The sequence below is a fragment of the Lissotriton vulgaris genome, chromosome 1_1 (genome assembly GCF_964263255.1).
Source record: "Lissotriton vulgaris chromosome 1_1, aLisVul1.2, whole genome shotgun sequence".
NCBI classification, from domain to species: Eukaryota; Metazoa; Chordata; class Amphibia; order Caudata; family Salamandridae; genus Lissotriton; species Lissotriton vulgaris.
Genome location: NC_141685.1, coordinates 347394674 through 347971389, shown reverse-complemented (window position 1 = coordinate 347971389; position 576716 = coordinate 347394674). Strand labels below are relative to the sequence as shown.

The following is a 576716-nucleotide window of genomic DNA, read 5'->3' as shown; positions in this document are numbered from 1 at the left end:
TTTAACTGAACTGTGTAATACTCATTCCTTCCTTTCCTTCCACAACAGATTGATGATGTGCTGCTCATCGCCCAGATTAATGTTGTTGTCATGCAGTCTTTGTCTTTGTCGCGCCTTTGCCTTTGTTACACCTTTGTCTTTGTCACACCTTTCCCCAAATCCCCATTCCCATCAATTAATCAAACCCCTAAGCCACTTACTCCGGGCTGGGTGATTTATTGAGTTGTGACTTAATTTACCACGTACATGGATCACACACTTGGAGAAGTGTGGCTCACCGGTTAGAGGAGGCAGACCCGGACGCAGAGGTCAGAGCCGGGACCCGGGTTCAATTCCCGACACGGCAGGGTCTTGAGCTCAAAAATGTCCACGGACTCGATAATTCTCGCCTCATTGCCTACTCGAATCATGAGTTCACACTCTGCAACTCTGGGCAATAGCTTTCTTAATATCCACTACTGCCCCACCGTGATGGGATGCCTGGCTTTCACCTTGGGGATGCCCAATAGGGGTTATCTCGCAGGGAAAAGCCAGGATGGGTTCCCAAAGCAAGCGCCTTGAACCTTATGGTGAAAGGCGCTATATAAGAACGTATGATTTACGATTAACACTTGGTGGGGTAGATGTGGAGAAAACGACACTGACTCACTGCAGGATCTTCTATTACCTAAGCAATAGCCCACACTGGCCCATTTTCCCACTCACACATAAAAGTGTTCATATTTTGGATATAGAAGAACTTAATGTGTTAATATCATCATTCAGGCCTTGGTTTGTGTAAACGCTTAACCTTGCCCATTCCAGACTTTGAGTATACTTTTCATGACTCTAGGATTTTGTAACTTTTGTTTTAATTAAATACTAGCTCCCCAATAATCGGAAGAAGTTACCATTGCTATTTATTTGTATATTATCAAGTATACTTTGTTGTACTGTGTGGTAGTCTGGTTTCAATCTTTGTAAAGTCATGACATAAATAATTTAACCCACCAACTCTGTGTTTTACTTTCAATTTAGTTGCCTATGATGGAAAATCCTTTCGATTAATCCTACAGTTCGAGCTCACCTATGTGGGAGTGGGACCTCGCTTGTGATGCCTTCCATTTTATCACTTTATTTATATTCGGGTAAGAGAACTATGGAGTGAAGTGAACTAGTTTACTTAGTAAGGAAGCAACTAACTACTACTGCATAAAAGTAATTGTTTATCTTGATTGTTGTAGGCAATATAGGTCATTGCAGCGTACCCCTAATAGTCAACATAGTTACAGAGGGTAGTAAGACAAGGGTATATAACTAACGATAACTAACCGGTTTACCCTTTGATAAACAGATGTGGTTTGAGGTTTTTCATGCCAAACAAGGCAATACAAACAGTTCATATACACACATATTACAAAATAAACCTAACACTTAAAAAGAAGCTCCAGTCATCTTAAAACATGTATTATTATTAGGCAACTTATATTATTATTAGGCAACTTATAACGCGCAAACTAAACCCGAAGGTGTATATTTACACTAAAAAATCTATTACTAACGAACCCTTCTCACCTCCATAAAAGATGTTTAAACTCAAGAAGTACTAATTTTTAGCCACTATTTGATCAATATTTAAACACTAAAATCTGTCCTGCTTCCCATCCACACTAGAACACTCTACCTTAGACACATTTTCGCAAAGATATTGCATCAATCATATTTCCAAACAAGGTAAACATTGTCATTGTGCAGAATGCAATTAACTTGTGTGTGAAATAAAATGGTGGTATTGCAAATACAGTTATTTATATACCATGCACGATTGAGCAAGATAAACATTGTGTAAACAGTTAACATTGTGCAAAGAACCATTTGTTTTGCGCAAGGCACCAGTAATACAAAATGCAATTATAATTATAGAATACTTTTTGTACTGTATGCAATTGGGCAAGATGGGCATCAGTATTGTCCGTACAAGTTAAACAATTATTATTGTGCAAAATGCAATTTCTTATGTGCAAAATAGAGCGACAGTAGTGCAAAATACTGTTATAACTAAACAGAGTGATATTAGGCAAGGTAGATATTGACTGTATACAAAAAACCCTCTCCTTAATTAAGGGTAAAACTGTGACAGAGTGACATGCTTTACTTGTATTTGTGCAAAAAAGCAATTAAAACTCGAGGACCTCAGTGTACCCATTCCAAATTACTAGTGTGGCAGGCCACTCTGGTCAATTGACTGTTGGTAAAAACTGAGAGGAATTTCCCTACCACATTGCACAATTATATATTATCACATCTTAGAATTAATATCATAAAATAAATTTATACCGCAGACCTGTGTGATTTTAAAAGCCAGTAACAGCAATTTTCTTCAACTAGTACCAAAACTAGGCCTGGGCGGAGATCGTTGAGTTCTACTCCTTGGAACTCTGTGAAGTTCCAGAAAAATGTGCCACGCTCCATGGAGTTTCACCAGCAGCAAAGTCTTTTTCAGTCGCTCTCCATGCACTGATTTTTAGTGCCGGAAGCAAACAGCACTACGCATTGCACCAAAGGGTGCAGCTGTTTTCTGCTGCTCGAGTGGACATTCTACTCGAACGGCAGCATCCTCAGCGCGAACGGCAGGTGTCTAAACGCAAGCAGTTGCAACCTGCTGCGACTGTCCGCATTGAGAAATATAGCCAGGGGGTGGTCTAGCGCATGATTTTTTTTCTCAGAAGCGCTCACCAACTTATCATTGGCAAGCCGCTTGCGAGAAAAAAACTCTGCTATGCCTCACTTCGCAGACTTTTGCTTTTCTCCACGTAGAGCGCAGAGTGGGCAAAAGTCTACAAACTCCAAAGGTGCAGGGCAATTCTTCACCCACCTTTAATCAAAACATGAGCAGGCTTTGAGCAAGTGCAGAAAGGTTAATGGTACACTTTGATAAAAGTGACACTTAACTATGTTTGAACACTGTCTGTCTAGCCAGCTTCCTTCATATAAAGGCTGGTACCTGCCCCATCCTAACCTTTCCAAAGCCACCTCCTTATATAAGCACTTTTTATATCCTTCAAGTAAGTTTGAATATGGCCCCATATCATGAGTTCTTAAATGACACAAGTTCTCTCTCTTACACTCTTCATCTATGTCACCCCTACTCAAGCTTTCTTTTACTAACAGGCTTAAAGTTTCTTTTTGCTGTAGAGCAAACAACCCTTGATGTTCAACCCTTACTTACATCTATCGATTCCTTAATAACATGCAAACTAGCCACTCACATGTCAGCATATTTCTCCTGCAGACAACATTTTACATTTAGTCTTAAGGTTGCCCTCATCAGCTCTAAGGGGACCAAGCTAGTAGTTAAGTAGCCACTGTTTGTACTTAAATAGTACACTAGTAAAGCCCAATTCTATACTTCGGAGATCTATTTACGGTTCCTCTGGGTAGGTCAAGCCATTTCTTACAGACATTAATTTCTATGGTTTGCATCCTCCCCAATTATTTTATGGGCAGCACCTCACACCCATACAGGAACAGACCAAGGATTTTAGCACTGTATGTCTCTCTAAGCACTTTGTGGATTTATGGCCCAATAAATAGTCCATCTCTGTAAGCACTTTGTGGATTTATAGCCCAGTAAGGAGTACATTCTATATAAAGCACCTACAAAGGCCTTAACCCACCCCTCCTGGATGTCAATATGAGGTGTAAAGTTGACATTATATCCGTAGAGAAGGCCAAGATAGCGATATTCCTTTGCTTCTTCTAATGGGACACCATTTAGACACCACTTAAACCATTTCTTCTGTAGACCAACTGGCATAAGATCCAGCAAAATCGTATAATAGGCATAAAACATTACTGGAATGGCTTGTTACCCAGTTCTGATGGAAAAGATCGAACAAAGTCTAATCCTATCATAGCGTCTGCAATACATTTGGAGAAGAGAAGTGGGGCCATCATACCCCCTGCCTCAATCCATTTGGGGTATAAATTTTTCTGGTCAATGCTCCATTACTCCCCAATTCAACCCTAGTCGATGAGCCTTCATGTAATTGGATAATCAATTTTAATAAGCCCCACAGGCATTCTTATTTCCCCATTTTCTCCCAAAGTAAGGGCCTATTTATAGTGTTAAACGCTGTTGACAAATTAATGTATGACACATACAGAGGTTGCTTCTTTTTAAAGGCATATTTTTCAGCCAAAAGATGTAATATAAGACAGACATCATTTGTTCAGTAGTCTTAATGAAAACCCATTTGAACCCTAGAGAGGATATTAGCCTCGCTTACCCAATCTTCTAGCAACACTAGGAGATGTTTTGCGTATACCTTGCTGAAGATATCAAGCAGCGTATCACACAGTAGCTAGATGGTAGGTCCTGCTTCCCCTTTTTATACAGCGGGACCCTAATACTGCCTTTACAGGTTCCTGGTAAATCCTGGCTGCCTATTATTGCTCCAAATACTGGTGCCAGGAATTGGGCCCACAAATTTGGCTTACGTTTAATTATATCAGAGGAGAGGCCATCAGGGACCTGGGCCTTAGAGTTTTTAGGCACCAACCTGCCTACTCCCCACTCCTCCCTTATCTACCTCTTTAAGTTTGTACAGCTCCCATAAATAACTCATGTTTATTCAGGGACGGGGTCTGCTACAATAATTTTGGTCGCCTTCAACACTCTATTCACTATATTCCAAAAGCCCTTAGTATTTCCCAATCTAATGGAGGCAACTGCTTTAGTCCATGTACTCTCCCAGGCTATTCTTCTAAGCTCTTTCCTATAGCTTTTCCTATAGCATTTAATTTAGTGATCCTTATTTACTCCACCTCTTTTATAAGCCTCCCTTATGTTTTGTTTTAGTGCTGCCCTGGCCTTATTTTTGCCCAGCCCAACGGATCCTTCCTGACCGACCACACTTTAAGCCTACTGTTGCCATTTTGCTTATGGAAAAAATTAAACTCTCATACTCCTGTACCACCATGAGCAGTGGCACCAAGGTAGATTGTACTTTCAATATTTTCTTCATTTTATTTTGGGTATAAAGTTTCAGCTTACTAGTCCATACTCCTTCAAATTGTGAATGTTGCCACGGGTCTCTTAAGTGTATTACCTTATGCAGTGTAAGGATTAAGGGTATATGATCATCGCCTGTTAAGCCACCTACTACTGAATATGCCAAAACTTTAGGTGGGGATCATAACAATCTATCAATGTGGACGCCCCTTCATTATCAAAGGTATGTTGAGTGGCCTAGTTCCCTACATTCTACCATTTACAGTAGTCAAATTCAAACTATCAAGCATCAGAACCATTTTCCATCCTCTCCTTAGTGTTGCTCCAAATGCTGACTCAATACCCCTTTGGAACTCGTCCTTTCCTGAATTAGGTGAAACTAGGCATTAAAATCTCTCATCAGTAGGATTGGTACCCTTTGGGAAATTTGAGCTCGCCATAATCATCAGAGCAGCCAGCTCCTTCAGCTGATTGTCCAACATTTTATTCTGAGGAAAGTAACAGTTGATTAATATTAAATCTGGGCAGCCTTTTGGTCCCTTTCATCCTGCCTATCTGCTAATAAGACAAAAATTAAAACTATGAAAAATGTGCATATTCCTAAAATATTATGTACCCCTCCATCTCATATTTTACACCAATCATTACAGCAAGGCCTCCAGCAGGCCGGCCGAACTTGCCCTTAATTGTACTAAAAACTTTGTAATTACTCATCACAACCTCATTCACTTCCCAAGTCTCCTGCAATGTGATAAACAGATTAAACAAAAAAGGCTGCAAAAAAGGCATCAGTGCAAAGTAAAAGTAAAACACAAAAAAACAATTTCAGGCATAAAGTATGGTAAAAAAACAACTTTATTTTTACATTAAAAAACACCCTCTCTATCCCTCTCCCCCAACAAATCAGCCCAACCCCAACCAATGTCCAAAGAAGAAAACCTCCAAAACAACCCAGTCCCAACTCCCTTCCAAATTCTCCACTCATAACTAAAGGCCCTCACATCAAATCAAAAAATTAAAAAAGGGCTCAGAAAAGGGTTTTGTCAATCCAGGTCCGGAGCTGGCACAGATTCTGCTTCATCCTGCCGAGATAGCTTTCAAAGCGGTTCATCCACTGCAGGAGGCAGCACTGGAATACAGTGTCTGAGCAGGAGGTAGAGCAGCTGAAGCATTTACCGCCCCTAAGTAGCGGGGGCACCAGAGATGTAATGGCCGGGAGGCTGGAGGCTGTGGCTGCCTTCCTGAACTGAGGCCTGAGTCAGAGGCAGCTCGTTTTTTCTCTTCCTCCTCCAAGGCCAGTAGCTGCCAGTATTCAGAGAGGATGGTCTCCAGCCTCTGCCACCGCAGACAGGAAGCTATCTTCTGCCTAGTCGGTGATGGTGGTGGACCAGCAGGAGTAGCTATATCGAGAGAAAAAGAAAAAAGACAAATTGTAAACAATGTTCTGTGCAAACACATGTTTAAAATTAAATTGTGGGTGGCACAGAAGCAGTACATTGTTGGTCCCCTAGGGACATTGGAATTTGATGTGATTAGGAGAGCCAAATGGCCAATTTTATTTTTAACCCACACATGCCTCACATAAAAAACACTGACTGTCTGTCAGAAAGGAATTAAGTCAGATTATCACCAGATTAAAGAAACTGAGTGTTTTTTTTCTTTTACAGGCGTTTCTAGTAAAAAACTAAACAGAAACGTTCAGCGGAAATATAAAAATAATATGCTTCTCATTAGTAAGGCACTACTCACTATGCAGTACACGTTGTTGTGCTAAATTAATAAAGGCATACTAGCCAGAACTTTGGGTACCTTACTACTGTCTGAAGTCTGCAGCTGGCGCAGCTGTAGAGGGAAATCATCTTACTTTAATTCCAATGTCCCAGCTCTTCACTAAAGGCCTTTCACATTCTACCCTGACTCCAAAGAGGCAGATGAATAATAAATAAGATACTATGTCACACACACCATGTATAAAACACAGATATCCTGTCTGTCGTAAGTAGACAGTGGTGAAAATGATGCACTGAACTAAAGGGAAAGAAACAGGAGATATAGATTGTATTTGGCATGTTCGTCACAGAGTATCCCAAACTTGAAATCAGGCACGTACTCCCACTTTACTCACTGGCCTCACCCTCCACCACAAATTATTTCCAACAAATTAATTCACTGGACAGTAAGGAAAGTAAACTTGACTTACTCCTGTGCAGGGTAAGGTAGAGTGATCGGGCCGGGTAGGTAGATTGTTTGCTATAGAATAGTGGGGTGTCTCTGATCATTGTCATGTGCCTATGCTTTGAGTTATTCAGTCTCTATAGTTGACGAAAGTCGAAAGGGAAACATTTGAACAGGCGTAAATCTGTTATGGTAAAGCCATTAAATATATTGTTCACTTCACATGGCCATAAAAATGTGGCACATGCCAAAGAATAGATTTAAAAAAATTTGGGTAAGCTGGGACAGAAGAACTTAGGTTAGAATAAAGGAGTAAAGTACTAATAGATGACTGTGTAAATGTAAATGTGTTGTATTTGTATAGCGCGAACAGTAACCCGTAAGCATCCCGGCGCTTGTACTCCTACCACAAGGGAACCCCTCCTGGCTTTTCCTTGTGAGGTGTCCACTCCTGGGCATCCCATGGTGAAACCAGGCATCCCTTGTGTATCGGGGGCTGTTGTGGAGACTAAGCAAGCTATTGCCCAGAGTTGCAGCGTGGGGCCCATGCTTAGATTCGGCACTGAGGCGAAAATATCCGGTCAGAGGAATTTAAGCCCGATCCTGCCGAGGCAGGAATCGAACCCTGGTCCCTGGCCAGCGCTCTGCATCAAGGTCTGCCGCTCTAACCATTGAGCCACACTTCTCCACTATTGAGTGGACACAGGGAAACATACCTCAAGAGTTCAGTCTGCAATGCATTGAAAACTTTGTAAATGTCACATTAACCTAAGCAGAGGCACATTGCATAGCCAACACTGCAGTCACAAATTATTATTATTATTATTATTATTAATATTAATATTAGTTATTTATTTGTAAAGTGCCCGACTCACCCCCTGAGGGGTACCTCCGCGCTGTGGGGCATGCAGAGCAGACCAGATGTGGAAAATTTAGAAGAGCTCAGCCTTGAGAAGTTTTCTAAAAGAGAGATTATCAGGGCATTGCCAGAGGTGGGTCAGGAGCTGATTCCAGTAGTGTGGGGGTAAATAGGAGAAAGCTTTCCCACCCATACGTGATTTCCCTGATCGAAGAGGTCTAGTTGGATGATATTGGATGAGTTTTTCAACTAAATAACCAGGTCCTTTACCATTTAACGCTTTGTACACAACACCAATAACAATTAAACAGGTGTCCCTGAAGGAATTATTTCAATTCTATTCAGTAAATTCAAAATATTTCCACAAAAGTGGTCAGCAATTGAAACTAGAGCAAGGAAAAAAGAAAACAGATTTAAACTGTTTTTTATTACTCAAAATTATTTCTTTTTGGATTTTTTCTATTTCATACACAAATCTAAAATATGGCAACAAAAATACTACTATACAGGCAACAAAAATTCTCAGTAGTATCAGGCAACTTTTGCTATACACATGAAAAACTAAATATCATGTCGAAAACGGTATTTTACAAAAATACAATTATTTGATACTCAAAATAATGTGACAACAGTAAGCAAAACGTTGCCAGGCGTCGACGTTTCGGTCCTTAATTGGTTGAAATAATCCATAGGACCATCTTCAGGACCAAGCGCTGCACATATTAATCCAGGACCTCCAGCCGGAAGTCAAAAAGGTTAAAAGGTTATGCGCTGCATAAACCTCCTGTCCAAGAATGTGGATGTTATCTCTCAAAATTCAAATTCCAACTCCAATGATTCATGTGAAAATCAATGTAGACCAAGGGCGAGATTTCGACATTAGTCCGAGTCACTCGCAACACTTAATGGCGTTGGTGAGGAGGCCGTCGTCAACAACTCCGTATCGGCATCTCAACCTACACAACACAGCATATCTTAAATCTAATCTGCTTGCTTATTGGTAACCAATGATGATGTTGGAGGAGGGGTAGAGAGGCAGTTCTGGCCGGTAAGTTCTTGACAAGTCGAGCCGCGGTATTTTGAACTACCTGAAGTCTGTTTAGCGAAGACTCACATGGCGCAATTCAGAGGGCATTGCAGTAATCCAGGCGGCTTATAACTAGTGTGGAGGGAAAGGAAATACCTTATGCAATAGGCTTAGCATATGGAAGCAGGAACCCACTGTGGTTGAGACCTGATCTTTCATCAACAGTTTCTAGTCTAAACGTATGCCCAGATTCTTGACTAGCGCCTACATCGGGTGGCCACCACTCCGGAGACCAGACCAATGGGGTATACTCGAAAAGCAGTTTTCCCAGCATTTAACTTTGGAAAATGTAACCATTTTATTTATTTTTATTTATAAAGTTTTATATAGCGCAAACATGATCCCGAGGGATATCAGAGCACTTCACAATTACGGGAGGAAGGATGATCATGGATGTACTGGCGTCAAATACATATCAAATGAAACAGTTACAAAGGGTGCATCAAAAACATCACAATAGCGAATCTGGGAGGGGAAGAAAAGATTAATTAAGGAAATATTGCAAATCAGTACAAGACGTGAAGGGGTAAGTCCAGTATCTTACAACTGATGATTCAAACCCATTTAATGTGAGAACATGCTCATAAGGAATTTCTTTACTTCCAATTTGAAAGCAGCCGTGGAGGTGAGTCTGCGTACTTCAGGAGGGAGAGAGTTCCAGATCCTGGGGGGAGAGCCAGAGAAAGCTCGTTGACCAGTTCTCTTTTTGCGAAAGATCTGTGGTTTCAGGAGGAAGGAGTTAGCACTTCTTGAGTGTCTACCACCTCCAGATAATTCTAACCATACTGCACTTAGGCCATGGATGGGGTAATCCCATGGGCAGGGAGGGGGAGATGAATGAAGATGGGTGGGATTCATATCTACTTCACTTAACAAATACAATGAGTCAAGGGAGTAGATCAAAAATTAAAATGCCCCACACTTTGAGCCATAGCTATATCATATCATATCATATCATAAAATCAAGTAAGCGAAGTAGGTAAGCAGCATGCCCCTCTCCAGAAGAGCTCCTTGTTTATTCAGCCAAGCAGTTATTCATTCATCCTTTCCTTCTTCTATATTCAACCATAGCCACCATGATTAAGCTTTACTGTCTCTCATTTAATCTTTCACCAAAATGTGCAGTCCATATCCACCGTTCAGTATCCACCCTTTCTTTTAACCATCCTTTTACTCATCCATCCATTTGCCCAATATCCACCCATGCATCCCTTCACCCACCCACGCATCCTTTCACTCATATACCATTTCACCCATCCTTTCTTTTAACCCTCCGTTCTTTTCCATTTTCATAAAGCCATCATTTTTAGCGTTCATTATGTAAGCTTTTGCTGAGTTGTAGATAGAAGAGGTCATAAGAACTTAACTACCACTGTAGCTGATAAAGTGGGGGGCTCACGATCACAAGTCACGACAATGCCCCTGTAGCTAGTGAGCATAATAGTAATTGTCAATAAGCAAGCAGTGTGGCTTACCACCGCCCCTCCCTGCCGCCACTTCTCCCCCTCGACTGACTCTTCTCCTGCAACAGAATTGAGCCAGCACTGTTGGTCTGTGCGACTAGAAAAAACATCACACATTTTTTAGATGCCAGATACACCTCCCTTTAATTTTTTTAACCAACAAAATACTACAGCAATACCTCGCAGCAGTACAGTTAGCAGTACCTTCTATCAAAAATATCATTTTTGGCATTTTTGTGGTTGACAATGTTAGAAAAACCAGGTAGTCAAGCCAACCAAAAGCTTTTTGTAATGGACGGGCAGAGTTATAGCTTATGATGATGATGACTCTCAGTCATTGAAGCGCAATGTGTGAGCAGACTAATGTTTAATGAAAGACATATGGTGCTGTTTGGCAAATACAGTGGGCCCTCATACTTTCCAGCCATGATGCACTGTCATGGAAACTTCTGGTATACTGTATAAATAAATTAAACAACGCTCTCTTGTTAACTGTCAGAGCATGAGCAAGAAAAAGGAAGTCTTCTCAATAAACATGCGTAGTGAATATTATTTATAATACTAGCTTACTTGTGACTGCAATGTTCACAGTAGACAGTAGAACACCAAAAATCTGTTCTTAGTCTTACAGTACCACAAGATATATGGGGGAGAGGGAAAGATTACTAACAAAGTAAAAGAAAACTACATACTAGCAGAGACAAGAGAAAGCCTGCTACAACAAAATATCCATGGAATATGAAAAAGCATAATCAAGGGATATCAAGTATTAAACACACATTGGATAGGGGGTCGTAAAAAAAGAAGCCAGTATAAAAAAATTCACTAGACAAAATTTAAATTAGTATAATAGTGAGCAGAGGTAAAAGTTAGGGAAATAATAATAATAAATAATCCGACTTACTATGGTGAGCGGAGACCTCAGCAGCTATCCCTCTTCTTGTCCTTGGGAGCTGATGTAAGAAATAAAGAAGATACAAAAACTGATAAGTGGTACAGTTAATCTCCCCAATATTATCACCGGCAAAAGCAGTTACATTGTAATGTTCTAAATCAGATCGCCTATAGCACTAGTATCAACTATCGTCCAGTTGGCCATACTAATCCTGAAAACCCTACTGCACATTTCTGTAACAAAAACTACATTTGGAACTAATGCATTATAATGAATGATCTTTGATTCTATTCTCATTTCTTAACCCCCTGGGTGGACCAATTCAGTCTCCCTTATTTTCAATGTGTAGATGCATACTACATATCACTGTGAGATTGATTGGGACTATGCGAGATACATTAAGAAAGTTACAGAGAATGCTAAATCACTGATATCACTAATTCACTATGGTGACAGGACAGAGGACTCTGCAATGGCTTCTTAAATAATCAGTCAAATCGAGCACCGACGAGTGCAATTAGGTAGCACCGAGCACCTGCTTAGCTCAAACAGGATCACATAATATTCTTAACTTAACTTACTTCTGAGTGTGAGCAGCATGCTATTTGGAAAATAAATGTAGCATTGTAGAACACAAACACAACAAATAATTACTCACCAAGTTCTGCAATTTCAATGCCTCGCAGGTCCAGGATATCCACCCAGTGGTGACTCAGCTGATGGTGGGTACACTGGACCTGAGTGATGCCACACACACACCGGCGCACCCTCTCCCAACGCAACTGATGTTCCTGAATTAGGGACCCACTATCAGGCCAGCTGCCCGTATGGAAGAAAGGTGGAGATGCACAATAAAGGGTGCACCTTCTGGTGAGAAATGGTGAGAAACTAGCCTGCTTGTGTAGGGAGCCATGGAAACTGCTGTGGGTGGCCAGCACACATTCTAGCGGGCGCCAACAGTCCCGAAACCTCCCAGCCCAGCCACAAGGAGCTCTGACTTGCAATGGGAAGAAGCGTTCCATGTCTGGCCACACAACACAGCACATCGAAGTGACTCACTCCCGGTCACCATGATATCCAGCACCTCTGGACTAGAGCGAGCAGCTCCGAAGGGCTAGGGGCACAAGAAACCCGTGGGGCTGCCCCGTTGAACAGTGGACCCCAAGGGCCAGCACCAACCCCTATCCTGTTGGAGGAGGCTTGCTGGATCGTGAGCAGCGCATTGGAGTGGCCAGCTCCTGGTCCTGGATAGAGAGGCGAGCAGCATTGTGACTTTCTTACTGAACGACACAGAGTGGTGCATCAGAGTGGCCCGATTCCAACCCCTTGGATCTCCAGCACCTTGTGACAGAGGCAAGCCAGCCTGAAGGCTGCGTTCTTTTATTGATCATCTCCCCCTGCATCACACATGCTCACCTCCAGCCAGTTTTTTCTGCCCTTTCTTCTTCTTGTGGACTACCAGTGGGCCTTGATGAAGACCCTCTCTGCCTGTCAAACAAATGTCATGACCCCTGGACTCCCTACCCTGTTCTCACAACCTCCATGTCCATGCACTCGACCTTATATGTTCTCTCCTGGAACATCACTGGTCTTACACATTACATGAATGTGCAAGAATGTGCTCTCTCACCTCAACTCCAAGTGCACCAACATAGGCCTCATCCAGGAGACACACCTCTTTGAGGTGGAAGCTGAGAAGCTCCAGTGGGATTGGATGGGGAAACAGATTCCTCGTGAGCAGCAGACAACTTGACGTCACCCCAGAAACGTGATGTAGCCATCTAGATTCGGAACTCATTGCCCCATGTGGGGCTTAAGACCTACATCAATTCGGAGGTCGCTATGCATTCACCCAACTAATCATCAATGCTGCGGTCCTATGCATAGGTTCAGTGTATGCACCTACGGGTCCGAAGTGCGAGATCCTTCTTCTAAGCAGATGTGTGTTGACAGAGATAGACACAGCCATTATCCTGATAGGCAGGGCCTGGATCCTGGCCTCAGATCTGGTATTAGACTGCACCGGTCCTATTGATGACCCCAACAATGCAGACAGAGCCCTGCCAGGGGATCTTAGGGATGATCATGGCCTCTGTGACGTATGGTGTTTCTTGAATCCGATGGACTGTGAATACGCATACTTGTCCCCGGTTCATGGCTCGCAATCTTGGTTGGACTTTTTTCCGATGGCTCACCACATACTTCCTCTCCTATGCAAGACTTCCATACTAAAGGGCGCAATCTCGGACCACTCCTCTGTTGCCCTACAGGGCATTTTGGGCCTGTCACAGCCAATTTGCAAGCCCTGGTCTCTCTGCCTGTCCAACAATAACCACCTGAGGGTAAGAATCAGTTTAACGCCCATATGCTTGTCTACCGGCTCGTTGACTCTGCTCTAACCTTAGGGGCTGAGAGGAAGGCGACCATTAGGAGGCAGCTGATGAGGGATGTTGCTCTGTCGAACTGGCAGAGGGAGGAGCACCAGAAGGTGTTGAAAGTGAATGTGGCCCACCTCAAGTGTGCCTACATGGCCAACCCTCTGTTCTCACCGGGCGCAGCCTTGAAAAGGCGTACATGGACCTTAATATCCTCTTTTCCTCCAAAGCCGAGTATGCTCTCCAGAGACTGAAATATCGTCATTTGGAACAAGGGGAGAAGGTGGGACTGCTTGTCGTGATGCAGCTCAGGCAGAGGGAGGCTGGAATGGCTATTACTGCTATCACCAATGATGCAGGAACACCGTTCATCAAACCACCAAAACTGCAGATGTGTTTGCATCCTACTGCAGTGTCCTCTACACCTGGAAACAGTCCAGTGACTGACTCAGACAGCCGCCTTTTTGGACAATTTTCACTTAACATGTCACACAGAGGATGGCATGCAGCTGCTCAGGGCGCGATCACCAAGGAAGAGATTGAGCAGGTCGTAGCAGACCTACCCTATTACAAATCCCCGGGTGAGGATTTACTGTCTAGCAGAGTGCTGATATTGGTTTGCCGCCAACCAGGAAAGGACCTTCTCCTCTGCTGCAGCTCTTGCCCAATAACCCTGCTTAATGGGGATGTCAAATACTAGACTGCATTCTTACAGTCCGCCTTATGCGGGTCCTCCCCTCTCCTATTCACCATTCACAGGTGGGGGTTTGTCCCAGGCCGCTCGTCGCGCAACCACCTCCCCACGCTAGCACATGCAGGTTGGTTAGCAGCAGACCTCCAGGATGAGGCCTTGGCACTGTCATTGGACTCTGAGAAGGCCTTCAACTGGATAGAATGGGACTGCCTGTTTGCTGTGCTCCAGAATTTTTGGCCTCAGTGACAACTTTACCTCCGGAGTAAGATGGCTTTAAAACTCCCCCTCAGTGCAGGTCAACTGTGGGGGCTTTCTTTCCAATCCCTTTCCAGTTGGTAGAAGTACCTGTCAGGGTTACCCACTTGCCGCTCTGCTTGTTCTCCTTGCAATAGAGCCATTAGCATCATATCTGCACCAATCATATTGTATCATAGGTATTTCCACTACTGGTGGTCCCTCAACTCTGTATTTTTATGCGGATGACATCTTACTCACCCTATTGGTCCTTCACTGGTCCATTCCTGTGGTGCTGGAGACCACTGACACCTCTATAGATAGCGCTGGGGCACATGAAGTGTCTGCGTCCCCTTATGTAATACCGAAGTGCCCTGGGGACTTGCAAAGCGGGTGCAAACACCTGTTGCGTCCCTGGGCACTTTTTGTAATATGACCCCAGATCACCACCCATGCCTCCCACGATGGATCAGGACAGGCATTTTTGATTTGAGGTGCACATAGAGCGACATGTGGAAAAGGCACTCTTCTCCTGTGCATGATCACCATTTACCAGAACAGTGTCTTGGAGATCCACATCACCACTACTACCATAGTGAATGCTACAATTTCAGCTATAAAAGATCGTTTTGGTCCTTTTGTAAAGCCTTTTCCTGAGAAAGTGGAATGGTGAAGTGTTGTATTCTCTGCACTTATGTTTCTCTGTACCCCTTTAAGTCCTGCATTCCATTTTCCCTGATGTCATCTTCTCCTATGTTCTGTCCTGTCAGTTAGCTCCTTGCTTTCTGATGGGAACACCAGCTATTCTCTATGGTGCTTAATAAACAAGTATTAAGCCTTACTTCTGTCTACTGACATCATTTACAACATGAAGCATGTTCAAAAATGTCAGTGTAGAGGTCGCTGTGTGAAGTAGGCAGCATCCTTGTGTGGCAGACCCTGACATACCTAGCCTTACCCATTACACAGACCTCCGGACCTGTACCGCACCCACCAAGCCAAGCACCAGCAGCAACCACCTGAAGTGCATCCTGCTCAACACCCGCTCCCTCCACAGACACACCGTGGAACTCTGGAACCTGCTCGACACCACATCTCCAGACGTCGCCTTCCTCACGGAAACATGGTTGAACGCCTCCTCAGCACCCGACATCGCCACCACCATCCCAGACGGATACAAGATCACCCGGAGGGACCGCGTCAACCAGACAGGAGGAGGCATCGCCATCGTCCACAAGAACACCATCCGCATCACGACCAACTCCGACGACACCCTCACAGCCGCCGAACATCTTCACTTCCAGCTACACATCGACCCCAAGACCACACTCTGAGGCACCCTCATCTACAGACCCCCAGGACCCCGCACACAATACAGCAAAGACATCGCAGACTTCATCAGCCCAAACGCCCTCCCCTCCGCTGACTACATCCTCCTAGGGGACCTCAACTTCCACCTGGAGAACAACAATGACAACAACACCACCACCCTGCTGGACAACCTCGCCAACCTCAGACTCAAGCAACTGGTGAACACCCCCACCCACTACGCCGGACACACGCTTGACCCAGTCTTCTCCTCCAGCAAGTACATCTCCTTCAGCCACTCCACCGGACTCCACTGGACTGACCACAGCTGCGTCCACTTCAGCTTCAGAAGGACCACGACTCACCACCACCCGCAACAGGTTCCCCGCAGGAGCTGGAACAAGATCACCACCGACCAGCTCACCACATCACTGAGCCAGAACCCTCCCGCCAGCTCAACGGACCCCAACCAAGCAGCCAACAACTTCACACAGTGGATCACCAACTGCGCTGACGACCTCGCACCACTGAAAAACCATCCCTGCAGGCCCGGCAGCAAGAAAGACTCCTGGTTCAACGACGACCTCAAGAACTCCAAGAAGAACTGCCGTACCCTCGAGAAAGCCTGGCGAAAAAACCCGACTACAGACAACATGACCGCCCTCAAGCACGCCTCCCGCAAACACCACCAGCTGATCCACACCACCAAGAAGACAGCATTCAAGGAACGACTTGACAACAACGCACACAACAGCAAGGAACTCTTCAGCATCGTCAAAGAGCTATCCAACCCCAGCGCCGGAAACAACAACATCACTCCCTCACAAGACCTCTGCGACTCACTCGCCTCGTTCTTCCACAGCAAGATCGCCGACATATATAACAGCTTCGGCACACAGACCATGCACCCAACCACCGAACCGACCCCCCCCACTACCACCCTCAGCGCCTGGACCCCAGTCAGCACCAAAGACACCATCCACACGATGAACACCATCCACTCCGGATCACCAACCGACCCATGCCCCCACCACGTCTTCAACAAGGCGACTCCGTCATCGCACCCCAACTCCGGGACATCATCAACTGCTCCTTCAACACCGCCACCTTCCCGGAGAGCTGGAAGCATGCCGAACTCAGCGCCCTCCAGAAGAAACCATCAGCAGACCCCACCGACCTCAAGAACTACCGCCCCATCTCGCTCCTCCCTTTTCCTGCCAAAGTCATAGGGAAGACCGTCAACAGACAGCTTTCCGCCTTCCTCGAGACGAACGGATCCCTCGACCACTCGCAGTCCGGCTTCCGAGCCAACCACAGCGCCGCGCCCTCATAGCAGCCACTGACAACATCCGAGCCCTGCTCAACAACGGGGAAACAGCAGCCCTCATCCTCCTGGACTTCTCCGCAGCGTTCAATACTGTCTGCCATCGCACCCTAGTGCAGCGCCTCAGCAACATCGGAATCCAAGAGAAGGCACTAGAGTGGATCATCTCGTTCCTCGCCGGAAGACAAGACGGAAGTCCTCATCATTGGATCATCACCCTCTGCCTGGGATGACTCCTGGTGGCCCCCTGCCCTGGGCAGCGCACCCAAACCAACGGACCACGCACGCAACCTGGGCTTCATCCTGGAATCCTCCCTCTCGATGACCAGGCAAGTCAACGCCGTCTCATCATCATGCTTCAATATCCTACGCATGCTCCGAAAGATCTTCCGATGGATCCCCACCGAAACCAGGAAGACGGTCACCCAGGCACTCGTCACCAGCCGACTGGACTACGGAAACACCCTCTACACCGGAACCACAGCCAAACTACAGAAAAGACTCCAACGCATCCAGAACGCCTCCGCATGACTCACCCTGGACAACCCCCAACACAGCCACATCTCCGGACACCTGAGAGACCTGCACTGGCTTCCCGTCAGCAAGAGAATCATGTTCAGACTCCTCACCCACACACACAAGGCCCTCCACGACCTGGGCCCCAGGTACCTCAACAACCGCCTGACCTTCTACACTCCCACCCGCCAGCTACGATCGACCAGCCACGCCCTCGCCGCTGTTCCACACATTCGAAGAGCCACCATGGGAAGAAGATCCTTCTCCTACTTGGCAGTCAAGACTCGGAACTCCCTCCCCATCCACCTCCGTCTGACCCAAACCCACCTCTCCTTCAGGAAGCAACTCAAGACCTGGCTGTTCGAGCAGTAGCGGACCCCCCTCCCCCAAGCGCCTTGAGACCCACCGGGTGAGTAGGGGCTATATAAATATCTTGATTGATTGATTGATTGACCTCTTAGCCTGAGAGGGAACTGAAGAACCATCAGCTGGGACCACACAGACTGACCTCCTAATTTGAGCAGGAATTATATCAGCCACAAATAGGGAGTCCTCCAGAGCCCTCGCCCAAATAAATGAAAAAATAACGTAAAAAATAATTATGCTAAAATCAGCTCTTGTTAAATACCATTAAACATATGGGTGATATAATTGGTAAATGAATAGATATAGCAATAATTCACAGCTGAGTGACTAAGGGCCAGATGTACTAAACTCTGGCTGCAAAATTCCAGTCGCAGTTTGCGACTAGTATTTTTGTGACAAGAGTACTATTTTGGGAACGACTTATATAGTAATAGGTCGGTTCGCAAATCACCTATTCCGAGTGGGTAGCAAATTGACCTACCTCATGAATACCAAAGTGGTAGGTATATCAAAGAGATATATGAACAATGCAAAGGCTTCAGTAAGATTTAGAAAGCCTTACGAGGGACAATTTGAACCAACTTGTGTAGGTATGTAAGGAAAATTACGCCCAGAAAGAAGAAAATGCCTCTTTGGATTGTACTTGTGCAGGAAGTTATTCCTTCCTGCACAAGAACAATTCTGTCCATAGCACATGAAACCCCTGCACTAACGTGCAAGGGTGCCTGCATTGGCACCATGCAGTACAAATTGCACAAGCACAAAAAGAAAGAAGAAATGATCCATATCTTTGTAAATCTGGAGCATTTCTGCTCTCTCCCTTTCACACAACACAGCTCAGTAAGTACTTTTTCTGCACTACACTGAGTGAAACAATAGTCAATTTGCCCCCTGGTTTCTAGGAATCATTCAAGGTATACAGATGATCCAATGTTGACTGAGGGGGTCATTTAGAAAATGCTGTTCAGTTTGCTGATCAGCCAGGGTTATGAAGTCTATGTCCTCCACCTCCTTGGTGCAGGATTATCTGCCCTATTTAGAGATACCTGCCTGTTTGGCATGGCAGGAATGACTGTGTTGAGAAGGAAACCACCCCAGTGGTGTCTTCCCTCGCAGCACTACAATTTTGCTGAAAATGTCCCTCTGCACAGGAAGTTTGACCTGTGTGTCGAGCTATTCTACATTTTCTCTGCGAGGCAAGACCGGCAGAGAGGGAAAATCGTGGACGGTTGTCCTGCCCTCAATTGGGAATGTCAACTGCCAGTATGACCTGGCGATCCAGTGGCAGATGGTTCTCCAAGGGATGGGTCACCATCTATGGAGCCAGCTCATGCTGCTGCTTCCGTAAAGTATGGCAATACTGGAGAAGGAGGACTGCTGCTTTACAGCATACTTCCTGCGCCATCAAACACTAAATCACTAAATGAGGCCTTAATCTCTACCTGGTCCTCCACTGTGAGAAACAAGAGATTTGTAAAAACTGACCCCAGCATAAAGGAAAGACATTTGAGAGTGCAGTACCAAAGAGCTGGAGGAAGACCCAACATTTTGAATAATGGCGAGGAGAGATCTCCAGAAGCAGCAAGATACACCTCAGCTCCTTCTTGATGGAACTCTAATTTTGAGACACTTATATCAATGTTTTCCAAAGGGTATCCAATGGGAAACCCAAAAACCTTGTTTGTTTGCAGGGACACCTCGAAAGATGTCACAATTCATAATAAAATCCAAAACCTGCAGAATATCTGACATCCTAGGCTGTTTCCTCTAGAAATACTAACAGCCTAAGGCCCCTGAATTACAAGGGCTCTATCACCAGTCTTGTCAAGCACCCTGCAGTTGAAGAAAGAATGAAAGGCAGACAAAAAATCATTGCCTATTCAAAGCAATTATATACATAGATATATATATGTATATATATATATATATATGTATGTGTGTGTGTGTGTCTATATATATATATATATATATATATATATATATATATATATATATACATATATATATATATATATATATATATATATATATATATATATATATATATATATTTAGATAGATATATAGATAGATATATAGATACATATATTACCTACTGGCGGTCGCTAGTAGTTAGTTATAGTTAGGACCTTGTTTCTATTCAGAAAGCGTTTTTTCTTTTCCCAATAACTTTGGCTCCGGTTGACAAATCTTTGCGAAAGTTTCAAAACTAGTGGGGCACTCCAGTCAGCTCCTGTCTTGAAAGTTTCGGGTGGATCGTCAAACTGGGGCCGAGAAAACGTGTTTTCCTCATGTTATTTTCCATAGGAAACTTGAGACAAAGCTACAGACCGAACTGCTGAATGGAATTACACCAAATTTGACAAAAAGGTAGCCCTTGGTTCAGAAGGAGCCCTTTTTTTGTTAAATGGTATAAATCTGTTCAGTAGTTCCCGAGAAATTAGAAAAAGAAAAAATATCAATATCTGTGGGCGCGGTGGGTTCGCAAACCCTCCCGAGCACAAGCTTCATTCAGTGATGTCATCAGTGATGTCATTTGGGATGTCATCAGTGATGTCATCAGTGATGTCATCAGTGATGTCACTGACCATGTCATGAATGATGTAATATGTGAAGTCATCAGCAGTGCATCGCAGGGCGCAAGTTATAGTTAGCTGAACTAGCTATAACGGCGGAATTTCTATGGTTTTGTACAAGTGAAATATCCAACTAACTATAATGTCCCTAAAACCTATGGTTTTTTCAGTGAATATAGATATATATATATATATATATATATATATATATATATATATATATATATATATATATATATATATAGATATAAACAGAGATGCAAAAAAGAAGCGGAGAACTCTGTGTAGTTCCCAGGTTTAGGTGGAGAGTAGCTCCAGTATAGAGCACTCTACGACACTCTGGATTTGCTCTCCCTAAATTACTGCTTTCCTATCAACGTTTTTAAGCATAAGATTGGCACATTGTCATCCATGCCAAGATATAAAGGATCATGGTATTTTGCCATTTGTACCGCAAAGTCTTTAAGCATAGGAATAGCAGAGCGCGATCCATTCTGAGCTGTAAAATGACGAAAGCCTATTATCATTCCAGGCACAGTATTACAGCTTTAGACCGGTAAAATACCACCCAAGCCAATTTGAAAGGAATAAAAGCAACCCCTGACACGTGTTTCATATCCTTATAGCTCTTCAGAGAGGTTTAACTGTGTCCAAACACAAGGTAACGCCTAGTATAAGTCAAAATAATACCCTTTCAGGCATAGAGAGCCTCATAGATTATGCAAAAAAGTGGGTGGACAGCAGTTCTTTTTACAGAGCACCCTACAACACCAGTAACACTCTGAATTTGCTCACCTCAAATGTCTGCTTTTCTATCAAAGATTTTAAGCGTGGAAATAGTACAGTGCCATCCACGCTGAGTTAGAAAGGGGCAAAGAACTTTGCCTAAGTCATTAAGCATAGGACAATGCTGTCCATGCCGAGCTGTAAAGTGATAAAAACCTTTTACTACTCCAGGCACAGCTTTGACCTGGTAAAATACCATTCAAACCAACAGGAAAGTTAAAAATACAGCAATCCCTGGCACATGATTCGCTATCATTATTGCTCTTCAGAGAGGTTTAGCTTTGTTCAGACACAAGGGAGCACCCAGGATAAGTCAAAACATTACCCTTTCAGGCATAGAGTGGCACATAATGTATGCAAAAAAGAGCTGAGAACTCTGGGTAGTTCCTAAGTTTAAGACTGGCACTTTTGATCAGTAATGACAGTTTTACTATGTTTATTTATGTATAAAGTTTTGTATAGCGCGAACATGACCCGTGAGGGTATCAGAGCTTTTACAAATGATCGGAAGGAAGCAACAGGAAAGCAAACAACAACATACATAATCAAGAGAGGTACAGGCGCTTTAAGCTTACAAACTAAGGAGAGTTACCTCCATAGGACCAAGCCGATAAGACAATAGACATTTATTTTTTTAATTTTATATAGCGCAAACATGACCCGTGAGCGTATCAGAGTGCTTTACAGATAATCAGAAAGAAGGAACAGGAAAGCAAACAATAACATAATCAAGAATTGTACAGTCTATGTAAGCTCACAAATTGAGGAGAGTTACATCCATAGGATCAAGCCAACAAGACAATAGACATGACCCAATATTCTAACAATACTCATTGCTGTAGATACTGAGTCAAAATGTGAGACCTAGAGCAGAAATTCGCTCAGAAGTAATATTTTAACCTCTTTTTTGCATGATGCAGTTGAGGGAATCCGTCTGATTTCAGGTGGTGGGGAGTTCCAAATTCTTGGGGCAATACCCGAGAAGACTCAGTTGCAAGTCGTCTTTTTATGGAATATCTGTGGTATATTTTCAGATTGATGTATTTTTTTTGCATAAATGCTGATTTTGTGGGTTAACCCCTACACCTAATTTAATGATAATGAAAAAAGAAATACAAGGTTAAGACAGGAAACACACACAAATTATAGATTTTACCTAGGAGAGCTGCAGTCATAGGAAGGTGATACCAACGAAGTGTGAGTGAAAATTGCTCATGGAACTACATACGTGTGGTTCAGTATCAGAAAGAGGAACCACAACAGTGATGCTAGAACAATAGATATGCACAATGATGCTGAAACATTATACCTGGGGGAGGCTTCCTATGAATCACTGTATATGTTCTAGTTGGTGTATCTGCATTATTCACTTTATTTTCGACTATGCACAGGTGTGCAAGGCTTGGTTGTCTGAAATAGTACTATATGTATTTTGGGAGTATTTGGAAATGGTATTTATTATTTACTTATTTATTTCACAGTTTCATATAGCACTGATTTCACCGTGTGATAGTAGAGCACCTTCCATGGAACAAAAGTATTTACATAGAACAACTTAAGTTAAGCGATGACAACAGAATGGCGAGTGTGGGATGCACTAATATATTTGAGGGGTTATTCCCAATTTCTGATGATTAGATTTATTATCCTGCCTTATATAAAAGTCTCTGAAGTTTAATTGAGGTGCAGGTGAAACAAATCAATTTTGGAGCTTGTCTGAAAGAGAGAAGATGTGTCACAGTCCTCAGATGTTTTATAAGAGCGGTCCACAGCAGGGGGAATGCATGAGAAGGAGTTTTTCAAGGTAAGGCTTGCTTTGAGTTTTGGTGTCTCAAGAGAGTCCTTGCTCCTTGAACCTTTTGAGCTTCCAGAAGAGTCAACAAATTTGATATGTATGACGGGTTCTTCAGGCGACTGTCTTTGAAGGTCAGGCAACCTACTTTACAATGCAACCTTGTTCCTAGTGGTAACTAAGGTAGGCATAGAAAAGTCATAATTGTGTCCTGTGCTTTATCTTTAATTGTAAAGTGCCAATAACATTTTTCTCTTAAACTAATTATGGAAGATATAAAGCACAATCCGACACCGTAAAAACAAAGGTGGAAGTCACTCGCCTCAGTGTTAGCAACGGAAACGGGGACCCTAGACAAGTTTCGATAGGAAAATGCAACCACAAATGGGATGGAATAGTCCCTCGCACCCCTGGCACTAGTGCCACTGATCTACAGCACTATTGATTCCTACACCTCTGCAAGCAGACCCTTGTGCTGCAAATGGCTAAAGGAAGGAGTCCAGAAAGGGGAAATGGCACACAAAGGATGCACACCAAATTATCAGTGAGTGCCGCGTTTATCCGAAGAATTAAACTTGAATATGGAAGTGGATTGCTTGGTATGGTTTTCGTTTTCACGAAACTTATGGTGAGTAGAGAGGATGAGGTCAAATGGATTGTATTCAGCAGGTCATGAGTTTGACCCATTGTGAGAAGTTGGCCTGATATGCAGTGATCAATATGTATCAGTCCAAACAACCCTTATTGATGATTGGTTGTAAGTCAACCTGATAGACCAGCTATCCTAGTAGCATGGACAAGAGCAGTCTTTTGGCTAAACTCTAGAGGACGTGTTAAGCCAGCTGTTATACCATCACATATACCCCTTGAACACCAAGTGAAAGGACACCACACAAGTTGTTATGAAAATAAAAGGATATTTATTATAACACAACAGCCCTGGACTCTTTATGAGGACAGGGTGCTAAGCACAATACAAAACTCTTAGAGAAATACTGAAAGTCGCACAATTTACACAAATGCCCGAGGGGCACGAAAAACCATATACTATGGAAGTGGAATGCGAAATTACTAGCAGGTAAGTACTACTCTTATAGACTTTAGAAACGCTGGACCTACAATGCTGAACCCTTAGATTAGAAGCAGGAGGCCTAGGGATGTCGTGTGCAGAGTGGGAACTCTCACGCGTAATGCGGGACAAAGTCTATGGTTGCTAGAAATTACAAAGTTAGTGTTCTCGGGCGAACCCGACTAGGTAGGTCAAAAACGAAATTGGATCTAGACACTTAGATAGTTGGACTACGCTGGAGCACCGTGGTACTCGGTTTACCTAGCCCAGGGGCTGCGGCTACATAGGGTTCAAGTGTCGTCGGGTTTCTTCGTTGACGAACCAGGAGCCTGAAGTGGAAGTTGCTGGCAGGCGACCAGTGAAGATGTTCCGGGCCGATCCAAGGACTGGATCAGCTGAAGAGAGTACCTGTAAGCAGAGGGGACCAAGTTCTGAATCACTAGCCAGTGATTAGATGGGCACCAGGATGGCACCGGATGAAGTCACCTCGACCAGGTGAGTGGGCGACGTTGGGCTCTGCAGTCTCTCGGACCAGGAGGCGTTGTCGGTGACCAGGATGGAGGTGCGAGCTGTCCCACGAAGGTATCTGCTGTCGGCGATGCTGGACCCAGGATTGGGGCAACAACTCTTGGCAAATGCAAGCTCACGCGGTGGACTCAAAATGGCGTCTGGAGTGGACCAGGAGGGTCCGGGGTGCTCCTCTGTTGGAGGGGAGCAAGGGCCTGCCTGGAACAACCAGACCAGCGATGGAAGTGTCGTCATTCGTCGTCAAGAGGGCTACAAGCCAGCAGGCAAGTGGCCGGACAACACGGTGAGCAGCAAAGAGCAGAAAGGCCCCACGCAGATCTCGTGGATGCTGGGGGGCTGGACTTCGGCGCTGGAGCTGCTCAGGATTAGGGCTTCTCAAACCCCAAAGCACTCACTCGAGGATCCCTCGGCGGTCGTGCTGGATAAGCGTAGTGCAGTTCTGAAGATGGCCGGTCCCTCGAGGTCTCGTCACACCCACGAATCTCAGCTGGGCTGATGATGCAGGTAGAGGTCAGAGGTGCCAGGGAAGCCGGGTCTCGTCGTGCTGGTCGGTCTGGTTCCGGAGGAAGGACGTGCAGCAAAACGCAGGTTACTTAGTTGGTGCCCGCAAATGCAGGGTGACTACTCCTTAGGGAGAAATCTTAGGAAGAAGTCTTGAGTTCCTTTCGTAGAAAGTAGTTTCAGGATTCAAAGATGATCTCATTTGGAAGCGTCCCCGCTCCCACCTTTTCTAAAGAAAGGGGCTGGTACGCGACTAGGTCCTGCCAATGGGTGGGACCAGGAAGGTGGGTGGTTACACCCCTCTCCCATGCCGGACTTTCTCCAGCTCAGGGGCTGGTGTGCCCCTGGAACTGGTTCAAGCCGGCCTATGCATAGTGAGCACCGGGGTGCCACTTGCAGTCACCTTCCTATTCAGCCCTGCCTACCCAGGATACACAAAACCCTGTCTGGGATGGTGCTAGCACCGCCCCTGACAGGAAACCCTTTGTCCAAGCTCTCCTCGCTGGAAGGACTCCCAGCAGCAGGAGGTCAGACTTGTCTCTGTGGTGGCAGCATCCATTTTGTGATGCTGAGGCTCGAGTTAACTTTAACCGGGGTTCACAGTTACATACATGTTGTGTCCCTCTAGAAGGGTGGAATGCTAACCCCGTCGCCAGAATTGGCGAGGGGGTAGTATTCCAATTCGTATGACACCTTACTCGACATGTTTTGATAAAGCGATACCAGAGTTGGCATATAACCGCGAGGATTATAATGCACTTAAGAGTATATGGTATGCGTTATCATGGAACAGCTATTAGGACTTGGTTCCGCAAGCTGCAAACAAGCTCAGCTCATGCCAGAGCACCATCTCGCATGATTCCAAGCACTCTGCCTTCAGGATTGTTAAGGCCTGCCATAGGAGTGACTGATAGGAATCTATGTGTCCATTTTAGGGTTAGATATAGGTATACTATATCTAAAGCAAAGGGTGATTACACCACCTTGCCCCAGGTGTCGTGTAGTCAGTTGTGTCAGATTTAGATGGCCAGCCAGGGGTGGCATAATACATGCTGCAGCCCCTGGTAGGCCCTGGGTACACCTATGCCCTGGGTACCTAAGGTACACTGTACAGGGACTGATAAGGTGACTCAGTATCCAATTAGATATGTACCTAAGGTACATGGAATCCATTTTAGAGAGAAAGCAGTAGGCCTGGGGTCCTGAATAGCAGGGTCCCAGGTCAACTAAGTCGGAAAACCAGCAAAACACCAGGCAAAAAATTGGGGGTAACCATAGTCAGGTATCCACCCTCCTACACCCATCACCTGGCCAACTCAGCTTCCACCCACTAAGGTCATGAAATGAAGTACCATTTAGGGCCAGATGTAGGTCGCCCAATACCGGTCGGTAACGGCCGAAATGACCGAATTTCGGCTGTTACCGACCGGTATTGGGCTTTTTAGATGTAGGTGGCATTTTTTTAATAAACAGTATTTTACCGAATCGGTAATTTAAGGATTCGGTAAAATACCGAATTCTTAACATACCGATTCGATAAAATACCGAATCCAGGATGTAGGGAGCACTCAAGTTGTTGCATTCCTCAGTTAAGGATTCGTTATTTACCACCAACTACAAGTTGGTGGTAAATAATGAAAACCTTTGAAAAAGCATTTTTTTTTGCTTTTCCAACAGTGGGATATGGCAGACATACATGCACCCATACACAATTGAGGGGTGCAACAGGGTGTCAAAGTGACACCCTGCCACCCTTCAATGTTTTCCCCCTTTTACCGAATCGGTATTTACTGATTCGGTAATTGCCATTCATTCCTATGGGCCTTCAGGCCCATAGGAATGAATAGCAATTACCAAATCAGTAAATACCGATTCGGTAATTACCGAAACTTACCGATTCGGTAATTTTTAACGAAAAATCACCTACATCCCAAATACCTATTCTTAAATACCGAATCGGTATGATTCGGTATTTAAGAATAGGTAAATTGAGATTACCTACATCTGGCCCTAAATTCGGTAACAGTAACACCTGTCCTTTACAGTGCTTAGAAGTGGCAATGGCGCTTTCCAAAAATGCAATTTATTACTTAAAAAAAGGAAGCATGCTCAGGTTGTACAAATATGCCACAGGGTTCCACGGTTGACTGAATTTCAAGTCAGGAATAAGGATGTCTAAAATGAATGAATCCCCTGTGTCGCCACCAATCAATATCTACACCTCTATCATCACAGCGCTCTAAATAAAAATGATGTGAGGAATTAATTAAGAGTCCAGATGCATTGTAATGACTGACAAACTGACCAGGCTTATCCTTCTTTGTGTCTTTTCATCGCGGTGCTGTTTAAACATTTAAGAGACCCCTGCTGCAGCTCTGTGCCAGTCCTTCACAGCTCCATATCATCAAGGCAGGCCTTGTTATGAACACCGAGGAACAATGCCAATTGGCAAAGGCTTTTAAATAAATGTGAAATGTATTGCAGCAACAGCAGAAGCGTGAGAATCCTCTGCACAGTTCCTGGCTTCGTGTAGATAAATAATTAATTTCTTTTGAGTTAAATTAATTTATTAGGCACCAATGACTTTCATGAGAGTGTGATTAACCTTTTGTTAAGTGTTTGCAACTTGATAAAACACAAATTGGGTTTTGCTAATAATTATCAAAAGCCTTTCCCCATGAATTCAGGGACGGGGCACTGTAAAAACAAGCATTTGCAGTGCAATCAGTCTCGCCTTTGGGATCTTATATGTATTTAGCTACGCAGCACATTAGACTGAGTGCTGAACTGTTCTTTAACATGGAGGGAAAGTAAGCACCCAACTACGTTACACGCCAGGTATGAGAACATATGGAGAGAAATATTGCCTTTAAGTGGGAAATGGTTTAGTCCAAAGCTCTGTTTTTAATATAAAATCAGGCCTTCGCTGGTCATATCACTGAAAATAAAAAATTTGAAATAAATAATATTGTCTACTGGTGCTTGTGGAAGACAATTTCTATGGACTGGAATCTAGAAAATGCTAAAGTGATTCTAGTATGTTACTGACCTCTGCTGGTAGTTTTCTATCAAGAAAATTAAATAGGAGCAGTTCCCAGAAAAAGGAAAAAAAAGAAAGTCTCTCAGCAGAAAGCAATTCTGGTATTTTACTGACCTCTGCTGGCCGTTTTCTATCAAGACAGTTAAATAGAGACAGTTGAACAGAAAAAAAGTATCTAAGCGGTAGCAGAAAAGTCCTAGGGCTGATCTCCAGAGCCCACAAAGTACATGCTCATATAAGTATATAATAAGTATATACTAAAGTATGTACAAGAGATTTCGAATGCTCGACCTAAAAATACCTTTGTTTTTAGGTCTACCTATTGACATCTTTGGCTGTCTGTTAGAGCTATTGTCGCTATTCTATAATAGATTTAGAAGGGTATTTCTCTTTCTTACCATGCTATTGGTTGTTTGTTTTATCATTCCGCAACCTATTGAGTTCTTAAACAGCAATGCATGAGGTGCACTGTGTTCAGTAAAAGCAGCTGGAATGGACTGTTTGGGGAACGCAGATGTTATCTTGAGAATAAAGCTTCCACTACTGAAAGCAGCACATGCTTGATAAATCTTTTTGGTTTTCAGTCGGTACATGTTATAAAACCTGCATCCCTAAATGGACTCCTTTCATTTCTAAAAACCAAAACAAGATTCACATCAGAATCACATAGGTTGGGAAAAGCCATGTAAATGCAGGTAATATCCCCCATGACATCTGTACTTCTTTGCCCACTGGGCACTGGCAATTCATCACATCTAAAATGGCCTCTGTGTTACCTCACACATTTTACATTTAATTGAGTAGATTCGCTTTTAAGGTGTACAATATGGGCAACAGTCACTCAGTGGAAAGCCAAATTGTTGCCAAAGTAGATTTTTGCAAAATACTGATTACAGGAAGGTGCATCCAGAAATTGGTCATTCTTTCAAACCAGAATAGGAGCTGTAACATTAGGGGCACTGTTAGTGTTATTGCATGATGTTGTAGTCCTCAAATATAGACAACAGAGCTGCGATATTAAAATAGTAACTGTTCCAATGTTTTCATATTCACTGTTACCACGTTCTTAAAGACAAATCTTCACTAGTCAAGCAATTTATTAGTTATCTACAGCTTGGACAGTTACTAGAAAAAAAACATATCTAGCCGTGCAAAAAGATCAGTGAAGATGATACCTTGGAATCTAATATTAATAATCATTTATGTTTATAGTGTATTGAAAATTGTAATGCAAGCCCTTAGAATCTACATATTAAATTTACTTTTGTAATTGATCCTGCTTTAACAAGGTTGAATGTGGCCACCATTTTACTTAGTTCCTTTCTATGCCGTGGATTTTATTTGTCATTAGGATGGGAACTGAGATCTTGTCAGTTTCATGTTCAGCCCCACATAGTGACTCTTCCCACTTCTATGTGCACCATGGACATCAAGATAAGCAGACAAATAAAGTCTCCCACAAGGGGGTAAGCTGAACACCCAGAATACGAAGAGATCTGGGAGAAGGAAATGCATGTAGCCCTCTCCCCTGCACACAACCAGCTGATCTGTTCTCTTTTAACATTGTAAGGCCACTTCCCAGTTACCATTTGAGCCATAGAAGAGTTTGTTTTATATGTATATATATTTTATTCTACAGCTGTTGCATTCATTATCCCTCTCTTTTGCCTATGCTCAGTCTTGTTCTGTTTCTTTTTAACTACCTCTCGTGACATTTCTTGCTCCCCCAGTCTTTAATGCCCCTTCCCCAGACTTGTTTTCTTTTATGAATCCATTACTTTCCTTCTCCTCCTCTCTCTGTTTTTTCCTCCCTTCTCTCTTTCTAGTGGGAGCCAGATTGACCAAATTGTTGATGAAGCCCAGGTGATATAAGCAGCTCCGTGGATGCAAGATGCTGAGCGTATCTAGCAGCATGTCCTTAGTCAAATTCATAATAGTCCATGAAAAAGACCAGGAATGAAAGAACTCATCCTGACTTAAGAGCAATACATAATCATCGTATTTATCCTTTTGTTTAGCGCCAACCAACCACTGCATAACACCAAGCTTGCCATCCTTGAATCCTGAAAATAGGGACCGAGGCCCAGGAAAATAGGCAGGGAATCATTTGCATGATATGCATTGTTGGCACTTCATCATTGCCAGGCCTTAGCGAGTCCCTTTAAAATCCTAAATGAGATCAAATTTAGCAATGTGTATTATATAGGAAAGTAAATACATGGTTTGCGGTGCATATTTTAATATTGAGATCACCTGCAGGGATCTCAGAGATTAATAGTCATAGATTCTTTTTTTTGGTGCTATATAGAGCATTACTGACTTTAGAACAATATGAAAAATAGATATTATACTAAATGGCAATGTGAGATGAACAGTAAAGTTATTTCACCAATTACGTAAGGAGGAGTTGACCTTATGAATGGCATTTTAAAACCAGGGGGTCAACTTGATTGGTGTATTTGGACAGTTTTTCAATAAGTAAAGTAAATGTTGTCACTTGAATGTTATACTACTTAGGAGGACTAAATGAGAGAAATGGGAGATGACTTTGAATGACGCCTTCTGTGTGCCTGACGTCCTACCTCAGTAACTTCAGAAATGCTGATAACTCTTTTATACCTTGTGTTTAGGAAAGCAGGAGTCTGGAAATACGTGAGCCTTGCACACGTTCAACCAAGAAGCAATGTGAAAGATCGTAGCTCAAACAGCTGGGCTCTTATCATAAATTGTTGGTGGGCCCCAAGCTCCAAAAGCCCTTAAAACCTGGTGCTGATGCTCTTGTTATCGTTTGCTCCCTCTAAAAGAAAGACTCTCTTCACATCATCTCTCAATTTCTCACTCTATTTTGCTCTTTCGTGTGCCTGTCTCTTGCTCTCAGCCCTCTTTCGATCCCTCTCTTTCTCTTTTGATGTCCTGTGCTCTCTCTGGGGCCGATTCAATCTGAGATAAAATCTTAAATTTACCACTTTTTGTATTCACCGAAGGCATTTAGTAGTAGTAAAGTTTGGAGTCCTAACTTTACTACTACTAAATGCCTTCTGTGAATACCGAAAGTAGTAAGTTTAGGATTTTTGTTTGTGTTTAGTAAGCTTTATTGAGACAGAAAATCAATACAATATAACATAGGCCTAAAGTCAATATAAAGGATAACAAGTAAGCAAAAAATAGTAGGCAACAAATTATAGTAGAAAGCTGTTTACTTTTAGGGATATTATGGGAAAAAAGAAGAGGAAGGAAGGGAGAAAAGAGGGGAAAGACGGGGTAGAAAATATATTTTACAACCATAAATAAGAGATAATATTATGCTCCATAAATCATAAAATATAGTGACAAGTTACCTGCTAAAATAACATTTGCCAGAATTAAATGAAGGAGAGAATAAAGAGGAAGGAATTTAAGGGGGTTGGAAGTTTTCGGAACGATGATGAGAAACAGCATTGATTGAAATCCTATTTAAATGAGTAGTTAATGGCAACCCAAATACATTTCTATTAACATGTGGATTACATTGGAAGGCATAAGCAACATCTAATCTATGATATTGGCACACTGTATTCTACCATGACTTAGTTGAAAATGTTGACAAACATTTCCAGTTCAACGCAATTTGTTGAAATGCTATAGCTAACAGGAGATCAAACAGCCCTCTTTCACAGGATGGTAGAATGATAGATTCTGATAAACCTCCCATAAAGAGAAGAAGATTGGACATGGGAGTATGGAACTTAAAAATGGTGGATAAACGAGCCCAAATGTGTGTCCAAAAAGAAACTACATGGGGGCATGTAAAAAGGAGATGTGAAAGATCTGCTGATGGAAAAATACAAGAGCAACATTTCTTAGTATCTGTGTGTGTGAAGTTAGCTATAGAAATGGGGGTGAAATATAATCTATGATACAGAAAAAACATAGATTGAGTAGTGGAGAAAAGGAGAGTGTTCCTTAAGGAGCCAATGAGAGGCTTGTTTTAAACAGAAAGCCTTGATATACAACTGAAAATCTGGAAAATGTACCCCACCAACAAGTCTCGGTTTTCTGAGGTGAAATAAAGAGATTCTGGATTTATTTGTTTTTCCATAAAAATTTGGAAAGAAGAGAGTCTATTTTTTTTAAAAAAAAGGTGACAGGAATGTGGACTGGAAGCATTGAAAAATAATATAATGGAATTGAAGTAATCATCTTAATGGAATCAAGACGACCCCACCAAGAAAGAAAAAGAGGGTTCCATGAAGATAAAAGTTTGGAAATACGATCTAGAGCAACAGTCGTGTTTATTAACAGATTCTGTAATAGAGTTGCAAAACCAAATGCCAAGATACTTAATTTTAGAACTATTCCACTGAAAGCCATTGGAATAAAATTGTTGCTTGAGACAAAATTTAGTAATTGGTAAAACCTCTGTTTTATCAGAATTAATTTTATAAGCTGACATCGCCGAGAAATCTGAGATTTCTTGTAATAGTGCAGGAATATAGGAGTCCGGGTTGGAAATGAGGAGTAAAATATTATCAGAATAAGCAGATCATTTCAAATGATGATCACCATATGGGAAACCAAAAACAGAGGGGTTATGACTAATACGGGAGAGAAAAGGCTCAAGAGATAGAACGAATAAAAGGGGAGAGTGTGGACAGCCCTGTCTAACACCACGATGGAGTGAAAAATGCTGTGAGATTTGACCATTGACAATGGTGGAAGCATAGGGAGCAGCATACAGAAGAGAAACAAGAGAGATGAATTTAGTACCAAAACCGTGCGATCGAAGAGATTTAAACAGGAAGGACCAATCCACCCTATCAAAGGCATTTTCCGCATCAATGGAGATCGCCGCTAGAGGAAGAGGTAGAGTAGAAGCTTTATTGAGAACATTAAAAAATAAACTAGAGTTATCAGATGTTAGTCTACCCTTGACAAATCCACATTGCTCGGGGCCTATTAGATGAGGAAGAAATGACTCAAGACGTAATGCTAATAATGTGGCGAATATCTTATAATCAACATTTATCAGGGACACTGACTAGGCTGTTGCCTTTGGTCCATGGCTTGTAGTTCAAGAAACTGGGACCTACGGGGCCCCATTTGAAAGATGACACATGTGGGGACTTGGTGTTTAATGGGCCAGAAATGGACAATGTTGAATTGATGTATGCAATTCCCCTGAAATGGATGAGGGGCGGGGGGTGCTTGGTTGGGTGGAAAATTAGCTGTGATGTGCGAATTATGCGTAAGTTGATGCAAAATGCCAATAAAAACAGCTTTAAAAAAATCGTTTATCAAGGAAATGGGATGGTAGTTCTTGCAAAATTTGGGGTCCTTACCATCTTTATGAAGAAGGCAAATAGAAGCCTCCAAAAAAGTACCACTTGCTGTGCCTGTGGAGCAAAAGTGTTGAAAAAGTTAAAAGAGTTTTGGTACTAACAGATTAGAGAAATGAAGATAAAATTCTACAGAAAAACCATACAGACCAGGGGATTTGTGTTTCTTTAGAGAGTTCAAGGAAGAAGATTATTTCTGGAGTGAGAGATCTTTATCTAAAGAAGCGAAATCTAGATCTGAAGAGTGCTAAGATATTCATCTTAAGCAGATGGAGGTACCTCAAGAATGTATAAATCGCTATTAAATTTAGTATATTCATCTAAAATATCCTGATCCTTGAAAAGGTGTTTGCCATATGTTGATATAATAGAATCAATGAAGGTTCTTTCCTTTCTAGAGTTTAAATAATTAGTAAGGAGTGTTCCAACTTTATTTTGACCGCCATAATATCTGGCACTACTTCGGAGTAAGGTAAAGGATGCATTGTCAGTTGATATTTTATTAAAATCCATCTTTGCATGAATAAGTTCTTGGAGGGCAGAGTCTGATGAGGAATTATAAAATTGTTGTTCTAATTGTTTGATGGAAGCCAATAAAGTCTTATGTTTAGTAGAGGTCTGTTTCTTCTTCTTAGAGACAAAGTCAATAATAAAACCATGAGCAGTGGCTTTAAAACTATCCCACACCAAAACAGGGGACATAGAAGAATCTTCATTTATAGAAAAGAATTCTTCAGCAAAAGAGGTGAAGAAAGTGGTAAAAGCTGGATCTTATAAGATAATTGTTAAATCTCCACCTAGAAGACTTAGAGCAAGGAAGGAGTAAGTCAAAATCAACAACCACAGGAGCATGATCTGAAATCAGAATGGGCTCGATCGAGGAGGAAACAAGGTTCTGGGCCAAGGATTTAGAAAGGAATATATAGTCAATCCATGAGAAAGATCCATGTGGAGGGGAGAAAAAGGAAAATTCTGATTGGTCTAGATTACATAATCTCCAAGCGTCAACTAGATGAGCCTGTGTGATCGTACAAAGAAATTGTTTGTGGGTTTTATGGGGAATGAAACGTACCTGGGATTTGCGATCAATAAATGGTCATCACTTGATTGCAATCACCAAGTATAAAAAGATCATCTTTATACTGAAAAAAACTTGTCTGTGATGGTGGGCCAAAAAGTGGGATCGGGTTGAGTTGGGCCATAAAGATTAAACACAGTGAGAGGGACATTACTAATTAGTAGCTTGACCAAAATCCACCTACCATCAGAATCAATATCTTGTGTTACAACAGAGCATTTCAACTTTTTATTGCATTAAAAAACGACCACATTCTTTTTTGTATTTGTGGGAGATATCAGTACTGAGCCAACCCAATTACACTTAAGTTTAAGAGCTTCAGCCTCAGACAAATGAGTCTCTTGTAATAAAACTAAATCAGGTTTATAGGAGGCTAAATGTGAAATAATTCTCTGCCTCTTTGTAGGATTATTAAAACCTTTTACATTCCATGTAATAACTCTGAATGGAAAAGAATAATATCATATATGCAGTAATACAATATGAAATTGCCACAGAGCATAAAATCAAGATTGAGCTTGTAAGATAATAAAAGAAAGAAATGATAGAGATAAAGCCATACAATGTTGAAAAAAGAGGTAGAGAAGGAGATGTGAAAGAGAGAACAAAGTAATGGAAACTGTAGAAACTGTAGAATCAGCAAATGGGAAACGAGTAAGAAAAGAAAGACAAGGAAAGGAGATAGGGGAATCAATCAGAAAAAGGAGAAGAGGAAAGAAGGAAAGAGAAAAGAAAATCAAGAAGAGACAGTACATATCCAAAAAGGATGACTGAAGGAACATACCTGAAGGGGGTAAAAAGAGACACAACTGGGGCAAGAACGACAGACGAAAAGATGAACCGCCCGAACCTGGGGAGTCCGGACTACATTAGGACTAGGAAGGAGAGGGAAACAGACCATATGTTTTGGGAATAAATGGACAAACCTGTATGGATGTACAGAAGAGAGACAATAAACATCAAATATACATGAAGAGTTGTGAGTTTGGCTAACATAATACAAGCAAAAACACATACATGAGCAACAGGTGGAATTGTAATTGAGCAACATTGGACTAACTGAGAGGAAAAAAGAAAATAAGTAAATAAATACCAAAGCAAAAGAACATTAAAAAGACAATTAATTAATGGGGGGGCAAGAGGGCATCCGCGATGGACGAGTGAGCAGACCACTCCTGCCGGACCCTGTTGGGAGAAACTGAAAAGGAGAGAAGGGATGAAATTTTACCAGTTCCACCCCATAACAAATTGAAATTTACTTGAAATTTACTTGTGTCTTTTGGTTTTCGGCGAATGGATTGGATTTTTGCTGAATTTAACAACCGAGCTACTAATTGAAGCTACCCATCGCTGCTCTCCGCGTTTTCATTCACTGCAGCGGCGGAATCTGTGGAATTAATCTGCATGCTTGAAATCCGATGCTGCGGCTGCTGTTGGTTTCAGCTACCTGGCGTCTACTCTGGAGTCGGACTCGGGGGCGTCGCTGCTTGCTGGGGATAGACTCGCCTGTACTGTATTGCCTGTATTGCCTAATTCTGCAGGGAACTCGAAGCTGCGAGAGGAAATGTTGCAGAAAGGGAGCCGCGGTAAGAACCGCGGGAAGGAAGGAGAGTCCGTGGAGGGTGTCGATGGTGTATCGGGAGCAGGGCAGGTGAGAAAGACTCTGCAGGGAGGTGTTAGCAGTGGAAATTCAATTAATCCAGCAGATTCTGTTGCTACTGCGACCAGAGCTAAAGGGAATCAAATCCTGGGGAAAAAAATACTTTTTATTTTTGGCTGTTAAAGATAAAGAGAAACAGCATTGAGGAGGCAAAGCTGCAGAAGCACCAACTAACCCTGCAGACTCGGTTGACTTGACTAATGGATTAGTAAGCGACTCTGATGCGGCTGCTGTAGTTGCTGCGGTTAATCCTGCGTCTCTACCCACTGAGCTAGAGGAATCTGGTAATATGGTGAATACTCAACTGAATCCGGCATCTCTATTAAAGGAGAGGGGCAAGGTCGATGTAGTGGATAATGTTTCAAGTGTAGTTGCTGAAAGTACTACGTATAGCGATGACCTTAACCCTGGTGGGACTGTTGGAGGGGGCCAAGAACAACATATATTGGCTCCAGACCCTGATTCAGCTGATTTTTTCTCCCTGGCGGAACAGTCGGTGTCATCATTTGAGGATCTTGCTGTACAATATTCAGCTCAGCTGAGTATGGGGGATGGAAGTGACCATAGCAGTCTAGATATGGAAGAACTGGAAGAACAGGAAGAACAGGAAGATGGCCGCTCCCATACTGTTAGGAAGCTTGAAATGAATGGAAAGAAAGGGTCTTTAGTAAAGTCTCCGATTCAGGGGGGACAGTTGTCAGAGGTAGAGGGAGAGGAAATCTCCCTAGCTTGATTTACCGATCCATCATGCCACATCGAGATGAGACTCAAAAAGAGAGTTAAAGAGTTCAAAACTCATGCCGGAAGCTACAAAACTCGGTTAGACGCTTGGTAAAATCTCATGCCGAATTTTCATCTAGATTTAATGAAGCAGAAGCATGTATATCTGCTTTAGAGGACGAACAGCTTTGGAGACCAGTCCACCCCACCCACCTCCGAACTTAAACACCCCTCCAACAACCTTTGCGCCTGGAACCCAATCACCACTGAAGACAACATCCGCCTGATGAACTCCATCCACTCAGGATCGCCAACCGACCCATGTCCCCACCACATTTTCAACAAAGCAGACTCCATTATCGCACCCCATCTCAGAGATGTCATCAACTGCTCCCTCAGCTCCGCTACCTTCCCGGAAAGCTGGAAACATGCCGAACTCAGCGACCTCCTGAAGAAAACCACAGCAGACCCCACTGAACTCAAGAACTACCGCCCCATTTCGCTCCTCCCATTCCCTGCCAAAGTCATTGAGAAAGCCGTCAACAGTCAGCTCGCTGCCTTCCTCAAATCCAACAAATCCCTCGACCCTTCACAGTCCGACTTCCGAGCCAAACACAGCACAGAGACCGCCCTCATCGCAGAAACAGACGACATTCGAACTCTACTGGACAACGGAGAAACTGCTGCCCTCATCCTACTTGACCTCTCCGCAGCCTTCGACACAGTCTGTCATAGCACCCTTATACAATGCCTCAGCAACGTCGGAATACAAGGAATTGCACTAGACTGGATCATCTCGTTCCTCGCCGGAAGAACCCAGAGAGTCCGCCTCCCCTCTTTCAGATCAGAGGCCACCGAAGTCATCTGCGGCGTACCGCAAGGATCATCACTCAGTCCCACCCTCTTCAACGTATACATGAGTCCCCTCACATCCATCGCGCGCCAACACAAGCTCAACATCATCTCCTACGCAGACGACACCCAGCTCATTCTCTCCCTCACCAAAGACCCAAACACTGCCAAAACCAACCTACACGAAGGGATGAAAGAAGTAGCCGAGTGGATGAAGAACAGCCGTTTAAAACTGAACTCGGACAAAACGGAAGTCCTCATCTTAGGATCATCCCCCTCCGCCTGGGATGACTCATGGTGGCCACCGGCCCTGGGAATCGCACCCAGACCAACGGACCACGCACGTAACCTGGGCTTCATCCTGGACTCCTCCCTCTCGATGACCAGGCAAGTCAACGCCGTCTCATCATCATGCTTCAACATCCTACGTATGCTCAAAAAAATCTTCCGTTGGATCCCCACCGAAACAAGAAAGACAGTCACCCACGCACTGGTCACAAGCCGACTGGACTACGGAAACACCCTTTACGCCAGAACCACAGCCAAACTACAGAAAAAACTCAAACGCATCCAAAACGCCTCAGCCAGACTAATCCTAGACATCCCCCGCCAAGCTCACATTTCCGGTCACCTGAAAGACCTCCACTAGCTCCCGTCAACAAGAGAATAACGTTCCGTCTCCTCACCCACGCACACAAAGCCCTCTACGACCTAGGACCCGAATACCTCAACACGCGCCTGTCCTTTTACACCCCCACCCGCCAACTACGATCGTCCAATCAAGCTCTCGCCGCAATTCCACGCATCCAAAGATCCACCATGGGGGGAAGATCCTTCTCCTACTTAGCGGCCAAGACCTGGAATTCTCTCCCCACCCACCTCCGCCTTACACAGAACCACCTCTCCTTCAGAAAACAACAAAAAACTTGGATAAGCGATAAGTAATGTACCCCCCTCCCTCAAGCGCCTTGAGACCCTCTGGGTGAGTAGTGCGCTATACAAATTTTAAACTTGAACTTGAACATAAGACTGCCACTGATCTATATATGGCGACTAAGGAGGGCACCATGTGGAAACTAGCTGACATTGAAAACCGGTCTCGCAGAAATAATTTGAGGGTTCTCCAGATACTGGAGGGGAAGGAGGGGTCAGACCCTCGAGGATTCATTATAGATTTATTTAAAAAAGCATTCCCGAGGTGAAGAAGTGGGATTGGGATAGGGAGGTTGAGCGGGTTAACAGATTTCCATTTAATATCCGAGCGAGACCTGGCCAGTAAGATTTAAAACTCAGAGCTATTCTGGTGTCTTTTAATAGTTTCCTTGCTCGAGAGGCATTCTTTCTGTGGGCATGACCAGACAAGAAAAGAAGCGGTAGCGATTTAGAGTTTTGTTGTGCGTACAGATCTATGTCAACGCTCTGTCGAGCTCCGTTGGCAGTATCAGCAGTTGATTCCGGAAATTTCAATCTGAAGGGGCTCAAGCATTTTTAATGTTTCCTGCTAAGTTGAAAGTTATTTACAAAGAACGCACTCGCTTCTTTACCTGTATTGGTCCTAACAAATATTTGAGGTCTATTTAGCTAGGTTTGATTTGTGTTGGTAGATCTCTGCTGTGCATCTTCTCTTCTCCTAACCCTCTCCTTTTCTTTTTTGGGTGATTGTTTTTTTATGGAAATTGAGACCCACAGGTAAAGGCAGGGGACTGAGGGCAAGCTCGCATCTACAGGACGAGGAGTCCTAAAGCCTCGTTAAAGGGGGGGGGGGTTGAGGGTAAAGGGAGTGCTAGGCGGCCTCCAAGGGGAGGAGGGATGGGGGTCACTGAGGTGGGGTGAAAATTCCACGGTAACAAATGAACTATCAAAATTGTAAAATACTAAAATTATGAGTTGCTTTCAAATTAAATTTTTTGGTGTCTGTAGTAGCTATCACAAGGTGTTCTCCGGTAAGCTGGGATGGCTCGAAGAGGTATCGGTCTTTTATCACAATGTTAAATAAAGGGATAAGAATATGTTCGTAGAATGTGTTCGGCCTTTAATAATTGGGCAAAGTGGAAAAAGGTTGCAGCAGAGCTTCGATTTGATCAGCCCGATATCGTCTGTATTCAAGAAACACATATACCTTGGGTTAAACGGAATATCTTGAAAGACTTGGGATTTTCATTGGTCTCGGCCTCTCAGCAATCTTGTATGATGAGGGGGGTTGCTATTCTAGTTAAACCAAATGTATTTACTATTGTGCGGACTTTATCTGATAAAAAGGGTCAATAGGTCATAATTGAATGTGGTCTAGGGGGGAGTAAGTTTATGGTGTGTACCATAAATGGCTCAAATTTTGATGAGGTGGAAACCCTCATTGAATTGAATATGGAATTGGCTTCATGAGCGCAACCTTTGGCAATATGTGGGGATAGTAATAATACTTTGACAAATTTAGCAATAGAGGAGGGTCCTCATAAGTATAAAGGGCGGAAGCCACGGGTATTTAAAGCACTTTTTAATTGAGTTAAGGACCATGGACTAGTTGATGTGTGGGGGATGTTGAAAAAGTCTGAACCAGGGTTTACGTTTTATTCATATCCACATAAAAAGCTAGTTAGACTGGATTATTTTTTTTTGCGCCCTTTTCTTTATTAGAAGGTGCTTCTGTTCAACTGTACCCGAGAATCTCCTCCAATCCCACTCCTATTGTTCTAGAATTAAGTGTAGTTAGTAGGCAGACCCAACCAAGCTCTTTTACATTCGATCGTCAACATTGATGATGAATTTAAAGATTATATGAGGTGTTAAATGATGGATTTTTTTTAAATAACAGACAATCAGCTGACACTACCATTATATGGGATACATTTAAGACTGGTTTTAGGGGTGAAGCCCTTAATTTTGGTATATACCAGCAAAGGAAATTTAAATCCGATTTACTTCACTACTATGATGTTTTGAGAGAGGCGGAGGGTGCTTTAACCATAGGTACTGCATCGCACAAGAATAATATTTACGAACTAGAAGATACTGTAGCTAAGCATAGAGCTAACATTTGGGGGTTTTGTAATATTGAGAATGCAAGAAAATATTTAATATTCAAACATCAAAACCATGAATATGGGGACATCATTGGTAAACAGCTAGCATTACGGCTACGTATGAAAGAGTCAGCTCTATCTATTCAGATAATAAAGGGCCAGAGTGGTATAGAGTGTCAAAATTCACAACAGATATTGTCTATTTTTCACCAATTCTATACCGATTTATATACCCAGCAGGGAGGATAGAAGCGAAATGATAGACTTTTGTGGCAGGAAGGACTTTTATACCTTGATATTGTCGAAGCAGTGCAACTTGATACTCCAATCACCATGGATGAATTAGAAAGTGCAGTCAAGAGCCTAGCTGTAGGTAAAGCTGCATGGCCTGATAAAATTCCAGTCGAAGTATATAAACATTTTTTTCAATATGTAAAGGATGAAATGTTGGACGTCTTCCTTGCAGCACAGGCGGGAAATCCGCCTAAATCTTGGGCAGAGGCCACTATTGTGGTCTTCCGTAAAAAGGGTAAAAAAACGGATTTGGTAGGCTCATATCGCCCGATCTCGCTATTAAATTGTGATAGCAAGATATATTCTAAGATTTTGGCTAATCGGCTATCAAAAGTTACTAGCTCATTGGTATCTCCAAATCAACACGGTTTTATATCATCACGAGGAACTGTTTCTCATGTCAATAAAGTGATAACATTATTTGATATTGCATCTGTCAAAAAGCGAGATTTGGGTTTAATTTTATTAGACGCAGAGAAAGCGTTCAATCATGTGTAATGGGAGTACTTATGGCAATTGATGTATCGAATAGGGTTTGGTTCTGGATTTATGACTGCATTAAAGGCCCTTTATAAGACACCGACTGCCAAAATATCCGATATGAGTTTGGTATCTGAAGTTGTAAGTATTACTTGTGGCATGAGGCAAGGTTGTCCCTGCTCCCCCTTCTGTTTGCCCTTTATATAAATCCTTTTGTTGAACAATTAGGTAATAACCCATGTGTCAAACCTTTTTCTGTGTTGGATCATCAATTCTCTGTTTTTGCTTATGCAGATGATATTGCTGTAACCTCCGCCTTAACACTGACAGGGATCAAGCGACTAGCGACTGCTTTTGGCCAAATATCTGGTTACAAACTGAATGTGGCTAAAACACAAATTTTGTGTTCAGATAGTATTATCTGGCTAGATGCCAGGGTAGTTAAAGAGGTGACTTATTAGGGTATAAAAATAAGAGCATCGATGCATTAGGTTATTGAAGTAAATTGGAACTCTTTACTGCATAACATCAGGGAATCCTTAGATAGATGGGGACGCTTGCATTTTACGCTAATTGGATGGAGTAATATTATTAAAATGAATATTTTACCTAAAGTTTTATACTTATTTCGCTCAATTCCTTTGGAAGTGACTACTACTCAGTTACAACACCTTCAATCGATGTGTGGAAAGTTCATATGGGCTCCTGGGAAACTAAGGCGCGCTATGCGGATTATGACTTTACCAGTAATTAGAGGGGGGTTAGCTATACCCGACTTTACTTTGCATTTTTATACTTGTTTTTTATTAAGGATGCGGGTTTTAGACTAACTGGTGAGGGTGCTGGGAGTATAGTTGAGACACCGACAATCTTTGTGATAATCTTGGGTCCTATTGCCAGACAGTGTCTGTTTAGAGAAATCGATTTGAATTAATATAAACGCACTCGATTAAAGACATTTAAGGTATGGAAAAGAATTAAAACATTTGAATTACTGGAGAAAATATCATACTAAGCACCGCTGAATGCGGTAAAGGTTTTACCGCTTATTTTTCTTGGGATAATAATGTAAATAGTTGGAGAAAGAAAGGAGTAAAAAAATTGGGGGATTTATTTTCTACTGGGGGTGTGCTCAAGTCATTTGAAGAATTGGCTAAACATTTTGATCTGCCTAGATCTCAGGGGCCTCATTTATGAAAAATGCCGCATCGCTGCGTGAAAATAGCTATGCGTCACTTTTCACTGCGCACTCCTTGCGACACCAATGATGCGTCATATTTAATGTATGACGCATCATGTCGCAAGGACTTACAGATACGTCAGTATTTCTGACGCATCTGTAAGCGCAAAAGTGACGCATTGCTGGAGTGTGTCACAAAAGTGACGCAACTCCAGCAATGCGTCCTTTCACATGGGGAAAGCCCCATGTGAAAGGGCTTGCGTCAGTCTTACGCCTGCTGTGAGGCAGGCGCAAGATTTTGACGCAACAGCATCCTAAAAGTGACGCAGGGAAATCTCATAGATTTCACTGCGTCACTATTACGAGGCTTTTTGCGGGGGAACGCCCCCTCAGCATACATTATACCTGACGCAGGTATAATGCGGCGCAGGGGTTTAAAAAGTGACGCATCTACCCAGATGCGTCACTTTTTAAATATGGCGCAACAAGGCGCATTTTGTACGCCGCTGGTGCGTCACAAAAAGTGACGCACCGGCGGAGCAAAACTGACGCAAGGCCTTCATAAATGAGGCCCCAGTTCTTTAAATTTCTTCAAATTAGGGATTTTTTGTTAAAAAAAAAGTGGCCTTAGTTCCTAAATCTCTTATTGAGATGGTTAGACGTCAGGAAAAGATTGGGGTGGTTTATCAATCACTATTGTCATATAAAGTGGACGATCTTGAAAAGTACAATGAGAAATGGTCAACAATTTTGGGTGAGCAAAATATATCCATCGAGAAGATATTAGTTAATGCCAGAGAAGTGCTAATGTCGGCCAATTTAAAGGCACAGGTTTTTAAAACAACATTTGATCTGTATTACACCCCCGCTCAAATGGCTAAATGGGGGGTGGAGTTTCATGGAAGTTGTTTTCGATGTGGGGGTCAGAATGCAGATAGTTTACATGTTTTTTTAGCTGTAGGAAGCTATCTAAATGAATTTCCGATATAGAGAAATTCTTATCTATAATTATGGGTCCGATGTTATTAGGGATGGAGTTTATTGATACTCATGAGAACTTAATGTATAGGCATCGACATTTGATATTCATCGCTATGTTTGTTGCACGTTTATGCATTGCTTCTGAATGGCTACAAAGAGAACCTCCAGCATTTGAGTTTTGGCGGGCTAAAATGTATAATTTGTACAAATTAGAATGGAGTTTATTTGCAATTAAGGGGGTAAAAAAACGACAAATTGGTATAAGCATTTGGGGGGCATTTCGTGATTATTTTGACTCCTGAAGTGGAAATGATTAGAACTATACAGTTGTTTTTTTCATTATTGTATTTTTTTTGTAATCTTGTTACTGTGGACCAATAAAATAAAAGAAAAAAATAAATAAATAAAAGACAATTAATGAACCATTAGAAGGAACAGCAAAAATGATGTCATACAAGTGTGGCTCACTGGTTAGAGGAGGCAGACCTGGAAGCAGAGGTCAGCCCGGGACCAGGGTTCAATTCCCGGCTCGGCGGGGTCTTGAGTCCTAAAATGTCCATGGACTTGACAATTCTCACTCCGGTGCCTACTCGATTCACGGGTTCACACTCTGCGACTCTGGGCAATAGGTTGCTTAATCTCCACAAGGGCCCCTCGCGGCGGGATGCCTGGCTTTTACCTCGCGGATACCCTGCCGGGGCTATCTCACAGGGGAATACCAGGACGGGTTCCCTAAGCAAGCGCTTAGAAACCGGTTGGTGATTTGCGCTATATAAATTCATTTACATTTACATTTACTAGAAACATTTTAGAAATGTCTTCACTAAAACAAACAGAAGGAGTGAAAAAAATCTAACATGAACCATGTAAAGGAAAAAGGTTATTTCTATCAGCCATTAGAAGAACCGGAAGTATCCATAACACTGGTAGTGTGGATATGAATAAAGTTCTTAAGTTCCGCAGGATCTTGAAAGGACCAAGTTTGGTTTTGGAAAGTCACCTTAAAAAATGCAGGGATGAAAAAGGCTACATCGACCGCCAAGAGAGCGGAGAGGTGCACAAAGGTTAAGGAATTCCTTCCTTCTGGCCGCTGTAGCATTAGAAACATCTTGAGAATGGAACACCTTCCGACCAAGCCAAGAGATTTGTCGTTTGGCTCTAGCTGCTGAGAGAACTGAGAGCAAGTCAGCAAACTTCAAAAACAGAATGATGACTCCCCTCGGTTTGACCAGAGATGTAGAAAGTGAAGGACGGGGACCAAGTCTGTGAGCTCTCTGAATACTGAGGGATGTAGAAGAAGGCATGTCCAAGAGTTTCAGCAAAAAGGAAGACAGGGTCATCACCTTCTAAAGTTTCAGGCAGTCCAAAAATACATAGGTTATTCCTCCTATTTCTGTTTTCTAAATCCTCAGTGTGTTGTTGTAGGTTGCAAACCTATTTTTCTAAAGAGAAAAGTCTCTGAGAGTCTCCTTGAACCATTGAAAGTTGCTGTTCCATTGAAGATACTCTACTTTCCATTATAGACCATTGTTTCTGAAGGAATTGTATTTTGCTGTTTGTTTCCTCTACAAACGGACGCAATGCATGGATTTTCTCCAACAGCAGCTCCAAGGAAATGGGAGTTGATGACTTGTCAGGAGAGGGAGGATCGTGCTTCAGACGCTTAGAAGATGAAGAAGGTGGAGACGATTTTTTAGTGGTAGATTGTGATGAAAAATTGAGATTGGAAGCCACTCCAGCCATCTTTCCTGCAGTAAAAGATTACTTTTAACGCTGAAGAAGAGGGTGGAGTTGTCGATGAAGTTTGTTTTTTAGGTACAAAAACAAATTCTGGTTTGTGCAATCTTCCCATAGATAAGAGTTACCCAAGTAGCGCAGTGACCGTTGCACGAACTAAACGGTAACCGTGGTTTCCAAACTGCGCAGAAAAACAATGTAGAGCACCCACTTGGGATGACCAAAAGATTAATAAAATAGAAAAGCTAGTCAAGAGCAATTAGAAACAACAAGTCTTAGGACATATACACTAAAGTCCACTGAGGAGAATTTGATAAAAAATAATGAGAAGGAGCTATAATCTTAATGTTGAAGAGGACATTTGTTAATGGGGGAAGGGATGGAATATTTATAAAATCTGTAATGTCATAGCTGAGGAATCAAGAGATATAATGTACTTAATGTTATGGCAGAGAGAAGTAAACGCAGTAGTATCCACTCAAAAGATACATGAGAACTCCATATAAGCCGTAGAGGCGTTTCTTGAGGAGCCCAGTACTGTAAATAATTCATGAAAATAGCTGATAGTGTGAAGAAGACAAAATGGCGGGCGTTTTGAGGTGAAGGAGTTAATAGAAAAAATGTCCAAAACGTTGTGTTACAGAGAATAGTGAACTCCCCATTTTTATAGGACGTGCTGCATGCAGTACATATATCTCAGACTGTAAAATAATGAACATTGAGAAAATGTCGAAAATCCATGTTCACAGAGCCGTATTTGCAGGTGTGCATCTAAGATGGTGGACGCTGCTGAGTGAAATGCGTCGGCGGCAAAAACAGATAGAAGCGCAGCGTGCTTTGTGGAGGAGAACAGCTCACCAGAGTCTTCACATATTCCGGTGCCAGTGAGGGATGTTTCCGACATCTACCGGTGTGAAAAAACGCACCTCTGGGTCGCAAACAGGCCCCGATACGACGGAGCTACCCCGTCAAGCAGCCATCTTGACCGGCACCATAGCCATGCCCGTAAATTTAGGATATAATCTCAGATTAGTATTAGTAAAGTTAGGAGTCCTAACTTTACTACTACTAAATGCCTTCTGTGAATACCAAAAGTTGTAAGTTTAGGATTTTATCTCAGTTTAGTAGTAGTAAAGTTAGGAGTCCTAGCTTTACAACTACTAAATGACTTCTGTGAATACCAAAAGTAGTATATTTAGGATTTTATCTCAGATTAGTTCTTTGAATCGACCCCCCCTGTCTTTCTGTCATAAACTTCTTTTCTCTATCTATCTTTCTGCCATTCCCACACTCACCTAGACTCCTGTTAACCGCCCTCTCTCTTTGTGCCATTTTGGGAAATCTGGCATAAACTCCAGGTGTATTAATAGACTAATAGAAACACACTTGCTGGGTGCGTCATTTATCCAGCTTAAACCATCCCTCTCAGAGAATTGAAACATCAAATTGTGCTTATGCTGAGTTAGAATATATAATCCATCCAGCACAGGATCGGCTGACCAAACCTTTACCTTGTGCAGGTGAGATATTTGACTGGTGGCTCTGTAAACTAGTGCACCCATAGGTTGCCCTGTGATCGACTGTGTGATCACATGCTAAATCTTGAATGGGGTCTGTAGTACTGCATAAACTAACAAGAGACTCCAGGATTGCTCAAATCGTGAGTTTATTGTAGCAACAAATACGCGCTGCTGGTGGCACACAGGTAAAGCCCCAACTGGGGCTCATTTCGAAATAAGTTCCACTTGGAACCCTGGAAAATAATCATAAGATTCCACATAACAGAACACGCAGATAGCATATGGCTTTCCCCTTTAACAAACTTGAGAAAACTTACCAAAAATGAAGGGGTCATTACGATGGTGGTGAAACCAGGCACCGTTCTCCATAATAGGATGCTGCCTTCCCACCAGCCGGTGTATGTTGGTGAAACCGCCATTCCCAGGCAGGCGGGGATTGCATTTGGGGGCCCGTAGTGGGCCCCCCTTGTGTGGGGGGATGTCGGTATGCACTGAGGGGATACCTATGGTACCCCCTACATTTCTCTGCACCAGGTGGCAGGCACCGCATGGTGCCTGCCAAGTAGTGCAGGGAAATGCAGAGACTGTATTTCTGAAATAGAAGTATTTGCCTATGCCTCCATACTATTTCAAGTACACACTGGTTTATGTACAAGTAAACCACAACCTGTTAGTTTACAAAAAACAGTTTATGTTTTCAGTTTTGTACTTAGTTTACAGAAACAATTTGCGAAAAGGAAAACAGAACTAAGACCACTATCAACCTCACGTCTTAGCCATGCGAAATTCCAAAACATTTACTATACATGTGCAATAACCAAACATGTGATGAACAAATAGAAAAACAGTGATTTTAGACATTAAAAAACATTAACATGAATACATGGACCATACAATCTTGTGCATTTATGAAAAAGGTGCTTTCACAAACACTTTAGAGCACAGGGAGAAAGTAAAACACAATTTTCTGCACAGTTACACTCCCATGACCTGAACATGAGCTAATCAATTATTTATCAGGAGTATTGCCAGTGTCAGCAACAAATAACAATGGCCAACTGGCCAGACACAACAAAAGGGGGATGCCGACGCGTTTCGAATCCTGATTAGCGACTTGCAAAATTCTCGTCAGGGCAGACTGAATCTAGTCCATGGGAACTGTTAAAATGAAAAACAAAATAGGGTATTTACTATCTAGCAGGTCCTTCTCCCACTACTCTCCGAACAGTGACCCATCCTATTACTCTGTTGCAGCGTAGGCCACCAATGCATAGACGACATTTCCCACCTAAACAGGATTTACAGTGGGCAGGATTTACACAAGGTATGAATTTCACTAACTCACTGTTCGGAGAGTAGTGGGAGAAGGACCTGCTAGATAGTAAATACCCTATTTTGTTTTTCATTTTAACAGTTCCCATGGACTAGATTCAGTCTGCCCTGACGAGAATTTTGCAAGTCGCTAATCAGGATTCGAAACGCGTCGGCATCCCCCTTTTGTTGTGTCTGGCCAGTTGGCCATTGTTATTTGTTGCTGACACTGGCAATACTCCTGATAAATAATTGATTAGCTCATGTTCAGGTCATGGGAGTGTAACTGTGCAGAAAATTGTGTTTTACTTTCTCCCTGTGCTCTAAAGTGTTTGTGAAAGCACCTTTTTCATAAATGCACAAGATTGTATGGTCCATGTATTCATGTTAATGTTTTTTAATGTCTAAAATCACTGTTTTTCTATTTGTTCATCACATGTTTGGTTATTGCACATGTATAGTAAATGTTTTGGAATTTCGCATGGCTAAGACGTGAGGTTGATAGTGGTCTTAGTTCTGTTTTCCTTTTCGCAAATTGTTTCTGTAAACTAAGTACAAAATTGAAAACATAAACTGTTTTTTGTAAACTAACAGGTTGTGGTTTACTTGTACATAAACCAGTGTGTACTTGAAATAGTATGGAGGCATAGGCAAATACTTCTATTTCATATTGTGTGGCCCTGCCTACCCTCCTTCCCCTTGGGCCCAGCCACCCTTCTTCTTTGAGACTGTATTTCTGGCATTGCAGCGGGTGCTACAGCGAGCAGCACCATCCGCAATGTCAGAGATACATGATACGACCGTCATTATGGCGGTCGCATCATAATCTCAAAGGGCGGGACCCCAGACTTACAGGCGGACGGTCCCAAGCCCCGGCACGATGGCGGATGGACGGAAGTCTGTCCGCCATCGTAATGACCCACTAAGATAGAAGAAACATCAAATCCAACAAAAATGAAATATAAACACTACAATTCAAACAATAGTAGCAACGTCATATAAAGTCAACAAATAGCCTACAACAGAATAAAGAATCGCATTAAAAGAATTTATACATACATTAAATACAATAAACCTGGAAAACTTACACCAATAATATTCCCTGAATCTACGAGTTAATTTCCACAAGCTACTGCTGCATCTCATCCATGTCCCTGGATCGTGTTCATTGCTCTTCCCAGTTTCATCTTTGCATCCACCAGACATTGATGGCTTTATATGGGTCGACACAGTCCCATCTTTTCTCTGTGACTCAGCAATGATTTTGTCCTGAATATCTAACCAGTTCTCTACTTTTACCACACATCTACTATTACACCACTGTCCACCTTCCACTTTACCAGTGTTACCTTTCACTTCCATGACCTTGACAGGAGGACCACATTTTTCCCTACATGAACTGGTTAACTCACCTGAAAACATTTAAACCCTTTTTCACACTTGTCTTTCATCATAGTGTTATTTGTGTTTCTCTTGTACACTCTCCACCATTAATATGTGTAAATGTAAATGTATAGGCATTTATATAGCGCACTACTTACCCGGAGGGTCCCAAGGCGCTTCGACCGCTGCGAAACCCTTCCTGGCTTCCCTGAGAGATGGTCCCTTAATGGGTATCTCCAGGGTGAGACCAGGCATCCCCGGCGCTCTGGTGGGGCCGTTAGTGAAGATGAGGCAAGCTAATGCCCAGAGTTGCCGAGTGTGATCGCTGATCAGAGTGGGCACCGAGGCGAGAGAATTATCGAGTCCGCTGACCCTGGTCCAGAAACCTGCCGCGCCGGGATTCGAACCCTGGTCCCGGGCCGTCCTCTGCTCTCGGGTCTGCCGCCTCTAACCAGTGAGCCACACTACTTCACTTAATAAGGCTTTGCTCAACCCATTTTTATCCTTTTGACCCACCCGTTCATCCATGCTGGGCAAAAACAGGTAGTACATCTTAGTTCACACAATACCTCAAAAGGTGAAACTCAAGTAGAAGAATGTGGGGTGGTGCAGTAAACCCACAACATCAATTTGATAGCATTTGCTACAACACAACCATCAGAACTGGATACACTCTACTAAAGCGCTGTTCATTCTTTGCACCAAAACCTTGGTTTGGAGATGATATAAAAAACGTCTGAGATGTTTAATCCCATTGGATTGCAAGAACAATCCCAGTTCCCTAGTCACAAACTGAAAACCATTGTGCAATACTCGTGTAGCTGGAAACTCGTCCCTAAGAAACACCTCCTTCAAAAAATCTACCACAACCTTAGATTTAACTTCACTCATAAAAGTAACCTCTGGCCATTTTCTGTAATAATCCATCATGACCAGAGGAAAATGAAAATGCATTGCTAGTGAATTAAATGAACCTATGATGCCTAGGCCTACCTGTTCCCATGGAGTGCTTGAAAACTCAGTTGGACAAAACGGCGGAGTTCTAGTTTTCATGGACTTATCACAACATGAACAAATAACACATTCCTTTACAACTTGATCATTTGCCCTATCCATGGAAGGTCACCAAAAGGACAACCTCACATGTCTCTTGGTCATAGTGGAACCCAAGTGATCATCATGGGCATGAATAATAAATGAGTACCTCAGTGTAATGGGAGGTACAAGTTTGCAAGGCCTCAATAACAACCCACCTTCAACTGAAAATTCTTCTGCTACTTTAATAAAGGTCCTCAAATCAAAATCTAAATTCTGTTCTTTTGGCGAGCCTGACTCTACACACTTCATCATAGCATACTTCACCCCCTTTTACAGCTTTACACCAGTCATTCTCTGTAAAAGCACCCATTTTTAGGTATATCAATGGACGCAATATTGTAGTCTTCCAAATCTTCCTCACAACCCAAATCCTTGTTCTCCATAACACATTCTGGAAACAGAGAAAGATAATCCACACAAAACATTTTCCCCTGGAATATATTCTGGAACCAAATCTAACGTCAAAAGTTTAGTCGAGAGTCTAGCTATATGTGGAGTAAATCATCTAACATTTTTACCACTCAGAATGAAAATCAATAGTTTGTGATCTGTTTGTATCACAAAATGCTTGCTCACCAAATAGTTTCAAAATGTTATGACCGTCCAACAGCAAGAGTTCCTTTTTAATAACTGAATATTGTTTCTCAGAAAAAGTCAGCACACAGGAGGCATAACCAATGGTATAAATTTGCATATACTTCATTGGAGTAAAACCTGCTCCCAACCCTACATTGCGGGATACCACTGTCACAACACACTGCAAATTTGGGTCATAGTGTTTCAATACCTTAGAGGAAATCAAGTGCTCCTTTGCCCGTTCAAAAACTTATTGACACTCTCATTCCACTCAAGTACTACACCCTTTATTAATATTCAAGATAAAGGTCTCAAATGAGATGCATAATCCTGTATAAAACATGAGTAGAACTCACAAATGCCTATGGATGATTTCAACTCTGTTTTGTATATGGGAGATTTGGCTTGTGCAATACTTTTTACCAAATTGGGTTTGTGTTCAATGCATTGGCTGGACACTAAACTATCTAAATACACAACATTATCAGTCAAGAAAATATATTTGTCTTTTCTGAGCACAACACTATAAAACTGGGACCTTTTCAATACTTCATTCAAAATGTTGTCATGCAGTTCTCTAGCTGATGCATACATTAACACATCACCCTGAAAAATTGATACCCTCTGTATCCAGTTGAGCATGTTCCACATCACTCTTTGGAAAACCAATGCTGCTGAAGCCAATCGGAAACGCATTCAACAATATTGATATGTTCCACAGGATGAAACAAAAGCAGTATTATGCCTTAATTCTGGTTTCAGTTCAATTTGGTGGTACGTCAAAGCCAAATCCAAATTCATAAATCACTTTGACTCCTTTGTTGCAGGGATTCTGTTTTGAAACAGAACTGTTCCTGGGATCACAGGATGTAGGGACTGAGTCACCATACCACATCAGTACCTATGGACCAAAATCCAACTAGCTCACAGTGCCCCACCTTCCCGCCTAACCTTCCCAGAGTAACAGGTGAATTGGCAACCTAGAACACAACACTCTAGTCCCCAAGTGAACTATGGAAACAGATCATCACCTTTTGCTTCTCACTGATGCATTGTCATAATAAACAAAAGAAAGACACAATGAAAGTTTACAATATTTATTGAAACTATTGTGCTCTAATATGAAGCAACTGTACTGCGATTTGAAAACATATACAACTGAGCAAAGTAATCAACATCACAAATAAACTGTATACAATGAAATGCCCTATCATTGCCAATTATATATGTGTGTAAGCCTACCCTCCCTACGTGAGCACAGAAATATATCACTGAACTCTGGTATTAAAACCAGGCCCCATACCTGGCATTTTCTCTCCTACATCCTGGCAAAGGCCTGGAACGAGCTCCTCCACTATGCACACCTTCAGGAAGAGCCTCAAGACCTGGCTTTTCTGCTGACTTGGAACTGCACCCCCCAGTGCCTTGAGACCCTCACGCGTGAGTAGCGCGCTTCACAATTCCCTGATTGGTTAATATATAACATGCCAATATCAAGAATGCAGCCAAATTAAGGTGAGACAGAAGCACCCAGGATTTCTTCCACAAGTTCAATGGATAGTGAATCCAGAACGGATTTCACCTCCACAACGGATGATTCCACAATTACCCAATTTAAAAGCTCCAGGGAACAGACATGATTCTCGTTATCAGCTCATGCTAAGGAAGTAGTCAGACAACATTCATCTGTGTCATTAGAACCAGAGTTCAGTGCTCCGTGTGCCGAAGCACTCATCTCCGGTTGAGGGAGTGGCTCATATTGTGCCTCCTGAAGTAGCCGTAAGTTAATGGGACAACTCTGAACATGAGTCTTTATAGGATCCATCAACAGCTTCATGTGCATAGGAACTGGCATCCACAGAGGTAGGAAAAGATCCAGTGCCCACTTGAAGGAGCACCACAGGCAATAAAACACAGGTTGTATGCAGTTCCAGTGGGTTTTGAGATGGAACATCCATTGCGGAGAAGCAAAAATAGAACCAAAATGCTGCAAATAAGGAATGAAACCAAATTTTCCAAACACACTGGACAATAGGGAATGAATAAATGGCAGTGTTGCACCAAAGATTTTCTTGAAAGAACTGACCAAGCCTGTCTCAATGACTTTTTAAAGTATGCCATTCCGGCAGTGTTGGATGCATTAAATATTCGCTGTACTAACTCTCCGAAATGCAGTGGGAGATTGGTGTTTAACAAGGACTGTATTTCACCAGCTGTTCTAGCAACTTGTAATTCATTCTCGCGCAGATGTTAATGCTACATCTTTTTGAAACAATAGTGTTTTGAGTCTGCTTAGCTTGTTAAAATCTGCCTTCAAATTTGGAATGGAAGACCACAACGAGCTTTTGAAATCCCCATGAGTGGGAGGGATGAGGTCACTGTCTGGGAGACCGATAAGATATATGATATCCCGGCATTCATTCCGCAACAGTTTGCTTAACATTCAATAGCCCCATTTGAAAGGACTGTAATGAGGGGGGAATTGAAGGGATTGGTATTCCTTTGAGGAAACAGGCCAAATTCGCTATTGATGAATTACATGAGCAGTGAATGGTAACTTGTTAACAAACGAGTAAATGTATGACAGAAGAGTTACATCCTTTTCCAATAAGTAAGACTTCTTTGTTGGCTGGTTCACAACAATAGGCAAATGGGAGTGGCTGTAACTCATGAATGAAGTTGCCTCCTCGGGTTTTATATCTACCAGAAGGGAAATGTTTCATGCAAACTGTGAACCTAAATGTTGAAATTGCCAAAGATGTTACGCTATGTATAAGACAAACAGAGTAGGGTGTTTCTGCCATTGTGAATGGGAGCTGTTCTAACTTCTCGAGATGTAATATGGTGCATGTGGCATCTTTTTTGGCCATTAGTTGTTGCTTTCATGTCAGGTTGAAAGGCAAGAATAGCTGAGTCGAATTAAGGAGATGCCATGGGACATGACCATTCTTAGGAATTTAAAGTGACTAGTTAAACTGCATGATAGATCTAAGCCAACTTTGCCCATGATACAATGAAGACATGTCACTTTGCATGATATCAATAACAGATGACACAATGTTATTCACATTGTAAATGTGAGAAGACAATGTATTATTACTGTTATCAAAGACAGCAAGCACTTTATCCAAATTATCTTGATGAATTTGTCATAAATGTGCAGCAGCTTTGATTTGTTATAATTTCCAAGTTCATAGGTGACATAAATAAATTTGTTAGAACGTGGAGGCTTAGAACCCAACAGGAAATCAGATAGGCCCATGTCTTCTGCTTAGGAGGGAAAGATGTTGTTTTACTGCAGACAGTCTGGAATGCTCCAACCATTGTTGACACAATTTCCCCACCGAATATGTGGTGATAATACCTGAATGCTGACAGTAGGAATAACGGTGGTTTTATCGGCTTGCTTTAAACCTGGTTGTGGAATTAAAAACAAGCATTTGCAATGCAATAGGTCTCGTATTAGGAAAGTTTGAGCTATTGGTATTGTAAATGCCAAATCTTTTATTTATGTGTTGGTTTTGAAAATAGCGAAATTAATAGCTTTGTCATTTACAATGCCAATGGTTTTAACTTTCACAAATGTGACACCTATAGTATTTGTAATGCAATATGTGTTGTATTTACATGACTTAGATGTATTGATATTACAAATAACAATGGCTTTTAATTTTTTTAAAATAATTAATACTTACATAAAAGTTATTGTAATTTATAATGGCAATAGCTTTAACTTTTGTAAATAACTTTTGTGAAGATTATGTTCAGTGTATTTTATTGTAACGAAAATCCAAGAACAGAAGTGAAATATTAACATCTTTTTGTGACATTTGTAATAAAGCTTGAAACATTGAGAGAACATATTTAAACCAGTTGTTGTTGAATGGTTGCACAGATTGATGCTGTAGTGGCGCTGAGTGATGTTGTGGTGGCGATGAGTGATGCTGTGGCGTTCAGTGATGCTGTGGTAGCGCATAGTGATGTTGTGGTGCCCCTGAGTGATGTTGTGGTGCCCCTGAGTGATGTTGTGGTGCCCCTGAGTGATGTTGTGGTGCCCCTGAGTGATTCTGTGGTGATGCGATAGAGTGAGGGCGATAGATAGAGTGAGGGCGACAGATGGATAGATAGAGTGAGGGAGATAGATAGATAGATAGATAGATAGATAGATAGATAGATAGATAGATAGATAGATAGATAGATAGATAGATAGATAGATAGATAGATAGATAGATAGATAGATAGATAGATAGATAGATAGATAGATAGAGTGAGGGCGACAGATGGATAGATAGAGTGAGGGAGATAGATAGATAGATAGATATATAGATAGATAGATAGATAGATAGATAGATAGATAGATAGATAGATAGATAGATAGATAGATAGATAGATAGATAGATAGATAGATAGATAGATAGATAGATAGATAGATAGATAGATAGATAGATAGATAGATAGATAGATAGATAGATAGATAGATAGATAGAGTGAGGGCGACAGATAGATAGATAGAGTGAGGGAGATAGATAGATAGAGTGAGGGAGATAGATAGATAGAGTGAGGGAGATAGATAGATAGAGTGAGGGAGATAGATAGATAGAGTGAGGCCGATAGATAGATAGAGTGAGGCCGATAGAGAGATAGAGTGAGGCCGATAGATAGAGTGAGGGTGATAGAAAGATAGAGTGAGGCCGATAGATAGAGTGAGGGCGATAGATAGAGTGAGGGGATAGATAGAGTGAGGGCGATAGATAGAGTGAGGGCGATAGATAGAATGAGGCTGATAGATAGAGTGAGGCCGATAGATAGATAGAGTGAGGCCGATAGATAGATAGATAGAGTGAGGGCGATAGATAGATAGCGTGAGGGCAATAGATAGATGGATAGAATGAGGGCAATAGATAGATGGATAGAGTGAGGGCGATGGATAGATAGTAAGGGCTATTGATAGATAGAGTGAGGGCCATAGATAGATAGATGGTTGTGTGTGTGGGGGGGTTGTGTGTGTGTGTGTTTTGTGTGTGTGTGTGTGGGGGTTGTGTGTGGGGGGGTTGTGTGTGTGGGTGTGTTTGGGGGGGTGTGGTGGTGTGTGTGTGTGTGTGTGGGGGGTGCGTGCGGGAGGGGTGTGGGTGTGGGGGGGTTGTGTGTGTGGGTGTGTGGGTGTGTGTGTGTGGGGGGGTTGTGTGTGTGGGGGGGTTGTGTGTGTGGGGGGGTTGTGTATGTGGGGGTTGTGTGTGTGGGGGTTGTGTGTGTGTAGGGTTGTGTGTGTGTAGTTGTGCTTGGGGGTTGTGTGTGTGTGTGTGGGGTTGTGTGTCGGTGGTGGGTTGTGTGTGTGTGTGTGGGGGGGGGCGTTGGGTGTGTGTGTGGGGTTGTGTGTGGTTGAGTGTGGTTGTGTGTGATTGTGTGTGGGGGGTTGTGTGGGTGTGGGGGTGTTGTGTGTGTGGGTGCGTATGGGGGGTTGTGTGTGGGGGTGTGTGTGTGGGGGGTTGTGTGTGTGGAGTTGTGTGGGGGGTTGTGTGTTTAGGGGGTTGTGTGTGTGTGGGGTTGTGTGTGGGGTTGTGTGGGTGTGCATGTGGGGTGGTTTGCGTGTTTGTGGTTGTGTGTGGTTGTGTGTATGTGGGAGGGTTGTGTGTGGAAGGGTTGTGTGTGGGGTTGTGTGTGTGGGGGGTTGTGTGTGTGGGGGTTGTTTGTGTGTGGGGTTGTGTGTGTGGGGGGGTTGTGTGTGTGGGGGGGTTGTGTGTGGGGGGGTTGCATGTGTGGGGGGTTGCGTGGGTGTGGGGGGTTGTGTGTGGGGTTGGGTGTGGGGGGTTGTGTGTGTGGGGTTGTGTGTGTGGGGGGGTGTGTGTGGTTGTGTGTGTGTGGGGGGGGGTTGGTTGTGTGTGCAGGTTGTGTGTGTGGTTGAGTGTGGTTGTGTGTGGTTGAGTGTGGTTGTGTGTGTGCTTGTGGTTGTGTGTGTGTGGTTGTGTGTGTGGGGGGTTGCGTGTCTTTGGGGTTGTATGTGTGTGGGGTTGTGTGTGTGTGTGGGGGGGTTGTGTGTGGGGGGGTTTGTGTGTGTGTGGGGGGTTGTGTGTGTGTGTAGGGGGGTGGGTGGGGGTGGGGGTGTGGGGGGGTTGTGTGTGTGGGGGGCTGTGTGTGTGTGGTTGGTTGTGTGGGTGTGGGGTTGTGTGTCGAGTTGTGTGTGTGGGGGGTTGTGGGGGTGGGGGTGTGGGGGTGTTGTGGGGGGTTGTGTGTGTGGGTGGTTGTGTGTGTGGGTGGTTGTGTGGGTGGGATTGTGTGTGGAGTTGTGTGGGTAGGGTTGTGTGGGAGGTTGTGTGTGGGGGGTTGTGTGTGGGGGGTCTGGGTGTGTGTGGGGGGTTGTGTGTGGGGTGTGTGGGGGTGTTGTGTGTGGGGGGGTTGTGTGTGCATGTGTGTGGGTGGGTGGGTGTGGGGGGGTTGTATGTGTGGGGTGTGTGTGTGGGGGGGTTGTGTGGGGTGTGTGGGTACGAACACACAAGTACTCTATAACTAGCACATTGACCCATTGCCAGGGATCGCAGAATGGTAGATGTGCTGTCAGTGGAATCACACTGAAAACAAAGAAGAAAATAAAACAGCAGTTGTGCTCTAGTAGGACTAGTGCACAAGTGTTGTCAGTGGAATCACACTGAAAAGAAAGAGAAGGAAAGAGAAACTTGGAGATAAACAAGCAGGAAGCAGAGCCAGACAATGTATTTTACCAGTGTATTATGGAGTGAATGTATGTCGTTCCAGTAATGAGGTTAAGAGACCACTAGAAAGAAATGTACTCTTTACAAGCATATGAATTAGATCTTATTTCAAGTTTTGGTTGAAGGGGCTCTGGCATGGAATAAACATCACACAGTTGCTGTAACACATCATGCAGTATAGCCCACAACTTAGGTCTGACAACCAGCAGCTTCATAAGCAGAATACTTCAATAATAGTTACATGAACCCACACATTAAACTTGCCAGAGCATAATAAAAACAGAACTATACTTTAATGTAAATTGTTCTATGCAACTTGCATCCAAGCGACAGCCAAACTTCGAATCTAAAATCACAAACTATCCACTGAAGAGGCATGGATGTCTGAAAAGTCTTGAATAAAGATAAATAAAAAGACCTCCGTGACAAGATGTTTCAAACTGCAGCAACACCAGGCAAGGGCATCTGCGCTTTATAAATCCTGATTGATTTGATTGATTAACCGTGGGAGTCTAACTGCCTCCAAAGTCTTCTAAGTAATTTTTGGCACCAGCGTGCTGTGTGCATGGGAAAGTGAACACTTTGGAGGTCGCTGCTAGAAATACCACTGGGAGAAACGTAATAATGGGCTGCACTGTTTCCAATGAGAAGGCAAACAATGTCACTCAAATAGAGAGACAGGCCATCTACCCTGGTGATGGAGGCAGAGAGTGCAGGCAGGCCCCACCAGAGATCACATGCACTCAATAGCTGATTAAGCAACCTGTGTAAGCGAACTCCCCTGAGCCAATGCAAGAAAGGGCTGTTTGGGGGGGACCGCCGTGAAGCCGGACAGGCCAGTTAAAAGTAACGAATGTGACCAGGATGAACACAGCATGGATTTTTTAAACAAATTGCTGCGTGATTTAGAAAACGTCACTCTAGTACAGCCTGTTGCTGGATGCAAGGTTGGAAATGGATACTCGATAGCAAACAGTTTTGGCAACGATAAGCCAGGGCTGTTAGTGACTGCGGGGAGTGAGACACAGAAAGAACAAGGGGTTGGCAGTCTGGAGAGAGGCACAGAGATAGAGACCATTACATGTAGAAAGTAAAAGCGAAAATAAATTGTTAAAGGCAGACAGAGAAGCAAATGCAGTGTTGAAACAGGGAGAAAGGCAGGTGAAAAGGTTGTGGGCGATTAGACAAAAGAGGAGATTAGAAAAGAAAAGAAAGTGGGAAAATTCTGGGGGTAGAGTGGGTAGAGAAACATAGGTGTAGGAGAAAGAGAAAAGAAAATACTTTGATATACATAGAAAGAGAACGATAGACAGAAGGGAATAAAGTGGAAGGAAGAAATGAGGGTTGACAGCAGAAAACCACAGAAGTGAAGCTAGTGAGAGAGAAAAGGAGATAAGGAGAGAGGTGAGAAAGGCTCAATAGGCAGGACAAGCGGCAGGAGGGGGGGCGGGAGGCAGGGAGCGGATCCCTTTGAAGTAGCTCATGGCCTCGCGGCCGTGATAAGGGAAAGCAATTAAGGTGGGAGGGAGGCTGATGGCTTTGATGTGTGAAGCAGGCAGGCGGCTCGGGAAGCAAATGGAGAGCTCGTGCACGGACACACATGCACTCGGCAAAATCCGCCTGGTTTTAGCTTTCTGGTTTGACGGTAATAGGTCTCTCTACGAGACCTAAAAAACGGGTATAGCAACTATTTGTGTCTACTGGTCACAATAACCACCTATGAGGACCTGAAAGTGTGGAATTAAATGTACCATTCTGCAAAATATTATTGAGTTGTTCTTTAGTGTAATTTGTTAAATGTTGCCAATTGTCAAATCGGGCACAAGAGGGAATGTTTGGTACATTCATGTCTTTAATTTGTGCTAGTCCCAGGCATGTAGTCTGCTGAACAGTATCATTGAAAAAAATAAGTTGTGTTGAATTAAGCAGGCTCGGAACAAGGTGCACGTCCCCTGAACTTGCCAAGGTTTAGTACGCCAAATGGATTTCATGTCAATAGTATTCATCCAATAATCATAGACTTTTACAGCTAATTGTGTGACAAAAAATCTTTATATATTAGCTTAGTTTGTGTAAGCATATATGTCTTTGGTGGTGTAAGGACTAGTTTGAAATAATATGATTTTGGGTTTGAAGTGTGATATGCAGAAAAATATGTCCATTAATCCTTATGTGTTTTTGAGCTCCCTTGTGAGGGCAGGGGGTAGGGGGTAGGTGGGACAATGTTCTCATTGTGTGTAGTTACAAAGTGGGCGTTGAATACTTGCTCATTGTAAATAGTGATGTCCATACGGATGTAATAGAACATTTCACCATAATTCGCAGAATTTAAATATAAGGTCCTCTGATTCAAAATCAGTATAGTATTCCAGTTCTGAGGGCATGGAGTTTACAGGTTAAACATCCCAATCATCATAATGTAACCCAGGTACAATTACATCACCTATAGAAACCCCAAATACATGAGTAATCTTCAGAATTTCCGTATGACCCAATATATCATAAGGCACTTTTTCCCAAACAATTCCATCAGTTACTGGAATGTCTGAAAGGTTCAGGAGGGACAATTTTCTTTTAGCTTATGCGAAGATGAGTAAGTCATCAACACCTCATTGACCAGTTCTGTAGCAGAGCGTTCTGGAAGATAAGGGCCATTAAACAGCAAGAAGGAAACTGTCCCAAATCCAATCCACATAAATAGAAAAACCAAGGAAAGTGTGATCAAACATATATCCAAGGTGGAACCAGATGAGTGTGTTGCAGCCATGAAAAGAAAACACAGACCTTTGTAGGCGGAGTGTCTATAATGGAAGAATTATCAAAAGAGTCAGAATAAAAATCATCTAGACCCACATAAAAACCAGAAGTAGTTCATTGAAAAACTGGCGTCACAGGTACAGTAAGAGGACCAGAAAAATCCAAAAGAGGTGGATCGATAGAAACAACACCAGCAGCAGTACAAACAAGATGGCTATGGATGCTCCCCAATACTGCAGAACTTGGAAAAGCTCCCAGAAATAATGAGCACTTTAGTTACGGACCTTAAGTGCGAGGTCAACAGGTGGACGAGCAACACATCATGCCTCCCCCACCATAATCCAACCCAGAGTCCAAGCAGGAAGGCCACACAAATATGATAAAAGCCATATACGAGTCATCAGGGTCTAGGGAGACCAAACTAACAATATACGAATAGAAGAACTGCAGCCTACATTGGCCCCACAGCTAAGGCTACAGAACAATTAGGTTAGACCAGAAAAAGCGCAGGAAATCTCCAGGCATGATAGCAATAACCTCAAAAGTCCTTCTAGCGACATTAGTATGCCTTTTAATGGCCACTCGACCGTTTGCCATGTATCCAAAATCTCTTACCCCCCTTCAACACCGTCTAAAGATCGTTCCCCACACCCCCTCATTCCACTTATCCTTGGGACCCCTCCCCTAACTACCCGAGACTCCACCTGCAACGTATCACCATCCACTCCTGCTCGCCCCCCAAAATCAACCATGATTACCTGAATTGTATGCTGGTTAACTGCAGTTCAGCCGTATGCCATGCATCGGAAATCTCTGAAACCATACTGAGTGAAGCTATTGGCATCGCCTTCCTCACTGAAACATAACTGAATGACCACTCATCACTCATCCTCGACCTACTCTGCTCCCCTGATTACTCTATCATCAGAAAAGACAGACCAGTAGGGAAAGGAGGGGGGATAGCCTTAATCTTCAAAAACCAACTCCAAATCTCTCTTGGCAAGAACACTGACTACTTAACTTTCGAATACCTCGGTGCCGAACTCAAAGTCCAAGGTGCTCCCCCAATTCGCCTACACAATATCTACCACCCTCCTGGTGACACTCCTCACTTTGTAGATGAGCTATCTGACCTGCTTACTAAATCCTCTCTCTCTAACTCCAAAAACCTCTTCCTTGGAGATATCAATCTCCACTGGAATGAACCAGAGAACCCCTCAGTTAAACTTCTTTCTAATCTCCTAGAGATAAACAACCTCAAACAACTCTGCCTCTCCCCAACTCACTCTAAAGGCGCCCTTCTTGATGTCATCGTCTCTAACAGTGACCTGGCCTCCCTTTCCAGCATCATCCCCTTTGAATGGTCAGACCACCACCTCATTCTTTTCAAAATCTCCCCCCCCCCCGGCCCATTCCCCCACCTAAAAACACCAAAATTGTGAAATCAACTAGAAACTTTAATCACATCCCCCCGGAGTATTAGAGTCCAAACTCCAAGCTCAACTTCGCCTCACCCCTCCTTCTCTTAACGCCAATGAGCTTACTGAGCATTTCAATAAATCGGTCTCTGAAGTTCTAGACCTAATAGCCCCACCTAAACTTAAAACTCATAAAAATATCCCCTCTAAATCTTGGTTTAACTCGGACCTCAACATAGAAAGACATGCTCTCTGAATGACTGAAAGAACCTGGAACAACACCCTTCTCCCTCTCATCTTGCCCTCCTAAGAGCTGCCAGATCCTTCTACAAGAAACACATCTTTAATGAAAAGGCATCTTTTTTCCGTTTACAACTCTCAAGTGCCAAATATAGACCCAGAGAACTGTTCAACATTGTTAGAAAACAAACATCAGCTACCCCCCTTAAGCTTACGGCCTCCACTACCAAATGTGAAGAAATCGCCAAATCCTTCACTGAAAAAAGTGCCAAAATTGATCAACCTTTCACTCAAATTCAGACCCCTCTCATACGCCAGAGTACCCTGGACTCCACCCCTGTACTCCTCACCTTATCCACCTTGCCCCCTGTTTCATCCCCACTCCTTCCTGCCACAATCACACCTGCAATCAACCACGCCCGCCAACAACTTAAAAACAAAGCCTCGTGGCATAATTTCCTCCCTGCCTCCGAATTTCAAGTCTCTAATATCTTGTCTAAACTAAAACCGTTGTCTCACACAAAAGATCATCTCCCTTCTAACCTTGTCCAAGATCTTAAACATGTCATCGTCACTCCTCCCTTATATTGAGGTGTGTCCCAGTCTCCCTCCAACTTGGTCAAATCACCCCCATTCTCAAAAACCCTGAAGCTGATCATGACGACCCGAACAACCTCCGCCCTATCTCCAACCTCCCCCTCCTCACCAAAGCCCTTGGAAAATGTGCCCTACTCCAACTGGACAAACACATTGACACTTTCAAACTACTTGACCCTCTACAATCCAGTTTCCGTAAAGGCATTAGCACTGAAACTGCATTGCTAAAAATCATTGATGACATCCACCACGCCCTGGATAAGAGTGAGTCCTCCCTACTCATTCTCCTCGACCTCTCTGCTGCATTTGACACAGTCAGCCACTCAACCCTACTTAACACACTCAAATATCGGTTCAGCCTTAATGGTCCTGTCCTCAATTGGTTCACTTCCTATTTTCAACAAAGAGCTCAACAAGTCAAAATCCCAAATTGTCTCTCGAATCCCTCTCAAGTATCTCTTAGTGTGCCCCAAGATTCTATTCTCTCTCCAGCACTTTTCAACCTCTTTATGGAACCCCTTACTGCCATACTAAAACAAGCCAGAATCAACTACCACCTATACGCAGATGACACTAAACTATACTATAAAATTAAATCCCATTCTGATGTCCTGCACCTAAATAACACCCTGATTTCGATCCAATCCTGGCTCCGCTCCAACCACTTCAAACACAACCCTAATAAAACAGAAATAATTATCTTCTCCCCTAAACACAACTCACTCCCTATCCAAGTGTGGATCTCTGACCTCAGTGCCCTCAACTGCCCACTCTCCTTATCCAAAACAGTTAAAACTCTGGGCATAACCTTCAACAATAAGCTTACTCTCAATTCACACATAAAAAATTCAGCTAAAGGAGCACTTTGAATTCTCCGCCAACTCAAAAATATTAAACCATTAATCCCTAAGGAAGATTTCAAATCAGTAGTCCAATCCCTTGTCCTCTCAAAAATCGACAATGGTAACGCCATCCTTTCTGGAACCCCCAAAGTCCACCTTGCCCCCCTCAAAACCATTCTCAACCTTGCGGCCAGTCTTATAACGGACACTAGACGTATCAACCGCATCTCTCCTGCCCTTAAAGTCCTTAAATGGCTCCCTCTCCAAGGCAGATCTGCCTACAAAATTGCCTGCATTACACACAAAGCCCTTCACCTAAAGTCCCCGCTCAAAATAGCGGGCTGCTCCCGTCCAATGAGAAGCACCAACACTCTTCTCCCCATTCCCCCTCTGCAAAAAAAGAAAGCATCACAATCTCGTTCCTTCTCTGGTAATGCTCCCAACATATGGAACACCCTCCCTATTGATTTACGCTGCAATCCCTCTTACTTCAGCTTCAAAAAAGACCTCAAACTCTACCTGCTCAAGAAATATTGGGGCCCTTAAATCTTCTCACTCCTTGTGTGTTGCCCCCTATCCATCCCTCCGTCCCACCTATCCGCCTCCCCATTTGATTTTTTTCTCCCCCTCTCCCTTACCCTTTCTTCTCCCTCCCTCTCCCCGACACCTCCCCTCCACTCCTTCACCCCTCCGCTCACATCAAACCTGCTCCTTATATGCACTGACCATGCAGTTAATCCTCTTGTTGTTGTAAATATGTATATACCCATTATATCTTGGCCTTAAATCAATTCCTCTGTTGCTTATCTACCAATGCATACCTTATGTTTAATATGTTTCCCTATACTGAGTTCATCTGAATATCGCACTTTTCCACTGTATTTTCACTTTATGATGTGCATTTCTTATGATATTTTTCAACTGTACTATCTTCATACTTATGTAAAGCGCTCTGATACCCATGGGTGTAGCTGACACTGTATAACACCTTTCTAAATAAATATCTTGGCTTTGAAATTCAATTTGCGTTCCAAATAACAATCCAGTTTCACCCATGACAACGGCAACTTTAAAATTTCAATACTTGTCCAGGAAAAACAAGAAAAAATTGAAAAAGTTAAACAAAACAAAAAATGGTAAAAGCTGCTCCACAAGATCCATCAAGCATTGGCTTTTGCCAAAAAACATATGGCCCACAAATTGAATATCCACGGCAAGAACAGAAGGACCACCTGGGACTTAACACAGCATGGTCCCAGGCAATTAAAGACAACAATGACAGTACCATCAGCATCCAACACCCGGGACTTAACACAGTACGGTTCCTAGCAATAAAAGAAGACAATGCCAGCACCATCAGCATTCAACAAGGAACTCCCAAACCTTTCAAAAAGGGGGTGGGGTCGCACACCACTCACTCACCAGCGGGATCGCCCCTAAGGACTATGGTCAGTGTAGTTAAGTATTCCGCGATGTATCCATCTTCGGCTTCCCTGGATACGTGTTTCGGGGTATTTACCCCTCATCAGCAGGGAATAGGCCATCTTCTTATCTTCTGGGGTTGCTGGTGGCTGCCAAATATTGCCAGGTCTAGTACCACACGGGCGCGCGGGTGCGGGGTCCCAGGCTCGTCAGCCCGCTTAAACATTTCAAAAAGGGGGTGGGGTCGCACACCACTCACTCACCAGCGGGATCGCCCCTAAGGACTATGGTCAGTGTAGTTAAGTATTCCGCGATGTATCCATCTTCGCCATCCCTGGACACGTGTTTCGGAGTATTTACCCCTCATCAGCAGGGAATAGGCCATCTTCTTATCGTCTGGGGTTGCTGGTGGCTGCCAAATATTGCCAGGTCTAGTACCACACGGGCGCGCGGGTGCGGGGTCCCAGGCTCGTCAGCCCGCTTAAACATTTCAAAAAGGGGGTGGGGTCGCACACCACTCACTCACCAGCGGGATCGCCCCTAAGGACTATGGTCAGTGTAGTTAAGTATTCCGCGATGTATCCATCTTCGCCATCCCTGGACATGTGTTTCGGGGTATTTACCCCTCATCAGCAGGGAATAGGCCATCTTCTTATCTTCTGGGGTTGCTGGTGGCTGCCAAATATTGCCAGGTCTAGTACCACACGGGCGCGCGGGTGCGGGGTCCCAGGCTCGTCAGCCCGCTTAAACATTTCAAAAAGGGGGTGGGGTCGCACACCACTCACTCACCAGCGGGATCGCCCCTAAGGACTATGGTCAGTGTAGTTAAGTATTCCGCGATGTATCCATCTTCGCCATCCCTGGACACGTGTTTCGGGGTATTTACCCCTCATCAGCAGGGAATAGGCCATCTTCTTATCTTCTGGGGTTGCTGGTGGCTGCCAAATATTGCCAGGTCTAGTACCACACGGGCGCGCGGGTGCGGGGTCCCAGGCTCGTCAGCCCGCTTAAACATTTCAAAAAGGGGGTGGGGTCGCACACCACTCACTCACCAGCGGGATCGCCCCTAAGGACTATGGTCAGTGTAGTTAAGTATTCCGCGATGTATCCATCTTCGCCATCCCTGGACACGTGTTTCGGGGTATTTACCCCTCATCAGCAGGGAATAGGCCATCTTCTTATCTTCTGGGGTTGCTGGTGGCTGCCAAATATTGCCAGGTCTAGTACCACACGGGCGCGCGGGTGCGGGGTCCCAGGCTCGTCAGCCCGCTTAAACATTTCAAAAAGGGGGTGGGGTCGCACACCACTCACTCACCAGCGGGATCGCCCCTAAGGACTATGGTCAGTGTAGTTAAGTATTCCGTGATGTATCCATCTTCGCCATCCCTGGACACGTGTTTCGGGGTATTTACCCCTCATCAGCAGGGAATAGGCCATCTTCTTATCTTCTGGGGTTGCTGGTGGCTGCCAAATATTGCCAGGTCTAGTACCACACGGGCGCGCGGGTGCGGGGTCCCAGGCTCGTCAGCCCGCTTAAACATTTCAAAAAGGGGGTGGGGTCGCACACCACTCACTCACCAGCGGGATCGCCCCTAAGGACTATGGTCAGTGTAGTTAAGTATTCCGCGATGTATCCATCTTCGCCATCCCTGGACACGTGTTTCGGGGTATTTACCCCTCATCAGCAGGGAATAGGCCATCTTCTTATCTTCTGGGGTTGCTGGTGGCTGCCAAATATTGCCAGGTCTAGTACCACACGGGCGCGCGGGTGCGGGGTCCCAGGCTCGTCAGCCCGCTTAAACATTTCAAAAAGGGGGTGGGGTCGCACACCACTCACTCACCAGCGGGATTGCCCCTAAGGACTATGGTCAGTGTAGTTAAGTATTCCGCGATGTATCCATCTTCGCCATCCCTGGACACGTGTTTCGGGGTATTTACCCCTCATCAGCAGGGAATAGGCCGTCTTCTTATCTTCTGGGGTTGCTGGTGGATGCCAAATATTGCCAAGTCTAGTACCACACGGGCGCGCGGGTGCGGGGTCCCAGGCTCGTCAGCCCGCTTAAACATTTCAAAAAGGGGGTGGGGTCGCACACCACTCACTCACCAGCGGGATCGCCCCTAAGGACTATGGTCAGTGTAGTTAAGTATTCCGCGATGTATCCATCTTCGCCATCCCTGGACACGTGTTTCGGGGTATTTACCCCTCATCAGCAGGGAATAGGCCATCTTCTTATCTTCTGGGGTTGCTGCTGGCTGCCAAATATTGCCAGGTCTAGTACCACACGGGCGCGCGGGTGCGGGGTCCCAGGCTCGTCAGCCCGCTTAAACATTTCAAAAAGGGGGTGGGGTCGCACACCACTCACTCACCAGCGGGATCGCCCCTAAGGACTATGGTCAGTGTAGTTAAGTATTCCGCGATGTATCCATCTTCGCCATCCCTGGACACGTGTTTCGGGGTATTTACCCCTCATCAGCAGGGAATAGGCCATCTTCTTATCTTCTGGGGTTGCTGGTGGCTGCCAAATATTGCCAGGTCTAGTACCACACGGGCGCGCGGGTGCGGGGTCCCAGGCTCGTCAGCCCGCTTAAACATTTCAAAAAGGGGGTGGGGTCGCACACCACTCACTCACCAGCGGGATCGCCCCTAAGGACTATGGTCAGTGTAGTTAAGTATTCCGCGATGTATCCATCTTTGCCATCCCTGGACACGTGTTTCGGGGTATTTACCCCTCATCAGCAGGGAATAGGCCATCTTCTTATCTTCTGGGGTTGCTGGTGGCTGCCAAATATTGCCAGGTCTAGTACCACACGGGCGCGGGTGCGGGGTCCCAGGCTCGTCAGCCCGCTTAAACATTTTAAAAAGGGGGTGGGGTCGCACACCACTCACTCACCAGCGGGATTGCCCCTAAGGACTATGGTCAGTGTAGTTAAGTATTCCGCGATGTATCCATCTTCGCCATCCCTGGACACATGTTTCGGGGTATTTACCCCTCATCAGCAGGGAATAGGCCATCTTCTTATCTTCTGGGGTTGCTGGTGGCTGCCAAATATTGCCAGGTCTAGTACCACACGGGCGCGCGGGTGCGGGGTCCCAGGCTCGTCAGCCCGCTTAAACATTCGTCATCTTCGCCATCCCTGGACACGTGTTTCGGGGTATTTACCCCTCATCAGCAGGGATGGCGAAGAAAGATACATCGCGGAATACTAAACTACACTGACCATAGTCCTTAGGGGCGATCCCGCGGGTGAGTGAGTGGTGTGCGACCCCACCCCCTTTTGAAATGTTTAAAGCTCCCTCGAGCTGTCGGGCTGACGAGCCTGGGACCCCGCACCTGCGCGCCTGTGTGGTACTAGACCTGGCAATATTTGGCAGCCACCGGCAACCCCAGAAGATAAGAAGATGGCCTATTCCCTGCTGATGAGGGGTAAATACCCCGAAACACGTGTCCAGGGATGGCGAAGAAGGATACATCGCGGAATACTAAACTACACTGACCATAGTCCTTAGGGGCGATCCCGCTGGTGAGTGAGTGGTGTGCGACCCCACCCCCTTTTGAACTCCCAAACCTGAGATCACATATACACCTGTCCCCGCACAGTCAATAGCTCATAAGGAGCCCCAATTTGTAAACTAATCAATTAATCAATGGAAGATAAAAAAATTCTCAATCAAAGCACTAATGACCATCAATCCCTCCCGGATCACATCCCTACCTTTAGGAGTGACCCGCAAACTTGGGCCTCAAGCACAAACCAGACCGAGGAGGGACCTGCCTCCCGCGAATATTCAACTCTGAGTTCTATAGAGCCCTTAGAAGTTACCAAGGTGTTCTTCAACCAAATCCACCCCCTTAAGGACCATTCCACAGACCGAGAAACGTTGAAAGTATTGTCATATCCTGAATATACCTCGCAGGGGAATTGGGACATCCTCAACAGAGGAAACCTTCTGAAGCTTTGCGAAAACATTCCGGGATTGGAAAATATAAATACAACTGAAATTAAAACGGTGGCTTTTTCCGACCCAGGGCCAAGTGAAACAAATGAAACAACTGAGATAACTCTCTCCAACCTGATCATGGCGGACGCTCCGAGAGGATATAAAACGCAACTGGACAATTGGGGCATACAAATCAAGCCCTCACTTGCCACTAAATATCCAGAGATCCTGAAAAATGTACTCGACAGGGAGAACAAGATTTGAATGGTCAGAAATGGATGAACAGTAGACACTCAACTCTACCAGCTACTGGATCCATCTTACATGGCGCCATAGGTGGCCCAAAAACGATTGTGCGGAGCAACAGTCCACTTCGAATTACTAAGCGTGTAGAAGGAGGCACCCACTCCTGTTTGACTAAGGGGAGCAGTGCTAAAGATTGTTCCTGGATCCCACTGGCCTTAAACTCTAGCTCCTAATATTAGGCACTTACCAGGCAATCAGTCATCACGGCCAAAGATCAGCTACGCCTCAAACAACAGCCTGTCCACTATAGAAGTCGCTCTGATAGCAATCAAATCGCAGTGATACACAAAGTTTTGAAAAGTACAGCCGCAAGCACATTCCTTGCAGGAGCAGACATATTCTGTGCCCAAGAAACATGGGCTACTTCATCTACACCAACGCGGAATATTTCAAACCCGCAATAAAAGACAACATTTTCGGGAGACCATCTGGGGCATTTCAACATACGTCAGGCATGCGCTGAAAGTGCACTTCTCAGTAATAAAGAACCCATCAGAAATGATTTTGGCTGGAACTCTGAAAGTTTTGAACACAATAGATGGCCCAATATCAATACTCTTAATCAATGTCTATTTTAATCGCCATGGGCCGGGGTCGAAGGACAAACTTAATTGGTTATTAAACAAGATTGAAACTCTGCTATTGCAGTATGCAGGCATGGACTCCATCATTCTTGGTGACTTTAACATGCATGACATAGGGCTGAACGTACCTGAAAGCCACTGCAACGGGGGCACTGGAAGATTCAACGCCCTAACTGCGAAAATCCGTTACACCCTTCGCTGCATAGGGGCCACAAAGGGGGAAGAGCTATGCAGACTCATTGGAAGAATCAAAAGAGGGCCGCTTCAAGTCATAAGTTCGCCTCATGGAAATCAACGTGGAAAGGCTGGCAGACTGGTCCCAACGATAAGGGCCATACAGAGGAGTGGGGTACACTTGTCTAGAACTTAGCATCTCTGCTTCGGGGAGCATTACACACAGAATCAAACGCAAACCCTGCACATAAACTGGGACACCAACCAGCAATCAAGGAATGCTCCAAACATCTAAATTCCAAACACAGGGCCTATCAAGCAACCAGGTCCGAGTCTGCCAAAAAGGAACTAAAACTAGCGGCCAGGAGCCACTCATTACTGGTTTGGCAGGTAAAACATGAACTTCCAGAGGCAAAATGGCTGAAGATATTCAAGTTGCTTGCACCTAGTAAATCCAAAGAATTTGGTCAATATTTAAACAAGATAATCCACTGGACCTTCAATAGAGAGAACCCACTTGATGCAAGCACTTGGACAGCCCATGTGAAAACCCTTTACACCGACGACTCAAATGCAAATTCAACAGAATGAATAATAATCTTGGGAGGCAAGCTAGCAAAATGAGAACAAAACTTACGGAACCACTGGCCGTTTACACCCCCTCCCCCCAGAAAAACAGGCAATTCGAACCATCTTGAAAAAAATACGTCATAATGGAGCTCCCGGACCTGATGGCTTGCCTGGCTCCCTCTTTAGGGAGGACATCGACTTCTGGGCTGACAATTTGGCACAGCAGTATGCCGAGTGTTGGCTTTTGGAGGATGTCCCAGACTCCTGGAGGGGGTCACTGCTACACCCAATATGCAAAAAAAGGGTCAAACACGGACTCTAAGAATTATCGTATGATTACCTTATTGGACATCGAGGGCAAGGCTTATGCAAGCACTATTTTGACAGAACTAGCCGACTGGGTTAGCAAGGAAGATCTTCTCCCCTTTTATCATACTGGTTCCCGATCAGGAGGTTCCACCTTAGACAACATCATTGCCCTATCATACCTAGTAACCAAATGATGGCTCACAGCACTTAGCCGCTCTTTGCTTGTTTCATCGACTATACAGCAGCATTTGATAGGGTAGACCGCAACATCCTATGGAAGAAATTGGCACGTTGGAACATCTGCCCAAAGTTGTTACAAGCCATTAGATTGCTGTATTCCCAAACTTGGGTAAAAGTCAAACTCTCATTTGAATCCGCCACAGAAAAAATCAACATGGATCAAGGGCTAAAGCAGGGCTTTGTTCTTGCCCTGCGGCTCTTTAATTTATATACAGAGGATTTGGGCAGCGCTCTGTATGGAGCCGCTCTAGCGACTCCCAGGATTGGGCAAATCAAGATCCAGCTGATGCAATATGCTGGCGAACTTGTCCTTTTTGACCACACCACAATCGGCCTTCAAAAAGCCTTATCAGCACTCTCAGAGTACGACGTTAAAAATAAGCTGATTGTCAGCCAAACGAAATCCAAGATAGTGATCTTTGGACGCTATCCGAATTTTTTTTTTACAAAATGTAGTCTGGGCCTTTTAACATTAAAGAGCACACAATCGTACAACTACCTTGGGGTGTGGATCAGTGAAACTGGCAGCTTACAGGTTCGCCACCATAAGCACCAGCAGAAAGGGAAAATGGCTACCTACGCCATCTGCAAACTCCATGCCGTCTTAGAAAGTCCAACAACAACGGCCATCCAATGAGTCCTGAGGCAAAACTATTACCTTCCCTCAATTATGCGATACAGGCGTTCACAGGCAAATTGGTGCAGGACCTTGAAAAGATCCACTGCACAGCTTACAAAAAGTTATTTTGTCTACCAGCATGCACTAGGAATACTTTAATTTGCCTAGAATTCAAACTTAACCGAGAGTCTTTGGAAAAATTGGCGACTCTAGTGAAATACTTTTACCTAACAACTGTGGCACCAGAGAATTCGATGAAGACAGTTATAAACAAAATCTTTCAACAGCCTGGCAATCCATGGTCAACTGGGCTTGCGTCAGCCAAAGAACTTTTGAAACTAGCCACAGAGACTTGGGACACCAACATAATTGTATACCACCATTAAAACATCAATAAAAAAGCAAGTAAGAGCATTCTCTCACAAATTGGATATCGAAGATCTGACAGCTAGAGGCTTTCACGAGACCCCCCAAAGTTACACCCACACATCTCATGGCCTTAAATTACATTTTACACAGCCGGTTGGGAGGCAAGCCCTACATAGGATTCTTGCAGCCAGACTTCATCCGCTTCCCCTAAAAGATCTGTATCCTACGGTGAAAGTAAGACTGGCCATCACGGATACTATAAGCGAGAATCGCTGGCTCACATCCTACTATGCTTTCCTACCTTGTTGCGACCTTGCCGAATCCATCTAAGGCCCATTCTTCTTCAAATGGGCATGCGGACGGCAAATGAGGCTGTCAAACAATTATACTTGCTAGACACTGTGAAGCACATGGCCAACTTTGCCAAGTTTATCTACCATGCCCGCACAGCCCTCATGGATAGGGCAACTTTGGCTGTGCGTGGGAAATATCCGGATGAGGGGCCCACCCAGTCTGGCATTCATTGAAAGACTGCTCTGTTGTATCTAAATGACCGTTATCAATCCCATTGTATAAGGCAAAAATACCAATGGAGGATTTAGGAAGAAGAAGTGTATATATATTTATTCATTTTAATTATTTTACATTTTTTATATTAGTTTTGTATTAATTTTTACTAATCACACAAATAAAGAATCATTTGTTCATTCATTCATTCAGTCATTCACCAGCAGCAGCAGACACAGTAGTAAGTACAGTATTCACTTCAGTCTTGTGGCTGGAGGTTGTAGTAGTATTGGGAAGTAATTGAAGTTCTTTCCCCACCCCCGGCTGGGGAGAAATAGCTTTGGTGGTGCTCACTAGCTCGAGAGAAATTTCCTGTATGGTAGCAAGTAGAGTACGGAAACTACCAAGGACTACTGTTGAGAATCAGCCGAATGATGTAACTTGATGTGATCAATGGAGACAAACGATTGTCTTTCAAAGTAGGAAGCAGTGGTAAGATTACAGTTCTTTTACCATGAATGCAAAAGACTGGCACTGGTTCTCGGTATGATTGGCCAAACTCCTTTTTCACCACAACATTTTCCCATATGAGATCCCCAACTTGTGGAATCCAACCAGAAGGTTCTGGTTTCTCCTTAATTCTCGCAGAGACAGATGTCTTCAACTGTTCATTGGATTGGTTGTCACAGGTGTTTTGCAGATCCTGTAAGGCAGCACAACGATCATTTACGTCAAAGGGTGTGGCTGCTACCACAATGTCAGGACAGTCAAGGCCTGGAACACACATGTTGATACCAAAGATGACCTTGCATGGGGTCTGATCACCCAGATATCATTTAAGGAGATTGTTAAGTGCTTGCTATAACCCATACAGGTGGAGGATCCGACTACCCCCTGCGCCTAATACTCTAGCTGAGGACTGCTTTATGTCACGGTTCATCTTTTCCACAACAAAATTGCCCCCTGGCCGATATGGAGAAGAATAATGCACCACTATACCCAGGGAAGCCATGGTATCACAATACGATTTTGAAGTGAAAGCCGGGTCCTGGTCCGAGTCGAATGTAGTACATGCCCATGTTCTAATATAAACATGCATATCTTTAATAACAGTGCGAGCACCAGTCTATCGCTGTAGCCAAACTCAGAGGAACCTGGAGCAATAATCAACTTCAACTTCAACTAAAAGAAATTTAAATGCAGTATCTGAAATAAGAGGACCACAACGGTCCAAATAATGTAACTGAAAGGTTTGTTGGAAATCAACAGGTGTGTATGTGGTGGACAAGTGGAAGCTTTAATTTGTTCACAAATGTCACAACAAAGGACATCTTTTTTGGCCTCTTTATATAAGCCTGCCACCAACAAAGTTGCTGTAGCAACTAAATTGTAGCTGCCACACCTGCAATTGCAGAAGCAACACCTTCATGCGCAGCGATCACTAAAGCTAGTCTGTGGTCTTGGTTGGGAATCAAAGGATCACCAACATCTGAAATCATTACAAAAAGAATGCTATGTTCACTTAAGTGGTATACATATTTAAATGGAAATTCCTTAGGTAAAGGGGTGCTGTCTTTGTTAGCATTAACAGCAGCTAATGTCATTATCTAGCCTCCTTTTCGAACAAGTAGTCGCGGACACAGTAGTAGTTGCAACTGCAGATGTTGCCGCTTCATCAGCCAGAGAATTCCTTACAATGAGTGTTCCCACAAGCTAATGACTCAGTGTATGAATAACGTGAGTCAGTGGCAACCTATCTTTGAGGTCCACCACTTTAACCCAAAGCATTTTATGCTTGATTGTGCTGCCTTTAGAATCTTTGAATCCATTTGGCACCAATAATACAAATTATCACTAAAGGACTAGACAAAGTAATACGAATCACACACTATGGCCTAGATGTAGGTAATAGCAATTTACCGAATGGTAAATACCGAATTTTACAGATTCGGTATTCACTATTCGGTAATTGCTATGTAGGTAGAATATTCGGTAAAAATACCGAATCTGTAAGATTCGGTAATTACCGATTCTGTAATTACAGAATCGGTATTTGCCATTGATTCCTATGGGCCTTGAAGCCCATAGGAATAAATGGTAAATACCGATTCTGTAATTACAGAATCGGTAAAATTACCGATTTTGCAAGGGTGACAGGGTGTCACTTTGACACCCTGTTGCACCCCTGTTTCTGGCTTGTGTGCCATTTGACACACAGACATGCCCTTAGGGCATGTCTGTGTGCCACATGGCACAGGTGTACATGCACAGATGTGCATGTACACTGTAATTCGTTATTTACCATGGAATAGTATTCCATGGTAAATAACGATTCGGTAAGGGCCTGTGGCACTGATTACAGTGCCACCTACATCTTGATTTACAGAATCGGTATATTTACCGATTCGGTATTTTACAGATTCTGTATATTTACCGAATCGGTAAATATACCGATTCTGTAAATAAAATGCCCCCTACATCTCAAAAGCAAAATACCGGTCGGAAACGGCCGAAATCGGCCGTTTCCGACCGGTATTAAGGCTCCTACATCTGGCCCTATATGTGTGAGGAATTCAGGATCCATATGGTCTAGTTTAAGAAGTAAAGTTTTCAGTTTCGGCCAACTGCACAGTGCAAACCCCTTGTGGGCGCAATTTTCCATCCAACATTACACCAAGAACAGCGACACATGCCGTTAAATATTGGTGCCTGGTTCCCATAGCAGGCTGGGCTGAACCATCAGTATAAATAATGTATTTATACTGTTCAAGAGGTAAAACAGTACTGGCATGGGATAAACATCCTCATATTGTAGAAATTCTTGTGTCTGTAAAGACGGGTCAAAGACAAAGTCTACATCAACAGCTGGTAAGGATGTTGCTCATTGGATCCATATAGGATAGAAGGCTTTAGCATTAGGAATGCTAGCTTTTGTGACAGACTCTAAGGCTGGCACAGGAGTATCAACAATGATGCATTTCCCTTGTGCAACTGGCCTCTCTTTAAGAATAGCCATGAGCATTGCAGTCAGTATTTTTTCAGTGGATGTGAAACGTTTTTCCGCACTGGAATATAAATGCAATGTATGTGCAACCAGCACTGTTTCACCTTCATTAAAGGTGATACAGGTAAATCCAGTTACACCTGCTATGACACGTATGATCAACTTTGTGGTGTTTCAAAGGTTATGTAAATGACGTGTTGCAAGTAAGACAGATTTTAAGTATCTGAGTGTATCTATATGTTCTGATGTCCAACAGGAACTGGAGACATCAGGGTGTATTATTATTCATAAAGTGATTTAATACATTGTACATAATTAGGAATGTAAGTTCGGCCAAAATTAAGGAATCCTAATTAGGATTGCAATTTCTTTAAAGTGTTTGAGGGCTGCAGTTCTGCACATTTCTTTAAAAAGTGAGGGGCAAGACTCTTCCCCTCATGAGTAAGTTCATATCCCAAGAAAAGGACACTCAGAAATGCTTTATTACATTTCTTAAAGTTGAACTTGTAGCCAGTGTCAGCAAATCCCAATAGTATGTGATCTACTCTGGCTAAATGTGAGTTTAACTCATCGTCCATTAGGGACATATCATCTACATTGCGTCTGGGTCAATACGATATAGAATTGACACTATACGGGCAGAAAACAATGCTGTTCTTAGAATATTTCTCTAACAGGTACTTTAGCATCTTATTTGATAGGATATTTTGGTTGAACTTGCGGGCTACACCTTATGGATATTACATGACAAGGAGAGTCCTTAGCCCAGCCTACATGATTGTGATATAAAGCTGGGGTTTGTACAAGAGCCCGACCTGAAAAAGAAAGGCTCACCCATTAACACAGTTAAAATTGGTGCACATTGTGGCCTTATATGGTATGTGCAGTGTTATACAAGTCCAGTATAATAAATGAATCGGCATCCAAAATAAAATAAAACAACAGCCCATTCTGCTGCATAGGCTTGTTTAACCTCATCAGGCACAAGAGCAGAAAATGGAGGAATTATTGCATCCTCACCTTGTAGGGTTGTTTGGACAAACTGTGGGGGCCAATCGACTTCGGATAAAAGGATGTCATAGGACAATGCCAATTTCTCCCAGAATATTACTTTTATGGTGTGCTGTATGTCATCCTCAATTTGTATATCCAAATCATATAATATGTCTGGAGTGGCTCTGCGCCTATCTGTAAACAAGTTATCAGTAACTCTTGCTTCCAGTAACTCCTGGAGATTTCGGCACAATAGTGACTTCTGCCACACTGTTGAAGAGAGTCACTGCCCAACTCCTGCTCAGGAGGAGAGTTCTCAGTGTTTGTGGCATACTTTGCAGTTATAGCCATCATTTTTTTTCTTCTGAAATTGGAGTTTCATCTGAGGAGGTTTTTCCTCCTTATCTTCACGTCAGATCAGCATTGTGAGTCCCTCTTTGTTTTCACGTACTCTAGTCTGCCATCAGAACACCTTCCCCTCTCATAGTGCTTGTCAGTTGAGTCCTGAAAGGAACGAGGAGAACGAGTATCAGAAATCTGATACCTGTCTGGAGCCTTGATTCGTGTGTTATCACACAAATTATAGCCTCTCACAGAGAGCTCTGGGGGCAGAGAACCTCCTCAAGGTTTCTGGTTTTGTTCAGATTTGTCCCATGGTTTTTTAACAAACTCAGGGTTCTGCTTGGCTTCTTTGTCGGAACTAGGTTTGCCAAGTGGTGGTTTAGTAGGTTTAGTTCCCACATTATTGTGTCCTAATGAAGCATAGACATCTGCAATAATTATAGGAAGCTCACGTAAAGTTACAAGTGCAGAGTCTATGCACTCGGGGCAAAGTCTCCGCACTTGTGTTGGAATCTCCGCACCGCGGAGATTCCACCCCAAGTGCAGAGATTCTGCCACGAGTGCAGAGACTCTGACCCGAGTGCAGAGACTCCACACTCATAACTTTACGAGTCATAAGTCCCTTTGTGAATTGGGCCCTCAGTAGGTGGAAGCAAGGCCTAAGAGCTACTGAACAGGATCGGGGATAAAGATTTGCAACTTGGCTATTAGGGCTGATTCTCAGGTTACATAAATGATACAACGGGTGTAACAGAAGTGAGCTATGTCTCAACATACCCTAATGTTATAGGCTTGCATGTAAATTGCAGGACTGTCTGTCAGGTTACATAAGTGATACGGCTGGTGCAAATGAAAGATGATCGGTTTCTCATGATATATTGGTATTAAAGGTTTGCGCATAGATTGCAGGGTTGTATCTAAGGTTACATAGATGACAGAGGGTACAAATGAGAGATGAGCTCAGCAGCGTTCCATAAGGGTGGAGGAGCAAAGATTCTCCACCTTTTTTTCCGTGACATAAAGAGTATCTGTCAGGATGAGGGAATGTCAGCCTGACAGACACTCTTTATGTTCCGGTCAGGTAGCCAGGTGCTATAAATGCGCTAAATGTTCAGATGCATGGCTGCCTGAGCTGAACTTTGCCGGGCTGATGATGTCACAGCTGTAGCCTGGCAAAGCACTTGGAGGAACTCCCCCTCATGATGAGGATAGTGTAACTGATAGCCTTGGACCTGGGTACTTCAGTTTGATGCCCTTGGGGCCAGGGGCCAAGTGTCTATCTTTGACACCTCATCACAGAGTGGAGTTGGGTCAGCAAGTCTCACTGAACACATCCCACTCTGTGACAAGGTAGGGACTGCCACCTCCAATAAGAAGAGATGACAGTCACAACCATACTGGAATCTCTGAGGCTTCCCTCCAGAGACACTGCAGAAGGCAAGTGTTATGTTTTTATTTAGTGTTTGGTGCGTGTGTGTGTATGTATGAGTGTATGTGTGTATGGGAGTGTGTAATGTTAATGGGTGTGTGTGCATGTGAATGAATGCGTGTGAGTGAATGTGCATGTGTGCATGCGTGGTCCGCCCCGTAAGCCCCTATGTTCTAATTACTGCCCACCATTGGATGAGCTGTGTTTTAGGTTGTACTGAAATATAAGGATTGTGCTCTAAACTGTAGGGCAGTCTCTCAGCTTACATAAGAGGTATAGTGGGTGCAAATGAAACAGCAATCCTATCCCTTGTGGTGAACAGGTGATGCAGGGATTTGACTGCAGACTGCAGACTGCTATTCTAATTAGTGTGCGGGTGTCAGTACATTACTCATGCACGGAAGATTTTAGACCGCTCCCGGTCCGCTTCCCACTCTGTCCGCTCCCGGCCTGCTCCCCACTCTATCCGCTCCCGGTCCGCTCCCCACTCTGTCCGTTCCCGGTCCGCTCACTCTGTCCGCTCCCGGTCCACTCCCCACTCTGTCCGCTCCTATGTACGATTGATTTGTGCTGATTAGTTCTATGAAATATGTCCTGGAGCTGCAGCCTTCCTGTTTGCGGTGAGATGTTCCTCAATAGGCTGGTGTCGTGGGACAAGGGGGAGGGTCTGAGTACCATGGTCCTGCGCAACTACTGATATGTGACAGATGGGGTTGTTGAGTCCTAAGCTAACTGCGCAGCGCAGGTGGCAGGGCGCGCAATTAAGGACTCAGGACACGCTGTTAGACTCCGCGTGGTCCGGACTAATTCCGTGGCCCCGCCTCTCTTTATTTAAAGCCTACGCGACCGTGACGTATCACGGCAGCGCTAATGCACTGCTGCCTACTTGACAACTCTCCCGCACGCATGCGGCTTCTAGAACATTACATCCCTTTCAACCTTTATTAATAAAGTAAACATTCAGAAATCAACACAGGCAACCAGCCCACGGTAAAAGTCTTGGCAGTTCAAAACAGTTATCAACGATACCAGGCATGGTTAGAACAAAACCAAAATGGCCGGCAGGCCTGTTACCAGTTGTGTCGCCGATACCGCTCCCTCAGCCTACGGCGAAGTCGGCCAGTTGCGATGAAGGTGCGGGGTTTCTTCTCAGTCCATAACCCGCAGCCTCTCCCCTGAACAGGGCTCTTCGTGGAATGCTCGATGGGGCCGAGACCGGTGATGAACTACTTCCTGGGGTCCAAAGGCTGTCGTTGTCCGCAGCCCCCGGACTCCGAGGGCTTGCTTCTGCTCTCTCTCCCGAGCCTCTTGGCGCCGCCGCCGATGTCGGAGTGTCTGAGGCGGAAGGATTCGGGCCTGGGGGGTCTTGTTCCTGGTCTGGGCGACCTCCGGCAGGGGCTGTTGCTCGCTTGAAGAATGAGACGTTCCTGGTGACACTTTCTCCGTTTCTCTGGGCGGTTACCATCGTGCCCGACCGACGTGTGACAGTCCAGGGATGGGGCTCAAAGGGGAGCCGGAACTTGCTTCCCGGGAATCGGTCGCGCACATGGACCCAGTCTCGCTCCTCAATTGGGGAGTTTCTGCTCCTGCGCCGGAAGCTGGCATATTCATTTGAGCGCCTCCGGTTGACTTGGGTTACCTGTGGGTTCGCTCTCGTGGGAGTCCAGGTGTGGTGGTGAGGTATAGTATCACGGACTATGCGGCCCATGGTGGAGGGTCCTGGGGCCGCGGTAGTAGTGCGGTGAGGCGTAAGTCAATATTCTCGTAGGAATGTGTACATGGCCCTCTCGACCAGGGTCCCCTCTGCTTGGGCAATTCGTATCACTTTATTCAGTGTCCTCATAAATCGCTCCACTTCTCCGTTGGCCTGGGGCCATCTGGGGGTGATTTTCCTGTGGTGGATTCCCCATTCGTGGAGATAATCCGCAAGGTCCTGGCTTTGAAATGGGGGCCCGTTGTCCGTCTTCATTTGTTCGAAGATTCCGTGTGTGGCGATTACTTTTCTAGCTTGGTGATTACTTCCTTAGCGGTCAGCGACGATATGATCTCTACTTCAGGGTATCTGGTAAGGTCGTCGATGACGACGAGCATGTGGCGGCCGTCTGGAAGGTGGCCAAAATCGACACTCACTCGCTCCCAGGGTTTCGTCGGTTCGTCTTCGGTGATGATTGGTGGCGGGGTATCCGATGGGCCTGCCGCCTGGCACCAGTGGCCTGCTTTCACCCACTGCTCGACCTTCTCATCCATCCCAGGGAACCAGACTTTCGCCCGGAGCCTGCTCTTTGTTTTCACGATCCCTTGGTGGCCCCGGTGGGCGAGTTCGACGGCTTGTTGTGACAGACTTGCTGGCATGACGATTCTGGGTCCCCGGAGGAGACATCCCTGTGTGTCCACTGATAGTTCGTCTTTCACTCGGAGGATTGCCTCGAGGACTCCTCGTGCCTCCGGAGTTCGTTGACTTAGGGAATTGACTAATGACCTCCAGTCGCTGCTTCTAGTTGCGTCAATAGCCAGTTGGAGGGGCTCGTCGCTGCGGGTCGCTTCTACGATCTGATCGAGGCTGATTGGCAGGGGCCTGGAGCGCTCCAGAATGTTCCGGACGTACTCTTCCATGTCCTCGGCGACTTCTCTTTCTTGTGTGGTGGCCGCCCGAGGATGCCGGGATAAATAGTCCGCTGGGTTGTTCACTCCGGGCTTGAAGTCAACCCTGTAGTCGTACTCCTGGAGCTGCAAGATCCATTTTTCGATCCTCGGGGGAGGCTTAGACACCAAGCCTCTGAACAGGGGAATCAGGGGTTTATGGTCTGTAAATACGGTAAAGGGGTGACCGTATACATACACATGAAAGTGCCGGCATGCCCAATGTATCGCGATGGCCTCTCTTTCAATTTGTGAGTACCTCTGTTCTGTCTCCGTGAGGGAGCAGCTCGCGTAGGCTATGGGCACCCAGTCTTCTCCGTTTCGACTCTGGGTCAGTACAGCTCCAAGCCCGTGGGGGCTGGCGTCCACTGCGATGTTCGTTGACTTTGTGGGGTCGAAATAGGATAGGGTGGTGTCTGCGGACAGGGCGTCTTTGGTGTTCTGGAACGCCAATTCTTGTTCCTCTCCCCAGTGCCATGGAGTGGTGGTCTTCGTGAGTTCTCTTAGCGGTCTGGTGATGTTGGAGAGGTCGGGGATGAACCTCCCGCAGAAATTCACCATCCCCAGAAAGCTTCGTACCTCCGACACGTTGGTGGGGGCCGGTGCGGCCTGTACGTCCTTCACTTTTTCGGGGTCTGGGGCTACTCCTTTGTCGGAGAAGGTGTACCCGAAGAAACTGATGGTGTTCCTCAAGAACTGGCATTTCTCACGATGGAGGGTGAGGCCTGAGTCTCGGATCCTCTGTAGCACGCTCCTGAGTCTCCGGTGGTGCTCCTCGATGGTGTCGGCGTAGATCAACAGATCGTCGCTGACGTTGAGGACTCCGGTTATTCCGCTCAGCACTTCTTGTATGGTATTTTGAAACACTTCTGCCGCACTTGAGATCCCAAAGTTGAGTCGTCGGTACCGTCTCAGCCCGACGTGAGTGGAGAACGTCGTGATATACCTGGAGTCGGGTGTAGGGGCAGTTGGTGATAGCCCGACCTTAAGTCAACTTTGGAAAACCATTTCGCCCCGTTTAACTCTCCTAGTATATCGTCTATTGTGGGCGTTAGGTGTCTCTCTCGTTTGACGGCGGCGTTGGGTAAACGCATGTCTACGCAGATGCGTACTTGGCCTGGTTGCTTGGGTTTTCGCGTCACTATGATCGGCGACACCCAGGGGGTGGGGCCACTGACCTTCTCGATGATTCCTTGCTTTTCGAGGCTCTCTAGTTCCTGTTCCACTTTCTTTCGGAGGTGGAAGGCAATCCTTCGATGGCGCAGGGCTACTGGCTGTATAGATTGATCAATATGTAGGGATACCTCCTTCCCTCAGAGGCACCCGATGCCTTGGAAAACGTCGTCGAATTCTTCGATGATAGTTTCAAGTTCCTCCTCTAGGACTGCCATGGCGAAAGATATAAGGTGGAGCTCTTCCGCTGTTTGACCACTCAGCAACATTCCGCTGCCTTCCTTGGTGACGTAAATCGTGGATGGCGCTTTTTTGTCCTGGTGATAGATATCTGATTGGAAGCATCCTATCACTGGGATGGGGTCCTTTTGGCCATATGCGAAGACCCTGATTTTCGCGGGTTGTTGGCTGGGTTTTTCCCGCAGTTGCGCGTAGACATTGGCGGCCATGAGTTCGATTGATGCACCGGTGTCGATAGTCGCTCGCACTTCTTGGTTCTGGATGTTTACCCTGCACTTAGGTAGCCGTCGGTTCTTCTTATGTGGTTGGCTGATAGCGAGTACGTAGTGTACTGGGTAACTGGTACTGTCGTCGTCCATATCCTCGCTCTCAGGCCTTTCTTGCACTGTGTGGGCAGTCTCTGATTTGAGCTTGGACGATCTGCATACCGAGGCAAAATGGTTCATGCGCCCGCATGACCCGCATTTCTTTCCACGGGCCGGGCAATCTTGCGCTCTATGCGGCAAGCCACCGCAGTATCCACAGTCTTTCTGGCGGTCTTGAGGCCTACCTCTCCCTGCGGGGCGTTGTTTGGGCCGCACTACGTTGACATGTTCAGCCACGTGCACTTGTTCAGTCTTCGCGGGTCTGTGCAGGGTCGCCTCCATGTGGGACGCCCTCGCTTGGGATAGTTCTTTTGAGCGCCCCAGTTTGAGGATGTCTACCAGTGGTTTGCCGTCCTCTTGGAGGATTTTCACCCTCAATACAGAGGAGTAGCATCCCTGAATGATTTGTCCACGGATTTCCTCTTGCTCATCACGGAATCCGCACGTGCTCGCCAGCTCTTTGAGACCGCCGTGGAATGCGTCGAGTGACTCCTCCGCTTCTTGACGTGCTTGTCGAAATATGAACCGTTCATAATCTTTGCTCTGCATCGGCTCAAAGTGGGCATTAGCGCATTGAGGAGGGTGACGTATGTGTGAGGGGTGGCCTCCGTCAGTGTCTTGTATATACGATGGATATCCTTCCCACCGAGATGAAGGAGCAATGCTCTGCGCCTTTCCCTGGCCGTGCCGGCACCCTCAAAGTAGAAATGCAGCCTCTCAAACTAGTCCTTCCAACGCGGGGCCAGAGCTGCTGGCGCACCATCGACCGAAAAAGGTTCGATGGGCGGAATGGACGTCATGGTGGGCGGAGGCGATGATCCACACGCCGGTAGGATGCAGGATGTAGGGCCGCCGGTCCGGGGATGAACGCCAACCGGGCGAGGCCAGGGAAGCGGCACCTCCTGAGTTCTTCAGACCCTCATCGCCATTGTTGAGTCCTAAGCTAACTGCGCAGCGCAGGTGGCAGGGCGCGCAATTAAGGACTCAGGACACGCTGTTAGACTCTGCGTGGTCCGGACTAATTCCGTGGCCCCGCCTCTCTTTATTTAAAGCCTACGCGACCGTGATGTATCACGGCCGCGCTAACGCACTGCTGCGTACGTGACAACTCTACCGCACGCATGCGGCTTCTAGAACATTACAGGGTCTTCCTTCACTGGCAGTGGGCATGCCTGACAGAACTGCACGGTGACCCTCACAGTCATGATTGCGGCAGGTACCATGAGACACATGTACTTCAGCTGGCCTTTAAAAATGCTTCCCTCAGCAATAGAGATCAGTGCTCTAGGGGTTTACAGGCTTGTTAAAGGACTTTTGCCTATTAGAAGTAGCACAGCTATCTTTCTGGGCGCACTGCAAGCCCATGAACGAAGTAGTAGTGATATTATTGGCTGTAAAAAAAGTGACCTGTTGCTGCTGTTCGACTCAGCAGTACACAGCAGAGCTATCCCCCACTGAATCTGAAGCCAAGAGAATGTTTATTCGGCGGTGTGTGTGTGGGTGCACTGTATAATTTGCCTCACTTGTTCGCAAATATATAAGATGCTTTACTGCACACAAGTCACTAAGCAAAAGAGTTAATTCCCGGAACACTTGACTTGTCATGCGCTAAACAGCAGAGCTATATTGCTCTTTATTTATTTATTTATTTATTTATAGAGTTTTGTATAGCGCGGACAAGACCCGTGGGTATCAGAGCGCTTAACAGGTAAAGAATGACATATAACATTATCATAGTAGTAAAAACAACAAAATAGATATGAGGTAGAGGCAGTATAGTGTATGGACGTAATTAGATATATAAATTCCTAATGTTAAACATATATACATTATAATATCATTAATAACAACAAAAATAGATATGAGGTAGAAGGCAATAAAATGTGTGGGCGTGATTAGATATATAAATTCCTAATGTATGTGCAATTGGCCTTAGATGGCTAGTAAGGCTTGGCTAGTGTCATGGTATCAAACCAAGCTCGGTGAGGTAGGGTTATATGGCATTCCAGTGCATATAAAGAATAATAAGGATGAATACATAGAGTGAGGTAGTGGTTATATAGTTTTGTCTGAGAGATATAGTTATAAGTTTACAGGTATATGAGGTAGCAGTAGCGTGTCTAGCCTCTGCTTGAACATGGCAACAGTCAATTGTCAGGTATTGATCTTCCAATTTTCATAAAGAGGACAATCCTCTGTTAGCGTAAATGGTCATCTCAGTAATCCGTAGGTTTCTCTATGTCGGGTATTTACTCATCAAGTGGTTCTTAAGTTCTCGTTTGAATGTTACTGTATTTTGGATCTTCCTGATGTTTGGCGGGATTGAGTTCCAGATTCTGGGGGCAGCTCCAGAGAATGCTCGGTTGTAGGTCTTTTTCTTGTGGAAAAAGGCTGGTCGCAATAGCAACTCTCTTGCGCTTCTAGTTGTTCTGTTACCTCCTGATAGCTTAAGTTTCTTGGCTAGGTATCTAGGGGTGTTGTAGTGAACCGCTTTATGTGTAATACAGGCCATCTTCATTTGAATTCTGGCCTCGTAAGGTAGCCAGTTTAGTGCTTTCAGGTGAGGAGATATATGATCGAATTTCTTCGTTCCCGTAATGAGTCTTGCCGCTGCGTTGAGGCAGGCTTTTAATGGTGCTGTGGATGTTTTCGGTAGGCCAGCTAGTGTGGTGCAGCCGTATTCGATCCTCGATATAACTAGTGATTGGATAGCCAGTTTTAGATCCGTCTCTGAGATAAAGGGTTTCAGTTTTCTTAAGTAATTCAAGTGGAAGCGGGCGCTCTTGGCCAGGGTAGCACTTGGGCCTTGCTGAATGAACTTCTCAGCAGAGCTGATTCTCAGTATGTAACAAGTGTCACATTTAAAAGGACTGTAGAACTAACATTCTCGTTTTTTTGTTTGTGGATCCGATTTGGATCAGTAAACAAACGAAAAAAATCATTTGGATGGGAGGGGGAAGCGACACGGAGGGCAAGTGGGGGGAGGCGTAGTAACACACGCGAAAGAAGCAACATGGAGGGTGGAGGTGTTCGAGGTAAGGGCAGGGGCGAAGCAACTCAAAGACAAGACCCATACATGCCAGTATTATAAAACTAGGAAATGAGAGATTTTCCTAGAAAGAAATCTGTGGACTACATTTTCCTCATTGACATACATCGAAACAGTCAATTTTAGGTGGGAGACAGTTAAAATAAAGTCATTTTTTTAGTTTAAAAAAAGCAAGAGTCTCCCTCCCGTCTGAATCGGTTTATGTGGCATGCATGAGGGCACGCGGGGGTGAAGCAACGTGGATCAAGTGACACAGAAGGTGAAGCAACAGAAGCATGGACAGTAGGGCGGGGTGGGTGGGACCCCAGTGCAACGCTGACGAGGAGTACACGAGGAAGACTAGAAAAGACTCGCACTCTATTCGACAGCCTAAACAAAAACAAAAAAGTATCTCCCGAAAGTGGAGCAATGGAAGAACAAAAGTATTTTGGCAATGTTGCAGGATAGGGACAAATACAAGAAGCAGAGGTCAATGCCACACGCTCCAGCAAATTAAAAGCAGGCACATAAGATTGCCAATGAAGGCAACCAATCAAAAGCAATGAGCGGCCTTCAAACCCACTTTATGTAATTTCCTGTCTACCATCTGGTAATTTTCCTTACCTTTAGTCCGTCTCGTTCTCACTACAGTCATTACAGGTGAGGTGATGTTAATATGCAACACGAACAAAGCCGGAGGCTCCTGAAGGCCAGGCACACCCACCCCACAAGATGCCATAAAGAAGGCTGGCACTTTTGGCTCCTCCTGTATATATCCAAAGGACAAGAAGAGAGACTGAATTCAGGATTAAATGACTGCGACCTGGATGAGATGGACTAAGGGTAATGCTGAGTTCACACAGCAGTACCCAGATTTAGCTGAAACAGAATTAAGGTGATAATGTTTTAGAAAAGTGTGTTCTGTAGCCCCAGTGGCTGCTACACAGATTTCCTGAATCGATACTCCCTGCAATTCCACCCCAGAAGAGGTTATCCCTCTCCTGGATAGGTAGACTGAAGCAAGATCCTGAAACGCCAAAACAATAGTAGATTTGAGCCATCAGCTGGTTGCTATGCTGGTTGCTCTCTTACCCCTTCCAAACAAACAAGTTATCAGTCTTTCTGTATTGTTATGGCCTGTTAACATTAATCAAAAGAGCTCATTGAACATAAGAGTATTCAACAACTGTTCCTCTGCATTAGGAGGAGAGGGAAATAATGAGGGAAGAATTATCTCGAGCCCTATGAAAGATACAGTTGATGTTAGAAGCAAGGTTTAACACAACCCTATCACCCATAAATGTAATGAACGGAAGAATACATATCAAAGCCCCTAATTCCCCAAATCCAAAAGCTGAGGTAAAGGACACTAAAAAGAAGACTTTAAAGGAAAGAAATTTCACATCCACACACTCCAATGACTCAAAAGGATGAAAATGTAAGGTCTTTAATACTGTAGGAAGATTACAAGTTGGAGAGATAGGATTCCTCCCAGATTCTGCCATCAAAAAGCTCTTAAATAGTATAGCAATTAAAGATGAAATCATAGATAACAGTTCCGAAAATTCCTGAAAGGCTTTGTTAGGAAACCACTGACGTCTGAGCATTCAAATAGAAAAATGTAAGTAAAATCCATCTAAATAAATTGGAAGACAGATGAGAATTCACACACTAGTGCAGATAGATTATGAGAAGATTTCCAGTGTTTGCAGTAAGCTTTTAGTGTGGAAAGCCTCCTGGATCACCGAATAACCTCTTTTTAACTTCCAAATACTATGAGTTGAAGTTAAAAAAGCAACGGGAAGGTTTTGAGTGAAGAAGGGAATCTCAAAAGAACTAAAGTGGACAGGAGTGCCAGCAATTTTAGAAAAGGAAACCAAGATCTCCGAGGCCAGTATAGAACCACCAAGATCAGTTCTACTCCGTGCATCTTGAACTTGTGGAGAAACTTCTGTATCAATGGACAGAGAGGGAAGGTATAGAGCACACTTCTTGGACATTTGATCACCAAAGCGTCCACTCCCCAGCAATGCTTCCTCTCATTCGTTTCCTCTATGTGTGGCAATAAAGGTGCTATGTGCACTGCAGCTAAGGCTGTGTGCACTGAAGACAAGGAACAACTTAATATGCAATCTCACTCGGTGCATAAGCTACCAAAATCAGTAGCACAGTAAGGGTGTCATGGACCCTAATACAAAGAAGAAAAGAAGGAACCCCTCACCTCTTGGTTGGTATTAAAATACAAACATTACGGAGTCACAGTGGGCTCCTTGCATCAATATGGGAATGGGTGCCACTGCATCTTGTGCCCTAATCATTCTACCTATAACTGATCTCTATTCGCTATCTCCATGTCACTCATCTCCTCGCACCTTTTCTTATCCCTATCCACTTCTACTCAATCCATAAATCAATCAATCAGGGGGTATAAAGCGCGCTACTCATGCCTGAAGGTGTGCAGAGTAGTGGAGCGTCTAATGTTGACTGGGAGCTCGTTCCCGGTGTTGTCCGCGATGTAGGAGGAGGCTTTTCCACCCGTTCTGGTTCTGTGGATGCGGGGGGTTTCTGCCAGGGCGAGGTCGGCGGTTCTTTTTGGGTACGTGGAAGGAGACTCTTTTGTTGAGGTATTTTGGTCCGGTGTTGGGGAGGGATTTGTAGGCATGGATGAGTAACTTGAAGGTTACTCTCTACTCGACGGGGAGCCAGTGGAGGTCTCGCAGTTGTTGGGTGATGTGCTTGTGTCATGGGATGCCTAGGATGAGTCTGGACGTGGTGCTCTGGATGGTCTGGAGTTTGCGTAGCAGGGATTTGTTGATTCCAGCGTGGAGGGCATTTCTGTAGTCCAATCTGCTTGTTATAAGTGCGTGGGTGACGGTCTTTCCAGCTTCGTGGGGATCCACTTGAAGGTCTTGTGGAGGATGTGGAGGGTGTTGAAGCAGGTGGAGACAACGGCATTGATCTGTCGGGTCATGGGGATCAAGGAGTTGAGTATGATGCAGAGGTTATGTGCGGGGTCCATGGGGCTGGGGGGGTGCTGTGGGCGGGGGGCCACCAGGAGTTGTCCCACCCAAGGGGGAGGATCCGAGGACTTGGACTTCTGTTTTCTCCGAGTTGAGTTTCAGACAGCTGCTACTCATCCAGGCTGCGACGTCTTTCATTCCTTTTTGGCAGCTGAGTCTGGTGGTTTTGGAGTCCTTCGTGAGGGAGAGGATGAGCTGGGTGTCGTCGGCATAGGATACAATACTGAGTCCTTGCTGCCTGACGATGGTGGCGAGGGGGTCCATGTAGATGTTGAAAAGTGTGGGAATGAGCGATGATCCTTGTGGTACTCCGCAGTTGATCTCTGTGGGTTTGGAGAGGAAGGGTGGGAGTTTGTTCCTTTGGGTTCTGCCAGTGAGGAAGGAGAGGAGCCAGTTGAGGGCGGTTCCCTGTATTCCTGCGCCGGGGAGTCTGGCTGCGAGGGTGCGGTTGGAGACGGTGTTGAGGGGTTCGGAGAGGCTAAGTAGGATGAGGGCTGCGGTTTGGCCTTGGTCGAGGAGCATGTGGATGTCATCTATGGCAGCGAGGAGGGTGGTCTCAGTGCTATGTTTGCTGCGGAATTCAGATTGGAAGGGGTCGAGGATGGAGTTCTCTTCAATGAAGTTTGTCTGCTGGGTGTTGACGATCTTCTCAGTGACTTGGCTGCTAAGGAAAGGAGCGAGAAGGATCGGTAGTTCTTCAGGTCCGTTGGGTCTGCAGAGGGCTTCTTGAGGAGGTGATTTACTTCTGCGCTTTTCCAGTCGACTGGGAAGGTGCCTTATTCAAAGGTGGCATTGATGGTGTGTCGTAGCTGGGGCGCTTTGGCGGCGGCAACTCTGTGGAAGATTTGTGGAGGGCAGGGGTCCGTGGGGGCTCCAGAGTGGGTGCTCATCATGGTCATGGTGGTATGTTTGGTGGTGACCGGGGTCCAGGCGGTGATGGTGGGCCGGCTGTCGTCTTTGAAAAGGAGGGTGGTTTCTGGAGTCTGCTCACTGAAGTTGTTGTAGAGGGCTTCGATTTTCAGGTGAAAGTAGGAGCCAAGCTTGTTGCAGAGGTCTTGGGAGGGAGTGATGTCTGTGGCTTCACTGTGGAACTTGGTGTAATTGCTGGATGAACTTGAAGTTGCTGGAGTTGGTGAGGATTTTGTTCCGGAGGAAGGTCTTCTTTGTGGATCTTATGCGTTGGTGGTGTCTTTCATGGCGGTCAGGTGTTCCGTGGTTTTGCTGTTTCTCCATTGTTTTTCGAGACGTCTGCAGGAGAGTCTGGCTTCTTGTAGGTCGGTGGTGAACCAGGTGGGCTTCAGGGAGGCATTGTCTGTTGGTGGTGTGGAGGGGGGCAAGCTCGTCTGTGCTGTTGGTGATCCAGTGGTGTAGTTCCTTAGCTGCAGAGTTGGCTCGGTCGAGGCGGCGGGGGTCATGGCCGAGGGTGGAGTTGAGGTGCTACTCTGTGACCTTGCTCCAGTTCTTTTGCAGAGGGCGTGGAGTGGGTTTGAGAGCAGTGTCGGTGTTGAAAGAGACGTGTACGCAGTGGTGGTCTGTCCAGAGGGGCTGCGTGATGTGTCTGAAGCAGATGTTGTTTCCACCAGTGAAGCTGGGGTAGAGGGTGTGTCCTGCCTTGTGGGTAGGTGTGGTGACGAGCTGTTTCAGTCCGATGTTGGCGATGTTGTTCAGGAGGGTGGTGGAATTGGGGTCGCTGAGGTTGTTGAGATGGAAGTTCAGGTCTCCGATGAGTACACAATCCAAGGAGGCGATGATGCGGGGTGTGACGTGGTCAGCAATGGAAATGGGGAATGAGGTGCATGGCCGGGGGGGGTCTGTAGGCGAGAATGTCACAGAGAGTGGTTCTGGAGCTGGTCTCGAAGTGAACGTGTTTGATGGTGGCGGAGGAGTCGGTCGTGGTGGAGGTGGAGAGTAGGAGGCAGCTCTTGTGTGTGATGGCGAGTCCTCCTCCTGGGCTGTTGGGGCAGTCCTTCCTCTGGATCTTGTAGCCATCGGGAAAGGCAGTGGCGATGTTGGAGTGGAGGAGGTGTTTGTCCAGGCTTCCGTGAAGGTGACGTCTGGCGAGAGGGTGTTGAGGAGGTCCCAGATCTCTACAGTCTGTCTGTGCATGGAGAGCACATTGAGGAGCATGCACTTTAGGGCTTTGGTGGTGTTGGCGTTCGTCGAGGGGGTGGTGGCCGTGGCCGTGCGGACAGTGGTGAAGGTCTGGCAGCAGTGAGAACTGGCTGTGGGTGATGCTCGGCGTGGACTGCTGGCAGTTGTTGTCCCTTCCTGGGATGAGTTGAGGAGGGCCGCCGAGTCATAGCGGTGGGTGGTCGGAGGTTCAGGGTTCCTGGCGCTGTTCGGGTCGCGGACAGGCGCAGACGGGCTTGCCTTTGGAGCGCCAGCGGTGCAGCCGCACAGCGGCCGCCATTAAATAGGGAAGTGGGGACGGAAGCAGAGCTGGGAGATGGGAGCAGGAACGGCAGGGGGAGGGGCCGCAGGGGCAGCAGTGGCAGGGAAGGGAAAAAAGGTAGAGTAACAGAGCAAGCAGAGAGAGACAAGGCACAAAATAAAAACATAGATGCACAATACAGAAAACAATAACAAAGAGAGAAATAAACGAAAAACGGGCAAAAAGCAGAGACATAAAACGGTAGAAAACCAGGCACAAAATAGCCCAGACAGCAGAGGGGCCAGCAGAAGAGCACCCTCAAACACCTACCTGCACAGAGAACTACAGAGATCTGTGGCAGCTGCACTATCAGAGGAGCTGCTGGGGGAGAAAGCAGGTCCCTGACCAGGAGGTCTATCTTACTTCTTCTTATCTTCTCCCTTTTTTTAGTTTTTATTTTCTCCTTGCTTTTCCTTACTCTACCCACTTCTTTTGTATTTCCACTTTGCTCCAGCTTTTCCTCATACTGTCTCCTCTCTTCAAGCTACATCCTACCGCCCTCTCTCTCACAAACCCCCTCTATCTCCTTATCCTCTTATCATTTCACCCTTTCTCTATCAAAACTATGCCTTGACTATGTTTCTCTCTCCCTTATCGCGTTCCTTTCCTTGTCTCCATACTCCTTGTTTTTCACCTCCCTATCTACGTATCCTCTTTTGGTTGTTGTATCATTCTTTCTTTCCTTTTTTTAATTCCATCCCTTTTTCCTACTCTTTCTAAGTTTCCCTTCTCTTTCTTTTCCTCTTCCTTTCTTTATTTACTTCTTCCTTTATTTATCTCACTATCCAGCGCCTTTTCTTTCTTTCCTATCCCTGTTCTTATCTTTACTCCTTTTTTTAACTCTCCAGTCTTTCTTTCCATTCTGTCTTTTCTCACTCCTTGCCCATTTTCTAATGCTATCTCTTCTCTTCTTTTGTTCTCTCTGCTTCATATCCTGTTCTCACTCACCTTTCTTTCCCTCCTTAATATCTCACCTCCATTTTTTGCACTCCTTCTTCCAACCGCTTTTTATCATTGTCTATTTCATTCCACCCGTCAGTTTTTCTTCATTTATGCTACCTTTTTAACTTATCCATCACCTTCCACCATGTCTCCTTGTCCTCCTGCACAAACCCATTGAATGAATGTTTAGCCTCTGCTCTGCTGTATCCTCTGTTGGAGTCTTACCAGTGCCTGCCTGGGGCCGGTTTCATTCTCAGTGGCAATGGCTCTTCCCCAGCACCTCCCAGAAGAAGAGACCGCCCAGAGCTAAACCCAGGGAGGCACTTTCAAAAACTTCTTAGCAAAAACAGGGTGAAACTGGTCCTAGTATTCTTGTGTTCAGGATCAGGATCAAGACTGATCTGGCCTGGTAGTTCACCTGGACTGTTCCTACTGCAGCACTGTCAAGACAGATTTGCATATGGCTGGGTTGGAATGCTACACAGAGTGATTGTCAGTGGTTAAACATATTGCAACCATTCATCCCATTGTCTTGTGTGTGGCTGTTTTAAATAAACGGCAGCCACTGCACAGACGACTGGGCCTCTCTCTTATCTAGGACGTTGTGCCTGTGCACTGGCCAAAGCAAAAATAGCCACACCACTGACTAAAATCACATGCTAAGTTGCAGTATTGGGTTATGCTGGTTTTCTCCTCTGTCCCATTAGTCTAACCTCCTCTTGAAACTTCACAAGGTAATGGGGCAGGGGGACTTGGCCTGGCCAAGTGCCACCAAACTTTCTACCATTAAGAAGCATGCAGCCACCCCTCACCATTTGTGATGGCTTTAGAACAGGAACATTGATATGGTTGTTTGCTCCTCTTGTAATTATATGGTGCTTAATGCTCTAGACGAAGCTGTGATGTATTCTGACTTGCATTGTGATTCTGGGCACCCTTTTGGACTGCTTAGTTGATAAGGAAGTTGGAAGTAGTAGTGTGGCCTATATGAGAGGTGTGGGGTGAAGCACATGAAGTTCAAAGGCATGATTCAAACACGCTTCTGTGAACATCACTGCAGAAAAGTACTAACTGCCGCAGAGAATGAAAATGTTTTTTTTAAGTTCAAGAAAATTTTATTTGGTAGTAACAAAAGAAAGAACCAGGTGTCAAAACAAAGTACAATGGGATATCAGCTTAATGACTCTAAGCAGAATAAAGTAATCATACAAATGCAAGCAGTAGAAGAGAAGAAATCTGGGTACAAAATAAAAGAAAAGGAAAAGAGAAAACACATTAAGCATAAAATATGAGAAGCATGAGAACATTGGAAAGGATTAAAAAAGTGGTACAATAAAGGATAAGTGGAATGTATTGAGCTATTAAGGAGGTTTAGGAACTTCCTGTTGTGGAGGCAGAGGGTGAAACAAGCGTTTACTACATGAGTCCAAGTAAAGCGTGACGGGAGTCCATAAGTCCACGCGTTTAGTAGCCATACATGCCGGAAAAACATGAGCAGTGTCCAGTCTATGGTTGTGGCAGACAATAAACCACCACGCCTTGAAAGAAATTTTTGAGAAGTCTTTCCAGTTGACCGTTAATTGTTGAAAGGCAGCGGCAAGTAATAGGTCAACGATCTGAGGTTTTAGATCAACGTTGTCCCAACAAGGGGAGAGGCTACCCATGAAAACATGTGTGTGAGAAAAAGGGATAGAAGTGTGGAAAATTAAATTAATTTGAGCCCAAACCTGTAACCAGAAACTGCGAAAATGAGTGCATAAAAATAACATATGAAATAAATCAGCTTGTGGAGATGAGCAAGACCAGCATGCGTGGGGAGTGTTAGGAAAGCGTTTGTGAAGGTCAAGGGGTGTGAAGAGGAGTCTATTGTAAATGAAAAACAGAGTCTGCGTGAGGGTTGCTGCTCTCGAAGATTTGCGAAGCTTGGTCCAGATTTTATCCCAGAAGGAAACTGACCAGGAGACAGACAAATCATGCTCCCAGGAATCCTCCACCTTAGATTTAGGTCTTGGAGTCTCATCAGCGGGAGGTACTTGTAAATGGCAGCAGCCTTTGGTGTGGTGCGTAAAAAGGAATGAAGGGAGGATGTGAGGGTGGATGAAGCAGGAGGGGGGCAGGGCTGAGAAAGGTCATTGTATTTCGTTAAGACTGTAGTTTTAAGCAATTGATATTTGCGTGCAAAGGAAGTGGGTAAGTCATAGAGGGAGCGAAGGATGTCAAAAGATAAGAAAGAGGAGTGAGAAAAGAGTTGGGAAATCCACTGCAGACCTCGAGTATGCCAAGATTTCCAAAAAAAGGGTCTGTTGCGGATGAGTAAGGAAGTGTTATGCCATATGGGGGAGGAAAGAAAATCAGCAGTGGTTGTGCGAGGTGAGTGAGTGGAAGATAGGAGTAATTTAGTAGTGAACTTATGAATCGGAGTAGAGATAGAGGCAGGTTTGCGAGAGAAGGAAAGGTATTCAGCAAAGGAGAAGGGAGAGAGAAGGAGGCGTTCAAATTTAGCCCATAGAGGACATGGGGTATCAGGGTCTTGTAACCAAAAAGAGGCTTGCCGCAGTTGGAACGCCTTATGGTAAGCTGGGAAATCGGGAAAGTTAGCTCCACCTTCTGATTTAGGACGGATCAAACGTGCTAGAGACATTCGTGGTTTCTTTTTGTGCCAAAGAAAGGACGTTAGAGTAGAATTGATCCGTTTGAAAAATTTGGAGGGGACAGGGACCGGAATATTGGAGAGGGTGTAAAGGACAATGGGGGACAACATCATTTTAATAGTATCAAGGCGACCCCACCAGGATAGGTAAAGAGGATGCCACTTGGACGTAAGATCCGTTAATGTTTGAATGCATTTGGACATGCACAAAGAAACAGTGTCTGGGATGGTAGGGGTAATGTGCATTCCAAGGTACTTGATATTGGAGGGTTTCCACGTGAAATTAGAGGCGGCAAAATCGGGTTTGAATGTGAATTTAGTTAAGGGAAGGATCTCGCATTTATCGTTATTGAGTTTATAGCCAGATATTTGGGAATATGCGTGGACTTCAGTGAGAAAAGCGGGGAGTGAAACAGAGGGGTTGGAAATAAATAGCAAAATGTCATCCGCATAAGCGGCTAGTTTGATGTGGGAGTCTGACAGTTGGAAACCTTGGATGGAGGGGTTTTGACGGAGCTTGGAGAGGAAGGGTTCTAAGACCAAATTAAAGAGAAAGGGGGATAGGGGGCAGCCTTGGCGAACACCTCTTTGTAAGTCAAAAAAAGAGGATATTTGACCATTGGCACAAACTGCTGCACGTGGGTTAGAATACAGAAGCGAAATTAAGGATATAAAAACGGGACCGAAACCAAACCAACGGAGGGTGTGAAATAGATAGGTCCATTCGACCCTATCAAACGCCTTTTCAGCATCCAGGGCAATAGCCGCAAGGGGATGGGGTAAAAGGCGGGATTTAGAGAGAATGTTGAAGAGGAGTCTGGTGTTATCAGTGATAAAGCGACCTTTGACAAAGCCCGACTGTTCCTCACCCAAGAGATCTGGAAGAAGAAGATCGAGGAGTGCCGCAAGACTTTGCAAATATTTTATAGTCAATATTGACCAAAGAAATTGGCCTGTAATTTTTGCAGTGTTAAGGATCCTTCCCCTCCTTGGGTATGAGGCAGATATGGGCATCTGAAAAAGAGCCGGAGGAGGAACCCAAGGAGAGGAAAGTACCAATAAGGGAATGGAGTCTGGGGATGAGAAGCTTTGAAAAGTGGAGAAAAAATTCCACTGTGAAGCCGTCCAGCCCAGGAGCTTTGTCTTTTTGGAGGGTTTGAAGTGCTTTGAGTAGTTCTTGTTGAGAGATATCAAGTTCTAAGTGAGAAAGGTCAAGTAGAAAGTGAGGTGGTTTTTGAATAGTGGAGAAAAATGCGTCTAGAGAGTGAGAAGAAGGCTGAGTTTCAGAAGAATATAGGGTCTTGTAAAAGGTAGAGAATTCAGTGAGGATGTCTGCATCTGTGTGTTTGAGATTCGAATTGGCGTCGTAGATTGATTCAATGTTTAATTTGTTGTGTTTAACCTTTAGATAATTAGCTAAGATCTTGCCAGCCTTATTTTTGCCCCCATAGAACTTGGCACTTGATTTTAATAAATACAAGGATGCATCGTCCGTAGATTTTTTGTTGAATTTCATTTTAGCACTAACTAAAGCGGTTAAAGTTTGCTGTGAGCGGGAAGTAAAATAAGAATGCTCCAATTTCTTAATATCCAGAAGGATAGCCTTAGTGAAGTCGCGAGCAGCTCTACGTTTTTTAGCAACAAAGCCAATGATGAAATCTCTTGCCGCCGCTTTAAAGGCATCCCAAATGGTGTGCTTAGGGACAGGAGAATTGTTGTTTAAGGAGAAAAATTCATGGGAGAAGGAAGTAAAGGAGGAAGTAAATTTAGGGTCTAGAAGGAGAGAATTATTGAAACGCCAACGTTTAGGCCCTACTGATTTGGGTAAGATGTCCAATTGAACTAATGTGGGGGCATGGTCAGAAAGTAAGATTGGGCCGATTTCTGCATGGGTGAGGGTTTGGACAATGTTGTGGGTAACAAAAATGTAGTCGATTCGGGATTGGGAATGATGGCATGGAGAATAAAAAGTAAATTCCTGAATTTCTGGGTTACAGAGACGCCAAGCGTCAGTGAGTTTGTGTTGGGAAATAGTTTGACAAAAGGATTTATGAGATTTGTTGGGGATGAAGTGCGCCTTGGAGTTTCTATCTAGAAAGGGATCTAGGGGCTGATTGCAATCACCTGCCAATATAAAATTATCATCAATAAATCTGGTAATGTGCTGGGAGAATGAATGCCAAAAAGTGGGATCACCAGTGGTAGGGGCATAAATATTTAGAAGAGAAATTGGAACATTCTTGATAGAAAGTTTAGCATACGTCCATCGGCCATCAGCATCCGTTTCCTGAGCGAGCAGGGAATGAGAAAGAGCTTTATGACATAAAATGGCCACACCATTACGTTTGCCATCCCCAGGAGAATAGTAAACATCACCCACCCAACTTCTTTTCAATTTAACAGATTCTTCAGCAGATAAATGGGTTTCCTGTAAAAAAGCAATGTCCACATTCAAACGGGAAAGGTGAGATAAAATTCTTTGTCGTTTGATGGGAGAGTTGATGCCCTTAACATTCCATGTGATTACTTTCAGAGACATACCATATCAGAAATGAGGAAAGAAGCAGAGGAAAAAAAATAAGTGCGAAAGAGACCCAGGGGGGTAGAAAAACCAAGGAAAATAAGAGAGTCGATAAAAGTTAATGTAGTATAATAGTGAGCAAAAGGATGAAGAAAGAGGAAGTAGATTGAGGGAGAGAAAAATAAAAGCAGTTGATATGAGAAATACGAGAAGGTAGTCCAAGAAAAAGTAAGAATGATGAGAAGAAGTCGGTAGTAGAGTAGTAGTCGAAAAACAAGAGAGGAAGACACCTGTGAAGCAAGGGAAAATGATGAACTTAACAATGAGAAAGATACAAGAAGGAAAGCGAACAATCGGGCGGAAAGGGAGAACATACTTACGGAGGGTAGAGATGGGGAGGGTTGATCACCAGGGGAAGGATACGAGAGAGAATGGATGAGGGGGGAGCGCCAGGCAGAGGAAGCAAACGTCCAATGCAAACGAACCAACAAGTCGGGGGAAATACGCCATACGTATTGTAAAACCTGCAGGGAAAAGGGAGGAAAAACAATAATGAGTAAGACGAATAAAAGAAGATAAGAGCAAAACGACAATAAATTATAAGAAGGTGTATGAAAAATATTGGTGAGTAGTACTCAACCAAACAACAGGGGTACAAGAAAAATGACGGAGAGTGAGGGGGAGAACATAAAACTGAGGTCGCTGAAGAACGTGATAGAAACAAACAGTAATACAGTCAACAATGCACAATAAACATGCAGATTCAGTGAATCTTCAATGCTGCGTCATGCAGAAATCATGGCGGGAAAGCTGACGAAGAGCTGGAAAAGTCCATATCAGAAGCTTGAGTTGCGTTCAAAAAACTCCGGAGACGAACAGGATCCTCGTAAGTCGTTGTCTTGTTGTTGTAAGTCACTCTAAATAGGCAAGGGTGGAAAAGGCCGTATCTGGCTCCAATGGCGCGAAGTTCTGGTCGCATATCCAAAAAGGCCTTGCGGCGACTGGCTGTGGCTCTTGCATAATCCTGCGCAAAGAAGAGGTTGGAGCCCGACCATTGCAAACGAGGTGAGGCACGGGCCGCTGATATAACTTTGAGTAAGTCAGTATACTCTAAGAAGTACATGATGACACCTCTTGGCCGTGAAGAGGGGGAAGAAGTTGTGGGAAGGCGACCTAGCCTGTGTGCACGCTGGATGTTAAGCGTTGTGCCTTCGGGTAGATGAAGAAGCTTGGGTAGAAATGATTTGAAAAAGGCAATAGGGTCGGTCCCCTCACAGTTCTCCGCCAGGCCGTAGAGTCGGAGGTTATTGCGCCTGTTTCGGTTCTCCAATTCTTCAACTTGTTTTTGGAGTGACGAAATCTGAGACTGCATATGTGATACTTTAGAAGATGATTCTTGAAGAGATGTGAGAGACTGCTCTACAGTGGTTACTCTGGCATCCATCTGAGACCAATTGTCAGTGAGAACCTGCAATTTAGAGTTAGTCTCTTCCATGAATGGCTTAAGGGCACGAATCTCTTCCAGTAATAACTCCATGGAGACAGCCGAGGAGGATCCAGTTGGTGATGGAGGGTCTTTTTTGAGGCGTTTCGAGGTCACTTTCCCTGAAGGTTGAACAGGCCGTTCCGTACTTGACTGTGACATCTGGGTGTCAAGCTCTTGGGAGGCCTCAAGGGGCGCCAATGCAGAGAAGACTTTCGAGTTTTTGATGAACACACGGCGTGGAGCCTTGGGAGTGCGAGTGATTGCCCTCCGTTCCATAAAAAGAGTTATTGTAGGGATGGAGAAAGTCCGATAATAAGCAGTGCGTGCTCGTTAAAATTCCAAAGTGAGGGTAGGAATTCTCGAGTGAAGAAAGGTGCGCGAAATGTAGGTTGTGTGAGGAGAGCTCAGTGACACAAAATGGCCGCCGATATTATATTGACTCAAAACGCGAGTAAAACTCACAGAAAAGTAGCGTTCTTCAAGAACATGCAGCAGTGTTACATAGCTGAAAGTAGTGGCTCACCGGGAACAGTTGGATTAACAGAAGCTTCGTGGTAGGCAAGCATGATCTGCGAGCGGATGCTCCGTAGTGTACGCTTCGAGGAGACAAAATGGCGGTTGCGACGATCAGAGAGTCGCGTCCGCCAAAAAGTTGAAGAAAACGGACATTCCGCCGCTCAGGTGCTGCTTCATTGAGGAACACAATGTTGTCCCTGAATTCCGGTTAGGGAAAATGAGGTTTGCAGGTGCCGGGAGTTGAGGAAAAGCAGCGAAGTCCCCTGCCGACCCGGAGCGCTCACATCAGAGCTGCCGTCCTCGCTGGGCGCCAAGCCACGCCCCCCTCCAGAGAATGAAAATTGACCTACCATTTTGATAAAAACAGTAATGCGCGGTTGAGTGAATTGGCACAGCTACATTTTCAGTCACCCCTGAAATTTTAGATTTTTTTAAATGAAAATTTATGAATTAGCATCCTGTAAGAATCATAAATAAATGATAGCTGTTAGAGCAAGTTTATATCTTTCTTTACAATCTGGAACAGGTCTACAGAAATTTTGCACGCTCAATGTCAGGTTCAAACCATTTTTCTCTCATGCCTCAGGTGCCTCTTATCTTTGGCTTCTTCATTGCCTTCTGATTTTACATAGCACAGCAACATTTACTCTGCACTGGTCATGTACTTTAGCAAGCAGAAAGAACACAAATCGTCCTAATTATATTGACAAGTACCTGTTTATAGATTCGGGCCCAGATTTACTAACACTTTGTGCCGAGTTTGCATTACAAACTTGATGCAAACCAAGCACATAGTGTTGTGGTGGGATTTACTTTCCAAAGCAAATCATGATTTGTGTGGGAAAGTTGTCCAAAGTAACGCAAATTAGCACTATGCCTTACATTGCGCTACTTTGTATCATCGGGGCATACCATGGGTGGTACATGGCATAGGCCATGCAACCACCATGGGTTTTGAGGTGAACCACTATCTACTAACATTTATAGACCAGGATTTGAGCCAAAAAATGACATCTGCTTGAGGAAGGCGTAACAGTGGTGCAACTTTTAAAAGTCTCCATATTTTTCAAACTTTGCATGTATGTTGCACTGTACAGCACAGCACACATATAATGGGAATAGTCTTAAAGCATAGTTTTTGCACTGGAAGAATCCCCTTCCAGTGCGAAGTTTATGCTTGGCAGAACACCCTTGTACTAAGGTCAAGGCCACTGGAATTATACAACTTTGCTAGCTGTGTTTTCCGCATAACTATTTCCCACATGTGCCACATAATCCATCATCTGCTGTTTAATCTGCAGATATTAACCTAAACAAATGATATCTAGCTTGAATGGATCAAAAGTTACTAAAACCGTGACTACCAGTATTGCTGCAAAGTTGAAGACCCTTTACAAAGGTTGACTGATGCCTTTCTCTTGCTAATTGAGCAAAACTCTATTCTGTACTCCTTGGAGACCACCGGAAGAACCCATTAGTCAGAAGATATTTCTCACCACTCAGAAATTAACTATCTTCTTCCCAACATAGTCAGGACCTTTGATTTTTGGTGTTGATGTCCTGCTTCTGCTTTCTTTAGGATTACAAGGACAACTTTGCTTAGAACTTCGAGGACTGCTATCGGCTCTGCTGTCTCCTCGAAGACTGACTAAAGGAATTCTTTAATTTCCACAAACTGAAAACCCCTATAGGATTGTCGCTGAAATGATGACAAATGCTTCATCCCCTTAAAAACTATGATGGAGCTTATCTTCCAGCTCTGCACCAAATAATCTAGAACCCTCGAATGGCATCTTAAGAGAAGTTGAATTCTGGGCAGCATTGGTGTTCCAATCTTTCAGGTACAAGTTTCTTCTAGCCACTGAAGCTCTGCTTGCTAAAGCAGCTGATCTGACCACATATAATGAAATATCAAAAAGGAATTCAATTTGATGCTCCACATCCTCCACAAGAGGGAGACAATCCGATTTATCATGAATGTCATGAAAAGATTCTGAAAACCTGAAATTAGAGATTAAGCTATGTATGCTTCATAAATCTCGACCTTCAATGCAACATGTAAACCAGAAAAAACCTTTTTCAAAGCAGAATCCACTTTCTTATCTGATGGATCCTTCAGCATATTATCCTGTGCAGTAGAAGAAGGATCAACAAGGCTTGCCACTCAGAAAGCACATGCACATTTTCTGGTAACACTGTCTCGCTATTCTCCTAGAATAGGCACTAGCCATAAATCTTGATAAAATTATTGGCTGGATCTTTCCATTTTTGATTGATAATGTCCAAATGAAACTGATAAATGGGCAATCCCACATTGAAACTGCCTCAGTCGAGACTCATATGACGTTTCTGGTTTTTCTAAGGCAGGAAAGTTCACATTAGCTCTAACTGGAGCCAGTATGTCCACCATCATCTCCTTTGAGATATATTTGCCCTTTAATTCCGAAGGAGGATGGAGCTTCATCCATGGAACTGGAATTATCAGAATAAGGCAATATTCCTGAGGACTTATTCACTGGAACTGGTCGGAAACATTCTTTTTAAAGGGTTCCAAAGTCTGGAGAACAATTCTTTATGGTATCCCATCACACCCTTCTAAGAGGACTGCATCACATCAATATCCAAGATAACTCCCTTTAAATGGAACACCTTCTAACTCACATGAAGAATACCTACCTCCATTTACCTCCGAACTCAAAGAAATCATCTGCGGTGTCCCTCAATGATCCTCCCTCAGCCACACCCTCTTCAGTACCTACATGACCCCTTTGGCCAATATTGTCAGATCCCATTGACTAAACATCATATCCTACGCAGATGACACTCAGCTCATCCTCTTACACTCAGAAGATCCAGCCAACACAAAAACCAACTTTCACCGGTGCATGAAGAGCGTCACCAACTGGATGAAGGACAACGACCTGAAGCTCAACATGGACAAAATGGAAGTCCTCATCTATGGCAACAACACCATCCCTTGGAACGACTCCTGGTGGCCCTCAGATCTAGGACCATCACCCAAACCAACTGACCACACCAGAAACCTCTGCATAATTCTGGACAGCAAACTGACCATGAAGTTCAAGTTCAACGCAGTCTCCTCTGCCTGCTTTATCACACTTTGCATATTAGGAAAAGTTTTCATATGGCTCCTCCTGAACACCATATGTTCCATCACTCAGGCCCTGATCACCAGCCGATTAGACTACAGCAACGCAATCTACACTGGGACCACCACACACCTTCTGCACAGACCATACAGAACTCCGCCGCCAGACTCATCCTCGACCTTCCCAGAAGAACCTACAACACCCCCCATCTCAGAAAACTCCACTGGTTCCCTATACAGAAGCGAAGCCTATTCAAGCTGATGATCCATGCCTACAAAGCATTGCACAACCACCACCTGAACTTCCATCATCCTACCAGACAAATACGCTCCACCTTCCTTTCACTTGTCTACTGTTAGAAATGGGATCTCTGGTTGGCTAAGGCTTGCGCCAAAGCCAGGCAGAGACCACCACTCTATTCAGGGCAAGGGAGTTACATGCTAAAGATAACCCCTGCTCACCCCCTTGGTAACTTGGCACTAGCAGTCAGGCTTATCCTGGAGGCAATGTGTAAAGCATTTATGCACGCACACAGCAACGACATCCCAGGCACACCACAAAAGGAACTCCATACAATGTTATATCAAAAATTGCCTTTGTATTCTCATAACACATTAGAATAGTACTCACATAATATACATGGTGTCACCTGGCACTAGGTTATATCTACAAGGGACTATATACACCTGACAAGGCACACTGGACCACTGTCAGAACCATCACAAAGGGAACTTAGTAAAAGTCAGACATATCATAAACGTACAAGCAGCAATCACTGGTAACCACTGTAATCAGCATCAGCCTGTAACATAAACCACAATATGCACAGTATCACATTAGGCGCCAAACGCATTGTACGCCCATAATCTCAACAGTCTAATATCTTAAAACCTAACATCCTAAGCATATCTCACATTAGGGAATAATCTCAGTGAAACAAAATCTTACTAGCATAAACCATGATATGCAAACAACCTCATAATCATAAAAAACACATTTAGAGGTATCATACTACATGAATCACATTTCCTAGCACCGCATAAAGTACATTAGGGCCTGGCGCCCTATAAACCCAACAGTCCCCCTGGCCAACTGGCCATCTCAAAGGGGGCTCCAATGCCCTATGTCCCAAAGTCAGGGTGCGCTGCCAAGGCAGCAGAAGTCAAGGGTGCGCACTGCGCAAACCTAAATGTAGCAGCTCACACTCAGTGCTGCGCAGCTGGGAAAGTTGGGGCACGGGAGTGTATCTCACTCCTAACTTCAAACTTGCCCCGAAGAAAAAATAGCCTAAACGGTGCAGCTGCCCACTACTTGTTGGGCAGCTGTGAAGCTGAATGTGGGCTTTGGCACTACTGTGCCCTCCTGTACAAAATGTGCGTCAAACATTGCAGCTGGCCACGCTGGTGCGGCACAGCTGGGGATTAACAGAGTAAAGGGTCCCTGGTACAACTGTGCCCTCGGGCCCCACTGGGCCTCTTTAAAGAAACTTGGCCCCCAAAACGTTGCAGCTGCCCACGTTCAGGCGGGGCAGATGGGATGGCCAAAAACTACAGGCACGGGCACATGAGGGCTCTCTGGACCCACACACAAATATGTGCCCGCTCATAGGAGCCACGCAGGCTCTTGAAGAAAAAGATGCCCCACGTTGGAGCAGCCCCCTATCAGGCAGGGGGCCGCTCAGAACTGGCTCTGTGCCTCACTCTGCACCCACAAGTGACTTTTAAATCAAATTAGCCCCATCGTTGGAGCGGCCCGCAATGGCGGGTCTGCTCAGCGAATGATGCGGCCACTCACTGGGCTCTCGGGAGTCCCCTCTGGGACTGTCACGAAATGCGGCCATGTCCCCCGCCTAGCCCTCACTCACCGGGCTCCTGCACAGGGGGACTCCTCCTCTTCTGTCGGCTCTGGGGCTCCCACCAGCTTATGGGAGCCCCGCTGGGAATTTCCTGTCTCCCGGGAGTCCACGGCCGACCGTGCTGCCATTAGCGGCCACGGCAGCCACTTCTCTTTCTCTTCACCCGGGCCCCTTGCTTGGACCCGGGAAGTCAATGCAGAGCCCGCGAGGCTCCGGGATCCTTCTGCTGCTCCTTCTCTCGCCGGCCGCAGGCTTCCATCCTTCCTGATTCCTTAGCAGGCCCTGCCCCCAATCAGGCACGGGCATGCCTGACTTCCGCTTTGGTGCTCCCGGGCCACAGCGTGATTCGGCGGCTTTCTTCCCTGCGGTGAAGTGCGGGGTGGGCACCCACCTTCCATCACGGTGCCAGCATGTGGGGTGGGCACCTGCTTTCAACCACGGTGCCAGCATGTGGAGTGGGCACCCGCTTTGAGAGAGGTAAGTGAGGGGTGGGCACCCGCCTATTAATGAAAGAAAAATGCGGGTTGGGCACCCTCCGTACTTAGAGGTGCCAAGAGCGGGGTAGGTAACCGCCAATTAAGCATAAATGCAGGGTGGGCTCCCTCTCTGCAGGCAACACGGGGGAATCCCCACGCTGGGATTCCCTCCTCCAAACTCCTCAAAAGCGCGCTGCAAAGCACGTACACACCTCCTGCCAAAGGGGTAGGAATTTAGCGTTCCTCTTCTTGGGGAAGGCTGAAGTCCTCCCTCTTGGGCCAGCAAATTAAAATAAAAGTGCTCACAGGGAGCAGGAATGTTCCAGGGGCCAGGGGCATAGCTGGGCCCAGGGAGGCCAGCACACAGGGCCCCAGCAGCAGCAAGCCCCCAGCACAGAACATCACATGACCAAGAACTGAACATCTTCATGGGGTCACATCCCCTATATTTATATTAAAAACTCCAATTGGGTCACAGCACAGGGCTTGGGGATACCAGTGAGAAGCGTTTTTGGGGGGATTTGGAGCACTTTGCTTTGCCCAGCTCCTCTCCCCTTTGTCAGGTGGGAGCTCAGTGATCAAACACACCACAGGGGGTGGAGCCAGCATTGTGGAGGGTAGACACAGCCCTATTCAGGTCCCTGGTGCAACTCTCTATTCATTACTGGGCTGACTCACCCTGTCTCCTGGAGCCACCCACACCTCTCAGATCCAGTCAATCACAAGCCAGACATGCAATTCGCATCAGGCAGGAAGACACATAGCACCCAGAAATGCCAACTTCTAAAAGTGGCATTTCTCCACAAGTCACCATAAATCTGCGCACACCATTGCGCAGCATTTAACCTCACGAGTTCATACATACTAAACTCGCCCCTGCAGTCCTCTCATACGAGGAATTACCATGGACACACATATCCCCCATGCATTCCTATGGGAGGGCAGGCCCATCTCACCACACATACACAGAGAGCGCATGCACTTTACACTGGACCACAGTGCTAAAGTGCTCAGAGGCCTAAAATCACAAACACCAGGTTACAGAAAAAGGCTAGGAGAATGCAAAAAGTTTCGGGTGAACCTGCCAGAAGGGCCAAGTCCAACACCCACCCTCCTAACATCCACCGAAGCAACAGTGAAGAACGCTCCTTCACTTACCTTGCAGCAAAAACCTGTAACGACCTCCCTCTGCAGCTACGAACCTCCACCTCTCTACTAGAATTCCGGAGAGCACTTAAGACCTGGTTGTTCTATTGAGCCACCTGAACCATTATGACCATCAAGAACCTTGAAACCCTCTTGGGTGATTAGATGAACTATATAAATACACTGATTGATTAATTGATTCTTGTAATCCTTTGGAGGAAGTGGATGATCAGACGACTGAAATAAAGAAGGCGAAGTAGAAGTGTGTCATCTCTTGGAAGAATGCTTGCCCATACTTAGAATGGGAAGAAAGGACTCCTCAAGGCCACTAGGACCGGCATCAACAGCTTTGGTGGTGTCTTTGCGGGGGTGGAAATAAATCAATGTTGTATCTGTAGAAAGGGCATCTTTCGTTGCTTGAAAAGCCAGTCTTTGATCCTGACCCCACTGCCAGGGCACTGAGAATTTCATGTGCTATCTTAGAGGTTGATTCAGTGATGTCACATCTTTGATAAATCTCCCACAGTAATTTATCATGCACAGGAAACTGCAGACTTCTGACACCGAAGTTGGTGGGAGAGCCTTTTTGATGCCTTGCACCTTCTCAGGATCAGATGCTACTCCCTCAGGTGAGAAAACGTAACCAAAACAATTTAGCTTTGGTTTGAGAAACTCACATTTTCTGTGACGCAGTGCCATACAAGAGTTCTGGATTTATTGGAGGAGCTTCTGGAGCCATAGGTTGTGTTCCGGTATGGACTTTGTGTGTATCCTGATGTCATCACTGACATCGACGATTCCTGGGAGATCAGCAGGGTTTTCGTGGATCACATTTTGGAACTCTTCGGCAGTACTAGAGATGCTAAAATGTAGCCACCTACAGCGCCGTAGTCCTACGTGGGTCGAGAAAGCTATTATATTACGGGACTCTTCTGCCAGGACGATCTGGTGATAGCCAGAATGTAGACCTAACTATGAGAACCAACAGGCCCTGTTCAACTCACTGATCAGTTTGTCAATGGTGGGAGTGATGTGCGGATTTCTCTTTGTGGGCAAATTGGGGAGGTGCATGTGAACACATATGCGCACCTCCCCTGGTTGTTTGAGCTTCTCGGCCACCACAATTGGGGACGCCTATTGTGTGGGCCCAGTTATCTTCTCAATAATCCCAGCTCTTTCTAGTATGTTCAGCTCTTGCTCCACTTGGGGCCTGAGGTGAAAAGCAACGCGTCTGTGCCCAAGGACCACGGGCTGCACTGTTGGATCCATATGCAGTTTTTTCTCTTTACCTTGGAGGCATCCTATGGCATCGAAGACTTTGGGGAGTTCTTTCAAAATGTGCGTGATTGCTTTCTGATAAACTCCAAAAGCAAAAGGGACGATGACTAGGGCTTCTGCTACTCGACATCCTAACAACAATCCGTGGCCGCCTTCTGCCACGTACACTAGCATTTCTATGGAGAGCTCCTTATGGCTGATGGTCACTCTGAACTTCCCTCTTATGGCTGAGGGTTGGTCTTGACCATATGCAAACACTTTAATTTTTGCTGGTTGCAGACGTGGTGTTTGTGACCCTGTGCCGATGGTGAAAATGGAATGGATTGTATGTTTCTCGTTATCATCGTCATCCATGTCGGTGTTCTGTGCTTGCACTTCCGGGACAGTGTTGACATCGCCCAATGAGTTTTTCCTTTGCTCGTGCGGCATATCTTTGCTAAGTGATTGAATTTTCTACACCCTGCTCACTTTTTTCCTCTCAATGGGTACTCAGCTGAGCGGTGTGTTGGGCCTCTGCAGTATCCAAAGGATTTGGATTGTGTTCCAATCTTCTTCGATCGCACAGGGCTTGGGATTGAAGGGATTGCATTTATTGGTTCCATCTTGATTGTTTTGTTGAGTTAGGCTTCCATTTGGGACACTCAAGCTCTTTAGAGTTCCTCAGTCTTGCCCAGGATGAGAATGTCGGTCATTGATTTTCCGGACTCCACCAGAATCAGTTCACGAAGATTCGCCGAAGCGCACCCCTGAATTATCTGGCCTCTTATTTACTCATTTTCATCCGTGAACCCATATGTGCTGGCTAGTTCCGCAAGTCTTGTATAGAACGTATCTATTGACTCTTCTACTTCTTGTCTGGCTTGGCAGAATATGAACCTTTCCTAATCGAGAATTGACATTCAAAGTAGGCATTCAGGGGTGCAATGAGTGTGGCATGTGTTTTGGGTGCGGCTTCCACAATCGTTTTGGGGATTCTGTGCACCTCTTTGCCTCTGAGATGGGGCCTCATGGCCCTCTTTTGCATATCCTCTACCTTGGGGGCTTCAAAAAAGAGAAATAACATTTCGATCCAGCCTTTCCATCTGGGTGCTTGATCTGATGGGGCACCCTCAATGATGAAGGGTTCGACAGGGGGGATGATGGACATGATTGATTTGGTTATGGTTTCTTGGTTTTTTTGTAACCTTGGAGTGCTTTCCCTATTATATTCTCTCCCTTATTTTCCCCGAGGCATTAGCAAGCGAAGGAGTATTTGCAGGGAGGGGCTGTTGGCAGCCTAGTATATAGATGAATGAGCGTCTTGAAGTGGGACTTCACAAGAGCTGAGGCCAAGATTGGGCTAGGCACACTATTCTTCCAATCCTGAGTGATGAAGAGGGGAAGGGGTGAGAAATCCCTACCAGAAGAGAGTAGGCGCTCTGGGCTGCAGTCTGTGGGCTGCGTGGGCTGCTTGTAGACAGAATAACGCTCTGATGGGGAGCGCTGTGCAGGGCATGGCTAGTTCCCGCCTCACTGTCTGGCTGTCCGCAAAGAGATGCTGGCCAGCGACGGAAAAGCCACATGGGAGGTCGCAGGACAGAGCAGTACTCGGGGGACATGATGTGCTACTCACGCAGGATGAGTAGCGGCAGGGAGGGGTATCACTCTGTGGGCAGCTGGAATCTGATGCATGGACTGGCTCTGAAACAGCACCACTGTGGAGTCAGAATTTCTAAGTCCGGGTGGGGCAAACAGCATAACTCATTGCGTCATGAGCACCGCACACCCGGGCTGAGTATGCAGCACGACAGGGCAAACAGCTCCTGCACCCTCATCGACAATGCTGTGTAGGTGCCTTGGCCTGGCAGAGTGGATGTACTGCAGCTTTGCTATGCAATAATCACTCCAGCGCAAGTGGTTTCCCTTGCCCCGCCTGGCCTGCGTCGGCATTTATTAATCAGGGCACGTGGTACAAAGGACGTACCACCTCGAGGGGAAACCAGTTCTGCTAACATGCAGAACACCCCAATAAAACGGGTCACTTTTAAACAATGTATCGGTCAAGTTCACGTCACTGGGTCGGCACTACGTGCTTCAATGTAATTCAATGAGAAAAATAAAATCCTTGTAGTAACTACACGAAGGAATACCTCTGCCGCCAGACTCATCCTCGACCTCCCCAGACGGACCCATATCACCCCCCAGCAAGTAAACTCCACTGGCTCCCTGTACAGAAGAGATTCCTATTCAAGCTGATGATCCATGCCTACAAAGCACTGCCCAACTACCACCTAAGCGTCTACCATCCTACCAGACAACTACGCTCCACCTTCCTTTCACTTGCCCAAACCCCTCACATCCACTGAAGAAACAGCGAAGAACGCTCCTTCTCTTACCTCGCAGCAAAAACCTGTAACGACCTCCCTCCGCAGCTACGAACCTCCACCTCTCTACTGGAATTCCAGAGAGCACTTAAGACCTGGTTGTTCTATTGAGCCACCTGAACCATTATGACCATCAAAAACCTTGAAAACCTCTCGGGTGATTAGTTGCACTTTATAAATCCAATGATTGATTGATTCTTGTAATCCTTTGGAAGAGGTGGATGAGGTATGCCTTCTCTTGGAAGAATGCTTGCCCATACTTAGATTGGGAAGAAAGGACTGCTGCCAACAAGTAACCACTATTAATACACAAATGCACAACACAACAACAAAAACGCTTACCTGGGAGCATTTATATGGAGCAAAAAACAGCACTCTGCTCTCTTACGTCAAAAATGAAAGCTCGCGCATGTGTGGACCATATCAGTGTGCTCCTAGAAGCGCCAGCAAACTCCCTCCTCCCACACAAAAAGAGGCACAGAGAAATAAAAGGGGTTATCCCTCCAAGTCTTCAGAACACTAGTGGCCAAGTAGCTAGAATGCTTAGCTCAGGAATTAGTGGAGTAAGAAGGAATAGGAACTGGCTGTCTCTCCTGACTCCATTGCTGAAATCCTCATGTCTTTCGTACTCCCCTAAACACACCGACATAAATCAATCCTTGACGTCGTACAACAGTTCCCTGACTCAGGCCTCTGATAAAATCGCTCTACTCAAATGACAATCTCCGCTCTCATCTGGAGGCCACTCTCCTTGGAACTCTGATGCGTCTGAAAAAAATCTGTGTGCAAACGTCTAGGAACGCAGGTGGCCTCTGACTAAATGTTCCTTGGACAAAGACATTTACAGGGTGTTGCTCAAAAGCTACCACAAACACATTAAAGTTACCCGTAAACACTATATCACAGAAAAAATAGATCTAGCACAAAACTCTACTAAAGAGCTTTCCAAAACACTGAACGAATTTGTGAAGCCATGGGCTTGCAAACACTATATTCCAGCATCCAAATTCTTATGCAACTCTCTGGCAAACTTCTTTGAAAACAAGATCAATGCCATCTATGACAATTTCCATGCCGCCAAGGGTCAACCGAGACCTGCTACGGATTTAAATTTTCCTTCGTCTTATAGTACCTCTATATTAGGGAAATTTGAGTCATGCTCATTGGAGCAGGTTCAAGAGATACTTGCCAGTGCCAAAGCTGGCTCCCCTCGGGACATATGCCCCCTAAGGTCACTTCCTCCCTAGCCCATTGTATTGCACCCACCGTTCCTGACCTTTTTAATCTTTCTCTAGACTCTGCCTTTCTCCAGGGTGAGTAACGACAATATTAAAAAAATACTGAAAAAATCCAATGCAACCCTGAAATTCTTTCTAATTATAGGCCTAACTTTTTGCTTCCTCTGTTAGGAAAGTGTGTAGAACCTACATAAATAAACAACTGGCCACCCATCTGAAGGACTGGGTTTTCTTAAGACCCAGCGGTGCCAGGGGACAACACCTGAAACCTTCGTGGGTAACCTGTTCCGGCGTACAAATGACAGAGACACGGGACACTTCCTTCGGCGTCAAAGATTCGAGGTTTATTTACTGCAGGGAACACAGAAGTCACGAGAAGTACATCACATGTAGGTTCACGGAGCCTGATTCAAATTGCTACTGTGGGTCGCTCCTTTTATACACATTTCTCTCATAGGTTAACATGATACACAAAGGTTTACAATTTGGTTCCCATCGTAAACACCAGAAGGGGTTGCTTTCATGTATTCAGGGCCCGGAACATAAGTACGGAAACATTTGGTGGTTCCCAACTGTAAAAACCCATCTTCCCACCATTAGTACATTCCAATCAGCAGTAAACAGATCAAAGAAGGAACAGAGACAGGTGCAGAGGAAGGCAGAAACAGTGGGGAGATCGTAAAGGGTGTAAAAGGGGTAGTATCGGGAAACACGAGCTGCAGGCATCAAAGGGACGTGCCTAATGAGATGCACGTCTAAGACAATAGACCGGCACGGCAAGATGAGCCTTGAGCGGGGCCATCTGCCTTACAGTATCATCCCCCTCATCATAAAGACACTTTCAAAGGAAACGTGTCTTCCGCAAAAGTCTTGGGAATCCCAGGGTCGCGAAGCGGACAGCGTCCGTTCGCTGGCTACTTGAGGGCAAGAGACAAAATGGATGCCGCATCTAAGATGGAACCCGTGGGCTCGGATGTAGAAACCCACGAAACAAACAAACGGTTTAGGTTAGCACAGCGAAAATGCGTACACCCACTAAACTCGTCATTTGCGGTTCATAGATACCAGACTCGACCATATTCGTGCGAGTCGAAAACACCACTTACGATCGTCACGGAACCTCAGACGCTCCTTTTGCCCTCATGTAGGCAAGCACTAGTCAGAATCATATTCGATATTCATCAAACCATCCAGATGTTGCTGCAGCATAATTCTATCCATCCGAGTTCCTTTGGTAACAGGCGGCTGTCTTATACACGTTGTAGCACAGAGGCCACATAAGGCAGGACCACACTGCACACAAAGGCAACACGTGAACAGAAACGCTACACCAACTCCGATGATCATCAGAATTTTCCAACCCCAAGTCGACATTAGGCCCCAAAACCACCCAAGTAGCGTCCAATCCCCTACGTCCACGTGTATGGACTCAGAGATCTTATGCAACTTTGAGATGGCTTGATAGACAGTTGGAGCGTTATCTGGAATGAAAATACAGCAGCTCGAATGGATCACCTTACATACTCCACCTCGATCTGCTAAAACAACGTCTAAAACCATACGATTTTGTAACGTCATGAGCCTATCCGCCTGAAGTTCTGCTGTGATGTTACCAAGGGCACTGGCAGTGATATTAGCTGTCGATTCCACCACTCGAGTCAACTGTCTCAGGTTCCTACTATTGACCATAGGCCCCCAAAACGGAAAGAAACCCTTGAAAAAGTCTCCTGCCTCTTGACCGGCAGTGTCCTCTTCGCTAATCACACCCCTCACAATTCTAGTCTTGTGGTACTCTGCATCAACGGTAAACGTCGGAGGCAACAAATTTGCAATATAACATGTGCCCGCAAAGTCGGAGGGCAACCACGTATACGCACGATCATGACAGACAAAGTACGTACCCTTGGCAGTCAGAAACACAGGGGACGAGAGCATCGGCAAGACATACGTCTCGGAGCAAGCACTCTCTCCAAGATGAGCTCTCGGTCTTCGGCCATGACCTTTTAGACAGAAATTACCAAGGTGGGGTACGATCCATATCGGAGACGAGCTTCTAAGCTGTCTTTCACCCACGAGCGCACTATACTCAGCCTCACTCAGATCCCTATAGGCTCGCACCTCTTCCTCTGGGATGAGCGACGGCTCATAGATATCCCTATCTAAATCAGCGATCGCTATAGCCAAAGGCTTGTGGTACGGACCAGGACCAAAGTGGGAAAGACGTGGCTCTCGATTTGGGTAGGAATCTAGTGCACTTCGAAACATTGTTTGAAATGCTCGAGCTGAACCCTGGGAACTATAAGGAAGGACCAGATATGGAATTCCCTTATCCGTGGTATGTGGCATTAACCCACACACCCAACAATTAGTGGTATTAACCACTAACTGATGCTGATGGAGGAGCTGAATGAAGGAATTATTTCTGAATTCTGCACGTCTAGCCTGCTCGTGTTGGGGTAAGATATGGAAGGAATGAGGGGACACAGTGGTGGTAAGTTTAGGTTCAGAAGTAGGAGTAGGTATGGCAGAAGGTAGGAAGTACTGTATCATATAATACACCCCACCCGCCAATAACGAGGAAACAGTTAGAAACAGAAGGAACACCTGAAACATAAAGCATTTTGTACGAGCAATTTGTTGCAGTTTGAATCTTTGCGCCTGAGCTTTTTCCAAATCCACAAGCTTTGAAAACGCCATCCTCTAAAACCGTCCGCAACGTTTCTTGACGCACTTCGTTCTGTGTAGCAGTAGTCAATCCCCAGGAGTTCCCAGGAACCGACGGTCTCCGACCTAGTGTCAAGACCTACTAACCAGAAGGAAGTACACGCGCGGCCCTACGGTACACCCGGATGCAAGGTATCCTAATTCACAAATATGTACAAAGTCTCTCAGCTGTGGAAGCAAAAACACATATATGGAAAAAACTCAATATTTACAAAATCACAGTTGTACGAGTGTTGAGACTGATCGTGGCAATGGGGTAACGTAGATGTCGAGGGGCAAAAGCTAATTTTTTTTATTTGTCCTTGGTATTAGATCGCAAAAAGTATCGGCTTCTCCCAGGACGTGTCTGTTCGTCAAACAATGAATCCGATGAGGGAACAGAGTTCTGTTGATCAGTCAATTGTTCAGATCTTGAGTTTTGTGGTGGCAAATGTTCAACAATGTCGTTCTGCTGCACTGAGGATTCTCCGACAGGCTGAGCGTCGCTAAAAGGTACGAAGATCTGCAATCTTTCAGTTTCAGACGAAGCAATGCCCTTCCTCACCCACGAGTCCGCTGATAAAGGTATAGGTATCTTCTTGGTGTGGGTGGCATGCACCCAATTCTTCCGGCCTTCCAAACGGACAGCAGTTCTTGTGGCAAGGAGGACCTGGTAGGGTCCAGTAAAGCGAGGTTCGAGATTGCGTTTTCTTCCGAAATTCCTCGTCACCACCCAGTCTCCGGGCTGGAGCTGGTGGCCTGGACCCTCCGTCTGCGTCGGCAGTGCTTCAAAGACCTATTGGTGAATTAACCTCAGTTTAGCAGTCAGATCATGAAGATAATCAATCAACATTGGGTACTCAAGATCAGAAAACACACTCGGTCTAGGGACCCCCCAAACATTCGCAGGACGGCCGAACACTATTTCATAGGGACTAAGCCCTACTCGGGAGTGTACAGTCGCCCTTGTTGACAACAGAGCTAGAGGCAAAGCGTCAGGCCACGAAAGACCAGTCGTAGCCTGAATCTTCGCTAATTTTAGTTTAAGGGTGCCATTATACCCTTCAACTAAACCTGCTGACTGGGGATGGTTGGCGCTATGGAATTTCTGAGTAATTCCAAGGCCCTTACACACACACTTCATCACACTCCCCACAAACTCACTTCCGTTATCAGACCATACAATTCGCGGCATTCCATACCGAGGAAAGTATTCCTTCAGTAGGATTTTTGCAGTGGACAGAGCCGTGTTGTCTTTGAGTGGGTAGGCTTCAATTCATCGAGAGAATGCGCAAACCACAACTAAAACGTATTTAAGGTTATTGCATCGCTCCATATGGATGAAGTCTAGCTGAATCACTTCAAAGGGACATGAAGGGGGAGCAAAATGGCCAGGAGGTGTAGGGGTTCCTTTTCCAGGGTTGTACATCATACATATCATACAATTCTTCACCAATCTCTCAGCACATTTAGTGATACCATCATTCTTCCACACAGGGGACAACAACTTGCAGATACCTTTCGCACTAATATGTGCTAACCCGTGTGCCATCGTCACAACAGCTAGCACATACGCATCTGGCAACATCCACCTCTTATGCTCCGACAAATCAATCCAACACCCATTCGCATCCAACTTTCCCGTACTCTCTTTCCACTTCATCTTTTCAGTCTCAGTGGCCTCATTCTGTATCGCTTTCACACTCTCGATAGTATCCTCACACATACCAGTCTCTGTAGGCCACCTAACCGAACTCGTCACATACATTCTGGTGCTAAGGTTCCGGGCAGTCTCCTTAGCAGTCTCATCCGCAAATGCATTGCCACAACCAACGTCATCCGTCACCTTACGATGCGCACTACATTTGACAATCGCCACCTGCTTAGGCAACGTAAGTGCATCCAAAAGATCATTCACAAGTTGTCCATGCTGAATCTTAGTGCCATGTGACGTCATAAAACCTCTCTCTCTCCACAACCGTCCAAAACTATGCGCGACGCCAAAAGCGTATTGGCTGTCGGTAAACACATTCACCCGTTTCCCTTTCGACAACACACACGCTCTAGTCAAAGCGATCAGTTCTGCAGCTTGGGCAGAATTCTGATTCAATCTCGCAGCTTCCACAACAGTATTCAAAGTTACCACAGCATACGCAGTCGTCACATCGCCATTCGGCAATTTAAAACATGAACCATCCACATACAATGTCCCATCGGGATCTTCCAAAGGAGTGTTTTTAAGGTCCACACGACCTTTCGTTTCCTCCTCAGTCCGTAAGTAACAGTCGTGAGGTGTTACTTCATCTGACTCCATACTAATTGGCAACAAAGTCGCCGGGTTCAGGACATTACAACGTTTTATCTGAATGTGACTTGCCAAAAGCGTCAACTCATAACCAGACAACCTTGCACTCGTCAAGTGCTGAGTTTTCGTACGATTTAAAAGAGTGTCAACTGCATGTGGAACCATTACCGTAAGCATATTATCCATGACCAATCCTGCAGATTGTCGGATGGACACCGCAGCCACCGCTGTTGCTCTCAAACAACTCGGCAATGCTCTAGCTACCGGGTCCAAGGTCGAGGAAAAATATGCACATGGACGCTGTTTACCACCAAAAGGTTGCGTCAAAACACTCAACGCACAACCGTCTCTCTCGTGAACGTATGGTGTAAACGGCTTGCTGTAGTCAGGAGTACCTAACACAGGAGCCAAACACAACGCATCACGCAGTTCAGAAAAACTTTTCTGACATTCTTCCGTCCATGGTAAAGGAGTTGGAACATCCTTGCACGTAAGAGCCACCAATGGTTTCGCTAGCAATGAAAAATTTGGAATCCATTGTCTGCAGTATGACGTGATACCTAAAAAGGCACGCACATCTCTCTGAGTTGTTGGCACAGTAATTCGAGCAATCGCTGCAATTCTCTCTGGGGTCAATCTTCTTCCCTCCTTTGACAATAAGTGACCTAGATAGGTTACTTCTTGACAACAATATTGGAGTTTAGAAGGTGACACCTTGTGATGTAAGTCACAGAGATGCTGCAACAACGATACCGTGGCAATTTTGCAAATGTCCTGAGTATCTGCAGCCACCAATAAGTCGTCAACATATTGGATCAAGGCTGCACCAGCCGGCAACACAAACGCATCCAGTTGGCCCTTCAAGGCTTGACTGTATATCGATGGACTCTCACAGTAGCCCTGAGGAGCACGTTTAAACCGGAAGCTGCGGCCACCAAGAGAGAAACCGAAAAGGTCTCTACTTTCCTCAGCAATCGGAATACTGAAGAAAGCATTCTTCAGATCGATCACAGAGAACCAAGATGCAGAGGCTGGAATCAGAGTCAGTAGCGCCGTGATGTCAGGCACAACAGGGAACTGGGGAATCACAATTTTATTCACCTCCCGTAAATCGATAACAAAACGATAAACAGGTGGTTTTGATGGATCTGTGCGATTCAAAATGGGTAGTACAGGGCTATTGCACACGTTTCCCCGAGTCTCCTCAATAACATCTTTTTCAATCAAATCGTAGATAATAGCTAACAATGCTCGCTCACCATCAAGGGAGATACGATACTGGGGAATACGTGGCAGTCGCACGTTAGATTTCAAGTGAACAACATAAGGGGAGATGTCAAGCAGGCCCACATCATTGGGACCTGTTGCCCACAAGGATGCAGGAAGAGAACTCAATTCCGGTGGAAGCTTATCGAGAGACAAGTACATTGGAGAGATAACTCTCTCACCCAAAGTAAGCTTTACTCCCGCAGGAGAACAATACAAAGTCGCATACAAACGTTTTAGCAAATCCAGGCCCAAAAGATTTTCACCACAACCAGTGGTCAAAATCAACGGAGCTTTCAGCTCACGAGGCCCAATCGTAAGAGGCAAAGGGCACGAAACCGGATTGCTAACAGGGGCGCCAGAGAATCCAACGGAAACATTTGTTAAGCCAGACAAAGGTGCGCCAGGGAGTTTCGAATGCATTATGGAACTTTTCGCTGCACCAGTGTCCAACAGAAAAGGCTCAACGACGCCCGAGGTGGCAACTGCGACGTAAGGCCCTCTCTGATCAACCGGAACTGATACTACTCCCTCTCCTTGTCTACGGCTGTCCTAGTAATTACCGTCGTCAGCATCCTGATCGACGTAATAATCGTCCACATTGTACTGAGCAGATCGCCCTTGCGACGATCCGCGCTGGTCAAAACAATTATTAGAGTCAGAAGTATTAGTGGAACGATCGTTTTGAGCACCGCGACCTCTACCACGTGATGTCTGTTGAGAACCACCACGACCTCCTCTAGACGAATTACCACTATTACGCTCATTGAGAACTGGACAATCGAATTTTAAATGACCCTCATTCCTACAATAGGCACACTGATTGTACCCCAACGAAGATCTCTGCGAAGAGGAATCATTTCGTGATTGCGACCTATTTGATTGAGATTGTGATCTATTCCGCTGTTGCGAGTCGTTCTGATTCGAACGCGGAGGATACGCCTGTTGAAACAACACTTTAGTTTTGAGCTCTTTCGTTTTCTTGTCCGCACGATCGTTCTCCTCTTTCTCCCTATTCACATAATATTGGGCCGTAGCCAGTATTTGAGCAGAAGTAGAAACAGCCCACGCACTCTCAGAATTTCTCAATTTGTTGCTCAAGTCAGGCAACAAGTTAGAGACAAATTTGTCCACGAACAACCTCTGACCACCTTCGGTACCCATATCCTGTCCACTATGATCGATGAATGCCTCCTCAAATCTCGTAAAGAAATCAGAGACACTCTCGTCCTTCTTCTGTTTGCAAGCGGACAACTTGTCCCAATTCACCTTCATAGCTGGCATAAGCGTTTTCATCAGGGTAATGATTCTCTGAGGGAGATCAGTAATAAGCTGTTCAGGTTTAGCCGCACCAATTTGTCGTGTGTCTGCCGCAAAAAGAGCAGGCCAATCACCACCTAATTCTGCCGCATGGTTTTCTTGACGAATCTTTGCCCATACCGGTTGCGGTACGACATTGCCAAACAGCATATCGATATCGGCAAGATTCATTATCGTAGCATCTACAAGCTGCGATAATTCTTTATAATACCCTGCAGGATTCTTGCGAGGGTCAGGCAAAGATTGCTTTACCTGCAAAACTTCCGATCGTTTCCACGGAAGATGTATCCATACTCTCTGAAAGTGCGGCAAGATGATAGGAACGGCATTAGCATCACCTGGCATCCACACTGGTGGAACTTCGCGCATGGGATACTGACCAGGCGCTTCTAGTGGTCCCTCAATGTCTTCCACGAACAACGCTCGAGGCATTATAGAGGGACGAAAGGATAACAACTGCTCAACAGCGCGTCAAACATTAGAGTCTACTATCATTCCGCTCGAAAACTGGAGCTGCAGATTAGTCAAAGCAGTCAATACATCGTCGGATGCATCAGCCGATATTTGGTCACGTAAAACCTTACACATTTCTTCAAAAACGTATCTTTGTGTCGGTATATTGAATTGACAAAACGTATTCAGCACTGAACGTGGAGGATTCCTAATGGGGTATTTCATCCAAGCCATCGCCATATTATACAGTGCAGCATGTTCCCGATTACCGGGAAGCTGACTACGTCTTTGAGGACCGTCCGAACCAGCGGACTCAAGAATAGGTCCAAGAGAATTGAAAAAGTTAGCAGCAACAGGAGCTGTGGTACCCTGTGCGTACGGAGGTGGTGACTTCAAAAGATAGGACAGTAAAGGATCCTCAACTGATTCCTCTTTCTTATCCGACTCCGTTGGCAAAGCGGGGTAACATTTATCTATAGACATATGCTGAAGCCTATCGAAAACTTCCTTTTCCTTTTCCTCCTTATCTCGCTGAAACTGTTCTGCTTTCCTTACCACGGTAGCAACTCCATCTCTCTGATTACGTTTTATCTGTCTGATTTCTTTCTGTTTGGCTTCTTTGCGCCATAACCGAAAGGCATCAAAAATGGCCGGCCTTGATCTTTTCTTAAACAATTTAGCCTCAAGGTTATCTAAAATCGGGGTCTCGAAACTACCATGAGGTGGCCAACTAAGGACACCATCCTGTTTAGTATAGCGAATCCAATATTCATTAAAGGTAATCAGACCTAACCCATGCTTGCTATATAGCTCATAAGTTGGAGTTCCAACTGGAGGTATCGGACACGAGTCCTCCAGTCGGGAATCCGCACCACAACGACCAAAACAACTGAACAAAGTACTAAGGCCAGGCATCTTGCACACTAGCCGAGTTTCACAAACTTCAAGGGTTACGGGATTTACCAAGTCCCTGCAAAGAGCAAAAACCCTCGGTTTTTGGGGACTGCAGACGTCAAATATCACAACAAAGAACCAAGTACTAAGAACCACAAATGCAATGGAACCATGCAACAACTAAGCACCCACAACTAAGGACTCTGGGAGCGACCCACAAATACTTAACTCAAAGATCGATGGCGTCACCAGGAAGGCCCGTCAATCGTCTCGCTGTACCAAGGTCTACGCCAGGCGCCAAAACAGGTCTACAGTCAGGGCAGCAGTCCGTCGCAGCCGTCAGGAGGCGGGAATCTTCGCGGGAAAAGTCGTCGGGCCACTTGTTTCGACAACAGGATCGATGAAGCGGGGTGCACCTTCCCTCGGAGATTTCACACGAAGTTCCTCACGATCGTCGGGCTTGGACCGGTACCACTGATGCAGCCCCACGTGGGCGCCAACTGAAGGACTGGGTTTTCTTAAGACCCAGCGGTGCCAGGGGACAACACCTGAAACCTTCGTGGGTAACCTGTTCCGGCGTACAAATGACAGAGACACGGGACACTTCCTTCGACGTCAAAGATTCGAGGTTTATTTACTGCAGGGAACACAGAAGTCACGAGAAGTACATCACATGTAGGTTCACGGAGCCTGATTCAAATTGCTACTGTGGGTCGCTCCTTTTATACACATTTCTCTCATAGGTTAACATGATACACAAAGGCTTACAATTTGGTTCCCATCGTAAACACCAGAAGGGGTTGCTTTCATGTATTCAGGGCCCGGAACATAAGTACGGAAACATTTGGTGGTTCCCAACTGTAAAAACCCATCTTCCCACCATTAGTACATTCCAATCAGCAGTAAACAGATCGAAGAAGGAACAGAGACAGGTGCAGAGGAAGGCAGAAACAGTGGGGAGATCGGAAAGGGTGTAAAAGGGGTGGTATCGGGAAACACGAGCTGCAGGCATCAAAGGGACGTGCCTAATGAGATGCACGTCTAAGACAATAGACCGGCACGGCAAGATGAGCCTTGAGCGGGGCCATCTGCCTTACAGTATCATCCCCCTCATCATAAAGACACTTTCAAAGGAAACGTGTCTTCCGCAAAAGTCTTGGGAATCCCAGGGTCGCGAAGCGGACAGCGTCCGTTCGCTGGTACTTGAGGACAAGAGACAAAATGGATGCCGCATCTAAGATGGAACCCGTGGGCTCGGATGTAGAAACCCACGAAACAAACGAACGGTTTAGGTTAGCACAGCGAAAATGCGTACACCCACTAAACTCGTCATTTGCGGTTCATAGATACCAGACTCGACCATATTCGTGCGAGTCGAAAACACCACTTACGATCGTCACGGAACCTCACATCTGGAAGCATATCAATTACTTCATTGAATCAAGAAAAATTAGGGAGACATAAGTATGAATCAATACAATAGTAAACTCTACATATATGTGATTTAAAGTTATCAAAAATTATACCATTCTGGTGTATCAACGCGCTCTTAGTGAACAGGAGAAAAGGTAGTTAGAGGGAATGGGTGTGATGGGATATAAGTGGGGACTGGGTAAAGGTGTTGTGACCATAAAACAATCACAGTAAAATTCAATGTAGCCTTTACAGTCTGGTTTAGATCGGTAGTTCCATACTACTCTTTAGAACAGGATCTGTATTAGTCCATTAGTTTATCCTATGTTAAGAGGGATGATATGAACTGGTCGTCTACGTTTCGACCCCTGGTAGTAAGGGTTATTGGAAACCTCATGCTGGGGTCTTCTTCAGGACACAAAGGGAACTGGAGCGCCTACAAATAATATCATTACAATGAATGTATCAACCCACTGAGAAGAAACAGTAGTACACTAGGACTGGATTAAAAACATAGTACATACTTCACGTCGGGCCAATTCAATGGCCGTTAGGATAGGACCATCCTGGGTTCCTATGTTGTGGAATGTAGCCTGCAATTATTTAAAGGATCGATGTTACAATGGGGTATAAGAAGGGATCCTTTGTATATAAAATGAGCGAAAACAATACCATGGGGGCACTTACTGGGACGCAGTTGTTTTCCAAATGGATTATCTGTAAACTTCAAAGTCGTCGTCTGTCCGCCGTAGGCCGTGGGGGTGCGTGGAGAGACTCACTGACCCGGTGGTTCTAAAGGATGAGGGTAAGGACATTGATAAGTCTGGTGTAATGTTAAAGACTTGCATAGAATGGTCCTGCCCGCAATATGCTCAGGGCATGGTCCACACACAAGGCTAATATATACAGTTTTTCTAACGTTCAACACGTAAACGTAGAGATCGTGTCAGCAGCGTAATTGGGGCATGGGCTACAGCCCAGTCTGATATGGATAGCCATTTTGCGGTGAACGTTAAGTGTTGGTGGGATGCACCACAAGTAACTCCGACATTATCCGGTCTCTAGTCTAATGAGACTCGGCAAGCGCCAAATATTATAAGAATCACAATGTTATGTTTTCCAAAACACGGGACCGCAGGAGCACATTAATGCGGCTGGGAGCTTAGTCCATGAGATAAATGGTTACTAAGTACAAGTACAAATAACTCCGACATTATCTGGTCTTTAGTCTGATGAGACTCAGCAAGCGCCAAATATTAAAAGAATCACAATGCTATGTTTACAAAACACGGGACAGCAGGAGCGAAATACTGCGGCTGGGAGCTCAGTCCATGAGAGGAAGGGTTCCTAAGTCATTCGTATGTTACCTAATCTGCACCGAGATGTTCACGTATACATCTCACAGGGACGGCAGCCGGTGGGTGTATGCGCCGCCTCGAGGTGCAGTCACTGGATACTGTTAGGAGGCTCGTCGTTGGGTAGCCAATCACAGGGGAGTTCACGATTTGGTCTAAGGGAGTGTGGCGAAAAGTCCAATACAATTGACTTTTGGCCTTGGGGAACATGCAATCGATTCAATTTTGTAGAGCCTTACTCATAGAGATAAAGTATATGCAGAAGGATTCGTGTTGTTTTCAAAAATACACCTATGTGAAAAAGGGAGTTCATCTATCTTCCTCTCAATAACAAGTATATAGTGTCAGTGTATCAAAACCAAGTCCGACGTTTGGGATATCCATTGGACATGAATACATATATATACACATGAAATCACATGATTGTTATACGTTGTTACTGTATTCATTTTGATTGCTTTCAGAAAACGATTATACTTGTCCATTGGGCAAAAATGCATATATGTACACATAAACACATAACAGTTATGCATTATTATTGTATCTTGTGTTCGTTATAAGATATACATCTAGCCTGACGGTGTGTCCCTACGAGTCACCCTCTGTAATACAGAAACTATCATTCAGGGTTAATCAGAGCCATCTGGGCAAATGTGGCCTCTAGTTCATTTAAACCATTATGGACGGAGTAAAAAAACTGCATCCATTTGCACTCTCTTAGATTCAAGATAGAATTCAGATTGCCCCCTCGTGGTCCCAGTGTAATTTTCTCAATCATTACCCACTTCAATGATTCAGGTGTGTGAGTATTCGCTAGAAAATGTTCTACCAAGGGAGCCCCTGCCGTTTGGCATCTTATTCTACTACAGTGTTGCAACACACGGTTCTTGATTTTTTGCTTGGTTTGGCCTATGTAGATGGATCCACAAGGACACAGGATGGCGTAGATGACTCCATGACTATTGCAGTTCGTAAATGATTTCAAAGTGATGGTCAAGTTATTATGTGGGATTGTCTTCGTTTCTAGGCATAATGCACAAGCTTTGCAGTTGCTGCATTTGTAGTTGCCGAGTGTGATGGGTAAGTTCCACATTGTTTGAATACACCAGAATGGTATAATTTTTTAAGCTTGGTGCCAAAGTGATAGCATACACTGATGATACGCAGCTGCTGTTCACTTGGAAGGGCCCGGATTTGGACACCACCATCGCACAGTCGTGCCCAGCTTCTGTATTCTGCTGGTTAGCCCAGGCGTCTTTGAAGTGTAATGAGGATAAGTCTGAGGTTCTTTTGTATGGCCAGTTTTCCCCGAACTTCAGACAATCTCTCTGGCCATCTCAATTTCCTTGTCCATGCTTTGATGACGGACCTGTCAAAAATTTGGGGGTGTGGTTCAGTAAGGACCTACGGTTTACTGACCATGTTAAAAAACTGACCGGGGTCTGTTTTGGAACCCTCAAAATCCTTAGAAGGATCTTCCCACTGCTCCCGAGAATGGCCAAGGAGGCAGTTGCTCGTGCTCTTATCCTCTTGCGGCTTGATTATTCAAATGCTCTGTTCATAGGCCTACCTGGCTATCTGTTGCAAAAGCTTCAAACGATACAGAATGCCATGGCTAGACTTTTGCACAATGCCCCAAGTCGAACCAGTGCTAGGCAATATTTACGGGAGTTACATTGGCTGCCTGTGATGCAGCATGTCAAGTTTAAGGCTTTTACCCTGGCCCATCAGGCCATGTATGGACTTGGTCCTACCTATCTTAGGAAGCGCTTTGCCTTCTATGTACCTAACCGTCCCCTGCGATCTGCCTCCCTTCATCGGGTGATTGTCCCACGCTTCCGTAGAGTCCATTTGGGAGGCCAGTCTCTGTCGGTTAAAGCTTCAGCAGCCTGGAACTTGCTCCCTATTGATCTTCAGTTGACTCAAGAGTTTCATCTCTTTAAAAAACGCCTTAAAACGCATCTGTTTAGCCAGACCACTTAACTGACCTCCCTTCTGCTCTAGCTCACTTGCACCAGGATACTCTTGAGTATTAGTGCGCATTATAAAACTGCTATATCATATCATATCATATCATATCATATCATTGAGGTTGTTTCTTAAGGTGACGACACCCAATTAGTCATCTCTTTTGGCGAGGTTCCTGATATGGCTAAAATATGGTTTGTGGACAGCATGGAGAAAATTGCTAATTGGATGACTAACAACTGTCTCCAATTAAATGGCGAAAAAACAGAGATAGTGCTGTTTGGCAAGCCTCAGGAGTCTTGGTCAGCGGCCTGGTGGCCAGCTGAATTAGACCTTGCCCATTGCTCAAAAGGTAAAAAATCTTGCCATCAAGTTAGAACAGGCACTTTCTATGAAGAACCAAGTCACCACAATATGAGGCACTTGCATTTCCACTTTGCTTAGGAAAATGTTTCCTTGACTCCCCACATCATCAAGAAAAACCATAGTCCAGGAAATTATTATGAGCCGCCCGGACTATGAAAATGCACTGCTAGTAGCAGCAAATGAGTCATTGCTGGCCAAGCTTCAAGTGATGCAGAATACTGTAGCCCAAATAATTTGCAACCTCCCCTCTTGATCATTCTCTGCTCCCATTTTGAAAGCCCTCCACTGACTTCTTATCAGGAAATGGCCATCCTTAAACTGTGCTGTCTGATGCACAAGGCACTAACCAAATGGCTTCCCTCATACTTGCATGCCAGCCTACGCAACTGCTTAGATCTAACCCTGGGCGAAATACTACACTACGCTTGCGTAGTGTGCGCTACTTCGCACTATGTAAATTGCACGTAGCACAGTGCAATTACGCGTAGCGTAGTGCAGTGGTCATTTTTTGCTTGCTCGGGGTCCTCCATGGCAATTTGGCGGCCATTAGCAAGCAAAATGACATCCCGGCGAGACTTCTCCCTCGTTCGCGATCAGCAACATCAAGTTGCCGATCGCGAGCGTTGAAAATAAACCTCCCGGCGAGATTCTCAAAGCGGGGGAGGTCAGGTTTCTCATTGCGAGTGGCGACCGCTCGCGATGAGAAACTACCAGTCCGCGTTGAGAAAGCTGCAGCTCGAGTAAAAATCTACTCGAGCAGCTGAAAACGACTGCTTGCACTGTGCAAGATACAGTTTGCACTGATTGCACAGTGCGGACAAGCATCCGGCACTGTGCAATCAGTGCGAACAACATTTTGCACAATGCACTACGCAGTTCGCATAGCTACGCATAGTGCGAAGTGCACTTCGAGTAGCTACGAGTAGCGCTACTACGCGAACTACGCCCAGGCCTGTTAGATCGTCGAATGAAGCTTTACTAAAAATCCATTGTATCCACACCTCCAGATTTTAGCAGATCGTTTTCATATCTTGCTCCAGTCTACTGGAACAAGATTTCTTTGGAAATTCGGATGAGCCAGGTTCGTCAAATTTTTTTTAAACTTCTAAAATTGTGCACTTTTTAACTGGTCTACCTTCACTTGCCATTTTCTTGTTGCAAAGTTCTGAGATGCACCTTACTGGTGTGAGTGGTTTGCGCAATATAATATGCATTTATCATAACATAACAACATATAGCATAACAACCCAGGAAGGTAACAAATACCACCTTAGAAGGGCTCCAAAGCATCATCTGTTTGGGAATAACTGCTCCCCAGCCCAGGCTTGAACCTTCCAGGCCCGAGGAAAGGTAACTTGACCCAAACACAGATGGGATCTTCCACTTCCTAATCCCCGTTTTGCCGGAAACAAAATAGTGGGTTGCCAGGAGTGCCAGCCCTCTTTATGAGAACCAGGTGCGTACATGCCAACAGACCCAATACAGGCGGGAGGCCCCGAATTTTTAAGCCAAAGTTGGATTTTAGCAGTCTCTCACCTAAAATGTTCTGTGCTTCTGTAGTGCTGGTGCGTTGGCCTGACACCAGCAGTGTGAGGGTAGAGTGGCTTTGTTATGCATGCAATAATCACTCTGAGCCAAAAGTATTTGACTCAGCTTCGGCGCAGGTGGTCTCCCTGGCCACGCACAGCCTTCACCACTATTTATTAACTAGGTCACGTGGTACAAAGGACGCACCACCTAGAGGGGAAAATAGATCTGCAAACATGCAGAAGACCCCTATAAAATGGGTCACTTTTAAATAATGTATAGATCCAGCTCACGTCACTGGGTTGACACTACATTCCTTCCCAAACATAGAAATCATATAACGATAAACATGAAATCGCAGCATGACAGGGGTAGCGAAGTGTTGGTTGCATAAACGGTGTACTACATCCTGAAACTACCACTGTCCACCTTGAGTGTCCTTCGTATCACTTTGAAATGTCAGCGACTGTCCACACCTTACCTGTCACGTGGTTTACGTGGTACCCAAGAAATACTTTGTGTCGCACCACTTGATCCTGCAGCCTGTTCGATGGCGTAGAGTTGCTGTAAAGCCTGTTCATGGTGTGAGTGTCACGGCTGGGAGGTAGGTCAGGCTGTGATGAACCAGGGGCATCACGGATAGTCGCATGTAGATTGGAGCCATCTGGCTCACAGTTCACAGGTCCTGGCGAGAAATGCACACTTTCCCCCTGCTCGGGGACATCATCTTGATCATCTGATGGAACCTCAGTGCTGGCTAACTCATGATGAGCAGAGGCATTAAAGTAGGACTGTTTAAACACTGAAATGCTCCTTGTAATTTCTTTGGAGTGTCGCTGAGCAGTTACTTTAGTGCCAAGCAGACGTGTAATGGTCCACGGAGCTGGCTCAAAAGGGAGACAGAACTTGCTTCCCTTTCATCAATCTTTGACCACTACCATATCTCCTATTCTAACAGCAGATTTCCTGGCTAGCTGGTGCTTACTGACTTGAGCTTTGGACACCACTCTTTGATCGTGCACTCGTATGTCACCAGTGACACCAGGGCGCCACTCCGGGTAATGAGGGATAGAATCAATACTAACTCTTCCCATCGAAATATGTCCTGTAGCTCGTCCTGTTGTAGAGTATAGGGTCTGGTGGTAGTCTCTTAGAAAGGAGTAAAAGGCTAGCTCTGGTGACTGTTGGGTTGTGATGGCAATCCGGATGACTTTATTCAAAGTTCTCATAAAGTTTCTACCTCTCCGTTGGCTTGGGGCCAATGAGGGGTGATCCTTATTATGACTGATGCCAAGGTATGTGAGGTATGATGCAATCTCTTTTCCTTGGAAGGGCAGGCCATTATCCGTCTGCAGCTCCTAAATCAGACCATGGGTGGCTATTATCTTCTCCAGCTTGGGAATTACTTCTTGAGCACTTAGGGACAGAAGGATTTCCGCTTCTGAAGTATTTCGAGTGGTCATTGATAGCCACCACAGTGTGCTTCCCATCCGGCAAGCACCCAAAATCTAGGCTTACACATTTCCTTGGGTGTTGGGGTCCCACTTCAGTCTCCACTGGTGCAGGCGGGTTGGCTTCACTAGTGGCTTGGCACCAGTTGCAAGGTCATATCACTGTTTCAACGCTTTCATCTATTAGAGGGAACCATACCTTGCTCCTTAATGTGTTTTTTTATACCATTCCTTGATGCTCGGCATGGGCAACTTGGATCACGTGGTCGGTTAGACTCTCTGGGAATTCGATGTTCTCTAAGGAGGTAGGTCTCTAGGTCGACACTCAGCTTGTGTCTGACATTATATAGGCATTCCAATCTCTGGCGAGCTTCAGAAAAATACTGGGCCCAATTGCCTTTGAGTGTGTGCAATTTGTTAGTCCTGATGTTTCAAGGTATTTTGCAGAAAGTCGTTCTGTGTAGGGGCATGGCAAATTGTGACCAGGGAGAGTGGCTAAGGGCAAGACCTGTCTGTTATATACCTGATGTAAGTCTCTGTTTCGTCGGTGTCATCTTCTTCCTCGAATGTAGCCGCTCGAGGATGTCCTGATAGGTAATCTGCAGGGTTTTGGGACCCCGGGCCTGTATTCCACTTGGCAGTTGTACTACTGAAGTTAGAGCATCCATTTTTCAATCCACTGGGGTGGTTTGGATGCTGTCCCTCGAAACAAAGAAATTAAGGGCTTGTGATCAGTAGTGACTGTGAAAGGATAACTATGTACTTACAAATGGAAGTGTCGGCATCCCCAATGTATTGTGATCACTTCCTTTTCGATTTGAGAGCACCTCTTCTCTGTTTCTGTGAAGGGCCTACTGGCAAAAGCTACTGAGGTCCAAGCTACCGAGGTCCATTCGTCGTCCCTATGCTGCTGCATCAACACTGCTCCAAGGCCTCTAGTACCGGCATCAACAGATATGGTGGTGTCTATACGGGGGTCGAAATATACCAATGTCGTATCTGTAGAAAGGGCATCTTTCGTTGCTTGACAAGCCAGTCCTTGTTACTGACCCCACTGCCAGGGCACTGAGAATTTCATGAGCTCTCTTAGAGGTTGATTCAGTGTGGTCACATCCTTGATAAATCTCCCACAATAATTTATCATGCCCAGGAAACTACGGACTTCTGACACCGAAGTTGGTAGGAGAGCCCTTTTGATGTCACACACCTTTTCAGGATCAGATGCTACTCCCTCAGATGAGAAAACGTAGCGGAAAAAAATTTAGCTTTAGTTTGAGAAACTCACATTTTCTGCGATGCAGTGTCAGACCAGAGTCCTAGATTCATTGGAGGAGCTTCCGGAGTTGGAGGTTTTGTTCCGGTATGGACTTTGTGTGTATCCTGATGTCATTACTGACATTGACGTCTCCTGGGAGATCAGCAGGATGTTTCTGGATCACACTCTGGAACACTTCAGCGGTTTTAGAGATGCCAAAATGTAGCCACCTATAGTGCTGTAGTCCTTCGTGGGTCGAGAAAGTTGTTATATTAGGGGACTCTTACGCCAGGACGATCTGGTGATAGCTAGAATGTAGACCTAGCTATGAGAACCAACAGGCCCCGCTCAACTCACTGATCAGTTTGTCAATGGTGGGAGTGAGGTATGGCTCGCTCTTTAAAAGCAAATTTGGGAGGTGCATATAAACACATATGCACACCTTCCCATGTTGTTTGGGCTTCCTGACCACCATGATTGGGGACACCCATTGTGTGGGCCCAGTTATCTTCTCAATAATCCCATCTCTTTCTAGTATGTTCAGCTCTTGCTCCACTTGGGGCCTGAGGTGAAAAGCAATGCGTCGGTGCAGTGGAGAAGTGTGGCTCAGGGGTTAGAGGCGGCAGACCCGGAAGCTGAGATCGGCCCTGGACCAAGATTCAATTCCCCGCCTCGGCGGGTCTTGGGCTCATAAAAATTCCACAGACTCAATAATTCTTGCTCCGGTGCCTTCTCAACTCACGGGTTCACACTCTGCGACTCTGGGCAATAGCTTGCTTAATCTCCACGACGGCCCCTCGCGGCGGGATGCCTGGCTTTCACCTTGTGGATACCCTGCCGGGGTTATCTCACAGGGGAATACCAGGACGGGTTCCCTAAGCAAGCGCTTAAATACCGACCTCGGTCAATGATTTGCGCTATACATATACATGTACATTTACATTTACATTTTAGGAGGGCCACAGGCTGCCCTGTTGGATCTATATGCAGTTTTCTCCCTTTACCGTGGAGGCATCCTATGACATCGAAGACTTTGGGGAGTTCTTTTAATATGTGCGTGATTTCTTCCTGATAAACTCCAAAAGCAAAAGCGATGATGCCTAAGGCTTCTGCTGCTTGACATCCTAACAACAATCCATGGCCTTCTTCTGGCACGTACACTAGTACTTCTATGGAGAGACCCTTATAGCTGATGGTCGTTCTGAACTTCCCACTTATTACTGAGGGTTGGTCTTGACCATATGCGAACACTTTAATTTTTGCTGGGTGCAGATATAGTGTTTGTGACCCTTTGCCGATGGTGAAAATGGAATGAATTGTATGTTTCTCGTTATCTTTTCATCCATGTCGCTGTTCTTTGCCTGCACTTCCGGGACAGTGTTGACGTCGCCCCAGGGAGTTTTTCCTTTGCTTGTGCGGCATACCTTTGCTAAGTGATTGAATTTTCTGCACCCTGCTCACTTTTTTCCTCTCACTGGGAACTCAGCTTGGCAGTGTGTTGGGCCTCCGCAGTATCCACAGGATTTGGATTGTGTTCCACTCTTCTTCGATCGCCCAGGGCTTGGGATTGAAGAGATTGCATTTACTGGTTCCATCTTGATTGTTTTGTTGAGTTGGGCTTCCATTTGGGTCGCTCAAGCTATTGAGAGTTCCTCGGTCTTGCCTATGATGAGAATGTTGGCCACGGATTTTCTGGACCCCACCAGAATCAGCTCACAAAGTTTCACCGAAGCGCACCCCTGAATTATCTGGCCTCTTATTTCTGCATTTTCGTCCGTGAACCCACATGTGCTGGCTAGTTCCTGTTGTCTTTGTATAGAAGTATCTATTGACTCATCTACCTCTTGTCTAGCTTTGCGGAATATGAACCTTTCATAATCGAGGATTGACATGGAGTCAAAGTAGGCATTCAGGGGCGCAATGAGCGCGGCGTGTGTTTTGAGTGCGGCTTCCACAACCGTTTTGGAGATTCTGTGCACCTCTTTGCCTCCAAGATGGGGGCTCATGGCCCTCTTTTGCACATCCCCTACTTTGGTGGCTTTAAAAAAGAGAAATTACCTCTCGATCCAGTCTTATCTGGATGCTTGATCTTACGGGGCACCTCAATGATGAAGGGTTCGACAGGGGGATGATGGGCATGATTGATTTGGTTATGGATTCTTGTTATTTTGTAACCTTGGAGTCCTTCCCCAATAATATTCTCTCCCTCCCCCCCCCCACCCCCCGAGGCATCAGCAGATGAAGGAGGATTTGCAGCGTGGGGCTGGTGGCAGCCTAGTATATAGATGAAGGAGCATCTTGCAGTGGGACTTAAACATAGCTGAGGTCAAGGATTGGGCTAGGCACACTATTCTTCCAATCCTGAGTGGTGAAGAGCGGAGGGAGGGGGAGCGAAAGCCCTACCAGGAGAGCGTAGGTACTCTGGGCTGCACAGTCTGTGGGCTGCATGGGCAGCTTGTAGACAGAATAATGCTCTGTTGGGAGAGCTGTGCGGGGCATGGCTAGTTCCCGCCTCACTGCCTGGCTGTCCGCAACGAGATGTTGGCCGGCAACGGAAAAGCCACGTGGGAGGTCGCAGGACAGAGCAGTACTCGGGGGACTTGTAGAGCTACTCATGCGGTTCAGGATGAGTAGCGGCAGGGAGGGGGCGGCACTCGGTGGGCAGCTGGAATCTGATGCATGGACTGGCCCTGAAACAGCACCATTGCGGTGTAAGAATATCTATGGGGTGGGCCAAACAGCATAACTCCTTGCGGCATGAGCACCTTACACCCGGGCTACGTGTGCGGCCGCGGCACAACAGGGCAAACAGATCCCGCACCCTTGTCAGCAATGTTGTGTAGGTGCCTTAGCCTGGCAGCGTGAGGGTACTGCAGCTTTGCTATGCAATAATCACTCAGAAGCAAAAGTATGTGTATAGGCTTCAGCGCAGCTGGTCTCCCTGGCCCCGCCTGGCCTGCGTCGTTATTTATTACTCAGGGCACGAGGTACAAAGGACGTACTACCTCGAGTGGAAACCAGTTCTGCTAACATGCAGAACACCCCTATAAAACGGGTCACTTTTAAACAATATATCGTTTCAGTTCATGTGCCTGGGCCGGCACTACGTGCTTCAATGTAATTCAATGGGAAAAATAAAATCCCCTCTACTAACCACACGAAGGCAGAGTGTAGCTCTGTTCTTATAACAAGATAGCATGTAGAATACAAAAGGGTGTATGCAGCAGTAATGCAAGGCTATCTCTGAAAGACCTGGGTACATTCCAAGCTCTAGTACAAATACACATTCCAATGACATACAAACATTCTACATTCTATAGTACTAATACCAACCATGGAAAATAGCCCAGTTACTACACATCCCCCTAACCAAGAACAAAAGAAAAGAAATTAACAAAATATGCAATTAATGATAATACAGGAAAGACCAAGAACTGATAAACGAATATCAATAGTGCAACAACCTCACGCCTATTACTTACCTGAGGTACACCCAAATCATCTCCAGGCACTGTCTCAGGCCAAAGCAAAGGAGAAAGCGATCTCCCACTTTCCCTTTAAACTCCTCTCTTTCCTTAACAGAAGGAAACAAAGCCATCCAACAGTAACTGCCCCTTCTCTGCACCTTAACGTTATTACCGAGATCAGCGGCCATGATGTTGTGCAAGGGTGATGGAACTCATTTGGTAAACGCTACCATCATCCAATACCAGTGTTTCGCATGACTTTATCACCGTTTTAGGTTCAGAAAATCGACAGAGCAGTTTTCCAGCTGTCCAACATCCAAACAAACTTCTTTGGTGCCATGCTTGGCATCAAAATATGCTTTATTCTTACTCTGCGAGTTCGCAATACACTCCCTCACCTGATCACTGTCTCACTCATACCTCCTGCTTCTACCCATCCATCCAGGATTAATCTTACAGTAGGGAAATCTTCCTCTCATCAGACCAAACAGACTGTCTCCAACCGTATCATGGATTGTTACTCTATAAGACCAAATTAATTTATACAATTTGTCGTCCCAATTTTTATTGCCTTTGCTAGCTAACTTTAACACACTCTTTGCAACTCTGTTAACTCTCTCCACAACAGAATTACCTCTAGGTTGGTTCAAAGCTGTGAATCTTTGTTCAATGCCAGTCATTTCCAGAAATGTTTTCATAATATCAGATTTAAATTGTACACCATTATCTGTGAGGATGGATGCGGGGATACCTTCTTTAATGAAACAATTTTCAAGAAATCTGACAACAGTATTGGTGTCAACCTTCTTCACAACTTCCACTTCAATCCATCAAGAAAATAAATATACCAAAACCAGAAAGTACTTACTGCAGCCATCTTACCATGGCATGGGTCCCATAATATTTAAAGCAACCTCTTCCCAACGTAAAGTAGGACAACTTAAAGAAGACGAAGGGGGATTGAATGTCTTTTGAGACTTATGAGAACACTCACAACTTACACAAGAACGTACAAATCTTTCAATTTCCAGATCCACTCTGGTCCACCAATACAATGTCTTAATGTTCCTTTTCGTCCTAGAAACACCAGGGTGCCCTCCATGTCCAATGCAAATGATTATTTGTCGCATACCTCTCGGAGGAATCATTTTTTCTTCTCTACACACAAATTCATCATCCAGGCTTAATTTGTCCCTTACTTCCCAGAATGCTCTCAGCTCCGGGTTAACCTTGCCTTGCACTCATTCGACCATCCATTAGAAATCCTATATTTTACTGCACGTAAGGTTTCGTCCTGCTCGTATTCATCCCTTCATCCACTCTTGGCAATTCACAAGTGTCTGAAAAAATGCTGGCTACACAAAAATCACTCCAAGGATATAGATCAATTTCACTCAAAGGCAATGACAATCTGCTGAGGAAATCAGTGATTATGTTCTTAACGCCAGGAACATATTGCACTTCGTACACGAAATTTTGGAGCTTCATGGCTAGCGATCCTGGCAGAAGCTCTACATAAACCCTCCGTGTTAAGTAGCTTGGTCGAAGTTTTGTGGTCAGAGCGAAGAACTTACTTCTTGCCCCAAATGAACTTCCGGAAATGAGCTATGGCCCATAACCACGCTAGTCTCCCGCTCTATAACAGAGTACTTCTTCTCCGTCTGAGACAATGAGCGTGAAGAAAAAGCCACAACCACCTCTTTGCCACTCTCTGAAAACTGGGACAACACACCACCCAATCCTGTACAGCTGGCATCAGTGGTGACTAAGGTATCGGCACAAGAGTCAATTCCTTGTAACGTGGGAGCATTAGAAATGGCCCTTTTAATTTCCATAAAATCGTTCTGGCATGCATCCGTCCACACAAAAGCAACTCTACTCTTCATTAATTGACGCATCTCATAAGTTATCTGGGAAAAATGATTAACACATTTTTAGTAAAACTCGGCTAAGCCAAGCAAAGATCTCAGATTGTCCTTAGATTTGGGTGCTGTGGGATTAATAATGGCGTCAACAAGCTTATTTTTGGGTTCGATGCCACTGTCACAAATTTTAGGCCCTAGGTAAGTAACTAATTTGTCTGCAAATTTGCACTTGCTAGCTTCCGCAGACAGACCATTATTCATGATAATCGTTAGAACTTTCCTAAGAATAGCATCATGGTGTATTTTGTCCTTCCCATTACTAAAATGTTATCCTGAAAGAAGACCACTTCTGGAATGTGACCAAACAATTTGACATCAACGTTTGAAACATTGCCGCAGCTGAAACCAAACCAAACGGCATTCGTTTAAATCTATAGCAGCCAAAACGTGTACAAAATGTAGTGAAATGTCTACTCTTGGTCTCTAGAACAACTTAGTGGTATGCCGCAAATAAATCTAAAGTGGAAAACCACTTGGTGTGCCATGTTAAGGATAGTATTTCATTGATTCTGGGCAGGGAAAAACTGATCCACCAAATGTTGTTGTTAAGATACCTCAAGTCAACACACAAACAAACCTTTCCATTGGATTTGGGTGCAACGACCAATGGAGAAACCCATTCTGATGCTTCCACAGGTTCAATTACATTGGCCTTCAATAATTTATCCAACTCTGCCTTAACTTCTTCTCTAACTATGAAAGGAATGTTTTTTGCTTTATGTACTTTTGGAACAGCTCCATCCTTCAATCGTATCTGGCGAGTAAACCCCTTGAGTTTTCCCATTTTACCTGCAAACACTGTAGGAAATTCTTGTAGTACCCACCACAAGCAATAAGAACGTGTTCTTTACTTTTAGGATCAAAGATAATGTTTAAACCTTTCGGGTCCTTCCACCCTAATACTGATGGTCCATCTTTAGAGATGTACAATTTTGCTGTGGTATGTCTTTTCCTTGAAATGGAACACCAAAACTCTGTAACCTAAGAGGTCGATTATTTCACCAGTATAACTCTTCTGTGAAATATCACTGGGTTCTAGCCAATCGCCAATATTACTTGTAAAATGATTTTCCCATATGCCCCGGGAAATGATCGTGTACGTGGACCCTGAATCTGCTGCAAGCTGAATCGCAATGCCGACTAAGGAAACATAAGACACACAATTGATAGACGGAATGCAGAACAAATCAAAACATTCACCCCCAGTCAAGAGATCTGGGTTAAATCCATCATTCTTTTGTTCACCATGCCACCACAGTTTAGACCTGGCCATATTCAAATCAGTCTTGACCCTGTGCCTCATGGGAACAGTCCAGTCCGAACTGCCAAGCCAGGTCCTCCCTGGACGGGAAACAAGCATCCTAGGACCGGTTTCGGGGTTTCACCCCTCTTCAGCCAGGGTAGCTTGATTTCAGTGGCACAGTGAGCTCAGGACCCACGTCTGGGCATACCTGGAACACAAAAGGGAAAGCAAAAGACACACAATTGATGAAACGGAATGCAGAAGGAAACATGACATAAGGGTTTAGAAGAAGAATGGTCAGAAATATTGAGTACCACCTTTTTCTTTTGAATGAATTTGGTATGAACCTCTTCCTCACAAGAGCTAGAGTATATGTCCTCCTCCCCCTCTTACACAAGAGCAACTTTACCTTTAGATTTCTTTTTTGATTTCCTTTTGCAAACTCTGGCAAAGTGCCAAATGATGACACACTCATGACACCGCCTATTTTGCGGGACATCTATCAAAATGTGTGAGAAACTGCCACATCTGTAACATACTAGGTTGCCACTTCTTTTAAGTTCTACATTTTCTCCCTCCTTCTTGCCTGCCCTGTAATCCTGGTTACTCTTGTACCTCGGTTTGTTCACAGAAATTTTTGCCACCAACTCAGTATCCTTCTTATTCTGAGAGAGAGAGAGAGTGGCTTATCACAACGCTCAGACCGCCTTTTTTACCATGACAACAATATCTTTGAGACAGCCCTCATCTTCCACCCATAATCTGTCTTGCATGGTTTTGTTTTTAGTGTACATAAACACCTGGTCACAAATGAATTCATCATGCAATTGTGTAAAATTAACATCTGCTAGCTAACTTCTTTGAAGCCGAAATATATTCCTCAATATTTTCGTTGTTTTGTTTTCTCTGAAAGAAAGAGTGTCTAATGAGAGCAATGTAAACAGAGGGATAAAAATGATAATCGAGATCTAAAATCGCTGCTTTAAATACATCAATATCACCTCCCACCCTATCAGGCTTTTGTAATTCATTATAGATATGCAGACCCTCAGGACCCAAGGAATACATTAGAATCCTTTTTTTCTTTCTGGCGCAAAATATCTATTAAGGTCTTCAAGGTTAGCAATGTAATTAAGGAAATACTCCTTCCAGTCATTCCTAGAAACGAGGGGTTCTCCAGGTGTGGGTAAAACTTCCTTTGGAGAATTAATTTGCATTGAAGATCCATTGGACTCACCCACTACTGTGCTTGTTTGTAGTGAGGACATTACTAACAGGGAACAGTAGCTTGAAGTTGAACAAATCAGACTGGGCTGCGAGAAATGTCAATTTGAATGCAGCAGAAAGCCAGTAAAGAAACACACAAAACTCTAGTGAAATATAGAGAAAATGAAAGTATTTCCAAATGCTGCAAACACCCTTGAACGAAATAAATCTATACTGGAGATAACACAGTACCGTAATTCCTTTGCGTGTACTTGGGAATCGCTACTATTGAAGTGCCCTCCCAGTGTGTTTTGGCAGTTTGAGTGTTTATCATTTACTGTAGTATTGCCCTTGTACCTGTGTATGGTACCCTTTAATAACTTGCACACGACACTTTTCTCTGGTATCACACTGTATGCTACTTCTCACTTTTTGTTTGCTTTAGATACTTGCACAAGTGCCACCATTGCCTACGTAACGTTTGTTCTTGTGCTGGAGTGTCTGCCACTTATTGCAATATTATACCTCTACTTGGACGTTGTACTCTTTTGTAACCTGCACACATATCATTTTTCCTCCTGTAATGTACCGATTGCTACCTCGTGTATTTTGGTTGCTCACTATTGTCACTTTTGATTCAGGTAACCTAACGTTGTAGTAATCAGGGTTCCCAAGGCCTACATGCTCCGAAGGTAACCCACTACGCTCAAGAACTGTTGGCACGGAAACTGTAAAAGTCAAAGAACAAGTTTATTAAGACCCCATGGGGTGGTGGTACACTCATACAGCACCCTTCGGTAATGCAAGAGGTATCACACCGAACACCGGTGTGACCCTGATTTATATACAGTTTTGGGGCAATAAAAGCTAGGCGGCACAAGTTAGGACACATTCATGTACATATATGGTCATGTTTTGGAACACAGCCAGCTCATTGGAGGGGGCACAACTCCGCTGGTCAGTTTGGTGCACATTCCTAAAGGGTAACTGGTCAGTGGGGAATGCGCATGCGTGAGCTGACCAGGACTAAAAATAGCCTGTTGCTGGGCAGACTGAAGTGGTCAGCGGTACGGACAAAGGACTAAAGGGCACTTCGGCCACGAGGTCGCTTATGGTCTAAGATGGCCGCCGCAACATTCAAAATGGCGTTTCCATATATAGTCAAGTTAAGGAGGAAAACGTGTAGTTTCAGCTAATCGCTAACGCGGCCATGCCAATTACGACAGACGACCCTTTTAGCGTTTAGCTGAATCTACCTCATAGTGAACATAATCAGGATGTTCGTCCTCGATGTCTATTAACATTATTTGTGTTACTTCTTTATGAAGCATCATTTTTTCGTGGGCAAGTGCTCGTCTTGATGGTATGCAAGCTGATAGGCACATGGAACATAAGGCAGGGCCACATTGGATACATAGGCAAACAAAGAACAGTGCCCCCACAATTATACATAAAATCGTTAACAGTTTCCAGCCCCAAGTAGTAAGCATTGACCAGAACCACCCTGAAAGTGTCCAAGTTCCATTGTCCGGATGTATCTCAGCTGCTATTTTGTGGAGCTTTGATATAGCATCATAAACAGATGGAGAATTGTCAGGTATGTATACACAACAGCTACTTCCGATAATTCTGCATGCCCCCCCACGGTCGGCCAAAACTACATCTAACACCATCCTATTTTGGAGCGTAACTATTCTAGAAATCTGAAGTTCCTCAGTGATATTTCCTAGGGCAATGGCAGTGTCATTCGCTACAGCCTCGACAACACGTGTCAATCGTCTTATTTTCCGGCTGTTCAAAGCAGCCCCCACGAAGGAAAATAGTCCCAAATTGAAGTCCACATACTGTTGTAAGGCAGTATCAGTCTGGTCTATGTCATCCAAAACAACGGTCCGCTTGACCCTATTCAGGACAAAATCATGGTACAAAATATAATCATTGTGATACATTGGTGGGGCAATGAATACAGGAGGCAGTACAAACGATACATAGCACGTGCCCAACCATCCCAATGGAAGCTGATGATAACCCTTCGTTCCACAGATAAAATACGTGTTCCGAGATGCTACAAATGAGATGCCATTCGGGCTATCAAAAGTGAGTGTAGTGTTGCCTTCACTTTTCCCTACCGCAATCAAACCTTTATTTCTAATACACAAGTTGGCTTTAGTGGCAATGACATTGATAACATGTGAGCTGGATACGTTGACATTTCTTTGATTGCTGTACACACGCGGGGCAGATACGTTGTCGGGCCTGTACTCTTCCCATTCGAATCGGGTACCCTCAGCCCGCAGAAACCCATCCTTGTCATGGGAGCATACTTTATTCAAACGGAAAAGCACCCCCCCCCTTTGGTTGGCCATCTCAAAGTAAAGAGGAGGGTGTACCAGGCGTTGCAGGATCCATTATGAGAGAACGGGAGTGGAATGAGTGGGGTGCCCCCTCTCTTCTGGTGCCCCGGTAACATCCCACACACCCAGCAATTTGAAGTATTAGTCATATTGTGCGTGTGATGAAGAATCTGAATAAAACTGTTGTTCAGATAAGTTTGCCGATGTCGTTCTTCATGGTAGGGTAAGGTAAAGTGGAAATGTTCAGAGGGAGCCGGGGTAGTCGGCAGCAAATGTTCACGTGCAGGAACCACAAGTTCAACTACCCAGGCTATTACAGCTATCACCACAATAGTCAAGACAAAGAGAATGGCACCCAAGATTCGCTTATCTCGTGATGCTGGTGATGCCATAGTTCGAAAAAGTTCTTACAGAGTCTCAAATAGTTCAAATTGTTCACAAAGTCTCAAATACACATGTGTGTATACCTAAAAAAGAAAAATACGGTGCTGAACTCCGAGGTAGCCGTTGTTTTCTTCTCCGGGCCAAGACGGGTGTCGCTACACTGGCAGAACTGATCCCCCCCCTTGGAATTCCCGGTTTCCGTTTCACAAACCTGGAGCGGTAACCAACCAGTCATAAAAACAAAAATCTTCTTATCGGGGACGCAGGTTGTAGTGCTCTCGTCCGGCAACAGTGTGGTCCGGGAAGGCTCCCTCAACTTCGGCCGATGTCACAGCTGGGCTCTTTTCTTTCTCCAGAATCTCTTTGTAATCAGTCACCACAGCAGGAGTCACCAGATCCGGAGAGACACGGCGGCAATGTGTCGAGTGCACCCACGGCTTCCTGTTGGTCACTCGTACAGCGGTCCGGGTCGCAAGGAGGACCTGTTCGGGGCCCTTCCACCTTGGCTCCAAACTGCTCGCTCTCTCAAACGACCGAATCATTACATGGTCGCCGGGTTGTCAGGGAGCGCTTCTCGAACCTGTTGATGAATAGAAAGCAAATCATTTGTTAATCGTGCCAAATAGTCGTTCATCATAACACAAGGCACATCATGTATTAATCCCGGCTTGGGCACCCCCCAGATATTCATGGGACGCCCAAACACCACCTCATATGGTGTAAGGCTGGTTCGTGAATGGGGTACTGATCTAAGAGAGAGCAGTGCTAACGGCAAAGCATCAGGCCACTTCAACGACGTAGATGCCACAATCTTGGCCAATTTAAGCTTTAACGTAGCATTATACCGTTCAACCAGACCTGCCGACTGAGGGTGGAACACAGCGTGGAACTTCTGCTGAATCCCTAACCCCTTCAGTACATACTCCACAATCTTCCCAACAAAATGAGGCCCATTATCGCTCCACAGAAATTTGCAAACTCCAAAGCGAGGAAAGAATTCCTTAAGCAACACCTTAGCCGTTGTTAGGGCTGTGTTGTCTTTCGTGGGGAAGGCCTCAACCCATTTGCTAAAGGCACATACCACCACTAGGACGTACTTCAGGTTGTTGCAGCGCTCGAGTTGAATGTAATCCATTTGGAGTACCTCAAATGGTGCAGATGGTGGAACGAACCCTCCTTTTGGAGTATGGGTCCCCTTTCCAGGATTGTGCTGCAAACATACCAGGCAGGTCTGCACTACTCTCTTGGCTGTATTAGCAATCTCGGGATGTTCCCAAACTCGTGTTAACAGTCGAGTGATTGCAAGGGCTCCGACATGTGCCAATCCATGTGTCATCTGGACCATCGCCTGCAAGTAAGCCGCAGGCAATTTCCATTTCTCCATATCTTTGCTTCTCCAACAACCCTCATCATCTAGTACCCCATCTGTTGCCCATGCCGCAAGTTCTGATTCAGTAGCCGATTTTTGAATATCCAATATTTCTGCTCTAGCGTCACTCCATCGCTCAGCCTGCGATTGTGTCACATACATAGGGGAGATAGTCCGGGACATAGCCGTTTGTCTCGCTATGCTGTCTGCGAAGGCATTTCCTTGGCCCACTTTATCCGTGATCTTTTTGTGGGCACTGCATTTTACTATTGCTACTTTCTTTGGGCCAAGCAACACGTTTAGGAGATCACGCACCAGCTTTCCGTGCATAATGTGTTCTCCGTGAGATGTCAGAAACCCACGCTCTCTCCAGAGTAGCCCGAAGTCATGTGCTACTCCGAAGGCGTACCGGCTGTCTGTGTATATGTTCACACATAGGCCAGCACTCAATTCGCAGGCTCTTGTTAAGGCTATCAGCTCTGCTGCCTGAGCCGATTTCTGTGGTATCCTAGCTGTTTCTACCACTGTCTTGAGTGTCGTGATCGCGTAAGCTGCGGAAGTCGTACCATCTGGCAGCCTTAAACACAATCCATCAACCCACAGTTCCCCATCCACATCTGGAAGTGGCACATCCTGTAAGTCAACACGACCCTTTGTCTGTTCCTCGGTCAGGAAAACACAATCGTGGTGTTTTTCTTCCTGACCCTCCTCGACCGGATAGGGCAATAAAGTGGCGGGGTTCAGAGTAGCGCATCTTTTCAGTGTAATATGTGGCGCCAAAAGTGTCAGCTCATATCCTGTTAGCCGTGCACTCGTAAGGTATTGGGTCTTTGTTTGATTTAGTAGAGCATCTACTGCGTGAGGAACTAACACCAGCAGTTTATGTGATAACACTATTCCCTCACTCTGCCGTATGGCTACTGCTGTTGCTGCAACTGCTCGAAAACACCCAGGCAACCCCCGTGCTACAGGATCAAGAATGGCAGAGAAATATGCACATGGTCTCTGCTTGTCCCCGTGTACTTGCACTAACACTGACAACGCGCACCCATCATTCTCGTGCACGTATAATGTGAAAAGCTTCGTGTAGTCTGGTGTGCCTAACACGGGTGCAGAACAAAGGGCCTGTCTCAACTGTTCAAAGGCCTTCTGACATTCATCTGTCCATTCAAGGGGCATTGGTGTAGCTTTGGACAGTAATGTTAGCAAAGGTTTTATGATGTGTGAAAAACCCATGATCCACTGTCTATAAAAAGACGTCAGCCCTATAAAGGCACGTACATCTCTCTGCGTGCGGGGGACTGGTGTATCCAAAATTGCTTGAATTCGATCGGACGTTAATGGACGCCCCTTCTGAGACAACAGATGACCGAGGTAGGTCACCTGGGGTCTACAGTATTGAAGCTTCTTCTTCGAAACCTTATGATTGTTCTGTACCAAAAAGGAAAGCAACGCAATGGTACTTTCTTCACATTGTGCATAAGAGTCTGCAGCAAGCAAAAGGTCATCCACATACTGGATGAGGACAACGCCAGTCTGCAACTCAAAGGAATCTAGCTGTCTTTTCAAAGCCTGGCTGTAGATGCTAGGGCTTTCAGTATAACCTTGGGGAACACAACAAAATCTATACGATTTATTATTTAACGTGAAGCCAAACAAATATCTGCTATCAGGATGGACAGGGATGGAAAAGAACGCATTTTTCAAATCAATAACACTAAATGTCGTGGCCGTTGGTGGCACCAATGTAAGCAATGTTGTAATATCGGACACCACCGGGTATTGGGGAATGACAATTTTGTTAACCTCTCTCAAGTCAATAATAAAGCGATAAACTTTGTCGTCAGTATCTCTTTTAAGGATCGGAAGAATAGGACTGTTGCAAACATTATAAGGGACCTCCTCCACTACCCCTGCAGAGATCAAATCCTGAACAATATGTGTCAACGCAAGTTCACCTTCTTTCGAAATCTTATACTGGGGTACTCGTGGTAGAGGAACCCCCTCCTTAACAGTAATGTGTATTGGTGGAATACGCATCTCTCCCACATCCGTATCTGAGGTCGCCCATAACGTGTGCGGTAGAGAGGCCAAATCTGGAATGTCTGAGATAGTGTAAAACTTATCTGGGTCAGGATAATTGTCATTCAGGATAACCCGCACTCCCTCAGGAGCGCACCGTATCGTTGCTCTAAAATATTTAAGCAAATCAATGCCCAAGATATTATCTGGTGTATGGGGCGACAACAAAAATTGACCAAAACTGAAGAATTTATCAAGACATAGTGCAAGGGGCTTTGACAATGGGCTAGGGGAGGGTGTGCCATCGAACCCTACACATGTAATCATTTCGCCAGACAGGGGAGCCCTCGGAACCAAGTTTTTCGACAAAGCGCTACGAGTAGCTCCTGTGTCGACTAGAAATTTATCAGTAGAACCCAGAATACCCCCTGTTACATATGGACCCTGCTGATCTACCGGCACTTCAATTGATTCCTTACCCCATCCTACGCAGTCCTATGCATGCACATAATCCTGGTGCTCCACAATCTCACCCTCCGATATCTGATATTGATTTCGTCTGTCAAACGTGTTACGTTCATCCTGGCCACGGCCCCTTTCCTCAACCCTTCCACGATCACTTCCGCCACCTCTCGCTCCCGTATAACCTCCTCTCGACCTACCACCTCCTCGACCACGCTGGCTACGCTGCTCACGAAGTACCGGACAATCTTCAGCCCAATGTCCAAACTCCTTACAGTAAGCACATTGATCCTCCGCTATATCCGTACGACCATACGACGTATTCCCTCCACCTCGTCTACCTCTATCATTCCCTCTACCCTGTGTTCCCCGAACCTGTGCCAACATCACCTTCGTTTTCAATTCTTTCGCCTTCTTATCAACACTTTCTTTAGCCTCCAACTCCTGCCGCTCATAATACTGAGCCATAGTTAACAAAGACGCAGGGGTCACCGTGGCCCAGGAACTTTCACTCGATTTCAATCGCTTTGCAATCTCCGGTAGGAGATTAGCCACATACTTATCTACGAACAAATGCCGGCTCGTATCGTCTGTTAAAGATTGACCACTGTAATCATGGAATGCCTCCTCGAAGCGTGTAAAGAAATCTGAAACTGTTTCATCGAGCTTTTGTTTGCACGAAGTTAACATAGTCCAATCGATCTTTTTAGAAGGAACAAGCGTTTTTAATTTAATCAAAATAGCCGCTGGAAGATCTAAAATCAATTGACAAGGCTTACATGCCGGTTCCCTATCTAAATCGGCAGCATTTATTTCTTTCCACGTCCCCCCCAGTATTGTTTCATCATTATTTTTACGAATTTGCCTCCACATATCGGGCGGAAGAATTAGCCCAAAAAACAAATCTATGTCAACAAGAGTCATCACACAAGACGAAATAGCCCCTTCCACCACTTCATAAAATGCCGCCGGATTTTTTCGAAGATCAGGTAGAGAATTTTTCAATGCCATAACATCTGCTCTATTCCAAGGCGTATATACCCAGTTATATACAAAATACCCTTTCGCATCCTTTGACGATTTATCATCATCTGTACCTTCCCCTTTAGGTGGAACATACAAGGGCGCGGCTTCACGCATAGGCATAACATGCAATGCAGAACTCTTATCTGAACCCCGGAGAGAACACTCCTTAATCTGCTCGCTATTCTCCGATTCGGACTCCTTTTGCCTCCTTTTCCGCTCCTCCCGCAATCTGGTTGTCTCATCTCGCAGCTGGATCAGTTGCTTGAATAGGCCGTCAACATCTGCAAGATCAAATAAACCTTTATCCAAATTCTCACGATGCACTGACAAAGCTTTAGGTTCTAACGTATCTGAAATGTCACGATACGCGGCAACAACTTCATCCACCAAACTAGACAAAAAGTACATTAATTCGAGATCCGACCATTTACCCCTCTCCGCAATCACCTCATCCCGAGAAACACATTTCCTATTCACTTTACGAGCCCAACTACGTAAATGTGCGGACCTCTCCGCAGTAAACCTGAGAGCGGATACACCTTTCTTTTCCGACTTATCCTGCCCATCATCTCCCGAATCTTCAGCCGGAGCCGTTGGCGAAACATACGGAGGCGGTGACCGATCTAGCAATGAAAAATCATCAATTTAATTATTAAGGACAGGATAAAGCGGTCGCCGAATAGGAAATTGACCAGTCGTTTGCAATTTACGTTCCCGTTCCTCCCTTTCTCTTTTCTCCTGAGCCTCTTTCTCCTCAAGCTGTAAAGCCTTATCCCGAGCAGCCTTGCGCTGCTCTTTGTCCGCCAAGGCAACTTCACGTTTCATTCGCTCGCGCACCGCTTTCTCCCACATTCGCACACAATCAAACATGTTTTGTCTAGACCTACGTTGAAACAAACATTGCTCCACAAACTGTACTTTACGTAAATCGAACGACCCATGTAGAGGCCATTGCAATTCAGGGTCAGTTCTTGTATACTTATGCCATAATTTGCTGTACATAATAGGAGGAAGGCCAAATTTCATGTACATCTCCCTGTTCGGTGTTCCCTCTGGGGGAGCCGGCTGTGCTTCCGCTAACCTAATTGTGGTACCATTTCCAAGACAGCACATTCCTCGGAGTGTGCTGAAAACAGGCATGTTCAAAAGTATCACGAAAGCGTGACACCGTAAAAATGGCACTTACAGTACTTCACACAAATGTGCCGCTCAGAGGAAAAAAAACAAAGTTAGAGAAACATCTCTACATGCCTGCCTATGTGAAGTGCACTACACATATAAGTTCAAAGATCACAAATTCACAAACGTTAGCTAACTCAAGTCAAATCATAAATCGTAGGACTTCGGCAAGCGTCCAAGGACTACCTTACCGATCACAAATCATAGAACTTCAGTAAGCGTCCGAAGACTACCTTACCGAACACAAATCTTACCCAAATTCTCAAATGTCCAGATTCCAACTGCCAAGGTCTTGTAATCAAATCAGCCAAACGGCACTTTCCCAGCAACACAGACACTCGAAGACTCAGTCGGAGACCGGCGCCACCTGGAAGGTCAGATCGGAAGGAAAGGAAGAAACACCGTGGGAGCCAAGACTCGGGTCACTCAGTGGCAGCGCGCGTCCATGGCGAGTTTCCAAGCCTTCGTCACGACCTCTCCTTCGGGCATCCGAGTCGCCGATGAGTCCCTTCGTGGTCGCCAATTTGTAGTAATCAGGGTTCCCAAGGCCTACATGCTCCGAAGGTAACCCACTACGCTCAAGAACTGTTGGCACAGAAACTGCAAAAGTCAAAGAACAAGTTTATTAAGACCCAATGGGGTGGTGGTACACTCATACAGCACCCTTCGGTAATGCAAGAGGTATCACACCGAACACCGGTGTGACCCTGATTTATATACAGTTTTGGGGCAATAAAAGCTAGGCGGCACAAGTTAGGACACATTCATGTACATATATGGTCATGTTTTGGAACACAGCCAGCTCATTGGAGGGGGCACAACTCCGCTGGTCAGTTTGGTGCACATTCCTGAAGGGTAACTGGTCAGTGGGGAATGCGCATGCGTGAGCTGACCAGGACTAAAAATAGCCTGTTGCTGGGCAGACTGAAGTGGTCAGGGGTACGGACAAAGGACTAAAGGGCACTCCGGCCACGAGGTCGCTTATGGTCTAAGATGGCCGCCGCAACATTCAAAATGGCGTTTCCATATATAGTCAAGTTAAGGAGGAAAACGTGTAGTTTCAGCTAATCGCTAACGCGGCCATGCCAATTACGACAACGTTTGCTTTTGTAATTTATTCACTTGTAATTCTTCTCCTCATGTATCATTGCTGTTCCTATTGGAAGTGCTCTGACACCTTTGGTTAAAGTCCGCGCTATATAAAATCGCATAAATAAATAAATATGTGAATGAGCAGAGGTAAAGACAGCAAAGACACTTTTGTGCACCGTGCCCGGACCCTTTGGCTTGCAGCTTGGTTTCCCCCCGCTGCCGCTGCAGTTTGTCATCGCGAGCGGCCGCCGAGCGGGGGAAACTACACCTCCCAGACGCCCTGAGGACCAGCCCCCTTACACCACGCGCCCAGCGGCACACAAAAGACCGCGAGCACAGCGGTGGAGCGGGTCCCCAATCTCCGTGTGTGAGCAGAGGTAAAGACAGCAAAGACACTTTTGTGCACCGTGCCCGGACCCTTTGGCTTGCAGCTTGGTTTCCCCCCGCTGCCGCCGCAGTTTGTCATCGCGAGCGGCCGCCGAGCCGGGGAAACTACACCTCCCAGACGCCCTGAGGACCACGCCCCCTTACAACACGCGCCCAGCGGCACACAAAAGACCGCGAGCACAGCGGTGGAGCGGGTCCCCAATCTCCGTGTGTGAGCAGAGGTAAAGACAGCAAAGACACTTTTGTGCACCGTGCCCGGACCCTTTGGCTTGCAGCTTGGTTTCCCCCCGCCGTCGCCGCAGTTTGTCATCGCGAGCGGCCGCCGAGCGGGGGAAACTACACCTCCCAGACGCCATGAGGACCACGCCCCCTTACACCACGCGCCCAGTGGCGCACAAAAGACCGCGAGCACACCCGCGTCGCGGGACGCGCGCGGGCATCGCCGGGAGAAGCCCGGGACAAGGGCGGGGCCGTCTGCGGCCGTCCGAGGACAGGAGAGGCAGGGCAGGGCCACCCCCCTGACAAGCGTGACTCTGGTTAGTGCACCATTGTGCTATTGACATTGTATACATACTGTTGTAATGGCTGTGAACCGGAAAAATGTGCATACTGTGGGGGAGGGAGTGGTAGGAACAATGGATGCTTTTTTAATCAGAGCGGAATCTGTGCTACATCGTGAAATAAGTTTAGCGGAAAAACGGCTTTCCCAAGGTTTAGCTGAGGCACAGAAAAGATCTTCTTTGGGTGCAATAAGCAATGTTAGGTCACCCGCTGTAAACCCCCACCCTGTACCCCTTGTTAGGGGGACGGGCCAGGTCTCAGGGTCAGGTAGCATACATGATAACATAAACATATCCACTGACGATCCAAGTGAAGCTGAGTATAGTGGCCTCCCTCCTGCTCCACTGTTTTCTTCTTTGGATATGGCTACTCTTCCCCCTCCAGGCACACTACAGGATTCACTAAATATCTCACGTTTGTCCAAAACACCTAGGACTTCCGTGACTACATCACCCGAGGAAGTTACTCCCAAGTCTACTCCATCCTTGGCAGCAAGACTTCGCTCTTATCGAGGAGTGGTAGAACATAAGGTACAAGGTCACGGCACTAAGAAAAACCTATCAAATCCTACTGGCAGGAACAAACTAAATAGCAAGGAAGTTGGGGGCGCGAGACCAAAAACTACTTATGTTAAAGCTAGGGTTCAGCAAGGGATCTCAACAAACAGTATAGGTAACCAAACTGAAAGCACTATCTCACCACCTGATGCAGGGTTGGAAGAAAGGTTTGTCACCCTAGAAGCATCACTGAAGGACTCCCTAGAATTATTGTTTAGGGGGACAATGGCCGAAATAGAAAGGGATCTGGTAGCAAGCCTGTCACAATTTACTGCGAGAATAGAGCATATGTGCAAATATTTAAGGAATGCGAGAAATACTTTTACAACCCAAGAGAGTAACCTCGCATCACTACCCTTATTAGTAGATAAGGAAGCAGCGAGTTTGATGCTACCAACAAAAAATTCAGGCAGGCCTGTTAATTCAACCGGGGGGGACAAAGGCACAAGCAAGGTGGGACAAAACACTGGAAGCATAGCTTGCTTGCCAACTCAGGGAAGCCCAAGCAAGGCATTAGATAAACCCAAAGTCTATAGCCCGAAAGGTACTGACCTGATGCCAAGTTCTGATGTTCTGCAATTACCACTGGCATCTTCCCCCTATGTAATCATTTTAGCTGGGGTCCCTTCCCTGAAAAGAAGCCAAACTGAATCTTGGCATAGCCTACGAAACAAGGTTGTAGATTGGCTAGTGAAATTTAAACGATTCCATCCGGAGAATTGCCACGAAATTTTGATGGTTCGCAGAGTGGGGTGGTTGGGTCACTCCTCAAAAAACATCAGAGGAGATTGCGTGGTTATCAATCTCAGACACCCTCAGCAAGCCAGGAGGATTTTGGAAACAATGGAGGAACCCCAGGGTGAAAGTACGCTCATTAGCCCACTCCCCTTGGGTTACTTCTATAAACCAAGGCATGTAGGGGCACCAAGACACCAGCTTCCCTTTACCCCCTTAGAAAATAGATTTGAGGGTTTCAACACTCTAGAGGAGGTAGATTGACTAACCACACCATATCTTTTTATACCCTCCCCCACTAATACTAGCATGGAGCTTACTCTGGGCAGAATGTCACAAACACTGTCTTCTAAGCAAATGGTGAAAGACATTAGCATGTCTGCTAAAATCTGTGGGAATGGCACACCAAGATCTAGTGTTAGTGACTATAGGAAAACGGGTTAGGCCTATCACCAACTAGAACGGGGTCCTCCACCACCTAAGCTAGCCAATCAGACTTGATTTTCCCTAAACTTAGTGGGAACTTAGAAGTTAAAATGATGTCCTGGAATATTGCAGGTTTATCCAGGAACCTTCGGGACAATATCTGCTGTAATTACTTTGATGAAAATGATATAATACTCTTACAGGAGACCTGGTTACTGGATATTCCACATTGGCTCGGATACAAAACTTTCTGTTGTGAAGCCACCCCTTCTGTAAGAGGAAGGGCCTCTGGGGGCTTAGTGATCTGGATAAAAATTACTTTGGAAATTGAAGTTACTCCGCTTCCCATCGTATCTCGTGACTTGTTAGGTGTTAAAATAATAACTAGAGAGAAAGAGATTTTCTATTTAATAAATGCATATAATAGGCCTAGCCCATTAAATAAGGAATCTGGGCTGATTGACCAACTTGATCTCTTTCTTAATACTCTAGGTCCTAACTCACAAATAATTATAGGAGGGGACTTTAATTGCAAATATGAGCCAATACTGGGCTTAGATGGTTTATTTGATGAACAAGACAAGGCAAACAATATCCCCGCTCCAGATAGCAATGGGGAGGTAAAATGTACTGTTGCGGCAACCCAAAGTTTACAACTAACTGTAGGGCACGATTTAAGGGCTTGTAATGGTCGCTTTCAGTCAGATAGACCAGCGGCCCCTACATTTTGTAGAGGAAATGCCAAGTCCCATATAGATTTCATATTGGTCTCCATGAGTTCGTGGCACCTAATTGTTGATTTTAAGGTTGGGTATAGGACCGAGAGTGATCATTTACCGTTACAATTAACCTTGGACCCTCAGCCCTTTAAAATCAACACAGCTAAAGAAATAGTGCCCAAGAGGTATGATGGTGAACCTCAGATAAGTAACAATAGGCGTGCACTAAAATGGCCATATATCCTAGCCAAGGAAACATCTATGACATGCATTTACAACACTTTTGCCGATAAAGTTGCAACATGTCAGGATCTTTCCTTAGGCGATCATGGAGTATTAGATATGCACCTTAATTTGGTTGATGAATTAACTCCTCTTTTGAGTAAAATCTATGAGAAGGGGGATAGATGCCATAACATTACCTAGAACATGGCAACCCATGGTACAACAAAGAGTGCTGTGTAGCTAAGTCTCTCCTGATCCAGGCAGTAAAAACAAAGGATTCCAAGGGAATCAGAGACACCAGACAAGCCTACAAGAAAACCCTTTTCTATTCAAAAAAAGCTTGGGATGAGGAAATCTGGGCTGATCTACTCATGGCAGCCAAAACGAGGGATCAAGGCCCCTTTTGGAGCCTAATATCCAAAGGAAATAAGTCGGGTAGATCTTGTAAGGACATCTTCCTAGATGAAAAAACATGGAGAGACCACTTTTTTAAGTTATACTCCCTAAACAAGGAGGGGTTTCCCATAGCTGAACAGGTGGTCACATTACCTTCACGGACTACTAATCTATACTTCAGCTTAGAGGAGACTGTCCAGGCGATACAGGCCATCAAACCAGGAAAAGCCCCGGGACCTGACAAGATCCCTGGCGATCTACTCAAGCACGATATAGAAGTCTGGGGACCGTATATTAATTTTTTATGTAACTCTATAGCAGCAGGTACTCCAATTCCGGAGTCCTGGAAGGGGGCCGAAATCATAACGATGTTCAAAAAAGGAGATCGTTATGATCCAGCAAATTATCGCCCAATCAGTTTAATTGATCTTATTCAAAAAGTGTATGCCAGACACATTTTAAATAGGCTTTTAGAGTGGATGGAAGACTCCCAGATATTATCCAATTATCAGGCAGGGTTCAGAGCAAAAGTCAGTACAATAGACCAGGTTTTCAGGTTTAATTGTATTGTTTGGAAATATATCAATATAAAGAAGGGCAGTCTGGATGTTGCTTTTATGGACCTGAGGGCTGCGTTCGATCTCGTGCCTCGCACACTTTTATGGGAAACATTAGCAAATATAGGGGTCCCTGGTGAATTACTTATAGAAATAATTAGACTCCACACAGGAAACTTCGCCAAAGTAAGATGGGGGAACGGAGGGGAGCTAACACAGGACATACCGGTGAGACAGGGCGTACGCCAAGGCTGCGTGTTGGCACCTACGCTCTTCACACTTTATGTTAACGATATTCCCACGTACTTAGGGAACTGTGTAAATGACTCCCCAAAACTTGGGGGTGAATCGATTCCAGCACTACTTTTTGCTGACGACACCATCCTCATTTCACAGACCCCAAAGGGACTCCAAAACTTGGTGAATTATTTTTATAGTTACTGTGTGGATAAAGGATTGGAAATAAATTCATCAAAAACGAAGTACATGTCAATAAACCCTCAAAAAACCTTCAGGAAAAATTTGGCCTTAAACAACCAAAAACTAGAACTTGTGGGGAGTTTTAATTACTTGGGAATCATGTTGGACAGCAAACTATCCTGGAAAGGGCAGCTCGAAAAGAGCAGGATAGCCCTTTGTCAGAACTCAATGCCCGTTCTAAAAATTCATGGTGGCAGCCAATCGAAGGCCATTACTCCAGCATTGGAAGTATTTAAAGCAAAGGCCCAATCAGCTGGACTCTATGGGGCTGAGATTTGGGGACCATCCTGTAAAAAGAACTTTGAACGGGATGAAAATATTTTTATACGGAGGTTGCTAAAAATTCCGTCTAGAACCCCCCTAGTTCCTGTGTTCTTGGATGTTGCTATTAAAAGTACAGATCATCAAGCCATTTTAAGGCCTCTATTGTACTGGATTAAGATATGGACCACTCCTGAATTGGATAAATATAGATGTGGCCTGATAGAAATTATGCAGTTCGATGGGCATAAAAACATCGCCTGGCTAAAACATATCTCCTTCTGGTCAAATAGATTAGGGTTATCCCATTACTGGGACGAGCCCTTGAGACTGACACCATCTTGTAAAAAGTCCTTAAAGTCTGCATTCTAGTCTTACATCAGTAACCCACTAGTACAGGGTATATCTATTGGTTCACTAACCCAAAAGTTTTTAACCTTTAAAGATACTGCCTTCTTTGAACCCTTTTTGGATGAGATTGGACCACCGATAGCAAAAACTTTATTCTTGCAGTTTAGATACGGGGTCCTTCAGATAAATGCAAATACATCCAGGTGGGGGGGGGGAAACTTGGGTACTCCCCTATGCATTTCCTGTACACAGAAGGCGATGGAAGATGATGCCCATCTATTCTTCTTCTGCTCGTTATATAAGTCGCCTAGGGTTCGCTGGATTAGACCCCTAAGCAGGAACATGGGTGCCAGGTCCTGTAAAGATGCTGAACGTATATTGAGGACCAATACCACACAGGTGGTGGTGTTCTGTATATCTAGGTTCCTATATAACGTTTTTATGATCAGAAGGAAGGCTGGGCTCAAATTATAGTGCAATTGAACTGTTTATTTAATTTTTGCTCTGTAAATTTTAAGTGCTGGTAAATATATTTTTAAACTGGCTTTTAAATACATTTTATTATATTTATGAAAGCAGTTGTATGTTTTTAGGGCATAATTTATAAAGCTAATAAAATTGTACATCATTTTTGCCCCAAATCTTTGTAAATGGACTATGGAGTTAATAATAACATGTATGTTTTATTCTGTGCTTTTATGGCTAATGTTAGCCGAAATAAAGTTGAAACGAAACGAAACGAAATAAATAAATACTGAAAACCAGTGAACAAGCGGAAAACTAGCGCCGGTGAGACGAGTTCCGAGTTCTGTTCCGACTAACTGAAATTGACGAGAAGAAAAAACAAATATGGCCGTCGTGCGTGACCTCTTGAACGCGAGAGTGACCTTTGCACTGAGTGCAACACAACATGGTCCTTCCTTAGTGTTGCTGTCAAGCGCATTGTTACATCACTGGAGACATGAGGTGTTTTGTCATGGAAACGTTGGAATGAAGAAGCGCGTTGCGGATGCGGGATTTGAATGTCCCGGTGCAGGTCGTTGGAGGAAACCGTAGGTGAGCTGTAAGCAGCGCAGTGTCACACTTATTGAAATAAAGGTCCCACATTTCTTGAAATTATTGCATTCTTGTAGATATGCCGCCGGAAGTATCCAATGGCAAACGGTTGAAGATTGCTCAGTAGCGTAGTTTCCCAGACACGTATACTGATGAAACTATGAAATAGTGGAATTCAATAAGATCTGAAACGTGAGTTCAAGCTCACCAGCTCGTCGCCAAAATTCATCTAGTAACCACACGAAGGAAGAGTGTAGCTCTGTTCTTTTATTAAGATAGCGAGTAGAATACAAAGGGGGGCTTGGGGGGGGGGCAGCCGACCGTAGGGAGGTCCCCACCCCCGGGCTGATTGGGAGGGGCTAGTGGGGGGGGTGTCCTCGGAGCGCCAGCCTTGGGCTGCTTTTGGGCTTGTTTTGGGCTCCCTCGGTTCCTACTGAGGGAGCCCACTTATATATTTCTTTGGCTCCTCCTCCCGGCCACCATTTTAGGCTGAATGACCTGGTGGCCGGGAGCTCATTAGATTAATTGGAAAATTTTGTGTGGTGGTTTTTCTACTTCGACATGTCTAACGAGGATTACCGAGTTCTTGAGGCGATCCGCCTTCTTAGTGAAGCGGGACGCCTGGACCTGGTTTTGGGTGACGTGCCTGGAACGTCGCGTCCTCGGCGGCAGGCCTCGGCGCGTGTTGCGGCGGTGGTCGCGGCGTGTGGTTCGCCGAAGAAGTCGCGTAGGGAGTTGGTAAGTGAAAGGGGCCGCCCGCGCTCTAGGAGAGCGGCCCCTGGTAGTGTGACGCATGCGGAGGGGGAAACGGTTCCGCCGCGCGAGGCGGGGTTGGGGGAGGGTGAGGCATCGGCTCCCCTGGTGTCCGTGGGGCTGCCGGTGCGGTCGCTTTCGGTTCCCGCTGCCAGAGGCAAGCGGGCCGGTAAGCGCGGAGGCAGGAAGCGCTCGGCTTCTGCCTCCGTGTCTCATGACGCGGAGCAATTGAGTGAGGAGCTGGCGGTTGGTGCGCATGCGCGCGTTGGAATCCTCGAGCCTCGCGCTGGCGGTGAGGGTGTGTTGCCGGCTGTTGGGCCGGATAGACAGTTTATGGATTTAACGGATTTGGGGGCTCGGAGGAATGAACAGGTGGTAACTCCAAATGCAAGCGCAGGGGCTGGTGGTGATCGCTTTTCGACGCCGGCCCGTGTTTCTGGGGAGGTTTTGCATGCTAGTGATGTTGCCTGTGGTGCAGTACAGTCTGCTTTTGTGCCATATAGCCTCCTGTTGTTTTTCCCCCCTGCCTCAACCCGGGGGGAGGTACTTTCTGTGCTCAGTGGTTCTGTTGGGGAGGGGGAGTGGGCGCAGGTGGAAAGGAGGGCAGGGGCGGTTTGCTGGGACAGCAGTCTGGTCGTGTTTTGTTGTGTGATCCACAGGATGTCTCTGGGTCTGGCAGGGGGTTCATCGAGCCTTCTGTGGGTGGTGCTGTTAATGTTCCTCTGCAGGAGAGTGGCGATAGGCAGGTGGGTGCTAGATCTTGGGAGGGTTTGGATGTTTTTCCTTCCTGGGCAGAAGGGGTTCGTGATGCGGGCAGGGCTGCACCCATCCAGGGGACTGATATGCTGAGTGGTTTTGGGGGCACTTTGAGTTTTCCGGGTTTGCCTGTTGGGGGCAGATCGCTTGGGAGGATGGAGCAGCCCCGCTCTGATAACCAGCAGAAAGGGCAGGGTGGACTGGCATCGGGACCTGCGTCTAAGATTGTTCAGGAGCTGTTGAACTGGAGTAGTGGTGGTGAGGAAGTGGAGCCTTCCCCTCCTCGGCGGGGGTTGTCGGTTCGGTCTAAGGGGTCTATTTCTCGGGAGGTTGGTCAAGTGCAGTTTCAGGATTCTAGTTTTTGTATGGCTAGTGGTGTTGATAGTTTTGGCCGTCCTGGTAGTAAGGGTCCCGGCACATCAGTTCAGCCTTTTTCTTTGCAGGTCAGAGAGCGTCGTGGAGAGGCAGACTTGGTAGGGTGGAGTGCGGCCCAGTTACACAGAGGAGAAGGGAGGGTGGAGCCTGGCGCGGCATACCCCGTACCGGCGAGGGACCCCGGCGCGGTCAATGTAAGCAGGTCAGGCGCGACCTCGTTGGCCCCAACGTCTTCCTTTCAGGATCTCGGCGCGGTCAGCAGAAGCAGGTCAGGCGCGTCCTCGCTGGCCCCAACTTCTCTTTCTACAGGTATCGGCGGGGTTGGCAGAAGCGGACCCGGCGCGTCCTCGCTGGCCCCATTGTCAGGTTCTCTGGATATCGGCGGGGTTGGCAGAAGCAGGACTAGCGCGTCCTCGCTGGCCCCAAATGTTTCTTCTCATCAAAAAAGGGATTCATCGTTGGTTAAGGTGTACAAAACTGGTCAACGTTCGGGGGAGTACAGACGGGTCCAGTCGGCTCCCCCGCCTCAGGTGTCAGTACGGGCTGGTAAGGCCCAGGTTGGTTTCAAAAGTCCGTCAAAGGTGTTGGCCCCTCCTAGGTTGGAGGAATCTTTGGTTTTAGATTACGATGAGGAGAGCCCTGAGGAGGGCGAGATACGTGCTGAGGGTGCAAGGGGGGGGCTTTTTCACGCTTCTGATGATGTTTTACAGGCACCGGTGGTGGTGCGTCCAAGAACTACAGTTTCCAGACCAAATCGAGAGAGCGGCCCCGCGGTGAGGGTTCCTCGGACAGGCGACGATGTTGAACAGATGGCATGGAGAGCGAGGCCGGCTCAACTTCCTTTATTGAATCCAGGTGAGCTTGCTGGGCCGCGGGACAAGCCATTGATGGTATCTGTTGGAACGGGGGGGGATCCTCCTTCAGAGGGTGTGGATCTTAAGCTCCACAAAGGTCGTTATGTTAAGGATCAAGGAGTGGGTACGAGTGACGGGGGTGTGGGTTCTAAGGTGGATTCTGGGACTGTTACGGAGCCCATGGAGGTAGGTAAGGATCCCCCACACAGCAAGGAGCTTAAAATAAAGAAATTGCCTTACATGGGCGTCACAAAACCGTTGGGCGCTCATTTAATGCTGTCCACTAAGGAAAGGATTTGGAAGGGGGAGTATGTGGAATTATTGAAGCTCTTACATAGAGAAGTTAGGTCTAAGGAGGGGTCTAAGGAGGAAGAGTACGAGTTGGCCAAGCGCCCAAAGGTTCCTTTGACCATCGAAAACTGGACAGCGGCATTTCTTATATATGCTAGCGTGTACTGTGAGAAATTCCCTGAGCGCTGTGTGGCCCTTTTTAAGTATATGGATGTGATCAGAAAGGCGCAGATTACTGGCAGTGGTTATGCCTGGTCACAGTACGAGGAGGAATTCCGGGCTCGGATGGCTTGGGATCCTGAAGCGAAGTGGGGGGAGTTGGATAATGACTTGTGGCAACACACTATGGGAGCATCGGCGGGTGGTAAGACGATTTTCACAGCTAGCGGGTATCCATTACCTTCTCAGCCCTTTCAGGGTAAGCCCACTCGGGGAGGGGTGGGTGCAGCTGCGTCAGTCCAATCTGCCAATGGGACCTGTTGGGATTTTAACAGAGGATATTGCCCCAGAGAGTATTGCAAATTTAGGCACGAATGCTCCCAATGTGGTAGAACGCACCCACTGTCCAGGTGTTGGGGGCCTCGTGTTACAGGGGGCAGACAGTGGTCACAGCAGACGGCCAATGCCCCTGCTCCTGCACAGCAGCCTCAACCTAACAGGGGGGGGGAAAACACTTCTGGAACTGGGCCCAAAGGCTCATACGCCAGTTAATCCTTTTCACTTGGCTGTGGCTCTGAGGGGTTATGGGAATGTCGAGGCTGCTAAGTTATTGTTGGATGGTTTTCAGGAAGGTTTTCGACTTGGTTACACAGGGCCGCGGTTGCGGCGGTGGTCAAAGAATCTTTTGTCAGCCAATGAACATCCCGAGGTGGTGCAAGACAAATTGGACAAAGAAGTGCGTGAGGGAAGGATGGCGGGTCCTTTTGATGATTGGCCCTTGGAAAATCTTATTGTCTCCCCAATTGGTGTGGTACCTAAAAAAGAGCCTGGGCAATTTCGTTTGATTCAACATTTGTCATGGCCGGAGGGCTCGTCGGTTAACGATTTCATTGATGGTGAGGCTGCTTCAGTGTCTTATTCTTCAGTGGATGTGGCCATGGCCCTGGTTGTCTCTGCCGGCACTGGTGCGGCAATGGCAAAATGTGACATCAAATATGCATTCCGTTTATTGCCAGTACATCCTGGGGATTGGGATCTTTTGGGGATTCAATTTCAAGGGAAGTGGTATGTTGATAAGGCTCTACCAATGGGTTGTTCCATCTCCTGTGCGTTATTTGAGACCTTTAGCACATTTCTCCAATGGTTTTTCACCGACACGTCAGGACACCAGCTTGTGACTCACTACCTGGATGATTTCTTTTTTGTAGGCGCTCCCAATTCCTCAGCATGCCAGAATGCTTTGCGAACATTCCAAACTCTGATGGAATTTTTAGGTGTGCCGTTGGCACCGGAAAAGACAATGGGCCCCTGCGCGACCATGTCTTTTTTGGGGATCGAAATTGACTCTATTGTTATGGAGGCACGCTTACCAGTGGATAAAAAAGCAAAAATGTTGGACCTCTTACATGTTATGTTGAACAAGGCAAAGGCGACAGCGAAGGAAGTTCAGGTGCTGCTGGGCCATCTTAATTTTGCTTGTAGGGTGGTCAGGGCAGGTAGAACGTTTTGCAGGCGTCTGGGTAGAGCTCTGTCTGGTCAGTTTTTACCTCACCATCACGTCCGCTTGTCAGCAGGTGTTAAGGAGGATCTGCGGATGTGGGTAGCCTTTTTACACTCTTTCAATGGTATTCCTCTGTACAGAGAAGAGAATTGGATTTGGGACGTCCAAATTTTTTCAGATGCTGCGGGCAGTGATGGTTTCGGTCTTTACTGGCAGGGCAGATGGTGCGCTGAACAGTGGCCTGCTGCGTGGAAGAACGGAGGCAGGAGTATTGCCTTCCTTGAGCTTTTCCCTGTGGTGGTGGCGTTGACTTTGTGGGGTCAGAAGCTTGCTCACAAAAAAGTGCTGTTTCGAATTGATAATAATGCTGTGGTGGACATTATCAATCGGCAGTCGGCCAGGGATGCTCACATCTTGAAGCTCTTGCGAGTCTTTGTGTTGGGATGCTTGACGTATGACATCAGTTTTAAGGCCTTACACATTCCTGGGGTGGACAATGACATTGCGGATGCTTTGTCTCGTTCGCAGTGGGAGAGATTCCATGGGCTAGCCTCGGAGGTGGACAGGACGCCGACCCGCATGCCAGAACATCTGTGGACTGTAGGCGAGACAGGGTTTTGCAGTTGGTGGTAGGTTCGTTCGCAGTTTCCACTAGGGCAGCGTATGCATTGGCCTGGAAAGAGTTTTTGGAATCTGGGGCCGGCTGGCGCGCTCCGGGCTGGAGACGTTCTGAAGATGTGGTACAGTTCATTCTTCACTTGATGGACAGGGGTTTGACACGTGTGACGATTGCTGGAAAATTGGCTGGTATTGCGTTCATGGGCAAATTACTGTGGGGCTATTCTCCTTCAGCAGGGGAGGTGGGTAAGCGCATGCTGGAAGGTTGGTCTAGGGAGAGGGGTAGGGAACACATGGTTCGTCAACCTTTGTCTTGGCAGACATTGGCCCGAGTTTTGCAGGTTTTGCCCTCAGTTTGTTTGAATGAGTTTGAGGTTTGTCTGTTTTCTACTCTTATGGTTTGGATGTTTTTTGGTGCTTTCAGAGTTTCTGAGTTACTAGGATCGAAAGTTACTTTTGGGGTGGGGTGGGGGAATGTTCGATTTTTGGAGACAGGGTTGCACGTCTGGTTGGCTCGGGCAAAAACTGATCAACACAGCAGGGGGAGGGGCATTTGGCTGGAAGCTTCTTCCCCTACTGAGACGTGTCCTTTGAGGTGGGCCAGGCGTTTGCGGGACTGTTCGGGGGCCGCCTTTGAGGGCCCTGTTTTTCAACATATGGATGGTTCCAGGGTGACTGAGTATCAACTGCGCATGGTTTTGCGTAAAGCGCTGCGTTTCATTGGCTTGGATGAGAGACAGTATGGTACGCATTCTTTCAGGATTGGGGCAGCAACGGAAGCTCATAACAGGGGTTGGTCGCAGCCGGACATTATGTCTTTAGGGCGTTGGTCCTCCAACTGTTTTAGGCGCAATGTGCGTACTGATCCTGTTTTGGCGCCTGCGGATGATAATTTTTCTTGAGTTTGATGCTGCTTTTCTTTTTCAGGTTCAGTGGCCGGCCCCCGTTCTTCTGTCATGACGATCTGGATAGTGGGACATTCCTTCATTAGGCGCGCGGAAGATCAAGCGATAAGAAGCTATTTTGGTCCCACGCTTGGTTTTAATTCTCGTCTGTTTAATGTTGTGTGGAAGGGGAAGGGAGGTATGATCTGGAGGGAGCTTATTCCGGCCTTGAATTCCTGGTTGGTGGGGGGTATTTGTCCTGATGTGTTGCTCTTGCACCTCGGTGAGAATGACCTTTGTGGGGTGAAAGGGGTGGTTTTATTGAGAGCGATGAAGAAGGATCTTTCCCTTATTCGTCAACAATGGGCGGGCTGCCATGTTTTATGGACGGAGTTGGTCCCTAGAAGAACCTGGAGGGGTGCGATCAAGCCTAGGGCGGTTGATAAGGCGCGAAGGAAGTTGAATTTGGAGGTTTCCCGTTTTTGTAGAGATCTGGGTTTTGGGTGGGTGTTACATAAGGACATCCGTTATGACACTATGGAGTTTTTTCGCAGCGATGGTGTTCATTTGTCTCGGATAGGGATGGATTTATATTTATTGGAATTACGAGAGGTGCTCTCCAGGTGTTTGAAGATTCAACATTTTTTGGGTTGAGGTTTTTTCTGGTTCCTTGGTAGGTTAGTTTTGGGGGGCAGAAAGAGAGGAGGGTAATTCCTTCCCCCCCTCTTTTCTGGGTGGCGGAAATTGGGCGTTCTTGGTCAGCAGGGACATGAAGGTTGTTGGGATTTTGCTAAAGTTGGGCTATGACTGGAAAAGTTTAAATAGTTGTTTCGTGGGGTGGTTACAAGGTTTTGGGTAATGTAAGTTGTTGGTGGGCAATTTTTGGAATGTGATGTTATGCGGTGGGTTGGGATGATATTTAAATGATTATCAGGTTTTGGTATTGTTTGAATTGTAATTATGTTGTGCTGGGTGGGGGCGGGGTTTGTGACGTGTTAGGGGCGGGCCTGACGTTTGGGGTTGTAAGGTAACATCTTATTTAGCGAGGACTAGTTTTGTGAGGCGTTTGCCAGGTTTGTATTGTTGTAAATATGCACCTGTTTCAATAAAAGCGGCCTTTTGCACACCCTCAATTTGGTCTGGTGTCTGCTCACCCCCCCTCACCCCTCCCTCCCAAGGGGGGGTTGGGGGGGGGCAGCCGACCATAGGGAGGTCCCCACCCCCGGGCTGATTGGGAGGGGCTAGTGGGGGGGGGTGTCCTCGGAGCGCCAGCCTTGGGCTGCTTTTGGGCTTGTTTTGGGCTCCCTCGGTTCCTACTGAGGGAGCCCACTTATATATTTCTTTGGCTCCTCCTCCCGGCCACCATTTTAGGCTGAATGACCTGGTGGCCGGGAGCTCATTAGATTAATTGGAAAATTTTCCCTCCCTCCCTCCCTATTTTCGTTTAGCTCTGTTTCCTTTTCCCCCGGGTCTTTTATTTATTTATTTAAATCCATTTATTTATTTATTTAGTTATGTCTTCCATAATTTTCGGGTCATTTGTCGGAACAGGTGGATATGGGGTAAAAATTTTTGTTCATTGTCGGTTGGAACAGGTGCCGTGCGGAAATTGGGCGTTCTTGGTCAGCAGGGACATGAAGGTTGTTGGGATTTTGCTAAAGTTGGGCTATGACTGGAAAAGTTTAAATAGTTGTTTCGTGGGGTGGTTACAAGGTTTTGGGTAATGTAAGTTGTTGGTGGGTAATTTTTGGAATGTGATGTTATGCGGTGGGTTGGGATGATATTTAAATGATTATCAGGTTTTGGTATTGTTTGAATTGTAATTATGTTGTGCTGGGTGGGGGCGGGGTTTGTGACGTGTTAGGGACGGGCCTGACGTTTGGGGTTGTAAGGTAACATCTTATTTAGTGAGGACTAGTTTTGTGAGGCGTTTGCCAGGTTTGTATTGTTGTAAATATGCACCTGTTTCAATAAAAGCGGCCTTTTGCACACCCTCAATTTGGTCTGGTGTCTGCTCACCCCCCCTCACCCCTCCCTCCCAAAGGGTGCATACAGCAGTAATGCAAGGCTATCTCTGAATGACCTAGGTACATTCCAAGCTCTAGTACAAATACACATTCCAATGACATACAAACATTCCACATTCTATAGTAAAAATACCAACCATGGAAAATAGCCCAGTTACTACAACCCCCGTTTAATTTTCAAAATCTTCCTCTTTGTAGTGTCGATATGTTGGCATGTAGAGAGGTGGGGCTGGCTTTCAGGATTCTCCTGCTTTGTTCCTGTTGTAAGATAACAGCACCTCAATTGCAATGACTGGGAGGAGGGGGTAATTAATTATCTCTGTCTTAGACAGGACCTAAAAACCGAAAAATGAATAAATAAGTCTGCGTTTAGTTGCACGTTTATTATTAGCAAATTTTTTATCCATATTTATAAGGTGCTGACTCGAGGCTGTTGGTGGATGAAGTCACAGCTGAGGCCACAGTAAAATAAGAGAAAGTCTGCATTGTTGTGCAGCACAAATATCACAACGTTGTAAATATGTATTCTATACCTGCATTAACCTAATTTTGCCACGTCTTATCTTATTTTTTACTTTTTTAATCATCCTGATTGTACTTGTAACTTGCTAGCGTGTAATCGCCTTATGTAACGTACTTGGTTCTATTGTAAAGTTTTCCTTTGTCCGCTGGTTCTATTGTGAAGTTTACCTTTGTCCATGCTATTTAAAACTGTATTAAATAAACAAATAAAGAAACAGATCGGGTACAACAGAGAGCCTGGCAGAGGGACTCGAACAGCACTGCCCCAGACGTATTTAGATAGCAGGGTTATCTCGGCTCGGCTCTGCGTGCAGCTGCTTCTGCCTGAACCAGAGGAAGGGGCTGAGGTTTGCTCTCCCTGATTGGGCGGCCCTCCGGAAGAGCCGTTCGAGCTACCCAATAGGGCACTGCTCCGAAGACAGCTGAAGAGCAATGGAAACGGGTTTTCGTTGAGACCCGAAATATTTCACAACACAGGTATGTAACCGGGATAATACGACCGATTACGTTTTTTTATTTAAAAAAATATAAATTATTTCAGTAAAAGAAAATAATCGTCTGGTGCTAGTCTTCCCACTGCATGTAGTCTCCTGCTCTAATTTCATGGGTGCGATAGTCTTTTTACTGTGTCCATGTAACCTAGGACTCGTACACAGTTTAGAGGAGGAGATGAGGGAGTGCAGTTTCACATACAGGCAAGTAAAATAGCTTACTTACCATGACTACTACTCCCCCGGCAAGTTTCTAAACAACACAACTCTCCGTTGCGCTTATAAAAGTAAAAGAGGATGTATCCCTTTCTTCGATCCGCAGAGTTAAGAGTGGCGTTGAAAGGCAGGAAAGGAAAGTTTTGACTTGAAAAAGAACAGGCTTCCGCAGTAATGGTGAAAGCCACCAGACGTCCAGGATTTGCTCTGAGTGTCATTTATGTATTTTTCGAAGATTAGTGGTTATGCAGATAGATATCAAATAGTCGGGCACATTCTCGTATATCCACCGAGCTCTCGTGTTGCCAGGTCCACACATGAGTAGCTCAGTACAACTTGTTTTGTGTTCCGAGATTTGCAGTTCTGATTTTACAAATCCCAGAATGCAAGAGAAAGAGATGTGACTGCCCCTAAACCATGGACCTGGTAAACTTAAGAGTTCTATCTTAATGCCCCCTCAGGTTGTGTTTTTCAGAAGAGAATTGTTTTTAAAAAGTAATTTACATTAGGTCGCCACAAAAGGTGAATGTGATGGTGTCATCACTCTGTCGGACTTGGGTGCATTGAGAAAGTTGTGCTATTCCAGCAGACATTTGTATAATTGTCCACGTAATGTTGCCAGGTTCTAGTTTAGCATTTCTCAGGACTTTTTTCAATGTCTTCAAGAGGCACTTGACTTCCCATTGGCTTGGGGGCATTGAGGTATGATCTAAGGGAGTCTGACTGTAATGAATGAAGCAAACTCATTGTTTTGGAATAGGGCCGTTATGCCTTCAGATCTCCGTCGAAATACCAGGTGCTGCCAGCATCTTGTTTAGCCTGGGTGTTTCCTTACCTGCAGATGTCAAATGTACTAGCGCAATCTGGGGTATTTGAAATGTATGACGTAATTGGAGCGGGGTGGGGGGGGGATGAGGGGTGGGGGGAGCAAGAAAAGTTACCACAGATGCAAGACACTGAAGATGGGGGATCTTTTCTTAGCCAATTTGCTTGTTGCTTTCTAATTCAGCCATACAGCAAACTTTTCACCTGCTGGTATCCCCCGTCAGTGAGTTTCAGAATGCCTGAAACCAAGGTTGCAGTGATGCCATTATGGCAACTATTAGGAGCACACAATGATCCTTTCCTCATATTAAGATAGTTCACTTCACGCATTGTATGATGCCGTTCGCACTCATGGCTTCCTCCCTGCGGTTACACTACCCTATAAGGATGTTCTGACGTTCATTCTTCACTGTAGCCGTCTTGGTAATTGAGAGGTAATCGTCCTACGGAGTCCTCACCACCATGCCTTCCATGCTTTGCTTCCATTTCAGTGAGTCAACAATCACAACCAGATAATTTTTCTCAATCTCAGTCACTTAGGCAGACTCTTTAGCGGTTTTTTTTTTTGTGATGGTTCAAGAGGTAATCTATTGATTTGCTCATTCCAGGCCTATAAACCTGTGGCATTGCCGCACAGGAATGTGGAACATAGGGGGACTGACTGACTGACATGTACCAGTATTGAATTGGAATGGTGGGGAAAGGGAATTCAGTGGAATGACAGCCGAGGGTCAGTTGGTGGGTATACGCAAAAGCAAAGGGCGTTGTAAAGTGGAGCCGCACACGGGTGAAGGAGTAATTTCTTTATTCCAGAAAAAGAAGCACTGGTGCAGCAAGAAGGGGAGACCCTTCATCCATCGTCCAGCTCCTAACGTCCGCTGCCAGCTATCTCGATAAAATCACTGACTTGGGCTAGGAGCTGGGTGCGGAGCATGGAACACACACATGCATTAAATAGCATACATTAGAAAGGTAAACACAACACATATTTCCCCTTAAAATAACAAAAGAAAAAAACAACCGAATAGAGAAAATCATTTTTTACATACTTCATCACAAATGAAATCTGACATCCATTTGGGTTTGTTGCGTACACGCTTGTCACGCCCCTCAGTGCGCTCGCCTTCTCCACCAACCACACCACCAGAACTAACATCCATGCTTTGCTCCTCCACAGCATAGCCACTGTCAACGACTTCATCACCCCTGGTACCTGCAGTATCCACATTATTAATGGTGGCATGATCACTCAGCCCTGCATCATCAGCACGCATGTCCCACTCTGAATGAGCATTCCGAGACATATTATTGCAACCTCTGTTTCCATTTCCCACAGAATTCAAACCATTGTGAAAAACAGCAACACGTCTCAAATTCTAGACTTTACCAACACTCAATTGCACAGCATTTCTCAAAACTTACGTGGCTCTCAAGGGTTCCGAAAATTGGCGCTCACTCTTCCTCACCTTCCTAGATTTTTTAATTTTGACCCAACAACAGATATTGATGGTAGCGCCCTTTGAACCTTGTTTACTATCAAACATCTCCTTATACTTCTTGGGCTTCTTCAAAATTCTGGATCTCACAACATCCACGGGCACAGTACTGACTGCAGCTTCTGACATCCACTCAGGGTTACACTTGGTTCTTGCACCACAACCTTTCATAACCTCAAAAGGGCACACTTCTAAGGCATCATGCGGTGTAGTTCTGTACATCCAAAAGGTCCGGAAAACTTGAATCTTCCACTTGCTGCTGTTCTTGACAGCCATTTTAATTGCATTCTTCAGCATCCTGCGGATTCTCTCTATCATGTTATTACTGCTGGGATTATATAGGGAAGTTGTCCTGTGCTTGATCCCTACTCTGTCAAAATACTCCTTTGAGAGATTAGATACAAATTGAATACCATTGTCAGACACCATTCGTGCAGGCAGGCCTTCCTCAATGAACACATTGTCGAGAAATTCCAAAACTTCCTCAGAAGTATTCTTGTTCACAATTTTGATAACAGGCCACCTTGAAAAAACGTCAATGAGAGCAATAATATACTTTGTCTCAGCACCAATGGGTCCCATAATATCTACAGCCACAGTGTGCCATGGTTTGATGGGCACTATTGATTCACACATGTTACGTCTCTAATGACTAGGGACTTGTCAGAATTAGCACACCATACGCATTCCGCACAATCCTTTCGATGAATACATCCATCCCAGGTCATCAATACCATTGGTTTACTCTCTGTTTAGTCCTGACGATTACACAATGTTCCTCCTGTCACAGTTTAACAATATCTGATCTCAAAGAGGAAGGAGGAACAATTTTATCACCTCTATGGATGGACCCTTTGATAACGAAATGTTCGTGTCGAAATTCCCCAAAATATTTTAAAACATCCAGCACACCTGAGTTTCTTGGCCAACCACGTTCAACAAACCCCAACAGACTTTGTAAATCTTTGCCCAAGTTGTAAAGTCTCTTCCATTCCTTCTCATTTACATTATGCAACCCTTGATCATGAATTAAAGCAATCTGTTCGTAATTCCAGTTGCAACCATCACACTCTTGCAGATCAACAGGTAACTTTGACAAAAAGTCAGCAATAATATTTTTCTTCCCAGGAATGTATGCAACTTTGTAAATAAAGTCTTGCAAACGACTAGACATTCTCGCAATCTTGGCAAAGGCATTAAAAAGTCCTTCTGTGGTTAGCAATTTAACTGAGGGTTTGTGTTCAGTACGTACTTCACACGGTTTCCCCCACTGTCAATAACTGAGAATTTCTCCTTGGTGGGAGATAAGGCATGGGAGGCGTATGCTATAAAGGCTTCCTTACCATTAGCACTTATCTGGGACAAAATTCCACCCAGCCCCTTATTACTGGCGTCAACTGTAACAACATTGTCCAGCTCAGGGTCAAACCCTTTGAGAGCAGGAGCCTGAACAGTTGCATTCCTAATATCCTCAATCTCCTGTTGGCACTCCTCACCCAATAGAAATTTCACTCTGCTCTTAAGTTGCCTAATGCAAAAACTTTGCTAGAGAAATCCCTGACAAATTTTGAATAAAACACCACAAGTCCTAGGAACGATCTGACCTCTCTATTCTATGGACAGTGAGCATCGGGAATAGCATCTAACAAAGAAGGCTTGGGGGAAACGCCATCACCCTAAGAACATGGCCTAAATATGTAACGGACTTCACTAGAAACTTGCTCTTAGAATGTTCTACACTCAACCCCTTAGTTTTCAAAATTCCCAGAACTTCCTCCAAAATTTTATCGTGTTCCTGCCTGTCTCCACCAAAAACAAGGATATCATTCTGGAAACACTTTACATTCTTGCACTTACCAAAAAGTTGGTACATGCGCCTTTGAAAAATAGCATCAGATGCTAAGCCAAAAGGAAGCCTCTCGTACTGGAAGCTTCCAAAAGACGTAATGAATGCTGTAAACTGTTTACTCTCCTTAGCCAAAGAAATCTGATGATAAGCTGCAGATAAGCCAATGGACGAAAACCATTTGGCATTTTTGACAAGGGACAACATCTCAGAGATTTTGGGGAGTGGAAACTTGTCCACTACGATATTATTGAGATGCCTTAAGTCAATGCACAATCTCAGTTTACCATTACTACGCCTGGCTACAACAATTGGAGAAATCCATTCAGCAGATTTGATGGGCTCAATAATATCAGCCTTGACTAGCCTCTCTAACTCCTTCTCCACATCCTCCCGAAGTAAAACGGGAATGTGTCTTACCTTGTGCACCTTAGGAAATGCATCCGGTTTTAAAACAATGACATGCTCAAAGTCATTGAGATTTTCAAGTTCACCACTAAAAACGTTCTGGAACTTCCTCAAAATTATTGCAAAATAACTCACTAGCATTTAAAACCATTACAGGATTAGGGCTATTAGGGTTTAGAATTATATCTAAATTCCCTTAATCTTTCCAACCCAAAAGAGCAAGCCCTTTTTTAGGTACCTAGAACTTGCTGATCGCCTGATCGCCTCCCTGTTTTTAAACCTGAAGACTAGTGACATGTAACCTACCATGTCTATCTTTTCTCTGTAAAACCCCTCCGGGCGAATGTCTGGTTCCAGCAGTCTATCACCTAAACACTTAACAAAAAAAGACTGCCTGGTTTCCTCATCCAAAATAGTGTAGGGGGAACCAGGGTCTGCACACATTTGTACTATAACTCCCTCAATGGACATGGAACACAGAGGTTTCTTTCTGCACGAGTCACCATTGTAATTGATGTTTAAAATAAAATTATTTGGAAACAAGGTCCTGCCTCCCAATACTCCACTCCCTTATACTAAGTTTTTTGATTTTGGACTCTTCATCACTTGAACTACTTTCTGTATCATCCGCACATTTCACTCACCTTTTCCTTCTGCAAACCTTAGCGAAATTGCCAGCAACCCGCAACTAGAACATTTCTGCTTGATAGCAGAACAGGATTTACTAGAAGCTATGAGTGACGACTATCGCAGTGGAAACACCTCAAATTAGCCCTCCTGATGAAATCTTGGTTTTTAACTATCTCTTTCTTGGGCTTGATTGCACCTTTAGTTTTAATTTTGCTAACAACTTCAACTGGAATTTCTTTAGCTTCTTGTTTGAGCATTTCAGCCTTCCTAACAATGTTTAAAATATCTTTTAAATCAGCGTCACCATTTATCCATAACCTCTCCTGGATAACAGGATCTTTTGTATGCATCACAACTTGATCTCTGATAAATTGATGCAGTAATTGATCAAATTAGCAGTCCGCAGCTAATTTCCTCAAAGCTGAGACAATCTCATCCACAGTTTCATTTTCCTCTTCCTTCCTATGGAAACATTTATATTCGAGAATACCAATGCACACTTTTGGTGCAAAATAATTATCAAAATCATTCATAATGGCATCAAAGACATTTACATCACCACCCTCTAAAGCTTTAGTGTTCTCCTCATAAGCTTTCACACCACCTGGACCCACTTAATACAATAAAATCCTTTTTTTTCTTTCAGATGTCATCTTCCCATCTTCATCGATCAGGTGTCATCTTCCCATCTTCGTCGATGGTGTAAACAAAATTCAAAAAGTAGGCCTTCCACTCACTCCACTTCTTGCAGGGGTTCACTACAGCAGGCCAGAATGCATGGGGTGGTTGCCGAGAACATTTTTGACTAGCCATGACAACAAAAGGTCAACAGTGTACTTACTTCACCTGAAAGGACTAGTTTGGTGTGTACTTTACCATTTATAGATGGTATGAATTATAGCAGGAATAAATTGCCACTAATCAAAACAAGTACATAGAGAGAGGGGTCCCAGTACACATTGTATTTAAGGAAAAGAAGATAAGAAAAAATATATACAAGAAAGATCCATATATTTAGAAGGTACACTGTTATTTAATCACAGTGTTCCTGCAAGTACAATATATCACACAGACATTTCATCATATATTAAGAAATCATTGTGCCCCAAAAAGTGAGGGAGAAGCAAGGGAGTGTGTGAAAAAATACGTGCAAAGATTCGGGAGGGTTTGAAGGGTAAAGGTGCTAGTCGCAAGATCAAATCTTTATAAACAATAAATACTGGCTTAGTTGTAGAGCCAGATGAGAAAAAACAACGAATGTTCATTAAGTATCAGGCAAAACCATGCTCCATGCGCCTATGTGGTTGTCCTCAGATAGTGGCGCAAGCTGGTACAAGGGTAGGTTGTCGATGTTTTCACCCCAAATACAAAGCTAGGTGTCCTTATAACCTTAGAGGGGTGTCTTCATCAGGACTGTGGTGGTGTAGCGGGGCAGGGTTACTTTGAATAATGAGGTGAAATGAGTGAATAAATAAAGGGCATGCGAAAGAGTGAATTAAAAATCGCGGAAGTTGCCGGAGAACAGCATTTACCGTGAATAGTACATGGATGGTTGGGCCAGCCGGCTCCAATCCAGGGAGAACGAGACAACCTGAAAAACATTACAAAAATGGGCGCATAAGCTCCAGAGAAGGTGGGCCTCGTGTACATAAATTGAGGGCAGACAAGATTAATTGTTGCCGCCATTAGCACATCCCCTTTATTTATTCACTCATTTCACCTCATTATTCCAGGTAACCCTGCCCCGCTACACCACCCCAGTCCTGATGAAGACCCCCCTCTAAGGTTCTAAGGACACCTACATACATAAAAGATCGTAATTAAAAGAAATTTATATATTAAAAAATACGGTATCACTCATAAATACTTCATCAATAAAAGCTCACTAGAAAATACCTTTTGAGGTGTTAAAATCAAATAATGGCTCAGATTTCTCATTCTATGTCTCTTATTAATGACCAGTCTCCAACAGTACTGCTACGGCTTTCCTAAATTTCATAAAGCGAGCCACCAGTTGTAAAGAGCCCCCATAGCATGTATATACCACTCCTTGGCAGTTCCGGATGTTTAAAATGCGCCAGATTGGTTGTAGCCCAAATTTTTCTTCGCAGATTCAATACCCTGCCGATATAGAGCGCATGGGTCAAGGATTCCTCCCCCTTGGTGTAAAGGCAACATTGCCTATTCTCTCCTCGACGTTCCTCTGCCGGTTCCATTATGCCCTCAGCGGGACTAAGCCAAAGCACAAACCAATTAACTGGCACTTCATTATCAAGTTGGGCGGGCGAGAAGAGATAGGATGGCAGAGATCTGCAATCATAGAGTGTTGCGGCCCAACTGCTTTGCCCCCGTTTTTTCACTGATTGTGCATCATGTTCTGTTGATATTTCCTTTGCTTGTTTTGTCAGTAGCTTAGCCACCACAGGGGTAGGTATTCACTGTATTACCAGGGCCTCGACAGCATGCATTAAAAACCTGTACCAATTTCTTGCTGGATTATTTATTAATGGTCAAATGTAGCTTTTTTAGCGAACATTCCTGGGCTGCTTAGTTTTACAGCAGTAGGCTATAAAGCTCGCTTTTAATAACAATTGCTGTGATGTCAACCTAAATTGGAAATGGATTTAAGCATGTGAGGTACAATTCGGCAACAGGAATACTTTAGGATGACCAGATGGTTACGCTCTGTCCAGCTAGGTTGCCATTCTGTCTCTGAATGTCATTGCCCTGTAGGCTATAGTAGAGAGAAATTTGCAGCCTATGACCTTGAGAAGGGGGGATATGTTTGGTGTGCTCATTGATTTTTTTCACCTTAGATCCTGCCTCCCCTGACAACTACAGACCTATCTCCAACATCCCTCTCCTAGCTAAAGTGCTGGAAAAATGTGTACAGCAACAGCTAAGTCGACACATCTCCAACTTCCACCTTCTAGATGACTTGCAATCTGGTTTCAGACCTGGGCACAGCACGGAAACCACACTCCTTCACATTGTGGATGATGCCCTTCAATCCCTTGACCAAGGCAAAACCTGTCTCTTGATCCTCCTTGACCTATCCTCTGCTTTTGACACGGTTAACCATGAAATTCTCCTGAATCGCCTCAAACTTAGGATGGACCTGGATGGCACTGTTCTGGCTTACTTCCGATACTTCCTCCAGAACCGCTCGCAGAGAGTCCTGATCAACGGCAACCTATCTGCCTCCTCTCCGATCACAGTTGGTGTCCCCCAAGGATCAACCTTATCCCCTACCCTCTTCAATCTGTACCTCGAACCACTCTCAGAGGTGCTGCGCACCGCCAATGTCTCCTACCACATGTATGCCGACGACACACAGCTCTACATCAACATCTCTTCTCCAGAGAATATCCATTTCCTGAATGAGGCCTTGAAACTAACTGTTCACTGGCTCACAGCCAACCAGCTTAAACTCAACGCTAACAAAACAGAGTTCCTCTTAATCTCTCCACCCAATGCCAATACAGACATTCAAGTGTGGACCAGGGCTAACACAGCGCTAAACTGCTCTCCTACCATTGTGGACTCTGCTAAATCCCTGGGAATTACCTTAGACGGCAACCTGAACATGCAGGGCCACATCAACGCAATGGCCAAAGCCGCCATATTTCACCTGAACCGACATTAGGACCGACATGGGTCATCAGTACGAGACTCTCGCTGCCAAGATTGATACGGTGGCGATTGAGGTTAACCTCCATAAGAACCGATTTGGGCAAGACAAATGAACGAGTCAAATCTCTTGATGTCAAAACTGCCAGCTTGATTACCGATGTCTCGGACCTTCAGGCTGAGGTCCGCACGCTCCGTACAGCCAACGACCAGTTTTCCCGCCGTTTGGAGGATTTTGAGGGCCGGGCCAGGCGCAATAACGTTCGCATTGTGGGGGTTCCGGAGACCCCGCAGGATGTCTCCACGGACCTTCTGGTGGAAGATCTGGTCCTTAAACATCTCATGCCTAAGGGCCTCATTAACTTTTTCACGGTGGAACGGGCCCATAGAGTTCCCGGTGGAAAGCCCAAGCTGGGGGCCGCACCCAGACCTATTATCGCCAGGATTTTCAATTTCCGTGACCGTGATGCTATCTTGCAAGCTTCTAGGACCATAGGCCCCATCAAATTCGACAATGCCTCGGTCAGTTTTTACCCGGACTTCTCCCAGGCAGTCCAGAAACAGCGCATGGGTTTCACCGGGGTGAAGAGACGACTCAGGGACATTGGACTGAAATACGCTATGCTTTTTCCTGCCCGGTTGAGGATTGAGTATGAGGAGCGGACCTTCTTCTTTGATCGCCCTGACGTGGCTAGTGACTGGTTGGACTCTTTGCCATCGCATCGTGCGTACTCCAGGTGCAGAGGGAGGCCCAGCGGAGCAGGAGGAGTGAGTCTGCGGCGGCGAACTGATTATTATGGACTCCTATCAGTGGCCTTTCATAGACTTACTATTACTGTGGGTACCCGGGGGTGGGGGGCTTCGGGTTTCCTCTTCCTCCTCGGGGGACTTTTTCTCTCTTTTCGTAGGTTAGTTTCATGGGGCGACTGGCACACTGCAAGTTGGGGTGGCTTTTTGGTCTGATGCAGGGGTGCAGGGTGGGGGGGTGTGTTTTTCGGGGTTCCCGAGGGGTGGTGGGGGGGTTCTTCTCTTTTTGTTTTGATCGAGGCTGCTATATTTTCCATTGTCGATTCTGTGGGGTTCCTTCCGTGCATGGGGGGCTGGGTGTTCGATGCCGGGATGGGGGGGGGGGGAGCTTAGGTTGCTGAGTTGGAATGTAAACGGTCTGGGAGATAGAATAAAGCGAGGTATCGTCCTGCAATACTTGAAACATTATACCCCAGATGTGATTTTGCTTCAAGAAACACACTTGGTGGGCAATGCCTGTCGTGCACTAAATAGACGTGGTTACCGTATGATAGCTCACTCGGGATTCACCTCCGGCTCGAGAGGGGTGAGGGTTCTGGTACGTGCCTCCCGCTGGAAATAGATGACGTTGCATTGGATGACAGGGGCCGCTATGCGGCCGTTACGGGGCGGTGGGAAGGGAAAACTGTCTCCTTTTTGTCTGTTTATGTCCCCCCCTGGCCTGCAATCTGTCACGTTTGCTGATCTGGGTGATGTGATCCTTGGGCTTCCTGGCGACATGTTGGTGGTGGGCGGCGACTTTAATTCAGTGGTTAGTGGTGAGGTGGATCGTAGCCCCCCCAGGACTCTGCCTGCTGCGCAGGTCTGGCTAGGGAAGCTGCTGGATATGTTGGGACTCGCTGACTGCTGGCGGCAATTACATCCGGTCAGCTCCAGTACACCTTCTACTCGGGTGCACACAAAAGCCTCTTGCGTCTAGATTATATTCTTATGCCAGCTGCACAGATGGTTTCTGTTCGGGAGGTTAGGCATTTGGCCAGGGGAATCTCTGATCACTCTCCGCTTCTGCTGACGATTAATGTGCAGCTCGGCAACGAGAGTCGAGTTGCCCCTATTAACCCCTGGCACCTCCGTAATCCTACAGTTAGATCAGAGTTAGTGAAATGTATGGATTACTATTTCGCTGAGAATGATGGATCGGTTTCCTCCCCAGTTATATTGTGGGAGGCCTATAAGCCGGTGATTCGCGGCCAGGCCTTGTCCCTCATTGCCAGCGAAAAGAAACGTAGAAATGTCGCTGTTGTGGAATTGGAAAATGAGATCACCGCTTTGGAAGATCAGGTTGGGACTGGGGACAATGCGGAGGTGCTGCATTCTCTTGCCCTGAAACAATTTGATTATAAAACCTTGGTCACTGAAGCCGCTAGGGCGATGCACCGTGAGCAACAGGGACGCCTGTATGATGTGGGTGATAAGGCGGGAAAGTTGATTGCATGGCTGGATAAAAGGGATAGATTGAACAGAGTGGTGCCTGTTGTTGAGAATGTGGATGGTGTTGGAGTGGTGGACCCGGTTGACATAGTCCGTACATTTGCCCGTCATTTTCAGGTGGTGTATGCGCCGGTCTCCGATCTGCCGGAAGAGAACTCGCGCCTATTGCTCCGAGATATCGCGCTGCCTGTTCTTTCAGATTCTGACATGGAGCTTATGGAGGCGGATTTCTCTACTGATGAAGTAGCGCTCGCTATCCGTTCACTTCGGTCCGGTAAGGCTTCGGGCCCCAATGGTATACCGGTAGAACTGTATAAACTTTGCCCAGACAAAATGGCGCCGTATCTCCGTAAGATGTTTTTATCATCGCGAGATCTTGGCTCTCTTCCCCGTGATCAGAGACTCTCATCCATTGTTGCCATTCATAAAGATGGAAAGCCCGTGACCAATGCTCCTCGTACCGGCCGATTTCGCTTTTAAACGTTGAGCCCAAGATTCTTGCTAAATTATTGGCGAATCGGCTGATTACGGTGATAGCAGACTTGATCCATCCGGATCAGTCTGGGTTTATACCCCACCGAAATACCGCGCTCAACCTGCGTCGTCTTCACGGCGTCTTGGCGAGGGCGGGGCCTCTTCGGGAACCGGCCATTTTGGTTTCCCTTGATGCCTCGATGGCCTTCGACACGATCGAATGGCCGTATTTGTGGGCTGCTCTCGCCGAATTCGGGTTCGGCCCTAAATTCATTGGCTGGGTTAAACTTTTGTATGAATAGCCGATGGCACAGGTGGTGGTTAACGGTAGGGTTTCTGAGCCCTTTTTCCTTGGACGGGGAACACGACAGGGTTGTCCCTTGTCGCCGCTTCTCTTCGCTCTTGCCCATGAGCCCCTGGCTGCATGGTTGCGCTGGGAACCATCGCTTAAGGGCATACGCTGGTCAGCTGATTTCGAGGATCGTATTTCACTCTATGCGGATGATATATTGTTGTACATCACCTCCCCTCGTAAGTCGTTGAACGTTCTGTTTGATGTGCTGCGTTCCTTTGGGAGGAACTCCGGTCTGGTTATTAATTGGGCTAAATCCTGTATTTATCCACTCACGGAGTATGAGCTCCTTCTTCCTCGCCAATGTCCCATACCGGTCTCTAGTGACGGCTTTAAGTACTTGGGGATCTACATTTCACTGGACCCCAAGACCCGCTATGAGCGGAATTTGCTGCCACCGCTCTCTCGACTACGCTCGGATGTTGCGGCGTGGTGTGGCCTGCCACTGTCCCCTTTGGGTAGGGCGGCCCTTTTCAAGATGATGTCTCTCCCCCGCTTTTTGTATGCCATTCAAAATACACTTGACTTGGTACCTGCTAGCTACTTCCAAGAGATCGAGGGCTTGCAGAGGCGGTTGGTTTGGGGTGGGCGGTCACGCATCGCCCTGGCAAAATTTACGTTGCCTTGGTACGATGGGGGTATCGCACTGCCCGACATTAAGCGCTACTATTGGGCTTCCCAATTGAGTGCTGTGAATCACGCCATGTATGGGCCCGTCCCTAATCCAGCTTTTGAGATGGACAGGTGGCAACTCCCTGGCGGAGATTACAATCGAGCACTCTATTCCAGAGCCGGCCGCAAACGTCTCACGGGCCCTACGGCGGTTGCAGTACGGGTGTGGGGAAACGCGACCGCTGCCACTGGTTGGACGGGTAGGTTGACGAAGTCTACCCCATTGTATGCCTCGGAAGCGCTAGGTAGTCTATGGAAATCGAAGGGCTTTACCAGCTGGGACCTCATTGGTATCAGCAGGGTGGGTGATCTTTGGGCCAAGGGTGCAGTTAAACCCTTTGAGGCGTTGCAGCGAGAATTTGCATTGAGTGATAGAGAGTATTTCCGGTACCTCCAGGTCCGGCATGCGATTAACTCGGTCCTTCTGTCTGACGCCTCTCTTCCGGAGGCATCCCCTCTTGAGGATAGGGTGCTTGATGGATATGTACCCGATAGCACTATCTCTCTCATCTACAAGAAACTTATCAATGATCGTTCGGATCTCCTTGTGCAGTTGCAAGCTCTCTGGGCCCTGGACGGATTAGAACTAGATGACGAAGATTGGCAGGCGGCGATTTCATCTCCTAAGGAGGTGGTGATTCCGGCGCGTCTCAGATTGGTGCAACTAAAAATCTTGCATCGGGCATATGTCACGGGCCCACGACTGATACACATGGGTTTCTCTGAGGATGGGTTATGTAGGCGTAGATGTGGGAATCTGGCTACTTTTTTGCATATCCTCTGGGAGTGCCCGGAGGTGGCGACATTCTGGCGCCGAGTGCATGTGGTTATGGGTGAAGTGACGGGAGTAGTGTTATTGCCTGAGGCCAGGCGTTGTTTGTTGAATGTCTGGGAACCGACTGATTGCACTGTTGCTCAGACTCAATGGGTCACATTGGGTAATATGGTTGCTAAACGTGATATCGCCCAGTTATGGGGTTCCCCGAGGCCACCAACACTCCTGCGCTGGGAAGAAAATATGGACTGGTCGATGTTCAGGGAGAAAGTTGTGTATGTTTCCCACGCCAGGCCCAAGAAATGGGGTAGGATATGGGCACAATGGAATGCATACCGAGGTGACATTTGTACCCCCCCTTTCACCGACCAACCGGACGCGTTCCATCTTCCTTGATCGTGTGTTCCATGTACTCGGCTTTTTTGGTAGCATTGTGTTAGTTACTGCCGAGCTTCCCCCCCCCGCCCTCCCTGATATTTCTCCTCAATCTCATCAATATGTGTCTATTTATCCACCTCCCATTGCCGTAGGGAACTGCCAGTTTTATGCCTAGCCTTGCCTCGGTCTTCTCTTCTGTGTTTTTCGTTTGGGGTTTATTTAATTAAACTATAAAATGTGAAACCTTTCCGGGATCCTAGTTATACCGCAGGCCTGTACGTACTCACGAAACATTGCTGCCGTACCCCCGGGTTGTCGGCTGATTAGCTGTGTAATTTGTTGTTGATGGTACTATGCTTGACTGACCGGCCTCCGTGGTTGTGGGTCTGTAACTGTCCTTTCTTTACACAATAAAGGTTTTAAAAAAAAAAATTCAAAAAAAAAATACTCTCTTTTTGAATTTTAACAAACACTGATGGTTTTATATTTATAAGCAATTTTACAAATCTTTCATATATATATTTTTAATAGTGGTTTTTTATCCGGCTGGATTTGAAATAAAAATAAAAAAATGTTTTACACTGTTGATATTGTATGAAATGAATTTTGCTTTTTTTAAAGAAATATAAAACTATCTATTGTGTTTGTTAATGTACATATTTATAAAAATGCACTTTATATTTATTATTGGCCTAATTTGGCACATATTTAGTAGCACTTTAAGAAATTTGCACTAGACACATGGAGAGAAAAAAATTGCACCAGAGCACTTTTTTTGTGTATTTTAATAAGACGAATTTGGGTACAACAAGTTGATCTACATAATATCATGAGTTTAAAAATATTCATATACGATAAATATTGATCTCCACAGTGGAAAGATATAGATGTGTTTACAACATCCTGGATTTATCCAGCTAATAATTGTTTTAAACGACATTATTTGAATAACAGTATTGATACTGTCAGATGACTTTTTATCAAGATGATTGTACGTTTATAATAAGTACCATATTTATCAATATATGTTAATGCATTTTAGGCAGAAAGTTTAACTCGTACAACAGGTACGCGTCATAGTCTGGTGTCACTATCCATGATCACATAACCTGAATGACCACCTGTGAAGGGGCGTGCACTGTGTTAAGCACTAAAATAAAAAGTGTAAGCTACCACCCATATAGCTGAATGTGATCAAGGGCTCTTGAAGCCCGAAACGCGTCTTGCTGGCTATGGAAGAACAAAAATAAAACTTTACCTTGCCTGAAAATGCTGTGGTCTGTCTGAGTTCCTGCTTCGCCGTCCAAACGGAAGTGGTTGGAATTGCTGGTATATATATATATATATATATATATATATATATATCTCTCGAAAAATCCAAAAAATGGTACTAGTCCTCCTGGACTAGTACCTTAAAAAATGTCCTCGACCTACTTGACCTCCGTCTCTGAAAGCGGAGCAAATGTGACAAGATAACAAGATTTAAAGGCATCTTTATTGCTAATTAACTTTGTGAGCAATAAAAATGCCTTTAAATCTTGTTATCTTGTCACATTTGCTCCGTTTTAACAGACATTGGCCAAAAGTTGGTTTGCTTTCCTACTCGCCAGAAAGGGCGAGTCGGACCTAAAAACAGCTCGACCTGGTTAAATTTAACTCGACTATGCAAGCGGTTGAGTGGAATTTTCGAGCCCTGATATATTTTCTCGGTTGAGAGCGGCTGCCAGCTTCTCGGGAGTGGGTCAGTGCACGGAAGCAACCTACTTCCGTAAATTGCATAAACCAACAGACGACTCTCCCGCTTCCCATCGGCGGTTAGAGAGACACGGACCACTGGAAGGTATGGCTCAAGTTGTTCTTTATTCCTCAATGATGCGTTTTGGACTTCACCAGTCCTTGATCACATACAAAGTGAATGAAGTTCGCCATTTTTAAATTGAGTTGCTACACCACGTGATTAATAAACATAGAAAAAATACTATTCACCTCTTGAGCATTTCATTCAGTTTGAAGTCTGTTTTTCACATCTGGTCATATAGTATATGCAAACATCATCAATATAACAGTAAAATACAATAAGATGATATACTATGAATAAATATATAAATAAATATATATAAATATTAAAATAAATGCATAAATATTGTAATTCACCTTCCATAAATAATGTTGCTAAGTCTGTGATAAAACCATGAATACACGTAGGTTAAAAACATAGTATTAATATCTGCATGTGCAAAATCACAAAATACTAAGCACTGTCTAATTGACCCCGATTGAATGCTTTTAATCAACACCAAAAGCGTAAGACAGTGCCAGACTAGACCATACTAGATCTTACTAGTAACCAAACTGTTAAGATAAAGAAATGCCTCAATACCATCTATTGTGTGATAAGCATACAAGATACTAGTATGTATCTGTATGTCTCATAAAGAAAAGTGCAAGTGCTACCTAAAAAAGTATGAAACTCTAGTGCATACGTAGTGTGAATAATTATAAAATTGCTGAGAAGCGTGGAATTTTCATCATGGTCTGCTTAAATGCAAGTGCAAGCGTAGGTATTCTAATGCCCCTATCATAGGGTGGGAGAGCGCAATGTTGCTGAGTAGGAAGCGTAAAGGGGAACAGGGATGCGGGGATACAGTACATGATAATGCAATTGGAGCTAAAATTGAACAGTCAATGGCCATCTATTATTAAAAGTAATGAAGGTCCTCAGTGTTATTGAGGCCATTTGGCACCTTGCTGTCTAATTCCAAAATTGTAGTTGATTCCAATTTGCGTAACATTTTCTCCCTGTCACCTCCTTGACGCGGTTTTGGTACAGCTTTAATGACTTAATATCGCAGACAATTGAGATCATTATTATGTTCTGCTTTAAGATGTCATGCCACAGGATACATCGGGTCACTATTTACAATTGTACGCAGATGCTGTAATATTCTGACATGCACCGTAGTTTAGTGCTGTCCACATATCGTAAGCCACAGGTGCATGTCAGAACGTAGACAGCAAAGTCAGTCCTACATCCAAAGTTGCCCTTGATTGCAATTGCCGATGGGCTAAATGAAGTAAGATAAACCGTTGTATTCACCCCAAACTTGCACGCCCGGCAGGAGGTGCATTTAAAAAACCCTCGTCTAGTTGTTAGTCATGTACTGGAGTTTGTTACTTCTGGACTACTTTTTGCAATCTGCGTGCGCATCGAGGGACCTTTTCTAAAGGTGATAGTCGGTTGGTCAGGAAGTTTTGGGGCTAATACACCATCCGTCATTATTATAGGCCAATTGTGCTTGACAATCAACCTGATTTTCCTTTCCTGCCTGTTGTATGTGGTGATAAGCCTAAGTGTTCCGTCTTCTGGAATTGATTCATTGTCCTTTTTGGGTTTGGGAAGAAGAGATTCCTTAGATTTCTTGCTTACCTTGTTCAGTGCTTCCTGTAACCTTTTTCATTGTACCCCCTCTTTCTAAATCTGTCGGAAGCTTCTTTGCAACATACTTTGAAGTCATCCTGATTGGTACAGATTCTTTTGAGCCTAGGTAGTTCTCCATAAGGAATGTTGTCTATGAGGTGTTTGGGTTCGGCACTGCTGGCATGCAGTGTAGAGTTGCCAGCAGTGACTTTTCTGTGTAGTGTAGTAGCAATTTGTCCATTCTTTACAAACACCTTAACATCCAAATATTCTATACTTTCATTGCTCATCTGGGAGGTAAAGGTTGACCGTATTCTGGTTGATCTTATGAACAAAATCTAAAGCACTTTTAACATTACCTCTCCATACAATAAAAATATTGTCAATGAACCTGAACCACATGGTTGTTGTACTCTATGGAGTGTATGCGTTTGAGGACCTGCTCCTCCCACCAGCCCACGTGTAAACACGCGTAGCTGGGAGAGAAGCAGGCCCCCATCGCAACACCCCTCTTCTGGACATATACATCATTGTTAAAGACAAAGAAATTATTGTCAAGACACAAAGCAATCAATTCCATCAACAATGTGTTATGTTTGTAACATTCAGCTGGTCTGGTGTCAAGAAAACCTTTCACCACGTTTAAATCAGTACTGTGTTGAGTGCTTGTGTACAGCGATTCTATATCTAAAGCTATGAACAGCAAATCCTCGGACCATCTGACTTCTTGTAGCTTTGTCAAAAAATCGCCAGTGTCCTTAATATATGTAGGGAGCTCCTTGACAAAGCTTTGTAGAAAATAATCCATGTACTCTGTCACATGTTCTCCCATGCTGCCTACAGCTGATAATATTGGTCTACCTGGTACGGGTGAACAGTTCTTATGGATTTTGGGAATGAAGCACAGTCTTGGTACAATAGGAAAATCCACTTTTAAATATTTGTACTCCTCCATTTTCCATTGTGCCAGGAGTTTCCTTAAATTTTGCTGGGCTTGATTGTATTGCCCATAGCTGGATTTTTCATAGCATTTTAAATCGTTAAAATGTCTGTGACCTTCAATAACATAATGTTTACGCGGCCAGATCACTATGTTCCCACCTTGATCAGATTTGGTGACTACTACTTCCTGATTATCGCTTAGTTTTTTCATCAAGTTATTATATAGTTTTTTCTGATGTGTTCTGGTTCGTTTTTTATGTTTAATCACATGATTCAATTTCTTTATTTCTCCTGTAACACATTCGTGAAAAATATCTATAGCGTCTTTAGGCATAGAGGGCACAAAAGTAGATTTAGATGTAAATGTGCTCATACATGCTCTTTGTTGTCTGAAACTGGCATCCCTTAATGTGTCTTGTGTAGATGGAATATCAGGCATTCTGTCATCTCTTTCTTCCTCATTGCCCAACCCATATAGAGTAGGCAGTGTCTGTACATCTGATGCCTGAAATGTCTTCATCAATGGATTGGTCATGACTTTTTTCTGTTGTGTCTCCTTTAAGCCTTCCTTAATTGCGAAGATTTTTTTTTATTTTAGTTTTCGAATAAAGCAGAAAACATCCACCCTGGTGCTTGTATAGTTAAAATCACTGACTGGACAAAAAGAGTCCCAATGCTAGCAGTTGTTTTTCCGCTTCTGACAGTACTATTGGGGAGAGGTTAATTATCGTGTTACCTTCTATTTTTTTGCACCAATGATTCTTTTTCTTTGGTTTTGTGCTTTCTCTTTTTGCGCCTTTCTCTTCTTTTGATTGTTCGTCTGATTCTCTTTGTTTCGGTTGATTCCGAGGTCTTATCGTTTGGCGGCGGTCTATGGCTAAAAAAATCCACCTCTTCCCCCAAATACAGTCTTCTCATATTTCTGCTTTCATCGAGACTGCTTACGGTGCCATTTTCTGATGCGGACTCGCTTATGAGTGATTCTCCTTCAGCACTAGTTAGCGTTGCGTCTTCGGCGTTCCTATAGCTTTGTGCTTGACTTGTTGTCGCAATTTAAAAATGGCGAACTTCATTCACTTTGTATGTGATAAAGGATTGGTGAAGTCTGAAACGCTTCATTGAGGAATAAAGAACAACTCGAACCATACCTTCCAGTGGTCCGTATCTGTCTAACCGCCGATTAGAAGCTAGAGAGTCGTCTGTTGTTTGTGTGTGTGTGTGTGTGTATATATATATATATATATATATTCTCATACTGATATAATAAAGAGAGAGCCCAAACCTTTGAGGCGGGTAATCTCTGGAACCACAGCACCAATCATAACACCCAATACAGCGTTGGAAAGGGCAGTTGCAGCAGAAGGACATAGGCTATGCAGAAGCCCAGCATATACTTTTAAAAGGTAAAAGAACCGTGCCAGCAAAGTAGTCTCTTGTTTATTTTATTTTATTTATGCATTTTTATATAGCGCGGACTTTACCCGAAGGCGTCAGAGCGCTTCACATTAGGAACAGAAATTAAACATAATGAGAAACATTACAAAAGAACAGATTACAAAAGCATACGTTACGTTACATAAGGTAATAGTGACAATTGTGAGCAAACAAAATACATGAGGTAGTAAAAATTGTGAGCAACCAAAAATACATGAGGTAGTAAAGGTAATAGTGACAGTTGTGAGCAAACAAAATACATGAGGTAGTAAAAATTGTGAGCAACCAAAAATACATGAGGTAGTAAAAAGTGCACAAGAGGAAAAGTGACAAGTGTGCAGTTATAAGAGAAAACAAAGTATAATTTGAGGTATAATACTGCAATAAGTGCTAGACACTCAGGCACAAGAACAAGCGTTACATAGGCAAAGGTGGCACTTGTGCAAGTATCAAAGGTAAAAACATGTGAGAGGTAGCAACCGTGTGTTACAAGGGCAAAGTGGTGTGTGCATGTTACAAAAGGGCACCGAACACAAGTACATGGAAAATACTGCAAAAAGGCAGACACTCCAACCACAGGAATACACTGGGAAGGCACTTCCATGGTCATGGAAAGTAGAAATTATCAGTAGTGGGAAGTCTTCCTCCAAATAGCAAGAGGACGTGAATTACTTTTGGAGGTGTCTCTGGAGGAGGAGAACTTTGAGGTCCCTTTTGAAGGCCTGGGAGGAGGCGGTGGTCCGGAGCTGAGGCGGAAAGGAGTTCCAGATTCTCACTGCGTTGCCTAAAAAGGATTGGGCCATTGTTCTTTCCTTCTTGAAAGTGGGAGGTTCAAGCAGTAGATTCTCCGCATTGCGTGAAGGTCTAGAGCCTCCAGAGAGTTTCAGTTTATTCGCCAGGTAGCGGGGAGAGGAGGAGTGCAAGGCTTTGTGGGTGATACAAGCGGTCTTGTAGATAGCTCTAGCCTCGAAGGGAAGCCAGCGGAGGGTGGATAACATCGGTGTGATGTGATCGCTTCTTTTGGCCCCATAAATGAAACAAGCTGCTGAATGGAAGACAGACTTAAGTGGGGACAGGTGGGATTTGGGGAGGCCAGTAAGAAGAGAATTGCAGTAGTGTAGTCTGGAGAGGACCAGCGATTGCACCAGGGTTATATGTGGAACAGGAGCCCATATTACTATCGATGCCCAGGCTGCTGGCGCAAGTCGCCTCTTAGTTCCCATTCTGAATAGTTACCAAATAAAGAGACGGGAGCTGGGAGCAGGAATCACAAGAACAGAGTTTATTTCTCATGAGGAGAGCCTGTCATTTCAGACACGAAACAAGATGTCATCGGGAGGTGCTCTAACAAGTGAGCTGAGACTCCGTCTTTTATACTTTACAAAACACCTGGTATTACAATCACGATATTGTGAAACAAGGAAAAGACATCCCCATAATCCTCGTGTCAATCCTACCCCACATGTGTTCACAATAGGGACCCTTGACCTGCTGATAAGAGGGGAGGGCAATCACGCAGCTGAATGTTCTGTCAACTGTTTTGGATGCGTGCGCCTGATCATAGCCCAGGGGGTGGGGTGGCCAGGATCAAATAGTGGGTCCTTTGAAGAGGAGTGACTTTATACAATAAAGGGCAGTAAATGGTATCTCCTGGCTTAGGCGATGGCCTCGGACATGTGTGGTCAGCCGGACTCGGGGGAAGGGGTCATCAAAGGAGTGGTATTCATGCCGCGTGGACAATCGAGCGCGGAGGGAAGGCTTGTCAACAGAGGGGCATTCATGGAAGGAAAGGAGGTGTTGGTCAGGCGCGGCCGTGACTCCCAAGGACAGGGTCTTGCAGAAGAAGGTTTATGACTTGCCCGTGTGAGGGAGGAGGGGAAGGGGGAGCCAGGGTGTGCACAGGGACAGAGTCGCACAGAGAGAGAGAGATCTTATGACTCATGCATGAGAGAGCGGGGCAGTCAGGTGCAGCTGGGGAGGGCTATGTCAGCTGAGGCGAAGGATGCCTCTTCAAGAGGAAATGGGGGGTTTGCGTGGGTCAAGCAGAAGGGCTGCCTTTCAGGGCAGGGTCGCGCAGAGGGAGAGGGTTTCATGGTTTATGCATGTGAGAGAGAGGGGGGGGGTTTCAAATACGCGCAGAAGGGAGGCCGGTGATTCTAATCTTAGGCGGGCAAAAGGCCAGGGTGCCTAAAATGGCTGTCATGTACACATGGGTACAGGCCTTTGCTGGCAGAGGGATGCAGTCAATGCTTTACGGTATTCATGGTGCGTGCAGGGAGAGGAGTGGGAAGAGGGAAATGAACGTTGCTTATGTACATCAATATTTCTAATTTTCTACAGTCGCCCCTTTTTACATAGCAAAGTTCATTTTCGTAATCGATTGATGGTACATATAAACAGGTGCGATCGAAGAATTTGCTTTTGTCAATACTAACATACGGCATATAATCATGGACAGTTGATGTGATTGGCAGAATGCAGCACATAGGAAATTGCATTTGTCGAGTTCTTATCATTTCAAAGCACTACATAGCATAAATGTTTCTGACTTAAAAATGTGACCAATGAACATTTTGACCAAGTAGTTGAGGGCGGAATTTAGTTCAATACACAAGATCTCTTCGTCACAGTGTCTTTTAGCAGTGAGCCATCACTGGTAGGCTCTAGTCCGTGTCTTTTCGTTGGCGCTGTTCAGCACCGGCGGTGGAGCTATAGGTCCAGCTCGGGTTTGGTCAGTCCTCTGCTGTTAGACCACAGTCCTGTTCCCTAACCAATCCGTTTAGTGGCAACACCCTATTCCCACTTGAATGCAGTTCTTCCTTTTGGCAATAAGTCACGTGGAAAAGAGGGCGTGTGTGGTTCAAATAGTCGATAGTAGAGGGGGCGGAGTTGGGTCAGAGTTCCTGGGACACACAAAAGGGACCAAGGGAGCAAAGGATAACAAGCAGGCAGGCCCATCAATCGGGCCCAAAGAAGGGGGACGGAGACTCCAGGCACACGTGGGTTAGCAGACGGAGGGCTTCAGGGCGGCCCGTCATTTCTCATTTTCCACGTTGAAATTGCTGTCTCGTCCCGTATCTTGTTGCTCTGCAGCTCCACCTTAGGTCGAGGTCACACGTGTCTCAAGATCTGCAACCAGGCTGTACGTCACGTCCGACCCTTCTCCTTCGGTGATCGTGTATCTTTGAATAGGTACAAAACAAGTTTTTAGAGAACTGGCAGAAGAAGACATCTATGCATGTGAACTCCTCCCTCAATCCTACGCACCTGGGAGATACGCTCATTGGTCACAGTCAGAGGTTTATTACCAAGCAGTGCATATGTCAGCATTCCTACTAAGTCTATGCCAAGTTTTATTCATCGTCTACACATGTCACATATGGAGGAAAGTCAGACTCTTATCAACTGTGCATTTCATCAAACTCAACATTTCAGAACCTCCAGGGAGACTCGTCTTTCTAACCTGAGCCTTAACAGTCTAACATTTCCCTTCAAGGCTGGCTAAAACAGGGCGGGGGCGCTATCATCGAGAGTCAGGGTAAAACAGGTTTTTCTCGAGGGACGACAGTTACTCATGGTCATCATGTTTATATCCGGGACAGCAGCTGGGGTCAATCAAGTGGGGCGGGGATGCTTCGGGCATTAGCGCTTGGGTGCAAAGGGGGTGGGGCAATCTGGGCGTTGGAGGTCAATCTAGACGTTGGCGTTCGTCTCTGATGAACTAAAAAAAATAAGGTGCCATTGACATACAGTTCCCCTATAAAAGGCCAGATTGGGGGACTTTAGTCGTCTTACCTGTCCTTTCCTTCTCAGCCAATTCGAGTTCATTCATTTTGCAGAAAGGAGAGGTAGTAATATGGCGAGATACGATCATTTTAGTTTTGGTCAATTTTGCTGAACACCTTCGCGTTCAATAAGTATCCAATCAGACTGGTGCCGGTGGGGCACAATTTTACCACAAAGAGGAAGAGGAAATAGGGAGACTCTCATAGAGAGTGAGAGTCGTCCGCAATCTAAACGAGCCATTCGGTACACGTATGACATGTAGAGAGAGAGAGAGAGAGAGAGAGAGAGAGTGAGAGAGAGAGAGAGAGAGAGATAGATAAGGGGGGGGGAGAGAGAGAGAGAGAGAGAGAGACGTGTACGAAAATAGGTCATTTAGTGCGCTCACAACACAGAACAGCAGGGGGTCAGGTAACGGAGAGACGCAAACAGAGGGAGGACATAAATCCCTACAGTACACACACACAAACTCAGACGAAGGAAGACAGTACGTGTATTACATATATATAAGACATTCACGACAAAACAGAAAACAATAGTTGGCCAACAAAATCCATATTATTATTTTTTTTTTTATATCCTTCCTATCTTTACTATCCTATTTATCTACGTGCTTAGTTCTTTTTACCTTTCCCTCCTTTTCCCTCTCGCTTGTTATCTCTTCGAGCGTTCTCAATTGCCAATACTTACACCTCGGTTAGTCGATCAGAAATTAACCTGGTCGTGCTTTTTACCCATGGTTCGATCTTAAACCATTTTTCAGTTTTCTTCCTTTGGTGGGAAGTTCTCCAGGCTGAGGCAACGGCTAGTATTGATCGGGAGAACAGTCGGACAGCTTGGCTATATCTATAAGAGTGTGAGAAAGGGGGCAGTGCATTTTGAACATCAGCAACATTTCTAACTTCCCAGACGGGTGGTGCCTTGGTAACCCTTACCCACGCACTCTCCTTTGTCCTTTCCCTACCTAGTCAAACGTCTAGTTACATTCTCTAACGTGTTATTTCGAGTCATTTTTCGTCATACAGTACCCGTCAAGTCTCTATGTCAGTCCATCCTCCCAGTCGCTATGTCCTAAGGAGGAACAGTCATGTTTACGTCTACGTCTTTTAAAAACTTCTCGTCATAAGGACTATGCACAAATTCCCTCCTTCCCTTTTCGTCGGTGGTTCGACCATCGCTCTCCCACACTTCAGCCGACGTTCTGACGTGACCTGCAGAAGGGAGGAGAAAGAAGGGGTGGGGGGGCAGCATTCAAAGCACATCAGCATGCAGTAGTCCGAAAATGTTTTTACTTACCACATACTCGACCTATCTCAATGTAGTGCATTTCTCTACCATCTCGGCGTTTAAGCCCAGTGGGACGAGTAGTGTCAGATAGATAATCATTGACGATCTGCGTATCTACATGAGTCACTTGGTCGCGACCCCTTTAGGTTGCGTGCAAGGGTGGCGGTCAGGTGGCATTTCTGTGTTGTCGTTTAAGGGCGTCTAAAACACTTTTCCGGCTGCCTGTGACACATAATGTAGCTGCTAAATATCGGGCCCTTTTTAACCTTCAGCCTTAATCATACTTATTCTTCGCTCACAGTAGTAATACATTCAAAACTCATTAATGCAACCGCTACAATTATACTTTCTTTTTCAAAATACCTTTAATAAAAAGTGTTGATGTACAAATACGGGCCTACAACCCAGTGGACCGGCCACGGAGCAGACTGGAACTGTACATAAGAGGAACGAAGTTGGTGGCCGTTCATTGCATAAAGTGCAGCAGTGCAATAAAATCGTATCGAACTTTCCTACAGGGCAAGCATGATGCATGTCAAGAATTCAGTTTTTCAATTAATTCATTAATTCATTATCCAAATGCTCACTCAGTGCCTACATTACACCAGTTCATTGCTCCCAATCATAATTAGTACCCACCCTAAATCAGTTCATTGTCCCAACACATGATCAATATCTGTCTTACATTGCTTTCTTCTCTAAGCACATAATCACTATCCATCTTATCGACTTTCATTGTCCAAAAAGTGCATACATATCTCGGAGCATCAAGATTTGAGCAATCCGGGTGAACAGGGAGTTTGAAAGTTTTGTTTTGTGTATCGGCGCCATTTTGGGCGAGGTCAGGCAGGTTCCAGCATAGTCAGAATGTCTCCAATGACTCGTGGTTGGACCAGAACCTTCCGTTGGTAGTTCAAAAAGGTTTGTGCAATGTGGTAACAGTCTAACAATATGGACCATCAGTCAAAGAGTGGGGAGGGCGGCAACAATCTTTCCTACCGGGTCATTCTGGTGTTCCACCGGAACTGAACAAGTCTGTACCTTGGCTGTATTTTAGCCATTTCCAAACTGAGGCTGGCGCTGGCAGGAGTGCGCCGATGTCGCGGTTCCCAGTGAGGGTGACGGGGGCGCCCATGCGGAGGGATCGAGGTGCCCCCCGGCTCTCATAGAATCTTCAAAGTTGAGGAGAGAAGGCATGGGGCGTGTGCCCGTCCTTGGCAAAAGACCGCTTTTCGATGTGGACCCTCTTTAAGCAAAGAGCGTTGGGGTGCTGCTGGAAGCCTCCACCTGGAGGGAGGTGGGGGAGGCTCGTTCGCGTCACCTCCCCCTTCCAGCGACCCCGCGCCGTTCTCCGGCTCCAGTGTTTCGGTAAGGCCGTGCCAGGCGATGAAGATGGGGGGGGGTCGGTGGCTGAGGCAAGACATCCCCCCCCCCTTTTTGACATGTGGCGGGACTGCCTGCAATTGTCCAGGTGCTGACATGTGGCGGGACTACCTACAATTGTCCAGGCGTCGACATGTGGCGGGACTACCTGTAATTTTCAGGCGTGGTCATGTGGCGGGACTATCTGCAACTCTCAGGGTTGTCCGACCTCGCCTTGGCTCCGGTCCTCGTCGATGGCCAGATCAGGCAAGAGAGGGGGTGGGGGGTGGTCGATGGCTGAGGCAAGACAGCTCCCCTCCCCTGTGGCCTGCAGGGCAGCAGAAGAGGGAAAGGGGAGACCTTCATGATTCCTCGGGCCGTCCGCCCTACAGCCTCCCCTTCCGACTGCGGCCAGCCGGGCCCTGCATGCATCGAGGCCTCGCCTTCCGGATGGGCGTAACCGCGGACCTGTTGCACTTCTGGAGCTTCCGGAATGGGGGTAGGTACCTATTGATTTGTATCTATTTCATGTGACCGTTATTTGGGCGTGGTGGGCAATGAGGCAGACATGTTTGGGGCAGGAATAGGCAACGGAACCTAGCTACCTTGTGGCTGCCTTGGTGTCAAGCTTGTCTTCCTTCGCCATTTTTATGTTCCTTATTGCGGGTTATTTCTAACGTTTCTTATTTTATTTTTAGCGAAGTTGATAACTCATCAGTGGCCTACTGATTTCGCTCAAATCTTTTTCTTGTATTTTTATGCCATAACCTATTATAAGCTATAGCGACTAGTCCACACTTAATGAACATGTCCTTATTAGGTGTGCCCTCCAGTGGAGCTGGATGGTTCATCTCTAATAAGCGGTCCGGGCTAAACAGGCTACCAACCAGTGGGGAGAAGATAGGCATGACGGGTTACAACGGGGACAAAGGTCTGCACTACCTATCTTATCACGGCGGGCAAAGACTAGACAGAATATTTCTATTCTCCGTTGTTTGCAGGCGGTGAATACCTCAAAAGAACCAATACCGAACACTTAATGTACGGTCAATCAAACAATCAGTGGGGAGAATAAGTGGGTGCGAAAAGGTTTGCGTTACCCACTCTTTCTCTACCTGCAAAGAGAGACCTTGTTCTTCCCTGTTTGCAGACAAAGAATCTCCAGACAATAATCCACGAACGACAGTTCGGGAAACAGTGGGGGAGGAAGATAGGCACGACGGATTACAATGGGGACAAAAGTCTGCGTTACCTATCCTTCACTGCTTGCAAAGAGAGAGCCTGTTGTTTTCTCCGTTTGCAGACGGTGAATCTCCAGAGGTTTCAACAAAGCGTAATACTAGTATTATCCAAACCAAACAATTATTTCACAATTTGTCGCATTTACGCGACCTTACCCGGACCGGACCGTGTGGGCAGTTCTTCGCCTTCCTCCTTCCAGCGCCCGATCGTTCTCTTACTCCATGATTTTACCGCAGCAGTCCTGTGGGATTCCAGTCAGGACAGTAGGTCACTCGAGAGAGGTCCGTTCAGAATCGGTGAAGTTCATTCAATCGGCAGCCGGACGAGGGCCCTCTCAAGGCAGGTATACTCCGATCATTTAGATATTCACCTCATCGTCTGGATCTCTCTTACTGGACCTTATGTCACTGATGGACCCCGCCTTGGGACGCCAATTGTGGAACAGGAGCCCATATTACTATCGATGCCCAGGCTGCTGGCGCAAGTCGCCTCTTAGTTCCCATTCTGAATAGTTACCAAATAAAGAGACGGGCGCTGGGAGCAGGAATCACAAGAACAGAGTTTATTTCTCATGAGGAGAGCCTGTCATTTCAGACACGAAACAAGATGTCATCGGGAGGTGCTCTAACAAGTGAGCTGAGACTCCGTCTTTTATACTTTACAAAACACTTGGTATTACAATCACGATATTGTGAAACAAGGAAAAGACATCCCCATAATCCTCGTGTCAATCCTACCCCACATGTGTTCACAATAGGGACCCTTGACCTGCTGATAAGAGGGGAGGGCAATCACGCAGCTGAATGTTCTGTCAACTGTTTTGGATGCGTGCGCCTGATCATAGCCCAGGGGGTGGGGTGGCCAGGATCAAATAGTGGGTCCTTTGAAGAGGAGTGACTTCATACAATAAAGGGCAGTAAATGGTATCTCCTGGCTTAGGCGATGGCCTCGGACATGTGTGGTCAGCCGGACTCGGGGGAAGGGGTCATCAAAGGAGTGGTATTCATGCCGCGTGGACAATCGAGCGCGGAGGGAAGGCTTGTCAACAGAGGGGCATTCATGGAAGGAAAGGAGGTGTTGGTCAGGCGCGGCCGTGACTCCCAAGGACAGGGTCTTGCAGAAGAAGGTTTATGACTTGCCCGTGTGAGGGAGGAGGGGAAGGGGGAGCCAGGGTGTGCACAGGGACAGAGTCGCACAGAGAGAGAGAGATCTTATGACTCATGCATGAGAGAGCGGGGGCAGTCAGGTGCAGCTGGGGAGGGCTATGTCAGCTGAGGCGAAGGATGCCTCTTCAAGAGGAAATGGGGGGTTTGCGTGGGTCAAGCAGAAGGGCTGCCTTTCAGGGCAGGGTCGCGCAGAGGGAGAGGGTTTCATGGTTTATGCATGTGAGAGAGAGGGGGGGGGTTTCAAATACGCGCAGAAGGGAGGCCGGTGATTCTAATCTTAGGCGGGCAAAAGGCCAGGGTGCCTAAAATGGCTGTCATGTACACATGGGTACAGGCCTTTGCTGGCAGAGGGATGCAGTCAATGCTTTACGGTATTCATGGTGCGTGCAGGGAGAGGAGTGGGAAGAGGGAAATGAACGTTGCTTATGTACATCAATATTTCTAATTTTCTACATATAAGGTCCTGCTCCGGGAAGAAGCGACGGATTCCCCAAAGAAGGCGCAGTTGGTAACGAGCATATTTTGCAATAGAATTGATGTGGGGAGTTAGATTGAGTTTTTTGTCTAGAATGACACCAAGGGATTTTGCGCTGTCGACAATGATGGGTTTATTGTTTAGTAGAATCATCTGATCCATCCATGATTGAACTGGGGGAGGAAAGAGTGAGGAGGAGAAGAGGAGGAATTCAGTTTTGGAGGGATTCAGAATCAATTGATGAGCTGACATCCAGTTTTGAATGGAGTCAAGAGTAGATCTTAGGATGGAGAGATCATGAGTGGAGGCAACCTTGAGGTAGAGTTGAGTGTCGTCTGCATAGAGATGATAGTGAATCCCGGATTTGCTTAGGAGGTTTCCGAGTGGTTCTAAGTAGAGATTGAACAATGTGGGTGCAAGTATAGAGCCTTGGGGAACACCTTGACCTACCGCCACAGGAGAAGAAAGACTGTTCGCTATTTTGATCATTTGAGATCTGTCAGAGAGGAAGGATGCAAACCATTTAAGCACAGTGGGCGTGTCTGCGTTGTGCTGTGGGCGTGTGGTGGGGGCGTGACATACGCCGGGGGCGTGTTACGTTCCGCCCTTCATGCCATGTCTCATATCGTGTGCTAATAACACCCTGCTCCCTTTAAATACCCCTGCACCCCATAATCATAACCCACCCTTACTCCTTAAAATACCCCAACACCCATAAACACTAACCCATCTTAACCCTATAAATATACCCTGTACCCCAAAACCCAAACCTATCCCTAAACCCTAAAAATACCCCTGTACCCCAAAACCCAAACCTAGCCCTGAACCCTAAAAATACCCCTGTACCCCAAAACCCTAACCTAGCCCTGAACCCTAAAAATACCCCTGTACCCCAAAACCCAAACCTACCCCTGAACCCTAAAAATACCCCTATACCCCAAAACCCAAACCTAGCCCTGAACCCTAAAAGTACCCCAAAACTTATACCTATCCCTAAACCCTAAAACTACCCCTGTACCCCATACCCCAAAACTATACCTGAACCCTTAAAATACCCAAACACCCCAAAACATATACCTCAGTACCCCAAAACATATACCCCTATACCCATACTTACCTTATCCAAACATTAAAAAAAAACATGCTTTTACCATTCATGCATTTACAACGAATTTCGTTGTAAATGTATGCGTGGTAAAAGCATATAAAATGTAATGCCATGCGGTATAATGGCATTGCGGGGTCATGGTACTTTTGTAATGAAAGTATGCGGAGTGATGGTATGCGGAAAGAAAGTTGCGGAATAATGGGTGTTTACCCTCCCCCGGTAAGTACATTGATGGCACGGCGGCCCACATCTCCAGCAACATACTCATATTTTTTCACTTCCCATTTGAAAAATGCACAGGTCTCTCTCATTGATGGCCAGCACCGACATACACTTTTAGACACACCTCCCGCCACAAGTTCTAGAATTGCGAACTTTAGAGCTGGGCAGATGCGTTCGAATCTCGGCATTAGCTCAACATTCTGTGATTCCAGGCAAATTGCTTTGTCTCCCCGTGCCTATCACAAATGAATGTGTTCTTCTGTAATGTAAATTGTGCTCATGCCATGTTGTCGAGTTCGTGCTACATAATATTGCAAGGAAAAATAAAGTAGGGAAACTCGAGTTCACACACTACTGAACGCGCTCTCTTAAGTTCATCAGCAGTGCACTGTGAATCGGAGCGTTTCACAGGATTGTCACAGATAAGAAATGCTATCAAAACGAAATCCTACAAAACAATATACTACTGGCAGGCAGCAATTCATACCCGGACAACGTCGGGACGGGCTGCTAGTATATATATATATATTCCCACACATATACAGTCAGTTTGATTTAAGGTATAATAAGTAGGTTTATTGAGCTCCATATGCTAACAGTAACTGAACACAAAGCACTGACCTAGCTTTCCAACTTGACCAAATTGTGTAATCCACGACCTATCAATTTATTTCACTATGTATAATTGTCCTTAATCATCCAGTTTGAGAGCGCATAGAGGTAATTCAGTACAGGATGTGCAAAAACCCCACTCTTAGCTCTCCTCAAGGCTATCAGTCACACCCCTGCCCAGCCCAGCAGTCTAGTGTTTTCTATGGCTTTGAGACTCCCTGTTCAGATCACGCCAGGTAAACGTTATCAGAGTGTAGCAAACAAAACTTTTTGCAGATGTCCCCCAACTTTTTGAAGCTAGATGCTGTGGTAATTGATCTGAATTGTGCTGGGTCCTTCTAACCAGGCCTCAGTACCAGTGCCTATTCCCTTAAGCTGTAAATGTGAATTGGTACACCCACTTCACAAGTGGTTTTACGCTCGTGTAAGGCCCTTGTATATGGTACCAGTGGTACCCAGGGCAGGGATGTAAAAGGGGCACCAGGCCTTTAGCACTCATTGTTCCACGCTGAGTGACGCGAGTGAAAACATAGGCTTCAGGACTCCCATTTCAGCCCTGCACGAGCAGATTTCCTGCTAGAGTTCGGCCCTGTACTCACCATGTGTTGCAAGTTCACCTCAACTCATTAATATATGTCAGTCACCCCTAAGGTAGGCCTCCTGTAGACCAGGAGGCAGGACGCATTATATTATATGTGTGGAAATATATTTGCAAGAACATATTGCCCTGTGGTAGAATTGTAAACGTAATTGTACTGCAAGTGACCGACTCTCAAAAGTATAACTTGGGCTGGGCACTGGACATACACCAGATGATAAGCTCCATTATGGAATGGTCGATTTTCTTCATGTTAGGTATCAAGCACAGTGCCTTTTAACCCCTGACAGAATGGTGGTGTTGAGGTTTAACCTAGGTGGCACTTTAGACAGTGGCCACCAAGTTAACCCAGTGATCTCATGTTTTGCAGGATTTTTCTAGGGTTTGCTGCTAAGACAGAAGTCTGACCTCATGATGGGAACTGTGTGCTGCTCCCAGAGGCCAGAGACAAAGACCTGTGTGTGCAGAAGATGACACCGCTGCCCACACATGATGGCTAGTGAATGGACCTTCACAGCGGTGAGCCTGAATGGCTTTACCGGCACCATGGGACAAAGGAACTTGCCCCCCACTCGTGGACAAAGCCTTTCCTGGCCCCAGGCACTGTTTTTCACGGGCAGGGAGGAAATTAGCTATGCAGAAGGCATGTACATCCACAAGGCTGACCACACCTCTTGGCTGGCGTAGCTGAGGGGTACAGTCAAGGATGGTTTTGGCTGACTCGAATTTAGACTAAAAAGCAGGTTCTGACTAGTTTTAGTGATATACTCCCACTGATATGGTCACTACTGAGGCAAATTAGCTCCTGGACTAGATGCAAATTGGCTACTAGTTCTCACACACTCTAACGCCCCTCAAATTCGACATGATAACAAGACTCGTTTCAACAACAAGGCAGGACTCCACGAAGAGAGGCGCTAAGCTCTGCACCTGTGGCAGCCACCCTGAACAACTGGATTGTGACTAGACCAAGGCAAAAGACTGGTTCCAAAAAGGAAGGTGAATCCCTCTGCAAACTCCAGACTTCACAAGAACTTCCTTGGGCTACAGGAATTAGTCTCCTGCAGTTGGCAGACACAGACTGCTAAATCCACAACCTTAAAGTACTGTCCACCAAGCCGTCCGCCATGGCCGCTCAGTCACTGGGTAGGTGGCTTCTGGGAGCTGTAGTCCTGACTCTTAGTGATTCTCAGCTTTCTACACCTTTCCCCTGGTCCTCTGAAAAAAGATTTCCTCAACCGCAGTGCTTCCAGGCACCAAGGCTTGCTGGTGGTCAATCCAACTACTACCTGCTTTACTCAACGCTTCCAGAGGAGAGATCCAACTGCACAAACTACCAACCGCCCCTGTGGCTTCATCGTAAAGATCCTGTATTTGTTTTCACCCTCTCTTGGCCCTCCTGTCAGTACCGATGGCCACGGATCCGTTTAGCACCATGGATAGCCAAGAGCACCTCTGCACCCGAGTCTGCCAAGCTAGGTAGAGTCAATGTGCCTGGGCACTCCCGATCCAAGGCCAGCTTCTTCCTTAAGTTACAAAAGTTTTTGCTCAAAACGACCTGCAAGTACCTTTTTTGCTAAGGTAACCATTTAAAGACCGCAAGCCTGATTGACAACTCCATTTAACAGCTAAACAGCACCTCTGCACCCCTGAGCCAGGTAAAATTGTGCTAGCTTTCGTGAACTGGTCTAGGGACTGACGAGACCTTAACCCCGTGTGGGTTCAGTTGAACTCACTCTCTAAGTAACAGATTGCATATATGTGTTTTTCCTATTGACCACAACTTTAATGCTTTTCCACACTGCGAAGTATGGATTTATTTAATGCTTTAAAATTGATAACTCTGGTTATTCTGTATGTATCTATTTCGTTTCGGTGTCTAAAAATATTTAAAACTCAAAACTTTTTTATAAATTGGTGTTGAATTTCTCTTGAGTCGTGTCAATTACTTATCACCCATGCTGGTGATATGAAATGCTTAACACATGTTCCTCTAAGTAGCCTGTCTGCTCTTTTCCACTCTACCAGGACTGATAGAAGGTGTACGAGAAAGTACCCAGGGTCCATCTTTGTGTATTGTGTTAGTATTACACGGTAAGGCACCACTGCCATACCACAGAATAATTTCACATTGCAACAAAAAGCATTTCACAATAATGAGTATTGAATCTTGCACTATTTAACTCCATGCTGTTCTGGGGTTGTAGATAAACTGATTTGATATAATTTAATTTTGGATTTTTATAGAGTGCTCTATTGTTTTTTATTTTTTACATTTCTTAATTGGTTCTTTAACATTCCAGTGCCTTACAGATACTTGTAGTATTTCAGCCAAGGCCCATATTTCACAGTTGACAACAATTCAGGCAAGAGTTTGTTGTATAGTCTTGAATACAGCCTACAATGACTATTGCATCAATGTTTGCCGGTGTGTGTTGCAGGGCATATAGGGATTGTATGCTGTGTTTTACGTCAGTAGTGTGAGCTGATTAGTATGGCACTTGGAGGCAAAGGAAGAGGAACCGGGGTCAGGAGGGAAAACAATGTTAACTGTTGCCCAACTCAGGTCTCAGGCTTCTCATCACTCCCCTACCTGTGCTGTCCACACAGACGTAGGATCAGTGGGTTACATGATTAGTCATACCTCTGTCTTATGTCTAGGAAGGGGGAGGTGAAAGTAAAACAGAGAGATAGCCTATCTATTAAGTGTCCCCACCGCACAAAGCATTACTAAACTGAAGAAACTGAGATTTATAATTTATTGAGCAGCAACTGGTTCCTAAAACAACTGTGCAGCAAGATAGATAATGGAGCGGCAGCTGGAGCAAGACTTTTTATTGATGGAATGTTAAATGTGGGGTGAATTCGAATCTCAGAGAGGGAGGTTTTAAGTAATGTACTAGCTGAGATAAGCAGTATAGCTCAGATTGTTAAATGGCTTTATGCATCGAGGAATTCTTTCTTCCACGGGTGGCCAGTGGACCTCTAGCAGAGCGCAACTAACATTGTCGAATTTATTCAGCTAGTAAATGAATGTCAACTCCTTATTCTCTGCTCTTTGCAGGTTTGTTAATCTAATACTGGAAACCCAAGATATAGACTATTAAAATAGTCTAGCTTTGAGGAAATACAGGCGAAGGCTGTGAGAGTTGGCTTGTTAGAGGGAAGAAAAGTTAAAATTCTCTTGTGCAGGTGCAAATTGTAAACCGTTTGTACGGCTCATTGAGACTTCATTGTCCAAGAGGGCTTCCTGTTATTTTCCCATATTTAATGGTATTGGAGGACCTCCTCTGCTGCTAGGCTAGAGCGAATTGTCCTGTTGATCTGCATTTCTTTCCATTAGTAATAGGTATGTCTTAACTGCATTGAGTCTTAAAGCAGCTCTGCCAAGTGCCATGCATTGTGGAGCAAAATACCAAGTGTCAGTACTTGTCTCCGTGTCACCCGTGAAATGCAGTGCCAAGCAATTAGATTGCTGCTGGGTGTCCAGGCAGCGACAGAGAGTCTGTCCGGCTTTGAGCAGAGGTGAGGTTGCCATGGACATGGCTGTGCTAGGGCTTGTTGTGATCAGGGTGTGGTTAGCCCCCATCTTCACTCTCTGCTGTGATGGAGGGTGCTGCAGGAAGTGGCGGCCTAGCATTCTTCTGACATTGCACTCTCACTGAGTATATGCCCCTCTAGTGAGACTGACTTTCATGCTGAGGCTTCCAAATGAGGTTTGGGCGGCAGCTGAAGGGTGATGTCCTGTCCCCTTGGAACCGTTCACAGCCCACTGGGCCACAGTTTTATCTCCCCCACCTCCATTCAGAACTACTGTTGAGGATTTTGTGTTTTAGATCTCTCATGGAAGAGCACATGTGCTGTCGCTTTCAAAGATATTTTTTACTAAAAAAAAACAACCTAAAAAGAGCTTTGGACAAACCCATTGCTTACCGTTGGTTGACTTCAATATCTATCACTCTTATTTTCATGCTTCTAACTGTCGACTTCATTTTGTCTTTGTGTGTTTGTCTCTTCCCTGGAGCATGGACCAGGTACTGTTTAATATCGTCATTAGTGTTCTTTTGTGCTACTTGGGCTGGGATCATGGGATTTTTTGTTTGTTTGTTTGCTTCTTTCCGCACTACTTGATTACCAGTTGGTGAGAATTTTGTAGGTGCAAATTACACCCTAAAGCTGTTTCTGGAAAGCATGCAAACTAGTAATAAATCAGTTTATGATTTAGAGTAATTTTCACGCTACAGTGCTCTGTCTGATTGATCAGCAAAAAAGGATGTTTTATTGATGATCAAATATGCAGCATTTTTAAAAGGTTTATATTTTACCCATACTTCCCTTTAGACACCCCTAAACTCTAATATTGCCCTTGAATCCCATCCCATAACCATAAAATCACCCGTACTTTCCTTTACCCGCCCTTTAACTATAATGTGCCTTTACCTCTACCCACCCCTGAACCCTAAAATCATCTTTACCTCTCTTTACCTCTACCCATCCCTAAACTCTAAATTCACCCTTATCTCCCTTTACCTCTACCCATCCCTAAACGGACTCCTACCTCCACACAGTCCTGAACCCTTAAATCACCCTTTCCTCACTTTACATCTATGCATCCCTAAACCCTAATATCACCCTTACTTCCATTTCCATCACCATCTGCTCCTTCCTAAACTCTAAATCCTTTAGTTTGTAATAACATATTAGGCTCTTTCACCTCAGGCAGGACACATTCTCATCCGCTCCTTTAACACCCTTGTGCCTTCACCCTAGCACCCGTAAATGTTTGGGGTGCACTGTTGATAGAGCGCGCAGGTCACCCGGCTCAGAGTTTACCAGATTTTCACGCACTTGGGCCCATGACGTGATTACTAAATACAATTTTGTAAGTCGGGTGATTTTACACGCCACTATCAGTATTCTATGTGTGTTTCCTGTAACACTATTACCATGGTACCTGACTTACCACAGGCACTTACTCCTCCTGATGGATCAGGAGCTGTCGAGGACAGGTGATTATTCTTCTAAAACACTTTGTCTATTCACATAACATCAATTGTACCTTTTCTGAATGACCACAGACACCTGAGGCGTTTTAAAATCTTTGTATAAGAATGTAAGGTTTAAAGTGACAAAAGTATAAGGCAAATGTTGATAAAAACATCAAAAAGCAGAATCACAAAGATTATGTAGCTGTGAATGAGGGACAACACCATTGAGGGCAACTGAGTTTTCTATAGGGTAAGGGTAACAGGGAACATGCTATTCAGTTAGGCTTAAACTAAGGACGGTAAATTCAAAACACATTAGTTGGTGAAGTTCTATAGCCTATAAGTGATTCAAACCCTAATCTTAGTCTATCTAACTTAGATCCTAAATATTCATCACACTTTATTTAGGCATTTGCTTAAAGTTAAATTCCGACAAGACGGAGGTGATGGTTTTTGGCGAACTAACTCCGTCTTGGTCTCCGGTCTGGTGGCCTTGGGAACTGGGAACTCCTCCACTACCAGTAGCCAAGGTGAAAAACTTGGGCGTGCTTTTCGATAACAAGCTTACGTTCCTTAGCCATGCCAATGCCGTGGTGTCAGCCTCCTTCTTTACCCTAAGAATGGTTAAGTAACTGCTCCCTTTTCTTCCTCCAACTGCAGGTAAAGCCCTAATGTCCTCCTTGGTGTTATCCAAGGTGGACTACTGCAATGGTCTATTGCTTAACGCACAAGAGCAAGTTTTGAGCAAATTACAGCTTGTCCAAAACGCTGCTGCAAGGATTTTCATGGGTATACCCAAGCACGCCTCTATCTCTCCTACAATTCGTGAGCTCCATTGGCTACCAATAAGAAGCCGGATATAGTTTAAGGCCATGTGTATCATTCACAAGGCCTTGAACAATAATGGACCTGATTTCTTTAAAAGAGCATTCAAAGTGTACAAACCCAGTCGAACACTACGTTCATCCTCGGCCCAACAGCTCCAAATCCCATGCACAAAAAAGGTATCATGGGGAGGTAGACGTTTTGTAGTGGCAGCATCAAAATTATGGAATCAGATCCCTTCCTTTATCAAAGATCATTCTTCACTACTTTCATTTCGAAAACATCTCAAGACTTGGCTCTTTAATCAGTAAGATGTCAGTGGAACCCCCGTAATCTGCAAACTCTAGCGCCGAGACACCGTAAGGTATTTGCGCGCTGTAGAAATTTTAAAAATAAATAAATAAAATAAAATAAAAACAGTTTCGATATGCCCTACAGGGAAGGGAAAAAGTGGAACATGCTAACAATCAATTTGCAAATACATCAGTGGAGAGATCAGAGAGAAATATCATGGGCATAGAGGCTTTATTAAAGAGCAGGAGGGAAGAATAGTAGACGGACACCCACAGGTATATTTACCTAGGAGAGGAATGAGGACTAACCCTGGCCACGGGTCAGCTTCAGGCGAGGACGAGGACAAAGACCCTCAAGGATTTAGGATGCCAGTAGGTGAGCAGGTACAGCTCACGGAAAACCAGGACAGGATACCCCTCAGGATTTGGGTCAGGACTGGGCTCACCAAAGGGCACGACCAACACCTGCAGCTTCGGATGCAACGCCTGCGCTACCCCCTCACTGCACGGAATCCGCCAATAACCCCGATTGGGTTCTCGAGTCTCCCAGCAAAGTGCTTCGCCAGCACTTAGGACTATCTCCACCCCTTGGAGTTTGTGGAAAATTTGGACAGAGTGCTCCGCAGCTCTCTGTATCAATCACCTATAGAGTCGTGGGGTCGGTGACAGGTCATCTATTCGGACAAGTCGGACAATTTTTCACTAACTAACTAGGCTAGATATACCCTTTCTGGGTCCCCAGACCACCCACAAATGTTGCAAGTGACAGGGTCCCTACATATGATTGGTCAGGAGAGGCGTTTAGGTCATTATTACCTCCTAAAATTCTACGTTCCCATGATGAATATTACATTTTCATACCCGCCTCTTACATTCCTATTCCCAGGCATACGTGTGGAAGAAAACAATGGAGCATACAGTGGACAGAAACAAATGTAACACTTTTTGGTAGAGTTCAGCATCTTCTCCCAGGACCAAGGTGGGTTCCCAGGCGCATCTTGCTTCAGAAGCCAGCTGGCTTGGTTCTGCTTCTGCGCCGTGTGGGTTTTCCCTCATCACGTGATAGGGTCGGAACGGGTTTCAATATGGAGTTTATCCCCTCACCCAGGCCCATGAATGCGTGATACATGAAAAGTAAGCGAAAACAAATTAATAACACAGAAAAATAGAATACACTGTACACCATGATATTCTGCACTGCACCCCTTACTTCAAATAACTATAGCGATTAATGATTATGCAGGAATAGATAGAAATGCAAAGCAGCGTAGGCAAGCAGGTCGCATGGTTGGAAATAGGCTGCCATGTCAGCTACAATGCGCATGAGCGAACTTCTCCCTCCAAATCTGCGAGTGCGTCACATCACATGGGTATGACCGACGCATGCGCAGACTGAATTTATGCGAAGCGGCCATTCTGTAGTATGCAAGCGGTGTTACGGTTAGTAAACACATATGCAAGCATCTCTAAGACACCCGCGTGTACTGTAAAAGTGTAATATAAATGACGAACAGGAGTGTTTAGTACTATTACAAGTTAACGAGGTTCATGAGAAGGAGCAAGTCGCTTCAAGTGCGAATTCTCACTCCATCAATCCCTCTTTGATGATATTTACTATCATCACTATTAATGGAAACAGATGCCAACTTCATTTTTTCTCACATGTCACTCATCTCTATCTCAACAAATTTATTGTTAAGCCGTTTTCAGCATCTTTATTGGGATGGGAACCTTTAGCCTTCTTATAGATCTGGCTCCTTAATTCCTCTAATTCGAGTTCATCAATATTTCTTTTGACTCCTCTTTTATTCACTGTGCACCTTTTTCTACACTTTTGACATTTGCAGCAAATTATTATAATGAACACAATCAGACTAATTCCAGCTATTGGCATCAGTATCTTTCCCACTAGACTGCGGCCTATGTTAGTAAACCAACTACCTACTGAAGAGAGACCATCAGTCAGTCTTTTCCAGGCACTGTCAACCTCCAATGGTTTAAGTTCTTTTTCCAAATTAGTTATGTTTTGTACATATTTCTTAATTTCTACGCTTTTATCTGGAATGTAAGTGCAACAATGTTGCGCCTTCAGCATTCTACAGACCCCGCCCTCTTTCGCCAATAAGGTATCAAGAGCAAGGCGATTTTGTAAAACCATCGATCTGATCGCAACCATTTCAGTATTAACCAGAAGAAATCCAGCAGCAGTGTCAGTTGACAACCGATCCACTACTGTAGACAATTTGCAGATGCGGTGAGTATTCAGAACTACCCCCATTCCAGGTATCAGTGCACTAAATATATCACCTATAATTTCTCCTACACTCTCACGTCTACTACGCACTAAGCCATTAGTGTCTTCATTGCTTCCAGCAGCGTTATTCACATGGTATATTTTCGGAAAGACAATGCCAAAATAGCAGCTTCCATACCAGTGATCCGGCAATTTGAAATAAGCCTTGTTTCCACATATATAATAAATTCCGGGAAACACAGGTTCTGACCCATTTTTGAAACCCCAACCTCCAATTACCTTGTAATTATGTTCGCATTCGCTGGAACCGATGAATACATTGTTATAGTAACTAGTCTTTTCTCTATGAAGACAGAGTTTCCCTTTTCGTTCAAAATCTAACAACAGCGCAGGACCCGTTTCGCCATTTGAGGTGCCCTCCATGCTTTCAGCCCTTTTAGGAGTTTTCTGTTTCTTATCATTGGCCTTTCTCTGGAAACTCTCCCTTCTCTTTTCTGCCATTTTCAAGAACATTTTCTCTTGCTCATGTAATGAGCAAGTCAAATTATCTCTTCGAGCTTCATTCAAATCTATGTATCCTATAGTCAGAAAGTATTCTCCCATGTAACGAGTCACCTCACTTCTGACATGCACAATATTCAGGTGCCCCCGAATAGGCAGTTCAGAAAAAATCACGTCAGTGTTTCAATAATAGTACTGTAAAGTGCTTCTATAAAATAAGCTTGCTAATATACTACAGGAAATTCCATAGGTCAGGGGTAAATGATGGTAGGTCACGCCTTCAGCTACAGAAGTAGGTAGCTTCATGCACACGTAACAATCCTCTATTTCCATAGCTTCTACGTAATGCACTAAAAGATTTGCAAAGACATTTAAATGTGATCGGTTTCTCATGTAGTGAAAATGTAGTCCCTCCTCATCTGATGCTTCTAAGTCAGGTCGTGTTTCTCTCAGGCTAACTGAATTGTCATGTCTTTTTACACTTCGTGGTGTTTCTTCAGTATGTACAACTTCTGAATCTGGGGTCATCGGTTTAGTAGGGTACAGGTTAGTATCTTTACTAATCATAAAAGGTATAAAGACTGTTAGTCCTATCCATACTACTATAACTATTGCTTACACTGCATAAGCATATCTTACAGCAAGTTTTACAACAATTTCTCTAGGTCTTCCATTTACATTTGAATCAGACATTTTTGCTTACAGGTGGCCTTCCAACCCCTCTTTGTTTCTTCTTGCAAGAGGCTCACGCAGTTTCACTTTTCAAGGTGGGTCTTCTACCTCAGAGCTCCGATCCTCGATCGAATCCTGATCGCTTCTGTCACTCTCTTAAGGATCGTCAATCTCTTCCAACACCAAAAAGGTCCATTCAGGACTCCTATAGTTTTTATTTAGTTTCTTTGCTCTGGTACTGCGTCTAGTTTGCTGAGCTCCGTCTCTTTGTCTATCACTAGCAGCTCTTTTTCGGTCTTCTAGTTTTTCTTCTACAGTTTTCAGTCTTAGTTTCAGTCTTTTTATATATTTTGGCCGAGGAAACTTGGCCTTCCTCGTGACCCCTCTTGTTTTCACTCCGTTGTGGCACTATTGTTTTGGCAGTGTCCTTTTCCCTTCCTGTCTGACTAGGTCCAGGTCTTTCATCTGTTTCTTCTGCCTGGTTTCTAAGCTGGCCTTGTTCAGGTATGTCTTGTGTTTGATCTTGATTTTCAACCAATTTGGACTCTGCTTCCTGAACACGTTCATCTATTTCTATCTGTTCCTGTTCATGCACTTCGACCCCTTGATTTTCTTCCGCATGAACTTCAGCTTTAACCACTATCTGTCCCTTTCCAGTTTCTGGAGTCTCTGGAGGAGTGTCGATGACTTGGTCTGTCCCTACTTGGCCTATTTCCTGATCAGGTCTGATGTGATTCTCGTTAACCTGACCTTCTTCTTCTAGTCCTGTCTCACCCTCACTATCCCACTCTCTATCTAGGTAGGAATATTTTCTGGTTCTTATTGGATCAAGAATCAGGTCGTCGGCTGGAAACCACTCGTCTTGACTGGTGCTCGGTAGTATTACGTCAGCTAGATCTGGACCCTCGTCTGGAGTTTCCTCAGCTGTACCACCTTCAGCCTCAACCGCCTCTTCTTCAGCTACCTTCTTGGTATGGCTAGCATGAATCCACTTCGGTACTCCAGCACACTTTACCGCAGTGGTAGTTATAAGGATCACTTGCCTCCGTTTCCCCCACTTTGGTCCAAAGCAACTGTTCCGGGTGTGTTTCTTCAACACCACCCAATCTCCAGGTCTCAGTTTATGGGCTGGGGTGGTTGGCCATTCGTCAGCAGTCTCTCCGATCTGGTGAGAGATAGAACGCACTTGGTCACCCAGCTGCCTGCAGTATTCTAGTACCAAATCATCAGAAATACTCAGCAGTTTGTGTCCAGGTACCCATGCCTGTCGCATCACTCTTCCCATTAGTACTTCATGGGGGCTTTGTGGAATCACACATTTTGGCCAATCTTGACTTTATAGTGCCATTCACTTGCTCGACTATTCCAGAAGCCTCTGGACGATATGCACAGTGCAGTTTAGGCTCAATTTCGAATGCTGTATAGAGTTCCTTTAATATTTCGTTGGCAAAGTGCCCACCCCTGTCTGTTTCAATTGTCTCTGGAAAACCGAATCTAGGTATTAGCTCTCTGAGTAACAACTTAGCCACTGTAATGGCATCATTTTTCTTTGCTGGGTATGCTTCCACCCACCTTGAAAATAGGCAAACTATTACCAAGACATATCTGTATCCTTTACACATGGGCAACTGTATAAAATCTGCCTGTAGTCTGACAAAGGGGCCTTCTGCCTTTCCAATTGTGCTTTGCTCTACCACAGTCCTCTTTCCTGCATTGAACTGCTGACACACTAGGCACCTCTGGCAGAGCATATCCGCGATATTTCTGAACTTTGAATTGTAGAACACTTAGTCAAACACACGGCACATTGCATCCCTTCCAATATGGGTATCTCCATGAATCATCCGCACCATTGGGGCAGCCATACTGTCTGGCAATACAGGCACACCGGTCTTATCAACCATGATACCATCCCTTTCCCTGAGCTGGCATTCCTCAGTCTCCCATCTGGCTTTTTCATCCTCATCTGCTGCCTGCTGCAACTCTCTCAGTTCCTTCCAGGAAGATACATTCTCAAACACCATAAGTTGGCAGCTGTTTCCGCCCCCCCATAATTTAATTTTCAGGGACATTTTGTACCGGGCGCAGTACTGGGCAATTTGGTCAGCGTATTTGTTTCTGGCTGTCACATCGTCATTACCAGATTTGTGAGCAGCACATTTGACTACTGCGAATTCTGTGGGCAATTGGATTGCTTCCAATAGGGTTTGCACCACTTTTCCATTTCTGATAGGGGTACCTGAGGAAGTCATGAATTCTCTTTGCAACCATAGCTGGCCAAAGTCATGAACAACCCCGTAATCGTATTGACTGTCAGTGTATACGGTTACTCGCTTATTTTTCCCTTGTTTGCAGGCTCTGGCCAATGCGATTAGCTCAGCCACTTGGGCTGATTTAACTTCATTTAAATATGATGCCTCTAGGGTCGTTTCCAGTGTGACTACAGCATAGGCAGCACTCAACCCACCATCCTCATGTCTCAAGCAGGATCCATCCACAAACATCACTAGGTCTTCAATGGGAAGGGCCGTTTCTTTTATATCAGGACGAGGTTTTGTACTAAACTCAGTTAGGTCAATGCAATTATGCTCAATCTCACCCTCCATTTCTGCATTTTGGGTGAGGGGCAACAGCGTTGCAGGGTTTAAAATGTTGCATCGGGAAATTATTACATTCTCGGCACCAATAAGAATTCTCTCATACTTAGTCAGCCGACTATGAGTGAGATACTGGGTCTTGGTTCGGATTAACAGAATCACAACTGAATGTGGAACATAGACCGTTACAGGATGTCCCATGACAATGTTTTCACTCTGTTCCAGACTCGTGCATGTGGCAGCTACTGCCTTCAGACACCCAGGAATCCCAGCAGCCACTGGGTCCAGAGTGGCTGAAAAGTAGGCCACAGGACGTCTAGTCAGCCCGTGTTCTTGGGTTAGGACTGAGAGAGCACAATTCTCTTGTGTATCACAGAATAACTCAAAGTTCTTGGAGTAGTCAGGCATTCCTAGTGCAGGAGCAGAGCACAGACAGTTTCGCAATTTTATCCAAGCTGTCATGCTTTCATCATCCCAACTAACTGGATCGTCCGCCCCTTTCTTGGTCATTTTTATCAGAGGTTTGGCTAGAACAGCAAATCCCACAATCCACTGTCTGCAGTATCCCACAACTCCTAGGAGCATTCTGACTTCTTTCTGGGTTCTTGGCAATTCCATATCTCGAATTATTCTAATTCTTTCTGAAGTAACCTTTCTAATTCCGTTCTTTATTTGGTGTCCCAGATACTTTACTGAGTTCTTACAAAACTGTAATTTGTCAGGTGATATTTTATGGCCTCCTCTGCCCAAATGATTCAGCAGGGCAATGGTATCAGTAACACAGTCTCTTTGACTTTTAGGCGCCACTAGAAGGTCGTCTATGTACTGAACCAGGACAGACTCCTTTGGTAGGACTAAGGATTCAAGGCATCTTTTTAGGATCTGATTAAAGATTGAGGGGCTTTCTGTGTACCCCTGGGGGACACGATTCCAGACATAGACATGACTGTCAAATTCAAACGAGAAAAGAAATTTGCTGTCTGGATGCAATGGGATGGAAAAGAATGCGTGGCACAGATCTATGACAGTAAACCATTCTGCATTCCAGGGAATCTGATACAGGATCACAGCAGGGTTTGGCACAATGGGACAACAAGGTACAACAATCTGGTTTACCTTTCGCAGGTCCTGCACTATCCTGTACTTTCCGCTAGGCTTTTTAATTCCAATTATGGGCGAATTACAAGGACTGCTCAATACTTCCTGTATTATGTTTGCCTCCAATAGTCTGTTTATTTCAAGTGCGACTCCAGCTTTCACCTCCGCACTCATCTTATACTGTCTAGTTTTCGGGTAGGTGGCATTGGGTTTAATGGCTATTCTAACTGGGTCCACATTTGCCATTAATCCTACATCTCTCCCGGTGAAATCCCACACCTCCGGTATCACCTTTTGTTGGAGTTCTTCAGGTAAGTCATGAATGGTTAGAGTTTTAACTGCTGTATCAGGCCTTAACAACATTAGTTTGTACCGGCCATCTTCATCTGGGGTCTGAATTTCAACACCCTTTGGGGTGCAAAAGATGGTACAGTTCATTTTGCACAACAAATCATGTCCCAGTAGATTTACTGGGCTGGAATCGCAGACCACAAATCTGTGCATTTCTTTGAAATTTCCTATAGAAATCTCCATGGGTTCAGTTACAGGAGTGCTAATTATCTGATTTGATACACCCACTACTTGGATTGCTTCTCCCGAGAGGGGTAGGTTAGGAACGTCCGCTGTTCTTACAGTCGAACGGGTAGCACCAGTGTCCAACAGAAAGGTGACATCATTTCCTTCAACCTTTCCTTCAATGTATGGCCCTGACTGGTCTACCGGTAGGGATGCGCCAAGCACGCACTCCCCTTCCTCCCCCCTCAGGCCCCGTAAGTAAGGTTCATCACAGAGGAATGTATCATTTCACAGGAACGTGAGGTGCCTGATTTCTCTCATTCGGTCCTTCCCACACTTCAACCCTCTCATTCTGTTGAGCCTGATTCTTATAATTAGGTCTAGGAGTTCTAGGCAATGGAGGTGGATTTACCTGTTGCTGATTCTTTCGTGGCCCCTCTTTCTGCACCTGTGGATTTAAACCATTTATGGGGGCATTACCAGCCTGTGTGGACACTCGTCTCTCCAGTGCCCTATCTGCCCGCACCCGTGACAGGGGAACTTCTTCCTAGCCTCCTCTTTACTCATTTTAACTCGAGGTTTCAACCCCCCCCCCCCCCCCCCCCCGAGTTAGTGTTCGGAGCATTGCTATTCATTTTATTTAACTGCTTCTCTTGTTGCTCAGCCAATTTTACCTGTGCCCACATTACTTTCTCCTTCAGGGCCTTCTTTTTGTTATCCATTTCATCCTCACAGTACTTGGCGTACTTGAGGACATCGTCTATGGGCTTTCTCTGCCAACAGATCTTATTATCTCTGATCCACTGGGATATTGCTGGTCTTAACCCCAGCACGAATCGATAAATAAAATGAGTCATGTCCTTCATTTCAATATTATCGATGCCACTGCAGGTCTTGAATACCTGCAATAGCCTCTCATAATAAGAATGGACCGTTTCATTATGGTCCTGGGTAGTTCTATCTATTCGCGTCCAATCTGTTTCCTTTGCTGGCACCTTGTCTTTCAGATATTGTATGACTTGGTCATATTTTCTCATTACATCTGGGGAAGGAGCTCCAGTTTGGGTGTCCCTGGGTAATTCTTCACTGGGCCAATTAATGGCTATCTTGCAATCAGTCCATAAATCTACAGGAACTGCAATGTCAAAGAACCCATCCAGGTCCTTCAGGAGACACTTTTGGACTTTCACAAACCGCTCCACCTGCCTATACCACTCCACTGGCTTCTCCCTCAATCTTGGGAAGTCGTTGGTAAACGACACAATGTCATGTCGGGACCACGGGGCATGTACATATTTCCCACCTGGCACTTCCCTCATGGGATACAGTTTGTTTGCTTGACCTACTTCTTTCAACACAAATTCAGAAGCCTTCGGTTTCGCCCTACTGTCTTCTTTTTTCTTTGCTTCAAATCTCAGAAGGAGAAACCCTTTATTGAAAAGGGAAGGGTTTTTTTTAAACAGACAAAAAAAGTGGGTTCCCTTTTCGTGTGGTCTGGAGGAAGAGACATTCGTCTCTGGGGGTTCTTTTTAGAAGGGGTTTGTGGTGAGCCAAAACACGTATTAAAGCTGTTCAGGGATCAACAAATTCACAATCAATTGCAAGCTTCATTTACTAAACAACATTTTGCCTCTCTTTGGCCATAACATGAGGTAATGAGGATGTAAACACTATTTTTATTAAAAGGAATTCTTTATTGTTTTCTGTTCATACCATTTATTAATGCAGGGTCATTAAAAAGATTTTTTTTAAAACAGTTACTGTGGCATTATGCTCCACACACATGAGAAAATCACAGTTTAAAATAATGGTTCTTTCTTTCAAAACAAAAATTTATTACAAAAACACAAATTGTCGACGCGGCGTTTCGGTGATTCTATGTCTTCACCTTCTTCAGGACAGTGTGTACATTAAAAATTCTAAAGAATTAAAACACAAAGGAAACATTTTAGTGTATTTGGTCTATGGTAGAACAGAAATTTCTTTTAAACTGTACAGTATCTACAGAGTACATCCTATGTTTACGCTAGTACATAGTGTTTAAGCATTGAAGGCAGTATCGTAACCACTCTTTCTATTGCAAACATTTCTACAAAACAAACCTAATCGCTATTTGTAGATCCCACAACTTTCGTTTGGACACTCCTCATAGTTTGCATCCCTTCATGCCTCTTATTCTAGGGCGATGGGGTGGACGTTAACTTGTTAGTCATCAGTTTTTATACAGATGACATTATTTTTAGCTATTTCTAGGGTGTGGGGTGTGTTGTTCAGTTCGTACATACCTCCAGTAATGCTGTTGTTTGGTCAGTCGCTTTTTAAAGAAGAAATTGGCGAGTTGTGACCTTGTCAGATATCTTGACTTCTGTAAGAATAGTTAGATTTAGCGGGTCGTTAGATCACCTCTAACTGTTTTGTACATTTTTTCTTTTAGATATATCTTACTTCTAATTTCTTGTTACCTTGCTTAGGAGGAATTTCCTCTTACGTGATATGGTGTTGGACCGCCTCTTCAATATTTTTTATCAAGGGCGTGCCTATCAAAAAAATGTTTTACTTTAATAGTTACTTCTAACTTATATCGCCCATTGTTGAGTTTTGGTATAACTCGCATTCTCCTGTAGTTACCATTATTTTTTACAGTAGAGTAGAATTATCAGTACCTGGGATTCTCCATAGACTAGTCTTTGTCCTTGGACGGTATCAGTTTTCTTCACCCGGTTTGTTTGGTGAGATGTTTTGCTTTAAAAGCTGGGGAGCACCAAAAGATAAATTTTACCATGGGTCTATTGCAGAGATTCTCACATTATACAATAGCCTATTTGTTATGGCCAAAGAGAGGCAAAATGTTGTTTAGTAAATGAAGCTTGCAATTGATTGTGAATTTGTTGATCCCTGAACAGCTTTAATACGTGTTTTGGCTCACCACAAACCCCTTCTAAAAAGAACCCCCAGAGACGAATGTCTCTTCTTCCAGACCACACGAAAAGGGAACCCACTTTTTTTGTCTGTTCTTTTTTCTTTGCACACCTGGCTTTCCATTTATCCAGATCTCCCCATTTCTGCAGTATGTTCAGCAATTCCTTTATCTGAGTTTTCTTTCCTGACACATTCATGTTTTCTAAATCCTTATCTGAGAATTCTGCCCTATAAGGTTTCTGCAGGGCTTTGGATCGACTCGCATCAATCCCCATGTCCGCAGCAGCGTCCATTAGTTTTTCATGGAGCACTCTAGTATTCCGGGTGGGACTCTTGCTGATGAACAGCAACTCTTCTTCGTTAAGAGTATTTAATCTGTCTAATCCTACATTTCCGGCCATTAATTCCTCCATTTCTACCCTTAGCCGGTAAATGTCCAAAGGTTTGGGCGGGGAAGTTTCTCGGTCCATTTCTTTAGCCCATCTATCTAGTTCCTCTGGAGTTACCACTGTGGCACTCCGGATCCCTGATGTTGTTTCAATTAGGACTTCCCTGGCCTTAGCCTGACTCCCTGATCGAGATTCACTGGTACTTGGCTCCCTTATTGGTAAATCCATCAGGGAGATTACAGACACACATTCACTCGCCTGGTCATCGACGATGAGTGGCTCTTTCCTGGGGGGTGCTGACATGGGGGTAATGACTGGAGTTTTAGAACTAGCCTGCCTATCCCCATAGAGGGGTATAGCAGGACTGATAGTTACAGGGATTGTCAGGGCATCAGGACTGGGATGTATCTGAGCTATAGTCTGAATCAGATCATTTCGTTGCTTAATCAGGGCATCTCTTTCCCTTTCTTGTAAAATTCTGTCTGACGAATTATCATGCAGTATTTGAGGTACCAAAGGAGGGTATATATTCGGGGCAGTGGGGATGGCTGACCCTGGTCTATCCTCACCAAAAGGTCGGTAATTTGGGACTGCTGTACTAGGTCTGCAAAAATCATCACTATTGCTGGGTTTATTACAAATACCAGCTACATCTGTCTCGCTTGCCCTTCTACTTCTGGCATGGCGGAGAAAAGGATTTTTCGAACTTAGTGTTCCTGATGCTTCAGCATAAGGAGGTGGATTTTTCATCAATAAATCCTCCAGATATTCATCTTCCGAATCCCCCATGGCCATCAGATGTCGACTTTTCTCTGTCTTTTTCCCACCTGCTTGTTCGGTTACCCCGAACATCGGAAACAGTCCTTCAACCATCATATTCTGTCTCCACTGCTTCATCTTCTGCTCCTTTGTTTCCCGATGTAATTTAGGATACCACTTGCTCACTCCCTTATCCATTCGGGGTCTGTCTCGCTCTAGAGCCTCAATTTCCCATTCCTCTAAAGCTTCATACTGCGTTAGTCTGGGTCGGGGTGTAATTCATTCATCCGGGTTCTTAAGTTAAACAAGATTCTACCATTAAAAGTACCATCGAGGGGAAAAGCTAGGACTCCATCCTCTTCAGTGTATTTTACCCAATTTTCTAACCACACACAAGTATGGTACCCTTTATCAAACATCATGAATGAGGCGGGAGTATTAGGAGGGGGAATGATCACACCCTCTCTCGTTCGAATGGGCTTGTCTTTCTTGAAATAATTCTTTATCTTTTCGGCGATAGACATTTTTCTCTTAACTCCGTACATATTGTGAGGTCTACCTCTGCTCATCAATTCCTTATGACAACCTAGATTCCTGGGATCAGGCAAAAATTCAGGGTACCACATACACCTCTCGAAACAGCCTACAAGCTCGGTTCGGAAAATTTTGTTTACCTTTGGGTTTCCAATGCTAGTGCGTCTTTCAACTTTCAACAACCAATCAGCACTGAGATTTCAAAATCTGTCAGCCAATGGGTGCGCGGCCCCTTCGTGAGACGCGGTCTCACTCTGCGGCGCTCACCCCTCCCTTACAACTCTAGCTTCGCTACACACCCGCTGGCTCAACCAATACCAGCGCGGCACGGAGTGACGTCAGCGCAGCCTTGCGACCGACTCCCTCCTTTACAAGGTAACGTAAACTTTGAATTTTTCTTAAAGTGCGAGTGCAGATTTTAGTTAATAACGTAAAACGTTTGCCACTGTGCTTGAGGGTTTTAGAAAGAAAGAGAGTTTTTCTTTTACTACAAGTAAACCACTTTTGTCTACTTTTCATTCACTACGGATAGATCCCTTCCGCCTATCCTTTTCACACAATCAAAATAGAGAACCTGCTACTCTTTTGACTAATCCACTTCTTTCCGGGATATATACTAAGTCAATTTTCACCAATGTCCTCCCTTGCTGCCATTCAAGCTCCAAGAACCTATTACTCCTGCCGTCTGTGACCCTTACTAGGTGATATCACAACGGGAGTTTCACCACGGTTTTGGTAGCTAACATTTATACTTCAATGAATTTTGAAAAGAAGGAAAACCTGATTAGCGCTTCCAGTTCTGCCTAACCATGCACTAATCCCTCCCTTAGCCAGTGACCTCACAGCCAAGTGGATTCTACTCACCACTTGCTATTTCTTTTCCCCGGGGATCCCCACAACATAAAACAATCACTCACAATTGGTTAGTAATATACTCAATATTGCATGAAATATAATAAGCTTATTTTTTTTACCATTTAAATGAAACAACAATCCTTTTTATAGCAGCATATATATATATATATATATATATATATATATATATATATATATATGAATCAGCAGCACATTTTAAATTTTCACGGTTTGACAGTAACTCTCTTATCTACCTATCCTAACTAGTCCTAACCATCATTCTGCTACCAGAAAATACTGATAGAGAGCGCAGGTCACCCGGCTCAGAGTTTACCAGATTTTCACGCACTTGGGCCCAGGACGTGATTTCTAAATACAATTTTGTAAGTCGGGTGATTTTACACGCCACTATCAGTATTCTATGTGTGTTTCCTGTAACACTATTACCATGGTACCTGACTTACCACAGGCACTTACTCCTCCTGATGGATCAGGAGCTGTTGAGGACAGGTGATTATTCTTCTAAAACACTTTGTCTATTCACATAACATCAATTGTACCTTTTCTGAATGACCACAGACACCTGAGGCGTTTTAAAATCTTTGTATAAGAATGTAAGGTTTAAAGTGACAAAAGTATAAGGCAAATGTTGATAAAAACATCAAAAAGCAGAATCACAAAGATTATGTAGCTGTGAATGAGGGACAACACCATTGAGGGCAACTGAGTTTTCTATAGGGTAAGGGTAACAGGGAACATGCTATTCAGTTAGGCTTAAACTAAGGACGGTAAATTCAAAACACATTAGTTGGTGAAGTTCTATGCCCCTCTAGTGAGACTGACTTTCATGCCGAGGCTTCCAAATGAGGTTTGGGCGGCAGCTGAAAGGTGATGTCCTGTCCCCTTGGAACCGTTCACAGCCCACTGGGCCACAGTTTTATCTCCCCCACCTCCATTCAGAACTACTGTTGAGGATTTTGTGTTTTAGATCTCTCATGGAAGAGCACATGTGCTGTCGCTTTCAAAGATATTTTTTACTAAAAAAAAACAACCTAAAAAGAGCTTTGGACAAACCCATTGCTTACCGTTGGTTGACTTCAATATCTATCACTCTTATTTTCATGCTTCTAACTGTCGACTTCATTTTGTCTTTGTGTGTTTGTCTCTTCCCTGGAGCATGGACCAGGTACTGTTTAATATCGTCATTAGTGTTCTTTTGTGCTACTTGGGCTGGGATCATGGGATTTTTTGTTTGTTTGTTTGCTTCTTTCCGCACTACTTGATTACCAGTTGGTGAGAATTTTGTAGGTGCAAATTACACCCTAAAGCTGTTTCTGGAAAGCATGCAAACTAGTAATAAATCAGTTTATGATTTAGAGTAATTTTCACGCTACAGTGCTCTGTCTGATTGATCAGCAAAAAAGGATGTTTTATTGATGATCAAATATGCAGCATTTTTAAAAGGTTTATATTTTACCCATACTTCCCTTTAGACACCCCTAAACTCTAATATTGCCCTTGAATCCCATCCCATAACCATAAAATCACCCGTACTTTCCTTTACCCGCCCTTTAACTATAATGTGCCTTTACCTCTACCCACCCCTGAACCCTAAAATCATCTTTACCTCTCTTTACCTCTACCCATCCCTAAACTCTAAATTCACCCTTATCTCCCTTTACCTCTACCCATCCCTAAACGGACTCCTACCTCCACACAGTCCTGAACCCTTAAATCACCCTTTCCTCACTTTACATCTATGCATCCCTAAACCCTAATATCACCCTTACTTCCATTTCCATCACCATCTGCTCCTTCCTAAACTCTAAATCCTTTAGTTTGTAATAACATATTAGGCTCTTTCACCTCAGGCAGGACACATTCTCTTCCGCTCCTTTAACACCCTTGTGCCTTCACCCTAGCACCCGTAAATGTTTGGGGTGCACTGTTGATAGAGCGCGCAGGTCACCCGGCTCAGAGTTTACCAGATTTTCACGCACTTGGGCCCATGACGTGATTTCTAAATACAATTTTGTAAGTCGGGTGATTTTACACGCCACTATCAGTATTCTATGTGTGTTTCCTGTAACACTATTACCATGGTACCTGACTTACCACAGGCACTGTCGAGGACAGGTGATTATTCTTCTAAAACACTTTGTCTATTCACATAACATCAATTGTACCTTTTCTGAATGACCACAGACACCTGAGGCGTTTTAAAATCTTTGTATAAGAATGTAAGGTTTAAAGTGACAAAAGTTGATAAAAACATCAAAAAGCAGAATCACAAAGATTATGTAGCTGTGAATGAGGGACAACACCATTGAGGGCAACTGAGTTTTCTATAGGGTAAGGGTAACAGGGAACATGCTATTCAGTTAGGCTTAAACTAAGGACGGTAAATTCAAAACACATTAGTTGGTGAAGTTCTATAGCCTATAAGTGATTCAAACCCTAATCTTAGTCTATCTAACTTAGATCCTAAATATTCATCACATTTTATTTAGGCAAAAACAGTTTCGATATGCCCTACAGGGAAGGGAAAAAGTGGAACATGCTAACAATAAATTTGCAAATACATCAGTGGAGAGATCAGAGAGAAATATCATGGGCATATAGGCTTTATTAAAGAGCAGGAGGGAAGAATAGTAGACGGACACCCACAGGTATATTTACCTAGGATAGGAATGAGGACTAACCCTGGCCACGGGTCAGCTTCAGGAGAAGACGAGGACAAAGACCCTCAAGGATTTAGGATGCCAGTAGGTGAGCAGGTACAGCTCACGGAAAACCAGGACAGGATACCCCTCAGGATTTGGGTCAGGACTGGGCTCACCAAAGGGCACGACCAACACCTGCAGCTTCGGATGCAACACCTGCGCTACCCCCTCACTGCACGGAATCCGCCAATAACCCCGATTAGGGTTCTCGAGTCGCCCAGCAAAGCGCTTCGCCTGCACTTAGGACTATTTCCACCCCTTGGAGTTTGTGGAAAATTCGGACAGAGTGCTCCGCAGCTCTCTGTATCAATCACCTATAGAGTCGTGGGGTCGGTGACAGGTCAGCTATTCGGACAAGTCGGACAATTATTCACTAACTAACTAGGCTAGATATACCCTTTCTGGGTCCCCAGACCACCCACAAATGTTGCAAGTGACAGGGTCCCTACATATGATTGGTCAGGAGAGGCGTTTAGGTCATTATTACCTCCTAAAATTCTACGTTCCCATGATGAATATTACATTTTCATACCCGCCCCTTACATTCCTATTCCCAGGCATACGTGTGGAAGAAAACAATGGAGCATACAGTGGACAGAAACAAATGTAACACTTTTTGGTAGAGTTCAGCATCTTCTCCCAGGACCAAGGTGGGTTCCCAGGCGCATCTTGATTCAGAAGCCAGCTGGCTTGGTTCTGCTTCTGCGCAGTGTGGGTTTTCCCTCAACACGTGATAGGGTCGGAACGGGTTTCAATATGGAGTTTATCCCCTCACCCAGGCCCATGGCTGTGTGATACATGAAAAGTAAGCGAAAACAAATTAATAACACAGAAAAATAGAATACACTGTACACCATGATATTCTGCATTTTGTTTACTTTCAGGGTACTTAGAGACCGACCATTACTTACTATTAGTTGGCTTTATTGACACGCCCTTTTCCATGCTTCTTTGGTCAGTGAGTGTTAGCTTTACTTCCTATTCGTCTGCTTGTCCTTACCTTGGAGAATGGCCTAAGTAAGGCTTTTTTAAAAAAAACAGATTTAATTGGTTTTCTGAAAAAGCCATGCAGACAGCCCCATGGGCATCATAGAGAAGAAGTTGGGAAGGCGATATGCATTACAATTATAACTATTAGCATTCCTGCAGCCCTCCCAGAGCTGGCTGCAAGCAAAGAATCTCGACAGAGGCCCCCAGGAGCACCCTACTAGTTCCCCGCCATCTCCCCATAGTTAGCCCAACATACAGCTCTGTTTACCTCCATGTATGTTACAGTCCAAAATGCAGATTAAAATAGAAAACTCCCAATACCCAACCCACCCCCATGGTCTTTAATCACCCCAACAAAGCCTCCCCACCCACCCATCCACCCTCCCAAGCCTGCTGCTAGCCACTAAAATACTCGGGCAGTCGCCCAGATCTCCTGCACCACCCACTAGTATCCTTGCCTCGCAGTTGGCGTAAGTAATGCTTCCCTTGCCCAGTGTCCTTCCACTGCTCACCGCTTGGAGAGGTACATTTAGTTTCTTTTAGTTATGCCCCATCCACTCTCCCACCTCCCCCAATTGTTGCGTGCCCAGCTCCGTTGCTTGTCCCGCTCCGCCACCACCCTTCTGCATTGCTGCTTGTCTGGTTTGCCCTCCGCCTCCCCCATTGTTGCTTGACCTGCCTACCCGGCCACCTGCTTACCCTTCCCCCATTGTTGCGTGACTTATCCCATCCTGCCAGAAAAATACGCCTAAAACTCATGCCAGCAGGTTTAAAGATGACACAGAAATGCTGATGGCACTGCGTTCCTTACTCTGCATGTCCTTTTTGGCTCTGTCTTCATGATGGGCTACATGGCGAATTTCAGCTTGGAGTTTCTTCTTGAGTGCCTTCTATGTATTTGTGAATTTTAGACACAGAAGCCATGCCATGATCCTTCTTGCTTTTGACAATTTCAGACTGCTTTGATAGATTGCAACCCTTGCACTCATTTATAGATTTATTTGAGTTATTATTGCTAAATTTGTGTTTTTCTCAGCACCCTCAGCCTTTGGCTTACATTTCCTGCCCTCATTAAAAAAAAAGAGATTTATTAATGTATAAACGTTCTCTGAGAAGATGTATTGTTATTTGCTACTGAAACCTTTTTGTGAAGGCAGAGATTAATCCCATACTACGAAAACAGATCACTGCCTCTCATGGTCAGCGAAGGCCACTTCATAGCACTTTTTTCTGTAACTTTCAGCCATGCTGCACAGCAGCCACACTGCTGTACAACATGGCTAAAAGACATTGACAAAGTCAGTACAACTATTGGCTTTGCCAATGCTTATATGAGATAATGATGAGAAACATGTGCTGACTTTGTTTGGTGCGCAGGGTTGAGAAATGCCAGTAAGCTGCTCTTGGGTACATTGTTCTTGTACTTTTAAGTCATTTTTTTCTTAAATCACTAGACATAATTTGTCCGTTATCGCCGTGAGCCCCCTTTTATGATTTATATCAAATAGCATGATATTAATACTTTTTATATGCCTCTTTGCTTTATTTTCATGCTTTCTCACTTTGTGCTAGTCTAAGATGAGCATGTAGGGGATGTAGAGAATGATCTTTATGGCAGCAGTTGTTTATTTTTCCTGGGTTGTTATTCCTGCTGTGTGCCGGGTGCCACTCATTGTACAGTTAACTCAGGTATCAAGATATCCTTCCCCTTTTGACATATGCCTCTTCGCTTTTTGGTGAACGAATGTTGAGTTTTCTTTGAATGGCACTGGACATTGATAGATGTGGTGCCATTTTCTCCATTATTACCTGAATGCAACAGTGTTCTGTGTTGGGTGAGGTGCTATGCATATGATGTTCACAAGACACCATGTCACTGGCGGGGCGAGCATTGAACCCCACTCGTTTGTGATATTCTGCAATATCCCCTTTGTTTTAGGGGTCAGAGTGATATTTGTAGCCCGCTGCTGGCACACATATATAGTTAGTTGTTTTATTCTTTTTTGCCCAATTGTTCATATAAGGTGCACAGTTTGTTGTGCAGGGGTATTGGATCTTGCGCTATTTTGTGAGTGGAATGTTGTACCTGAGTGGGTTGGGAGGGTGAACTTGTGGTTAGTCGTGTGTGGTAGTATTTAGGACCGTTAAAAGACCAATCCATTGCAGAAAAGGGGTTGTTTCCGAAATGTATTTCTTGTTGCAGATGTTACTCCTTTGTTCTATTCGTCTGGTGTGCCACGCTGAGTGTTGCACATAAGGTACTGCGAATATGGAAATGTCACCCATAAACAAAGCAAAAACTTGGAATCCATTCTCCCGATAATTTCACCAATTGCTTGTAGAAGGGTAATTGACTGGAAGTTCGAGATTACCTAAGAGTCACAATTTCAGTATTTTTCAGAGGGTCTTGGATAATATTTTTTTTTCCAGCATTGAGTGACGATCACTCTTAATAAAAATGTTCTAAAGTACGCCTGGACAGACTTTGCCATCATTGGTTTCATAGCCTGCTAGATGCACGGAGGGCAAGGGTCTAGGTGTGAGCTTGATGTAATGCCTAAAATGAAGTTTTCTAATATCTTTTCGTCCAGAATGTCAAAGGATGACCATGTGTTATTTAGAGCTCCCCATGACCTCTTCTTGGCCGAATGGTTGCATTGATGTCTGTGTCTCTTCAGCCTTAGTAGTTAGTAGTTAATTAGTTTATTAGTCAACTAAAACCATGAACAAAATCACACAGTTTGAAAATACATGCAGAGTGGATAAAAATGAGATTTGTCATACAACTAGTACAGCCACTAGTCATCGCGCTACAAGCCCTTTGCTTTCTTCAACTTTCCTTCCTAGGTATTTTAGTCGGGATACCAAACATTAAGCTACGTTGGATAAAAGTGACTAAACAGGGCTGATCTTTACCCTAATGTCTAAAAACGCAAGCTTGCCATTAGGATAGCTAAAAAGTCCTTTAAGTAAATTAATATATGTAATTAAGGTGCATATAAGCAGGGCAGGTATGAATACAGTGCCAGATAGGCTATGAGTCCCACTGTTAAAGTGCAACTGTGCAAGACTTCACATCATTAAAAATAGACAAAGTAATTATCTGAGCCTAACGAGATAGGGAGCTGCTGATTATTACAATCCCTAGCAGCCCGTCCTTAACAATTTCTGTGCATGATAAGTTAACATAAGAGGTTTCTGAGTTATCACGTTTTGGGATTATATTGAGGGACCCCCTGCAGATTACACATCGCATAACCAGTTAGCTGATCATTTTCTTAAAAATGTTCAATAACTGAGTCAATCTAATGTTCAGCATAGTGTTGTTTGGGTCCATGGACTCAACCAGTGCATGCTTGCACGACCTAATTCCCCGTTCAAGGAACTCCCGCCTTAATAGAAATCTTCGTTGAACCATCAAGACAAGACAAACACAGACAATGTGAAGCAGTGTTTCATTCCCCTCGTGGCATAGACGACAGGACCAATCTTCACTTAGACCAGACATCCTCCACTTTGGCATGAGGTCTAGCGTAGGTATTTCTCTGAATCTTAGGGCCAGAAATTACTGTTCGATCTTCCGGTGGAAAGGTGCGGCCAGCAGGGCTTATTCTTTTAGAGTGGAATATGATTTTAACACCAGCCGCCCATGGTGACGTCTTGACAGTCTTTGTTTGCCTGCCACCCAATTTAGCAATTTAGTAGATTTATTTACTAGTTTCTTAAAGGTATTCCCAGAGACATTAGAGGTCCAAAGGTCACCCAGTTCATGTGTCCTTATGCCGTTTTCTAAATATTTCTTGTGAGCACCATTGCCCCGTTGCAAGTTAATTTCTATCCAGACTAGATTAGCCAGGGTGTATTCAGCTGCTGTTCGCAGGTTATGACAAAGCTTTACAAATGCCACCTGTCTAGCAAGTGTCTGTTTTGTAAGCAGAAATTGTAGCCGGATTAGCGCACGAGAGGCCGACTTGGGAAGCTTAAAGACTTGTTTATAGGCTCTTATCATCAGTTTTTCTAACAAAAGAGCATCATCGCCCAGCGTAATATCTGTTCCGTATGCAAGGGTTGGCAGCAGTTTGGCTTTCATAACTGATCCCATGGGATTTAGATCATAGAATAGATCTGGCCAGTGACGAGAAGCCATAATTGAGGGCCTGCGCTTTCGCCCTTATCGCCGCCTTCTGGGAAACAAAGGAGCCATTTGCATCTATTTTCACTCCTGGGTAATCGAGTTTGACCTCGTCAATTTTCTTTCCTTTGATAAGCCATTTTTGATTGATTTTAGAGGGACGATTGCACACCATAACACTTGTTTTTGAAAAATGTATTTCCAGGCCATTCTTTTCAGTATAATCTCCAAGAGTGTTAAGCAGCCTTTGAAGTCCTATTCGAGAGTTGCTGAACAACACCAGGTCATCAGCATAGATGATATGTGGCATTTGTTGTCCTCCAACTGTCGGAGCGTGAGCCTTCTGTTCATCTAGCTCAGTAGAGAGATCTGCCAAAAGTAGGTTAAAGAGGAAGGGGGCTAGGACACAGCCCTGTTTTACGCCTAAGGTTGTTTGCACCATCCTTGATGCGCAGGAGCCAGCTCCAATTTTAATCTTGTCCCAGGCGTCCGAATCTACCAGCCTAATTGCTTGTAGGATGTTCGGTGGGATGCCCCATCGCTGAAGCTTGATCCATAATTTGTCCTGGGGGACACCATCAAAAGCTGCTTTAAAATCTACGAAGCACAGGTATAAGGGTATCCTAGTTGCGTTTGCTCTGTTCCTGATTAAGCTCAGGACCATAAGATTGGTTGAAGTAGCTTGGACCCTTTGGAAGCCAGTTTGGTTTAAGTGAATTCTTCCGTTGTCGTGCGACCAGGATTCCAGATCATGGAGTAGCAATGTTGAAAAATATTTTAACTCAACATCCATTAATGCTATTAACCTATAGTTGCTAGGTGAACATGCCAAGCTGTTTTTAAAAATGGGATGAAGAATGGAGCCCCTCCAACTATCAGTAATAACCTTGTTTTCCAAAATGAAATTGAACATTGACGCTAGGAAGACCGCCTATTTTGGGGAAAGATGTTTGAATACTGCCTGTGGTAGCCCATTTGGGCAGGGGGCTCAGTCGGCCTGGGACTTATTGATGACCTTCTCTACTTCGTGTGCTGTAATTTTCCGCTGTGCCACAATGGTTTTATTAGGACAGAATGTACTAGCTGAAGAAGTCAAACCGCTCTTCAAGTGTGATTTTAGGTAATGTACCAATTCTGTTTGCAGCAGCAGGGCCTTTCTCGTTCCTATTGATTATCTACCAAAATCTTTTCGAAACATGCGCTTTAGAGGCGTTTCATAACTGAGCCCATAATGTTTCTTGTTTTGCTTGTTTATGCTTCCAGGTCTCTTTTTTTAGCTGCCGTCTTTCATTATAGAGCTGTTGTAATAGATCCAGGTCTGCTAGATGTTGACATGATTGCCGGAAAGGTCTGCCTGTTTCCTTTCTTATGTTCCGAATATGGTTGGGCATAATTGACGATTTGCCATGATAAAGTCCAATTCCCTTCTTGTGACTCATCTCACTGTTGATTTTAGTCATATTATTGTCAAGAGTCTCTAATGTCACTATTGGATTCAGATCTAGTTGGGCTAGGTCCTGTAAACTTGAGACTTCATCCTCTACTAATTAATTAATGGAGCCGGGCTCCACTTCAGGCATTTTAGGTTTTCTAAGTGTGTTTCTCCCTACAATGTATGAAATGCCTCAAGTTTGAACAGGGATGCATTCACCCTGATGACCTGAGGGTTGTGATCGCTTTCCACACAATGGCGTATAATGTAGTCACAAACCTGATGGTAAAGGGGCATTGAAACGAGGGTATAATCAATAATTGAAACCGTGTTACCACAGACCCTTGACCAGCCAGGTGGGATGTCAGATGGTTTTCGGCCATTTAGTGTCAGCAGACCCAATAGTTCACTAGATTTTATGAGTTCTTTTCCTGTGTTACCCCTCCGTAAGTTTGATGGTATCGCTTGCTGTGGGAGGGGGCCCACTGCGTCCATATGTTCCTCCGAGGGATAATGAAAAAAGTTGCGGTTAAAGTCACCGGAGACTAGCCATTGTGCCTTGTTGTGCTTATCTTTTTACTGCGATAAGTCTTCTGCTATTCTCCTGGAAGATGTCGCCTTTTGCTTTGTATTGATGTACAGAGTCACAACAATAATTGGTTCTTTAAAATTATTAGCCCACCTTCCAGATTTAATCCCAGCATATTTGGGTCATCCACAAACACTTCCTCCAATTCGCTTGTTATGTTAGCGTTTATATAAATTGCCAGCCCCCTTTTGCCCTCCCACAGGCGCTCTTTCTTTCTGCTGGTTTCGTGTATTCTTTGTAGCTGATGAGAGGGATAGAAGTTTGTGCCCAAGTTTCCTGGAACATTAAGATATCAAAGGATCAAAGAATCCTGTGAGTTCTGGTTCAGAAGGTTTTGTCTGTAGACCGTTTGATGTTCCAAGAACAGACTACCTGGCAGCCCGGAGCCTTTTTTGGTGGACTCGTCTCAGTCTTGAATGGTCCTAGTTCGAGACAAAGCCTGCGGTAAGCAACCCCAAGAGGATTGTTGTTCATTTGTTAGTTTTCGCGGCAGGCCGGCGGCTATTTCGTTAATTACTTTAATACACATTTTAGTGATGTCCAAGTCTAATTTGTGATGACCGCAGGAGAGGTCCTTCCGCCAGATCCTTAGTATGGAAACGCTGGGAGCCAGTTGCTCACTTGATGATGGCGCTCAAACAGCACATGGGGACATCGATCCCCATGATAGGAGGTTACTTTGATTCCAAGGCTTTCAGATGCTCTTTCTTTTTCAAAATCACAGCCGGAAGCACTGAGGATGAGAAGGTGACTAAAGTGGGGTCTGTGAGCTGAAGTCTTCTTGCCGGCAGGAACTTAATTGAAAAGATGTCATCAGACTTTACCTGAGCCAGTCCCTGCACGGCTTTAAGCAATTTTAGGATGTTTGAGCGATTTAAGATGTCTTGCGAGCCCCTCGATTTAAAGTCTGGGATCCACAGCAGCATCTGACCAGAGTTGTTTAAACCAAGGAATTTCTTTGGGACCAACACTGCCTTTTGAAGTCAGTTGATTGCCATCAGTTGCCGCCTGCAACTGAGGTTTCAGGAAAAGCTGTTCACTTGAGGGTTGTGTCCGGGATTCATCTTCCATGCATTATTTTGCTTGCGGATTACCCGTGTATGATATTTTGTCCTCTCGGCTGGCATGGTGGACTCCAGGTTTTCCCTTTGATTGGGAGCTGCGTAACAGTAAGGGTCCACTGGGTATGGTACGAGATGCCCTTCGATTTTTAGTGGATACTACCTTTTTGTGTACAGCATCATGAGATGGGGCTGCTGGGGAACCATGTGACTTCGGGTCCATTTGGGTCATCACTAGACAATCCCGGTCTTCCTGTTGAGGAATTTGGGAGGGATTAAAGCTCTCTAGGTTTCCAGAGCAGATTTTGTTCCTTCTTTTTCTCGCATGTTTACTTTCCCTTTTGGTTTGTTGTGGTAGGACAGGAGCATTTGTTTTTGTGCTACCATCCACCGATGATTCATGGTGGACTCTGGGTGGAGTTTCGTGAGGGACCTTCACTATATCCACGAATTCTTCCTCTTCTGGCCTTTCCATGGAAACCACTTGGCTCCATGAAGTTACATTCTTTGGACAAGGTATTTCCTCCTTAAAAGTTGTACCGGGCTGAAACTTGGAGTCAGTGTTGTTTTTGACTTCACCCAGTATTGCTTGCATGATAACCGGGAGTTGCACTAGTTTCTCAACTACCTCTTTACAGGATCAGACTTTAAAATCATTTAAATGGTTAATTGGGCCCTTGTGACTAGTGTGTTTAGTTTTTTGAGTGTTTCGTCAATTCCAGACACAAATATTGTCATCGTGTTCAGCTGGGCCACCTGAGGTCCATTTTGTTTGAGTGGTGAGTTAGGGCCAGTACTGTTGCTTGCATAGAGTTCAATATAGCAGACAATCAGTTCGGGGGATTTTCTCCAGGTTTCGCTATCCGTGCCCTTTTGATTAACACTTCTTCTATAGTTGCTTCCTGGGTGATTGTATTGGGCCCCTCCTTGGAGACTAAGGGGCGGGGGGGGTGAGAGAATCCTCTTCACTGTTTAATTTAAACTCAGGAAATACGAAGAATTGAGATGCCGACCCATCTACACCTTCCGAAGTGGAGTTTGTATAAACCTCATCTTCTGGGGCATACACAGGTGACCTACTTGATGAATGCTCGGTTGATAGAAATACTGAGTTTGGAGGTGGAATGGTCTGAACATGGCAAATAGCATTCAACACTTCTGGTTGACATTTATCATTCTTATTTAATTGTTGAGATTTATCGTGTTTGCTTGCTGGCCGGAAGTAATCTGTTATTGTTGACAGGTTATGCTGATCCACCAATTGTTTTGCACTGTCTTTGTCACCAATCCGGCCTGGCCTCAAGCCCACAGTGCTGTCTAGGGTGGTTTGAACCTTTGGGCTACCTTCTGGGTGAAGCTCCATGCTCCGGTCCAGGTCCAAGGCGAGGTCCGAGTCATAGGAGGCACTTCAATTTGTCTGGAGGGGGGGATCATCGACATTGACAACGGACCTACACAGTTGGATTTGTTGTTTCCTTTTTGCGGAAAGACTTTCCAGAGCAATGTCTCTTTCTTGCTTCCTTTTCATTGAGGCTTGTGCCTTACACAGCACCTTACCGGATCTCATCCTTGGTATAATTAGTAGACTCTTGTTGGTTCTGGGCTAACAGCCTCAAAAATGGATCGTGACAGCTATCTTGCTATGTTAGCTTCACAATACCGCGACTACTTAAAGAGACGCTCCAAAAATAATCTTGGGTGCCTTTTTCTAGTGATTAACTGCCTCTTTGTGTGATTGCTCAGGTAATATTATGGCTCTTTTTCCGGGCTGTTATGGTTACAAGATCCCCCTCTAGACTGTAAGCCTGTAAGTCTGTAAGCCTGAGGCTGAAAGCATGAAAATCAAGTGTGACCCTGAGTGTTCACCAGGGTCCTGGGAGTGTGGAGTTGTAGCAGGAGTAGGAGCAGAAGGTCCGTGTGAGGAAGAGATGGGCTTAAGGGGGCTGAAGAAGGGCTAAGTACAAACCAAGCGGAAGCTAAGCAGAACCCCCTCCTGGCAGGCCGCACTTAAACCTAGCTGGGCCGCATCCGCAGGGTGCTGGGCTCACACTATGGAGCAGCTGCTAAAAGGTGCCTTGCTCGAAGTATAGATACACACCACACAGACTCACGTTTGACTCCACTTTAGACCACTTTGTCCACCTGGTCACACTTAGTGCCTCACCTCACATCTACAAGAAATTGCTGAAAAATGTTCGCTAAAAATTGCTCTGCTGCCGCTGAGGAGACCGTTTCGGCTATGTTAATCAGTGCCGGACAGCAAATAAAAAACCTAGAAATATAATGGCGGCAAAAAGTCCCTCGGGGGCCACCTACACTTCACATGGCTTCCAAACAGCCACTAAACAGCTTAGGCATCTAGTACCTATCTCCACCACAGTCCCCAAACCACAACAGTCCACTGATACGGCTGGCAGCTCACCTCCCTCTCTCTGCTGCTCTGTCTCTCGCTCCACGCTCTGTGCATTGGCCGGCTAGAACATAGCCTGTGTGGACGAAGGGAGGTGGTAGTGGTGGAGGTGTAGTCATGTGGACGTGTGGCCAAGTGTAAAGCTTTCCCTGAGGACACTCAAGCAACACTGACAGCGCGGACCACACGGGCGGTTCCCGGCTCAGTAGTGGCTCCTGGGGCTCCGCATTTCAAGGGATCACTGTACGCCTCTCTGTAACCCCCAGCCAACGCCTCTGCCCCACCGCCACAGTTCTCCAAACAGCTGCTACAGCAACGGGGGCTTGGTGCTTGGAGCTTGGCTCTGCACTTGTACTCGCTATACTCAAGGTTCAAAACTTCAGGACAGCCAGACTCGATCAGTTGAAAGCCATGCACCAGTGGCCTCAGTAGATACTTCCATTGGTTTCATTGAGAAAACATTGTATTGTATTGTAATTGCATTTGTATTGCGCTTACTACACCTGATGAGGCTTCAAAGCGCTTTTTCGGCGAGTAGCACGCTACTCCGGGACCCAAAGAGGATTAGTGTTGAATTAGTATAGTGAAACATGCAAGTACTTTGGTAAGTGGTGGATATGTTAGTCAGTTATTTGGATTCAGAAGGATAGAAGAGGAAAGAAGGTTTGTATTTATATAGCGCTTCTATCCCTGATGGGGTGTTGAAGCTCTTTTTTTGGCGAGTAGCATGCTACTACGGAAACCCATAAAGGATTAGTGGTGAATTAGTATGGTGAAATATGAAAGTAATTTGAGTGGCATATATTAGTCGGTTATTTGGAGTGAGAAGGATAGCGGAGGGATAGAAGAGAAAGAAACGTTTACATTCATATAGCAAAACAAGCATTAGAAATGCAATAGGTCTCGCAGCATTAGAGTTAGTGCTTTTAGAATTGTTTATGGGTTTTTTTGTAAATCTTTAGCATTTTTGTTTCCTGTAGCCAATGCTAAAGAATTACAAATAAAAAAAGCCATAAACAATTGTAAAAGCTCTAACTCAAATGCTCCGAGACCTATTGCACTGGGTGAGGGGTTTGAGGGTGAGTGAGGGTGAGTGAGAGTGAGGGTGAGTGAGGGTGAGGGTGAGTGAGGGGTTGAGGGTGAGTCAGAGTGAGGGTGAGTGAGGGTGAGTGAGAGTGAGGGTGAGTGAGGGTGAGTGAGGGTGAGTGTGATTTAGGGTGAGTGTGAGTTAGGGTGAGTGAGTTAGGGTGAGGGGTTGAGGGTGGGTGAGGGTGAGGGGGTGAGTGAGAGTGAGGGTGAGTGAGGGTGGGTGAGGGTGAGTGAGGGTGGGTGAGGGTGAGGGGTTGAGGTGTTGAGGGTGAGTGAGGGTGAGGGCGAGTGAGGTGTTGAGGGTGAGTGAGGGTGAGGGTGAGGGGTTGAGGGTGAGGGTAGGTGAGGGGTTGAGGGTGCGTAGGAGTAAGTAGAAAGGAAAAATAAAAAGGAAATACAAGCTTTGCACTACAAGTGAAGTGCTTCAAGTAGCCAAAACCGCAGACCTCCCACCTACATCTCCCAATGGGACACGGTTGCCATCTTACCCCTGACAGGACAATATATTTCAAGTTCGGGGCTTTTCTATTACAAATCTTTACTGTCGAGTTATCTTAATTGGTCACTGTAATTGCCAAATAAAAATAACACAAATTGAACTAATAATACAAATTCGATAATGCAATAAATTACCAAATGTACGCCCGGGCCTGTATCTTTAGCATTTTATTTTTTTGTAGGCAATGCAAAAGATTTACAAATCAAAAAAGCAAAAAGCAAATGTAAAAGCTTTAACTAAAAATCCTGCGAGACCTATTGCACTGTGTGAGGGTGAGGTGTTGAGGGTGAGTGAGGGTGGGGGTGAGTGAGAAGTTGAGTGTGAGTGAGGTGTTGAGGGTGAGTGAGGTGTTGAGGGTGAGTTTGAGTGAGAGTGAGTGAGGGTGAGGGTGAGAGAGTGTTATTGTGAGTTAGGGTGAGGTGTTGAGGGTGGATGAGGGTGAGGTGTTGAGGATGAGTGAGGATGAGTGAGTGTGAGTGAGGGGTTGAGGGTGAGTGAGGGTGAGTGAGGGTGAGTGAGGGTGAGTGAGGGTGAGTGAGGGTGAGTCAGGGTGAGTCAGGTGTTGAGGGTGAGTGAGGTGCTGAGGGTGAGTGAGGAGTTGAGGGTGATTGATGTTTAGGGTAACTGAGGGTGAGGGTGGATGAGGTGTTGAGGGTGAGGTGTTGAGGGTGAGGTGTTGAGGGTGAGGTGTTGAGGGTGAGGTGTTGAGGGTGAGGTGTTGAGGGTGAGGTGTTGAGGGTGAGGTGTTGAGGGTGATTGAGTGTGAGTGAGTGAGGGTGAGGTGTTGAGGGTGAGTGAGTGAGGGTGAGGTGTTGAGTGAGTGAAGTTGAGTTGTTGAGGGTGAGGATTTGAGGGTGAGGGTGTGAGGTGTTGAGGGTGAGTGTTTAAGGGTGATGGCGAGTGATGTTGAGGGGGTGATGTGTTGAGGGTGTTAGGGTGAGGTGTTGAGGGTGCGTTATTGAGCGTGAGGCTGAGGTGTAGAGTGTGAGTGAGAGTAAGAGTGAGGGCGATTGAGTGTTTTAGTGTTAGTGTGGGCGAGGTATTGAGGGTGAGTGAGGGGAAGGGTGATTGTGGTATTGAGAGTTAGTGAGGGTGAGGTGTTGAGTGTTAGTGATGGTGAGGTGTTGAGACCTATTGTGCACTGCACAGTGTGGGTGAGTGGCGGCTTGCGTGGGTGAGTGGCGGCTTGCGTGGGTGAGTGAGTGGCGGCTTGCGTGGGTGAGTGAGTGGCGGCTTGCGTGGGTGAGTGGCGTTGCGTGGATGAGTGGCGGCTTGCGTGGATGAGTGGCGTTGCGTGGATGAGTGGCGTTGCGTGGATGAGTGGCGTTGCGTGGATGAGTGGCGTTGCGTGGATGAGTGGGGTTGCGTGGATGAGTGGGGTTGCGTGGATGAGTGGGGTTGCGTGGGTGAGTGGGGTTGCGTGGGTGAGTGGGGTTGCGTGGGTGAGTGGGGTTGCGTGGGTGAGTGGGGTTGCGTGGGGTTGCGTGGGTGAGTGGGGTTGCGTGGGTGAGTGGGGTTGCGTGGGTGAGTGGGGTTGCGTGGGTGAGTGGGGTTGCGTGGGTGAGTGGCGTTGCGTGGGTGAGTGGCGTTGCGTGGGTGAGTGGCGTTGCGTGGGTGAGTGGCGTTGCGTGGGTGAGTGGCGTTGCGTGGGTGAGTGGCGTTGCGTGGGTGAGTGGCGTTGCGTGGGTGAGTGGCGTTGCGTGGGTGAGTGGGGTTGCGTGGATGAGTGGGGTTGCGTGGGTGAGTGGGGTTGCGTGGGTGAGTGGGGTTGCGTGGGTGAGTGGGGTTGCGTGGGTGAGTGGGGTTGCGTGGGTGAGTGGGGTTGCGTGGGTGAGTGGGGTTGCGTGGGTGAGTGGGGTTGCGTGGGTGAGTGGGGTTGCGTGGGTGAGTGGGGTTGCGTGGGTGAGTGGGGTTGCGTGGGTGAGTGGCGTTGCGTGGGTGAGTGGCGTTGCGTGGGTGAGTGGCGTTGCGTGGGTGAGTGGCGTTGCGTGGATGAGTGGCGTTGCGTGGATGAGTGGCGTTGCGTGGGTGAGTGGCGTTGCGTGGGTGAGTGAGTGGCGTTGCGTGGGTGAGTGGCGTTGCGTGGGTGAGTGGCGTTGCGTGGGTGAGTGAGTGGCGTTGCGTGGATTTGGCTTTGAATTTTTCCCCATGCTCTGAATACACCTTAAATGCTGGCTTAAAATAAAATCAGCAGCCTTCTAAATACTGAGATGTGTCCTGTTTGTAAGCACACAGTTTTTTTGCAGGTCTACCGAGCAAATTTAACCTTCTGGAGTTAAACTGATAGCCCAGGATAACAGTGTTGTCCCCGAAGTATTAGGTCGGGCTAGAGCTTTAAGGAGAGAGGGAGGGAGAGAGAGAATGAGAGTGAATATATGAGAGAGAGAGAGAGCGAGAATGAATGAATTTGTGTTTTTAATGTTGAGGTGCGGTTAGGTCACTCTGCTGTACTCTTTCTGCATTTGGAGTGTGGGAATGACATTTCTGTATTTCCGTTAATAGAAACACGCTCAAGTCGTAGACCTCTTGAATTTCAGTGGCTGTTTGTTATTTTGTACTAGAACACACTTTGTTGCAGTCTGCTGGCTTATTACACACTTTGGCCGTTCAAAGGATTGGAAAGCACTATACTGCAGTAATGTAATACAATTGACGTAATTCATTTAACATCGCTGGCTTGTGAGCACTTTCCACCTTCACCCTCTTGCCGGTGGCCTGCTCGGGTGGAGTGCAGTACAGGAAGAAACAGTTGGCGAAGCAGCTGCCAGCTCACGACTAGGACCCCTCGAAATGCCACGAGTTGTCCCCCGGCGAGGTGAAGCAAATGGAGCAGTTTGTGAGCAAGTACAAGCACGACGTGCTGGGAGTGGGGGATGTCAAGCTCCCAACCGAGGTGGAGGCCCAAGCAGCGGGGAGGGGGAGGAGAATTGCGACACGGCGGGCAGGGGAGGGGGCCGAGAGGGGAGAGCTGGTGATGAAATCAGTGCACAAGGTAGACTAACACAGGGGTGGGGGGCAACACAGGGGCGGCAAGAGAAGCACATGATGAAAGGAAGAAGGCAGAGTGTGAGGAGTGATAGCAGCACGGTGTAGGGGAGAAAAGCTCATGACAGAACAGTAAGCATGGGGAGAAGGACACAAGAGTGAACCACAGAGGGCAGCAGAGGGGGGCATGTGAGGTGAGCATAGGAGGATGAGAGATGAAAAGGACACGCGCTTCAGTGTAGTCACAGCAAAGGATCCCACACGAGCGCGTCTTGCAGGCCACAATACAAAGTTAGAACGAAACATCAGGATGTCAGTGTATTTCACGCAATGCCTGCACGTTGTATCAGTCAGGGGGTGTGTTTCGTCTTACCTTCCTATCCACTCGGGGATCACGTCTGCACGCACCACGACACAGAGAACAGGAATAAAGGACAAAGAGAACAATGACGAGAAAGAGGCTAAGAAGGCGGCAAACAGAGAAAGACAATGGAAAGGAAAAGGTAGGAGACACAGAAAAGAGGGGAAGACACATGAAGCACGAGTAAGAGATAGAGACAAGGTGGGACATGACTGCGCTGCCCTGGTGCGTAGTCCAGCTGTGTGCAGACAGACACTAAGTCACTGCCACGGCAAGATCCTGCGACACCGTGGGTGGATCTAGATGGGCATCGTCCCTCCCACTGGCGAAGGCCTGGGATGTGTGTGTGGCATGATGGCGGGGCGGGAGGGGGAGGGGGATATCAAAGAGCCATCCTTAGGCGGCACTGCGAGGGCCCCCACCGAACAGGGGCTTCACCGCCAGACAAGCACGTAGAGGCCGGCATCCAGGGCTCTCCCTGCTACTGCCAAACAACCAGCCTGCAAGGCCCAGCAAGACTGAAATAGAACCGGGGGAGGAGCCCGCTATAAATAGACGGAGCATGCTCGGGGAATAAGGATTGTTCATGCAAACAGGCAGCGAGAGAGAGGGAGAGTCTGTGTGTGTGTGCGTGTGTGTGTGTGTGTGAGAGAGAGAGTGTGAGACACAGGCGAGAACGGTAGAGACGAGCGGGGTAGGTAAGAGGCGAGACAGAGAGAAGAGAAAGGCATCGGAGAGAGGCCCTTCCAGAAGGAGAGAAGAGGAGGAAGAGATTCCGACCGGGTAGAGATGGGAAAAGGGTAAAATAAACAAACAAGAACGTTGCTCACAAGCAGAAGATATGGAAATGTGTGCCAGGGGACTGCTTAAATAAGATGCTTTGTATGTGTAAATGTATGTGCTGTTTCGAAATGGAATCAAACGTGGACAGAAGGAAATGAGTGTGTACACAGCTCCAACAAGCCGGAGGGAAGAGAGGGGAGGGGGGAGGAGAAATGCGACACGGCGGGAAGGGGAGGGGGCGGAGCGGGTCAAATCAACAAACAAGCCGGAGGGAAGAGAGGGGAGGGGGGAGGAGAAATGCGACACGGCGTTGTCTCCACTGGTGTCCTGCCACCGGGGAGTGAGTCTTTGTCTAACGCTGGCTACGCCACGCCAGATGAAATTTAATTATGCACAATTTTGTGTGACTTTAAGCTGTATGGCAAATGCACAGATGGTTCCTCCTACTCTAACCTCCATACGGCCTCTAATCAAGAACTTGTTGAAATCTACATTTCAGTGCTGTTTTGGAGACTTTCTGCCTGTCCTGTATGTTCTCTTTGTTGAGATCCCGGTCTTACTCTGTTGGATGTGTTATTTTAAATGTGCCTCTTTGAAAATACTGGCATAAGCGAGTGAAATTTTGTATATTAAATAGATTAAAAAAAAAAAAGATTGAGGCCTGTGCCGGAGCGTAGCTCCGTGGTGGGTCTGCCGGAGGCATCGCGGTGCGGCGGCTGCACCCCGGAGGACGGCCATGGTGCCATGGGTAGGTGGACGCATCCCGCGGACCCCGTGTGGCTGATTTGCAGGACGGGCAGGGACAGCACTGATTCCGGTGCGAGGGAGTGCTGAATGTATGGCGTCGGCCCCGGACCGGCTGAGCCTGCCCCACAGTGTAACCAGCGGGATCTTTGCGGGGCTGTGTAGAGGGCGATTCGTGTGAAGCCTGACTGAAGGGCAGTGTCAACACCAGGCAGACAGCGGCGTGTGCGGTGGCCACGGGCAGCGCCAGAGGTTGTGGCCCCGCCAGAGGTTGTTTACCCGCCATGTTGCCTGGTGATCCTGTGAGCCTACTGTGAGCTGGACTTTGAGGCTTCTGCAACGGCCGAGTGAGTGGGGTGGACACGTTAGAGGGAGGCTTTGAAAGGGAGCCCGAGGCCTGCTGGTTCCTGTCCCGTGCCAGGGAGCAGTGGTGAGACGTTCCCAAGAGCGGCTTCGGAGTCCTTCAGTGGCTGCACGCAACTGAGTTGGCGCTGGTACCGGACAGAGTTGTGACAAGGGGAGGGGGCGGAACAGGGGAGGGGGCGGAACGGGGGAGGGGGCGGAGAGGGGACATGCACGCGCCCGTGACTTTTAAGGTCAATGCGCATGCGCATAAGCTTAATGCGCATGCGCATTGACCTTAAAAGTCACGGGCACTGCAAGGAATCGCCACGATTCCTTGCAGTGCAGATAAAGTGTGGATAACTCGTAATAGTCTCGCTTTGCTCGATGCGCATGCGCATCGGCAACAGGCGAGACCTAAACAACAGTTGATAAACAGAATGCAGATCAATGTCATACATTCACCCCAGAACAGAGATCTGGGCCTAAATCCATCGTTTTTTTGCTCACCATGCCATTCCAGTTTGAACCCAGCCATATGCAAATCAATCTTGACCTTGTGCCCCATGGGAAGAGTCCAGCCTAACTGCCAAGCCAGATCCTCCCTGGACTGGAAACAAGCATCCTAGGACCGGTTTCGGCCTTTCAGCCCTCATCAGCCAGGATAGCTTGATTCCAGTGGCATGGAGAGCATGGGACTCGCGTTTGAGCATACCCGTCCCACTCGGGGTGACAAATGCAAAAACAACAGTTGATGGACAGAATACAGAATCTGGCTATCCTGGCTGAAGAGGGGTGAAACCCCGAAACCGGTCCTAGATTGCTTGTTTCCAGTCCAGGGAGGACCTGGCTTGGCAGTTCGGGCTGGACTGTTCCCATCAGGCACAGGGTTTAGACCGATTTGCATATGGCTGGTTTCAAACTAGAATGGCATGGGGAGCAAAAAAACGATGGATTTAGGCCCAGATCTCTTTACTGGGGTGAATGTATAACATTGTTCTAGATTCTGTCCTTCAACTTTTGTTTTTGCATTTGTCACCCCAGAGTATGACGGGTATGCCGAGACTTGGGTCCCATGCTCTTCATGCCACTGGAATCAAGCTATCCTGGCTGAAGAGGGGCGAAACCCCAAAACCGGTCCTAGGACGCTTGTTTCCAGTCCAGGGACGACCTGGCTTGGAAGTTTGGGCTGGACTGTTCCCATGAGGCACAGGGTCAAGGCTGATTTGCATATGGCTGGGTTCAAACTGGAATGGCATGGTGAGCAAAAAAACTATGGATTTAGGCCCAGATCTCTGCACTGGGGTGAATGTATGACATTGTTCTGCATTATGTCCATCAACTTTTGTTTTACATTCATATATCTCCTGTTACCCCTGATGGGATGTTGAAGCGCTTCTCTGTCGAGTAGCAGGCTACTCCGGAACTCATAAAGGATTAGTGTTGAAAATTAGTTTACTGAAATATGAAGTAATTTAAGTGGTGGATATGTTGGTCAGTTATTTGGATTGAGAAGGATTGGGGAGGGGTAAAAAAGGAAAAAGGTTTGCATTTATATAGCGCTTGTAACCCTGATGAGGTGTTGAAACGCTTTTGTTGGCGAGTAGCACGCTTCTCTTGAACCCATAAAGAATTAGTGGTAAATTAGTATAGTGAAATATGGAATTAGAGAAGTGAACATGTTATTTTGATTGAAAAGGATAGTGGAGGGATAGAAGAGTGAAGGGTTTCTTTTTTCAGGTCATAGCAGTAGGAGGCTTTTGGATGAGTAAAAATGGTTTTTGGAGGGGAAGAGTCACAGGGAGGTGTTGAGAAAGGTTTGTTTTGGGGGATTGGTATAGTAAAAGAGGTGTCAGATGATGCAAGGAGGGGTAGAGTAGGAGAGAGTCAAGAAAGGGTTATTTTGGGGAACATAGTGGTATGGGGTTTGGGATAAATGAGAGAGTGGGTGTAGAGGATATAATGATAGGTGTATAGGGTGAGAGATAGGGTAGTGAATTGGAAAGAGTAGTAGAAAGAAGCTTGAGATGAGTCAGAAAGTTGGGCTAGAAGATTTATTGAGAGAAGTATAGGCTGAGAAATAGGGTAGTGCATTAAAAATGCTGAATTAGAAGAAAGTGATAAATATATAGATCCATAAGTACATTGAAAGTATATAGATGCATAAAGTAGGTAAGTATATGCAGATTAAAGATATTAATAGAGGTACATGATGAGAAATAGGGTAGTGCATTGGATTTGCTTTTTCAGGAGAAAAAGTAACAGACACACAGATCAAAGTACATGGAGGTTCATAGATGCACAATGGAAGCAAGTACATGTAGACCAAAGATGATTTTTTCTTTCTTTTTATAACAGCATACCTATTGTACATGTTTATACAAAGCAAAACACAAAGAGAGGCACATATCTGTAGTGAAAATAAATGCTTATATACAGAGGGTCAAATATATAGGGTGGGTATTAATGAATAGGAAAATGGGTAGCATTCCTGGCCCTGGTCCCGACCAGTCTCGAATAGGCTCAAACAGGCACTCACCCTTGTCCTCTCTACCCTTGGCTTCAACGCCCTAAGCCGGGGCTGTTTATAACCCTAGTAATCAGGTGACCCCTTCAGCCAATGGGAACCTTAGCCATAACACTATCCAATCACAACACTAGCCCTAAAATCTAGAACCAATAGGCGACCAGGACCTTTTAGCCAATCTTAGCCCTAGTCCAAGCACCGAATCAGTTTCAAAAACCCTGATCTCTACATCCAGTAGAGGCCCTAGCCCTACCAGTAATCTCAACCCTTGTCCAAGCAACCAGTGGCACAAGAAGCCCTAGTCCCTACTTCCAATAGAAAGCCTAACCCTACTCTTATTCCCACACCTAGTCCAGCAACCAATCACACCAGAAGCCCTAATCGCTACTTCCAATTAAAAGCCTAACCCTAGCCCTACCCTAGTCCAAACAACCAATAGCACAGGACGCCCTAGTCTCTACTTGCAATAGAAACCCTAACCCTAGCCCCAACCCTACATTGATTGAATCACAGACCCAGAAACCAATCAGAACCCTCAAATACCCAACCAATGAGGACACTAACCCATATACAGTAGAAACATCAGATACAACCACCAATCAGTGTACCCAAGTACCAAACACTATCAGACTAAATAAGGTACCAGCTACCTCAGACAAGGTTTGCTGGCCTGGGAGTTGGAAGCTGCTCCTGTATTCAGAGATCTCCTAGGAGACAGACAGGCTCAATCCACACTTTGGTAAGGCCCTAATAACTTGTCCTCTAACAACACTATTTGTATTAAACTTTACTCCCTCTCTTGTCCAAAAACAAAGTGCACAGTCCCTATTAAACACAGATTAAACAGTTTACAGCATCAGGGGGGAAAGGGGGCTGGTTTCACTGACTTGTTAACACAAAATGGTTGCTGCGGGTGAACTGCTTAACATACAGGTCTTAGCACAGAGCAAAGGAGACATGTGGGGGGGAAAACTGATAGTCACAGGGAATGAGAGGGAAAAACTACAGAGTTTGGACTGTGAATCCCACAATTCAACAGGTTAAATGGAAGCAGTCCCAGGCAGGAAAACCCACAAGTTTAAACACAAAAACATTAGATAAATGATGCAATCACTGGCAGGTTAAAACTACTATTTTAAACTGTAACAACCACAGACAAAGACAGTTAAAGAAATTTAAAAAGAAAAAAAATAAGATGATGCAATCACAGGTAGGGACAATTGTTTTTTTAAACTTTTTTAGGAAAGAGACAGCACTAGTCTGCCTCCTTACCACTTCCCGGACTCTGCTCTCTGGGGCACAGGTAGGCTAAAGTAGTTCTAATCCTAGTGACTGTTGTGGTGTGATTTCAAGACCTTTTAGTTTTATAAAGGCCTCATTTATAAGGAAAACTTTTATTTGACATTTCTAACGTGTACATCTAGTATAGGCTTTATAATCAGCAATTTCTACTTATTTAACCGAGTTTTGCAAGCTATACAATCCTTCTCAATATACACCTTGTTCCAGCTTTGAAGTTGATGCCAGTTACATTGAATGATTGGTTTATGACATGATTACTTATTTTTGTGATGTATTTTGGAATTGTTGACCTTTTTCTGTTACTTTGTTGATTTTCATGTAAAGCGCTCTGATACCTTCGGGTCTAGCCAGCGCTATATAAAACTCTTTAAATAAATAAATAAATAAATAAAAAATTCTCATTCCACTTGTCTAGCGCGCAGTTTTACAACTTTGGTTTAATTTGCGAACCACGTCGTTTTTGGGTCAATGGCATGGGGCCTCGCATGCACTATTGGCATGTGGGGGAGATTATTTGAATAAAGTGGAATAAACATTGATGTCTTCTTGTATTGAAGCTAATTGTGCGACTAAATTAGTTATTACATTCAGGGCATCAATTCTATCCAAATAAATAACTGCATTCATTGAATTGGATTTGTTGTTGTTGTCAGATTAGAAGAGATTTTATGAAATTAAAAAAGTCTGTGATCAGTCCAGGCTGTGGCAACAGCATCGTTAGTGACCCTTCTGGTGCAAAAAATAGATCCATAGTATATTTTGCGACATTTGTACTATCGTTTACCTGAGAGCTTGACTGTTCACATGCATTTTCGGTGATTCAAAATGTCACAGAGTGTGGTTACATTTCCACAGATGCGGTTGAAACATAGCACAAATTGACAGTCAGCAGATGTAGCCTGTTAGCACAGGACGTGTAGTTAAAGTTTCTGTGCTTGCATACTGGTTTTGGTTTATAATGCATTAGGTAATGGAAATCTGCGTTGATTAAAGGCCATCGTTAAGATGTTTAATGTAAGTGCCCTTTGGATTGCCACTGAAACTAATGAAGAGATTGAATTTCCCATCATCCAACTGAGAGAGCGTTGCTCTTTGGTTAGATATTTAGCAATGCATGCTACCTATATTTTCTTTTTGCTTTGTATTTTTTTCTTTTTGTCTTTATTAATTGTCGTAGAATATCAATGGCCCACATTCAATTCAGGAACACATATTATCACAGTTCACATAAAGTACATTCCCAGATAGATAACCAGTTATTAATTTCTGGAAAAAGGCAGTTGTATAAAAATATATCAGTTTTTCATTGTTGCATATATTTTGTGTAATTGAGAAAACATTGAATACGTTTGCTGCACAGTAAGGCACTTGCAATCTTTTCAGAAGCTGCTGCCATGGAAATGTTTTGCAATAAAAGCCAACCCTTAATTGTTGTACAAAAGCAATATAATCATCTGTAATTGAATTGTCAGAAATGCAAATGTTATCTGTGTGACATTTAGTATTGCTGTACTGCCCTTTCTAATTATCTTTATTAAAGGCTGAGTCTAACAAAAGAGATGCTTGAAAATTAGACCTGGTTTGTTGCATCAGGTGACATTTATTTCCTGGGTAACTTTGTCTAGACCTTGATGTTTAATTATTGGCTTTTTTCACCTCAAGGCTTTTTGTGCAAAATTGGAACTGTCTACACTGTTCTGCATTAAAGAGTGCCTGCTAAAGATGCAACAACAGGTTGGTGTTTTTCTTTTTTTTCGCCTATTTTTTTTTATTTAAATATAAATAAACGACTGCATTGCAATCACATGAACAGGAACTTGACCACATTTTTCTTACTTTGATTAGCGCTTTTAAATGAGCGACTTTTGCCTGCTTAGGAATAGTTGTGAAAAATTCTCCATAGCACACTTCACCCAAAAAGATTTTCTAGAAGGTGTTAGAATGCTGACTTTGTCAGCATATTCCCATGGTAGAGGGGTGTAGAATTAAAGATGATATTCAGATAGCAACAGAGGATGTGACTTCTGGGAAGTCTCCATGCGAGTACAGACTCCCTGTGGGACTGTACAAAACCAATAGGAAGACATGGCTTTTCTCTCACTTATGCGCTATGTTTAAGGATGCAAAATCCTCTGATGTGACATGCCTTCTCATTCCTGCTTTGGTCCTAATTTTATGCATTGCTATCAAATCCTCCCTATAGATGGTTACAGTAATTCGTTTCTGCAAACAAGGCATTGTCTTAAATCTCCTAGAAGAAAGCAAGCCTAAATCCCAACGAGATTGTGAATGTCAGACATATCACCCTCCTGATTATGGAACAGTTTGTAGCCAGATGGCTGACCAAGATGCTAAAAAATCTTGACCAGTCGCAATTATTTTTAAAATAACGTGGTTATGTCCTTGTACATAATACTCTCGAGATTGATTAGCAGAAAAAAAGTTCTGCATTGATATTATTCTCAAAATAGCAATGACGATAAGCAGGTATAGTTTAAATATTCTTAACTCTTAAATGTGGAATAGCCCTGGTATTTGGTTACTTGGGTCTGCCCCAGTCTCCTGGTGACCTCTCTTACTCCACTTTCCCAACTGCCCTGTTTAGTCATTTAATTCTCTTTATAATGCACGTCTCTGCCAACCTCCAATGGATAGCCCTCCCTTCACCCTCATTGTTCATACAACCCGGCATCCATCTTATTTCTAGTTGCGTTGTCCCCCTCAATGGGTGCTTATAATTGAGATCACCACTTCTTTGACTATGGGTTCTCTTGTATTCCAATTTCTCGACTTCTTCTAGAGGCACTCTTCCCATGCGCACTTCAAGGGGGGCTTTACTTCTTTTGCACCCCAGACTCCTTATCTACCCTGATTCTTGTTCCAGCACACTTTCTTTTATAAAACATAAACCCTCACCAAAAGTCATCTCATATTTATTGTGTGGAATGCTAAGTCTTCCTGTACCGAAGAGAGCTTGATCACTTAGCAGTTTGATGTCCATCTCAGTCTGTCTTCTCACCTAGTTCCACCCCCAAACTTGAACTCCCCAACACCCGCTCATTGTCATGGCAAACTACTGGACCATATCTTATGCCTCAGCTCCTTAATGTGAACCCCCACCATCAACATCTTTTCATCTGACCACTTCATGTTCACTGTTCCTGCCTTTGACACTTATGAAACCGCCCTACGCAGTAATCTAAACTTAAATTCTACTGAGTGACTTCTTACCACAGTGGCACTGTTCATCATATGCCCACTGCAATTGTTCCTTCCCCAAAAGCTTGCTCACTGCTCTCGTCAAGTACTCATGTAATGCCCCTCATCTGCCTTGTACAGCCAGTACACCTTCATGTCTGATACCCTCCCCTCCTGCTATCCACTTGCTGAAAATCGAGATTCAATCTACCTTTGCAAATGGAGGACATCTTGCACGCAATGGCTCTCAACCAGACGAAAGCTTCTTACTTTGTCACTCATAGTGTGTATGCGCAGTCATCAACTGATTTGATTCTTTTTGTATCAGCTCAACTCCTTCCTCAAGCATTTTCCTTAGGCAATGGCTTTCTACACTTTGCTCCAAAAGAAATCACTAATATCTGCTCCTTTAAGAGATTCTGACTTATCCTCACTTCTCCCATTAAGGTACACATTTGAGGGGATTTGTGTATATATCTTTCACTCCAAACTTGTTTACGTTTCTGTTCTTTTTATAACTTATGCATGTTGTTACTCCAAGTTAAACCATTTTATTTTGACCTTCACTTTTCAGAATTATTTAAGTAAAGTGCATCAGTCAACGCCAGTGGTAAGACTAGAGACAAAGGCTTCCCAGACTGTGTCAAACCAGCTCCAGGAGAAACGGACGTCGCCAAGAGCAAGAAGCTACGAGCAGCCCACAGTAGCCTCCAAATCGCGATCTCCGTCTCCTTATACAAAAAGACGAATGTGTGAGCTGTCAGACGACGCCAGGCAACGACTAGCCCATTTAAATTTGGGCCCATATGAGTTCAAAAAAGAAACCGACGCTAAACCACCATTTGTAGTAAGACATGTATGTGTCCCTTTCTCTAAACTGTCATGTTTTGATTGGGATGATTTCACTCTATGATTTGCTTGAGGAAGGTAAAGATCAAAGATTACAGTTCAAGAACCAGTCGAGATCTAATTTAAACCTGAATAGGAAGCCATTTTTAAATGCATATACTAATGCAAATATCAGTGTTGCCTTGGCCTTGCAGGGCCTAGAGGATTCCCTGGTAAGGTGTCGGGGAAGGGATCGATTTCAGGGCTGGATGGGTCATATATACACCCCTGTTGGATTGTCCCCTACCATACAGCAATCCTGTCCAGGCTGCACATTGCTGGCAGGTTGAGGCTATAGAGTGGCACGCTCGATCCACTCATCCAGTCCAAGGGAAAGGGGCTGTAGTTGGATGTAATGGTCAGCTAAATTAAATCACTAGTCCATAGTACATTTGTTGTACCAGGTTTCCTATGATCGTGTGCTTACTTCAGTAGCCCATGTGCATGTGAGTGCTTGCTGGCTCCAAGATCCAGACTGGAAGGCAGAAGCAGGTGAAAAAATCTTTGAAGAAGAACTTTTTATTTTTCTCAGTGAGACACCCCAGATGTAGAGGATGTAGCCTTATGGCAAGAGCGGTCGGCCTCGAAGCTGAGGAGCCAGGTTCGAGTCTTGGCAATGACGCTCAACATCCAGTGATTCTGTCCAAATCATGTAATCTCTCTGTGCCTAACATAAATGATTGTGTCCATCTGTAACGAAACTGGTGCTCATGTACAGCCCTCTGATACCTGATATCCTCGGGTCTAGTTTGCGCTATATAAAACTCCCCCAAAAAAGAAAACAAAAACCCATAGCCAATGTGCGCCTGAACTCAAGCTTCTGTCACTGATGATGACAAACAAGGCTGAAACTGATCTCTGGTTGGTTGTGTTTTTGTTTCAGAGGGAACATTGCAATAACAGTTACATGTGGTTAAATACTTCAATTTTTTCTTTCTCTCTCTCAGCTCATCCCCCTACTTCCTCATTTATCCCCACTTTCCTTCCCCCTTACTCGCAGACAGAATAGTGATGAGTAGGACAGGAGTGTCTTAAGCTGGCAATGGCGCTTGACATTGGTAGAATGTGTGCAATCCCTAGCAATGGTGATTATAATTAGAGAGTAAATGCGGCTACTTGTGTGGGTCTTCTTCTTTTCTTCTGAGCCATGTGTCGATTTAGTTTATTTCCCCATTGTGCATTTTGCCAGAGGAGCTCCTTCGATCACAAAGCCTGCCACCTATTGGAATACGTAAGCCAGAAAAAAAATCCTAAAAGTTGCTTCTTTATAATAGTTGAGAGAAGAGATGAAGCAGGAGGGTAGGAAGGTAGAGAGGAGCAGTTGAGGAGAGGCAGGAAAGTTGAAGAAGGAGAAGAAAATACAGAGGTGTTAAGGAGTTCCATCATGCTATGGGCAACCTCGTCTCCCTAAAGTGTGAAAGTATCCACTGTGTGAGCCTTAATCAGAAATACAGGAGATGGACTTTGGGGGTTATTTAGAGACCCCTTTCATGCTTACTTCCAGTAAGGACTTGAGTGACACAAAATGTTACCATGGCCTGTTACAGAGTGGCTCACTGTCTGTGGCACCCCTACAGCCCCCAAACTAAAAGCACAGCAATGTTTTAACAAGATGTTCCTCTTTGCCAGTACCTGGCACTCCAAAAATCTCCCCCCACCCCTCCTTCGCTCCTTGTGATAATTCAATACTCTCTAGTTTCAGACTTCTGCTTCAGATTCAACAATAATGATTAATGAAATTCGACCAAAAAGTATGTGGTGCGTTATGGTCTGCACTCACTTGTAGTGTACACCAATCACTGTATGTGAGTCACAAATGCAAGTCCAAATCCTCACCGCTGACCACCAATGTTAGAATTGGGGGTCTCTAGTGGGCAGGGGTAGGTACCTTTGTCCAAATTGGCACCCTTGCTTCTAGTCAGGGTAAGGGGACTACACTCCTAAATTACCCCTGCTCACCCCCTTGGTAGCTTGCACAAGCAGGCAGGCGTATCTCAGAGGCAGTGTGTAAAGCATTTGTGAACACATACAGTAATACAGTGAAAACACTACAAACGGACACAACACCAGTTTAGAAAATATCTTTACTAGACTTAAAACAAGACCAAACTACAAAAATCCTGTAATTAAAAATAAGACTTTTAAATGATAGAAATTGCTTAGTTCAATGTAGATGGTAAATGCAACCTTTTACTCTCAAAGTACCTTAGATGCGTCACTCAAAACGAACAAAAGGGTCGCAGGGAAGTTGATTCGCCGTTCCTTACACTCAGGGGAGTGGATGGGTCGGTTCCCTCCAGGAGCGCAGGGGAGGTGATGCGTTGCACTGAATAGCAGTGGCAAAGTGCCAAAGCATCTTGACCAGCAAAAACATAGCAAAAACACAGGAGGCAACAGCAAACAAATGGAAGGGAGACCCACGCTAATGGTGTCTAACACGTGTCCCCTCCAGCTGAAATGTGGGGAGAACTACCCACCCCTTGGGAGTTCTCTTCACTAAGTCGGAAAAATCTGTACAGACCATCAACATTGGTGTGTAATGTACAAGGACGGTGTTCCACTGTGAAGTCCATCCCCTGTAGGGAAATGGACCACCTCAACAGCTTTGGATTCTCACCTCTCATCTTCATCAACCATCTGAAGGGCCTGTGGTCTGTTTGAACCCAGAAGTGAGTCCCAAACAAGTATGGTGTGAGAAAATGACTCTATATATACTGGACCAGAATGAGGTACAGTGTGTATAGAGTCCACAAACCCCAGAGGTATATCAGAGGTTAAAGTCAGGACTGACCTTACTCTCAAAAGTGGTAGCTTGGTCGAGCAGTAAGGCAGTACCAGAGGACAGTGTAAAGCATTTGTTGTACACACTCAGTCAGAAAAGGATTTCACACACTCAAGGACTGACCTCCAGGCCAATTGTTTTTATATCAAAAGATATTGTTGTTTTATTTTTGGAACCAACCGGTATCAAAATATACTTTTCTCAATATGAGTACTCTCATGGAATTACTTTGCAAGGAAGCAATGAAGTTTGTAAACATAATAGATACAGGTGTTGCAGTAGGCAACACAATTCTAAACACACTTTAGCATTATGCTCAATGGATTGTCATCATATAAGTACAGTTGATTATAATACAGATTACTTTAGTAGTTCCGGGACTACATCCTAGATTCAGTCCTGGGGTCTAAGCTGCAACCAGATTAGCAAAAACGTTTTAGTTACTGTAGTGAATTTTCATGAATGTAAAGCTGTTTTATAAGTTCACACTTAGAAACTTTTCATTGAAAATCTGGCAATGTTATTCAATGGGAGAAAATTCAGGTTGCAGGTAAAGTACGATCGCGTTACTTTTGTAATCCAGTACTGGGCTCCTAGGGCTAGCACAGGGTCTTAACTCAAAACAGGCAGGTAATTGCGTTTCAGTATTTCGTATGATTTTTAAAGAATATTTCAAGTTTTCAAAAGTAGACAGAAATTTCATCGAAAAGCAGACAATGGGTTCCTATGGAGAAAATACAGATTACTAGTAAACCCGGTAAGGATTACTTTTGCGGTTCAGTACTGGGCTACAAGGTACAGTACTGGCTTCTCCCCTGATCACAGGTGAGTACTTCGGAATTCGGGTGATTTTATATGAATATTTTTAGTTTCCAAAACTTCACACGTAGAAGATTTTTCGAGTCAAACCAGTCCATGTTATCCAATGGCAGGTAAGTGAGTTATCGGTTTCCAGGTGAGTACTTGGCTGGTGAAGTTAGGGTTCTGGGCATAGACCCAGGGGTCCCCCAGGGTCAGGTAAGTACAGTTGGTTCACCCCCAGCAGCTCAGGGGCGGCAGGGTGCAGAGGTAGTTAGGCCCAATGTTATCCAATGAGGGAAAGGGGACCTCTGGTTGGTGGCTGGTGACTAGCAGGCCACACCTGTGGGAGCTGGGCTCCTGGTAACCTGCTCCGGGCAAATGGGGAAGTAGGATAGGGTACAGGTTGCACTGCCAGGGGCACTCGGGCGGCTGTGTGCAGGGTGCTTTTGAGCCCTCGGGCGCTCAATGTTATTCAATGAGGAACTTGAAAAGGGAACAAAGGCTGCAGGCTCGGGGACGAAGAATCTTCTGAAGCGACCAACACTTCGAGGGGTAAATTGGGATCTTGGAAGATAGGTAGGCACCCAGGAGTTGGGCACAGGGGGCCGTGGGGCGCCTGGTGCAGGGGTGTCTTTTGAGGTCAGGAAATCTTACCCTCTGCTGGTCGCGGTCGGAGGGGTCCTCTGTCCTGAGGCTGCAGGCGTCGTCAGGGTCGTCGAGGAGGGTCTTTGGGCACTGGACTTCGGGTCCCAGTCACCGGGGGGATGTCCTCGTGGTCCTGGATCACTCGGGCACGGGCCGGGCACGGCGGGTGCAGAGTGGATTGGTCCGGAGCTTTCTGTCTGGCACCAGGGGTGTTGTTGCAGTAGAGCCTCTGCTAATGTGAGTCCCAGGCTTTAAGAGGGTCAGGGCAGGCAGGTCCTCTGGGTGTCCCATGGTTGCTGTCCGCAGGAGTCGCCGGGATTAGGCAGGCTGCAGGTTCAAGGATCGACAGGCCTGTTGGGCTGGGGCCAATTCAGTTGTTGTCGTCCTGTTGTTAGCAGCTGCAAGGTGGGTCTTCTTCTTCTTGATCTTCTTTCTTCTTTTCTTATCGGGATCTGAGGAAGGAAGGTTCAGGGAGCCCCTAAATACTGAATTTAGGGGCGTTAAGGTAGCGCAAGGACAGGGACCAATAGGTCCCTGTCCTGGGGTGGGTACACCCCCTAGCCTGCTCCTCTCCTATGGGTGGGGGGGCAGGAGCCTAACTATGATTGGGCAGGGCTCCTATCTACAAGATGGCCGGGGCCCGGGGTCATGCTTCCCCTCGTCTCCCTTACTTGAGGGGTGGGGTGGTCACAGGCTGGCACACCCCTTTTCCTGACGTAGTTTTTCCCGCCAGTCTTCCCGCCTGAGTGGGGGTCAGGACTGGTGGGGGCCAGCTGCTGGGTACACCAAATGGTCTGGATAAGATCAGAGAGGCGGCATGCCTTTGAAGCTTCCCCCTGCTCATCCTGGGGGAGGGGACCTAGCACCTCGCCCAGGATGTGCATTGTTGCAGGCCCAGGAGAGCGGGGGCTCTCCACCCAGGGGTCCAGCAACATGTCTGCTGTGTGGCAGCCTCTGCAGCCACTCAGCCCAGACGTGGATTGTAGGTTAGGTTTTCAGAGGGTATCTCTAAGATGCCCTCTGGTGCATTTTACATTACATCCCACACTGGCATCAGTGTGGGTTTAATGTGCTGAGAAGTTTGATACCAAACTTGTGAGTCTTCAGTGTAGCCATTATGGTGCTGTGGAGTTCGTAATGACAACCTCCCAGCCCCATATACTCTTAATGGCATCACTGCACTTACAGTGCCCAGGAATGGCCCTGGGTACTGTAGGGGCACAGGGCTCATGCAACTGTGCCCACACTTCTGGCATAGGGCGCCCACCTAGAGGGGTGACTGAAGTATGCCAGGGCAGTGGGCTCTGTAGGCATGGCACACAGGGATGTGTCCCATGTCGACTCTGTTTAGTGTTGCATCTAGACACTCAGCCTGCAAAGGCAGCCCGTGGGTGTCAGGGTACAGGGCCCCTGAGGGTGGCACCCTCAGGGATCTTCTCTGGTCACCATGCCCTGGGTACCTAGGGTGCCATTAATTTGGGGCTGACAGGTGGTCAGAGATGCCAATTGGGTTTTAGTTTCAACACAGTTTTAGGGAAGGAACACAGGCCCTGGGTACCTGGTTAGCAGGAACCCAGGGTAAACTCAGTCAAAGCACATCAACAGTTCAGGAAAAAGTTGGGGCATACCAATGCAAGAAAGAGGGCACTTTCTCACATAGGATCTCAACTTCTTCAGTGCCTAGACAACAACAAATGCCTTGCGCTCAATTGCACTCCACCTCTGTTCCTTTGGAAGTAACCTCTTACTTATGAAGGCTACAGGTTGGTCTAGGCCCTCTTCATTCATCTGTGAAAGAACAGCCCCCGCACCATGCGCCGTGCACATGGCAGTCTTCAGGGCATCAAAAGCTTTCTGACAGGTGTCAGTCCAGTTCACTTTCTTGGGCTGCTTCCTGGAAGTCAGCTCTGTCAAAGGTGCAACAATGCTGCCATACCCCTTGACAAACCTCCTGTAGTACCCAGTGAGTCCTAAAAAGGCTCTTACTTCTGTCTGGGTTTGGGGGGTTCCCAACCTAGGATGGTATCAATCTTGGGCTTTAGGGGCGCCACCTGGCCGCTCCCAACCTGGTGTCCCAAGTACACCACAGTACCCTTTCCGATCTTGCACTTACTCGCCTTGATCGTGAGGCCTGCTCTCCGCAGCGCCATCAACACTTCCCAGAGGTGGCACAGATGTTCTTCCCAATTGGCACTGACCACTGCAATGTCATCCAGTTAGGTGGAGATGAAATCCTCCAGTCCAACCAACACCTGGTTGACCAACCTCTGAAAGGTGGCAGGGACATTCTTCATCCCAAAGGGCAAAACCCGAAATTGGTGGTGCCCATCTGGTGTGGAGAATGATGAACTCTCTTTTTTTGCCCAATCAGTCAAGGCAATCTGCCAGTACCCAGACGTCAAATAAAACATACTGAGGTACCGGGCAGCCCCTAACCAATCAATGAGCTCATCAGCTGTGGGGATGGGGTGCGCATCAGTCCTGGTGACTGAATTGAGCCCTCAGTAGTCCACACAAAACCCGAGTTTTGGCGTGGCACCCGGTGCGGCAGCCTTTGGGACCAAGACCACTGGGCTGGCTCAAGGACTGTTAGAGGACTCAATCACCCTTAAAGCAAGCATCTTGGAGACCTCCTTGATGCTAGCTCTCACCCTATCAGTCACTCTGTAAGTTGTGTGCTTAACAGGAGGTCTATCCCCAGTGTCTACATCATGGACACACCAATCAGTGACACTAGGAGTCAGGGAGAACAGATCAGAGAATTGTCCCAACAACTGGCGACAGTCATTCTGCTGCTCAGGGGTCAGGGTGGAAGAGAGGTTTACGCCATCCACTGACCCATCTTGCTTTGTTGCAGACAGGAGGTCAGGTAGAGGCTCCGTCTCCTCCTCCACTACATCATCTGTTGCTAGGAGCATGCCCACTTCAGACCTCTGTAAGTGGGGCTTCAGGCGATTGACTTGCAGGACCCACAAAGGGTTTCTGGGAGACTGCAAGTTCACCAAATAGGTGACATCACTCTTGCGCTTCACCACCTCAAATGGTCCGGTCCACTTATCCTGGAGCGCACAGGGCTCCACGGGGGCCATGACCCAAACTTTTTGACCAGGCTGAAGCTCAGAGTGGCATTCTGATAGTACCACAGGTCATCTCTTCATGGCTGGCTTCCAGATTCACCTGAGCGAGTTGCCTGAAACGCCTAGTTTAATTTCTGAAGGCCAGCATGTAGCTATATACATCCTGTGGAGGTTTCCTGGGAGCTTTCTCCCAGCCTTCAAACTCAGAGGTCCTCTTACAGGGTGACCATATAGCAGTTCAAAGGGACTGAACCCTAAGGACTACTGTGGCACCTCCCTGTAAGCAAAGAGAAGGCATGGCAAGAAGATGTTCCACTTACACCTCACAGGTTCCTCAAGACCCATAATCATGCCGTTGAGGGTCCAGTTGAATCTCTCAACCAGCCCATTACCTTGAGGGTGGTAAGGAGTGATGATCTTATAGGTTACACCACACTCCTGCCACAGGGACCTCATATACTTGGATATGAAGTTGGTACCATGGTCTGACACCACCTCTCTGGGGAACCCCACATGGGAGAAAATCCCCATCAACGATTGACCCACCACGGAGGCCGTCACCGACTGGAAAGGGATGGCTTCCGGGGACCGGGTGGCATGGTCCACCAAGACCAGACTGAACCTGTTGCCCTTGGCTGTCTTGGGATCCAGAGGCCCCACAATGTCAATGCCCACCCTTTCAAAGGCGGTGCTGACCACAGGGAAAGGCTGGAGAGGAGCCTTGTGCCTGGCAAATCTACAATGAGTATCTGAACTCTTGCGGATTTGGGGCCAATAAAAGTGGGTGACAAGCCTTTCAAAGGTTTTGTCCTGCCCCAAATGTCCTGCTAAAGGTACATCCTGAGCCTAAACCCAGTAGGAAGGCCCTGAAGTGCTGGGGTACCACCAGCACACGGACTGACCCAATCTCAGCAACCTTAGGCTCACTATACAGGAGACCATTCTCCCAGTAGATCCAATGTGATCCAGACTGATCACCTGCTGCTTGGTTTGCAGCCTGTTGCCGCAAACCCACAAGAGAAGGGCCCTTCTGCTCCTCACAGAACTCTTCCCTGGAGGGTCCTCCTTCCTGCTGCCAATGGGTCAGCTCAGGCAGGTCCCCCAGTACAGCTACTTGCTCCCCTGTAGGTTCCAATTCATCCCCCTCAAGGTCTGCCTCCTCCCTGGACCGTGGGAACGGTGGGGCGGGTTTCCTGGACCACCTGCCTCTTCTCTTTAAGGGAGGCACCTGGGCCACTCTTTCACGCTCCAGGTCCTCTTGAACACCCTTACTGGCTGCCATGAACCGAGTGATCACATACGCCCACTCAGGCAGTTCCAACATCTCCAAATGAGCACTACGCTCCACCATAGCCCAAGGGTAGCTCTCCAAATCGCTACCCAACAGACAGTCAACAGGCATGATGGCCTCACAGCTACTTGGAGAGTACCTGAGACCCTCCCCCCACTTGAAGGGAACCAGAGCCACCTTGCAGTGGCTCTCTGTGTTGTGAGCAGCAACAACCGGGTAAAATTCATTGGGGATCACATGCTCTTCAGACACCAGCCGACAACTGACAGCTGTCACACTGGCTCCGGTGTCTCTAAGAGCCTCCACTCTATGGCCATTGATTGTCACCCACTGCCTGTACTTGTTAGTGTTATCTGGCAGCTCGGTCCTGGGGACCACCTCACAGTCTCCTAAAGGGACTAGGGACATCTCTGCGTGACCCCACCCACCTTGGGCACCCATCTCCTCACCCAGGGCTACACTAGCCATCTGCCGGGGCGGTGCACCAGTGGGTGCTGTTTTCTCGTTCAGGCGGGGGCACTGGGGAATCATAGAAATGGCGGCCCACCTCACCACACTTTAAAACATTTCAGGGGTCCCTTATGAACAGGTTTACCTGTCGGAGGCCCCTGGTTTCTTCTCAGGGGTAGGCTTGGAACCCTTCCCTTGGGGTTACTTTGGGGCCCTCTCTGGAACTCCCTCTGTTTACCCTTGTCTACCCACTCTTCTGCTGGGGACCCTGCCCACCTTTGGCGAAGTCTCCCACATGACTCTTGAGGACCCGGGTACTCACCCAGTGGTCGTCATCCTCAGCAAGCTTCCTAGGGTTAGTCAGCTTGCTATCAATAAGGTGCTGGCATAGCTCTGGAAAACAATTACTAGACAAGTTGTCCCATTCAAACAAATCATAGAGCTCCTGATAATCATTCACTTTGCTATCCATCACATATTCTACCCAAGTGCTAGACTCCAGTTTCTTGCAATTCCTAAACCTTTGTCTATAAAGCTCAGGGGTCAACCCTTACCTGGTCATTAAGGCTTCCTTCATGGGCACATAGGAATTCCGATCCTCAGAAAGCAATTCCAAAAATCTATCCCGCCCATCACTGAGGAACCACCCCACTCCGAAATCCTTCTCAGGACCCAGTGGGCGGTCATAGCTACCTCATAGGCCTTAAACCATTGCCCAATGTCGTCATTCTTATGAAACTCCTTAATGACATCCTTGGGAATAAACACTCTTGTTTCTACAGACACGGATGATGCGCTGCCACCAGAGGTAGACATTTCTAAACTTTCAGCTTTCAATTCCAATCCCCTCAACATACTCTCATGCTCCAAATGCATTCTTTTTTCCTCCAAGGACAACTTCTTATTCTCCAACTCCATCTGACCACCTAGTTGGCCAGCTCCATCTTATGCACTCCATCTCTCTCCCTGTCCTCCAACTCTCTTGGTGACAGGTCCTTTGAAGAAACACTGCGGCCAGCTCTGGAAGGCTCTTTCCTCCCCTCCAAGCCCACTGTCCCCTCTAGCTGCCCATCTAAATTCTCTTCCTCCTCCCTAGTCTCTTCAGGATGCTCACTGGCATTCCTCGATTCTATTGAGGCCTTCAGTGCCTTTTGGTATTCCTCTTTCCTGGTGAGGCCTTTCATAGGGATTTTAAATTTCCTGCAAGCAGTTTTGAGGTAAGACACAGTGTAAGTGTCACTCCTATCTTCTTCAAAATCAATGTCAACAAATGCAATGGATGCTGCTTTGCTCATGGTGACAAACAGTTGGCAGTTCTCAAAAAGCAAAAAAGAAGTTCAGAGGAAAATTCTACCAAAAAGTATGTGGTCGCGTTTTGGTCTGCACTCACTAGTAGTGTACACCAATCACTGTATATGAGTCACAAATGCATGTCCAAATCCTCACTGCTGACCACCAATGTCAGAATTGGGGGTCTCTAGATGGCAGAGGTAGGTACCTTCGTCCAAATAGTGACCCTTGCTTCTAGTCAGAGTAAAGGGCTATGCTCCTAAATAACGCCTGCTCACCCCCTTGGTAGCTTGGCACGAGCTGGCAGGCATATCTCAGAGGCAGTGTGTACAGCATTTGTGAACACATACAGTAATACAGTGAAAACACAACAAATGGACACCACACCAGTTAAAAAAATAAGTAATCTTTACTAGACCTAACACAAGACCAAATGACAAAAATCCACAATACTATAATCAAAAATAAGACTTTAAGATGGTAGAAAAAGCTTAGTTCAAAGTAGATGGTAAATGCAACACTTTACTCTCAAAGTACCTTATATGCGTCACGCAAAACAAACAAAAGGGTCGTAGGGAAGTTGATGCACCGTTCATTACACTCAGGGGAGTAGATGTGTCGGTTCCTTAATGCAGTGCAGGGTAGGTGATGCATCGCTTCCTTACTGTATGGGGAGCTGATGCATCGTTTCTTACTGCAGCCCGGTGACGATGCTACAAAATGGTGCCTCGATGCGATGCAACGATCCAGTGCGATGCGACAAAATGGCGTCTTTGATGCAATGCGACAACGTTGGATGCGATGTGTGCACGCCCGATGGCCTTGCGGCGTACTCCGTATTTTCTGAGCCCGACGGACCCTGTGACACGCTTCTCCGGTGATGCGACGGCGACCTCTGCGCTGGCAACACGCTTCTCCGGGGATGCAACACGCTTCATTGGTGATGTGACGGCGAACAAAGGCGGCATGCATCTTCGGCAATACAACGGCAACTGCTGCAGCGGCGACACACTTCTCGTTGCGTCACGCTCCCAGCGACACAAAGTCTTCTTGGAGGGCTCAAACAACAGTAGGCACCTCTCTGCAGGTAGAATTCCCAGCAAGGGAATTCAGGGGAGCTGGTGGTGAAGTCTTGTATCGCTGAGACTTCAGGCAGGAGGCAAGCACACTTCAAGCCCTTGGAGATTCTTCTTCAAGATTATGAAAAATTCACAAAGTCCTTTTCCCCTTTCCTTGGCAAATAAAGTAACCACTGCAGGCCAACCCCAGAAATAGCAAACAGCACAGGGGCAGTCTCCTCCTTCAGCTTCCTTGGTTCTTCTCCTTGGCAAAGGTTTGTCTTGATTCCCAGAGGTGATCTAAAGTTCTGGGGTATTGGCCCCAATATTTATACCAGTAAATCATTTGTCCTCTGAAGGCAGAGGGTGCCTATGCCCAGTGAAACCCAGTTCTGAGCAGCTTCCTGGCAGGCGGTGGAGACCGCATTGTTGAAAGCAGACCGGGCCCAGGTAACTGAAGGGAAATCTCCTCCCTTCCTCTATTCTATTAGGGCTCAGGTCAGTAAAAGGAAATCTCCGCCCCCCACTCTCTTTTCAATGCAGGTCCTATTCAGCCTACCCCTGACCCATCAGACTGCTGGAGCCAAAGCCCTCCCCAGCCCCCTGTCACTCACAAACCAGACATGGAATACACAGACCTAGCAGAGGCCTGCTGGAGGGTTAGGCAAGAAAATACCTACTCTCTAAAAGTGGTATTTTCAAATACAGAATGCATTAAAAAAAGATATATTTTAACATTCTGAGTTCAGGCATACTAAACTCTATTTTCTACCTAGTTCCCTGAGTCAGGATTACAAGATGTTATAATCAAACTGCCCATTCTGGCCTGTGGGAACAGGTTGCCTTGCAATTGTGAAAAATGAAATTGGCTGTAATTCACTTATCAGGACATACCACACACATCATGGCATGTCCTACCTTTTACATACAATGCACCCTGCCCAGGGGGAACCTTGGGCCTACCTTAGGGGTGACTGACATGTAGAAAAGGGAAGGTTTAGGGACTGGCAAGTGGGTGCACTTGCCAAGTCGACATGGCAGTCCCAGACTGCACACAGGCTCTGCAATGGCAGGTCTGAGCCACATTTTACAAGCTGCTTCTGTGGGTGGCACAATCAGTGCTGCAAGCCCACCAGCAGCATTTGATTTACAGGCCCTCCCACACCTGGTGCACTGTACTAAGGTATGACAAGTAAATCAAATAAGCCAATCAGGGAGTCACTAGACGAATACAACAGTTTACAATATGGAGCACTTGCACTTTGGGCACTTTGCCACTGCTATTCAGTGCCAAAGCATCTTGACCAGTAAAAATATAGCAAAAACACAGGAGGCAACAGCAAAAAAATGGAAGGGAGACCCACGCCAATGGGGCTTGGCCTAACAGAAGTCTTACAGGCAATCAAGCAACTGAAGCCAGCTTAGGCCTCCGGTCCGAACATCTTTACAGCACATTGAACAAAAACCTTTGCCCCCAGGATAGTCACCTCATTGACTAAATTGCGTAATGGATACTGTGAGGGTGGGGTAGAGCACTTCCTGGCTGAGCTTTTCATACCAACCCTTATCATTGTTCATTCCAGATGCAATGATGAGTGCAAGAATACTGGCAAACCAACCAGATAAGCATATACTTGTGCTAATACATGAAGATCAACCTGGTTTCATGCATGGTTGTAACTGCAGCGATAATACAGAGAAGGCAGCCTTGCATTGATATTGCGCAGCAGAGAGTGATATGCTGATCTCTGTTGATACAAAAAAAATGTTCAAAGAAGTCTGGGGCACTGTATTGGATGCCTTACAGGCATTCAGGGTCGGCAAGTGGTAAACCAAAAGCAGATATTAGAGTGAATGTGCAGTTTACGGAGGATGTGGTAATTTTAGGGGGTGGAGGGGGGGGGGGATACTCATCAGGGCTGCCCTGTCTACCATCTTCTTTTCGCACTTTTTCTAAAACAACAGCTTCAAAAGATCAAGTGAAAATAAATGGAGTCAAGTTGTGCCATGACATGTTCACGGTCAAGCTTTCTAGAATGACATTCTGGTTAGTTTGATGGAACCTGCATGCTCCATGCTCATAGTCAAGCTAAAGTCTTTCAAGTACTGTCTGGATTTCATATCAATCTGGGTAAAACCGATGACTTATCCTGCGGCGGGAGACGGACTACTGAGAACCATGGAGGTGTCCCCACCACCAACCCCTTCTGTTCGACAACATTTGGCATTCATTTTATGAGTATTAGGTTAACTCACAACTTCTCCCAAATCTCTACTCTTGAGAGTATAGCAGCCCTCATTAAAACGGTCATCCTGACGTTCTTGTATGTTGCCACTGGTAGGGAGTATAGCAGGATTTTGAAATCCCTATCCTTCTCGAATTGTATGTTTTGTGACTGTGCTTTACTTATGAACTGTAGTAACAATATGTGGCTACTGTGATTTGTAATGCGTGTGTCTGGTGAGGGAAGACCCTGATACTGAGCTGAAGCTGTGTTAGGAATCCTAGTCGAGGTTGTCTTAGGGTCCTTCACCTACCAGTTCTCCCAGCTAAGATACTTGATAGAGTGGAATGGGAGGAAATTGGATCAATTATGGAGTTTTATCAATCAGAATCTCAAACTGCCGCCTGGGTGAAGTCCCATGGGTTCAAGAGTACATCAGGGAGAATATATGTATCACTTCCTGTCACAAGTTCTTCTCGTAAGGTTTGGGAGTGACTAGGAATAAAGGTCTGACATCATATCAATCTCTGTTTACTCTTAATTCGGGAATAAAGACTTAATGCCAGGACTTTACAGGGGTACATTTCAGTTTTTTGAGAGAGTTCGAGTGTAACAAAGCTATAAGACCTATTTAGTTCCAGATTCATTCATTTGTAGTTATCAGTGCAAACTAACAGGAGTCATAACTGTGCACATCATATGAATATATAAAATACCCTGGCTACTTGGTTTCAGGAAAGTAATGTTGTGTTTTTTGATCACTACCTACTTGCCATCCTCCTTGTTTAGTACCAATGCATGTACACCACCTTAGTTAGTGGAAATAAAAGAATGTGAGGGTGCGAGTGTCAATGGAGGGTTAATATGAAGTACCTGCATGACTTTCGATGACATATCTGCTCATATCTCATTTCCTTGAGTCGTATTTCATATTCTTTTGCATGTCCTTCAGGGTCCTTATAATGCACTGGTTTCAAGGATGTGTAGGACTATGTGCTACTTATTGAGCAACTTGTTTGTTGGCGTTTTGTTTTAACATAACTCAGTAAAATAGAAAAAGCTTTGTTGTAATCACTGAAAATCAACATCTAGATTTAAGATCCCAGATTCTCAAACTTTGTAGTGTCTATCTACAGTCATTTTGTAATTTAATGCCAATTGTTATTTAAAATGGGGCTTCAAAATATTTGAGCTTGTGAAAAGTGATGTGAACATTTCGGAAACTGAGAAATTTAGACAACAGAGTTGATAGGCAGCATCCTCTCAGAGAGGAAAATCTGCACTGGCAACCTGACTGACCCAATATTCCAAAGTGCAGTGCAGAAAGTCCCAAATGTAGAATATTTGTGTTCTGATGGGAAGAGACAGAGTGGGGTAATGCCATTATTATGCATCTTTCTTCACGCTCTTCTAGCAATTGAGTGAATGTCAGAGTTGTTGATCAAGGTAAAGTGTTTGGAGACCAGAATGATCCTGATTTCATCAGGGTTTGCTGTGGTTCCTGCGCCCACTTCGGCTCTCAGAAGAACCACATCTGAGATTGATTTGCAGGCCTGATCTCCTATCCAGGACCTAACGCAAGCTCTTGAGTCTCTGAAGTCTCGCTCCTCAATACCTCAAAACAATTGAACTTGTTTCCCGGTTGCACAGGCATTTTTAAAGCATCATTTTTTTTCAACCAGATTCTCTTAACCTTTCAAGTTGAAAAAAAGTTTACACCAAGTCATGATAGGAGATAATATATAGTTGCTATATCCTCTGTTTGACAACATCTGGATTCCTGATATCGATGGAATTCACACAGCCATCACAGATTACAAGAAAATCCATCTGAAAGTTTTTCCAAAATGTAATTCATAAAGCATTTCATTGAAGCATTAGAAAATTGTATCCATCAGTAGATGGCATAGGAATAATTTTCTCTCCATGCTAACGGATCCATAGTCCTTTAAGTTAATGAGTTACCAAACTTGTGTTTAGCTTCCATATGAGCTTGGTTGTTTTAATGCAACAATGCTTCCTTCTGATAAAATTAATTTCGTTTTTCATTTAAATTAGTTATCTGATTTATAATCCGTCTTCCCAGCAGATGTGCCTTTTATCCCTGCTCGGAGAAAGCGCCTTTCTTGATTATTTAGACAAAACTAAAGTGGATGAGAAAGTGTGATCAGTTATGTTGCTTACCACACATGCTTAGGAACATCTTAAGATTCCACAACATGACGGATTGAACTTTATACAAATGAAACTAGAATGCCAACAGGCCATTTCACTACAGGCGAGATTAATTAATTCCTCATTGATATCCACATTGGCATACTTTATTAACTGGCCATTAATCTATACGTTTGCAAGACAGTGCTATTTAGACTCAAACCTCATGGTGAAATGGGCCGAGCTTCTCTGATAAATCACGTTCAGGTCATCTTATTCCTGGTCCCTGAAATGCCATTCTTTTGGTTTTCCCACTGCTTACTGGTGGGGATTAGCTTTCTTTTCTGTCAAGTGTGTATGAATATCATTGAAAATTCCCTCATAGAAAAGTAAGTTGCTTATTTGTAAGTGTCGTTTTTCAATATAGTTATCTTTATTGAATTTATAAGCTACACTTTGCCTCCCATCATTCCACTGATTTGTACTTGGTGCCTGGATTAAGAACCTACTGCATACACAAAGCTGTCAAAATGAACAGCTCTAATGCTACTGGAATGTGTTTGGGCAAAAGGTGGTTCTCTTCCAGGGGATCCTCATCAATAGTCATAAGCACTGAATATTCCCTCCCATGTGCGGGACCCCGGAAACAATATAAAAATATATATGTATAAAACACATATATCTCGCTATATATATGTATGTACATATATCATTTTTCTCACATCAATGCAGCCCCAAAACTGAGGCTAAACAATGCAAACACATATACATGAACTGCAATTAGTAAGGAATCAAAAAAACACATTAGGTCAAAAAACCCTTGAACTTTGTGTTTTAATGAGTCAAACCACTCATAAATCCTGAAAATTGCTTATAAATAGACATTGTTAGCCCTCAGGCTGCATTGCAAAACAATATAATAGAAAATGAAACCATTTTTACAATAACTGGCACCGTGCCTTTAAGGCAGCCATGACCCCAGGCTTCCCATCATGCCTCAGGGGTGACAGTTAGGTCAGTTGTTCTTTCCGGCTCCTTCAGTCAGGACCCTGGTGAAACAGCTCCTTTTCTTTTTGACTTTCTGTCAAATAATATTCAGCTTTTACTAGAATTTTTGACTTCACTCGACGTCTTTTAGACATAGAGTGCTGCTTAAACAATTTTTGTACTTAAAAAGGCTATTTTTCCTGTCAAAGATGCCTTCTCTCTTTAACAACTGTCCTTCATGTGGAAGGAAGAAGGCAAAGACTGACTCTCATTCAGTCTGTATCCTGTGCCTACCAGACTCTCATTCCTCTAAAACCTGTGAACACTGCCAGGTTTTATCTTCCAGGACTCTTAAAGATCGGGAGAGGATTAGAGCTTATGGGCTTGCTGAGAGAGGAAGATCTCCCAAGAAGCAGAAAAGTTGGAAGACGCGGTCGACGTCGAGAGAAGCCCCGACTGGTTCACATTCGACGTCGGGATCGGCGTTGGAGAAGCAGTCGACGGCGACGAAGAAGATGTCTTCAGCGTCTACATCGAAGCTACCTCCGCTTCAGTCAGCGTCGAGGGACAGGTCGCCGTCGAAGCGGAAGAGCTCGACGGCGAGCCGTATGGCGTCGAAACAGCATCGTCATGCTGTGACGTCGAGGCATTCTCCGTCGACGTCGGTCCATCGGCGTTCGACGTCGAGCCATCCACTGTCGACGACTAGCCATGGTCGTTCGACGTCGAGGGAGCCTCTGTCGACACATCATCGGTCGATGTCGATGCAGCCAACGTCGACGCCTGGACGAGAGCGTTCGACGTCGGAGCGGCATTTGGAGTCGAGGCACGCCCAGTCGCCGTCAAATCAACGGCGATCGGCGTCGAAACAGCCTCCATCGACGTCGAGCAGGCAGCCTTCAACGTCGAAGGACAGCCATCGCCACCCGAGGTCGACGTTAGAGAAATCACGGTCGACGTAGAGGGAGCGCCTTCCTGCTCGGCGCTCGGCGTCGATACAACCACCGTCGAGGGATCAACAAAGATCCAGGGAGAGTTCTTCGCAGACAAAGAACATTACTCCTGCAAAATCAAAGGAGGTGGTTCGGGACAAGGAAAGTGGCTTATTGGACCAGACTCATGTCCTAGAGCCACAGTTGGGTTCTCCAGGTTCAGCATCGGCTGCGGAGGTGGAACAATCTCCAGTGCAGGATCCCCCTGCCAAGAGACGGAGAATCGCAGAAGAAAGATCTTGCTCGAGGTCTTCCTCTGGATCTCCGGTGAGTCTTTCCTCATCTTCCTCATCATCTCGGAGTGGCAGATCCTCGGATGGACAGAGCGGCGCATCTAATAGGGGGAGGTCCGAATCCCCTGCAAGATCGCAACAGGATCGAACGGATCAACCTCCACGGTCACGTACACCTGCGAAGGATCCCGTCCACAAGTCTCCTTCTGTTCATCTTTCCCCAAGGTGGAATAGACCTCTTCACCACTGGGCAAAGGACAAGGAGACGGCAGATCGCCTAAAGCGATATCGAGACCAACCTCTTCCCCGCAGAGAACGGTCTCGCTCTAAACACTCAAGTAAGAGACATTCTCGTCACAGAGAGCGATCTCGTTCCAAGACGCGTTCTAGCAGAAGATAGAGGTCCAAGAGGACACGTAGTTCTTAAAGTTCGTCGAGAACGCGATCTCACAGGGAGTACTCCCCGACTCTTACAAACAGTCCACGCTCAAGAGTGTCTCCAACTGAGGATATTTTCTCGTTCTGAAGGACTGGGTTCTTTTGGACCCAGCGGTGCCAGGGCACAACACCTGAAACCTTCGTGGGTAACCTGCTCCGGCGTACAAGTCACAGAGACACGGGACACTTCCTTCGGCGTCAAAGAGTCAAGGTTTATTTACTGCAGGGAACACAGAAGTCACGGCAAGTACACCACGTGCAACTTGGGGAGACTGCTTCAAATTGGTTTTGTGGATCGCTCCTTTTATACAGTTTTTTACCCATAGGCTAACATTGAACACAAAGGTTTACAACTCAGTTCCCACATCTAGCTCCCAGAGGGGTCGCTTTGGTCGCTTTGAGACATACAAGGTCCGGAACATAAGTGCGGAAACATTTGGCGGTTCCCAACTGTAAAAACCCATCTTCCCACCATTAGCAAATTCCAATCAGCAGTAAAGTAGATTGAAACAGGAACGAAGACAGGTGCAGAGGAAGACGGAGACAGTGGGGAGATCGGAAAGGGTGTAAAAGGGGAGGTGTCGGGAAGCACGAGATACAGGCATCAAAGGGACGTGCCTAATGAGATGCACGGCTGAGACAATAAGTCCGTGCGGCAAGATGAGCCTCGAGCGGCGCCACCTGCCTTACAGTAGCAACCCCCTCGTCATAAAGACTCTTTCAAAGGACATGTGTCTTCCGCAAATATCTTGGGAGTCCCAGGGTCGCGAAGCGGACAGCGTCCGTTCGCTGACTACTTGAGGGCAAGAGACAAAATGGATGCCGTATCTAAGATGGAACCCGTGGGTACAGATGAGAAGCCCACATAACAAACGAACGGTTTAAGTTAGCACAGCGAAACTGCGCACACTTACTAAACTCGTGATTTGCGGTTCATAGATACTAGACTCGACCATATTCGTGCGAGTCGAAAACACCACTTACGATTGTCACGGAACCTCAGTTCCAAGATATCTTGGGCAGGGGAGCCCTGAAACTGGGAGTACCGATGACAGCTCCACAAGTCAAGACGACTGTCATATTCGAAACCCTGCAACATAGATCAGCACCCAAACCGTTGTTGCCGTTGGTTCCAGGTATAATGGAACATGTGAATGAAGTCTTCCTCACTCCGGCAACGGTGAAGTCCGTTCCAGCGAGGATTCTCAAAAAGTATTGTCCTCCGGAAGAGGATCCTCTGTTGCTCAAAGCTGATCCCCCGCCAGATTCAGTGATCATTACGGCGGCAAGAAAATCCAATGCGGTGGCTTCCTCATCCACGGTACCTCCGGATAAGGATAGCAAGGTGCAGGACTCATGGGGGAGAAGGGTGTGTAACACCTCAGCCTCTTTCCTCAAGGTCTCCAACGCGGAAGCCCTGCTCGGCAGGTATGACAGGTCTCTGTGGGACTCACTTCAGAGATTTACCGCAAAACTTCCTGAGGAAGATAGAAAGGACTTTGAGGAGGTTCTGATGGAGGGCAGTCAAGTCTCCAATCAGATTATAGGATCGGCAGCAGATGGGGCAACGCTGGCTGCGCATGGCTATGTGCACGGAGTTACAGCAAGGAGAACATCTTGGTTACGCCTCACAGCATTAAAACCAGAGGCTCAAGCAAGAATCCTAAATCTTCCTTTTTTAGGCACATCTCTTTTTGGAGCAAGTGCGGATGAGGAGATGCAGCGGATGAAGACCGAGTTGGACACTCTCAAAGCGGTGGGACTCGAGAAGAAAAAGGAATTCAAGAAGAAATTCCGTTCGAATAACAAAGGTTATTCGAAGCAGAGAGTTCAAACCCCTCAATGGCAGAAAGGCCAGAACCAGCAGGGCCAGCAAAAGGCACAGTACAAAGGCAAGGGCAATTCCAAGGGAAATGGAAATCAGCGCCAAGGCAACAACTTCAATAAATCTCAGCAGAAGCAATGAGTCTTCACTTCCCCCAGCGCCGTTACCCACTCCAGTGGGGGGAAGCATTGCGCATCACAGGACAGAGTGGCAGGCCATCACAAAAGATCAATGGGTGTTGTCTACGCTGCAGAATGGGTACTGTCTTCGTTTCCATCGTCTACCTCCACACGTTTCCCCGATGTCAACATCAAGCCACCAGCTACAAAGGTTAAAGGCAGAAGTAGCTACACTCCTCGAGAAAGAAGCCATTGAGAGAGTTCCGGTGTCCCAAAGGGGGAAAGGAGTGTACTCGAGGTATTTTCTGGTCAGAAAAAAGGGCCAAAAGGAAGAATACAGGCCCATTCTGGACTTGAGAACACTCAATCTGCATGTCCGAAAAGAAAAGTTTTGCATGTTGGCGCTTCACCAGATATATCCACATCTCAGGCAGGGGGATTGGATGTGTTCGATGGACCTTCAAGTTGCGTACTTCCATATACCAATAAGTCAAGATCACAGGAGATTCCTTCGATTCCGGGTGGGGACCTCTCACTACCAGTTCAAAGTCCTTCCGTTTGGGTTGAAGTCGGCTCCCAGAGTGTTCACCAAGTGTGTCGCAGTGGTGGCGGCAGCTCCATGCCGCAGGGGAGTCTTCGTATACCCATACTTAGACGATTGGCTGTTGAAAGGTCCAACTCCAGGCAATGTAAGGAATCAATTCCAGACATGCATAGAACTTTGTCAGCGTCTAGGTCTACATGTCAACTACAACAAGTCTGTCTCACAACCCACTCAGAAGATCCACTTCCTAGGAGCTCTGCTAGACTCCGAAGTAGGAAAAGTGTTTCCTTCGGAGGAGAGACCGTTTTCGATAGCCCTCAAGTGCCAGCAAGTTCTTCTTCACAGGTCCTAGAAGGTGCGGAAGATAGCCTCACTCTTGGGGTCGATGGCTTCCTGCATCTTCCTAGTACCGAATGCCAGACTTCGGATGCGTCCTCTTCAGCAGGATCTGGAGGACAAATGGGACCAACACTCAGATCGATGGGACGATCGGATCACTTTGTCGGAGGTAGCTCAATCTTCCCTCCAGTGGTGGACAAAGAGACAGAACATGCAGGTGGGAGTTCTCTTCCATCAACCTCCTCCAACACAAACGATCATCACAGATGCATCATTGCAAGGATGGGGAGCGCACATGGGACCCCTACAAGTGCAGGGTCTGTGGTCTCCCAAGGAAAGCACTTATCATATCAACTTGCTGGAATTGAGAGCGGTTCACCTGGCTCTCAAAGCGTTCCTTCCCTCGCTTCAAGAGAAAATGATTCTAGTACAGACGGACAACACCACCACGATGTACTATTTGAACAAGCAGGGAGGAACACGCTCAAGGACTCTGTCACTGGAAGCTCAGCGCATCTGGCATTGGCTTCTAGCTCGCAAGTTGTCTGTTCAGGCAGTCCACCTTCCAGGAGAGCAGAACGTGAGGGCGGACGCACTAAGTCGGCACTTCGAAGACAGAGAAGACTGGGTTCTCAACGACGAAGTGCTAGACGACATTTTCCAGTCTTGGGGTCGTCCTTCAATAGATCTCTTCGCAGACGACGAAAACACCAAATGCCCAAGCTTCGCCTCCAGGTTCTATCGACCAGGAACGAGAGAGAATGCTCTGTTAATGGACTGGTCAGGGCAGTTTGTGTACGCCTTTCCACCCCTTCCGCTGATCCCGAAGGTGGTGAGCAAGCTGAACCACTCGTGCACAACGATGATCCTGATTGCCCCCGACTGGCCGAGACAATGGTGGTACACAGACCTACTTCACCTATCAGTGTCTCCTCACAAGAGGCTTCCATGCAGGCAGGACCTGTTGTCGAAGATGAACGGGAGGATTCACCATCCCAACCTTCCGTCACTGAACTTGGCAGCATGGCTCCTGAGGTCATACAGTACGGCCATCTAGGGCTGCCACAGGACTGCATGTCCATTCTGAAAGAAGCACGACACCCTTCCACTAGACATTCTTATGCATGCAAGTGGAAGAGATTCTATATGTGGTGCATGCAGAATGGTCACAATCCGGTAAAAAGTCAGGAAGAAGCAGTTCTCCCATACTTGTTGTACCTGACTAAAGCAGGTTTGAAGTTTAACTCCATTAAGGTGCATTTAGCCGCTATTACAGCTTATAGGCGATCACCTTCACAAACTTCTTTTTTTCAGCTTCCTGCAGTAAAAGATTTCCTGCAGGGTCTAAAGAAGGTGTACCCTCCTGTACGGCCTCCTGCTCCGCCTTGGGAGCTGAACCTAGTCCTATCAAAATTGATGGGTTCGCCTTTTGAGCCTATTCATAAAGCTTCTTTACAGCATATTTCCTGGAAAGCGGCTTTTTTGATAGCGATTACGTCAGCCCGTAGGGTGAGCGAAATTCAGGCCCTATGTACTAAAGGACCGTATACAGTTTTTCATCTGAACAGAGTGGTGCTTAGAACGCATCCTTCTTTCCTGCCTAAAGTGGTATCAGATTTTCATGTCAATCAGTCTATCTCTTTACCCACTTTCTTTCCTAATCCCTCTACTCCAGCTGAGAGGGCGTTACACTCTTTGGACCTGAAAAGGGTTTTAAAGTTCTATCTGGACAGGTCCAAGTCTATTCGACATTCTGATCAATTGTTTGTTAACTACGGATCGATCAGAACTGGTCATGCAGCCTCGAAACGTTCTATCTCCAGGTGGATCGTTTCGTGTATCAAGCTTGCTTACCAATTGGCACAGAATATTTTAGGGGGTTCCCCTAAGGCGCATTCTACTAGAGGTAGAGCAGCCACGGCGGCTTACCTGCAGGATGTGCCCATGTCTGAGATTTGTAAAGCGGCGACCTGGAGGTCTGTCCATACATTTACCAGACATTACTGTCTAGATTCTGACACGAGAGCAGATACCCAGGTGGGCCAGGGCTCCCTGAGGAATCTGTTTAACAGCTAGAGTTTTTTTTTGGCTGTTATGATTTGGTTGGTTCATGTACTTCTCATTTACCTGCAGGTGGTTGATGGGCTTGCTATTCTATTCAGTGCTTATGACTATTGATGAGGATCCCCTGGAAGAGAAGGATAAGTTACTTACCTGTAATCCTAGTTCTCTTCCAGGGGTATCCTCATCAAAGTCATAAGCAACCCACCCGCCTCCCCAGGTAAATGAGATTTGGTACTGTTTTTCAATCTTGTGGTTGAGCCCTGTCTTCAGGGTTATGCAAAGAACAACTGACCTAACTGTCACCCCTGAGGCATGATGGGAAGCCTGGGGTCATGGCTGCCTTAAAGGCACGGTGCCAGTTATTGTAAAAATGGTTTCATTTTCTATGATATTGTTTTGCAATGCAGCCTGAGGGCTAACAATGTCTATTTATAAGCAATTTTCAGGATTTATGAGTGGTTTGACTCATTAAAACACAAAGTTCAAGGGTTTTTTGACCTAATGTGTTTTTTTGATTCCTTACTAATTGCAGTTCATGTATATGTGTTTGCATTGTTTAGCCTCAGTTTTGGGGCTGCATTTATGTGAGAAAAATGATATATGTACATACATATATGTGGAGCGAGATATATGTGTTTTATACATATATATTTTTATATTGTTTCCGGGGTCCCGCACATGGGCGGGAATATTCAGTGCTTATGACTTTGATGAGGATACCCCTGGAAGAGAACTAGGATTACAGGTAAGTAACTTATCCGTCTAGTGGCTTTGAATTGACAGTGTAGATTTTCCTTTCTGTGAGACTGTTGTAGAATTGTCCAATTAGAGCCGGCGTTCCATTGGTTCAAGGTTACCTGGTCACTAGGGCTATTGAAATATGGCTATTTAACGCAGGGATTCCACGTAAAGGACGACAGGTTAAGGGTTTTGCCTGTTAGGGTCTGAAGAGTGCATAGGGCTAGAAACTCTGCATCTCCACCATAAGCATTTCAGGTAAGCAACCTCCCACTTACAAAATCTTTCTCATCTAATAATCCCTAAAACTCCACCTTCACAAATTATACACCCTTAAACACTGAGTAGCTTTGACTACAAAAAAAATCTCCCCATCAACCATCTAACGTTTTCCAAAACAAAAAACAAGCAGTACCCCAACACTACACAACCTATCATAAAGAATGTAACAATTCAACAACCACAAACACAATGTCACTTGCCAGAAGAAAACTAAAAGTGAAGTGAATGTGTGAAAGTGTAATCACAAGGATCCCCGTTCATACCTTCCCACCAAAACTCACCACACTCTACTCAGATCACCAGACAGCACTGCAGTTACAACGCCATGACCCACCAAAATAAGCCCACACATGCATATCTCAGAGCCTTCATTTCTTTAACCAAACAACCTCCCTTCCACCTTTACCAAAAGCCGCAAGCACAGTAACCTCTGTTAGACCTGGCACAATTGGCATGACTTTCTCCCTAATTTTGTGCCTTCAGCCCTCCTGCTTGTTGGCTTTGTTTTTGCTGACATTAAGACTCTGCACACTTTACACTTCTAACCAGTGCTAAAGTGCTTTTGCACTCTCCTGAAAAGATGGTAGCATTGGCTTATACCCAATTGGCATATTTAATTAACTTATAACCCCTAGTAACTTTGGCAATACATGTGGTCTGGGCCTGTACACTAAATGCATGCAGCACTGATTGTGCCACTCACTTAAGTAGCACTTTAAACATGTCTCAGATCTGCTATTGCAACCTGTTTGTGAAGTTTTAATCTGCCATTTCGACCTGGCAAAAATAAACCCTTTGCCAATCCCAAACCTTGCTTTTAAATGCACATGAGGCACCCCTAGGTTCGGCCGTGGACAGCCCAGAAGGCGGAGTGCAATGTATTTAGAAAGTATGACATGTATTTTAAAGTTTTAGATGTTCAGGTAGTAAAAAACTCTTACATTCGTTTTTCACTACTCCGTAGGCTTGTCTCTTCCTTAGAATAACATTAGAGTTCCCTTAGTACATTCAATAAGCTGTAATTTGAAAATGGGAGCAGGTAACCAGTTCATGTTTTGTGTCTTAGTTGCAATTCTGAAAATGCAACTTTTAGAAAGTTGGCATTTTCCTGCCTCAGCCATTTTGTGCCTGTATCATGTCTCTGTGCCACCTGATTGGGTGTAGCTGACAGTTGGGCTTTGTTTATTTCTCCTAGACAGCCACACACCATAGAGAGCTTAGGTGTGTCTGGATGGGCCATCACTGGTAGGAAGGGAGGGCAGAGCTGGACTTAGCCCTACTTATACTTGGGCAGGCTGTGTCCTGCCTCTACACAAAGGACTGCATGCCCCCCTTTAGTTAATCTGGAGCCAGAACAGGGACGGCAGGATGCCTGGGGACTTCAAAGGGAAACCTCTAGAAGCTTCTCCTACTTTAAAGGAAGGCCCAGGTATCAATATTGGACCCCAGACCCCACCTTTTCAGTACACTACCTGGCCTCTGGATACTCTGCCAGGAAGAAGGACTGCTGTGCTGCTGTAAGGACTGTCAGTCTGCTGGACTGCGGCTTTGATTGACTGCTGCCCTGCTGTGATGACCTGCTGCACTCTTGCCTAGGCGAGAAGGACTGGTCCTGAATCTCTTGGACCCAGGAGCCCAGAGTAACTCCAGCTGCAGATTGGCTGGCCTGCTCACTGAAGGCTACAACATCCTCGCCCTCCTCACCTAGACTCTGCCATCTGTGAGTCTGCCCTATCAAGTGGTGCCCCCCCACCCCATTTCTGTACTCTTGGAAATCGGCCTAAGGTTTTCTGTCACCCTTTGGTGGACCCACCGGAACCAACACATCTTCTCTGCTGCATAGTGCAATCCCAAGCAGAACCAACGCTTTGTCAACGCCTTGTGGATCTTCCTAGTCGCAAAGACTCGCATCATTGCCTGCTGCCTCATCGGAACTGCCATTGAGCGACGCATCCTTGGTGCAGGCCATTGCATCTCTTATAGGCAGCAGCCTCAATGACCGACTCTTCCTCGCAGCTCCTCTGAATCGACGCTTTGCTCCGACTGAGAGACGCATCCTCAATGCCAGACTTTGCAACACAATCCCTCGCCGACAAGATCCTTGACAACGACGCAGGGCTGGCATCGCAGCTTCGCTGGCTCTCGGCTATGTGATGCTTTTTTGATGCAGACACTCGCAATGCTCTGCAAACTTGGATTTAAGGTACTTTGTTCAGCGTGCCTACCTGTGTCCCTGTAGCCGACCCCAGTGCTTCATCACTGTCGTCCAGAACTTGAGACTTTTTCCCAGTCCGACGTAATCAGATATCCACAGTTGGTACTTTTTGGTGCTATTTTCACTCGTTCTGTTAGTCGAGTGAAGAACAGATTGATTCCGGTTCTCTTGCAAGTTTGGATAACCCATACGTCTTATCAATTAGGAAGTAATTTATGTAAAAGATGCATGGTGCAACGTTACCGTCCCGAAGATGGTCTTGTGGATCTTGTAGACCGTTAAAGAGACTGAAACGTTGACGCAATTACACCTTTTTGTTTTAATGTATGTCTGTTGATGCACAATGGAATGAATGTGAATAACTAATTAATTTCATTGTATGGTTGATTTTATGCACTGCCCATACTCTAGTTTCCAAACAAAAGGTGTTTGCTACTACTGTATATTACATATACTGAGTTAGCAGTACAATTGTTGCCGTACATGATATAATGAATGTATTTATTTCTCCGTGTTTTTTATAAAACTATTGAATCAAACATATATTAAAAATATAAATTCATGAGAAATTCCCTGATTGATGGATATTTTGTTCACACACAAGACAGTTCGAAAAATCAAGTTATAGATGAATGATTCCTCAAGGTACACTTGTTTTTTGTCATTGATTATACCCAGTTGCTTGGGGACTATTGGGTTGCCCTATTTGTGTATTAGAGCATAAATACTTGACACATTGCTTCTGAATTAAGCCCCACTGCTCTCTGTCAAGCCACAAGAAGTTGGCCACAGGTTAATTTGGGGTTTGCTTGTGACTCACCCTGGCAAGGATTGTAGTTGGTGCTTGACCAGGGCTCACACCCCAGTCTACCCAATTTCTCAATACCCATAAACCAGCCACATACAAATATTCTAGTTCCCTTCACTTCCACCCTTAGCACAGGACATGAAGACAAACACATCAACTGAAATGCCTATGTTTCAGTGCAAGATCCATGTCTTCAACATCTTTCACCTACTCTCAGAAACACTGCACCTCTCCTTCATTTAAAAAAAAAAAACATGGCTTGCTGAAGATTCAGCTCCCACGTGCCACAAAGCTATCCTTCCTGATTTTTAAATCATTAACAAAAATTGTATTATCAAAATTGAAGTCGGTCTAGCTGTCATCCATAAAAAAACACTACAAATAACAATCATTGAAAGCCTCACCATGGACGGCTGTAAATCTTTGGTGATAAGATGTCACTCCACTACATTTATTACTTATTCCTTCCTCTTAATATATAAACTACCATGCAGCAATGCCAGCTTCACAGATTTCCTACTTGATACAGGAACTAACACCCATCTAGATCACCCAAACATATACATTCTAGGAGACCTCCGTTTAAGAAGAAGAATCTGCACACAACCACAGCTATCACAACCAACCTTGAACCCTTCAAACTGCAACAAAACGTTTCTGGCCCAACTCACTGTGCAGGACAAACACTAGATGTAATGTTGGCACCTTTAGGACAAGTTAGTTACAAACAGATCCCCCATTACCTGAAGACAGCAAAACATAATCACTTTCAAGATCTACACTCCTATCAATAACAACACTTCGAAGACAACAAAAACCATCAACAACATACTCTCTTTCAGATAATGGAAAAAACTAGACAGCCAGTAACACAACCCACCTTACAAAAACCCAAATAAACATGCGGCTGAGAGACGTACACACATTCTACTACTGGATCTGAACTGTAATTGACAAACGGACACCAATAAAAACCACATTGAGGGTTGACCACAAAAATAATTCCACATAGGTTAATGACAACATCAGAAGAATGAAAACACAACTCTGCATACTACAATGAAAATCAGGAGATGAAACCGACAAAAGCACACTGATGCACAATAACAGAGCCTACAAAAGTGGCATCAGTAGCACAAGAAAACAAGCACATAACTGAAGAATACTTCCCTTCTAGGAAACTCCGTAAAATTCAAACAGAATTCCACAATCAAGTGTCTAATCAGAGACACGCCATGATCACAATACTGTGATAAAAACACCACAAATTGATCTAAAAAATGACAAAGATTGAACATTATTTGAAGGATAACACACACAACACACAATATAATTGCCACAGAAAGAGACATTAATAATCATTAATCAATGCATAACTCAGTACCCTGTCACAATAAGATTTCCTCAATACATTTCATTGCAGCCAGCCAGACCATCAGGGTCACTTTCAGTCCCAGAGCCGCCAAAAATCTTTAAAGATTTCCTTCACTCAACCTGTGCAGGGGTGGTAGCCAGATTCCTACTCAACTAGTCCATGGAATTAGGTTAATTTCCACCTGAACACAAACCTTCCTTAATCAGACCACTCTTCAGAAAAAAGAAACATTGTCCCCTCTGACCCAGCAAACTACAGTCCCATATCAAATGGGCCATCCTAAGGAGAAAAAAAATTGAGAGAGCAGTGCTTGCTCAACTGTTTAACTTTAACGAAATGTATAGCTTACTGTTAGACCAACACCCCGGTTTCAGACCAGGCAGAGACAGATAGTCAGACATCATAGCCATCTGGCATGATGTAAAACTCACAGTGGAGAAAAACGGAGGTGCTGCTTTATTACTTCTCGATTTATCAGCTGCATTTGACACTGTCCTCCACCATAGCCTACTGCAAAGAATTCATGATATGGGAATCCATCAAAACATTCTTCAAAATTGATTGCTTCTTATATCACAGACAAAGTGTGGTCTATCTTCCCTTTTCACATCGCCTCCTCACACAGAACACTGTGATGTTCCTACAGGGGCCCATCATATCTCCTCTATTCATCAATATCTACCTAGCCCCGTTATGAAAGCTGATTAAATCATACACCCTCACCTGTTACAACATGCATGTGACACCCAAATCATTTTAAAAGTAGATATCCATGAAGACCTCTACAATTCACAACAGAATGACTGCCTTCGTGCTCCAAACACATGGATGATGAATAACCATCTAAAGCTCAATACCACAGACAGATTATGACCTGTGGAAATAGCAAAGCTACCAGCTTACCGTCATAAGGACTAAGGAACTAGTAGCCCCTCCAATAACATCAACAGGTAGAAACCTAGGAGTAACCAAGTATTTGTACCTATCCTTGATACTGTTTGCTAATAACGTCACAAAGAGTACCTTCTACACAATGAAAACAATATTTAATACATCATATACCATGCACACTAGTATAAACGGCAAGCCATTCTCACACACGTCATCTCCAAGCTCAACTATGCCAGTGACCTATACCATGGTGCACCGTTTTCATTGTACGCAAAGTACAACTCATCCGAAATGCGGCTGCAAGGCTTCTTCTCTGCCTTCACCCAATAGAATGCATGACTCCAGGCCTGCAATCGCACCACTAGCTACATTTAGCTAGAAGCGCAGTGTTCAAGGCAGTCACTCTTCATTGTGTACAGAGCCTCCCAAGGAAAAGGACAGCTATACCTACAAGCTAAATTCAAGCAATACAAACCAAACAGAATTCTGCGCTCCAGTTTTGCATCATTTTTCATCATACTACTTTACCATAAGAAATCCGTAGGAGGGCCTGCTTTCTCAATACAAGCCGTCAAGCTATGGAACTCACTACCAGCCAGCATAAGATGCACCCAGAAGCATACACACTTCTGAAGACAGTTGGAAACATGACTATTTCTTAGATACCTGCTCCACCCATACCCTAGCGACAGAGCCAATGAAACAGTTGTCTTCAAACGTAATCCTCTGCTTACAACCATGATTTACAAACTACTCAACCTTCTTTTGTTATGCAGGTATGAAGATATGGCCTGTGGTTCACAGTGGCATCATATAGTTATGTACATCCTTATATAACAGTTATGGCCCTCAATAATACTGAAACCATAATACAGAGTAATCCGCAACAAGCTGTAATGTAGGCCTCTTAAATTCACATAAGACATATATTCTATGAGGGTTAGCCATCACCAGCACTGTACAGCCAAAAAACAGCCATCACCAAATGAACAGGCATGGAGATACTAATGGAGTAACAGAGATATGTCACATATAGTTGACAATTTGGAGTACTTTAACCTAGTCCACCACGGCATGTTGCAAACATCTATACAATCTGACCACTTCTTTACATCTCAAAAAGGCACTTCTATATGAGATGATGAAAATAGATCCAATAGATCTAGCACTTCGCTCTTCCTCCAGCCGTACCAACTTATGATCACAACCATACACAGAATCCTAGACAGGACAATCCAGTGCGTAATCGCTTTGACATCTTTTACCTGCTATCAGAAAAATACTGCTTCTCATCATCATAACAAAAACATCGCTCAGCAAAGACTCTGCTCCCAATTCCACAAAGCCATCCCTCCTAATTTGCAAATTATTAACAAAAATCGTATTGTCCGAATTGGAAGAGGTCTAGCTGTCATTCATACGCAGATTGTATCTTAGAAATACACCTACTGTGTCCTAGAAATACCATAAAGGCACCTACAGAGCTGTTCAAAGCTACCAGCATGCTGAAAAACATAAAACTGCTCGTCTGTCACTCACCCTTCGCCATCCAACACCCTGCTAGGCGCTGCGTCACGTGACACAATAAGTGCACACGACACAATAAGTGCACACGACATGGAAACACTTCCCAAACATTTTCAAAAGAGACCACATCCTTACAAACACACACCGTACATAGTTTAGCGTGCTCATGTAGGCAAGTGCTTCAGCGCCCCACATAGGGGTAGTAAGTGCTATTTAAGTGCTGCAATACAATACAATAATATTCAGTAAAGAGGAAGCAAGGAGATTAAGTGAAAACAGGAGGTAAAGAGTGCGCAGGCATAGACTAATGGAGGATGTGATGACGTGTCGGGGAGAGAGAGGGAAGAATAATTAATATTTGTAAAGAGCAAACATATCATCACTTAAAGGTTTCAAGGCGCTGGGGGTCATCGGGAGATTATGTGAGTTTTTGCGTAGAGTCACAGGATGCTGATAGGGTGACCAACCATCCGTCAATTTAACGGACCGTCCGTAATTTGGACCTCACGTCCGCTGCTGGTGAGAATCCTTTTTACGGACGCCTTTTGGCCGTAATCTTGGGCCTTGCAGGGAGCAGAGCTGTTCCCTGCTAGAGGCCTCAGTTCCTTGGTGGGGCTGCCTCGCACTAATTGTAGGAGCATAAGAGCAGCCCCACCCCACCCATTGTCATTCTGTATGCGGCTGATTGCCACACACAGAATGACAATGGGACAGTTTGGGGTGTTACAGCATGTGGTGTGCATCCTCCTGCGCATTAGCGGCTGGCAACATTAACAGCTAGTGAGGAGCGATTCCCAAAACATCTCACACAGGGTCTTCTTTTGGCACATGTTGAAAGCTAACATGTGCAACATTTGAAAATTAACATAGGCTGTAACGTGTTTCAAATAAAAGTTCAATCATTTTAAGGCTGGTTTATCACACAGTTTTGTCTAAAATAAAAAAAAGCTGAGTAGCGAAGGCTCCTGACGGGCTGTTTATCGGTGAGTCGAGTTCCCAAAGAGGCACTCTAGTGTTGAAGGGCTGCAGGCTGTCCCTTCTCTCCAGCCTGCTCGCTCAAATCACGAGGCCAACACTCTGCAACTGGCTGTGCATAAAAGTCAAGAACCACCTTCTTCATTCCTGGAAAGGTAAGGAAGCATGCCCCACTCCACTGTAACTTTTGGGATTCCTAGCTCTTGTACAATAATCCACAGACTCCCCGGATGTGTTTCATTTGTGTCTGAAGTGTTGCACATGTGTGTGCACTTCTGTTATGCAACACAACAGGATGCAATCGTTTTTCAGGGAACACGTGTAAAAGTGTTAGGTGGACTAATCTCATGCTGCTGTATCAGCCTTCTATCTTCACCAATTCGATAACCTTATGATAATTAATTTGTGTAAGGAGTCTAACAAAACATATCAGGTATACAGCACCAACTCACCTTTCAAAATGAATGTGTGCTTTACAAGTGCACTTTATGTCGTTTTTTAGGTCTCGCCTGTCGATGCGCATGCGCATCGAGCAAGGCGAGAGTATTGGCACTTATCCGCTCTTTATCCACACTGCAAGGAATCGTGGCGATTCCTTGCAGTGCACGATAAATTTTAGCTCAATGCGCATGCGCATTGAGCTTAAATGCGCGTGCACATGCACCCAGCCGCCTACTCTCTCTCTCAGCCTTCCCACAACTCCGCCCCCTCACTACTTGATTGCACGGCCGCTAGGCCGTGCCTCCCCTACTCTCCTCCCCCCTCCTCCTCTCCTCCCATGCCTGCCTGCCTGCCTCAACTCTCCGCCTCCCGATCTTTTCCTAGCTCCTGATCTTCTCCTGCCGGGGTTCCGATTTCCCTTGCACCCCCGATCGTCCCCTGATTTCCTCTTGTCTCTGCCCTCGCCGGATCCTCGGTTTCCTACTTCCTGGCTCCCTTTTCCCGGCTTCCTGGTTGCGCCTCACCGAACCCGGGGCATCTCCCGGGCGTTGCACCCTCCGGTCGGCGGAGCCTGAAAGTGAAACCACGCGGGCTCTTCCTCCTGACACTGCTTTCGGTTCTGAAGGAACACGTGTGCAGACTACAGATGAAAGCCATCTGCCCCGCGCCCCTCCCCCTAGCACCCCCAGCCCGAGGCAGCTTCCCCTGCACAGACCTGCTCTCGGAGGTTCAATTATCGATCCTGTTTCCGGTGCCTTTGTGTAATGCCCTCCTAACACACACACCCTCTCCCCCGCTCCGCCCCCTCCCCGCCATGTCGCATTTCTCCTCCCTCCTCCCCCCTCCCCCCTCCTGGGTCAGGTTTAAACAACAGCACAGAAAATTATATCTTCGACGTGACTCAATAAACCAAGAGCTCGTGGTGCAGCAGGGGCAGTCGTGCAAGTCTGACGTGACATTCATGGACGCGGCCACGTGCGTCACTCAGATTGGAAGGGCAGCGGTGTCCACAAAGTCATGGTTGCGTGTAACCCAAAACACATCACTCTTCTGGCAGCAATTTCCCAGCCTGCATTCCCTGACGGTGAAGGTGAGCAGGCAGTGTAATGAGAATGGCGCGGATTTATGCCCACCTGCCCTAAATAAATCGCTGTGCCTGGTGGCCCTTATTTGTTGTTTATCCTATTTTAATCAGGGTTTGTTTTCTAACAATGAGCGTTCTCTTTTTTTTCTCGAATTACCTCCTTTTACAGCGCTTCACCCATCGCCATAGTTACTCAACGGTCGGGTGTAGCCCGATTCGCCGCAGGGCCGTAACAGACGGAGCAGGGCAGTATGCGATACAAAAGCCCCCGTACGGAGGAAATGTGCCGTACATGGCGCGATATACGCTACTAAATAAAAAACAAATAGTTGCCACATTGCGATTATTACCCCAGCTTTCCTAAGTAAAATGTGTAAAAGCGTGTTACCTATTACAAGCTTTAGGCCACGGGCGTTACCATGCAGCCAGCCACGCGGGTGAACGGATGGGGCGGCGAACCCCTTACAAAACCTTAAGATATTTAATGGGTCGGTCAGGAAGGGATTCACAAGAAATGCCATACTAAATTCCCTTAAAGGAAAAACAACTAACTCAATGCAGCTCACATGTAAGGTCTAGATGGAGTTAATGCTTTAATGGATTGCATGACTCCTTGTAAAGGGTCAGCGAGACATAGACCGCGTGCAACTGGCGGGCGCTGTAAACTCCTTTCATCCACCTCCCACTCTCCGTGGCTAAACATTGCCTCACCAGGCTCCCCGCCGACCTCTACGTCGAAAAATAGCCGAGGGTTGTCTGGACATGAAGGCTTGCTGACCGGTGCTGGGAAGGACATGCTGCTGCGGTTCCTGCAGGCAGTCGATCACTCTATTGTGCGGCAAATACTATCCCTCTCTGCACCGGCTCCGCAAGAAACACACTTCCGCCTGCAGCCACCGGATATCCGCCTCCATGGTCCAATCACAGCACCGAGTAAGACGAACCGAACACCAGGAACACTAGAACAAAATGTCATGGGTGCAATTTTGAAGACATGCGTCTCGTAACTGGAGCCCCGTTTCTGTCTTATCTGTCTATACAGCGCTAAGAGGGGTGTTATGATAATAAAATGGCTTCCAGCTCCGGCCCCCAGGTTGAGTTTGCTTTCTTTCCTCTGTTGACATTTCGCCCCCGGCCTTCTCCAGATTCCGTTACAAGTGGACAAAGCACTACAGCAAGTGGTTGTGTGTATGGAACACCCTCTGTGGAGGCCACAGCGGTGTGTCGTTCTCATGCGGCCAGGGGGCATTTGCTAGCTTTTCCGAGAGGAACCCCTCACCCTCACCCACCCTCACCCTCAACCCCTCAAACTCACCCTCACTCACCCTCACTCACCCTCACTCACCCTCACTCACCCTGACCATCACTCACCCTCAACCCCTCACTCACCCTCAACCCCTCACTCACCCTCACTCTCACTCATCCTCACTCACCCTCAACCCCTCACCCTCACTCACCCTCAACCCCTCACCCTCACTCACCCTCACTCACCCTCAACCCCTCACCCTCAACCCCTCACCCTCAACCCCTCACTCACCCTCACCCTCACTCACCCTCACCCTCACTCACCCTCACTCACCCTCACCCTCACTCACCCTCACCCTCACTCACCCTCACTCACCCTCAACCCCTCACCCTCACTCACCCTCAACCCCTCACCCTCAACCCCTCACTCACCCTCACTCTCACTCATCCTCACTCACCCTCAACCCCTCACCCTCACTCACTCACCCTCAACCCCTCAACCCCTCACCCTCAACCCCTCACTCACCCTCACTCAACCACCCTCAACCTCACTCACCCTCAACCCCTCACCCTCACTCACCCTCAACCCCTCACCCTCACTCACTCACCCTCAACCCCTCACCCTCACCCACCCTCACCCTCAACCCCTCAAACTCACCCTCACTCACCCTCACTCACCCTCAACCCCTCACCCACACTCACCCTGACCATCACTCACCCTCAACCCCTCACTCACCCTCAACCCCTCACTCACCCTCACCCTGACCATCACTCACCCTCAACCCCTCACTCATCCTCACTCACCCTCAACCCCTCACCCTCAACCCCTCACCCTCACTCACCCTCACTCACCCTCACTCACCCTCACTCACCCTCACTCACCCTCACTCACCCTCACTCACCCTCACTCACCCTCACTCACCCTCACTCACCCTCACCCTCCCTCACTCACCCTCACCCTCCCTCACACAGTGCAATAGTTCTCAGACCATTTCAGTTAGAGCTTTTAGAAATGTTTATGGCTTTTTTTATTTGTAATACTTTACCATTGGCTACAGGAAACAAAAATGCTAAACATTTACAAAAAAAACCCATAAACAATTCTAAAAGCACTAACTCTAATGGTGCGAGACCTATTGCATTTCCAATGCTTGTTTTTTCTTCAGTGGATGATGTACTGGAGTCGTCCTAGTTCATCTGTGCACCCAGTATGCACATTTCACAGAGCTTGAACCTTGACAAATGTACATTGTTATTGTCTTACTGGCTGGATGGGTGAAAGGGTAAATGGTTGGATGGATGAGTGAATAGATGGATGGGTGGAAGGGTAAATGGTTGGATGGATGAGTGAATAGATGGATGGGTGGAAGGGTAAATGGTTGGATGGATGAGTGAATAGATGGATGGGTGGAAGGATAAATGGTTGGATGGATGAGTGAATAGATGGATGGGTGGAAGGGTAAATGGTTGGATGGATGAATAAATGCTTGAGTTTTGTGGAACAAGGACATGATGATATAAGCGGTGTGATAACTCTATCCTGATCCCTAAGACCGGTAATCCCTGCACTAACATGAACCAAACATTTCGACCTCTTAATGCCGGTGGGAGTTTACCCGAGGAAGCTTGTTTTAAAATTGTGTTATATCATTTAACAACTGAAGAGTTCAATCTTCTTTTTAGTAGTAATTGCTTCCTTTTTTGACTTGTGGAAATTGTAATGATTTTAATTAATTATGCAATAAACATTCTGATTCTGAATGGATGGATGAGTGGAAGGGTGAATGGATGAGTGAAAGGATGATTGGGTGAGTGAAAGGATGAATGGGTGAATGTAGGATGGATGAGTGAATGGATGGATGAAGGGACGGATGAGTGAAATAATGGAAGGAAGAATAGATGATGGATAGGTTTTCAAATGGTTGAAAAGGTTTGGATATAGATGGGCACACAGATGGAACGACAGAATGAATGGTGAACGGCTGAATGATGGGTGAAAAAATGAATAGATGACGGAATGTAAATTTGAAATGGTGAACATCACAGGTTTCATGGAAGGATGAATGGCTAGATCCTTGGACAACAGAGCTCTTCTGGGGAGGGTTGTGATGACTTACTTTGCTTTCTTGGTGCCATAAGAGCTTTCGTTCAAAGTGGGAGGGGTTTACATTTTCTGGCTATTCCCTTGCCTATATGTTACTATTCAGTATTTGGTGTGTGCTTACGTGTGGGATCTATACATCATGCATATTGCATTTTGAGTGACACCCAAATGCTACTTGAATGTTACACTGGTAAATGTACATTTTTGCATGTTTTGTGTTAGGTGTAAGGTTTTAGGGAGAGCCTCATAGTGCCATGAGCTGTGCTTGACATGTATATAGTATTTGTAGCAATGAGTAAGGTGTCAAAAATAAAACTATGTAAAAGTGTATTGACAGTAGATTATTTAAGAAAGCTGCAGGGAAAAGCACCTTTGGAACTTCCGTCAGCTAGTGCTACTCTCTGCGAAGCCCCCATTGGCAAAGCAAGATTTCAGATTTTAAGTTCCACTTGCTGAAACACCCATAATGCGTTCCCTTCAATGGGTTCATCACAGCAATCCTCCATTTAGTTCACCTATGAGTGCCGCTTCACATCTCACAATGGCACTCAGATATGAGATGCTAGTAACAAAGTTTATCTGAGCAGATCTTCCTGACCACTTCTCTCACCAAACATGCTTGCCAGGGCCATGAGTTGTAAACAAAACATCAGTCTGGACAACCCAGTGCAGTAACCATATAAATAGATTATTATCAAATGAAATACCACAAAAAGACCTGCACAGTTGCTCAAAGCTGCACGCATACTGAAAAACGATTGTCTCAACCTAATCCAAAACTTATTTGACTTGTACATAGGTGGTTGTCTATTTACTTACTTTTGTACTATCGTGCCAATTCCTCTGATATGCCCCGAAGTTTTGTTCTGAATTTTGACCTTCAGTCCTGTTTTTTTGTCCTGAATTTTGACCCTCTGTCCTGAATTTTTACATTCACCGTCCTGAATTTGCACCCATGCCAGTTGGTCACCATAGATGCTGAGCTTAGCTACTGCCGGTGCCAGGGATCGAACCATGAGCCCCCACTCTCCGGAGTCCGCCGCTCTAGGCACTGTGCCACACCTATCACATTTGAGAATAGGGCACGTTATTATGGCTTGGTGAAGTCTGGGAGCAGGCAGAGAACTAATGGTAATGATTTTGAGTGGCAGGTGCTGGGCCTCAAAAGCAAGGCAAAACTCGATGCCTGAAGCTGCTTTATAACCTTGGAACTCATTTCCTTCAATTTTATATTAAGGCCCCTGTTAGCCAATATCTCCTGGCGTCTTAAGGTAGGGTGTTGCACCCTTATCTTTAAAACTCACTCTTGGTTTTGAATGATATACATTTTCTAGATCATGTCACAGGTTCATCTGGAGCACGTTATTAAATGTAATCAAACTTTCTATGTCAGCCCCTTTAAGTGACAAAGATCAGGCCCTTTCATGGCTGCTGTGCGTAAATCCTTGGAGTACCCCTTCAGTTTCTTCCAGAGCACACAGAGCAGTCTTCTAGCTCCATTAATCGTACTTGAAAGAAACTGACGTTCGGAGTGAAAGCAGCAAGAGAGGATTTGAAAGGAGCGCAGAATGTTTTATGGCAAGGAAGATTTCCTCTCTTGGAGAAATGGTAATTTCGAGTAAGTTATCTTTGAAAGAAGTTTCTCCTCGGGGTGGAAGCTGTGCAAAGTCCTTCCGAATCAAATGAAGGAAAGCAAGCTTGAGGGGAGAAAAAGCTTTACAAATGCATCAGTATAATACAAATGGCATCCCAAACCTGTTCCCTAAGCTTTCTGGGGTACTATTCCCACTGCTGAGACTTTGAAAATAGGGTCAGCATTGCCCTTTAAGCAAATAATTAAAAAGACCTATGTGGCCAGCTGTTTTTTGTCTCTGTTTTGCAAGACAGAGTGGTTTCATTGTTTGCATTCCTCCTGCTGCCTTTCCTATTCTTGCTGCTCCTACGTTTTGTCCTAAATCTGCGGTGAGCGAAAGCGTATGTATGCCAGAGGCATCGGCTGCATCTCTGGGGCCCTCACAATGCATTACCATTTTCCTTGCTTCTAGAACCCCACCTGCTTAGTTTGTTTATGTCCCCAAGCAATTCTTTTGTATATAGAAATATTTCACTGCAGATAAGAATTGCTGCTCCTTTCCTGACTTCTCTTGGTGGAAATTTACAGATCCCTCTTGGCTTCTAGTTCCACCCGTTCCTCTGATTACTCTAGCTCCTATGACTCTGTCCAAGGACCTTTTGGGCCATCAGCTGTTGTCCTCGGTGCCACCCTCTTTGGTGGTGGTCGTACCATACCATCACAACTCTTTCAATGAACACATGATTCATACTTCTCCTGAGACTGTACTCACTTCTACAGTCCCCCCCCATTCAGCTTTAGACCCATGAATGTTAGTGACATACAGGAATCTTAGGGGTCCCATCACCACAATACACACCAGTACACATAAGTTTGCCTTACGTTACTGCATGCACGGGTGATCTTCAATAGACATCCTGTGCAGCCTTCGTCACACCTGGCCCCTTTTAATGGCACCCTCATGCCTGGAACTTAGGCCCTCTCTTGACGATATTGACCCTTTTCCCAGAAAGGTGTGTTAATGAAGCCTAAACACATTAATTGAAGCCAGTGGCTCCACGGGTGGGATGGGATGGAATGAAACGAAATTAGGACTGATGACGTTTTAGCAAAGACTGCTGGCAGGTATTCAACACATTACCACTTAGTTCTTGTATTACACACCAAACAAGCTGACTAACATGCTTCCAGCCCTCCCACTCCCAAACAATGTAACTGCAACAACAGCACAGTTTATGAACTCAAACAGCCCTGGAAGAGAAGCTTTGAAGCATAGGCCCTATTGCTGAAGTAAAACTGTTGACTTTAGACCAGATTTGCATATGTCCCCCTGATGTCTCCCCTTGAGTTGACTTTCCGTAATAGGCAACAAGAAAGTTGTTTTTCAGAAGTTGGCAGATTGGTCTGTGACATCTGCAGGATCACATTGAGACTCGACCTGTAGCCTAAATCTCAAAAGGCATAAGAAAGAATATAGGCGCTACACACAAATTAAATATCATACCTGTCACCTAAGATCCAGATAGAAAGCCAAGTAATGAAAGGGAATGGTTATCAGCAAGTTGGGTTTAACCCCTTGCATGCTCATGACGAGCTCAGCTTGTCATGAGCTACAGTGCTCTGAGCTCGTCATGGCCATTAGAACGCTCGCACGCTGGGATAATTCCCCTGCTGTGCTGAACGTTCTATTGAAACGGGTGTGGCCATGACGAGCTCAGCTCGTCATGAGCACAGGAGCACTGTAGCTCATGACGAGCTGAGCTCGTCATGAGCACCGGGGCGCTATGCGCGCCCCCCTGGCCCCTAGCACAGCAGGAAAATTACCCCAGCAGCCAAGTTAAAGAGAGTGAGGAAATCTAGCTACCTCAGAACGTGACACTCGCTGGTTGGGGAGAAGAAGATAAATGCAATCCCCTTGAAATAGTAAAAAGTGCTATAAGGGAGAATCAAGACCTATATACCAACAACATTGGTTTCTGATTAAAGAAGTATTTGCCCACCAACTCATCACATTTCCAAAAATATGTGTCATCTATAATGTACACTGCCTTCTTCTGGGCTGACTAAAACTGACCTCAAAGTCAAAAAGACCATTTAAGAAAATACTTTCCCACAAACCGCTGCTAAAGCCACTTCGATAACACAAGGTTAGCGGAGCACGTGACCACAGGAACATGAAGAGCAATCACATAATTTTAACAGCACTTCTAAGAATTGCACTGTTGATAAAAGACAAAGACTGGCAGTCATCGCTTCTTAGTGCTGCAATAGTAAAGAAAAGACATTTTTTCAGTGGCATCCAAACACCTTAAAATATTTTCTTCCTTTTAATGCAGCGTGTATGGCCCCTTCCTACCCTAGTTACGATTTAGTCTATCATTGAAAAAAATAAAATGACTGTAATATACTTTTCTCCGTACCCTTCATCCTATATGCTGTTAACTTCAAAATGCTATAAGTTCTCCTTGAAAATCAACAACTTCCTGGCACTGCTTTACCTAACCTATTGTATTGTGCAGTGGATAGATACTTCTAAACACACCTTCCTCCCCTTTAGAATATCTCCAGGTGCCAGACTGGATTTGGAAGATTTAAACAGTATTCCTCCAATGCTCAGATGGCACTGTGCAGCCCCTCATTGACTTCACTCTGCCAGGAAATGACAATGGAGTAGCATACAAGCGCTACCCCTGCTCATCAATGTAAGTTGCTTTCTTCCCACGCCCTTATATGAGGATCCAGAGCTTCCTCCCTGTGTTCCACGACAGTTGCTAAGTTTTTTTTCTTTAAATAATTTTTCTCCAGTGTACAAGGGAACTGTGTCCACTTCTAAAACTAAGAGGCTGAAACCTTATAGGGACTCTAGCAAACAGATGTCTGTGTTAGACCCCCACGATTGGTCTTTGGCTTCGGTACACCTCTCCAAGACCTGCGACTAGTGTGCCCTTATAAATCAGAAGGTGATCGCGGAAAGTGAAGTTAAACTGAATGTCACCGAATAACAAAGGAAGTCACAGAAATCCCACTGCTGCTCGAAGTTGAGTGTGTGGACCCACTCCTGATCATGAGGCTATTCTCGTGACAACTCCTCATCGTGGTCCAAATCTTGGAAGAAGTCGAAGCGGAATTGCAAGAAAGCAAACCGGACTCGCTACATCCAGTCAGTGGCTGAAGTTAGTTCAACAGATTATGCAACAGATTGAAGCCCTTAGAGCAGCATTGTTGCAAATATTTGGCACTCTCCTGGCTCACTCCAGCGTGTTTCAGGTTAGCTAAATAACCTCTAAATGTGCTTTGTAAACCTATCTCCTGTATTCTTATAAAAATCGTTACATACGACAGGTTTTCCAGCATTGTTTTTTTCTGTTTCTGAATTTAACCACCCATTTTTTTTTTTAAGTTTGTCAGTACGCACACAATAATGTACAAAGGAATCTGGAAACCACTGTTCACTGATAAACATGAAATCATTAACACGATCATACCTGCACAACCATATAGTCTACTACAGGGAGCCTTTACAGATGGGACCAGCTGACACATGGGAACATATGTTAGTTAAGAGGCGAACGGAGGCAAGGGTATTAGCCATGATAAAACAAGAAACCTGAAACATAATACAGAAAACAAATGAAAAATACAGAACAATAATTTTACTGGGGCTAGAAAGACCTGCTTCTACCTCGGCATAAGCTATTCTTTTACAACCTTCTTCAATGGACAATAGGGATAACGTGCATTTTACTGAAGAGAAAATCATAGACTGGTACGAATGCATTGCTGTGAACCTTCAGTCTGTTCAAGGAGAGTTAAGCATAGACCTGGAAAAATGGCATTAGACTTTAATACATAATTTGTAAGCAGTCCACCCACTAACCATTTATCCTCAATTGGCACAAAGCGTATTAATAGAAACTCCAATGCAGTTCTCCAAGGCTAGTGTGTGAGGAAGTTAGACTTCAGGATTCGCTTTCATGTTGCCTAAAGAGTCCCCATATCTGTCCAAGGTGCCACTCTGACCATTGCCCCTATGACTTATGTGTTCGCAGTAGGGCATTCGGAATAGTGCTGCTAATCATTGTTTAGAGGAGGCAGTTTCACTAATCTCCAGTGTCGTATTATGCATATCCTGGGCGTGTTTCATTTTAACGAGTGTTTGTATCGATTCAAATGGGATTCAACCCAGATACACTTTGTACACCGCAGGAGAGGGGTTTAAAGTACCGTATTGGATTATTGCATAATCGGATTTATCGAGTTAGCAACGGTTGTTCCATGTTTTGGAAGAGTTGTCAGTAGGTATATTGAGTGCTGATAGGTTCATTGACACATAATAAGATTTGAAGCATTTACATGTTGCACTATTTGGCGTTTCACCATTACAATATGTCAGCCACAGTGAGTCCTCTTTCTATTCCCATGTATCTGAGAGCTCATTAGGCGTGGACCTCAATGAATGCATCTGTAACTCAGTTCACATCGCGGCGTGTTTACTGGACAGATTTTCATCTCGGCAGTTGAGCGGTTTATCTAGCGAGTAGATTTTCATGTTGGCGAGTAGAGCCTGTTACACTCGCTCTCATACTATTTGTATATGGTTGCTAGTCGGTAACAGCTTCCTTTAAATGTCGGCACATGTTGTTTATTTTAGGCGGCACATGGATTTCCACGTTGGCGTCTTGACAGTTTGAACTTTTACAATTCCCCAACACAAACAGGTATTTTAAATAACCTTGCACGCTGACACTCTTGGAGTACTACTCAGTGTAGATTTTAGAGTGATAGGTTATGCACACTTGTTTTTTATAGAACACAACAGCGTTTTTGTTGGGCTGCTTATGAAAACCTGACCATCTGAGTAAGTAGCTTGTTTGTGCCTTTCTGCCCTCTGCATCACCACATCATCACTCATCGCTACCCCAGCATCACTCACCACATTATCACTCTGCACCAACACAGCACCACTCAGCACCACCACAACATCACTCAGCAGCACCACATTATCACTCAGCACCACCACATTATCCCTCAGCACCACCACATTATCCCTCAGCACCACCACAGCACCACTCAGCACCACCACAGCACCACTCCGCATCACCACAGCACCACCACAGCACCACTCAGCACCACCACAGCACCATTCAGCACCACCACAGCACCACTCAGCACCATCCCAGCATAACTCAGCACCACCACAGCACCACTCTGCACCACCACAGCATCACTCAGCGCCACCCCAGCATCAATATGCGCAACCATTCCACAACAACTGGTTCAAATATGTTCTCTCAATTGTTCAAGCTTTATTACAAATGTCACAAAAAAAGTTAATATTTCACTTCTGTTCTTGGATTTTAGTCACAATAAATACACTGAACATAATATTAACAAAAGTTTTTTACGAAAGTGTAAGGTATTGCCATTATAAATTACAATCACTTTTATTTAAGCATTAGCTATTTAAAAAAATTAAAAGCCATTGTTATTTGTAATATCAATACATCTAAGTCACGTAAATACTACATATGTTGCATTACAAATGCTATAGGTGTCACATTTGCAAAAGTTCTAACTATTGGCATTGTAAATGACAAAGCTATTAATTTAGCTATTTTCAAAACCAACACATAAATAAAAAAATTGTCATTTACAAGACAAATAGCTCAAACTTTCCTAATGTGAGACCTATTGCATTTCCAATGCTTGTTCATATTTTGACAGAATGGTGTAGAAAGGGGTCAGTTCCACATTTCTTGTGTTCGTTTTTGCAGGTGGTCAACAAGGCTCTATTTACGAGGTTGTCCAATGAAGGTGATAGTGATTTTTATAAATAGATTGAGGGTAACCTCTCTCTATGTCATCTCAAAGAGGAGGAGCTGTAGTCCGATGTAGGAGAAAGATTAATGGTAATAGATCATGAGCCAGATTATAACATGCCATGTATTTAAGCCTTAGTCATCCACAACTGGTATGAGAATATCATTTATATGTTTTCATCCAGGTGTGCATTCCTCCCCATACATATCTTTTCATGTCAGAGTCTGTCAATTAAGCAATATTGCCCCCACCTGCGGACAATAACAGATGTTAAGGTGGTGGTACTTAACAGCCATCATTGCCCTACAGGTAAGAGTGTTTGAAGGAAGAGGGTTCGCCATAATACTCCACCTGCATCTGGGTGAAGAAACACTAATAATACAAAAAATGATGCAGCTGAATGGATCTGATAATATCTTATTGTGGAAGGACACTTAAATTAATCCTTCGCCTGGAATATATGTCCAAATGATTTCTTTATATATTCAAAAAGCATCAGCAGCAAATGGTGCAAAGTTATGTTTATATTTATATGTATATCAAGAAGGATCAATACACAACATGTAAAAAGTCAACATACAACATGTATATCCTCTTCCATGCTCATGACGGATCCCGGCCGTCAAGAGTCACGGTGGGCGTGTGCGCACGACAGCCGGGAGCCGTCATGACTGCGCCCGCGATTGGAATGGCCAGCACTGCGGGGGAATTCGTGTCGCAGTGAAGAGGATATACACCAAGTGCAATATACGTAAACAATCAAACATGTATCTGTACACAAATATATATGATTCCTTATTACCCTAACTACTATTGCGGAAGTAATCAAAGTTTTTTTAGAACACAATAATTATCACTTGCAGTCCGTATTCACGAAGATAGCCCTTCTATATAAGCACAAACGAGGGGAAATTGATAAATCCTCTTCAATCATTAAACTGTGCTCAAAAAATCCTTTCTACACCTAATTCTAGTTTTTTTTGGGCTTCTCCAGAATGTGGTGTCAACGCGTTTCAGCCCGGTCAGTTAGGGCCTCATCAGGACTGGGGCAAAAAGAAACCTTTATTTATGCCAGCTTTCTTAGTGGCCCAAAAATAACCAATGTCAAAATTGCACAATGGTGCCGTGAGGGTATAATATTTTCTGCTACAATCTCGGTGCGCCGGTCGTGTTCCCAGAAGGGGGCCTCACGTATCGCGAAGGTACCGGTCCGCCCTCTACGGTCGAAATTCCCAGTATCGTAAGAATAATTTAGTCACCACGTGTAGGCATAGTCATCTGCCGCAAATCTGCTCTCTCACTGTAGATTAGGTAAGAGTAGCTTGAGTCTCCCATAGGGCTCCCTCCGCCTCTTCACATGCAGCCAGGTTAGCACAGGCTGTTGATGCTCCTGCCTTGCTTTTGGTGAGAGTGTTCACCTTTTGTGAGGCAGCATTAACCACTTAAGCTTTTTCTAAGGGACGGTCGCTGAGAATCCACACTGCTGATCTCAGAAGCCAAGCTTAGTGGGTTTTGGGAAGTCAGTGTGTTCCCTTCTGCTAGCGATCTATGCAGAGTCCAACCTGTGCTTCGTCAGGACTGATTCCACGCATTTCTCACTGAGATGCTGATGATATTTTAGTTCTTGAGGTAGTGGTGAGCATCATTCCGGCAAAGGCTGCTTCCAGCATTCAAACTGAGGCGATTCCGCACCCAATAATAATAATGATCCAAATTTTTTAAGCGCGAACCATCACCCGTTAGGGTCTGTAGGCGCTCTGGGCCGTCGGGAAGATTAAGCGAGCTATTGCCCAGAGTCACATGGTGCTAGGCTAATCTGCCTCCGGTGATCGAACCGTGATCCCCAGATTCCAGAATCAGTCACCTTGGCCGCGGCACCACACCTCAAGATGTTTGCCTCCTAAATTCTTCCACTTAGCTCCGGCATGTCTAGCTGCATCCATCGAAATTCTCTCAGGTACTCAGGTGATCACCTGAGTACCTGAGCACCCACTCCTCTTGACAAACAGATTGCAATGGAGATGTTCTTGAGAACTGCTACTTCGAGGATGCAACGTTCATATTTATGTTTTGTAAGTGTTACTTGGTGAAATGTACTTAGAGACTTCAATTGAGTCGTCAAGCAGTGTCTCCTTAGAAGTTATAATCTGGAATGGCATAAGAAGGCTGCCCAGTCAACAATACAATGCAGTTCCTTTTCTTAATATTTAAATTATTAGTGTTTTTTACATGTTGACTTTAAATGTTAAAATCTTATCCCTCCATTTTCTGCTTTTCCATTGCAGATTGAAAAAAGCCCTTCACCTGACACGTCTCTTCTCACATGCTCACCCAGAGAAAGAACGTGTGAGAGCTGGCCCGATCAAGAAGGTGAGACTGCATGGGGCTCCTCTTTGTAAAGTTTGTCTGAAAGCTGAACATGGATGGGCTTATTTCATTATTGCATTTCCGTGTGGTCCCTTTAAATGTTTTGCCCTTTTGTAGACTGCTTTTTGCTGGCATTACATGTCAGTGCGCTGTGACCCTGTCGTTCAGTGTCACAAAGTGAGTGTTGTCCCTTCAAGCATAGGTTAAAATTAGTTACATCAAATTGCCTTACTGAACGTTTCTGTAAGGCCATGGTGCGTTGGAACAGAAAGCACACCAGTGGTACGAAAGTTCAATGCCTTATGTGGGCTTTAATGCTGATTTACACCACTCATGTATATGACAGAAAATGTATGACTATGGGGAAATCGTTGTGACCTGGCTAATTGTAGTATAAAAAATGAAATTAATGTCACATAGAAGCATTCTGCCACGTAAAAAAAAGGAAAAAAATAGCTACATAACCTCTAAATGTATGTTGTGAGCCCACAGGGGTGGGTGTTTAATATATACGAGTGAGACATGCTATCAAATGGTGTTTCTCACCGTATAGGTTAAGTGTCATATTTCTGTAGAGAGACCCGATTGCTAGTTTTCAAATTTTTACTTCTTATCAAAACAAGTTCAGGGCTAAAAGTAGATTTTTTGGTTTCTGTAGGGGAAAAGGTCAACATGTTATGCTGCTTTTAGGCCTGTCAGTAGCTAAACTACACCTGCTGGCTTTATCTGCCCCCCTTTGGTATCCATTTGCATTCTAAATATGTGTGAAGAGGTGTGCTGCCAGGAAACAATACAGACATTTCTAAAGTGAAGAAGACTGTCGTGGCGCATTCTTTGAACACTACGCTGTAACTGGGGCATTTGGTAGGGGGCAGAAACAGATGGCATCCCAAAGGACCAGAGTGGAAGCCTGACCAAATGATGCAAGCCTTTTATCCAGAGTCCTCTCACACAAGTGTATACTCCTGCAGCTGTTCCCAAATTAGGAATTCGAGTGGGAGCCACATGCAAGACGGGTCTTCACTGGGAGAGTTTCGATGGCTACCCTGACAGTCCTGCTCAATTGTAGAGGGATCTCTAACTGCTGAAAAACCAGGAACAGCTGGCACAGATCGGAGGTTGCGGGCGGAGGGTGGGCTTGTAAGGGGGATGTATAAGATAAAAAAACAAAAAAACGTACCTTTGCGTCTGGACCAAAAGGAAGCACCCAGGCTCCACTGAGCCAATCACAGCGCTGCAATGCAGTGTTGTGATTGGTATGAGCGCCGTGGTTCGGGGGCCTGGGCATGTTCGCCACCCAGGCTGTAATGCCCTTGATGGCTGGCCAAAGCGTTATCCCCACTTACAGTGTGCCCACCACTCGACCCCCCGGCCCTGCCCAGCCAAGACGCTGCAGCAGGAACAAATACAATGATAATAACATTAAGTTATTATGATTTTATTTTTCCTTTCTTTCACTGCTGCTAAGCAGTGGGGCAATGCTGTTCCACCTTAGCAGAGGAGCTGCCACTGTGGAAGACTCCAGTATAACCACCAAGTGTGTTCCTTACTGCCCCAACTGCGGGCTCGGCAAGGGCTATAGACCTAAACTGGAAAGAGACAGATCATGGCACCGCACAGTTGCCATAAAACAGACCTCAACCTAATATTACATGTCTGCTGAAACACCATAATTCTTGGGTGATCCTGCATCTTGCCAAGAAAAAAGGTGGCACATTCTGTTTTGAAGGGTAAACCATCCACATCTGGCTAACGTCTTTCACTATTAAAACATTAAACAAAAAAAGATTTTGCCTATCTTCCCTCAGTTTGGAAAGATAGTAAGTATTGCCTATTTGACCCACAATAATTCTGTGGATGGCAAAAAATTAAATGCACTCACCAAGGTTTGTTAATGGAACATGATGATAATGTGCTGATGCATCGTGATATCAGTTACTGTGCATGATGCCATATAGGTCCTGTTCTGAATTTGTCATGTATCGCAGGTTTTATGCTGCATGGAGAAGTATTAAGAGTGGAATAGTTACTTGTGTGGTTCTGATAGAGTTTTTGTTCACAGATGCCGTCACTGATAGACATATATCACACGTAATCTCAGACCCCTCTGGCTAGCTGGCTCGTAACCATACTTTTTTATTTTTATTTATTTATTTTCATTTTTCAAAAACCTTTATTGAGAAACTTGCACATCAAGTTACAATATATGTTGGCGTGGATACCGCAGTCAAAGAGGAGAACCACATCTGTTACATGCATCATTGGAACAATTGTACAAAGGCAGTCCACCACTGTACTCGGAGGGAAGTGACATGAGATGGAGCAAGAGAGGCGTAGAGGAGCGCCCAGGGGAGGCCACGTGCTGGCGAGAAAGGCCGCCGGAAACCAGCAGAGCGCGTGGATGGGAAAGCTGCACTCTATGAACCATCCCCGGTGGCCGCCGCTAGTAAAAAGCTGGCTAGGAGCGGGAGAGGCCGCAGAGGGCAAAGCTCTCTGGTGCAGGAGGTAAGAAACAAGGGGACCCCAACTGTCAATCGGGCGAAAAGTTGCCGGCGTCAAATCCCAGAATTCGGACAGAAGCGTCTGCTAACGTGCAGCATCCTCGAGCCAAGTGCTGGCTTTGGGTGCAGGTCTCCGTCCCCAATGCATGGCGCCCTTGCGCCTTGCAAGAATGAGTAGCATAGCTGTTAGCCGGCGGGAGGCGTCTGGACAATATTTCACAAAGCCTAAGAGGCAGAAGAGTGGGTCTGGCGTGACAGGCGTGGAGGTGATCTCAGTGATAGCGGCGCACACATCACACCAATATGCAGAGACCTTAGGGCACAGCCAGGCGAGATTGGAGAAATATGCAACGAGGAGCACCAGAGGCATCTATCGCTGGGAGTGAGGCCCATTTTGTGCAGCTGAGCAGGGGAGCGGTACAGTCTGTGCAGGTATTTGAGGTGTATGAGGCGCAAGCGGTAGTTAGGGGACAGGCGTTTGGTCTGCTTGCAACAGTAAAGCCAGACCTCCTCTGAGAGATTGGCGCCCCGGTCCACACTCCAAGCAGTGCAGGTGCGATCAGCGGAAATTGGGGACACCGCCAGCGTGAGGGCGTAAAGTCTGGTGACCAACTTGCAGGGGGAGGCGAATGTGTATGCAAAGTCAATGGCTGCCATCGAAGGATGGGGCTGAGGAAATGTGGGGTGTAACTTCCTGCAAGATGCTCCAAGTTGGTAATATAGCAGAGTGTCCATGGAACTTGGCTGGAAGGGAAAAAAAGCCACCGTTAGGGTAAAGGTCCGATAACGTTGCCAGCCCTAGGCGAGTTGCGTGTTTGACCATCCCGGCAGTCTACAAAGGGGGGGAATGCAGGATTATGTGCGATGGGCATGGCATTGGCGTAGAGCATGCTAGAGTCACCGTATCTCCGGAGGCCGTCCCAGGCCCAGAACAAGGTTTCTACTGTGTTGATCTCTCTGCGTGAGGGTTTTGCAGGGGCAAAGAGAGCAGTCAGGAGTGGCCAAGGGGCCGCAAGATCAGCTTCCACTGCCACATGAGGCTTAAAAGGCGTTGGATGCAGCCAGAAGTGAAGGAAGCTGGCTTGGGCGTTAGGGGCGTATAGTTTGAAATCTGGGGCGCCCATTCTGCCACTCTACAACGGGAGTTTGAGAATATTGTATGCAATTCTATGCTGATGCCCGGCCCAGACAAGAGTCATTATAAGAGAGCAGAGTTTGTGGAAAAAAAATGCACCGTGAGTGGGATGGGGATGTTCAAGAAAAGGTACAGAAACTTCAGGAGCACCACCATCTTGGTGATGGCTATGCGCCCTGCCAGAGACAAGGGCAGTCGTCACCAGAGGGGGATCTTAGATTCCAGCCAGTCCACCGCCCGACCGAAGTTTGCCCTCCAGAGTTCGTCCTCGTCCCTGCTGAGACATATGCCCAGATATCTAGAAGGCCTGACGCCCATACAAACGGATAATCCGGAGTAAAAGGGACAGTGGCGTCCATCATGGGAAAGATAATGGACTTACCCCAGTTCACCTGGATGCCAGACAGACCCCCGAAGTACACCACCTCACGAACCATATGGCCAAGATTCTCCTGGGGATAGCGGACATAAAGTGTGATGTTGTCTGCGTACATAGAGACGACCGAAGCTCAGGCCACAAAGCCGAGACCCCTCTGGGTGTGATGCTGCCGAATCTTGGCAGCGATGGGCTCCATAGCTACAGCGAAGAGCATGGGTGAGAGTGGGCACCCCTGCCTCGTGCCCCTAGCGACGGGGATGGGCTCCGTGATCTTACAGTTGATCCGAAGGCGGACTGTAGGGAGAGTATAAAGAAGGTGGACTTTGCACAGAAAAACCGGGCTGAAGCCTAAGCACGGAAGAGGAAGGGTCACTCAAGAGTAACAAAAACTTTGGTGGCATCCAAGAGGGCAGCCACGGCCAGGAGGGCGGGGTTGATTTGATGGAGGACGGCAAAGATAGTCCGGAGATTATGGGATGTGGCGTGGCCGGGCATGAAACCGGACTGGTCTGGGCGAGCAATCAAGGGCATAAGCAAGAGAAGGCGAGAGGCTAACAACTTGGTGAAAATCTTATTATCAGTGTTGATGAGAGATAGAGGGCGGTAAGAGTCGCGAACCTCGGGGGACTTGTCCCGCTTCAAGAGAAGCGTTAACAAGGCCTCCCGGAGCGAAGGAGGGAAGTGGCCGCACTCAAAGGAGTCGTTGTACATGGCTGCAAGGTGCGGGACTAGAAGGAGCGCAAAAGCTTTGTAAAAGGATCCTGGGAGACCATCAGAGCCCGGAGCCTTGTCGCCCAGTTGACTATTAATGGCTGCCAGGATATCCTCCTTAGAAAAGGGTTCGTTGAGATACTCCTGATGGCTGTTACCCAGCCAGAGGAGCTCAAGAGTGTCGAAGTATTGATCAAGGATGTCGCACGATGGCGCAACCCCAGCGGTGTAGAGTTGAGAGTAGAAGGAGGTGAATCTAGCCACCACCTCCTCGGGAGAGGTCGTTCTTTCTGGGCCACCGTCCTGGAGCGCTTTGATATAAGAGGCAGCATGAGGCTGTTGTAGATGATTGGCTAGAGTCTTGCCCAGACGATCCCCTTCACCAAAGCGTCGTCCCCTCGCCTCCCTGCCCAGAAAAGAGAGTTCTTTATTGGCCTCATTATTAAAAGCAGTAAGCTTACCCCAGAGCTGCACAAGGGTGTCGGGGCTAGGGCTAAGGGAATGCGAAGAATCGAGGGCCTTGATTTTCCCCTCCAACTGTTCAAGAGCACAATGAATAGAGCGCAGTACGCTAGACTGCTTAGAGATACGCTCGCCCAGAATCACCACCTTAAAACCCTCCCAGAGTGTGGAAGGGTAATCAACGGAGCCGGCGTTAAGGTAAAAATAGTTTGTGATTGCGGCTTGGATCTCTTCGCAAAACACCGAGTCCTGTAGTGTATTGGGGTGCAGCCGCTAGTCAAACATGTGCAGCGGGGAATGAGGAGGGAGCAGACTGAGGCGGACGGGAGCGTGGTTGGAAAGGGTACGCTCCATATGGTCTACGGAGGTGACCCCTGCAAAGGTGTCCTGAGTAGTGTTCCAGAGGTCCAGGCAGGACCAGCAGTCTCGAGAGCCCGTCAGACACGTGCCTTAGCACACTCTGGGGCAGGTTTGGCACCACACGTCGAGCAGCCAGTTATCGGTTAGTATGGAATGTAGGAGAGAGATAGCACACGGGTGTAGAGCGTGGGGTCCAGAGCGATCAAGGGTGGCAGGAAGTGTAATGTTAAAATCGCAGCGAAGCAGGGCCCAGGGTAGAGATGTGTTGCCACACTTGTGCAAAGAATTCAGGGTCATCGGAGTTGGGACCATATAACGTAACTTGGGCCAAAAGGGTGCCACGCCGGATGACAATGTGCCCACTCATGGTCCGCAATGCCTGAGATGTATGCCAGGGAAGCCCTCTGAGCAGAAGGATGGATACTCTGCAAGAGTAGCAGGAGTAGATGGAGGAGTGAATTTCGCCCCAATGTCTGGAGAGAAGTCTGGAGGATGTGGCGGGCAGTGGATGGGTCTCCTGAAGGACACAAATTTCAATCTTGTGACGGATGAGGTGGGCATGTTCTAAGCGAGCCTTACGATGGTCGTTAAGACCGCGGATGTGGTGGTGTCCGTCGTATCACTGTGCCATGATAGTGAGTGACGGATGAGGACAGATGCGAAATGGCAGCTAGATGTGATTGGGTATGGATGTGCAGTGTAGAAGTCGATGTGACCGATAACATGTAACAAAAAAAAACATGAAACGGAACAAACAACAGGCCTCAGGATGCACAAACAGCAAAACCACAATAGAAGTAAACGTCAGTCATTGTCACTCAAATTGCCGTCGACAGCAGCCAGGGAACTGGATGGTAAGGAGCTTTGCGGCTTGTCAAGTTTTTTCGCATAGGCCTGTGCTGCGTTAGGCTCTGTGAAAACATGAACTTGGGAGCCTTGTTTGACTCGCAGCTTAGCAGGGTAGGCCAGGGAGAAGGAGGCATCGTGTTTCTGGAGCAGCAGCTTGGCCAGGAGGAACTGGCGGCGGGCAGCCTGCACCGCCACCGTGTAGTCAGGGAAGAAGGCGAGGGCGTTCCTCTGATGTCAAATGTCTCCCCTTTCCCTGGCCACACGGAGAACAGCATCCCGGTCCCTGAAGTTCAGCAGTTTGGCAATGATTGGGCGAGCAGGCAGGCCAGGAGTGGGCCGAGGGCCCAGGGAGCGATGTGCTTGCTCAACAATGAAAACAGGGGAAAGATAAGTCCTGTCTGAGTTGCTCTATGATATCTTCCATTTTAGAGATGTTGGAGGATTCGGGCACGCCTGTGATGCGAAGGTTGCTCCTACGGGAGCGCGCCTCCAAATCCTCGTTCTTCTTCTTTATCAGCTCGAAAACTATTCATTTGAAGTAGTTTGTGATGGTCTCCGGTCGCAGCATCCTCAATGTCTGAGACTCTTGTTTCAACGTGAGGCAGCTGTGCATCTTGCGAGTCAACCCGGGCTTTGATAGTATCCAGTCGGGCAGATAGTTGGTCGAGCTGGGTGGCGATGCCGGTGAGGGTGGCTTTCACGTGCAGCATGGTAGCCTTTAAGTCGTCCTCTCTGGTTGGGCTAGCTACAGTCTGAACGGCAGGCTCGCCAGTTTCCAAAGCCGTCCATCATGTCGTGTTTGCCTGCGCTGATTGAAGGCCAATTTAGGTTGTTTGGGGTCGGCCTTCCCCATGGTTTGGCCGTCAGGCTCACCTCCCGAGCCACCGAGGATCAGGAAAGGTGAAGAGGCAGCTCAGGGAAGGGCAAGAGGCAGCGTGGGGAGTTGAGGCTGCGTGTGGTGCACAGGAAGTGAGGCTGATGCAGGTCCCCAGAAGGAGGCCGCCACAGGGGAGGCATTGCAGGGCCGCGGGATAGGGCCGGCACAGGAATGCACTGACCATCCAGGACTCCCAGCTGCAACAAAGATCCAGATATGTGGTGGTAATGGTCAGGGCCGTCCGGCGTGGTTACAATCCAAAGGCCAGCAGCAGGCAGCAGCTGCGGCGCCGGTTGGGGGAGGCTGAGGAAGGCAAGAGGCAAATGGGTGAAAGGAAAGGAGAGGCAATCCAAAGTTGCATGCTAGGGAAGCATGGGGCCTTCACAGGAGACTGTGCTATTTAGCGCTGTTTCTTTATTAGTCCACAGGTACCTGCGTCGGTCTGGGCGCCGGGGCAGCAGACTCGCTCACTGCAGAGAAGGGAGACAGAGGAGGGCCGGCTGGCACAGAAATGCACTGCAGTGGGCTGCTGGGGCCTCGATGGTGGTCGTCCGACCTTATGTGCGGATGAATGCCGGTGCAGAGACCACGGCGCACAGAGCAGCAATGGCGGGCCTCTCACTACACAGCAGGTAGGAGGCCGCCGCGTGAGCACCAGTCACTAGGGCGAAGTGCCAGGAACGTTGAGGAAGGTCTGCGCTTACAGGTGTGAAAGCAGCGGGGAAGCGTGGGGAGTGCGCCGCCCGCATTGTGGGGCCGCAGTAGGGTGGTGAGCAGCGATGGGCCTGGGAGAAACTGGGTGGCTCAAGTCCGGGGTGGAGTGGCCTAGGTCCTGCGGTACGGTGCGCACGCTTCATGCCCCGCCGCAAAGCACCCCAGATGCAGCGCAACTCACCAGGATCGGGAGACGGCTGGGCGGCAGGCAGACCTCGTCAGGCTTCAGCAGGCTGGTGTAGGCAGGTCCATAGCTAAGCCGTGGCCGGGCCCGGTAGCCGCACGCGTAGACAGCGGCAAAACCCAATAGCGTGCGCCCAGCGGGGGAACAGACTAGGCCCCCGGATATGGAGAAGCTGGATGGCATGGAGCAGAACGGCGGCTCCACCGAAGTCCGCAGGATTTTGAAGGATTTAACGGCTTGGCAGGCAGAGCCCACTCAAGGTGCGGCCATCTTGCAGCCGGCTAGGCCACGTCCCTGGCTCGTAACCATACTTAACCTGTATCGCCTCCAAACCTGGTTCTGTCTAACTTTAGCTGGTAAACGGATACAGTTCTTTTTTTGCTAGCCTACCCATACTTATACCCAACATAACAACTTGAACCCCCACATTAGGAACAACCCCAACTTGAATAGGCCCTGTGGGTTGCCGGCTGGTGATGTTAGAGTTCAGCACACAGACAGTTATGCATGTGAAAGGCTTCTTCCACAAGAAGTTTTCAATAATCCATTTGCACTGTGGACTGTGAGACTGTTTGATGCCTCAAAACTACTATAGAATCGACCCTGGCATAACCACATGTGCCAATGTTTTCTGAATGTTGTTTTTCTAATTTGGGGAAGATAAAAAACAATAACATCTGAAACATTGGAAGCAGCATAAACGTAGCAGAACAATAAAATAGAGATTTTGTATTGGCCAGCATTTTGGCCGCCCGCCTCAAGCAATTCCTCCCCTCTCTCATTCATCATTTGCAGGTGGGGTTTGTCCAGCCATCTTTGAACAATATCCCCGCTGTCTGGTTAGCAGCACATCTACCAGATGAGGCTCTTGCTTTGTCATTAAACCTTGAGAAAAGCTTCACTAGGATAGAATGGGACTACGTGTTTGCCGTGCTCCAAAAATTTGCCCTGGGGGACGACTTCATCTCCAAAGTGAGGCGGCTTTAAAACTCCACCCTCAGTGCAGATCAACTGTGGAGGCTTCCTTTCTGACCCTTTCCCGGCCCATAGGGAAACTGTCGGGGCTGCCCACTCTCCCCCCCTACCATTTCTCCGTGAAGTGCAGCCCTTGGCCGTGTCGTTACACCAATCGGATTGAATTGCAGGGATCCCCACGCCAGGTGGTCCATTGACGATTTATACGAGGATGACATCGTACCATGACGGTCCTGCCCACCACCACGCGGAACTAGAAGTTATTGACACCATCGCGTCAATTTCTGGTTATATGGTTAACTGGGGGAAGAGTGAGGTCATGCCGCTGTCAAGGGTCACCAGGTGCTCTGGCATTGCCGGCTATCTCTTCCAGTGGAAGACTTCTCACCTCAGGTACTTGGGTGTCCTTATCAACAGGGGCCTGGAACGCATGGTGGCGGACAATCTGAACCCACTAGTGGAACTCATATGTATGGATTTCGTAAAGTTGTCCCATCTGAACCTTTCTCTAGTGGCTGAATACAAGCGGTGAATATGGTTACCCTCCCCGTTTTACTTACGTGTTGGGCATGCTTCCTCATTTAATACCCCTCTCGACCCTCCGTCAGATAGACAAATACACCAAGGCCTTCATTTCGGTTCCGGAAGCTTATCACCCATAGATCAGCAGGTGGACTGGTTCTGCCTTGAGTGGAATATTACTACCTGGCTCTTCATTTGGTGCCAATGGTGTACATGCATCCCGGGACCAGTATCCACTGCTATGGGTCGCAATCGAATGTGGGCTCAAAGATGGCCCAAAAAGACTGCAGGCCGTCTATCTTCCTAGCCCTGCCTACACTGGACCCCAACCCCATGCTGAATGTCATGCACGCCACCTAGATATGGTTCCACAAGCTCCATTTGGTGGGCCCTCATCTTCATGCAAGGCTTCCCCATGGAACAATACTGGTCTCTGCATAGGATGTCCATGGTTGATGGAGCCTTTGGCACAGGGCGGGGGTCCTACATCTAACCCACCTGATCTCTGGCTGCGAAATCAAGCCCTTTGCGACCTTGCACGGGGAGTTTGGCCTGCCGCTCTCCAAACAATCAAGAATAGACTCCAGAAGTTAACCTGTAAACCCATTTGAGACCTGGGTGATAAGTATATACAGCAAATAACAATGTCTCAACAGGTAATATTTGGAGGCAAATGTTTAAGAACATGCACAACAGTTGTAGGAAAGCAATGGAGACCAGGAGACATTGATGATTTATGCAGTAATTGGTAGGAGCAGTTTATATTCAACATTAAATTAGGGAAAAAGCACTATATTGCATTAAATGGCATGTAACCTGTACCACTTGTGCGAATTTGTGCTCGTGAAAAAGTGAACGGCGCAAAGTGACAAGTGAAACCGGCGAGGGTAGCGCAAAATAACAGCGATATCAATATTTACAAAGGAGCATTTATAGTTGTCCAATTTCATTTGAAAACAACTTAGAGATGAGTCAGTTGATTAATAAACTAAAACAAGAATGCGTCAAACAATTGCGCTAGGATGTCAACGGCGTGTCGACCTGATATCAATACAGATCCTCATCAGGACCAGGTTACAAAGTATTTGCTGTGCTGCGTGGTATCAGAAATGCAATCATGGAGGGGCCAACATATAGGGCACCCAACTGGTAATCCATGGAGCAAGGGGCGAATGTATCACCTAATAGGTCCAACTAGAGACAAAATTGTTTGTTCGGGATATATGTAACATGCGACCATGAGGAGCATCTGTAACAAATAAGGTCCCAATACAGGGTGTCTAGTAGGGATTTTGTTTACCCGGCGTCCAGGGAAGTTGGGCTCTGGCGTCGGTGTCTTAGGATACAATTATTACTCTCATATCGATAAGCCAGCACGGTTCCGATGAGACCGGCTGGAACTGCAGATACGGGCCTAAGGCTGGTGGTTGAGTAGGGATGTTTACAGGACCGGCATCTGGTTGTGGGCGTCTTAGGGTACAGTGAGCGTTGTCATATAGGTACGTCAACCAGGTTCCACTGAGAGCAGCTGGACCATAAAGAGCCTGAGAAGCAACGGCGTGAGTCAGTGCAGGCTCAAGGGGACACCGGTGTGTTCAATCAAGATACTCCAAACAATGGCGCTACATGCAACTCCCCCGCTGTCTTCTGAGGAGACTGTCCCCAGCCCTGGACAATCCCCCCATTCTCTGATGCTGTCCTATCTCAACACCTGGGGTCAGTTTAAAGACGTAATGTCCAGATTCTGCACCCTCCTAGTCCATCCCCTCTACATGTAGCCGCATCTCTTCAGCCTCAGGAGGATTTGGCAAGCCCGTCTGCATGTGGAATATGAGGAGTAAGACTGGGATGATGGAGGACCTGGACGTCCGAAAGGCATGGTTAAAGCTCACTCTCTTTAAGATTCTCCAAGGCTCCCATTTGTCCCTGGCACAGCTTATGGCTGCAGGGATGCCACCCTCATTCTGCATGTTGAGAGATGCGATTATGCGCCATGCGACATTGTACATTTACTACTGGATTGTTCTGCCATCTCCCCTACCGGACGGCAGTGGAATTGAAGCTCTGGGAATCTATGGACCTAGCACTGCCGCTCCTGAGCCCCGTGGTTCTTTTCCTTGTCCTAGCTGACCTTTCTCATTTGGATTGTCATATCTGCCGCCTGCTCGTCACCGCCCTCACAACTGCTAAGATCTGTATTCTACGGCACTGGCACTCCACTCAATTGCCGTCACATGAGGTTTGGCTTGCGGCGATGTACAAAGCTGCATTCTGTGAGAAAAATCATTTACAACATGCTGGACAAGGCTGACCTTTTCCTTCTCACGTGGTCCTCCTTTTTGCAAAACTACCCCCCCTCCTCACCTGATTAGCCATGACCCAGACTTTTGCATCCTTCCTCTGCTGCCCTCCAGTCTGCCTTTGCACTTGCCCACCCCCTCTCCATCCCCCCTTATTTCTGTGGTAAGCGTCTTTGGGCTCTGCATAACTGACCTGTCCTGCTCTCTTTCACTTCAACTCCCCCTTCTCTGTCTCCTAGTTTCTATCCACCTCCCCCTCTCTTCTCCTTTTCTACCCTTCTCTCCTTTTATAGTTTACCCCCCTCTTTGCACGCTTCTATTTTTCTCCCATTCCTCTTAATTTTCTAGGCTGTCCGTATTGTGTTCACCAGTTGTATTACTTTATGGTTCTTTGTTGGCCTTGCATGTCCTTGGACTTTTTGTTGGTTTTTCATGCTTTATTCTTGCCAGTAAAAATTATTGCTACACAGAAATTTGAGATGTTTGGACAGGAAGGTCCCACATGATATATGGACGTGTTCCACTGCCCTGAGTGCCCTACTACATGTATACCTCAGGTCCTGGGTTTTATTTTGGCCCTGGTGTCATACTTATTTAGCATATGTGTAGAGGCAATGGCCAGTCCCTGACTATGTGAGGGGTGTATCAAGCATGCCGTTTCTGTGGGCAGTAGACTGGAATAAAGGGTAAGCACTGCTATTTGGTCGATAGTGGGGGTGAGACTGAAGTCAGATGTGAGGGGCTTTCTAGGTGAGACCTGCCTCTTTTGTCTGTCTCTGATTACTCCTTCAGTTGGGCTGGTGACAGCCAGGTGCTGAATTCTCACGCCCTTTCTGTTTCTGTTGTGCGTGCACCAGGTTGGAAACAGTTCCGGTACTACCTGCTGGTATAAGAATCGCTCTACACAAAGGTTGTGCCTGGAGAGGTACATGAGAAGGACACTTGAAATTAGAACCACCCCAAACCTGTCTCATATTTTGAGACAGTGGATCCAAATCCTCCGCGTAGAAGGGACCCAAACCACCCCACTTTGTTACAGTTTGTACTCCTTCACGACGAGGGAAGGGAGTGATATCCAGAGTACTCAGAGGACCGCTTTGAATCCAGCCCTGGTGTCTACCTGACAGCCAGTCTATCAGACGTGTAGAGACATCACCTGAAGTCTGCATTTTCTGCTGGGGGAGCTGTTCAATTGCCTTGAAGCACGTAGATCCTGCCTGCCTGCTAAGAGAAGGAAGGAGTCTGCCTGGACATGTAGCAGGATAGACTTGCCAGAAGGGAAGAGAATCACTGTGTCCCTGGTGCGACATCCAGTGAGAGCTGACTGCATAGGAGCAAGCTAGAGAGGACCTCTGTTGGGCCTTATGCTCTCTCACCCTGGATCCTGGTGGGTACAGCTACTGTGTGATCATCTTAGGCCCAGCCGGTGCTTCAACTGATTGCCATCACCTGGATGGGGGCGGCAGCTTTGCAATTGCTGGTGGCCCAGGTGGGGGCGACAGCTGTTATAATCGTTGTATGCCCAGAAGGGTGCTACATCTGCTGTGATCTCTATAGGCCTGGATCAGAGCAACATCTCTCTGCTTGCCATAGGTCAGGTGGGGGCTGCAACTGCTGTGATTGGTGTTTCCAGATTGGGGCTAAGTCTACCTCCGGACTTGGGCCATTCCCAGCTTCTCGTGTGGCCTAATTGAGTTTTGACTTGCTGTGACCCTGACAGAAGACACAAGGGAGGGCTGCCACTTCAACAAGAGGTGAATGTGGACTCAAAACTTGCCACCCTCATCAAGAGAGGTAAGACCAAAAAAACAAGTGGGCATTTGTTTGTAGGTCTGAAAGTAATAAGGCAACAGCAATATCCATCAGGTACACCTGCAGTGCAAAGAAGGATTCCTAAAGGTTAGTTCTCAACTATAGTATTATTCCATCCCGGAAACCTTAAAACAAGTTTCAAAACTAGCTCCTACTTTATTATGTCAGCCGATTTATGGAATATTAGCATTTAGCTTTTCTGTCAATAAATTGCAATATCATTTGGAAGTAAAGGTGGGTGGATTTGACCCAATCTGTACAGACTGGCTCTTAGAATAGCCATTCATACCGCTATGATGACGCACTAGCAGACCTATTATTTTGAACTTTTAGATACTTTAGCAATATAGCTATTGATACAGGAACCTAACATCTCGTGTCACGTGTTTAGAACAACAGAATATATATTTCAGAGCTTCGAGAATTATGCTATAGTTTCTCTAAGGGTGATCATTGGAGGCAAAATTCGTGGGCGTGGACTGTTAAACACAAAGCCGTTCCTTAACTTATCGGAATATTATTGTAAGTTAATTAAGAATATTGGTACTGTAACCTATCCTACTACATTGTTATTGAAGAAGGATACCAACTTACTGTGGTCTGGAGCATACGATGAGGCTATCCGAATCCGAGAAGGAGAACAATTGTTGCCACTTATGCCAGCTTCAAAGCCATCAGAGCAGTTCTTTCCCAGCTAGTCAATGTGAAGGAAAGGGTGGTGGCATTTGCTTCTTGTTCATTAAAGAAGACTGAAGAATGGTATTCTAGCCCTGGCTTTTTCCCAGGTGTTAAACGTTTCAGGTTTTATTTGTAGGGCTTGCCTTTCATGGCAAGGACTGATCATTGCCCAGTGGTACAGATTTTCTCCACCCGGGGTGTGTAGAGGGCCACCCCACAGATTCATAGATAGATTTAAGGAATATGGTTTTTATTTAGAGAATTTACCTGGTCTTAAGAATTGTGTGGCCTACTGCTTCTCAAGGTTACCTCTTATTGGTAATTAAGGTCGGGAGTAGTGTTGTCAGGTAAAGCCGATGGTCTCTTGGGTCACTGTTCAGAGTGTGGGCCAAGAGGAATGTTCCAAGGCACAAGTGGAAGATTCAGTGTTGGCAGCTGTCAAAGCTTGTCCCAGGATATGTGGTTCTTAGCCCGATCTGAAGGGATTCTCGAAAGGGTTTTGGAATTTCAGGAGGAATTGAATTTCAGCAAGGACAGGTTCTGTAGGCGTAAACAATGTATACCCCCCTGTAGATGTGAGAGTTAAGGTTGTGAACTTGGCTCCTAAAGGACACGTTGACAGGAATCTGACCTAGGCAAGGGTGAGGAAGCACTTCTGATTGCCTATGAAGAGCTGGCAAGTGGGACTTTTGTAAAGGGTTGTTATTTTTGTGCCATTCTGACCAGACACTGTAATTAGGGCTGCTCCATTGGCTCAAAGTTGGGGCTTGATATTTTAGTTTTTTTTAATTTGCTTGCAGCTGTGGAGGTGTATATGATCTTATTTGTGGACTGAACATCTCAATGGATGTCACAAGATGTCTGAGGCATGTGAATTCTAGGACTGTTGGACTTTTCAAAGGATGTTTAATAAATGATTACGGATAATGGGGCGAAATGCAAGAATTTGTGTGGGATTTGTTCACTGATCATCCTAGAACAGCCCTACATACCTCCCAAGCTAGTAGACTGGATGAAAACATTAACAAATTGGTCAAGTTGAATACACAGAGAGATGGTGAGACCAGGTACATGCTTAAAGAGGATCTGAGAAAGACCATCTGGGCACATCGTATCACACATAATCGTGTTATCCATTCTTAGCTTTTATGTGTTTGGAGGATGATTTGCTGGATCCAACCTGAGTCCTTTGTGGCTTAAGAATGGATCGAGTGTCAGGGATTCTCAGGGGGAGAGTTCCGCCAGGACAAAAATTGTGTTGTCACAGCAAGGACAAAAGGTAGTGAAAGGTGTCTTGCAGAAGGATTGGTGTGTAGTTGAGAGGGTTTATATCAGGACTACATTTTGGTGATAAAGAAACCAAGAAACCATCAACATTTTTGAGCAATTTTGAGACAAGTAGGGGTTCTCCAGTATGTCTGGCTAGTCAGTTGTGTTAGGTGGAAGATTGATGTATGACTGGAATAGTGGCCATTTTCTCTGAGCGAGAAAATGGTTTTGTAAAGAACTGGCTTGTGGTAGTAGGGCTGTGCATGAAGTAAGATTATAGTTCACGTTTTTCTGGTAGTGCATTGTTTGCTTCTGTGGATGTTTAATGCACTGATAACTGTTCCAGTGCTGTATAAAAGTTGGCCAATTGCTGATGTGTCCATTTTCCTCTTCTTTTACTTTGTTGTTTTTTTTTTGGTGTAATTTCTTAACTGATGGTGTTTTGTTCTTTTGGGCTGCGGGTGGACGATGTGTTATTGGTATGCTATTTAAAGGTGGTCATTGGTATGCTATTTAAGGGTGGTCATTGGTGTTGGAATATTTCTGGAGGATTGTTCTAGCACTATTTTCATTTGAAGCATGGTGGCCAGGTGGTTGGCTGTGTCTTGATGGTGTCTTGTTTTATACTGTATAACTCTGACAACTGCACTCCTTCTTATAACAAAGTCTGCTTGAAACAAATTGTTTACCATCTCTTTTAATGGGATACAACCTCCTTTGGTGAAAACAGTCTCAGTACTTATAAAGTATTCCCCTTGCTAAACAGTGCTGGGAGAACTGTTGTTCATGTGAATTCTGTAGTAAATATGAAAATTAAAGCCAGTGTCACTTTTTTATAGAAACAGTAAATGTTTGACGGGGTAACTATTGCGTGTCTGGTAATTCAAGGCACATGCGTGTGTCCATGCCGAGTGGGCACTTGATTATGTGCTGGGGTGCTTAGAGTTCACTGTTGCAAACAATGTATTACTGTTTAAAGGAGCTTTGCTGACAGTCGTGTTCCTTTTTTTTAAGATCCCTCTCTGCTGGGAAGCTACAGACCAAAGAATGCACTGGTAAGAATTCATATAATCTTGTGAGCGATAAAAACGGTGTCGAATTTTAATGAGTGCGATTTCAATGTAAGCTTTGTTGGTAACTTTAGCTATGTGTGGTGTAGCCTGGTTATTAATGTGAAATGTTTTCCACGAACTAAAATGAGCCTCCATGCATTAAATTAGAGGAATGTTTAAAGAAATAAAACGTTGGGATACCGTTGAAATATATATGGGAATGGCAAAGCACAAGGACATGTAACTCTTTGGCTGACTATACATAGGTCAGTGGAATGCGTTATAGGAGGAGCTAACAGTAGTGATCACTAACCTACAGCTTCTTCCTAGCCACGCCCACTGGTCCAATCCAGTTTCTTGGGAGTCCTCCCTTCTACAATCTCTCCCACTTCAACAAAAGAAGTAAAATACCAGAAGGTATGGACTAGAACGAGAGGAACTACCCCCGTTTCTAGTTCCTCTGTCTGGTTCATTTCACACAAGTCCTTTGTCTTACAATGTCAAGCATTGTGAAAGAACGGAGCTGTGTGGCCGTACCCCAGAAAGGAGTCGGACGCTATTTGGATTTTTTTTTCACAAACCATACAGTGTAGAGGGACATTTTTGGGATGGACCATTCAGTTTCCCAAAGGCTAGACACTAAAACTGAAGAATGGTCCTACAGGTAGTTCTCTTCCAGGGGATCCTCATCAATAGTCATAAGCATTAGAATATTCCCGCCCATGCGTGGGACCCCGGAAACACTATATTATATGTGCCCCACATAAATATATATATATATATATATATATATATATATATATATATATATATATATATATATATATATATATATATATATATATATATATATATATATATATATATATATATATATATATATATATATATATATATATATATATATATATAATATATATATATATAAAACATGCAATAGCAGCCAAATCACATTAGAGCTGAAATATGCTGCCCATTAAAAAGCATTCTGTTTATCAATTTCTACAACTCTGTCAATAAGGAATTTGGGGGCAATAACATCACCCAATTGGATGCATTTTTAACTGCTTTTATCCAAAATTCCCCCTCCAGTCATGAACTGGTGTTAATGGGAGATTTTAATATTCACCCCTGTAATCTGGGTTGCACCATTTTAGGAGTCACGGAGGCTTGGGAATAGGAGGGCCCACACTTCGAACATACCAGGCGTGGTGAGGATCTGGAGGATTTTCTGGCCAAATTTAACCTCCTTGAATTTACAGCAGGAGAGGGGGTACCTAGAGCATCAACGTTCAAGGGCTCCCCCATGGGTTCTATTATTGACTATATTTTTGTGACCTCTGCCATTTTTAACTGTATTATTTCCTACTGTACTGTGCTTTCGCCTTTTAGCGATCATAATCCTGTTTTCCTGTTCATCCGTTGGGGGGGTGCTTTGGGTCCCATGCCAGGGCATCCTAAACAGGGCTTCACCCTTCGCACAACAGACCAAGGCAGGCGCTTGAAATGGGGGAATGTGGTAGCAGATGAGTTTTACACTAATATCGGCCAAAAGATTGAGGAGCACATTAAAATCTGTCAAGATTCGACTGTGCCAGGTAATGACACCATGGCCGCCTTTCAATCAATATGTCATATAGTGGCTGAGAATCCTACGGTATCAAGGGGCAGGGGTGAACAAAAGCTGCATAAATGGTTTGATCCTGCTTGCACCAGGGCCCTTAGAGACTTAAAAATGGCCCTTAAAGCACAACCGAGGGACAGGGCTTTGGTTTCAGTATTGAGAAAAGAGTATAGGGCCGCTACTAAGTCCAGAAGGGATAGCATCAAGCAGGAGGCATGGGACCAACTAAACGACATTAACATCTTGAGAGACAGCAGGCAATTCTGGGCTGTAGTAAATCACCCTTATTTTTCAGATTCTCCAAATCTAGATACCGATTGTGTAATACCCGATGAGAAGTGGCTGGCCCACTTCAGCTCTGTTTATGGTGAGTCTGGTGCCTGTTCGCCGCCACAAAAGGGTGCAGGTTCTGTGGCCACACCTATACAATTTAACAGTGGGGAAGTGGAAAACGCAATCTGTGCCACATCAAAGAATAAAGCCCCCGACCCAGACGGGGTACCAGCTGACTTTTATTTACACTCCCCCAAATTCTGGGCTGGTATCCTGGCTAAAGTGTTCACAGCCGCAAACACCACGCCCCCCCCCAAATACATGGGCTACGTCCACCATAGTGCCTATATTTAAAAAGGGCAGAAGGGATGATCCAGGGTGCTACCGGCCCATTTCTCTCCTGGACTCTGCTATTAAGATCCTGGGCAGAGTCCTTTTAGTGAGATTAAGAGATAGCCTGGAGGATTGCGGTGGCCTGGCTGACATACAGTATGGTTTTAGGGAAAAAAGGGGCACGATAGAGCAGTGCTCAAACCTGCACCTTCTGATTTCCAAGTATACGGTGGCCAAGGAGGGGACCTTGTATTTAGCATTTATGGACCTCTCCTCGGCCTTCGACTTGGTCAACAGATCGAAACTTTGGGAAATCCTAACTAATATGGGAATTGACGCCGACTTGGTGGCTTTTATAGCTTCTTTGCATCAGGATTTATTCGCTGCTGTAAGAGTAACCAAAGAGGGAAGATGCACGTCAAGTTTTAGATCTCTACGGGGCGTTAGGCAGGGATGCATATTGGCCCCCCTGTTGTTTACTATCTATATAAATGACCTAGGCAACCATTTACTTGAGGCAGCATGTGACGTACCGCGTGTAGGAGAAGTTAAGATCCCTGCTCTCCTATACGCGGACGATGCTGTACTCATTGCACGCACAGGGGTATGTCTCCAAAAATTGCTGGATGCTTTTGGGACTTTTATGGACCGATTGGACCTGAAGGTTAATGCATCCAAATCGCATACCATGGTTGTAGGGACACAAGGGAAAAGTGGCAAGAGAGGAACTAAAACCTTCTTTTGTAAAGGGGAGATTGTGTCAGGAGTCCCCGTGTTTCCATACCTGGGAGTGCTTTTCGATAGCAGGGGTACCTGGGGCCCACAGATACGTGCAAAAAGCCTAGCGGTTACAAGAACATCTAGGGCCATCTTAAGTTTTGCTAAAAGGCTGGGACATAGACCCATGAAGGCAATCATCCAGGTTTACAACAGTAAATCCCTTCCCGTGGCTCTGTATGGTGCGTCCCTATGGGGGTACGCACGACTAGAAGAAATCCAGGTAGCCGAAAATAGTTTTTTACGTTCAGTCCTGTCCCTCCCCCAATCCTCCCCGGTTTTCTCCATTCACACAGAACTTGGTTTGGATTACATCCAGGACAAACTGAGATTGGCCCCATTAATATACTGGCTTAAGACCTGGTTAAACCCTGAACTTCTGTTAAATCACACGATCATGAGGGACGTGATGAGTTTAGAGTACAGTCACAAGATACCATGGATGGCGTATTTGCACAAATCTTTTAATGAACTAGGACGTCCAGATTTATTCACCTCCCCCTCGTGTATCACAAAGCAGGATGTGAGTCTTATAAAAAAACTGTTTTTGTCTAGGGCATATATGTTGCGAGAAGAAGTCGAATTATCAAAACCATCTGTTCGAATGCATTATTTGTCACTCCAGTCACCTGCAATTGAACCCTATTTATGTTTTGTTACTAATCCGTTCCATAGATTTTTGTTAACAAAATTTAGATTTAACACTATTCATTTTTATTTGGGCCATTTTAATACCTGGATGAAACCTGAGTTAGCTCCCCCATGCACTTGTGACAATTTTTCTGTTCAGGACAGTTTACATTTTGTTATGTTTTGCGATCTCTTCTCCGACCAAAGGAAAAAATACCTGCTACCAGTCTTAAGAGACGCGGGCTTCTCCCAGGTGAGACCAGCCATGTTATATTTAAAATCAATGGGTAACATCTGTATCGCTTTCGCCATGGCCATTTTCCTTGTGGCAGCAACCAGAGCCAGAAGGGGCATGAATTTGGAAATTGGATGTACATAATGTGTTTCTTAAAATATCTTAACGTACTGATTTTTCGTCTCATTAACTTGCTCATAAATGAAATTGTTTAATTCCTTTTTAAATTGTAAATAATACTGTTTTTATGTATTTTGTATGATTTTAACAAATCGAATAAAGTTAATTTGACTGACTGACTGACTGAAATATGCTGTGCAGAATTTCCACCATACATGAATTATAAGCATTAGAAACATGAGAAACAACACCAAAGATTGTTTAGAAACTGTTTTAATGCTCAGAAAGCAGTAGAAATTCTCATTAGTCACTGGAAGCATAGGAAGCTCCCAGGCTGCATTGCAAACACACAGTCTAAAAAGACTGAAAAGCTAACCTGTAGCTGAATAGCAATAAACTGACACCATGCCTTTAAGGCACTCATGACCCCCTGTATCCCATCATGCCCCAGGGGTGACAGTTAGGTCAGTTGTTCTTTCCGGCTCCTTCAGAGAAGGACCCTGGTTACACAGCTCCACTATTTTTCTGGTTTTTGACAGAAAAATACTTCACTTTTGACAACGTTCACTCTTACTTTGACATTTAACATCTAGTCAAGTAAGATACTGCTTTTTTCAGTCAGTTTAGTGAACATTTTCTTCTGAGAATGCCTTCACTCTTTGACAAATGTCCTTCTTGTGGCAACAAGAAGGCAAAATCAGACAACCACGACGTCTGCATCTTGTGTCTGCCTGAAGATCATGATCCAGGCACCTGTCCTCATTGTGAGCACCTGTCAGGAATAACTCTCAAAGACAGGGAGAGGATTCGCATTTATGGCCTGGCTCACAGGGCTTCAAGAGGAAGCTCACCGGTGAAGAAGGGCTCCAAGAAGGTTCATACATCTTCTAAAAAGAAGTCTTCATACCCTTCAACCTCAGCGTCGGGCTTGGCGCTGAGAAAAGAACCACAGGTGGAGTTTTCCTCTTTAAAACTACCGTCGACGGCGGGCTCGCCGTCGAAGAGAAGACCAGGTACGTCGACGACGTCGAAAGATCCAGCTCCGTGGTCGAAATCCCCTCCGCCGGCGTCAACCGGGCGACGATCGGCGTCGAGGAAGGTGACTCCGCCGCCGTCAACCGGGCGACGGTCGGCGTCGAGATCCATTACCCCTCCGCCGTCGTCAACCAGGCGACGACCGGCGTCGAGGGAGGTCACTCCGCCGTCGTCAACCAGGCGATGACCGGCATCGAGAAGTGTGACCCCTCCGCCGTCGTCCAAGAAGCGGCGTTCGGCGTCGAGGACCAAGACTCCTCCGCCGTCGACAGTAGCTCGTCGATCGGCGTTGAGGACGCAGTCTCCGTCAGTGCATCGTCGGCGCTCGGCGTCGAGTGTGCCCAATACCCCTCCGCCGTCGTCGCACAGGCACTCGACGTCGAGACAGAGAACTCCGTCGACGGCTGGCCATCGCCGTTCGACGTCGAGGCAGGGAGCTCCGTCGACGACTGGACATCGTCGTTCGACGTCGAGAGAGAAGCCTCCGTCGACGACGGGACATCGTCGTTCGACGTCGAGACAGAGAACTCCGTCGACGGCCGGTCATCGCCGTTCAACGTCGAGACAGAGGACTCCGTCGACGGCTACTCATCGCCGCTCGACGTCGAAAGACTACAGACCCTCTCATGGACATTCGAGGTCGAGATTGTTTGACCCTCCGACTCCTCAAAGGCGTTCGACGGCGAGAGAAGAACGCTCGACCTCGAGGCATTCAGATGTGATCATGGTGACGGAGTCTGCTTCCCGTCATTCATCTTTACGGTCCTCTGGCTCCTCAACTGAACCTTAAAGGTCCAGAAGTCCTGTGCACAGAACTCCTGAGCGTCGGCCAGATCCTTCGGTCGAGCGAATCAGGTTGTCACCTAGATGGTACAAATCTTTGGACCATTGGCGAGATTCTGGGGCTACCAAGCGTATGCAGGAATATGCCAGCCCACACCACAGGTCTCCGCTTCAGGATCTGGTGGAGGAGATGGACAGGCGTAGCCCTCCCAGGCGCAAATCACCTGTGAGACCACCAACCAAATCGCCCAGAAGATCCCGATCTCCTAGAAGGGAACCTCGGACAGAAGATCGGATCAGGTCTCGCTCTCTTAGGCGCAAATCCCCCGTGAGATCACCAGCCAGATCTCCCAGAAGATCCCGATCTCCTAGAAGGGAACCTCGGACAGAAGATCGGATCAGGTCTCGCTCTCCTAGACGGGAGGAGCGTTCAAAAAGGTCGCGGGAGCGGAGACACAGTGCTCACCGTAGACGTCGACGTACTCCGTCTACTTCCTCTACCTCTTCTACCAGATCGTCCAAGAGGGACTACTCCCCTACGTTGACACAGTCCTACGTCCAGGTCTTCCCCAGTGGATGACATTGGCACGTATTTGGATGTACTGCAAAGAGGGGCACTTAAACTGAACATTGAGATGTCTGCCCCTCAAGTAACAACGACAGTCATTTTTGAGACTTTACACAAGAAAGCCATCTCCCGGCCTCTGCTGCCTTTAGTCCCGGGGATTATGGATCCTGTCAAGGAGGTTTTCCTAACCCCAGCAGCGATCAGAGCGGTACCAGCCCGCATTCAGAAGAAGTACATACCAGCATCTTCTGACCCGGTGTTTGTAAAATCTGACCCTCCAGCAGACTCTGTGATTGTGGCAGCATCGAGGAAGACGCATGCTGTCGCTGGTTCCTCTTCAGTCCCACCAGATAAGGACAGCAAAACTCAGGACTCCTGGGGTCAAAAGGTTTGCAACTCAGCTGCTTCCACTCTTAAGGTTGCTAGTGCGGCTGCGCTTCTGGGTCGATACGACAGAGCCTTATGGGACTCAATGGAAAGATTCAAAGCCAAACTGCCAAAAGAAGACCAGCAGGACTTTGAAGAGACTGTTACAGAGGGGTGTCTGGTGGCGAATCAGATGATAAGCACGGCTGCGGATGGGGCAGTGCTTTTGGCTCATTCCTATTCCCATGGGGTTTGTGCCAGAAGATCGGCCTAGTTGCGCCTTACAGGTCTGAAGCCGGATGCTCAGCATCGGATTCTTAATCTCCCCTTTTCGGGTTCCGCTCTCTTCGGAGAACATGCGGACGAAGAGATGACCCGAATGAAGACGGAACTGGATACGGTGAAGGCGGTGGGCTTGGACAAGACCAACGGGGGGAGAGGGGCTCAACAGAGGGTTCAAACCCCTCAGTGGTCCCAAAATAAAACCCAAGGGAAACCCCAGTTTCGAGGCAAGCCCAGCAGAGGTAGAGGAGGTCACCAACAGTCCTCCAACACCACAAGAGGAGGAAAGGCCTGAACAGAGGCTTCCTCTGGCGCCGTTACCCACTCAAGTGGGAGGAAGTGCTTCGCAACACCTGGCAGAGTGGGTCAGCATCACAAGAGATCAGTGGGTGCTGAATATACTGCGCAATGGATACAGGATACGTTTCCGTGCTCTTCCGAAGAGCATCCCTCCAAAGAGCTCTTGCCCTCACCAGCTAAGCTTGATCCGACGAGAGGTGAAAATCCTACTGCAAAAAAGAGCGATAGAGGAGGTTCCTCCCGCTCTAAGAGGAAAGGGAGTTTACTCCAGATATTTCCTTGTCCCCAAAAAAGATCAGGAGGACAAGTTCAGACCAATACTCGACCTACGACTATTAAACAAAGTCATCGTCAAAGAAAAGTTCCGCATGTTAGCGCTTCACCAAATATGTCCACATCTTCAAGCGGGAGATTGGATGTGTTCGGTGGATCTGCAAGATGCGTACTTTCACATTCCAATTGCACAACAACATCGCAAGTACCTGAGGTTTGTCGTAGGGAACAAACACTGCCAGTACAAGGTGTTACTCTTCGGTCTCAAGTCCGCACCACGAGTCTTCACCAAATGCATGGAAGTGGTGCCGGCTTTTCTTCACAAGAAGGGTCTCTTCATCTACCCATACCTGGACGACTGGCTCCTAAAAGGTCCATCTCCGGTACAAGTAACGCACGATCTGCAACTGTGCCTGCACCAGCTACACAGACTCGGCCTCCATGTGAACCTGGAGAAGTCAGTCCAGCGGCCTACACAGTCCATCCACTACCTAGGCTCCGTTCTGGACACAAGCTTAGGAAAAGCGTATCCTTCGGAGGAGAGACTTTTTTTCATGAGTCAGAAATGTGGGATTCTGCTAGAGTCTCGGCTTCCAACAGCCCGACAAGTAGCATCTCTACTGGGGTCCATGGCGTCCTGCATTTTTCTCATCACAAACGCCAGGCTGAGAATGCGTCCTCTACAACAGGCTCTGGAGGATCAGTGGGACCAAGCGACAGGGCGCTGGGAAGATCGAATCACTCTTTCCCAGGCGACGAAAGAGGCCATCAAATGGTGGACTCGGAGAAAGAATGTGGTGGGGGGGTACCGTTTCACCAACCCGTTCTTTCCCAGTCTATAGTGATGGATGCCTCCCTGCAAGGCTGGGGTGCACACATGGGTCCACTTCAAATTCAAGGCCAGTGGTCTGCGCAGGAGCAGACATACCACATCAACATGCTGGAATTCAGAGCGGTATTCCTGGCTCTCAAAGCTTTCTTACCAGCAATCGAATCCAACTCAGTCCTAGTTCAGACGGACAATACGACCACTATGTTCTATCTGAACAAACAAGGAGGCACAAGATCTCGCCCACTCTCTCGAGAGGCTCAGACAATCTGGCATTGGCTTCTCTCTCGAGGCCTCACAGTAGTGGCAGTGCACCTTCCAGGCGAGTTGAACGTCAAAGCAGATGCACTCAGCAGGCACTTCGAAGATCAGCCAGACTGGGTGCTAAACGACAAAGTAGTAGAAGAGCTTTTTCGTTGCTGGGGTCGTCCATCCATAGACTTGTTTGCAGGCGACGAAAACACCAAATGCCACGCCTTCGCGTCCAGGTTCCACCGGCCAGGAACGCAGGGGAACGCTCTACTGATGGATTGGGCAGGGATGTTCGCATACGTGTTTCCTCCCCTAGTGCTGATTCCGAGAGTAGTTTCCAAGCTCCTCAGGTCGAACATGGAAATGATCCTGATTGCCCCGGATTGGCCTCGGCAGTGGTGGTATCCGGACCTTCTACATCTGACTGTGTGTCCACACAAACGGCTCCCTTGCAGGCCGGACCTGTTGAGCAAGATGAACGGGAGGATAATGCATCCCAACCTCCCATCATTGAACCTAACAGCATGGCTCGTGAGGTCCTGCAATATGGACATTTGAACTTGCCTCCCGAATGCATGAACATTTTAAAGGAGGCTAAGAGACCTTCCACGAGAGCGTCCTATGCGTTCAAGTGGAAAAGATTTTACTTGTGGTGTAGGGATCATCACTTGGATCCGACTAAGGGGCAGGAGGACGTCATCTTACCATACCTCCTTTCCCTGGCAACTGCTGGTTTAAAGTACACTTCTATCAGAGTGCATTTGTCAGCTATTGTAGCATACAGAAAATCACCTGATCAGATGTCTTTCTTTCAGGTTCCAGTGGTTAAGGACTTCCTCCAGGGGTTGAAGAAAGTGTATCCCCCTGTGCGAAATCCTTCTCCTCCTTGGGAATTAAACCTAGTTCTATCCAGGTTAATGTCACCTCCTTTCGAGCCCATCCACAAGGCTTCCTTGCAACATCTCTCTTGGAAGGCAGCCTTTTTGGTGGCGATTACCTCTGCGCGCAGAGTAAGTGAGATACAAGCACTCTGTGCGAAGGAACCATATACGGTTTTCCACCACAACAGAGTAGTCCTAAGGGCTCATCCATCTTTCTTGCCTAAGGTCATCTCTGATTTTCATATAAATCAGTCTATTTCCCTCCCTTCTTTTTTTCCAAATCCTACGACCCCAGCCGAGCGGTCACTTCACTCCTTAGATCTTAAGAGAGTGCTAAAGTTTTATTTGGAAAAGACTAAAGGGATTAGGAAAACGGACCAACTGTTTGTGAACTATGGCTCAATGAGAACAGGTTTTCCAGCGGCCAAGAGGTCCATCTCCAGATGGATTGTCTCTTGCATTAAATTGGCCTATCAGCTTGCAGGCAAGCCTTTGTTGATGTCACCAAAAGCGCATTCCACTAGAGGGAAAGCCGCTACAGTAGCTTTCTTGCATGACATTCCAATGTCGGAAATATGCAAGGCTGCAACCTGGAAATCGGTTCATACCTTTAAGAGGCATTACTGCCTCGAATCTGATTCCAGGGCCGATACTCAAGTAGGGCAAGCCTCCTTGAGGAATCTGTTTGGGTAGTCTATAGTCTATGTAGCAACAAGTAGGGGAGGAATGGGATCGATTACGATCCAGTAGGGCTGATATTACCATTCACAAGGAAGGGAATGGAAGGTCCAGCTGCAGTTGTAGCCCCAAGGGCGGAGACAACAAGGAGGTGACTGGGCTGTTCCTAAAAGAATGGAAGGGAGAGAGGAAGGGAGGTGACGGTCACTAGGGGAGGGGGGTGGGGGGGGGGGGCTGGTGCTCAAGTGGACGACCACCCCTGGGTATCCAATTTGTTGGATATAATGGCCTCACACACCCTTGCGAGTGTCATGCTTCATCATCGGCAATGCTCCTCGTTGGGCAGGCGGTGCAATGCCCAACGGGCTCACCTCAAAGAGGGGCTCTTTATCGGAGATCTTTTATCCAACTGCCTTATGGTGAAGTGCGGGTGAGGGGCCAGGAAGGAGTTGAAAGTGTGGGTGAGGATAAAATGTGGCTCGAGGTACCGGAAACAATTTTGTTCTGGTGGTCCCCTGCCACAAGTAAAATCAAGGATAGCCGGTACTCATGGGAACTATAGTTTCCCAGAGTGATCCAGGGCTAAAGGTGCAAAAGGTGTGGTCGACATGTTTCTCGCATCTAGTTCGTTGACTGCGATTCTTCAGGACCTATAAGAAAACTACAATCTACTTAAACATGATCTATTAATAAGTATCAGTTTAAACAAGGCACAATAGTTGTACTACCTGTCTGACACTGTTCCTACCTAGAGTAGTGGGAGACAAAAAAGAGCATTACAGCAGTTAAGTAGCAACAAGTGTTACTGTGGTGACCGTGAAAACACTGTGCGTGGTCGTGAACACACTGTGCTTAAGTGACATACTAGTGGAGAAGGTGACTAGTATGTGATTAAAATCAAGTTAAAAACTCAATGCAGCAGTATCCATTAAAATATATCACATAAACCTTGGAAAGGTGTGGCTGTTACTCACCTAAGGGTTAGGGTAAAGGTGTGTCAACAGTACCCGGCGGATCTGGCATCGGGCATGAAGCCAATGTATTTGGGCTGGGGAGGAAAGTCAATGTGGATCAGTGACACATAACAAGTGGTTCGTATGGTAAATTGTTATGCATGTGCCCCGCTTTGCCAAGAAGACCTGGTAGGGTCCGGTATGTGTGGAAGTTGGTCTTGCTCCAATATGGGTGATAACCAAGAATGCAGGTACAAGCTCCTATTGGATGTAGATCCTAAGCTGGTATTAGAAACACCGAGTGAAATTGGAGGGTCGTATCACAGAATGTATGGTACCCCCAATTGAGGACAGCCTATGGTGTTGTATAGTTATACGATTATAACCAACTTTCCATTGCCCATTACATCTTACAAATAACTGTCCAATGCCCATTACACTTTAAAAATAAACCGCCGTGGTTTTTGGCCACTATAGGTGTGGCAGGGTATACTCAGACATGAGTCTCTTTCTCACTGCACCATCAGGATTCAAGCAAGCCGGGCCGAGGACGGCTGAAATGCCAGAAACCGGTCCCCGGTAGCTTGTCTCCTTTCTGGTGAAGAATTGGCTTGGTAGTTTAGTCTGCCCTGTTCCCATGATGCACTGGGCCAGGGACAGACTGATTTGCATATAGCCAGGTTCTGAACTGGGATGGTGCAGTGAGATAAATAACGGTGATGGATAAAGCCCTGATCTTTGGACTGGGTAAGAGTGGTCTGCTTAATTCAGACACTCTGTTCATCACCACCCCCTTTTCTGAATCGTTGTAAACTCAGGCTGAGGTATATGTAGCCAGGGGGTGGTGGGGGGAGGGGGGCGGGTGAGAGGAAAAATGGGCTGGTCAGTGTTAGTTACAGTATGATCATACGGCGCATACCGCTGCCAGTCTAAAGCGCTGCTGCAGGAGATGCCCTTCTGCTAGCTACTCTAACCACGGCCGGAGATTGTTTATTTATGTAAAATTGGCGCGCGCTGCTGCAAAGTAGCCGCAGCCAGAGTGGCGCGCTACCGAAGGCGCCGCCTTTCTCTTGGTGAAGATTACCATCAAAGCCCCTGCACAAGCTCTGAGTTCGGGGAAGTTGCGGGGGGAGGTAGAAGGCGTGGTTAAAGCAGGACCCTGAATTCTATGTAAATCGGGGTAAAACAGGACCCAGAATTTAATGTAAATAGGGTCCCGACGTACCAGACAGAAGTCCGCCCGATGTCTTGCCACATTTCTCTCATCAGCCCGTAAGTCTGCCAAGCGTTACACTTACTTCAGATTGCCTGTGCCGAAGCCTGCTACGCCTACCCTTCACGCCGGGTCCGGATAGTGGGGACCCGGTCGTCTGCTTTAGGGTTAAGTAGGAAGCCCGGTTACGTGAAAGGCAGGAAGTTGTAATCATATCGGGTCATGTGATTAGTGAGGTTAGTGTGGCGGCCATGATAGAATGGTAAGGATTACCTGGGGAGAACCAATGGTAATAGGTAAATCAATGTGTATTAAATTAACACAAGGAGAGGATGATTATATTAATTAAGTGGGTTCTGTCACATCATTGAACCGTTGCCCGATATGTCACTGCTGGCAGAGTACTATAATTCTATGAGGTATGGTATAAGGTGGAGTTGTAGTTGACCCAATTGCCCGATGCTGAACCAACGTATGGGAACAGATCATGGCGCGTGAGCCAGCGTATGGGAACAGAACATGGCAAGTGTCACTCATTTAATCATGTCTGTGGTTGTGATGATTGGTTCACAGGGAGCTCCAGGGGATATCCTCGTTCAGTCCCCGACTATCGGTTGACAAACGATGTATCCATCTTTGTTCCTTTAGGAATAGATTGTGTTTTGATTTGTCTGGGGAGGCCTCATGAATTAACCAAGATATTGAGTCAGCTGAGTGGTTTAGTTCTTGAAAATGCCTGCACATTTTAGTGTTGGTCTTCTTGCAGCTGAAATTACTCCTATGCTCAGAGATGCGGAAATTACTCCTATAGTCTACTCAGACTTATTGATGAGATTACTGTTTTATCATTCCTTTGCCCGCAGGGATGAGGAGAGGCTCGCTACTCTATTCTAATGCTTATGACTATTGATGAGGATCCCCTGGAAGAGAAGGATTAGTTGCTTACCTGTAATCCTAGTTCTCTTCCAGGGGTATCCTCATCAAAGTCATAAGCAACCCTCCCGCCTCCCTAACCTATTTGTTATTGGGTTTGTTTTTCAGTCTCCGAAAAGAACAACTGACCTAACTGTCACCCCTGGGGCATGATGAGATACAGGGGGTCATGAGTGCCTTAAAGGCACGGTGTCAGTTTATTGCTATTCAGCTACAGGTTAGCTTTTCAGTCTTTTTAGACAGTGTGTTTGCAATGCAGCCTGGGAGCTTCCTATGCTTCCAGTGACTAATGAGAATTTCTACTGCTTTCTGAGCATTAAAACAGTTTCTAAACAATCTTTGGTGTTGTTTCTCATGTTTCTAATGCTTATAATTCATGTATGGTGGAAATTCTGCACAGCATATTTCAGCTCTAATGTGATTTGGCTGCTATTGCATGTTTTTATATATATATTTTTTATATATGTATATATATATATGTGGGGCACATATAATATAGTGTTTCCGGGGTCCCGCGCATGGGCGGGAATATTCTAATGCTTATGACTTTGATGAGGATACCCCTGGAAGAGAACTAGGATTACAGGTAAGTAACTAATCCATATTCTCCTGTATTACCAGTCTCCTACCAAACAAAAAAGTTCTTAATTTTTTAAAAGTACACTCACCCACCCAATGTGTGCACGCTTCATTAAGTTCTACGTCCGGCACAGATATTGCTGCTGGACCGGCTCAACCCACCTTTAGATGGAGCACTTTGATGGTGGCCCTAAGAGCTTGACAGGGGTCTTCAAGTAGTGAAAGGTTAAAATAGCCTGCAGGTGTACCCAGGAACCTTTTATTACTCGAGCTCATTTGGGTTGATTAAATACAGGGTGGGATACAACAGGAAGTTTTTATTGCCTCCAACATCCCTGTGAAATCATGTTTTAGTTGGTTAGTTTATGCCCAAAAAGTTATCCGACTTTCGTCCGGACCGTACAGATACCCTAAAAGTATTAGGGATTTCACTCTTAGTAGTAGTATGTATGTATATTGGATGCACCACTCGCTCACTTTAATCCTACAAAAACACACATTACTTCAACCGTCATTTTCTGGCATCAAATACTCTGGAGATTCTAATTACCTCCTGGGGTCTGTGAAAATAGGTGATTTAAATAAATAGTCAATTATTGCCTGTAAACAATACATGTTACAATGTGCCAGGGGGTGCATTTGCACACTTGGTTTGTCAGGCCCGCACCAGGGGGCGCATTTGCACAGTGGTGCACGGAAGGGATAGGGCCTGACATACCAAGTATGCAAATGCACCCCCAGGCACATTGTAAATTGGTGATTAAGTCCCCTTTAATCCTGAGGGTCCCTGGTGGCCAACTAGCCCACCAGGTACCTCCAGTAAGCGCCAAAGAGCTGCGTTGCGGAGAGGTGTAAAAAGGGTCGTAGCCTCTGAACACCTCTCTGCAGCGCAGCTCCCTGTTGCATACTGGAGGTACCTGTTGGGCTAGTTGGCCCCCAGGGACCCTCAGGATTAAAGGAGACGTAATCCCCTAACTTAAAATGCGCCACAGGGCGCGTTTGCACACTTGTCACATTAGGCCCTGCCCCCTCCCTGCACCACTGTGCAAACACGCCCTGTGGCCCGTTTTAAGTTGGGAGATTAAGTTCCCTTGAATCCTGAGGGTTCCTGGGGGCCAACTAGCCCAACAGGTACCTCTAGTAAGCCCCAGGGAGCTGCCCTGCTGACAGGTGGTCCAAGGCCACTCCCTCTTTTTACACCACTCTGCAACGCAGCTCTGTGGCGCTTACTGGAGGTAGCTAGTGGGCTAGTTGGCCCCCAGGGACCCAAGGGGACTTAACCCCTAATTTACAACGTACCAGGGGGTGCGTTTGCACAGTGGTGCAGGGAGGGGGCGTGGCCTGATGTGACAAGTGTGCAAACGCGCCCTCTGGCATGTTTTAAGTTGAGGGATTAAGTCCCCTTGAATCCTCAGGGTACCTGGAGGCCAACTAGCCCACCAGCAACCTCCAGTAAGCGCCACAGAGCTGCGTTGCAGAGTGGTGTAAAAAGGGGGAGTGGCCTTGGACCACCTGTCAGCAGGGCAGCACTTTGGAGCGTACTGGAGGTACATTGTGGGCTAGTTGGCCCCCAAGGACCCTCAGGATTCAGGGGGAATTAATCCCCCAAATTAAAACCCGCCAGGGGGCGTGTTTGCACAGTGGTGAAGGGAGGAGGCTGGGCTTGGTGTGACATATGTGTACTTTTGCAATCACTCCACCAAAACACAAGCACTTATAAATTCACCATATACTCCCCTTGCAGCACTCCAATCATCCAGTCACTACCCATGCACTCACGCAATGACCCATGTACTAACTCATGCACGGCTACAATACCCTGAGCAGTACCCATGCAGTCCAGCCATTACGAGGTTACTACCCATGCACTCCTCCAATCACCCAGTGAGCACCATGTACTTATCCAATCACTCCGCCAAAACCCAAGCACTTATAAATTCACTGTGCACTCTCCTTGCAGTACTCTAATCTTCCTGTCAGTACCTATGTACTCACGGAGTGACCCAGGCACTAACACATGCACTGCTACAATCCCCTGTGCACTACCCATGCAGACCTCTAACCACCTACACAGTACTGATACACTTTTCCAATTACCCAGGTTGTACCCATGCACTCCAGAAATCCCTCTGTCACTACCCATGCACTTCTCCAATCAGCCATCCAGCATCATGTACTTATCCAATCACTCCGCCAAAACCCAAGCAGGTATATAATCACCATGCATTGTCCTTGCAGCACTCTAATTGTCCAGTCACTACCCATGACCTCATGCAATGAACCAGGCACTAACTCATGGCAAATACAGAAAAGGTCATGCTCATTACAGGGGTACCCCAACACATAGTGCTCCCTAGTGTATCTATGTGTTTTCACTGTATTCCAAGTGTCTTTTAGCATAGCACTGGCTCAGGTCCTGGTTGGTTAGTCTTAATAATAATAAATCTTTATTGCGTGATTGGTTAGTCTGAGTCAGTTACCACCAACACCAGTCACTAAAAAGTTGGGGGCACAGGAGGACTTTCTGCTCCTCTATTGGTTCTTTCTGCCCATCTCTTGCTTCTTCTTGCACTTTTCTTCATCTTTCTGGACTTCTGTTGCCTCTTTCTGTATTTGTCTTGCTTCTTGCTGCGCTTTTCTTCCTCTTTCTTCACATGTCCTAACTTTGTAGGCATAGTTAGAAATTAGCATTTAAAAAAACATTGAAATTCACTGAAAAAACCATACATTTCAGGCATGTTATAATTAGAAATTAGCATTTAAAAGACCATTAACATTCACTGAAAAAAACATAGGTTTCAAGCACGTTATAGTTAGAAATTAGCATTTTAAAAACCTTAGAAATTCACTGAAAAAAAACATAGGTTTCAGGGACGTTCTGGTTAGTTGGACATTTCACTCATTCAAAACCATAGAAAGTCCCCTGTTATAGTTAGTTCAGCTAACTATAAAGCCCGCCCCCGCAATGCATTGCGGATGACGTCACATATTACATCTATCATGACATGGTCATTGACATCACTGATGACCGTTCTGATGCCAGCTCAAATGACATCACTGATGACATCATCCACGTGAAAATCTGATCCACCTCCTCACACTGTAATATAACCTTTGATACACCCACTGTACCAGTTACTATATATACACCCACTGATTGCTAAGTCTTCATACACATCCACTCATTCACCCATAGAATCACTCATAGATGTTGTCACTCATCAATACAACACTATCATAAGCACTCATACATCTATACAGACACTCCCACACCACCACTCAGCCAGAGTTACTCACACACCTAGTCAGTCATGCAAAGAATCAATCACACTTCCATTTACTGACCTTTACAGTTATACACACCACATCAGTTATTCAAACAGAAACAAATGCATACTTACTGTTTTCTACAATCACTGATACAAGTACACACTCATCCATGCAGCCACTCTCTTAATCATTGACTCTCATGTATAGTCATTTATATACTTCAACTTTCACATACACTGCCTTTTTTATAGGTAGTTACTTGGACATGTAACATTGAAACATCCATTCTCTCACCAACACACCAGACACACACACACACTCATACAGCTGTTTGCACATGCACTCTTGAACCCGCACACACAGTGAATCAACCACTCAAACATCTATGCACAGACTCACGCACGCACACACCCAGGCACCTATACAGATACTCAGACAACCAATCAATAACCTATATAGATCCTCATTTAGCTACTCACCAACCCATGCAACCACTTACACACCAACTGACAAGCTAAACTGTGTGAATGTCTGTATCAGTCACTAATCTGTGCATTCAGTAAGACACATGTAATCACTCACTTAAACAGTCACTTCTGTGCGGCCAGCAGCGGGGGCAGAACCAAGCAAGGACTGCAAGGCCCAGGGACCAGCGGGGCCTCGGGCGGACCTGCAGCCCCTCCGCCTTACTACCGGGGGCTTCATCTGCTTCTCGCTTCTCCTGCTCCGTGGATCACTTCTATGCGGCCAGCAGCGGGGGCAGAACCAAGCAAGGACTGCAAGGCCCAGGGACCAGCGGGGCCTCGAGCGGACCGGCAGCCCCTCCCCCTTACTACCGAGGGCTTCATCTGCTTCTCGCGTCTCCCGCTCCATGGGAGACACTTCGCGCATCACTTCTGTGCGGCCAGCAGCGGGGGCAGAACCAAGCAAGGACTGCAAGGCCCAGGGACCAGCAGGGCCTCGAGCGGACCGGCAGCCCCTCCCCCTTACTACCGGGGGTAATTAATTGCAGGCAGACTCCCGCGACGCGGGACGTGCGCGGGCACACGCCGGGCTAAGCCCGGCAAAGGGCGAGCCGTCTGTGGCAGCTAGGGGCCGAAAGAGGCCGGGCTGGGCCACCCCATTTGGCGTTTTGAACAAGGACTACTCCCTCACGGAAGTAAGGTAATGTGCTAATCGTATTAAATCCAGTTGACACATTTACCCCTCTCAGAACATTAACGCATTGAGCGCCACTAAGTAACTAACTGACCCCACTGCTAAAATGAGTAAACGGAAGGGGGTAGTTGGAACTCTAGATGATTTTATTATAAGGGCCGAATCGGTGCTTATACATGAGATACAGGCAACCTAGATCTTGCCCCGCTCCAACCGCGTCTGTCACCTAGGAGTACTTTGGACCTAATTTTCTCTGACATTTTAAGATCCTCCCCTGTGCCTTTAAGTCCTGATATAGTAGTTACAAACATACAGTCTTCATCCCCTTCTGCTAACCAGGATCTAAGCGCCCCTGCTAGCAATACACGAGGGACCCTGAGCAAGATAGCCAGAGGGCGGACACTGACCGTTACAACACTTGGGGGAAAGAAAAATGCACCAAAACTAAACCAGCCAAAATCCAGGCAAAAAAAGATAGACTCGGATACAGACGTCCTGTGTAGCAGTGATGGTAGCGGTGGCAATGGAACAGTTGAAGCACGGATGACCAACTCTATCTCTACCCAGACTGAAGATCCTCTGGTTAATGGCCCTAATACAACCGATATGGGTATCGAAATTTTAGAAACCTTGATGGAAGGATTTGAGTCCAGACTGGATGATCTAATGGACATTTTTGTTAAGAAACTTGATGTCCTATGGAAGAAAATGTCTAAGATAAATACTGTGGCAGCAAACACAAATAGGGGTGATGGTTTGGGCGGGGAAATTGCTCTGCACCCAGTATTGAATGGTCAAACAAATGGTCAAACCAATTGTAACGGTGCTTCGCAATCCCAAAGCGCAGTTGACCCCATGGCGCCCCCCCCAAGTTGCCTTCTGCGAATCATGTGGGAATAGGGGGGCTCCCGTATCAAAAAGCGATTATCATATTAATAGAAGCAGCAGGTTGACAATAGGGAAGGATGGTATGGGTATTGACAAGAGGGGCAACAACCAAGGCAGGCCACCTAAGCAGGGCTTAAGGCCAGTTAACAGCACCAACGATGTGAATAGAGATCTTAGTAAGTCTGGTTCTAATTTTAATTTGAATGTCTTACATCTCCCACCATCCTCCGCCCCATATTTGCTTGTCCTAACTGGCGTCCCTGCGCTTAGAGAGGGACAGATAGAGTCCTGGTCTGATCTCCAAAACAAGTCGGTAGAGTGGCTTCACAAACACAGAAATGTTGATCCGAATAGGATGGAAGAAATAATCATGGCCAGGAGAGTAGGGTGGGTGGCCATCCTTAACTCTAAATAGAAGCACTGAAACAGTTATGCGCTTATGGAGTGGAGTGGAGTGGTGTGGCTCACTGGTTAGAGGCGGCAGACCCAGAAGCAGAGGTCGTCCCGGGACCAGGGTTCGATTACCGACGCGGCAGGGTCTTGGCCATGGTCAGCGGACTCGATAATTCTCGCCTCGGTGCCTACTCCAACAATGGGTCCCACTCCAACTCTGGGCAATAGCTTGCTTAATCTCTACTAACGGCCCCTTGCTTGTCTTCACCTTGGAGAGGCCCAGGAGGGGCCATCTCACAGGGAAAGCCAGGATGGGTTCCCCAGCGGTATACAGCGCCGGGACGCCCCTTTGCTGGGGCAGCTGTGCGCTTTACAAGTATACGACATTATCGAATGGTTATCATGCCTCTAGTCTGGACACACAAGATTGACCACTAGTCACGGTATCTAATGTAGAAGCTAATGATACGTCAATCTTAAACGTATCAATCAGACCTAATCGCTCCCCAGAGAGGATAAGCCCAGCAAAAAGTGGCAATGGAGTTACCCTGAGTGTATTGAGCTGGAATGTGGCAGGTCTACGCTCAAAACTTGATAATATGGACTGGATAAACATGCTTAGGGAATATGACCTCTTCATGTTCCAGGAAACCTGGGCCACAGAAGAACTATTCATCGAGGGGTTCCATTGTTTCAGTGTGCTATCCCAAACACCAAGGATGGGGAGACCATCGGGAGGATTGTTCGTAGGGAATAATGTGGGTGCTGGGGGAAGCTTTAAGGTAATCCCATCCTATAGCTTAGATTATCAGGTAGTACTGTATAAAAGAGGGATCCATTTCCATATGATACATTTTTATAATAACGATTTTCAGTCAGTTCCAAACAAGAGTTTTATAAAGCTTTTTGACTTTATTTCATATTTGGATAATCAGTCCAATAATGGGGCCCCTTTGGGTATTTTAGTGGGGGCCGATTTTAATGCTAAAATTCCTGGCATACACCTTGAAAAGGGAACGGCCAATTCTGGACAATCGACAAGTAGAGGCGGAGAACTTGACCGGTTTATAAGATCCCATAATTTGTCCAATGTTATGGACCTGGTCGCAAGGTCAACCACGATCAGTCATCCTACCTATAGGTGAAGGGGTTGTAGTTCTATCAGATTTTATTTTTGTTTGCCCTCTGATAGAAAAACAGCTGGTATCTGCTGAAGTCGTACCCTCTGATTTTGGAGATCATAATCCCGTTAAGATATCAATATACACTGCCCATAGGCCGATTTTTCAGACCGAATGTGGGGCAACAAATCTAATGGTGCCAACTGATAATTTAAATGTAAATGTAAATGTATTTGAGCTTATATAGCGCACAGCTACCCACAGTTGGTTTCCCGGCGCTTGCTTGGGGAACCCGTCCTGGTATTCCCCTGTGAGATATCCCGGCAGGGTATCCACAAGGTGAAAGCCAGGCATCCCGCCGCGAGGGGCCGTTGTGGAGATTAAGCAAGCTATTGCCCAGAGTCGCAGAGTGTGAACCCGTGAGTCGAGAAGGCACCGGAGCAAGAATTATCGAGTCCGTGGAAATTTTAGCCAAAGACCCGCCGAGGCGGGGAATTGAACCCTGGTCCAGGGCCGATCTCAGCTTCCGGGTCTGCCGCCTCTAACCCCTGAGCCACACTTCTCCACAAGATTGTATTGGAAGGGAGTTCATAACTTTGAAATTTTCAGGAAATTGGCAAGGGACAAAATGCCTCTCATTGTTTCTTGCCTTTCATTAGAACTACCACCGGTACAGAAAATTGAGGATTTTGGGAAGATCTGTCAGACGATCAAAATCCTCCTCTGTAGACCGTCTCCTCAAGTGGCACCCAGACCCAGATGTTTCAACCATGTATGCACATAAGCAAACAGGAATTTACGCAGGGCTCTTTCAGCCACCCGAGGTGTACAGCAGAAGTTAAACTGGCCAGAAAGAATTATATTGAGGTAATCAGAGATAGGAAGCAGGATCTCCTGAGTGAACGATGGGGTAAATTGTCTGAAGCTGCTAGCCAGAAAAAGAGTAACATCTTTTGGGCGGCAGTCAGGGAGGTCCGTTCTATGGGCCAGTCCTCGACGCCGATTAGCTGTAATATTGCCAGCGATGTATGGGTTTAACATTTCTCAGGTATTTACGCCCCTCCACCCCCATGTGAGGCAACCTTTAATCCAGGTAGCCTGGCACCGATAGATATTAGCATTTTAGAAGTTGTCGAAGCCATTAACCAGAGCCTAGGTAATAAGGCGCCGGGCCCAGACGGGCTCCCTATTGATTTAATTAAGTGGAACCTGGACTTCTGGGCCCCTTTGCTTTTGAACGTTTTTAATAATTTAACTTTGACAAAAATACCAGCGACTTGGGCCAGAAGTATAATAGTCCAGATGTTTAAGAAGGCAGACAGGTCTCTTCCGTGCAATTATAGACCTATTTCTCTAATAGATAATACTCTTAAAATTTTAGGAAGAGTTTTGTACAACAAAATCGTGGGATGGACAGAAGCAAATGCCATCTTGGACCCATGCCTGCTGGGATTTAAGGGCAAGGTTGGAACTATTGAACAATTTCTCAACCTAAACTTAATTGTAGGAAAATATACTATTGCAAGGAGGACCCCCATCTACATGGCTTTTATGGACTTGTCCACAACTTTTGATCTAGTGAATAGGTCAAAGCTGTGGGCAATCCTTTCGGCAGAAGGGTTGGATGAAACACTGGTAAATTTTTTAGCATATTTACACAGAGGCCTCCAGGCTCAAGTAAGGATTGGGATGGGAGGAGAGGTTTCAGGGACCATTGATATTGGCAGGGGGGTCAGACAAGGATGCGTGTTGGCCCCCCTGCTTTTTATTATATATATCAATGGGCTGAATACCTTTCTGAAAAAGGTTACTCAAGATGTCCCATACATTAATAAAGAGCCCATCCCCGTACTTCTTTACGCAGATGACACGGTTCTTGTAGGCCGCACTCCAAATTCCCTGCGTCTTTTTGTCCAAAATTTTAACAATTATATGAAAGAGTTAGACCGGCGGGTACATTTTAAGAAATCCTTTTTGATGAGTAGTGGTCCAGGGAAGCGCGAAGTAGGCTCAATTACAATAGACGGGCAAAAGTTGACTTCCGTAAGATCTTTTGTTTACTTAGGTTTGGCCTTTGCTGTGAACGGAGTGAGCATTTATCTCACGCCAGCAGCAAGTTCTCAAAGGCCACCAATTCAATTTCAAGTCTATCCTGTCCTAAGACCGCGGGTGCTCTTTTAGCAGTACAGAAAATATACAAACTCCAGTGCACCCCGGTGGCTACATACGGTGCCGAGATCTGGGGAACGGTCAACTGCTCAGCAATCCAGCAGGAAGAAAAAAGTTGTGCAGGAAACTACTAAGCACCCCAATCTCAACCCCCCAATACATATGTCACAAGGAGCTCAATATTAATTTTATAACTGATTTTATTCGGGTACGACCGGCACTTATGGGTATCAGTGTGGAAGAACAAAGCGGCATTCTTGACACAGCAGATTATTAAGGGTCTACATTGCAATAAAAGCCTAGAAATCCCATGGCTAAGCGGTGTGCTCAGAAGCTTGCGCAGCGTATATAGAGAATATGTCTTCCTGGATCCCATATTAGCAGAATCAGTTCCAAAAAAGGAACTGCGGAATGCTTTGTACTCCCTATATAATAACCAGCGGGATGTGGAGGAGTCTAGGAAAACAATTGTGCAAAACTATATGGCTTTTAAACAGCACTGTTATCCGCTTCATATGAGTTTGACCTTATCGATGAGCCGTTGGGAAAGGATCCTTTTGTTTCGATTAAGAGCTGGAACAATCCGATTTGCACTTTGTTTTCCACTGGGTTATAGCCCAAATTTTAAGCAAAATTTGTGCTCTTGTGACCGGAGGAGTAAGCCAACTAATATGCATTTTATATTTTTCTGTAAATATTATCTTAAATACTCTAAACAGTTTATTTATCCATATTTTAACAAGAGAAGACCAACTACTTTGGAGGCAGTGTATCATTGCATACTAGACTTAGTTGATGTTGAATTGATTTTCCGCACTGGCATTTTTCTTAAAACTGCAATAAGGGCGCGTAGGTCTATGATGGATCCCTGATCATATATGACATGATCTGTGAATCGTTTTAACAATTATATATATTAACAATGATGGCCGTCTTTGCACCAGGCACTTTGGATATTGAGATGCCTTCAGTGATGTCTCTGACCATGTCATGAATGATGTAATATGTGACATCATCAGCAGTGCATTGTGGGGGCGCGAGTTATAGTTAGCTGAACTAACTATAACAGGGGAATTTCTATGGTTTTGTACGAGTGAAATGCCCAGCTAACTAGATCGTCCATGAAACCTGTGTTTTTTTCAGTGAAAAAAAAATATATATATATGCACTAATGGTGTTTAAAGAATAAAAGTACCTCTAAGAAAATAATTGTGGACTCCCTCTGTGCCGTGGATACTCTAGTGGGGACCGTACGGAGTTTGTTGAATATATATATATATATATATACCCACCCAAAATTGCTCCAGCAGTATGAGGCCGCACTCCCATTGAGGTGAAAGAAACATCTTTGTTTGTTTTGAAGCTGACCGCTTTTCCTCCCGTATTCGTGTCCCTGGCCTGACGCGTTTCGATTGGCTCTCACCATCTCATCAGAGGCCTCGTGAGCAGAGAATAATTGCGTGCATGACTCGCCGCCCCTTTATTTTTCTTTAAGTACACAGTACCCTTTCACCTCAATGGGAGTGGGGCCTCATACTGCTGGAGCAATTTTGGGTGAATGTATACACGGCGTGCCTCAGGCCGTGGAGGCGACGCACCACCTGGAAGAAGAATCACCGGGACCGCTCGAGAAGGACCCCCTTCTTGAATTGGGCAAATTGAGGTGTTAAATTTCAAGCTGACAAAGTTTCCTCCGGGGGCTCAATATGGGCTATAAATTATGTCCCCAAGAAATCGTGAGCAGACAACCCACTGGAGGGTGTAATTTGTGCCGAAAAGGACTACGTTGCCCAGCATGCAAAGGGAAAAAGGGTACTGTGTACTTAAAGAAAAAGAAAGGGGCGGCGAGTCATGCACGCAATTATTCTCTGCTCACGAAGCCTCTGATGAGATGGTGAGACCCCATCGAAACGCGTCAGGCCAGGGACACGAATACGGGAGGAAAAGCTGTCGGCTTCAAAACAAAGATGTTTTTTTCACCTCAATGGGAGTGCGACCTCATACTGCTGGAGCAATTTTGGGTGAATATATATATATTCACTGAAAAAACCATAGGTTATAGACCATATATAGTTAGGAATTTGCATTTACAAAACCTTGAAAATTCACTGAAAAAACCATAGGTTATAGACCATATATAGTTAGGGATTAGCATTTACAAAACCTTATTTTATTTGCACAAAACCATTGAAATTCCATATATAGTTAGTTGCACTAACTATATATCGCGGACCCGCAATCCACTGCTAATGATGTCACATATTACATCATTCATGACATGGTCAGTGACATCACTGATGACATCACTGATGACATCTCAAATGACATCACTGATGACATCACTGATGACAACACCCAGTGACTGTATGTTTCTGTAAAGTTAAAATATGTCTTACATATTGAAGAATGAGTGGATGTATAGGTGTCTGGATGAAGGATTTAGTAGGTGCATGACTGACTGTATGAGAGAATGATTAAATGTGTCTCACTGAGTGCATGGGTTAGTGATTAAAGTGTCTTAATTTGGCAATCATTATTTATGTTGTTTTGTAAACTGCTGCATGTTTAAATCAGTAGCTATATCAGTAACTATATGGGTTATTGAATGGTTGCCCAAGTATTTGTATGGGAGACTGAGTATGTGTGTGGGTGGCTGGGAGGTGTATAACTCTGTGCATAGATGTGTGAGCAGTTGATTCCCTAGGTGTATGGGTTCAAAAGCGCATGTAGAAACAGCTGTATGGACAGTTGACTGTGTGCATGAGTATATTGGTGAGTGAATGGATATCTCAGTGCTACATGTCAAAGTAAGTACATATGTAAAACACACTCCATGTGAGAGTTGACATATATAAATAACTGAACATAAGAGCCAGTGAATGTGAGAGTGGCTGTATGAATCATTGTGAACTTGTATCAAGGATTGTATAAGAGAGTAAATATGTGTTAGTATATGTTTGAATAAGTAAGGTGTGTATAACTGTATAGTTGAGGAAATGGAGATGTGATTGATTCTTTGCATGACTGACTAGGTGTGTGAGTAACTCCATGGATGTGTGACAGTCTGTGAGTGCCTGTTTACACTGAGTGTATCTAAGGTTATATTAGAGTCTGAAGATGTATTATCACATAAATGATATCATCAGTGATGTAATCAGTAATGTCAAATGAGATGTCAGTGATGTCATCAGTGATGTCATTTGAGATGTCATCAGTGATGTCATCAGTGATGTCATTTGAGATGTCATCAGTGATGTCATCAGTGATGTCACTGACCATGTCATGAATGATGTAATATGTGACATCATTAGCAGTGGATTGCGGGTCCGCGATATATAGTTAGTGCAACTAACTATATATGGAATTTCAATGGTTTTGTGCAAATAAAATAAGGTTTTGTAAATGCTAATCCCTAACTATATATGGTCTATAACCTATGGTTTTTTCAGTGAATTTTCAAGGTTTTGTAAATGCAAATTCCTAACTATATATGGTCTATAACCTATGGTTTTTTCAGTGAATTTCATTGGTTTTTTAAAAGCTAATATCTATAGCTGTAAAATATATTCTTTATTAAGTGACGTATCACGTAGCCCGTGAGACGCCTCATGATGCATCGCATAACCGTGACGTATCGTCTCTGCAGCGCAAACCAAACCCAAAACGTAAGCGCGCCAGAACACGCTTAAAGATATATATATATTTTTTAACCTTAATTAGACAAAATCCACACGTGCACATATCACAAACGTTCAAAAAACACAATATGTCGGACTCCCGTTACGCTGCCGGTTAGCTGCCCGGTTAACGTACCAGGAAGCACCTTTACCGCGAAAAATCGCAATTTTTTTTTCTTTTGCCCCGCAGGGAACTTTAATAGCCCCCTCATCAATCCTAGGGGTTCAGGAGGAGTCTGCCTTACCCCTTTCATTCATTTACACCTTTTTTTTTTTCCACCTCTTGTCTCTCGATCCCACAGAGAGACAAGATGGCGGCCGCTCCAGACTGTTTACAATGTTAACAGCCAATCAGCTTCTCCTCAGACTCCCGTTACACTGCCGGTTAGCTTCCCGGTTAGCTTCCCGGTTAGCTGCCCGGTTAGCTGCCCGGTTAGCTGCCCGGTTCACGTACCAAGACGCGTCTCTACGGCGAAAAAATCGGATTTTTTTTTTTTTTTTTTTGGCCCCACGTGGCTTTATAATATCCCCCTCATCAATCCTAGGGGGTCAGAAGGGGTCTACCTTGCCCTCTTTCCTTCATTTCCCCCTTTGTTTTGGCCTCCTCTTGTCTCTCGATCCTACCGAGAGACAAGATGGCGGCCGCTCCGGACTGTTTAGAATGTTGACAGACACCGGAGAGCCAATCAGCTTCGCATCGCAAAGTTCCGTTACGCGAAAAGTACGCGAACCGGAGCGCTGCCCGGAGCGCTGTTACAGATATATATCTTATTTTAAACGTTAATTTCTCAAAATCCACTGAAGCACATATATTGAGACCTAGCAAAGGCACATCGGGCTAACAGTCCCTACAATTTTGCCAAGTTTCGTGCAAATCCATTCAGCCGTTCGAGCTAAAAGTGAGGCCAACCGCCCTATGGAAAAATGAATGAGAAAACGCGTTTTGGGACCCCCCTTTTTTCTCGGCCCCCCCTTGACGACCCCCCCAAATTTTCAGGGGCTGCTCAGAAACAAAATGTGCCATTTTCCTGAAAATTTCAGCCAATTCCGTCCACAAACGCCAAAGTTATTAGACATAGAATTTTCAAAAGTTCCATAGAGAAAAATTCCTAACTATATATACCTACTGGCTATCGCCAGTAGGTAATATATATATATATATATATATCCCCCCAACCCCCCCCCCCCTTAATCCTGTGTTCAAGTTTTCCAAAAAGCAGGCACCGACTCCGTGGGATTCGTAATCAAGGGTCTTTATGTACAAGAAAGACGATCAGACGCGTTTTGGCGGACAAGTCCGCCTTGCTCACTACATATATTATATATATGTATATATATACACACACATATACACGATTGGAATTCACAAGGGTTTCCGAGCCCTATCTGGGACCGCCGCGCATGAAGCTTCATACACTTCCGGTTTGTGACGAGGGCCGGGCAAGAAAGTAAATTCTAATCGCCAGATCTTCAAAAGTCAAAGAATACTTGAGCAAATCTTGTCTTTAAATTTATTGAAGCAGCCTTGGGTGTCTTGGAGTATTCTTTGACTTTTGAAGAATTGGCGATTGGAAAAAAATATATATATATATTTATATTATACAGAGAGAAAGAGATTTAGATAGCGAGAAAGATATATTTAGATAGAGAGAGAGAGATAGATGTATTCACCGGCTTTAATATATATGTATATACCACTGCGTATATCTGTGATGTGTCCAAGGTAGCTTTTTGTGCCGGATGGGTTGGTAGTTTCGCCTCTGTAGCCTCAGCCAGCCTTCACCGTTACAGACACGCCGCCACCTGCGGTACATATTAACTTATACCCCTGCCACCCTAACTTCACACTGAGAAATGCCAGACCATGAAAATCCAATATGTTTTTCTTGCTTTGGACACTTGCATTCTTATAAATCACGATCTGCTCAAAGAGAACTTTTAGAAGACTGTTTTTTATCATCGACATTTTAATTAAAATTGATTTCTGGAAGGGAAAAAGTTATTAGCAGCAGCTCTTATTCGACGCCCACAGACAGTAGCGCTGCCGGTTAATTCATCACTCCCTCTGTGCCCCTAAGCATCTCTGCTTCCCGGCAGTGAGAGCGGAGGGCGGACCCTTTTGGGTGACTGGAATATTGTGCTGCATTAAAGGAGATGCCGACATGCAATGCTCTTCCCCTAGAAAGCAGTTTCAGAAATGTTCATTTGTAACATTAGGACGGAGGGCTCAGGAAAGGCCGTTTATGAGTCTCCGGTTTCAACTCTGACGTCCCCGTGGTGCTTTGTGTGTTCTTGGGCAATTCAAGATGTTATCTTTTGTTCTATTTAAGTCTAGCTCACTGGTTGTCTTTTAGAATGACAAAGACCAATGGGGGTATCGTGTTAGTGCATAGTTCCAAGGCTAAATAACTGAACATGGTAACACAGCGGGCAGAAGAAAGAAAACAGACATAACTGTCGCTATTAGTTAATTCCATTTGAAGTGAAATGCAGTGAAGTGCTTCTGTGTCGCTGCAGTGCAAGAATACACCCCAATAGGGTGCCTCGGGCCGCTGGTAAATGTTGCATTAAGAAAGCTGAGGTTCTCTAGTATGAAATTCTGTCCATTACAAAATGTGCCTTTGCAGTGGGAAACCGGTGGCACGATTCTAAAGGTAAGTCAGCCATGATTGATGTTGGGATGAAAATTCTCGTTTGGTTTCATTACATTAGATAGATCACATTATCAATCATGGATGTATATGACATCATTGATCTGAAGAGGTTGTACGTAGATGTGTTAAAACATTTGAGCTCTTGTTTCTTTTTTCTGCGTGGCCTTCTGAATACACGTTACACCCGTCATTTGTCGCTTTTGTCTTATTAGGCACCTCTCTAACACAATAATGTTGTTCGAAATACTTGTTTTTGAGTATTGTTTACCACGTCTATCCTGTGGAAGAACTGCTTCCTGTTTATCAGCATTATGTATGTTTGTCTTCCATTTCTGCAACGTAGCTGTGTGATTAACTGAAGGTTAGAACACTGTTCCTGAAGCTCGAGGCTTGGAATCCATATGATACTCTTTTAATAATCTTGGTGACTCACATGTGATCCAAATAGTGGGGGTTATGAAGTCTGGCTCTGCAAGAGAGGTGTGAACAACTATGTTTCCATGAATGTTGATATTTTTGGTTCCCATGACTGTTTCAGAGGACTTCCCTTGTGTCCAGTGTTCTCAACAAAGTACAGGTGTGAATGAGTCACATTGATCCCCTAAGGATTACCCAGCCTCCTGCCTTTTCCAGTCTCTTCTGCCCCATGTTTTCAAAAAATAGCATAACAAAAATACATCCTCCACCACTCAAATTAATTTCATATTTCCCTATACTAACTCCCCTCCACCTCCCCTTTACTTATCCCAACCCCCCTCCTACTGCTATAAACTCCCCCCAAAAATTAAAATGTTTCTAATTTTCTAGACCCTTCCCAGTTTTATCCCTCCACTATTCTTTCTTAATCCAAATAACAGACTAACATGTCCACCACTTAATTTATTTGCATATTTCCCTATAGTAATTCCAACAAATCCAGTTTGGGTCCGAAAATGCACTTCAACACCTAATCAGTGGAAGCAAGCACTATATAAATGCAAACCATTTTCCAGTTCTTTCTCTCCACTATCCTTTTCAATCTAAATAACAGACTAGCAAATCCACCGCTCAAATTAGTTTCATATTTCACTATACTAATTCACCACTAATCCTTTATGGGTTCCGGAGCAGCGTGCTACTCCCCGAAAAAGCGCTTCAATGTCTCGTCAGTGGTAAGTAAGCACTATATAAATGCAATTACAGTACAATACAATTACAATACAATACAGAGTCTGTGTGGGATAATGGGTGAGCCTAGTACTCCAATTAGATTTCATCACTGTGAGTGGTGATATTTTGAGCATGCACATGTGCACATCTACCCAAAAAGTAGTCTACTTTAGTGCTAATGCTGCTTTCATAGCCATTTTTTTTAGGTCTCGCCTGAGACAGTGCATGCTACCCATCCCCGAGCCCTCATGTCACTCTAACCTCTCTTTATCTTTGCCCACCCATAGACCCCTCAAATTATGGCCACCTCCCTTTACCTCTGCCCACCCTATAACCCTCAAGTCACCCTAACCTCCCTCTAACCTTTGCCTACCCTTGAACTCTCTAGCCACCATCTCCTCCCTTTACGTTTAATCATCCCTGAACCCTCAAGTCACCCTCACCTCCCTTTACCACTACCCAGCACTCAACCCTAAAGACACCCATACCTCTCTTTACCTCTGCACATTCCTGAAACCTAAAATTATTTTTTTTCAAATAACATTAAAAGTATTTTATTGAAAGAAAATGCTTACCAGTGCCATAAAGTAATGCTTGATAAAGATCCAATATTAACCTTATGTGGTCCTTACCTGCATGGTAAAGGCTGTTTTCATTAATGGGTAGGATATATCCAAACCCCTTCCATAAACACTCTCCTGCCTTCACCCTAGCTCTTCTATTTGTTTTGGGGGCACTGTCGATTGTGTTATGCCCTTCAGTCTGTTTGACAGGCATTTTAGTCTCTTTTATAATTTCTCCTCTACCCCCCGCAATCCATGCTTTATGTCTGTCCTGAGAAAGCACGAGGCGCTGTAGCTTACAAGACATTTTGTTTATTTACAGGGGGCTTAGAGTTCATCCATTGCTTACCATTGGTTGGCTTCATCGTCGCACTCATTTCCTTGCTTTTCTTTGGTCAGCGAGTGCTGGCTTCACTTCCTCTTGATGTGTGTATTCCTACTGTGGAGAAGTGTGGCTCACTGGTTAGAGGAGGCAGACCTGGAAGCAGAGGTCAGCCCGGGACAAGGGTTCAATGCTCGGCGGGGTCTTGAGTCCTAAAATGTCCATGGACTCGAGAATTCTCGCTCCGGTGCCTACTCGATTCACGGGTTCACACTCTGGGCAATAGCTTGCTTAATCTCCACAACGGCGCCTCGCGGCGGGATGCCTGGCTTTCACCTTGCGGATACCCTGCAGGGGTTATCTCACAGGGGAATACCAGGACGGGTTCCCTAAGCAAGCGCTTAGAAACCGCTCGGTGATTTGCGCTATATAAATTCCTGTACATTTACATTTACATGGCCCGAGTACTGCTTCCCTTGCCAAATGTCCTTTTACTGCAAGCTGCTTTCTGAGGTATTTTTTTCTTTGTACTTGTACCCCCTCACATCCTCTCTTCTCCTGCATTTTTAGGTCTCGCCTGTTGATGCGCATGCGCATCGAGCAAGCGAGACTATGGTGGCTTATCCACTCTTTATCCAACTTGCAAGGAAATCGTGGCGATTCCTTGCAGTGCACGAGAAATGTAAGCTCAATGCGCATGCGCATTGAGCTTAAAAGCGCGTGCACATGCCCCCAGCCGCCTGCCTTGCCTACTCTCCCAGCTGGTGCCGCTCCACCCCCTGCGGCATCAAAGGCTTTCACGGCCGGCCGGCCATGCTTTCAGTTTCACGACCGGCCGGCCGTGTGAAGTGCATTTCAAAGCCCGCTCTCCCTGCTCCGCCCCCTGCTCCGGCCGAGACGCATTTCTCCTCCCTCCTCCCCCCTCCCCATGCACCCTCAGTGGGCTGAAGAATTGCCAGAATGCAATATCACAGGCTTAGCTCTTGTTTAAGTTGGTAGTTCTCGTGGTGATTGGCTTGTGTGGTAGGTTTAAATAATCTTACCCTTATCGCACACCCATGTCTGGTTTAAAGACTGCGTTGCTTGCAGTTTGCGCCTTTCCCCGTCAGCCCAAGAACAGACGTGCTGCCATACTGACACCCGCCAGGTTGTGCTGGCTTGTATCCGGTCCGGTGCAATCCTTTTATTAATGACCCTTTGGTGGTACTCAGAAGCGTTCGTCCTCAGCCCCTCGTATCTAGTTAATAATCCGCTCTTTGCGAGCTTCTCCTCCGTGTGCTTGTCCTCCCCATTACCACTCGTACCACTCATTCCACTCCTTCGAATTTCTCTTCAACTCTTCTATGCATCCATCTCACTCCTGCCTCCCTGCTGTCTTAGCCTACCACTCCGTCATTCAAAATCTACTCTTAAGGACAGTCTGCTCTACTATTCCGGTAAAGCCTACCTGGACTCACATGTGTGGGTTCTGGTGTTTTTCCCCTCGATATGTTCAACTTCTAAACACAAGCTGTTGCATGCCTTTGTTTAACATTGTTGCTGAGAACATGACCTCGCTCATACGGTTAAATTTAGGATACTACTTCTGGCTTAAGCACCATCAGGACATAGTATCACCGAGTGTTCGATTTTCTAAACCTCTCCTTGCCCTTTATGTAGATCCTTAATTGTGTTAAAAGCTGCTCGCGTTATGCACAGTCCCGAATAAAATGTTAAAAGATACATGCATTAAAAGTTTCAAAATCCCTTAAAGATACATGATAGTTTTGCACAAGTGAAATGTCGGCATTAGGGCTACTAGAATTAGTGGCTTAAATCTATTTTAGTACTGTAGCCGCTGACACTTTAGTCGCTGGCCAGATGGTGGTTGTATTAGACGTTACAAGCAGTTTCTAAATGGGGGTGGGTAAATTCAGTGATGACACCTTCTTTTTGTAGTGGCTGCAGGCCGCCATTGTATACTGTTTTTGTGCTTTTTATACTTCTACAACATGAAGATCGAAAAAAAAAACTTTTCTTTACTGCAACAGCCAGGCATATGCTCTTTTGTGTGTAATGGTTGCATCTGCGGGTATTATTTTTAGCCCGTTGTGGAAAACTGATGACTACATATAGACCTCGATAAGACCCTTTCGCGTTTAAAATAGTTTACCATTTGAGTTTGAGATGCTAATTATTTGCCTAAGATTATTCTCGTCCTATCAAAACATAAAGCACTAGTCCGCAATTTATAACACGTATATTGTGCAACACTTCCATGACATTTTTAAAGTAACTATGCTGATTTTCCTGGCTATTGCACATGTTTCCCTCACCCACCCTCAACCCCTCATCCCCACTCACCCTCAACCCCTCACCCTCACTCACCCTCAACCCCTCACCCTCACTCACCCTCAACCCCTCACCCTCACTCACCCTCAACCCCTCACCCTCAATCCCTCACCCTAACTCACCCTCACCCTCACCCACCCTCACCCTCACTCACCCTCACCCTCCCTCAACCCCTCACCCTCCCTCAACCCCTCACCCTCACTCACCCTCAACCCCTCACACTCACCCTCACTCACTCACCCTCACTCACCCTCACTCACCCTCAACCCCTCACCCTCACTCACCCTCAACCCCTCACCCTCACCCTCACTCACCCTCACCCTCAACCCCTCACTCACCCTCACTCTCCCTCACCCTCACTCACCCTCAACCCCTCAGCCTCACCCTCACTCTCACTCACCCTCAAACACCCTCAACCCTTCAGCCTCACCCTCACTCACCCTCACTCGCCCTCAACCCTCACCCTCACTCACCCTCAACCCCTCACCCACCCTCACTCACCCTCAACCCCTCACCCTCACTCACCCTCAACCCCTCACCCTCACTCACCCTCACCCTCACTCACCCTCAACCCCTCACCCTCGACCCCTCCCCCTCAACCCCTCACCCTCACTCACCCTCACTCACCCTCAACCCCTCACCCTCAACCCCTCACCCTCACTCACCCTCACAACACATATTGTGTTACAATAGGGGTCACATTTGCGAAAGATAAAAATATTGGCATTGTAAATAACAAAGCTATTAATTCGCTATTTTCAAAACAAGCACATAAATAAAAAATGTGTCCTTTACAATACCAATAGCTCAAACTTTCCTAATGCGAGACCTATTGGATTGCTGTGCTTCTCTCCCCTGCTGCACTCTCATGCTCTCTAGAGATGTGGCCTAACGACCAGAGCTGCCATCTAAGTCACGTAAATACAAAACATGTTGCATTCCAAATGCTATAGGTGTCATATTCGCAAAAGTTATAACTATTGGCATTGTAAATGACAAAGCCATCAATTTAGCAATTTTAAAAACCAACAAATTAATAACATATGTCATTTACAAGACCAATAACTCCAACTCTTCTAATGCGAGACCTATTGCATTTCCAATGCTTGCTTTGCCCTGTTCCCCACCCTCTTCGTGCTTTGTTTGGACAGTCCGCCCCCACCTCTACCCCATTGTTGCTTGTCCCAACATCCCAAACCTCCCCCTTTGCTTGCCCCCTCCAGTCCCGCCAGGGAAAAAGCAACTAAAAATCACACCCACTGGTTTCAAGATGCTACAAAATGCAGCCGCGCTCCGCTCCCTGCTGTGAGTGGCCTTTTTGGTTCTGTCTTCATGCGGTGATAACATGGCAAACTTCAACTCGGACGTAAACTAATTACACTTTTCTTTTTGAAAGTACATAATAATTCCATACTAAGAAAATGGACCACTGCCCTTCATGGTCAGTGCTAGCCCAGCATAGCGCTTTTTCCTAACTTTCAGCAATGCTGCACAGGAACCTCACTGCTGGTTCACATAGCTAAAAGGACGTGACAAAGCCAATAACTCTCCTTTTGGCAAGACCTGCTGACTTTGCTAATGCTTGTTTATAAATGTATTTTTGTAATGGGTAATTTTTTGGTCCTTGTGATTTTACTATAATTGTATGTACAATCTATTAATAGGGCTTTCAGTCAGCCCTCTCGTTTCACTGGACTGTTATTGCATCATTCTCCTCCACCCACTGCAGCATACAGCATGGGGCAATGTATCGTCCTACTTCAGCCATTGGCTAACTTCACTACGAGTGACAGCATTCTTTCACAAAGAAAAAATCGACACACAAAACAGCTCCCTTCAGTGCAGTGCCTGCTATGGCAAAGTGTGCTTTTTGTGTTCCAAAATGTTTAGTGTGTGTTAGTTAGTGTTACGTTGATGAAGATCTGGTTGCCTCCCCAAAAATAACGCTTTGGAAAAATCAAGCATTGACAAAACCAGAAGGCTGGTGGTCAACTGTAGACATTTTTGGGTCTGGCATTCCTTAAGACGTTCTAGTTTTTCCAACATTATATATATATATAATACACTTATTTAGAGGGTCCTTCTGCTGGTCTTAATGACCCATTGTGTCATTGGTATTTTTTTCCATCTACTACGGCTTACACAATGGGGCAGTGTGTCTATCCTGATATTGGCTAACTTCACAGAAGTGGCTGCATTCTGCTCTTTCACAATAGTAAATGCACACACACAAAGTAGGTCCGTTCAGTACCTGTGATTACTATGGCAATGTGTACTTTTTGAGACCAAAAACATTTCAGCTAATGCTGGCAAGTACCCCAAAAATAAAATGTTACAAAAACCATTACAAACCAAAAGAGGCGTTTACTAATTCAGAAGGCTGGAAGAGAGCTCCAGGCCTATTGGCTTTGCCAATGCTCTATTATATATGCAGCCATCTTTAGTTAGTGTATTTTTTTGTTGCGTTTTATTACTTAAAAAATTGTAATGCCTGTTTAATATATTTACAAAAATAAAATAGTCACAGGCTTGACAAGGTGACTTCTATTAACTTTTCAAAGGCTTGTTATGTTTAGCTTGGTGGCAATGTGAGCAGCTGCAGACCTCCTGCCCTAGTCAGTCTGCGCAAGTGCAGATGGATGGTTGCCTTCAGCTATGTCCTCTGCAGAGGTGTTAAACCCAGGAAGTAGCCCACTGCAGCGTAATGGTATGTGGAATCTTGACCGTAGCGATAGTGAGTCCACATTCAAGTCAATGAGTACAGGTGAGTAGTTGCCTCCAGAAATGACCTCTGAAGCGATCTATGTAGATGTTAAGTACAAAAACGACCCTACACCTGGATTTTGCCCACTTGAGTGGTGGACGCGGCATGTCCACTGCTACAGCAACATTGCAGGTATCCAGGGAGTCAAACAACTACACCAAAGACAGGGAGATTTACAAGACGCTGGAGAACTAGTGTGAAGTGAACTCTTTTAATGCTGCAGGAAGCATGACGGTACAGGTGTAGACCCATTGCACAGACGATGGTAGCAGAAGAAGCAAGGGGAGTCCCAGACGCGGAGGGGCTAGCAGAACGAGTCTGCTGTGTCCTAGTTCAAGTCAGCCTACACCTTATGTGTAGGACAAGAGGGCGTTCAAGTAGTATCGAGGAGGAAAGGATAAGGCAGATCTTTCCTCCGGTTTGGCGTGTAATTGGAGGTCAGAGAGCGCGATTGAGCCAGATGGGCTCTGGTCAGGCTGTACTCGCACAGCCTGGGATGAAGCTTGACTGCTATTTTATTTTTGTCTAAAATGTGTTACTATTGTTCCAGTGGATTATAAATAAAAATACAAAGAGTACAATGCGTTTTCTTGTATTTTCTGATATCAGTTTAGGGATTCGTAGTTGATTGCACACGGCTAATAATACCCATAGCCCAACAGTACACAGAAAATGGACAAATTATGGCCCATTGTTACCAAATTATCCATGACACTCGACGTAAAGGACAACTTGCGCCACTTCCCTGTTTTACACCATCTTCGTCCAATGCTTCTTTCTGTGGAGTATTTAATGCACCACCTCTCTCTCATAGATAAAGTATTCCTTTCGTTTTTGAGTAAATATTGTGCCTCTCATTCTATGTGGTGCATCTTTAAAGATTAGGTCGATTTGTAATATTGGAGAGTTCCCCAATGCCTTGGTGCTGTTTATTTATCAGTGTGTTTAAATTGTTTGAGGGAATAGTTCCGGAGTTGCTCTTCCGTATTCAGTAGGAAGATAACCAGCTCCCGATCCGCTCTTACTGTCTGCTCTAAACTTTGTTTTCTGTGTTTGTGTTAACAGATTATCACCAAGCCTCGCAGGGATGACCTTGACGGCTCTTTTGACAGCTCTGATGAGCGCCTGATAGCTGGGCCAGCTGGCAGGCAGTTCCATTCTGCTAGGTTGTTAATGACCCATTCAGCCCCCTCATCAGCTCAGAAAGATTCCCTAACTCCGGTCTTAAATCGATCTTCTCTTCGGGAAAGGTAATGTTGGCTCCAGTCTTCTCTTTTGTGAGATGGTGAATTGCTTCCACCTTGGCGCGAATTAACTGCAGTTTATTATTATTAGCCGGCTGCGCTTTATTGCAAGGAAAGCGCTGGCAATAAATACAGCAATGGCAGGACTATCTAGGACTGTTAAGCTTACAACAGCTGTCTGAAGGAGCTCTTCATGTATCGTTTATTTTGTTGGTTTGATGAAATGCATGTGCTTGAAACTGAAGCATTTGTCTACTGATGAGTTCGACATGGCGCTGTCACGCTATGTGTCTTGCATATCGTAGTGGTAGATAAAACCGCAAAGTCCCAAACCTAATGAAAACATGAAATAAAGCACTGGCAACATTCTGAGTTCAGACTTAAATATGTATGTATGTGTATATATATGTGTGTATGTATATATATATATATATTCCAACTTTTCGTCCACAGGTCAAAGAACGATGTCCAAGCCTCAGTTGTATGCAATACTGGATTTATTTCACATCCCACTCGACGCGTTTCGGGAAAGCCTTCCCTTTGTCACGAGTACATTGGTCAGTTACATCCATACTTTTAAAAGGAAATCACATGACTTAATTTGCATGATAAACATAGCCAACAGACTATCAACACATCATGTGTCTGGAGCTATGTATTGCGCCTTATTTCACGATTCTTGGGCTTTGGTATGCTTCAATCACATTGCAATCTTTAGCAGCTTCAGTCAATCATTGCTATCATTATTATACATTGGACGATCGTTGTTCACGGAACATTGTGAAACATTGTATTCCATGTCCTAAATGCGCCCTTGGCTCGCTATTTACATAAATGCATTTTGAATCGCACCGATACTCAACTCAAATGTTGCGCTAGTCTGTTCAAAAAGTAAAATCATACTTAAACTTCTGTTGGTAAAAGAAGAAACAAAATAAATGGTTCAAGAGGTTTCTCTTTTATGCAGTCGTTTAGCAGCCTCGAACCGTCGGTCAGGCATGCGCTTTAGACATCTTGGTGCTCGCGCTAACGATTGAGCTAATGCTGCTCCAATCACATTCGCTCTTTTGCCTCGTACTGTACACGCTTAACAGTGGCCTTAAGGGTATGAGGCTTAGCAGTGTACAACATATGTGCTTTCGCATTAAGCCTCCAAGAATATGGGATTTCGCCCCAGTGGCCAAAAACAATTCTAACAAACGTCCATAATCATCATACTTGAATCTTGACTTTCGCGTGATATTCATTAATCACAGTGATTTGCCCGTTCAATTCCGGTATCAAAAAGCATACTTTCACACATAATCTGGACTGGCGTCTCGTCAAACTCTCCCACACTGTTTGGTACCTGTGGCAAAATAAGATACAGTTAAAATATATTTAAACATGTCACATCTTTCATACTCACATGGGTTGATTATGTGCGCACAGAATTCTGTTCAAACTGCTTTCAATTCTTTTGGAATTTTAATATGTGAGTATGAAAGATGTGACATGTTTAAATATATTTTAACTGTATCTTATTTTGCCACAGGTACCAAACAGTGTGGGAGAGTTTGACGAGACGCCAGTCCAGATTATGTGTGAAAGTATGCTTTTTGATACCGGAAATGAACGGGCAAATCACTGTGATTAATGAATTAGCTCAATCGTTAGCGCGAGCACCAAGATGTCTAAAGCGCATGCCTGACCGACGGTTCGAGGCTGCTAAACGACTGCATAAAAGAGAAACCTCTTGAACCATTTATTTTGTTTCTTCTTTTACCAACAGAAGTTTAAGTATGATTTTACTTTTTGAACAGACTAGCGCAACATTTGAGTTGAGTATCGGTGCGATTCAAAATGCATTTATGTAAATAGCGAGCCAAGGGCGCATTTAGGACATGGAATACAATGTTTCACAATGTTCCGTGAACAACGATCGTCCAATGTATAATAATGATAGCAATGATTGACTGAAGCTGCTAAATATTGCAATGTGATTGAAGCATACCAAAGCCCAAGAATCGTGAAATAAGGCGCAATACATAGCTCCAGACACATGATGTGTTGATAGTCTGTTGGCTATGTTTATCATGCAAATTAAGTCATGTGATTTCCTTTTAAAAGTATGGATGTAACTGACCAATGTACTCGTGACAAAGGGAAGGCTTTCCCGAAACGCGTCGAGTTGGATGTGAAATAAATCCAGTATTGCATACAACTGAGGCTTGGACATCGTTCTTTGACCTGTGGACGAAAAGTTGGAGTATTGTGGGATTGGCGATCCCGTCCAAAGCCCGCCGCTGCAAGGGGCCACAACAGCGTAGCGCCAAAACTTGCTTGGAATATATATATATATATATATATATATATATTCTCACTGAAAAAACCATAGGTTTGAGACCATATATAGTTAGAAATTAGCATTTACAAAACCTTGAAAATTCACTGAAAAAAACATAGGTTTGAGACCATATATAGTTAGGAATTAGCATTTACAAAACCTTATTTTACTCATACAAAACCATTGAAATTCGCATATATAGTTACTTGGACTAACTATATTTCGCGAACCCGCAATCCACTGCTGATGATGTCACATATTACATCATTCATGACATGGTCAGTGACATCACTGATGACATCACTGATGACATCACTGATGACATATCAAATGACATCACTGATGATATCATCCGGTGACCGTATGTTTCTGTGAAGTTTAAATATGTTTTACACATTGAAGAATGAGTGGATGTATAAGTGTCTGGATGAAAGATTAAGTAGGTGCGTGACTGACTGTAGGAGTGAGTGAATAAATGTGTCTTTCTGAATGCATGGGTTAGTGACTAAACTGTCTGAATGTGTGCATCATTATGTTTGTTGTTGTATAACCTGTTGCATTTGTTGATCAGTAGCTATATGAGTGGCTATATGTGTTATTGATTGGTTGCCCAAGTATTTGTATGAGAGAATGAGTGTGTGTGTAGGTGGCTGGGAGGTGTGTGATTCTGTGCATAGATGTGTGAGCAGATGATCCACAAGATGTATGGGTTCAAGAGTGCATGTGGAAACACCTGTATGGGCGATTGACTGTCTGCATGGGTGTATTGGTGAGTAAATTGATATCTCAGTGCTACATGTCCAAGTAAGTACATATGTAAAACACAATGCATGTGACAGTTGACATATATAAATGACTATACATGGGAGCCAGTGATTGTGCCAGTTCCTGTATGGATCATTGTGTACTTGTATCAGTGATTGTATTAGAGAGTAAGTATGTGTTAGTATATGTTTGAATAATTAAGGTGTTGTATGTATAACTGTATAGTTGAGAAAATGGAAGTGTGATTGATTCTTTGCATAACTGACTAGGTGTGTGAGTAACTCCATGGATGAGTGAAAGTGTGTGAGTGTCTGTATACACTTTGTGTATCAAAGTTTATATTAGAGTGTGAAGAGGTTCATCGTATTATCACATGAATGATGTCATCAGTGATGTCAACAGTGATGTCATTTGAGATGTCATCAGTGATGTCATCAGTGATGTCACTGACCATGTCATGAATGATGTAATATGTGACATCATCAGCAGTGGATTGCGGGTGCGCGAAATATAGTTAGTCCAAGTAACTATATATGCAAATTTCAATGGTTTTGTATGAGTAAAATAAGGTTTTGTAAATGCTAATTCTTAACTACATATGGTCTCAAACCTATGGTTTTTTCAGTGAATTTTCAAGGTTTTGTAAATGCTAATTTCTAACTATATATGGTCTCAAACCTATGGTTTTTTCAGTGAATTTCAATGGTTTTTTAATAGCAAATATCTATAGCTGTAATATATATTCTTCTTTATAATGTATACTATATTTTCTATGTATGTAATAAATTTTTTTTTATGTTTAATATTCTTTTTATTTTTTTTATTTTTTTTTTTGCCCCGGTGCGCTTCCGGTGCGCGCACTGGGGAGTGCACCGGTAAGCGCAATTTCGTGGAGCGTCTTGATGTGCACTCCGTTGAGCGCCCTGTTAGCGCTATTGCCGCGATCGAAAACAACATCGTGACGCGTCGCGTAAGCGTGACGTATCGCGTAGCCGCGTGATGCGTCTTATGGCGCGTCGCGTAAGCGTGACGTATCGTGTTGCCGCGCGATGTGTCTCATGACGCGCTGCGTAAACGCACCCGGAAGCGCTCCGTGGCGCGGCCTGGTGCGCATGTCGTAAGCGCGCCGGACCGCGTAACGTAAGCGCATCGGGTCATGTGACCTGAAAATAACACTTTTCATTGGTTCTCATCATTTTTTTTCTCCAAATGATGAAAGCCCCCTCCTTTTTTCCTCATTCTAACTTTCTTCATTGAGCGAGCAAGAGCTATTTTTGATCAGTGCAATGGCATCACTTGTAGCCGCAGCTGGTGCACCCCCACCACCACCACCACCACCACTAAGAAAAGAAGGTCCACCACCACAGTTCCTTGGAGGAGAAGAAGAAGAGGAGGAAGAAGAGGAGGAGGAGGAACAACCAAGGCGCTTCCTGCCTGAAGAACCAAGGCAAAGGCACGTTAAAGTGCACTTTATTTGGCAATTCTTTTCATTCCCTGAAGACCAGAAAAAAGTGAACGCCCCCAAAGTCACCTGTCTAATTTGTGGCAGAGTCCTCTCCAAGGGCAATCCCAAAATAAAATATTCATTTGGTAATTTTACCATGATCCGCCACATGGAGAGGTGGCATCCCAATAACTTAGCCCAGGCTGAAGTACAGGAACTTCAGAACAACCCACCCCCTGTGGCCAGCACCTCCTCTACTGAAGACTCACTTTCTGGTCCTGAAGGACGCCAAATGGTGCCAAATATACAACAAAAATTTGTCACCATAAAAATAGTTTGCATTTTCTGTGGCAAAACGTTATGTTATGGTGAACTTAGTGTCACCTTAATAAATAATGCTGTGGACAACCACCAATGCAGCAAGAAAAGGAAGCAGTAATTCTTTTCTTTTTTTTTTTTGCTCCTGTTGAGCCATTTCCAATTCCCTGTTTTTTGTTTGTTCCCTTAAAAAACACAAAAAAAATATAAAATTGCTCAAAAATACAAAAAAAAATGTTCTGAAAAATAATTTAAAAAAATATAAAACAACAAAAAGAATTAAAAAAAGTTCTTTTCAGAACTACCTCCCATTTATAAAATATTGCTAAAAATTTTAAACTCTGGCATTCTTTTTTCTCTTTTGTGCGCTTTCCGGTGCGCTCCCCGGTGTGCGTACCGGGCGCTCCGTCCGCGAAAATCGACCGCTGGGCCCTTTTATAGCCCCCACATCAAACCTAGGGGGTCAGGGGGGGTCTACCCTGCCCCCTTTTGGTCATTTCCCCCTTTGTTTTTGCCACCTCTTGTGTCTCTATCCTGCCGAGACACAAGATGGCGGCCGCTCCGGACTGTCTGGAATGTTGACAGACACCGGAGGGCCAATCAGCTTCTCCTCGCGAAGTTCCGTTACGCGCCCGGTGCGCGCACCGGGGCGCTCACCGGAGAGCTGTCACAGATATATATATATTTTTGAACCTTAATTACTCTAAATCCAATGGAGCACATATCTTGAGACCTAGCAAAGGCACATCGGGCTAACAGTCCCTACAATTTTGCCAAGTTTGGTGGAAATCCATTCAGCCGTTCGGGCTAAAAGTGAGGTCGACCGCCCTATGGAAATTAACATGGGGAAAACACGTTTTGAGACCCCCCTTTTTTCTCGGCCCCCGCCTCACGAATCCCCCCCAAACTTTCAGGGAAGGAGCGGAGCGTAAATGTGCCATTTTAAGGAAAATTTCAACCAATTCCGTCCATCAACGCCAAAGTTATTCAACATAGAATGTTGCAAAATCCCTATTCAAAACAATCCTAACTATATATACCTACTGGCGACCGCCAGTAGGTAATTATGTGTATATATGTATGTATGTATGTATGTATGTATGTATATATATATATATATATATATATATATATATATATATATATATATATATATATAAAATATATTTTTTTTTTCTAAGTTTGCTGCTGTGTAAAAAAAATAAATTACACTTTGTATGCAGCGCAGAGATAAATAATGTAATGTGTGATGACTCAGTCTACTTTTGAGATGTAAAACCATCTCATGCTTTGCCATGCAAGCTCTCCGTAAGAGATGGAATGATACACCAAATATCCAATAGCATGATGTGAAAGTCATCATGGGATGAGCCAAAGCCCACTGTATGTATATAGTCACTCGTACTGAACCGTTAAGCCACACCTAACAAGAAAAGCAGTTTACAGGGCCTTGCATTGCTTTCCATCCTTCAAAATAGTTGGGTTTATTTTCACCTTAACCCACATTCTGTAGTTCCTTTTTACTTCAGTCTCTGCTTTTGGTTCATGTATACCTTAACATGTTTTCAAGTGCAAACCTAGCTAGGCGGGTGTGGAGCTATTTACAAAGAACATAAAAGCAAACAAAATATTGAAAAAAAAGTCAGAATAAATGTCTAAATGACTGCAGAAAAGGAAACTTAAGGCAAAATAATCTTGGCTCAAGAATGTTTGATGTACTGGTTTTATAGATCTTACTTGTATATTCACTTGACTTTTACAAAGAATAAAATAGCATATTTTTCTTTTGTAACTTTACTGTCTTGAAAAGGCATTTGCTGCTTTTGATTAGTCATTGTTCTCATTATGTTAAACGACAGAGTGGTGTTGAGTGATTCCTTTCATGTTTGTTTCTTAGTTACAGACACTTTAATGTACTTGTTCATTTTATTTATTTACATTGTTTTTCTAAATTGCTGCTTTTTTAAGCTGTATTAGAGAACTGCACAGCATAAACATAGAACCACATATGAGATAATAAACTTACAAAGAACATCAAACGTAATCGGTATGGCAAGAACTAAGAGGTTGAAAGGTAAGATATGGACATGGTAGGTTAGAGAGAGATTAGTGGGAAGTGCCTAATACATGGATAAAATAACATCTGGAAGAGAGGAAGCTGCTACAGCAGAGCCTTAGCTAAGGTGAAATAGTTGGCTATTGGTCAGATTCAGTGGTGAGGAGTGAGGGAGAGAACAGTCTGACGTATCTTCAAACCAGTTATCTTGTGAATAAGAAAGTGTTGAATCTTTTTCTGAAGGACAGAATGTCAGAATCCATTCTTAGTTGGCTTCAGAGGGAATGCCAGATTAAAGGAGCGTAACCAGAAAGCGACTATCTTTGAGCTTGAGATGCTCTGACTTTGTGGAATTAGAACTAGAGGCATGTTGTGGGATTTTCCTGCACTGGCCAAGATGTTCTGTAAGGTAGCTGGGTCTGCAAGTGTGTAGCGCTTTAAAGGTGATACAGCATAGTTTGAAGTCGCACCTCTATTGGAAGACCATGAAGATACTTCAATATGGAGATTATGTGATAACATTTTCTCTTGCCCATGATCAGTCTAGCTTTGGAGTGCAGAATCCTGTTCAGTAGACGAAAGACATTAGCTTGAAGTGTGAGTGGGCATTTCCTGAGTCCGTTTTTAAAATGACTAGTGTTTGAGCCACAGTCTTAAGCTTTTCTATTTGGGGTACCTTGCTAATGTGTGGTCCGAAAGTGAGCATGCTTTCTAGGAGGAATCCCAGAAAACTTCGTAGGTGTAGAGGGTGATGGCAGGGATCCATAATCTGTGAATATTTAGTCTAGACCCTCTTTGAAAGTTTTGATGTAATTGTAATGAGGATATTATTAGGTACATTTGAGTGAAGTCTGTGTTTTCTTCATCTTCTTTTTTATTTAAAAATTCTTTTTATTTGCAGAATAAAGTGAACAAAATTGGCCAATACATTTCGCATAATAGAGTCAGTTATAAAACCAGTAAAACACATTGACAGTGTGATACATAGTGTAAATTGAATTAGCTTTGGAGAGCAACATGTTATTCTATATCCACCATACCGGAACAGCGGGTTTGTGGAGGCTCACACCTCTGTATTCGTTCCAGCTTGACCATACCTCCCCCCACTTTCGGGGGCACCCTCGCACAGTGTATACAGTCTTCTCCTGCAGCATGCACCAATCCATGTCTTTTTGCCATTCGACTAGTTTCGGTGGGGCGGATGCACCCCAGAGGCGGGCGATTTTCCTCTTTGCCACCATTTGCCCCAGCGTGACCCAGATTTTCCCTTTTGGAGGCAAGTCTGTGGGTTCCCAAATGTTCAAGAGGCATCTCTTCGCTTCCAAGCGTATGTCTACCTCCCATACTTCTTGCATGCATTGCACCACACGTCTCCAGTACCTCCGCACCAATGGGCAGTCCCACAGTATGTGGAAGAAAGAGCCCGTCTCACTGCAGCCCCGCCTGCAGAGTCCCTCCCCCCCCTCTTCCCATCGACTGTAGTCTAGTGCAGGAGATGTATACTCTATGCAGTATTTTATCTAGTATCTAGCCGATATCACCACCTCCTTAGGGGATGACGGCGCACTCAGCCATTCTTCATCATCGATCTTAAGCCCGTCGGCCACCCACTTCTCTTTAAGGGACACGAGTTGGTCAGGAGGATTATTTATCAGCTTTTTATATGTGATGGAGATGGCATGTTCTGGCATGTGCCCGTCGAGCAGCCTGTCCTCAAGTGGGGAGGCATGTGGGGGCTTGGTCCCCGGCGGTATGTTAGATTGGAGGGAGTGTCTAATTTGCATGTATCTGAAATATTCAGTGTGTGCTAGTTCGTATGTTTCTTGTAGGTAAGTAAAGGACCTGACCCCTTTGGGGCCCCACAAGTCTTTAATTTGCGAAATGCCAATAAGGTCCCAGCTATGGAACCCCTTTGTGTGTCCCAAGTTGCCTAATTTCTCGGATGCCCACAGTGGAGTGGCCATGGTCAGAGTATTGGACCAACCAAGCTTACGCTGCGCCATATGCCATATTTGTACCGAGTGTTTCGTCAGTCCCGTGAGCTGATGTTTACCAGGTCTAGAATAGAGTGCGGCTTCATAATTCCCACCGGGGAGTAACCTCTTGTCCATCCCATAACCTGGGTCATTACCGTCACTGTATGTCCCTTGGTTGATCGCAGACAGGTGGGCGGCCCAGTAGCACTTGCGGATATCTGGGAGGGCTATCCCTCCATCGTACCATCCCAGTGTGAGTTTGTGGAGCGTTATTTTGGGTGTACCTGACCAGATGAGAGCCCGCTGTGCCGCCTCTATTGCTACAAAATAGGAGTTCGGTACCAGATCTGGATAGTTTTGAAGGGCGTAGAGAAACCTAGGCAGTGCCATCATTTTGAAGAGGGCCGCCCGGCCCAGCAGGGATAGTGGAAGTTTCTGCCAAGTGTTAGAGTCACGTTGGAGCCGTCGCAGGGGCGGTAATAGATTCCTGTCGTAGAGAATAGCCTTGTCTGTGGAGACAAAAACTCCCAGGTATTTAAATCCGTCCTCCGCAACGGTGAGTGGGCAGTCACTGGGTGGGCTGCCATGGAGGACATAGGGAAGAGACTTGCTCCAGTTGATCCGGAACCCCGAATTCTTCCCGAAACTCGTGAATATATCCATTGCTGCCACAATAGACCTCCGTGGTTTGGACAAGTAGAGGAGGATATCATCGGCGTATAAGGAGATCTTGTCCTCCCATCCATCCGCCCAGTGTATCCCTTTGAGGTATACGTCCTGCCTGATCCACGCCGCGAGTGGTTCGAGGGAGAGTGCGAATAAGAGGGGGGAGAGCGGGCAGCCCGTCTGGTTCCCCTCTCCAAGGCGAAAACCTCAGAGACCTTGCTGTTAACTACAACGTGGGCTAGGGGTTCCAAGTAGAGAAGACGGACCCATGCTATAAAGTTTGGGCCGAATCCCATTTAACGGAGCACCGCTATCATGTAGGGCCATTCTAGGGTGTCAAATGCCATGGGGGCGTCAAGCGAAACCACCACCGCATCTTCTTGCAGTGTGTGGCACCTCCCCAGTACACCATTCAGGCAGCGGATGTTGAGCGCCGTGTTTCGATGGGGCATGAAGCCTGACTGGTCTGGGTGGACCAAGGTGGGTAAGATGGATTGAAGCCTATTGGCGAGAGTTTATGCCAATATTTTCGGTTCTGCGTTAAGTAAGGAAATGGGTCTATATGTGGAACAGGACTCTCTCGGTTTACCTTCCTTTGGTATAGCTACGATAGTGGCTAGGCGTCGATCTCGCGGCAATATTCCTGCCTCTTTGCTCTCTTCAAACATATGTTTTAGATGCAAACTAAGGGCGTCCGGTTTTAGCTTGTAAAACTCAATTGGGAGACCGTTAGGTCCAAGGGCTTTACCTGGGCGAAGTTCTTTTATCGCACCCTCCAGTTTGGCCGTGGCGAGTGGAGCCTCTAGGGCTTCCCTGTCAACATCTGACAGGCTTGGCATAAGAATATCAGTCAGCAGAGCAACAGAGTCCTCTTCCGGGCGGTCTGACCCCTTGCTATACACCTGCCGGAAGTGCCTTGCAAATTCTGCTGTGATCTCCCGGGGTTCCGTAACCTTGGCCCCGTAAGCTGTTTGTAGTTCTGGTACAACTTTGTCTGCTGTTTAATCAAGCCATGCAATAAGTTTGCCAGCTTTGTCGCCTTGGTCGTAGATCCTGCCCTCCTTGTGTCGGGTCACTGTTTGGGCAGCCTGCGTAACCATCTCCCTATATTCCGCAGTTTTAAGTTGCAGCCGATGGTGCACCTCTGGCTCCCGATCATCTAGTGCAGCCTCCTCCAGCGCCCTTAGGTCCAATTCAATAGAGTTAATCTGTGCCTCCCTATCCTTACGGCGGCCTGAGATGGCCGACAAGGCCTCTTCCCCTGAGCACGGTTTTAAAAGCTTCCCACAAGGTTATAGAAGAACTCACCGATCCGACATTTTGTTCGAAATATTGAGTTATGGAGCGGGACAGCGTTTTCCGAAGATCCTCACTTTTTATATGCCAGGCGTTTATTGGCAGAACGCAGCCCTCACGACTATTCCCGATCGTGATGTGTGTCCAGACTGGTGAACGGTCGGAGATACCACGTGCTAGGTGCGTGGCCTCCCGTATAATCGTGTCTTGCTGTATTGGAGTCAATATTTAATCCAGGCGGGAGAATGAATGATGTGGGCCGGAGAAGAATGTGAAGTGTCTGTCAGTGGAGTGCATCAGTCGCACACGTCTGTGAGCCCGAAGGTATCTAGGAAGTCAGCTAGCCATTTGTGCCCTTGGGGTATGTCTCTGGGAGGGTGTCTGTCCTGGGTCCCTGAGACTACTGCATTGAAGTCTCCCTCGATGATCAGCTGACCGTCCGGGAGGGAAAGTAGGAGTTTGCCCAGGTCTGTGTAGGATTGGGTTTGAAGGCCAGGGGGGATATAGGTGGAAAGCAGATTTAACCTGCGGCCCTCCCACCTCCCCGAAAGTGCTGCAAAGCGGCCCTGTGGGTCCGTTTCCGTGTTGTCAATGTGGAGGGACAGGGAGCAGCGCAGCAGGATTCCCACTCCTCTGGAGCCAGAGGTGAAGCCGGAGTGCATCCCAAGTGTATATCCCCATCTGTTGAGGGCCTGGCATGTATTACCCATCAGGTGTGTCTCTTGCAAGAATACTGCATCAGGGAGGTGACGTTTAATAAATTGCAAGACAATGTTACGTTTAAGCCTATCGCCCAGCCCGTTCACATTCCAGCTGAGGACCTTAAGGCTCCTCTCCCATCTCCTAGCCATATCCGTTACTGTATGAGCTGGCCTGTCCCTGTACACCGGTGAATTCCATGACTCTGTTCACAATAGCAATGCGTGACCATAAAAACCTCCCAACTCCCCCCCCACCCCCTCTCCCACCTTCGTTCCCAACATTTCAAAACAGTACATAAAGAGATTGGTACACCTTGCAATGGACCCATTACCTTCTGTCTTTCCAACCCTTTCTGAATTGCCCTCCCTCCCCTTCGAACAAAATCCCCCCACCCTGCTCCCTGCTCTGTAGGTTTCAAACTACCCACTGCCCCAATTAGTAGAGCGCCTGTCGCCCAACCCCAACCCGGAGAGAGTGAACCTCCCCCCGAGGAAACTCTGTTAGTGAGAACGTGGGACGGCCCCAACTCCAACCGCCATTCCTGTTTGCCCCCAGACTATAAGTCCCTTAAGTCTATGGTGCACTCGAGGATCAGTTTTAAAGTCCCGGAAGTAATGGACGGATGGGTCCGCTTCCCCACACCGGTGACACCGAACATTACCCCTTTGCATGCTTCATACATTACTGTTCGACGAGGCATGGTTCCGCAGTCTGAGTCCTCATCGCGCTGTAGTGTCTTGGAGCGGGTCCCAGCGGGGACTGTTCGATCTGGAATGCCACTACCTTTGGCTCAGCTCGTCTACCGCTGATCTCCCCGCCGCCGACTTGGGGGAGGAGGCCCTGGTTTCTCTCCAGTTGTTGCGGTCCTGCGTTGCCTGTACCTCCGGTGCCGTCTCGTCGAGCCACTCTTGGACCGCTGCAGGCGAGGTGAAGAATCGGATTTGCCCCCCGCAATGATCTTAAGTTTCGCTGGGAAGAACATCATATATTTGATGCCCCGTTCTCGGAGCGCCGCCTTTACTCCCATGAAGGAGCGTCGTTCTTGCTGGACTTGCAGCGTGAAATCAGGAAAGAATCGGATGGTAGCCCCTTCGTATTGCAGGTTTTCCTGTTGTCTGGCCACCTAAAGGATGGCATCACGATCCCGGTAGTTCAATATTTTTGCAATTGTTCCTGGCGGGGCCCCTGGCTTGGGTTTAGAGACCAGGGATCGGTGAGCCCGCTCAATGGTAAAAATCTTGGAGAGTCTCTTTGGCTTCAGGTGGTGGAGAATTAAGTCCTCCAGAAATAGCTCCATACTTTGTGCGTCCAAGTTTTCCGGCACACCTACTACGCGGATATTACTCCGTCGGGCCCTCCCTTCCTGGTCCTCGAGCCTCAGAGCCATTTGGCGGTGCTGGTGAACGAGTTCGTTCACCCGCCTCTCGAGCCGTTTTTCGGAGGCCTGGAGTGCCTTGATGTTCGTCTCTTTATTCCTGGATCTTTCCGTGGTCTTGCCGAGGTCTGTGCGTAGCAGGTTAACCTCAATGGAGATCTTGTCCATTTTTGTCTTGAGATTTGTGCCAAGCGTCTGTATCGCGGCCATTATGGAGGTCAATGAGAGCTCCGCTGGGCCCGTGGTGTCTCCTACCTTCGCTCCAGACTGCGTCGGACCAGTCGGCACCGCGTATTTATCCAGTTTGTTAGTTTGGGTTGTTGTTCCCGTCTTGGGCCTCATGTTGGGTATCAGTGCCAGCACCACCAAGTTCTGTGCCACCAGCCCGGGTGTCGACAGCCGCTATTCCTGCTCTGCCACCACTCCTTCACTAGGGCAGGCCGGTCAGTCTGCGTGGTAGGTCGAGTCTGGCGCCACGTGTGTGTTCGCGGAGTGCTGCACTAGGCCCCAGCCAGCCGGCCGCAGTCAAGGGCGCCCGCTGTTTGGATCAGTTCAGCCCGCCATACCTGGCCATGGGACCAGGGCTACCACTGTCCCGGGTGGAGGGCTCCCAGTGCAGCAGCGCACTCGCCCTAATCGTAGGCCTTCCTGTCCCACGTGCGTCACCACCACCAGGCCCGAGGCCCAGCCGTCAGGCTCTCTGCCCGGGGTCTCTGCTACCAGTTCTGTGGCGCAATGAACCGCTGCTCCGGCCGCCGCGTCACCACCACCTTCCGTGTCGCCAAATATTGCTCCTCGGGGCCCCTCCCCCCGTATCTAGGGTGTCCACGTGGCAGAGCCGCGTAGGTAGCGTCCCTCTCTCTGCAGGACGGCTACATCCACGGGCCGATGGCGGCGCGAGACGAGGCCCACACGGCAACCCCTCCGGCTCGTGTGCCCCTCCTCCGGAGTGCATGTTGGATCCCGCCAGGTCACAGTCAGCAGTGCGGCTCGGCGCCACCTCGAGCCCAGCCGCTGGAGATCGGGCCCCGCTCCGGCCCAGTTCAGGGTGTAGGCCGCAGGCCGGGGCCTCTATTTTCCTCCCTACCGGTCTTCAGGCTCCAAGCCGCGATCCCGGGGCCAGCCGCAGCACAGTCGTTCACGGCGTTTCGTCCCCGCTGGGTGTTCGGACTCCGCTCAAAGCGCGGATCAGTAGCGCTTCACTTAAGGGAGCTGGTGCGCCGACAGGAGTGCGCGCCAACCAGGATTTGATGCCGGATTTCATGGGGACAACAGCAGTCCCGGCGGAGCTCGGTTCCTAGGCGGCCATCTTCATCGGCGCCTGGCCACGCCCCCTGAAGTCTGTGTTTTGATTGAATCATGTGATTTACATTCTAGGTCTATTCAGTGAGGTCCACTGTGTGCCTCCTGCCCCTGGTGATCACTGATGAACAAAGCTTTAGGCTGCAGTTTCATGGTCCGTTGTGAATAGGGTATTGTTTCCTATGGACAGGGCTAGGGTCATCCTCAATACCAATATAAGTGAAATTGTTTATGCAGGATTTCAAGTTTTTCACTGATTATTTTGGTGGAGGAAAATTGCGTAAACCATCCTTTTGGCTGGTGACTTTAGTCTGTTCCTAAATTCTCATTTACAGAGTTTAAAAAGCCTTATAGGAGAAAGCATTGTCAAAATGGTGATTATGATTTTTATGATGAGCGAACTGCAGCAATTATTTGAGATAATCTGCTCTTAATGAGGACATTAACGATTATGATCAGTAACCTTTTTCCAATTAAAATATACATAGAAGGGCAGTGTCAGTTCTGAATGTGTCAATCTAATTTTGAATCACTCGCAAATATAGATCCAATCCTGAGATCATGTAATTTGCATATTTCATTCCTTAGTAAGCCATGATGGAGAGCCTTTGTCTGTAAATCATCATTGTGATCAAGCCCCCACCTCATGAAAGGGTGTTGTAATATTAGTTCTCTCTTGGGGGATCTCCATTGATAGTCCTAAGCGTTGAATAGTTCCACCCACGTCCTGCACTCCTGGACCACTTTTCCATAGAATATCTTCTTAAGTATCGATGTTCGCCTTTCTTCAGGACGACCTGTAGAAACATTTAGGAAAGAACATATTATGCAGTCTATAAGAACAAGCTACAGTGGCGAAATTCTTCAGATTGTATCTACAATATATTTATAATTTAAGGTCAGTACTTTATAAAACATCTTAAATCTTCTTCAAAAACCCTTTTTGTAAAAGTAGAAAGATGAAGAATGGCAGGACAGTGTAGCCCCATATGCTGCTATTATGTGAGTTTAAAACAGTGTTTGTGCGTTTAAGGACCCAGAGACCACGAGTATCCCATCATGTCTAGCAGGTGGTAGTTGCCTCAGTTTTTTATTCTGGCTGCTAGTGACAGGATCTTGTAGCACTGAGCTCAGCCTTTTAGGCGTTTTCTCTTCAAAATTCACCAGTGGAATTTTGTGATTACAACTACATTCAACGTTTTTCAGCTCCCCCTTAAATTTGTTGCCTTTTTCTGACAAAAAATGGTGGTATTTTTTCAAATAAAATGCCATCTTTGACAAGTGAGAAAGAAGGCTAAATTGGACCATCACGCTGTCTGCATTCTCTTCCTTCCAGCAAGCCATGTTCCTAATAAATGCCAGCACTGCAGGTAGTTTTCAAGGCGTACCCTGAAGGAAAAGGTGCAAAATTGCCTCCATGGCACAGAGGAAAAACGTAGGCAGCAAGCACAGTCAGAAGGTCGAACTGCAGATCGAGGAAAAGATCAGTCCTCTACCAGGGCATTGCCATCTACCTTTGATGGGCCTAGAAGAGGGTTCCAGCCCAAAAACGACATTGTTCCCAGTCGACGTCAAGAGGATCGATGTCGAGACATGGCACCTACTTGTTCACAGTCAGGAAAGAGGCAACGTTGAGACTGGGTAGGTCGACATCAAAGACACATACACTGTCGACGCACAGAATATGATCGATGCCTAGTAGTGTGTCGACGTCAAGGTGTAGAGATCCATTGATGTTGAGGAGTGGATTGACGTTGAGCCACCAAAATAGGTCGAGGACACCACAACAGGAGAAAAGGAAAAATATGAGACACATTTATTCTTCTCCGAATGCTCAGGTATACTCCCCCTCTTCACCGATAGTATCACCGGACTCTCCTCCACCACCAAAGCCTCCTCCACGACCGCCTTCAGCACCCTTTCCACTGGTGCCAATTCCTCCACCTGTGTAAGCTCCTCTTCCAAGACATATATCGTGTTCAAGAACGAGCCATTGTTCGTGCCATCACGAGTACATCTAAAGTGCAGTGGGAGGCTGACATAGGCACCACTATAACCGACAAACAGTGGCAGTTTTGTTGCTCTCAGCTAGAACATCTATCACCAAATTATAGATTGCGACTCATACACTTCAAGTTTTTAAACAGGGTATACAGAACACCGATACAGCTACACCAAATTGATTTACTGAGTGACATGAGATGCTGGAGATGTGGGGTGCAGGAGGCAAGCAACGTTCCTCCATCTTGCCTGGACATGCAGGCCTATCACGCACTATTGGGAGGAGGTGGGCAGGCACATTGGAGATATAACTGAGACACAATTACACCTCACCCCATTGATTGCACTGATGGGATTTGTATTGGAAACACCAAAAAGCTAGCGGAAATTAACAGCTATGCTGCTGCTACTGGCAAAACGGCAGGTGGCTATGCACTGGAAAAAGCAACGGCCCCCCACGATAGCGGGATGGCGGCACACAGCCACATACTACAGAGATCAGCTAACGAATTATTGGGATCTATTGCCAGCAAGATCTAGGCCTGTAGAAATATGGGAGCCGTTTGCAAGGTGGCTGGAATCCGGGGGTGCAGACCTCCAGGATGCCATTTAAAAGATGCACCAATAGAGGGGGGACGGGGTGATCGCGGAGAAAGTGACCAGACTGATCAGCTAACTGTAAGCGGAGAAGACTATACACTGACGTATGCGAGAAGATTACAGCACACATATGGAGATTGGATGGACGGACAGGTAGCATCAGAAGGAAATTTGAAATGACAGAAGGGAAGAGTTAGGGGGGGTTAATATGGGGTTGTTGAAGTGATAAGTTAGTTACAGTGGCAGTGACTCAGCGCAACTATTACATGGCATGTTGTATTGACTCCTCAATTGTTAGGAGGGCTGAAACGCCGCTGGGCCTCAGGGATGTCAGCAAAATGGCTGTGTTACACTAGTCTGAAGATGCTTTTAAAATGCTTCCGGCCCCAGTAGTTGTAGGAGTCAAGCTGTGTTCACTGTATTAATGTGAAAATAAATATTTTGAAAACCACAAAAAAAAGAAAAGCATTTCAAATTTTCTGGCAGAGTGGCAAAAAATCACACAAGACTCATGGGTATTGAATATTGTTTGAAATGTTTATTGTCTCAGATTCACAAGTCCTTCACCGACCATCCCACCAATACCATCCAATCACCATCTGCAAATGCAACGATCGGTAGTCAACATCCAGCTGCAGAAGCATGTGGTGGAAGCTGTTCGTCAAAAACAACTGTGAATAGGCATTTACTCCAGACATTTTCTTCTAAAGGAGTAGGGCAAGCACAAATCCAGACCCATTTGCGAAATAAAATTGACCAATGGATTTGCGAGAGAAGTTTTGGATGCTGGCATTACATCAAATCTATCCCCAATAATACCAGGAAGCTTAACTCTGCTCCATACACCTTCAAGATGCGTATTTTCATGTACCAATCGCAAAGAAACATTGTAAGTTCTTGTGGTTCATTGTGGGGCAGGATCATTATCAGTACCAAATACTTCTATTTGGCCTCAAGTCAGCACCCAGAACTTTCTCGAAGTGCATGGAAGTAGTAGCTGCCCAACTCAGGAACCATTGAATCTTTGTCTATCCCTACAAAGACGATTGTCTAATCAAGGCGTCCACTACCGCTTTATCACCACTTGACATGCAATTTCCTTCAATGGTTAGGGCTTCATATTAACCACATCAAGTCAGCGCCTACTCCATTTTCAGGCTCTGCATTATTTGGGTTTCCATTGACCCCATTCAGGCAAGAGGGTGTCCTTCGGTGAGAGGTTGTTATTGATCCATCTTAAGTGTCACTCTCTCATGAAAGTCTCTCATCTCACGGTGAGGCCATTATCATCTCTCCTCAACTTGATGGCCTCATGTATCTTCCTTACTCCAAATACCCAGCTCCACCTATGTCCTCTTCAAGAATGTCTTGAGGATTAGGGGACCAGCTGACGATCAACTGGGAGGACAGGATTATGCTCTCCCAACATGCCAGATGGTTTCTGAAATGGTGGTGCCTTCCAACCAACATGCTTCGAGGGATGTCACTTCATCAACAGGTTCCTTCTCTGCCCATAGTGACAGATGCATCGCTACTAGGGTGGGGAGCCCTCCTGGATCATCTCCAGATTCAGGGCACATGGTCTCCTGAGAGAGATGACCTATCACATAATCGCCTTGAGCTCTGGGCAGTTGACCTAGCACTAAAAGCCTTTTGCCCACTATTCAAGGCTCAGTCCCTCCTTGTTCAAACTGACAATATGACCACCATGTTTTACCTCAACATACTGGAGGAAATGCGGTCCAGACCTTTATCCCACGGGGCTGTCCTGGTGCTTGTACTCGGAATCGGGTTGATGCTAATAATGGTCCACCTCTCAGTAGCTTCAAGTCGGACTTGCTATATTAGCACAGACTCTTGAAGTGATTAAGCGTGGGAAGGAAAGGTAGGGTTCAGCGGGGAGAGAGATCTGTAACATAAATAGACACAATATAATATTCAGCTTCAAAGCATTCTCTCTGAATTCAAAGCATATAACCAGCATACACAAAATGTACCTGCAACATAAAATACGTATCCATCTTATGAGCAAGAGTTGCACAGCTATTTGAATATGGCGCTATAGAAAGCTGTGAGGAGAAAAAGAACCATTAGTATCAACCTAGCTATTACTATAAACACTCATTCTTTTCTCTTTACTTCCTACCTACCCCTGGTTCTGTAAAGCCTGTCGTCACAGGGTAGGTGAGCAAAGCTCTGTCCACTGGTCCGTACACAACCCCCTGTTAAAAGGCAAAAAGAAACAACACAATGTGCTCAATAAATCTATATCATTCGTTCTTACTTATTACTCCTCATAAGTAACATGATACCCAGTGATCAATGAAGCAAACAAAAGTCCTGGTTACTCGACAGGGAGATCCCAAATTTACTACAGCTCCATGACCACCATGAAACAAGGTACCAAATGTAACTTGACTCCTTGAATTTACGGATCACGATCTTCTTCCGTATATTGCGAATTTCCAAATAAAAGACAGGGCGGAAAGTGACCACCAGCCGCAATCGTTTACTTTATTAAAAACCTTCGCAACTTCAGAGAAAGCAAAAGCACTATAATCTTTAACACAATGTTACAACCTAAAACGCCTCTGCTGGAACAAGGATAACATCGAGGACATCACAGGTACACATACTAGTCTTTTGGAAAGACCCAACTCCGAAATACTGACCATTAAAGCTTGGGAGTATTTTATTTATGAAATAAACAAGATATTTTCCACGCACGCTCACGCCCACAAAGCAGGAAGTCGAAAAGGGGCACCCTGGTTCACCGAGAGCCTGAGGAAACAAAAACAACAACTAAATAAGTACCTCAGACAACTACGATCCCAAGGACCAGAAAGCCTACAGGAACTCCTGCTTCAAATTTCAAATACAAGAAAAAAGTTAAACAAGCATTTGCAATGCAATAGGTCTCGTATTAGGAAAGTTTGAGCTATTGGTATTGTAAATGACAAATTTTTTATTTAGGTTTTGTTTTTGAAAATAGCGAAATTAATAGCTTTGTCATTTACCATGCCAATAGTTATAACTTTCGCAAATGTGACACCTATAGCATTTCTAATGCAATATGTGTTGTATTTACGTGACTTACATGTATTGATATTACAAATAACAATGGTTTTTATTTTTTTTTAATAATTAATACTTAAATAAAAGTTATTGTAATTTATAATGGCAATAGCTTAAACTTTTGTAAATAACATTTGTGAAGATTATGTTCAGTGTATTTTATTGTGACGAAAATCCAAGAACATATGTTAAATATTAACATCTTTTTGTTACATTTGTAATAAAGCTTGAAACATTGAGATAACATATTTGAACCAGTTGTTGTTGAATGGTTGCACAGATTGATGCTGTGGTGGAGCTCAGTGATGTTGTGGTGCCACTGAGTGATGCTGTGGTGGTGCTGAGTGATGCTGTATGCTATGCTATGTTTTGTTTAGCTATCCTATGTTTTGTTTTGTTATGCTATGCTGTTTTGTTATGCTATGCTATGTTTTGTTATGCTATACTATGCTATGTTTTGCTATGCTATGTTATGCTATGCTATGTTTTGTTATGCTATGCTTTGTTATGCTATGCTATGTTTTGCTACCCTATGCTTTGTTTTGTTATGCTATGCTGTGTTTTGTTGTGCTATGCTATGTTTTGTTATGCTATGCTATGTTTTGCTATGCTATGCTATGTTTTGTTGTCTTTTTCTATGCCATGCTTTGTTTTGCTATGCTATGTTTTGTTGTGTTTGGTATGCAATGTTTTGCTATGCTATTATATATTTTGTTGTGTTTTGTTAAGCTATGCTATGTCTTGTTGTGTTTTGCTATGTTTTGTTATGCTATGTGTTGTTGTGTTTTGTTATGCTATGTTTTGTTATGTAATGCTATGTTTTGTTTTGTTATCCTATGCTTTGTTTTGTTATGCTATGCTTAGTTTTGCTATCCTATGCTTTGTTTTGTTATGCTATGCTATGTTTTGTTATGCTATGCTATGTTTTGTTGTGTTTTGTTATGCTATGCTATGTTTTGTTATGCTTTGCTAAGCTTTGTTTTGTTATGCTATGCTATGTTTTGTTATGCGATGCTATGTTTAGTTGTGCTTTGTTATGCAATGCTATGTTTTGCTATGCTTTGCAATGCTATGTTTTATGTATGCTACATTTTGTTGTGTTTTGTTATGCTATGCTATGTTTTGTTGTATTTTTCTGTTTTGTTATGCTATGTTTTGTTGTGTTTTGTTATGCTATGCTATGTTTTGTTATACTATGCTATGCTTTGTTATGTTATACTATGCTATGCTTTGTTATGTTATGCTATGCTTTGTTTTGTTATGCTATGTTTTGTTGTGTTTTGTTATGCTATGCTATGCTTTGTTGTGTTTTGCTATGCTATGTTTTGTTTTGTTATGCTATGTTTTGTTTTGCTAGCCTATGCTTTGTTTTGTTATGCTATGTTTTGCTATCCTATGCTTTTCTTTTGTTATGCTGTGCTATGTCTTGTTATGATATGCTTGTGAGGGTGTGTGAGTGTGTTTGATGGTGAGTAGGGTGAGGGGGTGTGAGGGTGAGGGGGTGTGAGGGTGAGGGGGTGTAAGGGTGAGGGTGTGTGAGGGTGAGGGTGTGTGTGGGTGAGGGTGTGTGAGTGAGGGTGAGGGTGAGGGGGTGTGAGGATGAGGGGGTGAGGGGGTGTGAGGGGGAGGGGTGAGGGTTTTTTGAGAGTGAGAGTGAGGGGTGTGAGAGTGAGGGGTGTGAGAGTGAGGGGTGTGAGAGTGAGGGGTGTGAGGGTGAGGGGGTGTGAGGGTGAGAGGGTGCGGGGTGTGAGGGTGAGCGAGGGTGTGTGGGTGAGGGGGTGTGAGGGTGAGGATGAGGGGGTGCGGGGGTGTGAGGGTGAGTGAGAGTGAGGTGGTGTGAGGGTGAGGAGGTGTGTGAGGGTGAGGGGCTGTGAGGGTGAGTGAGGTTGAGAGGGTGAGTGATGGTGAGAGGGTGTTGAGGGTGAGGGTATGAGGATGAGGGTGTGAGGGTGAGTGAGGGCGTGTGAGGGTGAGTGAGGGGGTGTGAGGGTGAGTGAGGGGGTGTGAGGGTGAGGAGGTGTGTGAGGATGAGGGGGTGAGAGGGTGTGAGGGTGGAGGTGAAGGGGTGTGAGGGTAAGGGTGTGTGGGGGTGTAAGGGGGTAAGGGTGAGTGAGGGTGAGAGGATGAGTGAGGGTGAGAGGATGAGTGAGGGTGAGAGGGTTGTGAGGGTAAGGGGGGCGAGGGTGTGAGGGTGAGTGAGGGTGGGTGACGGTGGGTGAGGGTGAGTGAGGGGGGTGAGGGTGAGGGTGGGTGACGGTGGGTGAGGGTGTGAGGGTGAGTGAGGGTGAGAGGGTGCGGGTGAGGGGGTGTGGGGGTGTGAGGGGGTGAGGGTGAGTGAGGGTGAGATGGTTGTGAGGGTGAGGGGGTGTGGGGGTGTGAGGGAGTGAGGGTGAGATGGTTGTGAGGGTGAGGGTGAGTGAGGGGGTGGGAGTGTGGGTGAGGGTGGGTGAGGGTGTGTGAAGGTGAGAGGGTGTGAGGGTGTGTGAGGGTGAGGAGGTGTGAGGGTGAGGGTCCGAAGTACATGGTGGCAGGGCAGACATCATAAGACAGAGAGAAGAGACTGCGTGGTGACTGCGTTGGTAAGATACTGATGTGTAGTGGTATTCTCCAGACATGGCTTTATTTTTCCAGCAGTCTTTCAATGGCATGAAACCACCTTTGGGGTGATGCAGTCTCCCAACTAGAGACACCTGGTGATATTCTTCCTAAAATGTGTGATGGGTAAACTGGCTTGCAACTTAGCCCAAGGTCACACATGGTGTCAGCGTGAGCTACTCAGTTCATAAACTTCTACAGCCCCAGGCACTACCCCCTCTCGAGGTGACTAAAGGAAAACAAACGAGAAAAAAATCAATTACTCATCTCGGCCACTACCATCAGAACACACTGATATCTATGCCCAGCAATATTTGGAGAAGGGGTGTGGCGTAAGACCCTGAGCAGCTGAATTTGGAACTAGGGAACCCAGTTCGAGACTTGATGTCAGCCCTCCCCATGCCTACAAAAACAAGCACTCCCATACGATGTAGCATACTACTCATCCAATAATGTCTTTCGGCACCCTGTAAGCAGCAAACAGCACTATACAAATGTACTTACAATTACAAGTGAACAAAAGAAGGTAGGCCTGGTGAAGAAAGACCTAAAGACCTCCCTATTAAAACAGACGACAAACACAGGGCACTCTCATAATACAGATCCATGAAGTTCACTGCAGACACCATCCCAAAGACAAAGTATAAGAGGCAGGGGGGGGGGGGGGGGGTTTAAGAGGCGAGAAATGAATAATCTACAAGGCAGACTCAACATTATTTCTGCTTAACTCAAATCACATGAAAAGCAATGGGGCTTGGTAGGTAAACACCACACCAAAGCAGTCCTCCCAGGTAACCGTGCAGAGGGGAAACCGCACGAGACAAAGAGGGGCATTGGAAGACAGAAGAGCACAGAAAGGAGGCACGGCTAAAGTGAGAGCAGCTAGTGACACACAACCATTGGGAAGCCAAGATGTATAGAGGGCGCAGGTTTAAGTAGACAGGCAGACCCCAAAGTAGGTCACACTAGAACCTAATAAGAAAGTAGCGAGGTTACAGACAATGGCTACAAAACAAGCGCCAGTCCAACACCAGAGACGTACCCGACGAGTGTGCTGGCTGCAGGAAGGCTGACACCCCACACCCCTTCCCCCAGTAGGTCCTCAGAAAACACTGCAACAGAAAAGCAATGGGTCACAGGATAGGGCAGGAAACGCACACACACCAAGGGTGTCCACGAGAGCTAAGAAATCTCTGCGAAGGCGGAGCCCTACGTAGAAATGCAGAAGCACAGGTTTCCATAAGAGGTCTCTTTTATTGCAATACACCCCCTTTCAGGGACCTTGGACCGCCCTGGAGGGCATGGCTGTGTTAATAGAAGGCCGGCCTCGTCAGATGAAGGTGTGCACGTTCCCGAGATTTACCAAAACTGGCTTTATCTTCCAAAGCGCTTATAAGCTGCATGAAACCAGTTTGGGAGCTGCGAACGGAAAGGCAGAGGACAGAAATGCTGCCTTATCCAGCACGTCGCAAAAACCTGCTCCGGCACTAGAGGCCGGCACCCCCAGAACACAGCAGACTTTAGACAAACGAGGACCTATTTATTGTGCGACGGCTCTGGATGTAAATGAGGCTCTATTGTGCGCCGGCTCTGGTGCTCCCAGCGCTGCGCGGGGACCCGGGCCTCCTCGAGGCAGCCAGATGGTCTGTGTTAGCCAAGGACAAAAGGAGAGCCGGGTCCTGCCCTCCCAGGTAGGTCGCCAAATCTATTTAGAACTGGGATAGCGGTGCCTAGCGCCCCAGAGTGACATGGGCGACTAGAGCAATGGCGAGGGGCGCAGGAGTGAGGCTCGCTGTATGAGCGAAGAGTGCAGTGCACTATCCGTGAAGCAGCACAGAAAACTGTATGTGACACAAGGCCTGGGGCAGTATGCAAGTCCCGCCGGCGGGTTTCAGAGGGCGAGATTTACCGTCCGAAGAGCCGGGGCAGAGAGAGCAGGAGGTGAAATAAACTGCAGGAGGCTAAATAAACTGTATGAGGAGACAGAACACGAGGTGCAGGTCCGCCTCTCCGAATGAGCCGGAAGGTGGGGGTGGGGAGCAGGAGGCAGGATCAATGCACGAGGGGTCAGCAGGATTGGCCTTACTGTTGAGGAGGTAGGACATTGGAGCAGGAGGCCTGTCTCGTCGTTTTCATAACTAACACAAAGGGGAGCAAAAGGGCGCATCACGGTATGAGGAGCCAGGCCACAGGCAGCAAGAAGGAGGCCTCACTGTTTGAGGAAGCGGTGCAAGAGCTGAGCTTCACTGCATGTGGACTCCGGGACAAAACAATAAGAGTAGGAGGCAAAGGTCAATGTCCGAGGTTTGGTCAGGACATGGGCTGCAGTAGAGGGCAATCACTATGTGAGGAATACGAATGTGGAAAGGGGAGCTTCGACTTTCGTGACCCAAAAAACAAGCATAGGCGGCAGCACTAGAAACGAAAATCGGCCGCAAAATGGAAAAAAAACGCAAAAGAAGCTCTCGGCATTGCAGGGGGCGGGGCAGCAGAACCCAAACCCTTTGAAGTAGCCAGGCTGGAAAAAAAAAGCAATTAGGACGGCCTGCGGCCGTGAATAAGTGATGGCGGGGCAGCTGAAGCCTTTGATGTGGCAAATGCTGCTGGCAGGGGGAAGCCTGTGGGGAAATGAAAGCTCGTGCACGAAGGAGCTTGTGGTCACGTGATTTTTTACATGAACTGTTGAGAATCCTCATCATGAAAAAGTGGATGGATAGGAAAAGGTCTCTCTACGAGACCTAAAAAGGACATAAAACTGGCTAAAAAGGAGCACCAAGATCACATTTGGGCAAAACTTCTTCATGCTTGTAAACTAAGGGACTCCAAGCTCTTTTGGGAATAAATCAACCGACTAACCAATGACCGGAATCGACATCATAACTCGAATAAATCAGAGGCCACTTGGAGAGCCCATATTGAACTTTTATACAACGAAACATCACCCCCATTGACCCCTAAAAGTGGATCATCAACAGGGTAGGGGAGGTAAAGTCAACGACATCGTGACCCATGAATCCCCTGAGAATTTTGTGTTGTTTTCAGAAAATCAAGTTAAAAAATCATAAAAAATCTCAAATCTGAGGGAGCCCCAGGTCCGAACGGATTACCAAATGCCCTGTTCCGGCATGACCCCCCATTTTGGTTGCATCTCCTGACTCCTTTCTTTTCTAAAGCTACAGCCTGTAGTCTGATCCCTGAGTCTTGGAGAGGGGGCATTCTCAATCTAATCTACAAGTCGGGCTCCCGCTCGGATCCCTCCAATTACAGGTTGATCGCTCTGATAGATGTGGAGGCAAAAATGTACGCATCAAATCTTCTGGCAGAGTTAGAGGCTTGGGTCAGCCGAACAAACCTAATACCATACACGCAAACTGGATTTCGGGCTGGGATGGGCACCCTTACGAACATCTCTGTGGTCACCCTTCTAGTCAATCAAGCCTTCGCAAAATCAAGGCCTCTGTACGCCTGCTTTGTAGATCTTAAAGCGGCTTTTGACAAAGTCTCAAGAGTTACTCTATGGGCAAAAATGCAAGACTGGGGGGTCCCGCTCAGGCTCCTGGATGCCATCATTAATCTTTACTTTAATACGTGGGTCCAAATCAAGAAAGGAGACGGGTCCAACGTAACTGGTAAGATTCCAACATCAAATGGACTAAAACAAGGTTGCGTCTTAGCGCCTCGTCTGTTTAATATTTATACCTCCGATCTCGACAAGTGCCTCCAGTTAATTACAGCTGACCCCCCAAAACTGGGCAAAATACTGACACCATGCCTCCAATACGCAGATGACATTTTGTTGCTAGCACAAACTCCCGGTGGCTTGCAGAAATTGATTACGGGATTAGCAGCCTACACCACCTTGAACCAACTCACGATTAATCATCAAAAGACAAAAGTTATGTGTTTTTCTAAACCTAATAAGAGATTGAAAAGGCATACTTTCGCTTGGAAATTGGGAGAGCAACCACTGCCCCGGGTAGCTTCATACAAATATCTAGATTTCCAGCTAGACTGCAAGCTGAACTTTAAGCAACAAGTGGAACAAGGATGCACAGAAGTTAAACAACTATTATTTGCCTTCAAAATCTTGAGGAAAAAGCTCAAAGGTTGTTCTACCGGTCACCTGTTACAAGTGATCTCTGCAAAATTTCTACCCTCCATCTCGTATGGCTCGGAAATCCTGAATATATAAGATGCTTTAATATTAAACACAGCACAATCAACATTTTTTAAAAGACTGTTCTTACTGCCGTTACACATCTCACAGGAACAGATTTGTTTAGAATTCAGACTCAAGAATCAGATCTTGGCCAGACAAGGTGCCTTAGTAAAGTATTAAAGCAGGATGAGGGAGTCAGAAGACAATACCCTAGCCCAACACTGTTGGGTTGAGATAGAAAACCAAGCAAGACTAGCAAATTCAATTACGACAATCCTGAAGCAATCTTTGTCGGCATTACAACTAGAGGAGGCCTGGTTCACCCCAGCAACGTATCCCGGAATCAGAAGCGTGGTGAACAATGCTATTAAGCAGATCTCTCTACTAACAGATAAAATGATTTTCACAAAAAAAACATCACACCTGGGCTGTGATACAGGGCTACCAGAGGCTAAAGCCGCAACAGTATCTGTTTGATCACTTTTCCTACCATAAAAAGCATCACCTGATGATGCTACGAATGGGATCATTCCCCTCAAAGGACCTGACCCCAAAATGGAAATGCTCATGGCCATCTAAGGAATGCCGCCTCTGCGGTCTAGGGGAGGAGTCATTACAACACCTACTATGTACTTGCCCTTTTCTACTGAAAACTCGAAAATCCATTCTTCGGGAGATTCTCAAGAAGGAACAGATAAGAACATGCAGAGCCGCAGTCATCAGGTGTCTCGGCGGGCTTGCAATCCCCCTGTCCTGTTGCGCCATAAAATTCTGGAAAATAGCAGCAAAGGAGCTGGACAAATTTGATTCAAGACAAATAGCTATTAAATATTCTGCTGGCACATATCACTATTATTTTTAATGTAATGTTATACCACCAGCCTTCCAATTGTGGTCACGATTTTAAGACCTTTATGTTTTTAAAATGTTCATTGAAAGCACTGTTTTATGATGGTTTGCCATCCTTTTATGGTTTTTAAATGAATCAATAAAAGTATATTTGACTGACTGACTGCATCGCTTTGCATATACTTTTATTTTCTAATGGATCAAATCGTCAATATGCTTTTGATTCATCCACATGAAAAAGGAAGTGTTCTGTTCGGAATGAAAGTGTTATTTGTCTGTATGCCAGCTGTGAATCTGTGGGGTGCACGCGCCTCACAGGCTGTGTGGTTCTACAAATAATTGGAACATACGTCTGGTAATTGCCCTTTACTCAAAGCCAGCCCTAGCTGTTGTTTTGTTTTCTGCAAGGAGGGGTGCAGGGGTTCACGGGGCGTCCTCTCTTTGGATGTTCAGAGGAGTGTGTGCTTGTCCCTGTCAGATACCAGTTCCTCTGCTGATTCTATTTCCGTTCCATCGATTGCTGGCCTCTGATACTTTGTCCTTGTGTGTACTTTTAACTCGGCTTGACGTTGTAAACCCTGCAAGAGCCTAATCCACGTTGGGGAGGAGAGAGGCCGCGAACGGATCGAATGGGATGGAGATTACCGAAAACCCTGTGAAGATTAGGGCTTTTTCAGAAGGCTTCTGCGAAAGTGTCATCGACGTTTCTTCCTGTAATATCTCTTCCTGGCATGTAATTGCCATTCTGACTATTGATTCAAGTCTGGGCCGCACTCAGCATCGCTGGCTGCTGGTTGGAGAGTTTTGAGCCCAAGCACAGTTTATATGAAAACCTCTGGGCAGTCTATGGGTTGCTCTGTGGGGTTTTCCCCTCTAAAAATGTGTGTTTTCGTACCTTTTGACATTCCGTGTTCTGATCAGCATGCCTTTGGGTCTACCTCTTCAGCAAGCTACTTCAGAGTGGATGAATTGCTCAAGAGAAGACATGTCCTAGTCCCTACCTTATTACTCCTTCCTTTTACACTACACCCCCACCCAGCTTTGGTCACCGTATACTAGATTCGATTTTTTAATCTTCCTCCGAAAAAATACAAACAAAACTCTGTGCCTGTGGCTTTGCTGGACACAGGTCACCAGGACCCGCTCCCCACAGAAGTGTGAAGAGCCTCCTGGTTTGCAGGGAAGGCTGTCAGAATACTGTCCGGTTCTGTCTAAACCGCATTAAATAATGTATCTATTGAACACCTAGCGCTGTTGCCAAACAATACTTGCAGTGGAGCGTTTGCAAAATATGAACCCGTTCAGCAAGTGGATCGATTCAAGATTACAACGATATGGCTGAAGAAAGTAGGCATAATGCGCACATCATTTTGTGAGCAGTGAAAAAACCCTGGCTCTGTGGATGCGGAAAGAGCGACTGGGCCACAGACACCTGACCATGAAGGGCACCATGCTCAGTCTGCGTTCAATCCCTGGATTCAGCCTTAATTCAGTGCTCCAAAGTGTTGGTCTTCACACTCTCAAGGAATAATGAGTAGACTTGTGAAATGACTGAAAACGGGATTGATTTTCCATCGCTTTCTTTTTGTGTAGGGGACCAGTGTAAGTCATTATCGCATGTTCATGGAGACCTACCTCTTGTAAACCATTTGCCTTCCGTTGCGATATAGATGCTATAGTAGATATTATATCCTCTAGCCCCCCTGGTGCTGTTTTTAAAAAGTGCAAAGGTCTGGTACCTAGGCACAAGTGTTAATATGTAGGGTCACCCACGCCTGGCCCACCCTACTTCTCCATTGACCCTTACTCCTGAAGTCTCTTTCTCCATTTAAAAGGATGGATTTGCGAAGCATGTTCGCCAGGAGCAATGTAAGAGATTAGCGTCCATGCTCTCTACCTCAGAGATTCACTTTTCTCCCTGATAGGCATGGATGGAACTATGTGGTGATGGCAATCTGTCGAAAAACTACACTTACATTTCTTCAGAACCTCTAGGGATAAGATCGTTTTTTCTGCAAACTCATTATTTTATGCTCTTGTGCCTCCGGAGCTTCATGTTTTATAGACTGTAATGGACCAGGCTAAAAAAATCATCCGAGTTAGTCTGTGTGGTCCCTTACACCCGACTTCCACCATTGCATGCCAGGTTGCCCTTGCGGCTGCAGTCTTTTTTCCATTTAAGAAGATGGATCCAGTAGCCTTCTCTCTAACGGGTATCTTCTAGGGCACACTTTATATCTTTCGCAATCTCTTTGCCCGGATTCCCCCGTGGATCCCCACAATACCTCATGAGCTATCAATCTGTCACAATGTTATGCTTTAATACTGTGGGGCTTCTGGGGTGGACATTCCTGCTTCTTATCTGTACATCCTTTTCCAGTTGTAACCTTGTAGCATCCCCCTTAGTTTGAAGTATAAAATGTATTTTTTCTCTTCAGAAAAGGATGTGTATTGCCTTTTATACCACAGCATACAAGCTTTAGGCCAAGAGTTCAGATGGCAATCAATGATTTTGTTTACAGACTTAAAATGTCTAGCACTTCGCATGATATCATCGAAAAACCTCATAGACTCCACCTCTGATGTTGTCACAATGTGCAAGTTGGACTGCTAACATGACCATACCCACTTGTCCTTGGTGTGTCTAGTCCTGGGGAAGACCCCAAATTCCCGTGGCCAGAACAGGAAACATCGGTTACATTGTGGCGTGGGGAACTACCGCGCTCAGTTGATATGGGTTCAGATTAAAACATACAATTATGCTTCCTTCCGGCTCTGCATTACCTTAGACACAATGGAAACATCAGCAGGTATTCATAGATTTAATCTGAAGAATGTCAGTACCAGGCGCTTGCAGAAAGGATATAAGGGACAGTTTGAGTGCCAAGAATGCCAGATGCAGGCTACTTGGTCATCCATATTGGTTCACTGGTATGGAGCTGCAGAATAGGGCTTCCGGAAACCTTCGGAATCCCTACAGTGCTGCCGGTCTATTCTTGCCGAGCTCTACTGGAATCATAAGCGGATTACAGCCTCCAAGCCGGCCTTTGCTGCAAAGTGTATTGGGATATATAGTATATTGTTCACAATGAACATACTCTTTGGTATATTGGGTGCTACGCAGATGTATTCATTCATCCATCCAATCTTTTCATCCTATAATACATCAGCAGAGCTATACGCCCTCTTTGCGTTTGCAACATTCAGGTAAGAATGGTCTTGCAGTGGTGTGCTGGATGGTTTAACTGCAGGATCATGCCTCCAGAATGTTAAGCTATTGAACACCCATGTGTCGAGATGTCTGACCATAAAGGTTGTTCTGCGTCACCCTCCCAAACAAGTAATCATAGTGTGCTTGCGATCAATCTACAACCTGATGTACACATCCATGAAATCGATGATCACTATTTATCAACCTGCCCTGTGGTGCATCAATTGCACGCTGTTTGAGGCATTCACTATTGCATCAATCCTAACCAAGCAGTTCTTGCCCATTGGGACTTAGACTCCATAGTGTGTGACACAGGAGTGCTCCCCTGATTTCAGTGCCCAAATGTGTTTAGCTGATATTCTGATTTTGGATATGCATCAAAGTAAATTAGCGCCTGCGCAGAGGCCGAAGCCTGTCTTTGGCATAAGTAGGTCCTGGACTTGAACTGTGACCTGAAAGTGCACAATTTAGGTGACCTTATTTTGTGACAGTGGACTTCTGTCAGGCGCTTAGTACATAGAGCATTGGGGAAGCCTAATATGACTAGCCCTTTTCATCTGAGTTACTGTATTGGAGGCCTACTGGCCGACTTGCGTAAAGTTCTGCTTCTATTTACTTACCCATTTCTTAGTGCTAACATCTAAAGTGTGTGTTGATGTGGGTAGCCTGCATGTTTTATACAGTGTGTGTGAGTAAGCCAGAGTAATGATGGCCATTGGCTCCATTGTGGGTATCCCTGGGCTACTACAAGATGTGAGGACTGTGCTTCCAAATCTGTAGCTAGAGGCAGGAGACCTAATCCTTAAAGGGAGGGGAGAAAAGAAAGGCCCTAGGCCTTTTCTTAGCAAGAAGCTGCTGATTAGTGTTCCTCAACACTGCAATTTGGTGGATAGAAGGGATGAGCTGTGCAGCTGCAGGCTTTTAGGACAGGAGAGGAAGGTTTTAGGTGGGAGGGCCTACCCTTTTGCCTTACTCCTTCAATTGGGATGATGACATCCAGGGGCAGAACAGAACACTCACACCTCTTTGTGCCTCTGTAATTGGTGCTCCAGGATGGAAATGGCCCTGTTGTAAATAGTATCACTCTTCACAAAGGCTGTGTCTGAAGAATAGCCTTGGGAAGGGCACTTGATCCTAATCTGGGTCTGCCATTTCAGATATTGAGTCCACATCCCCTGTGTGCTAACTTTGTATACATGTGGTACCCCACACACCCCTCTTAATGGTTTCTATTCTGGGTCTTCTATGGCCAATGAATGAGTGCTCTGCAGACTACTCTGAGGGCAGCTGTGAAATCAGGGCTGGTGCCTGCCTGCCAGCCAGCCTGTCGCCCATAGGTTAAGAGACATCACCTGAAGTCTGGATCTCTTGCTGGAGAAGATGTGTATCTAGCCTGAAGTGCCCGAAGCCTGCCTACTCGTCTGAGAGGGGGGAGGAGCCTGTCTAATCTGCAGCAGGGTAGACTGTCCAGGAAAGAGCAAGGTACAGCATGTTCCCAGAGGAGCAGACTGCTGGAGAGCTATCCGGAAGGACCCAGACATTGATGCCAATCCTAGACTCTCCAAGCAGTTCCAGGCAGGAACCATGACTCCACAACATTATGATAGCCTGGTTGGGGCTGTAACTGTGTGTTGTGATTGGCCCTTGTGGAGCTGCAATTGCAGAAGTTGAGACTGGCCCATGCATGGCTATAACAACTCAATTTGTAAGTAGCCTAAGTGGAGGTACAACTGCCAAGTGTCACAAGACCTTGTTGGGTACTTCGTCCATGGTCCATCCGTCTGTGACATGGGGTTGAACCCCAGCTGATAGGGCAGAGACACCAACGGTTCCGGTAGGATCTCTTCAACTCCGGACTGGTGCTTCCCACTAGCAAGAGGGTCAGATCGGGCATTCCAAAGGCAGGTGGTGCTCAAAGACTGCCTGCCAGTGTGCCTCCACTCATCATAGTGTGTTGCCATACTAAAGAGTGCTGTGTGGACCAAGAAACTAGCCTCCGAGGGCAATCTTAATAGGCAGCGCTCTGCTTAGCTCCCAGTAGTTCTGTGTTCGAAGGACCATCCTTTGTGAAACAATACACAATTGTACCATAGACACTGCTCTTAGAATGTGATCAATATGTTTTCCTATACTCCAGTAGTGAATTGATGGTTGTCCCGTATCCTTGATAAAATGCCTCGGGTGTGCTGGTCTGCGCCGTTGCTGTGGAGTGGAGTCGCGGAGGATGGGAGGTGTACTGTTGGAGTCTCTGGTCGTTGTTTCCAAGCGTGATACAATAGGGAAATGTTTTCTACCTGCCGGCTGGACCCATGAGGTGCTTTGCTGCCCCGAGTGAAGCAACGGATGGCAAGGGATTTTACTCCGCTAATCAGCAGCAGGCCCAGGGAGGGTGAAGTTCATCGTTCTGAGGAGAATTACGTTTGTCGCCCCATGGGAAATGTCTGTGACCCCTGGCTGGAGTGGCTGTTCATGAGTGGGAGTGAGGCTCAGACACAGTAGTCGAGCCCATCGGTCGTGATAATGGGGAGTGTGAAGGAAACTTGTGGACACGAGTCAGAAAAAAGTTGTTTCCCGGGCAGCTACATCCTGATTAAAAAATAAATATGGAACTGGAAGGAATTGCCAGATTATGCATTTATGTGGCACAGGAAACTGCAGAGATGGGGGGCCCATTCATGATAGAAAGTACACTGATATCAAGAATTTAAAAAATCACTTCCAGAATGGTGGAGCAGTCAGCGAGAATGTGGATATGTTTAATTTGGTTTGTGGATTAGAGACTGAGATTGCTCAGGGGAAAGAGACAAGTAAAGAGGATTCCAATATAATCCCCATTACAAAACGTGAAAAATGCAAGCCAAATGGGACCCACATGAAGAATCATAAACCCAGTGCAAAAGCTAAAACCAGAAAACCTGCAGAAGAGCATGCGAAAGACCAGAATGGTATAGAAGAAACTGAACTGATCGTTAATATAAGTGAGGGCAAAGGGCATGTATTGCGGAGAAGAGAAAAGCTATTAAGCTAGTTTGGGAGTGGAAAGTTGTCAGAACAAAATTAAAACACAAATACACTCCAAATCCCACTGGCTCATGCAACTTATGTCCCGCAGTTAGGCTCAAGAATTCACTCTCTTTATGATTCTACAGAATCAATTGGAATGAGCAACACGAGGAATTAAGTCGCAGATGTATACTGGCCAATTTGTCAACCTTTGGAAGAGGGGAGAACATTTAAGATATGTACAGGGGGCCTTCCTGCCTCCTCTGCACAAGATGAAAATTTGGAATAATTTCTCTTAAGAATTATTTTGAAAGAAGAAAAATAAGTTAAAGCTCCTCAAAGGGAATATATAAGAATTGTAGAATTTCAGAACAAGAAAGTAGATGAGCTTTCCGAGCAGATAGGTGAAATTGGGAATGTGATATCCATGAATGAGGGTGAAATGGACAATTAAAAAGCAAAATTAAGCAACCTATATCGCAAAAGAATCGCACATTTATTAAATGGAGCATAAATTTGAAGATGTAGAGAACTGATCTCTTAAATCTAATATTTGTATTGTTTGACTCAAAGAAGGTCTTTAAGAGGATTTGCAAAGGTTTCTGATTACTTGGATCGCCAACTTGGGAATAGAGCCTGAAACACGCATGCACTCTCTCATGAAACGCTTTTTAAATCCACACAGTTCTACTAATTATATATTGCGTATCTCGTGCCCCATAGGCTGGATGTCATAATGTGCTCAACTGACCTGAGCTGCCCCAGATGTGCTCTAGATATTGAAGACTTGTGTCCATATGGTGTGGGGCTGCCCAGTCATCGCCCGCTTCTGGTCACAACAGACCTCGAGAGAACCCTGCACAGGCAACATCTACATACAGTAGAGGTATGTCAGCTAGGCCTATACAAAAGATGACAACCTGTTTCTTTACTTAGCCCTGGTCTGCCCCCTAGGAGCGCTGTACTGGAAACTTCTGGATGGCCCACCACACAGCGGACTGGGTAAGCTCATAGAAGCAAAACTTTACACAAGGGGCTTGGACGCCTCCATTCCAGTGACTCAGATTTTTTAAATAAAGGTCTGGCCGCTCCTCCCTCCTCTGACAACAAATGGTACTTGATTTTTATTATTGAGCCCTTCCCCTTGACGTACTCCTACAATGGCCACTGATCATACCCTGCCACACTTATGGCGGCCAAAAGCGGTACAAAAGGGGGTGGTGATGGACGGAGCATCTGAATCAATCAAACACTCACACTCAGTCAAAAGATCTGGGTTTAATCCATCACCGTTCTTTAGCCCACTCTGCCACCCCAGTTCAGACATGACTATATGCAAATCAGTCTGACCCTGTGCCTCATGGGAACAGTCCAGCCCGAACTGCCAAGCCATTTCTTCGCTGGACCGGAAACAAGCTTCCGAGGACCGGTTTCTGGCATTCCAGCCATCTTCAGCCCGGCTTGCTTGAATCCAGTGGCAAAGTGAGCAAGGGACTCACGTCTGAGCATACCCTGCCACACTTATGGCGGCCAAAAGCTGTACAAAAGGGGGTGGTGCTGGGCGGAGCATCTGAATCAATCAAACACTCACACCCAGTCAAAAGATCTGGGTTTAATCCATCACCGTTCTTTAGCCCACTCTGCCACCCCAGTTCAGACATGGCTATATGCAAATCAGTCTGACCCTGTGCCTCATGGGAACAGTCCAGCCCGAACTGCCAAGCCATGTCTTCCCTGGACCGGACACAAGCTTCCGAGGACCGGTTTCTGGCATTCCAGCCGTCTTCATCCCGGCTTGCTTGAATCCAGTGGCAAAGTGAGCAAGGGACTCACGTCTGAGCATACCCTGCCACACTTATGGTGTCCAAAAGCGGTACAAAAGGGGGTGGTGATGGACGGACCGGTCCAGGGAAGACATGGCTTGGAAGTTCGGGCTGGACTGTTCCCATGAGGCACAGGGTCAGACTGATTTGCATATAGCCATGTCTGAACTGGGGTGGCGGAGTGGGCTAAAGAACGGTGATGGATTAGACCCAGATCTTTTGACTGGGTGTGAGTGTTTGATTGATTCAGATGCTCCGTCCATCACCACCCCTTTTGTACCGCTTTTGGCCGCCATAAGTGTGGCAGGGCATGCTCGGACGTGAGTCCCTTGCTCACTTTGCCACTGGATTCAAGCGGGCCAGGCTGAGGACGACTGGAATGCCAGAAGCTGGTCCTCGGAAGCTTGTTTCCGGTCCAGGGAAGACATGGCTTGGCAGTTCGGGTTTGACTGTTCCCATGAGGCACAGGGTCAGACTGATTTGCATATAGCCATGTCTGAACTGGGGTGGCGGAGTGGGCTAAAGAACGGTGATGGATTAAACCCAGATCTTTTGACTGGGTGTGAGTGTTTGATTGATTCAGATGCTCCGTCCATCACCACCCCCTTTTGTACCGGTTCATGATCCTAGCCAAATTGCTGCCATCTTTCTTAAGTTTAATAAACATCTTTAGACTGGGAAACTAATCAGAGAGTAGCAGAATGTGAGGTTTATTTGCAGGAATCTTTAATCCCAACAATCAAATCACGTACAGCCAAGAATCTACCTCAACCTATATCGACAAGAGAGGGGAAACTAGCAATCTAAGACCTTTCAACAGTTGTATATCTCCGGCCTGATGGACCGGGGAGCGAAAATGTTAAGGTTCTTGTGCCAGCTTTGATAGCTATATTATTGGAAGATGTTAACCATATCTGGCTAACTGGGGAACCGTCCTAATTCCTTTAAGCAAGGGATTTTCTGTAATGAGACCCTAACAATGTTGCTCTTGTTGTTCCATCACTCTTCTCAACAGTTACAGCATTTCCAGCAGTTGTGGGGAGCGTGGTAGGACGAGATAGGACAGGATTTATACCAGGACGTAAATTAAACTGTATGCAGATGATGTAGTACTTTACTGTACCCTAGACCATGACAACATGAATAGAACTTTTAGTTATTAATAAATTATCTGTTCTATTGGGCTACACTAGACATTATTAATCTGTTAATATTATTTATTTTTGCCAACCTTCAGGGATCCCCTAAGTAGGTGTTGCAGACCCCCCCCCCCCCCCCCCCCCAAGTGTCTGCATCCCCCCAAGTGTCATCAGACCCCAGATTAAGAACCACAACCCTGGACGAATATGTAGACATACCGTGTTTACTTTTCCATCCTCTCCTTGGGGTTCATAACGTGTTAGTGTGAAGGAGCTAGCAATATTGGAGTTATTATTGCAAGTATATTTTTCTCGTCTGCAATTCGTTTATTTTACCACTTTTTCATCGTATGAACGGAAGACATTTGTTTAGAAGCAGATTTGGCTGGTCTATTTGGTATGATGTCACGCGACCCTTCACCGATCCCCCAGCTGACATTGGAATATACATTATGAATGAGTAAAGCCCCGTGACTGGCTGCGACTCTGGGCCAGCGGTGCAACCCATTTTACCTATGTTAGCATGCATAACACAACAGTATTAGCCCAGCTGGACCTTCATGCTGCTGAACCTGACCCTTGGATGTGAGGGGTTATGGAACATCGGCCCGAAAGAACACTGCAACGTGGATTAAACAAACACCAAGCATGTCTTTGATCGCAGCGTGACACCTGGTACTTTTTCATCAGAGTGACTATCTAGAAAATGCTTGCAGGTTGAAAAGTGCGGCTTTCAGCAGCTGCAGCGAAAATCCACCAAAAAACTACGAACAGGCTCCCCACTGAACTCCCCCAAAATGATTGCTTTATTTGTCGTATGGACTCCTCTCTGAACGAAGAGAGTAGAGATTTAGCGTCTAATTAATCCGTGGGACCCCTTAAAATGATAAAGATCAATTGTGGTACAACAGTGTAAGGTTCCCTGCCACCTTCAGAGTGAGTGAGTGAGTGAGTGAGTGAGTGAGTGAGGGATTCAGGTATAGTGCGCGTGACCGCCTTCCTCTTTGATCCACACATATTTAACAACTAGAGTGAACGCAAAGAATCCCATTATAAAGTTTAATTGTTGTCAGGTCTCTTTCTTTAGTTTTATGGGATGTAGAATTGTGACCCAGATTGGAGTGAAGGGAACGGTCCCGGGATAGATAGTGGAAGTATACAATGAGCTGGCCGTGAAAAACGATTTCCTTTAATTGTATGTGTAAGGTCCCTGGTAAGTTTTAAACCCCTTACTTGCGGAGTTTACTGTGATTTCATGACCTATTTAAATGATCGATAAATACTCACTGACCTTAGAAAATGGTGTACGACAGGTACATACATATATATGTATGTATGTATGTTTGTATATATATGTGTATATGTGTGTGTGTGTCTGTTATTTCATGGTATATGGGTTCTGTTGCTCTGAACCCATTTGCAAGGGTGCTTAAGGGTCACACCCCTGCTCATAGGTGTAAACTGCGGGCAATCGGTAAGGGTTCATTACTGTACAAAGGTGCATGTGATTCTTGTCCACCTTGGAATGTGAAACAGACAAAGCCTGTCGCCCGCGCTGGCGGGAGGCCCGGTCTGCTGTGTGGATGGCGCATCCTTGAAATGAATTATTATGAGGCCTTATCTGATTGATCCGGCTTTGTCCAGGTCACCGAGCAATAATTCTAAAGTGTTTATACAATCTATCGGAATCGATAAACAATTTCAGCTGATGCACCCTTTGGAATGTTTGGAACGGTCAGGACAAATGGAAAGTGCGGCGATGAATACAGAGACGGAAGTTTATTGTGTTTATCAGGGCTCGCCGCCTGGCAGGTGAAATGGGTTTCTTCCTATGTAGCAATACAAACTTTATCGGATGGAACCGAACACCTGCGCCTGTTGAAAATGTACCCGTTTTTTTCAGTTTTAAAAAAGACAGCAATTCTTTGGTATTCACGGCTGGGGTGCATACGTTTGAACCGCTTTTGAAAACATATGGCACGTTATAAAATGTTTTTGATTTATAAAGATGATTTATTTTTATTTGGGATCTAGTGCCCTTTCATATTGTGTTTTAGGTGGCGCCAATAATTATTTTATGACTGAAAATTAGTTTGAGCCTTTACTGTTTGCTGTTAGGCAATAAAGATACTGCTAAAACTAATTAGAGGAGACCAGGTATTGTTTTTAATCTTAAATGAGAATGTGCTTTTCGTGCTCATGCTTTCGAGCTATTTCTTTGCCTACAGCACAGACTAGTGGGCTTTGCGATGCTTACATGCTTGTAAACCCTGCCGGTGTGCTACATTTTATAAAATAAGGGCTGCGCACAGAATAGTTTTCAGATTTAAGAATTTGATGCGCCTTGTAATATAATGTACATTTAATGTATGCTCTGCACTCTCGTTCGCGACGGGCTCCTGAAAACAAGTCTTTCTTTTTAACGTTCCTGATATGAACTATTGGATATAAATGTGTGGTTATTGTCAGTATTAAGTATATATAGTTCCGGCTCTCCCGATTTCAGGTGCTTCGGGTAATTAATTTTAATACATTTTAAGCACATTTACGTGCACCCTTTTTTAGGGTTCCCAGAGGGCATTCTATGAATTGTAGACTTGTTTAAGTTCAGTTAAACCAGTTGGAATACCACATACGAAAACAATGACAAAATGAGAGCACATAACTCGCTGCCTGGGTTTTCCAGCTCACAGTTCTTCCCGCCAACAGAAGCCCTGCCCATCCCAGTGACTACTTAATGCAGGCCGCAGCGTGATTGCAGATTTGGCATCTGGGCATCCAGCTTACCTGAGGCCTCCACTTCCCGCTTGTTCCAGCCTGAGCCAGTGACACCACCATTGCCCTGGTTTCCTGCCCGGGTTTTTCTGCTAACTGTTCTCCCTCCCAACAGCAACTGCCGACCGATCATCCTGCTCCCATTCCCAGTCTAAGTATTAGAAAAAGCCATTAACCAAAACTCTCCTTACACCTGGAACGGAACCTCCCACTTGACTCCTCCCAATCTTGATTCCGCAGCAACCACAGCATTGTGACAGCTCTCAACACAGCTGCCGATGACATCTAGGCTCTGCTCGACCGAGGAGAGACAGCAACTCCGATCCTCCGAAACCTCTTGGCAGCCTACGGTACGATCTCCCACCACACACTCATCACAAAACTGCACAACATATGCATGCAAGGAGCTGCTTTCAGGTGAATCACCTCTTTCCTCACCGGAATAACACATAAAATCTGCCCTTCATTTCGGAACTCAAGGAAATTATCTGTGTAGTACCCCAAGGATTCTTGCTCAGGCCCACCATCTTCAACTCTTATATAACACCTCTGGTCAACATCGCCAAAACCCACTTATTTAACATCATATTAAGCCGACATCACACAATTCATCCTCTCCGAAGGCACCACCAACACCAAGAACAACTTCCACAACTGCATGTCAGACGTCGCCAACTGGATGAAGACAACTGCCTGAAGCTTATCTCAGAAAAGACAGAGGTGCATCCTGGTGGTCCTCAGAACTCCAACCTACTCCTACCCCCACTGACCACACTAAGAACCAAGGCATTGTTCTGGACAACAAGTTAACTATGACTACACAGGTAACCTCAGTCTCCTCCTCCTCCTCCTCCTGCTTCTTCATCCTCTGCATGCGCCATAAGATATTGGAATGGCTACCACAAAGCTCAAGATGGACCAACACCCTGTCCCTCATCTCTAGCTGACTGGACTGCGGCAGTGCTTTCTACGCAGGGATAGCAACTAACCTCCAACAACTACAGACCATACAGAACGCTACAGTCAGACTTGTCCTGGATCTTCCTAGATGACCCAACGTCACCCCCTAATCAGAGAACCCCAGTGGCTCCCTCTACAGAAAAATTTGCAGTTCAAACTCATGACTCATTCATGCAATGCCCTACACAACAGCAGAACAGCCTACATGAACCACCGCTTAAACTTCCATCAGCCCACCAGACACGTTCGCATCCTTTTCTCTAAACCTCATCCCCGCATTCTGACGTAGCAGATGCAGAGGTCCCTCCTTCTCCTACCTAACAGCAAAGACATGGCGCGAGCTTCCCTTTCATCTGAGGACCTCCCCTTCTCTTTCAGAGTTGCGAAAGTTCCAAAGACCTGGCTATTCGGCTGATCAAATGGACCCGGTCAGCACGTGGATACCCTCACGGGTGACCAGAAGCACAGTGCTAATCTACTGATTGGTTGAGAGCTGGAAGAAATCTTAATCCGTGACCTGGCCCTTGTTACGTTGTTTTAGTCAATGATGGGCTGCAACATCTCCACTGTTGTATGTATTTCTACACTCTGTTTTATCAGTTAGAATCTTTTAACTACAAGAAAGCAGTTATATAATGCAAAATGACGGGGCTCCCCTGTAGATTGTGTTGAGGGGCATCCAAGGCTGCCATATCTCACAGACATTAATTGTTTCTGGGCTAAGTTCCTCCCCGCACCACAGGAGCCTTTCTCATGCCCCATTTTGCGCTGTGATTGTGATGCTGATCATCTCTTAGGGAGGATGGCATTAACCACTTGACTGGTAAGGCTTTCCAGGCAGCCTCGGAACCTGGGGATGTTTGGGGCAACTAGGGTAGTCCAGGCTTGCATGGTATTATTCTTACCCACATTGCTTTTTAAACCTTAACCTTTGGCAATACATGCATTTTTCTCCCATTTCAGTGAGAAAATGTTCTAGAACTGTCTGATGTCTAGTCTAATAAAAGTGGTGCCCTAATTTTGTGGGTGTGCCCATCACCTGTGATAGGAAAGGCCCCAAAATGCAACATTGCCATATGAAATGTTCCATTACAAAAACCAACGCCGCCTTTACAATGGTGGTAGTTCTGGAAACATATATCTAACCAACGAGAGAGTTAGGGTAATGAAGCCACTCTACTACACCTATCAATTATAATACAACAACTAAAGAGTGACTGTAACTGTGACTGTTAAAGTGATAACTGTCTATTTCTTGTGATCTACACAGTGTTCAAAAAAGGAAATAGCGAATTAAAGAAATTAAGTAAAGTAAAGAGAACGCAGCCTGGACCTGTCTCTAGGGCATTCCATAATGTGACTCCTGAGGTGCTAGCTCAGGCTTCTCTTGACCATCCGTGTCCCCTCTCAGGTGACCTTGAGCAGGATGTGGACTCTCTGCAGCTATGGCTGACGGATAGGCTGAGCGATCTAGCCCCAGTGTTGGCTTCCCGGGGGACTTCAAAGCGGGTCTCGGCGCCGTGGTTTACGGAAGCGCTGTCTGCCTCTCGTCGCCAGTGTAAGGTGGCGGAGAGGGCCTGGCGCTCAAAGTATGACCCAATGGCTAGACTTACATATAGGACCGCTATCAAAGTTTATCATCGTGATATCCTTCGCGAGAAAAAGGATTACCTGGCTAGGAGGATAGAGGCAGCCTCCAATTCATGCAAGGAGATCTTTACTGTGGTGAGGGAGTTCACGGCCCCCAGATCTAATCTCTCTCAAACCGCTCCTTCTGAGTTGTGGGCCTGTGATCTTTCTAAGTTCTTTACGGACGAGATTAAATTGATCCAGGACTCCTTCCCTGGGAGGTCGGTTGAGGTGCCTTCCAGCAGTGGGGCTGGGTCTGTTCCATCGCCTACCCTGGATTCGGCTTTGTCTGTCTTTCCGCCTATCTCTCCTTCGGCATCACTGGCACTTCTGGCCAATCTGAAATCGGGGTCCCCGTTAGACCCCTGCCCGGCCAAATTTTTGGCGAAGATGGCGGATGTGGTGAACCCTTTGGTCAATCCACTCTTGAACCTCTCCTTGAGGGAGGGGATGGTCCCGCAGGCTTGGAAGCGGGCAGTGGTGATCCCCCTTCTTAAAAAGCCTGGCCTAGACCCCGAGGTGCTGGCCAATTATAGGCCTATTTCGCTCCTTCCAGCGCTGGCTAAAATTACGGAGAAGCACGTGCATAGCGTGCTCTCTGCTTTCTTGGAAACTAACGACCTGCTCCACTCTACTCAATCTGGCTTCCGCCCTAATTTGAGTACCGAGACGGCGCTGCTGGAGGTGTCTGAGGCCATCAAGGAGGCTCTGGATTCTGGAGGCAAAGCCATGCTTGTCATGCTTGATCTGTCGGCGGCCTTTGACACCGTCCCCCATGAGGGTCTCCTCGCCAGACTTTATAACATCGGTCTGAGGGGAACGCTGCTCAGCTGGTTTACATCTTTTTTTAGCTGGCCGTCGACAAACTGTCTGGACCCCCGCTAGCTCCGCAGAGATGCCGCCATTGGGAGTCGGTGTTCCACAGGGTTCTGTGTTGAGCCCGACTCTTTTTAACATCTTTATGACCCCTTTGGCGGCACTGGTGGAGTCCTTTCGGGCCCAGATCGTTTCTTACGCTGATGACACCAAGCTCCTCTTCACGAGTAGGAAAGGTGAGGATTTCGATGGAGAGAGCATTCGGGAATGTCTCGGGGCTGCTTTCAACTGGTTTCGGCAGAACAGCCTTAAATGTAACTCTGACAAGTCGGGGGGTGCTGTTCTTTGGCTGTACCTCAGACCCTGACTGGCAGGCATGGTGGCCGATTGACATGTTCCCCCCAGCACAGGCATCCCAGCTGGCAAAAAATCTGGGAGTCAAAATCGATAACGGTCTGACATTGAGGTCTCAGATCTTCGGTCTTATGGGCACATGTTTCGGCATTCTTAAGATGCTCCGGAAGTTTCTTCCTCTGCTCACAGAAGAGCACAGGAAGATCACGGTACAAGCCTTGATTGGCTCCAGATTGGACTATGCCAACGTCCTTTATCAGGGCCTTCCGGACTATCTTGTACAGCGGCTGCAGGTCGTGCAGAATTCTGCTGCACGTGCCATTTTCGGCCTTCGCAGGCGAGCCAGAGTGTCCGGCCTTCTGCAGTCGCTCCATTGGCTGCCTATCCAGAAGCGGATAGTTTTCAAGGCGTTGACCCTGGCGCATAAAGCGCTTTTTGGCTCGGGAGCAAAATATCTTCAGTGTAGGCTTGTCTTCTATCGACCGGCCCAATCTTTGCGATCTGAATCTCTGTCTCTGGCGGTGGTTCCTCGAGTGAAGAAGGCACGTATTGGGGGGCGCTCCTTTAGTCTGAGGGCACCACAGCTCTGGAACACTCTGCCACTGGCCTTACGCAGTACTTCTAATTTGCTGTTGTTCATGAAGGGCCTTAAAACCTGGATTTTTACCCTTTAGTATGTGTCGCTCTGCTGTTTAGGACTGTTTTTAGTTGTTATGTTTTATGTCTTATGAGCTGCCAATATAAAGCGCCGGGACACTCCTACGGAGTAGCCGTGCGCTATAGAAATTAAATTTAACACAACATAACATAACATAAAAGAACCCTCACTCACCCTAATGGTGACATGCTTCCTCATGGGGTTCCCACAGGGCAGACCGAGTGTCCCCCCGTGTGCTACAACGCCTGCAATTGCAGCGGAGCTGTTTTTTTCTAAAGTCAGGTTATATGTGCTCAAGTGTTGTGAGTGCAAAGTTAAAAAGATCCCAGCTGTGCCTAAAAAAACTTTATTAATGGGCCAGCTGTCTGTAGGTTCAATGAAACAAGCGCCTTGAGAAGTTAGGAAATGTGTGTTCGGCTCTGGTTGGAGTTACCCACCCCACTGCAAACAACTCATCGGATGACCCGCATCTGATGTGTTGGCAAAACCAAACTCCAAGCTGGCGAGTGAGTGTTTACAGGAGGCTGCAGAATATGCGGAGCCAGAGCATAACGTGGACACAATAATCTACCGCCACAACCTGTCTCCACATTCAAACACACCGAGCAGCTGGCTGGGCGCAAATCCCGGCACTGGACTCTCGGGAACGTGTCTCCTGAGCACGGACGGCACAGGGGCTGAGACCTCGTCCACCCTGAAAAGGGGGAAGGCGAGTCTGTAATTGAACAGATGGCAGGGCGCTCCCTCAGGTGGGGGTGGGTCAAACTGGTCAGCTGTGAAAAGACTATCGCGCTCTGGAATCTCAACCGCCTCCTCGCTATCACTACCAACCGTCTCCATACTCCTTGCTTCCACTGCACCGGGCGCCGCCATCGTCCAACGCGAGACTCTCGCGAGAATTGATCTTCATTAGGGAAACATTTCTCTGGGGCCGGCAGAGATAGAGGTAAGGACCGGGTACTATCGTCACAGACGTCCTGCACTGATAGCGTGACAGACTAACCACGATGAGTCACTATTGAATCCTGCCATCAGAAGGGACGTCACTGCCGACCCAGTGTGTAGTATACTTTTTTCAATTAAGCGTAATTGTGGGCATAATAGAACCAGAGTGGGTAATGAAAAGACCCTCGTTTATGAGTTGTAAAACAAAACTTGGTTCCCCAAATCTACTGTATTGAATGGTTGGAAAACGCTCCCAATCCAAGATGGCCGCGGCGCATTGTACGTACAGGCTGGTGTACAACAGAGGCAAACTAAACTTGCACTGGTCAGCTTTGAAAAGACAACGTTTGGTCTGCAGCTAAGAGACAGGAAAGTACCGACATTCTAACGTGTTAGTTGTAAAGTTAAAAAAACATTATCCAAGAACAAGAAGAAAAGGAACAAGATGATAGCTTAACGTTTACTGTAGAGCAGCGTGTTAACGTTTATTGTAGAGCAGTATGCACACCTGCGCAAGTCCAGTTGTTTACAAAAAGCAAGAGAGGAGCCCTCCACACGACCACGTTTCTCCGAGGCAAAGCAGAAATGCCTGGGAGAAACACATGGTCATTTTGGGATTCGGGGGCGTGTTTTTCATTCTCTCCTCTTCCCATTGGCTGGAAGGTAAAACTCCAGCCAATGGGAAGAGGTGAGAAAGAACATAAAAAACACCCCCCCGAATCCCAAAAAGACAGGGCTTGAACTGAGTGATGCCCCTCTCCTCCAATGGCTGGCCTCCGTTTAGGAAGCCAGCCAATGGAGAAGAGGGGCGGGTTCAAACATAAGATCTCCCCTGCAAGACTGCGCAAGCGCAACCTTCACAGGCGGAGACCTAAAAACGGAAACACCCACTTTCAGTGGCGATTTGGCTTATTTTTCTTTTACACCTAAGTGTGATACCACATTCCTTGATGAAGTTGTCTCTGCTCTCACTAGGATAAGTCAAATTAATGCTGTGGTTAGTTCATGTGTTTTCCAACTCCAAATTGTTAAACATATTCTCCATTTTAATTCTTTTCCTCTCAAAGTGAAAATCCTGAATGCTTTCATTTCAGCACACCAGGACTTTAGTAGCACCGTTTATTTGGTTCTGCTTCCAGTGCATTTTGCCTAAGGTCCAATTGGTGCAAACTATGCTGCCAAACTAGCATTGGGACTCAAGAATCTTTCTCCCGCTTTGGCCTCTTTGGCTCCCTGTTGAAGCATGGATTCTGTTCAAGTTGCTTTGCCTAGTGCACAACGTTCTATATGCTAAAGACAATCCTCTTCTTCAGTGTTTTAAGTGGTACAATACTAGTTTCAAATTGAGAATTAGAGGACAGCATCTCCTCGGTTATCTTCTCTAGGTTTTCCAGATTCCACTGTCAGTATCTAGGTGGTAGGACCTTCTCTGTTGCCGTTGCCTTAAGATTGAATTCTCTCCTGCTTGCCCTTCGCCTAGAGTCACATCTGTTGAAGTTCAAGAAGGCCTTAAAAATCTGGCTTGTTCATTACTGCACCCGATGAAATTCTTCTGGCTCGGATCTGAGTGTCTTTTCAATTCCTTCATCTTGATTTAGCTTTTTCTTACGAATTAGAACCTTTGATGAACATTTTGCTATATTAAAGCTAACTTATGTATTCTGATTTGGCACCAAAAGTGATTTTTCACAGGGTGGAGGTCCGGGGGTGAGTTGATTGAGGCCACAACCTCCCAGCGTATATGCCTAACACTCTCTATGACTCCCTCTGTCCATTTGGGAGTGGAAAACGGACGTGGCAGCTGGGAATCCAATGGCCCGAGTCAAGCCTGTCTGTTCCAGAAGCGGGCATGAGTGGCGACCCAAACTGCAGCAATATTTCTGCCCTCCCTCTATCCTCACCGGGGACTGGCACCTAAGTGTAGCCCGACATGTCTTTGCCCTGCCGCGAGAGTGAGTGAGCGAGTGAGGGAGCCAACATGCGGCTGGTGGGGGTAGCAGTTCCTTTTAATCAAGAACAGCAGTGTTGCCAGAATCACTGGCCCTGGCTGTTTGTCTCGGCGGTCTGCAGCTGGGTGCCACACGAGACCTGGGGGCACGGATTGTCTGCATCTGGCTTTGACGTAGCATGGCCACTCCTGGCATGTAACCTTCACACCGGGGAGAGTCTGGGGTCAAAAAGGTGCCAGACATTTTGCACATGCCCTTCAGCCACTCTTATTGTCGTGGCAACCTTCTAGGCCTGCGAGAGTTGGTGGCCCCCTAGGAAGATCTCGGGGAACGTCTCACGTACTGGGGCTGGCGTGGGTTGACTGCACTGGTGTTCCTCACTCCTGAGCACAAAGTCCCCCGAGTCTGGGCCTCAGGAAGGTCTGTCACCTGGTTAGGATTGTGAAGGAGGAGGCTGTCCTGGGACATAGGAGGATAGACAGATTCACAAGGCCAGCAGTCCCACCTGAGGATGAGTAAGCACAGTGTTCCCACTAATCTGACTCTGGAGGAATCAGTTTAGCCGGCTGTTGGAAAATGGGTCATTATTTGTGTTACCTGCACAAGGGAACAATACACATTTGTCCTTTGCTGAGAACAAAACACCCCGTTGTAGTGCTTGACTCTCTCAGGGTATTGTTACTGAGCAGCCCAAGGCCTACTCAAGAGAGGTGGTATGGGCTAGCAATCACCATTTACATATACTCAACAATAACCCTCAATAAATGATTGTCCAGTCTGAGCTTTTTCTTTTGAAAAAAGAAAAGTACATTTATTACATGCACACTGCTCAATACTGTGCAACAATTTATAAATTTACATAAGCTGATGGCAATAGTCTTGATGACAATGCATAATTATTCTTGCCCCCCCAAAGGAGGGGGTCTAGTACCACAACTCACGTTTAAGCATCATCTTGTCCCTAAATGCCAAGAGTTAAACATAACTTGGAGCGAGAGTACTTAATACTGGCACCAAAGTGAGTGGCTCTCCACCTTATTATTTCAACAAGCATTTCATTATAGGAATTTTATATTTATTAGCTTATAGAGTGCTCAAATCATCCCAGCAGGGGTATCCACGCTGTGACTGCTACCGACAACCAGTAAGATACATATCAGAACAACGAGGTTTTTAGCAACTTTCTGAATTTCAGGTAGTCCGGGCATTGGCGTAAATGAATGGGGAGTTGGTTCCAGTAGAGGGGGTTAGTTGGGAAAAATCTCTTCCACCCAAGCAAGGTTTTTTAAATTGTGGGATGTAAAGTAATGATTTTGACCCTGACTGTAGGGACCTGGAAGGCAGGTACCTTAGAAATTTGTCTGATAGGTGGCTTGGACCCAGGTCATGTAAAGATTTGGTAGTAATACAGCAGATCTTGAATTTAATCAGCTTCCGCACTGGGAGCCAATGCAGTGCTGTAAGAGAGGTAGGGATGCCGTTCTGAGGAAAATCAGCCCAAAACTACTACCAATGCCCAGGCTGCTGGCGCAAGGCGCCTCTTAGTTCCCATTTTGAATAGTTACCAAACAAAGAGACGGGCGCTGGAAACAGGGACACAAGAACAGAGTTTTATTACTCATGAGGAGAGCCTGTCATTTCAGACACGAAACACTGTGTCTTCGGGAGGTGCTCTAACAAGTTCTCTGAGACTGCGTCTTTTATACACAAGTTGATGATGCATAAACATTCCTTATTACAATAAAGACATTGTGAAGCAAGGAAAAGACATCCCCAGTACCCCCCCCCCCCGGTTCCGGTTTATCCCAACACGTGGCTACAGTAGAGGTCCTCACCCCCCATGCAATAGGAGGGGGCTACAATGCAGCAGAGTGTTCCGTTGATTCCTTTGGAATGTGTGCGCCTGATCGGATCTCAGGGGGTGGGGAGGTCATGATCAATAGTAGCTCCTTTGAAGAGGGGCGAGTGCATACAGTAGCGGACAATAAACTGTATCCTCAGGCTAAGGGATGACCAGCGGTCCGTGCAGACAGTCGGGCTCAGTGGAAGGGGTCATCAAAGGAGGGGTATTCGTGAAAGGAAGGGAGGTGTTGGTCAGGCGCAGGGTGTGATTCCCAGGGGCAGAGTCGCACAGAAGGAGAAGTCTTATGACCCGTGCAGGAGAGAGCGGGGCCAGCCAGAGTGGGCGGAGGAGGAGTGCCAGGAGTTTAACAAATGGGCAGAGAGGCCATGGTGTCTAAAGTGGTTGTTTGTGTGTGTGCGTGCATGGGTCTATGCTGACGGGATGATACGGTCAACGCTTCACGGTATTCATTCTGCTTACAGTGAGGGTATGATGAAAGTAAATGAACGCCGCTTATGTGCATTAACATTGTCATTTTCCACAGTCGCCGCTTTTTAACATAAGTTAGTTCATTTTCCTGTTCTTCCCAATTGATGGGCGTACATATAGTCGCGCGTGGTCAATGAGATAGCGTTTGTCAATACTAGCAGATTGTGTATAACCATGAGCAGTCGATACGGGTGGCAGAATGCAGTACATATGAATTTACATTTAGTGGGTTATTCATCTAGGGATCAGCATACTACATACTATAAATGTTCTGACTTTCTCTTCGGTGGTATCAATGTACATTTTAAAAGTGACCGATAAACATTTTGAAAACAATACTAAGTGGTTGAGGGAGGAATTCAGTTCAATACAAGCAATCAGTGAAGGGACAGGTGGATGATATCTTCGTCACAGTGTTTTTTTTTTAGCAGCGTGCCATCACTGGTAGGCTCCAGTCCGTTTCTTTTCGTTGGCGCTGTTGAGCACCGGCGGTGGAGCTATAGGTCCAGCTCGGATCCAACCTTACGCATTGCAGGGTGCGATCTGTCCTCTGCTGTTAGACCACAGTCCTGTTCCCTAACCAATCCTTTTAGGGGTGCCTTATGTTCGGCACCTGCATTTCCTTTTCCTTCCGTGGCAAACCCCATTTCCACCTAAATGCTGTTCTTCTTTTCTGAGTCAAAAAGTCATGTGGAAAAAAAGGGGGGTGTTGTTGGATAGTCGAGGGAAGAGAGGGCGGAGTGGGATCAGATCTTTTGGACACGCCAAGGGACCAAGGGAGCAAAGGATAACGAGCAGGCAGGCCCATCAATCGGGCTCAAAAAGGAGGCGGGGACTTCAGGCACACGTGGGTTAGCAGACAGAGGGCTTCAAGACAGCCCTTCATCCTTTCATTTTCCGTGTTTGAGAGAGATGCCTCGTCCCGCGTCTTGTTGCTCTGCGGCTCTACCTTTGGTCGAGGTCACATGCGTCTCACGATCTGCAGCCAGGCTGTGCGCCGCGTCCGACCCTTCTCCTCCGGTGATCGTATATCTTTGAATGGGTACAAAACAAGCTTTAGAGAACTGGCAGGAGAAGACATTTATACATTTGAATTCCGCCCTCAATCCTACGCATTTGGGGATACGTTCATCGGTCACAGTCAGAAGTTATTACCATGAAGTATGTATGTAGGCATTTCTACTGAGTTTGTACTAAGTCTATTTGACGTTCGTTCATGACATATATGGAGAGAAAGTCAGACTCCTATCAACTGCGCATTTCATCAAACTCGAAATTGGAACCTTCAGTAGAGACTTGTCTTTCCAACCCGAGCCCCAACAGTCTTACATTTCCCTTCAGGGCTGGCTAACCCTTTCAAACAGAGGGGAGTGTTATCATTGAAGGAGGGGGGGGGGGTAAACAGGCTTTCTCTCGAGGAGCGATAGTTAATCGAGGTCATCAGTTATACTTCGAGGACAGCTGATATGGAGCTGGGGTCAACCAGGAGAAGCGGGGACGCTTTGGACATTCGTACTTGAGTGCAGAGGGGTGGGGCAATCTGGGCATTGGGGATCGCATTTCTAACGAACTGAAAAATAGGAGGCCATTGACATATAGTCCCCCTACAAAAGGACAGATTAGGGGACATCAGTCGTCTTATCTGTCCTTTCCTTCTTAGCCAATTGAAGTTCCTTCATTTTGCAGAAAGGAGAGGTAGTAATATGGCGAGTTGAAATCGTTTTAGTTCTTGTCAATTTTGCTGAACACCTTCGCGTTCAAAAAGGACCCAATTAGACTGGTGCCGGCGGGGCACAATGTTACCACACGAAAGGAAGAGGGAGCAGGGGGACTCTCATAGAGAGTGAGAGTCGTCCGCATTCTAAACGAACCATTCGGTACACGCACGACAGAGAGAGAGAGAGAGAGACGTGTACGAGAATAGGCCATTTAGTGCGCCCACAACACAGAACAGCAGGGGTCAAGCAATATAGATGCACAGGCAGAGGGACGACGTAGATCCATATATTACGTATACACAAACTCGGGTGGGGGAGACGGTACATGTATTACATACAAAAATCCAGGACAAAACATAGAACAGTTGCTGGCCAGAAATGTTTAATTCTTGCATGCTGCGCATCCTTAGTATCCTACTTAATTCATCTGGGGGCTGAGCTCTTTTTACCTTTTTTTTTTGTTTCTTTCCTGTCGTTGGCTGTCTTTGCGAGTGTTCTCGGTTGCTAATACTTACACCTCTGCCAATTGATCGGGAATTACCCTGGCCGGGCTAATGCTCATGGTGGAATCCCTTAATCATTTTTCTCTTTCTTTTCTGGCGAATGATCTTCCAGGCTGCGGCAACGGGACAGCTTAGCTATATGCCTATGAGGGTGCAAGAAGGAGGTGGCACATTTTAAGCACCAACAACATTTCTAGTCTTCCAGACGGCCGGTACTTAGGTAAACCTTACCCCGGAATAGCCCTTTAACCTTTTCCTATCCAGTTAAACGTATGAAGTTATTTATGGTGTCCATCATTCTTAATTACATTAGTTGGTGTGCCGGTTGGGGTCATACTTAGTCATACTGTAACAACCTGTCAAATATCTACGTCGGACCACCCTCCCAGCCGCTGGGTTCTGAGAGAGGGATAGTCATTTCTAAGTAAGGGAGTGCTATATCTTTCGGGGCTCGCCGTGTATGGGTGCCATGTTCAAGTCCCCCCTTTTCCCATTCCATCGGTCGTCCGGTTATCGCTCCTCCGTACTTTAATCGACGTTCCGTCGTGACCTGCAGAAAGAGGGGAAAAAGAAGGGGGGCGGGGCAGCGTTTTAAAACACATCAGCGCGCATAAACCCGAAAATGTTTTTACTTACCACATACTCGACCTATCTCCACGGGATGCATTCTCTACCATCTCGGCGTTTAAGCCCAGAGGGACCAGTAGTGTTGGAGAGATAATCATCGATGGTCTGCGCATCCGCATGAATCACTCGAGCGTGGCCTTTCAGATCATGTGCAAGGGAAGGTCAAAGCAAGAAAATCAGTCGGTGTAGAGCGGGGTGAACTCGCGCTTTCCTCCGAGGGGGAGGGAAGGTCTACAGTTGTACAGGATCATTTCCGTCCGTACTAGGGGGCAGGTGGCATTCCTTCGGGGTGGCTTAGGGGCATCTAGAACATCTTCCCTACTGCCTGTGGCATATAAGGTAGCGGCTAAGTATTGGGCTTTTTTTTAACCTTCAACCTTAATCAAGCTGCCTACATTTTGCTTATATCGGAGACAGTAGCCATACATTCGAAGCTCATTAATCCAATCGCTACAATTATACTTGCTTTTTCAAAAACCTTTAATTAAAAAATGTTTGGCGCACAAATACGGGCCTACAACCCCGTGGGCCGGCCAAGGAGCAGACTGGAATTGTGCATGAGGGGAACGGAGTAGGTGATCATTGATTTTATAACAGAAGGTGCGGCAAGTGCAATAAAATCATATCGAAAATTCATAGTGAGCAAGCATCATAAGTGTCGAAAATTCAAACTTTCAATAACCATGGTGCGTTAAAACTTAATATCAATTCATTGTCCGAATGTTCAATCAGTACCCATCCTCATATCAATTCATTGTCCTAACACATAATCAGTACCCATCTTATATCATTTCATTGTCCAAAAACTACATACATATCTCATAACATCAAGGCTGAGCAATCGGGGTACAACAAGGAGCTGAAAGTTTCAGTTGTACCGGCGCCATTTTGGGTGAGGTCAGGCATATCCCAGTATGGCCAAGATGTCTCCCTCAACTCGTGGTCGGGCCAGAACCTCTTTCGGAAGTCCAAACAGTTTCGTGAAAGGGGTAACAGAAGGGACTGGCGATATGAACCATCAGTCAAGGTGGGGGGGAGGCAACAATCTTTCCTACCGGGTCATACTGGTGTCCCACCGGAACTGATCACGTTGGTAGTCTTTGCAGGATTTTGGGCATTTCAAAACTGAAGCTGGCGCCGACATGAGTGCGCCGACGTGCCGTGGTTCCATCGGGGGACGGGGGCGCCCGCGTGGAGGGGTCGGGGCCCCCCGGCTCTTATAGAATCTTCAAGGTCGAGGAGAAGAGCACAGGACGTGCGCCGGTCCTGGGCAAAAGCGCCGCTTTTCGATAGGGACCCTTCAAATGGAGCGTTGGGGTGTCGCTGGAAGCCTCCCCTGGGGAGGTGGGGGAGGCTCGTTCGCGCCGCCTCCTCCTCCCAGCGACCCCACGCCGTTTCTCGGCTCCAGCATTTCAGGATGGCCGTACCAGGCAAGGAAGAGAGGGGGGGGTCGGTGGCATATGCAAGACATCCCCCCCCTCCATTGTCGCAGTCATCATTGGAAGTGCTGTCGCAGGCAACAATCCGGTGTTGTCGCAGTATGGCGCTGTCGCAGCCAACAGTCCAGTGTTGTCTAAGCCATTATACGAAAGTGCCGTTGTAGCCATAATTAAACAAAAGTAGTGTTGTGGCAGAAGTTATTGAAGAAAAGGTGCTGTCGGCCAGGGGACCCTGTCGGCCTCGGTCCCAGTTTTTCATGGTCCGAGCAGGCGATAAAGAGGGGGGGGGGGTGTCGGAGGCAGAAGCAAGACACCCCCCCCCGTGGCCTGCAGGGCGGCAGAAGAAGGGAATGGGGAGAGCAGCACATTTTCGGGCCTTCCACCCCACAGCCTCTACCTCCGATGGCGGCCAGCCGGGCCCTGCTCTGCACGTGTCGAGGCCTCGCCTTCCGGATGGGCGTAACCGTGGACCTGTTGCACTACGGGAGATTCCGGAATGGGGGTAGGTATCTACTGATTTGTATCTATTTCATTTTACCGTTATTGGGCGTGGTGGGCGGTGGGACAGACATGTTGGGAGCAGTGAAGGGCGGTGGAGTCTAACTACCTCGTGTCTGCCTTGGTGTCAAGCTTGGCTTCCCTCGCCATTTTTATGTTTCTCATTGCGGGTTATTTCTAACATTTCTTATTTTTAGCGAAGTCGAAAGCTCATCAGTGGCCTACTGATTTCGCTCGACTCCTTTTTCCTTCCTTTCCTAGTGTGTTTCATGTTAAAGTTTCTGTTAACAGGATATGGTGTTTACTTCATATTTTACATATGTCCTTTTTACTAGGGCGGGTGTCCTCCGGTTAAGCCAGACGATCCACCTCTAATAAATGGTCCGGGTGGAACTAGTTATTCAATCAGTGGGGAGTGGATAGGCATGACAGGTTACAACGGGGGACAAAGGTCCGCATTACCTACCCTTCACTACTTGCAAAGACTAGACAGAATATTTCTATTCTACGTTATTTGCAAACAGAGAATACCTCAAACGAACTATTCTTTGAACCGTAAATGTCCAGACAATCAATCAATCAGTGGGGAGAAAAACAGGCATGACGGATTACAACGGGGACAAAAGTCTGCATTACCTGTCCTTCGCTATCTGCAAAGGGAGACAGAATATTCCTATTCCTCTCTATTTGTAGACAGGGAATATCTCAAAAGAACAATAATCGATACAATCGATAACAAACAATCAGTGGGGAGAAAAATAGGCATGACGGATTACAACGGGGACAAAAGTCTGCATTACCTATCCTTCACTATCTGCAAAGAGGGGGGCGGAATATTCCTATTCTTCCCCGTTTGTAGACAGTGAATGTCTTAAAGAGCAACAGAGCAACCAATCAATCAGTGGGGAGAAAAATAGGTATGACGGATTACAACGGGGGACAAAAGTCTGCATTACCTATCCTTCTCTATTTGCAAAGAGAGGGGAACGTTCCTATTCGTCGCTGTTTGCAAACAGAGAATGTCTCAAAGAGAACCAATACTTCAAATAGCAACCAAAGCTAAACGAACCAATCAATGAACAATATCAGTATTTTAAATACCGATTCCAATACAAACAATCAATCAATCAATCAGATGGGTAAAGCCATCCTACCAATCAGACGTAAAGACGTCCTACTTAACCTTACCCGGACCGGACCGGACCGTGCGGACAGTTCTTCGCCTTCCTCCTTCCAGCGCCCGATCGTTCTCTTACTTCATTATTTACCGCAGCATTCCTGTGGGGTTCCAGTCAGGACAGTAGGTCACCTGAGAGAGGTCCGTTTAGAATCGGTGAAGTTCATTCAATCGGCAGCCGGGCGAGGGCCCTCTCAAGGCAGGTATACTCCAATCGTTTCGACGTTCACCCCATCGTCTGGACCTCTCTTACCGGACCTTATGTCACTGATGGGCCCCGCGTTGGGACGCCAATTGAGGAAAATCAGCCCAAAACTACTACCAATGCCTAGGCTGCTGGCGCAAGGCGCCTCTTAGTTCCCATTTTGAATAGTTACCAAACAAAGAGACGGGCGCTGGAAACAGGGACACAAGAACAGAGTTTTATTACTCATGAGGAGAGCCTGTCATTTCAGACACGAAACACTGTGTCTTCGGGAGGTGCTCTAACAAGTTCTCTGAGACTGCGTCTTTTATACACAAGTTGATGATGCATAAACATTCCTTATTACAATAAAGACATTGTGAAGCAAGGAAAAGACATCCCCAGTACCCCCCCCCCCCCCGGTTCCGGTTTATCCCAACACGTGGCTACAGTAGAGGTCCTCACCCCCCATGCAATAGGCGGGGGCTACAATGCAGCAGAGTGTTCCGTTGATTCCTTTGGAAGTGTGCGCCTGATCGGATCTCAGGGGGTGGGGAGGTCATGATCAATAGTAGCTCCTTTGAAGAGGGGCGAGTGCATACAGTAGCGGACAATAAACTGTATCCTCAGGCTAAGGGATGACCAGCGGTCCGTGCAGACAGTCGGGCTCAGTGGAAGGGGTCATCAAAGGAGGGGTGTTCGTGAAAGGAAGGGAGGTGTTGGTCAGGCGCGGGGTGTGATTCCCAGGGGCAGAGCCGCACAGAAGGAGAAGTCTTATGACCCGTGCAGGAGAGAGCGGGGGCAGCCAGAGTGCGCGGAGGAGGGGTGCCAGGAGTTTAACAAATGGGCAGAGAGGCCATGGTGTCTAAAGTGGTTGTTTGTGTGTGTGCGTGCATGGGTCTATGCTGGCGGGATGATACGGTCAACGCTTCACGGTATTCATTCTGCTTACAGTGAGGGTATGATGAAAGTAAATGAACGCCGCTTATGTGCATTAACATTGTCATTTTCCACAGTTCTAAGAGGGGCATTGGCAACTAGGCGGGCCGCAGTGTTCTGGACTACCTGCAATTTATTTAAGTAGGCTTCGTTAGCTGAGATCAGCAGTGCGTTGCAGTAGTCCCGGCAGCTTAACACTAATGCCTGGATCAGAGTTTTCTGCGTGGAAAAGGGTAAAATGGGGAAGACTCTTCTAAGTAGACTGAGTATGTGAAAGCATGTCCCCGCAGTGGGGGTGACATGCTCTCCTAGTGTTAGTTTCTGATCTATGTAGACTCCCAAGTTTTTGACCACCTTTTTCGGAATAGGAACAGAGCCCAATTCCTCTGGCCGCCAGCTTGGAGTCCACCTAACAACCGCTTCCCCAAACAACATAATCTCCGATTTCCATGCATTAAGCTGGAGGATGTTGTCCCTCATCCAATCAGCCATAACCTTCATACCCATTGAAAAGGTAGCCTGGGTATTGGGATTACTTTTGTCAAAGGGAAGTAGGAGCTGAGTATCATCAGCATAAGAGATTGGAGTGAACCCTAAATTCCTCAGTAATCCTGCCAAGAGAGTGACCTAAATGTTGAATAAAGTAATGCTCAAGCAGGAGCCCTGAGGTACTCCCTCGGTCACTCTTGTATTCTTAGAGCGAAAAGTGCCCAAATTAATCATATGGGTTCTGTCCGACAGAAAGTTTGACAACCATTTCAACGCATTCCCTTGGAGGCCAATGTCCTGGAGTTTTCTTAGTAGGGTCTGGTGGGAAATGGTGTCGTAGGCTGCAGATAAGTCAAGCAGCACCAAAAGTACTGCTTGACCATTGTCCAAAGTCATTCTGATGTAAAGCCCGATTGAGAGACATCTAGACAGTTCGAGGCTTCAACAAATTCAGATAGTTGTTTGTTAATGTGCTTTTTCAGAAGCTTGTTCTGAAGGGGGAGCAGAGATATGGGGAGATAGTTGGAAACATCATCCATGGGAGCTTTCAGTCATTGCACATAACCATGACCGAGAGCCCTGAATACTAGTACTGGCGATAAAGTTTGCAAACTTTGATCACAAGTAGCAGTCAGTCTCATTATTGAAATAAAGTATTAGCAAGAGTAAACGTCCAAGCATGATTGGGAGTGCAGTGTACTCATAATAACTGGCAACATGAATAACACAATCTAATCCCCCCATAATTACCCAACTGTGCAATTATAATAATTCACCTAGAAGGTGCTTGCAGCATACCCTTCTAAAAGCTTCAGACATACAATACTGCATTTTAAACATTCTCTCTAGTAAACACACATTTCACCCCGAGAACTCAGATTAAGCACTGTCAGGGCACAACTGGTGGCAGCCATAATCTTCACCCGCAGAGTGCGCAGCCTCGCCAACTCTTAGGCAACAGTTCTAGCAAGGAGAAGCTTAGTCAACACGTGAAACCCTTGAGGGGGTATCCTTCATTGAGTCCCACCAAACTTAGAGCGGCGACTCTGGCGATTTCTTTGGGGAGGAGGCTGAGCTGCTTGTACAGCTTCTCCCGCACTTTGGGACCATTTTGGTGGTGACCCCGTTCTCCTGGGGTGACCCTGAGCCACAAACAACTTGTTTTCCCATTGTAATGCAGGTGAAACTGACGAGCTGCGCAGCGCATTATGGGGCGTTCCTCTCACTTTGTGAATTTTTGAACAGCGGCTCTCTGCTGAGCTGGCGAGAGCCAGATCAGTTTTCATTTCTTTTCTTTTTCGGCGGCCTCGCGATGTGTTTCTTTTTCTGCAGCCTCGTGGTCCTACCGGGGCACCACCCAGCCGTCTGCATTGTTGGAGAGCAGTTCAGGGAACCAACCCCCGGCTGCTCTCACCAGCTCCCCGCATAAACTGCCTCAGGAGCCTGCACTTCCTTCTGGTCTGTTCGCTCTTGCAGGTAGATGGGTACTGGTTAGCCAGGCGAGCGGGCTGCATGGGGGAGCGTGGCAACCCTTTCACTCCTCACTGGTGTCGCAGGGGGCCAGGGATTAGGTTCCGGGCCCCATGGCAGTCTCGGGGTACCACAGCTCTCCCCGCCTACATCTCTTCACTGGGGCCCTGGGATCGGGCCCTGGGGTGGGGTTCCAGGCATCATGCAGCTTCGCAGGGTGCGACGGCGTCCCCTTCTTTGTCTACTTTGCCAAGGGATGTGCGAAGGCGCTCTCCTGCAGGTTTTCTTCCTGGAGGTAGCCCCTGGGCCCTGGCCCATGCCAGGGGCAAGGGTGAAATTGGCGGTGGAGCCCTATGTGATTTGTGATCGGTCCTGCCAAGGGTTAGAGGTCACAAAACTTTACACAGGATATCTCTGGCCCCGTTGGGCCTATTCGGAGGGTCTTTGGCTCACTTTGCTCCTGGTGACGAGCACTAGCCACCTGGAGCACTTTTATCAGGCCTCCAGCCCTAAAAGGGTGACAAACTTTGCTGGGGGCCAGTTTCACTGGCTCGGTGCACCATACTTTTGCTTTGCTCTCCTTTTGGGCCTTTCTCCTCCTTGGGCAGAAGCCCAGTCTTTCCCCCATCCTGGGGTCAATCAAAGATAGAGCCCTTAGTCCTGGAGACAGTCAGGGGGTTCCTCCTTCCTTTTGTCCATGGTCTCAGCCTCCAGTCCCAGTGTTCCTCAGAAAAAGCACATCCAAGAGTGAGCTCTCCCATGTGGAAGACCTTTTAAGGGGGGGAGGTGCCATCAGGAATGCACTTCTGGCCTATCTTGAGGTGTCAATTCACCTCTCTGCCACTGTTTCAACCTTCCTGCAGAGGCTTCTGGGATACTTTAAGATGACTTCACCTAGAGTCACTTGCCAAATGTGCTCTGGGGTCTCAGCTCCACCCCTTGCTGTCATCACTGCCAGGACTTTCCCCCCAGAAAATGCTCAAAGCATCCCCTCTCTGATGTGGCTCCAGATGTCTTGACCCCCTCCCTTGTGGTGTGGCCTGAGCAGGCCCTCTCCCTGGCACAGGATGACAGCGGGCTGATTGCTGCAGAGCAATTAGGCCAATTTCCCTTCCTCCTTAAGAGTTGGCCTAAGCCCTGCCAATTGCTTTCTCAAAGGGGTGCGCCCTTTGTTTCTTCAGCTGGAGAAAAAAGTAATTAACCCAGCCCAACAGGGTCACAAAAGGCCTGAGTTCTCATCCTGAGCTGAGCCAGAGAAGCATGACATTTCTGGAGGACCCTTAATATGTACAGATATGGTTTTGGACTTTACAGGATTGTTTTTCCCAAACAGGTTATAGTGTACATTGGGGTGACTCTGGAGTTTGTGGACCCAAGGGAGCTGAAGCTGTCCCCTAAGGCAGCCTTTCCCATTGGAGTATAATGGAGTGTTACTACCTTTAAGACAGTAAAGCAGACTGACTTCCCTACATGATTAACTCTTCCATTATAAGGGCTATTCCAGGACACTACCCAACTCTATATAGTCCTTCTGCGCCATGCTACCTGTGCACAGTTCTTGGGCTGCACACAACAGGAGTCTTCCACGCACAGCCCTCACATGTGTGCATGTGTCCACATTTAACCATCCCAGAGTCCCTTAACCTGGATGCGTCGCTGTGGCCTGATCTCACAAGGCAGACACTGGTACCAAACATACGCTGTCTGTTTTTCCATGAAGTTACGGTGGGTGAGTCCCAGCTTAGGAGGCTCTCCCACAGTAAAAGGTAAAAAAAATCAGGTGATCAAAAAGCAAATCCAGTCGGATTAGATGGTGAGAACCGCCTTCTCACACTGGCCACTATATTTCAGGTCATAAACGACTCCCACGGGGACCTGAAGGATAAAATCGGAGGGTTGGGGGATAGAGGTCTGTCTTCCCCGACAACACATGTGGCATGTATTTGCACGCACCACAGAGGCAGATGGGCGAATTTCATCCCTGGAGGATGTGGTGGGCACCTCGAGTAAAGAGTTTAAGCAGATGAGAGACTTGGTGGCACTGCTTGAACACCTTGTGGAAGACGCAGAAGGCCAGTCACACAGACAAAACTTTTGGCTGGTAGGCCTGTCAGAGTGCATGAAGGGCTAGTGCCTGGAGAAGTTCCTAACAGATTGGTTCAAATCATGGATCCCAGATGATCAGCTATCATCCTGCTTCATCCTAGAAAGGGCCCATAGGGCTCTGGCCCCGAAACGCCCCAGCCCATTCTTCCCCCTGGGGTGCCACCCAGACCCATCATTATGAGGGTGCTTAACTTTGTGGATAGGGAAACCATACTACAGCGGCGCTCCTTCCCCTCAATGTTTGATGTGCAGACTCCAAAGTTATGCCCACTCATGCCTACAAAACTCTCCATGACGCAGGACCAGAATATCTGAACAACCGCCTCACATTCCACACACCCGCTAAACAACTCCGCTCTGCCCAACTTGCCCTGCCCTTCGTCCCACATATCCACTAGACCAGAACCGGAGGAAGATCCTTCGTCTACCTCGCCCCAAGACCTGGAACACCCTGCTTCTCCACATCAGGCAGTCCGCGTCGTTGACCCAATTCAGGAAGGACCTCAAGACCTGGCTTTTCGACTGAACCTCCACACCCAGACTGATCAGCAGTCCCCCCCTCCACCTCTGTCAGTGCCTTGAGACCTCATGGGCGAGTAGCCGTGCTATATAAACTCCTGATTGATTGATGCTTTTCCCTGATTATATGTCTAAGCGACAGCTCCTTCGCAACTCCTTTTTGGAGATCAAAAGAAGCTTTGGACCATGGATATTCAATATATGCTGATGTACCCAGTAAACTTGAAAGTGCTGTTTCAGGGGACAGCTATCTGTTTTGAGATCCCTAAAGAGGCTTTGGACTGGGTGGATGGGGGAAGGAGGGGGGACAGGGGGAGGAACATTTGCCGAAATTAACTCGAGCTCCAAAGACGTCCCTGGTGACAGAAGGGGAGGTGGTGACCAGACCACTCTAAGACAAATAAGAGCTGGAAAAGATGCAGCAGACTTTGGTGATCGTTTCTTATTATATTTCATTTTGTTATTGGTAGTTGTTTATATTGGGAATGTTTGTTTTCAGGGTGGCAGATGTTTCCATTTTCAAAGTGGAGGAATTTGGAGGGGGGCTGTTGGGAAAACTTGGGTTAGCTCTAAAGGCCACACAAAACCACATGCAGGACATGTCTTTTGGGGGCCAGACACACGTTAGATAACCTGCTACATGGTATAGAATAGTGTCCTGGAACGTCAATGGATTGTTCGATAAAATTAAAAGGACAACAGTCCGTTGACAAGTACACAAACTGGGCCTGGTAGTCCTACTGTTTTTTAAGAGACACACTTGCTTGGGAATAGGTGCACCTTTGTAGCACGATACGGTTTTACCGGGCATACCATGCTGAGTTTGAAAGAGGTTCTAGAGAGATGGCCAACATCCTACACAAAACCTTCCCCTTGGTGGTTACAGAGGTCTTCCCAGACACAATAGAACAATATGTTGTGGTCACGGGCTCGCTGCAATGGATGATGATGTTGGTGTACGTTCCCCCAACCTTGTGGGCAACTACAATGACCAATCTGACAAAAGCCTTAGCCTCGGCCCTAGATGGGTATCTCATAGTGGGGAGGGGGGTTGGAAGGGGGGCTGGTGCAAGGTGACATGCTGTTCCTGCATCATGAGCTGAGTCACTTGGGCTTAGCGGTCTGTGGAGAGTACGACACCAAACAGCACCAGAGTTCACGTTCTACTCCTACTCACACATGTCCCACCTAAAACTAGACTATTTTTTCCTTGCATCTGCTGTGATACGAAAGGTAACGGGGGACAAAATTCACTGGAGGGTGCTGTCCGATCATTTGCCAATTGAGCTAACTATTGGGCCAGGGATCAAAAGGTCCAATATGCAGTGGAGCCTATATGGATGTGGTAGGTGACACTCAGTTTCAGGAACACCTCAATGACAAGATAGAGTAAATGGCACTCCAGAAACCTCCTCAACTCTACAACGGAAGGCGATAAAGGCGGTCCTTAGGGGGGAAACAGTATCATGTATATAGCTGGGAGAAAAAGAGCACGTGATAGAAATAACAGCTTTGGAAAGGCGGGTCTGGGAACTGGATCATCACCGGACTGCAGCAGGGGACGAGGATGTGTCTTATGGACACATTAGGCCTGATCAGAAACACCTCCATTTTGCATGCGCACATTTAAACAACACATCTTTTTTTGAATGTTGATATTTGACACATTTTTTTGCTTTCATGCTTGTATGGATAATGTTCTGTGAACAAACTTTGCTTACATGTACTCATCTTTGTAGCCATATTATCAGAGCCTTGAACATTCTGTACGAAAGCTAAAGTTCATTGCGCATAATTATGTTGTTTATTATTGTCTCCCCACCAAACCGCTTTGTCAGGATAGAATCAATAATGACAGCCTGACTGAGACTTTGAGATGGCAACAGGGTTGATGTTTACTATATAAATGGCATCACTCCTTTGCTTAGTTAGAGGAGTATTTTGCTGAGACTGTTGACGTCACCCAATGCTGGAATTCCAGCACAGGTGAAACTTGTTTACCTCCTGAGAGGGATGATGCAGAGCTTTACACCAAGACGGGCACCGTGATGACTCTAACCCACAGGTAACGGGTGCGATAGATCACCCTAGAGGGATTCTGGCGAGTAATCCACCCTAGGGACACTAGGGTAGAGAGCGCTCAGTTGGGTGCTAAATATCACTATACTTACATGCAAGCATATATTCTATGTCACAGCATAATGGTTGAATTGTTCATTTTCTTTACCATTCTCTTAATGCTGATTACTTGGTCTTGTTTCCTTCTATTGATTATTGCAGCACTTACATTTTACACAAGAATCATAATGCTTCATTAAATATTGAAACTCCAAGTTGTGTATTTCTTGTGTATCTCTTTGAGTTTGCTTTAGTTACCAAACAAAAACGTTCTAGATCTGTCTCCATGATTTCCTTGGGGAGTCAGGGTTGTCATGTTCTGACGTTGCATGTACCACCTGTTGCCTTGCTAAGTTAAGGGTACAGATGGTGCACTGTAAGCTATCCAGGACTTAGACCCATACATGCTGATTGTGTGCGTGGGCTCAGTTTTGCCCAGTTTTGATGCTTATGTTGTCCAACAAGCGCACAATTTTGGAGAGAATGTATGAACCGTACAATATGGCGCCACTAACGTTCTAGCTTGAGTTCTTATTTAAAGGCTCACCCAAGTAGATTTGGTATATGTACCCAAAGACCCTACTCACCAACTTACTGGAGACTGTGGTGTTACGGAAAAATCTTCCTTAACTGAGTAGATAAACCCTATGTATTGGCTGTAGGTTGTTCAAGCTTGAACTCCCAATCTCCCCACAGAGGCCCTCTCTGAATTCCACATATTCAAATGGCTAATGCAGCACCAGTAAACATACAGGTGAGCTGCAGATGTATAGTCACACAGATGTTACAACAACATGGGCTCCCCTTACAGGAGGAGATGTTACCTTTGTGGTAGAGGCCCAGGAGGCGAACAGGACAGAGGGTGATTGTGCTTTGACTGCTTTGAAAGTAAGCCATGAGGACGGGTTACTTTCCCAGTAGTCCAAGCACAATCAAGACATTTTAATGCTTACACTGTAGCTGCAGTTCCTAACAACTCCACAGCTTATGAAGCACTAGAAATACCATTACCATTTCAAGAACATCAGAATTAGTTTGAAGACACCCTACCACATACAAGAAACAATGTTAGTCTAGGTCCCCTCAGCAATTTATTGAGCAATACACACCCTACCCAGATAAACAAATCTGATGGCAGCAAAGCTACGTACACAGGTCTGGTTAGAATATATAGATGTTTGACACAATACTTAATGCGTACAATGACAATAAATCCGCAAGGGATGTTCAAGCTGCACAACCAGAATTGGCTATGATTGGAATTCGTCCAGTGACCATCAATGCAGTCATTGGGGAAGCTTCCCATCAGATGGAAAGAGGTTCTATTTGGATTGCACAAAAAACAAATCAGCTTGAAGCAGTGTTTCCCCATATAGGACTCCAAGATAAACATTGAATTCTCACAGTATGCCTGCCAATGGGGATGGCTCACCCAGTGCATGGCTTTGCCACTTGGCGCACAGTCTTTGCTGCAGTATATACCAGCCCCTACTCTGGATTTGGGTATGAAACTGATGACTAATTTTGCCACAGTATCCGCAATAAAACTAAAATAAAAGTGGAAGCAGTAGTGTTGGCTATTCAGCAGCGACTCGTGCAGGTTGCTCCGGGAAACCAGGAGCGCGCATTACGTAAAATAATTGAGGAAACCTATGCATCCATCAGTAGAGATAATTTGGGAGCCAGACCTAGTAAACAGAGATGATTAAGGGTAATTCTGAAAAAGATAACTTGAAGCAGGCTCTGCGTCTTCTAAGAAGAAGTGGGATAGTAAGAAAAATAAAGAAAATACTAATGACTAATCTCCTTAACAGGGGTCCACTGATAAGTGCTACAATCTGCCTAACTGTGAGTAAATTAAAACGCCAGATGGGTATCATGATCCTGATACGCGTCCCTCCTGTTCCTTTCAGGATTCATCCAAAAAATGCTAGGAGAGAGGAGGACGATCCGAGTGCAGAACAGAGGTGTACATGAAACTGAAGGACTCACAACACTCATCTGACTTTACAATAAAAATGGAATACAGATAGTCCAAGACTCAATTAAAAAAGAAAAAAGTAGCTGCCTTCAAAGTCAAGCATGCCACTGAAATTGAGTACTCTGCTTCTGAAAAGGGAGTGGGCTCTGACCATGCTGGATAATGTGGCAGAAGTCACAATACTCCTCTGGAATCTTATGGAGTGTCTGGCGGCAGTAGCAATGAGTGACTACATCCAGGTGGAAACACCGGACCAGAGACTGTGTCCCTAGTCAATTACATGAATTGCAACTCCAGATGGAGTGGGAGATACCATGTACCATAAATGTTCTCTTATGAGAGAACTTGTCATTCAGCTATGACATTCTCTTGGTGAAATGGATTGTCCACCGAAGTTTGTTATGAAGTGCCCATGGAGATAAGCGGTAATTTTACCTGCTTTTTCCAACCTTGTCACATAATCAGTTAAACATTCATATACCAGGGAGTGGACCTTGGGGCAAGCTCCAGCGTTATACCGCAGCCATGTAGGTTGGGTTGATGGATCCCCTTATCGCATAATACCGGGGAAGTCAAGCCCACAATCACAATCACAATGGCAATACCCCATTAACCATGAAGCTGATAAAAAAGTTAGAGATATCCTCACACAACTTGAATACCAAGGTATATTAGAAAGTTGCTCCTTCCCAATGAATAATCCCTTGCTTCCAGTAATGAAACTGGACCATTCATATTGTGTGTTCTAAGATTACAGACACTTGAACACCGCTACACACACATTCTCTGTACAGAACACTCACAGTGCAGCACTAAAGAACAATATAGTGTGTAAAAAATACAGATCCACATTAGACATATCAAACAGATTTTTCTGCCAAAATATAGCACCTGAAAGCAGGTACTTGACTGCATTTAGTGCCCTCAGTTCTGTCGATATCCCCAGGGGTATAAGAATAGCTCTGAGGTGTTCTCAGCCCGGATAACAGAACTTTTACAAGACTTTGATGACCAGGCTTTGTCCTGTGTCTATGACATATACTTGGCGGATGATGATCTTTCAAAGTACCTGGCTAGAGTAGATCGCATAGTTTTAGGATGTTGTCGCATCGGCTACAAATTTTATTTATAAAAATCAAAAATTGTCTATCTCAGTGTCCTGTTCTTGGGATACGAGCCGTCAAGTGAAGGCAGAAGCCTTGCAACATATTTCTTAGAAAAGTGTGCACTGTTATACCCACCAAACACATTGAATAAACTCCAATCAATATTGTATTTCCTGAATTTTGGCAGAGCATACATACGCGATTATGCACCACGGGTAAAACTGTTCTACTACTTGTTGGATCCAGACTTTTCAAGCACACATTTGACAGCTGAACACACAAATTCTACATTCAGTACAAGCTGACATGCTAGCTTCCAGACACCTACACACATCTGTTAACACCACAAATCTGTTGATCTGCAACAAGCAGAACATGATTTACATGCAGGCAATGAGAATCAGGATATAACTATGTCAAGTTCAATGAAGGAGATACTGTACCCTTTGCAAATAAATCATATTTATATATAAATACAGTATTGTGTTTTGCACCAACAGAAAAAAGCCTGGCGGCAGTACATGCTGTTGTAATGAAAGAAAGATCATTGGCTCAGGGGAAACAAATAATTTATGTGACTCACTTTTCAGCCTTAGAAGCTGTTACTCAGGCCAGCTTTCCTAGAGTGAAAGCTTTTCTTCCAGGATGGATACAATGGACCACCTCACTCACAGCAACAGATGTATATTACATATTTGATTCTGCACTACAAATACAATGCAATTCAATACAATCCCATTTATAAAGGGCACAGCTGCCTCTGAGGAGATATCCCAATACTAATGGAAAAAGAAAGACCCAAAGAAGAGAGCAGAGAAGGGAATGACAGCTGCCTTAACCAGAATCAAATAGACGAGTTTTTAAGACCTCATCAGACGGGCTACTTCTCAAATTAAGAGGCAGTGTGTTCCAAAGCTTAGTTGCCAAAAAGATGGAGGATCTGCCTCCTCTTTTGACTTTGTGAATATGAGGGATTTAAAAAAGTTTTAGATTATTGGATCTCAAAAGTCTCTCCTGTGTATATGGTTTGAAATGGCTCCTATGTTAGAGAGGGCCCCTTTGGTGGTAGACCCTGAAGACTATGATCAGAGCTTTAAATTGGACTCTCTTATTAACGGGAAGCCAGTGAAGTGCACGAAGATGACCAGACACCACAATTAGAGACAGGATTTTCAAAATCAGCTGAGCAGCAGCATTTTGAATGGTTTGTGGGTGCTGAATCAAAAAAACTAAGAGTCCCAAGTAAAGTCTGTTTGAATTTTCCAGCCTAGAGATTATAAAAGCATAGACAACCGTCTTGCGATGCTCTACTGGATTGAAGTGCAGCATCCTTCTCAAATACCTGAGACCTGTACCTGTCCTGGCTGTTGAAGGTACCAGAACTATACTTTTACAACCCCTTCCTGGTAGCAAACACAAGAGATTTGTGTCCGTTGATCACTTCAAACCACATCTTGTGGCCGGTTCTGCATAGTTGGCCTAGAGCGCTTCTAAGTAGTTACCTGCCTCCTCTCACTACCCTACAGGAAGTCCTGTTGAAATCTTTGACCAACGATGAAGCATCTACTCCCTTTCGCGGGACAACTAACTGAAATTTTACTTCTCCTGTTATATCAACAGATGCCATACAATCATCATGTACGGAAACACAGATTTCAATTTTGTAAACACAGTGATGGTGCTTACTGCAGTGTACCAACGTCCGAGTCATCTACAACTTCTACACAGCTACACAAGTCTCCTAATGTGTAAAAACCGCCTTTGGCTATTTTGTTGACTTTGATGACTTCCCTTCGGCTACGTCAGACCCAGGTCCACCTCCACAAAGGGGATCACATGAACTTTTTATTTGGGTCAAAAAGGCATATTGTATCTCTCCATGGTTATACATGTGGATTACAATTTTATTACTTTTCCTCTTCATCTGGATTCTGCTGGATGGACATTAACTCCCAGAACGCTTTGCTGTAGAACTGGTAAAGGAAGTTTTGAAACCCTATCCTTCATCACACAAAGTGAGAATAGACTATTCCCTTGTGAACATTTCAGATGTTCCGGTTCATGATGGAAATGTTTGGTATAAGGTTTCCTATGATATATTTGGACCGACTGAAACTCTACAAATACCTTATGCATTTCTTATTTCTTTGAGTGAAAACATCACTGATGATTGGGACAATAGCATAGTGCATGAAATGCTTACTGATCTAGAGATTACACAGTTTTTAATATTGAAGAAATGTGTGATGGGACATCTAATTATGATGAAATGTTTTGTTTTCACCATAATGGTCACCATTGTTTACATAAAGCAAGTACTTCACTTACAGTGTTTAATTACACACAACAGGAACACTGCCCTACACCACCACTGGGTAGCTCAAAAACATTTGCACAGTTGTTTGCATATTTTTTTGCTCACAATCCAGAAGACCCAGAGTCATATTACTATAAACTCACACCATCACGGGCGAGGAAAAATATGCTCACCCTTACCATTTGATTTATTCTCTTTCTTTTAATTCCCAGTTGTCGAAACAAGGGTTTGACTTTTAGAAAGACAATGTCTATTTAAAAATCTATATAGGGAACTAGAGATGGGCAGGTTCAGTGGAATGAGGCTTTATTTAGAGCATGCTTTTTATCACACCTAATGATTTTCTTGAATAAAACTTTGTAGCAGACATCCTGTTTCGGCTAGGCCAGGATAAAGGATCTTAATAAAGAAAACATTCCCATGTGCACGCTTTGCGAATTGGCAGCAATTAGCAAACTACACAGAGGACACTTTTGACAACATACATAGAAATGGGACAAACAATTCTTCATGTTCTAATCAGGAGGGATGATTAGTGTGGCTGTTAAATACGGACAGATGCCAGGCACATTTTCTTGACAACATAAAAGGATTTAGGATAAATAGGCCAGACCCACATTACTTGCAGACAGAACATGTAGAAGTGAGCACAACATACAGCATTGGAAAGTTGTGCCTAGATTGGCTAAAACATTCAACTTTATCTTAGGTCAAACGGCACCTGTTTCTATTTTCTGATGACATGGCCTTACAGGATTTTTTGTTAGGTCCTTGAAAGCCACATTAAAAGCGCTTTCTGTATGGAATATACAATGAAGTGTGGAACATTACACAGCAGGAAGCTGTTGAGAGATTAAGTGAGCTTGGCAGAGCAAATTTAGTGAAGGCTCTAGTACTAGTTGACAATGGAATGACTACAATATCCACTAGGATATGTTCTCTGTGTAAGATTCTGTTGTGTGCTATTGACATCATACATAGTAACATGTCCTCTTTGCAACATAAGCAATCACAGCGTAGGTTTATTATGCTGCTAAGTTGGACTCATCAGACTTTAGGCACAGGTTGTGTTCCATGGAAACACCTGAATGCCACAAGTTTGTTCTGATTTTACAACTTAATAAAGGCACAGACCATTCTGGCTAAGAAAGACGCATCTTACGCTGTTACACGTAGAAAAGTTAGAAAAATTAACCATTTACTGTTGCAGAAGTGCAGAGTTCAGATTGGATAATACACAGATTTATTTATCTGCCGATCACAACCTTCCACTTCAAATACTGCTTGCAGCACCATTAATTAGGCAGATATGAAGTCCTAGGTGAAGGGGTTAAACATGAGGCGCGGGTCCCACCTTTTACTTATCGTTAATACTTTAGACCATTCTTTATTTTGCAGGGATGTTACACTCCACGGTGCATGTAATGCCTCCAAGGCAACTTTGTCATGTTATCTGAAATGTTAAACAGCTACTGTGATTGGTCCGACGTTCAGATTGCTCTCTAATGGGAGCTATTTTATGTTAAATAGTTAAGGTTGCTGTGGGATGAGACCGGGAATACTATATATCTGGGTACAGTTTTTGGGATCGTGACCTCTTGTGCATAAGAACGGTTTTAAGCTGCCTGTACAGTTAGGTTTGCAACACTTTGGCCTTTGCTACAGATTTCAAATGTGAACTTTGATGCTTTAAGCCAACTGAAAGCCTTATTGTTTCAGAAGGAAGTGACCTTACCATCTGCATGGGAGATGTTTGATTTTTATGTTGCAAGGTCTTCCTCCGAGATACAGTCGCTACTTCGCACCAGTCTGTAACAGAATTTTGGGGAGTTAGTGCACCACATTGTTAACATTTCCAATACTGTGGGGATAGCACACTTTTTTAAGTCAGTTGGCTACAGGTTGTCTAGTGCCTTCCAGACGGTCTTCAGAGTTATTCCATCTTTCATGCACTCCATACTTGGAAGCATTTTTGGAGGCTTGCCTCTTGTCCTGTTACAAATTGGTGGGATGCTGATTTTTATTCTGTTTGCTCCGCAATGGATTTTCTGCCACACGACAGAATGGGGATGTCAGTACCACTTGTGCTAGTGTGTCGAGAGAGAATGATACAGTACTTTGGCACACACCCTTGCTTCAAGACCTTAATGACAATAGGTTCTGGTCCTTTCTGCCTCGCTGGCTACACTGCATTCAGCCTATATTCCGCTGTCAGCTGTGCACTTTGGAGTTTGCCCTGGATATATGCTTGGGGAAGCAACCTGTCCAGTATACAGACATTACACCACTAGTGGGTCTCCTAAAGACATACAGGTACAAATGCCCTACGCAATTGCCATTGCTTCAGAACGCATATTATGAGCCTTCCTGTGGATCTCGGACAGCACCAACACCATAGCCCTCCTCAAGAAAAACAACAATACCCGTGCCAAGAAAGCCAGATGGTTTACCACCGAACTTCGAGAGTCCAGGCGCACATGCCGCCGCCTCGAAAAGGCCTGGAGAAACACCAAATCCACAGAAGCCCACAACAACTTCAGAGCCGCCACCAACGCTCACCATCAACTCATCAGAGAAACGAGGAAAAAAGCGATTGAAGACAGAATCTCCACCCACGCACACAACAGCAAGGAACTCTTCAGCATCATCAAGGAGTTCGCCAAACCCACCAGCGAGCCTAACGACATCCCTCCCTCACAAGACCTCTGCGACAAACTCAGCACCTTTTTCCACCACAAAATCAAGAGCATCTACGACAACTTCTACGAAGACAACCAACACACTGAACCCTCACCAACCACCCCCGACACCCGGAAACCAGCGATTGATGACTGGACATCCCTCACCACCAAAGACACACTGAAGACAATGAAGTCAATCCACTCAGGGGTCCCCACAGACCCCTACCCCCACCACATCTTCAACAGAGCCCGCTTACACCATCGCACCCATGCTCTGCCACACCATCAACCGCTCCCTGGCGACCGCCTCGTTCCCCGACGACTGGAAACACGCCGAAGTCAACCCCCTCCTGAAGAAACCCTCAGCGGACCCCACCGACCTCAAAAACTACAGACCCATCTCCCTGCTCCCTTTCCCAGCGAAAGTCATCGAGAAAGCCATCAACAGCCAACTCGCCACATTCATTGAAGAACACAACATCCTCGACTCCTCCCAATCCGGCTTTTTGAAAAAACCACAGTACGGAAACTGCCCTCCTCGCCGCAACAGACAATATCCGCACCCTACTGGACAAAGGAGAAACAGTAGTCCTCATCCTCCTAGACCTATCAGCGGCGTTCGACACAGTCTCCCACCGCACCCTAATAGGCAGACTCTACGACGCAGGAATCCAGGACAAGGCCCTCGACTGGATCTGCTCCTTCCTCTCCGGCAGGACGCAACGGGTCAGACTCCCCCCTTTCCTCTCAGACCCCACACCTACCACCTGCGGAGTCCCCCAGGGCTCCTCCCTCAGCCCGACACTCTTCAACGTCTACATGGCTCCACTTGCCCCCATCGTCAAAACCTACGGACCCAGCATCGTGTCATACGCAGACGACACCCAGCTCATCCTCTCCCTATCCAACGAGCCCAACACCGCCAGACGCATTTTTCGAGAAGGCATGGAAGCCCTCGCCAAATGGATAAAAAACAGCTGCCTACAACTAAACACCAACAAAACAGAAGTACTCATCATGGGCCCAAACCCCGACGCCTGGAGCGACACCTGGTGGCCCACCGCCCTCGGAAACCCGCAAACCCCCACAGACCACGCACGCAACCTGGGAATCATCCTGGACTCCGAGCTCAAAATGGACCGCCAGATCAACTCGGTCTCATCTTCCTGCTTCCACACCCTCCGCCTCCTTCATAAGACCTTCAAATGGATCCCCCTCGAACACCGAAAGACAGTCACTCACGCCCTGGTAACCAGCAGACTCGACTACGGCAACGCACTCTACCCCTAGTGCCTTGAGACCCTTACGGGTGAGTAGTTGCGCTTTAACAAACTCTTGATTGATTGATTGATTGATCCTGTGATGCTTCAGCTAATGGTGATGTCAATCCGGGCTCGTCCTCTGCGGATGCACTTCTGTCCCTTGCTCTTTCAGCGGCAGCTAAGGGGGTTGGATTTGAACATATTTTTTCATGGAGTTGGCGATGGAGGTGCCATCAGAACGGTCATCTGTGGATGCTGGGAACAGCATTGATTTGTCAACTTCTCTGAACATTTAAATAATCTGGCAGTTTCGAGCAGTGGAGACTTTTTTTTATTTGTCTATGTTTGATTTGCAAAATTGCTCTTAGAAATGTACTGTTTTTACTTATTCATTTATTGGTTGATTTTTCTAACATGCAATTTGGATTTCTCTATGATATTATTCCTGAAGGAGCACAATGCTATCTGTTTTAGGTTTTATAATAACTTTATATTTTAAGCATACATTTTAGGAAGTTTTATAGTCTCTTCATGTCCAAGGATTGGGTGTCATGTGGGCACATTAGGCCTGGGCAGGAGCACCACCATTTTACATGCTCACGTTTAAACTTGACGTCTTTTCTTTAACGTTGACATTTGAGACACTTTTTTACTTTTACAGATAATGTTCCATGAAATAACTTTGCTTAAATTTACACATCCTCATTGGGACATTATCAGAGCCTTGAACATTTTGTACGAACGCAAAAGTTCACAACACAAAATGATGATGTTTATTATTGTTCACTCTGTAACAGCTTTGTCAAGGTAGAATCTATAATGTCAACCTAAGTGGGACTTCTGCATGCAATAAAAATATTATATCACCTGCTTCACTCCTTTGTGTAATTTAAAGGAGCATTTCACAGGCACTGTTGAGGTCACCCCATGCCTGAATTCCAACCAAAATGAATCCTTTTTACCTCCTGGCGGGGATTGTGCCCAGCTTTACACTAAGACAAGCTCCCTGATGACACTTAACCACAGGTAATGGGGGAGTTAGGTAACCCTATAGGGATTCTGGCAGGTTCGCCCACTCTAGGGACACTATACTGGAGCATACTAGGTCGGGGGCTAATTATCACTATACATATATGCAAACATATATTCTATATAACAGCAAAATGATTGAATTGTTCTTCTTTACCATTCTCGTTACACCGATTACTGAGTCTTGTTTCCTTCTATTGATTATTGCAGCGCAAATGTTTTATTTAAGAATGATAAATGCTTCAATAAATATTGAAACGCCATGTTGTATATTTATTGTGTATCTCTTTGGGTATGCATGTGTTAACAAACTAAAAGGTTGTAGATCTGTGTCTATGATTTCCTTAGGGAGTCAGGGTTGTCATGTTCTGAGGTTGCACATACCACCTGTTGCCTTGCTAGGATAGGGCTACGGATGGTCCACTATGAGCTAGCCAGGACTTAGACCAACATATCCTGATGGTGTGCATGGACCTGTCTCACAAAGATTTAATGTTTATGCTGTCTAACAAACACACAGTTTTACTGAGAAAGTATGAACTGTAGTACAGTCGCCTAGAGGCCGCCTGGGAGGCCCTTAAGCAGAAATTGCAGAGGAGATGCAGAGTAACTCTGCTGACATTTCAGAACAGAGTATACAAATTTGGGATTAGGACCAGTAAACTGATCCATAGGCTAGCGACTAGATCACTGGAAGACAGATTTGTCCAGCAGGTTTGCAGAAAGACAGCGATGCAATTGAAGTCGGCAGCACCTTTGCACAGTATTAAGGGAGACTCTAGTACTCAAACCCGCCAGGTAGGGCTGAACAACAAAACCCCATAGCAGAGGACCTGGTGTTGCAGCAGTTCTCCCATGATGATGGAGCGGAACTGGATGGTTTCCTGCTGGAGGAGGAATTGCTTGTGACTTTACAGGTCACACAGTCGTTGAAAGCACCTTACCGTAATGGATTTCTGGTGGAATTATTGAAGACGTTTGCATTCACGTTGAGTTAATGCCTCCTCGTAATAGTTGATTCAGCAGGGATGTTCAGGGCCCTACAGTGGTGGTCCTCCCTAAACCAGTCAGACTGCCCAAGGAATGGACATTGTACAGACCAAGCTCCTTAATAAGCATAGAGGCCAAAGTAATGGCAAAGGCCCTAGCAAACAAACTAATCAAGCATGCAAAATCTCTGATGCACAGTGACCAAAACCGCTTCATGCTGAACAGTGGCACTTGACACTGCATTAGGAATCTGAACACAGTCGTAGCCAGCTGGGCTCCATTTCTGAACAAATGGCTGTTTTGTTGCTGGAATTTGAGAAGGCCTTCAACTTTGTAGAATGGTCCTTACATGCCATCCTGGAAAGAATGAACTTCGGCCCTAGATTCCATAATAATGTGTAAATGTAAATGTATAGGCATTTATATAGCGCACTACTTACCCGGAGGGTCCCAAGGCGCTTCGACCGCTGCGAAACCCTTCCTGGCTTCCCTGAGAGATGGTCCCTTAATGGGTATCTCCAGGGTGAGACCAGGCATCCCCGGCGGTCTGGTGGGGCCGTTAGTGAAGATGAGGCAAGCTAATGCCCAGAGTTGCCGAGTGTGAACGCTGATCAGAGTGGGCACCGAGGCGAGAGAATTATCGAGTCCGCTGACCCTGGTCCAGAAACCTGCCACGCCGGGAATCGAACCCTGGTCCCGGGCCGTCCTCTGCTCTCGGGTCTGCCGCCTCTAACCAGTGAGCCACACTACTGTGAAACTATTGTACACAAATTCATGGGCCAGTGTGATAGTAAATGGTGCCCTTTCACGATGTTGCCCTTTATTCCCTCTCCTTTTCGCTCTTACAGATGAACCTCTGGCTCAATTGATATGAATGGATGCGCAGGTGTGAGGCTTGAGGTGGGAGGATGATATGGAAGATCGCATAATATTTTACGCGGAAGATGTCCTGTAGTGAGTGCTGCGCCAGAGCCAATTGATCCCACGGTTGAGTGGTATGTTGGACGTCTATGGAGAGGTGTCTGGCCTGAGGGGAATTTCGGCTATATTCCTGGAGGCGGGTTTTAGGAATTGGGACAGATTGAGATCTCCACATTATGTAATGTGAACAACAAACTCATGAATACAACCTCCATATGTCGTAGTTCTTCCTGTTTGTGCAACTGTGCCATGCATTGGAAGGATACACAAACCGTGCTAAGGAACTTCCAGAATACAGCCCATTAAAAGTCAGACTTACGATGTCTGCCATTGGCAGGAAGGGCTTGTCCAGCCTTCATAGGACCAGAAACATTAATTAAACCGAGGGAACGGTGTGAGTCCAGTTTGGGGACCTTTGAGGAGGTGGAGTAGCGGATTAAGGCTAAGATAACGGCCCATGAGTTGGTCATTCCGGCCCGCCTGTGGTTAATTCAGTTAAAATATTTCTATAGGATGTATTATACCCCTGATAGGTTGTGGAAGATGGGATGGGGCTACGTCACTTGTCCCTCTTTCGCGGTCAGGCCTGAGGCTCCATTTTAGGTCGAGCCTAGAGCAGCGCATGCTCAACTTTTAGTAAGGGGGTTTTCAAAGTGCTACGAGAGGCTTTTGCTGGCCTCAAGCTGGCTGTAACGCGCGCGTGCACGCGCGCAGCCGCCTTTTGTCTTTTCTTTGTCACGGGTAATTAAGTGCATTGCGATCACTTTCACTTTCGGCAATTAAGTGCATTGCGATGCACTTTTCAGCGCCCGCGTGGCCAATGCTTTTTGCGCTCGCTTGTTCTCTTGGCAGTCAATCAAGTTGCCTGACACACAGATGTTGGAAAGACGGGCTCACTCGTAGACATTGGCTCTAATTTTGTAACAAAACATTCACCACCACAGAACCACACCACCATCGTAGGATCACGTGATCACCACGGATGGAGAAGTAAAAATAACTCTATTTTTTAAAAATCATTTACTGTGTGTTCTATTAATTTCATGTGTTTGAACTCTTGTTAGCCCTCTTAAACCAAAGAACAACTGGATCTTTTGTGCACCACTCGCCATAAGCAACATGAAACAAATATAAAATACCTCTATAGCTCCACATCATGCTAATCCTAAACACCTGTGCCACCATAAAGCACGCAGAAACCGGTGCAGTCACGTGATTCACCGAACGACGACAACTCTGCCCCACTAGAAACTCTCGGGGCAATAAGCGGAGTTAAACGTGCGCTTTTGATGAGTTTGGGGACGAGGCCCAATGCTGCCCCCTGGCTGCCACCAACACAGTGTACTAACACACACTAATAGCTCTTTTGTCTACGTAGACATTCTCATAAATTAATAAGAGTCAGATTCCGGCATGTGATATTACTCCAAATCTCTAACTACAAAGATACGTACAGAATTGCACAACTGGACACAGGGGAGAGATGAGTCACCAAGCGGGAGACCGCAGACTGAGGACAAGGCAATGGGACCAACACATTGGATTCAGCACACCAACTCTGACTTTCTGACCTAGTTCCAGAGAAAACAGTCGCATTTTTTTACTTATCTTAATTAGTAACAAGCATTGGCATAGCCAATAGGTCTCGCTTTTGAGACCTTACAAGTATTTAGTTATGCAGCACAATATCCTTGGTGCAATGACATCAACTGTTGCATGGCTAAAAACGTATAAGGTCCCAAAGGCGAGACCTATTGGCTATGCCAATGCTTGTTCCTCGTGGTCTGGGAGTGCCGGGTTATACAAAGGTGTTGAAAATCAATATTTCGTCATTTAGAAAGTGTACTTGGCTTCATGATTGCATATAATTCTAAACTGGCAATTCGAGGAGTTTCCCTGGATGGGAGGGAAACAGAGGACAGAAATTGTTGGTTGGGATTGGCTGCATGGTGGGCAAACGATACATAGCAGGCCACTAGAGATGTAGACTGCCCCACCCAATCTTAAAGTGGCTGTGGGGGATGGATTATTGTTTACTAGCTGAGGAAGCAACATAACAGGCGAGAGTTTGCCCACAAAATCTGGGGACAGTGGAAAGAGTTCAACAAAATCCCATGATCTGGCTGCCAATAAAGAGGTTCTTTAAAACAGTAGGGGCCATATGTAGGTGGGGTAATACCGGTCGGTAACAGTGACATTCGGTAAATTTCACCGTTACCGACAGGTATTTAGGGATTTGAGATGTAGGAGGCTGCAAATAAGGAATAGGTAATTTACCGATTCGTTATTTTAAGGAATCAGTAAAATACCGATTCCTTATTTTAAGGAATCGGTAAATTACTGATTTCTTAACGCCTATGTAGGTAGCACTCTAGTGAGTGCATTTTTGCCTTACGGATTCGTTATTTACCACCAACTATAAGTTGGTGATAAATACCGAATACTTTTGAAAAAGCAAATTTTTGCATTTTTCTCAGTGCACATGTGGCAGACATACATGGGCATGTATGTGCGCCACATGTGCACACATGCACGATTCAGGGGTGAAACAGGGTGTTAATGTGACACCCTGCCACCCTTGAATATGTTCCCCCTATTACCGATTCGGTATTTACCGAATCGGTAATAGTGAATGGCTTCCCATTCGTTCCTATGGGATGATGATCTCTACTCAACTAACTAATACTATCTCCTCATTCAGTCATGTTAGTAATATTGCATTTAAATTATACATCGAAAATTATTCTCACTTTTGCTTGCTTTCTAGTACAGGGTCTGTCAAAATAAGTTGTCATCAGCCTTTTCTGACCAGCAGTTTGTAGTATTTGCACTGTCATATTATTGGTTATAGATCTACTCTGTCTCTCCACTACCTTGTTGGCCTCTGAATAAACAATTGAGTATAATATGTACTCCAAACATGATATAAAATATAAATCAGTGAGGAATTCTATGATGTTTTCCCACACTATAGCAGAAAGATGTATTTTAAATTCGTCCTGTGGACAAAGCAAGGCAAAATTGATACAATCAAGCACTGATTTTGAATAGTTCTACTTTTGCCGTCTTCTGACCAACATGTCTTTGTTTTCCACTTTCTTCTATATGCAATCAATGGAATTACATGGTGTTAAATGTGAAAATGTTTCTGGTGGCCTTTGTAGCAGGTAGCTTAAACCAAATCTTCAGGGATTTACATTCTATTGGTACGGTCTTACACTGCTGCCTGAACACTGCAAACTGTGATATTCTAGCATAACACTACCCATGGAGGCTACAAATTATGTCACATATCCTGAACTATGTATATTATGCTTACCTTTCTGAGGTGAGCGTCATTTTACAAGGTGGCAAGGGTAATTTTAGGGATTAGGGTGGCAAGGGAAATGTTTGTGTTTAGGGCGGGTGTGGGTTTTGGGGTGGCAAGGGTAATTTTAGGGTTAGGGTGGATATTGGTTTGGGGTGGCAAGGGTAATTTTAGGGTTTAGGGTGGATATGGGTTTTGGGGAGGCAAGGGTAATTTTAGGGTTCAGGGTGGATATGCATTGAGGGGTTGTGTAAAGGCAGGCGTGGTAAAGGCAAATGTGTTGTACAAAAATGCATGGTAAAGGTTATACGTGGTAATACCATTCGTTGTAATGGTATTCAAGTTGTGTAAGCTGAAATACTCTAGTATCCTTTGTGTAATTAAATTAGGTGAATCTGAACGTTAATTGTTTGAGGACAAACTGTGAGTTTAAAAATGTTATGATGTGAGAAAGTATATTTTAGTACTTTCTTGATTGTTTTGTTAGTCTGGTTGAATATTTTAAATTAGGGGCTCTAGAAAGCAAAGATATTGAGGTTTGCTTGGGACAAAGGTAAGATGTTGATTATTAAGAAGATTTATCTTTGTTACTTCAAGGCATGCTTAGTTATGTGGGGACTGCTTAGTCCCGTAGTGAGATGGACAGGACTCCACCAACCAATCCTTTTAACCTCCAAATACTGCTAAACACTCTGCTACAAGATAGCTGCCACTCTTCCAAATCCCTGGCTTCCATCATTATCCTCTGATTTCAACACTCCCCTTCATCTCTTCTCACCGTAATGTCACAACCTGTCCTGAAGCCAGGAGTGCCACATGACACTTCACTTTTGAGACTGGGAGTCAAAAATACGAAAAATAACTTCAGATATAGCAGAATGGCGGTAGGTAAATAATAGCGTCCAAAAGAAATAAACTTATTTGCATCTTTAGAATAAGACAATAAGCCCACCTTTGTTTACAAATATATTTTTTCTTTGTTGATTATAGATTTCACCCTGACTTGAGTATGTCAGCAAGCTGGGTTGAAATACATGAGAGAGTAAAGAAGATCTTAAGGACACATGGAGCGCGACAGAGGCTAACATTTGTAAGTTCTTGCATGACAAGTTGAACTTGATTTTCCGAAATGAAGGAACAATATCAAACCAGGTTTCATCTCCAAGATATGCATTTTACCTCCTAATGCTTGAAAAATGTCTTGCTTTTACTGTTTTCTCTGGTCTTTTTCATCGGGTACAATGACTACAAGCTTCTCAGTCATTATCCTTTTGCCTGAAACTGCCCATTAAGCAGTGTTATAAATGAGCTAAGGACACGGAAACAAGTTACAAATGTCCTTCATTAGAAGATGGGATAATGTGTCTTTCCCTCTGCCTCCAAAACCCATGCACCCTCTCCAAGTTTTGCTGAAATATTGCGATTTCAATAAAGTGACTACCAGGGAGTTAGCTAATAATGCTCCTATTTGACTGCTGTGTGTATGAATATTGTTAGGAAGGAATACTTTAAGGTGGGTAGTGAAAATGCCAATTCCTTCTCTTTTTTCAAAATCTCACTTCTTATTCATGGTGTATATATTCGTTTCCATTCCATCACTCCTTCGCCCAGCTCTCTATTCTTCAACTTTCCAAAACCTTTCTGCCTCTCTTCTCTGCCCACCTATCTTATTAGTGGCTCCTCGTTGTAGCCTAAGGGGAAGAGATGTCACAGGTGAATATACCACATTGCTGAAGCCCCATATAACCTAAGTAAGGGCCCCCCACAAGGATAAACCACTCTTTCCTTTAAGAATATCTTCTGGCTCAAATTTGATTGCTTGGCCAAGCACAAAGGCTTCTCTCCAGAGGTGTATTATTGCTTTGTGACATAATAAGAATTCAAACACAAATCCTATTAGAAATGGGGGTCTCTAGTGGACGGAGGTAGGTACCTTTGTCCAAATCGAGACCCTTGCTTCCTGTCAGGGTAAGGGGGATACACACTTTAGATAACCCCTGCTCACCCCTGGGTAGCTTGGCAGGAGTAGACAGACTTATGCCAAAGTCAATGTGTAAACTATTTGTATTTAAAACACACAGTAATTCAGTGATAAAACCATAAATGGACACCACACCAGTTTAGAAAAATAAGGTATCTTTATGTAAACTCAACAAGACCCAAAAGACAAAAATCCAACATACATGTAATAAGAATATGACTTTAAAAAGGTTTTAAAACCACTTGGTCCATAGGAAGCTATTGATGCGTGATTTCTCTCAAAGTACCTGTAGTTGCGACAAAATCCACTAGGCTAAACAGCTGCAGAGATGGGAAGCGCCGGAGATGCGTCAGTTCCTGAGACCATGGGGAGGCGATGTAACATTTCAGCTGCAAGCAGGAGAAGGTTGCATTGAATCCGGTCTGTAGGGAGAAGTGATGCGTCGATTCCACGAAAGTTCTGGTCCGTGGGTGATGCGTCAGGAAAACATTTCGCACAGGTACGATACGCGGAAATCCGGTTCGTGTCGGCAATCGATGCAACAGCATTGAGCGGCACTGGGTCGGTTGTTTCTTCGGCCCTGATCCCTTGATGCGTCGGTTCTTGCAGCAGTGGCAGGCGGTGCATCGGTTTCTGCAGCGGTGCGGCGATGAGTGGAGATTCTTCTCGCACAGCAGTGTTGCATCAGAAAAACAGCAGCAAGAAGAGCAATGTATCAATTTACTTGTAGTTGCGTTGCTTTTCTAGCCGCCAACCGAAGAAACAACCTCCATAGGTCCAACTCAGTCACATGCAACTCTTGGCAGGTCAGAACTCCCAGCAAGGCAGTTGAGGGGAGCTGGGAGTGAAGTCTTTGTGTTCCTGAGACTTCAGAACGCGAGGCAAGCTCTTACTCAAGCCCTTAGAGATATTCCTCAAACAGGGGGACACAGAACACTGCAAAGTCCTTGTCCTTTCTTTGGCAGAAACAGCTACAGCAGGCCAACCCCAGACAGAACAGAGCAAAGGGGCAGTACTCCTCCTCCAGTCTCTCCAGCTCTTCTCCTTGGCAAAGGTTCCTCTTGATTCCAGAATTAAAAGTTCTGAGATTTTAGGTCTAATACTTATACACCAAAATGTCTTTGTTCTCTTTGTTCACGGGGCTCTGAGCCCAGTCCAAACCAGTTCTGTCCTCACTGGTGCAGTATGACCACAGGGGGCGGAGACAACATTGTGCAAGTGAGACAAGTCCTATTCAGGTGCAAGGAAATCTCCTTCCCTTTCTTTAAATTCAGCCAGCGTCTATTCAGCCCAGCTCTGAGTCACCCAGGAAAGGCCAGGCACAACTCACCCGACCCCCCAGTGGCTGTCTGCAGTGAATGCTCCTCCACAGCATCTGTCACTCCAAAACCAGACAGTCAATACACAAACAGGCAGAGGCACACAGAATGGTTAAACAAGAAAATGCCTACTATCTAAAAGTGGCATTTTAAAACGCTCAATTTAAAAACCATCTTTACTAAAAGATGTGTTATTAAATTCTGAGTTCAGAGAGCCTAAACTTTATTTCTCTAACTTGTCCCATTGGGAAGTTATATATACATATAAGATGTCATAAATAAACTCCCATTTTGTCCTATGGGTTAAGATAGCCTTTCAGTAGTGAAAATCGAAATTGGCAGTATTTCACTATCAGGACATGTCTCACGCACAGTACATGTCCTACATTTCACATACACTGCACCATGCCAAGGGGTATACCTTGGGCTACCATAGGGGTGCCTTACATGAAAGAAAAGGGATGTTTATGGCAGTTAGCAAACTGTGCACAGACGCCACAGTGGCAGGTCTGAGTTGACTTTCCAGTGCTGCAGGCCCACTAGTAGTATTTTATTTACAGGCCCTGGCACACTTCAGTGCACTTTGCTAGAGGCTTACCAGTAAATCAAATATGCCAATCATGGAGAACCAAACGTAACCACAATTTACACAGGGAGCACTTGCACTTTGACACTGTTCAGTCGTGGCAAAGTGCCCAAAGCATCAAGGCCAGAAAAAAATGAAATTCAGCACAGCATCAAAAATTGCAGGAGGTAGAGGCAAAAAGTCAGGGGAAACCACTCCAAAGATGCTAGGTCTAACACGTGTCCACTCCAGCTGAAAGATGGGGAGAACTACCCACCCTGTTGGGAGTTCTCATCACTAAGGCGCAAGAGTCTGGACAGACCATCAGCATTGGCGTGTTCTGTACCAGGGCGGTGTTCCACCATAAAGTTAATTCCATGTAGGGAGATGGACCACCTCAACAGTTTTTGATTGTCACCACTTATTTGCATCAACCATCTGAGGGGCCTGTGGTATGCCTGAACCTGGAAACAAGTAGGGTCTTAGCTTCTTCCGTGCCCATACCACAGCAAAGCTTCTCTCTCAATTGCACTTCACCTCTGTTCCCTGGGAAGTAGCCTCCTAATAATGAAAGTTACAGGTTGGTCCACTCCCTCGTCGTTCAATTGTGAGAGTACTGCTCCCACACCATGCTCTGAAGCTTCTGTCTGCATAACAAATACTAGGGAGAAGTTGGGTGCCTTGAGCACGGGCGCCATATACAAGGCAGATTTCAGGGCATCAAAAGCGGTCTGACAGGCATCGGTCCAGATCACTTTCATTGGCTGCTTCCATGAAGTCAGCTCTGTCAAGGGGGCAACAATGGTGCTATATCCCTTGACAAACCGTCTGCAGTACCCGGTGTGTCCAAAAAAAGGGTCTCATCTCTGTCTGGGTCTTGGGGGCTCCCAAGTCAGAATGGTGTCAATCTTAGGTTGTAGGGGTGCCACCTAGCCGCTTCTTACCTGGTGCCTACGTACACCACAGAACTCAGCCCTATCAGGCACTTACAAGCCTTGATACTGAGACCTGCTTTCTACAGAGCCTTCAACACGTCACAGAGGTGTTGCAAATGTTCCTCCCAGCTGGAGCTGAGCACAGCAATGTCATCCAGGTAAGCGGCGGTGAATTCCTCAAGCCTGGACAGTACCTGGTTTACCAGTCTCTGGAATGTTGCAGGGGCGTTCTTCAACCCAAAGGACATGACACAGAACTGGTAGTGGCCCTTTGACGTTGGAAACACAGACCTCTCTCTTGCCCCACCAGTCAAGGCAATCTGTCAGTACCCAGACGTTAGATCAAATGTACTAAGATACTGGACAGCTCCCAGCCGATCAATGAGCTAATCAGCTCTGGGGATGGGGTCAGTCCTGCTGACGGCATTGAGCCCATGGTAGCCCGCACAGAAGGCTACCATGGGTTGAATGAGGGGCTTTTAACACCAAGACCACTGGGCTAGCCCCGGGGCTACTGGAGGGCTCTATCACCCCTAACGTTTCACAGGTAAACTGTCCCCAGTGCCACATCATGGCTCACCAATTGATGATTCCTAGAGTCGGGGAGAACAGGGAGGAGAGCTCTCCCAGCACCTGGTGACAGTCCCTCTATTGCCTTGGGGTCCAGATGGCAGAGAGGTTCACTCCATCCACTAACCCATCATGTTCCTTGGCTAACAGGAGGTCAGGAAGAGGCTCACTCTCCTCTGCCATTCCATCTTCGGTTGCCAGGAGCATTGTTACTTCAGACATTTCAAAGTGAGGTTTGAGGCGGTGCACATGCAGGACCCTCAAAGGGTTCCTAGGAGTCTGAAAGTTAACCAGATAGGTTATATCAGTCTTGCGCTCTGCCACTCTACCACCTCAAAATTACCAGTCCACCTGTCTTGGAACGCACAATCTCCACTGGTGCCATCACTCACACTTTTTGGCAAGGCTGAAACTCAAGCAAAGTGGTGTTCTGGTCGTACCATTGTTTCATCTGCTCCTGGCTGGCTTCCAGGTTCATCTGGGACAGTTTCCTGAACCGTTGTCTCTGGATTCTGCGGGCCAGCATGTAGCTGAACACATCTTGGGGGAGTCTTACCAGGAGTTTTCTCCCAAGTCCTTCTTCTCAGACTCAAAGGTCCTCTCACAGGGTTTCCATACAGCAATTCAAAGGGACTGAACCCTAAGGATTTCTGCAGTACCTCCGTGTACGCAAACCGGCATGGTAGAAAGATGTCCCACTTACATCATTGGTTCTGCAAGACCCTTTATCATGCCTTTCATGGTTCGGTTGAATCTCTCAACCAACCCATTCCCTTGGGGATGGTAAGGAGTGGTGAATTTGTATATTACACCACACTCCTCGCACAGTCACTTCCTATTTCTAGAAATTAAGTTTCTACCACAGTCAGATCCCCATCAATGCACGGCTCACCACAGGGGCCGTGATTGTCTGACCGCTTCAGGGTACCGGGTGGCATGGTCCACCAAGACCAAGATAAACTTGTTGCCTAAAGCTGTCTTGGGTTGCAATTGCCCTACACTGTCGATGCCCACCCGCTCGAAAGTGGTGCTCACTACAGGAAATTGTTGGAGGGGAGCCTTACACTTCCCTCCTGTCTTGCCACTTGCCTGGCTAGTCTTACAAGACCTACAATGTGTGCCAACATGCCTCTGCATTTGGGGCCAGTAAAAGTGGGTGACATGCCTGTGATAGGTCTTGTCGCGCCCCAAATGTCCTGCCAAAGGAAGGTTCTGTAGCATGCGGATATCACCAGCACACAGGCTGCCCAGTGCTCAGCAACCTCAGGCATTGTAAAGTAGACTGTTCTCCCAATAAATCAAATGTGATCCGGACATACCACCTGCTGCCTGGTGCAGCGTGCGGCCACTAACCAACAAGAGAAGGGCATTCCATCTGCGCCTTGCTGAACTCTACCCTGGAGGTACCCCCTTCCTGCTGCCAATGGGTCAGCTCAGGCAGCTTGCCCAGTTCGGCCACCTGCTCCCCTGTAGGTTCCAGGGCATCCCCCTCAGGTTCTACCTCCCCCTGGACTATGGGTTCTCATGCCCTTGCCCTTCCTCTTTCTGACAGGCACCTAGGCCACTCTTTCACCCTCCAGGTTCTTTTGATCGCCCCTACTGGCTGCCATTGACAGAGTGGTAACACATTCCCACTCAGGCAGTCCCACCATCTTTAAATGAGTCAGGCACTCCACCTCCCTCCAAGGTGAGTTCTCCAGTACATTGCCAAGCAGATGGTCAACAGGCTGGTGGACATACAATGACTTTGAAGGAACATGAGACCCCCCTCAAAGGGAACCTGCACCACCTTACACAGGCGCTCAAAGTTATCTGCAGGAACTACAGGCTAAAGTACATTGGGGATGAATTGCACTTCAGACAACCATTGACACCTGATGGATGTCACCCTTGCTCCTCTGTCTCTCAGAGCCTTCATCCTCCTCCCATTGATGGCCACCCACTGCAGGTACTTTTTAGTGTTATCTGGCAGGCAGGTTTCCTGGACCATCTCGGTCTCCTAATGAGACCAGGGTCATCACAGCTGGCTCCCCACCCTCACTAGGAACCAACTCCTCCCCCTGCACTACACTAACTAACCCCGGTGACGGTACACCAGTGGGTGCTCGTGGTTCCTTGGGGCACTTGGGATCACTCACAATGTGGCCTTCCTAACCACATGAATAACACTTACCGGTATCCTGGTTGTCTGGCCTACCCTTAGGGGAACATGGCTTCTTAGAACTGGGGAGCTGGGAACCGTTACCCTGGGAACTATTTTGGGGCCCTTTAGAGAACTCCTTTTGGTTACCCTTGTCCACCCCCCCCCCACTCTTCTGCTGGGGACCCTGCCCACTTTTGGCTGGGTTACCCACACACCCCTTGTAGACCCTGGTACTTGTCCAGCCGTCCTCCTCCTGAGTAAGCATCCTGCGGTTAGCTAGCTTGTCAGATGCTGGTGCAGCTCTGGAACACACAGAGTACTCAAGTGTTCCCAACCAATCAAGTTATACAACCCCTGGTAATCAGTTACCTTGCTGTGCTTTATCCAACAAATCAGTGCTCTGCAATACAGGTTCACATACTCAACCCAAGTATTGGACTCAAGTTTCTTGAAGAACCTAAACTTTTCCCTGTACTGCTCAGCTGTGAGCCCTTGCCTGAGGGATAAAGCCTCTTTCATATTGGGATAGGTCAGCGCACCCGCCTCCTCCAAATCAATTCTTCTCAGGGACCTCATTCATACGCACTGCTGCCTCATACAATGCAAACCATGCATAAATATCCTCCCCTTTTGGAAATTCTGTAGCGACGAGGGGTCTGTGGGCAGTACGGCGGCCCACCAATGGACCACGAGGCTCAGCGAGACCGACCACGGACAGCAATGATGGTGACCACCGAGCGCTGAGCGAAGGGGGCAGGCAGCGTGAGAAAGGAGGGGCCGAGGAATGGGGGGCCTGGAAAAGGAATACTCAGGCAGTTTGCAAATTATGGTGCACAGCTATGGGCCATGGGCGTCCCACCCCCCCTTGGTCAATGCACCCGGAGGAAGCATGGGTGCAAGCACAGGTACACCCAGCAGCATGGATGTCCTGGTGGCAGTGGCCCGGGCCAAGGTGGGGGCCCCAAGGGGGTACAGGGCGCAGCACAGAAGACGGCGGGTCCAGACAATTTAGGGGGCACAGGGAGGGGCGAAGAGATAAGAGCATTGAGGCAGTCATTTATTTATTTATTTATTTTATTCGATTTATATAGCGCGTTATAACCCAGGGGTCTCTAAGCGCTTGTCCGGTAAGCACAGGAAAAGTCCTAAAAGGGCCCTTCCCGGGAGTTATAGCCCACCCCAGGCCTTCTGGAAAAGAACAGTTTTCAACTTCTTCCAGAAGGACAACAGATTAGGTTCCTTACGCAGATCCGCCGATAGATTATTCCAGACTGCTGGGAGGGTATTAGAGATGGCACGACCACCCACTGTTGCCAATCTGAAACGTGGTTGAGTAAGAAGGGTTGCTTCAGCAGATCTTAGCACCCTACCCGGTTTGTATGGAATCAGGCGGGTCTTAATGTATCTTGGCGCCTTGCCATAGAGCGATTTATGTGCAATACATAACCCTTTGAAGAGCACCCTCTGCCTTACTGGGAGCCAGTGCAGCTCGCGCATAAGTGGGGACACATGCGTGCTCCTGGGTTTCTTATGAATAAGCCTAGCGGCATCATTCATCACCACCTGAAGTTTGTCCAAGAGTTTTTGGGGCAATCCTAAATAAAGCGAATTGCCGTAGTCCAACCTTGCTAATATCATTGCAGAGACCGCCCGTCTCAAGGTGGAATAGGACAATAGTGGCGCAATTTTTCTAAGTTGATGGAGCAGGCCAACACAAGTTCCTACCACCGTGGTGGCTTGCTTCCGCATGGATAGTTTATCATCCACATGGATGCCTAGGCTTTTTACTGCCACTGCCGGCTCCGGGGGCGGCCCAAGTTCCCTAGGCCAGAACCCGTCGTGCCATGGATTGCCAGCGATGGTAATAGGTAAAACCTCCGTCTTGTCCGGGTTGATTTTTAAGGAGTTCAGCGACATCCAATTAGCTGTATGCTTAAGAATAGTTTGCAGATTTGCTGACGCCCCAGGGGCATTATCCATTTGGATAATGATTTGGGTGTCGTCAGCGTAGTTATATACCTGACAATCCATTTGATTAAGGAGTGAAATCAATGGTTGGAGATATATATTGAATAACAGGGGCGACAAGGCCGACCCCTGTGGCACTCCACAGGAAATGGGTGTTGCAGTAGAGAGCAATTCTCCCAGCTGAATTCTTTGTGTCATCCCTTGTAGGAAAGAAGCAAACCAGGCGTGGGCTGTGCCCTGGATGTCGAAATCCCTCAACCGCGACAGAAGTTGTTTATGACACACGGTGTCAAACGCCGCAGAGAGGTCTAACAACACCAGGGCACCAGGTATCTTCTTATCTGCCCTATTCCTGAGCTCATCCACGATAGACAGCATGACCAGTTCCGTGCTATGATTCGCACGGAACCCCGATTGATTTGGTTCCAACAGACCGTTCCTTTCTAGATGGTCAGAAAGATCGGACAGAACATGCTGTTCCAGCACTTTGGCCAGGAAAGGGATCTGGGAAATGGGCCTGAAGTTTTTTAGGCATTTCACATCTGCCCCGGTTTTTTTTAGCAGAGGGATCAACCTTGCCTCCTTAAAGGCTGTGGGAACCTTGCCTAATGCTAAGGATGAGTTCAAGAGAGTCAAAACCTCCTCTTCTATTCCTGGCATGGCCAGTTTGAATACTTCAGGGGGACAGGGATCAGCCTGGGAGCCGGACTTAACTCTCCCCATAAGCAGGGACAGTTCCTCTTTCGTGATGGGAGGAAGAATGTCCAGAGGTCTGTCCACCAGCTTCTTAGCCGATGTGGTCTGTGGGGGGCAGGCATGCATGGGAGTGCAGGCAATTTCCGAAATAAGGTCTTTAATTTTGCTAGTGAAGAAGTTCTGAAACCTCTGACAGTCCTCTAAAGTGAACTCCGGCCGTTGTTCTTTTACTTTCCTGAGTTCATTTAGGACTCGAAAGATTTCTTTTTGAGGATCTTTGGCTGTGATGATCCTTTCCTCATAGAAATCCGCCTTCCTAGCTATTATTGCCCGTTTATAGTTCGCTAATTCTAGCATGTAGAGACTTCTCGCCTTAGTATCGTAGGCTCTGCGCCAAGCTCTCTCCGTCTTGCGTAAAGCTCTCTTGTTCTCCCTTAAAGAGTCATTGTACCAAGGGGACCCTGGGCCTCTATTTACTAAATTGACCCTGCGTGCTGGCGCCACATAGTCAGCCGCCCTTCGAAGTCTATCATCTAGATTACTGCAAAGAGCATCATGATTCTCATCTTGACGGTTCTGAGATGGATTCGCTAAGAGATGTGCCACCATTTTGTCTCCATTGATGTTCTTCCATTTCCTCACCAACCTCTAGCCTTCTACAGGTTTCGTTTTATGTAGGTTCATCAGGAGATCTCCCTTCAGTAGGTGGTGATCCGACCAGACACACGGTCGTGTGATCGTCGCTCCCTGTACCGGAAGTGACGTCCACACCAGATCAAGCGTGTGACCTTCCACATGTGTCTGCCCCTTTACTTGTTGGGTTAAACCTAACGATGATAATGCCTCATCAATATGGCTAGCCTGCCCTTCTCTTGGGGTAGTTTCCCAATGATAATTAAAATCTCCCAAGATGACCAAATTATCATACCTCGAGCGCAGATCCTGCACTAATTTCAAAAATAGGTCCGGGAACTCCGGCATGGCCCATGGAGGACGATACACTACCAGGACAGTCAGGCAATCTGTCCCCAGTCTAAGTTTAATCCAGGGCAATCAAGATGGCACAACTGTACCTGAGGGATCCCAACCAACCAGGGCTGGGTGCGGGGAGGACCGAGACCCATTATGGAAACCGGCAAGCAAATACATACGTTTCTCCCCGAGTGACCCGCCCACTACCACAAAACTACTGAGTTTAGCAAACGTTATCTGCTGACAGTGAAGGAGAGGATTTGGCGTAAAGAATACATAGATATATTCTCATTGCTGGAAGTGCGCCAGGCTGGGTTAGACCTAACAGTGCAAGACCAGAAGGATGAGGACAGGAGGGATAGGTGCAAGCCAAGGGTTGAGAAAATAATAGAAAACTGGCTGTGGACCTTCAGAACGCTGGCATGCGTATTCATAGAAAAGTTCCCAAAAAGTGCAGCAGCCTTAATCTTGTATGAGCAAAAAGTGCATGAGACACAACAGAAGTACCAGGACGAGGCTTTGTTAAGGTACGATGAAGGCTTCAGGGAGAAGATGCAGACCTGGCCAACAATAAAGAAGGACTGCCAGGACATGGAGGGCTTCACAACTCACATAGTGGCCGCCAGGTAAGTGCTAGGCACAAGGGAACCAAATTTCCGTCCCTCAGGGTTCAAAGGAAAATAAGAAGGGCGAGGTCAAGGGTTCAAAAGCAGAGGCATGGCCGGTAGGAGACAGGAAAAATCACGAATGGCGACATGCTGGAAATACGACAAAGATGAGTGTAAATGGGGAGCCGCATGCAGGTTTAAGCACAGCTGTGGAACGTGCTGAGGCAACCGTCCCGCAATACAGTGCTGGCTGTCACAAGGGACAGGTAACAACAGAGATAAAGGCAACGCAAAGAAATAGTAGTGGGGGCAAGTCGACGCCGGAGGTGAGGGGGGATTTTGGCTGGGGAAGACCACTACCGACTCCATGAAAACAAGAACACTGATTACATTACTAGGCAACTACCCAAAGGTGGCAGACAGGAAACAGTTACCGGACGGGTTCACATTCGGATTTCCCATCCGCTATAAAAGTCAGGTGGCACCACGGGTGAACCGCAACCTTAAATTCATACGGGACAACCCAGAGGCAGCTAGACAGAAAGTTGACAAAGAGGTTCAGCTTGGGAGGGTGACTGGGCCATTTTCCCTACCGCATTGCCTAACCTGATGTTTTCACCCTTAGGTGTGGTACCTAAGAAGGAGCCAGTAAATACAGGCTCATACACCACCTGTCGCACCCGCATGGGGATTCCATCAATGACCGATTGGAGGTGGACAGCTGCTCGTTAGCTTACGCCTCCCTGGACGACGCAGTGTAACTGATTAACCAGGAAGGGAGGGGGGCCCTATTAGCCAAAACGGATATCGAATCAGCTTTCCGCCTGCTTCCAGTACACCTGAGCAGTTATCACCTCCTAGGTTTCTAGCTAGATTGAAAGTATTACTATGACAAGTGCTTACCCATGGGTTGTACCATATCCTGTGCAGTTTAGCAGTTTCCTGGAGTGGGCCCTGGGGACGTGCCACCTTCCATTCCACTACTTGGACGACTTCCTGTTCATTGGGGGGCCAGGGACAGGGGAATGTGCAGACCTCCTGCGCCTTTTTGTAGGCTTCACAAAAGAACTTGTAGTCCCGCTGGCACCAGACAAGACAGAGGGGCTGACCACCAAACTGTCTATCCTTGGAATAGAACTAGACTCAGTGGGCGGAATGTGCAAACTGCCACCTGATAAGGTTACCGAGCTGTGCACGATAGTACGGCAGCAGAAAAAAGCAAAACTAAGCGAGATACAACAACTGCTGGGGAAAATGAACTTCGCCACAACAGTAATCCTTGCAGGGCGCCCATTTGCCAAGCGCTTGGACTGGTTGACCAGGGGTGTGGCATGGAAACACCACAGATTGCGCCTTACACAAGGAGTGAAGGAAGACCTAGGGCAATGGGACACTTTCTTAGGTAGTTTCAACTGTACGCTCATGTGGTGGGAACCTTGCGTAGGTGCGGAACAACTAGAACTCTCTACCCATGCAGCTGACATTCACAGCTTTGGGGCCATCCTAGGAACAGCATGGGTAGCTGGTAAATGGCCAGACAGCTGGAGCCATAGCTGGCTCCCAGGCAATATCACTTTGGTAGAACCCTTTCCCATCGTGGTGGCATCTACTATATGGGGCAACAGACTGGCCAATGGGCAGATCACCCTCTAGTCAGACAACCACGCAGTGGTGCAGGCGATCAACTTAGGGACAGCAAAGTGCCCAGTGGTAGTTAAGCTAGTGAGAAAGCTAGTCGATTGCAAACTGACGCGAACATAGTCATCAGGGCGAGACACATCGCTGGCCGAGGCAATTCCGTAGCTGACGCCATTTCTCGTTTTCAGTGGGACATGTTCAGGGAGCAGGTACCAAGAAATTACTCCAATGCCGAAAGAGCTATGGGAGTTGGTGGCTTTGGATTAAAGAAGTTGCTGGATCACATACTGGCCCCAAGACAGAGAAAATATATCATTGGGTATTCATTTTTGTAAATATGCTGTACCTCCACCTGGAGGTAGACCGACTGGCTTCCCAGTAGTGTCCAGAGATGAAAAACAAGAGGGCGTATCTCTGCTCAAGTGCTGTGAGTTAAAATTCCTTGCATCACTCAAAAGCTAGTGTTTAATGGAAAAATTTAGTAATGTGGGAAGTTAAAACAAAGGTGATGCGTGTGTGGATCCAGCAACTAATCCACTGCACTGGTGTTGGTCAACATGTTTCAGCCTCATGAAAGTTATAGAGGCTTTTCTCAGGCCCAGGTTGTATGTAGGAGCGCCTTGTGGCCTCTTGTTAAGTGGTAAACTTAATACTCGTGTGAAGGGAGGTCAGACCTGTTGTATCTGTACCTATGGACAGGAAGAGAAATATACAGTAGTATGTTTCCTTTATCGTTACCCATTCTTGCTATCATTATGCATAGCCACGCATGCTTCTTTGTACGTGGGGATCTGATCGTTCAAACCCTCCACATCTGTCTTAAGACGATGGATCCAACGCTGTTTCTTTTAAAAAATAATTCTCTCAGCTTTGTAGGATTTTGACACTAGTGTTTCCAGAACTACTCAGCTCAGATCATCTGCATTTTGGTTATTCTCACCCAGTCTAATTTCCGTGTATTTACACACTATGCAGAATGACGCATTGTAAACTCAAGCCTAAATAAGGAAATTGAGATAAGATTATTGTTCCAGCATTTGCTATGCATAATGATAGCAAGAATGGGTAACGATGAAGGAAACATACCACTGTATATTTCTCTTCCTGTCCATAGGTACAGATACAACAGGTCTGTACCTTATTGATTTTACAGTTCTATAGAAGGCATGCTGCGCATTGGCAGAGATATGCGCTGGGGTGCATGAGCTGAAGTTATTCAGGGCAGCATTCGCACTAGCATTCTTCGGGCCCCAGCAAGATGGAACCCGGGTACGGCATGCTTACGCAGGACAGACCTACGCATGGGGATACGACACATGTTAATACACCTGCATGATCAAAAACAGACCAGACAGGTAAAGGGAAGTACACCAGAATTGAGTGTATCATGGACCAGGTCCACTGCCCAGTGTGCCTCATCCAGGACTACTTGCAACAAGGTGGGCATTATTCACACATAAGGATGGGTCTTGCCTTAGCCGGTTTAATTTTATTGCAGTTATGCGGAGGTCCCTAGAAAAGGCTGGATTTACGCCAGGGGAATTTGGATCATACTCGTTTCGAATAGGGGCTGCAAACACTGCAGCAAAACTGGGTATTGACACTGAGCAAATCAAGAAAGGGCAATGGGCATTGAGCGCCTTTAAAAGATACATACGCCCCACAGATTACTGAGTTTCGGTTTAACCCTCCCCCGTCTAGGTTTGCCAGTGAGTCGCAAGAAGGTATGGATCGCGGGCCACTCGTACATAACAAGGGGGCAACAGTAGTCGGCTGCATGGCACAAGCTCAAAAGGATCTGGCTCTGTAAAACGGAGGTGACCTGGCTCGGGCAATCCAGGATGAAATGGAACCTAATGCTGCACGCGGTGCAGCAGGCACTCCGGAAAGGCGTCAAGCTTGATGTGGTGGTGATACACCTTGGTTTAACGACTTGGCAGCCATGGGTAGGAGAGGACTACTGGAAATAATGATCACGGACCCAGCCGCACTAGCCATGTTAATCTGTGCAGCGGAGGTAATATGGTCAGAGTTGATAGTGCGCAGAGTGTGGAGGGGAGCCGTCAACCATGGGGCGGTCAAAAAGTCCAGACACAAACTGAAAATCAAAATGCCGAGAGTATGTAGGGCCAACAGCTCGGGTTTTGGGAGGCATGGGCTAGTTAACCATAGGTCCTCGGTCTCCCATTTAGAGGACGGGGTGTGTCACCGTCGGCAGCATGGCAGAAGAAACCCAGAAAAAGATCCAAAGGGGAAAATACCATAGGTAGAAGAGCCGCTCACGCAGTGTCCTTGGGATGCCTCACACAGGGTCACTGAGGAGCGGGCAAGTGACCAGCAAGGGTCCAAAGCAAGCGGAAAGGCACTTGCAGCCCGGGCCGGTCCTAACGGAAACCAACAACATTGGTAGCCAGGGAGGCCTGGAACCGTGAACGCTGAAACCTTGCATAGGGGGCACATCGAACAAGGTTAGTGCTGTCATAAAAAGATAACGCCAAACGGAAAAGTAATGCATGATGTAAATTTACATGGAGGATATGAAAGACCAACCAATAAGTTGTGAGATATATAATTCATGTGTGAAATAAACTGCGGCCTTTCAGTGCACCCTATCAAGTCGTCACTGGAATAATTTATGGTGGGAAAGGACGCATATGGTTAAGGCGCCCTAGGTTAACGGGGTGAACATGCCCCTTGGGAGGGATTCGGCGCAGAGTCAAGTTGTATCATAAACCACGGGCTGAGCATGTTTGCATTTCCAGCTGAGACTTGTAGGGCATGCTTCTTGAAAACCTCAACTGGTTTGTAAAATAGGCTAGTGTGAATGTATCCTCTTTTGTCTAAATATGAACCAGTCAGTTTATAATTGTGTATTCCCCCCATTTCCATCCTCGTACCCTGGCTAATGCCCGGTCAGTCCCACTTTAGCTGAGTTGCCTCCGAGGCCAGGCAGTGCACTTATGGAATGAGCATAAGAAGTTGGGATTTGTTCTGCGAGCCCCAGAGGTCAGCATTGGTCATAAATGTAGAGGGCCAGAACGTGAAAAATTGCATAGTGGGCTGATATAATTTCTTAAACTTAAAATGTTTCCTTTCCTTCTCCTCTTCCCTTTGGGTGACCTCTCCCGTCCCTCACCTCCTTTCCCCACACTACTGTTTTCTCTCTCACTCCCTTTTGCCACCTTGTCCCCTTTCACCACCTTTTTCTTTCTGGCCTCGGTGTTCTGCTCGTCCCACTTGTTCCCCCCTCTCTCACCAGCTCTGTCTGCTCTCTCGTCAGCCTGACCTTACTAGTTCCTGCCTCTCTCACCAGCTCTGTCTTCTCTCTCCTCAGCCTGGCCTCACTTGTTCCCCGCTCTCTCACCAGCTCTGCCTGCTCTTTTCTCAGCCGGGCCACACTTGTCCCCGGCTCTCTCACCAGCGCTGCCTGCTCTTTTCTCAGCCGGGCCTCACTTGTCCCCTGCTCTCTCACCAGCTCTGCCTGCTCTCTCCTCAGCCTGGCCTCACTTGTTCCCGCCTCTCTCACCAGCTCTGCCTGCTCTCTCCTCAGCTTAACTCTCTCACCAACTCTCCCTGCTCTCTCCTCAGCCTGGCCTCACGTGTTCCCCCTCTCTCACCAGCTGTGCCTGCTCGTTCCTCAACCTGGCCTCTCCCACCAGTTCTGCCTGCTCTCTCCTTGGCCTGGCCTCTCCCACCAGCTCTGCCTGCTCTCTCCTCAGCCTGGCCACACTTGTTCTCGCCTCTCTCTTCAGCTCTGCCTGCTCTCTCCTCAGCCGGGCCTCACTTGTCCCTGCCTCTCTCGCCAACTCTGCCTGCTCTCTTCAGCTGGGCCTCACTTGTTCCCCCCTCTCTCACCAGCTCTGCCTGCTCACTCCTCAGCCTGGCCTCACTTGTCCCCCCAACCTCTCACTAGCTCTGTCTGCTCTCTCCTCAGCCTGGCCTCGCTTGTCAATCCCTCTCTCACCAGCTCTGCCTGCTCTCTGCTCAGCCAGGCCTCACTTTTATCCACCTGTCTCACCAGCTCTACCTGCTCTCTCCTCAGCCTGGCCTCACCACTTCATCAATGTCCATCCTTCTTTTGTCCTGGCCCACCTCAGATTCCCTGTGAAAGGATTCATGAATTTGAAGCTCCCAGGCTTTTCTAGGCAGAGGTCATGTTCAGCCCTTGGGGTGGGCTGCGGGGGCATTGTGAACCCTGTTTTTTCAATTGTTGGGTACTAGGTCACCTGCCCTTTGGGAGCCATTGTCATACTGTAAATACATCCATTCTGAATTGGAAGCAGAACGCCCTTTTGTTGCTGTCTGTCTTTTATTGTCTCCAGCCTTTAATGGTAATGATCCTTTGTGATATTTTAATGCTGACATATGAGGGACCAAATTAGTGAACTGAGCCAAAGGTGCCTCTTCTGGATTCTAAATAAATAATTGGTTCTAGGGGTGTACACAGGCTGGGTGATTTCCACCTCCTGACCTCACTGGTACTTGATATGTCACTATAAAAATGAATTGAATTTTATGGCTGACTGTCTATGGTTTAAAGCAAACCATGAATTAGTTGCTTCAGGACTAAAGTCCAAAAAACCTCTGCAGTAATGTGTTAGTAGCACTCAGTAACTTCTGTACCCCACCATCCTTGAGCGCAAGGCTCTTATCCATGTCCTTGTTAATTATTCATACGTCACCTAATCGATGTCCATAGCTGCCCTGGTTCAGGCTGAGCTGTACTTGTCAAGGTACTTTGATAATGGCTTCCGATAAGTTCATCAAAGCCGCAGCTTTCATTTAGATTTCAGCCCAGGCTAAAAATAGTCCATTGCCTCTTATCTCAAAACATCAAGTTCGAGGCATGAGGGCTGCTGAATTCATATCTGTGCATAGATCGCCGCCTAGTGTTGGGTCCGGATGATTGCACATTGTTGTCCTGGAAGAGTCTTCGAAGTATCACGAGATAGGTGGCTCCTCCCCTGGACTACAGTGCGCATGGGCATCCTCTCCATCCCCAGATAGTTTTTTTCCGCCATTGGGTTCAGATGTCTAATCTTAACTCCAGTTAAATAACTTGTACTCTTTCTATTCCTAAGGCCAAAAGGCCTTCTTAACGTCCGTATTGTATCGTTCGGTGCCTAGCCCTTTCGGTTCTTCGATCGGCGTCGAAAGAAGATTCTCTCGACTACACAGGCCCAGACTACATCGACGATGGAACGGACCCCGTTCAAGCGGTGCCCCGTTTGTCATTCAAAGTATTCGAACTTGGATGTGCACCCAGTGTGCAATACCTGTTTGTCCCCCGACCACGACGAGTCGAAATGTTTCGCCTGCTCACGGTTCCGCTCAAAAAAGACCATCAAACTTCGACGTGCAGCACGGCAGTCGGTCCAGCGGTCGGCACCAGCGCCTGCAGACATCTTCGATGCCGGGGACGAGGAAGTCTTCCAGGATGAGGAAGAGGCGGAAGACGACGTTCCCGAAGAACTGTCGGAGCCGGCGTCCGAGCAGGACTCCAATTTTGAAATGGACGAGCCAGATGAGGAGTTCGCCCACGACCTAGGCGTCGTCGAGGTAGGGGACGACGATCAGGCCCTTGCGGCCGTTGATGACGACTCCGGTGGAGAACCGAGTCCGCCCGCAGTTCCGGGGCCTATCATTAACATTCAGCCCTCTCCGGCTCCGGTTGAGGCATCGCCGAAAGGCCTTAGCCAAGATCCATCCTCTCCGTCTACAGCCCCGCGACATAGCCAGGCTACGACCCTTTCGAAGGAGCCATCGGTCGATTCCCCGAAATCGGAACTGAAACAGACGGAGCATAAATCGAAACCGAAACTGCTCAAAATGGTGGTCGGTTCGACGGCGACGTCCTCCTCGAAGGCTGTCGACGACCCGTCGACGCCGAAGATACCTGTCGGCGCCAAGACTGGGGCTTCGAAGCAGGGTTCGGCCACCAAGACGGGCGCCTCGAAGGCCTCGACGTCGGTGCCCGCGCCGACTACCACACATGGCGAGAAGGGCAAAGGACTTCCGTTTGGAAAAGGTCTACAGCCACCCCTCTCGGGGCTCAAGACTGGGCTGGCTAAAAGGGTCGAAGCCACGGGCAAGGACGCCCCGACTTTGTCGTCGATGCCCAAGGATGGAGGCGCACCGCGCCGGGAGCTCGATTCGACGCGGTCGAGCGAGCGGCCTACACAGGCGTCGAAGAAACCCGAAACGAGCGCTTCCGGTTCGAAGCATGCGGACTCGACGCCACTTAAGTTTTGCCTTCCGCCCACGGCCCGTCCAAAACAGCTTGAGGTTTCAAAGATGGCGAAGGTGTCCTCCCATGCACAGGTCGTCTATCATGAGCCTTCTTACGACAACCAGGCAAAACTGTTTATCGATTCGGAGTCGGGCAGCCTTACCGTCCACAAGCGGAAGATTGAGCCTGAACATCCCTTGGAAGGTTACAAGATTCCCCTCAAAAGGAAGACGGTCTCCACCACCTCTCCGGTTCTTGTTGAACCTATTCAGGACTACTCGCACCATGCTGTTCAATCTCCAACACAAAGTGAGGAGGACTTAAATGCAGACTATAGCCAAATGGGCTTCTCTTACAATACTGACACTGATCAAGATGTCTCAAATCAATGGTCAGGAGCGGGAGATCAAGGTGATGACCCTGATGACCCCCAAACCGCACCAGACTCTCAGTCCTACATTGTGAAACCATCACCAACTGAGGACACTGTGGCATTCAATGCTTTAATTGAGCGGGCAGCCCTCAACCATGACGTCGAGATGCATGCTGAGCCAGTGGATGAGGATTTCTTGTTTGATACCTTCTCCATGTCTGAACGCACCACCAAAACTCTGCCCATGCTTAAGGGGGTCCTCAAGCATGCCACAGCCATTTTCAAGGAGCCGACCAAAGCCAGGGTTATAAATCCCCGGATCGACAAAAAATATAGGCCTGCCCCAGTGGACCCAACCTATATCAAAGGCCAGCTCCCATTGGACTCCCTCGTGGTGGCTAATGCACGCAAAAGGGCTAACTCTCAATCAACTGGTGACGCTCCCCCTCCGGACAAAGAGTCAAAAATCTTTGAAGCGTCTGGGAAGCGTGTGGCGGCCCAAGCCGCTAACATTTGGAGAATAGCCAATACACAAGCCCTGTTGGCTAGGTACGACAGGGCTCACTACGACACCCTAGAACAATTAACGCAGCACATGCCTGACATGTACAGAGAGGCAGCAGAAATGGTTATTCAAGAGGGGAAACTGGTCTCCAATGCGTCCATCAAATGCGCACTTGATGCAGCTGACACTGCAGCTAGGGCAGTCAATACTAGCATGATGCTGCGGCTCCATGCCTGGCTGCGCATCTCAGGGTTTAAATCCGAGATCCAAACTACTCTTCTCAATCAGCCGGTTAACCTGGACTTCCTGTTTGGACCCGAAGTGGACACAACACTTGAGAAAATGAAAAAAGACACTGAGACGGCGAAATCCATGGGGGCTCTTCAGTCACAGCAGTTTCGGGGCGGTTCCTTTCGTCGCTCCGGTAACAGGGGAGCAACAAGAGGACAGGCTCAACAGCATTCACAGTACGGCAAAGGCAACACGCAATCTGCCTACACTAAAAACACCAGAGGTGGATACCGGGGGAACACCACCAAGGGGAGAGGCCGCGGCAATAACAGCGCACAGGTCCTCCACTCCCAACAAACAGTGACTTCATGTCACTGCCCCCCGACCATCTAACACCTGTCGGGGGGCGACTCCAGCAGTTCCTGCCACTCTGGGAAAACATCACAACAGACAGGTGGGTGAGACAACTTATCCGTTACGGCTATTGTCTAGAGCTAACCTCCACCCCCCCCCCCCAATACACCCCCAAGAAACCGTCCTATGTCCGCAGAGCACTCGCTCTTCTTGCAGCAAGAAGTACACTCCATGCTGCAAAAAGGAGCCATAGAACTCGTGCCTGCCGAGGAAAGGGGTGCAGGGGTTTACTCCCTGTACTTATTGATTCCAAAAAAGGACGGGTCCCTGCGGCCCATTCTAGACCTCAGACCTCTCAACCAATACATCCTTTCGGAGCACTTTCACATGCTAACTTTACAACAAGTCCTGCCGCTGCTCCGTCAGGGCGACTTCCTGGCCACCCTGGACCTCAAGGATGCGTATTTCCACATTCCCATTCACCCCAGTCACAAAAAATATCTCAGGTTCACAATCAACGGTCAGCATTACCAGTTCAAGGTTCTGCCGTTCGGGGTCACGACTGCTCCAAGAGTTTTCACCAAATGCTTAGCAACTGTGGCAGCACACCTTCGCAGAGAAGGTGTTCACGTGTACCCCTACCTGGACGACTGGCTCGTGCAGGCCAAATCTGCCGAGCAGTGCGGTCGCGACATGTCACGTACAATTCACCTCCTTCACAGTCTGGGGTTCTCTCTAAACTACGCAAAGTCTTACCTGCAGCCGGCCCATGTGCAACAGTACCTGGGGGCGACACTAAACACCCAGTTGGCCACGGCGCAGCCGAACCCAGCCAGGGTCAACAGCATGCAAACGCTCATCCGGAGGTTCCAACCTCGGCGATCCCTCCCAGCGCAAGTTTTCATGCAACTGATCGGCATGATGGCATCCTGCATATTCATTGTCCCTCACGCGAGGCTGCACATGCGACCCCTTCAGGAATGCTTAGCCCGTCAGTGGAACCAGGCTCATGGCCATCTAAAAGACCTAGTGTTGGTGACCGGTCGTGCTTACAGCTCTCTGCATTGGTGGAACCCACAAAACCTTTGCAGGGGACGACCGTTCCAAGAGCCTGTCCCACAAATAGTGCTAACGACGGACGCATCTCTCCTGGGTTGGGGAGCGCATGTCCTCCACTACACAGTGCAGGGACTGTGGACAGCACAACAGCAGAGGATGCATATCAATGTGTTGGAACTGATGGCGATCTTCATGGCACTGAAGGCATTCTAGTTGCACCTGTGCAACAAGGTCGTGTTTGTCCGGACGGACAACATGACCGCCATGTATTACATCCAGAAGCAGGGAGGCACGCACTCCCCGCAGCTGTCTCACCTAGCCCAGAGAATGTGGAAGTGGGCCATTCAAAGGAACATCTTCCTCATGGTGGAGCATCTCCCGGGTGTCGACAACCAGATGGCAGACCTGCTCAGCAGGCACAGTCATCAGATGCACGAGTGGGAGATCCACCCGTCAGTTCTCCATCCGTTCTTCCAACAGTGGGGTCATCCGGACATCTTCGTCTTCGCCACAAGCGAGAACGCAAAATGCCCAAACTTCTCCGCCAGGTTCCCACACCCGCAGTCTCAGGGCAATGCAATATGGATGAACTGGTCAGACAGATTTGCGTACGCTTTTCCGCCAGCCCCCCTCATACCTCTGGTGGCACGCAAACTGCGACAACACTCCATGACGCTCATCCTAGTTGCTCCAACGTGGGCACGGCAGGCTTGGTACACCACGTTCCTGGAACTTTCAGTTGTGCCTCACCAACGGCTGCGTCTCACTCCCAGTCTCCTCACTAAGAGCCATGGAGACATTCAGGACCCAGATCCCCAGCAGTTGAACCTTGCGATTTGGCTCCTGAGGTCATAGAGTTTGGGTACCTGAACTTGCCTCCTGAGTGCATGAACATCATCAAGGAGGCAAGGCGACCGACTACCAGGGCCTGCTATGCAGCCAAATGGAAGCGGTTTGTTAGTTACTGCTCCAACAATAACATTAATCCGTTGGACGCGTCTACGCAAAACATCATATGTTACTTGTTGCATCTGTACCAATGCAACCTTGCGAACAGCTCCATCAGGATCCATCTGGCGGCCATAGCCGCTTACCTTCAAAACAGGCAACACCTTTCCGTTTTCAGGGTACCAGCCATTAAAGCATTTTTAGAAGGACTTAAGAGAGTAATCCCTCCCAGACACCCCCCTTCACCAGTCTGGAACTTGAATATCGTTCTCACCAGACTCATGGAGCCGCCCTTTGAGCCACTCCATTCCTGTGAAATACAGTTCCTCACCTGGAAGGTGGCCTTCCTAATAGCTATTACATCGCTGCAGAGGGTCAGTGAACTGCAAGCTCTCACAATTTAGGAACCCTACCTGCAAATTCATGCGAATAGGGTAGTGCTTCGCACCAACCCTAAATTCATGCCAAAGGTGGTTTCGCAGTTCCACCTTAACCAAAATATAGAACTGCCAGTTTTCTTTCCTAACCCAGACTCGGTGGCAGACAGAGCACTGCACACCTTAGATGCCAAAAGAGCTCTCCTGTATTACATCGACAGGACAAAAGACTTTCGAAAGACTAAACAACTGTTCGTTGCATTCTCTCCACAACATAAAGGCAACCCTATCTCCAAGTCGGGTATTGCCAGGTGGATTGTTAAATGTATCCAGATCTGTTATCAAAAAGCTAAGCGCACATTAACAGTTCCCCCTAGAGCGCATTCCACACGCAAGTTAGGGGCTTCCATGGCTTTCCTGGGTAATATTCCTCTAGAGGACATTTGTAAAGCAGCCACATGGACCACCATACATACATTTACCAAACACTACTGCGTAGATGTACACTCCAAACAGCAAGCTGCTGTAGGACAAGCTGTTCTCAGAACTCTCTTTCAGACTGCTGCAGCTGGCACGGGCATCCGCCGGTAAGGAGGTAACTGCTATTTATTCTATGCACAGATATGAATTCAGCAGCCCTCATGCCTCGAATGGTATATGCTACTTACCAGTATGCATCTGTTCTTGGCATGAAGGGCTGCTGACATTCATATCGCCCGCCCTCCTCCCCGGTGCCTGTCGCAGCTGCAGCTCTCAGAAGCATTTTCAGGCATGGTCATCACTTTCAGTATTACACTCCATCTCTGCCACAATGGCGAAAAACAATCTGGGGATGGAGAGGATGCCCATGCGCACTGTAGTCCAGGGGAGGAGCCACCTATCTCGTGATACTTCGAAGACTCTTCCAGGACAACAATGTGCAATCATCCGGACCCAACACTAGGCGGCGATCTATGCACAGATATGAATGTCAGCAGCCCTTCATGCTAAGAACAGATGCATACTGTTAAGTAGCATATTCCTTATGTTTCTTTTGATTTAGGAAAACATGAAAATAAAAATGCTAGAATAAATTTGCAAGCCCCCTTCCCAACTTGTTTACTGAGGTAGCTATGGCCATGGCTACCTCATCCCAATATAAACTCTTTCTGCCATTTCAGTGCAGGAGAAAAAAAACATGTTTGAGGCATGTGGGCTGCAGACCACACACTATTGGCTTAGATCACCATCTGGTGGTGGGCCCGGATGATTACACTTTGTTGTTGTCTTGGAAGAGTCTTTGTCTGTTGGATGACTCCTCCCTTAGACCTTAGTGCGCATGGGCATCGACTGCATCTTCAGATTGTTTTTTTCCGCCATCGGGCTCCGATGTGCTCATTGTTCGGTCTCGTTACCGATCTCTTTTCGAATCCATAAATCAATCAAAATACCATCGGCCTCGTCGTCGACATTGATTCCGGTTACCAGCGTCGAATAGAGACTTCACTTCTCGATTCCAGCGTTCGCCGGGGCCGTCAGGCCTAACTGCGCCATTGGGCCTTTGGCTCATGGAAAGAACACCCTTCAAGAAGTGCCCTCGGTGTGGACACAAATTCCCTCACACCGATCTTCATGAGGTTTGCAATCACTGCTTATCTCCAGAGCACGAGAGTCGAGACTGTGGGGCCTGTGCTTCGTTCCGGTCCAAGAAAACAATCAGGGACCGTCGAGCTCGAAGAGTAATGGTGCAGTCATCTTCATCGACACCAGACCTCATCATAGACGAGGCTCCAACTGAAGTAGACGCCGGACAACAACAGCACGAAGATATCACTTCCAAAGCAGATGATTCAGCTTCCGTAGTCTAGGATCAATCCGAAGATGAAGATCTTCCTGCTGGTCAACAGGTTGTGAGTACAGAGGTCGACCCTGTTCACCCCACCATATCGGGACAGGCTTCGGTTCCACCTCCAACTTCGGGTCCAGGTGCCCACCGACCAAAACCTTCCGACGCCCCGCCTTTCGGCTCAGCAGCGAAGAATACAAAAAAGCCTCCAGTCGACTTGGGCTCTAGTCAGTCTGTCGCTCCCGAAAAGCAGAAGGTCCTTAAACCCAAATTAACACTGGCACCAAAGCATCCTTCGGTACCGAAAGTGGTCGAACCGAAAGCAAGTTCGGCACCGAAAGAGGTTCCCAAACCTACCGAACCAAAAACCACCCCGGTCCTGAAAAAAGTGGACTCGAAGAAGGTTCCGGTACTGAAACATACTTCGGCTCCGAAGGTAGATGAGTCAAAACATACTCCGGGAACAAAAACTCTGGATCCTAGGAAAAAGTCTTCGAAACCAAAACCTGCTACAAAGACAATGGACACTGTTAAACCTAAGCATTTCGGCCCCATACCATGTAAATCGGCGCTGAAAAAAGATTTGCCAGTAGAAGAGCTTTTTAAGCCTGATCCAAAGCAAATAACTCTTCATATTAATCCAAAGACTGGACATATCACTTCCATGCCGGAAAAGAGGAAAATTGACTATCCTAAAACACCGCCAGTTCCTCCAAAAAAGCATGCTCAAACTTCACCAATGAGGAGCCCTTCACCAGAAAGAGAAGTACCAGTAGATATTTCTCCTGTACATTCACCATCTAGTACACATAGTCTTATACCACAAGATGAGGATGATGGGGATAGTTACTCACAGGAATAGAGAGTGAACATCACATAGAAGACATTAACCCCTTCGATGCTCATGACGAGCTCAGCTCGTCATGAGGCACGGTTGAGCTGCGCTGATGACGAGCTGAGCTCGTCATGAACAATGGGTTTACAGATAGCCCAGCACCGGGGGGGGGGAAACCTCTAGCAGCCAAGGTGTTAATGTCCCAGATGATATTCCTGGGCCATCGGGGGACCCATGGGAAGATTATAATGCACCAGATGCACCAGTTCTACCTCGAGATTATGTATATCCATCTAGACCATCTCCTCTAGATGACACTATTGGGTTTACGCAGCTCATTCATAGAGCAGACACTTTCTATGGGGTAGACCTACACACAGATACAATGGAAGAATATTTCCTAATGGACACTTTAATGTCATCACATAAAACTACAACCACACTTCCAATACTTAGTGTAGTGGTAAGACATGCACCTGAAATATTTAAGGACCCAGTCAGAGCAAGGGTAATTGATCCCAGACTAGAAAAGTAGTACAAGGCAGCTCCAACTGATCCAGCATACATTAAAGGACAGTTGCCATTGGACTCACTAGTAGTGTCAAATGCGAGAAAAAGAGCTTCATTCGCAGACAACAGGAGATACTCCACCTCCTGACAGAGTCTAAGCTTTTAGATTAGGAAAACGCACCATTTCACAAGCTGCTAGTGTCTTGAGGATTGCTAACACTCAAGCTTTGTCAGCAAGATATGATAGATCTCATTATGATGAGTTAGAGTCACTCATGCAACACTTGCCAGAGCAATACCAGGGCTTCTGACCTAATACAGGAAGGCAAAGTTATTACACATACCTCTATAAGATGTGCACTAGACACAGCAGAAACAGCTTTTAGAGCAATAAACACAGGGGTATTGTTGCGTAGACATGCATGGTTACTCATCTCTGGGTTTAAACCAGAAGTACAAGCCAGTATCTTAAACTATCCATTTGACCTAGAACATCTTTTCGGTCCATCAGTTGATACTGCACTAGAAAGGATGAAAAAAGATACAGACACAGCAAAATCCATGGGAGCTTTACAAACACAAGCCCATAGACCTTCCTTTCGTCGCTCCTCATTCAGGGGCGCCTCTAAGGGTTTCCAAACTGACAATACCTCCTCTTCTTTTAAAGCACCCAACCAAACCTCGCCTAATAAAGGATATTATAGAGGAGGTTAAAGAGGAAACAACAATAAGGGTAGAGGTAGAGGAAACCACAATCGCAACACCTCTACTCCCAAACAGTGACTTCCCTTGCATCCCCCTAGACCATTCCACTCCTGTCGGGGGGGGGTTACAACAGTTCCTACCTGTCTGGAACTCCATCACCACAGAAAGGTGGGTAAGACAAATAATTCAATCAGGTTATTGTCAGGAGCTCACTTCCACTCCTCCAACAATACCACCCAGACAGCGTCCTATGTCACAGGAACACCTCATACTGATAAGACAAGAGGTGGAATCTCTACTGCAAAAGAACGCAATAGAACCAGTCCCAAAAGAACAACAAAACACAGGAGTTTATTCTCTATACTTTCTCATACCCAAAAAGGACGAGTCCCTCAGACCTATTTTAGATCTAAGGCCCCTAAACCTGTACATACCATCAGACCACTTTCATATGGTCACACTACAACAGGTTCTACCGATGCTAAAGAAGGGAGACTTCCTTGCCACATTAGATCTCAAGGACACCTACTTCCACATTCCCATACATTAATCACACAGAAAGTACCTAAGGTTCATTCTAGAAGGTCAACACTACCGATTCAAGGTACTCCCCTTCGGAGTAACTACAGCACCTCGAGTGTTCACAAAGTATCTAGCAGTAGTAGCAGCACACTTAAGAAGGGACAACATTCATGTCTTCCCATATCTGGACGATTGGTTAATAAAATCCAAGTCATACAACCAATGTGTACAGCACACGCATCAAATAATATGTCTGTTACACAGACTAGGATTCACAGTAAATCAAAAGAAATCCCATCTCCAACCATCCCCGTCTCAGCAGTATCTGGGTGCTACAATAGATACCTCAAAAGCAATAGCGTATCCCAATCCAGCAAGAATGCAAACTTTGCAGGATCTTATCAAAAGATTCCAGCCACAACACTCACTACCAGCTCGAGTGTTTATGCAACTTATAGGAATGATGGCATCTTGCATTTTCATAGTGCCGTATGCAAGACTGCAAATGCGCCCCATTCAAGAGTGCTTGGCAAGTCAGTGGAATCAGGCTCAGCAACAAATAACAGATCTGGTGGTGGTAGATGACGGACATAACGCTCTCTGCAATGGTGGAACACCAAGAACCTTTCCAAGGGCCGGCCGTTTATAGAACCTGTTCCACAGATAATACTAACCACAGATGCATCTCTCACAGGATGGGGAGCGCATTTACAAAATCACACAGTACAGGGTACATGGACAATGCAACAAAAACTACTCCACATAAATCATCTGGAGTTACTAGCAATTTTTCTATCTCTAAAATCGTTTCAGCATTACCTGTCAAACAAAGCTGTACTAGTCCGGACGGACAATATGACAGCAATGTATTACATTCAAAAACAAGGAGGAACACCCTCCCTACAGCTCTCCCGGCTGGCACAGAGCATATGGAGATGGGCCATTCCTCAAAACATTTTTCTATTAGCAGAACATCTACCAGGAGTTCACAATAAAGTTGCAGATCTGTTAAGTCGTCAAAGACAACAGATACACGAATGGGAACTTCATCATCAAGTTCTTCAGCCAGTTTTTCAAGATTGGGGTCAACCAGAGATAGATCTGTTTGCTACAAACCACAACTCCAAATGCCCAAGCTTCGCCGCCAGATACCCACACCCATTATCCAAAGGCAATGCGGTATGGGTGAACTGCTCAAACAAATTTGCGTACGCTTTTCCACCTCTCCCACTAATTCCATTAGTGGTTCGCAAGCTACAGCAACATTCTCTCATACTGATTCTCATAGCACCAACGTGGGCAAGACAACCTTGGTACACCACGCTACTAGAGATGTCAGTAGTACCACATCGCAAACTAAAACTCTCTCCACATCTACTAACAGAACCATGGAGAGATTATGCATCCCGACCCAATGCAGCTCAATCTAGCGATTTGGCTCCTGAGGTCTTAGAATTTGGATATCTAAATTTGCCACCGGATTGTATGAACTTCATAAAAGAAGCAAGACGCCCTACCACTACAGCATGTTATGCAGCAAAGTGGGAAAGGTTTGTTGTATATTGTACAAATAACAACATCAATCCCTTAGATGTTTCCATACAAAAATTATATGCTTCCTGTTAGATCTGCAAAGATCTGACTTGGTGTATTCCTCAATCAGGTTACATCTTGCTGCTATAGCAGCATATCTTCAAAACAGACAACATTTGTCATTGTTTAGAGTACCTGCAATCAAAACGTTTATGGAGGGACTTAAAATAATAATTCCTCCTAGAATACCACCCTCTCCAGTGTGGAACTTAAATGTTGTCCTCACAAGACTTATGGGTCCTCCTTTCGAGCCATTACATAAGTGTGAATTACAATTCCTTACATGTAAAGTTTCTTTTTTAGTAGCTGTGACTTCACTTAGAAGAGTAAGTGAGTTACAAGCATTAACAATTCAAGAACCATTTATACAATTTCATCATAATAAAGTGGTTCTTGAAACAAATCCAAAGTTTCTGCCAAAGGTCATTTCACCTTTCCACCTCAATCAATGTATTGAGTTGCTGTTATTTTTTCCCCAACCACAAACAGTGGCAGAAAGAGCTCTACATACATTAGATGTGAAGAGAGCGATTCTCTACTACATTGATAGGGCAAAACCTTTTTGTAAAACTAAACAACTGTTTGTGTCTTTTTCGCCACCACATAAGGGAAATCCAATTCCGATATCAGGCATTGCAAGATGGATTGTAAGTGCATTCAGATTTGTTATCAAAATGCAAAACGCACTCTATCCATTCCCCCTAGGGCTCATTCTACCCGTAAATTAGGGGCATCTATGGCATTCCTAGGGAACATACCATTAGATGATATATGTAAAGCAGCTACATGGTCTACTCTGCACACATTTACAAAACACTACTGTGTAGATGTGCAGGTAAAACAACAAGCAAGAGTGGGCCAGTCTGTACTCAAACAATTAATTCAAACTACTGCAACGGACACGGGTGGTCGCCGCTAAGGGAGAAACTGCTGTGCAATCTATGCAATAGTCTGTGGTCTGCAGCTCATATGCCTCGAACAGAAAATGCTACTTACCAGTATGCATCTGTTCTTGGCATGTAGGGCTGCAGAACCACACACGCCCACCCGCCTCCCCAACTACCAGTGTCCGTTCCAGTATTATCTTATTTAGATACACAATACATGGTCATCTCTATATGTACTCATACAACTCCATCATTTACCCAATGGCGAAAACAATCTGAAGATGGAGTCGATACCCATGCACACTACGGCCTAAGGGAGGGGTCATCCAACAGGCAAAGACTCTTGCAAGACAACAACAAAGTGTAATCATCTGGGCCCACAACCAGATGGTGATCTAATGCATTAGTGTGTGGTTCTGAAGCCCTACATGCCAAGAAAAGATGCATACTGGTAAGTATCATTTTCCTTTAATTGCATTTATCCCACCGAAAGTAGACTGCATACCTCCCTTCCTACCTTGTACGTTAAATGTATTTTTCACTGTGTCACCAGCAACTGCTTTTCCACATATTCCATAATTTCGAGTTCATCATCAGTTCCCTTCAGTTGATAAGTTCCTCTCCACTCTCTACTATCTGAAAGAAACAGTTAAAGATTCCTTACCTTATAATTACCCCCAGGCGTCAGACTGGATCAGGAAGGTTTTTCGTCAGCAGTACCCCTCTGCGTCAAAAGGTGGCGTCGGTCACCTCTGCGTTTGTCAATGGCGTAGTGGTCGCCGGGATGACGTTGCGGTTGCTACTTAGACGCCGCCCTCGCACGCTGACGTCAGTTCTTTCATTTTCTGGGCCAGGCAGCGCAGATCCGGAGAGAGCGATACCTCCAGTTACTTTTTGAGTGACTTTTTCTTGAATTTTGTCAACACAGTCCTTGACTCCTGGTGCACTAGGGATGCCCGGTTTCAAGGCCTGCGGTTCCTGTTGCCGTCTGATGTCAGTGACAGATCTGCATTGCATGTGCCTGTTTTGCCTGGAGCACATCCGCGATCCCAAGTCATGCTCTGACTGCCAGACCATGAATCCGAAGTCTTTGCGGGAGCAGTCCCGTAAGCTTCTCGAGGCCCGGCAGTTGGCTCTGTGCTGTTCGAGGTCCTGAACGCGTGGAAGGTCGAGGGGGCAGTCTCAGAGCCACCACCACCACCAGTCTTTTTTGAAGTCTTCGCACTCCTCAGGTAAGTCAAAGCACAAGAAGAAGACGAAGAAGCATCTTCGCTCTTCGACTTCTCCCCATCGGTCAGCCGGCACGATGAGGGATGCAGGTGGTGCCCATCCGGCGGCTCCGTATGCGGAGTCCGAAGGGTCAACTCTGAGCTTCCCTCCCTTCCCGGGACCCGGAGCTACCCCTGCCCAGCTTAGCCAATTTTACGAAGCGATATATGCCATCTTTGGGCTACGAACCGGACTGGAGAGAGGAACTGGGGGAAGCCAGTGGTCTGGATACCTCGCCAGACCGTGGCATGTTGTCTCGTCCTACCGTGGCTAAGGAGGTAGCATCTTACGCCCTAGTGTTGCGTAGGAAGGAAAAACAAGAGAACCCTACTCACTTAGGAACCAGAGTGCGTACTTTATATAGGAAACAACGGTTCCAGTGGAATAATACATATACGTTCTATAGTCAATGCAAAGCATAATAGCAATATCAGCTAAGGGTTAGAGGGGATGTTGGAAAGAGAGATAAAGCTCATGACACCAAGGTTCATATCATAATTAAATTTGTATTGTTTTCAAAAAGAGTAAATAACATATAAACTGTACACAATAGGTTTTAAACAGTGCGGTGTGTCCCAAGTGTTTTCTCAGAACCAAAGAAAAAACAGCGGAGTGAAAATATTTACAAGGTTCCCAAAAATATATATTCTCAAGGAAAGCGACCATTCAATGATAAGGCCAACAGAATGTTTCAGCGACTATATACAATCATAAGCGCTGTCTACGTGGTTCGCTTTCATAAAACGTCAACAGCGTTTCGACTCGACTATGAATAAGGGGTCTCGTCAGGACCAAGGGAGTGGGGGACATTTGGAAGATGAAAACAAAAAGGGGGATGTAAGGACTAGACCATGTACTTGTTGGAGAGAGCTATATGGACAGCTAGGGATAGGTAAATACCTGAGTTTTACAAAGCTTATTCACTTTTGGTGATTAAAAAACCAGAGAGTAAAAAATTACTCACAGTGAACTCATCCGGTTCTGTGCAACGATGCGGAATCTGGAGAGAAAAGAAGGGAAAACAATAAGATGGGGAACCATCTGGATCTGGACTAACTGGCTAGAATGGTGACAGGCGGTAATACTTACCACTGATAGCGGTGAATAAGCAATCGATAGGTTAATTGAGGAACTGCTGGATGACTGGATGCGTAAGAGAGCCCATGGTAGGACTGTAGAATGATCAACCGACTTAAAGTCGTATGACCTCTGGAAGCTGGTCGATGTGTGCAGCCCACAATGGGGCGGAGGTGAAATGAGAAATGCCACGGACAATGCCTGGGGGGACAGAGGTAGAAAACACCATGTCAGAACATGACCGGTATTACATCACGGAGGTGCGGGGGTGAGGGTCGATCTTCGGGGCTTACCTTGGGCACTTTGCTAGATATCCAGTCGCAGTAGGCGGGATCCGACTGCTGAATTTGGAATAGTGCACTCGTACAGTGTACATGAGGGAAATACCATGTAACGTGTAGTACTTGTGCAGGGAAAAAAGGAGAGCTGCAGGCTCGATCCTGCCTTGGTATCGGAGGGGGAAAGCAGATGGCACTGATGAGTAGATGAGCGTGGGACTGTGAAAGCAGGGAGGGGGGTGTTTTTTTGAGGCCACGCGAGAACCGTGAGTTGTTTGTAGCAAATACAGAAGTAACATTAACACGTGCGATCTATACATAATGGTTGTGTCATTTACATATAAAAAATTACAACATATGGCCAACTGTCTAAACCAGACGCCTGACAGTTGTTTGTTGAAGAATAACCGGTACAATGTATACAGGAAGTAAACGATTGTGCCTATCAAAATGAATATACGGCATATTGTATAAACGAAATGCTAGGCATGAGATAATTATGATACATAGATAATCGGTACATTACACAGTTACAAGGCACAGAGACAGCAAGAATTCATCAAACCGAGTGCATTTGCTACATGGGAATAATGAGGATAAGGTTGGTATGCACTTTATACAGTGATATGTACGTTCAAACTAAAGTTAAAAGTGCGCGAAGCACGAAGTGCATGGTAGAGGAAGTGTGACCCTATAAAGGATGCTAATTCAAATGTGGCTCCTAGGTAGTGGTGGAGAGAGACTACGAATCATTTGGACAATGTGTGTATATTCATATTGACATAAAACAATAGTGCCAGTTCAGGTGAAATGACGAGTGTGTCTGTGGAAGCATACAGACAGGGTACATGGATTGATATGGAACATTATCTTAGGGTCGCAACAAACCCACTGCACAGCGGAATTAAGACCGTTAATAATTGAGTCAATTCTGTTAATCCAATGACACTCACAGCGTTGAAGTATTTGTGTGATGTCTCCTCCTCTCTCTGGTATTTTCGCAATGTCAATGATTTGCCATTTGATCTCGTCGGCTGTGTGATATTTTTCAATGAAATGAGAGACCAGAGGAGCGGTTGTAACCAAGCGTCTTATTCGGCTGCGGTGTTGTCCTATCCTGGCTTTGATTGGTTGTTGTGTCTGTCCGATATATGGTAAGCCACAAGGACACCAGATACAGTACACAACATTGCGTGTGTTACAATTTGAGAAGAAATCTAAGATGTGGTCGCAATTGCCACGTTTGAATGTGGTGGTGTTCTCCTTATAGGGACACACAACGCAATTCACACACTTGTGATGGCCCAAAACCGGCGGGAGACCCCAAGCGGATTCCAGTGTGCCTCCTTTCTTTTTGGTGGTCTCTCTGAAAGATCTGACCAGATGGTCCTTAATGTTTGTTGTCCTTTTGTACGCAGATAGGGAGACTTCCATAGATGGATCTATACTTTTGATGATATGCCAGTGTTTGGTAATGAGGTTTCAAATCTTATTGGTGTGTACACCAAATGTGGTGACACACACAATTTTATTCACCTGTTTTTTGGGTCTGGTGATGAGCAATTCCCCTCTTGGACAATACCATGCCCGTTTGAGCAATCTTTAGACAATTTTGTTGGGATACCCTCGAGATAGTAATTTGGTTTTGAGTATTTCGGCTTCTTTCATGTAATCTTTCTTGCAAGCACAGTTTCTGCGCACTCGCAAGAACTGGTCAAAGGGCAAGCCATCTCTCAGTGCTCGGGATGGTGGCTTTTGTAGGACAGCAATGTGTTCCTCTCTGTGGGTTTCCTATGGAGTGATGTGTATAATTTGGCATCTGTGTGTTGGATGTTGAGATCTAGAAATGCTATGGTCGATTTATGTAGTGTGGCAGCGAATGTCTAATGAGTTTGAATTTGATTCAGGTAGGTCACGAATTCATGGAAGTTGTCCTCACTACTACTCCAAACCAGAAAAATATCGATTTTATATAGTCACTGAAACATTCTGTTGTCCTTCTCATTGAATGGTCGCTTCCCTTGAGAACATATATTTTTGGAAACCTTGTAAATATTTTCACTTCATGTCACTCAACTGTTTGTTCTTTGGTTCTTCGAATACACTTGGGACACACCGCACTCTTTGAAACCTATTGTGTACAATATATATGTTATTTACTCGTTAGGGCTGTTCCTTGTATGCCTATGTTGTGTAGTCTGGTGACTAGTGAGCGGTGGGCAACGTGTCGAAGGCCGCTGATAGGTCTAGTGGGATGAGGGCTGCGGAGTGGCTTTGGTCCAGGAGGGTGCAGATGTCGTCTGTGGCAGCGGGTAGGGCGGTCTCTGTGCTGTGGTTGCTTCGGAATCCAGATTGGATGGGTCGAGGACAGCGTTCTCTTCAATGAATCTTGTCAGTTTCCTGTTGACTGTTTTATCTGCAACTTTGGCTGCGAAGGGGAGGAGCGAGATGGGCCAATAGCTCATGAGGTCGGTGGGGTCAGCTGTGGGCTTCTTGAGCAGGGGTCTAAATTCTGCGCACTTCCATTTGTCTGGGAAAGTACGTGTTTTGAAGGTGGTTTGATGATGCGTTGTAATTCGGGTGCGATGGTGGCTCCTGCTCTGCGGTAGATGTGATGGGGCAGGGGTCGATGGGGGCCCCTGAGTGGATGCTTTTCATGGTCGAGGCAGTGTCTTCGGTCGTGATCGGTGTCCTGTTGGAGATGGTGGGCTGACTGGTGTTTCCGGGGGGGCGGGGCCGTCCATGGCACCTGGTGGATGGTCGATGAAGTTGTCGTAGAGGTTTTTCATCTTGAGGTGGAAATAGTTTCCAAGCTTGTTGCAGAGGTCTTGGGATGGGGTGATGTCTGTGGCTGAGCTTCGTGGGTTGGTGAATTCTTGAATGGCACTGAAAAGTTCCTTGGATTTGGTGGAGTTGGCCAGGATTTTGCTGTGGATGAAGTTCCCCTTGGTGGCTCTGATCTGGTTGTGGTAGTCCGTCATGGCGTCCTTGTAGGTGGTGTGGTTTTCGATTGTCTTGGTGTTTCTCCAGTTCTTTTCCCGGCGTCTGCAGGTGCATCTGGCTTCTTGAAGAGCGGTGGTGAACCAGGCGGCTCAGGGTTGCGCAGCGGGGCGAGCTAGTCTGCGCAGTCGAAAATCCAGGTGTGGAGTTCTCTGGCTGCGTCATTTGCATCGGTGCCCAGGTGTGGTTGTCTCGGGTGAGGGTCGAGTTAAGTTGCTCGTCTGTAGCCTTGCTCCAGTTCCTTCATGAGGGGCGTGGGGCTGGTTTGGGTGCCTTGGGTTTGTTGATGGCGAAGTGTACGCAGTGGTGGTTGGTTCATGGCGACTGCGTTGTGTGGCTGAATTGGACGCTGTTGACTGCTGTGAAGATGGGATCAAGGGTGTGTCCTGCTCTTTGGGTCGGTGTGTTAACGAGTTGTTTAAGTCCGATGCAGGCAAGGTTGTCACAAAGGATAGTGGAGTTGGGGTCGCTGGGGTTATCAAGGTGGAAGTTCAGGTCTCCAATGAGTATGTAGTTTGTTGAGGCGATAGCGTGGGGTGTGATAAAGTTGGTGATAGTGTGGCGAAGGGTGTTCAGGGGCCGGGGGGGTGGGGGGGGTCTGTAGACAAGATTTCCTCGGAGTGTGGCTTTGGGGGTGGTCTGGATATGGAAGTGCAGGTGTTCAGCGGAGGGGAAGGTTTCGCTGCAGGTGGTGAGTCCGAGGGTGCTCTTGTGGGCGATGGCGAGGCCCCCTCCTGGGTGGTTGGGACAGTCTTTCCTCTGGTTATTGTATCCGTCTGGGATGGCGATGCTGATGTCGGGGGCATTGGATGCATTGGTACAGGTCTCTGTGAAGAAGGTGCGGTCAGACGAGAGAGAGTGGAGTAGGTTCCAGATTTCCATGGCGTGTTTGTGTACGGAGCGTACGTTGAAAAGGATGCATTTTAGGGAGTCGCCGGTGCTGATTATGGCCGTGTTGGAGGCAGGGGTGGCGGTGAGTGTTCGGTGGCAGTGGAGGCAGGAGTACTGGCCGTGGGTCGTGTTCAGTGAGGCCCGTTGGCATTCTCTATGTCTTCCAGGGTTGGGTGCGAGGAGAGTGGTGGTGTCATAGCTATGGGTAGTGGGAGCTCCAGGGTTCTGCTGGCAGCAGTCGGGTCGCGGACGGTTGCAGACGGACTTGCCTTTGGCGAGCCTTCGGCGCGCCGGCTGCGCGACTGCGCACCAGCCGCCATTAAGTAGGGGAGGGAGGAGAGACTGGGAGGCAGGAGCGGGGGAATTCCGGGGAGGGATTCAGGGGAGGAGGGGGCAGCAGCGGGAACGGAACAGGCAGGCACGAGAAAATAAAAACAGAGGTGGAATTAGAGCAAGACATAGATGGGCACAATAACAGTGGCACAAAAGGGAAAGGAAAAAACGGCTGAAAAAGGTTACGGTGGTTGCAGGCAGTCTGGTCTCAGTTGGACCGGTGACATGTTGTTTCGGTGACATGTGCATAAAGGCCTTTCGCTTCTCTGTGTATGCCATATTATCAAAAAACAAAATTACTACTTGAGAATCTATCTTGAGCTCCGAGTTACAGGCATCTAAGGGCAGCGGAGGGATTACAGCGGTCTGTAATTAGGGCTCGGAGGATAGGGTAGTTCGGGCTAGGAGGGTGGGTAATGTTGACACTTTCAGACTCACCTGAGAAGTTAGACCTGTAAACGGCTGCCAAAGAAAGAGTTCTCTTAACTCCAGAGGATCCAAAACTAAGGACCCAGGCAACTCTGGAAGCCTACCACTGGTATGAGCCTGGCATTAAGATTCAATTGACTTTCTGCGGGTGTTGTGGTGAAAGCGGCAGAATGTCTTAAGTAACATTTCACCCATTTTACCTCCGGATTCCCTCCAAGATCTAGAAGCTTCAAGCTAATCAGCCAATCCCCATTCAACCCTCAGAAATATGACAGCAAAACCCTCAAGAGTGCTGGCCGCACACCTTGACCCTGCTCCTTCAGCCAGCCGTCTTTGACTAGAGCCCTGATGACCAAGCTCGTGAGGCAGGCTATAACATTCAATGATAAAGGCTAATTTATTTCCTAGGTATTTTGAATAAATGTTGTCAATATCAAAGAGTTTTAAAAACGTCTTTGAAATGCATCACTGCTCCTGTTTCTTTAACATTTATCTGTTCGAGGTTCTCTGGGAAGGAACGCTCCTTTTTAAGTCTTGTCTACTAGACAGTATTTGTTGGGTACATATTGTTAGCTTAAAACCCCCTTCTTCTGTGAGTCCGTCCGCGCCTCCCCCTCCGTCCCACCCCAGACCATGTTGCGTCCGCCCTCTGCACTCCTCTGTATCGCATGGGTTTCCCCTTTCCGCTTGACGACCAGTGAAGGCGAGGATATTTGTATCTGCTTCGCCACAGAGCAAATGACTAGCATGACCTTTGGCCAGTGCGGGGAATGAGATTTTGATACCTTTTCTGATTACCTAGATACCTATCTCATTCATCCAATTTTGGATCGATTATTGACTGTCATTGAGTAAAAGGCAAACCCACATAAGATTAAATCAACCCCATAAACTGACGCAACTCTGAAGAACCACTTACGACTGATAAAGTTTAAAAGTTTAATATAAAATCAATGTCAGTTGCATATACAATCCTCTCAGGATAAGATTCAACAAGTATACAGGAACTAAAATTAACATAAATTCCCTAAAGAATCTTAGTCTACAAAAGAAGACGATTAAAACCAATTCCAGAATCAACAAATTGAATAGCATAGACACAAAGTGGATCTGTTGCGTCATTTACAGAAATCGAATAAACAAGTTAAATCTGTCCCTACTCTGTGCTAGATGACATCCCTACTTCGCAAGTTCTTTACCTAAAAAGGTGTCAGCAGTTTGACTTCCAAAGAAGTTCAAACTTTCTTAATCTCTGTTGGAATTCTATGTCGAGAAGCAGTACCCTTTCTGCCTACCCATCCGCTCTCTAAGGGTCCTCGGTCTACTGCTCTCGCTCCCTTGCTCTCAGGCCATCTGCTCTGCCTTCTCCCCGGGGTGCTGTCCCTAAATACAAAATCACAGTATGGGTGAAACGCCCCTTTGAGACGCCCACCACGTACACATTTCACGTGATCTCATTCTGGGTTTTTTCATAGCTTCATCTCTTCGCGTCGTCTGTTAAGTTGACCTTGCTTCTTAGGCGCCATCTTCGTCATCGTGCTGGTAACCTCATGACATTCCAGTTGACACTTTCAGAGCAAAGTCTATCACCTCAACAGAGTTCCATTCATTGCCGTTGTGATTATAACCTCGTTTGGTCCTGTGAACAGACACTTAGAAACAAGACCCCAAATTCCAAGCGTCCCTTATCTCACTTAGGCCATAAACTTCGTCCAGCATTGTCACTTTAAATTTAACAAGACCTTTGACTCTTGGCTCGCACGTACAGATCAAAGCTATCCCCCTATTCCTGTGAGGCCACTAAATTATATGCAGTGGACTACACTCTTGCGAACCCTTGGTCCGTTAGGTTAAAATCACATATGACCACACTATTCTAAAATTCCTACAAACTTCTTCTACACGGTATGACTTTTAACACACATATATATATATATATAATCGAATTAGCAAATCATTGATTATAAGCAAATTCATGTTACATAAAATACAACGTTATACTCTCATTTCTTACACAGTGCTATATAGTCTGCACATTTCTTTGCTTTACATTTCACCGCTTTCTCCGTCTAATGATTACATACGTATATTCAATTTAGCACGTTTAAGCATTTTCACGTTTCTATATTAGACCACTATATATACGGTCTTTCTAATGCATATTCTAAAGTGAATACAGATACATTTCCTATTACGTAAGTTACATCGGCTAACTTTACGCTACAAGTGCTACTTCACGTTACAACTTCTAACTTTATGCGATATGCTTGTAAATATGGTACGGACATATGTTTCATTCAAATTGCGCTCTCTCAGTTCCCCCCTTTGATGACCTCTAGGGGTCATCACTAATTTCAATTTGAATGTCACTTTACACAGAACTAGTTACAAGGTTCCCTCTTTTTATCGTCTCGAGAGCTCTTAAACTTTTATACTGTTGATCTTGTAAAGCAGCTAATCTCCTTTCTTGCTCTCTCATGGACCTTTGTAACCGGTTTGACCTATACCATTTGTACAGTCTCACTAAACCCAACAATGTGATTATGCAAATCAATATTATTAAAACAGGTTTCAATATGTACCAAATAACGCTTTTACCAAGATTGGCAAACCAACTTCCAACCTTTCCCATTCCATGACCTACTTTCTCCGAAACATTTACTTTTGTTAATTCTTCGATTTCTTGGTGTATCTCTGTAATGTTCTGTATGACTTTTTCAAGTGGTTTTGAATTGTCTGGAATATAAGTACAACATTCCTGGACCTTCAAAGCCTTGCAGACTCCGCCCTCTTTTGCTAGCAGAACATCTAAAGCAAGACGGTTTTGAAGAACCATTGCCCTAATCGACTGCATCTCTCCTTCTACTAGCATCAATGACCTTGCAGTACTAGCAGACAATCTATCCACAACTGTAGCTAGTCTCCTGATCTTAACATCATTAAGTATTAAACCTAAAAGAGGAAACATTGCTCCAAATATGTCTCCAACTACTTCAGCATTTCCTACTTCCCTTTTCGCTCTTGTCGAAGCCTTTCCTTCTATGATCTCTAAATCCTTTGCATGATATATTTTGGGGAAGACAATTGCCAAATAACACGAACCATACCAATTGTCAGGCAATTTTACATAGGCATTTCTTCCACATACAAAATATACATTAGGAATCGCTTGCATCCCTTTCATGAAATCTTTCGTATAATACTCTAACCGAAAAGCATGTTCGCAATTAACTTCACCTACAAATACACTCTCATAATATGTCTTGCTTCGAGTTAAACATAACTTTCCTTTCTGCGTTCTATCCAAAGCTATTGGACCATTACTACCCTTCTTTTTGTGTGCTTTTTCCTCTTCGGTCCAATCTGTTTTCCACTGTCCTGACATTTTTAGAATCTTCTGCCTCCTGTACCTGTCATCTACCTGTCCAATAAATTTCTTCTCAACCTCTGACACTTTGCAAGTCAGATTGTTTCGGCGTGCATATGAAGTATCTAATGTATCCCAAGGAAGAAAGAATTTTGCTAACCTATCTTCCTTTTTGTGATAGTCCCACTTATTCATTTGTTTATAATTCGGGACTTCAGGCAGTACCGAATCATAATTTGAAAAGTAGTACTCGAACCCTTCTCTACCATAAAATATACTGAGCAATAAACTACATGTTATCCCATATGTCAGTGGGAGATGATGATATCTGATGCCTTCATCTACGGAAGCCGGCAATTGCATGCAGACATAACAATCTTTGGCCTCCATGGCATCAATATACTCATACAATAACTTGGCATATGCGTTCGATCTAAAATTTCCCTGCGACTCGTCTACGTGTAACCTACGAGCTTCATCTGCCAGTAACGCCTTTTCACGAATTACATTGCTCTCCTCCTTCTTCCCAACAAGAGCAGGTTTCAAAGTCGTTACAGGCTTTACATCTGTTGTCTCCTTTACGCTTGTATGTCCTACCATGTATGATGTGGTAACTACTGTAATAATGAGAAAAATTACTACTGCTATTAGTGTACCTATTATGCATTTGGCTTTTCGGTTTGGGTTGCCATTCTCCATGTTATCAAACAATGTAGCTCTTTCTTTTTCGAGGAAAAGTTTTCTTTTTCAGATCTTTACTTGCTTTATTTGATTTCTCAGTCTGTGAAGCGCTCTTAATCAATAAAAAGTCTCTTTTCACAACAATGTCTTTTTATCTTCAGCAATAGACAACCCTAACCCTTCTCCGTCCTCTAAATGTAATCCCTAATATTATTCTTCTTTCCACTCGGCGCTAGGTTATCTTCTTCTTTATAGCTTAAAAAGTCTTTATGCATCTACAATGATTCTCGTACCTGCAGCTCTAATAACATATTCCAATAGTTCTAAATGAATGACCTTTTCCTCTTGTGCTGGTATTTGATGACCAAAAGTCGGAAACTCTAATCGATTCAGCACTAGATCTTTGATCCGACTTAGGTAAAGGGGAACGGGAAGTGTGAAAGTCAGTAACCCCTCAGTCTCGATTCCAGGCGTCAACATCCATATCTCCACTGCCACAATTGGATCGAGATTGATCACTTGCACTTCTCTCACTCTCCCAGATCTCTGTCCCCAAGACATCTGCTAGATAAGTCCATTCAGGGGTGGCGTACCTCCTGCAGGGCACACGTACCCTCCTTGATCTTCTCGGACTCTCAGAGCCTGAATCCGTAGCTTCTTCGTCTAGTTCCGAATCTTCAGAGATCGGGACAAGGGTGCTCTCTGGATTTGCTCTCAAGGTTGACCTTCTCCTTCTTTCTGGCCAACTAGCTTCTCCATTCCTTGTCCTCCTGCTCCTTGTTCTTGGACTCGTCTCTTGATCACTTACAGCTTGTTCGGTATCTGACTCAAACTCCCAGCTATTTTCTTCTTCTGAGGCAACTTCGGTCTCACTGGTGTCCTGACCGTCGTCAGCCTGTTCCGACACAGGCTCAGCCTCTTCGATCACCTCTACAGCTTGACTTTCCCTCTCTGTGGCTTCTCCGCTTTCCGCTGGATTTTCATCCGAGAGAGGAGCTGTTTCTTCCAGAGGTGCTGGAACTCTTCGGGTGTGTGAGGCGTGTATCCAGTTGGGCAAGCCTCCACACTTTACTGCAGTGTTCGTAACTAGTATGACTTGAAATGGTCCACGCCAACGCACATCTAGACAGTTCTTCCTGACATGCTTCTTCACCAGGACCCAGTCCCCCGGACACAGGTCATGGCACAAGTCTTGTGCTGATGGAACCTCTGCAGCCTGGACCTGGAGGGACACAGAATGAATGGCATCAGATAGTCCCTTGCAATAGTCCAAGATCAAATCGTCTGTGATGTTCAACAATGCTGCAGTCAGAACCGATGGCAGTCTCATAGCTCTCCCCATTAGCACCTCGTGTGGAGAGAGACCTGTCCTTCTATCGGGTGTGCTACGTATGGTCATAAGGACCAATGGAAGTGCATCAGGCCAACTCAGGGATGTCGATGAACAAACTTTAGCGAGTCTGGATTTTATTGTGCTGTTGATTTGTTCTACAATCCCCGAAGCTTCTGGTCGATAACTACAGTGGAGCTTCTGGTCGATACTTAAGGCTGAACATAGCATCTTCACTATTTCACTGTTGAAATGAGTTCCTCTGTCCGAGTCCAAAGAGGCTGGCACCCCAAACCTCGGTATCAACTCTCTAAGCAACAATTTTGCTACTGTAAGTGTATCGCACCTACGTGTAGGGTAAGCTTCAACCCATCTGGAAAATATACAGACAACCACTAAGACGTATCTGAGTCGATTGCACTTGGGCATTTCAATGAAATCCAGCTGCATTCTATTGAAAGGCCCCCCAGACCTCCCTATGTGACTCAATGTGACTGGTGTTCTTTTCCCTACGTTTAGTTGCTGACAGATAGCACAACGCTGACATACTGCTTCTGCCGCTACTCTAAACTTCGGATTGTACCACGTTTGTCTGAATACTCTCACCATAGCATCTCTACCTATGTGTGCCGGTCCATGCAATCTCCTTGCCATTGGACTAACAAGTTCGTTTGGTAAAACTGCTCTCCCATCTGCAGAAATCCAAAAATTCATCTCACTTTTGGTACACCCAGCTGTTTCCCATGCCTTTTTCTCAAAATCTGGTGCATTTTCCTGGACACACTTCAATTCATCCCACGTGTCTACAGTGTCTAACAACATAGTCAACTCAGTTCTTTCCTGTATTCCCCCCCACTTCTACCTTGGTGTGAGAATACCCCTGTTCCGCACAATAACGTGCAACTTCGTCTGCGTATCGGTTTCCTTGTGACACAAAATCTGTATTCTTTGTGTGCGCGGCGCATTTAACAACCGCTATAGCTTCTGGACCTTGTAACGCTTCTAACAATAATCTCACGAATTCTCCATTCCTAATAGGAGAACCCGAGGAGGTCATGTAACCTCTTTGAGACCACAACTGCCCGTATTCGTGAACTACCCCGAAACCATACTGGCTATCGGTGTATATGGTGACTCGAATTTTGTTGCCTGCCAAACAGGCACGGGTCAAAGCAATGATTTCAGCTACCTGAGCGGAATGTACTCCTTCCAGGCAGGCGGCTTCCACCACTCCGGTGATGGTACAAACTGCATATGCTGCTCTCAGCTGACCGATATCGTCTCTTACGCATGAACCATCAACAAAGAATATTTCATCAGGGTCAGTCAGTGGCTCATCTACGATATCTGGTCTCGGTTTGGTGCATAGTTCAGTCACATCAAGGCAGTCATGATCTGTACAAATTTCATCATCAATATCATTTGGAAGTGGCATCAAAGTAGCAGGATTCAAGACAGAGCATCTTTTTAGGGTCACATTCTCAGCAGCCAATATGACTTGCTCATAGCGTGTGAGCCTGCTATTCGTCAAATGCTGAGTCTTGGTCCTGGTCATTAACAATTCCACAGAATGCGGTACGTACACCACTAACTGATGTCCCATCACCACATTTTCGCACCTTTCAATGCTGACACCCGTTGCAGCAACGGATTTGAGACATCCGGGCAACGCTGCGGCTACTGGATCTAAGGTAGCCGAAAAGTATGCAACTGGTCTACGGGCATTTCCGTGTATCTGGGCCAAAACTGCTAAAGCACAACCTTCCCTTTCACAGCAGTAAAGCAAGAATGGTTTTTCGTAATCAGGCATTCCCAAAGCCGGGGCACGACACAAGTCCTCCCTCAGCTGCAAAAATGCCATCAAACAATCTTTGTCCCATGGTACCGGATCACTCACCCCCTTGTGCGTCAGTTTTTGTAAAGGTTTTGCCTTCAGTGAAAAGTTGGCTATCCACTGCCGACAATAACCAACCATGCCTAGAAACATCCTGACTTCTCTTTGTGTTTTAGGCGCGTTCATTTTCATGATCGCCTCTATTCTGTCTGGAGACACCTTCCGTTTTCCCTTTTCAATCCTATGGCCCAAGTATTGCACTTCAGTCAGACAATACTGCAATTTACTTGGAGACACCTTGTGTCCGTTCTCGGCCAAGTGATTTAGTAAGGTGATGGTGTCTACTTTGCAAGCTTCCTCAGTTTCTGACGCCACAAGTAGGTCGTCTATGTACTGGACCAGAACCGAAATCATGGGCAGTACTAGACTTTCAAGATTTTTCTTCAGCAGCTGGTTAAAAATCGATGGGCTTTCTGTATACCCCTGGGGAATACGACACCATGTTAAAACGCGATTTTCCAGCTTAAAAGCGAACAGATACTGGCTCTCCTCATCTAAAGGGATCGAAAAGAAAGCCTGGCACAAGTCTATCACTGTGAACCATTCAGCTTGGAACGGTATCTGAAACAATATCACTGATGGATTCGGTACCACTGGACAACATGAAACAACGATATTATTAATCTTTCGAAGATCCTGCACTATTCTGTATTTACCACTAGGCTTCTGCAAACCCATAATCGGGGAGTTACATGGACTTCCCACGATCTCCTTCAGTATTCCCTGTCTAATCATGAATTCGATCACAGGCTTTATTCCTGCAATTGTCTCCGGTGTCAACTTATATTGTGGTGTTCTTGGATACTCGGCATTGGGTTTTACCATGATCTTTACCGGTTCTACCCCTTTGATCAGTCCTATTTCCTCTCCAGTGAAATCCCACACCTCAGCTGACACTGTCTCCTTCAAGTCCTGTGGAAGCTCCTCCACCGTTAGGGTAGGATATAGTTCCACGCATTCCTGCGAGTTTACAACCTTAAAATCAGCATCATCATCGTTAGTCTGCACTTCTACTCCTTCAGGTGTGCAATATATTGTGCAATTTAATTTACACAACAGATCTCTTCCTAGCAGACATACAGGGCTAGAATCACAAATCACAAACTGATGTTCATCACTGTAATTTCCTATCTTCACTGACACTGGTTCTGTCAGAGGATTCGTCATTCTCCTATTTGCGACTCCTACCACCTGAATCGTCTCTCCCGACATTGGCAGACCTGGGACTACCGCCGATCTCAAAGTGGATCGAGTGGCCCCTGTATCCACCAAAAAGGTCGTAGGACATCCAGCCACCTCAGCCTCTACGTATGGTCCTCTCTGGTCTACCTCCAGGGCTGCTCCTAGAGTACAGTCTTCTTCCCTATTTACTCGTTGTCCCGTAAGGGGATCAACGTAGTAGCATTCTTCTCCTACGAACAGTGGCAGTTGTCTATAGGTCTTTCCTCCATTTGTAATCCGAAGCGGTTGAGGGAACTGAGCTCGAGGAGTCTGAGTCCCCCCTTTGATAAACTTTCCCTTCGGGAGCGCTGTTCCCTTTACCATGCTATTCTGAACCTCATCCTCCTCCTGTTCTAATTCCCCCGTCTCGACATTATAGGGACACTCGCGTCTCCAATGTCCCACCTCGTTACACTGATGGCACCTCGTTGTCTTTTTCAGTGTCGCGATATCTACCCTAGGTCTCGGTTTTTCCTCCTCATCTCTGCTTTGATTATTCTGTTTCTTTCCTAGGGTTCCCTGTTGCCGCTGTCCACCCTTTCCAGCTGACTGCATCTGCACCAACATCAGCTTCTCCTTAAGTTTCTTTGCTTTTGAATCTATTTCATCGCTACAGTACCTCGCATACCTCAGGATCTCATCTAACGGTTTGTTTTGCCAACAGATCAAATGCTGTTGAATCATTAAGCTTATGTCTGGTCGCAATCCCAGGACAAACTTCGACACAAACTGTCCTATGTCTTTAGGATCCATCACGTCCAATCCACTGTACTGTTTGAATGCTTTCAGCAACCTCTCATAGAACTCGTGAACGGTCTCTTTAGGTTCCTGAGTTGTTCGATCTATCTTAACCCAGTCTATGTCCTGCAACGGCACCTTCTCTTTTAACCATGCAATTACCCTCTCGTACTTTTCCATGACTCTCTCTGATGGACCATTCGTCCGGGCATCCCTCGTGGGTTCACATATGGGCCATTTGACACTAAGTTTGCATGCCGTCCACAAATCTCCGGGTACTACGATATCAAACAGGGTGTTCAAGTCGATCCACAGCACCTTAGAGATCTTCACAAACCTCTCTACCTGTTTGTACCACTCGACGGGGTTCTCCCTTAACTTTGGGAAAGAATTTGTAAATGCCGCTAAATCCCCCCTACTCCAGGGCACATGCACGTAGTTTCCGTTCGCGATCTCTCGCAAAGGGAAAGCTTCCATTCGCATTAGCTCTCCATCCGGGGACCTCGCAAGTGTACTCCTTCTGACGGATCCCCTCTTGGACCATCTTTCCTCCCATTTATCCAAATTCCTCCACAATCTGATACTCAAGATCAGTTCCTTTATGTGTACTTTCAGCCCAATCGTCCTACGCTCATCTAGATCCTGATCCGTGCAATTTAACCTATGGTTACCCTGTAAAGCTTTAGTTCGTGATAAGTCTATCATATACCTGTCTGCCAACTCAGATAATTTTTCATGAACTGACCTCGCTTTCCGAGTAACATCCTTAGATATAAACAGTATTTCATCCTGTTCATACAGATCGATCCTTTCCATTGGCAATGTGCCGGCTATTATTTCCTCCAAGTCTGATTTTAAACTCATTACATCGAGCCGTTTTGCTTTTATCTCAGCTCTCAGTACCTCACTCCTAGGTGGTTCGTTTACATCCCTCTCACCCCCACTACGAGTCCTACGTCTGGGCAAAGGTGAGTTATGAGGAGTCCTTCTTGCTTCTCTTTGTTCCCACCTCTCTAGATCCCAAGCCTTTCCATCTTCCCTAGGGGTATGGTGGAACAATGTTCTATTCCCCATCACTGCATCCTGTCTTTTTAGCTCGGCCTCTCTAGATGCGAGATAGGATCCTCCGTTCTGTTCTAAATCACTGCTATTCCCTTGCTGTCTGGTGTCACTCAATAAACGGAAAGGTCCTTCACGGTCCTCCATGTTCCCGCGATCCCGTCCGTGATCACCGGATGCATGGCGAGACCCTTCGCGACTCCCCATACCCTCGTGACTCCAATGTCGCACATTTTCGTCCGGGGCATGGTGAGTGCACCTGAAACTATTTCGGTACTCCTGTGTCTTTCGTTCTCCCTCACTAAGGATGGGGCGAGGAATCCCCCCACATCCTGTACTCTTGTCTTCACACAATTGTCTATTGCCACCGATGGTATGGCAAGTATCTCCTTTGCTTCCTTGACTCCCTCCCTCCCACTCCGGGCTGCTTTCGCCAGCTCCGCAGTGAGAGAGGATCCTGTTATCCTGATGCGGGGAATGAGATTTTGATACCTTTTCTGATTACCTAGATACCTATCTCATTCATCCAATTTTGGATCGATTATTGACTGTCATTGAGTAAAAGGCAAACCAACATGATTAAATCAACCCCATAAACTGACGCAACTCTGAAGAACCACTTACGACTGATAAAGTTTAAAAGTTTAATATAAAATCAATGTCAGTTGCATATACAATCCTCTCAGGATAAGATTCAACAAGTATACAGGAACTAAAAGGAACATAAATTCCCTAAAGAATCTTAGTCTACAAAAGAAGACGATTAAAACCAATTCCAAAATCAACAAATTGAATAGCATAGACACAAAGTGGATCTGTTGCGTCATTTACAGAAATCGAATAAACAAGTTAAATCTGTCCCTACTCTGTGCTAGATGACATCCCTACTTCGCAAGTTCTTTACCTAAAAAGGTGTCAGCAGTTTGACTTCCAAAGAAGTTCAAACTTTCTTAATCTCTGTTGGAATTCTATGTCGAGAAGCAGTACCCTTTCTGCCTACCCATCCGCTCTCTAAGGGTCCTCGGCCTACTGCTCTCGCTCCCTTGCTCTCAGGCCATCTGCTCTGCCTTCTCCCCGGGGTGCTGTCCCTAAATACAAAATCACAGTATGGGTGGAACGCCCCTTTGAGACGCCCACCACGTACACATTTCACATGATCTCATTCTGGGTTTTTCCATAGCTTCATCTCTTCGCGTCGTCTGTTAAGTTGACCTTGCTTCTTAGGCGCCATCTTCGTCATCGTGCTGGTAACCTCATGACATTCCAGTTGACACTTTCAGAGCAAAGTCTATCACCTCAACAGAGTTCCATTCATTGCCGTTGTGATTATAACCTCGTTTGGTCCTGTGAACAGACACTTAGAAACAAGACCCCAAATTCCAAGCGTCCCTTATCTCACTTAGGCCATAAACTTCGTCCAGCATTGTCACTTTAAATTTAACAAGACCTTTGACTCTTGGCTCGCACGTACAGATCAAAGCTATCCCCCTAATCCTGTGAGGCCACTAAATTATATGCAGTGAACTACACTCTTGCGAACCCTTGGTCCGTTAGGTTAAAATCACATATGACCACACTATTCTAAAATTCCTACAAACTTCTTCTACACGGTATGACTTTTAACACACATATATATATATATAATCGAATTAGCAAATCATTGATTATAAGCAAATTCATGTTACATAAAATACAACGTTATACTCGCGTTTGTTACACAGTGCTATATAGTCTGCACATTTCTTTGCTTTACATTTCACCGCTTTCTCCGTCTAATGATTACATACGTATATTCAGTTTAGCACGTTTAAGCATTTTCACGTTTCTATATTAGACCACTATATATACGGTCTTTCTAATGCATATTCTAAAGTGAATACAGATACATTTCCTATTACGTAAGTTACATCGGCTAACTTTACGCTACAAGTGCTACTTCACGTTACAACTTCTAACTTTATGCGATATGCTTGTAAATATGGTACGGACATATGTTTCATTCAAATTGCGCTCTCTCACCAGCTTCACCTGCGGACAAAATACGGCGCCTCCACTTCTGGAGAGGCGCTGTGGGCGGCCCAATGCCTGTGCTGAGCTGGGATACTTTAATGAACAGAACATGCATACTTGGCGGCCTCTGCTGTGAAAGATACTCATTGTAGTCCTGGAGAGCTGTTGTGAGGGGTTTTGTCAAGGGCCAGAGGGGCTTCGCTGCCTGTCGGCGTGTTAGCAGATTGGGCACTAGAGAAACAGTGCAGTTGTGTAACTGTAGTAAGTAAAGGTACATCTGGAATCATCTTGTAAAGCAGCGGATGTGACAAAAAAGTGGACTGCTGACACTGCTGTGCAGACAACAACTCGTATGACAAATGAGCCTGTCTTGGGAGAAGCCAGAAACTTTAGAAACCAGTTTTTAGGTATTCATGGGGGCGCACCAGAATGAGAGTCCAAAAAGAATAAGTTCCAGCCTGGAACCAGCCATGCCGAGACGCCGAAACTGACGACGGTCATTACAGCACTTCACCCACCTAGAACAAACATAACCAGGGACGGGTTTCTTTTTGAAGTACCAGAACTACCTTTTTGGACAAGATCTACAAAGTCCACTACAACAAGAAAAGAGAAGGGAAGATAGATACTCCAAAAAGTTTTTTAAAGAAATAGGCTGGAATAACGACCGAGAAAATACAGTGCGATCACAGAGGGATCCTACAAAGGACAACTTACCGAAAATATCCATAGCGCCCTGAAGAAACTCCTTGGTAGGGAGTGAAACGCGTTGGCTGATCTCACTATATATTTTATTAATGTGCCTTTTCTACTGAACAAAGATAAATAAAGAACATTTCTCTACTTATTCTTTTTGGACTCTCATTCTGGTGCGCCCCCATGAATACCTAAAAACTATTTAACTGATCTGGAGAGCACAGCGACGCCAAACAGCAGCTGGTGTCGGGGCTGGCAGCACAATATCAAACTGACTTGATCTTAGACTTATTGGCACTGGAGGTTATGTGCGGCATTCTTTAAGGTCCGCTGCTGCTTTTTCGTACAAAAACTTTAGAAACCAGTCGCCATTATTAATACTGATAACACAAACAATATCACAAGACAGCACACACATGCTTCAGGAATACCATCATAGCTGGCAAGTTCCCCAGCCCCATGCATGACTAGATAGTCCAGCCATGGGTTCTTTCCTTAGAATTCTGGGACTTTTAGTCGTATTTAATACAGGACTACTAGTTCCAGAATTCTTACAAAAAAGGGCCTGGACTAACCAGCCGTGCAGGGACCTGGGAAACTTGACAGCTATGCAATATGCAGCACAGAAAATAACCCAGTGAGTGTCCTACGAGCAGAATCTGGTACACCAGCAACAAGTAACTTTCACGTCTTCTAATGCATCACAGTTGTCACTCGCCTCCAGAACAGAGGGCAGCACGGCGTGGACAGCACCGGGCACCCAGTGAAACGTTGTAACATCATATTGATAAAATTGGGCCCCATATCACTAATAGCAATTGTTGCATTTCGTATCCTAATAATATGTGTAATAAGCGCATATAGGTTCACCAATTTCTAACACTGTCTGGGTCTGCCGTTTTCGGTAGGTAGCTCAGGGCAGCAGGCAAAGCCAGTACAAGGCTCCTTTCAATTATCTCCTTCGTCTGTACTAATGACGTCATTATTGATACCCGAGAAGGGGGCAGCCGCTTCTTTTCAGCATGCAGACATCATTCCTGGCAACATCGCGCAGTGCACCAGGAAGCTACACCCCTTCACCAATCCTGTGACCCCCAACCCCACTGAAAACGGACTACTGTTACTGCATGTAAAGTCATGAGAAAGCAAATGCAACTGATTCCACTTAGATGCTGACGAATCCTTAATGACGTCACGCATGACCTTTCACAGGCACCCCTCATCCGTTCCTATTTTTCCCGTGCAAGACGTCCTTGTTCCGTGGCACTGGAGAGGATGAAGTATAATAGGATCTTTCTAGGGTCTGAACCTGTGACCCCCTAGGCGGAGAAGCTCTCTTCTAGTTGATTCCTTCACTGAAGTATCTGCCGCTGCCGCAGCATCCTCATGTGTTGTCCAGAAGTCGTTCAATGAATTATAACTAGTATTAATGTCCCTTATTTGTTGCCTCCAGCCTCTCTGTAGCCTGATGGATGCTGCTGATCAGAGGCGCAACTAGAGCCAAATTTCGGGGGGGGGGGCCTAAACCTTTTATCAGTAGGCAGAGTGGAGCTGCAGGGTCTCCAACAAGGGGTGAAACAACAGCAAGGCGTAATTAACATTCAAATGGTCTTTAAAGACCTGTGAAACGTTCGGGTGTGGCTGTGTGTGTGCCTGGGATCTGTCTCATCCCGGGCTGCCACACACGACGGGGGGGGGGGGGGGGGGCGGGAGGGTTCGGGGGGCTGATGCCCGGTGAGTCCAATGGGTGTTGCTCGCCTGCTGCTGATACTGCTGCAGCGTTCCCTACAGCTCAGTTTCCCTTTCCTTTGGTTATGCTTTCTGTCGCATGCTCCGGTTCAGCAAGTCTGCTTTCAGTCTCTCCTATTTGAAACTGGAGATAGACTTGTACTATCCCTTCTGTTTCCTGGATAGTATCTGTGCTTGTTAGTCTCCTTTGTAGGTCTCGCCTAATAGACGCGCAGGCGCTCTGTTGTGAGCATATTGTTAGCTTACAGTAGACTTAGAATGTGCTCACAAGTTGGAGTTATAGTTGCATATGCTTGCTTTGCTTCATTAGCGTTCAGATGCATTTCCTTCCTCTTCTTGTGTGTCAGCCCCCTGGAGCATGGACGTGTCACTGTGTCCTTACACCACTCCCTTTTTTAGGCGCTGTGTTTGTCTTTAATTCCTGCATGAGAGGGCATGTGTGTTCCACCTGTTTCCTCATTCATTTATTTTATTTTCACTTTTTATTTGCCAATCTGAGTTGGATCAGCAAATTTGAAAAAACAACAAAGCAGCTGTTTAATTTTGTAGTCATGATGAACACAAGTGGTGCGCCTGCCTACGAAATAATGCAGTAGCCTTTTTTTTCTTAATTAGCCATGCTGCACAGCAGTGAGGATGCTGTATAGCAAGGTTAAATAGTATGGGCAAAGCCAGTAGGTCCAAAAGACGACACCTATTGACTTTGTAAGTGCTTGCTTTAAATTCGGTGAGCCATCCCAGTGTAGTCAATAATGCTCATCATCATGCCTTTTAATAATATTCTATTGTAACCCTTTTCCCTAACACAACCATATTCTGCTGCGATCCTTTTGTCCGATCTCTGTGCTTTCTGAAAATAGCGCACTATAGATATATTGCATTTTCGCATTTCTAGATACATCTCAATTCATTACAGACTCTGGAGGGCTCTCCATCGATCAAATCTTGTTCCTAATATCTAAGTGCACATTTTTTTTATGTGGATATTTTCAATCATATCTAATGTTTGACGGGCGAATGCATTTATGAGTTTCAGTATCTTGCTCTTTATGCCTATTCGCAGTGATGGAAAATGAGACTTTGCTTCATTTGCCCACCCACATGCATGGTAAAGCGAGATACTTTGATCAAAGGTTCAGCCAAAACGGCTTAATTGTCCAAGATCATAGCTGGACACATTGTGGCACTTGTATTAAAGTTTCCCACCCCACTCAGTAAGGTTGCTGGCCAGGATAAAGCAGTGGCAGCACACTGCACTTAGGGTCTCCACTAGCCCTAACTATCAAGTCTTTTTATGGAATTAAATTGAAAATCATAAGAGCCCTAAAAGATGTGGCATAGCCTCTCTTGGTATTATGTTCACAGGACCTCTTCATTTAGAATGTAGACATTACTGGATTTGAAGACTAAGCAGACTTCTTCCGTAAGACTCTGACAAATGATCAAACACATTTGCAACTGAAAGAATAAAAATACAATATCAAGAGTGAATTTGGTAGATTAAATGAGGAGCCTATCTAAATATGTATCATTGAAATAGTTTAGCAACCAATTATAATTCATGCAAATCAAATCAGTTTACCAGCTTGGGATGAAAAAGGGAATAAAATGATAGCTAGAAAAATCCCATATGACAACTAACCAATACAAACAACGATGTATAACATGAGCTTATTACCTTGAGAAATCACCAAGCTTTTACATCTGGCTCTCATATGGAAGATACAAATGTTTGGCTGTCACAGGAGTGTAATAGCACTTACACTTTTGTGATGAGCATCAATAACTTGGAGATCAACAGAATCTTCCCATGTTCAGCCCTGAGGAATACTCCTGCCTTCACACTATTTTACACTGTTTAATTAAAACATGTTAATAAATGTGTGGCTCATTACACAATTCCCTTTCCTGTGAAATGTAAGCTTTTAAAAAAAATAACACACGAAAATGTCTTATGGAAGAAGTGGATTAGGTTTAGATATATATATATATATATATATATATTTTTTTTTTTCAAATGGTGCTAAAGGCTTGATAACCCACGAAACATGATTTAAGTGCAAACACCAAGAGATTAATAACATGTCATTTTTGTTTTAGAAGGAAAGCGTCTTACAAAAAGAACACTTAAGCAGGAAAAAAGAAGATCCATACAGAAATGTTGCTTGTGATAGTAAACTACATGACAGGTATAGTGTGTGTATCTGGTACAAAAAATATTTACTAATGGCCTGACTTTGTTTGATGCTGCATATACTTAGAGTAGACGTTATTAACGGTGCAGTAAACGTGCTTTATGTTCAATGGTGTTTGGTGATGTAAAGTCACTTTCATATTGGGTAAAACGTCAACATAAGAACCTTATATGATAATAAGACAATGTCTGTTCTCCGTATGCACTGATGTGTTTTATCTAGGAACCCGATTCAATATTGTGACCGTATGCCCCTATACGGCTATAATCAATAAATATCCCTATAGTGGCATAATAATCAGAGCCATATTTTCAGTAAATCGCCTCTGCAGTCCATGACACAGCAGTAGCTACTTCCTTAGATTCCTAGAGAGCACACAGAGTTCTTTCGACACACCAAACCCCCAGCAACCTGTGAAAGCCCTGCTTGCTTTGTTTTGATTTGTAATAGAACTCCTGCGAGCACTGTAAGAACAACCAGTTCTTAGTGACATCTTTATTGACGTCTTATGTCCAAACCTTACGTCAAACTCGGCACCTTTCAGGTATAAATATACCAACGTTGCCTTAAGCAAGCACACGTGGTGATTCTGGAGCAGAGCAGCTAATCTACTTTCCGAGAGCCCAGCAGAAGCGAGAAGCCCACGGACGCTGCCCCTCCTCTTTGACGCACTGAGAAAAACGCTGTCTTTTCTCCTGCCAGAAAATCCAGCTCCGGCGTTTCCAGCCTACCCTTGCGGGTGATTGGAATATCGAGTCCTGAGAGGGAGATACCAGACCTCCTACATTCTATTCCCAAGGCACAGTGCTGACTAAACCCTTAGAGAGAATTCTTGAACAGATCCTTGGCAACAAACCTACTTAACCTAAACAGCGACTTACTTACTCCTTCCCACGTATTAGGCTTAGGTCAGGTACACCGGGGTAGGCGTATTTTAGAAGCACCAGTTGAGCACGTTAGCCTATGTATGTATGTATATATATTTTATCCGTTTTAAAGTGTCTTATGGCTAAGAAACCATATCAATGCTTTTACAGTATTATTTCATAATACTCCTTTTACTGTACGCACTTTACTTTATAACAAGTCTTGCAATTGTGGGAATTCATTTCTCTTGCATGCGAAGGAAGACTGCTAAATAAATAATAACTTTTATTGAAAACGTCCGTCTCTCTATTCTCTGCACCCTGGTGAAATTAAATATGCACAACTGACTGAGTGAAATAGCTGTCTATTGTTTCACCCGACTCTAGAGATTGACTCTTATTCTGTGGGAGCAAAGTTGTCATGTTTATGCGGTTGTCGGAAGCTGAATCCCTTCTTGTCTGAGCCAGGGAATCTGATCACTTCCTATTCAGTCAAGAAAGTTTCCAGTGACCTCTGGTTTGCCCTGTTCCCATCATGCACTGGGACAGGAACAGACTAATTTGCATATAGCCAGGTTCTGAGCTGGGATGGTGCAGTGAGCTAAAAAACGGTGTTGGATCTAGCCCTGATATTTTGACTGGGTGAGAGTATTCTGCTTAATTCAGAAACTCTGTCCATCACCACCCCTTGTTGTTAAATATTTTGTCCACCATAAGCGTGAAAGGGTATACTCAGATGTGAGTCCCTTGCTCATTGCACCATCAGGATTCAAGCATGCCGGGCCGACGATGGCTGAAATGCCAGAAACCGGTCCCCGGAAGCTTGTTTCCTTCCCAGTGTAAGAATTGGCTTGGTAGTTTGGTTTGCCCTGTTCCCATCATGCACTGGGACAGGAACAGACTAATTTGCATATAGCCAGGCTCTGAGCTGGGATGGTGCAGTGAGCTAAAAAACGGTGTTGGATCTAGCCCTGATCTTTTGACTGGGTGAGAGTATTCTGCTTAATTCAGAAACTCTGTCCATCACCACCCCTTGTTGTTAAATACTCTGAGCTAGCTGGCGCAAACCTAAATTAAGTCTAACATAGTCAGTAGAGACCTAGAAGACCTCAGTCCTACGTCTAAACTGCTGTTTATGTTATTCCAATGCTCAGGGCCTATAGGGAAAATAGGAACTACACTACAGCACTTCCTCTAATGATAATGGGAGCTAACTTGCAGAATAAAAATACATACATCACAACTCCCCTCTACAAACATGGACTAGCTCCCTGGGACCACATGACATTTGACGAGTGCTGTTCCACTATGCTAAGACGTTTACCCACTATTTTGCGTCAAATAAATCTTTTTCCTGCTTGATTACTTTTTTACGCACCCCTCCTCACCCGCCCCGTATTCTGTCAGATACCAGAAACGCACGGTGTAATATATCAGACCATGCTCTATTTGAGCTCACAGTTGCAGGCGACCTAGGAATACATTTTGGGCAATGGCACCTGAGTTCCTGGTGACTAACAAACTACATTCGTAGATTACTTTCAGGATGAGATAGTGACACATTTTAAAGTTAATACTGGCAAAGTACCATCTTGTGGTACATTGTAGGATGCTTTCAACAGAGTCATACACATGCGTACCCTGGCTTATCTTGCTGATCCAAGTAGAAATATAGAGGTGGCCATTATCCACCTTGAAATCTAACTCATGTGTATGGGAACGTTGCTACGTCTCATTGCCATAAGGACCTTCTGCTTTGTCAAATGGACACTACCACCAAGCCTTTAGACGTGACAAAATGATCTGGATCTCCTTGCAACAGAAGGTATATGAGAGCGACAGCAAAACTGGTAAACTTCTTTGCTGGCTTTTCTCATGAGGTGACCCTTTTAGAGGATAATCCTTGGAGTCCTTGATGAAGCTGGGGAATTTGTTGGTCACTAATTTGAGGCAGCCTCTGGTATCTGACCCACAGTTCTGTGATGAAATTATTGATGAGCTTATAGTGCAGCGTGTGGACATTGAGTGCCACAGTCTTCGATTGCCCTTTGAAGGTTGACAAACCATTGGAGCTCTCACCTCCATGTAGTATGGTAGACCTCCTGGATTAAATGGTTATCCATTCAAATTTTTTAAGTGATTGGCCTCTGTCCTAGTTCTGCAAATGTGTAGAATGATTGTGGAAGCTGTAGAGATATGTACCCCTTCTAAGGATCTCTGCATAGTTACTATTGCAGTCATCTCTAAATCCAGATGTACTTTGGATCAATGCAAATTGTTTCATAATATTAAGCCCAAATTACAGGCCAACATCTTGCCCATTCAACTGGCCAATGTCATAGATAAACTAATATCTCCTAATCGTGGTGTCGTAATACCACTTTGAGGGACTAGACACAACGTGCCTAGAATACAGTTGACATTAGCCCATGCACTTGAGCTGTCAGGCTCAAGATGGTTCGTTCTGGTGGATACTTGTTCAGAGTCATAACAGGATCAATATAGGCCCTTGCAGTGCTTAATTTGTAAAATATGAAGTGCAGGTGCTCAAATATTTTTTAGGAGGCCACACCCACTTCCCTCGGCTCCACCCACTTCCACAAGTGGTCCCACCCACTTACTCTAATTGCCCCACCCATATCCTCAACTGGCACTGCTGACTCTCAAGTACCAGAAAACTAGCACATGGTGGCAAAGGCTCATTTAGTGGACCTTGGGCAGATGCAATATGGGTGCCTCCATGCAAAGACATTTTGAAAGACATCTATGAAAACTTTGTGGCTAGACCTCCGGATTCAAAGCAGTGCAAACCACCTTCCAAAGCATGTGTGTTGGGGGAGGCAGCCTTAGAACACGTGGTTCGTAACTCTGCATGTGTTCAATGCATGAAGTTCCTGTTCACTGATCTGTGAGCGATGCACCCACCTGAGAGCATTTTGCACGTTGGTGAGAAATGTTAATGTGTTTAAGAGACTGTAGCTCAGAGCTATGACCAGGCACATGCACAGGGCAGGCCTGTGGTGGTTTCACGCTCCGACTTCATAGTGCAGACATGCTCTGCTTACTATCACCTCTCTGTGCCCTCTCACCCCTGAAACATCAGCACTCACCATCAGTAGCAGCCCTCAATGGCCTCCAGCGTGAAGCTGATTCTCGTACCACAGGTGTAGGGAAGCAGCACCTTGGGGATGTACAGCTTGGGGGGCTAGTCAGTGCCAGGAAGAGCAGCGGGAGTATTTACAGAGTAAACCAGTGATATGGAGTGCTGCATGGCGGGGCCATGATGCTCTCAACATGGGAGTCTTGCAGTTCTTTCAGCATGGACCTGTCCTATTGGCTGCTGAACCTATAACCCTCACTGACCCTCAGATTTGTTGGAGTTGTACTTGTGGGACGTGGCAATAAATGAAACTGCGCAGTGCGCACACGCTGCCTGCAGCCTACTGCGCACAACCCCAACAACTATAGAACCAACATCCAGCCCAAATAAAATCACTGTGTCCCTCCTGACCTGCGCACTAGGCCAGCAACACTAAAATGAGAGGCTGTGGCCACCATATCGATTTCGAGAAGAACTTAATTGAGATTCATTTAGCATCTCATGAATCTCGGCATTCTTCTCTTGGCAATGGCATAATTACAGATCAGAGGCGCAACTAGAGCCAAATTTCCAAGGGGGCTAAGAAAAAAATCGGGGCCGGGGTACTGAATATTTAAGCTTCACAGCTGTACAAAAGCCAATCACATGGTGGTATCGAATCCCAAAATTGACAAATAAATTAAAAAATAAAATCATTTCTGCATCATTCCTGAAGCATGTTTATGTGTAAGATGCATGCACGCACCTATGTTGTCATGCATGTGCGCGCAATGGAAATGACAACCACAATGAACGGCTGCGTCAATGAAACTGTTTTTTTTGTTGATGTTTTACTAATGTTGCACAGCATTGGCAAAACGCATTTGCAAAGTCAGGGTATTAAAAAGCGGAACCTGTTTCATTTCCGATCGCTTGTCCTCGCTTGGCATCTGACACTTACCACCTGAGGATTGGAAGTAGGAGAGGTGCGACAAACAAATTAAACTTTGGCTATGGAGATCCACAAATCATGCCTAGAACGCATGCATCCTGATATACATGCAAAACGTTGATATCATTATTATAACTGCACCCACCAATTTTTCTTAGCAGTGATACATGATTTCTTCATGTAGGATACTTTTATACAGGGCATTGCAGAAGTGTATATCACAATGTAGAGAGGGGCTGAATCTTTAACCAATAAGCAGCAGGGGCTCTGAAGGCGTGAAACAACAACAAGGCCTCATTAACATGAAACTGGTCTTTTAAAGACCTCTGAAGTGGTCGGGTGCGACTGTGTGTGTGCCCCAGAAGCTGTCTCGTCCCTGACTGACACACACGACGGGGGAGGGGGGGGGGGGCTGAAGTCTTGTGGGTCAATAAATAATAGTGGTGCTGATGAAATGGGGCGGGCTGCGGCACCTGGCGGCTCCTACACTAGTTACAGTGTCTACTGTTTGTGTGCTTAAATCACAGGCTGCTTAAGCCTTACTAAGCGTGGACTGAGGCGGCCAGTAACTGTTGGTGGTGGTTCGGGCCCGGGACACACACTCTGACTGCAGACAGACAATCAAGTCAGTGCACTGCCTGGTGCGCCATGATCTTCTTTGCCTGCCTCACCTGGGTGCTGTTGGCCTCCGGGCGAAGCTGGCTACTCCTGGTAACTACTTCTCTGCTGCTGTCAGTCCCTTAACACCAACGTCGTCGTCGTGGGAGGGAGGTGTCTCACTGGCTGGCACTCAGAGTGAGTAGTAACCACAGCGAGTTGAAAGGCCTCCGTGGCCGGTGGAACCATGATGACGGTAGTGTGCTGTGCCTTGCGGGTATGATGGGGCGTGGCAATGCGCAATCAAATCTGCGCATGTTGCCTGCTTCTGCCGCCCAACCCCCAATAACTAAAATGCAGCCCAATTCAGTGTCCCGACCCGCCCACCGGGTCAGGAAGACTGCTAAGGTCCCAGGCCTCCTCGCCAATATATGATCGACATTGGCAGTACAGTGAAACAGAGACTGACTGCAGATTGCGTTCATTTTTTTCTCGTGTTGGCTCAGGCAGGGCAGAAGGCAGGCCAGGCTCACAGCTGCCACCGGGCCGCCGATACACAGTTTGCGCTGCCACTGGGACACTGTCACCCTGGACACCTAACTCTCGGCATCGCATCCAGGTACCAGCGCAGCATGTCATGTGCAGTCTGCAGACAGTAGCTGATTGTGTACCTACCTGACTGGCATGATGCTTCCCGCCTGGCGCCTTCCCGAACGGTTTTTAAATTTCCCAAGCCGGCAGCACTGAGCACTGCTCGCAAACCGCCCCGCCCTCCCCTCCTCCCCCCTGCAGTGTCACTCGATCCGGTGAGGTGTCCAGCATTGTTTCAAGTTGTGAACTCAAGCACATTGACTTTTGCCGAGTCATTATGCATAGCTACGGCTGCCTTCCTGGCGTGAAGTGTTAATTCAAGTTCCATGACAAAAGCACCCAGAGTAACATGGTGCAGAGAGGCGCTATCTAAATAATTGATGTGTTCTTTGTAGACCCGGCCCTGATAATTAAGTGCCGGTGCTAAGCACCGGAAAGCACCGGCACAAATTAAGCACTGGGCCCTTGCTTTCTGTTATACATCAGACCTCGTGTCAGACGCATAATCTGTCATTACCCATGATATTGGCCAATTATCCGGCACAAAAAAGGCCTCGAAAGGCAGCCTGGGAACATTCAGATTTTCCCCTTGAATTTTAATCTTTCTGGGGATGTGTGTAGGTTCACTATTTGGTGTCTGGATTCAGCCAGCACTCTATGAAAACGTTTTTCCTCAGACGTTTATACAATCTATAAACCCGATCCAGTCTAGGGTGTTGTGGCTTGTATGTATTTCTACATTTTATTTCGTAGACTGCCCTGCAGCTGTAAAACTTTGACTATAACACTGGCTTCCCCCTCATTTCTGCAGGGAAAAGTTGCTGAATCTGTGGGGTTCGGCACACTTTCCCTGATATAAACAGTACCAGATTTGTTGTTGGGTCTATTGCTCTGAACAGAAATGGATGAAAACTTTACACGAGTGATTTCAATGCAGGTCAATGTGATCTTTACATGTTTCTAGTTTTGACATGCTTTCTTAAAATGCAATAGGCTCATTCACGCTTGTGGGGTACCATTGTCATCTGGAGACGATTGGGAATTCTGGATGGCAAGATTTGCCATTAGCTGTATGGTCCTGAATTCTTCTGTCAATTGAATGTGGGGAAATTACATTTTTACAACCATACTTTGAAATTTGTAGGGCATATAGGTAAGTAAGTGAGCTTAAATCCATGCAACCTCCCCACATTTGATTCCGTGGATCTCTTGTTTTCATAAATCCGTCAGGTTGGTATGATTCCCCGGGTGTCAGCCAACTCAAAACCCAAATACTACAGTCAGCATCTATGGAAAGGGAATATAAATATATATTTTTTAACTTGGGTTTGGCGATGGCAAGGCATTCTGTGACAAACAATTTCCTGGGACCCGTGCAGGTGCCACTGACTCAGAGTTCCCAAGGTATATGCTTACAGAAATATATGGGTGTGAGGGATTTCACTAGGTTCCAGTCAACTTCGAGCTCAAATACTCCATTAATTCCTTTTGTGAATTCAACATTGACTGCATATGGGTGGAGATTCAGACCTTTGCTCTCCTGTACAAAAAAGAACACCCATATATATTGAGTGTAATTGTAGTCCGGACATATGTAGGAATGTTGAGTGGTATAACATCCCACATTGGTAGGTAATTTGAGGTTTAGATCAGAGACGCTAAAAATGCACTACAGAGGTACACATCAGATTACTCCATTTCTTTATTGTGTGTCATTTACTCACTAAAATTGTGTGGGTGGGCAGATGGTTCTTTAGTAATGGCTCCACATGGCAACCTGGAAGACTCAGTAGGGCGTATCTTTATTGTGCCTTCAGTATGCACACCATGCTTGACAGGAACCCTCCTTGGATTGGAGTTAGGCCCCTGATCGGCCATCCAGTCGAAAAGTCCGAATGGGCATCCAGCCGAAGATCCAGTGGACATTTACCAAACTCCTTCCACTTCATGGTAGAAAGTTATAAGTTGTCCGAGAATATGCCTGGGACTCTCTCCTCAGATGCTGTGAGCATAATTACATTTGCACATACAGGTAGAAATTTTGGGACAGTCTAACCTAAATTCCCTTAAACAATGTCCAGAAAAACCTAGGCAAGTGAATCTGATAAGCAGGCCTCAGTGGCATCAACATGAACTAGTTTGCTTAAGTAAGTACAAACACTACGGCCCTAAACAATTAGGCATGATGGTAATTCTTTGGGTAAAAACGTTTTATATGATTTTCCAATTCAGATGGACCAACTTTAGAAGCAGTATAGGCAAGTCAAAAAATGTCCCATTTAGGATTTTGTATTTTTTCATATCAATCGAGGCAGGATACGAACTCTCGAACTGTCTTTGCAAATTTAGTCAGTTTCACATAACTTCAGCATTGTGGGGCACAAAGTGAAGCAAGTCTGAATGCACAAACCTGGCTATGATGGATACTCTCGCTTCCTTCCTCGCTGCGTACAAACTCTGCATTATGTGTATGGATGCCTTGTCTTCTCTATTACAGGAGTATATTCAGGAAAGTGTTGATCTTTCAACCTCGCAACATACTTCATAGTACATAAAGTAAAGGCTGCTGCTTCTACAGCAGTGGAACTGGTGAAAATGGGCGGACTTCAGTTTTCCAGTGGTATTCCAACAATAGGCATATCAGACATTTTACGAATGCTGGATGAATAGCCAACTTTTTTGCAACAAGTGCAGGGTTTACAAGTTGCATTGTATGGTTGAAGCAACTGGCTCTTTTTATCGCCTGCACCCATATTCTTACCGTAATTAAGTATACAGCTAGCCTTAATGCACTTCTGCCAACTGTCCACAAACAGTGACATGAGAAAAGCTCTTATTGTGAATTGTAGTGAGCACGTGTGCTTCTAGTCTGGCACAGAATTTGATAGTGAGCAGTTAATTGAAACAGTATGTCCTTCATTGATCCTATTGGTGCTTTTTAAAAGGAATCTCCAGAGGAAACCTCAAATTATCTCACAGGCCACAATGCCAATGCTGTACAGCTTGCTAAACAGCTGTGTTCCTATATAAACATTGCCTACACAGCCGCTTGCACAACAGAATCACTGACCGGTAGTGATGGCAGGAGGGGACTCCAATTCCCAGCCTCCCCTGGAACTTTAGACGCGCATAAAGCGCCAACGCAGCCTCGCGGCGGGTGTAGCCGCTTGCACAACGGAATCACTGACCGGGAGTGACGGCAGGAGAGGACTCCAATTCCCAAAGTCCAGCCGCATCTTACCTTTGGACGCCCATAAAGCGTCAACGCAGCCCCGCGGCACGGGACGCGCCTTGCCCAAAGGCGGGCCCGTCTGAGCCCGAAGGAGGCTGGGCTGGACCTACCCTCTAAATCCTTGCTAAACGAACAAGGTACTGGCCATACTCTTCGCTTTTATTATTGCCAGCTTATTGAGTAGTGATAACGTAAGGGTAACAAGTTATACTGCATAGGAACTGCTTGCTTGTTAAATGATGAGTAGACGTAGGGACCAGGGAATTGTGGGAACACTCGATTTGTTTCTAACCACAGCCACGTCTGTTTTGGAACATGAAATAGAGATCACACAACGACGATTATCCCTGGAGACGCTCCCTCAATCAAGCTTCGCCACTATGGTTGAGACATCTTCCCCCTACCCCAATACAACACTCACCGCAAACTCAGAGGGAGGACGTAGAAGGTGATGGAGAAGGGGGGGGTTACTGCCTAACCAAATGATACTGCCAACAAAAAACAGAATATGTACCAGGGGCGCAGGAGGAACAAAAGGCCAGTGGAAGCATCACGGAAAAAACAGGAAAGAGAAAAAGAGGGGAAGGCCCACAGAATCAAAATCCTGCAAAGGCGCCCAGGCAAGCTAAAGATTAAGATAAATGAAGAGGGAACAGTGACGAGGAACAAATTGTCCAGAATGCCCTGGAAGAAGAACGTATTCCAGTAGCCCCTATAACATCCACTGACTCTTTAACAAATGAGGATATGTGGCATAGACTAGAGACTCTAGTAGCCACGATGTTGAATCCTATTGTAGCTACACTGACCAGGATGGAAGGGAAGTTACTCGCCCTAGAATTACAGATTGAAAAAAATGAACAGTTACTAGGGACAATGGTGCTCATAGGGAAGGGGCCGGTGGGGAAGGAGCTAAATGTAAGGAGAAGATCGGATCAAGACACTCAACCTCTAGGCCCCCCAAGCAGTGTAAATGTGAGGGGGGTTACACCCAATAGTGAGTCCCCACCTTCTAATTACTGTAATGCTCCACCCGGACCCTCAAAACAGTACGCGAGTGCTGCCTTGAGTAAAACTAGTAATAGCCAAGCATGTTGGAAACAGGCAAGTGCTATATGCAATGCAATAAACTATCTCTATCACCACTACCACCCCCCAACATAGCTACAACATCCTGAGGACAAATGCACTATTGCGTAGAGATGCTAACAGACAATCAAATAGATCATCAAAGAAATGAAATGGCGAATGTCGGTCAAGCACAATGTCAATTTCAGACCCTACATCTCCCCCCAATAGCAGCACCCCTGGTATTGGTTCTAGGGAACGCGCCTTTGATGAATGAGGGTCAGCCGGAATCTACAAGACAATTGATGCATAAAGCATTACTCTGGTTGACAGAAAAATTGAAGGGGCTGGGCGAGGGGAATGTCGGGAGTCTCTCAAGCTAGTTATTTATAGCCAGAAGGGTAGTGTGGTTGGGCCCTGCAAGAAAGGAAATGGCGGAAGATTGTGATGTTTTAAATTTTAAAAATGAATTTGTAGTCAGATGCATATTGGAACATCTGGGTAATGGCACCATAATAAATTCAGAAATTGTTGTACTACTGTTAGGCTATTTTTATAAACTATGTTACCTGCCACACCAAAGGACTAATCTATCCCAAAGAGAGAATCGCCCATGGAAGACTATAGGGGACCCCCCCCCCCCCCCTAGGATGCAAAATTTAACTCTTGAAAATCGATTTGCCCCATCAACTGACCTGAAAGCGTGTAATTGACAACACCGACCCCCGCAAATCTCTCAAACTAACTCTGAAAGTCATGGGCTCCGGATTTGTCCTAATGAAATAACTTCTTATTTAACTGAGCCACAAAAGGGACCCACTAAAACATTTATTAAGATAGCATCATGGAACATGGCGGGCATTTCCCAAAAATTAAGCGAGGAGAATTGGTTGAAATTATGTCAAGACCATGATATTGTATGCTTCCAGGAGACATGGTCCATTGATCCAATTTATGTAAATGGATATTTGTCTTATCAAATCCCAGCTAAATCATCATCTTCGGGAAGTGTTAAGGGGGTGTTTTGTAATAAAATTCGAATCTTTAAGTGGACATTCCTGTATTATTACACTGGAGATACACTAAGAAGGCAGATGGCTTTTAATTAATACTTACAATAATGAGATTACCCCAAATAAACATGCTATTGTGGAAGAGGTTGATAAGGCTGTAGAACATGCCATAGACAATAGTATAAATTGTGTTTTTAATCTTGTATGGGTGGGAGATTTTAACATATATCCCTGAAAATACAATACAGCTTCCATATGTGGTGTAGAGGATTTGGGGGGTGACAGTTCAAATCATTTGGTGCATAATGAATATGGTAACTGTTTAAATAGGATGGTCACAGCGAGAAACGTGGTAATGACAGGTGATCTAGAATCATCATCAGGGAACATGGTAGGAACCTTTCAATGAAATGACCTAGAGTCAACCATTGACTATATGCTAGTCACTGCCCCTATTAGCTTAAGAGCTACTAGGTCGGTAAATCAATTTACAATGTTTAGCGACCATACCATCTTATCAATACTTTTTGTTGAAACGTAAATAGTGGCAAGAAGGAATGGTATACAGCTAAAATGGGCTAATATCAATCAATCTAAATTGACTGCAGAAATCCTATCCACTACACTTAGCAATTTGTCTAGATCCAGAGACCGAAGCAGGAGAAATGGTGAACGCCTTCTGTGATCTCTTAGAGCAGGAAAAACTGGCTCCTACACGTACTAAAGAAATTAATAAGAGACTGGATAGGGGATGGTTTGACTCCCCTTGCTCAGCGGCAAGGAGAGCCTTGATGCATGCCCTGAAAAGCAGACCCAGAAACCCAGATGAAATCAGGGGACTGCGGGCTATATATATAAACTCAATAGGAGAAATAGAGAGAAGGCAATAAAAAATGATAATATATGGGAGGATTTTAAAAAGGCAGCAAACATGGGTAACACCAGTAATTTCTGGAGGATAATAAATGCACCACATTTTAAAAACCCTATAGATCCTACATTAGACAATAATGTAGATGAGGAAGAATGGGTTGCCCATTTTGAGAACACCTTTGCCTCAACACTCCAATCCCCAAGTGTTAACATGGAACAAGGCCAACAGGCTCCCCTCTTCTACTCACTCATGGAAGTAAGGAAAAGTTTGATGTCGTGCAGCTCAGGCTAGGCTCCTGGACCAAATGGTGTCCCTATAGATCTTTTCCAGGGAACACCAGACCTATGAGCACCATTATTAACAAATGTGATGAATAGCATAATCCGAGTCGGTACCCGTCAATCTTGGTCTGCAGGTGTTATACGGCCACATGCATCAAAGTCCGGTTTTGCGATTCCTTATTTGTGATTTTTAGGGAATCGCAAATAAGGTATCGCAAAATGAGATGCATGATTTAAATCGCATTATATTTGCGATTCGGCAAAAATAGCAATTTTTACTGAATCGCAAATATTATGCGAATTCTAATTTGCGATTTCGCAATTCCCATTGATTCCTATGGGCCAAAAGGTCCATAGGAATCAATGGGAAGGCATTGACATTTTGCGAATTTCAATTAGCGATTCGCAAAATGTTAATGCATTCCAAAATGTATTTTGAAGTGCATGTTTCACACACACATGTCCTAAGGACATGTGTGTCTGTAACATGACAGTGTTTTAAAATGCAATTTTGAGCATTTTAATACATTTTCGCAAATTACCACGAGGTTCACCCTCGTGGTAATTTGCACCCCCTAATTGCGAATTGGCAATTTTAAAAGTAATCATGCATTGCTTTTAAGGAATCGCAAATCTGTAATTCCTTAAAAGCAATCGCATTTTGGGAATTCGCTAAAAATAGCGATTTTTCCAAAAATGTTTGATGCATCCCAAAAACCTATTTAGGAATCGCAAACGGCCGAATTTACGGATTCGCACCGTTTGCACTTCCTAAATAGGTTGATGCATGTGGCCGTTAGTCCCTATTTATAAAAAAGGGGAGAGGGCCGACCCAAAAAACTATAGGCCAATCTCCCTACTGGACATAACAACAAAACTAATGGGCTGGCTCCTCCTTTCTAAGTTAGAGGGATGGGCCAAGGAAAACAACATCTTAATTCAGGCCCAATATGGATTCCAGCAGGGAAGGGGCACCGTAGATCAGTGCTTGAATTTGGCTCCCATAATAGAAAACTACACCAGGATGAAGGAGGGGAAGATATACATGGCTTTCATGGACCAGTCAGCAGCGTTCGACTGTGTGGTCTATGAAAAGCTGTGGGCTAATATGAGGGAGATGGGAGTTGATCAATTAATCTTAAATTTTTATTAGACAGCTGTACTCTAACGCTACGACCTCGGTACGGTACAAAAAAAATGCAGGCTGCACACACCATTTAAAATTGCCAGAGTAGTAAGGCAGGGTTGCGTCCTTGCTCCATTTCTCTTTTCTATCTATACAAATGGAGTAGAAAAAGCCCTTACCAAGACTACAAAAGATGTCCCAATATTAAATTCACAATTCTTACCTATCATGGCATACGCAGACGATGCGGTGTTGATTGCCAGGACGGGGTGGGTCCTTCATCACTTGATATCCTCGTATGCATCTTTCATGGACTGACTTGATCTGAGGGTAAACCGAACGAAGTCCTTTGCAGTGATAGTGGGAGCAAGAAAAAGAGATAGAACACCGTATCTCCATGTTGAGAAAGAGAGAATAGAGGTGGTGGACTCCTTCCCGTATCTGGGGGTTCTCATTGATAAGGACTTGTCATGGACAAGGTTACTGGAAGGACGCAGAGGTGTAATGGAGGGAACCCTGTCTGCTGTAAAAACATTTGCTAAAAAATTGGGCGATAGACCGCTATTACCAATAAAAAACATTTATCAGGCCAAAGTTACAGCAGCAGTGACGTATGGGCTGGAGTATGGGGCACGTTAGAAACGGGTGCCCTCCAAACTATCGAAAATAAGTTTTTTAAATCCCTAGTTGGCCTCCCCGTCTCGACCTCTTATTATATTTCACTTTCAGAACTGGGACTCACCTACATCATAGATACAAAACAATTGACCCCTGTCCTTTTGTGGCATTCAATTTGGTGAAGGGACACAGTCCCGCTGATGCAAACAATAATAAAGAATTGTTTAAATATGGATAACTGTAGGAGGTCCTCGTGCAATGTAGAAACACTCTTGAATAAAATTGGTCTATCTCAACTATTTAAGGACCCAGTCGAATGTAGAAAAGTCTCAAAGGAAAAGATAAAAAATATGTTTCTGATGAGGGCAGAGTATGAGAGAAAGGAATAACATAGACACAGGCAGTGGTAAGCCTCAGATCAATCCCTCCAGTGAGAGAGAGAGGACACTTCTTCTATCTGGCAGACCTCACAAACGCACAACATAGATTCATATTGTTAAGGTTTCATTTGAATATGATCCCACTTATGCTCGGTCATCCTGGTAAAATGTATAACCACACTCTGACTTAAGCTTGTGCCCATGTGACAAACTGTCAAAACAAACTGATTTACACTTGGTCTTATTCTGCAAACTATATAAAAAGGAAATGAACGATTACCTAAAACCGTTATTATTGAACAATGCCGGGTGGAACTATATTTCTTACAAAGTTTATCTGATCCCTTGACTTGTTTTACATTAGCTTCGTTCCTATGGGCCTGTATGAAAAAAAGAAAAAAAGACAGTGATAGCACCCACTGGTTTAAAATTATTTTACAGGAGATCTGACAGGGTAACGGTTGGTTTTACAGCTCTATTTTTTAATTTTTTAATTTTTAATCATGGATAAAATGAACTATTGTATTTCAATGTCTAAAATGGTATTGCATATTAGAAATTGATTTTTTTTTATTAGTACTTTTATGATAATTTTGTATCTGATAAAAAAGGATTTGACTATGACATTGCCTACACAAAGGTTATAACCTTTTTGAATATGAGTAACATCTCACACAATTTTCTTATCAATTCCTATTGAAAAAGGGCTACCTGTAGGATTTGTACCGAATTAATTTCCAATATAAACTTTAAGAATGCTTGCTTAACCAGTTGAACTCTCACGCAACATCTTGATTCTGTAACAATAAGTCTTACTAGATGAACAGCAGCTACCCTTTGTACAAGATTAAGGACTTGTCCAGTGCTATATTTTGCCCAGCAAACGTTGCTGAGACATTATCCATGACTGTCTGATTAATTAACAGTCAATAATGGTCTGGTTTTTTTCATGGCGAGTTGACATTTTAAGGCACCATACTTTGCAGAATTAAAAAACTGATCTCGCCTTATGACCAATGGGAAGCTGGGGGTTGCTCAAAGAGAAGTAGAATAACAGTTAGAATGTAATGACCGCTTCTGCAATATTCCCATCAGCAGTGTAAGACCCCAAAAATGTTTAACTCTTGTAGGAGAGTAGAATCTGCTTTCATGGTTACCCCCACTTTTTTGCTGGTGTGCAACTGTTTTCTGACTGCTAACCAGGATCCCAGTCACTGTGCTTCCTCCCTAAAATGGTTATCGTAAGTACCTTGTACATTCCTATTTGGCTACTGAGGCACCCTGGTAAGTACCTAGTATATAGTACTAAAGTACCTATGTCATGGTTACCCCAGTGGTCCCCTATGGGCTACAACATGTATTATGCCACCCGGGAGGGGGGGCCTCCAAACTACCACTACAGTCCTGTCATTGCAGTCTATGCGAGTTGGTGCATGCACCACTCACTAGAGATATACGTTTCCTTATATCCCCCATTCACTGTACTTGAGACCCATAAGTCATCCCTCAAGAAGGCCTTCCAGTCCTGAAGGCAGGGTGCTATGTCCTATGTGTGAGGGTGCCCCGCATGAGCAGGACATCCCTACAGCCTACTGAGTCCATTCTCCCGGGTTTTAAGTGCATCAGCCGTATAACATAGATGGACATCACATCATTTTGCGATGACCATCTCTAAACTGGCTGGAAGGAACCTGGGCATGTTTGGTATCAAACATGTGTGAATCATACCCCAACACCGTATCCAGTGTTGAGGAATGATTCTATCCACAGTAGGACCCCTCCCTGAGGCCCTCCATGCTCCTGGTACCAATCTAACAGAGCCTGACCGCAACCTAGGGCTACTGCTGATCACAGACACGATTCTGCCCTCCCGCTGCTGGGCCAAGCCTGAGCAGGAGACGATTGGATAAGAGGTTTCCTGTCGCAGTGAGGTGTGACCACCTCCCAGGCAGGACTTATTGTGGGGCGGGAGAGCTTGCCAGTGCCTCATAGTCTGCTAGAAGGGCACATTAGGTGCCCTCCTTGCTTACTCCAGTTCAAACTAGATCAGGGAGCCGTTGGGTCCCTGCTCTGGTGTGAAACTGGAGAAAGCAGACAAGAGTATCCTCCCCACTGTGAGGGACCCCTGAATCGTTCCAAAACTCACCTTAGGGTACTTAAGGGGTACCTGTGCGTGGGTCCCTATATTCATCCTGGGATTCGATTCCGATCCATCTCCACTTCTTCTTTGACCTTCTAGACATCTTAGCCGAGTTGTGCTGATCGTGCCTAACTGATCGCAACGTCCTTTTGCTCCCGGACCAAGACTGCAACGGAAAAGACCCTGTCGACTCCTGACTTCGTCTTCCTCCAAGCACGCTGCAACATCAGTGCCTGTGCTCCATTTAGGTTCCTTCTGGGGCCTGTGGACATCTAAAGACATCCAAAGGAATCTCCCTTGGATTGAAGGAGTCACTCCCCTGCATCCGCAGGCACCTCAACAAGATCGACTAGTTTGCCGATTGGGCTCCCAGGCTCTGCAACACAGGTGGTGGTTCTGCGATCCCTGGAGGCCTGAGCTGTCCTCTCATGGGGTTGAGGCCAGCATCCTTCGTAGAACATCCTTGAATCAAACCCCTGTGCACCGTGTCGCTGCATTGCTTCAGTAACCCGGTTACTGCAACTGTTAACTGGACTGACTCGTACCAACAGAGTTGTACTCATCTAAACGTTCTATCAACGAGGCTGTCCCCGCTATAACTGACCCATGCCGCCGCGGTTGGTTGAACGAACCAACTCGGTTGTCCTCTGCATCCCGGTGGCACAGGCAGAGCTACGCTTCGGTGTACCCAAGCTTGAAGCCTCTTGCCTTAACTTGTCTCCTTGAACTTGAGTGGCCTTCGTCTTCTATGCCTCCTGGATGTCCCGGTGTGGCTTCGCCTCTGTCCCCTCTGCTTTCATGTACTCTTCGACTCTAACTTCCAACAGACGTTGTTATCCTTCTTAGGCAGTAGTATTGAGTATATAGTTGGGTATTCCTTCACAGCCAACCTTTGGGGGATACCTCGACTCTCCTCTTGGGTAGTTCCTTGGGTCCCCAACTCTTCTACGTCTCCTGGGTGCAGTGGCGACTTAGGTTGTGTTTCACTTCCCATTAATTTGATATTTGGTCTGTCTCCCCTCTGGGGACCGCTGTGTATTGGTGCTAACTACTGTTCTATGTCCAAAGTATTGTGTGCATTGTGAAAATCTCTTGGTAGGAAATATTGTAACGTGTTAGTGAGTGATTGTAATACATTTCTATTTTTATAAGTACACTGTGTTGTTCTTTTTCATTTACCCTACACTAAACGATTAAATACTGATAAACTAAGCTACTTTGCACTCCTCGTAGATACGCCTGAAGGCTGCTCTCCACAGCTACCACTTAGAGAGCTTTCTATGTTTATCTAAACCCCTAAAATCACCATAAGGGTTGACCGGGTTACTGCAGTGTGCTACACTTACATAAGTGAGCACCATATATTGGCTTCTCACAGCTCTGTGAGGTCCATATGTGTGCTCAGGAATGAGGCACTAGAGTGCCTATCTGCTCCCTCAAGAACGTGCCAAGCAGATTTGTTTGCAGCCCAATTTTCCTAAGGGACACGTTTTCCTCAAAATTAGAAGATTGTCAGTGAGCTAAAAACGGAACGTTTGACTTTACTCCCAATTACTCTAGTCAAAGGAAGAATCCGAGGCTGGAAACTATTAGAGTATTGTCTAATGAGTTCTCTTGCTGTACTGTGCACTGCATCTACATGCACTGTGGTTTGTGCTTCAACACCATTGTCACTCAACAGGTTGAGCTTGTGAAGGGATATGAGGATTGCCTTGCTGTGCTGCATGGCCGTCTTCTTCAGGTTCACTTGAAGACGAGCCATCATCTGATGGAACTCCATCACTGGAAAAATCACTATTTGAATTTGATCAATGAACCTCCCCGTCAGATGCTACCTCAGAATGTAACCTACCTCAGAGCAATCCTCCATTGTTTGACAACCTGCAAGAGCGCATGTCCGTGTTCTGCTTTACTCCTTTTATGAAAATACTGTGTGGCTAGGCAGGGTGCAGAGGTACTTGTAAAAATGTGCTTGAAAAAGAAATGTTACATTTAATGCAAGCTGAAAGTGAAAATGCGTTGCTGCAAGTGAAGCTGGGATACAAAGTGTGAAGAATATTCCGTAGGTGGCAAAAAAAGAAGCACTAAGTCTTTTGTAAAAAGTCACATTTAATTTGTCGATAAATCCAGAGATCGCCTGAAAGAAAGTCATCACTGATCTATCAGGAAACAATGTACAGCGAAAAAATAACACTTCAGTGTGAAACTCGCATCAAAAGACGATGTCAAATGCAATTATATTTACAAAAATAGAAACAAAAATCATTTAATGAAAGCTATCCACATCTGGGAAAACAAGGATGCACAAACTCAAACATATATTTTTCTTCAAATAAAACAACCGCAAAGGTGCACCACAAAAAGCAAGACAATAAGTGCAAATGGTATTGAAGCACAATGAAGAAATATTTCTCAAAGAGATGTTGATAGTCTTCTGTTAATCTTTATTTTCAGTTTGCAGTGAAACATACAGCCGACGCGTTTCGTCCCAAACAAAGCATGCTAATGGACGATGAGGGCAGTGCTTTACAGGGTCCCTGAGCAGTGAAAACGTCCTTGCCACCTTAATTTGTGTCTGTCTTAAACCTCATACTGAGTAGTTTGTAATAATAGTGGTGGACAGGTGGTCCTCTTAGTCCAAGGGAGGAGGGTGTGGGCACTGTGTTCCAGCAGGCCGTTCCTAGTAAAACAGCCGGCGCCCATCCACGGCCCTCGTCCCGCCGAAACAATCACAGCGACGTCCATTAGCATGCTCACAGTCCAACCCTGTTAATTCGGCATTGGAATGAAATAATACACATTCCGGCTCGCACATCAGGATTACAGTGTCCGGGAAGGCGCCCCTTGGACCCCGGTTACCTCTCACATTCTCTCCACAAGCGACGTACCACAAACTTAAAGCCCTGAAGAAGTCCCAGTTTGGGACGAAACGCGTCGGCTGTATGTTTCACTGCAAACTGAAAATAAAGATTAACAGAAGACTATCAACATCTCTTTGAGAAATATTTCTTCATTGTGCTTCAATACCATTTGCACTTATTGTCTTGCTTTTTGTGGTGCACCTTTGCGGTTGTTTTATTTGCACTGAAATTCCCTAGGGAATAGGCATAGTTATGATGGGTGCCATCCAGTGTGCACACAATCCCCTTCATTAACTCAAGGGCCATAGAATATTACGGGGAGAAAGATAGTCAGGTGCTGACATTAGGAAGGGTCCATCATTACAATTTGTTCCATATATTTTTCTTCACCAGTCCTGCAAACATCAGGCTATCCTATACACATGTACTCCTTTATCATGCATTGATGTGCAAGTATAAATACCAGAATGCAAATATAAAACCAGGACTTGAAGTTCTCACCCTGTCTGGTCTTTGCCAGCTTCAAATTAAGATGTATGCACGGGATTGCTAGGTTTTGATGAAATGACAGTTATTCTAGCACTTTCCAAGAAAGCCCAAGACAACTGCATCCTGTTGTAATCTCAACCTGTTGCACTCTCGTCACTTGATAGAAAACGATTTTCAAGCAAATTCTTACCCAACAGCAGAGAAGTAATAATAATGTACACTGGTGGTCTTGCCAGGATGCCGAAGCTGACATTTCTTTAAGAGGTACAACACTAAAAAGAGAAGCAACTCACCCCTTACCAGCACTACTTCCTCCTCGTGCTGTACCTCTGTACCTGGGGAGAATAAGCATCAGGGAATGAATGCTACCATTTGGTGCCAACCAAAGACGCAAAGATTGCTGCACCTCCTCTGACAGAAATAATTTGTGAGAAGCAGCATAGGAAAGTGGAGCCTCTGTGTCCTTCCACAAAAGGATTTGTGCTAGGGGTCTGGGATTCCAAGAGTCCTACTAAAGACCTTCTAAAAATATGCCTGGGAGCACATTGTGGTTTCCATGTTCCCTATGTCAGGATGTGACCTCCACATCCTAATCATTATAGAGGTGTTTGCCTGTGGGGTAGCATTATGCCCCAGGCATGCACCTCGAACAAATACAATTTTAGGTGTCATATAAATTTGGTGGCTAGCAAGTGCTCCCTGTATGGATTTTTATTGTGATTGTTTATCCATGGTTGACACATTTTGATTTACAGGTAAGTCCCTAGAACAGTGCACTGTGTGTGCCCAGTGCATGTAAATCAAATACTACTACTGGTGGGCTTCCAGCACCCACACTAGTAGTCTTTCAAATGTAACTCAAACGTGCCACTGCAGTGTCTGGGCACACAGTTTTCAACTGCCATGTCGACATGGCAAGTGCACCCAGTTGCCAGGCCCTAACCTTCCCTTTTCTGACTTGTAAGGCACCCCTAAGGTAGGCCCATGGTAACCCCATGGGAAGGGTGCAGTGTATGTGAAAGGTATGACATTTACTGGTGTGTGTGACATGTTCGGACAGGTTATTTCGTTTTTCACTGTTGAAAGGCTATCTGTCCCATAAGCTAACATGGTAATTGCTTTGTAAAATCTAACAAGTATAACGTTCTTTTGGGACAAGATAGAGACATTGAGTTTAGGCTCTCTGAACTCAGAATTTAATACCACATCTTTTCGCAAAGAAGGTTTTTAGATTGTGTTTTCGAAAATGCCACTTTTAGAAAGTGGCCATTTTCTTATTTAACCAATCTGTGTGCCTCTTCTGTTTGTGTATTGACTGTCTGGTTTTGGAGTGACAGGGCTGGGGATGTGCATTCCCTGTGGATAACCATAATGGGGATGAGGTGTGACCTGAATTTCCTGGGTGAATTATAGCTGGGCTGAATAGACCTTGGCTGCATTTAGTGTAGTGGGAGTAGTTCTCCACCTCCTTTGGTCATGTTGTAAGTGAGAGGACAGAACTCATTTGGACTGGGCTCAGAGACTCTTGCCACAAGGAGAACAAAGAAAAAATGTAGTATAACATCTTCGATGCGGCGCAAATTCAGCCGCTGTGGAATTTTACGTGTGCACAGACGCACACAAGCACTGTGACGTCTGACGGCCGGGGGCCGTCCGACGAATCAAAGAAGATAATTAATGAACCTTAAACTCCAGAAAATTAGACCACACAAATTGGAATCTTTTGCCAAGGAGAAGAGCTTGAGTGCAGCAATCTTTGAATGCTTTTTTATGTAATTAAAAACTTTCAGAAATTGTTGCCAATGCTTGCGGATACATGCATATGTGCATACGAAGGCACACGACTGGATGGCCATTTTAGATTATAGTCCTGGGTATTAATGGGGACTACTTTTGTAAAGTCATGAACTTTATGCAGGAACAGAATGCCATCACTCCTAATCAGGTAACCCAATGGCTGAAGTGGGCTGATCCTGTGTTCCTGTATGCTTTGGCGAGTGGAACCCCAATGTGAATGGCATTGCAGCAGTTCATTGGTTGTAGAGGGCCTATTGAAAGCCCCATTATTAGATTGTATATATAGATATATTGTTGGCACTGGGATTTTCCCTGCATGGTAAATAGACTGCACTTCTGCCATGAGTTACCCAACTGCAAATGAATCTAATAACTTAACTATCTTTTAGACTCGCATCTGCAAAATCTTGCATGCGCATGTGGCAGAAATTGACCCTGCACATATTTCTCGGATTAAGGAGGGAGAGGCAAAAGCATACCCCTTAATAAACACAGGACTACCATCTGTGTGCCCGAGAAATTTACAGTGAGCGGTGGCGGCACCATAGTGATTTTGAAACCTTAGTACTTGAACAGTCTTTTTTCTCTTTCCCAAAACACAACATGATGACTTTCGAACTGCTTGTGTAAAGTTCCTCTTGTGTGTCATTCTCAGACCCTGCACCAACATCTCTGTGTGTATGTCAAATGTGTGTTGCTTGTAGGGTGCCTGCTAGCGGAACTCTATATAGATTGTGCTTTTATTCTGTAGCCCATACAATCTATTTTAGATTGCCACTGGTTCTGACGTAACATAAGATCGAGGTGTTGATACAGCCTACCCAGACAGTGGAAGAGCATATTCCTGAACCAGAGAATGTAGCCCCAGACACTGAAGTGTGGAATTAAGGGGACCGGGCTACCTTTTATGTAACTTATATAGCAGGGGATTGCTGATTAGACTTTTCTGAGCACTGTCATTAAGGTGATGGTAGGTGAATGGGGGTGTCACAGCAGATTCAGTTGTTGGAAGGCTAGAGGTTTCAGTCAGGGTCTTTGCCTTTTGCCATCCCTTGCAAGGCTCATTGAGAAAGGCAGATGACCGCAAGGTGCCGAACTTCACGCTTATTTTGCTCATGTCCCAGGTACTTCTGCTTGGTGGAAGCACCAATACTATGTACTGTGAGATATAGGGTTGCTAAAAACTCTGATCAGAGAACAGGAACCAATATTAATTTGGTTCTTCACGAGAGTCACCAACCATCACCCATTGGAGATGAGAATACGCCTCTGAAAGGAGATTCTGGGCACTGACAGAAGCTCTCACCTTTTGGAATCTAATCCCAATACTAGCTCAATCAATGGAGAGTGCATAACAGAGGAGGACAGCGCCGTAGCTCAAACGCATTGATTCAGAGCTAACCACACTGAAGTTGGGATTCAGCCCCTACCGGCCTCAGGCTCAGGAACCAATGAGTTTAGTAATACCAATAAGGACAAAGCAATTGTGCTTTAAAGACTGCTTTTAAGTAGTAGACTCCCAGTCAGCAGGTCTTTGGAGCTTTGAAACGCTACTCAAAGTTGTGAAGTCCAGAACCACTGCGGACTCTGTCCCCAAGTTAGATGTGATTATCCTAGGCCAAGATCAACTGTGTGCTCCTTCCTCTACTAAAATTTCGTGTTCCCACCAATTTAATTACAACAGTGTTGATAATTACTGCCCGAAATCTAATACCGCTTCACTTACTAATCAGTAAGACACATACTCTGAATACGGACTAGACCCTATGGTCGAGGTGGGGGGAGTAATATGGAGAAGGACTCTGACTCAGCTTTTCTAACTTAAAAGTCCCCTATTACACAGAATTCTTTCAATCTACTTGCTGAATCTCTGGACAATACAGCCCTCTTAGAGGTACTTTCTGACCTAAATGGCCCTCTAATCTCTGAACTGCATCACAGTATGCGATCTGACCATTACCCAAATAATTGTGCCACCTATGATAGCTCTACACCACAGGTATATCCAGTTTTGCAGTCAATAGGAGTGATTACTGCAACTGAGGATCCTCTAAAAAAATAAGTGATCCGCTTTAGATTATTGTTTGGTCGCACAAGATAATCCTAACAGGGTGGCTATATTGGCTGACACTGGAAAATGCGACTGTCCAACTGAAGTTTAGTTTACTGCTACAGAAGAAAAATGTCCTCCTTATGTCAGTAAACTGTTAAAAAAAGATAAGAAAGATAAACAGAAAAAAAATACTCTAAGCTTAATCATTGATCAACCAACTCAATTAAGAACGCCTTGTTTCGGCCCAAGTGAGTTTGTATGATTTTGTACATGAATATATTGAAACCTTATCCACGGGATACAGCCAGATCTCAACCGAATCCACACCAGACATAATAAATTAATGACAAGAACTGCGCCACATACCTAGTCGATTAGTAGCTGTTCAGAATTTGCCCAACACTGACCTAAAACTTAGTTTTTGGAACATTGTACGTCATCTAGCTTCTTATGGGCTCTAATTTGTTGCTTTTGTTTTCAAAGCATCATATAGTCCGCCTCCAAGAAACATGGTACACTAACCTAATTACTACACTTGACTTTCATACATATGAAATTAGTGCAACCCACAGTAAGATAGGCAGACCAGCTGATGGACTGATGACTTTAATGAAAAATAATCTAACATTAAAATCCAGATACCCAAAACTCAGCTTGGACTTTGAATTGTCACTTGTACCGGGCTCTAAAGGTCAGAAACAGCTGTTAGTATGGAGTGTATCCTTTCCTCCGACTATAATAAAAAAAACTAATATATTAAATGCACTTCAATTAATAGAAGACATCTATATCTTAAAGGGACACGTTGGTGATTGATTCCTTACCTTAGAATATCCCCAGGCGTCAGACTGGATTCAGAAAGTTTTTGCTGAGCAGTACCCCTGTGCGTCAGTAGGTGGCGCCCTGCGGCTCTGTGTCCGTCACTGACGTCGTCAGTGCCGAGATGATGTCATGGAGAGTACTTAGGCACCACCCATGCGCGCTGACGTCAGTTCTTTCTTTTTCCGCACCAGCAAGCGCAGATCCGGGTTGAGCACGTACCTTGGTCACTTTTTGACCTCTATTTTGAGACTTTTGTCTCCCCACTTTTTCTCCTGGTGCACGTAGGGATGTCCGTCTTTAAGTCTTGTGGGTCCGGTCACCACAATATGTCGGTTTACGGACCCCCACGATGTTTGCCTCTACTGCCTGGAGACCGATCACAACTCCTGGGACTGTCAAGCCAGGACCTCGAAAGCCTTGCGGGAGTGGCGTCGGAAATTGCTGGAAGTTCAGCAATCGTCACACCGCTGCTCTGTGTCCAGGGGCTGTTTCCGCGACCGCTCGCGGGACCGGAGCCGTCGCTCCTCGGGCTCAAAGTCTTCGCTTTCAGATTCCGGTAAGCAACTCCATAAAAAGAAGTTGAAGAAGAATGTTTGCTCTCCGATGTCCTTCCATTGCTCCTTGAATGTGGATAAGGGGGACAGGGGCTCCACCCTTCCAGCTCCTCTGGAGCCTGGGAGTCCCGCAGCCTACCCGCCATACCCGGGTCCGTCGGCGACTCCCAAACAGATGCAAGAGTTCCTTGCTGCCTTGGACCTCCTTTACAGGCCTTGAGCTCCTGCCGGCGCGCCTTCAGGCCCCGTGGTCCTGTGTCCAGATACTGTTGGCCCGGCGGCTCCGCCACTGGCGCCAGCCCTGGCGCCACAGGACCCTGCGCCGCTGGCTTCGGCACCATGAGGTGTGGCGTTGCTGGCTCCGGCGCCGCCATCTGCTCCACCCCTGGCGCCGCACTGAGTGCTGTTTATCCCACCTCTGTCCCTGTTCCAGGACCATTTTGTTCCGGCCTGGGATCCGCAGTGGGAAACGGCTCCGGCCTGGCCCCATTCTCGGCGCCTTCCCGAACCGTTTGTCCCTTCTCTGGCTCTGCCGCCGCGACCGCCCCCCTCTACTCCAGGGACGGACGATGACTGGGACAGGTCAGAGGAACCTCTTGCCCGGCAATGTGACTCCAAGCCAGGTTGGGTGGACAACCTGGAAGACGCGGGCAAATTCGGTGTTTCTTCTGACCCGGGGTTTGCCTCTCCTCAGCCTACTACGGAGGAGGGGGCTTCCTACACCGTGGTGCTCCATCAGGCTGCGTAGGCTCTCAATCTCAACCTCGCTACAGTGGCCCTCAAAACCAATCGTCGGAGCCGCTGTTTCCTTTCGATGAGGCCTTTACCGAAGTCCCGTTGGGCACTTGGTTGCGGCCGACTACGGGGGCGCCAGTGGATAAAAACGTCTCCAGGAGTCACCGCCCGGCGCCTGGTGATCCCGCCTTCCTGACCACTCACCCTACACCTGGGACCCTGGTCATTTAGGCCTCGACACCGCAGAGTGCTTTTCCCACGGCTCTGCCAGATAAGGACTTTAAAAGGCTGGAGCATTTTTTTGCTCAGGTCTTGCCTCAGTGTTCTGTCCTTTTTCAAACGATTGCTGAGGGTAAGGATGAGGCTAAGTTTGCCATCAGTTGTGGTTTGGACACCGCTGATTCGTTGGGCAGAGCAATTTCCACGACTGTGGCGTTGCGGCGCCACGCCTGGTGGCGTTCGGCCGGGTTCTCGCCTGTGTCCAAGGCTCGCTGATGGACATGCCCTTTGCTGGTTCCCGCCTCTTTGGCGATAAGGCCAACAGTGCACTTTAAGGACTCACAGGCCACGGACAAGTCCTTGGGTCTATCTACGAAGAACCCTGCCACTCGTAGGTTTTGTTCCTTTCGTGGCCAGGGCAGCGGCACCCAGGCACTCCCCTCCAAAAAACCTGTGCAGAACCAACCTCAGCTCGGCTGTGGCTTCCGCAGGGGCAGGTCTGGAAACCAGCTTGCAGGTCAGTCCACCTCCAAGCCTTCCTAATCCGAGCTTCAGGGAACACCCCAAGCCGGTGGGTGGCAGGGTCCGCCACCACCTCCACCACTGGCGCGAAATTACATCAGACAAGTGGGTGCTGCAGATAATCTGCCAAGGTTGCTCACTTCCCTTTCAGTCCTCCCCTCCAGGCATGCCACCTCGGTACGACCGCATGTCGGGGGATCATTTGCCTCTTCTCCGACAGGAAGTCACAGTCCTCCTGGCCAAGGGGGCCATCGAGTGCGTTCCCGGTTGGGAAGTAGGGAGTGGTTTGTTATTCCCACTACTTTCTGGTCCCCAAGAAAGACAAGGGGGCCTGCGCTCCATCTTGGACCTCAGTGACGTCAATCGCTTCCTCCGGAAGGAGACGTTCAAGATTCTGACTCTGGCTCAGGTCCTGGTTGCCCTGGACTCTGTAGGGTAGCGTTGGACTTACAGGACTCTTATTTCACATTCCTGTCCTGCCGGCCCACTGGCGCTACCTGCAGTTCACGGTAGGCCAACAGCATTTTCAGTCTGCCATGCTCCCCTTCGGCCTTACCAGCGCCCCTCTGGTGTTCACGAAAGTGATGGTGGTGGTCGCAGCTCATCTGCGCAAGTCAGGGTTGTCAGTCTTTCCCTACCTCGATGACTGGTTGTTGAAGGCGGCCCAAGCAGTCGTCGCCCACCTTCAGACTACGGCCAACCTCATGCATTTGCTGTGGTTCTCCATCAACGTGCCGAAGTGTTACCTGATTCCCTCTCAGAAGCTCCCCTTCATCGAAGCGGTTCCAGATTCAACACTGTTTCGGGTTTATCCTCCCGAGCAGCGAGTACGGGATATTCAGGCTATGATTCTGATCTTTCGGCCTCTATCCCGGGTTTCAGTCAGGAGGACCCTCCGGATCCTGGGCCTGATGGCCTCCTGCATCCTATTAGTGCAACATGCCAGATGGCATATGCTGGCTCTGCAGTGGGACCTGAAGTTCCAGTGGGCACAGCATTGGGGCAACCTGTCCGATCATGTCCAGATCTCGGAGGGCGCTGCACTACACTTGCAGTAGTGGCTCGCGAATCGCGATTGGGTCAATGTCAGATCCCACTCCGTTCCCCAACTGGAGCACACAGTAGTGACAGATGAGTCCCTCCTGGATGGGGAGGCCACTTGGGAAAGGCGGAGATCAGAGGCCTCTGGTCTCCAATGGAGTCCCAGCTCCATATCAACCGTCTGGAGCTGCGGGCGATCTGACCTGCACTGTAGGCATTCCTTCCCTCTGTCAGGGGAAGTGTAGTGCAGGTGTTCACGGACACCACCACCGCCATGTGGTATTGCAACAAACAGGGCGGGGTGGGGTTGTGGACCCTATGTCAGGAGGCTCTGCACCTTTGGACATGGCTGGAACATCAAGTCATTACCTTGGTGGTACAACACCTGGAGGGTTCATCCGAATGCCAGGGCGGACGAACTCAGCCGCCGGTGCATGATGGATCACGAATGGCGTCTGAACTCTGACGTGGTGCAGGGTCTCTTTCTGCCCTGGGGAGAGTCCAGGTTAGATCTATTCGCCACCGAAGAGAGCGCACAATGTCATCAGTTCTGCTCGTTGGAATTTCCAAGGCTTCACTCACTCTGCAACGCTTTTCGTCTCGAGTGGCGCTGCGGTCTGTTGTACGCCTTTCCGCCTATGCCACTTCTGCCCAGAGTGCTGAAGAAGGTCAGGCGCGGCCGGGCCCAAGTCATCCATGTGGCTCCCCCTATCCTACTGCCTCTTCTGGAGGATCTTCTGTCGCAGCAGCAGTGGACGGTCTTCCACCTGAACCTAGCCATCCTCCACCTATATGCGTGGAAATTGAGCGGCGACAGTTGACAGCTCTCGTCCTCCCTCCTGAAGTCTATAATGTTATTCTGGCAGCCTGGCGTCCCTCCACTTAAACGGTATACGCCTGCCGATGGAACAAATTTGTGGCATGGTGTACAGCGAAGGCTGTGGATCCCCTTTCTGCCCCTCTTTCTGGGGTTCTTCTGTTTCCTCTGTCTTTGGCCCAACAGGGCTCTGCTCTGGGCTCAATCACAGGTTATCTTTCCTGCAATCTCTGCCTTTCTGAGGCTTCCTGATCAGCCTTCTCTTTTTAAGTCCCCGGTTGTTAAACGTTTCCTCAAAGGCATCACGCACACGTTTTCCTGTGCCTTTCATAGTGCCTCAGTGGGACTTGAATCTTGTTTTGACTTACCTGATGTGCGCTCCCTTTGAGCCCCTTCATAACTGTCCCTTGTGTCTTCTTACTCTAAAGACGGCTTTCCTGGTAACTATCACCTCTGCCAGAAGAGTGAGTGAGCTCCAGGCTCTTTCTTCTAAGCCTCCTTTCCTTTCTATTTATTCAGACAAGGTGGTTTTAAAGACCCGTCCTTCTTTCTTGCCAAAGGTTGTCACGCCCTTCCACATCGGGCAGACCATCACTTAGCCCACCTTCTTTCCGCCTCCGATCCTTCCAGGGAGGAGTAGAGGCTCTACCCTCGGACCCAAAAAGTGTGCTTGCTTTCTATCTGCAAAAACAACAGGTGATGGACAGAATGTAGAACAATGTCATACATTCACCCCAGTACAGAGATCTGGGCCTAAATCCATCGTTTTTTTGCTCACCATGCCATTCCAGTTTGACACCCAGCCGTATGCAAATCAGTCTTGACCCTGTGCCCCATGGGAACAGTCCAGCCCGAACTGCCAAGCCAGGTCCTCCCTGGACTGGAAACAAGCATCCAAGGACCGGTTTCGGGCTTTCAGCCCTCATCAGCCTGGATAGCTTGATTCCAGTGGCATGAAGAGCACGGGACACAGCGTACACAACAGTTCCGGGTGGATGATCAACTCTTTGTTGGCTACGTGGGCGCCAAAAAAGGTGGTCTGGCTGTGCACAAGCGGACCGTTTTCCGGTGGGTCGTTCTGTGCATCGAAGCACGTTACTCCTTGGCCGAGAAGGAGCCTCCTGTGGGGCTGGTTGCCCATTCGACCAGGGCGACTGCAGGCACTACTGCCTTGGGACGCGGCTTTCCCTTGCAGGACAGTTGTCAGGCAGCTACGTGGGCCTCGCTGCACACGTTTACAAAGCACTACTGCCTTGACAGTCAGGTCCGGAGAGATGGTTTCTTTGGCCGTTCTGTGCTCCGTGACTTTCTGATGTAATCTTGTTCGCAGACCCAACCCGGGGTTAGTATTGCTGGGGTATATATTCTAAGGTAAGGATTCACTAACATGTCTCTTTTAGATGCACAAGTTACTACTTGTGTAACAATATATCTGTAAGAGACATTAGTTAGTGATAGATTCCTTACCGCCCCACCCATCCTCCCCGTTCTGCGGACTGATGACTAGGGTTAAGGTCATCCCTTTCAGGGGCGTAGTTTTTCTGCACCAATGGTTAATATCTTGCATGGCTCTGCGTCGCTGGCGCGGAAAGTCGTGTACAGAACTGACGTCAGCACGCATGGGTGGCGCCTAAGTACTCTCTGTGACGTCATCTCAGCGATGTCGATGCCAGTGACAGACGCGGTGCCACAGGACGTCACCTACTGAAGCGCAGGGGTACTGCTAAGCAAAAACTTTCCATATCCAGTCTGACGCCTGGGGATAATGTAAGGTAAGGAATCTATCAGTAACTAATGTCTCTTACAGATATACCGTTACACAACTAGTAACCTGTGCATCAGTTCCCGTCCGCCATCATAGTAATTAATGGTGATTTGAATAATTTATTATTTAACTACAGTAGTAAGATGAGGACTTATCGGACTCACTTTTTTGTTGTGGTTGTTTTTTTTGTTTGACTGCTTTATTAATGCATTAAGGCCATAAGCCTGTTTGGCTCTCTTTATTTTTTCTTTTCCTTTTTTAAACTTTTATTGGTGACAAAATAAAAACATTGCACAGGTTTTCTATGAGCTGTAAGCAAGGTAATTGGCATATAATCTATATACATTTCCACTGTCATTACTCCCGCTTCTCCACTCTATCTACCTCGTCCCACCTATCCCCACTCCTACCCACTAAGCGCAGGGGAGGGGTGTAATGCAACAGGTCAGTGGACTCGCTAATATTTCCTCATTACATGATCCATTTGCCCCCTGTTTGTTTCCATTGCCCTCGGTAGCCTTGAGATTCATAAACAGTTTTTTCGGTTATCATTCACCAATCCATGTCCTTTATGCAAGCATCCACCGTTGGTTTATCCAGAGCCCCCCATACCCTAGCTGTATTGCGTTTGGATATTACCATTCCCAATGCTGCCCGAGTTTTTTCTGTACTCTTCAGGTCTGTTGACTCCCAAACATTCAAGAAGCATCTTTTGGCTCCGGGCTCCAAGTTAGTTCCTTGCACCTCTGTCATACAGCGGAGTACTTCTGCCCAATATCTCAGTATGTGTATACGTTCACAAATAATATGGAAGCATGTACCCTCCTGATTGCACTGCCTCCTACATTTTGGATCCACCCTATCTTAACCATTGCGGGACCTGAAAGTTATTCTCTATGTAGAACCTTGAGTTGTATTAACTTAAGCCGTGCAGAGATTGCCACCTCCTTTGGGGAGGCCAGTCCCTCAAGTAAATTGTCACCTTCAAGGTCTGCAACATCATTCTCCCAGTGGCTTCAGAGTTGGAGGAGGGGTCCGGGCGCATTATTGCCAAGTTTCTGGTAAGTCAGAGTGAATGCTGTTTTATGCATGAAATCAATGAGGATTCTGCTCCGCTAAGGGGGAGAACAACTGGGGCACCTCACCCCTGGGGATTGCTGCCTACCGGATATGTCTAATCTGTATATATCTGAACCTTTCTGTGTCTGCAAGTTCATAGTCTTGTTGCAATTGTGAGAACAACCCCCCTCCCCCACTCCCTTGACCACAGGTGTCCCACCCGAGAGATTCCAATTGTGTCCCACCGGTCGAATCCCTTAGTTTTCCTCTAACTTTCCAGTTGTTCTGTATCCCATAATGAGGTCTTCTCTGTCAATTCCAGGCTTCTATTAACTGTGTGCCATGTATGGACTGCAATACTGGTGTGGCCTGTGAGTTGCAATTGCGACGGTTTGTTGTAGAGAGCTCAATGGAAGCTCCCTCCTGGAAGTATACATCTATCCATTCTGTATCCAAGGTCTTGTTGCTTGTATATGCAGTGATTTATAACTGTGAGCTGTGCCGCCCAATAGTATTTCTTATTATGGGGAAGTCCTATGCCTCCATCATACCACCCCCTCACCAACGTCTGGGCGGCCACTCGGGTCGGCTCTCTCTGCTCGCTATCCAAAGCTGGAGGAGGTGGAAACCGGACATGGTGCGTTGTGCAACACATACAAGAAGCGTGGGAGAGACATCATCTTAAATAATGCTGCTCGACCCAAGTGTGATAGTGGAAGGGTTTTCCAGTGTCGCACATCAGACCTCAAGTGCTGCAGCGGGGGCAGGTGGTTTTGAGTATAGAATCGCTCAAGATCAGTAGTAATATACATACCAAGGTATCTGAACCCCTCGTCTGCTCTCTCCACCGCATATCCTCTAGGTAGCGGGGAAACCCTCCCCTCAACATGAAGATTATTGACTTTGTCCAATTAATTGTATAGCCCAAATATTTCCCAAATTTGGAGAATATATTGAGGACTCAGTTGGCAACCGTACCTAGTCCCCCTGTTAAGAGAAAAACTAGGGGATTTTTTTATTATTAACTACCACCTGTGCTACTGGGTCACAATACAGCAGTCTTATCCAGCCTATGAAGTTGAGACCGAATCCCATTTTTCTCAGTACAGCGAATAAATAGGGCCACTTGATTGTGTCAAAGGCCATTGTGGCGTCCAGGGACATCACCACTGCATCTTCTCTCAACGTATCTTCCCTGCCCAATACCCCATGCACCCGTCGAAGGTTAATAGATGTGTTCCTTTCTGGCTTAAACCTGATTGGTGGGGGCGTACTAGGTTCAGGATGACTTGTCTCAAGCGTGTGGCAAGTAATTAGGCTAAGGTCTTGACTTCTGTGTTGGCCAAAGAGATAGGAGTATACGAGGAGCATTTGTTTTTGAGTTTGCCTTCCTCATGAATTACGACTATGGTGGCGTATCTCCGATCTGAAGGGAGCCTACCCACGTCTATACTTTCAACATACATGTCTTTGAGGTAGGGGGCTATTGTGTTAGGTGCCAGTTTGTAGAGTTTTATTGGGGGACCTCGAACTGATGTGTGACATCTTCCGCTCGGTCACCCCTCAACTCTCCCTCCGATTGCAATATGTTTTCCTCCAACCAATTAATCTCTGTAGTTTTCTCTATTTGAGCCCCCGCTGTTGCGGAGATAGCTTGGGGGCAAAAGTGAGACCTGGTCCATGGACTGGTGGCGGGCTGTCCTTGGGGCTTGCCCTCTGCCGACCTCTTCTGCCCGCAACCTTGGGTTCATATTGGACACCTCCCTCTCCCTAGACAAGCAGGTCAGTAGGACTGTCCACCTGTTGCAATGCCCCGAGGATTTTAAGAAAAATCACTCACCATCTTTCCCCTGAGGCACGCAAACAGGTAGCAATAGCGGTCATTGCCTCCAGACTGGACTATTGCAATGCCCTATATCTTGGCATTAGCAGTGGTCTGATCCAGCGCCTCCAGACCGTGCAGAATGCGGCTGCCTGGTTTGTTGTCGGCGCCCCTAAACGTTCCTCGGGCACCACCATCAGAAAAGAACTGCACTGGCTTCCCATGCAGGCAAGGATTAATTTCAAGGCCCTATGCCTTACTCACCGTGCCCTCAATGAATCTGGACCGGAGGCTATTCGTGCCCTCGTGGCCCATTATATCCCTGGGAGAACACTTCGCTCTTCCAGTAAAAACTTGCTTGCTTGCTGTCCCCCCGTATAGCCAAGGCCAGGTGGGGCGGAAGGTCTTTTCGCTTCCTTGCACCCAGACTTTGGAATACGCTCCCCAATGATCTCAAAGTGATTTCCTCTCACACTCTGTTCCGTAAGGCACTCAAGACCTGGCTATTCCAAGAAGCCTATCTCTAATACCCCGCTGGTGATATCTGAGCTCTCTGGTTACCATCCTCAGCGCCTTGATGCCTACGAGTTTAGTTGCGCACTTTGTATACAAATTTCCTTTAATAATAATAATAATACCATCTTGAAGGCATCCCAAAGCGTCTGAGCCGACCCTACTGATCCTTTGTTCTCCTGGAAAGAAAGTTTTATACTGTCTGTGACTTTTTCCCTTACTAAATGTATTTTTAGGCTCCATATACTAATTAGCGCCACTCTACCGACCTGCTGCCCTCCTTCCGCCACCCTAGACCATTATGAGGAATTATCCGATATACCCCTTGTCAGATGTTGAACATTTTTTAATTTGACCCACCTGGTCAGCAGGAGTGAGCAAATGATCAATCCTGGAGAGACTATTATGAGCCCCCGAATGAGACGTAAATTGCATCTCCCTGGGGTGGAGGTTGCACCACATAACCACCAGACCCATCGCGCCCAGGAATTCTTGTGTGTGCAGCTAGGTGGACCTTAGCCCCCAAGGGGGGTGGCAGTAAAGTCGCCCCAACACTACAGCAATGAAATCACCTCCTATCAGGAGTCGCCCCTCTGGTAGATTTGATAGGTTTCCCAGCTCTTTAAAGACCAAAGTGTGAAGTCCAGGAGGACATACATCATCACTATGTTGAACGTTCTGCCCTCCCAGCTCCCTGACAATGTATGTATGTATGTGTGTTCTTATATAGCGCTCGACTTACCCTAGGGCATCTCGGCGCTTGCCTTGGGAACCCGTCCGGGGCATCCCCAAGGTGAAAGCCAGGCATCCCGCCGCGGGGGGGGGGGGGGCCGTTGTGGAGATTAAGCAAGCTAATGCCCAGAGATGCAGAGGTGAGGTCGATCGACATGGGAAAGGCCTTTCTCACCAAGATACCCACCCCTCTAGAGCCAGAAGAGAATCCAGAGTGTACTGCAAATGTGTATCCCCATCGATTCAGCGCTATACATGTGTTGCCCATTAAGTGAGTCTCCTGCAGGATTGCCACATCAGGTGAGAGGTGCTTTATAAACTGGAGCACAATCCCTCTTTTAAGCCTATCTTCCAAGCCATAGACATTCCAGGATAGTAATCTGAGTCCTTTATCTACAAGTGGAATCGTCATGTCCAGAACTGGTCTGCCCGCACCCCCAGCCCCTCCACAGTTCTCATGTATCTCTATTTGTGGTGACATCTCAAGGAACAGAGTGGGGCGAGTGGTATTTCTATTATTACACACTGTGCTGCTTCTCTTTCCTGGTATAAGTATCATTTGTCATCCAAACAATAATCTAAACATGTAAACAACCAACCACCCTTCTCCCTGTGTCCCTGCAAACTGGGCATAACTCTACCCATCTTCCCAACTGTGCAGAGTGCCGGACGCCTGTTAGAATTAGGGGTCTCTAGTTGGCTGAGGTAGGTACCTTAGTCCAAATAGGGACCCTTGCTTCTAAGTCAGAAAAAGGAAGGACACCTTCTCAGATAGCTCCTGCTCCCCCCCTCGGTAGCTTGGCACCAGCAGCCATTCTTAACTCCAAGGCCAATGTGTAAAGTATTTGCAACCACCCACTCAGTAACCCAGTGATGACACCACAAATGGACTCCACACGAGTTTTCATAAAAACAATGATATGTTTATAAAAAAACAGATAAACGATGAGATCACACAATAAAAATCCAACATATGCATATTTGTAATATTTCACCTTGCTGGGTATTAGGCCAGCAAGCTTTTGTAGGTTTTTGTAGTATTAATGAGCAATTCTCAGTGATCCAATGCACTCCTAAGGCAATGCTATGCAATTCGTAATGCAAGAATCAGGCACTTCGTAATGTCAAAATAATGCAGTTCATTATGCAACAATCAGGCAGTTGTAAATGTAAATGTAAATGTGGCGTATTTGTATAGCGCGAACAGTGACCCAGAGGCATCCCGGCGCTTGTACTCCTACCACAAGGGAACCCCTCCTGGCTTTTCCTTGTGGGGTGTCCACTCCTGGGCATCCCATGGTGAAACCAGGCATCCCTTGTGTATCAGGGGGCCTTTGTGGAGACTAAGCAAGCTATTGCCCAGAGTTGCAGCGTGGGACCCATGCTTAGAATCGGCACTGAGGCGAGAATATCCGGTCAGAGGAATTTAAGCCTGAAACCCGCTGAGGCGGGAATCGAACCCTGGTCCCTGGCCAGTGTTCTGCATCAAGGTCTGCCGCTCTAAGCATTGAGCCACACTTCTCCACTCTGCCGCTCTAAGCATTGAGCCACACTTCTCCACAGTTCGTAATGCAAAAATGATGCAATGCGTAATGCAACAATCAGGCAGTTCGTAATGCCAACAATAATGTACTCTGCACCGATCAGGGTGCTCTGGACGGTCTCTATGCCACTTACTCGCGGTCAGCTACTGCCAAAATATGCCCTCTAACACATGTATGGTGTAAAACAAAGTGCAGCTCCACACTCCCGCCCTGGTACTGCCACTCCTCAGCAAGTACAGGCCGCGATATGAACTTGAGCGTAGGATCGCGCCCACACCCCGCCCCAGGCGCGACACACGCATGCTCGCTGAGCGTTGCCTGGGGGGTACCATCTCACTCTCCTCTCCATCGTGGCTTGGGCCTCCGATGCAACTTCGTTGATCTTGGGCAGTAGAACACGGACCCCAGACGTAATGGTTAGAGGTCTCTCCTTGGCAAAGGCAGGCTCGTGCCGGCGGCGGTGAATCCTCACAGCTCCTCTGGGTATGCCGGTCAGGGCCGATGGCAGGGACGATTGCGGCATGTTAGACCTGGCACCTTGGCGTGAGTCTCCCTTCCATTTTTTGCTGATGTGCCTCATATGTTTTGCTGGTGTTAGCTGCTCGGAGCACTGTGCCACTGCTAATCAGTGCCACAGTGCAAGCGCTTCCTATGAAATGTTTACATTGATTGGTTTCCATGATTGGCTTATTTGTTTTACTATCAGTCCCTAGTACAGTGCACCAGGAGTGCCAGGGCTTGTAAACACAAATGCTGCTGGTGGGCTTGCAGCACTGGTTGTGCCACCCACAGATGCGGCCTAGTAAAATGTGTCTAAAGTCTGCCATTGTAGAGCCTGCGTGCAGTCTGGTACTGTCATGCTGACTGCCCAAGTGCACCTACTTGCCAGTCCCTAAACCTTTCCTTAACTTCATATTAGTCACCCCTATGGTAGGCCCAAGGGCAGGGTGCATTGTAAGCATAAGGTAGGACAAGCCCTGATGTGTGTGGCATGCCCTAATAGTGAATTACAGCCATTTTTGTTTTTCACTATTTTAAGGCTACCTGCTCTCCATAGGCCAGAATGGGCTGCTGGAATTATTACACTCTATAATCCTAACAGACTCCGAGAACATGGTAGAAAGTCAAGTTTAGTATGCCTGAACTCAGAATAATAAAATACTTCTTTTAGTAAAGTTTATTTTAATATCCTGTGTTTGCAAATACTACTTTTAGAAAGTTAGATTTGTTTGCCTAACCATTTCAGCCCGCCTCTGCTCTGATGTGTATCTGCTGTCTGGTTTCTGTGTGTGACAGGGCTGGGGAATTCCAGGAGACAGGCTGGGGCTGACAGGTGGTGAATAGAGAGATTACACCAGGATGGGTGGGGGGAGTGCCCCTTGACTCTGAATAGGGCTGTGCTCTGCCACCTCAATGCTGGCTCTGCCCCCTGGGGAGCGGCTGATGTCTCTGCCCTGCACCTAAAGAGAGAACTGAAGACTGTCAACAGAGTACTCCTGGACTGTACTAGTCACCACAATCCTGGCTCCACCTCCTGCGGAGCGTCTGATGTCCCTCCCCTGCACACTGAAAGAAGAAGCCAGAGTCTGCGAAACAAAGTGCTCAAGGACTGAATTGGATTAGGCAAAGGCCCCCCTGGCCTGGAAGAACAAAGGATTTTGTGTATAAAAGTAGGAGCCCTGCTCTTAAGAAATCAGATCCGGCTTTTGAACCAAGAAGAAATCTCTGCCCGAGGAGGAGGAACCGGGAAAGCTGAAGGAGGAATACTGTCCCTATCCTGGGGGATTGGCCTGCAGTTGTTGCCTTGCTGCCAAAGAAGAGAAGGAACCCACAGAAACTTGTTTTATTTTACTTAAAAGACTTGTGCTCAAAACGTTCTCCAAGGGCCTGGAAGCGAGCTTGCCCCTGAACTGAGCCCCAGGAACATTGGGCTCTTCCCCTGCCTTCGCTAGGAGCTGCTGGATTGCCTGTGCACATGCCTGCTGGAACCGTCGCCAAGTGCGCCTCACCTCACCCCCCATTTTTGCTATCTGGAAGCCTGTGCCGCTGCCGCCCTGCACCGTGTGACTCTGCTGCTCTTGAAGCGGTAGTTCTAACCGTACCCAACTGGGCCGCGCCGCACCGTGCTCCACCTTTCCCCTTTGTGCGAGCCGCACCGCCACTGCACCCAGCCACCACGGACTACGGAAACGCTTCGCCAGCGAGGTATGACTCGTACGATCCAAGCGTACTCAGTCCGCACCCCGCTGACACACTCCGAGGCCATTCCGCACTGCCAGAGCCGCCTAGTACGTTGCGTACGGTGCGCTAGTGCCGCACTGTCCGCCTCGGAACAAGCCTCTTCCGAGCCAGGTATGGTTCGTACGCTGCCAGCGCTTTGGACCGCACCGCCCGCCTAAGCTCCTGAAGCTGGGCCGCCCAGTACCTCTTGTACAACGTGTTGAAACACCGGGCCACCCGCTCCAGAAACCGAAGGTACGGCTTGAACGTCGCCCCCGTCACGAACACCGTTGAGTCCCGGACCGCCCCGCATCAAAACCCTGTGACCCCCTCTGCTCCACACCGCTCTCAGAAGTGCCGCCCGAGCCAGGACCACAACTTAGAGGGCCGCCCACTCTTCCAGGCTGTTCTTTGACGTCCCCGACGAGCCGGACTCTCCCCAAAAGGTACTGTGTCCCACTCCGCACCGTCAGTGCGCACACTTCAGGCCGGATGGGCCCCAACGAGTGTGCCTGCCTTGTTTTTCCGTTTGACACGGTACATTTTCCAGGGGGAGTCGGACAGAGTGCGCAACACGCAACAAAGAAGACGCTTATTTAAAGAAAACTTTGCTTAAACAATCTCATTTTTAAGAATGTTATGATGGTCTTGTATTAAGCCTGCATAGATATATATATTTACATAAAGCCTACTTATTTTTTACAAATCATAGACTGGTGTCCATTTGTGGTGTGTCATCTAATTAGTGTGTGTATTCATGCATGTTTACTTAACCACTCCTGAGGCGAAAAGCCGGGAGCTTCGACAGGGACCATTGTAACTTTTAAAATCTGTTTGTTGTCATAACGTGTATTTTTAATTTACTCACCCTTGGCCTCTGCCTTGATCGACCGACACCCCGCTCAGCCGATTTGACGCTGCTGCGGGCGAGTGTTTGAACAATTATTTCGCCCCACCTGGCACAGCGGACACGCCCACTCACGCTGGCCACGCCCCCCCTTTTTTTCCTCACTTCTCTGCCTATAAAATATGCTCACCCACCGGAAGCGCAGCAGACGAGCGCAGCGGGCGCGCCGAAGGCGAGCTTTAGGCAAGCTCGTCTGCGCTCGTCCGCGCCGAGACCGCGCCAGAAGCCAGCCCCCTTGATGCCGGTGAGCAATATTTGCTTCCTAAATCTTCCATTCTCACTTACACTTCCGAACAACTCCGTAAACTGAATTGCTTAACAGAAGTGACGCACCCCTTACCTCATCTACTTCACACCGATCTCAATATAGGACCTTACAAATGCCCATTTTGCACCTCCCCCATGCACTCCTCTATCCCTACTCCTAAGGTCTCAGGAGCACTTATTAATGTCCGTTCAGTCCCTAAACATAAAATTGAAATTCTGGACTTCATCGAGTCACACAACATAGACCTCCTATTTATCACCGAAACATGGGGCGATGACTCCTCAGGCCCAGACTTTAAAGCAGCCCCGAAAATTACTGCGTTTGCAGACTTGATAGGAAAAAACGTAAGGGTGGAGGAATAGCCATTATTTATAAAAACCACTTTAAAGTCAAGTTTCTCGACTTTAATGATAGTAACTGCGAGGCTTCTTCCTTCTCCATCACTATCTCCGATATCCAATCATTTTCAGGCATCCTACTTTATCGCCCTCCTGGGTCCAGACCGAAATTTCTTAATAACCTCAACAATTTAATCGAGCTCTCCGCAGGCGTACCATATTTCACCATACTGGGCGATTTTAATTTTCATCTTGAGGCCTTATCTGACCCTGACACCTTGATGCTAACCAACGATTTAGCAGCTGTCGGCCTACAGCAAATTGTCACGCAGCCCACCCATAAAGCCGGTCATACTCTTGACGGGCTATTCACCAGTAATCCACATATGACGATTTCAAATGTGACCCCCCTCTTATGGACGGACTTCTTTGCCATCTCACCCACCACATGACTCTCCTATCACTATAAGAAACTGGAAAAACATCGAACCTTCCCACCTCTCAACTTTGCTGCTTGACAGTATCACTACTACTGAACAGGATCCCTCTCTAGCTTCTGTCAACTATCTTCACAGCCTAAATAAGGCTTGTCATACCCTAGCTCCCCCCAAAACCTGCCATCGCACCAGACTTTCCCCTTCAGCTCCATGGTTCACAGAATCCCTTCGATTGCAGCGTCAACAGTGTAGAAACCTCGAAAGACGCTGGCGCCGCCACTACAACGAATCGGAAAAAACTACCTACAAAAGCGCTCTCTCGATATACAAAGATCTTATTACTACAGAAAAATCATCCTACTACACCTCTCAGATCACCCAGGCAAAAAACTCAGCTAAAGAACTGTTTCAGGTAGTTACTCATCTCTCCAACCCACCTTCCCCCTGCTTCAATGGAACTCAATCCCTTTGCGACTCTCTCGCAAATTTTTTCAAGGAAAAAGTCACTGATATTTTTTCAGCCTTCACCCTCGCACCCTCCGTTACCTCAATCAATTCTCCTTCTAACAACGATACACCTTGCCTCCCGTTCTTCGAAGCTGTTGCGGAGGAACAAGTCCATCGACTCATTCTGGGTACAAAATCAGGATCACCTCTAGATCCTTGTCCCCCTGCCATTCTTAACCGAATTCCTGAAGCCATTTCTCCTATCTTGACGTCCATCTGCAATTCCATGTTCGCAACGGGCATTTACCCCTCAGTCTGGAAAGAAGCTATCATTAAGCTGCTCCTAAAAAAACCTACCCTTGATCCCCTTCTCCCTGCCAGCTACCGACCCATCGCCTGTCTTCCCTTTCCAGCAAAGATTTTTGAAAAGGCGATGAACCTGCAACTATCTAATTTTATAGATAAAAATAACTTATTAGATGAGACCCAATTCGGCTTCAGACGGTGCCATGGAACTGAAACCGCGCTACTTAAAGCAGCAGAAGAAATCAGAACGACCCTGGACAAGGGAGGAGCCGCGGTACTGATATTACTAGATCTTTCTGCAGCTTTCAACACGGTCGATCATGTCACTTTGATCGACCGTGTCTCAGCTATAGGAGTCAAAAACAAAGCGAAAGACCTCCTGGCATCCTTCCTAGCTGATCGTCACCAAACAGTCAAAATGGCCCATTTCACTTCCCAGACTTTCACTCTCCCTTGTGGCGTCCCTCAGGGCTCCTCGCTAAGTCCGACACTTTTCAACATTTATGTTTCGGACTTAGCGAGAGTAATAAAATCTTACGGAATTGCCCTGACAACCTATGCTGATGATACCCAACTTGTGCTTTCTGTACACAACAACGGGTCATCAGTGGCAGCAAATTTTCAAACGGGAATGAAGGCCATCAGCTCCTGGATGTCATCTAATTGTCTCAAACTAAACTCTGACAAAACAGAGGTGATGACATTCGGGAGGCTGGACCCCATCTGGCCCCCTCACTGGTGGCCATCGGAGTTAGGAGACCCACCTCAACCCGTTACCAAGGTTCGTAACCTTGGAGTCATATTTGATGACAAATTGACATTTCAGCATCACGTCAATTCAGTGGTCTCCTCATCTTTTTACATCCTAAAAAGAATCAAAAAACTGCTCCCTTCCCTTCCATCATCGGCCGGCAGAACCTTGGTTAGTACATTGGTTTTTTCTAAAAACCGATTACTGTAATGCTCTTCTATTGAACGCTCAGAAAAAAGTTATCAACCAACTCCAATTAGTCCAGAACGCCTCGGCCAGAGTCCTCTTAAACATTCCCAAATCCAAAACCATTTCCTCTCACATCCGCCAATTACACTGGCTCCCGGTCAGGAGCCGGATAATGTTTAAGGCCCTGTGTATCACTTACAAGGCAGTCAATAACGTGGGTCCACAGTTCCTCAGAGCAGCTTTCCGCCAGCTTGAGTACCCAAGAACACTCCGCTCCTCCTCGGCACATATGCTGAAAGTCCCTCAAACAAAAAAGGCTAACTGGGGTGACAGGTGTTTCACTATCTCTTCATCCAAACTCTGGAACACACTGCCCCTCCACATCAAAACCGCCCCAACCCTCCTTAGTTTCAGGAAGAAACTAAAAACTTGGCTCTTCCAGTACAACTTATCACCTCAGCGATGGTTCTGTATTCTAGCACCGAGACACCCCCGGGTATTTGCGCGCTCTAAAAATGGCACAAACATAAACATAAACATAAATACTTAACCAATAGTGCCCCCAAGTTTAGCCTTATCTGCTCGCGCCACGCAAGGGGTTATTCTAAGGAGTAAGTCCCTTGCCCTGACTAGAGGAGAGGGTCCCTGCTTGTCACAAGTACTTACCTGTGACAACCAGAGACCCCCAAATCTAACACTTCTGATCACGCTGTCAATCAACTCAGAAAACACGACTGCTCAGGGGGACACCGTCACGGGGCAATTTCTCATGAGGGTCTCAGGCTGCAACAGAGCACACACACAGCAACGCTGAGCCTCCTTTGAGCTCTGGGTGCACATGATCACAGGGAAATCCTCACGGAGGTCCCAGGCTGCACAAAGCACACGCACACAGCATCCCTGAGACTCACTTTGACTCCGGGTGCGCTCAATCATAGGGCAATCCTCACAAAGGTCTCAGGCTACACGAAGCACACGCACACAGCGTCGCTGAGACTCACTTAAACTCCGGGTGCACACGATCAAAGGGCAATTCTCACGAAGGTCTCAGGCTACACAAAACACGCTCACACAGCGTCGCTGAGGCTCACTGGACTCCAGGTGCCACACGATCACAGGGCAATTCTTACGAGGGTCCCAGGCTGCAAAAAACACACACAGCGTCTCTGAGATACCCTTGGAAACTTTGATGTTCCTGAGTCCACAACAGGGAGCCAGCTCTCCTCGGGCCCTTTGGGACAAGTTACTTCAGACACAGCACACAGCAAAGTCTTTTCAAGCAGGGGGACACAGCACACAGCAATGTCCCTTAGCCTCTCCTTGGTTAAATCAGCAAACTGCAGGCCAGCCCCAGAACACACAGCCAGGGCCAGTCCTTTCCTTCAGTCTCTTCAGCTGTTTCTTCCTTGGAAGAGGTTCCTCTTGACCACAAAGTAGTTTTAATTTTTTTCAGTCTTGATCAGTTCCATTCCAATGTTCAGGGATTTCAGCTCTCATAGTTATACCCCTAAATGTCTTTGAAGTCTTTGTGTTCAGGGCAGCATTACCCTTGTCCAACCCAGTTCTGGGTGTCTCCCTGCCAGTGACACCTTCTTCCTTTGATAGTGGGTGTCTGGATCCTCAATCACTCAGCAGGAGATTGAGCCATTGTTGTATGGCAGCAGCCCAGGCCTCTTTACCTCCAGGGGCTACTACTCCCCCCTACACTCCAGATGCCGGTCAGCCTGTTGCTGTCTCACCTCCACGTCAAGACATTCCCCAGAGCCTATCACATTCAAATCCAGACAGTCAATTCACAACCAGGCAGAGACACACACAGATGTTAGAACACAAAAAACCAGCCACTTCTAGAAGAGTGGTTTCTAAACACACAATGCAAAAACCACCTTCACAAAAATATGTTATTAAATTGTGAGTTCAGGCACACTAAACTTCACCACCTCCTTACGCCTATGGGAAGGTAGGCTGGAGACATATTACACAGCCTTCCCCATTCTGTTCTCTGGGCAAGATGGCCTTGCAACAGTGAAAAACTAAATGGAGAGTATTTCACAGTCAGGACATGGTACACACCTTAGTACATGTCCTACCCTTCACATACACTGCACCCTGCCCAGGGGGGTACCTTGGACCTACCATAGGGGTGTCTGATGTGCATAAAAAGAGATGGGTAAGGCCTGGCAAGTGGGTGCACTTGTCAGGACAACATTGCAGTTTAACAAACTGCGCACAGGCACTGCAGTGGCAGGCCTGAGTTGTCTCTTTAGGGCTACTTGTGTGGGTGCCACAATTAGTGCTGCAGGCTCACTAGTAGCATATGCATTACCAGCCCTGGTACACATAGTGCACTTTACTAGGGATGTTACTAGTAAGGCAAACATACCAATCATGGACAACCAATTACCATTACACTTTACACAGGGAGCACTTACACTTTGACACTGATCAGCAGTGGCAAGGTGCCCCAAAGCATCTAAGTTGGCAAAACCATGTCAGAAAAAGGTCTGGGGGAAGGCAAAAAGTTTAGGGAACTTTAGCCAAAAAAGGCCAAGTCCAACAATGCCCTAACCCCAAACTATTCTATTTTGTACGAGGGGGTGGACTGCCTGAACATTCGCCTACCACCACCTGCACACAATCATACAAGTGCTCCAACAGTCTCCAGTCGGTCTCCTGTCCTTATGAGCTTGGATAAGACGTTGTTGAGTTGCCGCCCAATGTCTCCATCTTGTATCTTACACTTCTGTTGCAGTAACGGGCGAGTCAGTTGCTGAGTCTAACTGAGTTTCCCGGCCCCATTCGAGATGTCTTACGCTCAGCCGAACCCGATTGCCTACTGATGGGTCTTCCAATGCTTGGGGAGATTTCCCTTCGCTGGTCTCCATCTATTTACCAGTCCTGCGCCCCCTCTGGGTTATCAAAGAACCATACATTTCCCTCTGATTCGATCCGCAGTCTGGCTGGAAACAGCATTGTGTATTTCAGCCCCTTGTCTCTAAGTATTTTTTTAATACCCTGTAAAGAACTTCTTTGTTTCTGAACCTGCGTCGTGAAGTGGGGAAAAATGTTATCACGCTGTTCTCGTATTTGGCCAGTGGGGCACAGCTGGCAGTATGCAATACTTTGTCCCGGTCTCTGAAATTGGGGAGGGTAGCCAAAAGAGGTCTCGGTGGGGCTCCTGGTTTTGGCCTGCCACCCGGTACTCTGTGGGCCCTTTCAATTGAAAAGTAATTGGAGAGGCTCTTCGGTTGTAGGTATTCAGTGATCAGTCTTTCAACAAAAAGATCCGCTGTCGGCCCCTCCACCCGTTCAGGGACCCCCAACATTCTAACGTTGTTACGTCGTGACCTTCCCTCATATTCATCAAGTTTACTCTCTATAATTTTGCAAGCTATTTGTAGCTCCTTGATTTGTTGTTGCATTATTTTGATATCCTGATGAAGGTTGGAGGTGACTGTTTCCATGGTTTTAACTTTTTCACTCATCTAATGCAGGTTGGCTTTAATGAGTGTTACTTCTTTCGTGATTGAATCAATTTGTCGTTCCAATGATGTACGTACCTCATTGATTGCTACCCTCATGTCCTTTAGGGTGGGGTCTCCTCCTTCTGAGCGTAACTCAGCTGTTACATCTGCTTTGGCTGCAACCTTCGCCTCAGCAGATTTATGCATAGTGTATGTGTCTAGTTTAGTTTGGTGGGTGCTCTTGTGCCCTTTGATCCCAGCCATCTCTTGTTGTATGAAAGATGAGGGGTGGACAATCCAAGTCTAGTTTTCCTCTAGTCCCCTTCGATACTGCCAGCTGCCTGGCAGTAGGAAGTGAGATCCACCCTCCTCACTTGGCCTGTCTGGGTTGTCTAGGGGGGCGGCAGTTGGTCACCCACGTGGTTAAGTGAGTCCCCACTCGTGAACCACACTTGCAACTTGTAAGAAGCGTCCGGTCCGGCATAGTGCCTGGTCCAACCTGACCCAAGCAGCCGAAGTTAACCCAAGGCCTCAGTGGGCAAACCTTCACTCCACCTCTGAACATTCCGCCTGCAAATATACAGCTTAGCATGTTCTCTGCTTGACTCTGGATCAGGAGGGACCTGAAGGAGCAAGAACGACTCCGGGTCCTGCACAGATTTTAGCCCCTCCTCCTCCACTAGTTATTACCTCGGGCTTAAGTCATTTCTGTTTTTTCTCACTGGGGACCCCTAAATATTGTCAGCCGTGCCCTCATCGGAGGGTCGTATATTGCCACCGTAATAATTAGTGTGCGATGCCCAATCAAACCATCGACTCCTCTGATATGCTGCAGAAGGCAATATGGCCAATTCTCACATTTATCTCCTCCAAGCTTCACTTGCACCCAGCTTCTCTCAAGGCGTACGTAATTCCTGCCGTTTCCCTAATCTCAAAGATATATAGTGGGCGCCTCAAACGCCGCTGTTTGCCACATATGTAGCTAGCCGCCGCACTCATAGGTCCACGCCTACTTATGTTGTGTCTCGACTCAGACCACAAATCAAGCCCGGGGCTCCGGATCACACCACATGCCTCAGCACACCTTCACTCCGCCGTAGGTCCCACAAATGATCGCGGGTGACACGGCAGCTCCCGTACCTTAGGGATGTTTCGTGGGCACCTCAGTGTTAGAACTGGCTATTTCTGGTAGGCTAAGGCTGACGCCAAAGCCAGGCAGAAATCACCATTCTAGTCAGGGCAAGGAAGTCACACGCCAAGATAACCCCTGCTCACCCCCTTGGTAGCTTGGCTCAAGCAGTAAGGCCTGGTCTCACCCTGGAGATACCCATTAAGGGACCATCTCTCAGGGAAGCCAGGAAGGGTTTCGCAGCGGTCGAAGCGCCTTGGGACCCTACGGGTAAGTAGTGCGCTATATAAATGCCAATACATTTACATTTACATTTAAGGCTAAACTCGGAGGCAATGTGTAAAGCATTTGCGCCAGCGCACAACAGCAACAACATACTAGGCACACCACAAAAGAGACTCCACACAAGGTTATTATAAAAATAACTTTTGTATTGTAAAAACACATCAGATAAAATCACACATATATGTGCATGGGCAATATTCACATGGGATTATGTACACAAGACAGGGCCACATGGGCGCCTGTCAGAATCAGATATAGTACTTCTAGATAAAATGTAGAATATAAAATCACTTCTAGAATAAAGAATAAATGTAACATAAAATAATAATCAAAGATAACAACCAGTAACCACTGGTAACAGGAACCAGGACCTTACTAGGACCACCTGTACTAAAAAAAGAAGAACCACCTAAGTATCACACAGCATTTAGGGGTCTAAGAAAGAATACATTACTCATGATGCAATAAACCTACATTCAGAGGAGTAGAAAAGACAACCACCTAAGTATCACTCAGCGTTTAGGGGTCTACATTCAGAGGAATAATAAAGAGAAACACATGATGCCTAAAGCATTCAGAGGTGTTAAGAATAAACACATGATGCAATAAAATACATTCAGGGGTGCAGCGCAAGAAGACACATGATGACTAAACATTCAGAGGTGCAGCGCATGGAAAGAAAGATACATAATGCATAAACCTACACATTCAGAGGTGCCAGAACATAAGTCAATAGCGCAAAAACACACAGTAGGCAATTACTATTAAAAACATAGGAATCACATTGCGCATAACTTACATAAGCCACCACCTGTGGCAGTCCCTAGGCCAACTGGCCTTGTGGGGCAAGGATGCCCTGAGTCCAATGTCATGCAGCGCCAGTCACAGAGTACAAAAAGCCTAAACGTGGCAGCTGCCCACAAAGTGCTGGGCAGCTGGGATCAAAAAGCTGTGGCAGGGCTCTCAGTAGCCCCTAGAACAAATCTGCGCCACCTGAGCCACACAGGCTCTACAGCAAACCATGCCCCCAAAGCGTTGGAGCCCACTGGGCTCTGGAAAGAAGTAGGGGGGGGGCGCTGGAGCCATCTGGCTCAGGAATTCACTGTGCCCCCTAGAGCCCTCGTGGCTCTTAACTAAAATAGGCACACGAGCCTCCGTGGCTCTGCAAACAAAATGCGGGCATCGTGGGAGCCTTCACGGACTCGTGGACAAGGGCGCCGTGAGCCTCGCAAGGCTCTAAGTAAATAAAACATGCCCCTTCGTTGGAGCCTCAAGGCTCTGGCTTAACGTTGGGGCGACCCACTACCAACCGGTGCCGCCCAAGCACCAACTCTGCCTCACCGGCGTGGAACACCCCCGAGCGCCCTCCTGGAGCAGAAGCAGCACTGTCCCCTGCACGCCCGCACTCACCGGTACCATGGGAGGCGGCGTCGGCTCTTCTCTGCGGGGCTCCCAGGCGGCGGCGGCTCCTTGATGCAGCAGGGCTCCCTCGCATCACGGGAGCCCTGCAAGCCGGCCGCCACGCTTCTTCTTCTTCCTCCAGCGGGGAAGACCTCCGGACCACTCTTACGGGGCTCGCACCTTGTGGGAGCCCTGTCGGCCGCTCACTTCCTCACTCGGGGCTCCCTCTGCACACGGGAGACCCCAGCAGCCGGCCACACTCCTCCTCTCTCCTCAGATGCCGCCAGCTCCCTCAGCTCACGGGAGCCCGGCCGACCCGCCGCCATGCGTCCTCCATCTTCTCTCCGCCTCACAGGCTGCGGGGCGGTACTTCCGGCCGGCCGCGCTGCAATTGGCCAGCTGGCCGAGCACTTCCGGGTCGCCGCGGGCAGCGCGGCGGCCCGATTCAGGCAGGCAGGCGGGCAGGCATTAAAACTACCGGCGTGGGCAGCCGAAGTTAAATAAAATTAAAAATAAGAGAGGTGGGCACTCGCAAAGTAAATAATCAAATAAGCGGGGTGGCACCCGCCAATCCTCACGCAAAATGCGTGCAACGAAACGCTCGAAATGCAGCCAGGAGCGCTCTCAAGCGCTAGGATCACAGCACAGCGCTCCCAGGCGCCAAAGGTCCCCAGAGCAGACCCCTACAGCAAGGAGGGTCCACAGAAAGCGCTCTCTGCAGGAAAATGCAGCTTCTCCATGCTGAAAAGGTCCCAGAGATTCCTAGGAGGCAAAGCAAAGTCCCCCCATCAGCCCAGCCAAGGCAGAGGGGTCCCCCAGGAGTCCAGGAAAGTCCATCAGAGGTCCAGGGGATGGGCAGGGCCCAGGGATTCCCCTGGGCCCCAGCAGCAGCATGCCCCTGGCAGATTCAAGTTAGAAACAAGAACATTTTGGAAGGGGACACAGCCCCTTCTTATACAGTTAAAAGTCTTTGATGTCCTTTGAAGCAGGCAGTGTGAGAACCAGCTAGAACTGGTTATAGGGAAGTCCCTTCAGTATCAGGGACACAGGTGACAGTCGCCCAGCGGGAGGTGGAGCCAGCTTTGTAGTTAGGCAGGCACAGCCCTTCACTATCAGGTGCCATCTCCTCCCACTTCCCTGGCAGCAGATGCTGCCTTTCATCCATGGGCTGACTTCAGACAACCTCCTGGGCTCTCCAGCCCCTGTCATCCTCAAACCAGACAGTCAATCCACAAGCAGGCCCAGGCACTCTGGGCCAGGCTCACCAGCCAATCACACGCCAGCACCAACTTACACAAATATGCCAACTTCCAAAAGTAGTACTTCTAGACTTGACACAGTCATGCCGCATATATCATTTTGCAGCATTCATTCTCACGAGTTCATACATACCAAACTCGCCCCTGCACTCCCCACACATCAGGAACTACCATGGGCATACATATTCCCCCTTCATTCCTATGGGAGGGCAGGTCACTCATCACTCATTCACAGAGAGCTCAAGCACTTTACACTGTACCACAGTAAAAAAGTGTGCAGAGGCCTAAAATCACCAACACCAGGTTCCATAAACAGGCTAGGAAAAAGCAAAAAGTCTAGGGGTGAACCTGCCTAAAGGGCCGGGTCCAACACTCAGGCTATGATGTTTTCCTCCTATGCAGCCCGCCGCCGCACTAGTGGCTTTACGTCTCCTGACGTTATGACGCAGATAGGTCCGTACCTCAAGCCTGGGGCTCCGGATTGCCTGCATGCCTGACCTGCCCTTTCGCCGTCGCACGCCCCGTAAAAAGCGCAAGTCCCTGCTCGTTGTCTCCCCCAGACATTGCTGCTAAAAGACTTACCTCTTACCTGCTATTGGACTCCTTCCTACGCATCCCTCCCCCCCACCTGAAGGGCTCAACCCCAAGTTAGCGTGCTCTCTATGAGGTTATCTCAGGACTCACGGACTACCTCAATGCTGCTCAGCACACCTGGACTTCTGACCCTATATGCAGAATACTCCTTTACTGTATCCACCCCTACACAACGTGCACTCTATGAGGCTATCTCAGGACTTGCGTACTACCTCGACGCTACTCAGCTCACGAGGACTTTCCATACATATATGTAGAATAGGGCCTTATTGTATGAATCTTACTCAAATACTGCTGTGAAGCGCTCCGATACGGGTCAGGCTAGCGCTATATAAAACTCCTTAAATAAATAAAATAAATAAATAAATTCTCCTTGTGTGCCACTGGAGTCTCCGAACTTTTAACTACTGTGTAGATGCCCAGTTACAGATCTCTTGTCGGATTAATTACAGGTGGAGGCTAGAGCGTTGCGGAGCTTCTCTAGCTCGCATCCATCTTTGCCCGGCACATAGCCACGCCCACTGGACTCACTTTTTGATGTTCCGCCACCCATTATTGCCAACTGGGGGCTAGCCAGGTGGGCCAAAAATCAATACATGTGTAAACCTTTCTTTGGTCCGGGCTTCTGGACGCTAAATGTAAGATTTCCCTCTGATCAGCCTGCACAACCCACGTTTGTATCGCATCATGCAAAGCCTATAATTGACTACACATTATTGCACTTTGCTACTTTTACAATCTGTAAACGCTTCAAAATCACCCTTAGAGAGGAAAAGCAGTCACAATATTTACTTTAAAATTTGTTTATAAAACTTGGTCACAGACAAATCATATATAAAAAGCTCTCTGGCTTCTATCAATCAGTGCACAAAATTTTTTAAACGATGTGCTACACATCAAATTAAAAGTACTTTAAGCTTTGAATTTTATGGTCAAGTTATTAAGAAACTGGCAAAGTATGGAAGTAACTCACTAAAATGGCAAAACGACTGGGAACAACTTTCATCCAAAATCATGTTTTTATCGTTTTAAAAACAGCATCAAATCACAAGACAAACATCGGTAACGATGGTATGGTCGCCAAGAGGGAATATCAAAGACAGCTTCAACAACTTCTAGCGGATCAACCCTCCTCACCCAGAGCCTTGCGTGTAAAAGACAAAAAAAAATAGTTTTTTGAAAAACAAAGTACAGGCAGTGGCGTAACGAAACTTGAGGGGGCCCCCCTGCAAACTACATGGAGGGGCGCCCCCCCCCATCCTCCGTACCAGTCTAGAGCTCTCAGGCCAGCGACTTGCCAAACTGCAGGGGATGCGGAGCTATTGTTACACCATTCTAACTAATCCAGCCGTTATAAATAACACTGGATGGTGGAGTTAAAGGTTGGGCTTAGTCTGCCAGCAGGCTATCATAGGTGGTGTTCCATTCATTATAGGGTCCCTGCCATCAGTATGCCGGGGAAGTTTGCCCAATTTTAGGTGGGTTTCCTGATGCAGACTCCTGCCATGATATAAAACATGGGGCCCACTCCTCGTTCAGTTTTGACAAAAGTGCATCCACTGCTCCTTTTTGTTTCCATTTTAAAACATTAGACAATGCGACAAGGCAGTATTTCAAAAGGAGATGTAACTACAAAGAGCACATTTTGATAATACATTTGTATTAGTAGACAATAGCAATCATAAGAGGCATTGCATAGCTTCATACGCACTGTGACCCCAATTCCATCACAGTCTCTCTCTCTGTCAATGAGCCAGTCTCTCTCGCTCAGTCAGTCTCTCTCTCGCTCTGTCATTCAGTCATTCTCAGTCAGTCAGTCTCTCTCAGTCAGTCAGTCAGTCTCTCTCAGTCAGTCTGTTAGTCAGTCAGTCTGTCAGTCTCTCTCTCTCTCTGCCAGTCAGTCCGTCTCTCTCTCTCTGTTAGTCTCTCTATCTCTCTCTTTCTGTCAGTCAGTCAGTCTCTCTCTGTCAGTTAGTCTCTCTCTCTCTCTCTGTCAGTTTCTCAGCCAGTCAGTCTCTGAGTTAGTCAGTATCCAGTCTCTCACTCAGTCAGTCTCTACTCTCTCTCCACTCTCTCTCCATCTCTCTCCATTCTCTATCTCAACTCTGTCAACTCTATCTCCACTGTCTCTCTCTCCACTCTCTCTCCACTGTCTCTCTCTCCACTTTCTCTCTCTCCACTTTCTCTCTCTCCACTGTCTCTCTCTCCACTCTCTCTCCACTGTCTCCCTCCACCGTCTCCCTCCACTCTCTCCCTCCACTCTCTCCCCACTCTCTCTCTCTCCGCTCTCTCTCCACTGTCTCCCTTCACTGTCTCCTCCACTCTCTCTCCACTCTCTCTCCCTTCTCTCTCTCCCCTTTCTCCCCTCTCTCCACTCTCTCTCTTCTCTCTCCACTCTCTCTCCACTCTCTCTCCACTCTCTCCACTCTCTCTCTCCACTCTCTCTCTCTCCACTCTCCCTCTCTCCACTCTCTCTCCACTCTCTCTCCACTCTCTCTCCACTCTCTCTCCACTCTCTCTCCTCTCTCTCTCTCTTCTCTCTCTCCACTCTCTCTCTCCAATCTCTCCACTCTCTCCACTCTCTCTCCACTCTCTCTCTGCACTCGCCACTCTCTCTCTCCACTCTCTCTCCACTCTCTCTCCACTGTCTCTGTCAACTCTCTCTCTCTCTCCACTCTCTCTTGCTCACTCTCTACACTGTCTCTCCACTATCTCCCCACTCTCTCTCTCTCTCTCCACTGTCTATCTCCACTCTCTCTCCACTCTCTCTCTCTACTCTCTCTCCACTCTCTCTTTCTCCAATGTCTCTCTCCACTGTCTCTCTCTACTCTCTCCACACTCTCTCCCTCCACTCTCTACTCTCTCGCCACTCTCTCTCCACTGTCTCTCTCTCTCCACTCTCTCTCTACTCTCTCTCTTCCACTCTCTCTCTCTCCACTCTCTCCACTCTCTCTCCACTGTCTCCTTACACTCTCTCTCTCCACTGTCTCTCTCTCCACTCTCTCTCTCCTCCCTCCCTCTCTCTCTACTCTCTCTCTCCATTGTCTCTCCACTCTCTCTCCACTCTCTCTTTCTCAACGCTCCACTCTCACTCCACTCTCTCTCCACTCTCTCTCTACTCTCTACCACTCTCTATCACAAAGTAGTGTGCGTTGCCATGGGCGTCCGCAGAAATATTTCCGAGGGGGGGGGGGGCAAATTTTTAACTTCATCATCATCCTACTTGCACCCTTCCCCCCTCTGCTTGCACCCTTCTCCCCCTCCACCTTGCACCCTTTTCTACCTTGCACCATTCTCCCCTCTGCCTTGCACCATTCTCCCCTCTGCCTTGTACCCTTCTCTCCTCCCCCCTGCACCCTTCTCCCCTCCCCCTTGCACCCTTCTCCCCCTCCGCCTTGCACCCTTTTCTACCTTGCACCATTCTCTCCTCTGCCTTGCACCATTCTCTCCTCCACCTTGCACCCTTCTCCCCTCCGCCTTGCACCCTTCTCCTCTCTGCCTTGCACCCTTCTCCTCTCTGCCTTGCACCCTTCTTCCGTCTGCCTTGCACCCTTCCCCCCTCCCCCTTGCACTCTTCTCCCCTCTGCCGTGCACCCTTCTCCCCTCTACCTTGCACCCTTCTCCCATCTGCCTTGCACCCTTCTCGGCCCCCCTTACCAACCCTCCTGCGGATGCCCACATGGTGCGTTCTAACAAGAGTGCTTACCTGAGGGCACCATTTTGCTGCCTCATCCCTTCTCATATGAGCTTTGCCCTTGAGAATGCTGACAGTCTGACTCTGAGGGCCCCCACTCCCAAAGGGGATACCGACTCAAGACATACTCCACCTTTCTCACAGTTTAAATTCAGAGAAACAATATACTGATGTTATAGAGGCAAATTCACTAAAGTATACAAACTTTTCACACCACCCTCATTAGAAAGCTCAAAAATATCCAACCCAAAAATTTCCTATAGGAATCAAGCTATTGTTTAAAATACTTCACAGTGGAGAGCTACAGCTAAAGGTGCGGTGTTACATGAAAATCAAAGTTGTGAAATAGTACTACAATATTTGACAACATTGAGAAGATAGGATCTTGAATCAAAACATAGTCTTGCAAGTGTGTGGGACAGCGTGTTACCCATCTGCCCATTCTTCCTTAGGAAATGGCAACCAGTTCATGAATAACATGCATATTTGCATCCATGCTCTTGTCAAAACCTGCCCGAAGAACACCATCTCCATGTCCCCTCTCACAACTAGGTACCTGACCTCATGACTTTTTCTGCGTCCTAATTGTCAACTCCACGGACTTGTCGACTCCACACACCCACCCCATCCTCTTTCTGGGCCTTGCTCACTCTGACTGAAGAGAAACATTGTAACTTGTTACTTTGTTTCTCTTCAGTCAGCGGGAGGGGCTCAGGGCAGGCTGCAGACAGCCTGCACCTGCTTTAGAGGTAGAGAGGCTTGCTTCAGCGCAAGCCTTTCTCACAGCTGAGGGCCCCCCTTCATTTACTGAAGAGAGTGGGCCCCCCCCGCACTGCGTGGGCTGCGGGGGCGTTTGTTACGCCCCTGAGTACAGGAAACCCATTGTGCTGTGCACACTATAAAGAATCGTCGGAATTAAAGCTTGCAATTAAAACAAATAACTTAAAATGTTTCTGGTCTCTGAAGAGCCACAGCGACAGCTCCTCCACTATGGTGGAGGAGCATCGCCCCACTGCTTTAAAGCAGCGCAAAGTAAAAATAAAATGATGCTAACTGAACTTTATTATACTTTTATTTTTAGTGTTAAAGTTGCACTGCCGCCAGGTTAAGTTACGTAGAGGCGGGCGGGCTCCTGTGACGTTTGGGGAGGAGGAGTGGTGGCTGCAGGCCAGTCAAACCATCATGCTCACTTTGCATGTTCCCCACAGGCTGTATTGCACAGCCTGGGTGGAAAACATGCACTGCCTCCCACTCCCTGTCTGAGCGCCAAACCACGGAGCTCAGACCAATCACGACGCTGCTGTTATGCTGGTGACAGCAGGGTCGTGATTAGCTAGGGGAGTCAAGGTGCTTCCTGGTTTCTGCGTCCGAGGAGAGGATAAGCAGACAACTGCGACCACCAAGTACGTTTTGTTTTCTTTTTATTCCTAAATACCCCCAACCCCTCCCACCTTACCCCACCACTGTTTCCTACCAGCCGCCACTGATCACCATCGACTTGGCTTTTTCCGTCCCTCAAATGATCACTTTGTTGTGTTTGATAATTTGGCAGCATACACCAGTGAAACATATGACAAATCATTGGTTACATGCCCACTGCCAGCGCATTATATCCCAGATCTGAGAGTTACTATGAAGGATCTAATGGAGTTAATGAAAACGGCATGTCCGTTAAAAGCTGCAGTGCCGAATGGAATTCCCATTCAAGTAATAAAAGCCAATCCTAATTCATGGGCAGAACTTTTACATATTGTTTTCACGTATCCTGCAATCAGGACACATTTTGCTATTCTCCATAGGCGTTTTAGTAATTTAACTTTACAAAAAAGGACCGAAGGATGACACAAAACTACTGTGTTATTGCCCTCCTGGATTCAGATGTGGAAACTCTTTGAAAACTTCTTACAATCCCATTTGCAAAATTGGGCATCTGATAAACTTATTCCCGTCAACCAAACTGGCTTCAGACCAGGCTGCTCCACGAGTGATAATATTACTGCATTAAAATTGTTAGTAAGCAAGTTAGTAAGCAAGACGCTAAAAATACATTTATCAGTGTATGAAAGCTTTATTGATTATTCTGACAAAGTTAACCAGAACAAACTTTGGGGCAAACTTATAAAGTGGCACATTAATCAAACGTTCTTACATATCTTGAAGGCTCTCCACAACAACACGTGGCTGCAAATAAAACTCACAGGGGAAATCTTATCTCTCAGATTGCGGACCACTAGTGGCTTAAAACAGGGGTGTATTTTGGTGACCCTGCTATTTTCCTTGTATAAATCCAATCTATGTTTTATTGTATGACCCAAATGGCCTTGCACCCAAACTAGGCATTAAACCTATCAGCTATCTTGCTTATGCCGACAATGTTGTTCTTTTTTTCTTTAACCCCAAGACCTCTTTAACTTCAACTGATGAGGCTTTATTAGTGTAATACATTGGATGACTTGCATGTCAACTGTGACAAGACTAAAGTCATGCTTTTTGAGAATGGAAGAATCACCTTAAAACTGACCCTTGATAACAAACCCCTAAAAGAAGTTGCTTTCTATAGCCACCTGGGCGTAACAATCAATAAAAACCTTACCTGGGGAGACACCTAATTAACAAGCACATAAAAGCACAACTAATCACTTGATCATTGAAAAAAAAAACTTCAGTGGCCACTCAATTTTTCCATCAGTTACAGCGCTCACCAGCAAGCTTATTCCAACTCTGTTGCATGCTTACATTATCTTTAATGATAAAACTGTTCGGTGCTGAATAAACCCTGTACTAACAAATTGAAGGTGTTACCTGGTCTTTAAATTATGCATGTGACTGCATTAACGCCAGAGATGATATGCGGAAATACTTCATAGCGCTGGTTGTTTCCCGCCTGGACTATGGAAATGTTCTTTACTTAGGAGCTGATCTAGCAACTTTAAACATACTTCAGGTTGTGCAGAATGCGGCTGCACGGCTCCTACGTCATGTCCCTCGGAGAGCCTCCGTCTCCCAAGCACTTTATGATCTTCCCTGGCTTAGGATTGCCAGTCGAATTAAGTTCAAGGCTCTTTGTTACATTTTTAAGATTAAACAAGGCTTAGCCCCTGCACATTTACATGACCTCATTCAAGCCTATCATCCTAGTCGTTCACTGAGATCCTCTGGGAAAGGGGATTTTGTGAATCCGAGATTCAGGCTGGTGAAGATGGGCGACCGCTCATTTTCCCACCTGGGTCCGAAGTTATGGAATGCTTTGCTCGCTGTCTTAAAAACTGAAACCAATCTCCTTCGTTTCCGCAAGGGACGTAAAACGTGGTTCTTTCAGTAATGGTTTATGGTTGCTCTTTTTTTCCTCTCTCTTAATCTGTCCCTTGGCGCCGGGAAACCCACTGCGGGTAGCTGTGCACCTTATAAGCTAAATAAATAAATAAATATAATGAGCAGCTATTATCTGAAGACTCTTCTCTAAGCCTGGGCTCTACAGCTGTCTCCAAGGTTATAAATGAGAATAACCTACCCTCGCTACTGCAGTTCTCAAGAAGGCCACGGCTGACCCGCAAAGATAAAGTTCTGAAAAAGAACCACCCCATATGGGTTCATAAACTATAGAGTGGATCCACATTTCCTCTCTGGAAGCTATGTTTAAAAGTGGGATGCAGACCTTCCCGCTGGGATCTATTTCCAATCGGCTTCACTGACCAAGGATTGTGGTACTTCCCAGAGTACTCACAGGACTTCTGTGATTCAGGGCAGGTATCATAGATAGCCAGTCTTCCAGAGGTAAGTGGGGATATTGCTTGAAAACTGCACATCTTGCTGGAGAAGCTGAATTTTTCACATCTTGATGGCGAAGCTGAATTTTGGAGGTGGAAAATCCCAGCCACTATGTCTGGGAGAGGAGCAACCTAGAAGTAATTTAAAAAGGGAGTGTGTGTGGAGCAGACGTGCATGAATCCAAGGGTCTTTCGACCTCCCTACCCAGCTAAAGACCAAGCTCCTACGTGACACTTCACCTCAGTGCCATATTTAGTGACTGCTGCAGAAGATTATAGAGGACCTGTCCTGATTCTGCCATTGCCGTTCCTGAGGATCTCACGCTAGTCCCTGGACCATAGGGACATTATTCTCCACCCTGAATGATAAAACTGCATGTCCAGACTATCTTTGCAGAGCCATAGCAGTCTTCTACAGCTGACATAGACAGGAGGCGAACCAATGAGATGTGCCTCGGTAACCACAAGTGCGACTGCATGCCCGTGTAGATGAAAGCTGAACACTTAATCTTGGAAGTTGTGACTATTTGCTACGATCAGATAACACCAACATCTGAAGGATTGAATTGTCTAAGCAAATCATGTGGTGGGACCTCAATAGATAACCGCAACCTTCATATCAGAAATGCCTTGTCAAATGTTACTGTTGTAAACAGCAAGGCGAAGACTCGTTAATAATGTATGAATCTGGCTTTAATAAATCAAGATAAGGATATGAAGAAACCCGACCAGCAGTGCCAGGCTCTCCACAAAACTCCCAACGGCCGCTTTCAGAATGTCCGAGACTCCAAGCACGGGACAATCTGACACGAGCCTAGGATAAGTCACGAGCTAGAAAAGTCATTGCATAATGTGAGCCTCCGTGTCTTTAATGAAATCTAGATTCTCTAGGCATGTTAATAGGAGAATCGCAATTTCATTACAAGAACGGAGGCTACATTATGCAATCACTTTTAATTGCATATCACATATTACAGGAAACTGTTTCACGTTTGCCGAAGCCTGCACCACCAGCTTCATTGACTTTAAGCCTAATGTCAATAGAACCAGGTACTATTGTTTGAGCAAAATACTATGATTAAGGGTACTATGAAAGGGCTGCCATGTGTGTCAGTGAGAGCGCGGCCTTTGGGGATGTGTGGACATGTGTGTGTGTGTGTGTATGAATGGAATATATCTGTACGGTTGATTGAGGGCCTGTGCGGTATGTTCTTGCAGCACAGGACATATCTTTCCCCATACGTAGCACTGTCACATGTATAACACAGACATACACATTTTTTTAAATGGAAGAAATCTAAAGTGCAGAAAAAATTTCTCTCATTTGAAAAATAAAAATGGTTGTATTTTTCTGTTATACTTGCGGTACAGTGTCTAATGGCCACTGGCAGTAAGTAGCCTGCTGTTTGTAAATGCAACACATTGAAATGGGAGAAAATTGAAATGAAGAGTTAACTTAATCATTAAAGTAACTTTCCATTTTAATTTTCTTCCATTTAAAATCATTCAGAAACATATTTGTTCCCCAGCTCCAATACTGAACTGACAAGGACTTTAATTTAAGGGTTAAATACCTTAGTCATTCAGTTGTTCACCTCTGTGACCCAGCCCCGTGGGTCATAAATCTGACTGACCACTGCTCATTATCAGGCCCTGCTATCTGCAGCCTGATGATGATAATGTAAAATGAGCATAGCCTTCCCTTAACTTTAAAAGGAAAATATGACCATGTGCTTATTTAAAAATGAACTCAAGGCTGTGAGCTACTCTGAAGGTGTCTGGGATTTGTAGCTCACAATCGACTGTTGGGAAACACTCAGTTTACAATTATCTGTGTAGGGAACCCTATATTGTGCATCCCAGTGGTGCTGCTTCTTTTCATACCAAGTTATGATTTGGTGTGATTAAAGTACTACTTCGATCTTAAAAGAAAAGAATTGGTCTGGACATTCACTTACTTTGTCCACTTTTATGATTGTTTGAGACCTGATACTTTATCCTTTATGGTAGTGCCCTGAGATGTCTTTGACTGCTTGCACTCGCTACCCTGAAAGTCAAGTAGGGTAGAGGTTTACATGACCCTGTTTGCCACACCATATTGGGACAGTCTTTAGGACACCAGTGGTAAACAGCCCCAGCATCCACGGTTAAACCCCATTTGCTCCTGCTTGCCCTGTAGCCCCGAATTGGGTTCCGAAATATATATTTTTAGGGCTCGTCTGAGACCACACATGCGCTGTCGCTTGCTACAATTGATTGTTTCTGGAAAAGAAAAAGAAACTCTCCACATCCCTCACTTTGTTTCCATGTGTTTCTTTTCTTCCCTGGTGCTTGAACCAAGTGCTGATTGATTTCTTGATTACTGTTCCTCCGTGCTGCTTGCGCTTCTTTGTGGTACTGGTTTTTATTTGCATTTGCTTGCAAGACAACTTGAAACCATCAATGTTAAAGTCCAGGCTTCACAGTATTTCCAATAGCTGATCGCAAACAAGTAGCAATAATGAAGCTTTGTGGCACGTACCTAAGGGGTGGTCAATCCCATTATCAGGTTGATAAAGGATATTTAGTTAACGTCACCAAGCTTATTGTGAATAATACGAGTTTAAAATTATACGCATTTAGTACATAAAATGTTGTCAAAAGTTTACATTTCACCGTTAATAGAAATATTTTGCTGTCCTTTTCATAGATTGTGTCAGCAGAACACCTCTGTTCATCTGGACAACGGCGAGTACTGGTCCAACCGTGCTGCTGAGTACAAAGGAAAAAGCCACCGGGCTATTTTTGAAGACAGTCTAGAAAAAATCTACAGAAACATGTATAGAAATGCCTTGGATGCCAATATACGAAGAAAGTCGTTTCATACATCTTAGTTTAAGTAGCAGATGTAATGCATGACTTTTACTTGACTTTTTTAGAATTGTTTTTTAAAACTAACATATAGATATACCTTTTATATATCAATCACATTACTAATTATGCAATAAGTGCAGTATTATTCAGGTAACACTTTTTTAAGACTTGCTTCTAATTATGTCTAAGTTCTACTTTTGTCAAATCATACACTCCAGAGATAAAGTATACATTGTTATTAAAAAGGTGTTTTTGTCATCATCATTAAGCTGTTTCTTAAAGTGTGATATACTGAAAAGATGCAGTACACGTGGTATTTACCAATACATTTTAGTATCATTGGGTTTGTGCTAACTTTGTTTCCAATGTATGGAGGAATAATGATGCTTGAATTCTAAACCGCAGAAATACAAGCAGGCGATGTTCCCTGAATGGTGCCCTTTTAGAGAAAAGAGAAGGATGTTGAAGTTGCCAATACTGTATGGTATGCAAACATTCAGATTTGTGAATTAATGTGGGAGAAATATTGATGGCTAATAACTTTGCTTAGCTTCTGTGATGTATAGCTCAACATAACGATCATTGGCAAAGCCAACAGGTCTGGCCTTCGCAAGCTGCCTCAATTATTTTTTATTATTTTTATTGCATGCATATGCTACACAAATAAACAAGAAATAAAGACAATATACCATTACCTAAATATGGACCCCTCATGTTTGCAATAAAAAAGTTAAATAAAAACAAAATTCACAGATGCTGCTGTTTTATGAGGTGCTTTTTAACTGCAGGCCTTTCAGTTGTGCCAATCATATTAATATTCCATTCCAACAAACTTTATTTCTTTCAATGAGACCTTAAAAAGTAAACAATACAGACAGTAATACATAAAATACATGGAAAAAGATCGATATATGAAGATAAAATAAGACAAAACTCAGTTAAAACTTCGATAAAATTCATCATAACAGGGAGAAATTTATATAAATAGGGTGCTACTAGTCCGCGACCAACACTTACCCCAAATCAAGTTGATATCTTCAAATTTCAATTATTTAATAGTGTTGATTTTTAAAACGTAACAGGTTAGAAAATAGTAAAACATAGATTGAATGGTTAAAACCAGTACTGTAAATAAGGAATGACAAAATTGGCACTATAAATAAGTTTAGACTTGCACAGCTGAATTTAGGATTGACCTTCGGTTGTGCCACATAGAGTTCAAAAAGCAGGAAACTGCAAAAACTATAAGAGGGTGGGAGTCCATTCACAATAATCTGAATGCCTCCACATACTGCCTACACCCCAAGTTCCTGCAAAGTGGAACTAACCATCGCCGTCAAGCTGTTTTTTTTACCTAGAACAAAAAAAGAAAACATGGATATCAGTCTCATCAGTACAGTTACATGCAGGATACCCCAAGGGGGGAGGCTTTTGACCACTTGTTGGTAAAGGCACTAAGCGGAAGAGCCCCTATTCTGAACTGGAAGTAGAGTTTCCTTGCCAAGAAGGGTTGAATAATATCCAAAAAGTCCTCAAAGTGGTACTCCACTTTGATGTTTAGAAAGTCGACTGATAAATTACCTACTAGAGTATTCTCCTGGATGTCGGCTAGTTTGAGCAATCTATAAGCTCTGCCTAGAGCGAGACGTGAACTGGCCTGACATGCTACTTCCGGGTTACTCCATAGGTTTAGGAGACCTAGCTTGTGACATGTGTCCCTAATATGTTTGAACCAAGGCAGATTACCCACTCTCAGAAAGCCAAGAATCTCCTTTAATTCCATCTGATAGCCTGCTAGTCCCGGGGTGACCCATAATCTACGCCAGAATGTTGATGGTCGAAGACCTATCTCCTCTGCTATGGGTCTAATACCAAGGTCCATGCGTAAGGGGATAAGTGGGGTACTAGGTGGAAGACCCAGCAGCTGTCTCATAAAGTTGTGCTCGATTTTGGACAGACCACCAGGGGGACAATGCCCCCAAAGCTCAGCCCCATGCATTACAGCACTCCTATTTTGCACTTTATAAATCTCGCCCACCGTGGCAGCCGATATGCAAGAAGAGCTCTTGTAGGTTTTTAATGCTCCCCCTACTGTCTGGGCAAGTTTGAGGCTAGCTTTAGCTAATTGTAGGCCCCAATCAAACTTTTCAGACAGTGTGACACCAAGATAATCAAAAACTGTCACCCTCTCTAGCAAGGTACCATTTAAAGAGGAATTAGGACGGGAGCATTTGGCTGGATTAAAAACCATAAATGTGTTTTTTAGCGTGTTAATCTCCAGGCCTCTAGTTGTACAGAAGGTTCCAAAGCTGACGAGAACCCTCTGGATGCCCATGGATGACTTAGAATGAATCAAGGTGTCATCCGCAAACATCATACCTGGCACCTTGCTATGAGCCAATTTAGGGGCATCATTGTCCACTACCTCATTTAAATGGGTGACCAAAGCATTGATGAAGAGGCAAAAGAGGTTGGGGCAAGCACGCACCCCTGCCTTACTCTTCTATTGACTTAGAAATGATGGGTTAGTTCCTCAAGTTTCCCGTACCTTTCATGGGCATAATTGCCCGTATGCAATCTCATGAACAATTTCAAGAGATAAGGGGGGATTCCCTGATGTTTGAGAACCTCCCATATTTTTATCTCTGGGAACCAAGTCAAAGGCTGTTTTCAGGTCGACGAATATCAAATAGAGGCTGCCACCCTCCATTGATACTGTCTTCCAATATAGTACCTGCAACCTTAATATTTGGTCAATGGTCGAGATGTTTTTCCTGGAACCTGCCTGTTAGGGACTCAAGATTTCACTCTCCTCCATCCACACCTGAAGGCAATCAAGGAGAATCCTAGCAAACAGTTTTTGGGTGACATTGATCAAGCTGATCGGTCTATAGTTGGTCGGTAAGAGGTGAGCCCTTTTGAAAATGGGGTAGATTTCAGCCCCCAGCCAGGTGTCCGGAATTGCCATACCTTGCAGAATAGCATTAAAGTCAATCCAGAGGTAGGGTCCCCATGTTTCTGATTCTGCCCTAAATAAACCCCCAGGAATCTTATCTAAACCTGGTGCTTTTCCAAGAGAGAGCTTCCTGATAGCATTGTGCACCTCAGCTAGAGTAATACCATTGCCCTGTTTAGAGGGTGTCCCAAGAATTGGTGGGGAGCTGCCAGCATCTAAGTCAGTACCTTCATCCGTAAAATATAGGGCTTGGAAATGCAATTTCCATGCATCTGCAGTTATGTTTGGCTCTAGAGCAGGCTGGCCTACGTTGCTTTCTGAGCAGATTAATGACAAAAAAAAACGTAATGTCTCTTTTGGAAAGGGCTCAGCTGATGGCATCCCATCTGTCTGTCTCCCAATCCTTCTTAACTTGTTTGTTGGAATCAGGATAACAGGGCCTTGTTTGCTTGATCAAAGGTCTATCATTACTTTTGATAGCATCTAGAAGGGCTCTCTTAGCCTTACGGCATGTTCCGTTATAACAGGTTAGATGGAAGCCCTGCTTCGCTTCGGAATATGACGGGGGGTTAAATATATTTGTCAGACTGGTTGTTAATTCTAAGTGCAGCGCCTCTATTCTATCAGTCGATTGCGGAATATTCTTTGCCCTGGCAATATCTCCCAATTCGTGAATGGGCAATATGGTTAGAGAGAAAAGTGCAGTTGTCTTATCAGGTGATTGCTTTAGTGCCCCTTCTGATTCTCCTTCTATTGTTAGCCAGAATAAATTATTAGCTACTGGGGTTTGTCGAAATTTGGGAGACCGCAGCTCCAATTTCAGGGCATTATGATTGCTGTCCTGCCGTGGCAGGACAGTGAAATCAGCAACACACTTCTATGACCTTGCTTCAACTAAGATGTAATCCAGCAGGGAGAATGGCTCTGATCTGTTAACGGTTGGCTTTGCTGTTCTTTGTGACTTAATGTGGCCATTGCAGGCTCTCAGAGAGTGGGTTAATGTAACTGCATTGATCTACAGTGCCAGAGGTGTCCAAACCTTAATTATGTGAGTTTGAGGGTTGGGGATTGAAAATAGCTGATCCTCAGCACTAGTTGGAGCTTTGAGAGACATCAAGAGTTGCACATTAACAATTACATTTACCCTCTACAACTAATATTAGATTCGGGGGGACCGTGCTAATGAAAGTAATTTAATAATATTATTTGTGAAAGAGACAAAAATAAATCCTCACCTAACCAACTGCTCAAATTACAGGCAGGTACAATGTTACAATGTCACTTTAACATAAGCTTTGAAAAGAAATACATCCAAAATAAATAAGTGGTATCTAAAGTCCATCTAAAAAAATTAAAAGCGTTGTTTGAACCAGCTTTGCAACTGAAGGGAATGGAAATATTTTTAGTCAGATGTGAATGAGATACCTGGCTTTGTGCTATCACTCAAAGCGAAGGGATCCAGTCGGCAGAGTGGGCTGATCCATTACCCCGTGTTGTATGCTGTGGTGCGTGGAAGCACAATTTGACTGACAATTTAACAGGATCAGACAACAGGTAGAGAGAGAGAAGGCCTTCCCAACCAATAACTAATATAACAAAAAAGTACTAGTTTATTACCTACTCTACTGTTGTTGGAATGAGAGGTTTGTCATAATCCTTAAGGCTAGGGTACGTTGAAACCCACAGGGTGTTTTTAAAGAACCCTCACTCACCAATATAGTTGTTGACATGCTTCGTCATTTGGTTCCCACCCTTGTTGCTGTATTGTGGAAAAAGATTATTACTCGTAGTTTGTCCCATCATACACCCTCTCAGTCATGTCCCCGAGCCCATCATGTCGGAAAACAAGCAAACGAGAACACGAGCAAACCTGATCACGCGCACACAAAAGTTGCACATGCACTCTCCTTCCTCTTAAAATTCAAAGGTGCATTCTTATGGTTAGGACGATTCCGAGAAACAGCTTCCTCACTCAAACTGTACATTCCTATGGTCAAGCCGATTCCAAGAACAAGACCCCCCCCCCCCCCCCATTTGTAACCATTTCCCTATAATCGGGCCGATTCCGAGAAATAGGCCCCGTTTTGCTAAACCATGACAACCAATTCCAAAAAGAAGAGCCCCCGTTTGCTGAAAGACACGACACCAGACATCCTGTCAACGACCAGTTCTTCCTTTTCTCTCTCTCTCTCTCTCTTATCTAAGGAACCAGCCTAGGATTATTTCTCAATGCTCTGCTTCTGCCGTGACTTCCTCATGATTAAAGACACAGTCACGCTTCTTCCTGTCATAACTACTGTATGATTTTGACACAGTAACGTTGGTATGATTTCTGTAAAATTAAGACACGGCTATCCGAGTTTTACTGACTTCTGTATTGTTGCAAACACAGCTATCCGAGTTTTGCTCAAGGGAAGCTCCTTCCTCTTTTCTGTGTATAAATACCATGTCCTCTTTGATGAAAGTTAGAGATTCTTCTGATCCTCCTTAGGTGACGGAGCTCTCCCTTAACTCGAGTTACTGAATAAAGACCCATTATTCGAACCACCACGGACTCTGCTCTTCATACTTGACCTTATTGATATTATAGAAATTCCGATCAAGGTAAATTACTAAAATATTTACCACAGCAAATTGGCGCCCGAACAGGTACTTCCCTTTCTCCCCACACGCCGGTGATGCGGACCCAAACCTGTCTCTTCAAGACATCGACGGACTTCAAAAGAGTGCACGCTGCAGGGTGTTCCTGCATGAACTCCTTCATGTCCGAGAGAGGCTGTACCGAGGTCTGAGCATCCATACAAGGCGGTGAGGACGACAGCGGAAGTCTCGACCCAGAGCCTGAAACCTGTGAAGATTGCCGAGTCCAGAATCCCGCCAAGTCCCCCGATCAGGAGCGCAACGCAACTAGGCCAGTGTCCAGATCTTCAAGTTCTCTGCACCTCGGTGAGTACTGCTGGGGGTGTATCAAGATGGGTTCTGATTTTTCAGAGCACGGTCAAGACGGGTTCTAGGTTTCTAGAAAACGGTATGTTTGTATTCTGATACTCAGGATATATCAAGTTATCAAGTGTAAGTTTTTGTTGTTTGTTGCTTGTTGTCACTATGCCTTTGTTTTCAAAGTTATGTTAACTGGGTACCCGGAGGGGGTTACTGGAACAAGATGTACCAGTCCCCCCAAAGGATACTCCTGGTTTCTTTATGTACACCAAGTATGGCATAGGTGCCGTTTTGAACTTGGATTTGTGGAAAGAGTACACTCAAGACTTGGAAATTGCGATTAGATGGCCAAAGAGTGGCACATGAGATTTGAATTGTATCATGGCAGTTGAAAAGAAATGTTGGGAAAAGAAAGCAAGACCCTCGATGTTAGAGAGTATTGAATTATGGCGAAAGGAAGCACATCAAAGGGAACAGAAAGAGCAAAGGAAAGTAGAGAAAGCACATAGAATGTCAGAAGAAAGTAAGATGAGAAAGTTACGAGAATAGAATGAGGATATTAATTTTGAACAAATAAAGAGGGAGGCATTGGCCTCCGTAACAGGAATGTATCCCGTCCTTTCACAAAAGACAGAGTCTGATGATAACCCTGGTATTCCCACAGCACCCCCATGTCCTAAAACTCCTTCTGCTCCCAAAGACTTCATTACCACCTACTTAATGGAACCTCCTCCTGCTTATACCAATCAAATAACAGCCAGACGAATAGTCACCCCGACTGAAACCATCTCTGACACCTCAAGCGGGGATCCACCCATGTTAGAATGTGATTACGACCCGACCCCAGGGGAAGGTTCACAAGTAGATATCTCCCTTTGTCTACGAGAAGCTCTAGAAGGTATACGAGAGGTGCCGAATGTCACAAATTGTTTGAACAAAATCTACGAAACTCTCCGAACAGGAGAAAATGTAGAACCCTACAGGAAGCTATTAAAAATAGACCCATAGCACATAGAAAATGCCTCTCACGATTCATGATCACTTGTTTCATCAGAATGATAGCCAGTGCAGGAAAAAGACTTCCTGATGATTTATTACAACTAGATCAAGCACTGGTTGCAGGTAGTTCTAATAAGATAAAAGAGATAGATCTCTTTATTCCACTCTTTACAAGCAAGGTTTCTGACTTCCATCAAAAAGACACCCCTACTCAGGAAATAGAGAACGAGAGTACAGACAGGGAAGAAGAAAATCATTTTCAAGGAGCAGTACGCTCCCGTATCCCTCGTTCCCAGAATATTGGACAAATCAAGATCAAAACTAAGAAATTATCAGCTTCTACAGATAGATTGTTCCAACGAACACAAGAAGCTCTAGATGATTGGATGGACGACGAACCTCCACTCACTACCCAAGAAAAAGAACTAGCCCGATCAAGCACCCATTGGGTATCTCAATACTCTATATATAGCCCTGATATAGTTGCTCAAGTGTTTCTATCGATCCCTCTAACATCCCAAAGGCTAGAAAGCATTTATATGGTTCAACACTTCATTACGATGTACAAAGATACTGGTTGCCCACCCAAAAAGTTACATTCTCTCTCATGAGACTGCTTAGAAGGGAGGTGGGTGGCCAGGGGACAAGAATTCCTCAATATCTTCCTTGACCTACGACAGCGATATGTTCAATACTTTTCAGACAGTTATGACACAAATCCCCATCACTATGACCAAGGACAGTTCCCCCTCCGAGAAGTACATCCCGTCGTAGATTCTGGAGGAAAGCTACAACAATCATTTGTCTACACACCCCTAACAAAAATAGAAATACTAGAAATTAAGAAAAGGGTCCCTTCTCACGAAAAAGATCCTTCGGGTTTTCATAGGGAACTCAAGGATATTCTTCAAATGGGTTCCTTTACCTATAAAGATCTCAACATTCTCCTCAAAGTCCTACTACCTCAAGGGACATACGACAAACTAAAAGGAAAAGATTGGGAGGTAGAAGGGAAAAAGATAGTATGGACAGCTTTAGAGACAGAAGAAAGTACTCGTGCTGTTGGACAAGGCCTGTGGCCTCTAGTCCTAGAACTCCCTCGCCTTCTCCCAAAAATACTCTCCCAGTTACTGACCACTAAGAAAGAAGATTGGGATGCTATCTCTGCATGCAAACAGAAACCAGATGAAGATATAGGGGAATATTATACAAGGTTAGAGAAATGTTTTCTCATCAACAGTGGCCTCTCCTCAGGTGGAGACGCCTATAGTCGATTATTTGTCTCCAAATTCATAGAAAATGCCTTGCCTTCGATCAGAAATAGAGTACTAAAGGTAGAGAGTACTTGGCAAGCAAGTTCCCCTTCACAAGCACTTCAGATGCTCCAATATCACCAAAATAGGATTAGAGATGAACAAGAACAAGAAAAGAAAAGAACGAAGGACACTAAAATGAAGGTATTGGTAGTACAGACTAATACAATCCAACAGACCCCTAAACAAGCTCAAACGTCACAAGAAAAAGTTACTTGCAATTATTGCAAAAGGCTAGGTCACTTTGTGCCTGACTGTCCAGTATTACAACATAATATTGCCACTGGGAAGACCCAACCCCGTAACTATCCCCCACGACCCTCTGTTCCCACAACAGCTCCTCCGACTGATGCTAAACCTGCCACCCAACTCTATCAGTACCCAGTGTCATCCTATCCTGAATTCCCCTCAATTTTATGAGACAGCTGGGAGGAACGCGACAGTCGTCCACTGATCCCGGTCCCGGTCGACCAAAAGGGTCCCTATGTAAACAAAATTCCTAATAGACACCGGGGCCAGTAGGACGACAGTACAGCACAACTAAGTTCCCAAGGTACCCCTCTCTGGCTCGAATAGTATTTCCCTGGGTTTCTCAGGTACACCAGTCATCAATAAGGTTTCTGAACCAGTATCACTTCAAGTTGGTCCTCTTACAACATCCACTGATTTGGTACTTACTAAGTCATGTCCCGAAAACGTACTTGCCATCCAGACGTTAAAGGAACTAGGTGCTGTGATATGCTGTTCCCCGGAAGGAATACGACTATTCCTCCGAGATTTCAAAGGTCGTTTCACCACACGAGAATTAGACATCGGACTAAGAGACATCCCTGCTACACTATGGGCGACAGATCCGACTGACGTAGGGTTTATGGACATTACACCACACATGGTCACATTGAAAGAAGGTGTTGTCCTACCTCGTGTCCGACAATACAAGTTACCTCCAGATGCAGAACAAGCCCTCATCCATATTATCGATGACTTAATACAGAAAGGAGTAGTCAGAGAAGTACCTTCCAACATATGTAATTACCAGTCTTACCAGTAAGAAAGAAAACAGATGATGGTGCACCACCAGTTTACCGACTAGTGTTTGACCTACGTGAATTAAACAAGTGTGTGGTACCACAATACCCTGTGGTCTCTGACATCAGTACTCTGGTAACAGCTATAGATCCTGAAGCCACACATTTTACTGTAATCGACCTGAAGAACGCTTTCTTTAGTGTACCCATACACCAAGACAGTCAGTACCTATTCGGATTCTCACTACAAGGTCGTAGCTTCTGTTTCACAAGAGCTCCTCCAGGGTACACAGAAATTCCCAGTATCTACAGTCAGGCACTTAAAAGACAGTTAGATGACATTGTTATGCCCTCAAATACAACATTGTTACAATATGTCGATGACCTACTAATCTCCGCACGCTCTGAACCAGAATGTGAACAAGCATCGCGGATTGTCCTAATGTTCCTTGCACAACGTGGCCATAATGTGTCACCCTCGAAATTACAATTGTGATTACAGCAGGTGGCCTACCTAGGACACCTACTGTCAAAGGAGGGTAGGGCACTCACACCTGAAAGAATTCAACTCATTTCTAACATTCCTGTCCCTAAGATGCAGAAAGAAGTCTGTGCCTTTATTGGCCTCACGTCCTACTGTAGACAGTGGATTCCTCAATTTGCATACTTGGCCAAACCCCTGATACAGTCCACGACCACAACCTCTTCCCCATTGCCATGGACACCTGATCATACTTTTGCTTTCGAAACTCTTAAACAAGCATTATGTTCTGCACCAGTCCTAGCTACACCCGATTATGCCAAACCTTTTGTCCTCTTTGTCACAGAACGGGAAGGTACAGCCTTGTCAGTGCTCACACAAGCACAAGCCAACAAACATCGTCCCTGTGCTTATTTTTCTAGCACTCTTGACCCTGTTGCACAAGGTTTGCCTGCCTGTTTGAAATCTGTCGCAGCCACAGCTCTAGCAATACGACAAAGTGATTCCATAGTACTAGGACATTCTATCGAAGTACAAGTTCCACATGCAGTAGAACTACTCTTGAATAGGTCCCAGACACAACACTTGACCATAGCCCGCCTCACAAGTTACGAAGTCACTCTGTTCCAACCCCACATCATGATCAAAAGATTCAATATCCTCAACCCAGCTGCATTACTGCCTACTATTCCAGTTGACAATCAGATTCACAACTGCTTAGAGGTAGTCAAACTAGTCACAAAACCCCGGTCTGATCTTACAGATGTCCCTCTAAGTACACCTGAACACACACTGTTTGTAGACGGTTCCTGTATGCGCCTCCAATCAGGCGAACTTTCAGCAGCCTACGCTGTCACTACAGAAAACACAGTCCTCTTAGCAGCTAGGATATCCGTACATTCAGCACAAGCAGCAGAGCTAATTGCTCTCACACAAGCATGTGAGTAGTCTAAAGGAAAACGAGTCAACATCTACACCGATTCACAGTACGCATTCGGGGTCGTCCACAATTTTGGCATTCTGTGGAGAGAGAGAGGTTTTCTAACCTCTCATGGAACAAAGATCCAACATGGAGATCTTATCCTCCAGCTACTAGAAGCAGTACACAGACCCACAGAAGTAGCTATACTAAAATGCAAAGCACATACCAAAGTCATAGACACTAGAGGCAATGCTCTGGCGGACGCAGAGCCACAGCTAAACATGCTGCTCAGACAGGAACACTAAGCACTGAAACCATCACTAGAACTATCTGACTAGTTATCGATCCCACCAAAGATGTAGTAGACATCCAAAACCAAGCCACAGAGACCGAAAAGAGAAAATGGGAGGAAGAGGGAGGTACACACACAGATCAAGGTTGGGTAACAAAAGACAGGTCCAAATGGTTTCTCCCTGACATAATGGTTCCCGTAATGATAGAAACTGCCCATGGTCCTGCCCACCTAGGAGAAAAAGGAATGTTAGACAGTCTGAATCTGATATGGCACAACAAGCATCTACGTGCAGCAGCCAAACAAAAAGTACGAACATGTATGATTTGCTGTCAGTTCAATCCCGGGAAAAGTGTATCAGTTGAACAAGGAGGGTTCCAACCTCCAGATCACCCCTTGGAAGTCCTCCAAATGGATTATATCCAGATGGAAAGATGTCAAGGATACAAGTATGTCCTCGTAGTGGTCTGTACCTTAACCCGATGGACTGAAGCTTACCCTGTCCCAGACTATGGTGCCAAAATGACAGCTAAACAATTGGTTAGAGAATTTTTCCCAAGATATGGGTTACCCAGAGTCATCTACTCTGACAATGGACAACCTTTCGCCTCTAAATTGATGGAAGCGGTTTCCCTACTGTTAGGTTACACCTGGAAATGTCATTGTGTCAGACATCCCCAAGCAGCAGGCCTGGTGGAACGGCACAACCAGACATTAAAAACCAAATTTGCAAAAATATGCGCTGACAAGCAAATAGACTGGGTGACAGCTCTTCCAGTTACCCTGTTCTACATGCGAATGGTGGCACATTCTCGGTCGGGTCTGTCACCCTATGAGATCACATATGGGAGACCTCCAAATATCTGGGGTGTCCCATCTCCTAAAAAGCTAACTGATATTGACGCAAATGTACTGACAGATTACTTGGCTTCTTTGATGTCTGCACTACGTTCTTGCCGTTCATAGGTGGCTGCAGCTTTTCCAGACAAAACCACTCCCTTCAACCTTGCCAATGGGTGCTCGTCAGAAATTTTGACCGGACCTGCCCTCTGGAAAGAAGGTGTACGTCTCCCAAGCTGGTGCTGCTCACAACGAGGACCGCCGTCAAAGTCGAAGGACGAGCCACTGCAAGCCCTTCCACGGACCAACTCCTACGGACGCTGTTGCTGATCCCGAGACCAGAGACACTAAACCATCAGACTTTAAAGACACTGAAACGACCGACTTTATTTCACCCCTTCCAGAACTTTTGCCCAAAGAAGAGTACAAATCGCGGCTGCGATCTTATCCAAAACAGACTTGAGACTTTGTGCCTGACCTCGATCTACCAGTGGCTAATTAAGCCCAAGACGGACGCTTGGTGAAGCGGTTGCTGGGGAGTGTCCAGTCACTGGCGCATACTTTACTCAGACTAAGCAGCCGAAATCATGAAGACAAAGACTCACTGCGCAAAACTATCACAGAACAAAGTTCCCGTTTTTCTCTCTATCATGATTCTTATTTTCTGCATCATGGCTTGTCTAGGTTGGTTCCTTCATCTAGCCTTCCCACTTTCTTCCCCTACACTTTTGAACAACACTGCTATGCATTCACACGTAGATCTTCCCCCGCATCTCGAAAGTAGGAGAAAAGAATTCTTCAATAACACATTCATCTCCACACTCCATCAACATCAACTAGTTATCAACAAAACCAACTGTTGGGTCTGCGGCTTAATGCCACACTCCGTACACGGAGGTATGCCTTTTATCCCTCTCCCTTTCAGCTATGCTGGATCTACCTATGCTCTCTCTATGATATTCTCCGCCTCTGTTAGAAACATCCCTGAAACCAAGACCAAAAACACTAGTACCTGGAACGAGATAAAAACAAAGATTGTGCGCGCTGTTCAAAAGATGGTAGACTTCACCGCAACATGGGGACGAGCAGATAATAATGAAAACACCAGTTATTCCCTCTTTAACGACACTACCTCCTTTAGAGAAACATTCTCAGTTCAGAAGAGACAGACAGAGCAGGGAGGATGGGCTGTGCCTCATAAGGGCCTGTTTTGTGTAAGAGGTAAGGGCAAGGGTCAGAAGATGGGAGACTGTGAGTGTAATAAAACGTACACCCTACCTGACTTAAACTTCCCAACAATGACCACCGCCCCAACACTTATTTTATTTGTGGACCTCACGCACGTACGTGGCTACCTCAAGGCTGGTCCGGGAAATGCTACATTGCATTTCTCCTCCCCCCTACCTACACAGCCCCAGCAGATTATCATCTAAGTGATCCTCCGGCCGTGATTAATAGACGGCGAAGGGGGGTCATGGATGCTGAAGACACAGTGGATCAAGAGGCTGGCGATTTCTTAAAAGGAATCGTCCCTTTCTGGGGGCCCATGATCAATAGCCGCCACATAAGACAACTAATTTGTGTAGTTCAGGGAGCCATAAACGAGACCGCTGGTGCGTTAAGCAACATCACGGCTGAGATGGCTTCCGATAGACTCATGACGTTACTGTCAGGTACGCTCCACAGGATCCGGATGATGATCATACAGCCCACCTCCAAACGTCACAAACCCTCTGATTAAGTGTCAACAGAGGATTTGAGCCATTAGGCGAGGGGTAAATGCAAAATAATAAACAGGGAAGGAAAGGGAGGGGTCAGCAGGGAAAGGGAATATCTGAAACGACAAAAGACACAGAGATAAGAAACACTGTTCTTTTGTGCAATACGAACACTCCTCAATTTCTTACTACTCTGAATACCTGTGGATAGATGCCGGAATGCTGAAAAGGTATCTCTGTTATTCCTCTTTTCCTGTACCCTTGTCCTACTCAATACATAAACACAGTGATACCTAGAATTACATATACAATATGTGAGAATGAAACCTGATATATTATGGTATGCTGAATCATTCAATACCTTCTTCATGCAACAGCAAGTTATAAAGTGGGTTCCTAAGAGCACGTTCACTAAGCACACTGAAGAGAAGGACAGGGATTAATCCAAAGAGATGCAGCACAGAAGATGAAAACACAGAACACGGTAATGCGTGGGATGCAAGAACCACAGCATTCCGCTCTGTCAATTCCCAACAAAAGAACAATCAGATTAAATCCACAGATGAGTAAGAAAGCGTTCAAACAAAAAACAAGGTTGTTAAATAGTATAGTCTTGGACTCATACTATAAGGACACAACACTTCTAGTAGTACTCCCACGGAAACGCGTAGCTGCGACCACCACGGCGTTCCGTTTACCTCTGGAAACACAAAAATGCCAAGACGTGAAAACAAGCAGCTTGTTCTGGTGACACGCAGCAACCACCGACGTGCACCACCTACTTTACAGTAGAAGACAGTATCTGATCCAATAAACAAAAGGTCACAAAGATACGGCGGCGTGTGGTGTCTAAGCCACTCCGCTCCGCTCTTCCTATGGTTCTCGTATTGCCAAAGAAAACATCCGTTGATGCTTTGTCCAAGGACACGGCAACGTGTGGGAAAACCACCACGCTCCGCATCCGAAAATGCCCCAAAGAAACACTGCGCAACAGTTAACTTCACTGTGCCCAGAAACAAGACGGCAACGCGTGGCGGAAATACCACAGCGCTCCGCTTAATGCCGGAGAACACGGAGGCGGGGAACCGCTCCTACCTGCAGCAGCTGATCCAGCAACTCGGCCCCCTTAAGATTACGAGACGCTGCGAGAGACCGGCTCCTCACTCCTTCGCCGAGGAAACCCAGAATAACACGCAACAGGAAGCGTGTCAGAGAACCTAAAATAGCCTCAGCCGAGGCTTCTGGGAAATGTAGTTTTTTCCCTTCACAACCGTAATGCAGGCGCCTGACTAGACCCTGACAGTATGTCCCCCTTCTCAGCGCCTATCAGGACCAGGCCGCAGGGGGAACCTCCGATGGAATGAGCAAATGGCATCAGGAGCGTGGATGTTGGTCACAGGTTCCCAAGAGTCGTCCTCAGCTGAATACCCTTTCCACGACACCAGGTACCACAACACACCCCTACGAAACTTTGAATCCTTGATGCTCCGCACCACATATTCGAAACCTCCGTCACACATCACAGGGGGAGGAGCCCTACGCCTGGTAGAAAACGCAGGCTTCAACAGGTTGCAATGGAATACTGGATGTATGCGAAGAGAACCAGGCAGTTTCAGTTTGTAGGCTACTGGGTTGATCTGCTTCACCACCATGTAAGGCCCAATGTATTTGGGATGAAAAATGCTGCGAAGCCTAAATCGGATGTTTTTCGTTGAAAGCCATACCTTATCCCCAACTGCATAAGACGGCCCTTGTATCCTGTGTCTATCCTCGTATTTCTTGTACTCCTGTTTTGCTTTTACCAGATGGGTTCTGATGGTCTTGTGGATGGCTTGAACCTTACGCATCTGACCCAACACGGTAGGCTGGTTGGATACGACCTTAGGAATGGTAATTGGGAGGATTTTGGCGTCGTACCCATAGGTAGCACAAAAAGGAGACACCCCCAAAGAACAGTGCCAAGCGTTGTTGTACGCTACTTCAGCCAGCCATAATAAAGAAACCCACGAATCCTGAGCTTCTGCCGCGTAACACCGAAGATACTTCTTCAGGGTTTGATTCAACCTTTCCGTTTGTCCATCAGTTTGTGGATGGAAACTGGTTGAAAGGGAAGATCGAATGCCCAGAGCCTGACACCAAAACCTCCAGAACCTGGCTATGAACTGAGGCCCCCTGTCGGAGACAATGACTTCGGGTACTCCATGAAGCCTAATGACATGGGTCAACAGTAGTTGCGCGGTCTGACTTGCCGTGGGCAGATTTACACAGGGAATAAAATGGCCCAATTTGGAGAGGCAATCGATCACCACTAAGATGGCGGTTTTCCCTTGATCAGGGGGTAGGCCGGTAACAAAGTCCAAACTTATAGTCTGCCAGGGCCTATTGGGTGTGGGTAATGGAATCAACAAGCCTTTCTTTTTTCCAGTCTCAGTCTTTGCCATGGCACATTCACTGCACGATTTTACCCAATCGGCCACGTCTTTCTTGACGGTGTCCCACCAGAAATGTCTTTGTATCAACTGCATAGTCTTACACACTCCTTGATGTCCTGCCAACTGAGAATCGTGGCACCATTCAAAAGCGGTCTTCCTCATGGAAACATCCGGAAGAAACAACTTGTTGTTTTGGAACGGAAGCCCTTTCTTTAAGGTGCGACCACTACCCTGGGCTGCCCATTCCACCCAGTTCCCTGGAGTCTTGGCCTGACAAACGCGATCCAAAAACGAGTCAGCCTGTATCACACACACCACCTTTTTTGGATCCACAATTGCCTCAAGTCTAGGTAGTTCTGTGGAGGTCTCCCCCTGTTGTTGTCGGGATAAGGTATCGGCCTTCTTGTTGTCAGCCCCAGGACGGAAAGTGATAATAAAATCATATTCCGAGAAAAACAACATCCACCTCATCTGTCTCTGAGAGAGGTTGCGGGCGGTTTTCATGTACTGTAAATTTCGGTGGTCAGAAAATACAGTAATCGGAAAAGCAGCCCCCCACAAGTGCTGGCGCCATTCTTGGAAGGCCTTTTTAATAGCAAGCAGCTCCTTTTCAGCTATAGTGTAATTCTTTTCGGCCTGACTGAGCTTCTTCGATAGATATGCCACAGGATGTAATTGTCCCGTAAGAGGATCCCTTTGGGACAATATCGCGCCTATTGCCTCGTCCGAAGCATCCGCTTCGACAATGAAGGGGTATTCTGGCTTTGGGTGTGCCAAAATGGGAGCTGATGTAAACGCAGTTTTGAGTGATTGAAAGGCCTCATCTGTAATTTCAGACCACTGAAAAGGTACCCCTTTTCTCAACAACCTGGACAAAGGGGCTGCCACCTGTGAGAACTGTGCTATAAACCTACGATAGTAGTTGGAGAATTCTAAAAAGCTTTGGACTTCCTTGACACTTTTAGGAACAGGCCATTCTTGCACCGCCTTCACCTTTCGTTCAGACATCTGCAACCCAGAATGCTTCAGTATCACCCCCAAAAACTCAACCTCAGACACACTGAACTCACACTTGGAAAGCTTGCAAAATAGTCTGTTGTCCCCCAACTTCTGCAATACTTGAGCGACATGTTCATGATGCTGTTTGGAGTCGTTGGAATAGATAAGTATGTCGTCAATGTAGACAACCGCACACACATCCACAAACTCCTTTAGGACGTCATTAAGAAAATACTGGAACGCCGCCGGGGCGTTACACAGCCCAAACGGCATGACAGTATATTCGTACAGGCCATAACGAGTCTTAAAGACCGTCTTCCACTCGTCGCCTTCCCTAACCCGGACTAGATGGTATGCACCCCTTAAATCGAGACGAGTGTAGATCATGGCATCCTTCACCTGATCAAGCAAGACTGTTATTAGGGGTAAAGGGTATCTATTTCTTATGGTGTTTTTATTTAACACCCTGTAGTCGACACATGCCCTCAACTCTCCGTTTGCTTTTTTGATAAAAAACAAGGGGGAGGCCGCTGGGGATCTGGAGGGACGGATGAAACCAATGGCCACGTAATGGTCAATATATTCCCGCAAATGCGCTGTTTCAGGGATTGACAGGGCATACACCCTGCAGGAAGGAAGCGTTGCCCCTTCCACCAAATCTATTCGACAATCATAGGGTCTATGAGGAGGCAGCTGTTCAGCCATGCTTTCGCTGAAGACATCCTCATACTCCCTGTATTGCGAGGGCAACACCACCATCTTTTCTGCGGCGGTCGCCACCACCAACGGCAGATAAGACACTGCAGCCTTTTCTACACTAGAGACAATGACGTGATCTCTACACTCCTCGGAAGTAAACCGTACCTCCTTCATTTTCCAATCAATCGTAGGATTGTGGCGGCTTAACCAGGGCATTCCAAGTATAACCTCATATTGAGGTGCCTCAATGATATTCAACTCTAGCTCCTCTCTATGTAGACCTTCCGGTATGTTCACAGACAACACGAGAGTGTCAGTTTGTTCAGTGATCTTTCCTGACTTTAACGGTTTCCCGTCCACCGCCAGAACTTCTTCAGGGAACTCCCTTGGTACTCTCTCCAGAGACAGAGCAGATACCAGCCCGCTATCAATAAAGTTCCCAGTGGCTCCAGAGTCAATCATGACGCTCACCCTATGAATCTGTTTCTGGCTTTCCAAGCTCATGGGAAGGAGTATATGCGTTTCTGTTTCTAACAACGTTAGTACCGTTAAGGAAGGGATTTGATAAGACGGGGAAGCCTTTTCTACCTCAACCACCTCACTCCTACCTTGCTCCAGGGACCCCATTGATGTAATGGCCAGTTTTTTTCCCCGATTCCAACCTCCACTTGTCTTAGGCTTAGTAGGACACTCCCTTACATAGTGACCTTTCTTCCCACAGTAAAGGCACAGACCCAGAGCACGGCGATGTTCCTTTTCTTCCTTAGTCAATGGAGCCTTCACTGCCCCTATCTCCATAGGTTCAGCCCACTGTTCTGTAGCCATCACTGCTCTTCTTGAGGTACTGTCGGACCCAAAGTTCCCTCGTTCCCATCGCCTTCTGTCACTCCCTCTGTCACTGATTCGACCATCCAGACGGAGGGTCAGGTTTATCATATCAGCACAGGTAGCGGGCTGAGGATCTATCTGTGCTATAACATCCTTAAGGCTATCCCTCAACCCTTGATAAAAAAGAGACATCCTTTTTTCTTCAGGCCAAGCTGTTTCAGCTACCAAACGATTGAAATCCGTTAAATAGGTTATCAAGTCTTTCTTCCCCTGCCTGAGAGACAACAATTCCCTGTCTGCGCTGAATGAGGTGGCTCGTCGGTCAAACACTCGCTCGAACTCAGCCCTAAACGCCGTCCAGTTATTCAGAACAGGGTCATCGTTACGCACTAAAGGCACAGCCCAATTAGCAGCATCTCCAATCAAATAGGAGATAGCGAAAGCCACTCTAGAATGATTGGTCGGGAAGGAGGCCGGCTTGCACGAGAAGTGCATCATAATCTGTGTCAGAAAAACTTGGGTTTTGGAGGGATCACCAGAGTATCTTTCTGGACTAGCCAGAGGAATAGGAGGTGGAACAGTGACCTGGATTTGCGAAGGAGAGGCATCAAAAGGGTTCCTACTTAATCTGTCCACCTTTTCCTTTAAGGCAGTGGCTTCTGCCTTGGAGGCAACCAGCTCTTGTTGCACCAGTACCAAGGCCTGAAGCACATCCTCCAAGGTAGCCATATGACCCCCACCCGGATCGGGTGTAGCTAAATTCGTGGGCGTGTTATTCTGTCAGGTACGCTCCACAGGATCCGGATGATGATCATACAGCCCACTTCCAAACGTCGCAAACCCTCTGATTAAGTGTCAACAGAGGATTTGAGCCATTAGGCGAGGGGTAAATGCAAAATAATAAACAGGGAAGGAAAGGGAGGGGTCAGCAGGGAAAGGGAATATCTGAAACGACAAAAGACACAGAGATAAGAAACACTGTTCTTTTGTGCAATACGAACACTCCTCAATTTCTTACTACTCTGAATACCTGTGGATAGATGCCGGAATGCTGAAAAGGTATCTCTGTTATTCCTCTTTTCCTGTACCCTTGTCCTACTCAATACATAAACACAGTGATACCTAGAATTACATATACAATATGTGAGAATGAAACCTGATATATTATGGTATGCTGAATCATTCAATACCTTCTTCATGCAACAGCAAGTTATAAAGTGGGTTCCTAAGAGCACGTTCACTAAGCACACTGAAGAGAAGGACAGGGATTAATCCAAAGAGATGCAGCACAGAAGATGAAAACACAGAACACGGTAATGCGTGGGATGCAAGAACCACAGCATTCCGCTCTGTCAATTCCCAACAAAAGAACAATCAGATTAAATCCACAGATGAGTAAGAAAGCGTTCAAACAAAAAACAAGGTTGTTAAATAGTATAGTCTTGGACTCATACTATAAGGACACAACACTTCTAGTAGTACTCCCACGGAAACGCGTAGCTGCGACCACCACGGTGTTCCGTTTACCTCTGGAAACACAAAAATGCCAAGACGTGAAAACAAGCAGCTTGTTCTGGTGACACGCAGCAACCACCGACGTGCACCACCTACTTTACAGTAGAAGACAGTATCTGATCCAATAAACAAAAGGTCACAAAGATACGGCGGCGTGTGGTGTCTAAGCCACTCCGCTCCGCTCTTCCTATGGTTCTCGTATTGCCAAAGAAAACATCCGTTGATGCTTTGTCCAAGGACACGGCAACGTGTGGGAAAACCACCACGCTCCGCATCCGAAAATGCCCCAAAGAAACACTGCGCAACAGTTAACTTCACTGTGCCCAGAAACAAGACGGCAACGCGTGGCGGAAATACCACAGCGCTCCGCTTAATGCCGGAGAACACGGAGGGGGGGAACCGCTCCTACCTGCAGCAGCTGATCCAGCAACTCGGCCCCCTTAAGATTACGAGACGCTGCGAGAGACCGGCTCCTCACTCCTTCGCCGAGGAAACCCAGAATAACACGCAACAGGAAGCGTGTCAGAGAACCTAAAATAGCCTCAGCCGAGGCTTCTGGGAAATGTAGTTTTTTCCCTTCACAACCGTAATGCAGGCGCCTGACTAGACCCTGACAGTTACAGAACCGTATGGTCCTAGATATCATATTAGCGGACCGTGGTGGCGTATGTGAACTGATCGGACCCAGCTGCTGTATATACATTCCAGATAATGCTCCCTCAGTATATGCTGCCATTTCCCGCCTTCATGTACTTTCAAAGAAGCTAAACGCAGACACCGGAGCCTTGTCCTTGACGGGATGGCTCTGGGGCCTCCTGTCCTCATGGGTGTGGAAGATCCTTACGATACTAGGTCTTGCTCTAGCCATTCTCTTCACCTGTTGCCTCTGTATTCAGTGTGGCCCAGCTCTCTGTAGTTTCTGTACCACTGCCTGCATTCCATACCCGAGTCCAGAAAGAAAGAAAAGGAAAGAATCATGTTACAGGGACAAGTAGACGGCCTAATGAGTATAGAAGTAGACTAATAAGAAGAAGAATTTTAAAGGGTATATTATGGGACAAGGAGGGAATGTGGAAAAAGATTAGTTCTCGTAGTTTATGTCCCATCATACACCCTCTCAGTCACGTCCCGAGCCCATCATGTCGGAAAACAAGCAAACGAGAACACGAGCAAACCAGATCACGCGCACACAAAAGTTTCACATGCACTCTCCTTCCTCTTAAAATTCAAAGGTGCATTCTGATGGTTAGGAAGATTTAGAGAAACAGCTTCCTCACTCAAACTGTACATTCCTATGGTCAAGCCGATTCCGAGAACAAGACCCGCCCCCATTTGTAACCATTTCCCTATAATCGGGCCGATTCCGAGAAATAGACCCCGTTTTGCTAAACCACGACAACCAATTCCGAGAAGAAGAGCCCCCGTTTGCTGAAATACACGACACCAGACATCCTGTCAACGACCAGTTCTTCCTTTTCTCTCTCTCTCTTATCTAAGGAACCAGCCTAGGATTATTTCTCAATGCTCTGCTTCTGCCGTGACTTCCTCATGATTAAAGACACAGTCACGCTTCTTCCTGTCATAACTTCTGTATGATTTTGACACAGTAATGTTGCTATGATTTCTGTAAAATTACGACACAGCTATCCGAGTTTTACTGACTTCTGTATTGTTGCAAACACAGCTATCTGAGTTTTGCTCAAGGGAAGCTCCTTCCTCTTTTCTGTGTATAAATACCATGTCCTCTTTAATGAAAGTTAGAGATTCTTCCGATCCTCCTTAGGTGACGGAGCTCTCCCTTAACTCGAGTTACTGAATAAAGACCCTTTATTCGAACCACCACGGACTCTGCTCTTCATACTTGACCTTATTGATATTATAGAAATTCCGATCAAGGTAAATTACTAAAATATTTACCACAGTATGCTTCCAGGGTCTGCTACGAAACCTGAATACAGCAGAGCTGGCTTTTCTTGTGATTATGACAGTGTGTGTGATGGTCAATGATGATGTTAAAATTGGCTCAGGAATCCCCGTCACCAATAGTGAATTTTATTATTGGAGGTCCTGGTCAACTTTTGAAAGCAGTGGTGGATATTTCTGGGATATCAGTTGATCCCACACATATCCTCAATGTCCAGATACCAAGATTTCTTTTTTTTTATGGAGAGGCAGGAGAAGAAGAGAGAACCATGTCCATTGGGAAGACCCACAACAGAGAGTGAACACCCAGAGCATCTCAAGGGACAACCAAGCAGAGGCTCAACTTAATTACCAGCCTTTTATCATGGGTACTGACGGATACACAGAAACATTTACTTTGCAAAGGACTAGGCGTTGTTCTCACAGCTCACCTGGACAAATTTCGCCTTCATTGTGAATTGGCTGAATTTTGCAGAAAATTGAAAAAACAAAACCTGCAGACGACATCAGTCATAGAGGCGATATTGGCCTGAAATTGAAATATATATTCTGCCCCCCCTACATCCATGATTATTGCAAAAACAATCCCCTTCGAACAAGCAGTAAACAATGAAATAGATACATTAAAAGAATAGAGCAAAGTGGCATACCACAATATGACAAAAATGGAATCAGCAGCCCTGAAAGAACTAAGAGAGCAAACAGAAGTGGTTATAAAACCAGCGGATAAATGGGGAGGAACAGTCTTACAAATTTAACAAGACTACAGACTGGAATGTTTACGCCAGTCCTACTAGAAAATCCCACAAGGAGGCTGGAAATGGAAGTCGAACATCAAGTAGAGAAGGTAGAGAGGAATTTAATTTCTAAAAAAGAAGCAGAATTTCTTGTCACCCATAACTCTAAGATTCCATACTTTTAAGCACTACGAAAAATTGCCAAGAATAGACAACCACCCCTTGGATGATCAAACGTATCAGGGATAGGATTCCTCCTAGAACCTTTATCGCAATTTTGTGATATCTTACTAAGCCCCTGATATCTGATAGAGACTTCTAGCAGCCGTTTGGCACCGTTTCTATCATTGGCATTGTCAGTGCTTGAGGTGACGTCATTCTACCTATATAGGCGCCACCCAGACGTGCTGACGTCCGTTCTTTTTCTTCTGTGCAAGCCAGCACTGATTGGAGCAAAGAGATACCCCTCTGTGAATTTTTTACTGACCCTTTACGGTGTTTTGTCTACAGCTTTTAAGGTTTTCCTCCTGGTGTGTTGAGGATGTTATCGTGCAACACAGGATTTAAGCAATATGTAGCCTGTCACTGACCAATGTTGTGACAAACCTGCACTTCATCTGTCTATGGTGTTTGGAGCATGTCCACCGGCCGAAGTCGTGCTCTGATTGACGGGCCATGCACCCGAAGGCTTTGGGGGAGCGGTCCCTGAAGCTCATATATCCCCCCTGCCTGTGATATCTGCGGTTTATGGTAGACCACAAGCATTTCAGTTTACCATGACTACTCATCTGCATAAAGCTCATCTTGGTAGATCAGGGGTGCCACCCTTCACCCATCTGGCTGAATAGCTGATAAACCCCCTTTCTGCTCCAGGCCGTCATCGTCCACCTCCAGACTATGACAAACCTTCTGCAATCGCTGGGGTTTACTATTAACGCGCCAAAATCACATTTGACTCCCTCTGAGTTGCTCCCTTTCGTCGGAGCTGTTCTGGAAGCACTATAGTTTTGAGGCTATCTTCCCAAGTGGCAAGTTCAGGATATTCATTCCTCTGTCCTGGGTTTCGGGAAACTGACCCTGAGGCTGCTGGGCATCATGGCTTACTGCATCCTGCTGTTGACACATGGCAAATGGCATATGCGGGCTCTGCAGTGGAATTTGAAGTTCCAGTGGGTGCTGCCTAAGGAGGATCTCTCCTACATGGTCCAAATCTCGGAAGGAACTGAAAAAGATCTGCAGTTGTGGCTAAGGAACCGTGATTGGGTCTGATGCAGACCCATCTCCCTTCCCCAACCCGATCTCACAGTAGTGACTGATGAGTAATTCCTGGGCTGGAACAGCCATCTGGGAGAGCGGGAGATCAGAGGACTGGTCTCTGATGGAATCTGGACTCCACATCAACAAGCTGGACCTCTTTGAGATCCGCCTGGCATTGAAAGCCACTCTACCCTCCATCAGTGGAAGGATAGTGCAGGTGTTAATGGACAACACCACCGCCATGTGATACTGCAACAAACAGGGCGGTTTGGGGGCTTGACCCTTTGTTGAGAAGCCCAGCTCATCTGGACATGTCTGGATCAGCAGGGCATATCCCTGGTAGTTCAACACCTGGTAGGATCTTTGAATGCCAGAGCAGGCAAACTCAGCCAAAGATGCTTAGCAGGTCAAAAATGGTGTCTCAACCAGAAGGTGGTGCTACGTCTCTTTCAACAGTGTGGATAGCCTTGGCTAGATTTGTTCGCCTCCACCTGGAATGCACAATGTCAGCAATATTGCATGCTGGAGTGTCCTAGGAGGCTTTGGAGTTTCTCGCTCTGAGGCTCTTTTCTTCTCAAGTGGATTTCAGGCCTCCTGTATGCCTTTCCGCCCATACCACTCCTGCCCAGAGCTCTCAGGAAGATCAAGAATGACCATGCCCAAGTCAAACTTGTAGATCTGGACTGGGCATGGAGAGTCTGGTATCCTGGGCTATTGAGCATGGCCATCGATTCTCCGATCAGGCTGCCCCTTCAGGAAGTTCTTCTGTCGCAGAGGCGTGTTCTCCACCCAACCTGTACGCTGTCTGCCTTCCTGTGTGTAGAGTGAGTGGCAACAGTTGACAGCTTTCAACCTTCCTCCGTAATCTGTAATGTCATCTTGACAGCCAGGCATCCCTCTACCAACACGGTATATGCCTGCCGTGGGAAAAAATTTGTGGCATGGTGTGCAGAAAAATCAATTCACCCCCGTTCTGCTCCTCTTTCTGAAGTCTTAATCTTCGTTCTTTCTCTTGCCCCGCAGGGTTCTGCTCAGGGCATTCTTAAGCGCTATCTGCCATTTCTGTCTTTTTGCGGTTGCCTGACCAACCTTCTTTGTTTAAGTCCTCTATTGTTCTTAGGTTCTCAAAGGTCTTCTCATCTGTTCCTTCCTTCCCCATTCAATATGCCTCAGTGCGACCTAAATTGTGTTTTGACTTTTTTGATGTGCTCTTCTTTTGATCCTCCCCACGATTGTCCCTTGAGGCTTCTCACACTGAAAACAGCCTTCCTTGCAGCAATTACTTTTGCCCATCTAGTGAGTGAGCTGCAGGCCTTATCTTTTAATCCGCCTTATCTCTCAATATATCCTGACAAACTGGTGCTTCGCAAATGGGCCTATTTTCTCCCAAAAGCGGTCACACTGTTTCATGTAGGCCAATCAATCACCCTGCCTACTTTTACGCACTCCCTCATCTGGATATCTGCCAGGAAGCAATGTGGGCTCCACTGCAATTGGTCACCAAACAATATTGTCAGGACAGTCAGGTCCAAAACGAATGGCATTTTGCCCATTCAGTCCTGCAGAACTTTCTTGTTTGAAATTAGTTTGCAGACCCTCCTCCTCCAGGGATTGTATTACTTGGGTATTTATTCAAAGGGAGGAAATCTGCTAAAAGTATCTATCAGAGGAACAAGTAACTTACCTTTGGTAACGCCTTATCTAGTAGAGATTATATGTACCGACCCAACCATCTCTACGCTCTGCAAGCCGATTTCTCGGGACAGGGATCTCTAATGGCCTTAGTTTTGACACACCAGTGGTCAGTGTTCTTCCTGGATCCTCTCATCTGGCGTAGAAAGTCAGCACACCTTGGTGGTACCATACATATAGGTACCGCAAAGCCACTTCCGGCGTGGACGACACAGACGATGAACACAAAGCCGATCTACGCAACCTACTGGCGCGCTGGGGTACTGCTCATGAAAAGTCTTCTGGATCCAGTCTGGAGCCTGGGGAAATTCAAAGGTAAAGAATTTGCAGCTAGATATAGTCTCTACGAGATAAGGCGTTACTGAAGGTAAGTAACTCGTTCATTATGTATGCACAGATAGGTTCTGTTTATTGCGCCCAATAAAATCGGACTCTCCAGTTTCGGAATTTACCATGTGTAGCAAAATACACCGATACTGAGTTTATTGCACTAACATTTGCATAAAACAGTAAATACTGTACTGTTGGATTTTCACAGGTTTGACCTGCCAAAGTTCCACAATTGGAACAGTCTTTACCATACCCGTGCATAAATAGCGGTTTTGGACAGAGGTCAGAACTTTCTCACCACTCATAATATTGGCTTCAGTAGGGATAACTTTCACTGCACCTTTAATTCTAACAGGACTCCGTAGGATAAATTGTATGTTCTTTGAGATCTTTCCTTCATCTGTGGGTGTCCGAATTAGTAGTAACATGATTTTTGTGTATTGTAGTAACATGATTTTAACTTACCACTATCTTAGATATAACATTAGAAACTTACATTATTTGTAGCAGATTTGTACCTATGATGCGATAGTTGTAACCTTCCAGAAGTGTGGAAATGCTTTGCAGAATAGCAATATATGAAGTGCAAATGTCATTGGTTCAAATGTGATCACAGACAGGGTGAAATACAGTTGGCATGCACCAGTGGATATGAAGGTTCCTTAAAAGTGTTTTGAGATTTCCGTAGGTAAATGGTCATACAGTCACTTATCAAAAGATAAAAACAGAGGTTTGGAGATTTCAGAGGAAGAGGTGCTTAAGGTACAACATCAACTAGTGAGAAAGCCGTATAAAATTACTTTTCTCCCTTCTCAGTCTCCAAAACATCATCATACAATGCAGAGATAATTCCATGGTAACTAGTCCCCACTTCATTCATGACCTGAACAAGGTGGAAAGACAAAGTATGTGGACAGCAGGAATAATAATCAGTGCCGAGAGTGCACAGCCAGGGAGGTAGGGACATCACGCAAACTATTACTGATATACTGGTAGTTGAACATCAAGGGCCATATTAGTCACACATGGATACCAAAGTGAGTAAAATGCACAGAGACTGGCAGTGTCACCGCATCACATGATCACTAATGATCTAGACTATATATTAGCTTCATCATTTGTCTGTTGTCCTTTGCCTAATAATTTGGGTGGCATGGACATTATATATGGTACAAAATGCAGTGTTGTGTAAACTAAACTTCACATCATTAAGGAATGCAGCTTTGTGATGATTTAACCTGAACAGAGTAAGGTTGCATTTAAGCTCAGTGCATGTTCACAGCTGTCCTATTAGAATGTCCATATGTATAGTGATTTGCTTTTATAGCTTTTGAACTGTAGGAACGTGGTGCTAAATCTCACTGCACCACCTCCAACCCTGAAACGAAACATCCAGCCCACATTTGTGCACCCAGTGAATCTGCTAACCACTCTGTAGTCAAACCTAACCCTATGAAAACTCAGCACTCCATTCAGATCGGCAGGGATTTATGGCCATAAGTATAGCTAGTGAATTTCCTCCAGCCATCACTTTACCACAGAAGTGTTTGACCAGCTGCAGCCTTGTGCTGTATCACAAGGCAATCAATCAATCAATGAATCAATCAATCAATCAGGATTTATAAAGTGCGGCTATTCTCCCGATAGAGTATCAAGGCACTTGCAGGCCGGCAGGCTTGTTATATATAACAGCTAGGTCTTGAGGGCCATTTGAAAACCTTGAAGTGAGGTGATGGTCTGGAGGCTCATGGGAAGGCTGTTCCAGGTCTTTGCCGTGATGTGGAAGGAGTGTCCACCACTTCTATTCTGGTGGATGTGGGGACTGTAGGCAATTGAATGTGAGGCGGAGCGTAGTCTTCTCGATGTTTAGTGCAAGTTCAGGTGGTGGTTCTTTTGTAAACGAATCTAGGACCCTAGTGTAATTTTCCTGATTCATGCCCTTATATAGGTTTACTTTATTATATCCTTATTTAGGCATAGAAAGCACTACCATATTTGGTCTAAGCCACACAGCCAAATACGGCATGGCTACTTCCACTAAGTTCCGAGAATTAACAACAATTTCTTGAAAAAACCCGCCTTCAGCAGCTAGGGACTTCCTCCTGCTTGAATATTATCTCCAAGACTCCAGGCGTTTTCCAAGAATTTAGCCTTTGAGTGACGTTATTAAGTCCAATCATGCGTCAAACTTGGCACCTTCAAAGTATAAATATGCCTAGGTTTGCAAAGACAAACACACAGTGGTTTGGAGCAGATCGACGAACTACTTGCCTGAGCAGCAAGTGCCGAAGGAAGCCGACCCTCCAGCTGACGCACTGCGAGACTCTGTCTTTTCTCTGAGAAATCCAGCTCCAGTGTTTCCGGGCTACCCTTGCGGGTATCTGAGAAATCGAGTTCTGAGAGAGAGATACAAGACCTCCTTCATTCTAAAACCAAGGTACGGAGCTAATTAGAACTCTTAAAGAATTCTTGGAATAGATTCCTGGCAGAGAACTACTAAACTTAAGCTACTCTTCACTTACTTCATCCCTTGTACTAGACTTAGGTTAGGTACACCGGGGAAGGCGTATTTTAGAAGCACCAGTTGAGTAATTTTAGTCCTTATTTATTACTGTATGTATTTTATACATTTTATGCACTTTTATGGCTTATAAACCATATCATGCTTTTACAGTACTACTTTATAATACTGTTCGTATTATATGCCTTGTACTTAATAACCAGTATTACTATTGTAGCAGTACATTTCTTATGCTTGAGAAAGAAGACTGTTCAATAAATACCCTTTTATTGAAAACGCCTGTCTCTCTATTTTCTTGGCACCTCTGGTGAAACGAAGCATGCACGATGGACTGAGTGAAATAGCTGTCTATTGTTTCCGCGACACTAGAGATTGATTTCTTATTCTTGGAAAACAAAGTTGTCATGTTTATGCGGTTCTCAGAAACTAATCCCTTCTTGGTTATTCAAGAAAGTTTCTAGTGACCTCTGAGCTAGCTGGCACTCACTATTAAGTTTAATATATTCTGTAGAGACCTAGTCGACCTCAGTCCTACGTCTAAACTACAGTATATATTATTCCAAAGCGCAGAGACTATTGGGAATATAGGAACTACACTACAGTTCATGTAGGCAGGCCCGTGGTTGTGTAGACCCTTGTGTGCGCAGGTCAGCAGCTTGAATTGGTATCTCGTCTGTATGGGGAGCCAGTGGATTTTCCTGACTTGGGGTGTGATGTGGGTTCATCAGGGAAGACCAAGAATGAGTCTGTCTGCGGTGTTCTGTATGGTCTAAATTCTCTGTAGAAGGTGTGCGGAAATTCCGACTTAGAGGCTATTGCCGTAGTCCAGTCGGCTGGGGAACAGGGCTTGTGTCATGGTGAGTCTCATGTGTTGGGGTAGCCACTTGAAGATCTTACATAGCATGCACAGAGTGAGGAAGCAGGAGGAGGAGACAGCTTTGATCTGTGATTTCATGATGCGCTTGTTGTCAATGATTTGTGGTGTTGTTGGAGGGAGTGTGCACGGGTCCTAGGTCTGATGGTCACCGTGGAATTGTTCCATGTGTTGCTACTGTTTCCAAAGATCAGTACTTCCATCTTGTCTGTGTTCAGCTGCAGGCAGTTAGTCCTCTTCCAGTTTGCAGCATTGTCAAGCATCTGTGGAAGTTGATTCGGGTGGTGGTGGTGGGGTCATCGGAAGTGAAAGGAGGAGTTTGGTGTCGTCTGCATAGAAAATTATATTAAGACCGTGGGATCTGACAATGTTGGACAGTGGGATCATATATGCATTGAAGAGCGTGAGGCTAAGAGATGTGCCCTGGGGGGCACTGCAGGTAATCTCTTCGGGTTCAGAGGGGGAAGGGTGGAAGTGGATCCTCTGGGTTTTTCCAGTGAGGAAGGAGGTGACCCATCTGAGCGCGCCCCCTTGGATGCCGATGTGAAGTCTTTTGATCAGTGTTTGGTAGGATACGGTGTCAAAGGATGCAGAGAGGTCAAGGAGGATCAGAGCTGCAGTTTCTCCTTGGTCTACGAGGGTTGGAATCTCGTCAGTGGTTGCGATCAGGTTTGTTTTGGTGCTTTGATTGCTGTGAAAGCCGGATTGGGAGGCGTTGAGTAGCTGGTTCTGCTCCATGTGTGTCATGAGTTGATTTTGATGATCTTTTCCTGTACCTTCGCTGGGAATGGGAGCAGGATGATTGGCTGTAGGTTTTGAGTTCGCTCGGGTTGGGGGAGGGTCTGTTGAGTAGTGGTCTAACTTTGGCATGTTTACAGGTGTCCGTAAATGTTGTGGTGGTGATAGGTGTTGAGTACGGTGGTGAGTTCTTGCCCGATCCTCTTGTTTCAGATGTTGAAGATGTGGGAGCTCCCGAGTGGATTGATTTCATGGTGGAGGGGGTGTCCTGGGTGGAAAGGATGTTCCAGGTGGTCAGTGTGTTGTTCGTTTCGGTATGGTGGTGGCATATCTGTCGAGGAAGTCTGTAGGTGCGGCTTGGGGTTTGAAGTTTCTATATGTGGTTGCGATCTGGTCGTGATAGAAGTGGGCAATGTTTTTGCACTGCTCCTGTGGTAGTGTGGTGTTGTTTTCGCTGGCAGCCGGGTTGGAGAATTCCTTAAAGATGTTGAAAAGTGTTTTGTTGTTGGCGCTGGTTTCGATGCATGCAGCAAGGGCTGTCTTCTTTGTTGCCCTCAGCAGGCAGTGGTAGAGGTTGAGGGAGGTCTCCTTTCCAACTGTTTGCTGTCTTGTTTCGCTGTTCGCAGTCCTTGGCTGTACCAGCTGGCCTTTTTGGAGGATTTTCCCTGGATGTTGCCCTTGATGGGGTCAATGCTATCTGCGCAATTGGTGATCCATGCATTGAGGTGTTTAAGGATTGTGGCAGTAGCAGGGTTGAAGGTGTTAAGGGCGCTCGCCCAGCTGGTCACAGAGATTTTGTTCCATCTAATCTAGGGGGTGGTGGTGTAGGGAATGGAGATGCATCAGGATTCAAGCAAGCCGGGTCGAAGACGGCTGAAATGCCAGAAACCGGTCCCCGGTAGCTTGTCTCCTTTCTGGTGAAGAATTGGCTTGGTAGTTTAGTCTGCCCTGTTCCCATGATGCACTGGGCCAGGGACAGACTGATTTGCATATAGCCAGGTTCTGAGCTGGGATGGTGCAGTGAGATAAATAACGGTGATGGATCAAGCCCTGATCTTTGGGCTGGGTAAGAGTGGTCTGCTTAATTCAGACACTCTGTTCATCACCACCCCCTTTTCTGTATCGTTTTTGGCCACTATAGGTGTGGCAGGGTATACTCAGACATGAGTCCCTTTCTCACTGCACCATCAGGATTCAAGCAAGCCGGGCCGAAGACGGCTGAAATGCCAGAAACCGGTCCCCGGTAGCTTGTCTCCTTTCTGGTGAAGAATTGGCTTGGTAGTTTAGTCTGCCCTGTTCCCATGATGCACTGGGCCAGGGACAGACTGATTTGCATATAGCCAGGTTCTGAGCTGGGATGGTGCAGTGAGAGTAATAACGGTGATGGATCAAGCCCTGATCTTTGGACTGGGTAAGAGTGGTCTGCTTAATTCAGACACTCTGTTCATCACCACCCCCTTTTCTGTATCGTTTTTGGCCACTATAGGTGTGGCAGGGTATACTCAGACATGAGTCCCTTTCTCACTGCACCATCAGGATTCAAGCAAGCCGGGCCGAAGACGCCTGAAATGCCAGAAACCGGTCCCCGGTAGCTTGTCTCCTTTCTGGTGAAGAATTGGCTTGGTAGTTTAGTCTGCCCTGTTCCATGATGCACTGGGCCAGGGACAGACTGATTTGCATATAGCCAGGTTCTGAGCTGGGATGGTGCAGTGAGATAAATAACGGTGATGGATCAAGCCCTGATCTTTGGACTGGGTAAGAGTGGTCTGCTTAATTCAGACACTCTGTTCATCACCACCCCCTTTTCTGTATCGGTTTCGATGCATGAAGCAAGGGCTGTCTTCTTTGTTGCCCTCAGCAGGCAGTGGTAGAGGTTGAGGGAGGTCTCCTTTCCAACTGTTTGCTGTCTTGTTTCGCTGTTCGCAGTCCTTGGGTGTACCAGCTGGCCTTTTTGGAGGATTTTCCCTGGATGTTGCCCTTGATGGGGTCAATGCTATCTGCGCAATTGGTGATCCATGCATTGAGGTGTTTAAGGATTGTGGCAGTAGCAGGGTTGAAGGTGTTAAGGGCGCTCGCCCAGCTGGTCACAGAGATTTTGTTCCATCTAATCTAGGGGGTGGTGGTGTAGGGAATGGAGATGCTGAAGTGGACGATGGAGTGATCAATCCATGTGAGTTCTATGACATGGCTGTATTTGACGCGGTTGCTAGAGGTGAAAATTGAATACAGCATGTGTCCTGTGGTGTGTGTAGGGACGCGGATGATCTGGGTCAACACGAGGATGCTCAAACTGTTGAGGAGGTGTGCATTGTTTGTTATTGGGGTCGTTTATGTGGAAATCTAGGTCATTGAGGAAGATGGAGTTGAAGACTAGGGGCTCAATAAAGTCTGCAATGGTGTTGCAGAAGCCGGAGCGCGGGCCTTGGGGTCGGTATGCGAGGGGGCCTCAGTTGGTTGTCTTGCATCAGCTTGAAGTTGATATGTTCCATGGGTGGGGTGATATTGGTGGTGGAGGTACACTGTATGGTCTGTTTGTGGATGATGGCTGTTTTCCTCCCAGCTTGTTGGTATGGTCCAGTTGAGAAATGTTATATCTGTCGTGGATCGATGTGGCAATGTCTGGAGCAGATGTGGGTTTGAGCCAGGTCTCAGTGAGGAAGACAATGTTGGATGCGAGGGTGATGATGAGGTCCCATAATTCAGTGGAATCCTTGTATAGTGACCGTGTGTTGAAAAGGGTGCAAGCAATTCGTTTTTTTTTTGTTCAGGTGGTGTATTAGGGATGGGGGTGGTTGGTGGGCTGATGTGTGTGCAGTGGCCGGACAAGTGGCAGTGGGTGCAGGTGAAAGGTCCTACTGAGGAGCATGGGTCGGCGTGGTGGCAGTGTTTGTTGTGGCATCCGGGGTCCAGGGTGTAGGAGCTCGGCAATGGCGTATCTTCCGGATGCAGGAGTGCCAGGGTTTGTGGCACTGGGCTTGGACCAGGTTTGGACGGGTACAGATTAGGCTTGCCTTTTGCGCATGTCCGCTGCACACTTGCACTACGGCCTGCATCAAGTAGGTCCTGGGGTGGACATGGCTTCTGTTGGTCTGTAGAATGGTGAAGGGGAAACACCAGTCGAGAAGACCCCAGTGTGAGAACCAGGGCAGCTGCAGTGTCTCTGGATCAGTCTGGAACAAGCAGGAACTGGAGGCCACAGCTAGATATCCAGGTGCTATATCTACGAAGCTGTTGTGGGATACCTAAATACTGTTCAACTTCGTTATAAAATTGACCAGGAAATCCTCTAGACCCAGGGGCTTAAGCTTTAGAAATTTCCTCAGACATTATATCTTTCTCCAGAGGGGACGTATAAACAAAATGTGTTTTGTATACCTTCAATTTGGAGGGAAATAACTGGAAAAAATAATTTTCTTTGAAATCCGCAGAAAATTTTGTAATCTTAGAAGTGATAACATTTCAGGTATCATTAGTTATTGAGCATATGAACAATACTGTCTTGTTTAAATAAATGAAAAAAAGTAGCAGCTTGCCTACTTGGGTTTCATTCACACAGCTTTCCCATGGATTCTGGGAAGATAGCTAGATGTACTTTTAGTTCCCCTCCACTAAAATTATTCAAATCCAGTTTCCCTATAAATGAAATCGGGGCTTGTCAGGCCAGTAGGCAGTAGGAAAGAGCAGTGGCTTAACCGAACTTATTTAATCGTCAGAATATATGGTTTTGCTGCAATTTGAGCGAATGGAATCACAAAAAGAATGTTAATTGATATTCTTATGCTGTGCCGCATTGAATTAAAGGACATTGGCTTTTGAAGATAAATAATTTCTATGATGCATAGCGCCTACGTTTAAAAGAAACTTAAGAGCCCTGCATGCTAACATAGTTCTGATTTGACACAGTCTTGAGGCCACAAAACTGTTCCTGGAAATCCACTTGCCAATCCGGATTTGGTAAATGTGTAAACCGCCCTTGATGTGCACATCTTCCTACAGATTCCTCACCTTAAGAACGTTCTCTAGACTTCAGGCTGATCCAGAAAAGTGCTTCCCCAGCAGTAGCTTTCCTGCGCCTCGAGGTGGCCCCATGTGCTTCCAGCCATGACATCCTCGGTATACAACAGGCACCATTCTGAAAACTGGCATCAGTTCCTGATGTTCTGCCCTTCAAGGACGCGTTCTGTAGCTCTCAGAGTGCTTTAACTATGATATTTCTCGCAGCTTTGACAGCAGTCAGGTCAAATGTTTCCTCCAAAGGTTTCAGGATTCAAGAACTGTCATAAGTACCGCAAAAGGATGCATTTATTGCATTCTCCTGACATTTGCAGGTGGGATCTTGGATCGGGACAATGACGACCGCTTCCTGTGGTGCATGTTACCTGTTGCTCCAAAGGTCATCAGGGAGTCTGAGGTCAACTCCTTATCATACAGGTAAGCCTTCTGATGCGGAAAACACAACAAGCATTGGCATAGTCAGTAGGTCCAGTATTGCCTTCCAACCTTTTCCCTTTAACAATGCTTGATTTGTTTTGTCATGGTCTTTGTAAAACTTTCTTGTTGGGGAGCTGCTGGGCCTTCGCCGATATGACAATAAAATTGGCTAAAAGCAAAATGCTTTGGTCTCAAAAAGTACAAAGTGCCATAGTAGGTCCCAGGCACTGAAAAATACTACTTTGCATGCAGATGTTCTTCTTGTGAAAGACCAGAATGCCGTGGCAATAAAGTTAGCCAAATGCTAAAGTAAACTGGCCCTTGCTTAACGCTGTATGGCATGCTGCAGTTGAATGAAGAAAAGTGGAATAACACAACATACAAATGGATGAATAAACATGGCTGGAAGCCCCTAGAAATATATTATAGATATGTTTGCTAACATCAAAAGGTCTTGGATGATGCCAAACCTAAAAAAAAAGTGCCAATGAAAGTAAAACAATTCTCTTCTACAATGAGGAAACGATTCAGTTCCCAATCCATCTGTAGTAACAGCAGTGTTCTCTAGTACTGATGATGATTCGGAGGGCAAGAATCTGCTTCCTCCTTCATACTGTGAAGCAGGTTTGTACCCTGCCTTACAAAATGCTGGTGGCCTAGATACTTCTCTTCGGCCTACACAAAGTAAGTAGTATGCTCCTTATCCAGAGTGACATGAAAACCTGCAGAAACATTACGTTTGACGTTATCCTCTAAGGTACCAAGGTTCAATGCTTTGACTCCATTATAGGAGATTTCACCTCTGAAAACACTACTAATCAGCCCCCCACAGAGTAGTTAGATACAGGGCCTGATAATGAAGAATGAGTAAGGAATCAGAAATCCATGCAGCTTTCACGGAGAGCCAACAAACGCCTTAAGGAATGTAAAAAAAAGGCAGAAGAAGAAAAGTCACAGTTAAAGCCTGGCACGATCCACCAGCAGCGAAAAGTCCACCAGCAAATACAAACAGCTCGACTAAGACTCTCTATCCAATCTTTCAATCCATCAGGGCTCGAAATAAAGTCCAAAAAGCTTGCGAGCGAATCGCCCTACCACCTTAAATATGATCACACACAAGCTGTGCAACAACAAATTAGAGAGAGCAGCACTCCAACAAAGAGTAAAGGAACTTCAGAGACCCCCCAGGGGTATCACATATGCAATATGCACGAACGGGGAAGGAACCAATGAGCCAAGCGAAAGGAAGAATGCCATCACACTGGGACAAGTTTCCAAACTATAAACATAGTGACATCAGACACCATTAGTGTGCCGGAGGGCATAATATGCCAAAGGAAATCTGGAGCGCAATCACACATGCACAATTCGGGAAACCACAACCCGAGAACAGAGAAAGCAGCGATTCAATAAACTGTAAAGGGAAAGGTGGGCGCCCCCGCAGAGATAAGTAGGCCAATTACAACTGGAGGGTCACTCGATGTCCCCAAGAGGGCCATGCAGGCAATACGTGAGTACCGCGAGGAACTAACAAGTCAAGGGAACCTAGAAGGCCCTTGCACTGAGACGTTTTCCAATTTTAGGTTCAATGGCATCGAACGCCACTAAGCAGGGCATGCATGAGACATCAAAGACAGCGTCCAGCTGACAAAAACAGGTATCCAGCTTCGAGCTCATGACACTGAAAGCCCCAGTCCGGAAGAAAAGGGGGAACCACAAAAGACAATTGTCGGAAAATAGGAACTGCTTTCATGCTTACCCCCACTTTTTTCTGGAGCCAGTATGTTATTATGACTAGTCTGGCTGAGCTAATTTGGACCCCAATCACTATGCTTCCTCACTAAATTTGACATGGTAACTAATTTGGTACCTCCACAATTAAGTACTGGTGTACCCCTATAGGTCCCTAGTACATGGTACTAAGGTACCCAGGGCATAGATTCACCAGGGGTCTCCCATGAGCTGCAGCATGTTTTATGATACCCATGAGAGACCACTTAAACCATGACTACAGCCTGCCATTGCAGCCTATGTAAGCTGTTGCTAGCACCACTTAAGACAGATATACGTTTTCTGATATCTGTGGTCACTGCACTTGAAACCTATAGGTCACCCCTAAGGCAGGCCTTTCAATCTTGAAGGCAGGGTGCTTGGTTATAAGTGTGAGGGTCCCCCTGCATGTGCAGAACTCCCTTACAAACCCCAGAGTTGATTATACAGGCTTTGTAAGTGCGGTCAGCCATTTTTAACATATAGTGGACAGCAGTCATTATGAGATGTCTAACTATATAGTGGCTCAACCGAACCTGGTCATGTTTGGTATCAAACATGTTGGAATCATACCCCAAAATAGATTCCAGGATTGGACATATGTTCCCCTGTACTTGGGGGCTACCTTGAGGTAATCCCCTGTACTCCTTGGTACAGCCTTTCAGGGTCTGACAGCATGCTAGTGCTGCTGCCGACCACAGACAGGACTCTGCCCTCCTGCTGCTGAGCCAAGCTCAAAACGGCGAAGTTAGAACCATAGGTTTCCTGTAGCAGGGAGGTTTGAGCACCTCCCCAGACAGGACTTTGTGTTTTGGGCTGGGATGGGGGCGCTTGCCAGCACCACCAGACTGCTTTGAAGGACACATTTTGTGTTCTCTTTGCATGCTGCAGTTGGAACTAGTTCAGGGAGCCAGTGGCTCCCCTCTGTCTAGCCCGTCCTCTGGAAGGGACCCCTGAGTAATTTCAACTCTCACAAGACAAGACTCATGCCTGAAACCACTTCACTCTTCGACCATCTGGACGCCGGGACTCCGCTTGGAACATACCCTGCATTAAGAAAGAATCTTGCTGCTCCTGGTCCCGCTGTTCTGCAAGTCTTCTTTGTAGTCTATGTCTGTGCTTCTTTCAGGATCTTCAACAGACCTGTGGGCATCCTGGACACCCGAAGTAATCTCCCTTGGAGTGAAGGGGTCACGTCCCTGCATCTGCAGGCACCGCAACGAAGCTGACTGGTCTGCTCCTCCTGACGTCCCACAGACTTCGAAAGCCTCAGAAACACAGGTAGTGATTCTGCAACTAACTTGAGGCCTGACTTGTCCTCTCTGCAACTTTGATGCCAGTATCCTGTGTCGGAACCTTTGGGACCAAACCCTTGTGCACCCCGTGGGCTTGCTGTGTGCTGTGGCCAAGGCTTGTTGGCTCTGCACTCCAGAGTTCTTCAAGCTATAAGAAGCTCCCGCCTCCAGCATTTCTTCATGCCAAGAGCTTCGTCCTCACCGCATTCTCTGCATCGCAGGCCTTCATCTTTAGTGAACTGCACGAGGTCCTCTTGTGACTCCTGTGCCTTTGGCCTGTGGGTCCTCTCGAGGGTCTTCTCTTGCTTCAGTGGGCTCCCCTGCTCTCAGTGTGCCTGCTCTGACTCTCCTGCACTTTGTGAGTCCCCTGGAACTTGCTGGTCCCAGCGTTGCTCCTTCATTGTTTTCCATGCCTGTTGCTGCTACCAAGGCTTGTTGATGCTCCTGCCAGACACAGATCCCCTGGTTCTCAAATTCCGATGTGGGACAGCTCGTGCACAGATACTGGTCCTCCTCAGTGTCACCTGGTCCTCACAGCTACAACGACAAGGTCACTGTTAATACTCCTGCATCTTCTGTCATCTGTGGGCATTGCTTTCCCGTGCCGCCTGCTCACCTCTGAGTGGCATAGACTCTGTTCCCTCTGCTTGCAGATACTTCACTTCAAGAATCCCCCTATGTATTCCACTGGAGTCTTGCACAGTCTTTGCCTGCAGCATCTTTACTGAAGTCCTCCATTGTGGTCTACCGTGATTTCCGACTTCAGTTTGCACCTGTGCACCTGGCTTCCCTGGTGTAGGTATCCTAGTTCCTGGGTTATCCACAGGTGAAGTGACTCTCCAGCCTTCTGTCTTCCACGGTGTTTCTTCAGGGTCCATTGGGAAGGATTCTTCTTCCTCTAAATTGCAACCTTCCCATTGACTTCTATTGCGTACTTGGCTGTGTTTCCATTCTGCACACAGCCTCCGTGGGGTTCCTGGGTACTTACCTTGGGTAGTTTCTTGTGTCCCCAGCTCTTCTGAGTCTCCTGGTCCAAGTCCCGACTTCAGTTGCCGTTCGCATTCCACTTTCTTATTATATGGTTTGGTCTCACCCTGGAGACCACTGTGTATTGTGCTTACTTATCTGTTTTCAATTGAAGTATTGTGTATATTTGTGTTGATATCTCCGAGTAGGAGATATACCAATGTGTTAGGGAATGTTGTGTAATAAATAGCCATATATTCATAAATACACTGTATGGTTCTTTTTCTTTTAACCTACACTACATGATCAGACCTGGTAAAAAAAAAGCTGGTTAGCACTCCTGGACTAAGACTGAAGGCTGCTGTCCACAGCCACCACTTAGAGAGATTTCTTTTTTTTTTTTTTTAAATATCTTTATTCAGAGAAATTTTTCCCCCCCCCCACATTTTTCTTTTACATCCAGTATGTTTTCACCATTGCACAGTCATTTGCATCAAATACAGATTTGTATAAGTAAACAAGTGATCAAAACGGAAACAAAAAACAAATAAGGAAACAAAAGAGAAGAGAAGCAGAATGCATATTTAAAACAATCATGGAGAAAGGCTACGACAACCACTAAACTTCCAAATATTGCGTCCTACTTTCTCTCCATAAAATTTTGTACAGTTACCAAATTTCTCAGCTGCTATCCAAAACAGGTTTCCTAGATTTCCATTTCTCAATAGGTAGCCATATCTTACTCCCCAGAGCTTTTGCCTTCCTTCCTCTTCTATCATATATGGCCTTCTCCAAATTATATGTAGATAGTAGTCTTGCTACCCACATCTGAAACGACGGTGCTGATTTTTCCTTCCATGCCTTTGCTACGATTATCCTATATACTGCAGTTACCATGAATAAAAATTCTGGATATCTTGTATTTACATCTAGGCTTACCCCCAAGATTATCAGCTCTTCAGTTAGTTTTGATTGTATTCCCAGTGATTTATCCAGAAACTCTTCTATCGCTAGTTTTAGAGTATACAATTGTGGGCAGTTTGCAAACATATGAGTTATATTGGCCTCTGTAGAGTTACACCTTGGGCACGTTATCCCAGAGGAGCCGCCCCAGCTGGCTA

General features: G+C 45.9%; 2 protein-coding genes across 3 annotated transcripts; both read left to right on the top strand.

Moving 5' to 3' along the window:
- The first annotated feature begins 155944 nt into the window (after positions 1 to 155944).
- Positions 155945 to 161194, top strand: LOC147747163 (uncharacterized). The gene is made up of 2 exons (XM_086936170.1): positions 155945 to 157088; positions 160584 to 161194. Exons 1-2 carry the CDS (start codon positions 155945 to 155947, stop codon positions 161192 to 161194), a joined length of 1755 nt encoding a protein of 584 aa, XP_086792296.1.
- A 2242-nt stretch (positions 161195 to 163436) lies between these two features.
- Positions 163437 to 537347, top strand: SPATA6 (spermatogenesis associated 6). 2 transcript variants are annotated; one of them, XM_086952403.1, is made up of 9 exons: positions 163437 to 163566; positions 240001 to 240072; positions 242111 to 242392; positions 289102 to 289186; positions 305926 to 305966; positions 343405 to 343589; positions 423054 to 423153; positions 476534 to 476622; positions 536936 to 537347. In XM_086952403.1, the coding sequence occupies exons 2-9, from the start codon at positions 240061 to 240063 to the stop codon at positions 537117 to 537119; spliced, it is 978 nt and encodes a 325-aa protein (XP_086808529.1). In that variant the 5' UTR covers positions 163437 to 163566; positions 240001 to 240060; the 3' UTR covers positions 537120 to 537347. The 2 variants fall into 2 exon arrangements, with proteins under 2 accessions (XP_086808529.1, XP_086808530.1); XM_086952404.1 differs by lacking the exon at positions 163437 to 163566 and adding an exon at positions 163716 to 163784.
- The last annotated feature ends 39369 nt before the right edge of the window (positions 537348 to 576716 follow it).

Coding starts and splice junctions, on each gene's coding strand:
- LOC147747163 (XM_086936170.1), top strand. CDS start 155,945: ATGCTGAGTGGTTTTGGGGGCACTTTGAGTTTTCCGGGTTTGCCTGTT. Junction 157,089..160,583: donor ACTTCCTTTATTGAATCCAG/GTGAGCTTGCTG, acceptor TTTCTTTTTCAG/GTTCAGTGGCCGGCCCCCGT.
- SPATA6 (XM_086952403.1), top strand. Junction 343,590..423,053: donor CGATCTTCTCTTCGGGAAAG/GTAATGTTGGCT, acceptor TGTTGATTATAG/ATTTCACCCTGACTTGAGTA. Junction 423,154..476,533: donor CGCGACAGAGGCTAACATTT/GTAAGTTCTTGC, acceptor TTTTTGTTTTAG/AAGGAAAGCGTCTTACAAAA.